At 40.6% G+C, this 568388-nt stretch overlaps 6 protein-coding genes across 13 annotated transcripts in view; 2 read left to right on the top strand and 4 right to left on the bottom strand.

Moving 5' to 3' along the window:
• The first annotated feature begins 92139 nt into the window (after positions 1–92139).
• LOC133121268 (sterile alpha motif domain-containing protein 5-like) lies at positions 92140–109260 on the top strand. The gene is made up of 3 exons (XM_061230475.1): positions 92140–92640; positions 107214–107342; positions 108717–109260. Exons 1-3 carry the CDS (start codon positions 92140–92142, stop codon positions 108735–108737), a joined length of 651 nt encoding a protein of 216 aa, XP_061086459.1. The 3' UTR covers positions 108738–109260.
• Positions 109261–114987: 5727 nt separating this feature from the next.
• ccdc180 (coiled-coil domain containing 180) lies at positions 114988–414200 on the bottom strand. Its single transcript, XM_061236221.1, has 36 exons — positions 414015–414200; positions 413724–413839; positions 157843–157931; positions 156838–156947; positions 156257–156385; positions 152459–152569; positions 151194–151289; positions 147433–147596; positions 145883–146002; positions 142947–143026; positions 141712–141800; positions 141455–141574; positions 136385–136548; positions 135883–136008; positions 135442–135568; positions 135251–135293; positions 134827–134918; positions 134422–134609; positions 133722–133897; positions 131244–131424; positions 130920–131066; positions 129981–130125; positions 129695–129811; positions 129223–129321; positions 125540–125626; positions 122929–123116; positions 122754–122824; positions 122209–122323; positions 120335–120412; positions 120174–120243; positions 119912–120056; positions 118995–119155; positions 118774–118911; positions 117367–117478; positions 115341–115437; positions 114988–115195 (listed from the first exon to the last, which is right to left on the bottom strand). Exons 1-36 carry the CDS (start codon positions 414072–414074, stop codon positions 114988–114990), a joined length of 4359 nt encoding a protein of 1452 aa, XP_061092205.1. The 5' UTR covers positions 414075–414200.
• Positions 414201–418960: 4760 nt separating this feature from the next.
• Positions 418961–443373, bottom strand: LOC133139800 (proton-coupled zinc antiporter SLC30A2-like). Its single transcript, XM_061259278.1, has 7 exons — positions 443178–443373; positions 441195–441341; positions 431534–431687; positions 431028–431280; positions 422592–422697; positions 421066–421200; positions 418961–419106 (listed from the first exon to the last, which is right to left on the bottom strand). The coding sequence occupies exons 1-7, from the start codon at positions 443332–443334 to the stop codon at positions 418961–418963; spliced, it is 1098 nt and encodes a 365-aa protein (XP_061115262.1). The 5' UTR covers positions 443335–443373.
• A 51942-nt stretch (positions 443374–495315) lies between these two features.
• On the bottom strand, positions 495316–505203 carry LOC133108721 (dnaJ homolog subfamily C member 5-like). Of its 3 annotated transcripts, none has more exons than XM_061218425.1 (6): positions 505063–505203; positions 503639–503763; positions 503215–503428; positions 502281–502437; positions 498405–498461; positions 495316–496651 (listed from the first exon to the last, which is right to left on the bottom strand). In XM_061218425.1, exons 2-6 carry the CDS (start codon positions 503752–503754, stop codon positions 496602–496604), a joined length of 594 nt encoding a protein of 197 aa, XP_061074409.1. In that variant the 5' UTR covers positions 503755–503763; positions 505063–505203; the 3' UTR covers positions 495316–496601. The 3 variants fall into 3 exon arrangements, with proteins under 3 accessions (XP_061074409.1, XP_061074418.1, XP_061074401.1); XM_061218434.1 differs by having other exon boundaries at positions 505058–505180; XM_061218417.1 differs by lacking the exon at positions 505063–505203 and adding an exon at positions 503881–504063.
• Positions 505204–516931: 11728 nt separating this feature from the next.
• Positions 516932–529811, top strand: LOC133131676 (beta-taxilin-like). 3 transcript variants are annotated; one of them, XM_061247088.1, is made up of 10 exons: positions 516932–516991; positions 517944–518253; positions 519203–519294; positions 520139–520309; positions 520491–520685; positions 521046–521165; positions 526561–526635; positions 527162–527254; positions 528057–528152; positions 528999–529811. In XM_061247088.1, exons 2-10 carry the CDS (start codon positions 517950–517952, stop codon positions 529488–529490), a joined length of 1638 nt encoding a protein of 545 aa, XP_061103072.1. In that variant the 5' UTR covers positions 516932–516991; positions 517944–517949; the 3' UTR covers positions 529491–529811. The 3 variants fall into 3 exon arrangements, with proteins under 3 accessions (XP_061103072.1, XP_061103064.1, XP_061103079.1); XM_061247080.1 differs by lacking the exon at positions 516932–516991 and having other exon boundaries at positions 516998–518253; XM_061247095.1 differs by lacking the exons at positions 516932–516991; positions 528999–529811 and adding an exon at positions 528507–528917 and having other exon boundaries at positions 516998–518253.
• A 27444-nt stretch (positions 529812–557255) lies between these two features.
• ccdc25 (coiled-coil domain containing 25) overlaps positions 557256–568388 on the bottom strand; it is a 19627-nt gene continuing 8494 nt past the window's right edge. For all 4 annotated transcript variants that reach the window (XM_061258700.1, XM_061258723.1, XM_061258706.1 and 1 more), the window contains exons 4-9: positions 566559–566610; positions 563240–563315; positions 562015–562118; positions 559895–560097; positions 558184–558229; positions 557256–558078 (exon numbers count right to left, since the gene is read on the bottom strand). In XM_061258700.1, the coding sequence (XP_061114684.1) occupies positions 558049–558078; positions 558184–558229; positions 559895–560097; positions 562015–562118; positions 563240–563315; positions 566559–566610 (511 nt within the window). In that variant the 3' untranslated portion in view covers positions 557256–558048. The remainder of the gene's footprint in view (positions 558079–558183; positions 558230–559894; positions 560098–562014; positions 562119–563239; positions 563316–566558; positions 566611–568388) is intronic.

Here is a 568388-nt window from a genome sequence, read left to right as displayed (position 1 = left end):
ACATCAGTACCTTTCTTTACAGGAGCTGGTTTAACTTTCTCTTTTGGAACCTCAGGTTCTGAAACAGAGACAAATAAGAATCAAATCATTTCACAATATAAATGTAATACATTCAGAATTACATTGAGAATCAACAGAATTTACAAAGCCAATTAAAACATATACTTGCACATAATCCTCAAATAAAAATTGTACATCAGTACCTTTCTTTACAGGAGCTGGTTTAACTTTCTCTTTTGGAACCTCGGGTTCTGAAACAGAGACAAATAAGAATCAAATCATTTCACAATATGAATGTAGAAGATTCAGAAGTACAGTAAGAATCAACATTAAGAAAGCAAAATTAAAATAGCACTTGCACAGAATTCTCAATTAAAAATTGTACATCAGTACCTTTCTTTACAGGAGCTGGTTTAACTTTCTCTGTTGGAAACTCAGGTTCTGAGATGAAGAAGAACATGAAAATAATAATTTGACAATATAAATGTGGAAGATTCAGAAGTACAGTAAGAATCAACATTAAGAAAGCAAAATTAAAATAGCACTTGCACAGAATTCTCAATTAAAAATTGTACATCAGTACCTTTCTTTACAGGAGCTGGTTTAACTTTCTCTTTTGGAACCTCAGGTTCTGAAACAGAGACAAATAAGAATCAAATCATTTCACAATATAAATGTAATACATTCAGAATTACATTGAGAATCAACAGAATTTACAAAGCCAATTAAAACATATACTTGCACATAATCCTCAATTAAAAATTGAACATCAGTACCTTTCTTTACAGGAGCTGGTTTAACTTTCTCTTTTGGAACCTCGGGTTCTGAAACAGAGACAAATAAGAATCAAATCATTTCACAATATGAATGTAGAAGATTCAGAAGTACAGTAAGAATCAACATTAAGAAAGGAAAATTAAAATAGCACTTGCACAGAATGCTCAATTAAAAATTGTACATCAGTACCTTTCTTTACAGGAGCTGGTTTAACTTTCTCTTTTGGAACCTCAGGTTCTGAAACAGAGACAAATAAGAATCAAATCATTTCACAATATAAATGAAATACATTCAGAATTACATTGAGAATCAACAGTATTTACAAAGCCAATTAAAACATATACTTGCACATAATCCTCAATTAAAAATTGTACATCAGTACCTTTCTTTAATGGAGCAAGTTTAACTTTCTCTGTTGGAACCTCAGGTTCTGAGATGAAGAAGAACATGAAAATAATCATTTCACAATATGAATGTAGAAGATTCGGAAGTACAGTAATAATCAATATGAAGAAAGCTAAATTAAAATAGCACTTGCACGGAATTCTCAATTCAAAATTGTACATCAGTACCTTTCTTTACAGGAGCTGGTTTAACTTTCCCTTTTGGAACCTCCGGTTCTGAGATGAAGAAGAACATGAAAATAATAATTTGACAATATAAATGTAGAAGATTCAGAAGTACAGTAAGAATCAACATGAAGAAAGCAAAATTAAAATAGTACTTGCACAGAATTCTCAATTTAAAATTGTCCATCAGTACCTTTCTTTACAGGAGCTGGTTTACCTTTCTCTTTTGGAACCTCTGGTACTGAAACAGAGACAAATAAGAATCAAATCATTTCACAATATTAATGTAGAAGATTCAGAAGTACAGTAAGAATCAACATTAAGAAAGCAAAATTAAAATAGCACTTGCACAGAATTCTCAATTAAAAATTGTACATCAGTACCTTTCTTTACAGAAGCTGGTTTAACTTTTTCTTTTGGAACCTCAGGTTCTGAGATGAAGAAGAACATGAAAATAATCATTTCATAATATGAATGTAGAAGATTCGGAAGTACAGTAAGAATCAATATTACCAAAGCAAAATTAAAATAGTACTTGCACAGAATTCTCAATTCAAAATTGTACATCAGTACCTTTCTTTACAGGAGCTGGTTTAACTTTCTCTTTTGGAACCTGAGGTTCTGAGATGAAGTAGAACATGAAAATAATCATTTCACAATATGAATGTAGAAGATTTGGAAGTACAGTAAGAATCAATATGAAGAAAGCAAAATTAAAATAGCACTTGCACAGAATTCTCAATTAAAAATTGTACATCAGTACCTTTCTTTACAGGAGCTGGTTTAACTTTCTCTTTTGGAACCTCAGGTTCTGAGATGAAGAAGAACATGAAAATAATTATTTCACAATATAAATGTAGAAGATTCAGAAGTACAGTAAGAATCAACATGAAGAAATCAAAATTAAAATAGCACTTCCACAGAATTCTCAATTAAAAATTGTACATCAGTACCTTTCTTTACAAGAGCCGGTTTAACTTTGTCTTTTGGAACCTCCGGTTCTGAGATGAAGATGAACATGAAAATAATTATTTCACAATATAAATGTAGAAGATTCAGAAGTACAGTAAGAATCAACATGAAGAAAGCAAAATTAAAATAGCACTTCCACAGAATTCTCAATTAAAAATTGTACATCAGTACCTTTCTTTACAGGAGCTGGTTTAACTTTCTCTTTTGGAACCTCAGGTTCTGAGATGAAGAGGAACATGAAAATAATCATTTCACAATATGAATGTAGAAGATTCGGAAGTACAGTAAGAATCAATATTACCAAAGCAAAATTAAAATAGCACTTGCACAGAATTCAGAATGACAAATTGTCCATCAGTACCTTTCTTTACAAGAGCCGGTTTAACTTTGTCTTTTGGAACCTCCGGTTCTGAGATGAAGAAGAACATGAAAATAATCATTTTGCAATACAAATGTAGTAGATTCAAAAATACATTACGAATCAACAGTATTTAAAAAGCCAATTAACAGATATACTTGCACATAATCCTCAATTAAAAATTGTACATCAGTACCTTTCTTTACAGGAGCTGGTTTTACTTTCTCTTTTGGAACCTCAGGTTCTGAAACAGAGACAAATAAGAATCAAATAATTTCACAATATAAATGTAATACATTCAGAAATACATTAAGAATCAACAGTATTTACAAAACAAAATTAAAATTGCACTTGCACAGAATTCTCAATTAAAAATTGTACATCAGTACCTTTCTTTAATGGAGCTGGTTTAACTTTCTCTTTTGGAACCTCCGGTTCTGAGATGAAGAAGAACATGAAAATAATCATTTTGCAATACAATTGTAGTCGATTCAAAAGTGCATTAAGAATCAACAGTATTTACAGAACAAAATTTAAATAGCACTTGCACACAATTCAGAATGACAAATTGTCCATCAGTACCTTTCTTTACAAGAGCTGGTTTAACTTTCTCTTTTGGAACCTCTGGTTCTGAGATGAAGAAGAACATGAAAATAATCATTTCACAATATGAATGTAGAAGATTCAGAAGTACAGTAAGAATCAACATTAAGAAAGCAAAGTTAAAATTGCACTTGCACAGAATTCGCAATTAAAAATTGTACATCAGTACCTTTCTTTACAGGAGCTGGTTTAACTTTCTCTTTTGGAACCTCGGGTTCTGAATCAGAGACAAACATGAAAAGAATAATTTAACAATATCAATGTAATAGATTCAGAAATGCATTAACAAGCAACATTATCACAAAACAAAGAGTATATTGCGCTTGCACACAATTCAGAATGAAAAATTGTCCATCAGTACCTTTCTTTACAAGAGCTGGTTTAACTTTCTCTTTTGGAACCTCTGGTTCTGAGATGAAGAAGAACATGAAAATAATCATTTCACAATATGAATGTAGAAGATTCAGAAGTACAGTAAGAATCAACATTAAGAAAGCAAAGTTAAAATTGCACTTGCACAGAATTCGCAATTAAAAATTGTACATCAGTACCTTTCTTTACGGGAGCTGGTTTAACTTTCTCTTTTGGAACCTCCGGTTCTGAGATGAAGAACATGGAAATAGTCATTTCACAACATGAATGTAGAAGATTCAGATGTACAGTAAGAATCAATATTACCAAAGCAAAATAAAAATAGCACTTGCACAGAATTCTCAATAAAAATTTTTACATCAGTACCTTTCTTTACAGGACCTGGTTTAACTTTCTCTTTTGGAACCTCAGGTTCTGAAACAGAGACAAACAAGAATCAAACAATTTCACAATATGAATGTAACACATTCAGAAATACATTAAGAATCAACAGTATTTACAAAGCCAATTAAAACATATACTTGCACATAATCCTCAATTAAAAATTGTACATCAGTACCTTTCTTTAATGGAGCAAGTTTAACTTTCTCTGTTGGAACCTCTGGTCCTGAGATGAAGAAGAACATGAAAATAATCATTTTGCAATACAAATGTAGTAGATTCAGAAATGCATTAACAAGCAACATTATCACAAAACAAAGAGTAAATTGTGCTTGCACACAATTCAGAATGACAAATTGTCCATCAGTACCTTTCTTTACAGGAGCTGGTTTAACTTTCTCTTTTGGATCCTCAGGTTCTGAAACAGAGACAAATAAGAATCAAATAATTTCACAATATAAATGTAATACATTCAGAAATACATTAAGAATCAACAGTATTTACAAAACAAAATTAAAATTGCACTTGCACAGAATTCTCAATTAAAAATTGTCCATCAGTACCTTTCTTTACAGGAGCTGGTTTAACTTTCTCTTTTGGAACCTCCGGTTCTGAGATGAAGAAGAACATGAAAATAATAATTTCACAATATGAATGTAGAAGATTTGGAAGTACAGTAAGAATCAATATGAAGAAAGCAAAATTAAAATAGCACTTGCACAGAATTCTCAATTAAAAATTGTCCATCAGTACCTTTCTTTACAGGAGCTGGTTTAACTTTCTCTTTTGGAACCTCGGGTTCTGAATCAGAGACAAACATGAAAAGAATAATTTAACAATATCAATGTAATAGATTCAGAAATGCATTAACAAGCAACATTATCACAAAACAAAGAGTAAATTGCGCTTGCACACAATTCAGAATGAAAAATTGTCCATCAGTACCTTTCTTTACAAGAGCTGGTTTAACTTTCTCTTTTGGAACCTCTGGTTCTGAGATGAAGAAGAACATGAAAATAATCATTTCACAATATGAATGTAGAAGATTCAGAAGTACAGTAAGAATCAACATTAAGAAAGCAAAGTTAAAATTGCACTTGCACAGAATTCGCAATTAAAAATTGTACATCAGTACCTTTCTTTACGGGAGCTGGTTTAACTTTCTCTTTTGGAACCTCCGGTTCTGAGATGAAGAAGAACATGAAAATAATCATTTCACAATATGAATGTAGAAGATTCAGAAGTACAGTAAGAATCAACATTAAGAAAGCAAAGTTAAAATTGCACTTGCACAGAATTCGCAATTAAAAATTGTACATCAGTACCTTTCTTTACGGGAGCTGGTTTAACTTTCTCTGTTGGAACCTCTGGTCCTGAGATGAAGAAGAACATGAAAATAATCATTTTCCAATACAAATGTAGTAGATTCAGAAGTGCATTAAGAATCAACATTATTCACAAAACAAAATTTAAATTTCACTTGCACAGAATTCTCAATTAAAAATTGTACATCAGTACCTTTCTTTACAGGAGCTGGTTTAACTTTCTCTTTTGGAACCTCGGGTTCTGAAACAGAGACAAACATGAAAGGAATAATTTAACAATATCAATGTAATAGATTCAGAAATGCATTTACAAGCAACATTATCACAAAACAAAGAGTAAATTGTACTTGCACACAATTCAGAATGACAAATTGTCCATCAGTACCTTTCTTTACAAGAGCTGGTTTAACTTTCTCTTTTGGAACCTCAGGTTCTGAGATGAAGAAGAACATGAAAATAATCATTTTGCAATACAAATATAGTAAATTCAGAAGTGCATTAAGAATCAACATTAAGAAAGCAAAATTAAAATAGTACTTGCACAGAATTCTCAATTAAAAATTGTACATCAGTACCTTTCTTTAATGGAGCTGGTTTAACTTTCTCTTTTGGAACCTCAGGTTCTGAAACAGAGACAAACAAGAATCAAATAATTTCACAATATAAATGTAATACATTCAGAAATACATTAAGAATCAACAGTATTTTCAAAGCCAATTAAAAGATATACTTGTACATAATCCTCAATTAAAAATTGTACATCAGTACCTTTCTTTACAGGAGCTGGTTTAACTTTCTCTTTTGGATCCTCAGGTTCTGAAACAAAGACAAACATGAAATCAATAATTTTACAATATCAATGTAATAGATTCAGAAATGCATTAACAAGCAACATTATCACAAAACAAAGAGTAAATTGTCCTTGCACACAATTCAGAATGACAAATTGTCCATCATTACCTTTCTTTACAGGAGCTGGTTTAACTTTCTCTTTTGGAACCTCAGGTTCTGAGATGAAGAAGAACATGAAAATAATCATTCTGCAGTACAAATGTAGTAGATTCCGAAGTGCATTAAGAATCAACATTATTTACAAAACAAAATTAAAATTGCACTTGCATATAATTCTCAATTAAAAATTGTACATCAGTACCTTTCTTTAATGGAGCTGGTTTAACTTTCTCTTTTGGAACCTCGGGTTCTGAGATGAAGAAGAACATGAAAATAATCATTTTGCAATACAAATGTAGTAGATTCAGAAATGCATTAACAAGCAACATTATCACAAAACAAAGAGTAAATTGTCCTTGCACACAATTCAGAATGACAAATTGTCCATCATTACCTTTCTTTACAGGAGCTGGTTTAACTTTCTCTTTTGGAACCTCAGGTTCTGAGATGAAGAAGAACATGAAAATAATCATTCTGCAGTACAAATGTAGTAGATTCCGAAGTGCATTAAGAATCAACATTATTTACAAAACGAAATTTAAATTGCACTTGCATATAATTCTCAATTAAAAATTGTACATCAGTACCTTTCTTTACAGGAGCTGCATCAACTTTCTCTTTTGGAACCTCGGGTTCTGAAACAGAGAGAAACAAGAATCAAATTATTTCCCAATATAAATGTAATAGATTCAGAAATACATTAAGAATCAACATTATTTACAAAGCCAATTAAAATTGCACTTGCACTGTAATTCTCAATAAAAAATTGTACATCAGTACCTTTCTTTACAGGAGCTGGTTTAACTTTCTCCTTTGGAACCTCAGGTTCTGAAACAGAGACAAACATGAAAATAAGTTTTTTCACAATATATATGTCGTAGATCCAGAAATACATTAAGAATCAACATTATTTCCAAAGCAAATTTAAAAATGTATGTGGCAGTTCGGCTCGGATTGCGGGAAGGAAGCAGGGCAATCCAAGGACCACGCCTACTGGTTAAGTAGGCACACACCTTCACGGCATTAGTAATCAGAGTTAAAAGTGTGCTTCATTCCACAGTAGGCAGCTGACACTGACACCACAGCCAGCGAGAGAGAGAGCTGAGCGATGGTGCCGCAAGTGCAGGAGCCCCAGAAGGAAGAAGGAAAGAAAGGGTAAAGGTAGCTAGGGGTAGACCTGGGTGGTGGAATAAACTAATGCCCTCGGTATCACTCAATGCTATCGGTATCACTCAATGAGAGAAGCGTAGCTTCAACTCAAAGCGATACAAGAAACAATTAGTGGATTATTCACAACTACTGGCTACATTGGATAGCTCTGAGTTCTGAGTGGGAGTGCAAGCTGTGAGGAGAGAGAGGCTACAGATGCAGTCAATTAAAATGAGCATGGGATTCTGCAGGTCCCACGGATTCCCATTAAATTAAATTAAAATGAAGGAAATACGCTTGTGACACTGTCCAGCAATGACCTGCAATAGTTGACAAGAACAAGAGATGCAAGGAGATGCAGTCCATGTCAGCTGTTTAGAAAGTTCAGTCTGTTTAATAGGCTAGTGGTAATTTTTAGCAAATGATTTCATAACTCAGAAAATCCAGACAAAAAATTAGAGGTTGGCTACATTATTGGGTTTTTATTGTCCCATAAATAAGTAACTATAAAAGAAATGTGATTAATATAATATTTTAACTTGCAAATAATTGGTTAAAAAATGAGCATAATTATTTCATATATAGGCCTATGTTGTTGCACTCACAATCTCAACCGAACAGACAAACATAATGAAACATAAAATTTTGACACGCCTTATTGCTGTAGCACCTTACAGCCCTTTCACACAGAATTAATGACCCAGGAATGTCCTGTGTTTGCTGTTGTTGTGAAAGGGTTTAATTTAAAATCAGTTGTGCCATTCTTTACTTCAATCGTTTCAAGAACTGTCCATTAACACCTGCCATCTGCCATCTAAAGGGACAGTAAACTGGAAACATTCATAACTTTGTTCTGTGCGATAACTGTCATTTTACAAATAATGATTTTCATTATCAGTTTCGCATTTCATTGTAGGCTACAATGGTTAAAGTTAGAATTGGGGTTGGGAAATGTAAGGGCTTGCAGGGGGCTCTGGCTACCTACCAGCGTCAGGCTGTTAAGAACGCATTGGACGGAGGGAGGTATGGTATCTGGGGTTCCTCTAGGGGTGATAGATAAAAATGTGGCCATTTCAGCATGTCCCCAACCCATATCCAAAAAGCAGGTAATTCCTGGAGCTAGCGAACTACTATAGATGGTTATTAGTCCCTTGACTGATCTCACTCGAAAGGGAGCCTCAGATCCAGTCCAGGTGGCGTTTCTGAGAATTAAAGCGTGCTTATGTGGGGGTCCTCTCTAGATATTTTCTATACCCTTTCTCCTGCAGACCGATGCCTCGGATAGAGGACTGGGGGCGGTGGGTAGGAACAACCGATCCTTTACATCAGCAGCAAACTCAGCCCCAGGGAGGGTTGGTACAGTACCATTGAGAAGGACTGTCTCACCACTAAATTGACTGTACTGACTCTCAGGTACAACGTCCAGGGAAGACCCTTTGTCCTCTATTTGGATCATGCCCCACTCCAGTGGCTCCACCGGATGAAAGACACCAACAGCAGGATTACCTGGTGGTATCTGGCTCTCTAGCCATTTCACTTCCAGGTAATCCATTTGCTAATAGTACATTCAAAAGTTTATTGAGAAACAACATTATTTACAATGCAAATAAGAAAACGTACTTGCAGTAATTCACAATACAAAATTGTACATCAGTACCTTTCTTGGCAGGAGCTTGTTTAACTTCTTTCGGAACCTCACATTCTGAAACTGAGAAAATCATGATAAGAACACTGTCAAAGTGTAAATGTAATAGACTCAGCAATACATTAAAAATTAACATTATTGCAAAGCAAATAATAAAATTGCCTTCCACACAATTCATTATACATAGATTCAGTCAATTAAAATGAGCATCGGATTCTTTAAATCCCCCGGAAATCTGCGGGAGTCGCTGCTTTATTAAATTCTAATTCCATCAATGACCTGCAATTGCTGACAAGAACACCAGAATGTGCAATCATCCATGCCAGCCTTTTTGAAAGTTCAGTCTGCTAATTAGGCTCGAGGTAATTTTTAGTAAATGATTTCATGACTTAACAGGGCTAAGAACAACAAAAAAATACACATTTGAACAACAAATTAGAGGTAGGCTACATCTTGCGGTTAGTATTGTCGCATTAATAATTAAATATAAACCGTACACAAATAAAATAAGATTTCTCTATATTTTACCAATATAATTAAGAAATAAGAATAATTATTTCACAAATAGGCCTATGTTGGTTGTTGCACTCATCTCCACCAAACAGACAAATGTAATAAAACATTTAAATTTTTTACACGCCTTATTTTGCTGTAGCCCCTTAGATGCCACTTGGAGTATTGCAGATGATTCCTTCCCTAAATTACTATAAATAGGGTAAGCGAGGTATGCTACAATTGTAATAATGAAAAAGAACGGCATGAATCCTTAATATCTGCATTATTTTCCAGGACAAAGACACTTCAAAAGAGTGTATTCTGAATGGATGTTTAAACCAGCAACCAATTAAGAGTGTCATTTATTTTTGGGTTATTGATTGTTTGTATTTTTTAACGGACTCCATAAAGATGGACGGTCTGCTCCTGCTCTGTAATTATTCTGTCTGTCATTGCAATACTGACATTCCATGATATGAGCCCAAACTCGCCACATAATTAATAAAACAAAAATGTGTAATCAAACAATTAGCATGTGGTTAAAGTGCCGATTCTCAGCTTTTATTGCTACTGTCTGTGACCCATCAACCAGACTACTGAGGTTGCTTTACAGGCAACAATAAAACCTCTTTGCATTTGAAAGGGTCTCAATGGGAATTGGGAGGTGGAACTAGATTCAGATTTAAATGACATATTGGTCAGCTAAATGGTTTTAAGTCATCAAGGATCAAACAAAACTCAAACACCACACTGTCATGAAAGATAAGCAGCCTACGCTAAAAAATATGCTGCTGTCACATAACCAGCAATAGCTAAACCAGCATCTCAAGATTGATTCAAATCTACACATTGCAGATCTTTGTACTGGTCCCAAATAGCCTATTCTCCGAGTGTGAGTGCAGAGAAGGAATGTACCCGCAAATTGTAACACTTCACAATTCTAACAAATACATTTTCAAACACAACAATACATTCCTGGATGAGAAAAAGCGTTCATACAGTGAGATCCAAAATGCTGAAACTGCTGGCGTACTGAGCAACAGACATTGAACAGGCCGACCAAGGAAAACAACAGCAGTTGATGGCAGAAACATCAGTCAGTGACATCACAATCTCCACACGGCAGGGGTGAAGGTATCTCATTCAACCGTTCAAAGAAGACTTGGAGAGCAGCAATGTAGAGGCTATACCACAAGTGAGTACAGAGATAAGCCACAAAAGTTCTGGAACAAAGTTTTATAGACTGATGAGATGAAGATTAAGCTCTACCAAAGTGATGGATCTGCTCATGAACTAAAACATATAAGCTCATCAGTGAAGCACTGTGACTGCTTCTGGAGTGGGCTCACTAATCTTTATTGATGTGCGGCGGCCTGTAGCGTAGTGGTTAAGGTACATGACTGGGACCTGCAAGGTTGGTAGTTCGATCCCTGGTGCAGCCACAATAAGATCCACACAGCCCTCAACCCTGCATTGCTCCAGGGGAGGATTAACTCCTGTTTAGTCTAATCAACTGTACATCGCTCTGGAGAAGTGTGTTCATCAGGAAGGGACTTCATCATGCAGCAAGATAATGACCCAAAACACACTGCCAACACAACAAAGGACTTCATTCATTCATTCATTATCCTAACCCGCTTATCCTGAACAGGGTCGCAGGGAGCTGGAGCCTATCCCAGCATACATTGGGCGAAAGGCAGGAATACACCCTGGACAGGTCGCCAGTCCATCACAGGGCACACACACCATTCACTCACACACTCATACCTACGGGCAATTTAGACTCTCCAATCAGCCTAACCTGCATGTCTTTGAACTAGACTGTGGGAGGAAACCGGAGTGCCCGGAGGAAACCCACACAGACACGGGGAGAACATGCAAACTCCGCACAGAGAGGCCCCGGCTGACGGGGATTTGAACCCAGGACCTCCTTGCTGTGCGGAGGCAGTGCTACCCACTGCACCATCCGTGCCGCCATCACAAAGGACTTCATTAGGGAGAAAAAGTGGACTGGCAAGTTTTAGACTGGCCAAGTCAATCACCGGACCGTAACCTAATTGAGCATGCATTTCACCTCCCGAAGAAGAGATTGAAGGGAACCCCCCCCCCCCCCCAAAAAAAAAAAAAAACAACTGAAAGAGGCTGCAGTGAAAGCCTGGAAAAGCATCACAACAGTTTGGTCACAAACTTGATGCAGTTATTGCAAGCCAGGGATATGTTACTAAATATAAAGAGTTATCTACTTTAATTTACTTAAATACTCTCTGTTACCGGAAATAGCTGAAAAAAATCTGGTTCTGTTACAAAGAATAATTTCACAATATTAATGTAGTAGATTTAGAAATACATGAAGAATAAACATTTTTAATAAAGCAAATATGAAAATGCACTTGCACGTAATTCTCAATGCAATTCAGTACCTTTCTTTACAGGAGCTGGTTTAACTTCCTCTTCTGGGAGTTCTGAAACAGACAAAGATGAAAAGAATAATTTCACAATATGAATGTAATAGATCCATCCATCCATCCATTATCTTAACCCGCTTATCCTGAACAGGGTCGCAGGGAGCTGGAGCCTATCCCACCATACATTGGGCTAAAGGCAGGAATACACCCTGGACAGGTTGCCAGTCCTCGCAGGACACACACACCATTCACTCACACACTCATACCCATGGGCCTATCCTGCATATTGTTTTTTTTTAATTGTGGGAGGAAACCGGAGTACCCGGAGGAAACCCACGCGAACATGGGGAGAACATGCAAACTCCACACAGAGAGGCCCCGGCCAACCGGGATTCGAACCCAGTACCTCCTTGCTGTGAGGCTACCCACTGCACCATCCGTGCTGCCCATGTTATAGATTCAGAAATAAATTTACAAAGCAAATTAAAAAATGTACTTGCATATAATTCTCAAATAAAAATTGTACATCAGTACCTTTCTTTACAGGAGCTGCATCAACTTTCTCTTTTGGAACTTCAGGTTCTGAAACAAAGAAGAACATTAAAATAATTTCACAAAATAAATGTAGTAGATACAGAAATATATTAGTAATGAACATTATTTACAAAGGAAATGTTTGAATGCACTTGTACTTAATTCTCAATACAAAATTGTACATCATTACCTTTCTTTACAGGAGCTGGGTTAACTTCCACTTTTGGAACCTCAGTATTTTTGCGGACTGGAAAAAAATAATTGCGATGTTCCAACCGTAGGGGCAGTTGTGTTGCATTTTGGCCTGTAACAGCAGGAGAAGTCATTTGTACAAGATTGCCCATAATGCATAATGGTTGCATTATAGGGTATATCTTCCACCACAGCACTTAACCTCGTTATATAACTTTTAAAGATTTAAATCGATCCTATAGTGGGACTTTTGCTGTTTACGGATGGTGCGACAGAAATTTTCATTTTTATGGTGCTACTGACCAAGTACTGTTAAAAACCTAATTGTATGTGTTAGTGCTATTGGCTTATAACCTCATATCGGGGCCAGTAAAGACCAACAACACACTAGCACTTACTTCTTGTAAGTTTTATCACCACTGCTGTGAAGTAAAAAAGTGGACAAACTATGTTTTCTGTTGCTCACATGCACACACAGCGGTCTACATTCAAAAGCTCTATTCTGCCCTCCCTACATGAAGTTAACAAACAATAATATACTGCATTTAATGTTACATCCCTGTCCAGCTTTACAAGTGAATATCAACAGCTAACGTAAGCTAGCTAACTTATATTTATATGAGTATATTTAACAAACATTTGTTCACTGAACATTAAGTTAATGTTAGATGAGCTAACATTAACAACAACCACATTTGCCCAGCTCCATCCTGCAACACACGTTTACAATTTAAAACAACTTTAGGAAAGAGGGTCAGTTGGTGTCTCGGTGGCGCAGCCTGTAGAGCACTGACCGCATGCTCATTGTGAGCCGCGATGTCAACGGTTCGAATCCGACCGTCTGACAATTTGTCGCATGTCTAAGGTCAGCTAACTACATAACCTGTACCAGCTTTCTCGTAGCGGCACGTAGCAAAGTTGTAAACAGAGAAACAAGTTGTTAGCTGATACAGAGACCATTTTTAAATCAGAAATGGCTTGGCTGCACTGAGAAGGCAAAGTCTGTCTTTGAATTATATTCAAGTTTATCTGCATCTAAGTGCTGGGTAGATTTCTGTGGTAGAACAGAATTGTGAATGCATTCGGTGAACCTTAAAAATATTAAAATTATGTACATGAGCGAGCAGGTTTCGCGTTTTTTACTTTGAAATGTAGCTGAGTGAAAGTAAAGGTCTCCAAGAATGGAAATATAAGAATGGAGATACAGACCTTGGAGTCAAGGTCTGTATCTAATGTAGAACACTGCTCTTTGTATTCGGTGAAACTTAAAATATGAAAATACTGCACTTGAGTGAGCATGTTTAGCGTTATGGTTCATATTAATTGAAATACGGATGCACATTTTTTTGTAGGCTATTATAATTCAGTGGGGAATTGCTCCTTCCGCTGTTATGGTAACCTCACTGACAGGGTCATCAAAGACTTAAACCATGCAATGTAGCCCTACCAAGACAAACTTTAAAATAACAAATAGAAATGTATCAAAATAGTTTTTACAATATTAATACACATTGTTTGTAGAATGGGGTTGTGTAATTGTTTTATCATAAGAAGATACAAGATTATGAAGTTTCCTCTCTGGGAAAAGAGTGCTATGTTTGTAGTCCTAACACATGCAGCTATAACTTTGATTTCCCCTCAGCTATATATTTGATTTCCACTCAGTTTGCTGCGGAATAGCAATACCCTGCTATCAACACCTCTTTACATTACATTACATTAATGGCATTTGGCAGAGGCTCTTATCCAGAGCGACATACAACAAAGTGCATACCCATAACCAGGGATAAGTGCGCTGAAAGACCCTAGAGGGAAGTACAATTTCAACTGCTACCTGAATTTTTTTTTTAAACAAACAACTAAACAAACAAACAACAAAGCAAAAGTGACCAAACTTAACTAGCCAAACACTGCTTACCTAGCCAAACAGATACACAAAAAAGTAAATCACAGAAAGATAACAATTAAGGTTCACAGGGAGGTAGGGAGGGACGGGGAGAGGTGCTGCTTGAAGAGGTGCGTCTTCAGTTTGCGCTTGAATGTGGGAAGAGATTCTACAGTTCTGACCTCAACGAGGAGTTCATTCTACCACTGTGGAGCCAGAACAGAGAGCAGTCGTGAGCGTGAGGTGGAAGTTCGGAGAGGGGGAGGTGCCAAGCGGCCTGTGGTGGCCGAACAAAGAGGTCTGGCAGGGGTGTAGGGTCTGATGATTTTTTGTAGGTAAGCTGGGGAAGACCCCTTAACTGCTTGGAAGGCTAGCACCAATGTTTTCAATTTGATGCGAGCCATGACAGGCAGCCATTGGAGGGAAGTAAGCAGGGGGGTGAAGTGTGAGTATTTGGGAAGGTTGAAGACCAGACGAGCTGCTGCATTCTGGATAAGTTGGAGGGGTCTGATGGCGGACGCTGGGAGGTCAGCCAAGAGGGAATTGCAGTAGTCCAGGCAGGACAGAACCATCGCTTGGACCAGGAGCTGGGTCAAGTAGGGGGTGAGAAAGGGGCGGATTCTCCGTATGTTGTATAGGAAGAACCTGCATGACCGGGTCACCGCCGCAATGTTCTCGGAGAGGGACAGTCTGCTGTCCATCACCACGCCGAGGTTCCTTGCACTGGGTGATGGCGTAAGTGTGATATTCCCGAGGGAAATGGAGAGATCCAGATGGGGAGAGGTATTAGCAGGGATGAATATCATTTCAGTCTTGCCTGGGTTGAGCTTTAGATGGTGGTTGTCTATCCAGCTCTGGATGTCACTCAGGCAAGCAGAGATACGGGCTGAAACCTGTGTATCAGATGGTGGGAACAAGATGAAGAGTTGGGTATCGTGCGCATAGCAGTGGTAGGACAGCCCATGTGCAGTGATCACAGGGCCAAGGGAACGAGTGTAAAGAGAAAAAAGAAGCGGGCCTAGGACTGAGTCCTGGGGAACTCCTGTGGCAAGGTGCCGAGGTGTCGATACCGTACCAGCCCAGGCAACCTGGAAGGAGCGACCAGAGAGGTAGGACTCAATCCAGTCCATGGCTATGCCACAGATGCCCATTGCTGACAAGGCGGACAGGAGGATGGAGTCTTTACTATTGTCCGGACGGTGGGGGTGCTTCTGATCCTAAGTAACCAGTAGACTTGTTAATCAGCATAAGACTCAGCTCTTGCAGCGTAGTTGACGTCTACTCAATTTCTAATTATCTAAATCAGAAAAACAAGGAGCTTGTTTAATGGTGAAACCATGAAAATATTAATGGAAAATGGAAACTTGCTTTTCTTTTGTTAATATTATTTTTATTCTAATTTCTTTTAATGCACATGCATTGCCATAATAGAAAAGTAGGCTAAAGAAAATGCAAGTGCAGTAAAGCAGGTTGTTTATACAGTAGGCCATAGGGCCATGTTGTCTTTCATCATTAAATGTAGAGAAACAACCTGGGCTTTAAAGTTTAAAAAGTGTTTGGATAAGGGAAACGTTAGCAGAGACAATACAGGAGCGAGACGGCAAGCTTAGGGAGTACTTCTCTTCTAAGCTCTTTGACGTTAGTCTATAGAGACGTGGATGTTGTTAACATTAGCTCCCAGTACAAATATTAACTTAATGTTAAAGTAAACAAATGTTTCTTTTAGAACTTAGCTGACATTAGCTGTCCCTGGTGTAAAATCCAGCAATGACCAGCTTGAGATACCAGCTACCCAGCTAAACATAGCTTGAACTGGTCAAACCATGCTGGTCGGAGCTGGTCGAACTGGTCAAAAAGCTACAATCTGCTTCAAAACATAGCTTAAGCTCTATATTCCAACTGATTCCTCAAATCGTACCCTCTTGTGAGCAAACAATTACACAACCTAATTCTCCAAACAATGTGTTTTAGGGTAATATTGTTAAAGTAAATATTTATACATTTGTATTTTTTATTTAGAAGTTTGTACTGCAAGGCCAACACTATAATGTAGGTCTACTAAGAAACAATAACGTTAGTGCAAGTGCATGGAATTGTATTTGGTTATCGTAGAAAGTGATATCAATCACAATCACTCTTCTTACAACGATGGCACGTTTGTCAACAAGAAGCTTGCTTACAACAGCAGAGCTCATTTCTGCTGTTTGAGTGTGATTTCACCAGGTGGTTTATATAGCCTACGTAGCATACATGTTATTCTCCTAAGTTAACTTTAAACCTGATTCTGAAACGAATAAGAACATATGAATATGTATTAACAGGTAACATTATTCACAAAGCAAATTTTAAAATGTACATGCACATAATTCTGAATGAAAATTTGTACATGCGTACCTTTCTTTACGGGAGCAGGTTTAACTTTCTCTTTTGGAACCTCAGGTTCTGAAACAGAGATGAAGATGAAAATAATATTTTCACAATATGAATGTCGTAGATTCAGAAATACATTAGGAATCAACATTATATACAAAGCAAGTTTCAAAATGCACTTGCATGTAATTCTCAATAAAAGTTTGGATATCAGTACCTTTCTTTACAGGAGCTGGTTGAACTTTCTCTTTTGGAAGCTCAGGTTCTAAAATGAAGAAGAACATGATTTTTTTTCACATTATGAATGTAGTACATTCAGAAATATATTAAGAATCACATTTCTTTACAAAACCAAATTTAAAAATGCGCTTGCATGTACTGGAATTCTGAATGAAAAATTGTACATCAATACCTTTCTTTACAGGAGCAGGTTTATCTTTCTCTTTTGGAACTTCAGGTTCTAAAATGAAGAAGAACATGAACAGAATAATTTCACATTATGAATGTAGTAGTTTCAGAAAAACGTTAAGAATGCACATGACTTTTTAAAGCAAATTTAAAAATGCACTTGCATGGACTGCAATTCTGAATGAAAAAATGTACATCAATACCTTTCTTTACAGGAGCAGGTTTAACTTTCTCTTTTGGAACCTCAGGTTCTGAAAAAGAGATGAAGATGAAAATAATATTTTCACAATATGAATGTCGTAGATTCAGAAATACATTAGGAATCAACATTATATACAAAGCAAGTTTCAAAATGCACTTGCATGTAATTTTCAATAAAAGTTTGGATATCAGTACCTTTCTTTACAGGAGCTGGTTGAACTTTCTCTTTTGGAAGCTCAGGTTCTAAAATGAAGAAGAACATGATTTTTTTTCACATTATGAATGTAGTACATTCAGAAATATATTAAGAATCACATTTCTTTACAAAACCAAATTTAAAAATGCGCTTGCATGTACTGGAATTCTGAATGAAAAATTGTACATCAATACCTTTCTTTACAGGAGCAGGTTTATCTTTCTCTTTTGGAACCTCAGGTTCTAAAATGAAGAAGAACATGAACAGAATGATTTCACATTATGAATGTAGTAGATTTAGAAAAGCGTTAAGAATGAACCTGACTTTTTAAAGCAAATTTAAAAATTCACTTGCATGTACTGGAATTCTGAATTAAAAATTGTCCATCGATACCTTTCTTTACAGGAGCAGGTTTAACTTTCTCTTTTGGAACTTCAGGTTCTAAAATGAAGAAGAACATGAACAGAATAATTTCACATTACGAATGTAGTAGATTCAGAAAAACGTTAAGAATGAACATGACTTTTTAAAGCAAATTTAAAAATGCACTTGCATGTACTGGAATTCTGAATGAAAAATTGTACATCAATACCTTTCTTTACAGGAGCAGGTTTAACTTTCTCTTTTGGAACCTCAGGTTCTGAAACAGAGATGAAGATGAAAATAATATTTTCACAATATGAATGTCGTAGATTCAGAAATACATTAGGAATCAACATTATATACAAAGCAAGTTTCAAAATGCACTTGCATGTAATTCTCAATTCAAGTTTGGATATCAGTACCTTTCTTTACAGGAGCTGGTTGAACTTTCTCTTTTGGAACCTCAGGTTCTAAAATGAAGAAGAACATGATTTTTTTCACATTATGGATGTAGTACATTCAGAAATATATTAAGAATCACATTTCTTTCAAAATCAAATTTGAAAATGCGCTTGCATGTACTGGAATTCTGAATGAAAAATTGTACATCGATACCTTTCTTTACAGGAACAGGTTTATCTTTCTCTTTTGGAACCTCAGGTTCTAAAATGAAGAAGAACATGAACAGAATGATTTCACATTATGAATGTAGTAGATTCAGAAAAACGTTAAGAATGAACATGACTTTTTAAAGCAAATTTAAAAATTCACTTGCATGTACTGGAATTCTGAATGAAAAATTGTCCATCAATACCTTTCTTTACAGGAGCAGGTTTAACTTTCTCTTTTGGAACTTCAGGTTCTAAAATGAAGAAGAACATGAACAGAATAATTTCACATTACGAATGTAGTAGATTCAGAAAAACGTTAAGAATGAACATGACTTTTTAAAGCAAATTTAAAAATGCACTTGCATGTACTGCAATTCTGAATGAAAAATTGTACATCAATACCTTTCTTTACAGGAGCAGGTTTAACTTTCTCTTTTGGAACCTCAGGTTCTGAAACAGAGATGAAGATGAAAGTAATATTTTCACAATATGAATGTCGTAGATTCAGAAATACATTAGGAATCAATATTATATACAAAGCAAGTTTCAAAATGCACTTGCATGTAATTCTCAATTCAAGTTTGGATATCAGTACCTTTCTTTACAGGAGCTGGTTGAACTTTCTCTTTTGGAACCTCAGGTTCTAAAATGAAGAAGAACATGATTTTTTTTCACATTATGGATGTAGTACATTCAGAAATATATTAAGAATCACATTTCTTTACAAAACCAAATTTGAAAATGCGCTTGCATGTACTGGAATTCTGAATGAAAAATTGTACATCAATACCTTTCTTTACAGGAACAGGTTTATCTTTCTCTTTTGGAACCTCAGGTTCTAAAATGAAGAAGAACATGAACAGAATTATTTCACATTATGAATGTAGTAGATTCAGAAAAACGTTAAGAATGAACATGACTTTTTAAAGCAAATTTAAAAATTCACTTGCATGTACTGGAATTCTGAATGAAAAATTGTCCATCAATACCTTTCTTTACAGGAGCAGGTTTAACTTTCTCTTTTGGAACTTCAGGTTCTAAAATGAAGAAGAACATGAACAGAATAATTTCACATTATGAATGTAGTAGTTTCAGAAAAACGTTAAGAATGCACATGACTTTTTAAAGCAAATTTAAAAATTCACTTGCATGTACTGGAATTCTGAATGAAAAATTGTCCATCAATACCTTTCTTTACAGGAGCAGGTTTAACTTCCTCTTTTGGAACCTCGGGTTCTGAAACAGAGATGAAGATGAAAATAATATTTTCACAATATGAATGTCGTAGATTCAGAAATACATTAGGAATCAACATTATATACAAAGCAAGTTTCAAAATGCACTTGCATGTAATTCTCAATTAAAGTTTGGATATCAGTACCTTTCCTTACAGGAGCTGGTTGAACCTCAGGTTCTAAAATGAAGAAGAACATGATTTTTTTTCACATTATGGATGTAGTACATTCAGAAATATATTAAGAATCACATTTCTTTACAAAACCAAATTTGAAAATGCGCTTGCATGTACTGGAATTCTGAATGAAAAATTGTACATCGATACCTTTCTTTACAGGAACAGGTTTATCTTTCTCTTTTGGAACCTCAGGTTCTAAAATGAAGAAGAACATGAACAGAATTATTTCACATTATGAATGTAGTAGATTCAGAAAAACGTTAAGAATGAACATGACTTTTTAAAGCAAATTTAAAAATTCACTTGCATGTACTGGAATTCTGAATGAAAAATTGTCCATCAATACCTTTCTTTACAGGAGCAGGTTTAACTTTCTCCTTTGGAACTTCAGGTTCTAAAATGAAGAAGAACATGAACAGAATAATTTCACATTACGAATGTAGTAGATTCAGAAAAACGTTAAGAATGAACATTACTTTTTAAAGCAAATTTAAAAATGCACTTGCATGTACTGCAATTCTGAATGAAAAATTGTACATCAATACCTTTCTTTACAGGAGCAGGTTTAACTTTCTCTTTTGGAACCTCAGGTTCTGAAACAGAGATGAAGATGAAAATAATATTTTCACAATATGAATGTCGTAGATTCAGAAATACATTAAGAATCAACATTATATACAAAGCAAGTTTCAAAATGCACTTGCATGTAATTCTCAATTAAAGTTTGGACATCAATACCTTTCTTTACAGGAGCAGGTTTAACTTCTTCTTTTGGAATCTGGGATTCTGAATCAAAGCAGTACATGAAAAAAATTCACTAAATAAATGTATTTGATTCAGAAATACATTATGAACCAATATTATTTACAAAGCAAATAAAAAACATACAGTCAGGTCCATAAGTATTGGGACATCGACACAATTCTCATCTTTTTGGTTCTATACACCACCACAATGGATTTGAAATGAAACGAACAAGATGTGCTTTAACTGCAGACTTTCAGCTTTAATTTGAGGGTATTTACATCCAAATCAGGTGAACAGTATGTTTATGTGCCTCCCACTTTTTAAGGGACCAAAAGTAATGGGACAAACTATCCATCCATCCATCCATCCATTATCTGAACCCACTTATCCTGATCAGGGTCGCAGGGGGGGTGGAGCCTATCCCAGCATACATTGGGGGAAAGGCAGGAATACACCCTGGACAGGTCACCAGTCCATCGCAGGGCACACACACCATTCACTCACACACTCATACCTACGGGCAATTTAAACTCTTTAATCAGCCTAACATGCATGTCTTTGGACTGTGGGAGGAAACCGGAGTACCCGGAGGAAACCCACGCAGACACGGGGAGAACATGCAAACTCCGCACAGAGAGGCCCCGGCCGACGGGGATTCGAACCCAGGACCTCCTTGCTGTGAGGCAGCAGTGCTACCCACTGCACCATCCGTGCCGCCTTAATGGGACAAACTAACAATCATGAATCAAACTTTCACTTTTTAATACTTGGTTGCAAATCCTTTGCAGTCAATTACAGCCTGAAGTCTGGAACACGTAGACATCACCAGACGCTGGGTTTCATCCCTGGTGATGCTCTACCAGGCCTCTACTGCAATTGTCTTCAGTTCCTGCTTGTTCTTGGGTAATTTTCCCTTCAGTTTTGTCATCAGCAATTGAAATGCATGTTCAATTGGATTCAGGTCAGGTGATTGACTTTGCATAACATTGCATAACATTCCACTTCTTTGCCTTAAAAAACTCTTTGGTTGCTTTCGCAGTATGCTTCGGGTCATTGTCCATCTGCACTGTGAAGCGCCTTCCAATGAGTTCTGAAGCATTTGGCTGAATATGAGCAGATAATATTGCCCGAAACACTTCAGAATTCATCCTGCTGCTTTTGTCAGCAGTCACATCATCAATAAATACAAGGGAACCAGTTCCATTGGCAGCCATACATGCCCACGCCATGACACTACCACCACCATGCTTCACTGATGAGGTGGTATGTTTTGGATCATGAGCAGTTCCTTTCCTTCTCCATACTCTTCTCTTCCCATCATTCTGGTACAAGTTGATCTTTGTCTCATCTGTCCATAGGATGTTGTTCCAGAACTGTAAAGGCTTTTTTAGAGGCAAACTCTAATCTGGTATTCCTGTTTTTGAGGCTCACCAATGGTTTACATCTTGTGGTGAACCCTCTGTATTCACTCTGGTGAAGTCTTCTCTTGATTGTTGACTTTGACACACATACACCTACCTCCTGGAGAGTGTTCTTGATCTGGCCAACTGTTGTGAAGGGGTTTTTCTTCACCAGGGAAACAATTATTCTGTCATCCACCACAGTTGTTTTCCGTGGTCTTCCGGGTCTTTTGGTGTTGCTGAGCTCACCGGTGCGTTCTTTCTTTTTAAGAATGTTCCAAACAGTTGATTTGGCCACACCTAATGTTTTTGCTATCTCTCTGATGGGTTTGTTTTGATTTTTCAGCCTAATGATGGCTTGCTTCACTGATAGTGACAGCTCTTTGGATCTCATATTGAGAGTTGACAGCAACAGATTCCAAATGCAAATAGCACACTTGAAATGAACTCGAGACCTTTTATCTGCTCCTTGTAAATGAGATAATGAGGGAATAACACACACCTGGCCATGGAACAGCTGAGCAGCCAATTGTCCCATTACTTTTGTTCCCTTAAAAAGTGGGAGGCACATATAGAAACTGTTGTAATTCCTACACCGTTCACCTGATTTGGATGTAAATACCCTCAAATTAAAGCTGAAAGTCTGCAGTTAAAGCATATCTATCGTTTCATTTCAAATCCATTGTGGTGGTGTATAGAACCAAAAAGAGGAGAATTGTGTCGATGTCCCAATATTTATGGACCTGACTGTACATGAACAGGATTCTTTTTTTTGTTCTTTTTTTTTTTTCTTTTCCTTTTCCTCCCAATTTGGTAGGCAATTATACCCTACCTAATCCAATTATTGCTAGCTGGAGATCCAGCACCTTATGACCCCATCCCTCGGCAGCCCAATAGGATCTTGCAACCCTCAGAGCGACACTCCTTCTCCAATTAGACTGTTACTCCAAGGTGCCTGGGGCGCTGTATGCGGCGATCCCACTCACCCTGCCAAGTCCCTCCCCTGGAGCTGCGAGCCAATTATGCTGCTCCACGAGAGCTGGCCAAACTTGGCATTTTTGGCAAATGCAAACTCGGTGTGCAACTGCAACAAACTGCAACCGCAAGTCTGCTGCATCTTAGCCTGTTGCGCCACCACAGCTCCCCAGGCACAGGATTCTCAATGAAAATCTTTATATCAGTACCTTTCTTTATGGAACATGAAAAGAATAATTTCACAATATGAATGTAGTTGATCCAGAAATACATTAAGAATCAACATTATATACAAAGCAAATTTTAAAATGCACTTGCATGTAGCGGAATTCTGAATTTTAAATTGTACATCAATACCTTTCTTCACAGGAGCAGGTTTAACTTCCTCTTTTGGAACCTCAGGTTCTGAAACAGAAACAAACAATAATCAAATTATTTCACAATATAAATGTAATAGATCAGAAATACATTAAGAATCAACAGTATTTACAAAGCCAATTAAAAAATATATTTGCACATAATTCTCAATGAAAAATTGTACATCAATACCTTTCTGTACAGGAGCAGGTTTAACTTCCTCCTTTAGAACCTCAGGTTCTAAAATGAAGAAGAACATGAAAAGATTAATTTCAAATTACGAATGTAGTAGATTCAGAAATGCATTAAGAATCAACATTTTAACATACAAACTTTAAGAATTCACTTGCATGTACCGGAATTCTGAATGCTAAATTGTACATCAATACCTTTCTTTACAGGAACAGGTTTAACTTCCTCTTTTGGAACCTCAGGTTCTGAAACTGCCAAAAAGATTAAAATAATAGTTTCACTTTATAAATGTATTTGATTCCGAAATACACTAAGAATCAACATTATATACAAAGCAAATTTCAAAATGCATTTGCACATAATTCTCAGTGTATATCAGTACCTTTCTTTACAGGAGCTAGTTTAACTTTCTCTTTTGGAACCGTGGATTCTGAAATGAAGACGTACATGAAAAAAATTCACAATATAAATCTATTAGATTCTGAAATAAATTAAGAATCAATATTATTTAGAAAGCAAATTTAAAAATGTACATGCACAGGATTCTCAATGATAATGTTTACATCATTACCTTTCTTTACAGGAGCAGGTTTAACTTTCTCTTTTGGAACCTTGTGTTCTGAAACAGAGACAAATATGAAATTTATGATTTTACAATATAAATTGATTAGATTAAGAAAAACATTAAGGATCAACATAATTTTCTAAGGAAATTTTAATATGTACATGCATGTAAATCTCCCTGCAAAATTGTACAGTACCTTTCTTTACAGGAACTAGTTTAACTTTCTCTTTTGAAACCTCGGGTTCTGAAATAGAGAAGAACATGAAAATAATAATTTCACAATATAAACGTAATACATTAAGAAATACATTAAAAATCAACATTATATACAAAGCACATTTTTAAACATACATGCACGTAATTTTCAATTGAAAATTGTACATCAGTACCTTTCTTTTCAGGAGCAAATTTAAATTTCTCTTTTGGAACCTCAGGTTCTGTAATGAAGAATAACATGAAAAAAATAATTTAATAAATGTAATAGATTCAGAAATACATTAAGAATCAACATTATATACAAATCAAATTTTTAAATAGGTATTGGCCAGCAGCCATACCATCATGCACCCAGCTGAATGGCATTGGTCAAAATATCTCCAATTCCCCAACGCAGTGATGGGGACACTGTGCTACAAGAGAAATTGTCTTTCAGCTGAGATGTTAAATCGAGGTCTGTGGTCATTCGAGTAGGGGTTCCCCGGCGTGCTGGCTAAATTCCCAACCCTGGCTCTTTCAACCTGCCACCTAATCATCCCGTGATTCATTTGGCAAAACATATTTGTTCTTAGATCTGTTAAGTCATGAAATCATTTGCTAAATACCACTAGCCTATGAAGCAGACTGAACTTTCAAAACGACAGACAGCGTTATAAGCTGTACAATAAGTATTGTATTTGTACAGTCATTTTTCCTCTGTTCAATGGGCCTCATTTATCAATATTTTCAGAAATCTGCAACGTGCAAATGTATGTGTGATCAGAAACGAACTAACAGCTTTCGCCAGATTCACGAAAAACACGTAGACACAGCCTTTTTCATATCCACGTGTGTATGTTGATAAATATTGGAAAAATTAGTTTTTTAAAATAAAACAGGCCAGCATTTCCTGTACAGGAACAACAGACCAGTTTTAGATGCTGAGTGCATGATCTAGCCTTCTAGTGATGGACTGGAGACATATGAAATGAAATTAGGCTATTTTGAAAAATGTGCACCTTGATACACAGCTACAGGGTAAAGTTGCCGATCTAGAACTTCCCAAAGATTTCCCAAAGTTTATCCAGTGTACAATAACACCGAAAACTGATCCTGAATCAGCAACCAGGGGTAATGTTTATACATACCAATTTGTGAAATGGCAAAGTTATCGTACATTTTGGCACTTTTTGGCAATATTAGATCATACATTAATCAGAGGACGAAATTATAGTAACCTACCAATATGACAATTTGTAGCCTACTGTACATCTGGCAAAGCTGTTGTCATTTCACTCCTTCTCCTGTTACTGACAAGTTGTCCCATGATGAGTCTTTTTCAGACTATAAAAACACATTTATTGTACAATGTTGTTCGTAGACGCATTTGCAAGGCAGTTTCTTTGTACATGATTCCTCTCCGAGCATTGAGATTTATTTGTGTGCCAAAGGGTGAAGGGGAGTGGAGTAGAGGAAGGGGGATTTGTGTCAGCGGCTTTCCCCCGCTGTTATAGATATTTTTGCTATTCTGTTTCCAGAAGGTAGGCAATGACATACTGTATTTAGGAAAAGTAATGAAAGGAGGCAGCAGTGTGGCCCTCCTGCTAAACGATATAATGGAACACGATTCAAATGACAACACTCAGGTTTGCTTTCTAGGCAAAGTAGCAATCCGAGAATTTTAACAAGCTTTTTTTTTTTGGCTTTTCCAGTTAAGAGGGATTATTTACCATTTTAAGCCATGTTGTGCGAGAAATAACTAGCTATGCATGGCATGAAGAATACAAGTCCTATGCTCACATTTTGCTTATTGTGCGCTAATGCAAACAATTTGCTTCCATAAAAAGGTAACAACATATTTAAACAGATCAGTAAAGCAATAGGCTCTTGGTTAACATGTTTCAGTTCGTCCATATTCAAATATTTAAATAAAATAAAAAATTTTCACACAATGCAGGGTTGTCACGCTATCATTTGCTTTAGCCTATATTTAAAAGGCCAATGTTTTATCTGTCAAAAATGAACTTTTTATGGAAACTTGTTTAGAATTGAGCTTGCATTTGAGTTTTGCGAGTCCATCATCAAGGAAAAGGATGAAAAGAGGTTAGAAGCTATAGTAACTCACTATTGTTCCACCAGCATACCAGAGTGGGATCAATAAGATGCACTACAAAAGTCACATTTGCCAACTGGTGGTGGTTGTGCGAAAAACAAAAACAAGTAAACCATTATGGATTACGGGCTATCTAGCTTCAAATGACTGCTCTACCTGTTACAGGCTGAAATGCATTGCATTTGCCAGTTTCATTTCATGTTGAACACATTTATTTTATTATTATGTATTATTATTTAAATAAATGGTGCTTTACTTTTATGTAGTTTTGTTAACATTGCAAATGCAATGTTAAAGAATCAGGGAGTTTTTTGTCAAATGCACTCTTGTTTAAACTGACTGCATTCCTGATAATGCTAATGCCAAATGTAATTTCTTATACAAAATAAATGAAAATATTGAGGACAGCAATGGTATTTTGTCCCCTTCTTTACGTAGTTATGCAATGTACCATATGGAATCATGAGTTTTTCAGAAAGGGAAATCTTCCCAGAGCTTTACAACCCTGTTTATGGAGGCTAACTCTCGTTTTGCTATATTGCTAGTGTCCAGTGAAGCATAACTGAAATAGAGTTCAGATAAATACCTGCTGTAGCTTCTCGAATTAGAAGGTCCATCACAAAAGGACCTGAGAATAAAAAACAAACATTTACAACTCACTTTTGGACCATGGCTGGTGGCACTACAAAGGAAGAGATACATTTAGCATGTTCAGCTAAATACCAAAGTTCCCAGTAACTATTCACTCCTTGATAGACAGCATAAGTATGATGACGAAGCCTGTAGCAGATTAACACTAGAAAGGCCTGAGCTTTTTACTACCTAGAATTGCCAAGCCTGATGCTCAGCAATATGATGAAACCAATTGTAATTATAAAACCAATCGAGGAGCTAATTCTGGATAATTTTGGACGTATTTCTTCATTTAGTTGATTTTTTAGAATGAAAAAATAGTTTTTTAGAGAATTTTAAATCTTTAAATATTTAGGACAAGGAAGAGAGTATTGCATTGTTGGGGTCATTTAAATTTTGAATTCAAATGATTGGTGGCATCAGCACTGGTCTTTCTAGTGTTGCACTTCTCTGTTCCTACACATACACAGTTAAATGCGAAAGTATGGGTGCAGTGTCTGTCAAATTGGTTGATTTAACTCTGTACTGATCTAATTTCTATTTAAATACAAACAATGGCTGAGGCAAAATGAACTTTATTACAACAATGGGGGTCACTGAGTGAAATAGAAGTCAAGTTAGTATTGGGACAGCTGTTTTTGATGTTACAGTTATACTCTAATTATCTATAAATGGGAAGCTCTGAGTGTCAGGACATGGACTATATCTCCTTTGCTGAGTCTACTTTATAAGCTAAAAGAAACAATAAGACACATAGAAACTGCAGATGCAGGCCAGACAACTGAGTATGACAACCAAGAAAGCTACTGAGAGGATGAAAGAAAAAAACAAATTGCAGAATATTTGGGTATTCCCAATTTAACAGTATTGAATGTCCTAAAAAGGAATCACCAGTGATCAGGCCATCCATGGAAGACATCAGAAAGTGATGACAATGAGTGGTGAAAATAAATCCTAAATTGTCTGCTTGTGTAACGGTTAATGATCTCCATACATTGGGGTGAAACACTTTGCAGAAGAGAATACCACTTACCACTTCAGCAAATATTAGGATCACTATCAATGATCGACATTTAAATACACTCCTGCAAAATAAACAATGTGAAAAACAGCTAAAGATTCATTAAAAAAACGATATTAAAATAAAAAAGAATATGCCTGACATTTAGGACTTATTCCCCTGTCAAATAATAATAAAAGATATAGCTGATCGGGTTCATGGGCTATAATCAGCGAGAAGGGTGACACCTGCTAGTGAACAAAGCCCTGCAATGTCCGAATGTCCACAAGCCATCACTGTGCTATTTGCTGTATCTTTGTATCCAAATGTTCAACAAATATTTTTTTCCGAAAGCAACTTCAACATTGAATCGCAAGATAAATCCAAAACAGTTTCCTGCTCACCAATTGTGAAATCTTCAAATGTTTCAGTGATTCGGGGTGTCTCGGTGGCGCAGCCTGCAGAGCACTGATCGCATGCTCATTGTGAGCCGCGACGTCAACGGTTCGAATCTGACCGTCTGACAATTTGTGTGATGTGCATGAGTTACAGACTCCATGCAGTCGTGAAATGTAAGGGGTAAGCAATGAAATATTGACCATGAGTGGCATTGTTTTAATATTTCAATGTCTGTTTAAAAAAACATATGAAATAAATAAAGCCATTGTGTGATCAGTCATTTTTGAATACAAATTTGATTTGGACAGAGGAAAATCAACCAATTTCATACAACTGCCCATTTGATACATATCCATTTAACCGTATACCCGATATACCCGTATAACCGATACACATTCAGTTTTCATGAATTTCAGTACCTCGCTTTGGAGGGACAAACCAAGGCTTTTCCTTTGACACATCATGTTCTGAAACAAATGCACAAATTACTTGCTTATATTACTTGCATTTTTCATCAGCTTAAAGACATGCTATGCAGGATTTCTGTCTTTGCTTCGTTCCTGTGTTTACACACAAAAAAATGTCTACACCCGATTCTCAACCCCGCCTACACCCTCAAGATGATTCTGGCTAGCTGTTGTAGCTTTGTAGCTCCGTTGCTGTGATGAGCTAAGAAACCACGGTTTAAAATAATTTCTATTTGCTTTAATAGAGACTTTACACACAAGCCAATTGGCTACCTATTTAACTGATGTTACTCATGTTTGTATTTAATTTTAGTCAGTAGCTAGCCAATAGTTAGCTAAGTTACTGCAGTCCAGTAGAAGATCCCAAAGCAGTTTTTGGAATAACAAATAGACAAGCAAGGTATTGGGCAGAAGTGAACACAGACACAGGTTGCCAGTGTATCATAGTAATGACTGAGCATGTTTGTTTTATAATAAGTTCAAGATGAAAAGCATGCTTTTTTCTCCTAGCTATGTGTTTCTGAAGAAAATACTTGTACTAATTTCCAAGTGACCTTAAAGATCAATGTTGATTAAATCCAGGCCAATATTTATTCCACAAATGATCTTTGGGCAAAACACAAAATAAGTCATCAGTATCTTTCTGTACAGGGTGGTTTGACCTTCTCTTTGGGAACCTCAGAAGCTTCTAACAAATTTAGACAAGAAACTCAAACCAAAAATGTGTCACAATCTGCACTGTAGCAAACAGGATATGGTAAATGGTTGATGGTATTAATATAGTGCCTTCATCTAAAGTGCTGTACGATTGAAGCTTCTCATTCACCCACTCACACACCAACGGCGATTGGCTGCCATGCAAGGCACCAACCAGCTCGTCAGGAGCATTTGGGGGTTAGGTGTCTTGCTCAGGGACACTTCAACACACCAAGAGCGGAATCGAACTGGCAACCCTCCGACTGCCAGATGACCGCTCTCACCACCAGAGCTAATGTCACCCCACATGATCACTAATGTCTTCTGGGCATACATTCCAAAGGGGTTGAGCATGGGAAAGAACAAATTACAATAATAGCAGGCCAGTGACCTTCAAATAGAGTATATAACACAATAACATAGCAGCATTTCCAAAAATGGTTTCCATGTGCTGACAAGATTAACAATCAGAAAACTGCACTGAGCTGTACCTGTCTTTACAGAAGCAGGTTTAATCTTCTCTTTTGGAACCTCAAGCTCTGAAAAACAAAAACAAAGTTTTAACTGAACTTGTGGGTTATAAGTAAGTAAATTGAAAGTATATGAAGCATATAGGCATTATATGTACAGTACTGTGCAAAAGTATTAGGCACCTGTATAACATTCTGTACAGGTAAGATTCTTTCAAAAATAATTCAATGAAAGGTCCTAAATAAACGTACGATACATTTTACATAGAAATGTAGTAATTTGGCAGAATAGTTAAAAACTGAATCAAATCAATATTTTTTGTGACCACCCTTCAGCATTAAAACCGCATCACTTCTCTGAAATATAGAACTGCAGGATAGCATTGGCTAAGACAATCAGCAGGGAGGTTGTTCCATGCATGTTGGAGAACTTGCCACAGTTCTTCTGCAGATTTTGGTTTGCTCCTTGCTTCTGATCTCAGACAGCCTTGATCAAGTTTTTATGTAAAAAGTAGTAAATTACTTACAGTAATATGTTACTTTTTAAAATTAAATACAAAAATGTCTCTGTAAAATTAAATCTTTTGGAAAATGAATATTTGGAAATCTCAAATGTGATCTTTTATACTAACACACACACAAAAATAAACATATCAGCTCGGCCCTGAAATGAGGCTGGTTTGTCCTACCAGTCCTGTCCTGCCATCGCCGCTCCCAACACCGAATTACACCGGGCCTCTACTGCTTCCATGCAAGGTTTGGTCCACATGCAAAGTGCAGAAGTGCAGTTTGGGCTGTTCAAATTTCCTAGGACGCCATTTGGACTTAAAAACGCGGCCCAAACATTCCAATGCCTAATGGACAGTATTTTGCATGACATGTCCTTCCTGTATGTCCACCTGGGCAACATCCTGGTTGCCAGTGCCTCCAGAGATGAGCACCAGGCTCATCTTCAGACCCTTTTTTCTCACCTTAGCAAACACGGGCAAATTATCAATGTAGCTAAGTGCCAATTTGGGGTTCCCATGGTGGATTTCCTTGGCCACCGCATCACCAGGGAAGGTGCAGTGTCTCTCCCTTCCAAGATCGAGGTGATTCAGAGATTCCCGGGGCCGGTCACGGTCAAGGCTTTGCAGGAGTTTTGGGCATGGTTTATTTCTACCATCGCTTCATTCCCAGAGCCGCTCAGCTCATGCTGCCCCTGTACGCTGGCCTTAAAGGGGCCACTGCCAAACAGGTGGTGGTCTGGTCGGACATGTCACAGGCGTTCACAAACACTAAGCAGGCGTTAGCAAATGCTACACTTCTCGTGAACCCATGGCCCGACGCCCCGATCTCAATAACCACAGATGCATCAGATTTCACGGTTGGCAGGGTGCACGAACAGCTGGTGGATGGGGTTTGGCAACCGCCTGCCTTTTTTAGCTGCCAGCCCTGCCCCGCTGAATACTGCGTATTTGATCACGAGCTCCTTGGCCTGTATTTAGCTGTTCGTAATTTTTGGTTCCTGCTCGAAGGCCGCACGTTCACTGCCTTTGTGGACCACAAACCTTTGGCCCTAGCTATGGCTAATGTTAGCTGTGGTCAACAAAGGCAGCAGGCGTTCATTTCAGAGTTCACTACGGACATTCAGAATGTCGCAGGAAGAGACAACGTGGTGGCGGACTGTCTGCGGCCTACGATGGGCGCAGTCCACTTAGGTGTGGATTACCCTCAGATGGCTGCTGACCAGGCATCTGACCCCAAGGTGCAGGCGTTACGCACTGTGACTACAGGCCTGCAGCTGCAGGAGATAAGATTTGGCCACTCGTGCCCGCCGTTCCTTTGTGATGTGTCCACCGGGGGTCGCGAGACCAGTGGTGCCAGAGGTTTGGCAGCGCCGTGTTTTCGACGCTTTGCAAAAACTGCTTTCGAAGAAGTTTCTGTGGCATGGCCTGAAGAAAGATGTCCGTGACTGGGCGAACGCCTGCCTAGCGTGTCAACGTGCTAAAGTGCACAGGCACACCAAGGCCCCTTTAGCACTATTCACCGTCTCTGAAAGGTGTTTTGACCACATTAATGTGGATCTGGTGAGGCCTCCGTCGCGGGGTTACATACACCTTTTGACCATTGTAAACAGGACCATGCGTTAGCTGGAGGTGATACCGCTAACAGCTACGACCACGGCTGAGGTTGCCCAAGCTTTCATCAGTTCATGGTTCTCGCGTTTTTAGGTCCCGGCCAACTTATCCTCTGACCGTGGGGCTCAGTTCACATTGGAGTTGTGGGTGGTGATCGCCCGCCAGTTGGGGGTGCCACTACGTCGGACACGGCTTATCATCGGACACGGCTTATCATCAGACCCTCAGGCTAATGAGATGTTTTCATCACTCGTTGAAGGCGTCCCTCCGCACTGTGCTCCAAGGGGATGCTTGGTTTGATAGGTTTCCGTGGGTCCTACTTGGCAACCTTTGCGCGTCCCAGGGGAGTTCCTACCCAGCTGTTTGGTCCCTTGGTCAGCTACACGCCAGCGCCCGGTTCTGCAGGGCAGTGAGGAGTCATTTGTCCCCGTGCCCACGACACATCATGGTTTGCTGTGTTCCCACGTTCTTCCAGGGTTGCACAACGCACGTTTTGTGTTTGTGCATCATGATATGCATCGTAGCCCTTTGCAACCCCCTTATGATGGGCCGCTTCATGTTTTGGAGTCTGGGGACAAGTTTTTTGTTTTAGCATTGGTGGTAGGTCTGATCACGTTACGGTAGACCGCTTGAAGCCAGCTCACGTTGACCTGGATTCGCCCGTGGAGGTCGCATGTTCCCCTCACAGAGGTCGCCCTCCCGCTCTCAGGTCAAGCAATCCTGCCCCCGACTCAGACCCTGACCCTGGCAATAGCCCTAACACTGACTCTGACAGGGGCCCTGACTCATCCATTGTTCCGGCCAGACCCCTACCTGTGGGCAAGAGGCTGGGTAGGTTTGGCCGCGTCATCCAGACTCCTAAGTAGTTGAGTTTTATTGCCACAGTGAATTCTGGGGGGGGCTTGTGGGGAGCGCACTTCGGAGCAGTCAGAATTCCCTGTAGCGCCCGGAGGCTTTTGGGAGACGCACCAGAGAGGTGACCTCAGTTCCTGAACTTGAGTTAGTGGGTTTTAGCCAACAAGAGAGAAATTACATTTTCTGAGCGAGTTCGAAAATAAAGAAGTTGTTATTTGAAACCGAACGACTTGTCTTTTTCCGCAAAACCCTACAGCATTTGCATTTGTACAAATTTGTACAAATATGATTATAATTATGATTATAATACTCATACCACATATACATCTTGAAGTAGACAATAACATATTAAAGGAAAGATAAATAGATCTATAATTTCATCTTCAATAGCAGGAGGCAGTATCACTCATATATAATTCTCACAGTGATAGTACAATTAAAATAGTATTGGATACTATGTTGTGAGGAACATAGTTATCATAGTTGTTTCTACTAATGTATTTGTCAAGTTAAGGACAAATATTTAATAATGAACATTTATTCCACAAATGACCATAATAATGAAATTATAAATACTTAATCAGTACCTGTTTCTACAGGGGCTAGTTTCACCTTCTAAACTAAATATCAAGACAAAATATCATAGTCTGTACAGCAGCAAACAGGATATGATCAAATAAATCTCCTCAGCTCACAGTAAATTCCAAAGCATTTGAGCATAGGAAAGGACAAATGACAATGACTGAAACCAGGCACACGAACCTGAAATATATAGCACAATAATAGATAACGTTCCACATATTACAGCAGCATTTGTGTCAATTTGTTTTTAAATGTGCTTACAGAATTAACAAACAGTCAATTACAGTGAGCTCCAGAATTATTTGCACTCTAAATAAAAATTGAGAAAAAAGGCTGGATAAATGATATGGGCAACGATCTATATCTTTAAACATACGGGAAAACTATATACTTTATACTTTATATACTAAAACTAAAACACTTACTCTCATGTTTTTTATTTAGTAATTTTTTTCAGAAAAATCACAGGTGCCATAATTATTGGCACCCTTAACAATTATTGTAAATAATATCAAACAAAGTGAAACTGACAATACAATTTAACCTTATTTTAATTAATCTCAGTCTAAAGGAACTATATTGTGTCGTTATATCACTTCCTGTTGACTACAATATAAAAATGAGGTAACAAGTATGCTAAATCCCCTTGTCAACCATAAGCATTCGAAAAGCGAAAGAACTGTAAATTAAGTGGCAATTCAGATACAGATGTTAATTCACAAGGTGAAACTGGGGGTGCCAAAAATTGTGGATCCTGTTTATTGGGGAAATACATATTTATTTTTATTTTATTTTTTTCAATGTAAGCATTTCTTGTTCATATTTACCAAAGGTGCCAATAATTCTGGAGTCAACTGTAACTGCACTATGTTGTACCTTTCTTTACAGGAGCAGCTTTGACCTTCACTTTCGGAATCTCAGGCTCTGAAAGATAAAAGATAAGTTTTAACTATAGTTGTTGTTTTTGAGTAGAAATTAACACATTAAAGGGAAAATAAAATAAACATCTCAAGTACTTTAATTTGTTCAAATTCACTTTTAAGTTCTTACCTCAAAGTTAAGATACTAGACCACCTTGTTGTTTCTAGATATCCATTCATAACTAGAGGTGTGCATTTCCTGAAGAAAATGTGAAATGCGATTGTGGCTAATTGCTCGACTATTGCTACTACTGCAAATACTTGGTGTATGTGGTGTTTGGTAGATGGTTGCTCGGGAGTTGCTAGGGTGGTTACAAGGGTGTCGCTAAGCGGTTGCTTAGGTGTCGCAAGGTGGTTGCTAGGGTGCTGATCAGTGGTTGCTAAGGTATTGATTGGCGGTTACTAGGGGTGCCAATAATTGTGGAACCTGTTTTTTGGGATAATATGTATATATACAGTGCATCCGGAAAGTATTCACAGCGCTTCACTTTTCCCACATTTTGTTATGTTACAGCCTTATTCCAAAATTGAATAAATTCATTTTTTTCCTCAAAATTCTACACACAACACCCCATAATGACAACATGAAATATGTTTTTTTGAAATTTTTGCAAATTTATTAAAAATAAAAAACTAAGAAATCACATGTACATAAGTATTCACAGCCTTTGCTCAATGCTTTGTTGATGCACCTTTAGCAGCAATTACAGCCTCAAGTCTTTTTGAATATGATGCCACAAGCTTGGCACACCTATCTTTGGGCAGTTTTGCCCATTCCTCTTTGCAGCACCTCTCAAACTCCATCAGGTTGGATGGGGAGCGTCGGTGCACAGCCATTTTCAGATCTCTCCAGAGATGTTCAATCGGATTCAAGTCTGGGCACTGGCTGGGCCACTCAAGGACATTCACAGAGTTGTCCTGAAACCACTCCTTTGACATCTTGGCTGTGTGCTTAGGGTCGTTGTCCTGCTGAAAGATGAACCGTCGCCCCAGTCTGAGGTCAAGAGCACTCTGGAGCAGGTTTTCATCCAGGATGTCTCTGTACATTGCTGCATTCATCTTTCCCTCAATCCTGACCAGTCTCCCAGTTCCTGCCGCTGAAAAACATCCCCACACCATGATGCTGCCACCACCATGCTTCACTGTAGGGATGGTATTGGCCAGGTGATGAGCGGTGCCTGGTTTCCTCCAAACATGACGCCTGGCATTCACGCCAAAGAGTTCAATCTTTGTCTCATCAGAACAGAGAATTTTGTTTCTCATGGTCTGAGAGTCCTTCAGGTGCCTTTTGGCAAACTCCAGACGGGCTGCCATGTGCCTTTTACGAAAGAGTGGCTTCCGTCTGGCTACTCTACCATACAGGCCTGATTGGTGGATTTCTGCAGAGATGGTTGTCCTTCTGGAAGGTTCTCCTCTCTCCACAGAGGAATGCTGGAGCTCTGACAGAGTGACCATCGGGTTCTTGGTCACCTCCCTGACTAAGGACCTTCTTCCCCGATTGCTCAGTTTAGACAGGTGGTCAGCTCTAGGAAGAGTCCTGGTGGTTCCAAACTTCTTCCATTTACGGATGATGGAGGCCACTGTGCTCATTGGGACCTTCAAAGCAGCAGACATTTTTCTGTACCCTTCCCCAGATTTGTGTCTCGAGCCAATCCTGTCTCAGAGGTCTACAGACCATTCCTTTGTGCTCCGACATGCACTGTCAACTGTGGGACCTTATATAGACAGGTGTGCGCCTTTCCAAATCATGTCCAATCAACTGAATTTACCACAGGTGGACTCCAATTAAGCTGTAGAAACATCTCAAGGTTGATCAGTGGAAACAGGATGCACCTGAGCTCAATTTTGAGCTTTATGGCAAAGGCTGTGAATACTTTTGTACATGTGATTTCTTAGTTTTTATTTTTAATAAATTTGCAAAAATCCCCCAAAAACTTTTTTCACGTTGTCATTATGGGAATTTGGAGGAAAAAAATGAATTTAATCAATTTTGGAAAAAGGCTGTAACATAACAAAATGTGGAAAAAGTGAAGCGCTGTGAATACTTTCCAGATGCACTGTATATAATATGTAATATACATACATATATTGAAATGTAAGATTTTGGTTAATTCTGTTAAATCATTTATAAAGCACACTGCTTTACACATGCTGGAAAATAAAGCTTGTGTCAATAACTTTTTTAATTCTTAGTTCATAGCATTTCTTGTGCATAGTTATGAAGGATGCCAATAATTCTGGAGTCCACTGTAACTGCACTTCGTTGTACCTTTCTTTACAGGAGCAGCTGTGACCTTCTCTTTAGGAATCTCAAGCTCTGAAAGATAAAAGCTAAGCTTGAATTGTAGTTCTTGTTTTCTAGTAGAAAATAACACATAAAAGGGAAATAAAAGAAACATGTCTCATAAATCAATAAAAATATGAGACATGTTTCTTTTATTTCCCTTCCCTATCACTCGATATTTTTCATCTTTTATATTCTGTACCACAAAAATTGGCGTTCCTAAAAAACAGCATGTTGAGGTACAGAATATAAAAGATGAAAAATATCGAGTCATTACAACACAAAATAGTCAATCACAATTCCCCATTCATAATAATATTGAAATAACTTTTGGATGTATTTTTACAGTTACTTCAATGTGAAACCTGTGATTTCATTTTCAACAGCAAGGGGCAGTATCACTCATACTGGTATATTAGCTTTATTCTCACAATGACAGACACATAACATACAGTGAAATAGCATTGGATGCTATGTTGCAAGAGAAATCACACATGTTTTGTTTTTCCACAGTAACTACTTGTTTATCACACAACCACAATCAGGTGGCAAATTTGAACACTCTCAATGTCCAACAGTTGGGGGCAGCAAAGTGTTGTATTTCTAATATAAGTTTCAAGAACAGTCCATTAACTCCTCCGTAACTAGCCACCTATGTAAAGAAAGCTATATAATATCTAAAGTAGACATAAATAGCCGAATAACATTGATTTAATGGTGGCTAAAATTCACCACATGGCAGCTATTTTTAAAAAAGACAGTGTCAATCAACTAAAGTATCAATCTAAAACTAAATATAGCTGCAAGCAGCAATAGACAGGGCCCAAACACCACAAGTAACAATTTGGCATGCATGATGGACTGCATCAACTGTAAATACACCGATCAACCGGTTTAAACCAGTTTTTTCACCACTAAAAATGCTTTAAACTAGTCTATAAACACTTAATATTTCATTATATGATATATGTACTTATATAGGCAGATGATAATAAGCGAATTGCATTCAAAAGTTTAATTTTTAAATGAAAATGGAAATCTTGTAAGCTCATTGGGAGGGGGGGTGCCTTGTTTTGTTATTTAAATATCTTGGTGCGCACTGGTGTTCATGATCACGTCCATCTGAACCGGCGCTTCAGGACCTGTAGAATCTTTCATATTTCAAAAAAATTAAGATCACCTGCCATATTTCAAAATGCATCTATTCCTACATAAGTTTCACTGCATGCAGCATCACGTAATTCCATTGGAGGGAAGAAGGGTGAAATTGAAACTGGAGCATCGGATAAGATAGATGTCATCATGAACCATTGAGGTGCCCTGAGGCTCATCAATCCTCTCACTCTGAGGGACAGGGGCCAGGTCCAATTCCTGCAAGGGCTGGAATCGGTTGGACACCACCACCTCCGAAGATGCCGCCCCTGTGTTGTGTGGATGCCCTTTCCTTGTACCCTACTGTCTTGCGCTGCCTGGTCTAAAGTCACCCCCACCCTCCCAGCTGCGGTGTGCACACTAGTTCCTTAAAGGACGTACTGTGTAGTTCCTGGAACTCTTACAATTCAAGTGCATCAAGAATAACAAAGGAGAACTGCTGTATAACAATAAAGATATTGCTGAAGCCCTTAAATGGCTAATTTGTTAAGAGTTTTACCAGGGAGGTTACTAATAGGCCGGAAGACACATTCAATACTCAGAATGTCTTAGCCAATATTGAGAACACCTGTACACCTGGGGGCGCCATGGCTCAGGCAGTAAGACCAGTCGTCTGGCAGTCGGAGGGTTGCCGGTTCGATCCCCCGCCCGGGTTGTGTCGAAGTGTCCCTGAGCAAGACACCTAACCCCCAAATGCTCCTGACGAGCTGATCGGGGCCTTGCATGGCAGCCAATTGTTGTGTGTGTGTGTGTGTGTGTGTGTGTGTGTGTGTGTGTGTGTGTGTGTGTGTGTGTGTGTGTGTGTGTGTGTGTGTGTGTGTGTGTGTGTGTGTGTGTGTGTGTGTGTGTGTGTGTGTGTGTGTGTGTGTGTGTGTGTGTTACGATACAGCACTTTGAATAAAGGTATATAAATGCCATTTACCATTTACACCTACTTAATCATGCATATAGGGGTCAGGAGCTTCAGTTAATGTTTACATCAACCATTAGAAAGGGGAAAAAATGTGATCTCAGTGATTTCGACAGTGGCATGAGTGTTGGTGCCAGACGGGCTGGTTTGACTATTTCTGTAACTGCTGATCCACAGAGATTTTCACGCACAACAATTTCTGGAGTTGACAAAAACTGAGAGTTGAGTGAAAAACAAAAAACATCCAGTGAGTGGCAGTTCTGCGGACAAAAACACCTGGTTGATGAGAGAAGTCAACAGAGATGGCCAGACTGCGTTGAGCAGATAGAAAGGCTACGGTAACTCAGATAACCACTCTGTACAATTGTGGTGAGCAGAAAAGCATCTCAGTGTAGCCCAAGAGTCAATTCACTGTTAAGACTCGGCTTTTACCTGAGTTCACTTTCTACCACCTGAATAATGTCTACTGAGTGGAGTGAGTATAGACCATAAAACATTTACAATTATTTCAAAGGAATTTATTTTACAAAACATATTTAGGTATTTGAAGTAGTAATTGTTCAGTATCACCAATGAGATTAAATTATGTTGAGCCTATTTAAACTATATCGAGGCCCCTGTATGGCAAACTCAAATGATATAGAAGCCGGGCCAATAATGAATCCACCAATCAATAATGAAAAAAAGAAATGCATCTAAACACAGCACCTCACATTTGAAACTAAATTATCAAACTGGGGCTAATAATATGGCATGCACCATCAAGGCAACGTGTTGGCCCCATCTTTGTTTTTGTGCAGGGTCAAGCGTGCCCAACATGGATAGGAGTGTGCGGTTAAAACGCTCGGGCTGCGGATCCCCCTGGGGATGGTAAGGCGTTGTTCTTGATTTTCGGATCCCCAGCATACTCAGGAGCTCCTTCATCAGACGACTCTCAAAATCCCGCCCCTGATCAGAGTGGATGCGAGATGGCAACCCATAATGCACAAAGAATTTCTCCACCAACACCTTGGCCACTGTGTGTGCCCGCTGATCTTTTGTAGTGTATGCCTGTGCATATCGGGTGTAGTGATCGGTCACTACCAGGACATTAGAAATACCTCTGGAGTCTGGTTCAATGGCAAGAAAATCAATGCAGACTAAATCCAGTGGACCCCGGCTAGTAATCTGATTAAGGGGGGCTGTCTTGCGGGGTACTGTCTTCCGAGTCACGCATCTTCCACAAGTCTGGACATACTGGGACACGTCCACTGCCATTCTTGGCCAGTAGTACCGATCTCTGGCAAGAGCAAGGGTGCGTTCTGTACCCAGATGGCCGCAGTCATCATGGAGAGCCTTGAGGACTATGAGGCAGAACTGTTTGGGGAGCACTAACTGAAAACCCTCTTTGCCAGATTACATTACATTACATTATTGGCATTTGGCAGATGCTCTTATCCAGAGCGACATACAGTTGATTAGACTAAGCAGGAAACAATACTCCCCTGGAGCAATGCAGGGTTAAGGGCCTTGCTCAAGGGCCCAACGGCTGTGCGGATCTTATTGTGGATACACCGGGATTAGAACCACCAACCTTGCGTGTCCCAGTCATTTACCTTAACCACTACGCTACAGGCCACCCCTGCCAGATGTAGTCATGATCTTCCGGTACAGCAGTTTGTTCATAAAGACCAGTTTATTTCCTTCCCGCTGAAGATGTACCACCTCTGGGCTATTACCCAGTCTGGTGGTAGGGGCCCATTGGCCTGTTCTCATGGCACACTTAATGGCCCCTATAGCTGCATCCCTATCTTGAGCATATCTAAGCTCCTCTTCACTCAGACGTTCCAAGCTATGCATCTCCAGCCTCATCGGAAAAGCATACACCTCAGGGATGGCTTGGGGAGGTATCCCTAATTGTTCGGCATAACTAATCAGTGTCGCTGTTTGTTCAGAAACACTAATTGCTGTCACCCCTTCAGATGGGATCCATCCCTCCCCGTTAGCCATTTTTCGGGAGAGGGAATCAGCATCTATATTCTCCCGCCCTGGTCTGTACTGAATGCCAAAATCATAGTTAGAAAGGGCAGCTAACCACCGATGACCCATGGCATTCAACTTGGCTGATGTAAGCACATACGTGAGGGGATTGTTGTCTGTTCTCACGTTAAATCGAACCCCATACAGATAATTGTGGAATTTGTCAACAATGGCCAATTTCAGGGCGAGGAATTCCAGCTGGTGGACTGGGTAGTTGCGCTCTGCATTACTCAGCTTACGACTAGCAAATGCCACTGGACGCAAACCCACAGGGTATTGCTGATTTCTTACTGCACCCAATCCGTCAAAACTTGCATCGACATGCAGTATGTAAGGCTTTGAGGGATCCCCAAACGCCAAAACAGGAGCATGGGTAAGACAGTGTATAATCTTGTTAAAGGCTGCTGAGCATTCCGAGGTCCAACTGTCTGAGAATGGCTCAGACTTCCGGAAATAGGTTGTCTTCCCTTTGTTGTGACTTTTAGTCTTTTGGGTAGGCATGTAACCTCGTGTAAGGTCTGTCAGAGGGCTGACGATGGCGGCATAGTTTGCAATGAAACGCCGATGGTATCCACAGAATCCTAGAAAGGACTGTAGGGACTTGAGGTCAGTAGGCTGCTTCCACTCTGCAACTGCTCTTATCTTTTCAGGGTGGGTGGCTATGCCAGCCGCAGATACAATATGGCCAACATACTGAACCAGTAGTTGGCAGAACTGGCATTTACCAAATGAGATTTTCAGGCTATATTCTTCCAACCGATCCAGCACTTTGAACAGGCGCTCTTCGTGCTCCTCCAAGGAATGGCTAAAAATTATAATGTCGTCAAGGTATACTAAACACTGCAGCAGATGCATGTCTCCTACCGCTTCCTCCATTAGCCTTTGGAAAGTAGCAGGAGCTCCAGTAATACCTTGAGGCATGCGCTCAAATTGGAAAAATCCCAATGGGCAAATAAAAGCAGTTTTCACTTTGTCTTCATTTGCCATCTTGATTTGATAATAACCACTTTGCAAATCTATCACCGTAAACCACCTGCTCCCATTCAGACTGTCCAATGCATCATCTATTCTTGGCATGGTGTATTGGTCTGGAACGGTCCTCGCATTCAAGGTACGGTAGTCAATACACATTTGGATTTTCCCATTCTTCTTTCTAGCCACTACAATGGGTGAGGCAAATGGGCTGCGGGATTCCTTGATAATTCCGGCGGCCAGTAGGTCCTGCAGGTGCCGTCATAGATTATCAAGGTCTCCTGGTGCTAGGCGTCGAGAACGTTCTCGAAATGGCCTCATGTCACTTATTCCAATGTGATGTTCAACTCCCTTCGCCAGGCCCACATCCCATTCCTCCACTGAGAACACCCCAGTTCGTTGAGATAGCTTTTCCGCTAGTCTGCTCTGCCAGGCCTCTGGTATTGGTGAATCTCCAAAGTTGAACCGTTTGGGGTCAAATGGGGTGGATGGTGGACAATTCTTCAGAATCTCTGTAACAATATCAGCTCTTTCATTTTCAATGATTCATAACATAATAACATAACAGTATCATAAGTAATCATAACAGTACTGTTTAGGTCAGCTGTGTAGGTTCCGAAGGGTAATATCGTATTTTAAAATCAGTCTCATTTAATTATTTTAATTTAGCTACGTTATTAATAACGAACTCAATAGTAATGATTTAATAAATCATTCAACAGTCATACCGTTGAATCAATACTATGAATTCAACAACCACTTATATGAGTTTGAATTTTAATAGTAGCCTTATAAGTAGTTCTTAAATAGCTAGTTGGCTTGATTTAGTGTTGGAAAAACATTGACGGACAACCGGTTACAATAAAGGGTATTTATTGAACACAAGAAACACATAAACACAGCAAAAAAAAAAGGGCGTGACGGAAAAGTAACGCATTGAAGTGGGAAGAAAGATGGAGGACAAAGGAATGCGCGTACACGTATGCCCGCGTTGAGAAAGCGAGGGAAGGAGACAAAGGAAGAGGGAAAGAGCGCGTGCACGTGAGTACACGTAGCGGGCGAAGAGGATGGGGGAAGGAATTGGTGGAGAATGTAGGTCGGGCCTTATAATGGTGGACCTATGGTTATAGCGCGTAATGGCGCGTACACCTAGCTAAAATTTGGGTGGTCAAGAGACAAATTAATGAAATCACCGCAACAAGAGTACTTGCGCTTTGGGAAGCGTTTCCGCGAGTTTGCGGTGCTTGATTAAATTAATTTATAAACTTACAATCCACTGACTATAAGCCCGGAGGGTTATTTGTACGGAGGAGAGAGAGAGAGAGAGAGAGAGAGAGAGAGAGAGAGCAATGTAATGGATGATAATGTGGAAGTTATAAACGAGAAAAACAATTTAACAAAGTTATACAAAGTTAATCTAAAGATACAATGTATTATAACATTAACAAAACTAATGCCCAGATGCGCAGCCTTACTTGGGGGCGAATATCTGATGATATTCGACCAGTCTCAAATAGCTGACCATCGTCAGCAGGCAAAGTTTCTTGCTTGGAGAATCTGTGATGCTCCAGGGAATTAACGCTGCCCAGGTACCGTTGTCCCAGGGGAAGGGCGTCTCTGGCGGGACCAGGGAAATCCGTCTCTGGCCTGACCAGGGGAAGGCGTCGTCGTCTCACGCGTGGGTGGAGGAGGAAGAGAAGCCGGTCGTCTTCTAGCTCCAAAGTTGATTAAAACCGCACAATGTATGTGCGATCTCCGATAAAATATCGGGTCCTTGCAAGTATTCGGATGTGTATGATTTCAGAACTAGCAGGCTCAATGAATAGAACCGTGATCAAGGGTTCAGACACAAAGGGAGTGTTCTTAAAATTAATTAGATGGGAGTCTCTTTTGGAACGAACAGCAAGGGATAGCCGTAGGTTAGAAAGAGGCCGTGAAATTCGCGCCTGAGGCTTTTGTGAGGTCCAGCAGTTGCGTATTTCCGGCTGTTACTGTATTGGCTAAATTTCCATAAAAATTACAGTGGGAGGCGGAGTTGATTGCGTCATCAATGGCGTAGACAAAGGCGTTTCCCTGTTTCAAAAAGTTCTTACGTTGGCCCCAACATCCCCCCTTGGCCTTCGGACGAGCTTAAATCAGTCCTGAGGACACAAAGTTGGTCAAAAGTCCATTCACAGTACATGACAGGCTTGCAACATCTGGGCAAAGATTACAGACTGCTAACATCTGGGCAATTGAGGTAGGTTATGTAGGCTATACTAGGCACAGAAACAAAACAAAAGTACATATCAAAATACATTGTTGACCGTTGGTTACATATTCCCTGAGATTATATGTGTTAGTACACAAAGGCATGCAGTTCTAGGGCTGGGTGAAGTGCGTGGGGGGTTATTGTCCCTATCACTCACCACAGGGCTTGCGTTTAAATCGGTCAGGGATTCGGGTGAGGGAGTCAATTTTAGTGTGTAAGGTTTGAATGTGTCTAGAGAGAATTAGTACCACACCCGCAGTAACGATCCAGCCACCCAGGAGAAGTCCAAACGCGGCTCCGCTAATAGTACCCCAGGGATCAGATGACCTTCTGACTATTGGACTGAGGAGAGTAGTTTGGAGTCCAGACTGATCCAAACTGAATTGGACCATTTTGGTCCCTTCAGACAGGAGTTGCTGTCGAAGGGTGTCACCAAGATCGAGTGTGTAGCCTCGAAAGGCATCTACCATCTCTATTTCTGTCTCATATCTCTCAGGATTGAGGTAGTGTAGGACAGTGTCCTCAATATGGACTGTAGTCCCTTGGGGGACTGTAATAAAGATGGTTTGGTTAGGGAGCTTCATCCTTGTGGCTGTATCATGGCGGTCGTAGGACATTGTGATCTCCTGCTTAGGGGTGTTCACAAGCCACCGAGCCCCAACTCTCTCTATGCGGGTTTCCTCGACATCATCCTTTATAGTCATGCTAGCCCTGCATTTTTCTGAAGACGCACCAACTCTAAGGCCACACAAGCGTTCAGTGGTATCCCTAATGAATGGGTTGCTAGGACATACCCAGTGAATGTCTTTTGTGAGAGTACACATGTCTAGGTTAGGGATAAGGTAGAGTGTCGGGCTATCTTCATGATAGGCTAGCATGGGTGGTGTTTTGATATGTACCTGTATGTCATCCTGCCAGAAGCCTACATTGAGGGCAGACTTAAGGCGATATATATGTTGCTTTTCTATAATAGGTAGATTAAGGATGAATCCTATCTCTAGTTTTGCTGGATTGACGTATATAGGGATGGCACTACCCAGCCTATAGGCCAAATGAACCTGTGAAGTTTGAACTGTGGTGGTGGTAGCAGACTGTACAATACTTTCAACCATACTGAGGGGTACGAGGTATGAAGGGATAGTTCCTCCACTCAGGCTATTCACTGAGGAGCTGACTTCCCTTAGGAGGTCGGACATAAGATCCCTGATCATACGCACCGCAGAGGTTTCGGTCTCTACAATATGGGACAGCTTGCTGAGGGCATAGACAGTACTATTCAAAAGTGTTGAATGCCTGTTGACTGTAAGTATGGTACCTTGTAAAGTCCTACCAACACCCTGCAATTGCTGCTGTTGGACAAACAGTTTCTGCTGTATCTCTGGCATCTCCTGCTTCAGGTCGTTCACCTGCCTTTTTATTGTGCTCAAACTAACAGAGTTAGCAGCAGAGAGACCAACTGAAAACAACGACCCAATCGCAGAAACTGCAGTTAACAACCCCCCTAGGAATCGCTTCTGACGCTTTGTACCCCCGAGTTCTTCTTCAGTTACTAGGAACTTCTGCAATTGTTCCAAGATGTGGACAGTAGTCAGGCGAGCATGTTCCAGGGTTGTTTGGGTTTGGCTGTTCAGATACCTCCCATCGGAGGGGAGGTCCTTGGGCGCATCCATGTGTTTCTGGTAAACGTCCTGAGGGTCAAGGCGGACATAGACCCTTTGGATGTAGAGGTGGCAATTTACTAGAAGAAGTCCAGGAGCATCCTGGAAAACGATGCCAGTAGGAGGTCCTGGTTCCACCACCTCGTCGGACTGTGCTGTCCGAAGGACCAGGAACATCACAAGGATCCACTCAAGGTGCATTCTGGAATGGATATAGGTTGAAGTGGATTAATGCCCAGGAACGGAAGGTATATGAGGGGTAAGTAGCATGCTACATTAGTGGTGGGGGAGCCTATCTACCAGTTAGTCATGAGACCCCCCTTGGACGGTTGAAGGGTTATATGGCCTAATCTGGTTAACATGGACCCACTTATACACCGGAGTTTGGTTTGGCTTTGAGATCCTGATGCGGTAAGCGACCGGTGACAGCTTTTTACATTACATTATTGGCATTTGGCAGACGCTCTTATCCAGAGCGACGTACAGTTGATTAGACTAAGCAGGAGACAATCCTCTCCTGGAGCAATGCAGGGTTAAGGGCCTTGCTCAAGGGCCCAACGGCTGTGCAGATCTTATTGTGGCTACACCGGGATTAGAACCACCGACCTTGCGTGTCCCAGTCATTTACCTTAACCACTGCGCTACAGGCCGCCCCACAAGCCGCCCCACAAGCCGCCCCACAAGCTTTCCCACAATCTCATGAGGGCCAGACCAGTTTGGGAGAAACTTTTTAGGCGTACCGATGGGTTTGGTAAAGTTGAAATACAGTACCTTGTCCCCAACCTGATATTCAATCTCGGTCGCCCTTTTGTCATAAAAGGCCTTCTGTCCTTTAGCACTGGCCTCGAGGTTTCCCTGAGCCCAGGCAAAGGTGGCCCTGAGGTGTGCTTGCAGGTCTGCTACATATTGGTGGGTAGCATATGCTGCAGCCACACTCACATCCTCAGGCCTGTAGAGGAGGTGTAGGGGAAGAGTCATGTCTCTCCCTGTCATCATCTCAAACGGGGTAACTCCGGTAGAGCGGTGAGGAGTTGATCTGATGGCCATCGGCACCAAAGGGAGTTTCACGTCCCAATCTTTGCCATTAGCCTTCATGTATTTCCTCAGCATGCCAACGATGGTACGGTTGGCTCGCTCAACCTGTCCGGATGACTGAGGGTGGTAGGCAATGTGGAACTTTGCCTCGACACCCAGCATTTCCCACAATGAAGTCATTACCGAAGCTGTGAAGTGAGTGCCCCGATCTGAGTCGATAGACAAAGGAAGGCCCCAACGGCTGAAGACGTGGTTGACCAGCAAGATGGCTGTGGTTTCAGCTGTGTCATTAGGGGCAGGGAGAGACTCAACCCATTTGGTAAAGGCACAAGTTACCGTGAGGAGGTACTTGTTACCTCTTGAGGATTTTGGAACAGGGCCGATCCAGTCTATTTGGAGGTTCAACCAGGGAAACGCGATTCCCCTCTTCTGTAGGGGAGCTCGGTGTAGGGGTTGTGATGGCTGGAACTGGCAACAGACTAGACAACCACTGACATATTCTGTTATGTCCTTAGCCATGAATGGCCAGTACACCACCTGTTGGAGCGTTTTATAGGTGGCCTTGGAGCCTCTATGACCCCCACAGGGTGCGTCATGAGCATGAACGATCATCACTCCCCTATGCTCAGCTGGAACGACCCATCGGGGAGGTTTCTGATCATTTGGGGTGTACACCAACAACCCTTTTTCAATCTTCAGATGTTTTCTGAGATTGTACAATGTCCTCAGATCGCCGGATTGTTCCAGCGATTCTGCTGAGATGGGGTCTTTCAGAGGATCCGACACGAACCGGTAAATGGCCTTGATCACCGGATCCTGTTTTTGCATGCTGACCAGGTCGGTGTCGCCGGGCTTCCTACCCAAACACACGGTTTGGTGACTGTCGTCTGGTTGGTCTTGACCATTCCGAGCCTGTCTGCGGGTGATTGCGTTCACTGAGCAGGTGTCCACTACTGGGAGCCACTCTTCTTGGAACTGCCAAGGGCTACCATCTAACGCGCCGGATTTGGCTAACCGATCTGCTTCATCGTTGCCATCCTTGTCCGGGCCTGCGACTTGAGAGTGCCCCTTGACCTTTTTCCAGTATACCCTCATGCCACGATCACTGACAAGTCTGTCACCAGCCAAGAAAAGTTCTGAGTGCTTCACAGCCTTTCCTCTGGCATTGTTCATACCATTCTGTTTCCACACTGGGAAGTGAGAGACAAAACTGTACCGGGCGTAGTTTGAGTCTGAACAGATAACTAACTCTGGAATGTTAGCCCAAGCTGCCTGTTGTAGGACGATAAGCACACCGGCTATCTCCGCATACTGGCTAGTCTTGGGTCCAAGTTTATACTGTTGGGGTTCATCGACAGAGTAGTTTGCCCAAACTATACCTACACCGGCTCGGACTTGGCCCTCATGATGGAATGAGCACCCGTCCACATAGACTTTTGGAAGACCGCGACAAACATTCTCATCAAAATAGTGATGGTTCGATGGCAGTGTTGCAGTTGTTGTCATCATGGGGAGTTCGTGAGGTTCACCCTCACCAATGCAATGTTGGCATTCCTCCAACCCTTGGCCCAGGGCCATTTTGTGGTTCTGAGCATACCTCACCTCAACCTCATAGCCTTGCAGAGCCATCATCCAGGTTGCGATGCGACTGTTGGAGACTCGGCCTTCTCTGAGTCGCTGACTATTTAGGAAGGACACAGGTTGGTGGCAGGTCTCAATGATAATTTTCTGCCCTCCGATGTAGCTCCGGAAGTGCTCTACTGACCACACCGTAGCGAGTAGGGCTTTTTCGCAGTCTGAGAACTTCAGCTCAACACTGGTCAATGACCTACTGGCATATGCGACCACACGCCTGTCTTGGTCATACTGTTGTGACAAGGCAGCACTGAGACAGTGCTCTGAGAAGCTTGCCTCAAGATAGAACTCCTTGTCCTTATCTGGGTAGGCAAGACATGGTGCAGTGCAGAGCCTGTGTTTCATCTCCTTGACAGCACTTTCTTGGGCTGTTTCCCACAGAAAGTCTCTGTCCTTCTGGAGCAATTGAGTCAGGGGCCTGGAAATCTCTGCATAGTCCTCGATGAACTGTCGAGAATAATTACAGATCCCCAGGAAGCTCCGCAGTTCCGACACATTGGTTGGTGACTTGATGTCCTGAATGGCTTGAGCCCTGCTGGACTGTGGTTCCACACCATTGGCTCCAACCAGGAGTCCGACGTACTCCACCTTGGATCGGCACCACTGACGCTTTGTCAGGGACAGTTTGGCGCCCGCACAGGAGAGTTGATTGAGCACGTGACAGATCTCCGCTAGATGGGCTTCCCATGTCTGACTACGCATCAGGATATCGTCAACATAAATTAGATTACCGCGCGCAGCTGCATCGCTCATGGCCTTATGTAGGAAAATGTTAAACTCCACCGGGGAGTTGGAATAGCCAAATGGACCGGTTCCACGTGAATTGTTGATTGCCAAACGAGAAAGCCAGTTTGTACTGGTCCACTGGATCCACTTTCATGGTCCAGAAGCCGTTTGACACATCCACTGTGGAAAAGTACTTCGCATTGGTGACCTTTGCTAGTTCTTGGTCCAAATGGATCATTGGCCAGCGGGAGAGCGGAACCTGCTTGTTCAGCTGCCGGTAATCAATAGTGAGATGCCACTTACCTGATGGTTTCCACACCGCCCACAATGGGGAATTGTACGTTGAGTTACTTTCCCGGATGACTTTCTTTTCTAACAGCGAGTCCAGAATCTCTTGAATGGACTCAAAGGCTGCTAGAGGGATCTTGTACTGTCGTACAAATGTTGGTTGTGCGCCGGGATTGGTGGGTATGCGGACGGTGTGCATATCTGTGATACCACAGTCATAAGAGTCCCTGGAGAATATGTCTCGGAACTCATAGAAAAGTATTTTGAGCTCTTGCCTTTGGGTGTCTGTCTCCAGTGCATCAGCTTTATCAAGCTGCTGCTGAGCTTCAGCCTCAAAACCAGAGTATGGTTCTTCTTGTGAAGGAGGGTAGGCATCATTGCTCAAGGCTGAGCTATGATCAGAGACAATAGCATGTACTACCATCTCATTGGTTCCACTTAGGTCAATGCGACAGATGGCGCTTGTGTGCAATCATCCGAGTGGGATGCGTGAAGTACACTTGCGCATCATTTTCGTCCCCGATCAGGGAGTCTGGCAACTCACCAATCACCGGAATGGTCAACTCAAAATCATGAAATGCACTGTCAATTAGATAGCCCAGAGGCTCTCGGGCTGTTATCTGAGTGACGTGGTTAGTCAGACAGCTTTCAGATCAGCTTAATCTTCTCTCTCTGCGTCGCACCAGGTAAGTCGGAGAGACTATGTGCTATTTCTCTGAGGTAATCCTCAACATTGTGATCCTGCTTTTCTGGGTCAAATCTCTAGATGTCTTTGGCTAGTGCATCCAGCTGTTTCAAGCGGGGACCGCCAGTGAAACGAGTGGCTTGGCGGGGTCGGTAAGTAGTTCCATGATCGCTATCAGAGTGGCTGGACTCTTCTTCCCGCTGAGTGGTCAGGGTTTGGGAGCGAGAACCATGCACCCTACGCCTAGGGGGCGATGGTGAGTACTCCCTACGAGGTTCCCGATAGGATAACTTTGATTCCCTACCATGCGGGGAATCAGAATCGCGATACGGCATTTCTGCCTTCCTCCGAGGTGGTGAAGCAGAAACACGGCGTGGAGATGAGGTTGCAAAGCGGGTCCTGTGCTCTTGACAAGAGAGACGAGATAGGCGAGGCAGCCCTATATTCCTTCTGTCCCCTCTAGGGGGCGATGAAGGAGATGTAAAGCGTGATGAATGGTAAATGGTTGGAATTTATATAGCGCCTTTATCCAAAGCGCTGTACAATTGATGCTTCTCATCCACCCATTCATACACACACTCACACACCAACGGCGATTGGCTGCCATGCAAGGCGCCGACCAGCTCGTCGGGAGAATTTGGGGGGGTTAGGTGTCTTGCTCAGGGACACTTCGACACAGCCCGGGCGGGGGATCGAACCAGCAACCCTTCGACTACCAGATGACTGCTCTTACTGCCTAAGCCATGTCGCCCCTGAGCGTGGGTGATGCTCTGTGGAGCGACCCATGGACACACGAAGAGAAGAAACTGATGCAGGTCTACTAGGGTCTTTAGAGCGAGAATGTGGATCAGGTATGTAGCCTTCAGTCTCTTCCTCAGAGAGTGAATACAAGTCGGCCTCAGAACAATCAGTGGGAAGAGGGCTAGTAGCAGTTAGCTTAGGTTTGGGCCTATGCTTTGCACGAGTCCCAAGGTTTCCCAGTTCCGGGTGGGGAGCTGCCCAACGAGGAGGAGCCTCTGACGTGGCAAGCTCCCTAGAGCCAGTAGGCTTGGAGGCAAGGCCCTCCGGTACCCCTGTACGGGAGAATCCACTTACCTGTCTTTTGACAATGGACCCAGTAGCACTCTGGCTTTGCTCACCCTCTGTAAGCCTGGAAGTACATTCCTCTAAGGCTTCAGTGGTGAGTTTCAGGTCATGGCGCAGCTCCTCGACCTCCGAGTCAAGCTTATCATTTCTCTGGCATAGGAGTTTATTCTCCTTATGCAGAGTGTCAAACTCCAGACTCGTTTGTCTATGGTACAAGAGAAACAGCCTTCCAACTGTGTCTTGTACAGTGAGCCCACTCCGAGAGGGGTCTTGGATGAGCCGGACCGAGTTGTCCACTCCCGCTGCACACTCCTCAGCAGTGTGCTGCTCAAGTTCCTCCTTGTCTTCACGAGACAGTTGAATGAGTTGAGCCACAAACTCACAAATTGAAATGTTCTCCAAAGGTGGTGGGCTATCTTCCATAGTCACAGCACGTGGAGCACGGAAGCTCATTTCGAACTCTAGTTACTTATTTGTGCAAAATGTTAAATTGAATGAAACACGTGAGGTGTGGTGCGTTGCAGCAGCACCTTACAAGACAACCAAAACTACTGCGTATTGGCTAGCTACAGTAGTTTGCACAACCAAAAGCTTTCACCGGAATGCTAGCACGTGGGTTGATTATCACGACTGATTAAGGATAGCACTAGCTTGGCAACAACAGCGGAAACGTGTCCAAATCAGAAGCACTGACTAGTCACAACATCAATTCACAGGGCCGGATTAGGCACTTAGAATCAAAACCAGCTATCAGGTTACCAACAGTGTATACCAACACAGCAACAGCACTGATAAACAACACCAGCCCAGTACCTCAGCAGGCCGGATGAACCTTAAATGGTATGTGCTTCTAAAAGAATAAAAAAAACGGGAAAAGAAAACCAGTGACAATCAACCAACACCCTGGAGTGATTAACGATTCAAATTGATTCAATGTGGAATTTGAAATCAGAATTTGATTAATAATCAAAAAGGGATGAGTGGCTAATTGAAGAATGAAAAAGTTAAAATTATGAATAATTGGCAAAACACTTAAAATTAAATAATTATTATTTTTTAAAATGGGAAATGATTAATAAATTACTCAAAACGTATAACCATTAACTATGAATCCGTTAACTTATTTTAAGCGATATGTCAATTACTAAATAATTCTCGTCACTTGGTGATGATAAAAGCTGCGTTAGTCTCGCGATGATGTCGGAGCTACGTCAAGTCGCAATGAACAGAGCTACCACCACAATACAATTGCGTACAAGCGCCTTTGGCCTAGTAGGCTAAATGTGGGTTTGGCGCCACCCCGTGGCGTCAAATGGTTGTTCAAGACAAAACGCAAAAATCTTCAAACATGAATCAAGCCAACTTTTCTATTCCTCACACGGGGCGCCAGAATATAGGTTCCGAAGGGTAATATCGTATTTTAAAATCAGTCTCATTTAATTATTTTAATTTAGCTACGTTATTAATAACGAACTCAATAGTAATGATTTAATAAATCATTCAACAGTCATACCGTTGAATCAATACTATGAATTCAACAACCACTTATATGAGTTCGAATTTTAATAGTAGCCTTATAAGTAGTTCTTAAATAGCTAGTTGGCTTGATTTAGTGTTGGAAAAACATTGACGGACAACCGGTTACAATAAAGGGTATTTATTGAACACAAGAAACACATAAACACAGCTAAATAAAAAGGGCGTGACGGAAAAGTAACGCATTGAAGTGGGAAGAAAGATGGAGGACAAAGGAATGCGCGTACACGTATGCCCGTGTCGAGAAAGCGAGGGAAGGAGACAAAGGAAGAGGGAAAGAGCGCGTGCACGTGAGTACACGTAGCGGGCGAAGAGGATGGAGGAAGGAATTGGTGGAGAATGTAGGTCGGGCCTTATAATGGTGGACCTATGGTTATAGCGCGTAATGGCGCGTACACCTAGCTAAAATTTGGGTGGTCAAGAGACAAATTAATGAAATCACCGCAACAAGAGTACTTGCGCTTTGGGAAGCGTTTCCGCAAGTTTGCGGTGCTTGATTAAATTAATTTATAAACTTACAATCCACTGACTCTAAGCCCGGAGGGTTATTTGTACGGAGGAGAGAGAGAGAGAGAGAGAGAGAGAGAGAGAGAGAGAGAGAGAGAGAGAGAACAATGTAATGGATGATAATGTGGAAGTTATAACTTATTTTAAGCGATATGTCAATTACTAAATAATTCTCGTCACTTGGTGATGATAAAAGCTGCGTTAGTCTCGCGATGATGTCGGAGCTACGTCAAGTCGCAATGAACAGAGCTACCACCACAATACAATTGCGTACAAGCGCCTTTGGCCTAGTAGGCTAAATGTGGGTTTGGCGCCACCCCGTGGCGTCAAATGGTTGTTCAAGACAAAACGCAAAAATCTTCAAACATGAATCAAGCCAACTTTTCTATTCCTCACACGGGGCGCCAGAATATAGGTTCCGAAGGGTAATATCGTATTTTAAAATCAGTCTCATTTAATTATTTTAATTTAGCTACGTTATTAATAACGAACTCAATAGTAATGATTTAATAAATCATTCAACAGTCATACCGTTGAATCAATACTATGAATTCAACAACCACTTATATGAGTTCGAATTTTAATAGTAGCCTTATAAGTAGTTCTTAAATAGCTAGTTGGCTTGATTTAGTGTTGGAAAAACATTGACGGACAACCGGTTACAATAAAGGGTATTTATTGAACACAAGAAACACATAAACACAGCTAAATAAAAAGGGCGTGACGGAAAAGTAACGCATTGAAGTGGGAAGAAAGATGGAGGACAAAGGAATGCGCGTACACGTATGCCCGTGTCGAGAAAGCGAGGGAAGGAGACAAAGGAAGAGGGAAAGAGCGCGTGCACGTGAGTACACGTAGCGGGCGAAGAGGATGGAGGAAGGAATTGGTGGAGAATGTAGGTCGGGCCTTATAATGGTGGACCTATGGTTATAGCGCGTAATGGCGCGTACACCTAGCTAAAATTTGGGTGGTCAAGAGACAAATTAATGAAATCACCGCAACAAGAGTACTTGCGCTTTGGGAAGCGTTTCCGCGAGTTTGCGGTGCTTGATTAAATTAATTTATAAACTTACAATCCACTGACTCTAAGCCCGGAGGGTTATTTGTACGGAGGAGAGAGAGAGAGAGAGAGAGAGAGAGAGAGAGAGAGAGAGAGAGAGAGAACAATGTAATGGATGATAATGTGGAAGTTATAAACGAGAAAAACAATTTAACAAAGTTATACAAAGTTAATCTAAAGATACAATGTATTATAACATTAACAAAACTAATGCCCAGATGCGCAGCCTTACTTGGGGGCGAATATCTGATGATATTCGACCAGTCTCAAATAGCTGACCATCGTCAGCAGGCAAAGTTTCTTGCTTGGAGAATCTGTGATGCTCCAGGGAATTAACGCTGCCCAGGTACCGTTGTCCCGGGGGAAGGGCGTCTCTGGCGGGACCAGGGAAATCCGTCTCTGGCCTGACCAGGGGAAGGCGTCGTCGTCTCACGCGTGGGTGGAGGAGGAAGAGAAGCCGGTCGTCTTCTAGCTCCAAAGTTGATTAAAACTGCACAATGTATGTGCGATCTCCAATAAAATATCGGGTCCTTGCAAGTATTCGGATGTGTATAATTTCAGAACTAGCAGGCTCAATGAATAGAACCGTGATCAAGGGTTCAGACACAAAGGGAGTGTTCTTAAAATTAATTAGATGGGAGTCTCTTTTGGAACGAACAGCAAGGGATAGCCGTAGGTTAGAAAGAGGCTGTGAAATTCGCGCCTGAGGCTTTTGTGAGGTCCAGCAGTTGCGTATTTCCGGCTGTTACTGTATTGGCTAAATTTCCATTAAAATTACAGTGGGAGGCGGCGTTGATTGCGTCATCAATGGCGTAGACAAAGGCGTTTCCCTGTTTCAAAAAGTTCTTACGTTGGCCCCAACAGCTGGAAGCAGCACACAAGGTGATAAAGCCACTCCCGTTGGAAGTTTGGCCGGGGCGTCTACCATCAACACCCTCTACATATAGCTTGTCGTTCCCCTCCAGGGGGGATAGTGAGGGGCCCTGGTCCAGCCCACTTTACTTGGCCCACTTCATCCTCAGCCCAGTCAGAATAAATGCCTCTAGCCGCAGGTTGACGTGATTCTGCTTGCACTCTCCATGTCTGGGCTCTGTTGTTACGGACAGGGGTATGTTCATTCATGGGTATGTGACAAAACCCTCTGGAGTTGGTTCCTATAATCGCTTGATCTGGTCAGGGATCAGGGCACACCAATGCCAGGACTGCCTCTTCCCCATCACCCAAAAAAGACACTTCCATTACAATATACCCTTTATAAGGGTATGAAGACTGGCTCAGTCCCCAGAGTGATAAACTAGATATAGGGTGTATGGGAAGATGAGATAGGTATTTACTGACAGTTGAGCCACTGTCCATCAGAACCGAGCAGGGATGACCTTCGATGATTATTCTACTTATAGATGGCTCCCCAACTAAACCAGCAGGAAGGCTGTTGGGTCCCAAAGGCCGGGCATCACTTTTCTTTACCATACAGTTCACTCCTCCTCTCTTGGGTTCTCGGTTTCCACTTTGTAGTTTCTTCAGTGAACGGATCAATTTGGTTTTAACTTTTTCTGCATTTTCAGGGGCTGAGCAGCGGGGGGCTACATGCCCATCTTCCCCACAGTGGTAGCAGAAAAAAATCATCATTAGGGACTTGCCCTGACTCGGATCTTGTGCACCTGGCTCGAGTCCTACTTGCCCCGTCCACTCCCTCTTCTCTGTTCCTCCTTTCTCTCTTCCAGAGGCCATGTGGTTCGTTGGTTCACAGTCATCACTTGCATTTGAGCTTTCAATTCGGACACTTCTTTCTGTAAATTCCACACATCACTCTCAGTGCCAGTAGAATGGGCCTGGCTAACTGCTGGGGACTGAAGAGCTGAATGCTCTTCCCATGGCATCAAGATAGTCGCGAGGGGAAGCGTCTGGGTCATTTGACCTTACTGCCTGTGCTATCTCAAAAGCCGGCCCCCTTAAGCTTTCAATTATCCTCTTCCGTTTTTCTTTGTCAGAGTAGTCACATTCCTCTACCATAAGCTGGGCCTGCTCCCACCAGGTATCAAGATTTTCTTCACCAGAAGGCATTTCCGTCCTGTCCTGGCCGCATGGACTTCCGATAGAACTCCCCCATGGCTCTTATGAGAGAATCTGTCGAACTTGATGGGTCAGAGTCTTTAGACCCAGACTGACCCTGGCTGGCTTGTTCCTGATGCACTGTATATCCCCGTGGGGGTGTGGTTACAGGATGTAGAGCACTTCTTATCCCACATACAGGCCATGGTTGTCTCCCCTTGATTGGTACAACCTCCAATGGAATGGTCTCTGGGTTCACCTTCTGTTTGCATTCACAGTATGCAATAAAATGTCCAGTGGCTGGTTCAAAAAGCTTCATCCTTACTTTCACTCGCCCCAGCACCTTTATCATCTCAAGGGTATTCTCAATATCCTCCACTTCAGCATCTTCGGGGATATCAGCAACCTCAATAACATGTTCGGGGTCCAACCCCTCACCCTTGCACCAGTTAAGGATTATTGACATTTTGTGGTTGTTATAGTTGTAGTTGTTCTTTGTGAAAAAGCTATTTGTCTCTATTTGCTACCCTCCACTCACTCTTTTATGGCAGTATATATTGTGAGCGGAGTTAGTTTCGCTTGCCCAAGGCTTTAAAATAAGACTTAACCATTCAGGTGATGTAAATGATATAATATTAAACAAATCCCAGCGGTGCCTCCATTTATGTAGCCCTAGAGTCAATTCACTGTTAAGACTCGGCTTTTACCTGAGTTCACTTTCTACCACCTGAATAATGTCTACTGAGTGGAGTGGGTAGAGACCATAAAACATTTACAATTATTTCAAAGGAATTTATTTTACAAAACATATTTAGGTATTTGAAGTAGTAATTGTTCAGTATCACCAATGAGATTCAATTATGTTGAGCCTATTTAAACTATATCGAGGCCCCTGTATGGCAAACTCAAATGATATAGAAGCCGGGCCAATAATGAAAGTAGTAATCTCCCTATCCAATGAAATGCATCTAAACACAGCACCTCACATTTGAAACTAAATTATCAAACTGGAGCTAATAATATGCCACACAAAATACTGTCAAAACTGTCAAAAGACTCTCCCTTGTGTAACATAAACTTTAGGCTATGTGCCTTACCTAACAAAGATTAGCCACTAATATGGTCTGTTCACGTGAAATTACAGTCACCTCTTACAAACAGGGACATGCATAAATGTATAAAAGAAAATACAAAAACCGGCATGAAAAACAACAAATAAATTTAGCAGTTCTAAGCCCCGTTGCAGGCCTGTTAACTGTGTTCTTTTGCGCCCAATAAGGGCGACTCACGACCACCACGTTTGTGCACGAGTGCAGCGTTGATACTGCCTTCAGTCTGTCCGTTTCCAATCCCACGTAGCTAGACGGCAATCCTTCCTGGCAGGCTGGTCATCCCACGTAGCCGAATGGAACTGCCAACGTTCCCAGTGGCTAGCAGCGCTATTCAGCGGCGTGGCTCTCACGTAGGCTGCCTCAAAGGAACCACGAGGGTCCGAGTTACTCGGGCGCTATTTGAGCAGCAACGTTCTCTTCCACGACGGCGACGCTACACAGTAAAAACACCAGTAATCCTCTACTGGATTAGCTAGCTATAGATGCAAAACACTGGGCAAGCTAGCTAGCGCCAAAACAGAACATAAAATACTGTGCCCTTTCGTTGGCTGAATGAAAACAAGAAAGCCGTAGGTGCACTAAAACTAAAGGCTGCTCACCCGTCTAACTACTGCCGTAGCAGTCTTTTTAATTTAACTTTTTCTCTTAATCTTTACCTCAAAGCAATCAGGACATAACTTCTTCTCATGCCGCTCTCCCCCGAGGGCTTTCTCTTCTCCCTCCTCTTTCTTTTTAGATCCCTCCTCTCAACCAATAGGGAGTCACTATTAGTGAGTGATGGACAGTACCACCAACTGATGGCCAGTCCACCTAACTAGCATGTTAGGTTGACTACCCACTACAGCAGCAATTATTTTAACTTATAACTTAAAACTCTGCATACATATGATTGGCAAACCATATCCTGTTGCTTTATCAAAAGTTATCTAATCTGCATCAGTACACTTTAGTTATAACATCATTAATATTACAGCAATATTTTTAATCTCTCTGTAAGTGCAAATTACTTAACTGTGTGTATATTAACATTGTGAATACACAAATCATGAAATGTATATTTTTATCATTGTTACAGCAGTACAATAGCCTCAGGTTATACCTGGGCTTCATCAGAATGCACAACAGAGGTGGATTTGGCTACCGCAGAAGACCACGTCGGGTTCCACGTCAGGTCATCCAAGAACATAAAGCTGAGGCTGCATTGGGTACAGGCTCACCAAACCATCTCAAACTGGTTTCATGAACATGACAATGAGTTAAATCATCAGTGGCCTTATCAGTCTGGATCTGAATCCAATAGAACACCTTTGGGATGAGGTAGAATGGCAGAAATTGCATGATGCAATCATGTCGACATTGAACAGGATTTCAAAGGAATGTTTTCAACATCTTCTGGAATACATGCCATGAAGAATTGAGGCAGTTTTGAGAGCTGAGGGAGTCCTACCGAGCATTCGTGTAATGTTCCCAATAAAGTGCTCAGTGAGTGTATATAATATACACTCACCGAGCACTTTATTAGGTATTTATTACACTTGTTTTTTAAACTTTGAAACTGACGTCTCTCATTAATAAGGCGTTTCTGTCTGCAGAACTGCTGCTCACTGGATTTTCTTCTCTTTTTTCCACCATTTTTTGCTAACTCTAGAGACTAGTGTGCATGAAAATCCCAGGAGATCAGCAGTTTCTGAGATACTCAAAGCACCCTGTCTGCCACCAACAATCATTCCACTGTCTAAGTCACTAAGATAACATTTTCCCCATTCTGATGGTTGATGTGAACATTAACTGAAGCTCCTGACTTGTATCTATATGATTGTATGCATTGCACTGCTGCCACACAATTTGCTGATTATATAATTGCATTAATAAGTAAATGTAATAAAGTGCTCAGTGAGTATAGTTTAGAGCAGCTGACATATCCCTGGACTACATAGGATAAGACAAGCTTTTAGCGGAGTCTGACTATCAAATTGATACTTGTGCCCAAGGCCAGGCAATTTTTATGTGCCAGAACTGTGAAGCTGTGACTGTGATGAGTTGGATTCGTCAGATATACAGTAGACTACAAGTTCCACATGACACAGTGTTCTACTGTTGTTCATGGGGGGGTGTTCCATTGTCATTTGTTGTAGAGTTAATTGATGGGGGATGGGGGTAAAGGGGAATGTTCTACAGTTGTTCATCATTGGGATATTGACGGTTGGAGGTTTGCACTGACAGGGGTACCAGCAATTGCGTTTGGGGGGTAAAGCACTTCCCAGATCCGGCCCCGCTGGTCCTTTGATGAAGTCATAGTTGTTTTTGAATTTTAAATAAAAAATAACTTGGTTGTGTTCATAATTGCTGAAAAATCCAATGTGACGTACCCCACATAGTGTAACAACTTACCCATTGATGGGTCACAAGTGCACACCCTTTATTCAACTGTCTATAACTGTATAAGATATGAATATGTAATGAACACAAAATATGTTCTTGAGATTTCATTCATTCAGGTATGATATTTATTCCATTGCCATGTATTGTGCCCACAAAATGTAAGAAAGAGTAACAAATACGCCCCACTCTCCCCAATAACACTATACAGACACAGAAGTCACGGCAGTAAATAATGATCATCTCAAATTGAGATGCTGTAGAATGGCTCACAAATGTACGAAAATATAATGCATAAAATAAAAAACACATGACAGCTGCTGCAGTTGTTTGAATCATGATCAGCATTCTTGAATATGAGGTTAATGTTACGAATTAGAGATAATGAATTAATTTGAGAGCTACAAACCTTTCTTTTTGGTCGGAAGATAGTCTTCTAAGGGGACAAATAATAATAAGTGAATTTATCACATCATCATATTAACACAGTCAATGATAGCAAAAAACTAATTCTTCCTTCTTCACATGAAGTTGTACATATTGTACACAGCACCAGGTAGAATATAGGGATTAATTTAAAGTGACTGTGGTTTTGTGTTTCACTTGGCACTGCCACCTCGGGAAATCTGCCAGGCAGCGGCAAATTTGCATATACATATATATTTTTTTCCCAAAGTAACTACTGTTGTTTACATAAATGTGAGCACGCTAATCTAATGTCTGAAATAAGGTTCAGACAGTAGGGAGCAGCAGAGTGTCCTTTTTCAATCCTGTTTCCAGAAGTAGAAATACCAAAATATCTGCCGTAGGGAATTTGATTAGGAGGCAGCATGTATTACATTAATGCCATTTGGCAGACGCTCTAATCCGGAGCAATGTACAGTTGATTAAGGGCCTTGCTCAAGGGCCAAACGGCTGTGCGGATCTTACTGTGGCTACACCGGGGCCGACCTTGCGGGTCCCAGTCATGTACCTTAACCACTACGCGACAGGCCACCCTTGTATGTATATGTATATACATATATATACATATATATATACATATATATATATCATATTTTCACTGCCGCTAGCCACTGCCGCCTCACAGCAAGGAGGTCCTGGGTTTGAATCCTGTGTGTGGAGTTTGCGTGGGTTTCCTCTGGGTACTCCGGTTTCCTCTCACAGTCCAAAGATATGCAGGTTAGGCTGATTGGACAGTCTAAATTGCCTGTGGGTATGAGTGCCCTGTGATAGACTGGAGACCTGCCCTGTGTATTCTTGCCTTTCGCCCAATGTATGCTGGGATAGGCTCCAAGCCCCCCTGCAACCCTGTTCAGGATAAGCAGGTTAAGATAATGGATGGGTTTTCAGTGATGTGTTTTGAGTTTCTGTAATTTTGTTAATGTAATATTTAGAGTCTTGAAAAACTAACCCCTAAGACCAGGATTATGCCTGTAGTCAAAATGTTTCAAGAATAGTAACTCTTTCATATTGGGCACATCTTTTTCAAGCCTGTGTTAGGAAAAGGGGGTGTGATACTTAAGGGGTTAACAAAGAAATAACAAACCTTCTATTGGCCTCCGGGGTGGAAGAAATTCACCTGAAAAAAAAACATAACTCAAAAAATATTTGATGATATATATATATATTGACACTTTCACAAATGAAAAGTAAATTCTTATTTTTTTAAAGTTCATGTAGTTCATATACCCCTATCCCATTTTAAATGGCAGTTCAACCCTAATTCAACCCTGCTTCATAAGTGGGTCAAAGTATAAATTGTTTTCACTACACACCAAATCGTCCACCATATCCTTCAAAATTGGAATAACTAATATAAAATATATTCAGACAAATATATATAAATATAAAAATGTAAATCCTCCCTGATGGAAATTGAACTTGGTTCCAGCCTGGTTTTAAGCTGGTTTGAAGATGGTCAAATGGGAAACAAGGTGGTTAAAATACCAACCATTCAGATCGTATCCAGCTGGAGGAGGAGCTGGATCCAGCTATATTCATTTGAATATCCTTCATTCAAATGAATAACATCACTCAAGGGAATAACATTTTGCATCTCATTCTGTAGCAGTACTTCCCTCTCATCAGCTGGATGTCCAGAGTCAGCCTGCATAAGCTAGACATGCCATTTCCTCCGCTGAATCAATGCCTGTGCGCTAAGCTAGTGGACTGTGAAAAGGAGTAGCAGCTTTATTGCTCTTGCTTGTCTGTGGTCTCGATAGATGTCACTTGGAGTTGCACCGATTATTAACAGACAAATATGTCATTCCTAGATAGGGTGGAAACATTTTCAAAATGTAGGGAAATAAACATTAGAGTGAATGTGAACTCCTAATGCATGTGATCAGGGGTGCGTTTCCCGAAGCCTTCTTAATGCTACGTCGTTCATAAGTTGTACCTTAAGCTGTACCTTAACGTTTCAGTGTGTTTCCCGAAACGTTCTTAGCTAAGTATACCTTCTGAACGTCGTACTTTCATAAGGTTGGTCTGGACCACTCTTAGCTATACCTTAGCGATGTTGTCAGCTCACTGGAGTGATGTTTAACCATAGCTCTTTCTTGGTTTTGTTGGACACCGTAGTCCTAAACCTGGAAAGTAATGTTTCTTTATTCAGCGCCACGTCTAACAATAGCTCCATTTTGTTTGTAGTGAAGCTGTGGAACCGCTTATTTCTTAGTTTTGTTACGCCATATCTTATGTATCTTGGTGCGCTTTTATTGCAAACGTCAGCTAATCAGAGAAAATAGTGAATTACACTAGTAATGTGATGGTGCTCCTCCCAAATCAACCCTAATTACAAAGTCATTTAACGCACAAAATTATAAAGATATTAAAATAATGTAAATAAAACATGACATGCCAAAGAAATCGTATTGCTAGATGGCGTAGCCAGAAACCATATCGCTGACCGTATATATAATTTAGCGAAAATTATATATACGGTTGGACAATTTTTTAATTGTATTAATATGTTCCCACCAGTAATGATAAATTGAATATTTTAAAGTATTCCTGCAGTGTATTATTCATAAATAACACTACTTTCTCTCATTACGCAGTCAAACAGTCGCTGCATGGAGAGCATAATCGATCTTTGAGTGAGTGATGGGCCTAGTAACGTCGCACGTAGAAACTGAAACTTAAGCCACCGCCTAAGTGATCGTTTGGGGAACACACGTAGAAAAGTAAACAACTTTAGTAAGGTATACCTTAGAGAGTCTTCGTAAAGCGCTAAGAGACACCGTTATCGGGAAACTCACCTCAGGACCATATAAGGTGTAATGACTACTGTTCTAAATAATGTAATCCCCATTGCTTTTTTGACTTGTTACTGTTAAAAAGTTTGCTCTGAAAACATAAATGCAATTGAATACAATGATTATTAAGAGTGGAGAACATTTTCCTGGTTCTTATAGAGGTTTAACTTTGGCTTATAGCTGATTGGTAACTCATACTTTTCTGTGCTCTGGATATGACCATGAACTAAATGCAACATACTATAATGTAACTTATGTAATGAAACGACAATAATTATGACAAACCTTTCTTCCTCACTGCACTTGGTGAGTCATCTGAAACAAAATGGAAAAAGAGGTGATTGTGCCAGCCAGGAATCAGAAAAGAAAACACAATTTTGTGACAAAGACTTCATTATAGTATATGTAGATTACTACAGTTGTATGTTACTAGAGTTGTATTTTTGCCCCAGTGAACAAAGGAATGGTTAAGAAAGCCACTATTTAAAAATATCTACTGAAGCTTGAAAAGGTACAAATAATTGTACCAAAATGTGATCATCAAATTCAATAGAATACTTGACTTTTTCAAGCCATGGTCCTTTGGACCGCTCCACTCTTTCACAGTAAGCTCATGGCAATACCACATCCTCAACAATCCCCCCTGAAGTAACAAACTCAAAACGCAAGGGATTTCTTTGTACTGAAGTTAGGAGGTGTCTTTATTTAGGATTCAATATCTTAATATTGTTTTATGTCCATGTCCAACACGTCCAACATTTTATATAGAGAAATTTAGTACCTTCATCCATTAACACATCAGATAGAATGGCCAGGAACAAGTGTTTCAAGTCACCAAACTCCTCCACTGCATCATTCATCACCTTTGTTGGATCAAAATCCATTGCAAAAAGTCCACCTGAATGTCATCAAGGAAAAACAGGACAGTCAGTCCTGGGCACGACATCGATATGCACACCAGTATACTATACTGTAATACCTAATTATTGTCATAATGTGGAGTGGTGATGCTACCATATCTGCCATGATTAAGTAATGAAAAATAAGTTCTGCTCATTCTTTCATACATTTAAATAGTTTGCTATTTGTAAAGGAGTAACATGATGGTTAGTTACACTTTCTAGGTTTTTATATGCAATCTGCATGAGAGGGCATTGGAGAGACGCGCTGAAAGTATTAAATATGTCCGTTCTTTAGTTTTGGAGAAGTAAGCGTTTTAAATGTATCATCCTATTTTCAACTGGTTGAGAATGTTCTCCTCTTATGCATCACACGGGGATAGCCACTCTCCTTATCCCTCCCCTATAACTAGTGAACCACAGTTTGTGCAACGGGCCTACAGGCAAGACAATGCAAATATTTGACTAACGTTAGATTCACTTAAATTAGACTGCCTTTTAGACTATTTCTGGTTATATTAATATAGCTGCCTAGCTAGTTTGCTTTTGTTAGGTGACATAATCGATAATGTTAGCTAGCTAGTTTGCTTTCATGAGGACGTTATATTTGTGCTTTTATCTTAACTTGACTAGCTAGCCAGCAAAAATTATGACTAAGTTAGCGTCCTTAACTTAGATAACGATAGTTGAAATATTACATTACATTACATTACGTGGTATTTAGCAGACGCTCTTATCCAGAGCGACGTACAACAAAGTTCAAATCAATCACAAGAACAAGTGCAAAAGTAGACCTGAGAGGACAGTACAGTTCCGAGTGCTAGTGTAAACATACAGAAATTCAGAAACCTTGAAGAGTACAATCAACATTCAAACTAGCATACCACTGTTGGCAGCTAGAATACAACAACAGCCAATAAAAATAACAATACCTATACAAGTAACAATATCTATACATATACATTCTTCTAGATCTCTCTGCTGCCTTCGACACTGTGGATCACTCCATCCTCCTGTCTGCCCTGTCAGCAACGGGCATCTGTGGCACAGCCCTGGACTGGATTGAGTCCTACCTCTCTGGTCGCTCCTTCCAGGTTGCCTGGGCTGGTTCGGTATCGACACCTCGGCCCCTCGCCACAGGAGTTCCCCAGGGCTCAGTCCTTGGCCCACTTCTTTTTTCTCTCTACACTCGCTCCCTTGGCCCTGTGATCACTGCACATGGGCTATCCTACCACTGCTATGCGGACGATACCCAACTCTTCGTCTCGTTCCCGCCGTCTGATACGCAGGTTTCAGCCCGTATCTCTGCTTGCCTGAGGGACATCCAGAGCTGGATGGACAACCACCATCTAAAGCTCAACCCAGGTAAAACTGAAATGATATTCATCCCTGCTAATACCTCTCCCCATCTGGATCTCTCCATTTCCCTCGGGGATACCACACTCACGCCGTCACCCAGTGCAAGGAACCTCGGCGTGGTGATGGACAGCAGACTGTCCCTTTCCGAGAACATTGCGGCGGTGACCCGGTCTTGCAGGTTCTTCCTATACAACATACGGAGAATCCGCCCCTTTCTCACCCCCTACTCGACCCAGCTCCTGGTCCAAGCGATGGTTCTGTCCCGCCTGGACTACTGCAATTCCCTCTTGGCTGGCCTCCCAGCGTCCGCCATCAGACCCCTCCAACTCATCCAGAATGCAGCAGCTCGTCTGGTCTTCAACCTTCCCAAATACTCACACGTCACCCCCCTGCTTACTTCCCTCCACTGGCTGCCTGTCATGGCTCGCATCAAATTCAAAACATTGGTGCTAGCCTTCCAAGCAGTTAAAGGGTCTTCCCCAGCTTATCTGCAAAAAATCATCAGACCCTACACCCCTGCCAGTCCTCTTCGTTCAGCCTCCACAGGCCGCTTGGCACCTCCCCCTCTCAGAACCTCCACCTCACGCTCACGACTACTGTCTGTTCTGGCTCCACGGTGGTGGAACGAACTCCCCGTTGAGATCAGAACTATAGAATCTCTCCCCACCTTCAAGCGCAAGCTGAAGACACACCTCTTCAAGCAGCACCTCTCCCCATCCCTCCCTACCTCCCTGTGAACCTTAATTGTTGTCTCTGTGACTTGCTTTGTGTATCGGTATTTTTAGTTGGCTAGGTAAGCAGTGTTTGGATAGTTAACTTTGGTAACTTTTGCTCTGTTTGTTTGTTTGTTTGTTTGTTCAAAAAAAGAAAAAAAAAAAAAAAAAAAAAATGGCCCTTGTCCTTATCTTTGTTGTACAGGTAGCAGTTGAAATTGTACTTACCTCTAGGGTCTTTCAGCGAACTTATCCCTGGTTATGGGTATGCACTTTGTTGTACGTCGCTCTGGATAAGAGCGTCTGCCAAATGCCAATAATGTAATGTAATGTAATGTAATAAGTGCCAATAGTAATAGTAAGAAATAGTAAGTTTCACAAGCTAGAGTAGCTTGTGAAAATTCAGTCTCCCAAGATGAGTGTGTATCATAGAGGTAGCTATGGTAAAAATGTGTGGAAAGTAGGGGCACGTCATAGCTAATTGACAGTTCTCATTACAAAGCCCAGACAGTTTGGGTAGGGCTTTTATAGTGGGAAATTAGGCTTAGACAAAAAATACATTTTTAAGTAATTAATAATAAAATGTATTTAACATTTGTTTCATTGTTGCCAAAGGACAACTGGCAAATGTCACATTCAACAACCATGTTACTCCTTTAACTAAACATTAAAATTGCAGGGTGAACAATTTCATCAAAAGCCAATGCATTGGTGTTCATTTAAGGACTATCCATCCATCCATCCATTATCTGAACCCACTTATCCTGAACAGGGTCGCAGGGGGGCTGGAGCCTATCCCAGCATACATTGGGCGAAAGGCAGGAAAAAACCCTGGACAGGTCGCCAGTCCATCACAGGGCACACACACCATTCACTCACACACTCATACCTACAGGCAATTTAGACTCTCCAATCAGCCTAACCTGTATGTCTTTGGACTGTGGGAGGAAACCGGAGTACCCAGAGAAAACCCACGCAAACACGGGGAGAACATGCAAACTCCGCACAGAGAGGCCCCGGCCGACGGGGATTCGAACCCAGGACCTCCTTGCTGTGAGGCGGCAGTGCTACCCACTGCACCATCCGTGCCGCCTATTTAAGGACTAGTTAAGGAATTATTAAGGAGCAGTTAAGTGTGAATGATCATCAGAGATAAGTTAAATTTACCCTGGGCTCCCTTGCCTGTGAGGCTCTCTGCCTCCTTGATGTCAAGGATGATGGGCACCTGTCCTCCTGTGGGGATAAGAAAGAGTAATTTCAAAGTCATTTCACTGAATATGAGTGAAGCTATTCAAATTCATATGATGTTACATGGATGGACTGCACAATGGGGGACAACTGCTGATTGGTGTTTTTATATTAAAATTGAACGGAATTGATTCACAAGATTTTATCATACAGACACAAAAAAAATATTGACATAAATGAGATAAATTAGACCACTGTTATTTATCAATCCTCATTGAGTCCGACCCATCTTTTTCTGGTAACAAAATTATAATTACTAGATGGCAAGGGAGGGACGATGTCATAATCGAGAATGTCTACTGTAAAACATAATAAAATACCAAAGCCATAAATGGACTTGAAGTACTTCATACCTTGCGGGAGAGGGGTGATAAAGACTCAAAACATACAGTTGTGTTCAAAATAATAGCAGTCCAACATGACTTACCAGATCAATCACTGTTTTTGGTAGAAAATATATTACTACATGGCAAATAATTTACCAGTAGGTGTAGTAGAGTCATAGAAAACCAACAGACCCAACATTCATGATACACATGCTCCTGAGTCTGTGTAATTGAATAATTAATTGAAAGAGGCGTGTTCAAAATAATAGCAGTGTGGAGTTCAATTAGTGAGGTCATTCATTCTGTGAAAAAACAGGTGTGAATCAGGTGGCCCTTATTTAAGGATGAAGCCAGCATGCATGCATTTCTCTCTGAAAATCTGAGAAAAAATGGGTTGTTCCAGACATTGTTCAAAAGAACAGCGTACTTTGATTAAAACGTTAATTGGAGAGGGAAAAAACGTATAAAGAAGTGCAGAAAATAATAGGCTGCTCGGCTAAAATGATCTCCAATGCTTTAAAATGGAAAGCAAAACCAGAGAGACGGAAAGACTACCATTCGAATGGATCGAAGAATAGCCAGAATGGCAAAGACTCAGTCAATGATCAGCTCCAGGGTGATCAAAGACAGTCTGAAGTTACCGGTGAGTACTGTGACAATTAGAAGATGCCTGTGTGAAGCTAATCTATCGGCAAGAAGCCCCCGCAAAGTCCCACTGTTAAAAAAAGACACGTGCTGAAGAGGATACAATTTGCCAAAGAACACATCAACTGGCCTAAAGAGAAATGGAGAAACATTTTGTTGACTGATGAAAGTAAGATTGTTCTTTTTGGGTCCAAGGGGCGCAGGCAGTTTGTCAGACGACCACCAAACACTGAATTCAAGCCACAGTACACTCTGAAGACAGTGAAGCATGGTGGTGCAAGCATCATGATATGGGGATGTTTCTCTTACTATGGTGTCGGGCCTATTTATCGCATACAAGGGATCATGGATCAGTTTGCCTACATCAAAATATTTGAAGAGGTCATGTTGCCTTATGCCGAAGAGGAAATGCCCTTGAAATGGGTGTTTCAACAAGACAACGACCTCAAACACACCAGTAAGCGAGCAGCATCATGGAGCATCATGGCAGTGGCCAGCCCAATCCCCGGACCTTAATCCGTTTGAAAACTTGTGGGGTGACATCAAAAATGCTGTTTCTGAGGCAAAACCAAGAAATGCAGAGGAATTGTGGAATGTTGTCAAATCATCCTGAGCTGAAATACCTGTTCATAGGTGCCAGAAGTTGGTCGATTCCATGCAACACAGATGTGAAGCAGTTCTCAGAAACCGTGGTTATACAACTAAATATTAGTTTAGTGATTCACAGGAATGATAAATCCTGAAGATTTTTCAGTTTATACAGTAAATATTTGAGTTTGTAAAGAAAAATGCAGACACTCCTATTTTTTTGAACTGCCCAATATTCATTTTTCTTCATTTTCTGTAAAGTAATTAAAAAATGGACACATTTTTCTTCATGTTTTGATTTACGATATAATGTGCAGTGTTCCCAATGCATCAAAATAAAAACTATTATAAGGATTTTGAGCTTTACTCACGTTTTTAAACACACTGCTATTATTTTGAACACAACTGTATCATATCCCGACTGTGAAGACGACACTGATGGGCTGTGTCATTTCGAACAGAGAATTGATCCAGCTGAGGATCAACTTCATGAGTAAGTATTACTACATTTCTTACATTCATACAGGCAAATATCTGTGCTGTAGTGCAACTTGTCTGTGTGTTTGAGGTTGCGATTCACTAAGGTGTGGGTTTGTAAATTTCAATACTGAATTTAGAAATGAATATAGGATACGATTCTAACCATTGCATCTCAAAAAAGACCTTCTGCGGGCAAACTTTATATACATCCACCCATCCGTCCATCCATTATCTTAACCCGCTTATCCTGAGCAGGGGGCTGGAGCCTATCCCAGCATACATTGGGCAAAAGGCAGGAATACACCCTGGGCAGGTCGGCAGTCCATCGCAGGGCTCACACATCATTCACTCACACACTCATTCCAATGGGCAATTTGGACTCTCCAATCAGCCTAATCTGCATGTCTTTGGACTGTGGGAGGAAACCGGAGTACCCGGAGGAAACTCACACCCAAACATGCAAACTCCACACAGAGAGACCGACCCTGGACCTCCTTGCTGTGAGGTGGCAGTGTTACCCACTGCACCATCCGTGCTGCCAACTTTATACACAGTTGATTAAAATTATACAAATGTCAGAACAAGGCACAATCACCAGTGTTCCTCAGTTTACCCCCAGACGCCGGGGGTTTAATGCCTATGCCTGGCGTATCATGTGTCATGGCATACTCCTTCCTTACTGTAGTAGCTCACCAGAGCAAGTTTATTAGCCAGCAGTATATTTGCCCTTATTTTAATCCGTATGTTATTCTTGTCTCATGTAATTGTGTTAATAATAATTGTGGAGAAGAACATTTTCTTTGATGCGAAGTACATTTCCTCAAAAATGTATTGTATATTTATTATATGCTTTTATTATGTGTGGCGGCCCGATCGGGAATCGGTACACCACGGGAGTAAGACGACACGTGCGCCGCCAAATGCTCGGGAAATACACGTTGTCAAGTATTTTCCCGAGCATTTGGCGGCGCACGTGTCTTAACAGGTCAGCACCGTGGAGAGAGCCAGCGGAGGATCAGCACCAAGGACAGCAACACCGGAGGAAAGGCGCGTGGGGAATGTGGGCAATGAACTCTAAGGCTCTGATTCGACAGGCGCAGCTGGGACGAGAGAGAGAGAGAGAGAGGAGCCCTACAATAGGCCGGGCACAACCGCAGAACGGGGCTGAGCAGTAAGGGAGACGGATGAGGAGCCAGCACGACTTAAACATAGCCAACCCGACGCAGAACCGAGTGACAAAGCGGGGACGTGGATCTCCGTGCCGGGAAAGGCGCGGATAGGGTGGAGCCGCAACTCAGATACCGACGGGCTGACAGAGCCACGTGGTTCGGAAAGGAAGAGGAATCCATGGCCACCGCACCCGAGATGGGCTGACTGTGCCACTACCTCACCATGTGCTGGGCCCACCAGGGCACTGCCGCCCCCAGGCTACCCGTCCGGATAGAGGGCCAAGACGCGGAGGCCTTGCTGGACTCCGGGAGCGCCATTACCTTGGTGAGGCCGACCCTAGCAGGGGGGAGACGGGGCGAAGACATCGCCGTCATCTGCATCCACGGCGATGTCCGACACTACCCCACCAGTGAGGTGACCATCATCACCCCTAGGGGGCAATTCACAGGCAAGGTGGGGGTGGTTGAAAACCTCCCAGTGGCGGTGCTGTTGGGACGAGACTGCCCTCTATTCCTGAGCTATTATGAGAGGCCAGCCCCCACCTCCTGACCCCGTCGAAAGGGCCATCGGGAACCCCACTCGGTTTTGGTAGCCCCTACTGGGGAGAGTGAGGAGGAGGAGACCCCGGCCCCAGGGCGGAGGAGACCAATGCCAAGACCCCTCACGGAGAGCACGGACACCGCCCCGGAGGGCCCGGAACCGCAACAACTGGTGGCCGAGGAGGGAAGTGCAGGCGGATTTTCTCAGAATTCCAGCCCGAGTTGGAAAGGGCCCCCACCGATTTTGGCTCCACCCAGCTGCAAGACCCCTTACTCGCCCAGGCATGGAGAGCAGCCGCCTATGTTGAGGGCGTTCCCCAAGGCGGGGTGAGTAGACCGGCCTCCCCATATTTTAAAGTACAAAATGGCTTGCTCTACCGAACCTGTACAATTAACCAGGGCGAGATTGACCAACTCCTGGTACCCCAGACCCATACCTCCAAGGTGCTCTATCTCGCACACACCCACCAGTTGGGGGCGCACCTGGGTCGGGAGAAGACGTATGAGCGAATCCTGTCCCGGTTCTACTGGCCCGGCATCAAGCGAGCTGTGGAGGACTACTGCCGGCAGTGTGCGGAGTGTCAACTACACAGCCCCCGGGTGACGTATAGCAATCCCCTAATCCCTCTCCCCATTATAGATGTACCCTTCCGCAGAATCGCCATGGACATCGTGGGACCCCTGCCCAAGTCCAGCCGAGGGCACCGTTAAATCCTGGTGGTTGTCGACTACGCCACCCGCTACCCGGAGGCCGTACCCTTACGGGCCGCGACGGGGAAGAGCATCGCAAAGGAGCTGTTCCTCCTCTTCAGCCGGGTAGGGATCGCTGAAGAGGTCCTGACTGACCAAGGATCATGTTTTATGTCGGGGGTGATGAAAGAGATGTGCCGCCTGGTCAAGCAAGCGGGTCAAGCAAGTAAAGACGTCCATCTACCACCCTCAGACCGACGGGCTGGTGGAACGATTCAATAAAACCCTAAAGTCGATGCTAAAAAAAATTATTACAACTGACGGTAAGGACTGGGACCACTTATTGCCATACTTACTATTTTCTATACGAGAGGTCTCACAGGCTTCCACGGGGTACGCCCCCTTTGAGCTGCTGTATGGGAGGCAGCCACGAGGGCTTCTGGACCTCGTGAAGAAGGCCTGGGAACAACAACCGTCCCGACAACGCACCCTCCTGGAACATGTGGAGGCGATGGACCAGCGGATGGCGAGGATCTGGCCCATGGTCCGCGAACACATGGAGCAGGCCCAGGCGGAGCAGGCCCGACTGTACAACAGGGATGCTAAAGTGCGAGAATTCCAGCCAGGAGAGAAAGTCATGGTGCTAATCCCCACAAGTGAGTGTAAATTTCTGGCCAAATGGCACGGGCCCTATGAGGTGGTGGCCAAAGTCGGCCCTGTGAACTACACGGTAAGACAGGTGGGGAGGAGACACCAAATCCAAAAGTACCATATTAACTTGCTAAAGAGGTGGCACGAACCCGTGCATACCCCTGCTCCGCTTAACCACAGGCGGCGTCAACACAACCCCAGAAGTGGACCGACAACGACAAGACCTCCGGGAGATGGTGAGCCAACACCGGGACGTGTTTTCCCCTCTCCCAGGCCGGACTACGAGGGTCCACCACGACATCATCACGGAGCCAGGGAGGAGGGTTCGACTGCGGCCCTACCAGATTCCAGAGGCGAGAAGGCAGGTCATCCGGGAGAAGGTGGCGAGGATGCTGGAGCTCGGAATAATAGAAGAATCCCAAAGCGCCTGGTCCAGCCCAGTCGCTTTGGTCCCAAAACCGGATGGAAGCTGGAGGTTTTGTAATGACTTCCGCCAACTGAACGAAATCTCCAGATACGACGCCTACCCCATGCCCCGGGTTGACGAGTTGATTGAACGGCTGGGACCCGCCCGCTACATCAGCACCCTGGATCTCACCCGAGGATACTAGCAGGTGCCGCTGACCCCGCAGGCGAGGGAGAAGACGGCCTTCGCTACCCCAGACAGGCTGTTCCAGTATAGGGTTCTGCCCTCTGGAGTACATGGAGCCCCCGCCACCTTCCAAAGGCTCATGGACAACCTGCTGAGGCCCCACAGGGAGTATGCCGCCGCGTATTTAGATGATATTGTCGTCCACAGTGCCGATTGGGGGAGCCACCTCCGGAGACTGGAGGCCGTGCTGGGGGCACTCTGGGAGGCCGACCTGACAGCTAAGCTGGCTAAATGTCGCCTAGGCCTGGAGGAGGCCGACTACCTGGGCCACACCGCGGGACGAGGGTGTGTCCGACCCCAGAGCCAGAAGGTGGATGGGATCGCTCACTGGCCACGACCCACCACGAAGAAGCAGGTTCGCACGTTCCTGGGCCTAGTAGGGTATTATCGACAATTTATTCCCGACTTCAGGACCAGAGTGGCCCCCCTGCACGAGCTAACCAAAAAGGACCAACGGCACACAGTGAAATGGTCTGAAGACGCCGAGCGAGCCTTCCGGGATCTGAGAGACGCCCTGGGGAATAAACCAGTTTTAACCACTCCTAACTTTTCCCAACAATTTGTTTTACAGACCAACGCCTCAGAGACCGGGCTCAGGGCCGTCCTCTCGCAGATCCAGGATACAACGGAGCACCCCATCACCTATATCAGCAGGAAACTTCTAAACCATGAGAAAAACTATAGCACGGTGGAGAAGGAGTGCCTGGCCATAAGATGGGCAGTCAGTAAACTAAGGTATTACCTCCTGGGGCGAGAGTTCCTCCTTATCATGGACCATGCCCCACTAAAATGGATGTACCGGTGTAAGGACTAACGCCAGAGTGACCCGGTGGTTCCTGGAACTACAAAGTTTTAATTTCAAAGTAGAACACCGAGCAGGGAGACTCCAGGGAAATGCAGATGCCCTGTCCCGTATGAACGAGGGGCTCTATGGTAACACTCCCGCCGAGGGCTTGGAGCTGAGGGGGAGGAAATGTGGCGGCCCGATCGGGAATCGGTACACCAAGGGAGTAAGACGACACGTGCGCCAACGCCAAATGCTCGGGAAAATACTTGACAACGTGTATTTCCCGAATTCGTGTCTTAACAGGTCAGCACCGTGGAGAGAGCCGGCGGAGGATCAGCACCAAGGACAGCAGCACCGGAGGAAAGGCGCGTGGGGAATGTGGGCAATGAACTCTAAGGCTCTGATTCGACAGGCGCAGCTGGGACGAGTTCGAGAGAGAGAGAGGAGCCCTACAATAGGCCGGGCACAATCGCAGAACGGGGCTGAGCAGTAAGGGAGACAGATGAGGAGCCAGCACGGCTTAAACACAGCCAACCCGACGCAGAACCGAGTGACAAAGCGTTTTTTTCTTTTTTGGACAAAAGTGAGAATTGAATGTGTCCTGAAGATGAAAATTTATTAAAATATAATTTTGGACACCCTTATTCCTGCTCTCTCTGCCTCTCTCTCCCCGTGGGGTGCCACATATGCTGCATGCACACACACACACACACACACACACACACATGCATGCACACACGCACACTTCTCCACAACATTTAACCTTTTTGTATTTTCCTTTTTATGTTATGTATGCTTAATGTGAATTATTTCTTAGTTATGTTATTTGCGATTGTTTATTTATGTTTATTTGTTATTTGTTTTTCTTCAGAAAATTTTTTTAATAATTGGGCGATTGTTCAAGAACAGGGTGGCACTCAATTTTTAAAAAGGGAAACTAAAATCAGTGTTTCTTTGCAGAACATTCAGACTTCCTGGAATGACCAGTGTTGAGGAGCAAGTGTACATCCCTCATGCATTGTCATTCCCCTTAATGTGCTGTTAGTGAACTTTGGTCTGCAGAGATATACAGTGGCTTCAGAAAATATTCAGACCCCTTCATGTTTTTTGACATTTTTGCAAATGTATTCAATTTAAAACTGAAATCTCTCATTTACATAAGTATTTAGATCTTTTGCTGTGGCACTCCAAATTGTGGTCATGTGCTTACTGTTTGATATAATTATCCTTGAGATGTGTCCTGAACTTCATTGGAAACTGTGTATATAAGGTCCCACAATGCACAATGACAAAAACCAAGCCATGAATTCCAAGGAACTCTCTGTCGACCTCTGTGATAAAATTGTGGTGAGGCATAGAGCAGGCATAGAAAACCATTTCTAAAGCTTTGAGTGTTCCCAGGAGCATAGTTTTCTCAATAATTGTGAAATGGAAGAACCACCAGGACTCTTCCGAGAGTTGGCTGTCTGGTCAAATTCAGTAACCAGGCAAGAAGGGCCTTGGTCAGGGAGGTGACAGAGAACCCAATGCTCACTCAAACAGAGCTTCCGAAGTGCTCTGCTGAGATAGGAGAAACTTCCAGAAGGATGGCCATCCCAGCAGCATCAATCAGGCCTTTATGGTTGAGTGGCTGGGGGGAAGCCACTCTTGAGTAAAAGGCATATGACAGTCCTCTTGGACTCTGAGAGCATGAGGAAAAAGATGAACTCCAAGCACTATGTCTGGTGAACACCAGGCACTGCTCATCATCTGGTTAATACCATCCTTATGGTGAAGCATGCATCATGGTAAATGGTAAATGGCAGGCATTTATATAGCGCCTTTATCCAAAGCGCTGTACAATTGATGCTTCTCCATTCACCCATTCATACACACACTCACACACCGACGGCGATTGGCTGCCATGCAAGGCCCCGACCAGCTTGTCAGGAGGGATGAATGCAGCCTAAAACAAAGAGGTCCTTGAAGAAAACCTGCTCCAGAGTGCACACAACCTGAGCCTTAATTGTTCACCTTACAGAATGACAATGACCCAAAGCATACAGCCAAGACAACGCTGATTTGAGTTCTTGAGTGCCCCAGCCAAAGCCCAGACGTAAACCCCTTAGAACACCTGTGTAGAGACTGGAAGATGGCAGATGCTTCCTATCAAATCTGACGGAACTCGAGAGGATCTTCCAGGAAGAATGGGATAAACTGCCCAAATAAGGATCTGAATACTTATATAAATAAGAGATTTCAGTTTTAGATTTTTCATAAATTTGATCCAGAGGACAGCCCTAAAGAAGTGCCCTGATTAGACCACCAGGTGGCACCATCAACCTCAACACATTAAGAATGCGAAATCTCACATTTAAAACTTGCTTGCCTGACGAAGCACTTCACTATGAATATAAATACACTCACTGAACACTTTATTAGGAACAATTACTTTATTACACCTCCTTATACATACGATTATCTAATCAGCCAATTGTGTGGCAGCAGTGCAATGCATACAATCATGTCGATACGGGTCAGGAGCTTCAGTTAATATTCACATCAACCATCAGAATGGGGAAAAATATGATCTTAGTGACTTTGACTGTGGAATGATTGTTGGTGGCAGACAGGGTGGTTTGAGTATCTCAGAAACTGCTGATGTCCTGGAATTTTCAAACGTTTGTTTAATATAAGCATTTAAAAGTATGTGGCCAATTGGAATTCTTCAGGAAATCTTAGAATGTAATCATTTATCTAACTGATTTTTTAAATCTTAGAAATAGATGGTTTAAAAAGCAGACATAACAAGACAAAACATAACATAATTTCAGAGGAAATATTGATTTAATGAAGATATCACTGACTGACCTCTTTTAGAAGGCCAGTAAGAAGAATACTATAAGATTAACTCACCTGGGACCACATCAAACATGATAATGGCAACACCCAAGGAAATGAGGATGCCCACAAGGACCAGCATCCATGGCAGCCATGATCTGAAGATTGATTTCCGGTCTTTGCTTGCAGGTGCCTCAGACGGCGATGAGACCATTTCCCCATACGTACTGTTGATTGTCGAGGCTGTTGACTCTGATTCTGCAACTGGCCCTAAAGCACAAACATGTACAATGTATTATAGGTATTATATCTAACTTTTTAATGTGGACAAATAATTAAAAAAAACATTGGCTACAGATAAGGTTAGTCTGCATGCATATGTAATGTCGTGGCACAGTGGCAGCAACTCAATGATTAAAAGCATGCAAACATGGTCAAGAAGTTCAGACTAAATTTCAGAATATGGAAAAAATGTTATCTAAGAGACTTTTGGAGTCACATTTGAAGGGATTGTTGACCATTCCTCCATGCAGAACTTTTCAAGATCATTGATATCCTTGGGTCTTGTGCTTGTGGGCTGCCTTCGCTTCACACCATAGATATTTGTTGGGATTTAAGTTTTAAGTGCATAGTTTTGGCACCTATGGTTTTCAGAAAAAATGTATTACTTAATACTTGACTTTGTTTGGTTCCATTTAAACATGAATAAATTCCAGTATTTTTCACATGTTCACATGACCAATACCAAAATGTGAGCTATGCAAGATACGGGCAGATTCGAGCGACGTCAGCCATACAACTCCAGGAAGACTTTCCGCTCAAAATGATACTCTACACTTTGCCTTTGACAAGGTGGTTATTGATGGTCATCTGGGGCCTCATTTATAACCGTTTCCTATGCACAAAAAATGGCTTAAAATATGCATACGCCACTTTCTAAGCAAAAATTTTAATAAAAATTATTAACAAGGAAATATACGTACATTTATGCATTTGACCCATGCGTACGCACGTTATGGAGGCAGAGGGAAATGGTGTTGGAATGTTGGAATGACAATTTCACTCAATTATTTGGACTCCATATAACATTTGGAAGGCAGCTAATAATATCACTGGTCAGCGGGAAATCCATGCTGAATTAGGCCCAACTTTAGAGTTACCAACCTCCAGAAACCAGCCAATACTACAGATTTCGACCACTTACTGGCAACCGGCACGTTCCAGAGGGAATTGGCAGACAGGGTTACACAACCCTCAATGAGCCTGGGATGCCATCTGAATCCAAATTAAGTCATAAGATTTGTGATCTAATGCTTTAATGGTGTCAATTCAATTTTGAATTATTAAGTTACACTTCAGACACACTTGTGTGGAGAATAATGTTAAGCTGCATCTACCAGTCATGGGGACTAAGACCCACAGAGAACAAAAATTGTCCCATACATATTGTTTGCTATAAAATATAGTATACAAGCTGAATGTGTAAAAAATAGTCAGATCCAACTGGGATATTATTGTATTGGATCCTTTCAGGTCAGTCTTCCCTGAATCTCCTGTACATGATGTACACACATGCACCTACACTAAAAGATAAAAATGTATGCAGTTACCAAACAGCTGATCCCAAAGAGACATGGGACTTGTACTACATGTAACCAGGGCAGGATCTAACACCTGGATCTGCCCCTGAAGTCATGCACAGCACCTCACCCCTTCTCCCCCAAATGACAGTAAAGGCAAACTATAGTCACTTCCCGAACATAGAAAGAAGAAAATTCTATTCTCAATGTCTAAGCCTGAATTGACAAGTGATCTGCAAGCTATTATATAGTGTCAATGTGACAAAATCATAATTTGGGGCTACTTTGCTGCCTCAGGGCCTGGACAGCTTACCATCATTGAGGGGAAAATTAATTCCAAAGTTTATCAAGGCATCCTACAGGATTATGTCATGATAGCTGTCTGCCAGCTGAAACTCAGTAGAAGTTAGGTGATGCAGCAGGACAATGACCCTAAACATCAAAGTAAATATACTACAGATAGGCATTAAAAAAGAAAAGAAAATCCACCTTATAGAGTGGTCCTGTCAGAGCTTGTTATTCGTTTTAGCACATACAGTAGTTGTTGTGTGGGGTTACCCTCACTTTACCCTCTGCAGCTGTACCTCTAAGAACATACTGTACACAACCATTTTTATTTTGATCTCAGATTTGTGGATGATTCAGGGTTGATTATGAGTGGTATTACATGCAAACATGTTGATGGTCTGTATGGTCAATAAGTTAAATTGTGGTCTCATCTGACCACAGCACTCTGTTCCAGTCATGATTAAAATGAAGTTTGGCCTCGAGATGGTTTTGTTTATTTTAAAATTAAGTATTTAAAATTCAGCATTTGAAAGTAACTGCAAATACTTTCAAATACATTTTATATTTTAAATACTCAGTTTTTGTAAATGCTGTATTTCAAATAATTTCTGGAAAAGTATTTAAAAATAATTATGTATTTCACACAGGTCTGCCCAGCACTGACTTTCAAGCAGACGTGAATTAAATCCAAATCTTTTGGATTCAAATAACTTTCTACATTTTACTAAGCTTGTCTGGAGGATTGGAACCTATGAAATATTCTCAAAAAGTGCTAAATCATCAACTTGGGGAAATCAGGATTCTGAGTTGGTGAACTGTAAGAAATATGAATGAAGCAAACCACAGCTGTAAATGTATAATTATATATAATTACATTTAAAACACACACTTAACTTGCTTGCTGTAACTAGCTAGTTGATTGCTAGATTAGAAGGTAAACAGCCCGACAGGAACTGATGTGCAGCCAGTCATAAGGCATATCATCAATCACCTTGAACTTTCTGTTGAACCATAAAGCCCATGAACGCAGACAAGTCACATAGCCAAGTTGTGACATTCCCAACTTGAAAACAAACAACCTGACATTACATGACAGCAGGGTAAGACACCTATTCTACTTAATCGATATCATGATTGAAGATCATGATTAGTCAATTAGTTGAATCTGGTATCGGGTGCTGGGCTAAACAAAAACCAGTAGCAGCCATTTTCGGATAACATTGGACACAGATTGGTTTAGCTTATTACAAAAAGATGCCTTGTGTTTCCGATATAATAGTTTACCATTTCTGATCTAAAGTCCAGCTGTAGAGCTACAAAAACACAAATCCCAAATAAAGAAAACACTAATCAGAGAACACTAAGCCCATACAACAAATATAGGAATCTTAATCAAAAAATAAAATAATAATAATAAAGCATGAAACAGAACAAAAAAATTGTGTGCACTCCCAGTGACCAATTTTTGGTTCTCAGAACATTTCATATGTTAGAATAAACGGGGCTATAATGTGCATTAAGTTCCTGGATGTCCTTGAATGTTATCTTTGAGTTATTATTCATTTGTGCTATTATGTTAAAAACAGTTTGGATTTTGGATATTCAATAATATCAATTTTTTCATGAATGTTAGCAATCAATGTTAAATCTTTCGTGCTGTTTCTTTCAATATTGTATATTAATTTGGAACTCTCTTAAAATGTTAACTGCCCTCCATGAGGTTTCTTCAAGACTAAAAGCTCCACCATAGGATGTTGCCAGTGAGTGTGGGACATTTTTCTGAGGCTTTGACAGAAATCTGACCCCTACAGTCTGGAAACATTCTGTGTTAGTTTGGAACAACATATAGCATTTCAAATGTAAGGTAAACTCACCTTGTTCCAAACACCAAGTTAACTCACCGTGTTCCGAACAGTGCGACTTTCATGACAAATAACTAAGGAAATACTTCCAGATCAGCTTTGTTTTTTTTGTGTGTGTAAAGTATAATTGCTTCCGTTTTCATAAAAACTTGGTATGAGTCACATACGTGATCCATTTCAGCATACAGTGACATGGTACTAGTGCTCCACTGTGACATTGCGGTGGGGACACTTTTTCAAACAAGACTACAAACCGGGCAGGCTTATACGGCGGTGTTCGGACCATTGTAAGCTAACACGGTCTTCCAAACACAGGGACGTTGTACAGTTATTTGTGGTTTTCTCTATAATTATTGGTCCAATTCACACCAATCAAAGTGTTTTTGTGTCTGAGATTGTCAATAAGCAACAAAAATCATAAACCACATTCCTCAGGAGAAAAACTGCCCACGGATATTAACTTCTGGTGAAAGCAGCTGCTTCCCCGTGTTCTGTTCGGAATATTTTTTGATCAGTTACATTTTAACAACACCACATACCTTCTGTCTCTCAACATGCAGGAGTGGTTCATTGCAAATTGTCTGAATAAAAAAAAAAAGTATTTAAAGAATATCATATATCATATATATGAATGTCACCATAATGTGCTGCTTAAGAAGGCATAAAGTATATCACATTTTCTTTGAAGCATTGGCAGTAGCATTACATTGATGAAACTGAGTTATTAATTAATCATGAACAGCAGAAATTTGTCCCAACAATAGTTATTTTGCGACACTCAATGTATACACTCAGCGAGCACTGTATTAGGACAATCTTTACTTTATTACACCTACTTATTCATGCGATTATCTAATCAGCCAATTGTGTGGCAGAAGAAGAATGCATACAATCATGTAGACATGAGTCAGGTGCTTCAGTTAATGTTCACATCAACCATCAGAATGGGTAAAAAATGTGATCTAAGTGACTTTGACCGTGGAATGATTGTTGGTGGCAGACAGGGTGGTTTGAGTATCCCAGAAACTGCTGATCTCCTGGGATTTTCATACACACTAGTCTCTAGAGTTTGCAAAGAATGGTACAAAAAAAAATCCAGTGAGTAGCAGTTCTGCAGACAGAAACGCTTTGTTAATGAGAGACGTCAGAGGAGAATGGCCAGACTGGTCAAAGCTGACAGGAAGGTGACAGTAACGCAAATAACCACATATTACAGTGGTATGCAGAAGAGCATCTCTGAAAACGAAGAATCATAACTCTAAGTGGATACGCTACAGTAGTCTAAAAAAGTCTAATAAATACCTAATAAAGTGCTCGGTGAGTGTATTTGTGTGTGTGTGTGTGTGCACGTGCATATCAGTATTTATTCATAGAATTAACATTACGATTTTAATATATTTTGTTTTCGAGAATAAGTATATTTTATTTTGCATCATGTATAAGGTAAAATGCAATGACGTCAGTAAATATTTTGATAGTGAGCAAAATGTTGCTCTTTTTTTGCTCTGTACTCCAGCAAAGTGCAGACTTTCAGCTTTACTTTGACGGTGTTTACATCCATATTGGGTGAATGAGGGAATTACAGCCCTTTTCAGACATAGCCCCCCCAATTTTAGGGGACAAAAAGTAATTGGACAAATTAACACAAACTGAAATAAAGTAATCATATTCAATATTTTGTTCTAAATCCTTTGCAATCAATGACTGCCTGAAGTCTGTGACCCATAGACATCACCAGATGCATCACCAAACCTTCCCTGGTGATGCTTTGCCAGGCATGTAATGCAGCGCTCTTCAGCTCCTGCTTGTCTTCACCAAGTGAAATGCATGCCCAATTGGACTGAGGTCAGGTGATTGATTTGGCCAGTCAAGAACATTCCAGTTTTGGGACCGATAAAACCCCTTGGTTGCTTTGACTAGTTGTTTTGGATCATTGTCCTGCTGCACGAGTAAGTGTCGTTGAATCATTTTTGCTGCATTTGCATGGAGCAGACAAGATGTTTATGTGTACTTTGGCATTCGTCAGAAGTGACATCATCAATGAACGGAAGTGAGCCAGCACCAGTGGCAGCAAAAATGCGTAAACTATAACACCCGCACCACCACGTGTCCCTCTCCAAAAAAAAGGGGTGGGGGGGGGGGGGTGGGTGTTGTGGTTCTTGGGCAGTTCAGTTTAGCCTCCACACTTTGGTCTTTCACTCTGGTACAGGCTCATCTTCGTCTCATCGGTCCATAACACTTTCTTCCAGAACTCAACATTTCTGTAAACTGTAACCTGGCCATTCTATTCTTGAGGCTGAGGTTATGCTGGTATAGTCTTCTCTTGAGTCATCTTTGACACATCTATGCCGACATCCAGGAGAGCCAACATCTGTTGAACAGTTACAAAGGGATTTTTCTTCACTATTCAAAGGATTCTTCTGCCATCAACTACACTGGTCTTCTGTGGTCTACCAGGTCGTTTGCCATTGCTGAGCTCACCAGTGCGTTTTTGCTTCTTAATGTACCAAGCAATTGATTTTGACACACAGACTTTTCCCACTATGTCTCTGATATGTGATACTCAGGATATGCTGTAGTTTGGGATCAGAGGTTATTGCACAACCACGCTGCAAGGCAGCACAGCAAATAGCTACTTGGAGAATATGATATGCTGTATTTTTAGAAGTTGATTCATTAAATTCCTCCAATGACAAGTTCATGCTTTAACCCCTTTAGTATCACACCTTTTTTAACACAAGCTTGAAAATGACATACCCAAAATAAAATGCAGACTATTCTTGAACCCTTTTTGACTACAGGCATAATCCTGGTGTCTTCTGAAAGGTAACTTTTTGGGGTTTGAAGTTACAGAAGCTCAAACACAGAGATTTGAAGATTTTTTTCTCACTGAAAAGATTTTCAGTATTAGAGTGGATACAGATTATTGTGGTGTTCGTAGAAACACAATGGAGCCACAGCCAAAACACTGGACAAATCCCCCTTCAAATTTGATGACAATATCACCAAAAATGAGCATTCCGCTGAGCAGAAGCTAAGTCTAGGCAGTTTTTCAAAAAGGGCATTTGGAGACTCCAAAAGGACACATGGAAACAAAATGATATTATGGGTCTTATGATATGTAAAATACCGTATTTTGTTTGTTAAAGTATAAGAACGATTTTCATTCGGAAAAATTCCCCCCAGGTAGCAACAGGTCTAGAAGATTGTAAAAAAAATAAGTACATTAATCACAATAATGACATCTTGTATACTAATATATTTATTGAGGTCCATTGATCGATGTCTTTGTCAAATATCAAACCCCCTTCAACATTTAAACACATTCTACAATTTCACATGCTAATTATTATTCAAATGCAGGCATGCTCCTTATTTATAAACATACTGAATAATACTACAATATTTTGAGAATGTATTTAGATGATCACTGATATAAAATGGGGTCATTACAATGAAAATGTCCAAAGGTGTTTTCACAGTTTCCTCAGAAATATTAGAGGCTAGAGAGACAGGAGATTCCTTGGAAGTACCCCAAAGGAAGTCTTCTATTTAGACGTAGGCATCGCAAATTTGTTGTAAAATGTCAACCTTTTTGGCCATAAAATCTCAAGATAAGCATAACAGTCTCTGCTTGCATAATGCAAAATGTGACCGTTTCGTTACGCAGGCAAAAAAATGCTGTGTTGTTTTAAAAAGCCTGACAAACATTAGCTAAACTGCTTCTCAGGCATTACTTCAATACCGCACCACTAGCCAGTTCTAGGTTCAGCTGAAGTTATTCCAAAATGTTTTGCTCACGGATGGGGATCACGCATTTACTGCAACAGGATTACTGATACTGGTCAGAGAAGTTTGAACGTGGGCTCTTGTTCCAGAGAGCCTATACAAAATGTAGGTAATAGCATTCATCAGTGCAAGTACTTTTGTAGAAGTATGCAGTGGCTAAACAGACAACAGTGATAATTTCTCTGCAGAAATTCTCAGTAAACAGTGGACATTTCTAGCATGTTGGAGTTAGCATGTTTTTAGAATTTCATTATAATAAATTTGATTTGCTGGACCTTTGCCTCGAAAAGAACACTGACATTACCTTATTTCGTACAGTATATTGATTTTCAAAATGCAGAGAAGCCGAGGTCCCCCAACATTTGTTTTGGAACCCACGTTACAAAATAAGCAACTGTTGATCCTAAAGCATTGGCATCTTAAAATATGATTTAAAGATAGAACTGTGAGTTTTAACACTTTCAAATGATATATCCTGTTACAAGTCACTGAAAATGACAGTTAAAAACTGAATGAATGCGAAAAAAAAAAACACCATTCCAGCCCTGGTGAGACTTAAGGGGTTAATAAAGCATCTGAATTTATATGACAATCCATGCTCCGAAAAATAATTCCTGGAAGTTTAAGTTCAAGATCAAGACACAAAATTATCGATAATTCAATGAAAACACCATACCTTCAGCCGAGACCTCAGCCATGATGCGTCGAGGACTGTGACTATAATCCCTTGTATGTTAAAATGTTTGTACAGATATCCTTAGTTTTTTCCAGCTAATCCAGTTTGCATAGGGTACCCATGAATTTTGTGGCCTGGAAAAATCAGTTCCCCTCATAAAAATTGTTGTGAACTTGTATTTTACCTCACCACACACCCCCCCCCCCCCCAAAAAAAAAGCCACAGGTTAAAAAACTGCAGATTCACGGCTCCATGTCTGTGAACAGGGCTGAATGGGGGTTCAAGGCAGCATGTGCTCTTCCAACACAGAGCTAAAGAGAAGCAGAGCCTGGTATGATGGAAAGAGCAGATTCAAGCAGAAATTTCCTCCAAATATAATTGTGTAGGTTAGGCAACAGGGGATTTGGAGGCAGATGTAATGTTATCCACCACCATGCCTGTTTATTCTTAGAGCTCTTGCCACCAGCTGCTTTCTGACTTGCCTTATTTGGGTGAGGGGAGGGGGGTGGTAGGTTGAGGAAGGGGGGGAAGGCACACCAGAGCTCATGTGTACCCTCTTGAAACAGTTCTGTTCATAGCATAGACAAACTGTAGAGTCAGAGCTCTAAAATGTCATCAATACAAGCAACAACAAATGAGTAAACTATGCTGAAGCCTTTATTTGCTTCTAGTCTACAGGTATTTTGAATGATATACAGTGGTTTCAGAAAATATTCACCCCTTCACTTTTTTCACACTGTATTGTGTTTTTGTGTTAATTTTAAACATGTTTTTAGACATAATCTGTCATTTACATACCTATACATACCCTTTACTGTGGCACTCCAAATCAAATTGTGGTCAGGTGCATCCTGTTTGCTTTATCCTTCACATGTGTCTAAAACTTGATTGTCGTCCACCTGTGGCAAATTGATTGCACATAGTTTAGAAAGGTACACACCTTTTCAGGACAAAAACCAAGCCATGAAGGTTTGAGTGTTCCCAGGAGCACAGTGCCTCAATAATTGTGAAATAGAAGAAGTTTGGAACCACCAGGACTTTCTAGAGTTGGTTGTCCGAGGTGCTTCAGGGAGGTGACCAAGAACCCAACAGTCAGAGCTTTGAAAGTCCTCTGCAGAGATGGGAGAACCTGCTGGAAGGATGACTTTGGGGTTGCTTTTCATACTACAGTGTTGGGTTCGTATACCAGGCATCATGGATCAGTTTGAATACATCAAAATACTTGAAGGGATTATGTTGCTGTATGCCAAAGGGGAAATGCCCCTGAAATGGGTGTTTCCACTAGACAATGACCCCAAACACACGAGTAAGCGAGCAACATCTTGGTTCCAGACAAAAAGGACTGAGGTAATGGAGTGGCCAACTCAATCCCTCGACCTCAACCCCATTGAAAACTTGTGGGGTGACATTAAGAATGCAGTTTCGAAGCAAAACCCAAAAATTCACAGGAACTGTGGAATGTAATTTGTTAATCCTGGGCTGAAATATCTGTTTCTAGGTGCCAGAAGTTGATTCGATTCAATGCAGATGCACAACAGTTATCAAAGACAATGGTTATGCAAGTAAATATTAGTTCATTAATTCAAAGTGAAGTTAAATCTTTATAAATGTCTTCAGTTTATACAGTCTGAAGAGTGTCTGAAGAGAAAAATGTCGACACTGCCATTTATTTTGAACAGAGTAATATTCCTTTTCTTTGCTTCCTGTAAAAGAATAACGCAGACTTGATAAATGTGTTAATGCTTTGATTTGGAATTGAATGTGTAATGTTTCCACTACATTTGAAATATAAAAAATAGTTGCACTTTATACACTTTATACGCACTGCTATTTATTTGAACACAACTGTACATAGCTTGACTAGAGCTAACCTCACTACCATTATTACATTACATTACATTACAGGCATTTAGCACACACTCTTATCCAGAGCAACATACAACGAAGTGCTGATTGAATACAAGGACAAGTGTGATGAGGACCTACTAACTGCCTGGTACACAAGCATCAAAGTTGATGCAAGCCATAACAGGCAGCCAGTGGAGGTCGATGAGCAGGGGGTGACATGTGAATGTCTGGGGACATTGAATACCAGGCGTTCTGGATCAGTTATAGGGGTCTGATGGTGGATGCTGGAAGGCCAGCCAGCAGACAATTACAGTTGTCCAGGCAGGACAGGACCATTGCTTGAACGAGGAGCTGAGTGGAGTAGGTGGTGAGGAAGGGACAGATTCTCTGGATGTTTACAGGAAGAACCTGCATGCCCAGATCACCGCTGCAATGTAGCGGTGGACAACCTGTTATCCATCACCACTCTGAGGTTTCTTGCACTGGGGGATGAGGTCACTGTGGTATCCTCTAGTGAAATAGAAAAATCAGAGAAGGGAGAGGTTAGAGCAGGGACGAAGATTAGCTCTGTCTTACCATGAGGTCGATGGCAGGGCAGGAGTGATCAAAAGGGAGGCTAGACAGAGTTAAGATTACAGCATCTGGGATTCCGGGCAAGAGCCCCGCTGGCACTACGGAGAGGGAAAAATTGAGACGGCTGTTAGGGAAGAGAGCAACAAGTATTAACAGGGACATTGGGGATTGGGGATTGTAAAAGTGGCCCTGCCATGAGTTATATATGGCTGCATAGCAACAAGGACAGTGATTGAAACCCCAAGCAGTTATGAGAGTGAGAGAACTGAACACAATTGCCAATATGGTATACTGGAAAAAATATAATACAAGTATAATACAAGTAATACAATAGCAAAAATGCTAGTAACATGGCTAGTCTAAATGTATAAGTCACTGTTATAGTGTATTGTGGTGGCCCGATCCGGGATCGGTACCCCACTGCAGTGGAGAGGCCAGGGACTTGGGAAAGGTGATTGAAGGCGAGTATTCTCCAGTCTCCATGATAAAATGTACAGCATCCTGGAGAGAGGCCGGGAAAGGATTCAGAACCACAGACAGTGCCGCCAAGGTGAGCCGTGTGAGGACTGCGAACATGCCTGTTGCTTAATTCACTCACCCAGGACAGGAGGCCTGCATGCTGGGAAAGAGCCCCAACCTGACAAACAAACAACCTAAAGCGGCCAGAACTCTGTGGAGGGGAGATAAATAAAGAAAAATCACAATTAACCGCTGGAAACCCCGGAATGGAAGACACCTGGTGTTGCAATCACGTGAGCATATAAAACCCAAATCCCCAGAAGAAGGAGACACCTACAAAAGCTGTTTTTTTTTTTTTGTTGAACTAATTCATTTATTTTTCTGTTGCAGTGGGTAGCACGGATGCTCACAGCAAGGAGGTCCCGGGTTCGAATCCCCATCGGCCAGAGCCTCTCTGTGTGGAGTTTGCATTTTTTCCCCGTGTTTGCGTGGGTTTCCTCCGGGTACTCCGGTTTCCTCCCACAGTCCAAAGACATGCAGGGTAGGCTGTTTGGAGAGTCTAAATTGCCCATGGGTATGTGTGTGTGTGTGAGTGAATGGTGTGTGTGCCCTGCGATGGACTGGCGACCTTTCCAGGGTGTATTCCTGCCTTTCACCCAATGTATGCTGGGATAGGCTGCGACCCTGTTCAGGATAAGCGGGTTACATATATGTTTATTTTTTTGTGTGTGTTAGTATAAAGGAACACGTTTGAGATTTCCAAATATTCATTTTCCAAAAGATTAAATTTTTCAGAGACATTTTTGTATTTAATTTAAAAAGTAACATGACTGACTACTTTTTACATAAAAACTTGAACAAAGGCTGTCTGAGATCAGAAGCAAGGAGCCAACCAAAGTCTGCAGAAGAACTGTGGGACCTTTATTAACACACTTTATTAGGTGTTTATTAGACTTATTTGTCTGGGACAGACTTCTACTGCTGTAACCTATCCTTTTAGGGTTATGATGCGTTGTGTGTTCAGGGATGCTCTTCTGCATACCACTGTTGTGGTTAATTGCGTTATTGTCAGCTTTGACCAGTCTGGCTATTCTCCTCTGACGTCTCTCATTAACAAGGCTGTCTGCCAAACTGCCGCTCACAGGATTTTTTTTTATTTTTTTTACTGCTGTCAGTGTTTTATTAACTTCTAAAGGGCATTCCAACATGGTGGATTATGTGAGTTCATAGGAGGAGATAGTGAGTAAATGGTAAGTGACCAAAGCCGCTTTTGAATTAATTCCTCTCATTCACGCATTTATGTGGCGACTGGCTGCCATGCAAGGCACTAACCAGCTCGTAGGGAGAAATTGGGGGTTACTGTAGGTGTCTTGCGCAGGGACCCTCCGACTCCCAGACGACCGCTCCTAAGCTAATGTCGCCCCATAGGTAACAAGAGTAATAAGTCTGCATAGTGTAAAGTACTTGTCCACTGAAATGGTAACGGAAAAGGTCATGGAACCAACTTCAAACTAGCGACAAAGGAGACAATACGACTTGGCTGAAGAAGTAAGCTTGTCATTGTGAAATGAACAGAATGTATTCGAGTAAATGTTTTTATTTGTATAGTCCGTCTGTAAAAGTGTGCACTACAGACGGTTTGAAATACAGCAGGATTTTGCAATGGCAACAAGCGTACAGTAGTGTACGTAGAATACTGATTTAAGTGGTAGCTATTTTTATGCCGGGGGGAACAGAGGAACCAAAAGCAGACAGGGGTGCAGAAAAATGGCAGGTTTAATTTCAAACGGGGCAGACAGAGCGGAGTAAAAAAAAACAGGCCAGGGTCAAAAATCAGGGGGTCAGTCCAAGAAGGCAGTGGTACAAATATCCAACAAGCAAAGAAGAGTCCAGGGAAGCAGGCAGGTGTCAAAACCGGAAATACTGGGAAAAAAAAAGAAACAAGGGCAAGGACTTGGGAACAAGGAGGCTAGAACCGGGGGAAGGAATACAGGGCTCAGTACTCAAGACAGGACAAGACGAACTAGCAGCGTGCAACTGAAAAGGACAGGTATAAATACACAGGGGAATGAGACAAACTAGGCGGGGCATGGGAGTGAGGGCGGTCTAACAAATAAACATCAGGTGAAACACATGAAAGGGTAATAGGACAATAACGAGGGGGAAACGAAAACGTGGAATGGAATCACAAAGACACACGTAATACAAACGGCTCCGGACTAGACAGTAATTGCAGAGAATCAGGAGATGCAGAGATAGAGGGAGACAGGTGTGAATACTTCGCTGAAACTAAGCAAGTAATCAGTGATAGAATAGGGAGGCGGAGTTACAGAACAGAATTGAAACTGGAGATGCGTTCGTAAGTTAGTGAAGTGATTTAAATTACAAATACCCAAAACTAGTGAATGTTAGTTTGTTAGTTTGACAAACATATTAGTGTGTTAGTATAATTAGTACTGTACAAATTCTATGTTAGTTGGGATTAGTATATTAGTGCTATGTACAAACAGGAAATGGAGAGAAAGCAGGAAGTAAGGAATGCAAAATTGGAAAGAAGATTGAACCCCAGAACTACCGTAAACACCCGAATAGTGGGGCAGGAAGACAAGGGAGTGACTGGACTAGTAAACATTCAGACTCAGACATCACAGTGGAAGACGAGTGCAAAGACGAATGAATGTAAACAGAACACCAGACATGAATATGAAAAATAATAAATTACAAGACTAAAGATAATAAACAATGATAAACTAACACACAGAACACAGGAACATAACAGCTATTTACACTGTTATGCACAACACGCAGCATTGCATCCAGAAAAGGAAAATGAAATGAAAAAGGAGTTTGAAATCAAGAAAGAAGCGATGAACGGTAAAGTTTTCCGTATCTGCAAGAATTGGTATTTAAAGGCATTTGCAATATGCAGACGTATTCATGCCCCAGATTCCGGCACACGATTCTGTTTACACAACGATTAATAATGTTGTAGAATTATCTTACATGTACGACAGATAGTGACGGGTACCGCAGGCTTGAACTTTATACAGAGCTGAAAGACGTGTTGCCTTGGGCTAGTCTGAATACACCAAAGGTTGATTTGGCATACATTGTTTTGGCTATACAGAATGTAAAGCATAGGCTAATTTACGCTTTCTCTGAGTGCATTGTGGTCAGCACCTTCCTGTCGCGCAGTTACCTGAAAGGTAGACTACCGCTTGATTTAGTATAGCGTAGGCTATATTAATAACTGGTTTCTATAAACTAATCGATAAAATAAATCAATAAGATACATTTTCTGTAGTCATCTCTATATGAATTAGGATGCGGCCGCTTCCACCAGAAGTTATCATCCATTCAATGGTAGTGTTTCTCCTGATGAATGTGGGTTATGATTATTGGTTACCACATACACTAACGCACTCGGATTTATGAGAAGTGGACGGATAATTATTGAGAAAACGATAAATAACCTCCCTGTGCTCACGATGTTCCGAACAGCACCTGAAGCACAACTACTACAGTTTTGCGCTCTGTTACGCAAATCTCTATTAAATCTCTATCTGGTTAACCTGAACAGTAATTAAAAACTAATATTTTCAATATAAAACGACGTGTGTATGTGCATGTACAATTTTACAACGAACACTTTTGGCTAAGCCTTAAAAGCCTACCCGGTTCGTAGTCTCTCGTCAGCAAAAGCTTCCCCACCACACTATCACAGATTATCTTGCCATGCCACTTAATGCTGAAATGGATTGCGTTTGTATAAAAACGGAAAGAATTATATTTTACACACATACAAAAACCAAAGATGATCTCGAAGTAATTTCTTATTTGTTAGTCGTGAAAGTTTCACTTCGGAACATTTGTGTTTTGAACACGGCGAGTCTACGTTAACATTTTGTGCGCTGCGCACGCCAACGGGAATGGAGAAGAGATCTGTGATGGGCTAGGTATTGGTGCAATCATTTAATCATCATTTAATGTATGGTTTTATTGTTATTAAGTGTTTTCATTGACCCAAAATGACGGGCAAAGGTCCCACCATTGTGTGCGAATGGCTCAAGACACTTCAGCTTTGCCAGTACGTGGAATCATTCGTGGACAATGGCTATGATGACTTGGAAGTATGTAAACGAATTGGGGACGCCGATTTGGATGCTATAGGTGTCTTCAGCCCTCACCATAGACAGAGAATTTGTGCCGCAGTACAGAGGCTGAAAGAGGGAAATAAAGAGACAGCCGACTGTGTGTACTTCACCTTGGAGCCAATGCCCACCTCCCCGGATATCTCAAACTCCCACAAAACCGAGTACCACGCATCCAAACTGAAAGGATGTAGATCATGCACCGAGACCAAAGGCGACCAAAGCGTTCGAAGGAATCTGGGGGGAAAGCATACGAACAGGAATGTCGGCACTCGTAAAGAACCGGTGATTTATCCCAAACTCAACCTGAAGATCATGATCAGAGATAAACTGGCAAAAGATGGAATTAACCTCAGCCAGCCTCCCTACTCTAAGAAGGTAAGGTACTTTTATAAATTTAATGACACAGTTATTATTTGTACTGTAGGGGAGATTGGGGAACAACCAACCACTTTTATATTTTTCCTTAATTAGAAATATATACATATATTAGAGCAAATATTTTTAATCCAGGAAGAAGATGCATGTCTTTGCTACGCCTATAGACCATCGGTACAGTTCTAGGACATTTCTGGCGATTACAGTTCAGTTGAAAGTAGAGCGAGTGAAACTGCTGAAATATGCCCCGACTACAGGGAAAGTTTAAACGCTCTGGGGCAAGTTAAAACTGCATCCCAAATGTTGGAAAATCGACTGTAAAAATGTTTTGTTTAAATTTTCCAATTGTACTGTCGAAATTCTATTCTAATTCTACAATCAGTGAGAACTTTATTAGGTATTTTTTTAACTTATTTTTTCTACTTTTTCAGTCTTCTGCTGCTGTAGTCTATCCACTTAGAGTTATAATGGCTTGTGTGTTCAGAGATGCTCTTCTGCATACCACTGTTGTAATGTGTGGTTATTTTCATTACTGTCACTTTCCTGTCAACGTTGACAAGTCTGGCCATTCTCCTAGGACCTCTCTCATTAACGCGTTTCTGCCTGCAGAAATGCTGCTCACTGGATGCTTTTGGTATTTTGCACCATTCAAATTTCTGCAAACTCTAGGGACTGTTGTTTGTGAAAATAGGTTTCTCAAACTACTAAGGGTTTTCTTATTTGGCTCAATTCTTAAAATACTACCAGAGCTAGATTAATCAAGTACAACATTCAACCCTTGCTTATGATCACATACCATAAAGACATTTCTTGGACATACCATTCACTATCAATTTGACTGTAAATACTGGGAGTGAAATGTTAGATTTAACCCTGTGGGTGGAGTAAAAACTAACATGGTGGGGGGTACACTTACCAGTCTTAATAGCTTTAAATGTTCACACAAATAATGTAATTCAATACATTTTAATGGTATAGGATACAAAAATAGACTTTAATGTATTAATTTATTAATTTATGTTTTATAGCCTACCTATATCAATGACAACATAAATATGTAATGGATAAGAGCAAGTGCTAAATAGGCTAAATAAACCAAATAAGTGCATGGTATACATGGAATATACAATGTTACATTAAAATTAATTGTGCCTGGTGCATTTATAATAGGCGGGGGCATGTTTGAACACAGCGATCCAACATGACCCGGCTGTGGTAGTTGTACTCCTGCATGGCTCACAGTTTCCACTTGCTGGTGAAATATGTCAAAACTACACTGCCTTATAACACACAAGATGGCAATTTAAATGGCATATATTTGGAGTCTGTAGTGACCACACAACATCAGTTAATCAAAAAATTGTTTGGTGAAAAAACATTACTTGCATGGTGCTAAAACACATATTTGTTAATAACTCTTCATGAAGTTTTCAAATTGTCCTGCCACTCACACATGAGAAGCATGTTACTATAATACTTAAGTGAAAACAAATCCATCATTCTATGTATCATACTGTGCAAAATCTTCATGTTTAAACATTCCCTGTGTTAGTTTGTGCCTAACAGCAAAGGCTTAAAAAAACAAGCAACCTGGTCCCAAAGTTCAATTAAACTAAAATTCTAAATGATCATAGCATATATTCCATTATCAGATTAATATACAAGGCCCAAGTCCTTGTCTTTGTTGTATTCTTAGCCTTTCAAACTGTACTTCCCTCTAGGGTGTTTTAAGTACTTGTCCCTGGTTATGGGTATGCCCTTTGTTGTATGTTTCTCTGGATAAGCGTGTCTGCCAAATTTACATTTACATTTTAGTCATTTTGCAGATGCTTTTAATCCAAAGTGATTTACAAGTGCATAAATTTCTCAACAAGTGAAAAGCATCAAATCCATAACTGGCAAACACGCATGCAGTTATAACCAAGAGCAATCGTTATCATGCACTTATTTAATTTTTTTCATATAAGGTGTATAACAGGGATATTTGTGTGTGTGTTTGGGGGTGGTAATCAGGAGGGAGGACTAAGCTACCGTCCGAAAAGGTGTGTTTTCAGTCTGCGTTGAATTATGGTGAGGGATTCTGCTGTTCTGACAGTGGTAGGCAGGTCACTCCACCACTGAGGAACCAGAAGAGAGAACAGGCGTGAACGTGCAGTTCAGCTAGTGCTTTTAATGTGGGGAGCACAGAGCTGGCAGACCGGTGTGGTCTTGCTGGGGTGTACAGTGGGGCAGTCCCCTTAACAGTCTGGAATGCCTTGAAGCACCTTGAAGCGGATGCGTGCAGCAATAGGCAGCCATTGGAAGGCAGTGAAAAGTGTGGTGGCAGGAACCGACCTGGGCTGACTGGTGGTCAGCATTCTGAAAGAGTTGGGTGTCACGGACATAAGAGTGCTAAGAAAAGCCATGGGAAGAAATAACAGATCCAAGAGACATGGTGTACAGAGAAAAGAGGAGGTGACTAAGAACTGAGCCCTATGGGATACCGTAGTGGGCGGGGGTCAGAAACTTAGCCCCCCATGTCACCTGGTAGGAACAGCCGGAGAGCGACGAGAGCAGAATCAAATGGAGAATCAAATGTCTATAATGTAATGTAATAGCAATTCATTTGTATCAAAGAAAGCTACTTTTTTGAACCAGACTGTGTTCTTTTTACTATAGAGTCTTTCTTAACTCAATATTATGTTTATTAGTTAATATTAAGATTATGTGTCCTACCAAATCATTTCAGCGTGGGGATGCTTCCAGCCAACTCCAAAATTCACTCAACCATCAATGCTTCCATTGTTGTGTTAAAATATAGTTCTAATTTGTGTTTACTAAGATTTCTCACGCAGGTGAACTACATATCGCTTGTTGTAATAATATTTTCTATGTATTATCATGCTTTCAAAAATAGAAATATTAATAGTTTATTTTTATCAATTAACAAAATGCATGAACAGAAGAAGTGAATGAACGGAAGAAAAATCTAAATCAAATCAATATTTGGTGTGACCACCCTTTGCCTCCAAAACAGCATCAATTCTTCTACGTATACTTGCACACAGTCTTTGAAGGAATTCGGCAGGTAGGTTCTTCCAAACATCTTGGAGAACAAGCCACAGTTCTTCTGTGGATTTAGGCAGCCTCAAATCCTTCTGTCTCTTTATGTAATCCCAGACATACTTGATGATGTTGAGATCAGGGCTCTGTGGGGGCCATACCATCACTTCCAGGACTCCTTGTTCTTCTTTACGGTGAAGATAGTTCTTAATGACATTGGCTGTATGTTTGGGGTCATTGTCCTGCGGCAGAATACATTTGGGGCCAATCAGATGCCTCCCTGATGGTATTGCATGATGGATAAGTATCTGTCTGTACTTCTCAGCATTGATAAGACCATTAATTCTGACCAAATTCCCAACTCCATTTGCAGAAATGCAGCCCCAAACTTGCAAGGAACCTCCACCATGCTTCACTGTTGCCTACAGACACTCATTCTTGTACCTCTCTCCAGGCCTTTGGCAAACAGACTGCCTTCTGCTACAGCCAAATATTTCACATTTTGACTCTGTTGAGAACCTGCTGCCATTTTTCTGCACCCCAGTTCCTGTGTTTTTGCACGTAGTTGAGTCGCTTGGCCTTGTTTCCACGTCGGAGGTATGGCTTTTTGCCCGCAATTCTTCCATGAAGACCACTTCTGACCAGACTTGTCCGCACAGTCGATGGGTTTACCTGGGTCGCACTGGTTTCCGCCAATTCTGAGCTGATGGCACTGCTGGAAATCTTCCGATTGCGAAGGGAAGTAAGCATGATGTGTCTTTCATCAGTTTCCTTGGCTGACCACTGTGTCTACGGTCCTCAACGTTGCCTGTTTCCTTGTGCTTCTTCAATAGTGCTTGGACAGCACATCTGGAAACCCCTGTCTGCCTTGAAATTTCTGCCTGGGAGAGACCTTGCTGATGCAGTATAACTATCTTGTGTCTTGTTGCTGTGCTCAGTCTTGCCATGGTGCATGACTTCTGACATTAAACTGTCTTCAGCAACCTGTTGGCTGTTCTTCACCCAGTTTTAACCCTCCTACACAGCTGTTTCTGTTTCAGTTACTGATTGTGTTTCAACCTACATATTAAACTGATGATCATTGGCTCCTTTTTGGTATAATTGGTTAATCACACATCTGAATATACGCCTACAAAATCTCTGACTTTGTGTGAGTGTACCTAGAACAATTGATGCTGGTTTGAAGGCAAAAGGTGATCACGCCAAATTTTGATTTGATTTAGATTTTTCTTCTGTTAACTCACTTTGCATTTTGTTAATTGATAAAAATAAACTATTAACATTTCTATTTTTGAAAGCATTCTTACTGAACAGCATTTTTTCACACCTGCCTAAAACTTTTGCACAGTACTGTATATATTTTGGAGTACAGATTTAATTTGACCATTATTATTACCATTACAATGCAGGATGTATTTTCATTTTCACTCAACTACATTTAAAGTGTAAATGGTGGTTGAATGTGACACTTGCCAAAACAAATGTGCATTTTTAAAATTATTATTCAGTCATTTAACTGCATTCCAAAACATTTTTTCTAAATTTCCCCACTTTAAAACTTCACCCAAACTGTCTGGGCATGGTAATGCGAACTGTCAATTAGGCAGACCGTGTTCCCCCTTTCCACACATTATTATTTCTTACCATGGCTATCTCCATGAGACGTGTTCATCTTGGGGAATTTCCGTTAGCTAGCCAAGTTAAGTTAAAAGCTGAGACGGATGCGTGAGGGGTTGGACCCAAAATGCACGACTCAGAAACAGTGGTGTAATAAAGTCCCGTCAGGGCTTTATTCGGGGAATATCCAGAGAGCGTGGTCAAAAAACAAGCAATGTTCATACACAAAAAATCCAGCCAAAAAACCAAAGCGCAGTACCGAGGGAGAAGGCAGTCTCGTAATCGGTACACCATGCAAGAAGTCCAGGAGCCAGGAAAGCTGTCAGCGGACAGAAGTACAGGTGGGCGGTAGGCAGGCCCAGGGTCGATGACGGTGCAAGAGTCAAGACTGAAGTCTGCTCCGCAGGGCAAAAGTACAAAAACAGCGGGCAAAGTCGTGGTACAGGCAGGCAATGGTCAACAAAACAAGTCAATAATCTTTGGTCAATAAACAGGCTTGGATCGTAACAGGTAGACAATGGCTCGCCAAAAAAAACGCTCAAAAGCTGCACTGACGAACAGGAGGCAAACAATTTTGCAAAGACAAGACATGAAACTGAGCTTTATATGCAGGTGAAGACAGGTGTAGACAATTAGCTTGAGAGCAGCAAGAGAATGGAAACCAAGTGTGGAGGATTGACAAGTTAAAGAGTTAATTAGTAATCGTTAGTAATAAACCTATCCTGCCCTAGCATTAGTAAATTAGTAAATGACATGCACAACAAAGTAAGGTAACATGAACACATGATTAGAATGTTAGTATTACCCAATCCTGATCTAGCATTAGTAGATTAGTAAGTAGACAAGGGAAATTGAAACAATTAGGGTGTGAGTGACAGAAAGGGAGAGAGAGAAAGCAGGAATGCAAGATTTGCAGAAAGACATGAAAAAGTGTATGCTAATCAATGACCAGTACAACGTAACATGAAACATAAATTGTGACATAACAAGTTTGCGAAATTATGACAATAACATTTTTTATCGTGTAAGAATAGTAATTCTTCTGAGGGAGTTTGTTTGTCATTATGTGTCAAAATGTCACATCCATAACGCTTGAATTGCCCATAACCAGAAATAGTCTAATAGTCCTTAAAAGGCACTCTAATTTAAATGAATGTAACGTTAGTCATTAGTCAAATATTTGCATTGTCTTGCCTGGAGGCCAGCAGCGCAAACTATGGGTTACGAGTTATAGGGGAGGGATAAGGAGAGTGGATATCCTTGCGTGATGCACTACCAGGAGAACATCACTCATTTAATTTTCATTGTGTTTCTTCAATGCCCTCTTGTGCAAATTGCATATAAAAAACTGGAAAGTATGGCCAACCATCATGTTATTCTTTTAATTGCTTTTTTTGCCAGTGTTTTTTATGAAATTGAGAGGTAACTAAGGCAAATTAATAGAATTTAACTCTTAATTGATAGTTCTATAATCTTGTAAAGGTGAGAGGCTGACTGCAATCGCTAATGTAACTTTCATCACGTTTTTGGGGAAATGTTTGATATCAAAAGAGGCGTCTGAAATAGGATCGTATTAAAAATGTATATGCAAAGCTAACTTTCACAGAGGTGCTCTGTGATCTATAATTGGTTCCTTTTTTCTAATTGTCAATATTATTTATGCATGGCTAAATGGAATGGTCTCACATCTTTAAATATGACCCTGCATTTGTAGATCACTGTTACCTATTTTGTGACCAAAATTAATGTAACTTGACGTTATCATCTTGTCAGTAGTAGCCTACCAAAGTAAAACAAAATGAATGAATTTAAAGTGTCCTTTGACCTTCTCGGGGATTTGGAAAGGAGTAGGGACAAAAAAGAAGACATGACTTGTGTGTCAGTATTGTCAGGTGTAACGTTAACTAGCAAGCTAGCTAGCTAGCTAGCTAGCTACCGTAGTGCAGTGGGGATACATTATTGCAATAGCATTCGCGTCGCGTCCCATTGTTTGAGTTCTTTTGGGTAGAATAGGGTTTTGGTTTTTTTGACCGAGTTTAATGTTGTCTAGCTTGTTAAAGTTCCTAATGTCAAAGCATCAACACAGCTAGCGTACCGTAATAGTGTAGTGCAATAGTGAGCCGATGTTCCAAACTCTTTATTTTGGTAAGCATAATCATTGGTGTATGTCTCTCTCTTTTTCTTTTCTTTTTCCATATTTGTCTGCCTCATAATGGCTTCCTTGACAGTTAGTGGAACAAAACTGGTCCTCTTGTTGACAAATGCGAATAAGACTCCTGCACTTTAACTCCATTTGTATTGTTTCATTTCAAATCCAATGTGTTGAAGTACAGAGCCAAAAGGACAGAAATTGTACCACTGTCCAAATTCTTACGGACTGCATTGCAGTCCCTGTAGGGACATATTAAGGTTATGTAACTACTTGTTTACTACTTTGACGATGTGGCTTGTGGAAGGCGTATCGCTGTCTGATACCCTGATCCTCCTGTACCGTCAAGCGACAGGGCCGTTGCAGTATGGGTGATTGGAATAGATCAGGTACAATTGGCTACAAAAATGGGGGGAAATCAGAAACAACCAAAAAAAGTGTGTTGATAATGACATTAACTGCACAGGTTTTTACAATGTCTGCTTTTTTGAGAGAAATGGAAGCGTCAAGATTTCCCTTTTGAAAGCTTACAACCAAAACGAGTTGGGCTTTAAGATTCTTTGTATTTTCTTCTGATTAACTGCTGGTAGCATGAGGACAGTATTTGAGATACACTATTTACACACAGGTAGGCCAGCCATGTTCTTTTATTAAAATCAGACCTGCATTTCGCTGTAAAAATAATCATATCCCATTTCTCCAGAAATCAAAGCTGAGCTGCATGGTTTTGGTTTCATATTGAAGGAATCTGTCTGTCAGTAGGCAATTACCTCACCTCCTATAGCAAGGTGGCAGATTGCTCCATGGCAGGGAGGAGAGCGGCCTTCCTGGCACCTACTGGTGCATTCCAGGCTCCATCTGCTCATCCCATAATCCCTTGCTCCTGCAACTGATCAGATGACACATCGCTCCTCTGGGGACAGAGAGGTCAGAAAAGGAGCAAAGCTTCATGCATTTACAATTCAATGGGTAAAGGAATGTGTGAAAGAAAAGACATTTACAGAGAAAGTGGGGTCACTGTGTTCATATTCAGAGCATGCATGCACAAGCACATGTGCATGTAGCACGTTCCAAACCAGGCATACACATAGGCATGCATGCACACAAGGTCACACATGCTCACAGGCAAGCACACACAAATGCACATGCACTCATTATTTATACTTGTTCCAGGTCATACAATTACATGTTGGCAAAATGGCACAAATAAACAGGCGACAGCAGCAGACCTTCACAATTACATAATTATTTAGGCCTGGTTTTCAGGCCTGAGGCACTCATGAGACTGGATGTGGGAAAATTGATGGTGGTATCTGTTCTGCCTTTATAATTTTGTTTTGTTAACCCTTTGCTCCCCCTTTCCCCAGTTTTTTGGGTGTGTAACATAATTGTTGATTATTTTAGTTAATAAATGGTATTAAGCCACCCTCACCCTTGGGTTGATTAGCGTTTTCACCATGTGATGCAGTGGACACCCCCAGCCCTGCTTCACCATTGAGATTAAGCTCACTCTTTATTTCTTCTTTCTGTCTTTCTTTTTCAAATCAATGTTAGTGAAAGAAAAATTGATGAAGAATTGGAAATCCTTGGCATTAACAGTGAAAGTAGTTTTACCCAATCTAGTATCTTCACTATATAACCTTTAGTTCAGAGGGGCAAGGTTCATAAATGGGGGATGGATGGATTTTTTCCAACAACAGCATCTTTTCATTTTAATAGACTGTCAATAATATTAACAACAATGATAGATACAACAGCAAAAAATAGATTCTAAATTATTTATGATGTTTAGTTTTTTATTTGCAAATATTATCTAGTGTACGTACATCTTTTTCTATTTTCAGTTAATTAAAATGTGGCTTTTCCTTTGTCCATTTTTTTTCTTATGAATGTAAAAGATCCCTTATATAATTAAATATGTAATTAATACATTGGAATGTTCAAAATGTTCAAAATCTGTCAACTTCCATCTCATCATCATAATAGAATAGAATGTTCATTTAATTTAATTACAACCTTAAAGTGACTGTAAAGGTGAATCTGTGAATGGATTGTATGTATTATGCATCAGAAAAATATCAAATCAGAGATATCAAATGCATTGCAATATCAACTTTTATCAGTTCAAACATTTCCATCTATGCCAATATGGGGATAAAATGGATGATGTACAATTTATTACCAGACTCAGCTATTGGGTCCAGATCATTCATGACCAAATGGCAATGTGGCAAGGTGGCAAGGTGGCTTGGATTGCGAGAAGGAACCACGTCTACTGGTTAAGTAGGCACACACCTGGACTACGTTGCAAATCAGTCCAGGGATTTAAAATGTGTGTTTCTTCCCACAGTAGCTGGATGATACTGGGAACATGTGGGAGAGGAGAGACAGAGCTTTGCTACTCTTGCTCGACTGTCCCCTCAGTGGTGTATCACGGCACGTGACATTTCGTGCCGAAACCCAGGACAAAAGAGACCTCCGAGAATGGAACCTTCTCTGATAGTGCAGATGATGAAGCAGCACTATGCGCAAATGCAGGAAACGCAACATGGGAAAACAGCTTTTCAGACAGCTCACAACAATCCGATGGCAGGTTATTTGGGACAAGATAAGACACTGAACCTTATAATGGTCTGATTTTATTGGCCGGGTATTCGGGGAGACATCTGTCGGTTGTGTCAAAAACTAAATCCTGCAGGCATTCCAAAAGCACCTTTGCACCCATTACCTTTATTGATGGGGACCATTGAAAGAATTGGACCTTGTTTGGCCATTAGAGCGGAGCACAAAAGGATATTGCTTTGTTTTAGTTCTAGTAGACTACACCACTTGATATCCAGAGGCGGTCCCCCTCTGCAATACATCTGCCAAGACTATTACGGAGGCGCTGCTTAATTTTTTCTCCTGTGTGGGAATCCCAAAAGTGATTCTCACAGATCAAGGCACCTCATTTATGTCACGGACACTGAAAGTGCTTGTTCCCTAGCCCAATTCTGTGTGGATTACAGAAATATACTATGCCTTGGGTAGAAGAGCTGCTGGATTGGTTGGCCAGTGCTAATTTTTTTGTCAACACTGGCAGATTGCCTTGTCCAAGGAAAAATAAGCTTTCTCCACTCCATTTGGTTTACGCCAATTTGTCACTCTCCTGTTTGATTTGCATGGGCCTCTGGCTACCAGAATCTGATGGGCAGGCTGTTAAGACTGCATGCTGCATACGCTGCTGCCTATCTGGATGACATTTATCATCCACAGTAATGCCTGGCAGCGACATATTCAGCATTTGCAAGCCATTGCTGTGATGCTGTGAAGGGGTGTGTGCGGTTGGACGGAGAGAAGTGACGTATCTGTGGTTCTTTTAGAGCGGGGACAGGTCAATAGTCTGCTCGATGAAACCGCAGCCATTTTGACGTCTTCCAAATCCAAGTCCTAAAAACAAGTGAGGTCATTTCAGGGGCTACCAAATTATCATTACCGGGTTACTCAGATTTTTCTAGTCTCACTCGGGAGCCACAGATCCAGTCGGAACAGTGCCAGGTGGCATTTCTGAATATTAAAGTGTGCCTGTGTGGCAGTTCTCTCTTAGCCCTGACTTCTCTAAACCTTTTTTCCTGCAGACCGATGCCTCGGATTGAGGACTGGGAATGGTCTTGTTCCCAGGAGGGGTAAGAGCGACTGGTCCTCTAAGCTCAGCCCCAGATAGAGTTGGTAAAGTAGTATCTCGTAGTAGTATCTCTAGTAGTAGACTCTCTTTTAGTACCTCCTGGGAAAACACTTTGTCCTCTATTCAAATCATTCCCTGCTCCAGTGGCTCCACCACATGAAGGACACCAATGCCAAGACTACCCGGTGGTATCTGGCCCTCCAGCCATGCTGTTTCCGGGTAATCCATCGGGCAGGATCTGCAAACACTTGTACAGATTTCCTCTCCCGGGAAGGGGGTGAGTCGGTCAAGCCGAATGCACCCCGGCTGCATTCTGATGGTGGAGGTGTCTGGCAAGGTGGCTCAGTTTGAGAAAGCGGGGAAGGAAGCGGGGCAGTCCACACCATTATTTTGGCACACACTTGGACTACGTTGCAAATCAGTCCAGGCTTTTAAAATGTGTGCTTCTTCCCACAGTAGGCAGCTGAGACCGGGAACACAGAGGAGAGGAGAGAGCAGAGACACAAGAGAGCCGAAAAGCTGTGCAAGCCTGGTTATTTTTATTTTATTTGTTATTTTAGTTTATTATTTTTGCCCGGAACCTGTGAGGGAGATGGGCGAAGCCTTTTTTTTTTTTTTTGCCCGTGTGCTCTTCCTCCCTCCTGCTTTGGCTGTTTGAAAATAAAAGATGGTGCAATCTGGAATTGCCGTATTTCCCCGTGTGCTGCCCTTCTGTCCTCCCAGGGGTGTGTCACAGCGTAAATAAATATTTCTCTCATTGCATATCTCCTCCCATAGTTTCATGAGATTTGTATATAGAGATTTTTTATAGAGATTTGTAGCATGAGCTTTGTGGTGGCATGGTGATAACACCGTCACCTCACAACAAACACATACTGGGTGCTAATACCGATTGATAGGGGCCTTTCTGTGTGTGTGTATTTTGCTATTTTTCAGCTCTTAATACCTCTACCAACCTTATCCCTCATGCAGTCTCCCTCCTCCAATAAAATTCAAGTGAGGGTGGTACATTTTTGGAGGAGGGAAGTGGGGTGGCGAGGCAGTCCAGACCACACCCATACAATCGTTATTGTTTTCAATAATTTTATGTAAAAGTTATTAGTTTTACATTACTTTGAATCGATGCTGGATTTGTAGCGGATTCATAGTTTTATAGTTTCAACTGCTTCCCACCCCTTTACAGTGATTTTAAGTTTGCTTCCTAAATAAGGGGGGATCATATATCCCAGTGGCAAAGGTGCTTGACTGGGATGACAGTAGATGTTGTATATACAGTGGTTTCAGAAAGTATTCAGACCCCTTCACTTTTTTCACGCTTTATTGTGTTGTATATTAATTTTAAATGGATAAAATTGCCACTTGTGCCTGTGAATCTCCACTCAGTAACCCATAATGACAAATTGCAAATCTATTAAAAATAGAAAACTGAATTCTCTCATTTCCATAGGTATTCAGACCCTTTGCTGGGGCACTCCAAATTGTGGTCAGGTCCATCCTGTCTGCTTTCATTATCTGTGAGATGTGTCTTGAGGTATTGGTTTAGCATTTTTGAAAAACTTTTTTTCTGAGCAATATTATGAAAATATAAACACTTTTTGGTCATTTACTGGCCAGAGTCAACTTTGGCGTTATAATTTTTTTTAAACTTTATTTTACTTGTGGCTGTTCTTAACCAAAATATCTACTCGTCTTAGGAAGTCATACACCAAGTGGTGCTATGGTTAGTAAGCCATTAAATATAGAAAATATTTGTGGCACAATTGAACTGCTATCTGAGCAGTTCTGACAGAAATAGACAGAAAATTGTGTGTGCAACTTAATAAATTAGCAAAAATGTCTAAAAACATGTTTTCTTTATTATTTATGATTATTATTCTTTATTTATTATTCTTTATTTATTATTATGATTATTTAGTGTAGATTGATGGGCAGACATGGCTATTTGAAATTTAAACACACAATAAAGTGCAAAAAGTGAAGGGGTCTGAATACTTTCTGAAGCCACTGTATTTTTGTTATTTGACAATGAGTTATTCATTTTCAGTCTAATTTTTTAAATTTTCATACTTAAAAAAGGATTGTCTAGCCTTGCTTATTTCCAAGTTATAAAAATGAAGCCTCTCTTAGATAGATAATGGATCTGAAAACTTCATGTCAACTTGTGTACAACATTTGCACAAGGTGAAGATATTGACAGGCATTGAAATTCCCAAAACTGTGCCCAGATGTCCTCAAGTGTCCCCAAATACAAAACATCTGCATATCTGTTTGTCCAGACACATGAATGATCAGAAAAGCTTCTTTTTCTATTAAAACAGATTATTTTGCCTCCAAGCCAGAGACAGCCATGGCCGGAGGCATTACATTTTCAGGTTGTCCATCTGCCCATCCCATTTTTGTGGACGCAATAGCTCAGGAACGCCTTGAGGGAATTTCTTCAAATGGCACAAATTCCTTCAAATGGCACAAACATCCACTTGGACTCAAGGATTAACTGATTAGAATTTGGTGGTAAAACGTCAAGGTTGCTGTGACCTCACAAAACATGTTTTCTGGCCATAACTCAAGAAATCATACGCAAATTATGACAAAATTTCACACAAATGTCTGATAGGATACAAGTGATCACATTTTCAAAGGTCAACTTCACCGCGACATAATTTTTTGCTTACCTTTGTAGCTGTAGAAAACGATCTTGGGTTATTTTGTTTGTTGATTGGTGATGTAATCATTAGTCGATTTAGTATCAAACACTTTTTGTTTGAATATTCTTCATATGCTGTTCATACAATGTTATTTAAACGGTAAAATTGCAATTTTATTAAAACATGAAAATAAAAACATTTTATTCAACATGTAATGTTGTTTACATTATAGGTAACACAAATGACAAAGAAATGGCACATGAATTATTTAGTGAAATGTATAAAAATAATACAAATACATACCTGTTGTGGATTCATCAAGAAGTTAGTTATTGCTGGACAGACGTTTGATTTATTACATTGGACTGTCTGTTTGATACAGAATGTAAAGAAAATTTACCTTCACGTGTGTTCTTTTCACATATATGAGAGTATGCTTTTATAAAGAATGCCCAAAGTGTCCAAAAAGATCTCCAAGAACAATTACTTACCCTAATGCTTTCTAAACAACCTGCATCATTTAAAATATATAATTTTGGTTAAGCAAAGACACTTTAGCCCTGTTAGCCAGCCCTGTTAGCCAGTACAATTACAGGCTTATTTATAGCAAGTCCAAATCATATAATTATATTTATCCTGCTATGCGAACGCAGTGATTTTCCTAAACTGTCCGTCACCTGAATATGACACATTATACCTTGTTGGAAAGGGTAGGAAACCCCATACATGTTTTACATTTGATAGGTACTGAAATTACATAGCAATGCTTTTACACAACAATAAGAAGTGCTTCATTCGCTTAGGTATATTCCTGGGAGATATATAGCCAATGTATTAATGCAACTTCTGAATTGTATATTTTTGTTCTCATATTGGAACATTTCTGAGGTAGAGAAAGGGTTTCAAGGATTGTTAGAATATGCCTTTTATTGTCTGAATCTATGTTGAGGTGATGGTTGTAAACCATGAGCAAGGCAAGGGGGAGTTTTATTGCCCTGCTTTGCAAGTAAGACTGATAAGCATCTAAACTGCTGTTCTCACTAGTGGAGAGTCCAGTATTTAACAATCTGGCATAGCCATTTTATGGTTTTATTGCATCACAGTCTTTTGGATTCTATAAATATAAATGCAACAATAACTTGGAATGTCGACAACTCAACCACAAGGGGGCTAGGGTTAACATTTTAAAAGAAAATGCAGGAATGATCAGACAGGGCCAAATGCCTAATAATAACAGTTGAAATGTTGATACTTAAATGCTGACACTACAGGGCCACAGTCCTGGTCTGTTGAAAGGACTACCACAGAATTGAAAACAACAATGGCAAGAAAAGCCAAAACACTGTAAGAGGAGCACGGCATACTGACCCCTCCGAATGCAGAGATTAAATGTGTCTATAGCTCTGAAGATGTGCCAAACTGGGCTTCATGGCTGATGTGTATTGCACTGTTGCAGGATGGCTCTCTGGGGAATATTGATGACCTGGCACAGGAGTATGCAATGTTTTACAACACCTGCTTCAGTGAAGTCTGTGATCGCATGGAGGAGCTTCGCAGACGCAGAGTGTCTCGGGACATGGATCCAGTAAGAGCAACAGTCCCCTTCATTACTTAGGAAAGCAGTGAAATTACTTAATATTCCCTCAATTCTAGTTATCTGAAGTGCATTTTGTTGTTTTAGATCCGGATAAGCCTGTGTAACAGCAATTGTAAAGCTAGCTGGTCATCAGAAGGTTCTTTAAATATCCTTTAAATATCCAATTGCAGACAGCCCGGCCTCTTAAGAAACATACTCTAAAGGTTAAATATCAACTAATCCCAGAAAGTGAAAATTCCCTTAAAATCTTCACATTTTCATTTTCCTTTTTCTAAATTTTTTTGGTCATTATAATTCTTCATACTATTTATTTTTTTGGCCTTGCTTTGTACATAATTTGACTGTGTGAAGTAAATGAATATACTGTATTTATAAAAAGGCAGTTGTTACAGACCAGGAGAGTTCTGGGGCCTCATTTCTAACTGTCTAACTTGAAATGTGTGTCCGGCACTTTATAATACAATGGGATTTATTATTCCAAAAACAAACAAAAAAACTTGATGAGGAAATTGGCATACATTTACAGAAACTTTGACCCATGCATACACACGTTTTGGCAAATAGCGACTCTGCAGGCAAAGTAGTGAAATACAGAAAATATGTTCTAATGACAATTTCACTCAATTATTTGGACTCTAATAATATTACTTGTCAGTCGAAAATCCATGCCTGTGTAATTGTTTTGTTACCAATAAAGCACATAACCAAAAATAAAAAATGCATAATGGCCACTTTAGCACTGTTGGAGGACTTTGCCAATGGCAGGCTTCAGGGTGTTCAGGATTTTCTGGCCCATGATGATGATGACTGGCTTATGAGCCGATTTAGATTCCCAAGAGCTACCCTTTAGAGCTACCAACCTCCAGAAACCGGCCAATACCAGTCAATTGACAGATTTTGACCACTAGGGTTTCTGGCAACCGGCACGTTCCAGAGGGAATTGGCAGGTTGGGGATCTCGCAACCCTAACAGCCTTGTGATGCCATCCGTGTGGGATGGAATAATTGGAATGACCCAGCGATACATATGGTTTCCATACACTGCGTGGCAAACAGAAATTTGCAGCAACATCCGCTTTCCCAATTGTAATCGGGGCGGTTCACTGCACTCATATTCCAATAAGGGCACCACACGAGGACAAATTTGCTTTTGTGAATCAAAGCATTTTCATTTGATCAATGTCCAAATTATCTATGACGCAAATATGATTCTGATGAATGTAGTTCCTGCATTCCTGAGACACAGTAGTGTAGGGCGCAGACTTAAAGCTGGAGCTGTGCCTGATGGTTGGGTACTTGGTAAGATAAAGCTTTGAGGAGTCTGTGTTTTACTGACTGATTAACCATCTTAACATTCCTGCAGGGGACAGCGGCTATCCACTGAAGCGCTGGCTTCTCACCCCATTCCCAAACCCACAGAGTGCAGAGGAGAGGCACTACAACAACGTCCACAGTTGGCCGCTTTCCACCATGGAGCGCACCATCGGGCTGCTGAAAGGGCGATGCCTGGATGCAACAGTCTGCCGCATTGTCAGGGCATGTGCTGTACTGTGGAGGAATGGACTCCCCCAACCCCCTTAAATTTGCCTGATGACCCTGACCCTCACTCACCAGACTATCAGCCAAATGCTGCTGCTCTGCAACTCTGTGTGGATGTGATGCATCACCTGTGATATAATGGGTAGGCTGCCATTCATGATATAACATTTTTTTTTACTTTGAGAGTGGAGCTCATTTCAGACAATACTGTTTTTATTTCTCTCAATTCCACAATGAAGTTGCCGATTTCTATAATTGTAACCGTTTGTGTCTGTAACACAGCATCAGTCAGGGCGTGACCACTGGTGCCAGCACGTGGCACAAGGGGGTGGCTGAAGGAACGGGGTGCATTGGAGTTGCACTGGAGTTGCCGGCAAACATTCATCTTCTGCCACCTCCTCACCTCCAATCACACCCACTGAGTGATATGCAGAATCTGAAAGTGAATGAATATGCATGTATTAAATAAATCTTTTTTTTAATCTTACAAAGTCTTCTTTACAAAAAAAAAAAAAAAATTTAAGTTTATGCTTGGTGCACTACACACAAAGCCTTGGGTTGTTTACCTGCCTCACCTGCAGTCTCATCTTCAGCCATTTCTGTGTCTCCATCCATCTCAGTTACCACACCGGCAACTGATTCTTCCCCGATAATTGATGCCATGCACTCATCAAAGGGAGAGACGTGCGGTGTCCCCTTGCCTCCACCAGTGGCTCTTACACTCTGTCTATGCAGAGCAATGCATTTTTTATCAATAACTTTGAGGTCAGACCACTTCTTCTCAGAGCTGGCGGCGGCATTGACTGCTGCTACAACATGCTGCCACTCAACAAATTTAATTTGGTTTGTAATGCCAGTGCTGTGGCTATCAAACCAAACTTTGAGGTGAGAGGATCAGCCGGCAAAGGAAGCTGCCGCAGGAGCCGCCATCACAGGACATTTCTAGGAATTTGTACAATGGAAAGGCATCAACACCAGGAATCAAAACCAATGGTGAGACAATCAAATCATATGTGAATGATTTGAGGATAAAAGCAAAGAGTTGCAATTTTTGAATATTGCTGGAAGAACTGTGATAAATTGCTCACTGAGTGTACGAGTCTATCAGGTAGACCCGTACACCAGCTTGTTAATGCAAATATTGAATCATATGGCAGCAACTAAATGCATAAAAGCATGCAGATGTGGTCAAGAGTTTCAGAGAGTTCTAGAGTTTGCAAAGAATGGTGCGAAAAACTAAATAAATCCAGTGAGCAGCAGTTCTGCGAACAGCAACACGTTGTTAATGAGAGAGGTCAGAGGAGAAGGGCCAGACTGGTCGAAGCTAACAGGAAGGTGCAGGGCCGTGCACAGACATTTCGGGGGGCAGGGGCTCAAGCAAAAAAAGGGCACTCACCCCACCGACACATATTATTCCCACCCCGATGTTGTCACACTGCCACCTTCCATAATCACACACTATGTTCATAACTTGGAACCTGTTTAAATTATACTTAAACACATTATTCTATGATGAAACTACAGATTTGATGTAGTAATGCTGTATCATTTTGTTACACTGCATATTTTATAAATGAGACATATGGTACTAGTTCGATTTTAGTAACATATTTTTGAGCATCACACTGAGAGGAAAAGAAACCACAGTATTATATTACATTCAAAAACACATACACGTGCATGCACACACACACACACACACACACACACACACACACACACACACACACACACACACACACACACACACTATACTCATATATATTGGTTACATCTATGCATATGGCTGAAATATTTATCCAGGGTCAGGGAGGTGAGAAGTATTTTGCCTTTCATTGGAGGTTTGCCTCTTCTAGCAGTGTTTATGCTGCTTTTTATTTCCCAATCAAAATTGATTGATTGAAACTTTTATTTTTACAGGAAAATCACTGTAACATGCCCAAACAATAATACACTTTTAAACATCACGTTTTTAGAAAACAGCCTATAAATAAAGCTTACTTGCTTGTGAGTACCGGGGCTAGTAATGACAAAATTACAGTGTGAAGGTGGCAACTGGCAAGTCCTACTGACATACTTCATAGTTTCTTAACGGATATATAACATAAAAAGTAAGTGTTGTTTAATTGTGGTTTTCATCATTCAAACAGTGCCTACCTGAGTGGTAGCATTCACCATAACCAAACTGGGGCTGGGGATGCGGTGCTTTCATGAGAAGTTGTATTCGGAATGTCGGAAATTGCAATGTAGGTTGATTGATTGAGACAAAACCTTTGGAAAGGGGGCTTTGGACAGCGGAGTACTTTTTAAATGGATAACGTGTATATTTTTGCAGATACTACTATACATTTCTCTCTTTATTTTTCATAGAATTTCAATAACAAATGAAGAAAAATGTAATGCAATTAACACCAGCCAAAAAGGGTACTTTTTGACTATGAGGGCAAAATGAAAGGGGCTCAAGCCACCCTTGGCGGATTGGTGTAAATAGCTGGCTTTTTGATATATACCTTCTCTAACCAGCATGCTTGCTAACGTGTATCTGCAATGTGGATAAATGGCCCCTTTCTTTTTTCTCTATCTTACAAGAAGTCAGGGTATGGTCTTTTTCTTGAACACGGGACATGCGTCAACAAGTTTCACCTTATCACGAGCATTGAAATCTAGCAGGCCAGACACAAATTAGCACTTTCTCTTGTGCAGGGGTGGGGTGGGTGAAGATCATTTCCCAAGACAGTAAACTCACAGCCAGAAACAAACAATATTGTTGTTTTCTGGTCGCTTGTAACGTACATCCCTGTCCAGCTTTGCAAGCGAGTATCAATCCCGGCTGAAAAAAACAGCTTAAGCTAGGTTTTGAAACAGCTGGTTGACCAGTTAGACCAGCTGCATATTCAACATGGTTTGATCAGCTCAAGCTATGTTTTGAAACAGATGGGAAGTTGGTATCTCAAGCTGGTCATCGCTGGATTTTACACCAGGGACAGCTAATGTCAATCTGGGTACAGACACTGCTTACATTTTCTCCTCTTGTGGTTAATGAGTTTATGATCCAGAAGTGTCACCTAGATTTTCTGTATTTGTTGGACTTTATGTATACCTACATTATGAAAATAAATTAAACCAAGTCAGTATTGTACATGGCAAAAGTGTCTTTCTTAATTTTATCCATTTTCCAAGTTTCCAGTATAGATCCTTAAATAGAACATTGCATAAATAGATTTTAAGCATTGTGCCCTTCATCCCTCAATAGAGAAAAATCTATATGCTTTGAAAGAATTAGGACACCCACAAGAAATTGGTTTTATTTCTGGTTTCTGGCCCATGGGCACTGCAATATTGCAATAACCCCAACAGTTAATATTTGTAGTGCCCATTATCACAAGATGGACTTCACTAACTATCAACAAAAACAATGTGGCTTTGCTACCTGGCACTGGTGTACAGCGCAGTGCCTGGTTGTTGGAGAGCAGACACATGATGGGTGGGTAAGTAGGCCAATAATTACATAGCTTACAAGCTTAGATTGAATCAAAGCCTTTATTTATTATACATAGTCCCTCCATTTTAGGGGACCAAAAGTAATTGGACAATTTCTGATTTGTCAGGTGTAGTCAATCGTTTCCTTAGTGCAGGTATAAGAAAGCTTTCAGTATCATTCAGTGTTTATTCTAGGCTTTTGATTGCCTTTGGAGTATGTTATTGGTGTTTGTAAAGATGAGAACCAGAGTTGACCAGCGTTAAGTGACAAGTACTTTCTCTTTCTGGACAGTACTTGACACTAAAAACATGCAATGAATGTTGCTTTTGTAATACTAATTATCTTGAAAGGTCCATTCATAAATCTGCTTAATTAAACTTAATACAGTGTCTAATTACTCTAACTGTGCGTGTGTGTGTGTGTGTATTAGTGTGTTTATGGTCGATCCCAGTACTCCCACGGGTTCACTCAGTACAGCTTGATGAGGGTCTCCACTGAGTGTTTCCAGTGTCGTTTCCAGCTTTCAGCCTGCCTCAATTGGGTGCTGCTCCCCTCTTCTGCTCGGGCTAGCTCCTTGTTATACCTTTGCCTGTAACGCTGTTCACACAAGGACAGACCAGAGAAATCCTGGGTCATTCTTGGTGGAAATAGCTAATTTTTAGATCTTTCTGAAATTTGACAACCATAATATAACCTTGGAGTAATGACCATTGGTATCCTTTTTAGGAAAAAACATACAAATCATTATTGAAAGCATACTTTGTAGGATTTTCACCTTGAAAATATTAGAAAACAACCATGCTCAGTCATTACTATGATGCAATGGCAACCTATGTCTGTGTTCACTTCTGCCCAATTGCATATATTCTAAAATGTGTTCAGGGTGTTTCAGGCATGCCCATTTTTTCTTTCTGTGCTGTATCTGAAAAGCATGAAGCCAAGTGAATAAGTAGGAGCACAAGAAGAGACGTGTATAGCTAGACTGGCTAGCTAGGTTTGCAAGAGATGGCTTTGGTGGCTAACTGTTATGCAAGTGACTGGCCAGCGTTCAGTAATGTTAGATAGCTGTCGTTATTAGCTAACAAAACTCAGTTATGTACATTAGCTGCCTGGCCATGATAGCTGGGTACCAAGCAAAAAAAAAAAAAAATTGTACCATGTATTTCTGGGATATCAATCCCTCTCATGGACAGGGAGCTCATGCTGAAATCCAATTTTAGGCTATTCACAGAATGGAAACCAGTTACGCAGGAGTGCTTCAAATGTGACAGTTATTATTAGCCTGAATTTCAAACTCCATCGAAAAAGCCAACAACCGAAATGCTATTGTAAAAGAAAATAATATTATTTGGATCTAGCAGAAACCACAGGATGGAAATCAGAACATCAACTTCCCATTTTCCCCTCTAAAGAGAATAGCTCGGTTCAGTTTAGTACGCCATGCCATTGTGGTAAATTAGTAATTTAACGGCACGTTATATATATTTTTTTCTTTTGACTGAGCAACAGTTCATACAAGTCATTACTGCTATAGACATTGCTACACAATCTTCCCTGGTTCTTTAGTAAGATGTCAAGATACTGTTGTCAGTATTTATTAGTTATGGAATAGTATGCTTAAACTATGTAGCTACAGGTGTAATGGGAAATTAAAACTTAATAAACATTAGGCAATGTTATTTTATTGAAATTCTGGCTGAAGAAAATACATACAAATGCAAGCGGTTTTCTGTTATTTATGACCAAATTTTTGAAAAAAGGCACAGTCCAACTCTGCACCTCCCGCAAAATAACCGTTTTTGAATGAATTTTGACAAAGAAATACAACCTTTCAGCTTTGAACTTGAATTTACTGAGGAAGAATTGCGCGAGCATTTGGATTGAATGGGGAAAGAAGCAGACAAGGGCTGCCTATCCTCTGGCATTCTCTTCATATTTGAAGCAGCAATAACTGACCCGCATCTACATGATTTTATGCACTGCACTGCTACCACACAATTGGCTGATTAGATAATTACATGAAAAAATAAATATAGTAAATAAGGTAAAAATGTTCCTAATAAAGTGCTCATTGAGTGTACTTACAAGTTTATTTATTTCAGAAAAGCTCAATTCAGTGATTTTCACAGGGTAGGCATTTGCCTACATTGCCTACCCTGACTGCACGTCAGTGGGCTGATCATGTGTATTGCATGGGAAAACCTAAAAATGAGCAATACTTAGCAAGTCGGCCCTAATTATCTTAACGCTGGTTTGTCTTTTTTTCCTCAACATAACACCAATTGTCATTACTCCAAGGCTCATTATTCTCTGCCATTCACAATCATACAGCATTATTTGTGAAAAGCTAAGGGGAGGAATAAAATCTCTGGTACATGATGTTTTTGTGGAAGTGACTAAAATAAAATCACCACAGAATTACTATTGAAGGGGTTTAAAACCCTTATTTAGCTGACTGCACTACTGAGCTCAATTAGAAGTGGAAAATGTTGGGGTTAACTGCCACATCCTGCTAAACTTCCTAAAATTTGTCATGGGACACCTTGTATATTCTTGTTTTAGTTCAAGAAACAATTGCAACCCCTGAATTGTAATTAATTGTTAACCGAGTAGTTTAGAAAGGGGGGATTAAAGCCCCTGCTGAGAGCCTGGACAGTTGAACTGCCCATCCTTGGACTACCTGGTACACGGCGTCCCGTGCTTCATATGTGGCCAGGTGAGCCAGCGTGGTTTTGACTGACGTCACTGAAGCGGTTTCTCTGCAGGTCTTTCCCCCAGTCTTGTTGCCCTCAGTCTCGAAGTAACACAACCCTGGCCAGGTCCTATCAGAGGCAGTAAGATTTTAAAGATAAATAAATAAATAATAATAAATAATAATCTAAGAATGCTTCTCTCTCCAAGAATGAATGAAATTCTAAAATCCAATTTTAATAAAGTGCATGGAGTGATGTGATAAGGTGAGTTCACCTGTTTCCTCTCTGAATCTGGGGCTCTTTTTCCTCCAATAAAACTCCAGATTCTTTCTGACGAATCAGCATAGTGAGGGTTTCCTTCTTCCCAGGTTCTAAAGGACAGGGAATTACATAACAAGCTGCAGACAACTGGTAACTTAATGCAAAGCATAAAACAAAATTAATGTCAGACAGCAAACCATTGCTCACATTATTGCATATTTATCACAGTGAATGGTTTCAAATCTTAGTTTCAATAATATCCTACAAAGGGAATCTAAAATTTAAATTTTGAATTAAATTTGGTTAATTGGTTGATTGAGTAACTAAGGGGGCAATTATGTTTTCACAAAACATAACATAATGACAGCCATTCAGCTCATCAATGCTTACCTTTTCCTACCACTAAAGTGTACCCACTGTTTAGTTTGCGCTATATTGTAGGCTACAATGGTTAAAGTTTGAATTGGGGTTGGAAAATCGGATGCTAGATTTGCACACCCTGGAGCTGTGTATCAAACAGACCCAAAATAATTTGAAAAATACATTTAATATCTCTCCAGCCAAACACTAGAATGCTAGATTGTGCACTCAATGAGCAGGTCTATGGTTGCAATACAGAACACAATGTAACCTTTTTGTTTAAATGAGTGTGAGTTAAACCAGTGATTATCATTCCATTGAATACAGACATCAATTGATCATATTCAACTTGTCTGCTTCAAGATGTGATTGGGTCGCAAAATAATTTTTTTATGTGTTGCAAATATTCGATTGTGGAGAAAAGATATGTTGAAAATATATGTTGAAAAACTATTGCAACTACATTACACTTTAGCAACCCCCAAGCAACCACCTAGCTACACCTTAGCAACCACCTAGCAACACCCTAGCAACACCTTGGCAAACAACTAGCAATGCATTAGGAACCACCTACCAACCACCTAGCAACACCTTAGCAGCACTCGAGCAACCACCTAACAGACCTGAGCAACCACCTAGCAACACCTTAGTAACCACCCATCAACTGCCTGGTTTCTGGAAGCAGCCAATCAGTGTGGCACAAATATGTCACCCAAAAGAGAAAACACACCCCTCCAATTGAACACCCATATGGCCAGCCACGACTGCTGTGGTTGCTCATTTAAGCACTTCTGGCCATCCTGTTTTTGTGGCTTGAGGTTTGCATTTTGCAGGGTTGCCTTTATTTCTGTTCATGAAGTCTTCTGTGGACAGTGGTAATTCAAATTCACACCTGACTCCTGAAAAGTGTTTCTGATCTGTCTGATGGGTTTTGGAGATTTTTCTTTATTATGGAGAGAATCCTTCTCTCATCAGCTGTGGAGGTCTTCCTTGGGCTGCCAGTCCCTTTGCGATTAGTAAGCTCACTAGTACTCTTTTTCTTCTTTTTATCTTCCAAACAGTTGATTGGGTTAAGCTTAAGGTTTGGCCAATGTTGGTCTAACCATTTTATTCTTGTTTCTCAGCCTCATAATGGCTTCTTTGACTTTCATTGGCACAACTTTGGTCCTGATGTTGATTAACAGCAATAATGGTTTCCAAAGGTGATTGAAAGATTAGGTGTTAAGAGTTCTCTTATACCTGTATTAAGGGGGCAATTAAAACACAATTACAAAACCATGTGTCCCAAACATGTCCTGAAATAGGCGGACCAAATGTACAACTTTAATTTCTACATGGTGAGACCAAAATGCATAAAAATACCCTTTTATAAAATCTGAGAATGTACACTTTGACCATATGATATATGTGTGATTCCAACTCAAAAATTATTGCAAATCAGAGGCAAATCAAGATGTTTGGGTGTCCCAAACATTATGGAGGGCACTGTATTTGCTCTTTAAGTGGGTCCTGCGCTCCCAAAGTTTGCAAACCACTGCTGCACTCTAGTATTGTGTGTTACTATTTCAAAATACATATTGCACTGAGTTTTATTTGATTGTGTGGGTCTTAAATACTAGTGTTATAAACTCAGCCTCAAAGTAGCAAACTACAGTCAGCTGGTGTTGACAGTTACTCACGTCCAGCCATAACCTCATCAACGGTCAGGAGATTGTCCATCTGGAAGAGGAGGTTTTCAGATGCTGAGGCCACCGTGGTAACAAACTCCTCCCCGTGTTTCCTCACACATGCCTGAAGGAAAAGATTCACCACTATCACCTGTCAACGCACTGCTAATGCACAACCATGACACTGGCATCTTCCAACACATTTAATCATTCAAATTAGGTAGGTAGCAGGCAAATTAGTTAGCAAGCAGTAATTTTGGAACATGAAGCAAATAAGAGATCCAAAATCTATTTTGGAACAGGAACCAAACAAGAAAAACATATTTGGTAACACTTTATTTAAGGCACACCCATATAATGTCTAATGATTGTATTCATAGTACGTAATGGGTCCATGTAAAGCATATCAGTTTAATTTATTACTTCCCTGACACAATTTCTGTAAGGCTGGATCTTGGGTCACCTGGCAATGGAATGCACCCTTGTTTGCCCTCAATTTTGGATCAAGATGGCAAGAGAAAAAATTGACAGATGGTTCATTATTGGAGCATGGACGACAGAAGCTTCAGTCATAAAGACTGCTCAACTGGCTAGTGTTTTCATTTTGATCTACGGGAAAGATCAGTAAATAGGCATGGAAATTGTGGTCAAAAGAGCTATTTTGAGGACTGTTGTGCTCGTACATTTGTGCAATATTTAAGGAAACAGGAGAGCAAGACTTCCTTAGGTGACTGAGAATTAGACTGTGTCAGCAAGAACAGTCCATCAACAACTACATAGAGATGGATATTCCAGTAGGGTTGCAGTGCCTAAACCCCTTATTACAATCACAAAGGCACATTTGAGTTCAGTGGTGCAAAATCCATAGGCCCTGGTCTAAAGAGATGTGGGAAAAAAGTGATTAGGTCAGACTCATCCTTCACCATATTTCCAATAAGTGGGCAAGTGCATCTCTGACTTTGTTAACCCTCAAAAGAAGCGAGTAGCCTATGTTTCTGTATGTCATTGTATCGTGCTTTACAGTTGGCGTTCTCGCACATGGCATTGCCCCTCCCCCACCAGAAAATTATAATCGCCTCGCTTCAATTTGATGAGATGAGCTGGAATTCACACGGAGCGAAACTCACATATTAATGAGTAAAGATGAAGAAATCACAGTGGTCTTATTCATCTAATTTAAAACGTTTAAAACTATTAATATTATGTGTCAATTGGTGCATTGCGAAGTCAAGATTCTTAGGTTTCTGTCAATATGTTCGTTACATCTGTATGGTAAAATCTCACAAAGTGAATCATCCAAATAGAAAGGAAAGTTGATCTGATCATGTCGTCGACACCACTGACCCCAGAGGGTTAATGTCCTGTACATTATTTTTGCGTAAGTTGCTTGTTCTGTTTTGAGTTTACATCCGGACTGACCTGCACTTCAAGCTTGAACCTGTGGATGGTGCTGTCCAGCTCGATCTGTCTGTTCTCCTCAGCCACACACAGGCTCTTCAGCTCCTCCTCCTGGGCAGGGTGTCCCAGGCGCACACGTAGAAGCTTGCTGTGCTCCCTCTGCAGGCCGATCATACAGTCACGAAGACATTCTCTCAGAAAGCATTGTGGGCAGTGAAGTCTACAGCCTGTGGCCTCAGTACCTTTCTGTCCTCGCTCTCGTGCTGGATGAGCTCCAGGCTCTGGCAGATCAGGACAGTGTCTCGGCTGAGCTGGTCCAGGTGCTGTTCCCCAAGATATGAGAGCAACAGCTTGGGCACCTGGGACAGATGCTCCTCAGAGCGGCTCAGCTGCACCTTAAAGTCTGCAACAGTTACAGAGCTGGTGGGAGTGGTCACATTTACTCTGCACATCCCGTGACCCCCGTGAGTTTTTTTTTGTGGAACCACTGGCACCGTGAGACGTGGGTTCCAGGGCTCATGACTACTCTAAAAGTAGAGTGCTCACATTTGCCACCAGTGGGTGGTTGTGTGAAAAACAACCTAAGGATTATGGGTAATCTTGCTACAAATGACTGCTCAGTCTGTTACCGGACAGAAATCAACTGGGTGCTACTCAAATTGCAATAACAATGAGACGAGAACTAATATTTTCCCAGCTGTGTGTTCCTCTGTACGTGGCGAGTCACCCCGAAATGCAATGCAACTGCCCCCTACTGTCACAACCTCGCAAGTACTTTTTCCTGGCTGATGGCATTCTTGCTGCAGAGGCAATACATCAAATGAGACAGGAAAGCACTGTAGTACAGGCATGTTCATGTAAACCCCCCAACCCTGTGTGTGACCTGGGGGGAGGACACATAGGCACCTTTTTAAGCAATAAAAAATGTTTTATAGAGGCAAAGCACATGCCACACACCATTTAAGCTTATTTCAGGGTTTAAATGTACCTTGATAGTTTTACATTTAATGTAAGGCTGAGATGCTCAGCTATTAAAAACACACATGCACACACACACACTCACACATACACACACACACACACACACACACACACACATAAAATGAACTCCACTGTTGCCTTTGTACGTCAGTCAGTGGTGGCAGAAGGCCAGGCTGACCTTGCAGGCAGCTGTTGTGATACTCCCTTGTTTGGCTCTGATAGGTCAGAAGTCTCTTGTTTATCTCCTCGGCACACTGCTCAAATGTCTCCTGTAGATGATGTGGTCGTGTGACTGGTCGACGATCCTTCTTCTTGTAGAACTCCTGATGAATGTCAGTAACAATATTACGTAATAATGAAGCTATTTAGTAAAATATGAGGACAATAATGCAAACTATTAATAAACTAGGTAAATTAGGTAAATAATTGATTACCATTACCTCAGCCACTGAAAGCAGAAGATCATTGGCCTTCCGTAAAATGTTACTGATCAAGCCATTAAAACCCATGCTGAAAGAAAAACACAATTTATTTAACATGACACAGAGGATACTACAGAATTTCTATGAAATGCAACAAAGACCGAGTGAAATTAACTCACAGGCAACGTTCGTCTGGATTTGTCCCAAACACCTGGAATCTCTTGTCGAAGCGAGTGACCTTTGACAATCTTTGAACACTACCACACACCAGACAATAAAACAAATTATAAAAATGGCAAGAACTGTCATATATCTTTATCCGAAGGACTAAACAAGAAAGCTACTACTTAAGGCTGTTAACATTGGCTAAAACTGATGTTTGAATATTCTTTCTAAAAATAGCACATAAGGTCAAATATATTCAAACATACATATATTACACATATTGTATATTCACGGCAAACCAATGAAACAACTGACACAACTAGAATTTTAATTTCATTTGAATATAAACAGTAACAAAAAAACAAAAAACATGAACACTAGTAACTAGTATTCACTTTTTTTAGAATACGAATGTTGTACGAGTAATTGGATTCATCATCCGCGATCGGACAATTGGCCTGCTTTATTGATACATTTTTGGCATAGGTTGCAGTAGCTGTACATCAGTGACAAATGCGTAACAAAGTTCCTCCCCCTTAGATCAATAAAAACAACTGTATTTTCCTCACTTATCTCTTGCAAATGTCAAGAGGCTGTTGTGTAAACTTGTTCCAATTGCAGATTAAGGATACAACTACTTAACTAGTATCTTGTCATCGTGTGATCAGGGGTGCTTTCAAGATCGCAAACTTTAGCGAACATATTAAAACTTTTTTCTGTTACAATTTGAAAAGGTACGGTACAGAGCTAGCTTAACATAAATGATCCAGGATTGAAAATGACTAAGTTCATTGTAAGGACGGTCACAATTTTGTGGACATGGACATTACTTTAGCTAGAGGTAAGGTAGTACATTTTGTCAATGTAACTTTTTCTGGTGGTGATTCTTGTTATTTAGTTATACTTTTAAACGTGTTTATTAGCCAGCTAGCTTGGTATTGGGATTGCCATTGGCTTGATTTGCTTGTTGAAGTTCCCAGTGATGTTGCTTGTGATGGATTTTCTACATTGCTGTAATGTTAATGTAACAAGCTAGCTAGTGAGCTTTCTTGTTATGTCCTACCATTTTTTCTCTCGTCTCTCATTAACAAGGCGTTTCTGTCTCCAGAACTGCTGCTCACTGGATTTATTTTTGTATTTTGCAGCATTCTTTGCAAACTCTAGAGACTAGCGTGCATGAAAATCCCAGGAGATCAGCAGTTTCTGAGATACTCAAACCACCCTGATAAAGTGCTCGGTGAGTGTATATGTGTGGAGGCAAAACAGAATTATTCAGCAGACACTTTACTATGCAAGATGATACAACGAGATATAGGCCTATATTTTATAGTTTCTCAAGAATGCCTTGAGAAACATAAACATAAATCTAGATGACCAGACGAAGCGTCTACAAGCTGGCCTTAACAAGGCATGCTATGCAGAAAGTCAGCCAGTATTGATAGCTCCAAGAAGTGAAAAAGCACCAACAAAATAGGTATGAATTGGATCACTTTAAGCTGTAACACTGTCACTGCTTCATAAACGCCTATACTCCCAGCTCCCTAAACTTTTGTTTTATGACTTGATAAAACCAATAGGGTCATCTCCCTCAGTGATTCACAGGTTATTTTGCTGACTGTGGTCCTGTATTTCAACTATTTCCTTATCCAGAGTTCCAATTCAGATTTTAATAGTACTTCAACAGAAGTAATCAGTGGTAATCACCATCTTAGGTGACCCAGCTGTGACTGACTCCTTGTGCTTTTTCGTCAAAGGAGAGCAATCACACAAGACTAAAGTGGACTTGCAAGACACTGATTTTTCCCAAAAGATAAGTTACATTTTTACAAAAAACACCTTATGTGAGTGTATGCATTAATATCAAAACAAAGCTTGTTGAGAAGGTGACCTCTGGGGACTGATAGACTCTGCAGACTTCCTGTGCTGCCTGTCACATGCTGATGTACCAGGTGTACCTCCTGCTCGCACTCGGCGCCCTGCTGACACTGCCGAGGCCAATCTGCCTGCAAATAATAAGAATACATCTCCTTATTCCAACATATTTTGAATGTAGCTAGAGTTGTGTACATATTCTTAGAATACATCACTTCCCAAGCCTCATAAGATTATATGCATCAATAAACTGAAGGATATTCTAACTGTTTCCATTCCATATTTAAACAATGGCAATGTCATCATCTGAGACCAGCCAGTTGTATCTATGAAACATGCCAGTAACACACATTGATTTTACTTAATGTCTGTTTTCACAAAATATCTGGACTGAACATTTTAATGTATCTATCCTTGGTACTCATAACTGATGCTGATATTATTGTATCTGTCCCTGGTGCTCATAACTGATGCTGATATTACTGTATTTCTTATTGGTGCTCATATGAGACACTGATCTTGCTATATCTGTCCTTCGTGCTCATAACAGGCTGATTTTACCTCCTGTTGGTGCGAGGCCTTTATCAGATGACTCAGTGCGTACATTCTCTCTGGCCTTTGGTTTGCTGATTCTAAAGTGGAGAAGACAGAAGATAAATAGTGTAAAATTGACAATTTTCATGTTTATTCCCCATGCCTTTTCCCAGCAGGTGCCCTCTCTCCCTTTCGTTCTCACCTCAGCAGACCCCGGACCACGCCCATGGTGGCATCATCGGTGATGGGCACACCCATGCGGCTGGGCTGGAGGAGGCTGTCAGCGGCAGGGCTGCTTGGCTTCTCCTGCCGCCGGGATTTGGGGCGAGCCGCCACTGCAAAGGCGCCCTGTAAGGGGGAATCTGGCCTCGGGACCGACACTGAGGGGTCCTGCGATAAAGACCAATCAATTATTTATTTGCCTCTGAGATTTGTAATAAAATAAATGTGTCAGATTTTAAAGGACATTTTTATACATTTTGGTTTCACCATGTAGAAATGACAGCAGTGTTTATACATTGTCCCCCCATTTCTGGCCACCATAATGTTCGGCAGCCATACGTGCCCAGGCCATAACACGCCCACCACCGCAGATTTGGCAGTTCCTTCTTTCCTCCATACTTTGCTCTTGCTGTCACTCTGATATAAATTAATCTTTGTCTAATCCACAAAACCTTTTTCCAGAACTGTGGTTGCTTTTTTAAGTGCTTCTTGGCTTAACTGTAACATCCTGTTTTGTAGCTAACTAGTGGTTTGCATCTTGCAGTGTAGCCTCTCTATTTCTGTTCAAGAAGACTTCTACGGACAGTTGACAGTGATCTGGGGCAGCTTGTAGCGTAGTGGTTAAGGTACATGACTGGGAGCCACAACGTCAGTGGTTCGAATCCCGGTCGAGCCACAATAAATGATCCGCACAGCCGTTGGGCCCTTGAGCAAGGCCCTTAACCCCACATTGCTCCCCGGGTGCTGCACTGTGGCTGCCCACTGCTCCTAATAACTAGGATGGGTCAAATGCAGAAATTACAAATTACCCCATGGGGTTCAATAAAAGGTATATTATTATTAGGTGTCAGATAGATCGTTTTTTATAATGGAGAGAATTCTTCTGTCATTAGCTGTGGTGTCTTTCTTGGCCTGCCAGTCCCTTTGCAATTAGTAAGCTAAGAAAGATTGCGCTCTTTCTTATTAATGATGTTCCAAACAGTTGATTTTGGTAAGCCTAAGGTTTGGCTGATGTCTCTAACCGGTTTATTCCTGTTTCTCAGTCTCATCAAAAAGTAAATTTAAGTACAAAGTATCACAAAGGCTTGAAAAGTTACAGAGATACTATTGCTCTACAGACAGAAGACAACAAAATGACAACATGTGCACACAATTTACAATGGGGTGCAAAAATGTGGGCACCGCTGGTTTAAATGTCTGTTACAATTAATCTGTACATGATTGAAAGCAAACCTGAACTCTAAATGGAGACCTCAGCAAAATAATTATTTTAGTTATTTTAGTTTTTACTGTTTCTAAATTATATGAAAAAGGAAAAGGGCCCTGTGCACAAGTTTGAGAACCGTTTTGGATTATTCTTTGTTACTTTTTAAAAAGATGATTACTAAGGCCCAGACCCAGGTGATTTAATCGTTAGGGCTTCAGTGAATCAGGTGAGTATCATTCCAGGGCTGAACGTTTTATTCTGAAGTAACTCCATGCCTTCTAAAGTATCCAAGTGCAGTGGCTGTTCTGTCTGGTGTTAACTATGGGTTCCTCAGGATTTCAGAATGAAGATGGTTCTTTTCCACCAAGAGAAAAAACAAGGAGAAGACAACAAAAACTGTCCTATTTATGACCTATTTCCACTGTCATAAATATTATTCTGTGGTTTGTAAAATGCAAAACTCCAATAAAAATAAGAAAGGAAATGGAAGATAAATGGAACTGTTGAAGTCAAGGCAAGTTCTGGAAGACCAAGAAAGATTTCAGATGTAATAATAATATATAATGGCCCGAGATCTGGTGAGAAATGTTCAGAAGAACCCAGACATCACTGCAAAAGAGCTGCAGTAGCAGACACAGGTCTTAGCTGTTCACAGGACAACACAACATACTTGAAACAACAAATACTTAAACAACAAAGACCTACATATAAAGTATGATTGGGGTGAAGCCTTTGTAGAGAAGGACACCTTGCCAACTGTTAAGCATGGAGGAAGATCATGGATGGAGCATGGATGTGCTTTAGGGTTGTGGGGCAGCTAGGGGCACACCAAATATCAAGAAATTGTAGAGAATAAAGTTCAAAGGTCAGTCCAGAGATTGAAGTTGAAGAGAGGTTGGGTATTCCAGCAAGGCAATGATCCAAATTATAACTCAAAATCAACCATGAAGTAACTCCAGGAAAGCCAGATGAAGGTTCTGGACTTTACAAGCGGTTATAGTTGCCCGAGGAGGAGTTAGAAAGTACTAATTGACAGGGTTCCCAAACTTTTGCACAGGGACCTTTTTTTAAGATTTTGAAACTGAGAAAATTTAAATAAAAAGTAAGCTTTAAAATTTGAAGAAATGTGTCATGTTTAACGTCATGTTATTCGCTTAGCAAAAGGCTTTTTGACCAGGGTGCCCAAATTTTTGCTCAAGTGCACGCTCCCAAAACAAGCTTTCCATTGGGTGAGAACCCTTCAGTCCAAGTAGGTATCAGTCAGTTAAACACTGACCTGATGATGATCCACTTGGATAGAAATGCATACTTCATTATGCTGAAATATGAAGCTTTGCATGTTTTCCCAGTTTCTCTACAGATGGACTCTCACACATGCACTCACCCAAGAGCACTCCAGACACTGGCACCTTTTTTTCAGCTCCTCCATGACTGAGCTGGCAAGAGAGCTCACGTCATCCAATCCAACATTCTGGAAAGGTAGATAATATCACCCCATATTACCACCCGGATGAGACCCCATTTGTTACAGCCCAACCTCTCCCACATATCATGAGCGACACAATATGGACCGCAACCTAAAACAAATGCTACCAAATGACAAATGTGAGCACTCTAATCCATAGCTGTCTAAAATATGAAGATTCATCTGTCACTTGTTTTTACCTGTCTGTCTTCACCCCCTAGTATTTTATACCTTAATCTAGGACTTTTGAATTTGTATTTGTCTCGGTAATGTAGTTCCTCAAGTTGTAGTTGTCTTGGTAAGGTAGTTACTGACTTGGCCAATATACCTTGTGTACTGGACATACACTTATGCTCATGGCCTTACAACCAATCCTCTATGAATTGTACCTTTTCTGGCGTGTTCGGTTGTTTGTTGTATGACCTTGATATGCACTGTTTTGTATGTCGCTTTGGATAGCGTCTGCTAAATAAAATGTAATGTAATGTAATGTTCCAACAGTTGGGTGTAGCGGTGTCCTTTTTCATCATAGCTTCCAATATAGAACTGAAACATCTTTCTGGAAGTAGAAATACCAAAATATTCACCAGGGGATTTGATTAGGAGGCAATCTGTAATACCATAGAACTCTTATACAATTCAGTGGTATAGACCCCTTTTAGAGACAACGCCTCAACAACAACAACATGTATTCCCGTAAAGGTAGACTAAACTACCCTGCTGTAAAATCCAGCTACGACCAGCTTGCAATAACCACCTACCAGCTGTCAAAACCTAGCCTGAGCTGTTTTTGTTCACGTTGAAATTTAGACTATTGTTCCTTTTAAAACTGACTGGCTTTAACTTTGTGTTGTTCTAAGAGCAAAGATCCTCTGGGCTGCTTCATTGTTTTTTCTCCTGCCAAAAACATGTGTGTGACCAGTAGTTTGCTAGTGTTACCTGTTTAGAAGCCAGACATGAGTTGTGATGGAGGGGCTGGGCGGAGAGCCAGAAGCGACCGAGGGTGAAACCCTCCTAAACGAACACGCGGGCGTGCTCGTCACTAAATCCCCCGGGGTAACAGGAAATGAGGATATGCAGACACTAGAAGGACTTTCTCCTTTGTTTGATTATTTCTTTAAGGAAACAGAAAAGAAGCCAAAAACGGCTAAGCGAAAATAAAACTACCCTAAAAACAGGGCGAATGACCCAACCAAAAGCAGTGCCAAACAATTATGCACCGGCGGTCACAGACCGAGGAGAGAAAATAAAAATACAACCTAGCAATAAAAAACTAGGCAAGAAAATAAAACCTCGAGTCACAGCTCAGGACCAAAACACAAACCAAAATACATACCGGAGGACACCGTCCTCCAACCACCGGCTCACAAGAGCCCAAAAAAAACAAAACCCTTGAGGAAGATGTCAGCGAAAGAAACACCAGCTGAACACCTTCCTTACTTTCTCTGAATTACTCTCTAGTTATAGAGACTAGAGACCACACACTAGCACGATACCTGACTCTCAGTGGCAGAGTCTACCTGTGCGTTACCGGCTTAGTGCAATCGCGAACGGTTGAACACCAAAGCACTGAAGGATAGTCAGTGCCGGTCTTAAATACCCTTAAGGGAGGTAATTCCCCTGGCGCTAATGAGGAACAGGTGGAGCCAATGATCTCAGGCCCTCTGCTGGTCACAGTGGGAATAACCTCCCACCATGATAGGAGTGGGGACTCTCATCATGCCTCACACCCATACAGTCCCCTCCAAAAGTACTGGCACAGCAAGGCCAATTTATTTGTTTTTGCAATACAGTGAATACATTTGGGGTGAGATAAAAAGATGAACATGAGACAAGAGTTCCAAATTTCTTTTATTTCCTGGTATTTACGCCTAGATGTGTTAAACTACTTAGAACATAGCACCTTTGGTATCAGACCACTCAATTTTTAGGTGAACAAAAGTATTGGAACAGAGAGTATTTAAGTAAATGAAAGTAAATAACACTTAATATCAATCTAATAGGACACATCTGGGCAACAAGAAACACCTGTCAGTCACATGTTCCAATACTTTTGCTCACCTAAAATGTGGGTGGTCTGATACAAAAGGTGATATGTTCTAAGTTGTTTAAAAAATCTAGATAAAAATACCCGGAAAGAAAAGCTGAAATTCGGATCTGTCATCTCATGTACATCTTTTGACCTCAAACTCAATTGTCTTCAGTGTAAGGCAAAAACAAAGGAATTGACCTTGCTGTTCCAATACTTTTGGAGGGGACTGTAACTGTTCAATAGTTCAGCTACCTCCAGCATCACACCCCCGACTTCTGCCCTCATTGCTGCTCATGGGTTAGATTATAGCTTTGGTACAGTGCAAGCAAAGAAAGCCAAGTCAATGTTTCAGTCTTACGGGACAGGGCCGCAGACTGCACCTGATTATTGACAATGAACCCCAACATCGATGTCCTTCATTTTTGCAAAGACAATTCTGTCACTCTGCCACGTCATACCAAAATGGCAAAATGCATACTTAACATCCCCAGCAGCTTGGCCAGTACAGAAAGGGTCTTCTTGTCTGCTAGTCTGATGTCAAGTACTCATCTCATGCACCTTAAGCCTGGCTCTCTGCAGAAACTAGTATTTCTGAAAGTGAACTCTGCAGTAGCCCTTCAGTCTTGGGCCAAAACATTTTAAATAGGCTTGGCCTATTTGGTTGAGAAAATTCAACCACTTTCTTTATTCTCATTAAAACTGAGCTGATAGCGGCGAGTGCTCTAATTTACGTCTTATTTTTTATAGGCAGTCAGGCCTTGCATTGTAGTTTGTTGCCCTATTTGGTTTGCAGTAGAATTTGGCTTTCCTTGCTTGTTTTAACTCTCGCCTATTGTTGGTGTTTGCATTCAATAAAGCCGCACATTTTCTTAAACTAGCCTATTGTGATTTATTTTCTCATACATACACTTAACTCAAGTGCCTGAAACAGTGCAGTCCATATGTATTTCGACAGCACTTTCTGTCCTTTTGGCTCTGTAGTCCAGCACATTGGATTTGAAATTAAACAATAAAAAGAGGTTAAAGTGCAGACAGTCCCCTTTTTGATGGTCTGTACATCCATATGGGGTGATACATGTAGGAATCACATCCCACATTTTTATACACCTGAAAATGGCTTGCCATATAGACCAGCAGCTGACCAGCCAACCCCCATGGCAACAACAGCACATTCATCCAAGATATGAATTTAGGGAAAAATGCATTGTGTCTCTCTGACCATGGATATTAGTCTGTAGTAGTAAAACTGCAGTCATATCCCAAGAAAATACATAACTTATATGGGATAGTAGCATTTTCCAACTGATGAACTCACCCGTATTATCTACCTAATGATAGCTAGCACATATGAGCCGAGAGAAGTGGATTGGAATCTTATTCTCAAGTGTTAAGTTGTTACTTTGTCTCGAACGCCTTTTAGAATAACAAATACAGGTACACAAGCAAGGACAGAGCAAAAGTGATCACAGACACAGGTTCCCAGTGCATCATAGTAATAACTGAACATTTGTTGTTTTCTAATATTTATAGGTGAAAATCCTATATAGTATGTTTTTAAAGCTGGATTTACCTTTTCCTCAGGGTCAGGTATAGCACATGCCTTCATCATGCTCTCTAACTGCATCAGCATGCTGTCCAGATTCTTTTTCTGCATGTTGCTCTTTGCAACCTGTGGGACAGTGGAGCAAAATCACATAAACTGATGACATAGAATGCAAAGCTCAACTGAGAAGGTTGTTTTTTACGCCAATGTTGGTTTTAGCCAACTGAAAATGTGAAAGAATGTGGACATTACAGTGGAAAGTGGTGGAGGGCAGTGATGCCAACATGCATCATTTCACAGGTACAAGTGTATATTTGTATATGTGTGTAAGATGTTGAAAATAAAGAAGCAACCAACAGTTTGTGTCCCTTGATTAGTCAGTGACGATTGGCGTGTCCCCTGAAGTAAAATGAATCACTGTAGTCCTGCTTCACCGTCATTACCTCAACGTGGATAGTAAACACATTCAACAAAACTGTGACCCACATACAGCACACACCTCTGTCTTAATCTGGACTTGCGTGTTGGTGAGTATTCTCTGAATTTTCTCCAGGAACTTCAATTCCAGAGTCAAAAACTGGAACTTCTCCTCAAACATACTGATCACTTCTTTAGCCTGAGCACACAGAGAGGAAATATAATATTAAATACGTTATATTATATAATATATAATATACAATATATAATTTCAGAAAATTGGTCACAGTTAACGCGGAACATGGTGCAACAAATCTGTAGGAGTGCGAAACGAGTGTTTTTTTTAATGGACAGGTGATGCTATTTACCTGCTCCAAACACCTGGACTCCGTGCCTTCCATCTCTAATGTGATAGCCTCGTCTGTGGAGTCTATGCGCTTGGCCACCTTCTCCAGACGCTTTTGGAACACCTCAATCTCCTGAGGAGTGTAGTTCCCCCCATCTGAAAACAACCTGAGTGCACAAATAATGGCCTTGGTTGAGGCCCGCAGCACAAGCTAATGGACCAAATTAAATTGAGGAAAGACGCCTCGATTCAATCAACATTAGTTTTTCTAGAAACATAGTTTGGCAACATGCAATGGCTCCTTGTTTCTCCCCATTTTCTCCAAAATTTGGAATGCCCAATCATATGCAGCCATAATCACAATGCAATATTTATAAGCCGATACCAGATAGAGTAGACAAGCACATGCTGTCCTCCAAAGCACAACAGCTCCTTCTTTCCACACCAAAGTCCATGACACAAGTTTGCACATACAAGTCAGAGGAAGACATATCATGTGCAGCTTTAGCAAGCAGACTGTGGGCCCCAATTAACCAGCAGCGATTGCTCGTGAGTAAGGAAACCTGGATCCCAGCCAACTGACCCCTCCCTAACCCTGGCGACGATACCAATTATGCGTTGTCCTGTGGGGTGCAGTTGGCACTGGCATGGTAAAGATTTGATCCCAGACTGTGGGGCCCATCCATCCACTGGAACAGCACCAAGATAAGCCATTCAGCAGCGCTGTAATTGTTCCGTTTCACTTCATAAACACATGCACATTCTTTAACAATTGTTGAGTTCCTCCACCTGTGTTTTTGAAGAATCACTTTACTTGTAACTAAATGTGAATTGAATCAAAGGCTTTGTTAGAACTGACAGAAAGACAATGGGGAGGCTCTGAACATATTTCACCTGAATGTGTTACTCAGATAAAAGTTGAGAGAAAAGAAGGGTAGGAAAATGGAGGAGTGAATCATACTGGAGGGATTTGATGAACTGGGCGTTGGCTTCCCTTAAACTTTCCAATGTTGTCTCGGCCTCCTGCCTGAAGCTCCTCTGTGATTTCCGGACCACAGTCATGTGCTTCTCCAGGCGGGCCTGCAGCGAGCTGCACAGACTGGCCAACCTACAGGCAGAGCATGTCATTTACTCTAAAAGCCACACCTATAAAATAATAATAATCTTTTTGTACAGTATTTCTCAATTGTTGCATAAATTAGATCATATCACAGATTAGACATGATATGTCAAGTAATATAAAATCCAGTATAAATACAATATTCAAAGAATCCCCAGATCTCACTTTTCAGACTTGGTGGCAGAGGTAAAGACATTCAGAAGTGCGTGAATCTGTGTCTGGAAGTCTTCGGTCTGCTCCTGCTGACGGAGCTTCAGATCATGGACGTGGGTTCGAATCTCACTCAAGTGATCCTGCACGCCCTTGCAGTATCTGTCCACTTGGTCGCTATGCAGTATCAGTTCCTCTGAGAGAGATGGACAGACACATGGTCACACATGGAGTGAATTTATTCAATCAGGTGGCGTCCCCACCACTTTGCCAGTCTGGATTATGTTCGAACATAACTTACTTGGGGGGACTATACATTCACTGAGCACTATATTAGGAAAACCTGTACACCTACTTATTAATGTGATTATCTAATCAGCCAATTATGTGGCAGCAGTTTACTTAAAAAAATACTTAAACTTCATATGACATCATCATCTCCCCTTGGCAGATATGGAGGATATTGTAATATACACAAAGGGATAAATACATTTCGATTCAGCTTCTCTTTATAGGGTAAAAAGACAAAAAATAAGAGAAACAGAAAGCCTGCAACTCAAACTGCGGACCCTCTCATTAAACCGAAGGGATTTCCTTCACAGTGCGAAAAATGGTCTGAAATAAAAGCATATCTACAACTCTGACCAACAGATCTAAGATCTAGATCTAGAACACAATATACACTCACTGAGCACTTTGTTACTTTTTTACTTTATTACACCTCATGCGATTATCTAATCAGCCAATTGTGTGGCAGCAGTGCAATGCATACAATCATCTACATACAGGTCAGGATGAGTATCTCAGAAACTGCTGATCTCCTGGGATTTTCACACACAACAGTCTCTAGAGTTTGCAGAGAATGGTGCAAAAAACTGTGAGCAGCAGTTCTGCAGACAGAAACGTCTTGTTAATGAGAGACGTCAGAGGAGAATGGCCAGACTGGTCAAAGCTGACAGGAAGGTGACAGTAACGCAAATAACCACACATTACAACAGTGGTATGCAGAAGAGCATCTCTGAACACAAAACGCATCATAACTCTAAGTTGATAGGCTACAGCAGTAGAAGTTTTTTAAAAAAGTATAATAAATATCTAATAAAGTGCTCGGTGAGTGTAGATGTATGTAAATAAACTGACAAAGGAATTAGAAAATATTGCAAAGTCTCACAAAGACAAGACACAACAAGACCTATTTCTTCAAATGAGGAAGTTAGCGTTCGAGCACCCATCTACTGGGGGGACGTGTACCAACCGCCTCAGACGCTAATGTATCTATTTCACTTTATTCAAGAAAAGTGAATTCCATTACCCATTAAAATGCAAGTCCTGTAGGAATACCGACAATAAACTGTCTAAATGAAAAAGACACAACTTCAAATGTATACATTTTGTTATGTTAATATGACCTTGTTTACAATATTAACATTAAACTTATACCACCCTTGTATTCCTTAATCACGACGATTAATTAGTACACCACGATGATAAGGCTTCTTGGTTCGCAACCTAACTTTTTTAATAGCTGTTTTGTTTATATTCCTTAAACGGCTACAATACGTTTTATTAAGAAAAAACAGTAGGTATCAATGCAAGGTATTATGGCAAGCGGCAGAAGCCAACGGCCAAATAAGGGACTGAAAACACAGCCAACTGGCAACAACCTGGCCCCCGACCTGAACTGGTCTGTCCCCTAATACTTCCCCCCTGTAAACTCTCCAGACACAGAATGAGCCTCCCTTAGTAACACAATACATATAGGTCATAGAGCAAGCTAGGGTTCAAATTATAATTCGGGAACGGATACGTTAGCTAATTTATAAGTTAACTGATTAAATCTTGGCAGTGCACAGTAGCCGGCATCTTGCTTTTATAAACCAGTAAGCCAGTTAAGTTGATGTAACGACAAACGTTATGCTCTATAACGTTTGTCCATCCATTTCAGAAAGGCTAAACTAAATAAATATTTACACATTAAATAAATAAATAACTTACCATACTTGCTACATCTGTGATGGAGACAAACGGCTCCAGGCTACTGCTAGCCTTAGAACACCCACTGTAAACCAATGACTGGCAGCCTCCACTCTAGCAAAGACTCTCTGGGCTTCTTTCAGTGCAAACAACTCCCTAAAAACTGTCTAAAAACAAACAAAAATCTATCAAAATGTCTGCCGATTCTGAACCAAAAGAACATTTTTCATTCACCCATTTACTCACCCAAGAGAAAACACACCCTCAAATTGAACATCCATATGGGCGCAGTGCAAGAAAGAGGCCCAGCACATGAAATAGTATGTTTTTCTGTGCACAATCTTATTGCACATATTGGCGATTACTGGACAGAAAAGCCAATGTTAGATGTCGTGCCCGTTAACCAGCCGCCACGGTCCAGAAGTCAACTGCGTGCTGGGTGGTTCACCATTTTACAAAAGCATCTCCTCCTCTTTTAAGTAGGTTTTAAAGGGTTGAAGTCAGGCCTGCTCTGCTCACCTGCACGGACATTGTGAATGTCCTCTTCAATCCTCTTGGCCCGAGACTGCTGCAGCTGCAGTTGTAGATCCAGCCCAGATTTCAGCTCCTCCCTCTTTGCTGCCACAATGTTCAGAGCATTGAATAGTGCCGTCTGATACCAGTCCTCTAAGTGAATGAAGAATGCCACACGGAAACTACAGGACAGGATTAAGATGCAATTATGAAATGCTTTCTGAAAACCTATGCATGTTAGGTACAACTGAACATTTTTGGGGGGGTTTATTTCCAAAACGCATTTGACTTGCAATTACTGCTGTAAGTCAAATGTGTTTTGGAAAGAAACCTACCTCCCTAAACCCCAGCAAGACCACTCCGGTCTGCCTCATTACGTGCACCAGGTGGTCGAGCTGCACGTTCACGCCTGTTTCCCGTTCTGGTTCCTCAGTGGTGGAATGAAGTATAAATTAATTCTAATTGGCAAATGATTTGTAAGTTACTCTGATTGTGGGTGTCAGATCAATGACAAGTGGAAAAACTACAACAACAAAACAACCACAGCAACTAAAAAATTATAGGACAACAGTAATCAGTAAACAGTAATGAGCTACAAATCAGTCAAAACAAAAACAATTAATGCAACCACCACAAGAATTATAAAAACAATAATTTCTGTCGTCATTGTTTTTTGTCCTGTTGATAAGTGTTGAAGGATTCTTACTCTCTCTGAAGTTCAGCCAGAAAACCTTTTGGGAATTCTACCAGTTCCACCTCAGAGATGTTCAGCATCTGTTCTCTATCCGCCTCCCACTGCACCCTAAAACTTTGTGCATTGTATAAATTTCCTCTGGAGGTTGTGAAGGTCTCATTTAGATCATCATAAAGCTCTTCAGGGAAGTCAGTGTTATCCTACAAGAAAAGGGATCATAAACTGTGGCTGGTATTCAATCATTCAAAACATTCTTCCTTCAACTTTTGACTGTTTATGTTTCTTCAAAAGCACAAACTGTGTTTGTAAAGAATGAAAGTGATGATTGCAAATCATTGTCAACCAATGAGCAAACGTTTATAGTGTATATTTACAGTGTGGTCCCACTACGTGAGAATACATTTAGATAATTTCTACCTTGGTAATGTCCAGATCAGCGATTGAACTTCTCAGGTCCTCGACTCCATGGCCCTGTGCTCTCCTCTCCGCAACGGAATTCCTGATCACATCTACAGTGCCATCAATAAAGATCTCAAACATCTCTATTGATAGCTAGAGTATCGGTGGGAACATTGATCTATGCATACAAAGTTGTACTTAAAATGAGGGATAACCAAAAGGAAATTCCCTACTTTTGCTTCCATCTGCAAAAATGTAAAGCAAAGAAAGATTACCTAAAAGAATGAGGATTTATTGGTGATATGCACTTCCTTTTACCCAATAATCCCCTACTGATGATTAATTCATTAATGTTTCATTTCCTGTGCAATTTACTTGTGGGGATAATGTGTGGGGAGAATCAGGTGATTCTCACTTGAAAGTCCATTCAATAAGATCTTACCAAAGTTAATAAAAGGGTATTGACTGCGGAGTTCTTCAGTGCCCTGTGTAAGAAAGTTACAACTGAGATAAGATGTTTATCGGTTGCACAATCCCGTACTGCATCACATTTCATAGTGGGTAGTGATGGAATCAGATGCATTTTCAGGCCCTGTGATTTCTTTGAGTTTGGAAAGTGCATAGAATCTGTACCTGACAATATATTTCTGTGACTTTGAAGAATCGACTGACTGCCTTGCTGTAGGTCTGCATCTCCTTCAGCACCGTGGCAGGGTATCTCCCCACAATATCCACCTCTTCCATGTGGGAGGTAATATATCTGTGGGGGATAAAAACATGTTCACACCTGGTTCATGGGTCTGTCAGATGAGTGGCAAAGGCAGAAAGAAGGATGAATACATTTCAGACAGTTCAATTATGGATAGACTTAAGGACTCAACTGAAAACAGAACAATAAGAGAATCAAAATGTTTATATTTCATGAAACTTGAAATATAAAGAAAACTTTGTCACACAAATATAGTTAAAAATGTACTTGAAATAGAAAATGAATCTTTCCATTAGATTGTGAACAATTTTGATAAACAGTAGCAACTGCTTCTTTGAACCTAATATATATGTAAACAGGCTTACCTGTTCTTGATTTCATCCAGGAAGCGGAGAGCTTTGTCCATTGAGATTCGGAGGGCATCTTTTGAGCTCTCCTGCCTGAGCCTGTCGAGCATTATATCCAGTTCAGCTTCTTTCTTCTGCAGGGAGATAAAAAGAGCTGAACAGGTGGGTCTAAGGGGTTTATCCGCACTAGAAACAACTCACTAAACAAAGAGCCTAATTCTCAGGTCTTACTTAGTTATTCTGGTCATAAATGTTTCAGGCAACGCTTTCTGATTATGTTGATTATGAGCATGGTGGAGCTCACTTGGTTGTCTGGCTTGTAGGTGAGACTGAGAGGGTGAGCCAGCCTTGTTATTTTTGAGAAATGTACTTGAACAGAGGAAAGAGCAGAGCTTGTCTGATTATGTGGATTATGGTTAGGTGGAGCGCAATCTGGGTTGTAAATGTAACCGGAGCTCAGAGCCCACCTGTTTATGTTGGCAATGGGCATGGCAGAGGGGCAGAACTTGCCTGCTTTTTCTGCTCCTGGGTATGGCGCAGCTCTTCCAGCTGTTCCTGTAGCTGCTGCTCTTGCTTCTCCAGCCTGGCACTGTGCACCTCCCACATATGTGCTGATCCTCGGATAAACCTAAACAGACCTTTACTCCGCACTCCACCACTCTTAGCCAAAGACTCAAATGATCTCTGAACAGGGAGAGAGTAAGATGAAAAGAGAGAAAGAGAATACATATTTATATTTGTTTTTCAAATTTGCTTCTATTAACACTCTGTAAGAAACCCTACATATCAGGGCTGTAATACGCAGCAATATTGTCGATATTTGTGATTTTTAAAAGTTACTGTGCGTACATGCAAAATATTCCTATCGTACCTGTGCAACAATGTTTAACGTGTTCAACGTGTTCCATTTCATTCCTTCTTACTGCCAGAGGCAGTCCATCTTGCGCATGTGCAGGTCGAGTATACCAACACGTCGCATGTGACGTGAGGTGACATGGGCTGCATACCCCCACAAAAGCCCTGTTCACCCCGCCCTGTGCTGCTAGTTACCTTGCTTGCAAGTTATGTTCAGAAAACAAAATTCCACCGACAAGCATTGCATAACCACTGTTTACTGCTCTATGCATATATTAGTTAGCTAATAGCTAACTAGTTTTGAAAATGCGGCTGTTTGAGAGAATGCTGTCCCTCTGACCAAATATGTAAGCAATATAAATGCAGCCTGGAGTGCTTTCAATCTGTAAATGAAAGTGGAATTGTGCTGTATGATGCTTGCCTCAAGGGGGCTACTATTGGCCACAGTGCCCTGAAGGATACATTGATCGGTACCCACGTCCCAAAGCCGCCATCTCTTCCCGCACTAAATTACCCCCCCCCCCCCCCAAAAAAAAAAAGAAAAAAAGGAAAGGAAAAGGGCCTGGGGCCAGCCATCAGTCATTTCTCCCAACAGCAGGAAATTGTCCAATGGATACAAATTTCAGTTCAGTTCAGCTGTCTTTTTTTTTGTCTTATCAACATCAACATCATTGTTCTTGTGATGAGCTTCTCTACATCCCTGTTAGTCATCTTTGACAATCGACCTCTCACAGATCATCGAGGACTTTGTAGTATCCTCCTCCCATAAGGCCAAGAATCTTGATAACCAACTCACTCTTGCTCCACATTCATCATCTACTGCCAGAACCAGCAGGTTCTTCCTCTATATCATCTCCTGACGGAGAAAGCCACCCAGCTCCTAGTCCAGGTGCATATCATCTCCTATCTGGATTACTGCAATGCCCTCCTGGCTGGTCTCCCAGCTTGTGCCATCAAACCCCTCCAGCTGGTCCAGAATGCTGTAGCCCACCTGACCTCCAGTCACCCCACTCCTCATTGGCCTCCAGTGGCTGCCTAATGATGAGCCTTGACTATTATGCTTTTGGTTTGCTGGACCCTTGTCATGAAAAGGACACTGATGCTACCTTATTTCTTGTTGTATGTGGATTTCCAAAATGCAGAGAAGGTGAGGTCCCTTCACACTTGTTTTACCACCCACATGTTACAAAATAAGGAACTGTCGTTGCTAAAGCAATCTTAAAATACAATCAGTGAGCACTTTTTTAGGTAGACCTGTACACCAGAGTGTTAATGCAAATATTGAATCAGCCAATCATGTGGCAGCAACTAAATGCATAAAAGCATGCAGACATGGTCAAGAGGTTCAGTTGTTTTTCAGACCAAATGTCAGAAAGGGGAAGAAATGTTATCTAAGTGACTTTGACATGAATGTTGGTGCCAGAGAGGGTGGTTTGAGTATCTCAGAAACTGCTGATCACCTTGGATTTTCCCAAGCCATGACACTTCCTCCAACGTGCCTCACAGATGAGCTTGTATCTTTTGGATCATGAGCAGATCCCTTCTTTCACCGCACTTTGGCCTTTCCTTCACTTTGGTAGAAGTGAATCAGTCCATAAAATTTTGTTCCAGAACTTTTGTGGCTCATCTCTGTGCTTCTTTGCGAATTGTAATCTTGCCTTCTGTGTCTTACTACCGATTGTGGCATAGCCTCTATATTGCGCTCTTCTATGAACAGTTGAATTACCTTCACCCCTGCCCTGGAGAGATTTTCTGTGATGTCACAGACAGATGTTTTGGGGTTTTTCTTCACAGCTCTCACAATGTAATTGTCATCAATTGCTGTTTTCTTGTTGTTTTCCTTGGTCAATCTGTTCAATGTCTGTTGCTCAGTATGCCAACGGTTTCTTTCTTTTTCTTTTTCAGGATAGTTGTTGTACAGGCTATCCACAATGCTTGCGCAATGGCTTTGATCGATTTCCCCTCTTTTCTCATGGCTTGCTTTTCTCCCAAGACAGGTCTTCATGTTGTTTCATCTTTTTTAACAAAAATGCATCTCATCTCATCTTTTGACGTTGTCTTCAGTCTATAGCAAAAACTTTAATCTTGCTGTTCCAATACTTTTGGAGGGGACTGTATACTATATTTTATATGGTTGACTCAAGTCATGAAATGATTGTTTGCTTGAAATGTTCTTTGTTCTGAATTTGTTTTGTTTTTTATCAATTATTAGTATTATTATTATGGAATGCAGAAGAATGCAAATGTGCAATAATTTAATGACTTAAGTCAGGTTTTGTTGTTATTATTTGCATATGCAGGGTATGCCTAAAAACATGTTTAGAATGTTCATAATGTATGTTGAAATAAATATTTTCATAAATATTAAGATGTGTCAGGAGTATCAAACATCAGAAAGGTACTTTAAGCCCTTAAACTCCTTGAGGGGTTTTAATTCTTTCTTTCACTGTACAATTTTCCTGTCACGTTTCAGGTCTGTCTTGCCATGTTTTATGTTTATTCATGTTGTCTTAGTCACGTAGTGTCTTATCATGTATTATGTTAGTCTAGGTTCGTCATGTTGTTTAGTTATGTTTCGTTACGATTTATTTTCTTGTCATGTTTAGTTATGTTTCGTTACGATTTATTTTCTTGTCATGTCTAGTTATGTTTCGTACGATTATATTACCTTTTTATGTTATCGTCTTAGTTTCGCTTTGTGTTATGTTTTGATTTATGTTTATTGTTATGTTAACTGGTCATTGTTTATGCATACACTTTTACATGTCTTTCCGCAAACCTTGCGTTCCGCCTTTTCTCTCTCTCTCCTTCTGTCATTCACTCCCTAATTGTTTCCATTTGTCTATTTACTAAAACTACTAACGCTAGATCAGGATTGGGTAGAAACTAACAAACTAATCATGTGTTCATGTTACCTTACGTTTCTCGTGCATGTCTTTTACTAATTTACTAATGCTAGGGCAGGATAGGTTTATTACTAACGATTACTAATCTCCTTGTTAAACTTGTCATCCATCGCACCTGTTTTCCATTTCCTTGCTACGCTCTAACTAATTGTCTACACCTGTCTACACCCGCATTTATAGCCCAGTCGCGCAACTGTTCTTCGCGAAATTGTCTGCCTCTGTTTACCACGCAACTCTTGAGCATTTACGACTATTGATTACACGTTACGAGCCTGTTTACCGACCATTGATTATTGATTTCTGTTTTGTGACCATCGTTTGTTTTTTGACTACGTCCTCGCCAACCGTTTTTTGTACTTTTGCTTCGCTGATTGTTTCATGGTTTCGACTCCCGCTTCGCCCACGACTACGCCTCTGCCTGCCGTCCGTCTGTTCATCTGCCCCGCTGACAGCTCTCCTGCTACCGGACCTCCCTGCACGTCTACCGACTACGAGTGGCGGTGGCTAGGCCACTCCAGGACCTTCATATGCTTCTTTTTGAGCCACTCCTTTGTTGCCTTAGCCGTATGTTTTGGGTCATTCTCATGTTTGAAGACCCATCCACGACCCATTTTCAGTGCTCTCACTGAGGGAAGGAGGTTGTCGCCCAAAATTTCCTGGTACATGGCCCCATTCATCCTCCCCTCGATACGGTGAAGTCGTCCTGTCCCCTTAGCATGTACATGTGCCTTCTTCAGCAGAGGAACCTTGCGCGCAGGATTTTAATCCTTCACGGTGTAGTGTGTTACTGATGGTTCTCTTTGCGACTGTGGTCCCAACTACCTTCAGGTCATTAACAAGCTCCTCCTCCTTAACAGTTGTTAACTTCTCACCAAGCTGCTTGCTTATTTTCTTGTAGCCCATCCCAGCCTTGTGCAGGTCAACAATTTTGTCCCTGATGTCCTTAGACAGCTCCTTTGTCTTGGCCATGGTGGAAACGTTGGAATCTGATTGATTGTGTGGACAGGTGTCTTTTATACAGCTACATAACGATGTAACGAGTTGACACAGGTGTTTTGGGTAATGAGCTGAGATTAGGAGTGCTTCTTAATGGAAAACTAACTGGTCTGTGGGAGCCAGAATTATTGCTGATTGGCCAGTCTCCAGACCTAAATCCCATCAAAAATCTGTGGAGGGAGCTGAAGTTTCGAGTTGCCAAGCGACAGCCTCGGAACCTTAAGGATTTGGAGAGGATCTGCAAAGAGGAGTGGACCAGAATCCCTCCCAAGATCTGTGCAAATCTGGTGAAAAACTACAACAAATGTCTGACCTCTGTGCTTGCCACCAAGTATTACGTCCTTTTGTTCTATGGATCAAATACTTATTTCATGTGAAAATATGATATAAAATTTATCAAATTTATATGATGTTGTTATTGTGGATTATTTTGTGATATTCTGTCTCTCAATGTTAAAATGTACCTATGATTAAAATTCTACACAGTTCCATTCTTTGTAAGTGGGCAAACCTACAAAATCAGCAAGGGATCAAATAATTATTGCTCCCACTGTATATAGAAAAAAAGGCAATTCAGTATTCTCTCCAAAGTGTATCTGCTGTTTGCATTTCACTCATGAGGTTTTTCACCTTACTAGCACCAGTGGTATTGGCAAAAAAAGTTAATAAAAAAAAAAAAAAAGAAAAATTAGAAAAGCAATACTATTAAACAATGGTAATATGTTAAGAATAATATTATTAAACAAAAACTTAAATTGTATTACTCACAAAGATATGTAAAAAGTACAATTTCTAAAAATAAATTAATGCTTTCCTGTGCTTCATGAGCTTACATCCATGGCTTCTAGCCGCTCCTCTGATTGGCTCTGGCATTGTCCAATCAGTGGCAGGAGCTCACTATTGACAATGTCCTGGATCTCCTCTGAAGGGAGCCCATATCCAACTACTTCTTCCTGAGTGGAAAAATAATCCCGCATCACTTGACAAACATAGTTTCCCACAATGCACGATTTCATCCACAACTTACTCAACTGTGAAGAAAATAAAAAAGAATGTGACAACAAAATGGCAGAAAATCATGCTTGGTTACCTTAAATTTGTCAATCTCCTCCAAGCAGCCCTGATAGGTTTGCTCATAGTAAAAACGCAGTTTACTCATCAAATGAATGTGAAGGGAATCTGAGGAAGTCATGCAGAACATACAGTGCAGGACGTAAGTATTTTGGACAGTGACACCATTTTTGTTGTTTTGGTTCTGTATTCAAGCACACTGGATTTGAAATGAAACAATAAATATCAGGTTAAACTGCTATTAACTGTCAGCTTTAAATTGAGCTTATTTACATCCATATTGGGTGATCCGTGTAGAAATGTGTCCCTCCATATTTGGGGAGCAAATGTGTTGGGACAAATGGCTGTTCAGTTGTTTCTTTTCATCATTATTTCATGCACAAGGAAGCATAGAAATAATCTAGAATTCATTCTCGGGGCCAGATTTTCCATTGTAAATCTAAGTGGGATTTACAAAACGGTCACAATGGGTCAAAATATTAGGATGTCTTTTGTGGGGGTGAGGTCACTGCAACTTTCCTGTAGATGCATAGGTAAATCTGTTATCCAGAGCGACGTACAATGGAGTGCAAATCAAACCCAGGAACAAGTACGTTCAGGACCCTAAAGGAAAGAACAGTTCCGAGTCCTAGCATATATTTATGCATATGTATACCTGGAGAGAATGCACTAAAACAGGATCGATATTATGGAAATAAAGGCAATTAAGTATTCTCTTTGATTTACAAAAGATTACTTTATAGTCATTGTTTTACTTCAAATCCCAAGAGTATAGAGCCTTACTTACAGACTACACTGTATCTCAAAAGAAACAAGGATATGAAAAAAGCCTAGCCCACAGTAGCATCAAGAACAACAAGCCATGTGTCAATGGCAGAAACAGCTAGCCAGGTCATTTAGTAGATGCAGAGACCATTAGGGTGTGCCTGGCCAGGCTTGACAGTGCTGGATATAATCTCCACAGTGTTCAAGATGATGGGCCCAGTTGACCTGAACGATCAGATCTCATTATCAAACATTCTTATATTTAATTCATAATGACAAAACAACCATTGACTATCAGCAACTCTATGTCATGCTGAAAATAATCTTAGAACACAGGCATAGCACAACAATTGCTGTAACACACAAGTCATAAACATTAGCCTCACATCACACTAACCTGTATTTAGAGCTTAAGCATTTGTTATAAGAGACAACTTTATGACAGAGGGTTGAGGGCAAAGAAAGAGGAGGAATAGCATATTTTATTACCTATCTGCTTGTTGACAGAAGAGAGAGAGGAGTACCACTCAGCAGCCAATGCCTTGGAGCACATGGGGGGCACCATGGAACTGTAGATAAAAACTTAAAACATAAATTACACTACACCAACTTACACAAGGTTCTGTTTAAACTCATTACATGAACCTGAATGTTCAGTATCTTTTTTTTTCTTTTCTTTTGTTCCCAAATTTGAAGAAATAATTATGGATGTTAGGGATGTCTCAACATACCAAGATGTTGGCAGTCGATACCAATACCAATGAAATTCCATGATTTGCAATACCTACAGTGCAGTCTGTACGTATTTGGACAGTGACAGATTTTTTGTCATTTTGCCTCTGAACTCTATGAAGTGAACTCAATGAACTAAATGAGCTTAAAGTGCAGACTGTCAGCTTTAATTAACGAGTACTTATATCCATATTGGGTGAATCAAGTTGGAATTACAACCCTTTATATACATAGTGGACCCAAAGTAATTGGACAAATAATCCTGAATAAAGTCATCATGTTTATTATTTGGTTGCAAATCCTTCACATTGATGACTGCTGAATGTCGGCAATCCATCATCAGGCACTGGGTATCATCCCTGGTGCTGTTCTGCCAGGCCTGTACGTAACCATCTTCAGTTCTTGTTTGTTCTATGGGATTTTGCCTTTGATACACATGTCTTGGCTGGTCAAGAATATCCTCTTAGGCTGTTTTAACAGTGTGTTACTGTCACTGTCCTGCTGCAAGGTGAAGCACTGTTAAATGAGTTTTGAGGCATTTGGTCAGTTGGTTACAGTGGCAGCCGTAAATGCCCAAGCCATAACACTGCCTCCACCATGTTTCAAAGAGGAGAGGGTGATTTGGATTTGGATCTGGAGTAGTTCCATACTTTTCTCTTTCCATCACTTTTGTACAGGTTAATACTCATCTCATCTATCAATAACGGTTTGTTCCAGACCACTAGTTTTTTCACATAGTTTTTAGGAAACTCTAACTTGGCCGTTCTGTTCTTGAGGCTGACCAGTGGTTTGCATCTAGCAGTAAACCCTCTGAGGTTATGCTGTGCAGTCTTCTCTTTATTTTAGACATGAGATGAGCTCACCGTGTATGTACGGTAACAAGAATCACTCTCCGAAACAGATCTTGCGACAGCTGTAAGTATCGTCTGTAACCGATATGGCGACTTCCATGCCATTCCATTCCATGTTTAGGAACTGTAATTCATTTGTTTGAAAATTTCTGCATGACAAACCGTCGCTGATAGATGTGTACAAACGACAATCTTAAGTAAAAAGTAGTTTGGGTATACAATTTGAACAAACAGGGAGCTAAGGTACACACACAGTGCCTTGCATCACACACAACTAGTCATCCAGGGAAGTTCTAGTACACACTGCACAATTCAGGGAGTGACTCTGCTTGTAGAATGCAGTTGTCACTCTCTTTCACAACCAAACTGTGTATGAACATATCCGCATTAATGACTTGGATGGGGAATGACAACCATATTTAGTGTGAACATATTCTTATATCTATTCTTCCATGCTGGAGAGTGTACCAGACCCAGTTGACTGCTGAAAATGTTTTTTTCTTCACAATTGGAACTATTCTTTGGTCATCCACGGCAGTGGTCTTCTGTCGTCTATCAGACTGATTGCTGCTGCTGAGTGCTTGTATCAAACGGTTGATTTGGCATACCAAATGTTTAGGCTGTCTCTGATCAATTTATTCAGATTTCTTTTACCCCATGTTGGCCTGCTTCACTAGCATTGACACTTCATTGGACCTCATGTTCACAGACAACAGCAACAGACTCCAAATGCATGAACTAATGATGCACTGACACACAGCTGGCCAAGAAACAGCTGAGCAGCCAATAGTCCAATTACTCCTGGTTCCCCAAAATGTGGGGAATATATAAAAAGGCAATTCCTGCATGGATCACCCAACATGGATGTGAATACCCACAAATTAAAGCAGTGTGCACTTTAACCTCACAGTCATTATTTTATTTCATGTCCAATGAAGAGTACAGAGCCAAAACAACAAAAAATGGATGGAATATTGGGAAAATGAGTGTTCAAAAACAGTGTATATCTAATTATTATTGCCATCGCTGCAGGGGAAATATGGCATAAGGAATTTTCACTTGTTGATCCTTTCTGTTGGTTGGCATTCCCAAGTTCCCTAGATGTCTTACTCTACTTGTTGTCAGTCAGGCAGGAGTGCGGTACCAATTTGGACTCTGATACCATTCTGGTACCACCGATACTGCAGACTTTTTCTGAATTTGGCCTTTAGTTGGTACCACAGTATTGGTTCTTGTGACATCTTGTGTACAATATAGTAATCACACTTGCATTATTGTAGCTGAATTGACCATTATTGAAGCCTACCATGCTGTACACAGTAGCCTACCCGAGAGCACCTCCCGAGGGGACAGGCATATAGCTTACTGATGACAGCTGCTAGCCTGCGGGTACCAGCCGTGCTGTTGAAGGAACTAACACATCTGTGACCTCTCAGCCATAAATGGCAGATGACAAAGTCAATGCCTGCAACTATGAGGCCCTGCCTGTGCTTGTTACGGAGCCACTCAGTAGCCACAAAATTTGAGTTTGTGTAACAACGTCAAACATTCAGGTAGGCGGAAAGAAACCTCTTCAGTGAGCTAATTAATTAATTGACTAAAATATTCATGACCATTTACTTACCAGTCGATGCTGAAAGCCAGAGCTATGTTCAAGACTATCCTGAGAAGGTGCTTTGAATGCAGGTCAGCCTGTACATTACCACAGTAAATAGGGCTCAAGCAAAACCTTTGAACTTTATAAGGGGCTCTGTTCTCTGACCTCTGCTACTTTCACTTGAATGACGTTATTGTAGATGTTACAGCTGTGACTTGACTCTTATGGTCTGGATGACCTCTGACCTGAGCGACTGCAGGATCCCAACGCGCCTCTTGCTCAGTGACTTCTGTTCCATTTGCAAGGTGTCAAGTGTGGACAGCACCTCCTTGGGGTTCTGGATCTCTGGACTGCTCATAAAATCCCTGACCAAATGATCATAGAAAAAAAATCAGGAACACAGAAACCCAGGCAACCTACAAGCTACTGTGGAATGTAATGCACAAACCAGGCTGTACCACATCAGTGAAAAAACCAAACGCAAATGTCAATGTTAGAACAGTGAAGATCATGGATAACCATCCCCAGTCCTGGAGACGTAAAGGGATTTTGTTTACACCTTAAAATCTGCAACCAGCCAACCACCATTAAAAATGCAAAAGACTGTGACGTGTCGTGCAGTGCATAGTGCAGTCCTCTAAGTCATGCATGATTCCCCCTTTGTAGTTGGGGGTTCAATCCCAAGTAGGGGTAATTTAGAATCTTAGAATATTTGAATAGCCACACACCTATAAAACATCCAAATAGTATGCGCAGTTCTCATTATTTTTAGATTTTTAAAATAATCTGCTTATGGTTCACACTGCCATCTGTTGGCTATTTAAATGACAGACACTACATAATGAGAGTGACATACTGGACAGGTGCATGCAGCATGTAAAAGTTCCACAAGAAAGTACTAGGAGAAACTGAATGACAACAAAGTGAAATGCAAATTGTGCGACTCGCATTTAAAAGCAAAGTTTCCGAACGAAACCATACAGCCACAGACTGTATCTACAATCTTCGCAGATAGTTCAAGATATAGCTAGGCTAAACAGGTAGCATAGGGCAATCCTTAGGGCTAAAACCAATCAATGTGACGTGTTTGAAAATGCCCAGGAATAACCTAGAAACGTTATAGCCATTGTAGCATATCCTTGATTTATTGTGTTAGTCTAATGAAAACCGAGTAATGTGATGTGTTGAATTTACACAAGCTGTTCTTTTTGTGTACTACGACCCGCTAATTGCCGGTAATTAAGAATACAAAAAAAAGAGGATGTAGCTAATTGCCGGTAGCAATTGTTAAAAATAATGGAGATGAATAGCCTATTATTTAACCTAGTTTGAATGAGGTTAGAGGTGCTTTGGGGGTTTCATATTTCCAAATATTCGCTCCCAAGAGCCATAAACTATAAAAAAATAATTTTGGCCTGTCATGCACATCCCTAATCCCCAGTTATGGCACTTACCCCACTGTGATCGCTTTCTCTAGCTGTTATCGTCTCTGCTCTTCCCCTGTCTGGTAAATTGGTAGATTTTGGTATTTTTAAAAGGAATCAGTACCTCACTACACTCCTTTTACTCCTTGTGCTTTCATAAGTCATCACTATGAATGACTTATTACTAATATTTCAAACAATAAAATCCTTACCTGTTTTCCTTGAATAAATATCGGTTTAATATAAAAATATGTGTTCAGGGTTTATAATTATAATTATTTTATATTAGTTATATAATTTTATAATTATCTGATGTATCATTTTACGTCTCAAGTGAAGAAATTTGAGGGGCACATAGGTGACTAACATACCTGAATCTATTTACTGAGGTGTGGATCTTGACGGTCTTCCAGTGCTGTAGCCTGTCCTCCCAGCGCAGCCTGTGAGATAATGTTCCCAGCAGGTCCTTCTCTTTCAGGTTCAGACAGAGTCTGGCTAGAGCACGTTGGTTGGCCAGGGATGCCTGGTTTATCATCTGAACAAAAATGGTGAACCCATGAAACTATGTACAGGACAGATGATAGGGTTGCTATCTAATATTGACATAATTGAGTGGCATTTTACGAGGCTGAAAAGAAATGTTAACCTGTTCTTGGCCCCATGCACGCTGAAAAATGATGGGTTGTTTTTTCAAACCCAATGCTGGGTTAAGCCTGCTGGGTCATTTTTCTGGGTTGTCTCAATGGTTTTCTGGGTTGATTGGTTTAGCCATGCAGGCTGGGTAACAGCTGGGTCAGTGGCTTGGTTGGCCTCAGTGCTGCTGCCAACCAAGCTGTTAGTTACCCTAAACATTATGGCTGGAGCACATTATGGTTAAAAAAAAGGCTTGTAACTCGATTCACTTTAAATATATTCCTAATTTTGTTCTTTGATTTGTAACAGCGATTCTCTATTGTGTGAACTTATGTTGTTATTATTAGCATGTAGCTTACATAGCTATGTTGTCTAGTAACAAGTGCGGTGTAAGATGAGACCTGCACCTCTAACTTGGAAACGTTACTAGCTGTGGGCTAGGTAACGTAATTTGCAATGACGTGAATGATGATAATATTCAGTAATAATATTTGAAAATCAGTAAGCCGAACTAGTTGTATTACATGAAGTAAATTAATAATGTTATAGACTGTAATACAAGTAAGTTAATATTAGCCAAATAAATTTCAACAAGGTAGATAGAGTGGCTGAGGCCCTTCTGCCTGATTTGTCATGGTCAAAGACTGAGCATGCAAAAAAACATTTCAGTTTAATATGGAAAAGAACTCCATCCATCCATCCATTATCTGAACCCGCTTATCCTGAACAGGGTCGCAGGGGGCTGGAGCCTATCCCAGCATACATTGGGCGAAAGGCAGGAATACACCCTGGACAGGTCGCCAGTCCATCACAGGGCACACACACCATTCACTCACACACTCATACCTATGGGCAATTTAGACTCTCCAATCAGCCTAACCTGCATGTCTTTGGACTGTGGGAGGAAACCGGAGTACCCGGAGGAAACCCACGCAGACACGGGGAGAACATGCAAACTCCGCACAGAGAGGCCCCGGCCGACGGGGATTCGAACCCAGGACCTCCTTGCTGTGAGGCGGCAGTGCTACCCACTGCACCATCCGTGCCGCCTCGGAAAAGAACTCGATCAACATTTATTTAGATTCTGACATTAAGGTGACATTTATACATTTATTTATAAGCTAGTGTCTAGCTAACTGACCTGGGTGGCCTCAAGACATTGTTAAGCCTTAGCTAGCATGTGCTAACTGTAGCTGTACTATCTTGAGAACGGAGGCTGAATGAATGTAAGTCCTGAGTCAAGAATAGTTAAAAAATTATTTTGATATAACTTTGCTGAATAAATATGTTTTGATATAAAATGATCTCATGGCGGCACGGATGGTGCAGTGGGTAGTACTGCTGCCTCACAGCAAGGAGGTCCTGGGTTCGAATCCCCGTCGGCCGGGGCCTCTCTGTGCGGAGTTTGCATGTTCTCCCTGTGTCTGCGTGGGTTTCCTCCGGGTACTCCGGTTTCCTCCCACAGTCCAAAGATATGCAGGTTAGGCTGATTGGACAGTCTAAATTGCCCATAGGTATGAGTGTATGAGTGTGTGAGTGAATGGTGTGTGTGCCCTGCGATGGACTGGTGACCTGTCCAGGGTGTATTCCTGCCTTTCGCCCAATGTATGCTGGGATAAGCTCCAGTCCCCCTGCGACCCTGTTCAGGATAAGCGAGTTAGGATAATGAATGAATGAATAAAATGATCTTGTGTTTGTATTTACTGTGGTAATTAGTTTACTATTTTTGTGGGAATCCCTGGGACATTGAAACACAAACATAACCCAGCCATGAGATTCAATGAAACCCCATAAATAGTCTATATAAACCAAAATTTGGGTTAAATGACCAAACCCAAATTAATGGGTTGGATCAACCCTGCATATGTGCTGTCCACTATACTCAGCAGCTGGGTCAGAAACAACCTAATTTGGGTTATTTTCAAACCAGCATTTTTAGAGTGACACGCATTGTTTTGTGATTAGTTGGCTAGCCAAAGGCAGAGCCAATATTGTTCTTTTTATTCTTCATTATTCCACAGTGTATTTTTGAATTCAATCATCAGAATGAATATTTCAGTATCCATTCATTTGACTCCCTTTAGATTCAGTGAATAACGTATACATACAGTACTGTGCAAAAGTTTTAGGCAGGTGTGAAAAAATGCTGAAGATAAGAATGCTTTCAAAAATAGAAATGTTAATAGTTTTTTTTTATTAATTAACAAAACGCATGAACAGAAGACGTGAATGAACAGAAGAAAAATCAATTGACACATCAGTCCAGAGAACCTGCCATTTTTCTGCACCCCAGTTCCTGTGTTTTCATGCATAGTTGAGTCGCTTGGCCTTGTTTCCACGCTGGAGGCATGGCTTTTTGCCCGCAATTCTTCCATGAAGACCACTTCTGACTTCTCCGTGCAGTAGATGGGTGTACCTGGGTCCCACTGGTTTCTCCCAATTCTGAACTGATGGCACAACTGGACATCTGCTGATTGCGAAGGGAAGTAAGCATGATGTGTCTTTCATTTGCTGCACTACGTTTCCTTGGCCGACCACTATGTCTAAGGTCCTCAATGTTGCCTGTTTCTTTGTGCTTCTTCAACAGAGCTTGGACAGCACATCTGGAAACCCCTGTCTGCCTTGAAATTTCTGCCTGGGCGAGATCTTGCTGATGCAGTATAACTACCTTGTGTCTTGTTGCTGTGCTCAGTCCTGCCATGGTGTATGACTTCTGACATTAAAACTGTCTTCAGCAACCTCACCTTGGAAGCAGAGTTTGGCTGTTCCTCACCCAGTTTTAACCCTCCTACACAAATGTTTCTGTTTCAGTTAATGATTGTGTTTCAACCTACATATTAAATTGATGATCATTAGCTCCTGTTTTGTATAACTGGTTAATCACCAACTATATGCCTACAAAATCCCCGACTTTGTGCAAGTGTACGAAGATGAATTGATGCTGGTTTGGCACAGGGTGGTCACACCAAATATTGATTTGATTCAGATTGCTTTGCATTTTGTTAATTGATAAAAATAAACTATTAACATTTCTATTTTTGAAAGCATTCTTACTTTACAGCATTTTTTCATACCTGCCAAGAACTTTTGCACAGTACTGTAAATGTTTGATGTGATGACTAACAATGGCTAGATGTTCAGAAATGTAATGTTTAGAATTGTGCTTTACTGCTGTAAATTCATACAAATTTGGACTTATCCGTTAATACAAAAGGATGTTTTCTGTTAAAGAAATTCATAAGAAGTTAACCACCTGACTCAAGTGTATATTGGCAGTGCCCAACCAGGGATTTGAACCTCCAGCCTATTAGACACAAACTTAGTTCTATAACCACCATAAATTCCTCATTAACTACAATACACATGTGCAATGAAGCTGACACTCAACCCTGGACTGACGTTGACTCTTCTATCCAAAATAATAGAGCAAATCAGTTTAGTCATAGTCCTCATTTTCCCACCTTCCTCAAATGTAAACCACCATAAGGAAGAGTCTTACCATGGCTTCACTGTCAGTCAACCTGTGAATGTCATATGCTGCCATGTGTCCAACTGTCACCAGGGACGAAGTGCACGTTCTCAGTAACACAGCAATCTACACAGCAAAGAAAACATGTTTTTTAAATGGGTACTTTCTTTCAAAGAACTGTGGCATCTTCTTGTGGCACCTCAGTGTTCTACAGTGTTGGACAGATTACTTGCAAAATGTTATACAGTCCCAATTACAGATTACATTACTAAAAATGTAATTTGTAAAAAAAAAAAAGAGAAAATTTGAGATATACATTTGAGAACTCAAATGTATATTCAAATCTATTTACTTTTGGATTACGTTCAGTCTCAATCGGCAAGTATATTGTACAATAAACCTGCGAGCAAACTACAGGGGACTCCAGAATTATTGGAACCCCTGACTGGCAATCCACAAAAAATACTTTAAAAAAGAAACAATATGATTACTGTGATAAACTCAAAATGCTGGAAAAATACTGGACTGAACTAATGTTTAAATGTTTCAAAATCAGTGATTTAAGAAAAAAATGATTTAACCAAAATTAAGGTTCCAAAATTATTGGCACCCCTGGTTTAGTACTTGGTTTGTCCACCTCTGGCAAGGATAACAGAATGGAGTCTTTTCCTGTAATGCTTCACAAGGTTAAGAAATACGTTTTGGAGGGATTTTGAACCATTCCTCTATGCAGATCCTTATAAGATGCTTTGTATTCCTGGGTTTGTGCTTATTAACTACCCTCTTCAGTTCAGCCCACATGTTTTCAATTGGATTGAGGTCCGGCACCTGAGATCGTTCCATTGAAACATTAATAAAGTCCAGTATTTTTCACATGTTCAGCATTGCCAGTTAGGGGAGACAATAATTCTGGAGCCCACTGTACTTTTGTTTGCACATTTCAGACTTTGGCTGATAGCTACAATACAATACAATACTGCTCATTGTTGTGTGTAGGAGCATGTGTTTGTGAACAAAGTATGTTGAAATAATCTAAAATGTAATATGTAAATTTTTGAAAAGTAACCGGATTCTGTAATCACATTCTGCATATTTTTAAAAGTATCCGTGGGGCTGCTGGGTAGCTCATTCAGTCAAAGCACCAAGTGAGCACCATGATCCCAGATCGAATCCGACCTGTGCCAGTTCCAACTATGGCCATCAACCCACAGAAGCAGTGCCTAATTTGCGCTGCTCAAGGATATGGGAGGCAGTCAGTAGGAATGTAATCAGTTACTACCCAACATTCTCCTCACCATGGCCATTCTCTCCGATTCGCATTGGGTCAGCTCTGTGTCCAGTTCCTGGATCTGTTTCCTTCTGATCTCTAACCCCTGCTTCACAGAGTTCCAGAGCTCCTGCAGATCCTGTAAAAGGGTGCTCAGTGTTTTAGGGTGTTTTTATGATCAGTGTGGCCCATCCAATTTACAGAGAAAGCAGTGAAGCTGTGGGCAGCTTTGCATAAATGACACCTTAAATATGCTTTGTGTAATACAATGATGAGGGTCACTAAAGCTGGGCCAGTAAGCTCAGTGGTGATTGAAAGGTTGAATCAGATGAAAATAGGGTACATAATATTATCTTATATCTCCTTAGATGTCCTTACATTGCAGATGGGTCATTCTGTGAAAAATCAACCGGAGGCGTGGGAGTTCACAAATGCAATTCTGCTCAAACTGCTCAAAATTCAATAAAGAACTTCCAAAACATTAGCCTTACTGTATTTGTCATTCTAGAGATATTGGCTCTTAAAGAAGGGGGTTAGAAAGTTTGGAGTGGAAATTGGGGTTTGTGTCAATTGTGGAGCATCATATCTTTGGGATTAAAGCAGGGAAAAACCTGAAAACATGCAGTCTGATATTCATAATACTGCTCAGAAAGAAAGTTATGGTCATTCATGAATACTAAATTGTGCAATTGTGAAAAAAATAACAGTAATTTTCTTTCAATATTTGATGGCTTACTACAACAGCACCACTTGGTGTATGGCTTCCGTACTTCTAAGGCTAGTATATATTTTGCATATAAACAACCACAAATAAAATGAAGTCACCTGCGCAATATTCATGAACCTAACGAACCTAACAAACATTGAGTGACCACTCCCCAATAAGTCTCACTATTATTCCACCTTATCACCCATTCTCAAGCCAATGGTGGCTTAATCCCTCCCTATTCAGTAGCTCTCCATTTATTGACTACATCCAAAAACAATTTGACTTTTTATGTTCTGCAAAACATAAGCTGTTTGAATCCAGAAACAAACCTGGTTGGTTACTTGCCTGTCTGGCAAAAGGTAGAATAGAATCTTGTGCAATATCTTCATTTAAGGATGATAAGGGGGTCAGACATCATGAAACCAGAGGGTTTTTTTATTTTTTATCTGTAATATCCAAATTAAACCTAGCACTGTCCATCCATTAGTAACATCACCCATGATGAAGCAGTGACCCAAATCACAGTTTCTTTAAATGTAACGGTTGTGTGTGATCTCAGTTTGTTTCACCACAGCATCTAATAGCATACTCTATAAGTGGCATCACATAGGCTACGACTTTTGTGATAACGTTTTTTACAGAGTGGTAGCCTACCCACTTTTATAGACAAAGCTATGTGCATTCTCATTGATGGGAATTTGATGGGAATTTATACCAACTGCACACTTTTGGGAGACCAGAAATTTCACTTGACTACTGTGTCGGGCTCGGATAATCTTTTATTTTTTTTAATAAGTTTTTGCACGTTGGCGCTTTACGGACGTAACTGAATGGAAGGTGCTTACTCCATTGCTCCAAATGGTTGCTTGGAGCTGTCAACCCTTACAATGAAGATGTTTACAATTAAGTACTTTTTCTGAACAAAATCCCAGAGTAGAGGCTATCTAAAATGCACTTTCTTTGTATTTTCCAGAAGTAAATGGTTTAAAAATAATTAAAGTATAGCTTACAATTTTAGGATTCAGATCTTAGAATAAAGATTATTTCTTTATATTATTAGGTATTATTTCTGGAGCCTGTCTCTGCAGCCAAATAAGATTTGCAAGGGAGAGGAATGTCATATATTGTGAAAATATTGTGAAAATCTTCACAAATCGCTTTCGTGAAACGAGCCCCTGTCCAGCATGGGTTCACCGCACAGGAGAGGCAGTCCGCGGAGTAACTTACAGACCTACAAAACGTACCGGAAGGGACAGGCAAAGTGGAGCAAATCCAGCAGCGGGATGTCAAGAGACAGCAGATGGAACAACACTTTGCGAATTATGCCTACACTACTAAACTGCTAAAACGACATTGCTAAAATCTAAAACAAGGGTAACACTTTCTTGAGAACATTGAGAAGCCAGTAGCCTTCTGGAACAATGTGCTCCTGCTTGTTTTTGGGGCTACTGGCCTTCAGTCTGGTCAAGCAAGTCAAATATATGCTCAGTTGGATCAGGTGATTAACTTGGCCAGTCAAGATCATTCCACTTTTTGGCCTGAAAAAAACTCCTTGTTTTTTCTTGCTTTGGCTGTATGTTTTGGATCATTGTCTTGCTGCAGGATAAAGTCCAGTCAGCTTTGATGTGTTTGCTTATCAGGCAGATGTTTCTGTATACTTCAGCATTTATCCTGCTGCAGCTGTCAGCAGTGACATCATCACTGAACACAAGTGAGCTAGTTCCAGTGGCAGCTATACATGACCAAGCCATAACATTACCTCCACTAAGTTTGACAGATGGGGTGGTATGCTTTGGATCATGAGCTGTTCCTTTTTTTCTCCACATTTTCCTCTTTCCATCACTCTGATGCAGGTTGATCTTTGTTCCAGAACCTGTATACATGTTTTTTTATGCATATTTTTACAAACTGTGGCCATTCTATTCTTGAGGCTTGCCAGGGCTTTGCATTTTGCATTTTGCAAATGCAAAGTTTTTTCCACTAGTTTCTTGTGTTTGGCTAACTGTAGGTATGTAAGATCAGGCAGCCACCACTTGGCCAGGCCAGCTGCATCTACACCACTTCTTCTTATGCAGACACAGTTCCCACAGTAGAACAAATAGTGTAAAGTTTTTCAGTTTTGTTGATATTTGAATAACGGTGGCATTATATTTGCAAAACAGACATTGCTGTTTCGTTTTTTTATGTAAACTGTTGGCACACTGATTACCTGAAAAGATCAGGTCCATACAGGCTTTGCCTGTAAAGCTTCTATAAGAAAAATGAATACATTACAAAATGCGAACATGATTCTCTTTACATTACTTCCTTAAAAGAAAACACATTCACAGGGCTGCAGGGTGGCTCATCTTGTTAAAGGACTGTTCAAGTGCACGGATCACAGTTGTTTTGAAACCCGGACCATTCCAGTGCTGACTGCTCCATTCCATTCCACCTCCACACTGCACTGGTTTGACTGGATGACTGTATCTTAATACACATCAGAAACCTAAGCAGGTTGACTGGGCACCGGAAAGTTGTCTGTCCTCTGTCTCATGCCTGTACAAGTGTGACAAGATAACAGTAGAGGCTGGATAGAACATGCTTGTTTGTAGAAGAAAATTGTTTGGAAGAAAATGGCAAAAACATAAAATAAGAAAATACCCAAACGAAAAATGACATTTAAAAAATCATGTGTTCAAAAACTACAAGTAAACACCCACCATGTGAAGAGTATCCGTGAGTTATAAAAAAAATCTACTCATGAGGGAAAAAAAGGTAACCTATGCTATTTCAAATCACATTTTTTGTTTTCACATGAAAATTGTAGTTTTTAACATTTGAAAAAGTCAATGGCATGAAAAGATCAGGTGCATAGAGGTCTATTATATCACAGCAAACTGCGTCCAAAAATTGGGTTTTTTAGACGCAAATTTGTCACACCTCATCAAAACTATCTGGATGGATAGATAGTACTCTGGGTAAGTGGAAACATACTTCACATTTCTGTGTTAGCTGCCCCTTTAAACTTTTGTAAGAATCTTACACAAAAACTGTCTGGGTCAATCAAAAACATACACAAACAATATTAAATAATAATATTTAAAAAAAACTCTACTATCCCTCTACTCCCATTACCTGAAAAGTGAGTGTGTTCAGTTCAGTGTCACTGTCTATCCTCTGCATCAGCCTGTCCTCGTTCTCAATGGACTCAAACAGTCTGCACAGGAATTCACCTGCTGTGTTTCTCAGGAAAGACTCACACTCCTAAAAAAGAGAAACCAGTGAATCATGACCACACTAATTAAATGAAAATATCCATAAGCACATGCTTCACAAACAATGCCTGCCACTTTCTTGTACTCACAGCATAGTAGGTTCTGTGCCTTTTCCCAATATGGTTGGCATTTTATTCCCAATATGTATTCAGTTATGCCACCAGGTTCGCAATACTTGTATCATTGCTCAATGGGTTGTTAATTCATAAAAATGAATTTGAAATATGAAATAGAGCCTACTTTAAAACTAATACGCATCCTGAGCCTGTCTTTGATTGTGTTTCATAACTGTATTGAATTTTATGAACGGGTTATAAAATCATTGTTTGGTATGGTTTCTAATTGTACAAGATGACCAGAAACCGATTCAAGATAATTATCAAATAAAAGTAGGTTATATGGTTCTCATGTGGCCTTTATTTCCCTCTTTTATTAACATACAAAGCTGAGTGCAGCAAGGTCCTGGTGCAGCTGGGTGATCGTTTCTTCATGACTCCACTCTTTCCTCTCAGCAAGCCGCTCAATGATGTCAGAGCCCAGCTTCTCCGGCACTATGGAAATCAGGACAGAATCCACCAGAAATTTAAAGCAGCGGCTTTTGTACAACATAGTGAGCTCCATAACGTTTGGAACAAAAATTATTTCTTGATTTTGCTGTAATGGTGTAGTGTAAGAACACTTAGAGAGCAGAAATATAGAGGTTATACCAAAAGATGCAAACCACTCATCAGTAGTAAAATTCAGAAGGTGAGATTACAATTTGCAAAGAAGTACAGAGATGAGCCACAAAAGTACCAACTTATGGAGAAATTTGTCAAAACTAATTGGGAGGAACTTCATCATGCAGCAAAGCAATAACCCAAAACACACTGCCAGTTTGACAAAGGACTTCAGTAGGGAGAGAAACAGAAAGGCCAAGTGAATCACAAAACCTTAACCAAATTGAGCATGCATTTCACCTCCTGAAGAGGATATTCAAGGTAAAATAAAAAAAACCCAAAACAAATAACAACTGAAAGAGGCTGCAGTAAAAGCCTGGAAAAGCATCACAAAAGAAGAACAGTCTAGTGATGTCAATCGGTCGCAGGTTTTATGCAGTTACTGTAAGCAAGGTATATGCTCCCAATAACCAGCGTTATTTACTTTCATTTACTTAAATACTCTCTGTTCCAATACTTTTGCTCACAAAAAAAATTGGGTGGCCTGATACCGAAGGTGCTATGTTCTAAGTAGTTTAATAAATCTAGGTGTAAATACCTGGAAATAAAAGCTGAAATTCTGAACTCTTTTCTTTTTTTATCTCAACCATACATGTATTCGGTGTATTGCAAAAACAAATGAAGATTTGAGCAATACACTTAAACATAGTTTATTTAATTTTTTACTTACTTTTGGTCTAGCTATTCTCTAACTGCGCTATAGCCAAATATTCAAGGATTCACTCACAAACAGTATCTGGCAGACCACGAACTTCTTCTTCCATACTCTGTTCCTCGTATTCCTGAAGGGGCCTCGCACCTGAAGACAGCTGATCCCTGTTGACACATGTAGGGGAGAGCATGTGGCAGTTGTAGTCTACTGCAAAGTGGGCTCCAGATTTATAGGCACCCCTGACTGGCAATACACAAAAAATAAACAATATGATTACTGAGATGAACTCAAAATGCTGAAGTCTTTTCCTGTAATGATTGACAAGGTTAAGGAACACATTTGGAAGAATTTTGGATCATTCCTCTATGCAGATCCTTGTAAGATCCTTCACATTCTTGGGTTTGCGCTCATCAACTGCCCTCAGTTCAGTCCACAGGTTTTTCGATTGGATTGAAGTCTGACGCCTGAGATAGCCACTGCAGAACATAGATTTTGTTGTCATTTAACCATTTCTGTGTGTTTTTTTAGGTATGCTTTGGGTCTTGCTGGAAAGTCCACCTACAGCCTTGCCTTGGAGGCAACCAAATTGTCAGCTTGATACTTCTTGGAATTCATTATGCCATTCATTATACCAGTGCCCTTGGATCTCTGGAATTAAAACAGCTCCAAAACATCATTGACCCACCACCAAATTTCACTGTGGGTATGACGCACAAATCCTTTTATGCATCTCTTCAATTTTGGTCTAATTTGGTCTAATTTAAAGTATGTTTTAACAAAGATGCTTCGGACTGATGAGACCAAATTGAACTTTTTGGTAAGATACACAGGGGCGTCACAGTAGGGGGAAAGCGGGACTGACTACCCAGTTTTTGTTTGCATTTTTTTCATTTTTAAGTAATTAGTGTCATAACGAAATTAAAATCAGAATAAATCGGTTGAGAGACTGAACTTTGTATCCAAAAATAAATAGTGTAGGCTCTCTGAGGCCCCTCTCACCCCTTACAAAAGGCGGAAAATAGTTTAGTCCACCCTGCACAAAGACTCGTAGCTAATCGAGCCGACTCATGTCTTAACCCAAGAAAGGGAAATCGGGGTAACAAAAAAGAAAGCAAACTGAGGAAAAACAACTGTTAACAAATTTATTTCAAAAGAAAGGTGAGCACAACTAACAGAGTTTAAGAATGGTTGAATCAGAATCAGAATCACTTTATTCACCAAGTAGTTTTCACATACAAGGAATTTGCTGTGGTTAGTGGGTGCATGCAGACAACATAAATAATAATACTAAAATAGAAACATAGATATAAAATGAAGTGGAATGTAAATATAAATAAAAAATAAAAATAAAAATAAATATTTACAATACAAGATGATACTGAAGTGGGGTATGTGAAGTATTATTAAAGTGCAAAATCTAAAGTCTATGGGGGTGGGATAAGAGTCTGTGACAATGGGGGGTCCCAGGCCAAAAGGAAGTGGCCGTAATTTCATGGTCTACAATGTAGACATGTTAAAGACCTCACTTCCTGTTGCCAGATGGTGGCGCATTGACCCGTTCTTGGGATATGGATGTGATTATACTCCAACAATAAACGTATTTCTAAAATATCAGCCAGATCAGACGATGTAGACCATGAAATTATGGCCACTTCCTGTTGGCGCGGCGTGACATAAAAATTCTACGCCTCCCCAGGACCGTCCCGTTTGAGCTATCAAAAATATCCTGGCAATTTAGCATCATGAATATCCTGAGACCATTCTGACCACAGGTGGTGTGAATGTGATGAACCCCCTAGGGAGTTCATTGCATTCACACCAAATGTGGTCACAGTGGTCTCAGGATAGTCATGATACTAATTCCGAAGGATATATTTGATATCTCGATCGGTATGGTCATGGCGAGGCGTACAATTTTCATGTCACGCCGCGCAAACAGGAAGTAGCCATAAATTCATGGTCTACATCGTCTGATCTGGCTGATATTTTAGAAAGACGTTTAGTGTTGGAGTATAATCACATCCATAGCCCAAGAACGTTATAGCCATCTGGCAACAGGAAGTGAGGTCTTTATCATATTTGTATGCCTTCCTGCTAGGGCATTCATCACATTCACACCAAATGTGGTCAGCATGATCTTAGGATAGTCCTGATGCTAAATTGTGAAGGGATTTTTGATATCTGAAACGGTATGGCAAGGGCGAGGCACACAATTTTAGGTCTCGCCGCGCCAACAGGAAGTGGTCGTAATTTCATTGTAGATCATCTGATCTGCCCGATATTACACAGATATGTTCGTTGTTGGACTGTAATCACATCCATATTCCAAAAGCGACTCAATGTTATAACGCCACCATCTGGAAACAGGAATTGACCTTAATTTCGCTGAACATCTTTCGATGTGGCTGAAAATGTACAAATATGTTTATTTCTGGAGTGTAATCAAATTCAAAAACGATACACGGATCAATAATATAGCGCCACCATCTGGCAACAGGAAGTGAGGCTTATATCATTGATGCATTCCAATAGCAGCGCCAACATCTTCATTGATCAAATGGAAATTCCTGTGCACACTATACGTTGTCCAGGAAGGTGATTAATTCCAAAGTGTGTACATGTTGTGAAACATGTCATTGGCACAACTATGCCACCAAGGCGGTTGCGCCCATGGTGCTTGGGCCCGTTCATTGCTGCTTGCAGCTATATTTAGGGCCCAAGCACCGTAGGGTGCGAAGGACCCTATTGTTATTGGAAGGATTATTAGGGCCCAAGCACCGTAGGGTGCGAAGGACCCTATTGTTATTGGAAGGATTATTATTATTATTATTATTATTATTATTATTATTATTATTATTATTACTCTTTTTCTTCAGGCAAATGGGCTTTTTTGAGGGCCTTGCCATGCGTAAAAAGTCTTGACATTTTGCACACACATCGGAAGTGGTTGCTGTCAGGAGCTGTCAGATGCTCAGACCTGGGCGTGGCTGAGGGACTCCACAGCGCCCCCTATCGCATTGTCTTCTATTGTGGGCAGGCACTTTGAGCTACCTGCACCTAATTTAATGGCCAAATAGCGCTCCTCGGTCCAAACACATTTCTCATTCGGATCTAATGAAATATCCAAACAGGAAGTCAGCCATTTTGGATTTTCTGAGTTTTACCCGTACTACACTTTTAAGTACTCCTCCTAGGGGGTTCATCGCATTCACACCACCTGTGGTCAGAATGGTCTCAGGATAGTCATGATGCTAAATTGCCAGGATATTTTTGATAGCTCAAACGGGACGGTCATGGGGAGGAGTACAATTTTTATGTCACGCCGCGCCAACAGGAAGTGGCCATAATTTCATGGTCTACATTGTCTGATCTGGCTGATATTTTAGAAATTTGTTTATTGTTGGAGTGTAATCACATCCATATCCCAAGAACGGGTCAATGTTATAGCGCCACCATCTGGCAATAGGAAGTGAGGTCTTTAACATATTTGTATGCATTCCTGCTAGGACATTCAGCACATTCACACCAAATGCGGTCAGCATGATCTTAAGATAGTCCTTACACTAACTTGTGAAGGGATTTTTGATATCTCAAACGGTATGGAAATGGCGAGTCGTACAGTACACATATTGCGTGCAAAAAAATGACTTTTTTTTCGACATCGTCCGATCTGGCTGATATTTTACAAATATGTTCACTGTAGCAGTACAATATCAGATATATACATATCAATCGGGGCGTGGCTTGACAGAGCCCCCTATAATTATTATTCTCTTTTTTTTCAATGTATTTTGCATTTTTGAGGTGCTTGCCATGGATGGAAACTCACAGAATTTTGCACACACATGAGAAGTGTTGGCTGTCAGGATGTATCAGATGCTCAGACCTGGGCGTGGCCAAGGGACTCCACAGCGCCTCCTAATGCTTTGTCTTCTATTGTGGACAGGCACTTTGAGCTACCTTCACCTAATTTGGTATGCATGTGGGGCTCCTCTGGACAAACACATTTCTCATTCGCATCGAATCAAATATGTAAACAGGAAGTCAGCCATTTTGAATTTTGTGCATTTTACACGTACTACACTTTTAAGTACTCCTCCTAGGGGGTTCATTGCATTCACATGAAATGTGGTCAAAGTGGTCTCAGGATAGTCATGATACTAATTCCAAAGGATATTTTTGATATCTCAAACGGTATGGTCATGGCGAGGCGTACAATTTTCATGTCACGCCGCGCCAACAGGAAGTAGCCATAAATTCATGGTCTACATTGTCTGATCTGGCTGATATTTTACAAATATGTTCACTGTTAGAGTGTAATCACATCCAAATACCAAGAAGAAATCAATGTTATAGCGCCACCATCTGGCAACGGACGTGAGGTTTTTATCATGTTTGTATGCGTTCCTGCTAAGGTATTCATCACATTCACACCAAATGTAGTCAACATGATCTTAGAATAGTCCTGACCCTAAATGACGAAAGGATTTTTGATATCTCAAACGGTTTGGCAATGGCGAGGCGTATAATACACACGTTACGCCCAAAAACAGGAAGTGGGCTTAATTCCGTTCAACATCATCTGATCGGGCTGATATTTTACAAATATATTCACTTTTGGAGTGCAATCACATCCATATCCACATTCATCTGGGCGTGGCTACACAGCGCCCCCTATGGCTTTTTTCTAATATTGTGGACATATACTTTCACGTAAATGCACCACGTCTGGTAGGCATAAGGGTCTCCTCAAGACACACACATTTCTCATTTGCATCCCTTAACTTTTCCCAACAGGAAGTGAGCTATTTTGGATTTTGTGTGTTTTTAAGTGTTTTATCACATCCATTAAGCAATAATAGTTTACTATTTTCGCTGGAGACTCATTATCTCCAGTCTTAAAACTTCAACTCAAGTCGCAACTGACTCTCCCATTTCTAATACGCGACTGCCATCTAGTGGCAAAGGTTAGTATTCTTTCTAATTTTCGGTATTGTTTCTCTTTTTCTTGGATAAAGTGATTTCTCAACGACAAGTTTTGTTTCTTTTTGCGAGCCAGTAACCATAACGATGTATGAGTAACAGCGGCAGCCTACATGACAAAATGTACTGAAAACACCCAGCCCACAGCAACGTTTTTTCTCATCTATCTTCATTAACTCGATTGAATAACTAAAATAAAAAACAGGCTTTTACTGGCAGGAAAGTATCATATATTTAAAAGATTAACACATATAATGCATATATTGCTTTGACGTTCAATGTTATTTGGATTTTAAAAAAGCCGTATTGTTGCATTTTAAGGACTCAATACAAAACAGCTGTTCGGAAAGTTGGCTTGAAAACCAAGAAGCCTTATTAAGGAATTCGAGCCGTTTCTATTTGACTTCATTCGATTGAAGTGAATGCCGTAACCCAATTAAATGTAATTCGCGTCGGAATACACATAATAGCCTACACTGTCAACGTGAAATAAAAATATATAGAGGTTTAAATCGATCCTGTATTGGGACATTTGTTATGATGGCTGGTGCAACGGGCATTTTCGGTACCGTTGACCATAATCGAATGCTAGCATTTATATCATTACACTGACCAAGTCCTGTTAAAAAGCACATTTTTGGTTCCTTTGTGGAAACAGTGAAGTTGTCTACACAATCTATTCTACTCACAGACTAACTGCGTCGCTGTAACTTCCCCCCATTTCTGATACGGCGATTCAATTTATTGGCAGAAAGTGGTACTTTCATTTTTTTCTTCCTTCAAGTGATTTTTCAACGATAGGTTTTTGTTTTTTTCTAGCGAGCCAGTAGGCATAACGATGTATGATTTACAGCTGCAGCCTACGTGACAAAATGTATTGACAACACCCAGCCCGACGTTTCTTTGCATCTATTTTCATTACATGAATTGAATAACTAAAATAAATATTAAAGACATTTAAAGACTTAAAGACAGGCTTTAACTGGCAGGAGAGTATCATATTTTTAAAAGATTAACACATGAAGTCAAAAAGAAACTTTAGCGTCTGAGGTGGCTCTGCTCGAACTGTGCTGTGTTAACATGAGACCATTTTGTTCAACAAAGGTATCACATGCAGGTCGTTGCGAGATGACACGCACGGGCTAACAGCAGCCAGCCAGTCCACTGTCTGTGTGAGTCAAAAAACAGGTCAGCTACGTTGGTTTACATGAATAGAAAACTTTCAGTTAAATCGCCAGCTATGTTAGTTTATTAGGCTTGTCATTAAACACGAATTAAGAGAACATACAATTTCGCTAGGAATGGTAAATTAATATGAAAATACTGTATTGAGGGCAGAGAGTTGGCATCTCTTTTAGATTTGGCTGAACAAATGCGTTTCAGGCAGCATAATTACCAGTGAAATGGAAAAGAATGATGCTGGTTAACTAGACGTTTCGTGCAATATTACCCGACACTTCGTAGAGAAATTATTAAACCAAGATAAAAGGAAACATTTGGCCAATAGATGGCACCCGTGTATAAGCGGGCAGTATAGCGTAATGGTTAGGGCGGTGGATTAAGGCACGCAAATTCATCCGTTCGATCCCCGCTGCAGCCACAATGAATTTGAATAGTTTCTTGAAGCCAATTGTTTTCATTTTGAGTGCATATTTATGGCCTAATGACTTTTCAAGCATAAATTGTGCCTCCCCGTGTAAAATCTATGGAAATTAATTAATCTCTGCTCTCCATACAGGACTGTAGCATGTTATCACAATGTGCAAGCAAGAAGTAATTTTTGTTTCATTCTACATTGTCTGATGTGGCAGAAACTTCACACATGTTCATTTTTGGAGTGTAATCTCATCAATATACCAAGAAAGGCTCTATGGCATAGCGCCACCATCTGGCAACAGGAAGTGGCTTTAATTTTACTTGACATCTTCCAATTTGGCTGAAAATGTACAAATATGTTAATTATTGGAGTGTAATCAAATCCATAAACCATACACGGCTCAATATTATAGCGCCAGCATCTGGCAACAGGAAGTGGCTTTAATTTTACTCGACATCTTCCAATTTGGCTGAAAATGTACAAATATGTTCATTTTTGGAGTGAAATCAAATCCATAAACCATACACAGCTCAATATTATAGCGCCACCATCTGGCAATAGGAAGTGAGGCTTATATCATTGATGCATTCCAATAGAAGCAGCAACATCTTCATTGATCAAAGGGGAATTCCTGTGCACACTATTCGTTGTCCAGGAAGATGATTATTTCCAAAGTGTGTACATATTGTGAAACATGTCATTGGCACAACTGTGCCACCAAGGCGGTTGCGCCCATGGTGCTTGGGCCCGTTCATTGCTGCTTGCAGCTATATTTATTAGGGCCCAAGCACCGTAGGGTGCGAAGGACCCTATTGTTATTGGAAGGATTATTATTATTATTATTATTATTATTATTATTATTATTATTATTATTATTCTTTTTTTTTCAATGTTTTGTGCATTTTTGAGGTGCTTGCCATGAATGAAAACTCACGGAATTTTGCACACACATCAGAAGTGGTGGCTGTCAGGATCTCTCAGATGCTCAGACCTGGGCGTCGCTGAGGGACTCCACAGCGCCCCCTATTGCATTGTCTTCTATTGTGGGCAGGCACTTTGAGCTACCTGCACCTCATTTAGCATGCATATAGCACTCCTCAGGCCAAACACATTTCTAATTCACATCTAATCAAATATGCAAACAGGAAGTCAGCCATTTTGGATTTTGTGCGTTTTACACATACTACACTTTTAAGTACTCCTCCTAGGGGGTTCATCGCATTCACACCAACTGTGGTCAGAATGGTCTCAGGATAGTCATGATACTAAATTGCCAGGATATTTTTGATAGCTCAAACGGGACAGTCCTGGGGAGGAGTACAATTTTTATGTCACGCCACGCCAACAGGAAGTGGCCGTAATTTCAGGGTCTACATCGTCTGATCTGGCTGATATTTTAGAAATACGTTTATTGTTGGAGTATAATCACATCCATATTCCAAGAACAGGTCAATGTTATAGCGCCACCATCTGGCAACAGGAAGTGAGGTCTTTATCATATTTGTATGCCTTCCTGCTAGGGCATTCATCACATTCACACGAAATGTGGTCAGCATGATCTTAGGATAGTCATGACCATAAGCTGTGAAGGGATTTTTGATATCTCAAAAGGTATGGAAATGGCGAGTCGTACAGTACACATATTGCGTGCAAAAAAATGACTTTTTTTCCGACATCGTCCGATCTGGCTGATATTTTACAAATATGTTCACTGTTGGAGTACAATATTAAATATATACATATCAATCGGGGCGTGGCTAGACAGCGCCCCCTATAATTATTATTCTATTTTTTTTCAATGTGTTTTGCATTTTTGAGGTGCTTGCCATGGATGAAAACTCACAGAATTTTGCACCCACATGAGAAGTTTTGGCTGTCAGGATGTATCAGATGCTCAGACCTGGGCGTGGCCGAGGGACTCCACAGCGCCCCCTATTCCTTTGTCTACTATTGTGGACAGGCACTTTGACCTGCCTTCACCTAATTTGGTATGCATGTGGGGCTCCTCTTGCCAAACACATTTCTCATTCGCATTTAATCAAATATGTGAACAGGAAGTCAGCCATTTTGAATTTTCTGCGTTTTACATGTACTACACTTTTAAGTACTCCTCCTAGAGGGTTCATTGCAGTCACACGAAATGTGGTCAAAGTGGTCTCAGGATAGTCTTGATACTGACTCCAAAGGATATTTTTGATATCTCAAAGGGTATGGTCATGGCGAGGCGTACAATTTTCATGTCACGCCGCGCCAACAGGAAGTAGCCATAAATTCATGGTCTACATTGTCTGATCTGGCTGATATTTTACAAATATGTTCACTGTTACAGTGTAATCACATCCATATACCAAGAAGAAATAAATGTTATAGCGCCACCATCTGGCAACGGAAGTGAGGTTTTTATCATGTTTGTATGCGTTCCTGCTAGGGTATTCATCACATTCACACCAAATGAAGTCATCATCATCTTAGAATAGTCCTGACCCAAAATGACGAAAGGATTTTTGATATCTCAAACGGTTTGGCAATGGCGAGGCGTATAATACACACGTTACACCCAAAAACAGGAAGTGGGCTTAATTCCGTTCTACATCATCTGATCCGGCTGATATTTTACAAATATATTCACTTTTGGAGTGCAATCACATCCATATCCACATTCATCTGGGCGTGGCTACACAGCGCCCCCTATGGCTTTTTTCTAATATTGTGGACATATACTTTCACGTAAATGCACCACGTCTGGTAGGCATAAGGGTCTCCTCAAGACACACACATTTCTCATTTGCATCCCTTAACTTTTCCCAACAGGAAGTGAGCTATTTTGGATTTTGTGTGTTTTTAAGTGTTTTTTCACGTACCAAACTTGGAAATACTCTTCCTAGGGGGTTCATCACATTCACACAAAATGTGGTCAGCATGATATTATAGCCCTGACACACAACTATGAACTGATTTTTAATATCTTGGAATGGTATGGCTAAGGTCAGCCTTAAAATTAACTTGTAATGCTGCCCAAACAGTTCATGTTTTAATACAATTATGTATTAAATAATTTCAAATAGGTATTAAATTCTACATTGCCTGATTTTGAGGCTACAACTTTTCACATATGTTCATTGTTGGAGTGTCATCACATCCATTAAGCAATAATAGTTCACTATTTTCGCTGGAGACTCATTATATCCAGTCTTAAAACTTCAACGCAAGTCGCAACTGACTCTCCCATTTCTAATACGCGACTGCCATCTACTGGCAAAAGTTGGTATTGCATATATCTTGCAATGACGTTCAATGTTATTTGGTTTAAAAAAAACTGTGTTGTAGCATTTTAAGGACTCAATACAAAACAGCTGTTCGGAAAGTTGGCTTGAAAACCAAGAAGCCTTATTAAGGAATTCGAGCCGTTTCTATTTGACTTCATTCGATTGAAGTGAATGCCGTAACCCAATTAAATGTAATTCGCGTCGGAATACACATAATAGCCTACACTGTCAACGTGAAATAAAAATATATAGAGGTTTAAATCGATCCTATATTGGGACATTTGTTATGATGGCTGGTGCAACGGGCATTTTCGGTACCGTTAACCATAATCGAATGCTAGCATTTATATCATTACACTGACCAAGTCCTGTTAAAAAGCACATTTTTGCTTCATGCTTGGAAACAGTGAAGTTGTCTACACAATCTATTCTACTCACAGACTAACTGCGTCGCTGTAACTTCCCCCCATTTCTGATACGGGGATTCCATTTATTGGTAGAAAGTGGTTATTATTATTTTTTTATTCCTTCAAGTGATTTTTCAACGATAGGTTTTTGTTTTTTTCTAGCGTCAGTAGGCATAACGATGTATGATTTACAGCTGCAGCCTACGTGACAAAATGTATTGACAACACCCAGCCCGACGTTTCTTTGCATCTATTTTCATTATATGAATTGAATATCTGAAATAAATATTAAAGACATTTAATGACTGTCTTTAACTGGCAGGAGAGTATCATATATTTAAAAGAGTAAGACATGAAGTCAAAAAGAAACGTGAGCGTTTGAGGTGGCTCTGGTCGAACTCTGTGTTAACATGAGACCGTTATGTTCAACAAAGGTATCGCATGCAGGTCGTTGCGAGATGACACGCATTGGCTAACAGCAGCCAGCCTGTCCACTGTCTGTGTGAGTCAAAAAACAGGTCAGCTACGTTTGTTTACATGAATAGAAAACTTTCAGTTAAATCGCCAGATATGTTAGTTTATTTTGCTTGTCATTAAACACGAATTAAGAGAACATACAATTTCGCTAGGAATTTTTGACTTAATATGAAAATACCGGATTGAGGGCAGAGACTTGGCATCTCCTTTAGATTTGGCTGAACAAATGCGTTTCAGGCAGCATAATTACCGGTGAAATGGAAAAGAATGATGCTGGCTAACTAGACGTTTAATGCAATATTATCCGACACTTCGGAGAGAAATTATTTAACCAGGATAAAAGGAAACATACAACTTTTGGCCAATAGATGGCGTACGTGTATAAGAGGGCAGTATAGCTTAATGGTTCAGACAGTGGATTAAGACATGCAAGGTCCGCGGTTCCATCCCCGGTGCGGCCACAATGAAGTTGAATAGTTTCTTTACGCCAATGGTTTTATTTTGAGTGCATATTTATAACCGAATGACTTCTCAAGCGTAAATTGTGCCTCCCGCTGTAAAATCTATTGAAATTAATTCATCTCTGCTCTCCATACAGGACTGGAGCATATTATTACACTGTGCAAGCAAGAAGTAATTTTTGTTTCATTCTACATTATCTGATGTGGCAGAAACTTCACACATGTTCATTTTTGGAGTGTAATCTCATCCATATACCAAGAACGGCTCAATGGCATAGCGCCACCATCTGGGAACAGGAAGTGGCTTTAATTTTACTTGACATCTTCCAATTTGGCTGAAAATGTACAAATATGTTAATTATTGGAGTGTAATTAAATCCATAAACCATACACGGCTCAATATTATACCGCCACCATCTGGCAACAGGAAGTGACTTAAATTTTACTTGACATCTTCCAATTTGGCTGAAAAAGTACAAATATGTTAATTTTTGGAGTGAAATCAAATACATAAACCATACCCGGCTCAATATTATAGCGCCACCATCTAGAAATAGGAAGTGAGGCTTATATCATTGATGCATTCCAATAGCAGCAGCAACATCTTCATTGATCAAAGGGGAATTCCTGTGCACACTATACATTGTCCAGGAAGGTGATTATTTCCAAAGTGTGTACATATTGTGAAACATGTCATTGGCACAACTATGCCACCAAGGCGGTTGCGCCCATGGTGCTTGGGCCCGTTCATTGCTGCTTGCAGCTATATTTATTATTATTATTCTTTTTTTTTCAATGTTTTGTGCATTTTTGAGGTGCTTGCCATGGATGAAAACTCACAGAATTTTGCACACACATCAGAAGTGGTGGCTGTCAGGTTGTCTCAGATGCTCAGACCTGGGCGTAGCTGAGGGACTCCACAGCGCCCCCTATCGCATTGTCATCTATTGTGGGCAGGCACTTTGAGCTACCTTCACAAAATTTAGTACGCATATAGCACTTCTCGGTCCAAACACATTTCTCATTCACATCTAATCAAATATACAAACAGGAAGTCAGCCATTTTGGATTTTGTGCGTTTTACACTTACTGCACTTTTAAGTACTCCTCCTAGGGGGTTCATCACATTCACACCACCTGTGGTCAGAATGGTCTCAGGATATTCATGATGCTAAATTGCCAGGATATTTTTGATAGCTCAAACGGGACGGTCCTGGGGAGGCGTAGAATTTTTATGTCACGCCACGCCAACAGGAAGTGGCCGTAATTTCATGGTTTCCATCGTCTGATCTGGCTGATATTTTAGAAATACGTTTATTGTTGGAGGATAATCACATCCATATCCCAAGAACGGGTCAATGTTATAGCGCCACCATCTGGCAACAGGAAGTGAAGTCTTTATCATATTTGTATGCCTTCCTGCTAGGGCATTCATCACATTCACACGAAATGTGGTCCGCATGATCTTAGGATAGTCATGACCAAAAACTCTGAAGGGATTTTTGATATCTCAAACGGTATGGAAATGGCGAGTCGTACAGTACACATATTGCGTGCAAAAAAATGACTTTTTTTTTGACATCGTCCGATCTGGCTGATATTTTACAAATATGTTCACTGTTGGAGTACAATATGAAATATATACATATCAATGGGGGCGTGGCTAGACAGCGCCCCCTATAATTATTTATCTCTTTTTTTTCAATGTATTTTGCATTTTTGAGGTGCTTGCCATGGATGAAAACTCACAGAATTTTGCCCACAAATGAGAAGTGTTGGCTGTCAGCATGTATCAGATGCTCAGACCTGGGCGTGGCCGAGGGACTCCACAGCGCCCCCTAATGCTTTGTCTTCTATTGTGGACAGGCACTTTGAGCTACCTCCACCTAATTTGGTATGCATGTGGGCCTCCTCTGGACAAACACATTTCTCATTCGCATCGAATAAAATATGTGAACAGGAAGTCAGCCATTTTGAATTTTGTGCATTTTACACGTACTACACTTTTAAGTACTCCTCCTAGGGGGTTCATTGCATTCACACGAAATGTGGTCAAAGTGGTCTCAGGATAGTCATGATACTAATTCCAAAGGATATTTTTGATATCTCAAACGGTATGGTCATGGCGAGGCGTAAAATTTTCATGTCATGCCGCGCCAACAGGAAGTAGCCATAAATTCATGGTCTACATTGTCTGATCTGGCTGATATTTTACAAATATGTTCACTGTTAGAGTGTAATCACATCCATATACCAAGAAGAAATCAATGTTATAGCGCCACCATCTGGCAACGGAAGTGAGGTTTTTATCATGTTTGTATGCGTTCCTGCTAGAGCATTCATCACATTCACACCAAATGTAGTCATCATGATCTGAGAATAGTCCTGACCCTAAATGACGAAAGGATTTTTGATATCTCAAACGGTTTGGCAATGGCGAGGCGTATAATACACACGTTACGCCCAAAAACAGGAAGTGGGCTTAATTCCGTTCTACATCATCTGATCGGGCTGATATTTTACAAATATATTCACTTTTGGAGTGCAATCACATCCATATCCACATTCATCTGGGCGTGGCTACACAGCGCCCCCTATGGCTTTTTTCTAATATTGTGGACATATACTTTCACGTAAATGCACCACGTCTGGTAGGCATAAGGGTCTCCTCAAGACACACACATTTCTCATTTGCATCCCTTAACTTTTCCCAACAGGAAGTGAGCTATTTTGGATTTTGTGTGTTTTTAAGTGTTTTATCACATCCATTAAGCAATAATAGTTTACTATTTTCGCTGGAGACTCATTATCTCCAGTCTTAAAACTTCAACTCAAGTCGCAACTGACTCTCCCATTTCTAATACGCGACTGCCATCTAGTGGCAAAGGTTAGTATTCTTTCTAATTTTCGGTATTGTTTCTCTTTTTCTTGGATAAAGTGATTTCTCAACGACAAGTTTTGTTTCTTTTTGCGAGCCAGTAACCATAACGATGTATGAGTAACAGCGGCAGCCTACATGACAAAATGTACTGAAAACACCCAGCCCACAGCAACGTTTTTTCTCATCTATCTTCATTAACTCGATTGAATAACTAAAATAAAAAACAGGCTTTTACTGGCAGGAAAGTATCATATATTTAAAAGATTAACACATATAATGCATATATTGCTTTGACGTTCAATGTTATTTGGATTTTAAAAAAGCCGTATTGTTGCATTTTAAGGACTCAATACAAAACAGCTGTTCGGAAAGTTGGCTTGAAAACCAAGAAGCCTTATTAAGGAATTCGAGCCGTTTCTATTTGACTTCATTCGATTGAAGTGAATGCCGTAACCCAATTAAATGTAATTCGCGTCGGAATACACATAATAGCCTACACTGTCAACGTGAAATAAAAATATATAGAGGTTTAAATCGATCCTGTATTGGGACATTTGTTATGATGGCTGGTGCAACGGGCATTTTCGGTACCGTTGACCATAATCGAATGCTAGCATTTATATCATTACACTGACCAAGTCCTGTTAAAAAGCACATTTTTGGTTCCTTTGTGGAAACAGTGAAGTTGTCTACACAATCTATTCTACTCACAGACTAACTGCGTCGCTGTAACTTCCCCCCATTTCTGATACGGCGATTCAATTTATTGGCAGAAAGTGGTACTTTCATTTTTTTCTTCCTTCAAGTGATTTTTCAACGATAGGTTTTTGTTTTTTTCTAGCGAGCCAGTAGGCATAACGATGTATGATTTACAGCTGCAGCCTACGTGACAAAATGTATTGACAACACCCAGCCCGACGTTTCTTTGCATCTATTTTCATTACATGAATTGAATAACTAAAATAAATATTAAAGACATTTAAAGACTTAAAGACAGGCTTTAACTGGCAGGAGAGTATCATATTTTTAAAAGATTAACACATGAAGTCAAAAAGAAACTTTAGCGTCTGAGGTGGCTCTGCTCGAACTGTGCTGTGTTAACATGAGACCATTTTGTTCAACAAAGGTATCACATGCAGGTCGTTGCGAGATGACACGCACGGGCTAACAGCAGCCAGCCAGTCCACTGTCTGTGTGAGTCAAAAAACAGGTCAGCTACGTTGGTTTACATGAATAGAAAACTTTCAGTTAAATCGCCAGCTATGTTAGTTTATTAGGCTTGTCATTAAACACGAATTAAGAGAACATACAATTTCGCTAGGAATGGTAAATTAATATGAAAATACTGTATTGAGGGCAGAGAGTTGGCATCTCTTTTAGATTTGGCTGAACAAATGCGTTTCAGGCAGCATAATTACCAGTGAAATGGAAAAGAATGATGCTGGTTAACTAGACGTTTCGTGCAATATTACCCGACACTTCGTAGAGAAATTATTAAACCAAGATAAAAGGAAACATTTGGCCAATAGATGGCACCCGTGTATAAGCGGGCAGTATAGCGTAATGGTTAGGGCGGTGGATTAAGGCACGCAAATTCATCCGTTCGATCCCCGCTGCAGCCACAATGAATTTGAATAGTTTCTTGAAGCCAATTGTTTTCATTTTGAGTGCATATTTATGGCCTAATGACTTTTCAAGCATAAATTGTGCCTCCCCGTGTAAAATCTATGGAAATTAATTAATCTCTGCTCTCCATACAGGACTGTAGCATGTTATCACAATGTGCAAGCAAGAAGTAATTTTTGTTTCATTCTACATTGTCTGATGTGGCAGAAACTTCACACATGTTCATTTTTGGAGTGTAATCTCATCAATATACCAAGAAAGGCTCTATGGCATAGCGCCACCATCTGGCAACAGGAAGTGGCTTTAATTTTACTTGACATCTTCCAATTTGGCTGAAAATGTACAAATATGTTAATTATTGGAGTGTAATCAAATCCATAAACCATACACGGCTCAATATTATAGCGCCAGCATCTGGCAACAGGAAGTGGCTTTAATTTTACTCGACATCTTCCAATTTGGCTGAAAATGTACAAATATGTTCATTTTTGGAGTGAAATCAAATCCATAAACCATACACAGCTCAATATTATAGCGCCACCATCTGGCAATAGGAAGTGAGGCTTATATCATTGATGCATTCCAATAGAAGCAGCAACATCTTCATTGATCAAAGGGGAATTCCTGTGCACACTATTCGTTGTCCAGGAAGATGATTATTTCCAAAGTGTGTACATATTGTGAAACATGTCATTGGCACAACTGTGCCACCAAGGCGGTTGCGCCCATGGTGCTTGGGCCCGTTCATTGCTGCTTGCAGCTATATTTATTATTATTATTATTCTTTTTTTTTCAATGTTTTGTGCATTTTTGAGGTGCTTGCCATGGATGAAAACTCACAGAATTTTGCACACACATCAGAAGTGGTGGCTGTCAGGTTGTCTCAGATGCTCAGACCTGGGCGTAGCTGAGGGACTCCACAGCGCCCCCTATCGCATTGTCATCTATTGTGGGCAGGCACTTTGAGCTACCTTCACAAAATTTAGTACGCATATAGCACTTCTCGGTCCAAACACATTTCTCATTCACATCTAATCAAATATACAAACAGGAAGTCAGCCATTTTGGATTTTGTGCGTTTTACACTTACTGCACTTTTAAGTACTCCTCCTAGGGGGTTCATCACATTCACACCACCTGTGGTCAGAATGGTCTCAGGATATTCATGATGCTAAATTGCCAGGATATTTTTGATAGCTCAAACGGGACGGTCCTGGGGAGGCGTAGAATTTTTATGTCACGCCACGCCAACAGGAAGTGGCCGTAATTTCATGGTTTCCATCGTCTGATCTGGCTGATATTTTAGAAATACGTTTATTGTTGGAGGATAATCACATCCATATCCCAAGAACGGGTCAATGTTATAGCGCCACCATCTGGCAACAGGAAGTGAAGTCTTTATCATATTTGTATGCCTTCCTGCTAGGGCATTCATCACATTCACACGAAATGTGGTCCGCATGATCTTAGGATAGTCATGACCAAAAACTCTGAAGGGATTTTTGATATCTCAAACGGTATGGAAATGGCGAGTCGTACAGTACACATATTGCGTGCAAAAAAATGACTTTTTTTTTGACATCGTCCGATCTGGCTGATATTTTACAAATATGTTCACTGTTGGAGTACAATATGAAATATATACATATCAATGGGGGCGTGGCTAGACAGCGCCCCCTATAATTATTTATCTCTTTTTTTTCAATGTATTTTGCATTTTTGAGGTGCTTGCCATGGATGAAAACTCACAGAATTTTGCCCACAAATGAGAAGTGTTGGCTGTCAGCATGTATCAGATGCTCAGACCTGGGCGTGGCCGAGGGACTCCACAGCGCCCCCTAATGCTTTGTCTTCTATTGTGGACAGGCACTTTGAGCTACCTCCACCTAATTTGGTATGCATGTGGGCCTCCTCTGGACAAACACATTTCTCATTCGCATCGAATAAAATATGTGAACAGGAAGTCAGCCATTTTGAATTTTGTGCATTTTACACGTACTACACTTTTAAGTACTCCTCCTAGGGGGTTCATTGCATTCACACGAAATGTGGTCAAAGTGGTCTCAGGATAGTCATGATACTAATTCCAAAGGATATTTTTGATATCTCAAACGGTATGGTCATGGCGAGGCGTAAAATTTTCATGTCATGCCGCGCCAACAGGAAGTAGCCATAAATTCATGGTCTACATTGTCTGATCTGGCTGATATTTTACAAATATGTTCACTGTTAGAGTGTAATCACATCCATATACCAAGAAGAAATCAATGTTATAGCGCCACCATCTGGCAACGGAAGTGAGGTTTTTATCATGTTTGTATGCGTTCCTGCTAGAGCATTCATCACATTCACACCAAATGTAGTCATCATGATCTGAGAATAGTCCTGACCCTAAATGACGAAAGGATTTTTGATATCTCAAACGGTTTGGCAATGGCGAGGCGTATAATACACACGTTACGCCCAAAAACAGGAAGTGGGCTTAATTCCGTTCTACATCATCTGATCGGGCTGATATTTTACAAATATATTCACTTTTGGAGTGCAATCACATCCATATCCACATTCATCTGGGCGTGGCTACACAGCGCCCCCTATGGCTTTTTTCTAATATTGTGGACATATACTTTCACGTAAATGCACCACGTCTGGTAGGCATAAGGGTCTCCTCAAGACACACACATTTCTCATTTGCATCCCTTAACTTTTCCCAACAGGAAGTGAGCTATTTTGGATTTTGTGTGTTTTTAAGTGTTTTTTCACGTACCAAACTTTGAAATACTCTTCCTAGGGGGTTCATCACATTCACACAAAATGTGGTCAGCATGATATTATAGCCCTGACACACAACTATGAACTGATTTTTAATATCTTGGAATGGTATGGCTATGGTCAGCCTTAAAATTAACTTGTAATGCTGCCCAAACAGTTCATGTTTTAATACAATTATGTATTAAATAATTTCAAAAAGGTATTGCCTGATTTTGAGGCTACAACTTTTCACATATGTTCATTGTTGGAGTGTCATCACATCCATTAAGCAATAATAGGTCACTATTTTCGCTGGAGACTCATTATATCCAGTCTTAAAACTTCAACGCAAGTCGCAACTGACTCTCCCATTTCTAATACGCGACTGCCATCTAGTGGCAAAGGTTAGTATTCTTTCTAATTTTCGGTATGGTTTCTCTTTTTCTTGGATAAAGTGATTTCTCAACGACAAGTTTTGTTTCTTTTTGCGAGCCAGTAACCATAACGATGTATGAGTAACAGCGGCAGCCTACATGACAAAATGTACTGAAAATACCCAGCCCACAGCAACGTTTTTTCTCATCTATCTTCATTAACTCGATTGAATAACTAAAATAAAAAACAGGCTTTTACTGGCAGGAAAGTATCATATATTTAAAAGATTAACACATATAATGCATATATTGCTTTAACGTTCAATGTTATTTGGATTTTAAAAAAACCGTATTGTAGCATTTTAAGGACTCAATACAAAACAGCTGTTCGGAAAGTTGGCTTGAAAACCAAGAAGCCTTATTAAGGAATTTGAGCCGTTTCTATTTGACTTCATTCGATTGAAGTGAATGCCGTAAGCCAATTAAATGTAATTCGCGTCGGAATACACATAATAGCCTACACTGTCAACGTGAAATAAAAATATATAGAGGTTTAAATCGATCCTGTATTGGGACATTTGTTATGATGGCTGGTGCAACGGGCATTTTCGGTACCGTTGACCATAATCGAATGCTAGCATTTATATCATTACACTGACCAAGTCCTGTTAAAAAGCACATTTTTGGTTCCTTTGTGGAAACGGTGAAGTTGTCTACACAATCTGTTCTACTCACAGACTAACTGCGTCGCTGTAACTTCCCCCCATTTCTGATACGGCGATTCAATTTATTGGCAGAAAGTGGTACTTTCATTTTTTTCTTCCTTCAAGTGATTTTTCAACGATAGGTTTTTGTTTTTTTCTAGCGAGCCAGTAGGCATAACGATGTATGATTTACAGCTGCAGCCTACGTGACAAAATGTATTGACAACACCCAGCCCGACGTTTCTTTGCATCTATTTTCATTACATGAATTGAATAACTAAAATAAATATTAAAGACATTTAAAGACTTAAAGACAGGCTTTAACTGGCAGGAGAGTATCATATTTTTAAAAGATTAACACATGAAGTCAAAAAGAAACTTTAGCGTCTGAGGTGGCTCTGCTCGAACGCTGTGTTAACATGAGACCATTTTGTTCAACAAAGGTATCACATGCAGGTCGTTGCGAGATGACACGCACGGGCTAACAGCAGCCAGCCAGTCCACTGTCTGTGTGAGTCAAAAAACAGGTCAGCTACGTTGGTTTACATGAATAGAAAACTTTCAGTTAAATCGCCAGCTATGTTAGTTTATTAGGCTTGTCATTAAACACGAATTAAGAGAACATACAATTTCGCTAGGAATGGTAAATTAATATGAAAATACTGTATTGAGGGCAGAGAGTTGGCATCTCTTTTAGATTTGGCTGAACAAATGCGTTTCAGGCAGCATAATTACCAGTGAAATGGAAAAGAATGATGCTGGTTAACTAGACGTTTCGTGCAATATTACCCGACACTTCGTAGAGAAATTATTAAACCAAGATAAAAGGAAACATTTGGCCAATAGATGGCACCCGTGTATAAGCGGGCAGTATAGCGTAATGGTTAGGGCGGTGGATTAAGGCACGCAAATTCAGCCGTTCGATCCCCGCTGCAGCCACAATGAATTTGAATAGTTTCTTGAAGCCAATTGTTTTCATTTTGAGTGCATATTTATGGCCTAATGACTTTTCAAGCATAAATTGTGCCTCCCCGTGTAAAAACTATGGAAATTAATTAATCTCTGCTCTCCATACAGGACTGTAGCATGTTATCACAATGTGCAAGCAAGACGTTATTTTTATTTCATTCTACATTGTCTGATGTGGCTGAAACTTCACACGTTCATTTTTGGAGTGTAATCTCATCCATTTTCCAATAAAGGCTAAATGGCAAAGCGCCACCCGCTGGCAACAGGAAGTGAGCCTCATATTGCATTCTTAAGCATTATTTTTCAATGGGTTCATGACATTCACGGTAAATGTGGTCAGCATGATGTTAGGATGGTCCTGACAAAACAGATTTTTGATTTACTGGGATGATATAGCTATGGTCAGGCACATAAAAAACACATCATGCCAGACAAACAGGAAGTGGTCATACTTAAATTCTCCAATGTCTGATGTGACTGCAACTTTACACAGATGCTCAGTGTTGGAGTGCAATCAAATCCATATTCCAAAAACGACTCAATGTTATAGCAGCATCACCTGGAAACAGGAATTGACCTTAATTTCGCTGAACATCTTCCGATGTGGCTGAAAATGTACAAATATGTTTATTTCTGGAGTGTAATCAAATTCAAAAAACATACACGGATCAATAATATAGCGCCACCATCTGGCAACAGGAAGTGAGGCTTATATCATTGATGCATTCCAATAGCAGCGCCAACATCTTCATTGATCAAATGGAAATTCCTGTGCACACTATACGTTGTCCAGGAAGGTGATTATTTCCAAAGTGTGTACATGTTGTGAAACATGTCATTGGCAGAACTATGCCACCAAGGCGGTTGTCCCCATGGGGCTTGGGCCCGTTCATTGCTGCTTGCAGCTATATTTAGGGCCCAAGCACCGTAGGGTGCGAAGGACCCTATTGTTATTGGAAGGATTATTATTATTATTATTATTAGGGCCCAAGCACCGTAGGGTGCGAAGGACCCTATTGTTATTGGAAGGATTATTATTATTATTATTATTAGGGCCCAAGCACCGTAGGGTGCGAAGGACCCTATTGTTATTGTAAAGATTATTATTATTATTATTATTATTAGGGCCCAAGCACCGTAGGGTGCGAAGGACCCTATTGTTATTGGAAGGATTATTAGGGCCCAAGCACCGTAGGGTGCGAAGGACCCTATTGTTATTGGAAGGATTATTATTATTATTATTATTATTATTATTATTATTATTATTCTTTTTCTTCAGGCAAATGGGCTTTTTTGAGGGCCTTGCCATGCGTAAAAAGTCTTGACATTTTGCACACACATCAGAAGTGGTTGCTGTCAGGAGCTCTCAGATGCTCAGACCTGGGCGTGGCCGAGGGACTCCACAGCGCCCCCTATCGCATTGTCTTCTATTGTGGGCAGGCACTTTGATTTACCTGCACCTAATTTGGTGGCCAAATAGCGCTCCTCGGTCCAAACACATTTCTCATTCGGATCTAATCAAATATCCAAACAGGAAGTCAGCCATTTTGGATTTTCTGAGTTTTACACGTACTACACTTTTAAGTACTCCTCCTAGGGGGTTCATCGCATTCACACCAACTGTGGTCAGAATGGTCTCAGGATAGTCATGATGCTAAATTGCCAGGATATTTTTGATAGCTCAAATGGGACAGTCACGGGGAGGATTACAATTTTTATGTCACGCCACGCCAACAGGAAGTGGCCATAATTTCATGGTCTACATTGTCTGATCTGGCTGATATTTTAGAAATTTGTTTATTGTTGGAGTGTAATCACATCCATATCCCAAGAACAGGTCATTGTTATAGCGCCACCATCTGGCAATAGGAAGTGAGGTCTTTAACATATTTGTATGCATTCCTGCTAGGGCATTCAGCACATTCACACCAAATGCGGTCAGCATGATCTTAAGATAGTCCTTACGCTAAGTTGTGAAGGGATTTTTGATATCTCAAACGGTATGGAAATGGCGAGTCGTACAGTACACATATTGCGTGCAAAAAAATGACTTTTTTTTCGACATCGTCCGATCTGGCTGATATTTTAGAAATATGTTCACTGTAGCAGTACAATATCAGATATATACATATCAATCGGGGCGTGGCTAGACAGCGCCCCCTATAATTATTATTCTCTTTTTTTTCAATGTATTTTGCATTTTTGAGGTGCTTGCCAAGGATGGAAACTCACAGAATTTTGCACACACATGAGAAGTGTTGGCTGTCAGGATGTATCAGATGCTCAGACCTGGGCGTGGCCAAGGGACTCCACAGCGCCCCCTAATGCTTTGTCTTCTATTGTGGACAGGCACTTTGAGCTACCTTCACCTAATTTGGTATGCATGTGGGGCTCCTCTGGACAAACACATTTCTCATTCGCATCGAATCAAATATGTAAACAGGAAGTCAGCCATTTTGGATTTTGTGCATTTTACACGTACTACACTTTTAAGTACTCCTCCTAGGGGGTTCATTGCATTCACACGAAATGTGGTCAAATTGGTCTCAGCATAGTCATGATACTAATTCCAAAGGATATTTTTGATATCTCAAACGGTATGGTCATGGCGAGGTGTACAATTTTCATGTCATGCCGCGCCAACAGGAAGTTGCCATAAATTCATGGTCTACATTGTCTGATCTGGCTGATATTTTACAAATATGTTCACTGTTAGAGTGTAATCACATCCAAATACCAAGAAGAAATCAATGTTATAGCGCCACCATCTGGCAACGGACGTGAGGTTTTTATCATGTTTGTATGCGTTCCTGCTAAGGTATTCATCACATTCACACCAAATGTAGTCATCATGATCTTAGAATAGTCCTGACCCTAAATGACGAAAGGATTTTTGATATCTCAAACGGTTTGGCAATGGCGAGGCGTATAATACACACGTTACGCCCAAAAACAGGAAGTGGGCTTAATTCCGTTCTACATCATCTGATCGGGCTGATATTTTACAAATATATTCACTTTTGGAGTGCAATCACATCCATATCCACATTCATCTGGGCGTGGCTACACAGCGCCCCCTATGGATTTTTTCTAATATTGTGGACATATACTTTCACGTAAATGCACCACGTCTGGTAGGCATAAGGGTCTCCTCAAGACACACACATTTCTCATTTGCATCCCTTAACTTTTCCCAACAGGAAGTGAGCTATTTTGGATTTTGTGTGTTTTTAAGTGTTTTTTCACGTACCAAACTTTGAAATACTCTTCCTAGGGGGTTCATCACATTCACACAAAATGTGGTCAGCATGATATTATAGCCCTGACACACAACTATGAACTGATTTTTAATATCTTGGAATGGTATGGCTATGGTCAGCCTTAAAATGAACTTGTAATGCTGCCCAAACAGTTCATGTTTTAATACAATTATTTATTAAATAATTTCAAAAAGGTATTAAATTCTACATTGCCTGATTTTGAGGCTACATCTTTTCACATATGTTCATTGTTGGAGTGTCATCACATCCATTAAGCAATAATAGTTTACTATTTTCGCTGGAGACTCATTATCTCCAGTCTTAAAACTTCAACTCAAGTCGCAACTGACTCTCCCATTTCTAATACGCGACTGCCATCTAGTGGCAAAGGTTAGTATTCTTTCTAATTTTCGGTATTGTTTCTCTTTTTCTTGGATAAAGTGATTTCTCAAAGACAAGTTTTGTTTCTTTTTGCGAGCCAGTAACCATAACGATGTATGAGTAACAGCGGCAGCCTACGTGACAAAATGTACTGAAAACACCCAGCCCACAGCAACGTTTTTTCTCATCTATCTTAATTAACTCGATTGAATAACTAAAATAAAAAACAGGCTTTTACTGGCAGGAAAGTATCATATATTTAAAAGATTAACACATATAATGCATATATTGCTTTGACATTCAATGTTATTTGGATTTAAAAAAAACCGTATTGTAGCATTTTAAGGACTCAATACAAAACAGCTGTTCGGAAAGTTAGCTTGAAAACCAAGAAGCCTTATTAAGGAATTCGAGCCGTTTCTATTTGACTTCATTCGATTGAAGTGAATTCCGTAACCCAATTAAATGTAATTCGCGTCGGAATACACATAATAGCCTACACTGTCAACGTGAAATAAAAATATATAGAGGTTTAAATCGATCCTGTATTGGGACATTTGTTATGATGGCTGGTGCAACGGGCATTTTCGGTACCGTTGACCATAATCGAATGCTAGCATTTATATCATTACACTGACCAAGTCCTGTTAAAAAGCACATTTTTGGTTCTTTTGTGGAAACAGTGAAGTTGTCTACACAATCTGTTCTATTCACAGACTAACTGCGTCGCTGTAACTTCCCCCCATTTCTGATACGGCGATTCAATTTATTGGCAGAAAGTGGTACTTTCAATTTTTTCTTCCTTCAAGTGATTTTTCAACGATAGGTTTTTGTTTTTTTCTAGCGAGCCAGTAGGCATAACGATGTATGATTTACAGCTGCAGCCTACGTGACAAAATGTATTGACAACACCCAGCCCGACGTTTCTTTGCATCTATTTTCATTACATGAATTGAATAACTAAAAGAAATATGAAAGACATTTAAAGACTTAAAGACAGGCTTTAACTGGCAGGAGAGTATCATATTTTTAAAAGATTAACACATGAAGTCAAAAAGAAACTTTAGCGTCTGAGGTGGCTCTGCTCGAACGCTGTGTTAACATGAGACCGTTTTGTTCAACAAAGGTATCACATGCAGGTCGTTGCGAGATGACACGCACGGGCTAACAGCAGCCAGCCAGTCCACTGTCTGTGTGAGTCAAAAAACAGGTCAGCTACGTTGGTTTACATGAATAGAAAACTTTCAGTTAAATCGCCAGCTATGTTAGTTTATTAGGCTTGTCATTAAACACGAATTAAGAGAACATACAATTTCGCTAGGAATGGTAAATTAATATGAAAATACTGTATTGAGGGCAGAGAGTTGGCATCTCTTTTAGATTTGGCTGAACAAATGCGTTTCAGGCAGCATAATTACCAGTGAAATGGAAAAGAATGATGCTGGTTAACTAGACGTTTCGTGCAATATTATCCGACACTTCGTAGAGAAATTATTAAACCAAGATAAAAGGAGACATTTGGCCAATAGATGGCACCCGTGTATAAGCGGGCAGTATAGCGTAATGGTTAGGGCGGTGGATTAAGGCACGCAAATTCAGCCGTTCGATCCCCGCTGCAGCCACAATGAATTTGAATAGGTTCTTGAAGCCAATTGTTTTCATTTTGAGTGCATATTTATGGCCGAATGACTTCTCAAGCGTAAATTGTGCCTCCCCGTGTAAAAACTATGGAAATTAATTAATCTCTGCTCTCCATACAGGACTGTAGCATGTTATCACAATGTGCAAGCAAGAAGTAATTTTTGTTTCATTCTACATTGTCTGATGTGGCAGAAACTTCACACATGTTCATTTTTGGAGTGTAATCTCATCCATTTTCCAATAAAGGCTAAATGGCAAAGCGCCACCCGCTGGCAACAGGAAGTGAGCCTTATATTGCATTCTTAAGCATTATTTTTCAATGGGTTCATGACATTCACGGTAAATGTGGTCAGCATGATGCTAGGATGGTCCTGACAAAACAGATTTTTGATTTACTGGGATGATATAGCTATGGTCAGGCACATAAAAAACACATCATGCCAGACAAACAGGAAGTGGTCATACTTAAATTCTCCAATGTCTGATGTGACTGCAACTTTACACAGATGCTCAGTGTTGGAGTGTAATCAAATCCATATTCCAAAAACGACTCAATGTTATAGCAGCATCATCTGGAAACAGGAATTGACCTTAATTTCGCTGAACATCTTCCGATGTGGCTGAAAATGTACAAATATGTTTATTTCTGGAGTGTAATCAAATTCAAAAAACATACACGGATCAATAATATAGCGCCACCATCTGGCAACAGGAAGTGAGGCTTATATCATTGATGCATTCCAATAGCAGCGCCAACATCTTCATTGATCAAAGGGAAATTCCTGTGCACACTATACGTTGTCCAGGAAGGTGATTATTTCCAAAGTGTGTACATGTTGTGAAACATGTCATTGGCAGAACTATGCCACCAAGGCGGTTGCCCCCATGGGGCTTGGGCCCGTTCATTGCTGCTTGCAGCTATATTTATTATTATTATTATTAGGGCCCAAGCACCGTAGGGTGCGAAGGACCCTATTGTTATTGGAAGGATTATTATTATTATTATTATTATTATTAGGGCCCAAGCACCGTAGGGTGCGAAGGACCCTATTGTTATTGGAAGGATTATTAGGGCCCAAGCACCGTAGGGTGCGAAGGACCCTATTGTTATTGTAAAGATTATTATTATTATTATTATTATTATTAGGGCCCAAGCACCGTAGGGTGCGAAGGACCCTATTGTTATTGGAAGGATTATTATTATTATTATTATTATTATTATTATTCTTTTTTTTTCAATGTTTTGTGCATTTTTGAGGTGCTTGCCATGGATGAAAACTCACGGAATTTTGCACACACATCAGAAGTGGTGGCTGTCAGGTTGTCTCAGATGCTCAGACCTGGGCGTGGCTGAGGGACTCCACAGCGCCCCCTATCGCATTGTCATCTATTTTGGGCAGGCACTTTGAGCTACCTTCATAAAATTTAGTAGGGATATAGCACTCCTCGGTCCAAACACATTTCTCATTCGCATCTAATCAAATATCCAAACAGGAAGTCAGCCATTTTGGATTTTGTGCGTTTTACACGTACTGCACTTTTAAGTACTCCTCCTAGGGGGTTCATCACATTCACACCACCTGTGGTCAGAATGGTCTCAGGATATTCATGATGCTAAATTGGCAGGATATTTTTGATAGCTCAAACGGGACGGTCCTGGGGAGGCGTATAATTTTTATGTCACGCCACGCCAACAGGAAGTGGCCGTAATTTCATGGTGTACATCGTCTGATCTGGCTGATATTTTAGAAATACGTTTATTGTTGGAGGCTAATCACAACCATATCCCAAGAACGGGTCAATGTTATAGCGCCACCATCTGGCAACAGGAAGTGAGGTCTTCATCATATTTGAATGCCTTCCTGCTAGGGCATTCATCACATTCACACGAAATGTGGTCAGCATGATCTTAGGATAGTCATAACCATAAGCTGTGAAGGGATTTTTGATATCTCAAACGGTATGGAAATGGCGAGTCGTAAAGTACACATATTGCGTGCAAAAAAATGACTTTTTTTTCGACATCGTCCGATTTGGCTGATATTTTACAAATATGTTCACTGTTGGAGTACAATATGAAATATATACATATCAATCGGGGCGTGGCTAGACAGCGCCCCCTATAATTATTATTCTCTTTTTTTTCAATGTATTTTGCATTTTTGAGGTGCCTGCCATGGATGAAAACTCACAGAATTTTGCACACACATGAGAAGTGTTGGCTGTCAGGATGACTCAGATGCTCAGACCTGGGCGTGGCCGAGGGACTCCACAGCGCCCCCTAATGCTTTGTCTTCTATTGTGGACAGGCACTTTGAGCTACCTTCACCTAATTTGGTATGCATGTGGGCCTCCTCTGGACAAATACATTTCTCATTCGCATCGAATCAAATATGTGAACAGGAAGTCAGCCATTTTGAATTTTGTGCATTTTACACGTACTACACTTTTAAGTACTCCTCCTAGGGGGTTCATTGCATTCACAGGAAATGTGGTCAAAGTGGTCTCAGGATAGTCATGATACTAATTCCAAAGGATATTTTTGATATCTCAAACGGTATGGTCATGGCGAGGTGTACAATTTTCATGTCACGCCGCGCCAACAGGAAGTAGCCATAAATTCATGGTCTACATTGTCTGATCTGGCTGATATTTTACAAATATGTTCACTGTTAGAGTGTAATCACATCCATATACCAAGAAGAAATCAATGTTATAGCGCCACCATCTGGCAACGGAAGTAAGGTTTTTATCATGTTTGTATGCGTTCCTGCTAGGGTATTCATCACATTCACACCAAATGTAGTCATCATGATCTTAGAATAGTCCTGACCCTAAATGACGAAAGGATTTTTGATATCTCAAACGGTTTGGCAATGGCGAGGCGTATAATACACACGTTACGCCCAAAAACAGGAAGTGGGCTTAATTCCATTCTACATCATCTGATCGGGCTGATATTTTACAAATATATTCACTTTTGGAGTGCAATCACATCCATATCCACATTCATCTGGGCGTGGCTACACAGCGCCCCCTATGGCTTTTTTCTAATATTGTGGACATATACTTTCACGTAAATGCACCACGTCTGGTTGGCATAAGGGTCTCCTCAAGACACACACATTTCTCATTTGCATCCCTTAACTTTTCCCAACAGGAAGTGAGCTATTTTGGATTTTGTGTGTTTTTAAGTGTTTTTTCACGTACCAAACTTTGAAATACTCTTCCTAGGGGGTTCATCACATTCACACAAAATGTGGTCAGCATGATATTATAGCCCTGACACACAACTATGAACTGATTTTTAATATCTTGGAATGGTATGGCTATGGTCAGCCTTAAAATTAACTTGTAATGCTGCCCAAACAGTTCATGTTTTAATACAATTATGTATTAAATAATTTCAAAAAGGTATTAAATTCTACATTGCCTGATTTTGAGGCTACAACTTTTCACATATGTTCATTGTTGGAGTGCCATCACATCCATTAAGCAATAATAGTTCACTATTTTCGCTGGAGACTCATTATATCCAGTCTTAAAACATCAAGGCAAGTCGCAAATGACTCTCCCATTTCTAATACGCGACTGCCATCTACTGGCAAAACTTGGTATTGTTTCTCAAGTGATTTCTCAAATACAAGTTTTGTTTCTTTTTGCGAGCCAGTAACCATAACGATGTATGAGTAACAGCGGCAGCCTACGTGACAAAATGTACTGACAACACCCAGCCCACAGCAACGTTTTTTCTCATCCACCTTAATTATATGGATTGAATAACTAAAATAAAAGACAGGCTTTTACTGGCAGGAAAGTATCATATATTTCAAAGATTAACACATATAATGCATATCTTGCAATGACGTTCAATGTTATTTGGTTAATAAAAAACCGTGTTGTAGCATTTTAAGGACTCAATACAAAACAGCTGTTCGGAAAGTTAGCTTGAAAACCAAGAAGCCTTATTAAGGATTTCGAGCCGTTTCTATTTGACTTCATTCGGTTGAAGTGAATGCCGTAACCCAATTAAATGTAATTCGCGTCGGAATACACATAATAGCCTACACTGTCAACGTGAAATAAAAATATATAGAGGTTTAAATCGATCCTGTATTGGGACATTTGTTATGATGGCTGGTGCAACGGGCATTTTCGGTACCGTTGACCATAATCGAATGCTAGCATTTATATCATTACACTGACCAAGTCCTGTTAAAAAGCACATTTTGGGTTCCTTTGTGGAAACAGTGAAGTTGTCTACACAATCTATTCTACTCACAGACTAACTGCGTCGCTGTAACTTCCCCCCATTTCTGATACGGGGATTCCATTTATTGGCAGAAAGTGGAACTTTCATTTTTTTCTTCCTTCAAGTGATTTTTCAACGATAGGTTTTTGTTTTTTTTCTAGCGAGCCAGTAGGCATAACGATGTATGATTTACAGCTGCAGCCTACGTGACAAAATGTATTGACAACACCCAGCCCGACGTTTCTTTGCATCTATTTTCATTATTTGAATTGAATATCTAAAATAAATATTAAAGACATTTAATGACTGTCTTTAACTGGCAGGAGAGTGTCATATATTTAAAAGAGTAACACATGAAGTCAAAAAGAAACGGTAGCGTTTGAGGTGGCACTGCTCGAACGCTGTGTTAACAAGAGACCGTTATGTTCAACAATGGTATCGCATGCACGTCGTTGCGTAGCCTTTCCACTGTCTGTGTGAGTCAAAAAACAGGTCAGCTACGTTGGTTTACATGAATAGAAAACTTTCAGTTAAATCGCCAGCTATGTTAGTTTATTTTGCTTGTCATTAAACACGAATTAAGAGAACATACAATTTCGCTAGGAATTTTTGACTTAATATGAAAATACCGGATTGAGGGCAGAGACTTGGCATCTCCTTTAGATTTGGCTGAACAAATGCGTTTCAGGCAGCATAATTACCGGTGAAAAGGAAAAGAATGATGCTGGCTAACTAGACTTTTAATGCAATATTATCCGACACTTCGGCGAGAAATTATTTAACCAAGATGAAAGGAAACATACAACATTTGGCCAATAGATGGCGCCCGTGTATAAGAGGGCAGTATACCTTAATGGTTTAGGCAGTGGATTAAGACATGCAAGGTCGGCGGTTCTATCCCCAGTGCGGTCACAATGAAGTTGAATAGTTTGTTTAAGCCAATGGTTTTATTTTGAGTGCATATTTATAACCGAATGACTTTTCAAGCATAAAATGTGCCTCTCGCTGTAAAATCTATGGAAATTAATTCATCTCTGCTCTCCATACAAGACTGTAGCACGTTATCACAATGTGTTTGTTGTTTTTGTTTCATTCTACATTGTCTGATGTGGCTGAAACTTCACACATGTTCATTTTTGGAGTGTAATCTCATCCATATACCAATAAAGGCTCAATGGCATAGCGCCACCATCTGGCAACAGGAAATGGCCTTAATTTCACTCGACATCTTCCGATGTGGCTGAAAATGTAGAAATATTTTTATTATTGGAGTGTAATTAAATCCATATACCAAAAATGGCTCAATGTTATAGCGCCACCATCTGGCAAAAGGAAGTGACTTTAATTTTACTCGACATCTTCCAATTTGGCTGAAAATGTACAAATATGTTAATTATTGGAGTGTAATCAAATCCGTAAACCATACACGGCTCAATATTATAGCGCCACCATCTGGCAACAGGAAGTGAGGCTTATATCATTGATGCATTCCAATAGCAGCAGCAACATCTTCATTGATCAAAGGGGAATTCCTGTGCACACTAGACGTTGTCCAGGAAGGTGATTATTTCCAAAGTGTGTACATATTGTGAAACATGTCATTGGCACAACTATGCCACCAAGGCGGTTGCGCCCCTGGTGCTTGGGCCCGTTCATTGCTGCTTGCAGCTATATTTATTATTATTATTCTTTTTTCTATATGCAAATGGGCCTTTTTGAGGTGCTTGCCATGCATAAAAAGTCTGGGAATTTTGCACACACATCAGAAATGAGGACCTTCAGGATTGATTAGATGCTCAAAGCTGGGCGTGGCCGAGAGACTCCACAGCGCCCCCTATCGCATTGTCATCTATTGTGGGCAGGCACTTTGAGCTACCTTCACAAAATTTAGTACGCATATAGCACTCCTCGGAACAAAAACATTTATGATTTGCATCTAATCAAATATATAAACAGGAAGTCAGCAATTTTGGATTTTGTGCGTTTTACATGTACTGCACTTTTAAGTACTCCTCCTAGGGGGTTCATCACATTCACACCACCTGTGGTCAGAATGGTCTCAGGCTATTCATGATGCTAAATTGCCAGGATATTTTTGATAGCTCAAACGGGACGGTCCTGGGGAGGCGTAGAATTTTTATGTCACGCCGCGCCAACAGGAAGTGGCCGTAATTTCATGGTCTACATTGTCTGATCTGGCTGATATTTTAGAAATACGTTTATTGTTGGAGTATAATCACATCCATATCCCAAGAACGGGTCAATGTTATAGCGCCACCATCTGGCAACAGGAAGTGAGGTCTTTATCATATTTGTATGCCTTCCTGCTAGAGCATTCATCACATTCACACGAAATGTGGTCCGCATGATCTTAGGATAGTCATGACCATAAGCTGTGAAGGGATTTTTGATATCTCAAACGGTATGGAAATGGCGAGTCGTACAGTACACATATTGCGTGCAAAAAAAAGACTTTTTTTTTGACATCGTCCGATCTGGCTGATATTTTACAAATATGTTCACTGTTGGAGTACAATATGAAATATATACATATCAATCGGGGCGTGGCTACACAGCGCCCCCTATAATTATTATTCTCTTTTTTTTCAATGTATTTTGCATTTTTGAGGTGCTTGCCATGGATGAAAACTCACGGAATTTTGCACACACATGAGAAGTTTTGGCTGTCAGGATGTGTCAGATGCTCAGACCTGGGCGTGGCCGAGGGACTCCACAGCGCCCCCTAATGCTTTGTCTTCTATTGTGGACAGGCACTTTGAGCTACCTTCACCTAATTTGGTATGCATGTGGGACTCCTCTGGACAAACACATTTCTCATTCGCATCGAATCAAATATGTGAACAGGAAGTCAGCCATTTTGAATCTTGTGCGTTTTACACGTACTACACTTTTAAGTACTCCTCCTAGGGAGTTCATTGCATTCACACGAAATGTGGTCAAAGTGGTCTCAGGATAGTCATGATACTAATTCCAAAGGATATTTTTGATATCTCAAACGGTATGGTCATGGCGAGGCGTAAAATTTTCATGTCACGCCGCGCCAACAGGAAGTAGCTATAAATTCATGGTCTACATAGTCTGATCTGGCTGATATTTTACAAATATGTTCACTGTTAGAGTGTAATCACATCCATATACCAAGAAGAAATCAATGTTATAGCGCCACCATCTGGCAACGGAAGTGAGGTTTTTATCATGTTTGTATGCGTTCCTGCTAGGGTATTCATCACATTCACACCAAATGTAGTCATCATGATCTTAGAATAGTCCTGACCCTAAATTACGAAAGGATTTTTGATATCTCAAACGGTTTGGCAATGGCGAGGCGTATAATACACACGTTACGCCCAAAAACAGGAAGTGGGCTTAATTCCGTTCTACATCATCTGATCGGGCTGATATTTTACAAATATATTCACTTTTGGAGTGCAATCACATCCATATCCACATTCATCTGGGCGTGGCTACACAGCGCCCCCTATGGCTTTTTTCTAATATTGTGGACATATACTTTCACGTAAATGCACCACGTCTGGTAGGCATAAGGGTCTCCTCAAGACACACACATTTCTCATTTGCATCCCTTAACTTTTCCCAACAGGAAGTGAGCTATTTTGGATTTTGTGTGTTTTTAAGTGTTTTTTCACGTACCAAACTTTGAAATACTCTTCCTAGGGGGTTCATCACATTCACACAAAATGTGGTCAGCATGATATTATAGCCCTGACACACAACTATGAACTGATTTTTAATATCTTGGAATGGTATGGCTATGGTCAGCCTTAAAATTAACTTGTAATGCTGCCCAAATAGGAAAATTATATATTAAATAATTTCAAAAAGGTATTAAATTCTACATTGCCTGATTTTGAGGCTACATCTTTTCACATATGTTCATTGTTGGAGTGTCATCACATCCATTAAGCAATAATAGTTTACTATTTTCGCTGGAGACTCATTATCTCCAGTCTTAAAACTTCAACTCAAGTCGCAACTGACTCTCCCATTTCTAATACGCGACTGCCATCTAGTGGCAAAGGTTAGTATTCTTTCTAATTTTCGGTATGGTTTCTCTTTCTTGGATGAAGTGATTTCTCAACGACAAGTTTTGTTTCTTTTTGCGAGCCAGTAACCATAACGATGTATGAGTAACAGCGGCAGCCTACATGACAAAATGTACTGAAAACACCCAGCCCACAGCAACGTTTTTTCTCATCTATCTTAATTAACTCGATTGAATAACTAAAATAAAAAACAGGCTTTTACTGGCAGGAAAGTATCATATATTTAAAAGATTCATACATATAATGCATATATTGCTTTGACGTTCAATGTTATTTGGATTTTTAAAAAACCGTATTGTAGAATTTTAAGGACTCAATACAAAACAGCTGTTCGGAAAGTTGGCTTGAAAACCAAGAAGCCTTATTAAGGAATTCGAGCCGTTTCTATTTGACTTCATTCGATTGAAGTGAATGCCGTAACCCAATTAAATGTAATTCGCGTCGGAATACACATAATAGCCTACACTGTCAACGTGAAATAAAAATATATAGAGGTTTAAATCGATCCTGTATTGGGACATTTGTTATGATGGCTGGTGCAACGGGCATTTTCGGTACCGTTGACCATAATCGAATGCTAGCATTTATATAATTACACTGACCAAGTCCTGTTAAAAAGCACATTTTTGGTTCCTTTGTGGAAACAGTGAAGTTGTCTACACAATCTGTTCTACTCACAGACTAACTGCGTCGCTGTAACTTCCCCCCATTTCTGATACGGCGATTCAATTAATTGGCAGAAAGTGGTACATTCATTTTTTTCTTCCTTCAAGTGATTTTTCAACGATAGGTTTTTGTTTTTTTCTAGCGAGCCAGTAGGCATAACGATGTATGATTTACAGCTGCAGCCTACGTGACAAAATGTATTGACAACACCCAGCCCGACGTTTCTTTGCATCTATTTTCATTACATGAATTGAATAACTAAAAGAAATATGAAAGACATTTAAAGACTTAAAGACAGGCAGGAGAGTATCATATTTTTAAAAGATTAACACATGAAGTCAAAAAGAAACTTTAGCGTCTGAGGTGGCTCTGCTCGAACGCTGTGTTAACATGAGACCGTTTTGTTCAACAAAGGTATCACATGCAGGTCGTTGCGAGATGACACGCACGGGCTAACAGCAGCCAGCCAGTCCACTGTCTGTGTGAGTCAAAAAACAGGTCAGCTACGTTGGTTTACATGAATAGAAAACTTTCAGTTAAATCGCCAGCTATGTTAGTTTATTAGGCTTGTCATTAAACACGAATTAAGAGAACATACAATTTCGCTAGGAATGGTAAATTAATATGAAAATACTGTATTGAGGGCAGAGAGTTGGCATCTCTTTTAGATTTGGCTGAACAAATGCGTTTCAGGCAGCATAATTACCAGTGAAATGGAAAAGAATGATGCAGGTTAACTAGACGTTTCGTGCAATATTATCCGACACTTCGTAGAGAAATTATTAAACCAAGATAAAAGGAGACATTTGGCCAATAGATGGCACCCGTGTATAAGCGGGCAGTATAGCGTAATGGTTAGGGCGGTGGATTAAGGCACGCAAATTCAGCCGTTCGATCCCCGCTGCAGCCACAATTAATTTGAATAGGTTCTTGAAGCCAATTGTTTTCATTTTGAGTGCATATTTATGGCCGAATGACTTCTCAAGCGTAAATTGTGCCTCCCCGTGTAAAAACTATGGAAATTAATTAATCTCTGCTCTCCATACAGGACTGTAGCATGTTATCACAATGTGCAAGCAAGAAGTAATTTTTGTTTCATTCTACATTGTCTGATGTGGCAAAAACTTCACACATGTTCATTTTTGGAGTGTAATCTCATCAATATACCAAGACAGGCTCAATGGCATAGCGCCACCATCTGGCAACAGGAAGTGGCTTTAATTTTACTTGACATCTTCCAATTTGGCTGAAAATGTACAAATATGTTAATTATCGGAGTGTAATCAAATCCATAAACCATACACGGCTCAATATTATAGCGCCAGCATCTGGCAACAGGAAGTGGCTTTAATTTTACTCGACATCTTCCAATTTGGCTGAAAATGTACAAATATGTTCATTTTTGGAGTGAAATCAAGTCCATAAACCATACACAGCTCAATATTATAGCGCCACCATCTGGCAATAGGAAGTGAGGCTTATATCATTGATGCATTCCAATAGCAGCAGCAACATCTTCATTGATCAAAGGGGAATTCCTGTGCACACTATTCGTTGTCCAGGAAGGTGATTATTTCCAAAGTGTGTACATATTGTGAAAAATGTCATTGGCACAACTGTGCCACCAAGGCGGTTGCGCCCATGGTGCTTGGGCCCGTTCATTGCTGCTTGCAGCTATATTTATTATTATTATTATTATTATTCTTTTTTTTTCAATGTTTTGTGCATTTTTGAGGTGCTTGCCATGAATGAAAACTCACGGAATTTTGCACACACATCAGAAGTGGTGGCTGTCAGGATCTCTCAGATGCTCAGACCTGGGCGTCGCTGAGGGACTCCACAGCGCCCCCTATCGCATTGTCTTCTATTGTGGGCAGGCACTTTGAGCTACCTGCACCATATTTAGTATGCATATAGCACTCCTCAGGCCAAACACATTTCAAATTCGAATCTAATCAAATATGCAAACAGGAAGTCAGCCATTTTGGATTTTGTGCGTTTTACACGTTCTACACTTTTAAGTACTCCTCCTAGGGGGTTCATCGCATTCACACCAACTGTGGTCAGAATGGTCTCAGGATAGTCATGATACTAAATTGGCAGGATATTTTTGATAGCTCAAACGGGACAGTCACGGGGAGGATTACAATTTTTATGTCACGCCACGCCAACAGGAAGTGGCCGTAATTTCATGGTCGACATCGTCTGATCTGGCTGATATTTTAGAAATACGTTTATTGTTGGAGTATAAACACATCCATATCCCAAGAACGGGTCAATGTTATAGCGCCACCATCTGGCAACAGGAAGTGTGGTCTTCATTATATTTGTATGCCTTCCTGCTAGGGCATTCATCACATTCACACCACATGTGGTCAGCATGATCTTAAGATAGTCCTTACACTAAATTGCGAAGGGATTTTTGATATCTCAAACGGTATGGAAATGGCGAGTCGTAGAGTAGACATAGTGCGTGCAAAAAAATGACTTTTTTTTCGATATCGTCCGATCTGGCTGATATTTTAGAAATATGTTCACTGTTGGAATACAATATCAAATATATACATATCAATCGGGGCGTGGCTAGACAGCGCCCCCTATAATTATTATAATCTTTTTTTTCTATGTTTTGTGCATTTTTGAGGTGCTTGCCATGGATGAAAACTAACGGAATTTTGCACACACATGAGAAGTGGTGTCTCTCAAGAACTGTCAGATGCTCAGACCTGGGCGTGGCCAAGGGACTCCACAGCGCCCCCTATTGCTTTGTCTTCTATTGTGGACAGGCACTTTGAGCTACCTTCACCTAATTTTGTAGGGTTGTGGGGCTCCTCTGCCCAAACACATTTCTCATTCGCATCGAATCAAATATGTGAACAGGAAGTCAGCCATTTTGAATTTTGTGCGTTTTACACGTACTACACTTTTAAGTACTCCTCCTAGGGGGTTCATTGCATTCACACCAAATGTGGTCAAAGTGGTCTCAGGATAGTCATGATACTAATTCCAAAGGATATTTTTGATATCTCAAACGGTATGGTCATGGCGAGGCGTACAATTTTCATGTCACGCCACGCCAACAGGAAGTAGCCATAAATTCATGGTCTACATTGTCTGATCTGGCTGATATTTTACAAATATGTTCACTGTTAGAGTCTAATCACATCCAAATACCAAGAAGAAATCAATGGTATAGCGCCACCATCTGGCAACGGAAGTGAGGTTTTTATCATGTTTGTATGCGTTACTGCTAGGGTATTCATCACATTCACACCAAATGTAGTCATCATGATCTTACAATAGTCCTGACCCTAAATGACGAAAGGATTTTTGATATCTCAAACGGTTTGGCAATGGCGAGGCGTATAATACACACGTTACGCCCAAAAACAGGAAGTGCGCTTAATTCCGTTCTACATCATCTGATCGGGCTGATATTTTACAAATATATTCACTTTTGGAGTGCAATCACATCCATATCCACATTCATCTGGGCGTGGCTACACAGCACCCCCTATGGCTTTTTTCTAATATTGTGGACATATACTTTCACGTAAATGCACCACGTCTGGTAGGCATAAGGGTCTCCTCAAGACACACACATTTCTCATTTGCATCCCTTAACTTTTCCCAACAGGAAGTGAGCTATTTTGGATTTTGTGTGTTTTTAAGTGTTTTTTCACGTACCAAACTTGGAAATACTCTTCCTAGGGGGTTCATCACATTCACACAAAATGTGGTCAGCATGATATTATAGCCCTGACACACAACTATGAACTGATTTTTAATATCTTGGAATGGTATGGCTAAGGTCAGCCTTAAAATTAACTTGTAATGCTGCCCAAACAGTTCATGTTTTAATACAATTATGTATTAAATAATTTCAAAAAGGTATTAAATTCTACATTGCCTGATTTTGAGGCTACAACTTTTCACATATGTTCATTGTTGGAGTGTCATCACATCCATTAAGCAATAATAGTTCACTATTTTCGCTGGAGACTCATTATATCCAGTCTTAAAACTTCAACGCAAGTCGCAAATGACTCTCCCATTTCTAATACGCGACTGCCATCTACTGGCAAAAGTTAGTATTGTATATATCTTGCAATGACGTTCAATGTTATTTGGTTTAAAAAAAACCGTGTTGTAGCATTTTAAGGACTCAATACAAAACAGCTGTTCGGAAAGTTAGCTTGAAAACCAAGAAGCCTTATTAAGGAATTCGAGCCGTTTCTATTTGACTTCATTCGATTGAAGTGAATGCCGTAACCCAATTAAATGTAATTCGCGTCGGAATACACACAATCGCCTACACTGTTAACGTGAAATAAAAATATATAGAGGTTTAAATCGATCCTATATTGGGACATTTGTTATGATGGCTGGTGCAACGTGCATTTTCGGTACCGTTGACCATAATCGAATGCTAGCATTTATATCATTACACTGACCAAGTCCTGTTAAAAAGCACATTTTTGGTTCCTTTGTGGAAACAGTGAAGTTGTCTACACAATCTATTCTACTCACAGACTAACTGCGTCGCTGTAACTTCCCCCCATTTCTGATACGGGGAATCCATTTATTGGCAGAAAGTGGTACTTTTATATATTTCTTCCTTCAAGTGATTTTTCAACGATAGGTTTTTGTTTTTTTTCTAGCGAGCCAGTACGCATAACGATGTATGATTTACAGCTGCAGCCTACGTGACACAATGTATTGACAACACCCAGCCCGACGTTTCTTTGCATCTATTTTCATTATATGAATAGAATATCTGAAATAAATATTAAAGACATTTAATGACTGTCTTTAACTGGCGGAAGGAGAGTAGCATATATTTAAAAGAGTCAAAAGTCAAAAAGAAACGTTAACGTTTGAGATGGCTCTGGTCGAACTCTGTGTTAACATGAGACCGTTATGTTCAAAAAAGGTATGGCATGCAGGTCGTTGGCTAACAGCAGCCAGCCTGTCCACTGTCTGTGTGAGTCAAAAAACAGGTCAGCTACGTTTGTTTACATGAATAGAAAACTTTCAGTTAAATCGCCAGATATGTTAGTTTATTTTGCTTGTCATTAAACACGAATTAAGAGAACATACAATTTCGCTAGGAATTTTTGACTTAATATGAAAATACCGGATTGAGGGCAGAGACTTGGCATCTCCTTTAGATTTGGCTGAACAAATGCGTTTCAGGCAGCATAATTACCGGTGAAATGGAAAAGAATGATGCTGGCTAACTCGACGTTTAATGCAATATTATCCGACACTTCGGAGAGAAATTATTTAACCAGGATAAAAGAAAACATACAACTTTTGGCCAATAGATGGCGTACGTGTATAAGAGGGCAGTATAGCTTAATGGTTCAGACAGTGGATTAAGACATGCAAGGTCCGCGGTTCCATCCCCGGTGCGGCCACAATAAAGTTGAATAGTTTCTTTACGCCAATGGTTTTATTTTGAGTGTATATTTATAACCGAATGACTTCTCAAGCGTAAATTGTGCCTCCCGCTGTAAAATCTATTGAAATTAATTCATCTCTGCTCTCCATACAGGACTGGAGCATATTATTACACTGTGCAAGCAAGAAGTAATTTTTGTTTCATTCTACATTGTCTGATGTGGCAGAAACTTCACACATGTTCATTTTTGGAGTGTAATCTCATCCATATACCAAGAAAGGCTCAATGGCATAGCGCCACCATCTGGCAACAGGAAGTGGCTTAAATTTTACTTGACATCTTCCAATTTGGCTGAAAATGTACAAATATGTTAATTATTGGAGTGAAATCAAATCCATGAACCATACACGGCTCAATATTATAGCGCCACCATCTGGCAATAGGAAGTGAGGCTTATATCATTGATGCATTCCAATAGCAGCAGAAACATCTTCATTGATCAAAGGGGAATTCCTGTGCACACTATACGTTGTCCAGGAAGGTGATTATTTCCAAAGTGTGTACATATTGTGAAACATGTCATTGGCACAACTATGCCACCAAGGCGGTTGCGCCCATGGTGCTTGGGCCCGTTCATTGCTGCTTGCAGCTATATTTATTATTATTATTCTTTTTTTTTCAATGTTTTGTGCATTTTTGAGGTGCTTGCCATGAATGAAAACTCACAGAATTTTGCACACACATCAGAAGTGGTGGCTGTCAGGATCTCTCAGATGCTCAGATCTGGGCGTCGCTGAGGGACTCCACAGCGCCCCCTATCGCATTGTTTTCTATTGTGGGCAGGCACTTTGAGCTACCTGCACCTCATTTAGCATTCATATAGCACTCCTCAGGCCAAACACATTTCTAATTCACATCTAATCAAATATGCAAACAGGAAGTCAGCCATTTTGGATTTTGTGCGTTTTACACGTACTACACTTTTAAGTACTCCTCCTAGGGGGTTCATCGCATTCACACCAACTGTGGTCAGAATGGTCTCAGGATAGTCATGATACTAAATTGCCAGGATATTTTTGATAGCTCAAACGGGACAGTCATGGGGAGGAGTACAATTTTTATGTCACGCCACGCCAACAGGAAGTGGCCGTAATTTCAGGGTCTACATCGTCTGATCTGGCTGATATTTCAGAAATACGTTTATTGTTGGAGTATAATCACATCCATATTCCAAGAACGGGTCAATGTTATAGCGCCACCATCTGGCAACAGGAAGTGAGGTCTTTATCATATTTGTATGCCTTCCTGCTATGGCATTCATCACATTCACACGAAATGTGGTCAGCATGATCTTAGGATAGTCATGACCATAATCTGTGAAGGGATTTTTGATATCTCAAAAGGTATGGAAATGGCGAGTCGTACAGTACACATATTGCGTGCAAAAAAATGACTTTTTTTCCGACATCGTCCGATCTGGCTGATATTTTACAAATATGGTCACTGTTGGAGTACAATATTAAATATATACATATCAATCGGGGCGTGGCTAGACAGCGCCCCCTATAATTATTATTCTCTTTTTTTTCAATGTATTTTACATTTTTGAGGTGCTTGCCATGGATGAAAACTCACAGAATTTTGCACACACATGAGAAGTGTTGGCTGTCAGGACGTATCAGATGCTCAGACCTGGGCGTGGCCGAGGGACTCCACAGCGCCCCCTAATGCTTTGTCTTCTATTGTGGACAGGCACTTTGAGCTACCTTCACCTAATTTGGTATGCATGTGGGGCTCCTCTGGACAAACACATTTCTCATTCGCATTGAATCAAATATGTAAACAGGAAGTCAGCCATTTTGAATTTTGTGCATTTTACACGTACTACACTTTTAAGTACTCCTCCTAGGGGGTTCATTGCATTCACACGAAATGTGGTCAAAGTGGTCTCAGGATAGTCATGATACTAATTCCAAAGGATATTTTTGATATCTCAAACGGTATGGTCATGGCGAGGCGTACAATTTTCATGTCACGCCGCGCCAACAGGAAGTAGCCATAAATTCATGGTCTACATTGTCTGATCTGGCTGATATTTTAGAAATATGTTCACTGTTAGAGTGTAATCACATCCATATACCAAGAAGAAATCAATGTTATAGCGCCACCATCTGGCAACGGACGTGAGGTTTTTATCATGTTTGTATGCGTTCCTGCTAAGGTATTCATCACATTCACACCAAATGTAGTCATCATGATCTTAGAATAGTCCTGACCCTAATTGACGAAAGGATTTTTGATATCTCAAACGGTTTGGCAATGGCGAGGCGTATAATACACACGTTACGCCCAAAAACAGGAAGTGGGCTTAATTCCGTTCTACATCATCTGATCGGGCTGATATTTTACAAATATATTCACTTTTGGAGTGCAATCACATCCATATCCACATTCATCTGGGCGTGGCTACACAGCGCCCCCTATGGCTTTTTTCTAATATTGTGGACATATACTTTCACGTAAATGCACCACGTCTGGTAGGCATAAGGGTCTCCTCAAGACACACACATTTCTCATTTGCATCCCTTAACTTTTCCCAACAGGAAGTGAGCTATTTTGGATTTTGTGTGTTTTTAAGTGTTTTTTCACGTACCAAACTTTGAAATACTCTTCCTAGGGGGTTCATCACATTCACACAAAATGTGGTCAGCATGATATTATAGCCCTGACACACAACTATGAACTGATTTTTAATATCTTGGAATGGTATGGCTATGGTCAGCCTTAAAATTAACTTGTAATGCTGCCCAAACAGGAAAATTATGTATTAAATCATTTCAAAAAGGTAATAAATTCTACATTGCCTGATTTTGAGGCTACAACTTTTCACATATGTTCATTGTTGGAGTGTCATCACATCCATTAAGCAATAATAGTTCACGATTTTCGCTGGAGACTCATTATATCCAGTCTTAAAACTTCAACGCAAGTCGCAACTGACTCTCCCATTTCTAATACGCGGCTGCCATCTATTGGCAAAAAAAAGGTATTGTTTCTCGTATTCTGGGATAAAGTGATTTCTCAACGACAGGTTTTATTAATTTTTGCGAGCCAGTAACCATAACGATGTATGAGTAACAGCGGCAGCCTACGTGACTAAATGTACTGACAACACCCAGCCCACAGCAACGTTTTTTCTCATCTACCTTAATTAACTCGATTGAATAACTAAAATAAAAAACAGGCTTTTACTGGCAGGAAAGTATCATATATGTAAAAGATTAACACATATAATGCATATATTGCATTGACGTTAAATGGTGTTAAAAAATCGTATTGTAGCATTTTAAGGACTCAATACAAAACGGCTGTTCGGAAAGTTAGTTTGAAAACCAAGAAGCCTTATTAAGGAATTCGAGCCGTTTCTATTTGACTTCATTCGATTGAAGTGAATGCCGTAACCCAATTAGTAATTCGCGTCGGAATACACATAATAGCCTACACTATCAACGTGAAATAAAAATATATAGAGGTTTAAATCGATCCTATATTGGGACTTTTGTTATGATGGCTGGTGCAACGGGCATATGGTCAGCCTTAAAATTAACTTGTAATGCTGCCCAAACAGGAAAATTATGTATTAAATCATTTCAAAAATGTATTAAATTCTACATTGCCTGATTTTGAGGCTACAACTTTTCACATCTGTTCATTGTTGGAGTGTCATCACATCCATTAAGCAATAATAGTTCACGATTTTCGCTGGAGACTCATTATATCCAGTCTTAAAACTTCAACGCAAGTCGCAACTGACTCTCCCATTTCTAATACGCGACTTCCATCTATTGGCAAAAAAAAGGTATTGTTTCTCGTATTCTGGGATAAAGTGATTTCTCAACGACAGGTTTTATTAATTTTTGCGAGCCAGTAACCATAACGATGTATGAGTAACAGCGGCAGCCTACGTGACTAAATGTACTGACAACACCCAGCCCACAGCAACGTTTTTTCTCATCTACCTTAATTAACTCGATTGAATAACTAAAATATAAAACAGGCTTTTACTGGCAGGAAAGTATCATATATGTAAAAGATTAACACATATAATGCATATATTGCATTGACGTTAAATGGTGTTAAAAAATCGTATTGTAGCATTTTAAGGACTCAATACAAAACGGCTGTTCGGAAAGTTAGTTTGAAAACCAAGAAGCCTTATTAAGGAATTCGAGCCGTTTCTATTTGACTTCATTCGATTGAAGTGAATGCCATAACCCAATTAGTAATTCGCGTCGGAATACACATAATAGCCTACACTGTCAACGTGAAATAAAAATATATAGAGGTTTAAATCGATCCTATATTGGGACTTTTGTTATGATGGCTGGTGCAACGGGCATTTTCGGTAATGTTGACCATAATCGAATGCTAGCATTTATATCATTACACTGACCAAGAACCGTTAAAAAGAATATTTTAAGCTCCCTTCTGGAAACAGTGAAGTTGTCTACACGGTCTACTCTAATCACAGACTAACTGCGTCGCTGTAACTTCCCCCATTTCTGATACGGGGATTCCATTCATTGGCAAAAAATGGTACTTTCATTTTTTTCTTCCTTCAAGTGATTTTTCAACGATAGGTTTTTTTATTTTTATAGCGTGCCAGTATGCATAACGATGTATGATTTACAGCTGCAGCCTACGTGACAAAATGTAATGACAACACCCAGCCCGACGTTTCTTTGCATCTATTTTCATTATATGAATTGAATAACTAAAATAAATATTAAACACATTTAAAGACTTAAAGACAGGCTTTAACTGGCACGAAAGTATCATATATTTAAAACATGAACACATGAAGTCAAAAAGAAACGTCAGCCTTTGAGGTGTCTCTGCTCGAACGCTGTGTTAACATGAGACCGTTATGTTCAACAAAGGTATCGCATGCAGGTCGTTGCCAGATGACACGCACAGGGTAACAGCAGCCAACCTGTCCACTGTTTGTGTGAGTCAAAAAACAGGTCAACTACGTTGGTTTACATGAATATAAAACTTTCACTTAAATCGCCAGCTATGTTAGTTTATTAGATTGTCATTAAACACGAATTAAGAGAACATACAATTTCGCTAGGAATGGTAACTTAATATGAAAATACTGTATTGAGGGCAGAGAGTTGGCATCTCTTTTAGATTTGGCTGAACAAATGCGTTTCAGGCAGCATAATTACCGGTGAAATGGAAAAGAATGATGCTGGCTAACTAGACGTTTCATGCAATATTATCCGACACTTCGGAGAGAAATTATTTAACCAAGATAAAAGGAAACATACAACTTTTGGCCAATAGATGGCACCCGTGTATCAGCGTGCAGTGCAGCGTAATGGTTCGGGCGGTGGATTAAGGCACGCAAATTCATCGGTTCCATCCCCGGTGCAGCCACAATAAAATTGAACAGTTTCTTGAAGGTAATGGTTTTATTTTGAGTACATATCTATAGCCTAATGACTTTTCAAGCATAAATTGTGCCTCCCCGTGTAAAAACTATGGAAATTAATTCATCTCTGCTCTCCATACAGGACTGTAGCATGTTCTCACAATGTTCAAGCTAGAAGTTATTTTTGTTTCATTCTACATTGTCTCATGTGGCTGAAACTTCACTCATGTTCATTTTTGGAATGTAATCTCATCCATATCCCAATAAAGGCTCATTGGCATAGCACCACCTCCTGGGAACAGGAAGTGTGGCTTCATTTCATTTCACATCGTCTGATTTTGCTGACGCTTTAGAGCAGGGGTCACCAACCTTTTTGAAACTGAGAGCTACTTCATGGGTACTGAGTCATACTAAGCGCTACCAGTTTCTTTTGTCACGTGCACAATACTGACCTTTGAACTAGAGTAGGTCAGAGTTCACCTAAACTTTTCAACTTCATGGATAGTAAACATATTTTTAAGATATTGTCATTTTTAAATCTATATAAATGCAAGTGTGATTAAAAATAAATAGCAACAGAATAAAATTAAATTTTAGATGCAGCTCACTAGTGAGTTGTGCTATTTTTAGAACAGGCCTGCGGGCGACTCATGTGGTCCTTGGGGGCGACCTGGTGCCCGCGGGCACCGTGTTGGTGACCCCTGCTTTAGAGATATGTTCCATGTTGGATTATAATCACATCCATGTTCCAATAAATGCTCAATGTTACATCGCCACCTGCTGGCAACAGGAAGCGGCCTTAATTTCACTCAACATCTTCTGATGTGTCTTAGAATTTAGAAATAGGTTTATTATTGGAGTGTAATCAAATTCAAAAACCATACATGGTTCAATATTATAGCGCCAGCATCTGGCAACAGGAAGTGAGGCTTATATCATTGATGCATTCCAATAGCAGCACCAACATCTTCATTGATCAAAGGGGAATTCCTGTGCACACTATACGTTGTCCAGGAAGGTGATTATTTCCAAAGTGTGTACATGTTGTGAAACATGTCATTGGCACAACTATGCCACCAAGGCGGATGCGCCCATGGTGCTTGGGCCCGTTCATTGCTGCTTGCAGCTATATTTAGGGCCCAAGCACCGTAGGGTGCGAAGGACCCTATTGTTATTGGAAGGATTATTATTATTATTATTATTATTATTAGGGCCCAAGCACCGTAGGGTGCGAAGGACCCTATTGTTATTGTAAAGATTATTATTATTATTATTATTATTATTATTAGGGCCCAAGCACCGTAGGGTGCGAAGGACCCTATTGTTATTGGAAGGATTATTATTATTATTATTATTATTATTATTATTATTATTATTCTTTTTCTTCAGGCAAATGGGCTTTTTTGAGGGCCTTGCCATGCGTAAAAAGTCTTGACATTTTGCACACACATCAGAAGTGGTTGCTGTCAGGAGCTCTCAGATGCTCAGACCTGGGCGTGGCTGAGGGACTCCACAGCGCCCCCTATCGCATTGTCTTCTATTGTGGGCAGGCACTTTGAGCTACCTGCACCTAATTTGGTGGCCATATAGCGCTCCTCGGTCCAAACACATTTCTCATTCGGATCTAATCAAATATCCAAACAGGAAGTCAGCCATTTTGGATTTTCTGAGTTTTACACGTACTACACTTTTAAGTACTCCTCCTAGGGGGTTCATCGCATTCACACCATCTGTGGTCAGAATGGTCTCAGGATAGTCATGATGCTAAATTGCCAGGATATTTTTGATAGCTCAAACGGGACGGTCATGGGGAGGAGTACAATTTTTATGTCACGCCGCGCCAACAGGAAGTGGCCATAATTTCATGGTTTACATTGTCTGATCTGGCTGATATTTTAGAAATTTGTTTATTGTTGGAGTGTAATCACATCCATATCCCAAGAACAGGTCAATGTTATAGCGCCACCATCTGGCAATAGGAAGTGAGGTCTTTAACATATTTGTATGCATTCCTGCTAGGGCATTCAGCACATTCACACCAAATGCGGTCAGCATGGTCTTAAGATAGTCCTTACGCTAAGTTGTGAAGCGATTTTTGATATCTCAAACGGTATGGATATGGCGAGTCGTACAGTACACATATTGCGTGCAAAAAAATGACTTTTTTTTTGACATCGTCCGATCTGGCTGATATTTTACAAATATGTTCACTGTAGCAGTACAATATCAGATATATACATATCAATCAGGGCGTGGCTAGACAGCGCCCCCTATAATTATTATTCTCTTTTTTTTCAATGTATTTTGCATTTTTCAGGTGCTTGCCATGGATGGAAACTCACAGAATTTTGCCCACACATGAGAAGTGTTGGCTTTCAGGATGTATCAGATGCTCAGACCTGGGCGTGGCCAAGGGACTCCACAGCGCCCCCTAATGCTTTGTCTTCTATTGTGGACAGGCACTTTGAGCTACCTTCACCTAATTTGGTATGCATGTGGGGCTCCTCTGGACAAACACATTTCTTATTCGCATCGAATCAAATATGTAAACAGGAAGTCAGCCATTTTGAATTTTGTGCATTTTACACGTACTACACTTTTAAGTACTCCTCCTAGGGGGTTCATTGCATTCACACGAAATGTGGTCAAAGTGGTCTCAGGATACTCATGATACTAATTCCAAAGGATATTTTTGATATCTCAAACGGTATGGTCATGGCGAGGCGTAAAATTTTCATGTCACGCCGCGCCAACAGGAAGTTGCCATAAATTCATGGTCTACATTGTCTGATCTGGCTGATATTTTACAAATATGTTCACTGTTAGAGTGTAATCACATCCAAATACCAAGAAGAAATCAATGTTATAGCGCCACCATCTGGCAACGGACGTGAGGTTTTTATCATGTTTGTATGCGTTCCTGCTAAGGTATTCATCACATTCACACCAAATGTAGTCATCATGATCTTAGAATAGTCCTGACCCTAAATGACGAAAGGATTTTTGATATCTCAAACGGTTTGGCAATGGCGAGGCGTATAATACACACGTTACGCTCAAAAACAGGAAGTGGGCTTAATTCCGTTCTACATCATCTGATCGGGCTGATATTTTACAAATATATTCACTTTTGGAGTGCAATCACATCCATATCCACATTCATCTGGGCGTGGCTACACAGCGCCCCCTATGGCTTTTTTCTAATATTGTGGACATATACTTTCACGTAAATGCACCACGTCTGGTAGGCATAAGGGTCTCCTCAAGACACACACATTTCTCATTTGCATCCCTTAACTTTTCCCAACAGGAAGTGAGCTATTTTGGATTTTGTGTGTTTTTAAGTGTTTTTTCACGTAACAAACTTTGAAATACTCTTCCTAGGGGGTTCATCACATTCACACAAAATGTGGTCAGCATGATATTATAGCCCTGACACACAACTAAGAACTGATTTTTAATATCTTGGAATGGTATGGCTATGGTCAGCCTTAAAATTAACTTGTAATGCTGCCCAAATAGGAAAATTATATATTAAATGATTTCAAAAAGGTATTAAATTCTATATTGCCTGATTTTGAGGCTACATCTTTTCACATATGTTCATTGTTGGAGTGTCATCACATCCATTAAGCAATAATAGTTTACTATTTTCGCTGGAGACTCATTATCTCCAGTCTTAAAACTTCAACTCAAGTCGCAACTGACTCTCCCATTTCTAATACGCGACTGCCATCTAGTGGCAAAGGTTAGTATTCTTTCTAATTTTCGGTATGGTTTCTCTTTTTCTTGGATAAAGTGATTTCTCAACGACAAGTTTGGTTTCTTTTTGCGAGCCAGTAACCATAACGATGTATGAGTAACAGCGGCAGCCTACATGACAAAATGTACTGAAAACACCCAGCCCACAGCAACGTTTTTTCTCATCTATCTTAATTAACTCGATTGAATAACTAAAATAAAAAACAGGCTTTTACTGGCAGGAAAGTATCATAAATTTAAAAGATTAACACATATAATGCATATATTGCTTTGACGTTCAATGTTTTTTGGATTTTAAAAAAACCGTATTGTAGCATTTTAAGGACTCAATACAAAACAGCTGTTCGGAAAGTTGGCTTGAAAACCAAGAAGCCTTATTAAGGAATTCGAGCCGTTTCTATTTTACTTCATTCGATTGAAGTGAATGCCGTAACCCAATTAAATGTAATTCGCGTCGGAATACACATAATAGCCTACACTGTCAACGTGAAATAAAAATATATAGAGGTTTAAATCGATCCTGTATTGGGACATTTGTTATGATGGCTGGTGCAACGGGCATTTTCGGTACCGTTGACCATAATCGAATGCTAGCATTTATATCATTACACTGACCAAGTCCTGTTAAAAAGCACATTTTTGGTTCCTTTGTGGAAACAGTGAAGTTGTCTACACAATCTGTTCTACTCACAGACTAACTGCGTCGCTGTAACTTCCCCCCATTTCTGATACGGCAATTCAATTTATTGGCAGAAAGTGATACTTTCATTTTTTTCTTCCTTCAAGTGATTTTTCAACGATAGGTTTTTGTTTTTTTCTAGCGAGCCAGTAGGCATAACGATGTATGATTTACAGCTGCAGCCTACGTGACAAAATGTATTGACAACACCCAGCCCGACGTTTCTTTGCATCTATTTTCATTACATGAATTGAATAACTAAAATAAATATTAAAGACATTTAAAGACTTAAAGACAGGCTTTAACTGGCAGGAGAGTATCATATTTTTAAAAGATTAACACATCAAGTCAAAAAGAAACTTTAGCGTCTGAGGTGGCTCTGCTCGAACGCTGTGTTAACATGAGACCGTTTTGTTCAACAAAGGTATCACATGCAGGTCGTTGCGAGATGACACGCACGGGCTAACAGCAGCCAGCCAGTCCACTGTCTGTGTGAGTCAAAAAACAGGTCAGCTACGTTGGTTTACATGAATAGAAAACTTTCAGTTAAATCGCCAGCTATGTTAGTTTATTAGGCTTGTCATTAAACACGAATTAAGAGAACATACAATTTCGCTAGGAATGGTAAATTAATATGAAAATACTGTATTGAGGGCAGAGAGTTGGCATCTCTTTTAGATTTGGCTGAACAAATGCGTTTCAGGCAGCATAATTACCAGTGAAATGGAAAAGAATGATGCTGGTTAACTAGACGTTTCGTGCAGTATTATCCGACACTTCGTAGAGAAATTATTAAACCAAGATAAAAGGAGACATTTGGCCAATAGATGGCACCCGTGTATAAGCGGGCAGTATAACGTAATGGTTAGGGCGGTGGATTAAGGCACGCAAATTCAGCCGTTCGATCCCCGCTGCAGCCACAATGAATTTGAATAGTTTCTTGAAGCCAATTGTTTTCATTTTGAGTGCATATTTATGGCCTAATGACTTTTCAAGCATAAATTGTGCCTCCCCGTGTAAAAACTATGGAAATTAATTAATCTCTGCTCTCCATACAGGACTGTAGCATGTTATCACAATGTGCAAGCAAGACGTTATTTTTATTTCATTCTACATTGTCTGATGTGGCTGAAACTTCACACATTCATTTTTGGAGTGTAATCTCATCCATTTTCCAATAAAGGCTAAATGGCAAAGCGCCACCCGCTGGCAACAGGAAGTGAGCCTTATATTGCATTCTTAAGCATTATTTTTCAATGGGTTCATGACATTCACGGTAAATGTGGTCAGCATGATGCTAGGATGGTCCTGACAAAACAGATTTTTGATTTACTGGGATGATATAGCTATGGTCAGGCAGATAAAAAACACATCATGCCAGACAAACAGGAAGTGGTCATACTTAAATTTTCCAATGTCTGATGTGACTGCAACTTTGCACAGATGGTCAGTGTTGGAGTGTAATCAAATCCATATTGCAAAAACGATTCAATGTTATAGCAGCATCATCTGGAAACAGGAATTGACCTTAATTTCGCTGAACATCTTCCGATGTGGCTGAAAATGTAGAAATATTTTTATTATTGGAGTGTAATTAAATCCATATACCAAAAATTGCTCAATGTTATAGCGCCACCATCTGGCAAAAGGAAGTGGCTTTAATTTCACTCGACATCTTCCAATTTGGCTGAAAATGTTCAAATATGTTCATTTTTGGAGTGAAATCAAATACATAAACCATACCCGGCTCAATATTATAGCGCCACCATCTGGAAATAGGAAGTGAGGCTTATATCATTGATGCATTCCAATAGCAGCAGCAACATCTTCATTGATCAAAGGGGAATTCCTGTGCACACTATACGTTGTCCAGGAAGGTGATTATTTCCAAAGTGTGTACATATTGTGAAACATGTCATTGGCACAACTATGCCACCAAGGCGGTTGCGCCCATGGTGCTTGGGCCCGTTCATTGCTGCTTGCAGCTATATTTATTATTATTATTCTTTTTTCTATATGCAAATGGGCCTTTTTGAGGTGCTTGCCATGCATAAAAAGTCTGGGAATTTTGCACACACATCAGAAATGAGGACCTTCAGGATTGATTAGATGCTCAGACCTGGGCGTGGCCGAGAGACTCCACAGCGCCCCCTATCGCATTGTCATCTATTGTGGGCAGGCACTTTGAGCTACCTTCACAAAATTTAGTACGCATATAGCACTCCTCGGACCAAAAACATTTATAATTTGCATCTAATCAAATATATAAACAGGAAGTCAGCAATTTTGGATTTTGTGCGTTTTACATGTACTGCACTTTTAAGTACTCCTCCTAGGGGGTTCATCACATTCACACCACCTGTGGTAAGAATGGTCTCAGGATATTCATGATGCTAAATTGCCAGGATATTTTTGATAGCTCAAACGGGACGGTCCTGGGGAGGCGTAGAATTTTTATGTCACGCCGCGCCAACAGGAAGTGGCCGTAATTTCATGGTCGACATTGTCTGATCTGGCTGATATTTTAGAAATACGTTTATTGTTGGAGTATAATCACATCCATATCCCAAGAACGGGTCAATGTTATAGCGCCACCATCTGGCAACAGGAAGTGAGGTCTTTATCATATTTGTATGCCTTCCTGCTAGGGCATTCAGCACATTCACACCAAATGTGGTCAGCATGATCTTAAGATAGTCCTTACGCTAAATTGTGAAGGGATTTTTGATATCTCAAACGGTATGGAAATGGCGAGTCGTAAAGTACACATATTGCGTGCAAAAAAATGACTTTTTTTTTGACATCGTCCGATCTGGCTGATATTTTACAAATATGTTCATTGTAGCAGTACAATATCAGATATATACATATCAATCGGGGCGTGGCTAGACAGCGCCCCCTATAATTATTATTCTCTTTTTTTTCAATGTATTTTGCATTTTTGAGGTGCTTGCCATGGATGAAAACTCACAGAATTTTGCACACACATGAGGAGTTGCGGCTTTCAGGACCTATTAGATCCGCAGACCTGGGCGTGGCCAAGGGACTCCACAGCGTCCCCTAATGCTTTGTCTTCTATTGTGGACAGGCACTTTGAGCTACCTTCACCTAATTTGGTATGCATGTGGGGCTCCTCTGGAGAAACACATTTCTCTTTTGCATCAAATCAAATATGTGAACAGGAAGTCAGCCATTTTGAATTTTGTGCGTTTTACACGTACTACACTTTTAAGTACTCCTCCTCGGGGGTTCATTGTATTCACATGAAATGTGGTCAAAACGGTCTCAGGATAGTCATGATACTAATTCCAAAGGATATTTTTGATATCTCAAACGGTATGGTCATGGCGAGGCGTACAATTTTCATGTCACGCCGCGCCAACAGGAAGTAGCCATAAATTCATGCTCTACATTGTCTGATCTGGCTGATATTTTACAAATATGTTCACAGTTAGAGTGTAATCACATCCATATACCAAGAAGAAATCAATGTTATAGCGCCACCATCTGGCAACGGAAGTGAGGTTTTTATCATGTTTGTATGCGTTCCTGCTAGGGTATTCATCAAATTCACACCAAATGTAGTCATCATGATCTTAGAATAGTCCTGACCCTAAATGACGAAAGGATTTTTGATATCTCAAACGGTTTGGCAATGGCGAGGCGTATAATACACACGTTACGCCCAAAAACAGGAAGTGGGCTTAATTCTGTTCTACATCATCTGATCGAGCTGATATTTTACAAATATATTCACTTTTGGAGTGCAATCACATCCATATCCACATTCATCTGGGCGTGGCTACACAGCGCCCCGTATGGCTTTTTTCTAATATTGTGGACATATACTTTCACGTAAATGCACCACGTCTGGTAGGCATAAGGGTCTCCTCAAGACACACACATTTTTCATTTGCATCCCTTAACTTTTCCCAACAGGAAGTGAGCTATTTTGGATTTTGTGTGTTTTTAAGTGTTTTTTCACGTACCAAACTTTGAAATACTCTTCCTAGGGGGTTCATCACATTCACACAAAATGTGGTCAGCATGATGTTATAGCCCTGACACACAACTATGAACTGATTTTTAATATCTTGGAATGGTATGGCTATGGTCAGCCTTAAAATTAACTTGTAATGCTGCCCAAACAGTTCATGTTTTAATACAATTATGTATTAAATAATTTCAAAAAGGTTTTAAATTCTACATTGCCTGATTTTGAGGCTACAACTTTTCACATATGTTCATTGTTGGAGTGTCATCACATCCATTAAGCAATAATAGTTCACTATTTTCGCTGGAGACTCATTATATCCAGTCTTAAAACTTCAACGCAAGTCGCAAATGACTCTCCCATTTCTAATACGCGACTGCCATCTAGTGGCAAAGGTTAGTATTCTTTCTAATTTTCGGTATGGTTTCTCTTTCTTGGATAAAGTGATTTCTCAACGACAAGTTTTGTTTCTTTTTGCGAGCCAGTAACCATAACGATGTATGAGTAACAGCGGCAGCCTACATGACAAAATGTACTGAAAACACCCAGCCCACAGCAACGTTTTTTCTCATCTATCTTAATTAACTCGATTGAATAACTAAAATAAAAAACAGGCTTTTACTGGCAGGAAAGTATCATATATTTAAAAGATTAATACATATAATGCATATATTGCTTTGACGTTCAATGTTATTTGGATTTTTAAAAAACCGTATTGTAGCATTTTAAGGACTCAATACAAAACAGCTGTTCGGAAAGTTGGCTTGAAAACCAAGAAGCCTTATTAAGGAATTCGAGCCGTTTCTATTTGACTTCATTCGATTGAAGTGAATGCCGTAACCCAATTAAATGTAATTCGCGTCGGAATACACATAATAGCCTACACTGTCAACGTGAAATAAAAATATATAGAGGTTTAAATCGATCCTGTATTGGGACATTTGTTATGATGGCTGGTGCAACGGGCATTTTCGGTACCGTTGACCATAATCGAATGCTAGCATTTATATCATTACACTGACCAAGTCCTGTTAAAAAGCACATTTTTGGTTCCTTTGTGGAAACAGTGAAGTTGTCTACACAATCTGTTCTACTCACAGACTAACTGCGTCGCTGTAACTTCCCCCCATTTCTGATACGGCGATTCAATTTATTGGCAGAAAGTGGTACTTTCATTTTTTTCTTCCTTCAAGTGATTTTTCAACGATAGGTTTTTGTTTTTTTCTAGCGAGCCAGTAGGCATAACGATGTATGATTTACAGCTGCAGCCTACGTGACAAAATGTATTGACAACACCCAGCCCGACGTTTTTTTGCATCTATTTTCATTACATGAATTGAATAACTAAAAGAAATATGAAAGACATTTAAAGACTTAAAGACAGGCTTTAACTGGCAGGAGAGTATCATATTTTTAAAAGATTAACACATGAAGTCAAAAAGAAACTTTAGCGTCTGAGGTGGCTCTGCTCGAACGCTGTGTTAACAAGAGACCGTTTTGTTCAACAAAGGTATCACATGCAGGTCGTTGCGAGATGACACGCACGGGCTAACAGCAGCCAGCCAGTCCACTGTCTGTGTGAGTCAAAAAACAGGTCAGCTACGTTGGTTTACATGAATAGAAAACTTTCAGTTAAATCGCCAGCTATGTTAGTTTATTAGGCTTGTCATTAAACACGAATTAAGAGAACATACAATTTCGCTAGGAATGGTAAATTAATATGAAAATACTGTATTGAGGGCAGAGAGTTGGCATCTCTTTTAGATTTGGCTGAACAAATGCGTTTCAGGCAGCATAATTACCAGTGAAATGGAAAAGAATGATGCTGGTTAACTAGACGTTTCGTGCAATATTATCCGACACTTCGTAGAGAAATTATTAAACCAAGATAAAAGGAGACATTTGGCCAATAGATGGCACCCGTGTATAAGCGGGCAGTATAGCGTAATGGTTAGGGCGGTGGATTAAGGCACGCAAATTCAGCCGTTCGATCCCCGCTGCAGCCACAATGAATTTGAATAGGTTCTTGAAGCCAATTGTTTTCATTTTGAGTGCATATTTATGGCCGAATGACTTCTCAAGCGTAAATTGTGCCTCCCCGTGTAAAAACTATGGAAATTAATTAATCTCTGCTCTCCATACAGGACTGTAGCATGTTATCACAATGTGCAAGCAAGAAGTAATTTTTGTTTCATTCTACATTGTCTGATGTGGCAAAAACTTCACACATGTTCATTTTTGGAGTGTAATCTCATCAATATACCAAGACAGGCTCAATGGCATAGCGCCACCATCTGGCAACAGGAAGTGGCTTTAATTTTACTTGACATCTTCCAATTTGGCTGAAAATGTACAAATATGTTAATTATTGCAGTGTAATCAAATCCATAAACCATACACGGCTCAATATTATAGCGCCAGCATCTGGCAACAGGAAGTGGCTTTAATTTTATTCGACATCTTCCAATTTGGCTGAAAATGTACAAATATGTTCATTTTTGGAGTGAAATCAAATCCATAAACCATACACAGCTCAATATTATAGCGCCACCATCTGGCAATAGGAAGTGAGGCTTATATCATTGATGCATTCCAATAGCAGCAGCAACATCTTCATTGATCAAAGGGGAATTCCTGTGCACACTATTCGTTGTCCAGGAAGGTGATTATTTCCAAAGTGTGTACATATTGTGAAAAATGTCATTGGCACAACTGTGCCACCAAGGCGGTTGCGCCCATGGTGCTTGGGCCCGTTCATTGCTGCTTGCAGCTATATTTATTATTATTATTCTTTTTCTTCAGGCAAATGGGCTTTTTTGAGGGCCTTGCCATGCGTAAAAAGTCTTGACATTTTGCACACACATCAGAAGTGGTTGCTGTCAGGAGCTCTCAGATGCTCAGACCTGGGCGTGGCCGAGGGACTCCACAGCGCCCCCTATCGCATTGTCTTTTATTGTGGGCAGGCACTTTGAGCTACCTGCACCTAATTTGGTGGCCATATAGCGCTCCTCGGTCCAAACACATTTCTCATTCGGATCTAATCAAATATCCAAACAGGAAGTCAGCCATTTTGGATTTTCTGAGTTTTACACGTACTACACTTTTAAGTACTCCTCCTAGGGGGTTCATCGCATTCACAGCAACGGTGGTCAGAATGGTCTCAGGATAGTCATGATGCTAAATTGCCAGGATATTTTTGATACTTCAAACGGGACGGTCATGGGGAGGAGTACAATTTTTATGTCACGCCGCGCCAACAGGAAGTGGCCATAATTTCATGGTCTACATTGTCTGATCTGGCTGATATTTTAGAAATTTGTTTATTGTTGGAGTGTAATCACATCCATATCCCAAGAACAGGTCAATGTTATAGCGCCACCATCTGGCAATAGGAAGTGAGGTCTTTAACATATTTGTATGCATTCCTGCTAGGGCATTCAGCACATTCACACCAAATGCGGTCAGCATGATCTTAAGATAGTCCTTACACTAAGTTGTGAAGGGATTTTTGATATCTCAAACGGTATGGAAATGGCGAGTCGTACAGTACACATATTGCGTGCAAAAAAATGACTTTTTTTTCGACATCGTCCGATCTGGCTGATATTTTACAAATATGTTCACTGTAGCAGTACAATATCAGATATATACATATCAATCGGGGCGTGGCTAGACAGCGCCCCCTATAATTATTATTCTCTTTTTTTTCAATGTATTTTGCATTTTTGAGGTTCTTGCCATGGATGGAAACTCACAGAATTTTGCACACACATGAGAAGTGTTGGCTGTCAGGATGTATCAGATGCTCAGACCTGGGCGTGGCCAAGGGACTCCACAGCGCCCCCTAATGCTTTGTCTTCTATTGTGGACAGGCACTTTGAGCTACCTTCACCTAATTTGGTATGCATGTGGGGCTCCTCTGGACAAACACATTTCTCATTCGTATCGAATCAAATATGTAAACAGGAAGTCAGCCATTTTGAATTTTGTGCATTTTACACGTACTACACTTTTAAGTACTCCTCCTAGGGGGTTCACTGCATTCACACGAAATGTGGTCAAAGTGGTCTCAGGATAGTCATGATACTAATTCCAAAGGATATTTTTGATATCTCAAACGGTATGGTCATGGCGAGGCGTACAATTTTTATGTCACGCCGCGCCAACAGGAAGTTGCCATAAATTCATGGTCTACATTGTCTGATCTGGCTGATATTTTACAAATATGTTCACTGTTAGAGTGTAATCACATCCAAATACCAAGAAGAAATCAATGTTATAGCGCCACCATCTGGCAACGGACGTGAGGTTTTTATCATGTTTGTATGCGTTCCTGCTAAGGTATTCATCACATTCACACCAAATGTAGTCATCATGATCTTAGAATAGTCCTGACCCTAAATGACGAAAGGATTTTTGATATCTCAAACGGTTTGGCAATGGCGAGGCGTATAATACACACGTTACGCCCAAAAACAGGAAGTGGGCTTAATTCCGTTCTACATCATCTGATCGGGCTGATATTTTACAAATATATTCACTTTTGGAGTGCAATCACATCCATATCCACATTCATCTGGGCGTGGCTACACAGCGCCCCCTATGGCTTTTTTCTAATATTGTGGACATATACTTTCACGTAAATGCACCACGTCTGGTAGGCATAAGGGTCTCCTCAAGACACACACATTTCTCATTTGCATCCCTTAACTTTTCCCAACAGGAAGTGAGCTATTTTGGATTTTGTGTGTTTTTAAGTGTTTTTTCACGTACCAAACTTTGAAATACTCTTCCTAGGGGGTTCATCACATTCACACAAAATGTGGTCAGCATGATATTATAGCCCTGACACACAACTATGAACTGATTTTTAATATCTTGGAATGGTATGGCTATGGTCAGCCTTAAAATTAACTTGTAATGCTGCCCAAATAGGAAAATTATTTATTAAATAATTTCAAAAAGGTATTAAATTCTACATTGCCTGATTTTGAGGCTACATCTTTTCACATATGTTCATTGTTGGAGTGTCATCACATCCATTAAGCAATAATAGTTACAATAACTGCGTCGCTGTAACTTCCCCCCATTTCTGATACGGCGATTCAATTAATTGGCAGAAAGTGGTACTTTCATTTTTTTCTTCCTTCAAGTGATTTTTCAACGATAGGTTTTTGTTTTTTTCTAGCGAGCCAGTAGGCATAACGATGTATGATTTACAGCTGCAGCCTACGTGACAAAATGTATTGACAACACCCAGCCCGACGTTTCTTTGCATCTATTTTCATTACATGAATTGAATAACTAAAAGAAATATGAAAGACATTTAAAGACTTAAAGACAGGCTTTAACTGGCAGGAGAGTATCATATTTTTAAAAGATTAACACATGAAGTCAAAAAGAAACTTTAGCGTCTGAGTTGGCTCTGCTCGAACGCTGTGTTAACAAGAGACCGTTTTGTTCAACAAAGGTATCACATGCAGGTCGTTGCGAGATGACACGCACGGGCTAACAGCAGCCAGCCAGTCCACTGTCTGTGTGAGTCAAAAAACAGGTCAGCTACGTTGGTTTACATGAATAGAAAACTTTCAGTTAAATCGCCAGCTATGTTAGTTTATTAGGCTTGTCATTAAACACGAATTAAGAGAACATACAATTTCGCTAGGAATGGTAAATTAATATGAAAATACTGTATTGAGGGCAGAGAGTTGGCATCTCTTTTAGATTTGGCTGAACAAATGCGTTTCAGGCAGCATAATTACCAGTGAAATGGAAAAGAATGATGCTGGTTAACTAGACGTTTCGTGCAATATTATCCGACACTTCGTAGAGAAATTATTAAACCAAGATAAAAAGAGACATTTGGCCAATAGATGGCACCCGTGTATAAGCGGGCAGTATAGCGTAATGGTTAGGGCGGTGGATTAAGGCACGCAAATTCAGCTGTTCGATCCCCGCTGCAGCCACAATGAATTTGAATAGGTTCTTGAAGCCAATTGTTTTCATTTTGAGTGCATATTTATGGCCGAATGACTTCTCAAGCGTAAATTGTGCCTCCCCGTGTAAAAACTATGGAAATTAATTAATCTCTGCTCTCCATACAGGACTGTAGCATGTTATCACAATGTGCAAGCAAGAAGTAATTTTTGTTTCATTCTACATTGTCTGATGTGGCAAAAACTTCACACATGTTCATTTTTGGAGTGTAATCTCATCAATATACCAAGACAGGCTCAATGGCATAGCGCCACCATCTGGCAACAGGAAGTGGCTTTAATTTTACTTGACATCTTCCAATTTGGCTGAAAATGTACAAATATGTTAATTATTGGAGTGTGATCAAATCCATAAACCATACACGGCTCAATATTATAGCGCCAGCATCTGGCAACAGGAAGTGGCTTTAATTTTACTCGACATCTTCCAATTTGGCTTAAAATGTACAAATATGTTCATTTTTGGAGTGAAATCAAATCCATAAACCATACACAGCTCAATATTATAGCGCCACCATCTGGCAATAGGAAGTGAGGCTTATATCATTGATGCATTCCAATAGCAGCAGCAACATCTTCATTGATCAAAGGGGAATTCCTGTGCACACTATTCGTTGTCCAGGAAGGTGATTATTTCCAAAGTGTGTACATATTGTGAAAAATGTCATTGGCACAACTGTGCCACCAAGGCGGTTGCACCCATGGTGCTTGGGCCCGTTCATTGCTGCTTGCAGCTATATTTAGGGCCCAAGCACCGTAGGGTGCGAAGGACCCTATTGTTATTGTAAAGATTATTACTATTATTATTATTATTATTAGGGCCCAAGCACCGTAGGGTGCGAAGGACCCTATTGTTATTGGAAGGATTATTATTATTATTATTATTATTATTATTATTATTATTATTATTATTATTATTATTATTCTTTCTCTTCCGTCAAATGGGCATTTTTGAGGGCCTTGCCATGGCTAAAAAGTCTTGAAATTTTGCAGACACATCAGAAGTGGTGGCCGTCAGGATCTATCAGATGCTCAGACCTGGGTGTGGCCGAGGGACTCCACAGCGCCCCCTATTGCGCTGACCCCCCCCCCCCCATTGCATTGTTGTCTATTGTGGGCAGGCACTTTGAACTACATGAAACTAATTTGGTAACCATGTGTGGCTCCTCAATTCAAACACATTTCTCATTCGCATTGATGCAAATATGCAAACAGGAAGTGAGCTATTTTGGATTTTGTGTGTTTTACACGTACTACACTTTTACGTACTCCTCCTAGGGGGTTCATCGCATTCACACCAACTGTGGTCAGAATGGTCTCAGGATATTCATGATGCTAAATTGCCAGGATATTTTTGATAGCTCAAACGGGATGGTCATGGCGAGGCGTGCAATTATTATGTCACGCCGCGCCAACAGGAAGTGGTCATAATTTCATGGTCAACATCGTCTGATCTGGCTGATATTTCAGAAATATGTTTAGTGTTGGAGTATAATCACATCCATATCCCAAGAACGGGTCAATGTTATAGCGCCACCATCTGGCAACAGGAAGTGAGGTCTTTATCATATTTGTATGCTTTCCTGCTAGGGCATTCATCACATTCACACGAAATGTGGTCAGCATGATCTTAGGATAGTCATGACCATAAGCTGTGAAGGGATTTTTGATATCTCAAACGGTATGGAAATGGCGAGTCGTACAGTACACATATTTCGTGCAAAAAAATGACTTTTTTTTCGACATCGTCCGATCTGGCTGATATTTTACAAATATGTTCACTGTTGGAATACAATATGAAATATATACATATCAATCGGGGCGTGGCTACACAGCGCCCCCTATAATTATTATTCTCTTTTTTTTCAATGTATTTAGCATTTTTGAGGTGCTTGCCATGGATGGAAACTCACGGAATTTTGCACACACATGAGAAGTGTTGGCTGTCAGGACGTATCAGATGCTCAGACATGGGCGTGGCCGAGGGACTCCACAGCGCCCCCTAATGCTTTGTCTTCTATTGTGGACAGGCACTTTGAGCTACCTTCACCTAATTTGGTCTGCATGTGGGGCTCCTCTTGCCAAACACATTTCTCATTCGCATCGAATCAAATATGTGAACAGGAAGTCAGCCATTTTGAATTTTGTGCATTTTACACGTACTACACTTTTAAGTACTCCTCCTAGGGGGTTCATTACATTCACACGAAATGTGGTCAAAGTGGTCTCAGGATAGTCATGATACTAATTCCAAAGGATATTTTTGATATCTCAAACGGTATGGTCATGGCGAGGCGTACAATTTTCATGTCACGCCGAGCCAACAGGAAGTTGCCATAAATTCATGGTCTACATTGTCTGATCTGGCTGATATTTTACAAATATGTTCACTGTTAGAGTGTAATCACATCCATATACCAAGAAGAAATCAATGTTATAGCGCCACCATCTGGCAACGGACGTGAGGTTTTTATCATGTTTGTATGTGTTCCTGCTAGGGTATTCATCACATTCACACCAAATGTAGTCATCATGATCTTAGAATAGTCCTGACCCTAAATGACGAAAGGATTTTTGATATCTCAAACGGTTTGGCAATGGCGAGGCGTATAATACACACGTTACGCCCAAAAACAGGAAGTGGGCTTAATTCCGTTCTGCATCATCTGATCGGGCTGATATTTTACAAATATATTCTCTTTTGGAGTGCAATCACATCCATATCCACATTCATCTGGGCGTGGCTACACAGCGCCCCCTATGGCTCTTTTCTAATATTGTGGACATATACTTTCACGTAAATGCACCACGTCTGGTAGGCATAAGGGTCTCCTCAAGACACACACATTTCTAATTTGCATCCCTTAACTTTTCCCAACAGGAAGTGAGCTATTTTGGATTTTGTGTGTTTTTAAGTGTTTTTTCACGTACCAAACTTTGAAATACTCTTCCTAGGGGGTTCATCACATTCACACAAAATGTGGTCAGCATGATATTATAGCCCTGACACACAACTGTGAACTGATTTTTAATAACTTGGAATGGAATGGCTATGGTCAGCCTTAAAATTAACTTGTAATGCTGCCCAAACAGGAAAATTATGTATTAAATCATTTCAAAAAGGTATTAAATTCTACATTGCCTGATTTTGAGGCTACAACTTTTCACATATGTTCATTGTTGGAGTGTCATCACATCCATTAAGCAATAATAGTTCACTATTTTCGCTGGAGACTCATTATATCCAGTCTTAAAACTTCAACGCAAGTCGCAACTGACTCTCCAATTTCTAATACGCGACTGCCATCTAGTGGCAAAGGTTAGTATTCTTTCTAATTTTCGGTATTGTTTCTCTTTTTCTTGGATAAAGTGATTTCTCAACGACATGTTTTGTTTCTTTTTGCGAGCCAGTAACCATAACGATGTATGAGTAACAGCGGCAGCCTACATGACAAAATGTACTGAAAACACCCAGCCCACACCAACGTTTTTTCTCATCTATCTTAATTAACTCGATTGAATAACTAAAATAAAAAATAGGCTTTTACTGGCAGGAAAGCATCATATATTTAAAAGATTAACACATATAATGCATATATTGCTTTGACGTTCAATGTTATTTGGATTTTTAAAAAACCGTATTGTAGCATTTTAAGGACTCAATACAAAACAGCTGTTCGGAAAGTTGGCTTGAAAATTAAGAAGCCTTATTAAGGAATTTGAGCCGTTTCTATTTGACTTCATTCGATTGAAGTGAATGCCGTAACCCAATTAAATGTAATTCGCGTCGGAATACACATAATAGCCTACACTGTCAACGTGAAATAAAAATATATAGAGGTTTAAATCGATCCTGTATTGGGACATTTGTTATGATGGCTGGTGCAACGGGCATTTTCGGTACCGTTGACCATAATCGAATGCTAGCATTTATATCATTACACTGACCAAGTCCTGTTAAAAAGCACACTTTTGGTTCCTTTGTGGAAACAGTGAAGTTGTCCACACAATCTGTTCTACTCACAGACTAACTGCGTCGCTGTAACTTCCCCCCATTTCTGATACGGCGATTCAATTTATTGGCAGAAAGTGGTACTTTCATTTTTTTCTTCCTTCAAGTGATTTTTCAACGATAGGTTTTTGTTTTTTTCTAGCGAGCCAGTAGGCATAACGATGTATGATTTACAGCTGCAGCCTACGTGACAAAATGTATTGACAACACGCAGCCCGACGTTTCTTTGCATCCATTTTCATTACATGAATTGAATAACTAAAATAAATATTAAAGACATTTAAAGACTTAAAGAAAGGCTTTAACTGGCAGGAGAGTATCATATTTTAAAAAGATTAACACATGAAGTCAAAAAGAAACTTTAGCGTCTGAGGTGGCTCTGCTCGAACGCTGTGTTAACATGAGACCGTTTTGTTCAACAAAGGTATCACATGCAGGTCGTTGCGAGATGACACGCACGGGATAACAGCAGCCAGCCAGTCCACTGTCTGTGTGAGTCAAAAAACAGGTCAGCTACGTTGGTTTACATGAATAGAAAACTTTCAGTTACATCGCCAGCTATGTTAGTTTATTAGGCTTGTCATTAAACACGAATTAAGAGAACATACAATTTCGCTAGGAATGGTAAATTAATATGAAAATACTGTATTGAGGGCATAGAGTTGGCATCTCTTTTAGATTTGGCTGAACAAATGCGTTTCAGGCAGCATAATTACCAGTGAAATGGAAAAGAATGATGCTGGTTAACTAGACGTTTCGTGCAATATTATCCGACACTTCGTAGAGAAATTATTAAACCAAGATAAAAGGAGACATTTGGCCAATAGATGGCACCCGTGTATAAGCGGGCAGTATAGCGTAATGGTTAGGGCGGTGGATTAAGGCACGCCGTTCAGCCGTTCGATCCCCGCTGCAGCCACAATGAATTTGAATAGTTTCTTGAAGCCAATTGTTTTCATTTTGAGTGCATGTTTATGGCCTAATGACTTTTCAAGCATAAATTGTGCCTCCCCGTGTAAAAACTATGGAAATTAATTAATCTCTGCTCTCCATACAGGACTGTAGCATGTTATCACAATGTGCAAGCAAGACGTTATTTTTATTTCATTCTACATTGTCTGATGTGGCTGAAACTTCACACGTTCATTTTTGGAGTGTAATCTCATCCATTTTCCAATAAAGGCTAAATGGCAAAGCGCCACCCGCTGGCAACAGGAAGTGAGCCTTATATTGCATTCTTAAGCATTATTTTTCAATGGGTTCATGACATTCACGGTAAATGTGGATAAAGTGATTTCTCAATGACAAGTTTTGTTTCTTTTTGCGAGCCAGTAACCATAACGATGTATGAGTAACAGCGGCAGCCTACGTGAGAAAATGTACTGACAACACCCAGCCCATAGCAACGTTTTTTTCATCTACCTTAATTAAATGGATTGAATAACTAAAATAAAAGACAGGCTTTTACTGGCAGGAAAGTATCATATATTTAAAAGATTAACACATATAATGCAGATCTTGCATTGAAGTTCAATGTTATTTGGTTTAAAAAAAAACGTAGTGTAGCATTTTAAGGACTCAACACAAAACAGCTGTTCGGAAAGTTGGGTTGAAAACCAAGAAGCCTTATTAAGGAATTCGAGCCGTTTCTATTTGACTTCATTCGATTGAAGTGAATGCCGTAACCCAATTAAATGTAATTCGCGTCGCAATACACATAATAGCCTACACTGTCAACGTGAAATAAAAATATATAGAGGTTTAAATCGATCCTATATTGGGACATTTGTTATGATGGCTGGTGCAACGGGCATTTTCGGTACCGTTGACCATAAGCGAATGCTAGCAATTATATCATTACACTGACCAAGTCCTGTTAAAAAGCACATTTTTGGTTCCTTTGTGGAAACAGTGAAGTTGTCTACATAATCTATTCTACTCACAGACTAACTGCGTCGCTGTAACTTCCCCCCATTTCTGATACGGGGATTCCATTTATTGGCAGAAATTGGTACTTTAATTTTTTTCTTCCTTCAAGTGATTTTTCAACGATAGGTTTTTGTTTTTTTCTAGCGAGCCAGTAGGCATAACGATGTATGATTTACAGCTGCAGCCTACGTGACAAAATGTATTGACAACACCCAGCCCGACGTTTCTTTGCATCTATTTTCATTATATGAATTGAATATCTAAAATAAATATTAAAGACATTTAAAGACTTAAAGACAGGCTTTAACTGGCAGGAGAGTATCATATATTTAAAAGATTTACACATATAATGCATATCTTGCATTGACGTTAAATGGTATTTTGTTAAAAAAAAACGTATTGTAGCATTTTCAGGACTCAATACAAAACTGCTGTTCAGAAAGTTAGCTTGAAAACCAAGAAGCCTTATTTAGGAATTCGCGCCGTTTCTATTTGACTTCATTCGATTGAAGTGAATGCCGTAACCCAATTAAATGGAATTCGCGTCGGAATACACATAATAGCCTACATTGTCAACGTGAAATAAAAATATATAGAGGTTTAAATCGATCCTATATTGGGACTTTTGTTATCATGGCTGGTGCAACGGGCATTTTCGGTACCATTGACCATAATCGAATGCTAGCATTTATATCATTAAACTGACCAAGTCCTGTTAAAAAGCACATTTTAGACTCCTTTGTGGAAACAGTGAAGTTGTCTACACAATATATTCTACTCACAGACTAACTGCGTCGCTGTAACTTCCCCCCATTTCTGAAACGGGGATTCCATTTATTGGCAAAAAGTGGTACTTTGATTTTTTTCTTCCTTCTAGTGATTTTTCAACGATAGGTTTTCGTTTTTTATATCGAGCCAGTAGGCATAACGATGTATGATTTACAGCTGCAGCCTACGTGACAAAATGTATTGACAACACCCAGCCCGACGTTTCTTTGCATCTATTTTCATTATTTTAATTGAATATCTAAAATAAATATTAAAGACATTTAATGACTGTCTTTAACTGGCAGGAGAGTGTCATATATTTAAAAGAGTAACACATGAAGTCAAAAAGAAACGGTAGCGTTTGAGGTGGCTCTGCTCGAACGCTGTGTTAACAAGAGACCGTTATGTTCAACAAAGGTATCGCATGCACGTCGTTGCGTAGCCTTTCCACTGTCTGTGTGAGTCAAAAAACAGGTCAGCTACGTTGGTTTACATGAATAGAAAACTTTCAGTTAAATCGCCAGCTATGTTCGTTTATTTTGCTTGTCATTAAACACGAATTAAGAGAACATACAATTTCGCTAGGAATTTTTGACTTAATATGAAAATACCGGATTGAGGGCAGAGACTTGGCATCTCCTTTAGATTTGGCTGAACAAATGCGTTTCAGGCAGCATAATTACCGGTGAAATGGAAAAGAATGATGCTGGCTAACTAGACTTTTAATGCAATATTATCCGACACTTCGGCGAGAAATTATTTAACCAAGATGAAAGGAAACATACAACATTTGGCCAGTAGATGGCGCCCGTGTATAAGAGGGCAGTATAGCTTAATGGTTTAGGCAGTGGATTAAGACATGCAAGGTCGGCGGTTCTATCCCCAGTGCGGTCACAATGAAGTTGAATAGTTTGTTTAAGCCAATGGTTTTATTTTGAGTGCATATTTATAACCGAATGACTTTTCAAGCATAAAATGTGCCTCTCGCTGTAAAATCTATGGAAATTAATTCATCTCTGCTCTCCATACAGGACTGTAGCACGTTATCACAATGTGTTTGTTGTTTTTGTTTCATTCTACATTGTCTGATGTGGCTGAAACTTCACACATGTTCATTTTTGGAGTGTAATCTCATCCATATACCAATAAAGGCTCAATGGCATAGCGCCACCATCTGGCAACAGGAAGTGGCCTTAATTTCACTCGACATCTTCCGATGTGGCTGAAAATGTAGAAATATTTTTATTATTGGAGTATAATTAAATCCATATACCAAAAATGGCTCAATGTTATAGCTCCACCTTCTGGCAAAAGGAAGTGACTTTAATTTTACTCGACATCTTCCAATTTGGCTGAAAATGTACAAATATGTTAATTATTGGAGTGTAATCAAATCCATGAACCATACACGGCTCAATATTATAGCGCCACCATCTGGCAACAGGAAGTGAGGCTTATATCATTGATGCATTCCAATAGCAGCAGCAACATCTTCATTGATCAAAGGAGAATTCCTGTGCACACTATACGTTGTCCAGGAAGGTGATTATTTCCAAAGTGTGTACATATTGTGAAACATGTCATTGGCACAACTATGCCACCAAGGCGGTTGCGCCCCTGGTGCTTGGGCCCGTTTATTGCTGCTTGCAGCTATATTTAGGGCCCAAGCACCGTAGGGTGCGAAGGACCCTATTGTTATTGGAAGGATTATTAGGGCCCAAGCACCGTAGGGTGCGAAGGACCCTATTGTTATTGGAAGGATTATTATTATTATTATTAGGGCCCAAGCACCGTAGGGTGCGAAGGACCCTATTGTTATTGGAAGGATTATTATTATTATTATTATTATTATTATTATTATTATTATTATTATTATTATTATTCTTTCTCTTCCGTCAAATGGGCATTTTTGAGGGCCTTGCCATGGCTAAAAAGTCTTGAAATTTTGCAGACACATCAGAAGTGGTGGCCGTCAGGATCTATCAGATGCTCAGACCTGGGTGTGGCCGAGGGACTCCACAGCGCCCCCTATTGCGCTGACCCCCCCCCCCCCCATTGCATTGTTGTCTATTGTGGGCAGGCACTTTGAACTACATGAAACTAATTTGGTAACCATGTGTGGCTCCTCAATTCAAACACATTTCTCATTCGCATTGATGCAAATATGCAAACAGGAAGTGAGCTATTTTGGATTTTGTGTGTTTTACACGTACTACACTTTTACGTACTCCTCCTAGGGGGTTCATCGCATTCACACCAACTGTGGTCAGAATGGTCTCAGGATATTCATGATGCTAAATTGCCAGGATATTTTTGATAGCTCAAACGGGATGGTCATGGCGAGGCGTGCAATTTTTATGTCACGCCGCGCCAACAGGAAGTGGTCATAATTTCATGGTCAACATCGTCTGATCTGGCTGATATTTCAGAAATATGTTTAGTCTTGGAGTATAATCACATCCATATCCCAAGAACGGGTCAATGTTATAGCGCCACCATCTGGCAACAGGAAGTGAGGTCTTTATCATATTTGTATGCTTTCCTGCTAGGGCATTCATCACATTCACACGAAATGTGGTCAGCATGATCTTAGGATAGTCATGACCATAAGCTGTGAAGGGATTTTTGATATCTCAAACGGTATGGAAATGGCGAGTCGTACAGTACACATATTTCGTGCAAAAAAATGACTTTTTTTTCGACATCGTCCGATCTGGCTGATATTTTACAAATATGTTCACTGTTGGAGTACAATATGAAATATATACATATCAATCGGGGCGTGGCTACACAGCGCCCCCTATAATTATTATTCTCTTTTTTTTCAATGTATTTAGCATTTTTGAGGTGCTTGCCATGGATGGAAACTCACGGAATTTTGCACACACATGAGAAGTGTTGGCTGTCAGGACGTATCAGATGCTCAGACATGGGCGTGGCCGAGGGACTCCACAGCGCCCCCTAATGCTTTGTCTTCTATTGTGGACAGGCACTTTGAGCTACCTTCACCTAATTTGGTCTGCATGTGGGGCTCCTCTTGCCAAACACATTTCTCATTCGCATCGAATCAAATATGTGAACAGGAAGTCAGCCATTTTGAATTTTGTGCATTTTACACGTACTCCACTTTTAAGTACTCCTCCTAGGGGGTTCATTGCATTCACACGAAATGTGGTCAAAGTGGTCTCAGGATAGTCATGATACTAATTCCAAAGGATATTTTTGATATCTCAAACGGTATGGTCATGGCGAGGCGTACAATTTTCATGTCACGCCGAGCCAACAGGAAGTTGCCATAAATTCATGGTCTACATTGTCTGATCTGGCTGATATTTTACAAATATGTTCACTGTTAGAGTGTAATCACATCCAAATACCAAGAAGAAATCAATGTTATAGCGCCACCATCTGGCAACGGACGTGAGGTTTTTATCATGTTTGTATGGGTTCCTGCTAAGGTATTCATCACATTCACACCAAATGTAGTCATCATGATCTTAGAATAGTCCTGACCCTAAATGACGAAAGGATTTTTGATATCTCAAACGGTTTGGCAATGGCGAGGCGTATAATACACACGTTACGCCCAAAAACAGGAAGTGGGCTTAATTCCGTTCTGCATCATCTGATCGGGCTGATATTTTACAAATATATTCACTTTTGGAGTGCAATCACATCCATATCCACATTCATCTGGGCGTGGCTACACAGCGCCCCCTATGGCTTTTTTCTAATATTGTGGACATATACTTTCACGTAAATGCACCACGTCTGGTAGGCATAAGGGTCTCCTCAAGACACACACATTTCTCATTTGCATCCCTTAACTTTTCCCAACAGGAAGTGAGCTATTTTGGATTTTGTGTGTTTTTAAGTGTTTTTTCACGTACCAAACTTTGAAATACTCTTCCTAGGGGGTTCATCACATTCACACAAAATGTGGTCAGTATGATATTATAGCCCTGACACACAACTATGAACTGATTTTTAATATCTTGGAATGGTATGGCTATGGTCAGCCTTAAAATTAACTTGTAATGCTGCCCAAATAGGAAAATTATATATTAAATAATTTCAAAAAGGTATTAAATTCTACATTGCCTGATTTTGAGGCTACATCTTTTCACATATGTTCATTGTTGGAGTGTCATCACATCCATTAAGCAATAATAGTTTACTATTTTCGCTGGAGACTCATTATCTCCAGTCTTAAAACTTCAACGCAAGTCGCAACTGACTCTCCCATTTCTAATACGCGACTGCCATCTAGTGGCAAAGGTTAGTATTCTTTCTAATTTTCGGTATTGTTTCTCTTTTTCTTGGATAAAGTGATTTCTCAACGACATGTTTTGTTTCTTTTTGCGAGCCAGTAACCATAACGATGTATGAGTAACAGCGGCAGCCTACATGACAAAATGTACTGAAAACACCCAGCCCACACCAACGTTTTTTCTCATCTATCTTAATTAACTCGATTGAATAACTAAAATAAAAAATAGGCTTTTACTGGCAGGAAAGCATCATATATTTAAAAGATTAACACATATAATGCATATATTGCTTTGACGTTCAATGTTATTTGGATTTTTAAAAAACCGTATTGTAGCATTTTAAGGACTCAATACAAAACAGCTGTTCGGAAAGTTGGCTTGAAAATTAAGAAGCCTTATTAAGGAATTTGAGCCGTTTCTATTTGACTTCATTCGATTGAAGTGAATGCCGTAACCCAATTAAATGTAATTCGCGTCGGAATACACATAATAGCCTACACTGTCAACGTGAAATAAAAATATATAGAGGTTTAAATCGATCCTGTATTGGGACATTTGCTATGATGGCTGGTGCAACGGGCATTTTCGGTACCGTTGACCATAATCGAATGCTAGCATTTATATCATTACACTGACCAAGTCCTGTTAAAAAGCACACTTTTGGTTCCTTTGTGGAAACAGTGAAGTTGTCCACACAATCTGTTCTACTCACAGACTAACTGCGTCGCTGTAACTTCCCCCCATTTCTGATACGGCGATTCAATTTATTGGCAGAAAGTGGTACTTTCATTTTTTTCTTCCTTCAAGTGATTTTTCAACGATAGGTTTTTGTTTTTTTCTAGCGAGCCAGTAGGCATAACGATGTATGATTTACAGCTGCAGCCTACGTGACAAAATGTATTGACAACACGCAGCCCGACGTTTCTTTGCATCCATTTTCATTACATGAATTGAATAACTAAAATAAATATTAAAGACATTTAAAGACTTAAAGAAAGGCTTTAACTGGCAGGAGAGTATCATATTTTAAAAAGATTAACACATGAAGTCAAAAAGAAACTTTAGCGTCTGAGGTGGCTCTGCTCGAACGCTGTGTTAACATGAGACCGTTTTGTTCAACAAAGGTATCACATGCAGGTCGTTGCGAGATGACACGCACGGGATAACAGCAGCCAGCCAGTCCACTGTCTGTGTGAGTCAAAAAACAGGTCAGCTACGTTGGTTTACATGAATAGAAAACTTTCAGTTAAATCGCCAGCTATGTTAGTTTATTAGGCTTGTCATTAAACACGAATTAAGAGAACATACAATTTCGCTAGGAATGGTAAATTAATATGAAAATACTGTATTGAGGGCATAGAGTTGGCATCTCTTTTAGATTTGGCTGAACAAATGCGTTTCAGGCAGCATAATTACCAGTGAAATGGAAAAGAATGATGCTTGTTAACTAGACGTTTCGTGCAATATTATCCGACACTTCGTAGAGAAATTATTAAACCAAGATAAAAGGAGACATTTGGCCAATAGATGGCACCCGTGTATAAGCGGGCAGTATAGCGTAATGGTTAGGGCGGTGGATTAAGGCACGCAAGTTCAGCCGTTCGATCCCCGCTGCAGCCACAATGAATTTGAATAGTTTCTTGAAGCCAATTGTTTTCATTTTGAGTGCATGTTTATGGCCTAATGACTTTTCAAGCATAAATTGTGCCTCCCCGTGTAAAAACTATGGAAATTAATTAATCTCTGCTCTCCATACAGGACTGTAGCATGTTATCACAATGTGCAAGCAAGACGTTATTTTTATTTCATTCTACATTGTCTGATGTGGCTGAAACTTCACACGTTCATTTTTGGAGTGTAATCTCATCCATTTTCCAATAAAGGCTAAATGGCAAAGCGCCACCCGCTGGCAACAGGAAGTGAGCCTTATATTGCATTCTTAAGCATTATTTTTCAATGGGTTCATGACATTCACGGTAAATGTGGTCAGCATGATGCTAGGATGGTCCTGACAAAACAGATTTTTGATTTACTGGGATGATATAGCTATGGTCAGGCACATAAAAAACACATCATGCCAGACAAACAGGAAGTGGTCATACTTAAATTCTCCAATGTCTGATGTGACTGCAACTTTACACAGATGCTCAGTGTTGGAGTGTAATCAAATCCATATTCCAAAAAACGACTCAATGTTATAGCAGCATCATCTGGAAACAGGAATTGACCTTAATTTCGCTGAACATCTTCCGATGTGGCTGAAAATGTACAAATATGTTTATTTCTGGAGTTTAATCAAATTCAAAAAACATACACGGATCAATAATATAGCGCCACCATCTGGCAACAGGAAGTGAGGCTTATATCATTGATGCATTCCAATAGCAGCGCCAACATCTTCATTGATCAAAGGGAAATTCCTGTGCACACTATACGTTGTCCAGGAAGGTGATTATTTCCAAATTGTGTACATGTTGTGAAACATGTCATTGGCAGAACTATGCCACCAAGGCGGTTGCCCCCATGGGGCTTGGGCCCGTTCATTGCTGCTTGCAGCTATATTTATTATTATTATTCTTTTTTTTTCAATGTTTTGTGCATTTTTGAGGTGCTTGCCATGGATGAAAACTCACAGAATTTTGCACACACATCAGAAGTGGTGGCTGTCAGGTTGTCTCAGATGCCCAGACCTGGGCGTGGCTGAGGGACTCCACAGCGCCCCCTATCGCATTGTCATCTATTGTGGGCAGGCACTTTGAGCTACCTTCACAAAATTTAGTACGCTTATAGCACTCCTCGCTCCAAACACATTTCTCATTCGCATCTAATCAAATATACAAACAGGAAGTCAGCCATTTTGGATTTTGTGCGTTTTACACGTACTGCACTTTTAAGTACTCCTCCTAGGGGGTTCATCACATTCACACCACCTGTGGTCAGAATGGTCTCAGGATATTCATGATGCTAAATTGCCAGGATATTTTTGATAGCTCAAACGGGACGGTCCTGGGGAGGCGTATAATTTTTATGTCACGCCACGCCAACAGGAAGTGGCCGTAATTTCATGGTCTACATCGTCTGATCTGGCTGATATTTTAGAAATACGTTTATTGTTGGAGTATAATCACATCCATATCCCAAGAACGGGTCAATGTTATAGCGCCACCATCTGGCAACAGGAAGTGAGGTCTTTATCATATTTGTATGCCTTCCTGCTAGGGCATTCATCACATTCACACGAAATGTGGTCAGCATGATCTTAGGATAGTCATGACCATAAGCTGTGAAGGGATGTTTGATATCTCAAACGGTATGGAAATGGCGAGTCGTAGAGTACACATATTGCGTGCAAAAAAATGACTTTTTTTTTGACATCGTCCGATCTGGCTGATATTTTACAAATATGTTCACTGTTGGAGTACAATATGGAATATATACATATCAATCAGGGCGTGGCTAGACAGCGCCCCCTATAATTATTATTCTCTTTTTTTTCAATGTATTTTGCATTTTTGAGGTGCTTGCCATGGATGAAAACGCACAGAATTTTGCACACACATGAGAAGTGTTGGCTGTCAGAATGTATCAGATGCTCAGACTTGGGCGTGGCCGAGGGACTCCACAGCGCCCCCTAATGCTTTTTCTTCTATTGTGGACAGGCACTTAGAGCAACCTTCACTTAATTTGGTATTCATGTGGGGCTCCTCTGGACAAACACATTTCTCTTTCGCATCCAATCAAATATGTGAACAGGAAGTCAGCCATTTTGAATTTTGTGCATTTTACACGTACTACACTTTTAAGTACTCCTCCGAGGGGGTTCATTGCATTCACACGAAATGTGGTGAAAGCGGTCTCAGGATAGGCATGATACTAATTCCAAAGGATATTTTTGATATCTCAAACGGTATGGTCATGGCAAGGCGTACAATTTTCATGTCACGCCGCGCCAACAGGAAGTAGCCATAAATTCATGGTCTACATTGTCTGATCTGGCTGATATTTTACAAATATGTTCACTGTTAGAGTGTAATCACATCCAAATACCAAGAAGAAGTCAATGTTATAGCGCCACCATCTGGCAACAGGAAGTGAGGTTTTTATCATGTTTGTATTCGTTCCTGCTAGGGTATTCATCACATTCACACCAAATGTAGTCAGCATGATCTTAGAATAGTCCTGACCCTAAATGACGAAAGGATTTTTGATATCTCAAACGGTTTGGCAATGGCGAGGCGTATAATACACAAGTTACACCCAAAAACAGGAAGTGGGTTTAATTCCGTTCTACATCATCTGATCGGGCTGATATTTTGCAAATATATTCACTTTTGGAGTGCAATCACATCCATATCCACATTCATCTGGGCGTGGCTACACAGCGCCCCCTATGGCTTTTTTCTAATATTGTGGACACATACTTTCACGTAAATGCACCACGTCTGGTAGGCATAAGGGTCTCCTCAAGACACACATTTCTCATTTGCATCCCTTAACTTTTCCCAACAGGAAGTGAGCTATTTTGGATTTTGTGTGTTTTTAAGTGTTTTTTTTCACGTACCAAACTTTGAAATACTCTTCCTAGGGGGTTCATCACATTCACACAAAATGTGGTCAGCATGATATTATAGCCCTGACACACAACTATGAACTGATTTTTAATATCTTGGAATGGTATGGCTATGGTCAGCCTTAAAATTAACTTGTAATGCTGCCCAAATAGGAAAATTATATATTAAATAATTTCAAAAAGGTATTAAATTCTACATTGCCTGATTTTGAGGCAACAACTTTTCACATATGTTCATTGTTGGAGTGTCATCACATCCATTAAGCAATAATAGTTCACTATTTTCGCTGGAGACTCATTATATCCAGTCTTAAAACTTCAACGCAAGTCGCAAATGACTCTCCCATTTCTAATACGCGACTGCCATCTACTGGCAAAAGTTGGTATTGTATATATCTTGCAATGACGTTCAGTGTTATTTGGTTTAAAAAAACCGTGTTGTCGCATTTTAAGGACTCAATACAAAACAGTTGATCGGAAAGTTAGCTTGAAAACCAAGAAGCCTTATTAAGGAATTCGAGCCGTTTCTATTTGACTTCATTCGATTGAAGTGAATGCCGTAACCCAATTAAATGTAATTCGCGTCGGAATACACATAATTGCCTACACTGTCAACGTGAAATAAAAATATATAGAGGTTTAAATCGATCCTATATTTGGACATTTGTTATGATGGCTGGTGCAACGGGCATTTTCGGTACCGTTGACCATAATCGAATGCTAGCATTTATATCATTACACTGACCAAGTCCTGTTAAAAAGCACATTTTTGGTTCCTTTGTGGAAACAGTGAAGTTGTCTACACAATCTATTCTACTCACAGACTAACTGCGTCGCTGTAACTTCCCCCCATTTTTGATACGGGGATAGGTTTTTGTTTTTTTTCTAGCAGCAGTAGGCATAACGATGTATGATTTACAGCTGCAGCCTACGTGACAAAATGTATTGACAACACCCAGCCCGACGTTTCTTTGCATCTATTTTCATTATATGAATAGAATATCTGAAATAAATATTAAAGACATTTAATGACTGTCTTTAACTGGCAGGAGAGTAGCATATATTTAAAAGAGTCAAAAGTCAAAAAGAAACGTTAACGTTTGAGATGGCTCTGGTCGAACTCCGTTATGTTCAACAAAGGTATGGCATGCAGGTCGTTGCGAGATGACGCGCATTGGCTAACAGCAGCCAGCCTGTCCACTGTCTGTGTGAGTCAAAAAACAGGTCAGCTACGTTTGTTTACATGAATAGAAAACTTTCAGTTAAATCGCCAGATATGTTAGTTTATTTTGCTTGTCATTAAACACGAATTAAGAGAACATACAATTTCGCAAGGAATTTTTGACTTAATATGAAAATACCGGATTGAGGGCAGAGACTTGGCATCTCCTTTAGATTTGGCTGAACAAATGCGTTTCAGGCAGCATAATTACCGGTGAAATGGAAAAGAATGATGCTGGCTAACTCGACGTTTAATGCAATATTATCCGACACTTCGGAGAGAAATTATTTAACCAGGATAAAAGGAAACATACAACTTTTGGCCAATAGATGGCGTACGTGTATAAGAGGGCAGTATAGCTTAATGGTTCAGACAGTGGATTAAGACATGCAAGGTCCGCGGTTCCATCCCCGGTGCGGCTACAATAAAGTTGAATAGTTTCTTTACGCCAATGGTTTTATTTTGAGTGCATATTTATAACCGAATGACTTCTCAAGCGTAAATTGTGCCTCCCGCTGTAAAATCTATGGAAATTAATTAATCTCTGCTCTCCATACAGGACTGGAGCATATTATTACAATGTGCAAGCAAGAAGTAATTTTTGTTTCATTCTACATTGTCTGATGTGGCAGAAACTTCACACATGTTCATTTTTGGAGTGTAATCTCATCCATATACCAAGAAAGGCTCAATGGCATAGCGCCACCATCTGGCAACAGGAAGTGGCTTTAATTTTACTTGACAACTTCCAATTTGGCTGAAAATGTACAAATATGTTAATTATCGGAGTGTAATCAAATCCATGAACCATACACGGCTCAATATTATAGCGCCACCATCTGGCAATAGGAAGTGAGGCTTATATCATTGATGCATTCCAATAGCAGCAGCAACATCTTCATTGATCAAAGGGGAATTCCTGTGCACACTATACGTTGTCCAGGAAGGTGATTATTTCCAAAGTGTGTACATATTGTGAAACATGTCATTGGCACAACTATGCCACCAAGGCGGTTGCGCCCATGGTGCTTGGGCCCGTTCATTGCTGCTTGCAGCTATATTTAGGGCCCAAGCACCGTAGGGTGCGAAGGACCCTATTGTTATTGTAAAGATTATTATTATTATTATTATTATTATTAGGGCCCAAGCACCGTAGGGTGCGAAGGACCCTATTGTTATTGGAAGGATTATTATTATTATTATTATTCTTTTTTTTTCAATGTTTTGTGCATTTTTGAGGTGCTTGCCATGAATGAAAACTCACGTAATTTTGCACACACATCAGAAGTGGTGGCTGTCAGGATATCTCAGATGCTCAGACCTGGGCGTCGCTGAGGGACTCCACAGCGCCCCCTATCGCATTGTCTTCTATTGTGGGCAGGCACTTTGAGCTACCTGCACCATATTTAGTATGCATATAGCACTCCTCAGGCCAAACACATTTTCAATTCGCATCTAATCAAATATGCGAACAGGAAGTCAGCCATTTTGGATTTTGTGCGTTTTACACGTTCTACACTTTTAAGTACTCCTCCTAGGGGGTTCATCGCATTCACACCAACTGTGGTCAGAATGGTCTCAGGATAGTCATGATACTAAATTGCCAGGATATTTTTGATAGCTCAAACGGGACAGTCACGGGGAGGATTACAATTTTTATGTCACGCCACGCCAACAGGAAGTGGCCGTAATTTCATGGTCGACATCGTCTGATCTGGCTGATATTTTAGAAATACGTTTATTGTTGGAGTATAAACACATCCATATCCCAAGAACGGGTCAATGTTATAGCGCCACCATCTGGCAACAGGAAGTGTGGTCTTCATCATATTTGTATGCCTTCCTGCTAGGGCATTGATCACATTCACACCAAATGTGGTCAGCATGATCTTAAGATAGTCCTTACACTAAATTGCGAAGGGATTTTTGATATCTCAAACAGTATGGAAATGGCGAGTCGTAGAGTAGACATAGTGCGTGCAAAAAAATGACTTTTTTTTTGATATCGTCCGATCAGGCTGATATTTTAGAAATATGTTCACTCTTGGAATACAATATCAAATATATACATATCAATTGGGGCGTGGTTAGACAGCGCCCCCTATAATTATTATAATCTTTTTTTTCTATGTTTTGTGCATTTTTGAGGTGCTTGCCATGGATGAAAACTCACGGAATTTTGCACACACATGAGAAGTGGTGTCTCTCAGGAACTGTCAGATGCTCAGACCTGGGCGTGGCCAAGGGACTCCACAGCGCCCCCTATTGCTTTGTCTTCTATTGTGGACAGGCACTTTGAGCTACCTTCACCTAATTTTGTAGGGTTGAGGGGCTCCTCTGCCCAAACACAATTCTCATTCGCATCGAATCAAATATGTAAACAGGAAGTCAGCCATTTTGAATTTTGTGCGTTTTACACGTACTACACTTTTAAGTACTCCTCCTAGGAGGTTCATCACATTCACACCACATGTGGTCAAAGTGGTCTGAGGATAGTTATGATACTAATTCCGAAGGATATTTTTGATATCTCAAACGGTATGGTCATGGCGAGGAGTACAATTTTCATGTCACGCCACGCCAACAGGAAGTAGCCATAAATTCATGGTTTACATTGTCTGATCTGGCTGATATTTTACAAATATGTTCACTGTTAGAGTCTAATCACATCCATATACCAAGAAGAAGTCAATGTTATAGCGCCACCATCTGGCAACAAAAAGTGAGGTTTTTATCATATTTGTATGCCTTCCTGCTAGGGTATTCTTCACATTCACACCAAATGGAGTAATCATGATCTGAGAATAGTCCTGACCCTAAATGACGAAAGGATTTTTGATATCTCAAACGGTTTGGCAATGGCGAGGCGTATAATACACACGTTACGCCCAAAAACAGGAAGTGGGCTTAATTCCGTTCTACATCATCTGATCGGGCTGATATTTTACAAATATATTCACTTTTGGAGTGCAATCACATCCATATCCACATTCATCTGGGCGTGGCTACACAGCGCCCCCTATGGCTCTTTTCTAATATTGTGGACATATACTTTCACATAAATGCACCACGTCTGGTAGGCATAAGGGTCTCCTCAAGACACACACATTTCTCATTTGCATCCCTTAACTTTTCCCAACAGGAAGTGAGCTATTTTGGATTTTGTGTGTTTTTAAGTGTTTTTTCACGTACCAAACTTTGAAATACTCTTCCTAGGGGGTTCATCACATTCACACAAAATGTGGTCAGCATGATATTATAGCCCTGACACACAACTGTGAACAGATTTTTAATAACTTGGAATGGAATGGCTATGGTCAGCCTTAAAATTAACTTGTAATGCTGCCCAAACAGGAAAATTATGTATTAAATCATTTCAAAAAGGTATTAAATTCTACATTGCCTGATTTTGAGGCTACAACTTTTCACATATGTTCATTGTTGGAGTGTCATCACATCCATTAAGCAATAATAGTTCACTATTTTCGCTGGAGACTCATTATATCCAGTCTTAAAACTTCAACGCAAGTCGCAACTGGCTCTCAAATTTATAATACGCGACTGCCATCTAGTGGCAAAAGTTGGTATTGTTTCTCAAGTAATTCATCAATGACAAGTTTTGTTTCTTTTTGCGAGCCAGTAACCATAACGATGTATGAGTAACAGCGGCAGCCTACGTGAGAAAATGTACTGACAACACCCAGCCCATAGCAACGTTTTTTTCATCTACCTTAATTATATGGATTGAATAACTAAAATAAAAGACAGGCTTTTACTGGCAGGAAAGTATCATATATTTAAAAGATTAACACATATAATGCAGATCTTGCATTGAAGTTCAATGTTATTTGGTTTAAAAAAAAACGTAGTGTAGCATTTTAAGGACTCAACACAAAACAGCTGTTCGGAAAGTTGGGTTGAAAACCAAGAAGCCTTATTAAGGAATTCGAGCCGTTTCTATTTGACTTCATTCGATTGAAGTGAATGCCGTAACCCAATTAAATGTAATTCGCGTCGCAATACACACAATCGCCTACACTGTCAACGTGAAATAAAAATATATAGAGGTTTAAATCGATCCTATATTGGGACATTTGTTATGATGGCTGGTGCAACGGGCATTTTCGGTACCGTTGACCATAATCGAATGCTAGCATTTATATCATTAAACTGACCAAGTCCTGTTAAAAAGCACATTTTAGACTCCTTTGTGGAAACAGTGAAGTTGTCTACACAATATATTCTACTCACAGACTAACTGCGTCGCTGTAACTTCCCCCCCATTTCTGAAACGGGGATTCCATTTATTGGCAAAAAGTGGTACTTTCATTTTTTTCTTCCTTCTAGTGATTTTTCAACGATAGGTTTTCGTTTTTTATATCGAGCCAGTAGGCATAACGATGTATGATTTACAGCTGCAGCCTACGTGACAAAATGTATTGACAACACCCAGCCCGACGTTTCTTTGCATCTATTTTCATTATTTTAATTGAATATCTAAAATAAATATTAAAGACATTTAATGACTGTCTTTAACTGGCAGGAGAGTGTCATATATTTAAAAGAGTAACACATGAAGTCAAAAAGAAACGGTAGCGTTTGAGGTGGCTCTGCTCGAACGCTGTGTTAACAAGAGACCGTTATGTTCAACAAAGGTATCGCATGCACGTGGTTGCGTAGCCTTTCCACTGTCTGTGTGAGTCAAAAAACAGGTCAGCTACGTTGGTTTACATGAATAGAAAACTTTCAGTTAAATCGCCAGCTATGTTCGTTTATTTTGCTTGTCATTAAACACGAATTAAGAGAACATACAATTTCGCTAGGAATTTTTGACTTAATATGAAAATACCGGATTGAGGGCAGAGACTTGGCATCTCCTTTAGATTTGGCTGAACAAATGCGTTTCAGGCAGCATAATTACCGGTGAAATGGAAAAGAATGATGCTGGCTAACTAGACTTTTAATGCAATATTATCCGACACTTCGGCGAGAAATTATTTAACCAAGATGAAAGGAAACATACAACATTTGGCCAGTAGATGACGCCCGTGTATAAGAGGGCAGTATACCTTAATGGTTTAGGCAGTGGATTAAGACATGCAAGGTCGGCGGTTCTATCCCCAGTGCGGTCACAATGAAGTTGAATAGTTTGTTTAAGCCAATGGTTTTATTTTGAGTGCATATTTATAACCGAATGACTTTTCAAGCATAAAATGTGCCTCTCGCTGTAAAATCTATGGAAATTAATTCATCTCTGCTCTCCATACAGGACTGTAGCACGTTATCACAATGTGTTTGTTGTTTTTGTTTCATTCTACATTGTCTGATGTGGCTGAAACTTCACACATGTTCATTTTTGGAGTGTAATCTAATCCATATACCAATAAAGGCTCAATGGCATAGCGCCACCATCTGGCAACAGGAAGTGGCCTTAATTTCACTCGACATCTTCCGATGTGGCTGAAAATGTAGAAATATTTTTATTATTGGAGTGTAATTAAATCCTTATACCAAAAATGGCTCAATGTTATAGCTCCACCATCTGGCAAAAGGAAGTGACTTTAATTTTACTCGACATCTTCCAATTTGGCTGAAAATGTACAAATATGTTAATTATTGGAGTGTAATCAAATCCATAAACCATACACGGCTCAATATTATAGCGCCACCATCTGGCAATAGGAAGTGAGGCTTATATCATTGATGCATTCCAATAGCAGCAGCAACATCTTCATTGATCAAAGGAGAATTCCTGTGCACACTATACGTTGTCCAGGAAGGTGATTATTTCCAAAGTGTGTACATATTGTGAAACATGTCATTGGCACAACTATGCCACCAAGGCGGTTGCGCCCCTGGTGCTTGGGCCCGTTCATTGCTGCTTGCAGCTATATTTAGGGCCCAAGCACCGTAGGGTGCGAAGGACCCTATTGTTATTGTAAAGATTATTATTATTATTATTATTATTATTATTATTATTATTATTCTTTCTCTTCCGTCAAATGGGCATTTTTGAGGGCCTTGCCCTGGCTAAAAAGTCTTGGAATTTTGCAGACACATCAGAAGTGGTGGCCGTCAAGATCTATCAGATGCTCAGACCTGGGTGTGGCCGAGGGACTCCACAGCGCCCCCTATTGCGCTGTCCCCCCCCCCCCCCCGCATTGTTGTCTATTGTGGGCAGGCACTTTGAGCTACATGAACATAATTTGGTAGGCATGTGTGGCTCCTCAATTGAAACACATTTCTCATTCGCATTGATGCAAATATGCGAACAGGAAGTCAGCCATTTTGAATTTTGTGCGTTTTCACATGTACTACACTTTTAAGTACTCCTCCTAGGCGGTTCATCGCATTCACACCAAATGTGGTAAGAATGGTCTCAAGATAGTCATGATTCTAAATTGCCAGGATATTTTTGATATCTCAAACGGTATGGTCATGGCGAGGCGTACAATTTTTATGTCACGCCGCGCCAAAAGGAAGTGGCCATAATTTTGTGGTTTACATCGTCTGATCTGGCTGATATTTCACAAATATGTTCATTGTGTGAGTATACTCACATCCATGTCCCAAGAAGAAGTCAATGTTATAGCGCCACCATCTGGCAACAGGAAGTGAGGTTTTTATCATATTTGTATGTGTTCCTGCTAGGGTATTCATCACATTCACACCAAATGAAGTCAGCATGATCTTAGGATAGTCCTGACCCTAAAATCCAAACGGATTTTTAATATCTCAAATGGTTTGGCAATGGCGAGGCGTACAATACACACGTTACGAGCGAAAACAGGAAGTGGGCTTAATTCCGTTCTACATCGTCTGATTGGGCTGAAATTTTACAGATATATTCACTGTTGGAGTGCAATCACATCCATATCCACATTCATCTGGGCGTGGCTACGCAGCGCCCCCTATGGTTCTTTTCTAATATTGTGGACATATACTTTCACGTAAATTCACCGAATATGGTATGCATATGGGTCTCCTCAAGACACACACATTTCTCATTTGCATCCCTTAACTTTTCCAAACAGGAAGTGAGCTATTCTGGATTTTGTGTGTTTTTAAGTGTTTTTACACGTACCAAACTCTGAAATACTCCTCCTAGGGAGTTCATCACATTCACACCAAATGTGGTGCGAATGGTCTCAGGATAATCCTGATGCTAAATTGAAAGGATATTTCTGATGTGTGAAACGGTACGGCTATGGCGAGGCGTACAATTTGAGGTCTCGCCGCGGCAACAGGAAGTGGTCGTAATTTCATTCTAGATGGTCTGATCTGGTTGATATTACACAGATATGTTCGTTGTGGGAGTGTAATCACATCCATATCCCAAAAATGACTCAATGTTTTAGCGCCACCATCTGGCAACAGGAAGTGGCTTTAATTTTACTTGACATCTTCCGATGTGGCCGAAAATTTAGAAATATGTATATTGTTGGAGTGTAATTAAATCCATATTCCAAAAACGACTCAATGTTATAGCGCCACCATCTGGAAACTAGAACATTGAATTGACCTTAATTTCACTCAACATCTTCCGATGTGGCTGAAAATTTAGAAATAGGTTTATTATTGGAGTGTAATCAAATTCAAAAACCATACACGGCTCAATATCATAGCGCCACCATCTGACAACAGGAAGTGAGTCTCATATCATTGATGCATTCCAATAGCAACACCACCATCTTCATTGATCAAAGGGGAATTCCTGTGCATACTATACATTGCCAAGGAGGGTGATTATTTCCAAAGTGTGTACATATTGTTAAACATGTCATTGGCACAACTATGCCACCAAGGCGGTTGCGCCCATGGTGCTTGGGCCCGTTCATTGCTGCTTGCAGCTATATTTATTATTATTATTCTTTTTCTTCAGGCAAATGGGCTTTTTTGAGGGCCTTGCCATGCGTAAAAAGTCTTGACATTTTGCACACACATCAGAAGTGGTTGCTTTCAGGAGCTCTCAGATGCTCAGACCTGGGCGTGGCCGAGGGACTCCACAGCGCCCCCTATCGCATTGTCTTCTATTGTGGGCAGGCACGTTGAGCTACCTGCACCTAATTTGGTGGCCAAATAGCGCTCCTCGGTCCAAACACATTTCTCATTCGGATCTAATCAAATATCCAAACAGGAAGTCAGCCATTTTGGATTTTCTGAGTTTTACACGTACTACACTTTTAAGTACTCCTCCTAGGGGGTTCATCGCATTCACACCAACTGTGGTCAGAATGGTCTCAGGATAGTCATGATGCTAAATTGCCAGGATATTTTTGATAGCTCAAACGGGACGGTCATGGGGAGGAGTACAATTTTTATGTCACGCCGCGCCAACAGGAAGTGGCCATAATTTCATGGTCTACATTGTCTGATCTGGCTGATATTTTAGAAATTTGTTTATTGTTGGAGTGTAATCACATCCATATCCCAAGAACAGGTCAATGTTATAGCGCCACCATCTGGCAATAGGAAGTGAGGTCTTTAACATATTTGTATGCATTCCTGCTAGGGCATTCAGCACATTCACACCAAATGCGGTCAGCATGATCTTAAGATAGTCCTTACGCTAAGTTGTGAAGGGATTTTTGATATCTCAAACGGTATGGAAATGGCGAGTCGTACAGTACACATATTGCGTGCAAAAAAATGACTTTTTTTTCGACATCGTCCGATCTGGCTGATATTTTACAAATATGTTCACTGTAGCAGTACAATATCAGATATATACATATCAATCGGGGCGTGGCTAGACAGCGCCCCCTATAATTATTATTCTCTTTTTTTTCAATGTATTTTGCATTTTTGAGGTGCTTGCCATGGATGGAAACTCACAGAATTTTGCACACACATGAGAAGTGTTGGCTGTCAGAATGTATCAGATGCTCAGACCTGGGCGTGGCCAAGGGACTCCACAGCGCCCCCTAATGCTTTGTCTTCTATTGTGGACAGGCACTTTGAGCTACCTTCACCTAATTTGGTATGCATGTGGGGCTCCTCTGGACAAACACATTTCTCATTCACATCGAATCAAATATGTGAACAGGAAGTCAGCCATTTTGAATTTTGTGTATTTTACACGTACTACACTTTTAAGTACTCCTCCTAGGGGGTTCATTGTATTCACACGAAATGTGGTCAAAGTGGTCTCAGGATAGTCATGATACTAATTCCAAAGGATATTTTTGAGATCTCAAACGGTATGGTCATGGCGAGGTGTACAATTTTCATGTCACGCCGCGCCAACAGGAAGTAGCCATAAATTCATGGTCTACATTGTCTGATCTGGCTGAAATTTTACAAATATGTTCACTGTTAGAGTGTAATCACATCCAAATACCAAGAAGAAATCAATGTTATAGCGCCACCATCTGGCAACGGACGTGATGTTTTTATCATGTTTGTATGCGTTCCTGCTAAGGTATTCATCACATTCACACCAAATGGAGTCATCATGATCTGAGAATAGTCCTGACCCTAAATGACGAAAGGATTTTTGATATCTCAAACGGTTTGGCAATGGCGAGGCGTATAATACACACGTTACGCCCAAAAAAACAGGAAGTGGGCTTAATTCCGTTCTACATCATCTGATCGGGCTGATATTTTACAAATATATTCACTTTTGGAGTGCAATCACATCCATATCCACATTCATCTGGGCGTGGCTACACAGCGCCCCCTATGGCTTTTTTCTAATATTGTGGACATATACTTTCACGTAAATGCACCACGTCTGGTAGGCCTAAGGGTCTCCTCAAGACACACACATTTCTCATTTGCATCCCTTAACTTTTCCCAACAGGAAGTGAGCTATTTTGGATTTTGTGTGTTTTTAAGTGTTTTTTCACGTACCAAACTTTAAAATACTCTTCCTAGGGGGTTCATCACATTCACACAAAATGTAGTCAGCATAATATTATAGCCCTGACACACAACTATGAACTGATTTTTAATATCTTGGAATGGTATGGCTATGGTCAGCCTTAAAATTAACTTGTAATGCTGCCCAAATAGGAAAATTATATATTAAATAATTTCAAAAAGGTATTAAATTCTACATTGCCTGATTTTGAGGCTACATCTTTTCACATATGTTCATTGTTGGAGTGTCATCACATCCATTAAGCAATAATAGTTTACTATTTTCGCTGGAGACTCATTATCTCCAGTCTTAAAACTTCAACTCAAGTCGCAACTGACTCTCCCATTTCTAATACGCGACTGCCATCTAGTGGCAAAGGTTAGTATTCTTTCTAATTTTCGGTATTGTTTCTTGGATAAAGTGATTTCTCAACGACAAGTTTTGTTTCTTTTTGCGAGCCAGTAACCATAACGATGTATGAGTAACAGCGGCAGCCTACGTGACAAAATGTACTGAAAACACCCAGCCCACAGCAACGTTTTTTCTCATCTATCTTAATTAACTCGATTGAATAACTAAAATAAAAAACAGGCTTTTACTGGCAGGAAAGTATCATATATTTAAAAGATTAACACATATAATGCATATATTGCTTTGACGTTCAATGTTATTTGGATTTTGAAAAAACCGTATTGTAACATTTTCAGGACTCAATACAAAACAGCTGTTCGGAAAGTTGGCTTGAAAACCAAGAAGCCTTATTAAGGAATTCGAGCCGTTTCTATTTGACTTCATTCGATTGAAGTGAATGCCGTAAGCCAATTAAATGTAATTCGCGTCGGAATACACATAATAGCCTACACTGTCAACGTGAAATAAAAATATATAGAGGTTTAAATCGATCCTGTATTGGGACATTTGTTATGATGGCTGGTGCAACGGGCATTTTCGGTACCGTTGACCATAATCGAATGCTAGCATTTATATCATTACACTGACCAAGTCCTGTTAAAAAGCACATTTTTGGTTCCTTTGTGGAAACAGTGAAGTTGTCTACACAATCTGTTCTACTCACAGACTAACTGCTTCGCTGTAACTTCCCCCCATTTCTGATACGGCGATTCAATTTATTGGCAGAAAGTGGTACTTTCATTTTTTTCTTCCTTCAAGTGATTTTTCAACGATAGGTTTTTGTTTTTTTCTAGCGAGCCAGTAGGCATAACGATGTATGATTTACAGCTGCAGCCTACGTGACAAAATGTATTGACAACACCCAGCCCGACGTTTCTTTGCATCTATTTTCATTACATGAATTGAATAACTAAAATAAATATTAAAGACATTTAAAGACTTAAAGACAGGCTTTAACTGGCAGGAGAGTATCATATTTTTAAAAGATTAACACATGAAGTCAAAAAGAAACTTTAGCGTCTGAGGTGGCTCTGCTCGAACGCTGTGTTAACATGAGACCGTTTTGTTCAACAAAGGTATCACATGCAGGTCGTTGCGAGATGACACGCACGGGCTAACAGCAGCCAGCCAGTCCACTGTCTGTGTGAGTCAAAAAACAGGTCAGCTTCGTTGGTTTACATGAATAGAAAACTTTCAGTTAAATCGCCAGCTATGTTAGTTTATTAGGCTTGTCATTAAACACGAATTAAGAGAACATACAATTTCGCTAGGAATGGTAAATTAATATGAAAATACTGTATTGAGGGCAGAGAGTTGGCATCTCTTATAGATTTGGCTGAACAAATGCGTTTCAGGCAGCATAATTACCAGTGAAATGGAAAAGAATGATGCTGGTTAACTAGACGTTTCGTGCAATATTATCCGACACTTCGTAGAGAAATTATTAAACCAAGATAAAAGGAGACATTTGGCCAATAGATGGCACCCGTGTATAAGCGGGCAGTATAGCGTAATGGTTAGGGCGGTGGATTAAGGCACGCAAATTCAGCCGTTCGATCCCCGCTGCAGCCACAATGAATTTGAATAGTTCCTTGAAGCCAATTGTTTTCATTTTGAGTGCATGTTTATGGCCTAATGACTTTTCAAGCATAAATTGTGCCTCCCAGTGTAAAAACTATGGAAATTAATTAATCTCTGCTCTCCATACAGGACTGTAGCATGTTATCACAATGTGCAAGCAAGACGTTATTTTTATTTCATTCTACATTGTCTGATGTGGCTGAAACTTCACACGTTCATTTTTGGAGTGTAATCTCATCCATTTTCCAATAAAGGCTAAATGGCAAAGCGCCACCCGCTGGCAACAGGAAGTGAGCCTTATATTGCATTCTTAAGCATTATTTTTCAATGGGTTCATGACATTCACGGTAAATGTGGTCAGCATGATGCTAGGATGGTCCTGACAAAACAGATTTTTGATTTACTGGGATGATATAGCTATGGTCAGGCACATAAAAAACACATCATGCCAGACAAACAGGAAGTGGTCATACTTAAATTCTCCAATGTCTGATGTGACTGCAACTTTACACAGATGCTCAGTGTTGGAGTGTAATCAAATCCATATTCCAAAAACGACTCAATGTTATAGCAGCATCATCTGGAAACAGGAATTGACCTTAATTTCGCTGAACATCTTCCGATGTGGCTGAAAATGTACAAATATGTTTATTTCTGGAGTGTAATCAAATTCAAAAAACATACACGGATCAATAATATAGCGCCACCATCTGGCAACAGGAAGTGAGGCTTATATCATTGATGCATTCCAATAGCAGCGCCAACATCTTCATTGATCAAAGGGAAATTCCTGTGCACACTATACGTTGTCCAGGAAGGTGATTATTTCCAAAGTGTGTACATGTTGTGAAACATGTCATTGGCAGAACTATGCCACCAAGGCGGTTGCCCCCATGGGGCTTGGGCCCGTTCATTGCTGCTTGCAGCTATATTTATTATTATTATTCTTTCTCTTCCGTCAAATGGGCATTTTTGAGGGCCTTACCATGGCTAAAAAGTCTTGGAATTTTGCAGACACATCAGAAGTGGTGGCCGTCAGGATCTATCAGATGCTCAGACCTGGGTGTGGCCGAGGGACTCCACAGCGCCCCCTATTGCGCTGCCCCCCCCCCCCCCCCCGCATTGTTGTCTATTGTGGGCAGGCACTTTGAGCTACATGAACCTAATTTGGAATGTCTGTGTGACTCCTCAATTGAAACACATTTCTCATTCGCATTGACGCAAATATGCGAACAGGAAGTCAGCCATTTTGAATTTTGTGCGTTTTCACATGTACTACACTTTTAAGTACTCCTCCTAGGCAGTTCATCGCATTCACACCAAATGTGGTAAGAATGGTCTCAAGGTAGTCATGATTCTAAATTGCCAGGATATTTTTGATATCTGAAACGGTATGGTCATGGCGAGGCGTACAATTTTTATGTCACGCCGCGCCAAAAGGAAGTGGCCATAATTTTGTGGTTTACATCGTCTGATCTGGCTGATATTTTACAAATATGTTCATTGTGTGAGTATACTCACATCCATGTCCCAGGAAGAAGTCAATGTTTTAGCGCCACCATCTGGCAACAGGAAGTGAGGTTTTTATCATATTTGTATGTGTTCCTGCTAGGGTATTCATCACATTCACACCAAATGTAGTTAGCATGATCTTAGGATAGTCCTGACCCTAAAAGCCAAACGGATTTTTGATATCTCAAACGGTTTGGCAATGGCGAGGCGTACAATACACACGTTACGAGCGAAAACAGGAAGTGGGCTTAATTCCGTTCTACATCGTCTGATTGGGCTGATATTTTACAGATATATTCACTTTTGGAGTGCAATCACATCCTTATCCACATACATCTGGGCGTGGCTACGCAGCGCCCCCTATGGTTCTTTTCTAATATTGTGGACATATACTTTCACGTAAATTCACCGAATATGGTATGCATATGGGTCTCCTCAAGACACACACATTTCTCATTTGCATCCCTTAACTTTTCCAAACAGGAAGTGAGCAATTCTGGATTTTGTGTGTTTTTAAGTGTTTTTACACGTACCAAACTCTGAAATACTCCTCCTAGGGGGTTCATCACATTCACACCAAATGTGGTGAGAATGGTCTCAGGATAATCCTGATGCTAAATTGAAAGGATATTTCTGATATGTCAAACGGTACGGCTATGGCGAGGCGTACAATTTGAGGTCTCGCCACGGCAACAGGAAGTGGTCGTAATTTCATTCTAGATGGTCTGATCTGGTTGATATTACACAGATATGTTCGTAGTGGGAGTGTAATCACATCCACATCCCAAAAATGACTCAATGTTATAGCGCCACCATCTGGCAACAGGAAGTGGCTTTAATTTTACTCGACATCTTCCGATGTGGCCGAAAATGTAGAAATATGTATATTGTTGGAGTGTAATTAAATCCATATTCCAAAAATGACTCAATGTTATAGCGCCACCATCTGGAAACTAGAACATTGAATTGACCTTCATTTCACTCAACATCTTCCAATGTGGCTGAAAATTTTGAAATAGGTTTATTATTGGAGTGTAATCAAATGCAAAAACCATACACGGCTCAATACTATAGCGCCACCATCTGGCAACAGGAAGTGAGGCTTATATCATTAATGCATTCCAATAGCAGCAGCAACATCTTCATTGATCAAAGGGGAATTCCTGTGCACACTATACGTTGCCAAGGAAGTTGATTATTTCCAAAGTGCGTACATATTGTTAAACATGTCATTGGCACAACTATGCCACCAAGGCGGTTGCGCCCATGGTGCTTGGGCCCGTTCATTGCTGCTTGCAGCTATATTTATTATTATTATTATTATTATTATTATTATTATTCTTTCTCTTCCGTCAAATGGGCATTTTTGAGGGCCTTGCCCTGGCTAAAAAGTCTTGATATTTTGCAGACACATCAGAAGTGGTGGCCGTCAGGATGTATCAGATGCTCAGACCTGGGTTTGGCCGAGGGACTCCACAGCGCCCCTTATTGCGCTGACCCCCCCCCCCCCCCCTGCATTGTTGTCTATTGTGGGCAGGCACTTTGAGCTACCTTCACCAAATTTAGTTCGCATATAGCACTCCTCGGACCAAACACATTTCTAATTCGCATTGATGCAAATATGCGAACAGGAAGTCAGCCATTTAGAATTTTGTGCGTTTTCACATGTACTACACTTTTAAGTACTCCTCCTAGGCGGTTCATCGCATTCACACCAAATGGGGTAAGAATGGTCTCAACATAGTCATGATTCTAAATTGCCAGGATATTTTTGATATCTCAAACGGTATGGTCATGGCGAGGCGTACAATTTTTATGTCACGCCGCGCCAAAAGGAAGTGGCCATAATTTTGTGGTTTACATAGTCTGATCTGGCTGATATTTTATAAATATGTTCATTGTGTGAGTATACTCACATCCATTTCCCAAGAAGAAGTCAATGTTATAGCGCCACCATCTGGCAACAGGAAGTGAGGTTTTTATCATATTTGTATGCGTTCCTGCTAGGGTATTCATCACATTCACACCAAATGTAGTCAGCATGATCTTAGGATAGTCCTGACGCTAAAAGCCAAAGGGATTTTTGATATCTCAAACGGTTTGGCAATGGCGAGGCGTACAATACACACGTTACGAGCGAAAACAGGAAGTGGGCTTAATTCCGTTCTACATCGTCTGATTCGGCTGATATTTTACAGATATATTCACTGTTGTAGTGCAATCACATCCATAACCACATACATCTGGGCGTGGCTACGCAGCGCCCCCTATGGTTCTTTTCTAATATTGTGGACATATACTTTCACGTAAATTCACCGAATATTTTATGCATATGGGTCTCCTCAAGACACACACATTTCTCATTTGCATCCCTTAACTTTTCCAAACAGGAAGTGAGCTATTCTGGATTTTGTGTGTTTTTAAGTGTTTTTACACGTACCAAACTCTGAAATACTCCTCCTAGGGGGTTCATCACATTCACACCAAATGAGGTGAGAATGGTCTCAGGATAATCCTGATGCTAAATTGAAAGGATATTTCTGATATGTGAAACGGTACGGCTATGGCGAGGCGTACAATTTGAGGTCTCGCCGCGGCAACAGGAAGTGGTCGTAATTTCATTCTAGATGGTCTGATCTGGTTGATATTACACAGATATGTTTGTTGTGGGAGTGTAATCACATCCATATCCCAAAAACGACTCAATGTTATAGCGCCACCATCTGGCAACAGGAAGTGGCTTTAATTTTACTCGACATCTTCCGATGTGGCCGAAAATTTAGAAATATGTATATTGTTGGAGTGTAATTAAATCCATATTCCAAAAACGACTCAATGTTATAGCGCCACCATCTGGAAACTAGAACATTGAATTGACCTTAATTTCACTCAACATCTTCCGATGTGGCTGAAAATTTTGAAATTTATTATTGGAGTGTAATCAAATTCAAAAACCATACACAGCTCAATATTATAGCGCCACCATCTGGCAATAGGAAGTGAGTCTCATATCATTGATGCATTCCAATAGCAACACCAACATCTTCATTGATCAAAGGGGAATTCCTGTGCACACTATACATTGCCAAGGAAGGTGATTATTTCCAAAGTGTATACATATTGTTAAACATGTCATTGGCACAACTATGCCACCAAGGCGGTTGCGCCCATGGTGCTTGGGCCCGTTCATTGCTGCTTGCAGCTATATTTAGGGCCCAAGCACCGTAGGGTGCGAAGGACCCTATTGTTATTGGAAGGATTATTATTATTAGGGCCCAAGCACCGTAGGGTGCGAAGGACCCTATTGTTATTGGAAGGATTATTATTATTATTAGGGCCCAAGCACCGTAGGGTGCGAAGGACCCTATTGTTATTGGAAGGATTATTATTATTATTATTATTATTATTATTATTATTCTTTTTCTTCAGGCAAATGGGCTTTTTTGAGGGCCTTGCCATGCGTAAAAAGTCTTGACATTTTGCACACACGTCAGAAGTGGTTGCTGTCAGGAGCTCTCAGATGCTCAGACCTGGGCGTGGCCGAGGGACTCCACAGCGCCCCCTATTGCATTGTCTTCTATTGTGGGCAGGCACTTTGAGCTACCTGCACCTAATTTGGTGGCCAAATAGCGCTCCTCGGTCCAAACACATTTTTCATTCGGATCTAATCAAATATCCAAACAGGAAGTCAGCCATTTTGGATTTTCTGAGTTTTACACGTACTACACTTTTAAGTACTCCTCCTAGGGGGTTCATCGCATTCACACCAACTGTGGTCAGAATGGTCTCAGGATAGTCATGATGCTAAATTGCCAGGATATTTTTGATAGCTCAAACGGGACAGTCACGGGGAGGATTACAATTTTTATGTCACGCCATGCCAACAGGAAGTGGCCATAATTTCATGGTCTACATTGTCTGATCTGGCTGATATTTTAGAAATTTGTTTATTGTTGGAGTGTAATCACATCCATATCCCAAGAACAGGTCAGTGTTATAGCGCCACCATCTGGCAATAGGAAGTGAGGTCTTTAACATATTTGTATGCATTCCTGCTAGGGCATTCAGCACATTCACACCAAATGCGGTCAGCATGATCGTAAGATAGTCCTTACACTAAGTTGTGAAGGGATTTTTGATATCTCAAACGGTATGGAAATGGCGAGTCGTACAGTACACATATTGCGTGCAAAAAAATGACTTTTTTTTCGACATCGTCCGATCTGGCTGATATTTTACAAATATGTTCACTGTAGCAGTACAATATCAGATATATACATATCAATCGGGGCGTGGCTAGACAGCGCCCCCTATAATTATTATTCTCTTTTTTTTCAATGTATTTTGCATTTTTGAGGTGCTTGCCATGGATGGAAACTCACAGAATTTTGCACACACATGAGAAGTGTTGGCTGTCAGGATGTATCAGATGCTCAGACCTGGGCGTGGCCAAGGGACTCCACAGCGCCCCCTAATGCTTTGTCTTCTATTGTGGACAGGCACTTTGAGCTACCTTCACCTAATTTGGTATGCATGTGGGACTCCTCTGGACAAACACATTTCTCATTCGCATCGAATCAAATATGTAAACAGGAAGTCAGCCATTTTGAATTTTGTGCATTTTACACGTACTACACTTTTAAGTACTCCTCCTAGGGGGTTCATTGCATTCACACCAAATGTGGTCAAAGTGGTCTCAGGATAGTCATGATACTAATTCCAAAGGATATTTTTGATATCTCAAACGGTATGGTCATGGCGAGGCGTACAATTTTCATGTCACGCCGCGCCAACAGGAAGTTGCCATAAATTCATGGTCTACATTGTCTGATCTGGCTGATATTTTACAAATATGTTCACTGTTAGAGTGTAATCACATCCAAATACCAAGAAGAAATCAATGTTATAGCGCCACCATCTGGCAACGGACGTGAGGTTTTTATCATGTTTGTATGCGTTCCTGCTAAGGTATTCATCACATTCACACCAAATGTAGTCATCATGATCTTAGAATAGTCCTGACCCTAAATGACGAAAGGATTTTTGATATCTCAAACGGTTTGGCAATGGCGAGGCGTATAATACACACGTTACGCCCAAAAACAGGAAGTGGGCTTAATTCCGTTCTACATCATCTGATCGGGCTGATATTTTACAAATATATTCACTTTTGGAGTGCAATCACATCCAGATCCACATTCATCTGGGCGTGGCTACACAGCGCCCCCTATGGCTTTTTTCTAATATTGTGGACATATACTTTCACGTAAATGCACCACGTCTGGTAGCCATAAGGGTCTCCTCAAGACACACACATTTCTCATTTGCATCCCTTAACTTTTCCCAACAGGAAGTGAGCTATTTTGGATTTTGTGTGTTTTTAAGTGTTTTTTCACGTACCAAACTTTGAAATACTCTTCCTAGGAAGTTCATCACATTCACACAAAATGTGGTCAGCATGATATTATAGCCCTGACACACAACTATGAACTGATTTTTAATATCTTGGAATGGTATGGCTATGGTCAGCCTTAAAATTAACTTGTAATGCTGCCCAAATAGGAAAATTATATATTAAATAATTTCAAAAAGGTATTAAATTCTACATTGCCTGATTTTGAGGCTACATCTTTTCACATATGTTCATTGTTGGAGTGTCATCACATCCATTAAGCAATAATAGTTCACTATTTTCGCTGGAGACTCATTATCTCCAGTCTTAAAACTTCAACTCAAGTCGCAACTGACTCTCCCATTTCTAATCCGCGACTGCCATCTAGTGGCAAAGGTTAGTATTCTTTCTAATTTTCGGTATTGTTTCTCTTTTTCTTGGATAAAGTGATTTCTCAACGACAAGTTTTGTTTCTTTTTGCGAGCCAGTAACCATAACGATGTATGAGTAACAGCGGCAGCCTACGTGACAAAATGTACTGAAAACACCCAGCCCACAGCAACGTTTTTTCTCATCTATCTTAATTAACTCAATTGAATAACTAAAATAAAAAACAGGCTTTTACTGGCAGGAAAGTATCATATATTTAAAAGATTAACACATATAATGCATATATTGCTTTGACATTCAATGTTATTTGGATTTTTAAAAAACCTTATTGTAGCATTTTAAGGACTCAATACAAAACAGCTGTTCGGAAAGTTGGCTTGAAAACCAAGAAGCCTTATTAAGGAATTTGAGCCGTTTCTATTTGACTTCATTCGATTGAAGTGAATGCCGTAACCCAATTAAATGTAATTCGCGTCGGAATACACATAATAGCCTACACTGTCAACGTGAAATAAAAATATATAGAGGTTTAAATCGATCCTGTATTGGGACATTTGTTATGATGGCTGGTGCAACGGGCATTTTCGGTACCGTTGACCATAATCGAATGCTAGCATTTATATCATTACACTGACCAAGTCCTGTTAAAAAGCACATTTTTGGTTCCTTTGTGGAAACAGTGAAGTTGTCTACACAATCTGTTCTACTCACAGACTAACTGCGTCGCTGTAACTTCCCCCCATTTCTGATACGGCGATTCAATTTATTGGCAGAAAGTGGTACTTTCATTTTTTTCTTCCTTCAAGTGATTTTTCAACGATAGGTTTTTGTTTTTTTCTAGCGAGCCAGTAGGCATAACGATGTATGATTTACAGCTGCAGCCTACGTGACAAAATGTATTGACAACACCCAGCCCGACGTTTCTTTGCATCTATTTTCATTACATGAATTGAATAACTAAAATAAATATTAAAGACATTTAAAGACTTAAAGACAGGCTTTAACTGGCAGGAGAGTATCATATTTTTAAAAGATTAACACATGAAGTCAAAAAGAAACTTTAGCGTCTGAGGTGGCTCTGCTCGAACGCTGTGTTAACATGAGACGTTTTGTTCAACAAAGGTATCACATGCAGGTCGTTGCAAGATGACACGCACGGGCTAACAGCAGCCAGCCAGTCCACTGTCTGTGTGAGTCAAAAAACAGGTCAGCTACGTTGGTTTACATGAATAGAAAACTTTCAGTTAAATCGCCAGCTATGTTAGTTTATTAGGCTTGTCATTAATTAAGAGAATTAAGAGAACATACAATTTCGCTAGGAATGGTAAATTAATATGAAAATACTGTATTGAGGGCAGAGAGTTGGCATCTCTTTTAGATTTGGCTGAACAAATGCGTTTCAGGCAGCATAATTACCAGTGAAATGGAAAAGAATGATGCACGTTAACTAGACGTTTCGTGCAATATTATCCGACACTTCGTAGAGAAATTATTAAACCAAGATAAAAGGAGACATTTGGCCAATAGATGGCACCCGTGTATAAGCGGGCAGTATAGCGTAATGGTTAGGGCGGTGGATTAAGGCACGCAAATTCAGCCGTTCGATCCCCGCTGCAGCCACAATGAATTTGAATAGTTTCTTGAAGCCAATTGTTTTCATTTTGAGTGCATGTTTATGACCTAATGACTTTTCAAGCATAAATTGTGCCTCCCCGTGTAAAAACTATGGAAATTAATTAATCTCTGCTCTCCATACAGGACTGTAGCATGTTATCACAATGTGCAAGCAAGACGTTATTTTTATTTCATTCTACATTGTCTGATGTGGCTGAAACTTCACACGTTCATTTTTGGAGTGTAATCTCATCCATTTTCCAATAAAGGCTAAATGGCAAAGCGCCACCCGCTGGCAACAGGAAGTGAGCCTTATATTCCATTCTTAAGCATTATTTTTCAATGGGTTCATGACATTCACGGTAAATGTGGTCAGCATGATGCTAGGATGGTCCTGACAAAACAGATTTTTGATTTACTGGGATGATATAGCTATGGTCAGGCACATAAAAAACACATCATGCCAGACAAACAGGAAGTGGTCATACTTAAATTCTCCAATGTCTGATGTGACTGCAACTTTACACAGATGCTCAGTGTTGGAGTGTAATCAAATCCATATTCCAAAAACGACTCAATGTTATAGCAGCATCATCTGGAAACAGGAATTGACCTTAATTTCGCTGAACATCTTCCGATGTGGCTGAAAATGTACAAATATGTTTATTTCTGGAGTGTAATCAAATTCAAAAAACATACACGGATCAATAATATAGCGCCACCATCTGGCAACAGGAAGTGAGGCTTATATCATTGATGCATTCCAATAGCAGCGCCAACATCTTCATTGATCAAAGGGAAATTCCTGTGCACACTATACGTTGTCCAGGAAGGTGATTATTTCCAAAGTGTGTACATGTTGTGAAACATGTCATTGGCAGAACTATGCCACCAAGGCGGTTGCCCCCATGGGGCTTGGGCCCGTTCATTGCTGCTTGCAGCTATATTTAGGGCCCAAGCACCGTAGGGTGCGAAGGACCCTATTGTTATTGGAAGGATTATTATTATTATTAGGGCCCAAGCACCGTAGGGTGCGAAGGACCCTATTGTTATTGTAAAGATTATTATTAGGGCCCAAGCACCGTAGGGTGCGAAGGACCCTATTGTTATTGGAAGGATTATTATTATTATTATTATTATTATTATTATTATTATTCTTTTTCTTCAGGCAAATGGGCTTTTTTGAGGGCCTTGCCATGCGTAAAAAGTCTTGACATTTTGCACACACATCAGAAGTGGTTGCTGTCAGGAGCTCTCAGATGCTCAGACCTGGGCGTGGCCGAGGGACTCCACAGCGCCCCCTATCGCATTGTCTTCTATTGTGGGCAGGCACTTTGAGCTACCTGCACCTAATTTGGTGGCCAAATAGCGCTCCTCGGTCCAAACACATTTCTCATTCGGATCTAATCAAATATCCAAACAGGAAGTCAGCCATTTTGGATTTTCTGAGTTTTACACGTACTACACTTTTAAGTACTCCTCCTAGGGGGTTCATCACATTCACACCAACTGTGGTCAGAATGGTCTCAGGATAGTCATGATGCTAAATTGCCAGGATATTTTTGATAGCTCAAACGGGACAGTCACGGGGAGGAGTACAATTTTTATGTCACGCCACGCCAACAGGAAGTGGCCATAATTTCATGGTCTACATTGTCTGATCTGGCTGATATTTTAGAAATTTGTTTATTGTTGGAGTGTAATCACATCCATATCCCAAGAACAGGTCAGTGTTATAGCGCCACCATCTGGCAATAGGAAGTGAGGTCTTTAACATATTTGTATGCATTCCTGCTAGGGCATTCAGCACATTCACACCAAATGCGGTCAGCATGATCTTAGGATAGTCCTTACGCTAAGTTGTGAAGGGATTTTTGATTTCTCAAACGGTATGGAAATGGCGAGTCGTACAGTACACATATTGCGTGCAAAAAAATGACTTTTTTTTCGACATCGTCCGATCTGGCTGATATTTTACAAATATGTTCACTGTAGCAGTACAATATCAGATATATACATATCAATCAGGGCGTGGCTAGACAGCGCCCCCTATAATTATTATTCTCTTTTTTTTCAATGTATTTTGCATTTTTGAGGTTCTTGCCATGGATGGAAACTCACAGAATTTTGCACACACATGAGAAGTGTTGGCTGTCAGGATGTATCAGATGCTCAGACCTGGGCGTGGCCAAGGGACTCCACAGCGCCCCCTAATGCTTTGTCTTCTATTGTGGACAGGCACTTTGAGCTACCTTCACCTAATTTGGTATGCATGTGGGGCTCCTCTGGACAAACACATTTCTCATTCGCATCGAATCAAATATGTAAACAGGAAGTCAGCCATTTTGAATTTTGTGCATTTTACACGTACTACACTTTTAAGTACTCCTCCTAGGGGGTTCATTGCATTCACACGAAATGTGGTCAAATTGGTCTCAGGATAGTCATGATACTAATTCCAAAGGATATTTTTGATATCTCAAACGGTATGGTCATGGCGAGGCGTACAATTTTCATGCCACGCCGCGCCAACAGGAAGTTGCCATAAATTCATGGTCTACATTGTCTGATCTGGCTGATATTTTACAAATATGTTCACTGTTAGAGTGTAATCACATCCAAATACCAAGAAGAAATCAATGTTATAGCGCCACCATCTGGCAACGGACGTGAGGTTTTTATCATGTTTGTATGCGTTCCTGCTAAGGTATTCATCACATTCACACCAAATGTAGTCATCATGATCTTAGAATAGTCCTGACCCTAAATGACGAAAGGATTTTTGATATCTCAAACGGTTTGGCAATGGCGAGGCGTATAATACACACGTTACGCCCAAAAACAGGAAGTGGGCTTAATTCCGTTCTACATCATCTGATCGGGCTGATATTTTACAAATATATTCACTTTTGGAGTGCAATCACATCCATATCCACATTCATCTGGGCGTGGCTACACAGCGCCCCCTATGGCTTTTTTCTAATATTGTGGACATATACTTTCACGTAAAAGCACCACGTCTGGTAGGCATAAGGGTCTCCTCAAGACACACACATTTCTCATTTGCATCCCTTAACTTTTCCCAACAGGAAGTGAGCTATTTTGGATTTTGTGTGTTTTTAAGTGTTTTTTCACGTACCAAAGTTTGAAATACTCTTCCTAGGGGGTTCATCACATTCACACAAAATGTGGTCAGCATGATATTATAGCCCTGACACACAACTATGAACTGATTTTTAATATCTTGGAATGGTATGGCTATGGTCAGCCTTAAAATTAACTTGTAATGCTGCCCAAACAGTTCATGTTTTAATACAATTATGTATTAAATAATTTCAAAAAGGTATTGCCTGATTTTGAGGCTACAACTTTTCACATATGTTCATTGTTGGAGTGTCATCACATCCATTAAGCAATAATAGTTCACTATTTTCGCTGGAGACTCATTATATCCAGTCTTAAAACTTCAACGCAAGTCGCAAATGACTCTCCCATTTCAAATACGCGACTGCCATCTACTGGCAAAAGTTGGTATTGTATATATCTTGCAATGACGTTCAATGTTATTTGGTTTAAAAAAAACCGTGTTGTAGCATTTTAAGGACTCAATACAAAACAGCTGTTCGGAAAGTTAGCTTGAAAACCAAGAAGCCTTATTAAGGAATTCGAGCCGTTTCTATTTGACTTCATTCGATTGAAGTGAATGCCGTTACCCAATTAAATGTAATTCGCGTCGGAATACACATAATAGCCTACACTGTGAACGTGAAATAAAAATATATAGAGGTTTAAATCGATCCTATATTGGGACATTTGTTATGATGGCTGGTGCAACGGGCATTTTCGGTACCGTTGACCATAATCGAATGCTAGCATTTATATCATTACACTGACCAAGTCCTGTTAAAAAGCACATCACCTTTGTGGAAACAGTGAAGTTGTCTACACAATCTATTCTACTCACAGACTAACTGCGTCGCTGTAACTTCCCCCCCATTTCTGATACGGGGATTCCATTTATTGGCAGGAAGTGGAACTTTTATATTTTTCTTCCTTCAAGTGATTTTTCAACGATAGGTTTTTGTTTTTTTTCTAGCGAGCCAGTAGGCATAACGATGTATGATTTACAGCTGCAGCCTACGTGACAAAATGTATTGACAACACCCAGCCCGACGTTTCTTTGCATCTATTTTCATTTTTGTATAGAATATCTGAAATAAATATTAAAGACATTTAATGACTGTCTTTAACTGGCAGGAGAGTAGCATATATTTAAAAGAGTCAAAAGTCAAAAAGAAACGTTAACGTTTGAGATGGCTCTGGTCGAACTCTGTGTTAACATGAGACCGTTATGTTCAACAAAGGTATGGCATGCAGGTCGTTGCGAGATGACGCGCATTGGCTAACAGCAGCCAGCCTGTCCACTGTCTATGTGAGTCAAAAAACAGGTCAGCTACGTTTGTTTACATGAATAGAAAACTTTCAGTTAAATCGCCAGATATGTAAGTTTATTTTGCTTGTCATTAAACACGAATTAAGAGAACATACAATTTCGCTAGGAATTTTTGACTTAATATGAAAATACCGGATTGAGGGCAGAGACTTGGCATCTCCTTTAGATTTGGCTGAACAAATGCATTTCAGGCAGCATAATTACCGGTGAAATGGAAAAGAATGATGCTGGCTAACTCGACGTTTAATGCAATATTATCCGACACTTCGGAGAGAAATTATTTAACCAGGATTAAAGGAAACATACAACTTTTGGCAAATAGATGGCGTACGTGTATAAGAGGGCAGTATAGCTTAATGGTTCAGACAGTGGATTAAGACATGCAAGGTCCGCTGTTCCATCCCCGGTGCGGCCACAATAAAGTTGAATAGTTTCTTTACGCCAATGGTTTTATTTTGAGTGCATATTTATAACCGAATGACTTCTCAAGTGTAAATTGTGCCTCCCGCTGTAAAATCTATTGAAATTAATTAATCTCTGCTCTCCATACAGGACTGGAGCATATTATTACACTGTGCAAGCAAGAAGTAATTTTTGTTTCATTCTACATTGTCTGATGTGGCAGAAACTTCACACATGTTCATTTTTGGAGTGTAATCTCATCCATATACCAAGAAAGGCTCAATGGCATAGCGCCACCATCTGGGAACAGGAAGTGGCTTTAATTTTACTTGACATCTTCCAATTTGGCTGAAAATGTACAAATATGTTAATTATTGGAGTGTAATCAAATCCATGAACCATACACGGCTCAATATTATAGCGCCACCATCTGGCAACAGGAAGTGGCTTAAATTTTACTTGACATCTTCCAATTTGGCTGAAAATGTACAAATATGTTAATTATTGGAGTGTAATCAAATCCATAAACCATACACGGCTCAATATTATAGCGCCACCATCTGGCAATAGGAAGTGAGGCTTATATCATTGATGCATTCCAATAGCAGCAGCAACATCTTCATTGATCAAAGGGGAATTCCTGTGCACACTATACGTTGTCCAGGAAGGTGATTATTTCCAAAGTGTGTACATATTGTGAAACACGTCATTGGCACAACTATGCCAACAAGGCGGTTGCGCCCATGGTGCTTGGGCCCGTTCATTGCTGCTTGCAGCTATATTTATTATTATTATTCTTTTTTCTATATGCAAATGGGCCTTTTTGAGGTGCTTGCCATGCATAAAAAGTCTGGGAATTTTGCACACACATCAGAAATGAGGACCTTCAGGATCGATTAGATGCTCAGACCTGGGCGTGGCCGAGGGACTCCACAGCGCCCCCTATCGCATTGTCATCTATTGTGGGCAGGCACTTTGAGCTACCTTCACCAAATTTAGTACGCATATAGCACTCCTCGGACCAAACACATTTCTAATTCGCATTTAATCAAATATACAAACAGGAAGTCAGCTATTTTGAATTTTGTGCGTTTTACACGTACTGCACTTTTAAGTACTCCTCCTAGGGGGTTCATCACATTCACACCACCTGTGGTCAGAATAGTCTCAGGATATTCATGATGCTAAATTGCCAGGATATTTTTGATAGCTCAAACGGGACAGTCATGGGGAGGAGTACAATTTTTATGTCACGCGGCGCCAACAGGAAGTGGCCGTAATTTCATGGTCTACATTGTCTGATCTGGCTGATATTTTAGAAATACGTTTATTGTTGAAGTATAATCACATCCATATCCCAAGAACGGGTCAATGTTATAGCGCCACCATCTGGCAACAGGAAGTGAGGTCTTTATCATATTTGTATGCCTTCCTGCTAGGGCATTCATCACATTCACACGAAATGTGGTCAGCATGATCTTAGGATAGTCATGACCATAAGCTGTGAAGGGATTTTTGATATCTCAAACGGTATGGAAATGGCGAGCCGTACAGTACACATATTGCGTGCAAAAAAATGACTTTTTTTTGACATCGTCCGATCTGGCCGATATTTTACAAATATGTTCACTGTTGGAGTACAATATGAAATATATACATATCAATCGGGGCGTGGCTAGACAGCGCCCCCTATAATTATTATTCTCTTTTTTTTCAATGTATTTTGCATTTTTGAGGTGCTTGCCATGGATGAAAACTCACGGAATTTTGCACACACATGAGAAGTGTTGGCTGTCAGGATGTGTCAGATGCTCAGACCTGGGCGTGGCCGAGGGACTCCACAGCGCCCCCTAATGCTTTGTCTTCTATTGTGGACAGGCACTTTGAGCTACCTTCACCTAATTTGGTATGCATGTGGGCCTCCTCTGGACAAACACATTTCTTATTCGCATCAAATCAAATATGTGAACAGGAAGTCAGCCATTTTGAATTTTGTGCATTTTACACGTACTACACTTTTAAGCACTCCTCCTAGGGGGTTCATTGCATTCACACGAAATGTGGTCAAAGTGGTCTCAGGATAGTCATGATACTAATTCCAAAGGATATTTTTGATATCTCAAACGGTATGGTCATGGCGAGGCGTACAATTTTCATGTCACGCCGCGCCAACAGGAAGTTGCCATAAATTCATGGTCTACATTGTCTGATCTGGCTGATATTTTACAAATATGTTCACTGTTAGAGTGTACTCACAACCAAATACCAAGAAGAAATCAATGTTATAGCGCCACCATCTGGCAACGGACGTGAGGTTTTTATCATGTTTGTATGCGTTCCTGCTAAGGTATTCATCACATTCACACCAAATGTAGTCATCATGATCTTAGAATAGTCCTGACCATAAATGACGAAAGGATTTTTGATATCTCAAACGGTTTGGCAATGACGAGGCGTATAATACACACGTTACGTCCAAAAACAGGAAGTGGGCTTAATTCCGTTCTACATCATCTGATCGGGCTGATATTTTACAAATATATTCACTTTTGGAGTGCAATCACATCCATATCCACATTCATCTGGGCGTGGCTACACAGCGCCCCCTATGGCTTTTTTCTAATATTGTGGACATATACTTTCACGTAAATGCACCACGTCTGGTAGGCGTAAGGGTCTCCTCAAGACACACACATTTCTCATTTGCATCCCTTAACTTTTCCCAACAGGAAGTGAGCTATTTTGGATTTTGTGTGTTTTTAAGTGTTTTTTCACTTACCAAACTTTGAAATACTCTTCCTAGGGGGTTCATCACATTCACACAAAATGTGGTCAGCATGATATTATAGCCCTGACACACAACTATGAACTGATTTTTAATATCTTGGAATGGTATGGCTATGGTCAGCCTTAAAATTAACTTGTAATGCTGCCCAAATAGGAAAATTATATATTAAATAATTTCAAAAAGGTATTAAATTCTACATTGCCTGATTTTGAGGCTACAACTTTTCACATATGTTCGTTGTTGGAGTGTCATCACATCCATTAAGCAATAATAGTTTACTATTTTCGCTGGAGACTCATTATCTCCAGTCTTAAAACTTCAACTCAAGTCGCAACTGACTCTCCCATTTCTAATACGCGACTGCCATCTAGTGGCAAAGGTTAGTATTCTTTCTAATTTTCGGAATGGTTTCTCTTTTTCTTGGATAAAGTGATTTCTCAACGACAAGTTTTGTTTCTTTTTGCGAGCCAGTAACCATAACGATGTATGAGTAACAGCGGCAGCCTACATGACAAAATGTACTGAAAACACCCAGCCCACAGCAACGTTTTTTCTCATCTATCTTAATTAACTCGATTGAATAACTAAAATAAAAAACAGGCTTTTACTGGCAAGAAAGTATCATATATTTAAAAGATTAACACATATAATGCATGTATTGCTTTGACGTTCAATGTTATTTGGATTTAAAAAAAACCGTATTGTAGCATTTTAAGGACTCAATACAAAACAGCTGTTCGGAAAGTTGGCTTGAAAACCAAGAAGCCTTATTAAGGAATTTGAGCCGTTTCTATTTGACTTCATTCGATTGAAGTGAATGCCGTAACCCAATTAAATGTGATTCGCGTCGGAATACACATAATAGCCTACACTGTCAACGTGAAATAAAAATATATAGAGGTTGAAATCGATCCTATATTGGGACATCTGTTATGATGGCTGGTGCAACGGGCATTTTCGGTACCGTTGACCATAATCGAATGCTAGCATTTATATCATTACACTGACCAAGTCCTGTTAAAAAGCACATTTTTGGTTCATTTGTGGAAACAGTGAAGTTGTCTACACAATCTGTTCTACTCACAGACTAACTGCGTCGCTGTAACTTCCCCCCATTTCTGATACGGCGATTCAATTTATTGGCAGAAAGTGGTACTTTCATTTTTTTCTTCCTTCAAGTGATTTTTCAACGATAGGTTTTTGTTTTTTTCTAGCGAGCCAGTAGGCATAACGATGTATGATTTACAGCTGCAGCCTACGTGACAAAATGTATTGACAACACCCAGCCCGACGTTTCTTTGCATCTATTTTCATTACATGAATTGAATAACTAAAATAAATATTAAAGACATTTAAAGACTTAAAGACAGGCTTTAACTGGCAGGAGAGTATCATATTTTTAAAAGATAAACACATGAAGTCAAAAAGAAACTTTAGCGTCTGAGGTGGCTCTGCTCGAACGCTGTGTTAACATGAGACCGTTTTGTTCAACAAAGGTATCACATGCAGGTCGTTGCGAGATGACACGCACGGGCTTACAGCAGCCAGCCAGTCCACTGTCTGTGTGAGTCAAAAAACAGGTCAGCTACGTTGGTTTACATGAATAGAAAACTTTCAGTTAAATCGCCAGCTATGTTAGTTTATTAGGCTTGTCATTAAACACGAATTAAGAGAACATACAATTTCGCTAGGAATGGTAAATTAATATGAAAATACTGTATTGAGGGCAGAGAGTTGGCATCTCTTTTAGATTTGGCTGAACAAATGCGTTTCAGGCAGCATAATTACCAGTGAAATGGAAAAGAATGATGCTGGTTAACTAGACGTTTCGTGCAATATTATCCGACACTTCGTAGAGAAATTATTAAACCAAGATAAAAGGAGACATTTGGCCAATAGATGGCACCCGTGTATAAGCGGGCAGTATAGCGTAATGGTTAGGGCGGTGGATTAAGGCACGCAAATTCAGCCGTTCGATCCCCGCTGCAGCCACAATGAATTTGAATAGGTTCTTGAAGCCAATTGTTTTCATTTTGAGTGCATATTTATGGCCGAATGACTTCTCAAGCGTAAATTGTGCCTCCCCGTGTAAAAACTATGGAAATTAATTAATCTCTGCTCTCCATACAGGACGGTAGCATGTTATCACAATGTGCAAGCAAGAAGTAATTTTTTGTTTAATTCTACATTGTCTGATGTGGCAGAAACTTCACACATGTTCATGTTTGGAGTGTAATCTCATCAATATACCAAGAAAGGCTCAATGGCATAGCGCCACCATCTGGCAACAGGAAGTGGCTTTAATTTTACTTGACATCTTCCAATTTGGCTGAAAATGTACAAATATGTTAATTATTGGAGTGTAATCAAATCCATAAACCATACACGGCTCAATATTATAGCGCCAGCATCTGGCAACAGGAAGTGGCTTTAATTTTACTCGACATCTTCCAATTTGGCTGAAAATGTACAAATATGTTCATTTTTGGAGTGAAATCAAATCCATAAACCATACACAGCTCAATATTATAGCGCCACCATCTGGCAATAGGAAGAGAGGCTTATATCATTGATGCATTCCAATAGCAGCAGCAACATCTTCATTGATCAAAGGGGAATTCCTGTGCACACTATACGTTGTCCAGGAAGGTGATTATTTCCAAAGTGTGTACATGTTGTGAAACATGTCATTGGCAGAACTATGCCACCAAGGCGGTTGCCCCCATGGGGCTTGGGCCCGTTCATTGCTGCTTGCAGCTATATTTATTATTATTATTCTTTTTTTTTCAATGTTTTGTGCATTTTTGAGGTGCTTGCCATGGATGAAAACTCACGCAATTTTGCACACACATCAGAAGTGGTGGCTGTCAGGATAGCTCAGATGCTCAGACCTGGGCGTCGCTGAGGAACTCCACAGCGCCCCCTATCGCATTGTCATCTATTGTGGGCAGGCACTTTGAGCTACCTTCACAAAATTTAGTAGGCATATAGCACTCCTCGGCCTAAACACATTTCTAATTCGCATCTAATCAAATATACAAACAGGAAGTCAGCCATTTTGGATTTTGTGCGTTTTACACGTACTGCACTTTTAAGTACTCCTCCTAGGGGGTTCATCACATTCACACCACCTGTGGTCAGAATGGTCTCAGGATATTCATGATGCTAAATTGCCAGGATATTTTTGATAGCTGAAACGGGACGGTCCTAGGGAGGCGTAGAATTTTTATGTCACGCGGCGCCAACAGGAAGTGGCTATAATTTCATGGTCTACATTGTCTGATCTGGCTGATATTTTAGAAATACGTTTAATGTTGGAGTATAATCACATCCATATCCCAAGAACGGGTCAATGTTATAGCGCCACCATCTGGCAACAGGAAGTGAGGTCTTTATCATATTTGTATGCCTTCCTGCTAGGGCATTCATCACATTCACACGAAATGTGGTCAGCATGATCTTAGGATAGTCATGACCATAAGCTGTGAAGGGATTTTTCATATCTCAAACGGTATGGAAATGGCGAGTCGTACAGTACACATATTGCGTGCAAAAAAATGATTTTTTTTTCGACATCGTCCGATCTGGCTGATATTTTATAAATATGTTCACTGTTGGAGTACAATATTAAATATATACATATCAATCGGGGCGTGGCTAGACAGCGCCCCCTATAATTATTATTCTCTTTTTTTTCAATGTATTGTGCATTTTTGAGGTGCTTGCCATGGATGGAAACTCATGGAATTTTGCACACAGATGAGAAGTGTTGGCTGTCAGGAGGTATCAGATGCTCAGACTTGGGCGTGGCCGGGGGACTCCACAGCGCCCCCTAATGCTTTGTCTTCTATTGTGGACAGGCACTTTGAGCTACCTTCACCTAATTTGGTATGCATGTGGGCCTCCTCTGGACAAACACATTTCTCATTTGGATCGAATCAAATATGTGAACAGGAAGTCAGCCATTTTGAATTTTGTGCATTTTACACGTACTACACTTTTAAGTACTCCTCCTAGGGGGTTCATTGCATTCACACGAAATGTGGTCAAAGTGGTCTCAGGATAGTCATGATACTAATTCCAAAGGATATTTTTGATATCTCAAACGGTATGGTCATGGCGAGGCGTACAATTTTCATGTCACGCCGCGCCAACAGGAAGTAGCCATAAATTCATGGTCTACATTGTCTGATCTGGCTGATATTTTACAAATATGTTCACTGTTAGAGTGTAATCACATCCAAATACCAAGAAGAAATCAATGTTATAGCGCCACCATCTGGCAACGGAAGTGAGGTTTTTATCATGTTTGTATGCGTTCCTGCTAGGGTATTCATCACATTCACACCAAATGTAGTCATCATGATCTTAGAATAGTCCTGACCCTAAATGACGAAAGGATTTTTGATATCTCAAATGGTTTGGCAATGGCGAGGCGTATAATACACACGTTACGCCCAAAAACAGGAAGTGGGCTTAATTCCGTTCTACATCATCTGATCAGGCTGATATTTTACAAATATATTCACTTTTGGAGTGTAATCACATCCATATCCACATTCATCTGGGCGTGGCAACACAGCGCCCCCTATGGCTTTTTTCTAATATTGTGGACATATACTTTCACGTAAATGCACCACGTCTGGTAGCCATAAGGGTCTCCTCAAGACACACACATTTCTCATTTGCATCCCTTAACTTTTCCCAACAGGAAGTGAGCTATTTTGGATTTTGTGTGTTTTTAAGTGTTTTTTCACGTACCAAACTTTGAAATACTCTTCCTAGGGGGTTCATCACATTCACACAAAATGTGGTCAGCAAGATATTATAGCCCTGACACACAACTATGAACTGATTTTTAATATCTTGGAATGGTATGGCTCTGGTCAGCCTTAAAATTAACTTGTAATGCTGCCCAAACAGTTCATGTTTTAATACAATTATGTATTAAATAATTTCAAAAAGGTATTAAATTCTACATTGCCTGATTTTGAGGCTACATCTTTTCACATATGTTCATTGTTGGAGTGTCATCACATCCATTAAGCAATAATAGTTTACTATTTTCGCTGGAGACTCATTATCTCCACTCTTAAAACTTCAACGCAAGTCGCAACTGACTCTCCCATTTCTAATACGCGACTGCCATCTAGTGGCAAAAGATAGTATTCTTTCTAATTTTCGGTATTGTTTCTCTTTTTCTTGGATAAAGTGATTTCTCAACGACAAGTTTTGTTTCTTTTTGCGAGCCAGTAACCATAACGATGTTTGAGTAACAGCGGCAGCCTACATGACAAAATGTACTGAAAACACCCAGCCCACAGCAACGTTTTTTCTCATCTATCTTAATTAACTCGATTGAATAACTAAAATAAAAAACAGGCTTTTACTGGCAGGAAAGTATCATATATTTAAAAGATTAACACATATAATGCATATATTGCTTTGACGTTCAATGTTATTTGGATTTTAAAAAAACCGTATTGTAGCATTTTAAGGACTCAATACAAAACAGCTGTTCGGAAAGTTGGCTTGAAAACCAAGAAGCCTTATTAAGGAATTCGAGCCGTTTCTATTTGACTTCATTCGATTGAAGTGAATGCCGTAACCCAATTAAATGTAATTCGCGTCGGAATACACATAATAGCCTACACTGTCAACGTGAAATAAAAATATATAGAGGTTTAAATCGATCCTGTATTGGGACATTTGTTATGATGGCTGGTGCAACGGGCATTTTCGGTACCGTTGACCATAATCGAATGCTAGCATTTATATCATTACACTGACCAAGTCCTGTTAAAAAGCACATTTTTGGTTCCTTTGTGGAAACAGTGAAGTTGTCTACACAATCTGTTCTACTCACAGACTAACTGCGTCGCTGTAACTTCCCCCCATTTCTGATACGGCGATTCAATTTATTGGCAGAAAGTGGTACTTTCATTTTTTTCTTCCTTCAAGTGATTTTTCAACGATAGGTTTTTGTTTTTTTCTAGCGAGCCAGTAGGCATAACGATGTATGATTTACAGCTGCAGCCTACGTGACAAAATGTATTGACAACACCCAGCCCGACGTTTCTTTGCATCTATTTTCATTACATGAATTGAATAACTAAAATAAATATTAAAGACATTTAAAGACTTAAAGACAGGCTTTAACTGGCAGGAGAGTATCATATTTTTAAAAGATTAACACATGAAGTCAAAAAGAAACTTTAGCGTCTGAGGTGGCTCTGCTCGAACGCTGTGTTAACATGAGACCGTTTTGTTCAACAAAGGTATCACATGCAGGTCGTTGCGAGATGACACGCACGGGCTAACAGCAGCCAGCCAGTCCACTGTCTGTGTGAGTCAAAAAACAGGTCAGCTACGTTGGTTTACATGAATAGAAAACTTTCAGTTAAATCGCCAGCTATGTTAGTTTATTAGGCTTGTCATTAAACACGAATTAAGAGAACATACAATTTCGCTAGGAATGGTAAATTAATATGAAAATACTGTATTGAGGGCAGAGAGTTGGCATCTCTTTTAGATTTGGCTGAACAAATGCGTTTCAGGCAGCATAATTACCAGTGAAATGGAAAAGAATGATGCTGGTTAACTAGACGTTTCGTGCAATATTATCCGACACTTCGTAGAGAAATTATTAAACCAAGATAAAAGGAGACATTTGGCCAATAGATGGCACCCGTGTATAAGCGGGCAGTATAGCGTAATGGTTAGGGCGGTGGATTAAGGCACGCAAATTCAGCCGTTCGATCCCCGCTGCAGCCACAATGAATTTGAATAGTTTCTTGAAGCCAATTGTTTTCATTTTGAGTGCATGTTTATGGCCTAATGACTTTTCAAGCATAAATTGTGCCTCCCCGTGTAAAAACTATGGAAATTAATTAATCTCTGCTCTCCATACAGGACTGTAGCATGTTATCACAATGTGCAAGCAAGACGTTATTTTTATTTCATTCTACATTGTCTGATGTGGCTGAAACTTCACACGTTCATTTTTGGAGTGTAATCTCATCCATTTTCCAATAAAGGCTAAATGGCAAAGCGCCACCCGCTGGCAACAGGAAGTGAGCCTTATATTGCATTCTTAAGCATTATTTTTCAATGGGTTCATGACATTCACGGTAAATGTGGTCAGCATGATGCTAGGATGGTCCTGACAAAACAGATTTTTGATTTACTGGGATGATATAGCTATGGTCAGGCACATAAAAAACACATCATGCCAGACAAACAGGAAGTGGTCATACTTAAATTCTCCAATGTCTGATGTGACTGCAACTTTACACAGATGCTCAGTGTTGGAGTGTAATCAAATCCATATTCCAAAAACGACTCAATGTTATAGCAGCATCATCTGGAAACAGGAATTGACCTTAATTTCGCTGAACATCTTCCGATGTGGCTGAAAATGTACAAATATGTTTATTTCTGGAGTGTAATCAAATTAAAAAAACATACACGGATCAATAATATAGCGCCACCATCTGGCAACAGGAAGTGAGGCTTATATCATTGATGCATTCCAATAGCAGCGCCAACATCTTCATTGATCAAAGGGAAATTCCTGTGCACACTATACGTTGTCCAGGAAGGTGATTATTTCCAAAGTGTGTACATGTTGTGAAACATGTCATTGGCAGAACTATGCCACCAAGGCGGTTGCCCCCATGGGGCTTGGTCCCGTTCATTGCTGCTTGCAGCTATATTTAGGGCCCAAGCACCGTAGGGTGCGAAGGACCCTATTGTTATTGGAAGGATTATTATTATTATTATTATTATTATTATTATTATTAGGGCCCAAGCACCGTAGGGTGCGAAGGACCCTATTGTTATTGTAAAGATTATTATTATTATTATTATTATTATTATTATTCTTTTTTCTATATGCAAATGGGCCTTTTTGAGGTGCTTGCCATGCATAAAAAGTCTGGGAATTTTGCACACACATCAGAAATGAGGACCTTCAGGATCGATTAGATGCTCAGACCTGGGCGTGGCCGAGAGACTCCACAGCGCCCCCTATCGCATTGTCATCTATTGTGGGCAGGCACTTTGAGCTACCATCACAAAATTTAGTACGCTTATAGCACTCCTCGGTCCAAACACATTTCTCATTCGCATCTAATCAAATATACAAACAGGAAGTCAGCCATTTTGGATTTTGTGCGTTTTACACGTACTGCACTTTTAAGTACTCCTCCTAGGGGGTTCATCACATTCACACCACCTGTGGTCAGAATGGTCTCAGGATATTCATGATGCTAAATTGCCAGGATATTTTTGATAGCTCAAACGGGACGGTCCTGGGCAGGCGTATAATTTTTATGTCACGCCACGCCAACAGGAAGTGGCCGTAATTTCATGGTCTACATCGTCTGATCTGGCTGATATTTTAGAAATACGTTTATTGTTGGAGTATAATCACATCCATATCCCAAGAACGGGTCAATGTTATAGCGCCACCATCTGGCAAAAGGAAGTGAGGTCTTTATCATATTTGTATGCCTTCCTGCTAGGGCTTTCATCACATTCACACGAAATGTGGTCAGCATGATCATAGGATAGTCAGGACCATAAGCTGTGAAGGGATTTTTGATATCTCAAACGGTATGGAAATGGCGAGTCGTACAGTACACATATTGCGTGCAAAAAAATGACTTTTTTTTCGACATCGTCCGATCTGGCTGATATTTTACAAATATGTTCACTGTTGGAGTACAATATGGAATATATACATATCAATCGGGGCGTGGCTAGACAGCGCCCCCTATAATTATTATTCTCTTTTTTTTCAATGTATTTTGCATTTTTGAGGTGCTTGCCATGGATGAAAATGCACAGAATTTTGCACACACATGAGAAGTGTTGGCTGTCAGAAAGTATCAGATGCTCAGACCTAGGCGTGGCCGAGGGACTCCACAGCGCCCCCTAATGCTTTTTCTTCTATTGTGGACAGGCACTTAGAGCAACCTTCACCTAATTTGGTATGCATGTGGGGCTCCTCTGGACAAACACATTTCTCTTTCGCATCCAATCAAATATGTGAACAGGAAGTCAGCCATTTTGAATTTTGTGCATTTTACACGTACTACACTTTTAAGTACTCCTCCGAGGGGGTTCATTGCATTCACACGAAATGTGGTGAAAGCGGTCTCAGGATAGTCATGATACTAATTCCAAAGGATATTTTTGATATCTCAAACGGTATGGTCATGGCGAGGCGTACAATTTTCATGTCACGCCGCGCCAACAGGAAGTTGCCATAAATTCATGGTCTACATTGTCTGATCTGGCTGATATTTTACAAATATGTTCACTGTTAGAGTGTAATCACATCCATATACCAAGAAGAAGTCAATGTTATAGCGCCACCATCTGGCAACAGGAAGTGAGGTTTTTATCATGTTTGTATTCGTTCCTGCTAGGGTATTCATCACATTCACACCAAATGTAGTCAGCATGATCTTAGAATAGTCCTGACCCTAAATGACAAAAGGATTTTTGATATCTCAAACGGTTTGGCAATGGCGAGGCGTATAATACACAAGTTAGACCCAAAAACAGGAAGTGGGTTTAATTCCGTTCTACATCATCTGATCGGGCTGATATTTTGCAAATATATTCACTTTTGGAGTGCAATCACATCCATATCCACATTCATCTGGGCGTGGCTACACAGCGCCCCCTATGGCTTTTTTCTAATATTGTGGACACATACTTTCACGTAAATGCACCACGTCTGGTAGGCATAAGGGTCTCCTCAAGACACACACATTTCTCATTTGCATCCCTTAACTTTTCCCAACAGGAAGTGAGCTATTTTGGATTTTGTGTGTTTTAAAGTTTTTTTTTTCATGTACCAAACTTTGAAATACTCTTCCTAGGGGGTTCATCACATTCACACAAAATGTGGTCAGCATGATATTATAGCCCTGACACACAACTATGAACTGATTTTTAATATCTTGGAATGGTATGGCTATGGTCAGCCTTAAAATTAACTTGTAATGCTGCCCAAATAGGAAAATTATATATTAAATAATTTCAAAAAGGTATTAAATTCTACATTGCCGGATTTTGAGGCAACAACTTTTCACATATGTTCATTGTTGGAGTGTCATCACATCCATTAAGCAATAATAGTTCACTATTTTCGCTGGAGACTCATTATATCCAGTCTTAAAACTTCAACGCAAGTCGCAAATGACTCTCCCATTTCTAATACGCGACTGCCATCTACTGGCAAAAGTTGGTATTGTATATATCTTGCAATGACGTTCAGTGTTATTTGGTTTAAAAAAACCGTGTTGTCGCATTTTAAGGACTCAATACAAAACAGCTGATCGGAAAGTTAGCTTGAAAACCAAGAAGCCTTATTAAGGAATTCGAGCCGTTTCTATTTGACTTCATTCGATTGAAGTGAATGCCGTAACCCAATTAAATGTAATTCGCGTCGGAATACACATAATTGCCTACACTGTCAACGTGAAATAAAAATATATAGAGGTTTAAATCGATCCTATATTGGGACATTTGTTATGATGGCTGGTGCAACGGGCATTTTCGGTACCGTTGACCATAATCGAATGCTAGCATTTATATCATTACACTGACCAAGTCCTGTTAAAAAGCACATTTTTGGTTCCTTTGTGGAAACAGTGAAGTTGTCTACACAATCTATTCTACTCACAGACTAACTGCGTCGCTGTAACTTCCCCCCATTTCTGATACGGGGATTCCATTTATTGGCAGAAAGTGGAACTTTTATTTTTTTCTTCCTTCAACTGATTTTTCAACGATAGGTTTTTGTTTTTTTTCTAGCAGCAGTAGGCATAACGATGTATGATTTACAGCTGCAGCCTACGTGACAAAATGTATTGACAACACCCAGCCCGACGTTTCTTTGCATCTATTTTCATTATATGAATAGAATATCTGAAATAAATATTAAAGACATTTAATGACTGTCTTTAACTGGCAGGAGAGTAGCATATATTTAAAAGAGTCAAAAGTCAAAAAGAAACGTTAACGTTTGAGATGGCTCTGGTCGAACTCCGTTATGTTCAACAAAGGTATGGCATGCAGGTCGTTGCGAGATGACGCGCATTGGCTAACAGCAGCCAGCCTGTCCACTGTCTGTGTGAGTCAAAAAACAGGTCAGCTACGTTTGTTTACATGAATAGAAAACTTTCAGTTAAATCGCCAGATATGTTAGTTTATTATGCTTGTCATTAAACACGAATTAAGAGAACATACAATTTCGCTAGGAATTTTTGACTTAATATGAAAATACCGGATTGAGGGCAGAGACTTGGCATCTCCTTTAGATTTGGCTGAACAAATGCGTTTCAGGCAGCATAATTACCGGTGAAATGGAAAAGAATGATGCTGGCTAACTAGACGTTTAATGCAATATTATCCGACACTTCGGAGAGAAATTATTTAACCAAGATAAAAGGAAACATACAACTTTTGGCCAATAGATGGCGCCCGTGTATAAGAGGGCAGTATAGCTTAATGGTTCAGACAGTGGATTAAGACATGCAAGGTCCGTGGTTCCATCCCCGGTGTGGCCACAATAAAGTTGAATAGTTTCTTTACACCAATGGTTTTATTTTGAGTGCATATTTATAACCGAATGACTTCTCAAGCGTAAATTGTGCCTCCCGCTGTAAAATCTATTGAAATTAATTAATCTCTGCTCTCCATACAGGACTGGAGCATATTATTACACTGTGCAAGCAAGAAGTAATTTTTGTTTCATTCTACATTGTCTGATGTGGCAGAAACTTCACACATGTTCATTTTTGGAGTGAAATCTCATCCATATACCAAGAAAGGCTCAATGGCATAGCGCCACCATCTGGCAACAGGAAGTGGCTTAAATTTTACTTGACATCTTCCAATTTGGCTGAAAATGTACAAATATGTTAATTATTAGAGTGAAATCAAATCCATGAACCATACACGGCTCAATATTATACCACCACCATCTGGCAACAGGAAGTGGCTTAAATTTTACTTGACATCTTCCAATTTGGCTGAAAATGTACAAATATGTTAATTATTAGAGTGAAATCAAATCCATAAACCATACATGGCTCAATATTATAGTGCCACCATCTGGCAATAGGAAGTGAGGCTTATATCATTGATGCATTCCAATAGCAGCAGAAACATCTTCATTGATCAAAGGGGAATTCCTGTGCACACTATACGTTGTCCAGGAAGGTGATTATTTCCAAAGTGTGTACATATTGTGAAACATGTCATTGGCACAACTATGCCACCAAGGCGGTTGCGCCCATGGTGCTTGGGCCCGTTCATTGCTGCTTGCAGCTATATTTAGGGCCCAAGCACCGTAGGGTGCGAAGGACCCTATTGTTATTGTAAAGATTATTATTATTATTATTATTATTATTATTATTATTAGGGCCCAAGCACCGTAGGGTGCGAAGGACCCTATTGTTATTGGAAGGATTATTATTATTATTATTATTATTATTATTATTATTATTCTTTTTCTTCAGGCAAATGGGCTTTTTTGAGGGCCTTGCCATGCGTAAAAAGTCTTGACATTTTGCACACACATCAGAAGTGGTTGCTGTCAGGAGCTCTCAGATGCTCAGACCTGGGCGTGGCCGAGGGACTCCACAGCGCCCCCTATCGCATTGTCTTCTATTGTGGGCAGGCACTTTGAGCTACCTGCACCTAATTTGGTGGCCATATAGCGCTCCTCGGTCCAAACACATTTCTCATTCGGATCTAATCAAATATCCAAACAGGAAGTCAGCCATTTTGGATTTTCTGAGTTTTACACGTACTACACTTTTAAGTACTCCTCCTAGGGGGTTCATCGCATTCACACCACCTGTGGTCAGAATGGTCTCAGGATAGTCATGATGCTAAATTGCCAGGATATTTTTGATAGCTCAAACGGGACGGTCATGGGGAGGAGTACAATTTTTATGTCACGCCGCGCCAACAGGAAGTGGCCATAATTTCATGGTCTACATTGTCTGATCTGGCTGATATTTTAGAACTTTGTTTATTGTTGGACTACAATCACATGCATATCCCAAGAACAGGTCAATGTTATAGCGCCACCATCTGGCAACAGGAAGTGTGGTCTTTAACATATTTGTATGCATTCCTGCTAGGGCATTCAGCACATTCACACCAAATGCGGTCAGCATGATCTTAAGATAGTCCTTACGCTAAGTTGTGAAGGGATTTTTGATATCTCAAACGGTATGGAAATGGCGAGTCGTACAGTACACATATTGCGTGCAAAAAAATGACTTTTTTTTCGACATCGTCCGATCTGGCTGATATTTTACAAATATGTTCACTGTAGCACTACAATATCAGATATATACATATCAATCAGGGCGTGGCTAGACAGCGCCCCCTATAATTATTATTCTCTTTTTTTTCAATGTATTTTGCATTTTTGAGGTGCTTGCCATGGATGGAAACTCACAGAATTTTGCACACACATGAGAAGTGTTGGCTGTCAGGATGTATCAGATGCTCAGACCTGGGCGTGGCCAAGGGACTCCACAGCGCCCCCTAATGCTTTGTCTTCTATTGTGGACAGGCACTTTGAGCTACCTTCACCTAATTTGGTACGCATGTGGGGCTCCTCTGGACAAACACATTTCTCATTCGCATCAAATCAAATATGTAAACAGGAAGTCAGCCATTTTGAATTTTGTGCATTTTACACGTACTACACTTTTAAGTACTCCTCCTAGGGGGTTCATTGCATTCACACGAAATGTGGTCAAAGTGGTCTCAGGATAGTCATGATACTAATTCCACAGGATATTTTTGATATCTCAAACGGTATGGTCATGGCGAGGCGTACAATTTTCATGTCACGCCGCGCCAACAGGAAGTTGCCATTAATTCATGGTCTACATTGTCTGATCTGGCTGATATTTTACAAATATGTTCACTGTTAGAGTGTAATCACATCCAAATACCAAGAAGAAATCAATGTTATAGCGCCACCATCTGGCAACGGACGTGAGGTTTTTATCATGTTTGTATGCGTTCCTGCTAAGGTATTCATCACATTCACACCAAATGTAGTCATCATGATCTTAGAATAGTTCCGACCCTAAATGACGAAAGGATTTTTGATATCTCAAACGGTTTGGCAATGGCGAGGCGTATAATATACACGTTACGCCCAAAAACAGGAAGTGGGCTTAATTCCGTTCTATATCATCTGATCGGGCTGATATTTTACAAATATATTCACTTTTGGAGTGCAATCACATCCATATCCACATTCATCTGGGCGTGGCTACACAGCGCCCCCTATGGCTTTTTTCTAATATTGTGGACATATACTTTCACGTAAATGCACCACGTCTGGCAGGCATAAGGGTCTCCTCAAGACACACACATTTCTCATTTGCATCCCTTAACTTTTCCCTACAGGAAGTGAGCTATTTTGGATTTTGTGTGTTTTTAAGTGTTTTTTCACGTACCAAACTTTGAAATACTCTTCCTAGGGGGTTCATCACATTCACACAAAATGTGGTCAGCATGATATTATAGCCCTGACACACAACTATGAACTGATTTTTAATATCTTGGAATGGTATGGCTATGGTCAGCCTTAAAATTAACTTGAAATGCTGCCCAAACAGTTCATGTTTTAATACAATTATGTATTAAATAATTTCATAAAGGTATTAAATTCTACATTGCCTGATTTTGAGGCTACAACTTTTCACATATGTTCATTGTTGGAGTGTCATCACGTCCATTAAGCAATAATAGTTCACTATTTTCGCTGGAGACTCATTATATCCAGTCTTAAAACTTCAACGCAAGTCGCAAATGACTCTCCCATTTCTAATACGCGACTGCCATCTACTGGCAAAAGTTAGTATTGCATATATCTTGCAATGACGTTCAATGTTATTTGGTTTAAAAAAACCGTGTTGTAGCATTTTAAGGACTCAATACAAAACAGCTGTTCGGAAAGTTAGCTTGAAAATCAAGAAGCCTTATTAAGGAATTCGAGCCGTTTCTATTTGACTTCATTCGGTTGAAGTGAATGCCGTAACCCAATTAAATGTAATTCGCGTCCGAATACACATAATAGCCTACACTGTCAACGTGAAATAAAAATATATAGAGGTTTAAATCGATCCTATATTGGGACATTTGTTATGATGGCTGGTGCAACGGGCATTTTCGGTACCGTTGACCATAATCGAATGCTAGCATTTATATCATTACACTGACCAAGTCCTGTTAAAAAGCACATCACCTTTGTGGAAACAGTGAAGTTGTCTACACAATCTATTCTACTCACAGACTAACTGCGTCGCTGTAACTTCCCCCCATTTCTGATACGGGGATTCCATTTATTGGCAGAAAGTGGAACTTTTATATTTTTCTTCCTTCAAGTGATTTTTCAACGATAGGTTTTTTTTTTTTTTCTAGCGAGCCAGTAGGCATAACGATGTATGATTTACAGCTGCAGCCTACGTGACAAAATGTATTGACAACACCCAGCCCGACGTTTCTTTGCATCTATTTTCATTTTTGAATAGAATATCTGAAATAAATATTAAAGACATTTAATGACTGTCTTTAACTGGCAGGAGAGTAGCATATATTTAAAAGAGTCAAAAGTCAAAAAGAAACGTTAACGTTTGAGATGGCTGTGGTCCAACTCTGTGTTAACATGAGACCGTTATGTTCAACAAAGGTATGGCATGCAGGTCGTTGCGAGATGACGCGCATTGGCTAACAGCAGCCAGCCTGTCCACTGTCTGTGTGAGTCAAAAAAACAGGTCAGCTACGTTTGTTTACATGAATAGAAAACTTTCAGTTAAATCGCCAGATATGTTAGTTTATTTTGCTTGTCATTAAACACGAATTAAGAGAACATACAATTTCGCTAGGAATTTTTGACTTAATATGAAAATACCGGATTGAAGGCAGAGACTTGGCATCTCCTTTAGATTTGGCTGAACAAATGCGTTTCAGGCAGCATAATTACCGGTGAAATGGAAAAAAATGATGCTGGCTAACTCGACGTTTAATGCAATATTATCCGACACTTCGGAGAGAAATTATTTAACCAGGATTAAAGGAAACATACAACTTTTGGCCAATAGATAACGTACGTGTATAAGAGGGCAGTATAGCTTAATGGTTCAGACAGTGGATTAAGACATGCAAGGTCCGCGGTTCCATCCCCGGTGCGGCCACAATAAAGATGAATAGTTTCTTTACGCCAATGGTTCTATTTTGAGTGCATATTTATAACCGAATGACTTCTCAAGCGTAAATTGTGCCTCCCGCTGTAAAATCTATTGAAATTAATTCATCTCTGCTCTCCATACAGGACTGGAGCATATTATTACACTGTGCAAGCAAGAAGTAATTTTTGTTTCATTCTACATTGTCTGATGTGGCAGAAACTTCACACATGTTCATTTTTGGAGTGTAATCTCATCCATATACCAAGAAAGGCTCAATGGCATAGCGCCACCATCTGGCAACAGGAAGTGGCTTTAATTTTACTTGACATCTTCCAATTTGGCTGAAAATGGACAAATATGTTAATTATTGGAGTGTAATCAAATCCATGAACCATACACGGCTCAATATTATACCGCCACCATCTGGCAACAGGAAGTGGCTTAAATTTTACGTGACATCTTCCAATTTGGCTGAAAATGTACAAATATGTTAATTATTGGAGTGAAATCAAATCCATGAACCATACACGGCTCAATATTATAGTGCCACCATCTGGCAATAGGAAGTGAGGCTTATATCATTGATGCATTCCAATAGCAGCAGAAACATCTTCATTGATCAAAGGGGAATTCCTGTGAACACTATACGTTGTCCAGGAAGGTGATTATTTCCAAAGTGTGTACATATTGTGAAACATGTCATTGGCACAACTGTGCCACCAAGGCGGTTGCGCCCATGGTGCTTGGGCCCGTTCATTGCTGCTTGCAGCTATATTTATTATTATTATTCTTTTTTCTATATGCAAATGGGCCTTTTTGAGGTGCTTGCCATGCATAAAAAGTCTGCGAATTTTGCACACACATCAGAAATGAGGACCTTCAGGATCTATTAGATGCTCAGATCTGGGCGTCGCTGAGGGACTCCACAGCGCCCCCTATCGCATTGTCATCTATTGTGGGCAGGCACTTTGAGCTACCTTCACCAAATTTTGTATGCATATAGCACTCCTCGGACCAAACACATTTCAAATTCGCATCTAATCAAATATACAAACAGGAAGTCAGCTATTTTGGATTTTGTGCGTTTTACACGTACTGCACTTTTAAGTACTCCTCCTAGGGGGTTCATCACATTCACACCACCTGTGGTCAGAATGGTCTCAGGATATTCATGATGCTAAATTGCCAGGATATTTTTGATAGCTCAAACGGGACGGTCTTAGGGAGGCGTAGAATTTTTATGTCACGCCGCGCCAACAGGAAGTGGCCGTAATTTCATGGTCTGCACTGTCTGATCTGGCTGATATTTTAGAAATACGTTTATTGTTGGAGTATAATCACATCCATATCCCAAGAACGGGTCAATGTTATAGCGCCACCATCTGGCAACAGGAAGTGAGGTCTTTATCATATTTCTATGCCTTCCTGCTAGGGCATTCATCACATTCACACGAAATGTAGTCAGCATGATCTTAGGATACTCATGACCATATGCTGTGAAGGGATTTTTGATATCTCAAACGGTATGGAAATGGCGAGTCGTACAGTACACATATTGCGTGCAAAAAAATGACTTTTTTTTCGACATCGTCCGATCTGGCTGATATTTTCCAAATATGTTCACTGTTGGAGTACAATATGAAATATATACATATCAATCGGGGCGTGGCTAGACAGCGCCCCCTATAATTATTATTCTCTTTTTTTTCAATGTATTTTGCATTTTTGAGGTGCTTGCCATGGATGGAAACTCATGGAATTTTGCACACACATGAGAAGTGTTGGCTGTCAGGATGTGTCAGATGCTCAGACCTGGGCGTGGCCGAGGGACTCCACAGCGCCCCCTAATGCTTTGTCTTCTATTGTGGACAGGCACTTTGAGCTACCTTCACCTAATTTGGTACGCATGTGGGACTCCTCTGGACAACCACATTTCTCATTCGCATCGAATCAAATATGTGAACAGGAAGTCAGCCATTTTGAATTTTGTGCATTTTACACGTACTACACTTTTAAGTACTCCTCCTAGGGGCTTCATTGCATTCACACGAAATGGGGTCAAACTGGTCTCACGATAGTCATAATACTAATTCCAAAGGATATTTTTGATATCTCAAACGGTATGGTCATGGCGAGGCGTACAATTTTCATGTCACGCCGCGCCAACAGGAAGTAGCCATAAATTCATGGTCTACATTGTCTGATCTTGCTGATATTTTACAAATATGTTCACTGTTAGAGTGTAATCACATCCAAATACCAAGAAGAAATCAATGTTATAGCGCCACCATCTGGCAACGGAAGTGAGGTTTTTATCATGTTTGTATGCGTTCCTGCTAGGGTATTAATCACATTCACACCAAATGTAGTAATCATGATCTTAGAATAGTCCTGACCCTAAATGACGAGAGGATTTTTGATATCTCAAACGGTTTGGCAATGGCGAGGCGTATAATACACACGTTACGCCCAAAAACAGGAAGTGGGCTTAATTCCGTTCTACATCATCTGATCGGGCTGATATTTTACAAATATATTCACTTTTGGAGTGCAATCACATCCATATCCACATTCATCTGGGCGTGGCTACACAGCGCCCCCTATGGCTTTTTTCTAATATTGTGGACATATACTTTCACGTAAATGCACCACGTCTGGTAGGCATAAGGGTCTCCTCAAGACACACACATTTCTCATTTGCATCCCTTAACTTTTCCCAACAGGAAGTGAGCTATTTTGGATTTTGTGTGTTTTTAAGTGTTTTTTCACGTACCAAACTTTGAAATACTCTTCCTAGGGGGTTCATCACATTCACACAAAATGTGGTCAGCATGATATTATAGCCCTGACACACAACTATGAACTGATTTTTAATATCTTGGAATGGTATGGCTCTGGTCAGCCTTAAAATTTACTTGTAATGCTGCTCAAACAGTTCATGTTTTAATACAATTATGTATTAAATAATTTCAAAAAGGTATTCAATTCTACATTGCCTGATTTTGAGGCTACAACTTTTCACATATGTTCATTGTTGGAGTGTCATCACATCCATTAAGCAATAATAGTTCACTATTTTCGCTGGAGACTCATTATATCCAGTATTAAAACTTCAACGCAAGTCGCAAATGACTCTCCCATTTCTAATACGCGACTGCCATCTACTGGCAAAACTTGGTATTGCATATATCTTGCAATGACGTTCAATGTTATTTGGTTTAAAAAATACCGTGTTGTAGCATTTTAAGGACTCAATACAAAACGGCTGTTCGGAAAGTTAGCTTGAAAACCAAGAAGCCTTATTAAGGAATTCGAGCCGTTTCTATTTGACTTCATTCGGTTGAAGTGAATGCCGTAACCCAATTAAATGTAATTCGCGTCGGAATACACATAATAGCCTACACTGTCAACGTGAAATAAAAATATATAGAGCTTTAAATCGATCCTATATTGGGACATTTGTTATGATGGCTGGTGCAACGGGCATTTTCGGTACCGTTGACCATAATCGAATGCTAGCATTTATATCATTACACTGACCAAGTCCTGTTAAAAAGCACATCACCTTTGTGGAAACAGTGAAGTTGTCTACACAATCTATTCTACTCACAGACTAACTGTGTCGCTGTAACTTCCCCCCATTTCTGATACGGGGATTCCATTCATTGGCAGAAAGTGGAACTTTTATATTTTTCTTCCTTCAAGTGATTTTTCAACGATAGGTTTTTTTTTTTTTTCTAGCGAGCCAGTAGGCATAACGATGTATGATTTACAGCTGCAGCCTACGTGACAAAATGTATTGACAACACCCAGCCCGACGTTTCTTTGCATCTATTTTCATTTTTGAATAGAATATCTGAAATAAATATTAAAGACATTTAATGACTGTCTTTAACTGGCAGGAGAGTAGCATATATTTAAAAGAGTCAAAAGTCAAAGAGAAACGTTAACGTTTGAGATGGCTCTGGTCGAACTCTGTGTTAACATGAGACCGTTATGTTCAACAAAGGTATGGCATGCAGGTCGTTGCGAGATGACGCGCACAGGCTAACAGCAGCCAGCCAGTCCACTGTCTGTGTGAGTAAAAAAAACAGGTCAGCTACGTTTGTTTACATGAATAGAAAACTTTCAGTTAAATCGCCATATATGTTAGTTTATTTTGCTTGTCATTAAACACGAATTAAGAGAACATACAATTTCGGTAGGAATTTTTGACTTAATATGAAAATACCGGATTGAGGGCAGAGACTTGGCATCTCCTTTAGATTTGGCTGAACAAATGCGTTTCAGGCAGCATAATTACCGGTGAAATGGAAAAGAATGATGCTGGCTAACTCGACGTTTAATGCAATACTATCCGACACTTCGGAGAGAAATTATTTAACCAGGATAAAAGGAAACATACAACTTTTGGCCAATAGATGGCGTACGTGTATAAGAGGGCAGTATAGCTTAATGGTTCAGACAGTGGATTAAGACATGCAAGGTCCGCGGTTGCATCCCCGGTGCGGCCACAATAAAGTTGAATAGTTTCTTTACGCCAATGGTTTTATTTTGAGTGCATATTTATAACCGAATGACTTCTCAAGCGTAAATTGTGCCTCCCGCTGTAAAATCTATTGAAATTTATTCATCTCTGCTCTCCATACAGGACTGGAGCATATTATTACAATGTGCAAGCAAGAAGTAATTTTTGTTTCATTCTACATTGTCTGATGTGGCAGAAACGTCACACATGTTCATTTTTGGAGTGTAATCTCATCCATATACCAAGAAAGGCTCAATGGCATAGCGCCACCATCTGGCAACAGGAAGTGGCTTTAATTTTACTTGACATCTTCCAATTTGGCTGAAAATGTACAAATATGTTAATTATTGGAGTGTAATCAAATCCATAAACCATACACGGCTCAATACTATAGCGCCACCATCTGGCAACAGGAAGTGGCTTTAATTTTACTGGACATCTTCCAATTTGGCTGAAAATGTACAAATATGTTCATTTTTGGAGTGAAATCAAATCCATAAACCATACACAGCTCAATATTATAGCGCCACCATCTGGCAATAGGAAGCTAGGCTTATATCATTGATGCATTCCAATAGCAGCAGCAACATCTTCATTGATCAAAGGGGAATTCCTGTGCACACTATTCGTTGTCCAGGAAGGTGATTATTTCCAAAGTGTGTACATATTGTGAAACATGTCATTGGCACAACTGTGCCACCAAGGCGGTTGCGCCCATGGTGCTTGGGCCCGTTCATTGCTGCTTGCAGCTATATTTATTATTATTATTCTTTTTTCTATATGCAAATGGGCCTTTTTGAGGTGCTTGCCATGCATAAAAAGTCTGCGAATTTTGCACACACATCAGAAATGAGGACCTTCAGGATCTATTAGATGCTCAGACCTGGGCGTCGCTGAGGGACTCCACAGCGCCCCCTATCGCATTGTCATCTATTGTGGGCAGGCACTTTGAGCTACCTTCACCAAATTTTGTATGCATATAGCACTCCTAGGACCAAACACATTTCAAATTCGCATCTAATCAAATATACAAACAGGAAGTCAGATATTTTGGATTTTGTGCGTTTTACACGTACTGCACTTTTAAGTACTCCTCCTAGGGGATTCATCACATTCACACCACCTGTGGTCAGAATGGTCTCAGGATATTCATGATGCTAAATTGCCAGGATATTTTTGATAGCTCAAACGGGACGGTCTTAGGGAGGCGTAGAATTTTTATGTCACGCCGCGCCAACAGGAAGTGGCCGTAATTTCATGGTTTGCACTGTCTGATCTGGCTGATATTTTAGAAATACGTTTATTGTTGGAGTATAATCACATCCATATCCCAAGAACGGGTCAATGTTATAGCGCCACCATCTGGCAACAGGAAGTGAGGTCTTTATCATATTTCTATGCCTTCCTGCTAGGGCATTCATCACATTCACACGAAATGTAGTCAGCATGATCTTAGGATACTCATGACCATATGCTGTGAAGGGATTTTTGATATCTCAAACGGTATGGAAATGGCGAGTCGTACAGTACACATATTGCGTGCAAAAAAATGACTTTTTTTTCGACATCGTCCGATCTGGCTGATATTTTCCAAATATGTTCACTGTTGGAGTACAATATGAAATATATACATATCAATCGGGGCGTGGCTAGACAGCGCCCCCTATAATTATTATTCTCTTTTTTTTCAATGTATTTTGCATTTTTGAGGTGCTTGCCATGGATGGAAACTCATGGAATTTTGCACACACATGAGAAGTGTTGGCTGTCAGGATGTGTCAGATGCTCAGACCTGGGCGTGGCCGAGGGACTCCACAGCGCCCCCTAATGCTTTGTCTTCTATTGTGGACAGGCACTTTGAGCTACCTTCACCTAATTTGGTACGCATGTGGGACTCCTCTGGACAAACACATTTCTCATTCGCATCGAATCAAATATGTGAACAGGAAGTCAGCCATTTTGAATTTTGTGCATTTTACACGTACTACACTTTTAAGTACTCCTCCTAGGGGCTTCATTGCATTCACACGAAATGGGGTCAAACTGGTCTCACGATAGTCATAATACTAATTCCAAAGGATATTTTTGATATCTCAAACGGTATGGTCATGGCGAGGCGTAAAATTTTCATGTCACGCCGCGCCAACAGGAAGTAGCCATAAATTCATGGTCTACATTGTCTGATCTTGCTGATATTTTACAAATATGTTCACTGTTAGAGTGTAATCACATCCAAATACCAAGAAGAAATCAATGTTATAGCGCCACCATCTGGCAACGGAAGTGAGGTTTTTATCATGTTTGTATGCGTTCCTGCTAGGGTATTAATCACATTCACACCAAATGTAGTAATCATGATCTTAGAATAGTCCTGACCCTAAATGACGAGAGGATTTTTGATATCTCAAACGGTTTGGCAATGGCGAGGCGTATAATACACACGTTACGCCCAAAAACAGGAAGTGGGCTTAATTCCGTTCTACATCATCTGATCGGGCTGATATTTTACAAATATATTCACTTTTGGAGTGCAATCACATCCATATCCACATTCATCTGGGCGTGGCTACACAGCGCCCCCTATGGCTTTTTTCTAATATTGTGGACATATACTTTCACGTAAATGCACCACGTCTGGTAGGCATAAGGGTCTCCTCAAGACACACACATTTCTCATTTGCATCCCTTAACTTTTCCCAACAGGAAGTGAGCTATTTTGGATTTTGTGTGTTTTTAAGTGTTTTTTCACGTACCAAACTTTGAAATACTCTTCCTAGGGGGTTCATCACATTCACACAAAATGTGGTCAGCATGATATTATAGCCCTGACACACAACTATGAACTGATTTTTAATATCTTGGAATGGTATGGCTCTGGTCAGCCTTAAAATTTACTTGTAATGCTGCTCAAACAGTTCATGTTTTAATACAATTATGTATTAAATAATTTCAAAAAGGTATTCAATTCTACATTGCCTGATTTTGAGGCTACAACTTTTCACATATGTTCATTGTTGGAGTGTCATCACATCCATTAAGCAATAATAGTTCACTATTTTCGCTGGAGACTCATTATATCCAGTATTAAAACTTCAACGCAAGTCGCAAATGACTCTCCCATTTCTAATACGCGACTGCCATCTACTGGCAAAAGTTGGTATTGCATATATCTTGCAATGACGTTCAATGTTATTTGGTTTAAAAAAAACCGTGTTATTTTGAGTGCATATTTATAACCGAATGACTTCTCAAGCGTAAATTGTGCCTCCCGCTGTAAAATCTATTGAAATTTATTCATCTCTGCTCTCCATACAGGACTGGAGCATATTATTACAATGTGCAAGCAAGAAGTAATTTTTGTTTCATTCTACATTGTCTGATGTGGCAGAAACGTCACACATGTTCATTTTTGGAGTGTAATCTCATCCATATACCAAGAAAGGCTCAATGGCATAGCGCCACCATCTGGCAAAAGGAAGTGGCTTTAATTTTACTTGACATCTTCCAATTTGGCTGAAAATGTACAAATATGTTAATTATTGGAGTGTAATCAAATCCATAAACCATACACGGCTCAATACTATAGCGCCACCATCTGGCCACAGGAAGTGGCTTTAATTTTACTCGACATCTTCCAATTTGGCTGAAAATGTACAAATATGTTCATTTTTGGAGTGAAATCAAATCCATAAACCATACACAGCTCAATATTATAGCGCCACCATCTGGCAATAGGAAGTGAGGCTTATATCATTGATGCATTCCAATAGCAGCAGCAACATCTTCATTGATCAAAGGGGAATTCCTGTGCACACTATTCGTTGTCCAGGAAGGTGATTATTTCCAAAGTGTGTACATATTGTGAAACATGTCATTGGCACAACTGTGCCACCAAGGCGGTTGCGCCCATGGTGCTTGGGCCCGTTCATTGCTGCTTGCAGCTATATTTATTATTATTATTCTTTTTTCTATATGCAAATGGGCCTTTTTGAGGTGCTTGCCATGCATAAAAAGTCTGGGAATTTTGCACACACATCAGAAATGAGGACCTTCAAGATCGATTAGATGCTCAGACCTGGGCGTGGCCGAGGGACTCCACAGCGCCCCCTAATGCTTTGTCTTCTATTGTGGACAGGCACTTTGAGCTACCTTCACCTAATTTGGTATGCATGTGGGGCTCCTCTGGAAAAACACATTTGTCATTCGCATCAAATCAAATATGTGAACAGGAAGTCAGCCATTTTGAATTTTGTGCATTTTACATGTACTACACTTTTAAGTACTCCTCCTAGGGGGTTCATTACATTCACACGAAATGTGGTGAAAGCGGTCTCAGGATAGTCATGATACTAATTCCAAAGGATATTTTTTATATCTCAAACGGTATGGTCATGGCGAGGCGTACAATTTTCATGTCACGCCGCGCCAACAGGAAGTAGCCATAAATTCATGCTCTACATTGTCTGATCTGGCTGATATTTTACAAATATGTTCACTGTTAGAGTGTAATCACATCCATATACCAAGAAGAAATCAATGTTATAGCGCCACCATCTGGCAACGGAAGTGAGGTTTTTATCATGTTTGTATGCGTTCCTGCTAGGGTATTCATCACATTCACACCAAATGTAGTCATCATTTTCTTAGAATAGTCCTGACCCTAAATGACGAAAGGATTTTTGATATCTCAAACGGTTTGGCAATGGCGAGGCGTATAATACACACGTTACGCCCAAAAACAGGAAGTGGGCTTAATTCCGTTCTACATCATCTGATCGGGCTGATATTTTACAAATATATTCACTTTTGGAGTGCAATCACATCCATATCCACATTCACCTGGGCGTGGCTACACAGCGCCCCCTATGGCTTTTTTCTAATATTGTGGACATATACTTTCAAGTAAATGCACCACGTCTGGTAGCCATAAGGGTCTCCTCAAGACACACACATTTCTCATTTGCATCCCCTAACTTTTCCCAACAGGAAGTGAGCTATTTTGGATTTTGTGTGTTTTTAAGTGTTTTTTCACGTACCAAACTTTGAAATACTCTTCTTAGGGGGTTCATCACATTCACACAAAATGTGGTCAGCATGATATTATAGGCCTGACACACAACTATGAACTGATTTTTAATATCTTGGAATGGTATGGCTCTGGTCAGCCTTAAAATTAACTTGTAATGCTGCCCAAACAGTTTATGTTTTAATACAATTATGTCTTAAATAATTTCAAAAAGGTATTAAATTCTACATTGCCTGATTTTGAGGCTAACACTTTTCACATATGTTCATTGTTGGAGTGTCATCACATCCATTAAGCAATAATAGTTCACTATTTTCGCTGGAGACTCATTATATCCAGTCTTAAAACTTCAACGCAAGTCGCAAATGACTCTCCCATTTCTAATACGCGACTGCCATCTACTGGCAAAAGTTGGTATTGTTTCTCAAGTAATTCGTCAATGACAAGTTTTGTTTCTTTTTGCGAGCCAGTAACCATAACGATGTATGAGTAACAGCGGCAGCCTACGTGACAAAATGTACTGACAACACCCAGCCCACAGCAACGTTTTTTCTCATCTACCTTAATTATATGGATTGAATAACTAAAATAAAAGACAGGCTTTTACTGGCAGGAAAGTAGCATATATTTCAAAGATTAACACATATAATGCATATCTTGCAATGACGTTCAATGTTATTTGGTTTAAAAAAAACCGTGTTGTAGCATTTTAAGGACTCAATACAAAACAGCTGTTCGGAAAGTTGGCTTGAAAACCAAGAAGCGTTATTAAGGAATTCGAGCCGTTTCTATTTGACTTCATTCGATTGAAGTGAATGCCGTAACCCAATTAAATGTAATTCGCGTCGGAATACACATAATAGCCTACACTGTGAACGTGAAATAAAAATATATAGAGGTTTAAATCGATCCTGTATTGGGACATTTTTTATGATGGCTGGTGCAACAGGCATTTTCGGGACCGTTGACCATAATCGAATGCTAGCATTTATATCATTACACTGACCAAGTCCTGTTAAAAAGCACATTTTTGGTTAATTTGTGGAAACGGTGAAGTTGTCTACACAATCTATTCTACTCACAGACTAACTGCGTCGCTGTAACTTCCCCCCATTTCTGATACGAGGATTCCATTTATTGGTAGAAAGTGGTTATTTTTTTATTTTTATTCCTTCAAGTGATTTTTCAACGATAGGTTTTTGTTTTTTTCTAGCGAGCCAGTAGGCATAACGATGTATGATTTACAGCTGCAGCCTACGTGACAAAATGTATTGACAACACCCAGCCCGACGTTTCTTTGCATCTATTTTCATTATATGAATTGCATATCTGAAATAAATATTAAAGACATTTAATGACTGTCTTTAACTGGCAGGAGAGTAGCATATATTTAAAAGATTAAGACATGAAGTCAAAATGAAACGTGAGCGTTTGAGGTGGCTCTGGTCGAACTCTGTGTTAACATGAGACCGTTATGTTCAACAATGGTATCTCATGCAGGTCGTTGCGAGATGAGAGGCATGGGCTAAGAGCAGCCAGCCTGTCCACTGTCTGTGTGAGTCAAAAAACAGGTCAGCTACGTTGGTTTACAGGAATTGAAAACTTTCAGTTAAATCGCCAGATATGTTAGTTTATTTTGCTTGTCATTAAACACGAATTAAGAGAACATACAATTTCGCTAGGAATTTTTGACTTAATATGAAAATACCGGATTGAGGGCAGATACTTGGCATCTCCTTTAGATTTGGCAGAACAAATGCGTTTCAGGCAGCATAATTACCGGTGAAATGGAAAAGAATGATGCTGGCTAACTCGACGTTTAATGCAATATTATCAGACACTTCATAGAGAAATTATTTAACCAAGATAAAAGGAAACATACAACTTTTGGCCAATAGACGGCGTACGTGTATAAGAGGGCAGTTTAGCTTAATGGTTCATGCAGTGGAGTAAGGCATGCACGGTCCGCGGTTCCATCCCCGGTGCGGCCACAATAAAGTTGAATAGTTTCTTGAAGCCAATGGTTTTATTTTGAGTGCATATTTATAACCAAATGACTTCTCAAGCATAAATTGTGCCTCCCGCTGTAAAATCTATGGAAATTAATTCATCTCTGCTCTCCATACAGGACTGGAGCATGTTATCACAATGTGCAAGCAAGAAGTTATTTTTGTTTCATTCTACATTGTCTGATGTGGCTGAAACTTCACACATGTTCATTTTTGGAGTGTAATCTCATCCATATACCAAAAATGGCTCAATGTTATAGCGCCACCATCTGGCAACAGGAAGTGACTTTAAATATACTCGACATCTTCCAATTTGGCTGAAAATGTACAAATATGTTAATTATTGGAGTGTAATCAAATCCATGAACCATACACGGCTCAATATTATAGCGCCACCAACTGGCAATTGGAAGTGAGGCTTATATCATTGATGCATTCCAATAGCAGCAGCAACATCTTCATTGATCAAAGTGGAATTCCTGTGCACACTATACGTTGTCCAGGAAGCTGATTATTTCCAAAGTGTGTACATATTGTGAAACATGTCATTGGCACAACTATGCCACCAAGGCGGTTGCGCCCATGGTGCTTGGGCCCGTTCATTGCTGCTTGCAGCTATATTTATTATTATTATTCTTTTTCTTCAGGCAAATGGGCTTTTTTGAGGGCCTTGCCATGCGTAAAAAGTCTTGACATTTTGCACACACATCAGAAGTGGTTGCTGTCAGGAGCTCTCAGATGCTCAGACCTGGGCGTGGCCGAGGGACTCCACAGCGCCCCCTATCGCATTGTCTTCTATTGTGGGCAGACACTTTGACCTACCTGCACCTAATTTGGTGACCGAATAGCGCTCCTCGGTCCAAACACATTTCTCATTCGGATCTAATCAAATATCCAAACAGGAAGTCAGCCATTTTGGATTTTCTGAGTTTTACACGTACTACACTTTTAAGTACTCCTCCTAGGGGGTTCATCGCATTCACACCAACTGTGGTCAGAATGGTCTCAGGATAGTCATGATGCTAAATTGCCAGGATATTTTTGATAGCTCAAACGGGACAGTCACGGGGAGGATTACAATTTTTATGTCACGCCACGCCAACAGGAAGTGGCCATAATTTCATGGTCTACATTGTCTGATCTGGCTGATATTTTAGAAATTTGTTTATTGTTGGAGTGTAATCACATCCATATCCCAAGAACAGGTCAGTGTTATAGCGCCACCATCTGGCAATAGGAAGTGAGGTCTTTAACATATTTGTATGCATTCCTGCTAGGGCATTCAGCACATTCACACCAAATGCAGTCAGCATGATCTTAAGATAGTCCTTACGCTAAGTTGTGAAGGGATTTTTGATATCTCAAACGGTATGGAAATGGCGAGTCGTACAGTACACATATTGCGTGCAAAAAAATGACTTTTTTTTCGACATCGTCCGATCTGGCTGATATTTTACAAATATGTTCACTGTAGCAGTACAATATCAGATATATACATATCAATCGGGGCGTGGCTAGACAGCGCCCCCTATAATTATTATTCTCTTTTTTTTCAATGTATTTTGCATTTTTGAGGTGCTTGCCATGGATGGAAACTCACAGAATTTTGCACACACATGAGAAGTGTTGGCTGTCAGGATGTATCAGATGCTCAGACCTGGGCGTGGCCAAGGGACTCCACAGCGCCCCCTAATGCTTTGTCTTCTATTGTGGACAGGCACTTTGAGCTACCTTCACCTAATTTGGTATGCATGTGGGACTCCCCTGGACAAACACATTTCTCATTCGCATCAAATCAAATATGGAAACAGGAAGTCAGCCATTTTGAATTTTGTGCATTTTACACGTACTACACTTTTAAGTACTCCTTCTAGGGGGTTCATTGCATTCACACGAAATGTGGTCAAATTGGTCTCAGGATAGTCATGATACTAATTCCAAAGGATATTTTTGATATCTCAAACGGTATGGCCATGGCGAGGCGTACAATTTTCATGTCACGCCGCACCAACAGGAAGTTGCCATAAATTCATGGTCTACATTGTCTGATCTGGCTGATATTTTACAAATATGTTCACTGTTAGAGTGTAATCACATCCAAATACCAAGAAAAAATCAATGTTATAGCGCCACCATCTGGCAACGGACGTGAGGTTTTTATCATGTTTGTATGCGTTCCTGCTAAGGTATTCATCACATTCACACCAAATGTAGTCATCATGATCTTAGAATAGTCCTGACCCTAAATGACGAAAGGATTTTTGATATCTCAAACGGTTTGGCAATGGCGAGGCGTATAATACACACGTTACGCCCAAAAACAGGAAGTGGGCTTAATTCCGTTCTACATCATCTGATCGGGCTGATATTTTACAAATATATTCACTTTTGGAGTGCAATCACATCCATATCCACATTCATCTGGGCGTGGCTACACAGCGCCCCCTATGGCTTTTTTCTAATATTGTGGACATATACTTTCACGTAAATGCACCACGTCTGGTAGGCATAAGGGTCTCCTCAAGACACACACATTTCTCATTTGCATCCCTTAACTTTTCCCAACAGGAAGTGAGCTATTTTGGATTTTGTGTGTTTTTAAGTGTTTTTTCACGTACCAAACTTTGAAATACTCTTCCTAGGGGGTTCATCACATTCACACAAAATGTGGTCAGCATGATATTATAGCCCTGACACACAACTATGAACTGATTTTTAATATCTTGGAATGTTATGGCTATGGTCAGCCTTAAAATTAACTTGTAATGCTGCCCAAATAGGAAAATTATATATTAAATAATTTCAAAAAGGTATTAAATTCTACATTGCCTGATTTTGAGGCTACATCTTTTCACATATGTTCATTGTTGGAGTGTCATCACATCCATTAAGCAATAATAGTTTACTATTTTCGCTGGAGACTCATTATCTCCAGTCTTAAAACTTCAACTCAAGTCGCAACTGACTCTCCCATTTCTAATACGCGACTGCCATCTAGTGGCAAAGGTTAGTATTCTTTCTAATTTTCGGTATGGTTTCTCTTTCTTGGATAAAGTGATTTCTCAACGACAAGTTTTGTTTCTTTTTGCGAGCCAGTAACCATAACGATGTATGAGTAACAGCGGCAGCCTACATGACAAAATGTACTGAAAACACCCAGCCCACAGCAACGTTTTTTCTCATCTATCTTAATTAACTCGATTGAATAACTAAAATAAAAAACAGGCTTTTACTGGCAGGAAAGTATCATATATTTAAAAGATTAATACATATAATGCATATATTGCTTTGACGTTCAATGTTATTTGGATTTTTAAAAAACCGTATTGTAGCATTTTAAGGACTCAATACAAAACAGCTGTTCGGAAAGTTGGCTTGAAAACCAAGAAGCCTTATTAAGGAATTTGAGCCGTTTCTATTTGACTTCATTCGATTGAAGTGAATGCCGTAACCCAATTAAATGTAATTCGCGTCGGAATACACATAATAGCCTACACTGTCAACGTGAAATAAAAATATATAGAGGTTTAAATCGATCCTGTATTCGGACATTTGTTATGATGGCTGGTGCAACGGGCATTTTCGGTACCGTTGACCATAATCGAATGCTAGCATTTATATCATTACACTGACCAAGTCCTGTTAAAAAGCACATTTTTGGTTCCTTTGTGGAAACAGTGAAGTTGTCTACACAATCTGTTCTACTCACAGACTAACTGCGTCGCTGTAACTTCCCCCCATTTCTGATACGGCGATTCAATTAATTGGCAGAAAGTGGTACTTTCATTTTTTTCTTCCTTCAAGTGATTTTTCAACGATAGGTTTTTGTTTTTTTCTAGCGAGCCAGTAGGCATAACGATGTATGATTTACAGCTGCAGCCTACGTGACAAAATGTATTGACAACACCCAGCCCGACGTTTCTTTGCATCTATTTTCATTACATGAATTGAATAACTAAAAGAAATATGAAAGACATTTAAAGACTTAAAGACAGGCTTTAACTGGCAGGAGAGTATCATATTTTTAAAAGATTAACACATGAAGTCAAAAAGAAACTTTAGCGTCTGAGGTGGCTCTGCTCGAACGCTGTGTTAACAAGAGACCGTTTTGTTCAACAAAGGTATCACATGCAGGTCGTTGCGAGATGACACGCACGGGCTAACAGCAGCCAGCCAGTCCACTGTCTGTGTGAGTCAAAAAACAGGTCAGCTACGTTGGTTTACATGAATAGAAAACTTTCAGTTAAATCGCCAGCTATGTTAGTTTATTAGGCTTGTCATTAAACACGAATTAAGAGAACATACAATTTCGCTAGGAATGGTAAATTAATATGAAATTACTGTATTGAGGGCAGAGAGTTGGCATCTCTTTTAGATTTGGCTGAACAAATGCGTTTCAGGCAGCATAATTACCAGTGAAATGGAAAAGAATGATGCTGGTTAACTAGACGTTTCCTGCAATATTATCCGACACTTCGTAGAGAAATTATTAAACCAAGATAAAAGGAGACATTTGGCCAATAGATGGCGTACGTGTATAAGAGGGCAGTAGAGCTTAATGGTTCAGACAGTGGATTAAGACATGCAAGGTCCGCGGTTCCATCCCCGGTGCGGCCACAATAAAGTTGAATAGTTTCTTTACGCCAATGGTTTTATTTTGAGTGCATATTTATAACCGAATGACTTCTCAAGCGTAAATTCTGCCTCCCGCTGTAAAATCTATTGAAATTAATTAATCTCTGCTCTCCATACAGGACTGGAGCATATTATTACAATGTGCAAGCAAGAAGTAATTTTTATTTCATTCTACATTGTCTGATGTGGCTGAAACTTCACACGTTCATTTTTGGAGTGTAATCTCATCCATTTTCCAATAAAGGCTAAATGGCAAAGCGCCACCCGCTGGCAACAGGAAGTGAGCCTTATATTGCATTCTTAAGCATTATTTTTCAATGGGTTCATGACATTCACGGTAAATGTGGTCAGCATGATGCTAGGATGGTCCTGACAAAACAGATTTTTGATTTACTGGGATGATATAGCTATGGTCAGGCACATAAAAAACACATCATGCCAGACAAACAGGAAGTGGTCATACTTAAATTCTTCAATGTCTGATGTGACTGCAACTTTACACAGATGCTCAGTGTTGGAGTGTAATCAAATCCATATTCCAAAAACGACTTAATGTTGTAGCAGCATCATGTGGAAACAGGAATTGACCTTAATTTCGCTCAACATCTTCCGATGTGGCTGAAAATGTACAAATATGTTTATTTCTGGAGTGTAATCAAATTCAAAAAACATACACGGATCAATAATATAGCGCCACCATCTGGCAACAGGAAGTGAGGCTTATATCATTGATGCATTCCAATAGCAGCGCCAACATCTTCATTGATCAAAGGGAAATTCCTGTGCACACTATACGTTGTCCAGGAAGGTGATTATTTCCAAAGTGTGTACATGTTGTGAAACATGTCATTGGCAGAACTATGCCACCAAGGCGGTTGCCCCCATGGGGCTTGGGCCCGTTCATTGCTGCTTGCAGCTATATTTAGGGCCCAAGCACCGTAGGGTGCGAAGGACCCTATTGTTATTGGAAGGATTATTATTATTATTATTATTATTATTATTATTATTATTAGGGCCCAAGCACCGTAGGGTGCGAAGGACCCTATTGTTATTGTAAAGATTATTATTATTATTATTAGGGCCCAAGCACCGTAGGGTGCGAAGGACCCTATTGTTATTGTAAAGATTATTATTATTATTATTATTATTATTATTATTATTATTATTATTATTAGGGCCCAAGCACCGTAGGGTGCGAAGGACCCTATTGTTATTGGAAGGATTATTATTATTATTATTATTATTATTATTATTATTATTATTATTCTTTCTCTTCCGTCAAATGGGCATTTTTGAGGGCCTTGCCATCGCTAAAAAGTCTTGAAATTTTGCAGACACATCAGAAGTGGTGGCCGTCAGGATCTATCAGATGCTCAGACCTGGGTGTGGCCGAGGGACTCCACAGCGCCCCCTATTGCGCTGACCCCCCCCCCCCCCCATTGCATTGTTGTCTATTGTGGGCAGGCACTTTGAACTACATGAAACTAATTTGGTAACCATGTGTGGCTCCTCAATTCAAACACATTTCTCATTCGCATTGATGCAAATATGCGAACAGGAAGTGAGCTATTTTGGATTTTGTGTGTGTTACACGTACTACTCTTTTACGTACTCCTCCTAGGGGGTTCATCGCATTCACACCAACTGTGGTCAGAATGGTCTCAGGATATTCATGATGCTAAATTGCCAGGATATTTTTGATAGCTCAAACGGGATGGTCATGGCGAGGCGTGCAATTTTTATGTCACGCCGCGCCAACAGGAAGTGGTCATAATTTCAAGGTCTACATCGTCTGATCTAACTGATATTTTAGAAATATGTTTAGTGTTGGAGTATAATCACATCCATATCCCAAGAACGGGTCAATGTTATAGCGCCACCATCTGGCAACAGGAAGTGAGGTCTTTATCATATTTGTATGCCTTCCTGCTAGGGCATTCATCACATTCACACGAAATGTGGTCAGCATGATCTTAGGATAGTCATGACCATAAGCTGTGAAGGGATTTTTGATATCTCAAACGGTATGGAAATGGCGAGTCGTACAGTACACATATTGCGTCCAAAAAAATGACTTTTTTTTCGACATCGTCCGATCTGGCTGATATTTTACAAATATGTTCACTGTTGGAGTACAATATGAAATATATACATATCAATCGGGGCGTGGCTAGACAGCGCCCCCTATAATTATTATTCACTTTTTTTTCAATGTATTTAGCATTTTTGAGGTGCTTGCCATGGATGGAAACTCACGGAATTTTGCACACACATGACAAGTGTTGGCTGTCAGGACCAATCAGATGCTCAGACCTGGGCGTGGCCGAGGGACTCCACAGCGCCCCCTAATGCTTTGTCTTCTATTGTGGACAGGCACTTTGAGCTACCTTCACCTAATTTGGTATGCATGTGGGGTTCCTCTGGACAAACACATTTCTCATTCGCATCGAATCAAATATGTGAACAGGAAGTCAGCCATTTTGAATTTTGTGCATTTTACATGTACTACACTTTTAAGTACTCCTCCTAGGGGGTTCATTGCATTCACACGATATGTGGTCAAAGCGGTCTCAGGATAGTCATGATACTAATTCCAAAGGATATTTTTGATATCTCAAACGGTATGGTCATGGCGAGGCGTACAATTTTCATGTCACGCCGCGCCAACAGGAAGTAGCCATAAATTCATGGTCTACATTGTCTGATCTGGCTGATATTTTACAAATATGTTCACTGTTAGAGTGTAATCACATCCATATACCAAGAAGAAATCAATGTTATAGCGCCACCATCTGGCAACGGAAGTGAGGTTTTTATCATGTTTGTATGCGTTCCTGCTAGGGTATTCACCACATTCACACCAAATGTAGTCATCATGATCTTAGAATAGTCCTGACCCTAAATGACGAAAGGATTTTTGATATCTCAAACGGTTTGGCAATGGCGAGGCGTATAATACACACGTTACACCCAAAAACAGGAAGTGGGCTTAATTCCGTTCTACATCATCTGATCGAGCTGATATTTTACAAATATATTCACTTTTGGAGTGCAATCACATCCATATCCACATTCTTCTGGGCGTGGCTACACAGCGCCCCCTATGGCTTTTTTCTAATATTGTGGACATATACTTTCACGTAAATGCACCACGTCTGGTAGGCATAAGGGTCTCCTCAAGACACACACATTTCTCTTTTGCATCCCTTAACTTTTCCCAACAGGAAGTGAGCTATTTTGGATTTTGTGTGTTTTTAAGTGTTTTTTCACGTACCAAACTTGGAAATACTCTTCCTAGGGGGTTCATCACATTCACACAAAATGTGGTCAGCATGATATTATAGCCCTGACACACAACTATGAACTGATTTTTAATATCTTGGAATGGTATGGCTAAGGTCAGCCTTAAAATTAACTTGTAATGCTGCCCAAACAGTTCATGTTTTAATACAATTATGTATTAAATAATTTCAAAAAGGTATTAAATTCTACATTGCCTGATTTTGAGGCTACAACTTTTCACATATGTTCATTGTTGGAGTGTCATCACATCCATTAAGCAATAATAGTTCACTATTTTCGCTGGAGACTCATTATATCCAGTCTTAAAACTTCAACGCAAGTCGCAACTGACTCTCCCATTTCTAATACGCGACTGCCATCTACTGGCAAAGGTTAGTATTCTTTCTACTTTTCTTGGATAAAGTGATTTCTCAATGACAAGTTTTGTTTCTTTTTGCGAGCCAGTAACCATAGCGATGTATGAGTAACAGCGGCAGCCTACGTGACAAAATGTACTGACAACACCCAGCCCACAGCAACGTTTTTTCTCATCTACCTTAATTATATGGATTGAATAACTAAAATAAAAGACAGGCTTTTACTGGCAGGAAAGTATCATATATTTAAAAGATTAACACATATAATGCATATCTTGCAATGACGTTCAATGTTATTTGGTTTAAAAAAAACCGTGTTGTAGCATTTTAAGGACTCAATATAAAACAGCTGTTCGGAAAGTTAGCTTGAAAACCAAGAAGCCTTATTAAGGAATTCGAGCCGTTTCTATTTGACTTCATTCGATTGAAGTGAATGCCGTAACCCAATTAAATGTAATTCGAGTCGGACTACACATAATAGCCTACACTGTCAACGTGAAATAAAAATATATAGAGGTTTAAATCGATCCTATATTGGGACATTTGTTATGATGGCTGGTGCAACGGGCATTTTCGGTACCGTTGACCATAATCGAATGCTAGCATTTATATCATTACACTGACCAAGTCCTGTTAAAAAACACATTTTTGGTTCCTTTGTGGAAACAGTGAAGTTGTCTACACAATCTATTCTACTCACAGACTAACTGCGTCGCTGTAACTTCCCCCCATTTCTGATACGGGGATTCCATTCATTGGCAGAAAGTGGAACTTTTATATTTTTCTTCCTTCAAGTGATTTTTCAACGATAGGTTTTTGTTTTTGTTTCTAGGGAGCCAGTAGGCATAACGATGTATGATTTACAGCTGCAGCCTACGTGACAAAATGTATTGACAACACCCAGCCCGACGTTTCTTTGCATCTATTTTCATTCTATGAATTGAATATCTGAAATAAATTTTAAAGACATTTAATGACTGTCTTTAACTGGCAGGAGAGTAGCATATATTTAAAAGAGTCAAAAGTCAAAAAGAAACGTTAACGTTTGAGATGTCTCTGGTCGAACTCTGTGTTAACATGAGACCGTTATGTTCAACAAAGTTATCGCATGCAGGTCGTTGCGAGATGACGCGCATTGGCTAACAGCAGCCAGCCTGTCCACTGTCTGTGTGAGTCAAAAAACAGGTCAGCTACGTTTGTTTACATGAATAGAAAACTTTCAGTTAAATCGCCAGATATGTTAGTTTATTTTGCTTGTCATTAAACACGAATTAAGAGAACATACAATGTCGCTAGGAATTTTTCACTTAATATGAAAATACCGGATTGAGGGCAGAGACTTGGCATCTCTTTTAGATTTGGCTGAACAAATGCGTTTCAGGCAGCATAATTACCGGTGAAAAGGAAAAGAATGATGCTGGCTAACTAGACGTTTAATGCAATATTATCCGACACTTAGGAGAGAAATTATTTAACCAAGATAAAAAGAAACATACAACTTTTGGCCAATAGATGGCCTACGTGTAAAAGAGGGCAGTATAGTTTAATAGTTCAGGCAGTGGATTAAACACAATAAAGCACAATAAAGTTGAATAGTTTCTTTAAGCCAATGGTTTTATTTTGAGTGCATATTTATAACCGAATGACTTCTCAAGCGTAAATTGTGCCTCCCGCTGTAAAATCTATGGAAATTAATTCATCTCTGCTCTCCATACAGGACTGGAGCATATTATTACAATGTGCAAGCAAGACGTAATTTTTGTTTCATTCTACATTGTCTGATGTGGCAGAAACTTCACACATGTTCATTTTTGGAGCGTAATCTCATCCATATACCAAGACAGGCTCAATGGCATAGCGCCACCATCTGGCAACAGGAAGTGGCTTTAATTTTACTTGACATCTTCCAATTTGGCTGAAAATGTACAAATATGTTAATTATTGGAGTGTGATCAAATCCATAAACCATACACGGCTCAATATTATAGCGCCACCATCTGGCAATAGGAAGTGAGGCTTATATCATTGATGCATTCCAATAGCAGCAGCAACATCTTCATTGATCAAAGGGGAATTCCTGTGCACACTATTCGTTGTCCAGGAAGGTGATTATTTCCAAAGTGTGTACATATTGTGAAAAATGTCATTGGCACAACTGTGCCACCAAGGCGGTTGCGCCCATGGTGCTTGGGCCCGTTCATTGCTGCTTGCAGCTATATTTATTATTATTATTCTTTTTTCTATATGCAAATGGGCCTTTTTGAGGTGCTTGCCATGTATAAAAAGTCTGCGAATTTTGCACACACATCAGAAATGAGGACCTTCAGGATCTATTAGATGCTCAGACCTGGGCGTCGCCGAGGGACTCCACAGCGCCCCCTATCGCATTGTCATCTATTGTGGGCAGGCACTTTGAGCTACCTTCACCAAATTTTCTATGCATATAGCACTCCTCAAACCAAACACATTTCAAATTCGCATCTAATCAAATATACAAACAGGAAGTCAGCTATTTTGGATTTTGTGCGTTTTACACGTACTGCACTTTTAAGTACTCCTCCTAGGGGGTTCATCACATTCACACCACCTGTGGTCAGAATGGTCTCAGGATATTCATGATGCTAAATTGCCAGGATATTTTTGATAGCTCAAACGGGACGGTCCAAGGGGGGCGTAGAATTTTTATGTCACGCCGCGCCAACAGGAAGTGGCCGTAATTTCATGGTCTGCATTGTCTGATCTGGCTGATATTTTAGAAATACATTTATTGTTGGAGTATAATCACATCCATATCCCAAGAACGGGTCAATGTTATAGCGCCACCATCTGGCAACAGGAAGTGAGGTCTTTGTCATATTTCTATGCCTTCCTGCTAGGGCATTCATCACATTCACACGAAATGTAGTCAGCATGATCTTAGGATACTCATGACCATATGCTGTGAAGGGATTTTTGATATCTCAAACGGTATGGAAATGGCGAGTCGTACAGTACACATATTGCGTGCAAAAAAATGACTTTTTTTTCGACATCGTCCGATCTGGCTGATATTTTCCAAATATGTTCACTGTTGGAGTACAATATGAAATATATACATATCAATCGGGGCGTGGCTAGACAGCGCCCCCTATAATTATTATTCTCTTTTTTTTCAATGTATTTTGCATTTTTGAGGTGCTTGCCATGGATGGAAACTCATGGAATTTTGCACACACATGAGAAGTGTTGGCTGTCAGGATGTGTCAGATGCTCAGACCTGGGCGTGGCCGAGGGACTCCACAGCGCCCCCTAATGCTTTGTCTTCTATTGTGGACAGGCACTTTGAGCTACCTTCACCTAATTTGGTACGCATGTGGGACTCCTCTGGACAACCACATTTCTCATTCGCATCGAATCAAATATGTGAACAGGAAGTCAGCCATTTTGAATTTTGTGCATTTTACACGTACTACACTTTTAAGTACTCCTCCTAGGGGCTTCATTGCATTCACACGAAATGTGGTCAAAGTGGTCTCAGGATAGTCATGATACTAATTCAAAAGGAAATTTTTGATATCTCAAACGGTATGGTAATGGCGAGGCGTACAATTTTCATGTCACGCCGCGCCAACAGGAAGTAGCCATAAATTCATGGTCTACATTGTCTGATCTTGCTGATATTTTACAAATATGTTCACTGTTAGAGTGTAATCACATCCAAATACCAAGAAGAAATCAATGTTATAGCGCCACCATCTGGCAACGGAAGTGAGGTTTTTATCATGTTTGCATGCGTTCCTGCTAGGGTATTAATCACATTCACACCAAATGTAGTAATCATGATCTTAGAATAGTCCTGACCCTAAATGACGAGAGGATTTTTGATATCTCAAACGGTTTGGCAATGGCGAAGCGTATAATACACACGTTACGCCCAAAAACAGGAAGTGGGCTTAATTCCGTTCTACATCATCTGATCGGGCTGATATTTTACAAATATATTCACTTTTGGAGTGCAATTACATCCATATCCACATTCATCTGGGCGTGGCTACACAGCGCCCCCTATGGCTTTTTTCTAATATTGTGGACATATACTTTCACGTAAATGCACCACGTCTGGTAGGCATAAGGGTCTCCTCAAGACACACAAATTTCTCATTTGCATCCCTTAACTTTTCCCAACAGGAAGTGAGCTATTTTGGATTTTGTGTGTTTTTAAGTGTTTTTTCACGTACCAAACTTTGAAATACTCTTCCTAGGGGGTTCATCACATTCACACAAAATGTGGTCAGCATGATATTATAGCCCTGACACACAACTATGAACTGATTTTTAATATATTGGAATGGTATGGCTCTGGTCAGCCTTAAAATGTACTTGTAATGCTGCTCAAACAGTTCATGTTTTAATACAATTATGTATTAAATAATTTCAAAAAGGTATTCAATTCTACATTGCCTGATTTTGAGGCTACAACTTTTCACATATGTTCATTGTTGGAGTGTCATCACATCCATTAAGCAATAATAGTTCACTATTTTCGCTGGAGACTCATTATATCCAGTCTTAAAACTTCAACGCAAGTCGCAAATGACTCTCCCATTTCTAATACGCCACTGCCATCTACTGGCAAAAGTTGGTATTGCATATATCTTGCAATGACGTTCAATGTTATTTGGTTTAAAAAAAACCGTGTTGTAGCATTTTAAGTACTCAATACAAAACGGCTGTTCGGAAAGTTAGCTTGAAAACCAAGAAGCCTTATTAAGGAATTCGAGCCGTTTCTATTTGACTTCATTCGATTGAAGTGAATGCCGTAACCCAATTAAATGTAATTCGCGTCGGAATACACACAATCGCCTACACTGTCAACGTGAAATAAAAATATATAGAGGTTTAAATCGATCCTATATTGGGACATTTGTTATGATGGCTGGTGCAACGTGCATTTTCGGTACCGTTGACCATAATCGAATGCTAGCATTTATATCATTACACTGACCAAGTCCTGTTAAAAAGCACATCACCTTTGTGGAAACAGTGAAGTTGTCTACACAATCTATTCTACTCACAGACTAACTGCGTCGCTGTAACTTCCCCCCATTTCTGATACGGGGAATCCATTTATTGGCAGAAAGTGGTACTTTTATATATTTCTTCCTTCAAGTGATTTTTCAACGATAGGTTTTTGTTTTTTTTCTAGCGAGCCAGTAGGCATAACGATGTATGATTTACAGCTGCAGCCTACGTGACAAAATGTATTGACAACACCCAGCCCGACGTTTCTTTGCATCTATTTTCATTTTTGAATAGAATATCTGAAATAAATATTAAAGACATTTAATGACTGTCTTTAACTGGCAGGAGAGTAGCATATATTTAAAAGAGTCAAAAGTCAAAAAGAAACGTTAACGTTTGAGATGGCTGTGGTCGAACTCTGTGTTAACATGAGACCGTTATGTTCAACAAAGGTGTGGCATGCAGGTCGTTGCGAGATGACGCGCACGGGCTAACAGCAGCCAGCCAGTCCACTGTCTGTGTGAGTAAATAAAACAGGTCAGCTACGTTTGTTTACATGAATAGAAAACTTTCAGTTAAATCGCCATATATGTTAGTTTATTTTGCTTGTCATTAAACACGAATTAAGAGAACATACAATTTCGCTAGGAATTTTTGACTTAATATGAAAATACCGGATTGAGGGCAGAGACTTGGCATCTCCTTTAGATTTGGCTGAACAAATGCGTTTCAGGCAGCATAATTACCGGTGAAATGGAAAAGAATGATGCTGGCTAACTCGACGTTTAATGCAATACTATCCGACACTTCGGAGAGAAATTATTTAACCAGGATAAAAGGAAACATACAACTTTTGGCCAATAGATGGCGTACGTGTATAAGAGGGCAGTATAGCTTAATGGTTCAGACAGTGGATTAAGACATGCAAGGTCCGCGGTTCCATCCCCGGTGCGGCCACAATAAAGTTGAATAGTTTCTTTACGCCAATGGTTTTATTTTGAGTGCATATTTATAACCGAATGACTTCTCAAGCGTAAATTGTGCCTCCCGCTGTAAAATCTATTGAAATTTATTAATCTCTGCTCTCCATACAGGACTGGAGCATATTATTACAATGTGCAAGCAAGAAGTAATTTTTGTTTCATTCTACATTGTCTGATGTGGCAGAAACGTCACACATGTTCATTTTTGGAGTGTAATCTCATCCATATACCAAGAAAGGCTCAATGGCATAGCGCCACCATCTGGCAAAAGGAAGTGGCTTTAATTTTACTTGACATCTTCCAATTTGGCTGAAAATGTACAAATATGTTAATTATTGGAGTGTAATCAAATCCATAAACCATACACGGCTCAATACTATAGCGCCACCATCTGGCAACAGGAAGTGGCTTTAATTTTACTCGACATCTTCCAATTTGGCTGAAAATGTACAAATATGTTCATTTTTGGAGTGAAATCAAATCCATAAACCATACACAGCTCAATATTATAGCGCCACCATCTGGCAATAGGAAGTGAGGCTTATATCATTGATGCATTCCAATAGCAGCAGCAACATCTTCATTGATCAAAGGGGAATTCCTGTGCACACTATTCGTTGTCCAGGAAGGTGATTATTTCCAAAGTGTGTACATATTGTGAAACATGTCATTGGCACAACTGTGCCACCAAGGCGGTTGCGCCCATGGTGCTTGGGCCCGTTCATTGCTGCTTGCAGCTATATTTAGGGCCCAAGCACCGTAGGGTGCGAAGGACCCTATTGTTATTGGAAGGATTATTATTATTATTATTATTATTATTATTATTATTATTATTATTATTAGGGCCCAAGCACCGTAGGGTGCGAAGGACCCTATTGTTATTGGAAGGATTATTATTATTATTATTATTATTATTATTATTATTATTATTATTCTTTCTCTTCCGTCAAATGGGCATTTTTGAGGGCCTTGCCATGGCTAAAAAGTCTTGAAATTTTGCAGACACATCAGAAGTGGTGGCCGTCAGGGTCTATCAGATGCTCAGACCTGGGTGTGGCCGAGGGACTCCACAGCGCCCCCTATTGCGCTGCCCCCCCCCCCCCCATTGCATTGTTGTCTATTGTGGGCAGGCACTTTGAGCTACATGAACCTAATTTGGTATGCATGTGTCGCTCCTCAATTGAAACACATTTTTCATTGGCATTAATGCAAATATGCGAACAGGAAGTGAGCTATTTTGGATTTTGTGTGTTTTACACGTACTACACTTTTACGTACTCCTCCTAGGCGGTTCATCGCATTCACACAAAATGCGGTAAGAATGGTCTCAACATAGTCATGATTCTAAATTGCCAGGATATTTTTGATATCTCAAACGGTATGGTCATGGCGAGGCGTACAATTTTTATGTCACGCCGCGCCAAAAGGAAGTGGCCATAATTTTGTGGTTTACATCGTCTGATCTGGCTGATATTTCACAATTATGTTCATTGTGTGAGTATACTCACACTCATGTCCCAAGAAGAAGTCAATGTTATTGCGCCACCATCTGGCAACAGGAAGTGAGGTTTTTATCATATTTGTATGCGTTCCTGCTAGGGTATTCATCACATTCACACAAAATGCAGTCAGCATGATCTTAGGATAGTCCTGAACCTAAAAGCGAAAGGGATTTTTGATATCTCAAACGGTTTGGCAATGGCGAGGCGTACAATACACACGTTACGAGCGAAAACAGGAAGTGGGCTTAATTCCGTTCTACATCATCTGATTGGGCTGATATTTTACAGATATATTCACTGTTGGAGTGCAATCACATCCATATCCACATACATCTGGGCGTGGCTACGCAGCGCCCCCTATGGTTCTTTTCTAATATTGTGGACATATACTTTCACGTAAATTCACCGAATATTTTATTCATATGGGTCTCCTCAAGACACACACATTTCTCATTTGCATCCCTTAACTTTTCCAAACAGGAAGTGAGCTATTCTGGATTTTGTGTGTTTTTAAGTGTTTTTACACGTACCAAACTCTGAAATACTCCTCCTAGGGGGTTCATCACATTCACACCAAATGTGGTGAGAATGGTCTCAGGATAATCCTGATGCTAAATTGAAAGGATATTTCTGATATGTCAAACGGTACGGCTATGGCGAGGCGTACAATTTGAGGTCTCGCTGCGGGAACAGGAAGTGGTCTTAATTTCATTCCAGATGGTCTGATCTGGTTGATATTACACAGATATGTTTGTTGTGGGAGTGTAATCACATCCATATCCCAAAAATGACTCAATGTTATAGCGCCACCATCTGGCAACAGGAAGTGGCCTTAATTTCACTCAACATCTTCCGATGTGGCCGAAAATTTAGAAATATGTATATTGTTGGAGTGTAATTAAATCCATATTCCAAAAACGACTCAATGTTATAGCGCCACCATCTGGAAACTAGAACATTGAATTGACCTTAATTTCACTCAACATCTTCCGATGTGGCTAAAAATTTAGAAATAGGTTTATTATTGGAGTGTAATCAAATTCAAAAACCATACACGGCTCAATAATATAGCGCCACCATCTGGCAACAGGAAGTGAGTCTCATATCATTGATGCATTCCAATAGCAACACCAACATCTTCATTGATCAAAGGGGAATTCCTGTGCACACTATACGTTGCCAAGGAAGGTGATTATTTCCAAAGTGTGTACATATTGTTAAACATGTCATTGGCACAACTGTGCCACCAAGGCGGTTGCGCCCATGGTGCTTGGGCCCGTTCATTGCTGCTTGCAGCTATATTTATTATTATTATTCTTTTTCTTCAGGCAAATGGGCTTTTTTGAGGGCCTTGCCATGCGTAAAAAGTCTTGACATTTTGCACACACATCAGAAGTGGTTGCTGTCAGGAGCTCTCAGATGCTCAGACCTGGGCGTGGCCGAGGGACTCCACAGCGCCCCCTATCGCATTGTCATCTATTGTGGGCAGGCACTTTGAGCTACCTGCACCTCATTTAGCATGCATATAGCACTCCTCAGGCCAAACACATTTCTAATTCACATCAAATCAAATATGCGAACAGGAAGTCAGCCATTTTGGATTTTGTGCGTTTTACACGTACTACACTTTTAAGTACTCCTCCTAGGGGGTTCATCGCATTCACACCAACTGTGGTCAGAATGGTCTCAGGATAGTCATGATACTAAATTGCCAGGATATTTTTGATAGCTCAAACAGGACGGTCATGGGGAGGAGTACAATTTTTATGTCACGCCGCGCCAACAGGAAGTGGCCATAATTTCATGGTCTGCATTGTCTGATCTGGCTGATATTTTAGAAATTTGTTTATTGTTGGAGTATAATCACATCCATATCCAAAGAACAGGTCAATGTTATAGCGCCACCATCTGGCAACAGGAAGTGAGGTCTTTAACATATTTGTATGCATTACTGCTAGGGCATTCAGCACATTCACACCAAATGCGGTCAGCATGATCTTAAGATAGTCCTTACGCTAAGTTGTGAAGGGATTTTTGATATCTCAAACGGTATGGAAATGGCGAGTCGTACAGTACACATATTGCGTGCAAAAAAATGACTTTTTTTTCCGACATCGTCCGATCTGGCTGATATTTTACAAATATGTTCACTGTAGCAGTACAATATCAGATATATACATATCAATCGGGGCGTGGCTAGACAGCGCCCCCTATAATTATTATTCTCTTTTTTTTCAATGTATTTTGCATTTTTGAGGTGCTTGCCATGGATGGAAACTCACAGAATTTTGCACACACATGAGAAGTGGGGTCTCTCAGGATGTATCACATGCTCAGACCTGGGCGTGGCCAAGGGACTCCACAGCGCCCCCTAATGCTTTGTCTTCTATTGTGGACAGGCACTTTGAGGTACCTTCACCTAATTTGGTATGCATGTGGTGCTCCTCTGGACAAACACATTTCTCATTCGCATCAAATCAAATATGTAAACAGGAAGTCAGCCATTTTGAATTTTGTGCATTTTACACGTACTACACTTTTAAGTACTCCTCCTAGGGGGTTCATTGCATTCACACGAAATGTGGTCAAAGTGGTCTCAGGATAGTCATGATACTAATTCCAAAGGATATTTTTGATATCTCAAACGGTATGGTCATGGCGAGGCATACAATTTTCATGTCACGCCGCGCCAAATGGAAGTTGCCATAAATTCATGGTCTACATTGTCTGATCTGGCTGATATTTTACAAATATGTTCACTGTTAGAGTGTAATCACATCCAAATACCAAGAAGAAATCAATGTTATAGCGCCACCATCTGGCAACGGACGTGAGGTTTTTATCATGTTTGTATGCGTTCCTGCTAGGGTATTCATCACATTCACACCAAATGAAGTCATCATGATCTTAGAATAGTCCTGACCCTAAATGACGAAAGGATTTTTGATATCTCAAACGGTTTGGCAATGGCGAGGCGTATAATACACACGTTACGCCCAAAAACAGGAAGTGGGCTTAATTCCGTTCTACATCATCTGATCGGGCTGATATTTTACAAATATATTCACTTTTGGAGTGCAATCACATCCATATCCACATTCATCTGGGCGTGGCTACACAGCGCCCCCTATGGCTTTTTTCTAATATTGTGGACATATACTTTCACGTAAATGCACCACGTCTGGCAGGCATAAGGGTCTCCTCAAGACACACACATTTCTCATTTGCATCCCTTAACTTTTCCCAACAGGAAGTGAGCTATTTTGGATTTTGTGTGTTTTTAAGTGTTTTTTCACGTACCAAAGTTTGAAATACTCTTCCTAGGGGGTTCATCACATTCACACAAAATGTGGTCAGCATGATATTATAGCCCTGACACACAACTATGAACTGATTTTTAATATCTTGGAATGGTATGGCTATGGTCAGCCTTAAAATTAACTTGTAATGCTGCCCAAATAGGAAAATTATATATTAAATAATTTCAAAAAGGTATTAAATTCTACATTGCCTGATTTTGAGGCTACAACTTTTCACATATGTTCATTGTTGGAGTGTCATCACATCCATTAAGCAATAATAGTTTACTATTTTCGCTGGAGACTCATTATCTCCAGTCTTAAAACTTCAACTCAAGTCGCAACTGACTCTCCCATTTCTAATACGCGACTGCCATCTAGTGGCAAAGTTTAGTATTCTTTCTAATTTTCGGTATTGTTTCTCTTTTTCTTGGATAACGTGATTTCTCAACGACAAGTTTCGTTTCTTTTTGCGAGCCAGTAACCATAACGATGTTTGAGTAACAGCGGCAGCCTACATGACAAAATGTACTGACAACACCCAGCCCACAGCAACGTTTTTTCTCATCTATCTTAATTAACTCGATTGAATAACTAAAATAAAAAACTGGCTTTTGCTGGCAGGAAAGTATCATATATTTAAAAGATTAACACATATAATGCATATATTGCTTTGACGTTCAATGTTATTTGGATTTTAAAAAAACCGTATTGTAGCATTTTAAGGACTTAATACAAAACAGCTGTTCGGAAAGTTAGCTTGAAAACCAAGAAGCCTTATTAAGGAATTCGAGCCGTTTCTATTTGACTTCATTCGATTGAAGTGAATGCCGTTACCCAATTAAATGTAATTCGCGTCGGAATACACATAATAGCCTACACTGTCAACGTGAAATAAAAATATATAGAGGTTTAAATCGATCCTGTATTGGGACATTTGTTATGATGGCTGGTGCAACGGGCATTTTCGGTACCGTTGACCATAATCGAATGCTAGCATTTATATCATTACACTGACCAAGTCCTGTTAAAAAGCACATTTTTGGTTCCTTTGTGGAAACAGTGAAGTTGTCTACACAATCTGTTCTACTCACAGACTAACTGCGTCGCTGTAACTTCCCCCCATTTCTGATACGGCGATTCAATTTATTGGCAGAAAGTGGTACTTTCATTTTTTTCTTCCTTCAAGTGATTTTTCAACGATAGGTTTTTGTTTTTTTCTAGCGAGCCAGTAGGCATAACGATGTATGATTTACAGCTGCAGACTACGTGACAAAATGTATTGACAACACGCAGCCCGACGTTTCTTTGCATCCATTTTCATTACATGAATTGAATAACTAAAATAAATATTAAAGACATTTAAAGATTTAAAGACAGGCTTTAACCGGCAGGAGAGTATCATATTTTTAAAAGATTAACACATGAAGTCAAAAAGAAACTTTAGCGTCTGAGGTGGCTCTGCTCGAACGCTGTGTTAACATGAGACCGTTTTGTTCAACAAAGGTATCACATGCAGGTCGTTGCGAGATGACACGCACGGGCTAACAGCAGCCAGCCAGTCCACTGTCTGTGTGAGTCAAAAAACAGGTCAGCTACGTTGGTTTACATGAATAGAAAACGTTCAGTTAAATCGCCAGCTATGTTAGTTTATTAGGCTTGTCATTATACACGAATTAAGAGAACATACAATTTCGCTAGGAATGGTAAATTAATATGAAAATACTGTATTGAGGGCATAGAGTTGGCATCTCTTTTAGATTTGGCTGAACAAATGCGTTTCAGGCAGCATAATTACCAGTGAAATGGAAAAGAATGATGCTGGTTAACTAGACGTTTCGTGCAATATTATCCGACACTTCGTAGAGAAATTATTAAACCAAGATAAAAGGAGACATTTGGCCAATAGATGGCACCCGTGTATAAGCGGGCAGTATAGCGTAATGGTTAGGGCGGTGGATTAAGGCACGCAAATTCAGCCGTTCGATCCCCGCTGCAGCCACAATGAATTTGAATAGTTTCTTGAAGCCAATTGTTTTCATTTTGAGTGCATGTTTATGGCCTAATGACTTTTCAAGCATAAATTGTGCCTCCCCGTGTAAAAACTATGGAAATTAATTAATCTCTGCTCTCCATACAGGACTGTAGCATGTTATCACAATGTGCAAGCAAGACGTTATTTTTATTTCATTCTACATTGTCTGATGTGGCTGAAACTTCACACGTTCATTTTTGGAGTGTAATCTCATCCATTTTCCAATAAAGGCTAAATGGCAAAGCGCCACCCGCTGGCAACAGGAAGTGAGCCTTATATTGCATTCTTAAGCATTATTTTTCAATGGGTTCATGACATTCACGGTAAATGTGGTCAGCATGATGCTAGGATGGTCCTGACAAAACAGATTTTTGATTTACTGGGATGATATAGCTATGGTCAGGCACATAAAAAACACATCATGCCAGACAAACAGGAAGTGGTCATACTTAAATTCTCCAATGTCTGATGTGACTGCAACTTTACACAGATGCTCAGTGTTGGAGTGTAATCAAATCCATATTCCAAAAACGACTCAATGTTATAGCAGCATCATCTGGAAACAGGAATTGACCTTAATTTCGCTGAACATCTTCCGATGTGGCTGAAAATGTACAAATATGTTTATTTCTGGAGTGTAATCAAATTCAAAAAACATACACATATCAATAATATAGCGCCACCATCTGGCAACAGGAAGTGAGGCTTATATCATTGATGCATTCCAATAGCAGCGCCAACATCTTCATTGATCAAAGGGAAATTTCTGTGCACACTATACGTTGTCCAGGAAGGTGATTATTTCCAAAGTGTGTACATGTTGTGAAACATGTCATTGGCAGAACTATGCCACCAAGGCGGTTGCCCCCATGGTGCTTGGGCCCGTTCATTGCTGCTTGCAGCTATATTTAGGGCCCAAGCACCGTAGGGTGCGAAGGACCCTATTGTTATTGTAAAGATTATTATTAGGGCCCAAGCACCGTAGGGTGCGAAGGACCCTATTGTTATTGGAAGGATTATTATTATTATTATTATTATTATTAGGGCCCAAGCACCGTAGGGTGCGAAGGACCCTATTGTTATTGGAAGGATTATTATTATTATTATTATTATTATTATTATTATTATTATTAGGGCCCAAGCACCGTAGGGTGCGAAGGACCCTATTGTTATTGTAAAGATTATTATTATTATTATTATTATTATTATTATTATTATTATTATTATTCTTTCTCTTCCGTCAAATGGGCATTTTTGAGGGCCTTGCCCTGGCTAAAAAGTCTTGGAATTTTGCAGACACATCAGAAGTGGTGGCCGTCAGGATCTATCAGATGCTCAGACCTGGGTGTGGCCGAGGGACTCCACAGCGCCCCCTATTGCGCTGTCCCCCCCCCCCCCCCGCATTGTTGTCTATTGTGGGCAGGCACTTTGAGCTACATGAACATAATTTGGTAGGCATGTGTGGCTCCTCAATTGAAACACATTTCTCATTCGCATTGATGCAAATATGCGAACAGGAAGTCAGCCATTTTGAATTTTGTGCGTTTTCACATGTACTACACTTTTAAGTACTCCTCCTAGGCGGTTCATCGCATTCACACCAAATGTGGTAAGAATGGTCTCAAGATAGTCTTGATTCTAAATTGCCAGGATATTTTTGATATCTCAAACGGTATGGTCATGGCGAGGCGTACAATTTTTATGTCACGCCGCGCCAAAAGGAAGTGGCCATAATTTTGTGGTTTACATCGTCTGATCTGGCTGATATTTCACAAATATGTTCATTGTGTGAGTATACTCACATCCATGTCCCAAGAAGAAGTCAATGTTATAGCGCCACCATCTGGCAACAGGAAGTGAGGTTTTTATCATATTTGTATGTGTTCCTGCTAGGGTATTCATCACATTCACACCAAATGAAGTCAGCATGATCTTAGGATAGTCCTGACCCTAAAATCCAAACGGATTTTTAATATCTCAAATGGTTTGGCAATGGCGAGGCGTACAATACACACGTTACGAGCGAAAACAGGAAGTGGGCTTAATTCCGTTCTACATCGTCTGATTGGGCTGAAATTTTACAGATATATTCACTGTTGGAGTGCAATCACATCCATATCCACATTCATCTGGGCGTGGCTACGCAGCGCCCCCTATGGTTCTTTTCTAATATTGTGGACATATACTTTCACGTAAATTCACCGAATATGGTATGCATATGGGTCTCCTCAAGACACACACATTTCTCATTTGCATCCCTTAACTTTTCCAAACAGGAAGTGAGCTATTCTGGATTTTGTGTGTTTTTAAGTGTTTTTACACGTACCAAACTCTGAAATACTCCTCCTAGGGAGTTCATCACATTCACACCAAATGTGGTGCGAATGGTCTCAGGATAATCCTGATGCTAAATTGAAAGGATATTTCTGATGTGTGAAACGGTACGGCTATGGCGAGGCGTACAATTTGAGGTCTCGCCGCGGCAACAGGAAGTGGTCGTAATTTCATTCTAGATGGTCTGATCTGGTTGATATTACACAGATATGTTCGTTGTGGGAGTGTAATCACATCCATATCCCAAAAATGACTCAATGTTTTAGCGCCACCATCTGGCAACAGGAAGTGGCTTTAATTTTACTTGACATCTTCCGATGTGGCCGAAAATTTAGAAATATGTATATTGTTGGAGTGTAATTAAATCCATATTCCAAAAACGACTCAATGTTATAGCGCCACCATCTGGAAACTAGAACATTGAATTGACCTTAATTTCACTCAACATCTTCCGATGTGGCTGAAAATTTAGAAATAGGTTTATTATTGGAGTGTAATCAAATTCAAAAACCATACACGGCTCAATATCATAGCGCCACCATCTGACAACAGGAAGTGAGTCTCATATCATTGATGCATTCCAATAGCAACACCACCATCTTCATTGATCAAAGGGGAATTCCTGTGCATACTATACATTGCCAAGGAGGGTGATTATTTCCAAAGTGTGTACATATTGTTAAACATGTCATTGGCACAACTATGCCACCAAGGCGGTTGCGCCCATGGTGCTTGGGCCCGTTCATTGCTGCTTGCAGCTATATTTATTAGGGCCCAAGCACCGTAGGGTGCGAAGGACCCTATTGTTATTGGAAGGATTATTATTATTATTATTATTATTATTATTATTATTATTATTATTATTATTATTATTCTTTTTCTTCAGGCAAATGGGCTTTTTTGAGGGCCTTGCCATGCGTAAAAAGTCTTGACATTTTGCCCACACATCAGAAGTGGTTGCTGTCAGGAGCTCTCAGATGCTCAGACCTGGGCGTGGCCGAGGGACTCCACAGCGCCCCCTATCGCATTGTCTTCTATTGTGGGCAGGCACTTTGAGCTACCTGCACCTAATTTGGTGGCCCTATAGCGCTCCTCGGTCCAAACACATTTCTCATTCGGATCTAATCAAATATCCAAACAGGAAGTCAGCCATTTAGGATTTTCTGAGTTTTACACGTACTACACTTTTAAGTACTCCTCCTAGGGGGTTCATCGCATTCACACCACCTGTGGTCAGAATGGTCTCAGGATAGTCATGATGCTAAATTGCCAGGATATTTTTGATAGCTCAAACGGGACGGTCATGGGGAGGAGTACAATTTTTATGTCACGCCGCGCCAACAGGAAGTGGCCATAATTTCATGGTCTACATTGTCTGATCTGGCTGATATTTTAGAAATACGTTTATTGTTGGACTATAATCACATCCATATCCCAAGAACAGGTCAATGTTATAGCGCCACCATCTGGCAACAGGAAGTGAGGTCTTTAACATATTTGTATGCATTCCTGCTAGGGCATTCAGCACATTCACACCAAATGCGGTCAGCATGATCTTAAGATAGTCCTTACGCTAAGTTGTGAAGGGATTTTTGATTTCTCAAACGGTATGGAAATGGCGAGTCGTACAGTACACATATTGCGTGCAAAAAAATGACTTTTTTTTCGACATCGTCCGATCTGGCTGATATTTTACAAATATGTTCACTGTAGCAGTACAATATCAGATATATACATATCAATCAGGGCGTGGCTAGACAGCGCCCCCTATAATTATTATTCTCTTTTTTTTCAATGTATTTTGCATTTTTCAGGTGCTTACCATGAATGGAAACTCACAGAATTTTGCACACACATGAGAAGTGTTGGCTGTCAGGATGTATCAGATGCTCAGACCTGGGCGTGGCCAAGGGACTCCTCAGCGCCCCCTAATGCTTTGTCTTCTATTGTGGAATGGCACTTTGAGCTACCTTCACCTAATTTGGTAAGCATGTGGGGCTCCTCTGAACAAACACATTTCTCATTCGCATCGAATCAAATATGTAAACAGGAAGTCAGCCATTTTGAATTTTGTGCATTTTACACGTACTACACTTTTAAGTACTCCTCCTAGGGGGTTCATTGCATTCACACGAAATGTGGTCAAAGTGGTCTCAGGATAGTCATGATACTAATTCCAAAGGATATTTTTGATATCTCAAACGGTATGGTCATGGCGAGGCGTACAATTTTCATGTCACGCCGCGCCAACAGGAAGTTGCCATAAATTCATGGTCTACATTGTCTGATCTGGCTGATATTTTACAAATATGTTCACTTTTAGAGTGTAATCACATCCAAATACCAAGAAGAAATCAATGTTATAGCGCCACCATCTGGCAACGGACGTGAGGTTTTTATCATGTTTGTATGCGTTCCTGCTAAGGTATTCATCACATTCACACCAAATGTAGTCGTCATGATCTTAGAATAGTTCCGACCCTAAATGACGAAAGGATTTTTGATATCTCAAACGGTTTGGCAATGGCGAGGCGTATAATACACACGTTACGCCCAAAAACAGGAAGTGGGCTTAATTCCGTTCTACATCATCTGATCGGGCTGATATTTTACAAATATATTCACTTTTGGAGTGCAATCACATCCATATCCACATTCATCTGGGCGTGGCTACACAGCGCCCCCTATGGCTTTTTTCTAATATTGTGGACATATACTTTCACGTAAATGCACCACGTCTGGTAGGCATAAGGGTCTCCTCAAGACACACACATTTCTCATTTGCATCCCTTAACTTTTCCCAACAGGAAGTGAGCTATTTTGGATTTTGTGTGTTTTTAAGTGTTTTTTCACGTACCAAACTTTGAAATACTCTTCTTAGGGGGTTCATCACATTCACACAAAATGTGGTCAGCATGATATTATAGCCCTGACACACAACTATGAACTGATTTTTAATATCTTGGAATGGTATGGCTATGGTCAGCCTTAAAAAATTAACTTGAAATGCTGCCCAAACAGTTCATGTTTTAATACAATTATGTATTAAATAATTTCATAAAGGTATTCAATTCTACATTGCCTGATTTTGAGGCTACAACTTTTCACATATGTTCATTGTTGGAGTGTCATCACATCCATTAAGCAATAATAGTTCACTATTTTCGCTGGAGACTCATTATATCCAGTCTTAAAACTTCAACGCAAGTCGCAAATGACTCTCCCATTTCTAATACGCGACTGCCATCTACTGGCAAAAGTTGGTATTGCATATATCTTGCAATGACGTTCAATGTTATTTGGTTTAAAAAAAACCGTGTTGTAGCATTTTAAGGACTCAATACAAAACAGCTGTTCGGAAAGTTAGCTTGAAAATCAAGAAGCCTTATTAAGGAATTCGAGCCGTTTCTATTTGACTTCATTCGGTTGAAGTGAATGCCGTAACCCAATTAAATGTAATTCGCGTCGGAATACACATAATAGCCTACACTGTCAACGTGAAATAAAAATATATAGAGGTTTAAATCGATCCTATATTGGGACATTTGTTATGATGGCTGGTGCAACGGGCATTTTCGGTACCGTTGACCATAATCGAATGCTAGCATTTATATCATTACACTGACCAAGTCCTGTTAAAAAGCACATCACCTTTGTGGAAACAGTGAAGTTGTCTACACAATCTATTCTACTCACAGACTAACTGCGTCGCTGTAACTTCCCCCCATTTCTGATACGGGGATTCCATTTATTGGCAGAAAGTGGAACTTTTATATTTTTCTTCCTTCAAGTGATTTTTCAACGATAGGTTTTTGTTTTTTTTCCAGCGAGCCAGTAGGCATAACGATGTATGATTTACAGCTGCAGCCTACGTGACAAAATGTATTGACAACACCCAGCCCGACGTTTCTTTGCATCTATTTTCATTTTTGAATAGAATATCTGAAGTAAATATTAAAGACATTTAATGACTGTCTTTAACTGGCAGGAGAGTAGCTTATATTTAAAAGAGTCAAAAGTCAAAAAGAAACGTTAACGTTTGAGATGGCTCTGGTCGAACTCTGTGTTAACATGAGACCGTTATGTTCAACAAAGGTATGGCATGCAGGTCGTTGCGAGATGACGCGCATTGGCTAACAGCAGCCAGCCTGTCCACTGTCTGTGTGAGTCAAAAAAACAGGTCAGCTACGTTTGTTTACATGAATAGAAAACTTTCAGTTAAATCGCCAGATATGTTAGTTTATTTTGCTTGTCATTAAACACGAATTAAGAGAACATACAATTTCGCTAGGAATTTTTGACTTAATATGAAAATACCGGATTGAGGGCAGAGACTTGGCATCTCCTTTAGATTTGGCTGAACAAATGCGTTTCAGGCAGCATAATTACCGGTGAAATGGAAAAGAATGATGCTGGCTAACTCGACGTTTAATGCAATATTATCCGACACTTCGGAGATAAATTATTTAACCAGGATGAAAGGAAACATACAATTTTTGGCCAATAGATAACGTACGTGTATAAGAGGGCAGTATAGCTTAATGGTTCAGACAGTGGATTAAGACATGCAAGGTCCGCGGTTCCATCCCCGGTGCGGCCTCAATAAAGTTGAATAGTTTCTTTACGCCAATGGTTTTATTTTGAGTGCATATTTATAACCGAATGACTTCTCAAGCGTAAATTGTGCCTCCCGCTGTAAAATCTATTGAAATTAATTAATCTCTGCTCTCCATACAGGACTGGAGCATATTATTACACTGTGCAAGCAAGAAGTAATTTTTGTTTCATTCTACATTGTCTGATGTGGCAGAAACTTCACACATGTTCATTTTTGGAGTGTAATCTCATCCATATACCAAGAAAGGCTCAATGGCATAGCGCCACCATCTGGCAACAGGAAGTGGCTTTAATTTTACTTGACATCTTCCAATTTGGCTGAAAATGGACAAATATGTTAATTATTGGAGTGTAATCAAATCCATGAACCATACACGGTTCAGTATTATACCGCCACCATCTGGCAACAGGAAGTGGCTTAAATTTTACTTGACATCTTCCAATTTGGCTGAAAATGTACAAATATGTTAATTATTGGAGTGAAATCAAATCCATAAACCATACACGGCTCAATATTATAGCGCCACCATCTGGCAATAGGAAGTGAGGCTTATATCATTGATGCATTCCAATAGCAGCAGAAACATCTTCATTGATCAAAGGGGAATTCCTGTGCACACTATACGTTGTCCAGGAAGGTGATTATTTCCAAAGTGTGTACATATTGTGAAACATGTCATTGGCACAACTATGCCACCAAGGCGGTTGCGCCCATGGTGCTTGGGCCCGTTCATTGCTGCTTGCAGCTATATTTATTATTATTATTCTTTTTTTTTCAATGTTTTGTGCATTTTTGAGGTGCTTGCCATGGATGAAAACTCACGGAATTTTGCACACACATCAGAAGTGGTGGCTGTCAGGATAGCTCAGATGCTCAGACCTGGGCGTCGCTGAGGAACTCCACAGCGCCCCCTATCGCATTGTCATCTATTGTGGGCAGGCACTTTAAGCTACCTTCACAAAATTTAGTATGCATATAGCACTCCTCGAAACAAACACATTTCTAATTCGCATCTAATCAAATATACAAACAGGAAGTCAGCCATTTTGGATTTTGTGCGTTTTACACGTACTGCACTTTTAAGTACTCCTCCTAGGGGGTTCATCACATTCACACCACCTGTGGTCAGAATGGTCTCAGGATATTCATGATGCTAAATTGCCAGGATATTTTTGATAGCTCAAACGGGACGGTCCTAGGGAGGCGTAGAATTTTTATGTCACGCCGCGCCAACAGGAAGTGGCCGTAATTTCATGGTCTACATTGTCTGATCTGGCTGATATTTTAGAAATACGTTTAGTGTTGGAGTATAATCACATCCATATCCCAAGAACGGGTCAATGTTATAGCGCCACCATCTGGCAACAGGAAGTGAGGTCTTTATCATATTTGTATGCCTTCCTGCTAGGGCATTCATCACATTCACACGAAATGTGGTCAGCATGATCTTAGGATAGTCATGACCATAAGCTGTGAAGGGATTTTTGATATCTCAAACGGTATGGAAATGGCGAGTCGTACAGTACACATATTGCGTGCAAAAAAATGATTTTTTTTTCGACATCGTCCGATCTGGCTGATATTTTACAAATATGTTCACTGTTGGAGTACAATATGAAATATATACATATCAATCGGGGCGTGGCTAGACAGCGCCCCCTATAATTATTATTCTCTTTTTTTTCAATGTATTTTGCATTTTTGAGGTGCTTGCCATTGATGAAAACTCACGGAATTTTGCACACACATGAGAATTGTTGGCTGTCAGGATGTATCAGATGCTCAGACCTGGGCGTGGCCGAGGGACTCCACAGCGCCCCCTAATGCTTTGTCTTCTATTGTGGACAGGCACTTTGAGCTACCTTCACCTAATTTGGTATGCATGTGGGCCTCCTCTGGACAAACACATTTCTCATTCGCATCGAATCAAATATGTGAACAGGAAGTCAGCCATTTTGAATTTTGTGCATTTTACACGTACTACACTTTTAAGTACTCCTCCTAGGGGGTTCATTGCATTCAAAGGAAATGTAGTCAAAGTGGTCTCAGGATAGTCATGATACGAATTCCAAAGGATATTTTTGATATCTCAAACGGTATGGTCATGGCGAGGCGTACAATTTTCATGTCACGCCGCGCCAACAGGAAGTAGCCATAAATTCATGGTCTACATTGTCTGATCTGGCTGATATTTTACAAATATGTTCACTGTTAGAGTGTAATCACATCCATATACCAAGAAGAAATCAATGTTATAGCGCCACCATCTGGCAACGGAAGTGAAGTTTTTATCATGTTTGTATGCGTTCCTGCTAGGGTATTCATCACATTCACACCAAATGTAGTCATCATGATCTTAGAATAGTCCTGACCCTAAATGACGAAAGGATTTTTGATATCTCAAACGGTTTGGCAATGGCGAGGCGTATAATACACACGTTACGCCCAAAAACAGGAAGTGGGCTTAATTACGTTCTACATCATCTGATCGGGCTGATATTTTACAAATATATTCACTTTTGGAGTGCAATCACATCCATATCCACATTCATCTGGGCGTGGCTACACAGCGCCCCCTATGGCTTTTTTCTAATATTGTGGACATATACTTTCACGTAAATGCACCACGTCTGGTAGGCATAAGGGTCTCCTCAAGACACACACATTTCTCATTTGCATCCCTTAGCTTTTCCCAACAGGAAGTGAGCTATTTTGGATTTTGTGTGTTTTTAAGTGTTTTTTCACGTACCAAACTTTGAAATACTCTTCCTAGGGGGTTCATCACATTCACACAAAATGTGGTCAGGATGATATTATAGCCCTGACACACAACTATGAACTGATTTTTAATATCTTGGAATGGTATGGCTATGGTCAGCCTTAAAATTAACTTGTAATGCTGCCCAAACAGTTCATGTTTTAATACAATTATGTATTAAATAATTTCAAAAAGGTATTAAATTCTACATTGCCTGATTTTGAGGCTACAACTTTTCATATATGTTCATTGTTGGAGTGTCATCACATCCATTATGCAATAATAGTTCACTATTTTCGCTGGAGACTCATTATATCCAGTCTTAAAACTTCAAGGCAAGTCGCAAATGACTCTCCCATTTCTAATACGCGACTGCCATCTACTGGCAAAACTTGGTATTGTTTCTCAAGTGATTTCTCAACGACAAGTTTTGTTTCTTTTTGCGAGCCAGTAACCATAACGATGTATGAGTAACAGCGGCAGCCTACGTGACAAAATGTACTGACAACACCCAGCCCACAGCAACGTTTTTTCTCATCCACCTTAATTATATGGATTGAATAACTAAAATAAAAGACAGGCTTTTACTGGCAGGAAAGTATCATATATTTCAAAGATTAACACATATAATGCATATCTTGCAATGACGTTCAATGTTATTTGGTTTATAAAAAACCGTGTTGTAGCATTTTAAGGACTCAATACAAAACAGCTGTTCGGAAAGTTGGCTTGAAAACCAAGAAGCCTTATTAAGGATTTCGAGCCGTTTCTATTTGACTTCATTCGATTGAAGTGAATGCCGTAACCCAATTAAATGTAATTCGCGTCGGAATACACATAATAGCCTACACTGTCAACGTGAAATAAAAATATATAGAGGTTTAAATCGATCCTATATTGGGACATTTGTTATGATGGCTGGTGCAACGGGCATTTTCGGTACCGTTGACCACAATCGAATGCTAGCATTTATATCATTACACTGACCAAGTCCTGTTAAAAAGCACATTTTTGGTTCCTTTGTGGAAACAGTGAAGTTGTCTACACAATCTATTCTACTCACAGACTAACTGCGTCGCTGTAAATTCCCCCCATTTCTGATACGGGGATTCCATTTATTGGCAGAAAGTGGAACTTTTATATTTTTCTTCCTTCAACTGATTTTTCAACGATAGGTTTTTGTTTTTTTTCTAGCGAGCCAGTAGGCATAACGATGTATGATTTACAGCTGCAGCCTACGTGACAAAATGTATTGACAACACCCAGCCCGACGTTTCTTTGCATCTATTTTCATTATATGAATAGAATATCTGAAATAAATATTAAAGACATTTAATGACTGTCTTTAACTGGCAGGAGAGTAGCATATATTTAAAAGAGTCAAAAGTCAAAAAGAAACGTTAACGTTTGAGATGGCTCTGGTCGAACTCTGTGTTAACATGAGACCGTTATGTTCAACAAAGGTATGGCATGCAGGTCGTTGCGAGATGACGCGCATTGGCTAACAGCAGCCAGCCTGTCCACTGTCTGTGTGAGTCAAAAAACAGGTCAGCTACGTTTGTTTACATGAATAGAAAACTTTCAGTTAAATCGCCAGATATGTTAGTTTATTTTGCTTGTCATTAAACACGAATTAAGAGAACATACAATTTCGCTAGGAATTTTTGACTTAATATTAAAATACCGGATTGAGGGCAGAGACTTGGCATCTCCTTTAGATTTGGCTGAACAAATGCGTTTCAGGCAGCATAATTACCGGTGAAATGGAAAAGAATGATGCTGGCTAACTCGACGTTTAATGCAATATTATCCGACACTTCGGAGAGAAATTATTTAACCAGGATAAAAGGAAACATACAACTTTTGGCTAATAGATGGCGTACGTGTATAAGAGGGCAGTATAGCTTAATGGTTCAGACAGTGGATTAAGACATGCAAGGTCCGCGGTTCCATCCCCGGTGCGGCCACAATAAAGTTGAATAGTTTCTTTACGCCAATGGTTTTATTTTGAGTGCATATTTATAACCGAATGACTTCTCAAGCGAAAATTGTGCCTCCCGCTGTAAAATCTATGGAAATTAATTCATCTCTGCTCTCCATACAGGACTGGAGCATATTATTACACTGTGCAAGCAAGAAGTAATTTTTGTTTCATTCTACATTGTCTGATGTGGCAGAAACTTCACACATGTTCATTTTTGGAGTGTAATCTCATCCATATACCAAGAAAGGCTCAATGGCATAGCGCCACCTTCTGGGAACAGGAAGTGGCTTTAATTTTACTTGACATCTTCCAATTTGGCTGAAAATGTACAAATATGTTAATTATTGGAGTGTAATCAAATCCATAAACCATACACGGCTCAATATTATACCGCCACCATCTGGCAACAGGAAGTGGCTTAAATTTTACTTGACATCTTCCAATTTGGCTGAAAATGTACAAATATGTTCATTATTGGAGTGTAATCAAATCCATGAACCATACCTGACAAAACAGATTTTTGATTTACTGGGATGATATAGCAATGGTCAGGCACATAAAAAACCCATCATGCCAGACAAACAGGAAGTGGTCATACTTAAATTCTCCAATGTCTGATGTGACTGCAACTTTACAAAGATGCTCAGTGTTGGAGTCTAATCAAATCCATATTCCAAAAACGACTCAATTTTATAGCAGCATCATGTGGAAACAGGAATTAACCTTAATTTCGCTCAACATCTTCCGATGTGGCTGAAAATGTACAAATATGTTTATTTCAGGAATGTAATCAAATTCAAAAACCATACACGGCTCAATATTATAGCGCCACCATCTGGCAATAGGAAGTGAGGCTTATATCATTGATGCATTCCAATAGCAGCAGCAACATCTTCATTGATCAAAGGGTAATTCCTGTGCACACTATACGTTGTCCAGGAAGGTGATTATTTCCAAAGTGTGTACATATTGTGAAACATGTCATTGGCACAACTATGCCACCAAGGCGGTTGCGCCCATGGTGCTTGGGCCCGTTCATTGCTGCTTGCAGCTATATTTATTATTATTATTCTTTTTTTTTCAATGTTTTGTGCATTTTTGAGGTGCTTGCCATGAATGAAAACTCACAGAATTTTGCAGACACATCAGAAGTGGTGGCTGTCAGGATCTCTCAGATGCTCAGATCTGGGCGTCGCTGAGGGACTCCACAGCGCCCCCTATCGCATTGTTTTCTATTGTGGGCAGGCACTTTGAGCTACCTGCACCTCATTTAGCATGCAAATAGCACTCCTCAGGCCAAACACATTTCTAATTGACATCTAATCAAATATGCAAACAGGAAGTCAGCCATTTTGGATTTTGTGCGTTTTACACGTACTACACTTTTAAGTACTCCTCCTAGGGGGTTCATCGCATTCACACCAACTGTGGTCAGAATGGTCTCAGGATAGTCATGATACTAAATTGCCAGGATATTTTTGGTAGCTCAAACGGGACAGTCATGGAGAGGAGTACAATTTTTATGTCACGCGGCGCCAACAGGAAGTGGCCGTAATTTCAGGGTCTACGTCGTCTGATCTGGCTGATATTTCAGAAATACGTTTATTGTTGGAGTATAATCACATCCATATTCCAAGAACGGGTCAATGTTATAGCGCCACCATCTGGCAACAGGAAGTGAGGTCTTTATCATATTTGTATGCCTTCCTGCTATGGCATTCATCACATTCACACGAAATGTGGTCAGCATGATCTTAGGATAGTCATGACCATAAGCTGTGAAGGGATTTTTGATATCTCAAAAGGTATGGAAATGGCGAGTCGTACAGTACACATATTGCGTGCAAAAAAATGACTTTTTTTCCGACATCGTCCGATCTGGCTGATATTTTACAAATATGTTCACTGTTGGAGTACAATATTAAATATATACATATCAATCGGGGCGTGGCTAGACAGCGCCCCCTATAATTATTATTCTCTTTTTTTTCAATGTATTTTACATTTTTGAGGTGCTTGCCATGGATGAAAACTCACAGAATTTTGCACACACATGAGAAGTGTTGGCTGTCAGGATGTATCAGATGCTCAGACCTGGGCGTGGCCGAGGGACTCCACAGCGCCCCCTAATGCTTTGTCTTCTATTGTGGACAGGCACTTTGAGCTACCTTCACCTAATTTGGTATGCATGTGGGGCTCCTCTGGACAAACACATTTCTCATTCGCATTGAATCAAATATGTAAACAGGAAGTCAGCCATTTTGAATTTTGTGCATTTTACACGTACTACACTTTTAAGTACTCCTCCTAGGGGGTTCATTGCATTCACACGAAATGTGGTCAAAGTGGTCTCAGGATAGTCATGATACTAATTCCAAAGGATATTTTTGATATCTCAAACGGTATGGTCATGGCGAGGCGTACAATTTTTATGTCACGCCGCGCCAACAGGAAGTTGCCATAAATTCATGGTCTACATTGTCTGATCTGGCTGATATTTTACAAATATGTTCACTGTTAGAGTGTAATCACATCCAAATACCAAGAAGAAATCAATGTTATAGCGCCACCATCTGGCAACGGACGTGAGGTTTTTATCATGTTTGTATGCGTTCCTGCTAAGGTATTCATGACATTCACACCAAATGTAGTCATCATGATCTTAGAATAGTCCTGACCCTAAATGACGAAAGGATTTTTGATATCTCAAACGGTTTGGCAATGGCGAGGCGTATAATACACACGTTACGCCCAAAAACAGGAAGTGGGCTTAATTCCGTTCTACATCATCTGATCGGGCTGATATTTTACAAATATATTCACTTTTGGAGTGCAATCACATCCATATCCACATTCATCTGGGCGTGGCTACACAGCGCCCCCTATGGCTTTTTTCTAATATTGTGGACATATACTTTCACGTAAATGCACCACGTCTGGTAGGCATAAGGGTCTCCTCAAGACACACACATTTCTCATTTGCATCCCTTAACTTTTCCCAACAGGAAGTGAGCTATTTTGGATTTTGTGTGTTTTTAAGTGTTTTTTCACGTACCAAACTTTGAAATACTCTTCCTAGGGGGTTCATCACATTCACACAAAATGTGGTCAGCAAGATGTTATAGCCCTGACATACAACTATGAACTGATTTTTAATATCTTGGAATGGTATGGCTATGGTCAGCCTTAAAATTAACTTGTAATGCTGCCCAAACAGGAAAATTATGTATTAAATCATTTCAAAAAGGTATTAAATTCTACATTGCCTGATTTTGAGGCTACAACTTTTCACATATGTTCATTGTTGGAGTGTCATCACATCCATTAAGCAATAATAGTTCACGATTTTCGCTGGAGACTCATTATATCCAGTCTTAAAACTTCAACGCAAGTCGCAACTGACTCTCCCATTTATAATACGCGACGGCCATCTATTGGCAAAAAAAAGGTATTGTTTCTCGTATTCTGGGATAAAGTGATTTCCAACGACAGGTTTTATTAATTTTTGCGAGCCAGTAACCAAAACGATGTATGAGTAACAGCGGCAGCCTACGTGACTAAATGTACTGACAACACCCAGCCCACAGCAACGTTTTTTCTCATCTACCTTAATTAACTCGATTGAATAACTAAAATAAAAAACAGGCTTTTACTGGCAGGAAAGTATCATATATGTAAAAGATTAACACATATAATGCATATATTGCATTGACGTTAAATGGTGTTAAAAAATCGTATTGTAGCATTTTAAGGACTCAATACAAAACGGCTGTTCGGAAAGTTAGTTTGAAAACCAAGAAGCCTTATTAAGGAATTCGAGCCGTTTCTATTTGACTTCATTCGATTGAAGTGAATGCCGTAACCCAATTAGTAATTCGCGTCGGAATACACATAATAGCCTACACTATCAACGTGAAATAAAAATATATAGAGGTTTAAATCGGTCCTATATTGGGACTTTTGTTATGATGGCTGGTGCAACGGGCATATGGTCAGCCTTAAAATTAACTTGTAATGCTGCCCAAACAGGAAAATTATGTATTAAATCATTTCAAAAAGGTATTAAATTCTACATTGCCTGATTTTGAGGCTACAACTTTTCACATCTGTTCATTGTTGGAGTGTCATCACATCCATTCAGCAATAATAGTTCACGATTTTCGCTGGAGACTCATTATATCCAGTCTTAAAACTTCAACGCAAGTCGCAACTGATTCTCCCATTTCTAATACGCGACTGCCATCTATTGGCAAAAAAAAGGTATTGTTTCTCGTATTCTGGGATAAAGTGATTTCTCAACGACAGGTTTTATTCATTTTTGCGAGCCAGTAACCATAACGATGTATGAGTAACAGCGGCAGCCTACGTGACTAAATGTACTGACAACACCCAGCCCACAGCAACGTTTTTTCTCATCTACCTTAATTAACTCGATTGAATAACTAAAATAAAAAACAGGCTTTTACTGGCAGGAAAGTATCATATATGTAAAAGATTAACACATATAATGCATATATTGCATTGACGTTAAATGGTGTTAAAAAATCGTATTGTAGCATTTTAAGGACTCAATACAAAACGGCTGTTCGGAAAGTTAGTTTGAAAACCAAGAAGCCTTATTAAGGAATTCGAGCCGTTTCTATTTGACTTCATTCGATTGAAGTGAATGCCATAACCCAATTAGTAATTCGCGTCGGAATACACATAATAGCCTACACTGTCAACGTGAAATAAAAATATATAGAGGTTTAAATCGATCCTATATTGGGACTTTTGTTATGATGGCTGGTGCAACGGGCATTTTCGGTAATGTTGACCATAATCGAATGCTAGCATTTATATCATTACACTGACCAAGTACCGTTAAAAAGCATATTTTAAGCTCCCTTCTGGAAACAGTGAAGTTTTCTACACGGTCTACTCTAATCACAGACTAACTGCGTCGCTGTAACTTCCCCCATTTCTGATACGGGGATTCCATTCATTGGCAAAAAATGGTACTTTCATTTTTTTCTTCCTTCAAGTGATTTTTCAACGATAGGTTTTTTTATTTTCATAGCGTGCCAGTATGCATAACGATGTATGATTTACAGCTGCAGCCTACGTGACAAAATGTAATGACAACACCCAGCCCGACGTTTCTTTGCATCTATTTTCATTATATGAATTGAATAACTAAAATAAATATTAAACACATTTAAAGACTTAAAGACAGGCTTTAACTGGCACGAAAGTATCATATATTTAAAACATGAACACATGAAGTCAAAAAGAAACGTCAGCCTTTGAGGTGTCTCTGCTCGAACGCTGTGTTAACATGAGACCGTTATGTTCAACAAAGGTATCGCATGCAGGTCGTTGCCAGATGACACGCACGGGGTAACAGCAGCCAACCTGTCCACTGTTTGTGTGAGTCAAAAAACAGGTCAACTACGTTGGTTTACATGAATATAAAACTTTCAGTTAAATCGCCAGCTATGTTAGTTTATTAGATTGTCATTAAACACGAATTAAGAGAAGATACAATTTCGCTAGGAATGGTAACTTAATATGAAAATACTGTATTGAGGGCAGAGAGTTGGCATCTCTTTTAGATTTGGCTGAACAAATGCGTTTCAGGCAGCATAATTACCGGTGAAATGGAAAAGAATGATGCTGGCTAACTAGACGTTTCATGCAATATTATCCGACACTTCGGAGAGAAATTATTTAACCAAGATAAAAGAAAACATACAACTTTTGGCCAATAGATGGCACCCGTGTATCAGCGTGCAGTGCAGCGTAATGGTTCGGGCGGTGGATTAAGGCACGCAAATTCAGCGGTTCCATCCCCGGTGCAGCCACAATAAAATTGAACAGTTTCTTGAAGGTAATGGTTTTATTTTGAGTACATATCTATAGCCTAATGACTTTTCAAGCATAAATTGTGCCTCCCCGTGTAAAAACTATGGAAATTAATTAATCTCTGCTCTCCATACAGGACTGTAGCATGTTCTCACAATGTTCAAGCTAGAAGTTATTTTTGTTTCATTCTACATTGTCTCATGTGGCTGAAACTTCACTCATGTTCATTTTTGGAATGTAATCTCATCCATATCCCAATAAAGGCTCAATGGCATAGCACCACCTCCTGGGAACAGGAAGTGTGGCTTCATTTCATTTCACATCGTCTGATTTTGCTGACGCTTTAGAGCAGGGGTCACCAACCTTTTTGAAACTGAGAGCTACTTCATGGGTACTGAGTCATACTAAGCGCTACCAGTTTCTTTTGTCACGTGCACAATACTGACCTTTGAACTAGAGTAGGTCAGAGTTCACCTAAACTTTTCAACTTCATGGATAGTAAACATATTTTTAAGATATTGTCATTTTTAAATCTATATAAATGCAAGTGTGATTAAAAAAAAATAGCAACAGAATAAAATTAAATTTTAGATGCAGCTCACTAGTGAGTTGTGCTATTTTTAGAACAGGCCTGCGGACGACTCATGTGGTCCTTGGGGGCGACCTGGTGCCCGCGGGCACCGTGTTGGTGACCCCTGCTTTAGAGATATGTTCCATGTTGGATTATAATCACATCCATGTTCCAATAAATGCTCAATGTCACATCGCCACCTGCTGGCAACAGGAAGCGGCCTTAATTTCACTCAACATCTTCTGATGTGGCTTAGAATTTAGAAATAGGTTTATTATTGGAGTGTAATCAAATTCAAAAACCATACATGGTTCAATATTATAGCGCCAGCATCTGGCAACAGGAAGTGAGGCTTATATCATTGATGCATTCCAATAGCAGCACCAACATCTTCATTGATCAAAGGGGAATTCCTGTGCACACTATACGTTGTCCAGGAAGGTGATTATTTCCAAAGTGTGTACATGTTGTGAAACATGTCATTGGCACAACTATGCCACCAAGGCGGATGCGCCCATGGTGCTTGGGCCCGTTCATTGCTGCTTGCAGCTATATTTATTATTATTATTCTTTTTTCTATATGCAAATGGGCCTTTTTGAGGTGCTTGCCATGCATAAAAAGTCTGGGAATTTTGCACACACATCAGAAATGAGGACCTTCAGGATGGATTAGATGCTCAGACCTGGGCGTGGCCGAGAGACTCCACAGCGCCCCCTATCGCATTGTCATCTATTGTGGGCAGGCACTTTGAGCTACCTTTACAAAATTTAGTAGGCATATAGCACTCCTCGGACCAAAAACATTTATAATTTGCATCTAATCAAATATACAAACAGGAAGTCAGCCATTTTGGATTTTGTGCGTTTTACATGTACTGCACTTTTAAGTACTCCTCCTTGGGGGTTCATCACATTCACACCACCTGTGGTCAGAATGGTTTCAGGATATTCATGATGCTAAATTGCCAGGATATTTTTGATAGCTCAAACGGGACGGTCCTGGGGAGGCGTAGAATTTTTATGTCACGCCGTGCCAACAGGAAGTGGCCGTAATTTCATGGTCTACATTGTCTGATCTGGCTGATATTTTAGAAATACGTTTATTGTTGGAGTATAATCACATCCATATCCCAAGAACTGGTCAATGTTATAGCGCCACCATCTGGCAACAGGAAGTGAGGTCTTTATCATATTTGTATGCCTTCCTGCTAGGTCATTCATCACATTCACACGAAATGTGGTCAGCATGATCTTAGGATAGTCATGACCATAAGCTGTGAAGGGATTTTTGATATCTCAAACGGTATGGAAATGGCGAGTCGTACAGTACACATATTGCGTGCAAAAAAATGACTTTTTTTTTGACATCGTCCGATCTGGCTGATATTTTACAAATATGTTCACTGTTGGAGTACAATATAAAATATATACATATCAATCGGGGCGTGGCTAGACAGCGCCCCTTATAATTATTATTCTCTTTTTTTTCAATGTATTTTGCATTTTTGAGGTTCTTGCCATGGATGCAAACTCACAGTATTTTGCACACACATGAGAAGTGTTGGCTGTCAGGATGTATCAGATGCTCAGACCTGGGCGTGGCCGAGGGACTCCACAGCACCCCCTAATGCTTTGTCTTTTATTGTGGACAGGCACTTTGAGCTACCTTCACCTAATTTGGTATGCATGTGGGGCTCCTCTGGAAAAACACGTTTCTCATTCGCATCGAATCAAATATGTGAACAGGAAGTCAGCCATTTTGAATTTTGTGCATTTTACACGTACTACACTTTTAAGTACTCCTCCTAGGGGGTTCATTGCATTCACACGAAATGTGGTCAAAGTGGTCTCAGGATAGTCATGATACTAATTCCAAAGGATATTTTTGATATCTCAAACGGTATGGTCATGGCGAGGCGTAAAATTTTCATGTCACGCCGCGCCAACAGGAAGTAGCCATAAATTCATGGTCTACATTTTCTGATCTGGCTGATATTTTACAAATATGTTTACTGTTAGAGTGTAATCACATCCATATACCAAGAAGAAATCAATGTTATAGCGCCACCATCTGGCAACGGAAGTGAGGTTTTTATCATGTTTGTATGCGTTCCTGCTAGGGTATTGATCACATTCACACCAAATGTAGTCATCATGATCTTAGAATAGTCCTGACCCTAAATGACGAAAGGATTTTTGATATCTCAAACGGTTTGGCAATGGCGAGGCGTATAATACACACGTTACGCCCAAAAACAGGAAGTGGGCTTAATTCCGTTCTACATCATCTGATCGGGCTGATATTTTACAAATATATTCACTTTTGGAGTGCAATCACATCCATATCCACATTCATCTGGGCGTGGCTACACAGCGCCCCCTATGGCTTTTTTCTAATATTGTGGACATATACTTTCACGTAAATGCACCACGTCTGGTAGGCATAAGGGTCTCCTCAAGACACACACATTTCTCATTTGCATCCCTTAACTTTTCCCAACAGGAAGTGAGCTATTTTGGATTTTGTGTGTTTTTAAGTGTTTTTTCACATACCAAACTTTGAAATACTCTTCCTAGGGGGTTCATCACATTCACACAAAATGTGGTCAGCATGATATTATAGCCCTGACACACAACTATGAACTGATTTTTAATATCTTGGAATGGTATGGCTATGGTCAGCCTTAAAATTAACTTGTAATGCTGCCCAAACAGTTCATGTTTTAATACAATTATGTATTAAATAATTTCAAAAAGGTATTAAATTCTACATTGCCTGATTTTGAGGCTACAACTTTTCACATATGTTCATTGTTGGAGTGTCATCACATCCATTAAGCAATAATAGTTCACTATTTTCGCTGGAGACTCATTATATCCAGTCTTAAAACTTCAACGCAAGTCGCAAATGACTCTCCCATTTCTAATACGCGACTGCCATCTACTGGCAAAAGTTGGTATTGCATATATCTTGCAATGACGTTCAATGTTATTTGGTTTAAAAAAAACTGTGTTGTAGCATTTTAAGGACTCAATACAAAACAGCTGTTCGGAAAGTTAGCTTGAAAACCAAGAAGCCTTATTAAGGAATTCGAGCCGTTTCTATTTGACTTCATTCGGTTGAAGTGAATGCCGTAACCAAATTAAATGTAATTCGCGTCGGAATACACATAATAGCCTACACTGTCAACGTGAAATAAAAATATATAGAGGTTTAAATCGATCCTATATTGGGACATTTGTTATGATGGCTGGTGCAACGGGCATTTTCGGTACCGTTGACCATAATCGAATGCTAGCATTTATATCATTACCCTGACCAAGTCCTGTTAAAAAGCACATCACCTTTGTGGAAACAGTGAAGTTGTCTACACAATCTATTCTACTCAGAGACTAACTGCGTCGCTGTAACTTCCCCCCATTTCTGATACGGGGATTCCATTTATTGGCCGAAAGTGGAACTTTTATATTTTTCTTCCTTCAAGTGATTTTTCAACGATAGGTTTTTGTTTTTTTTCTAGCGAGCCAGTAGGCATAACGATGTATGATTTACAGCTGCAGCCTACGTGACAAAATGTATTGACAACACCCAGCCCGACGTTTCTTTGCATCTATTTTCATTTTTGAATAGAATATCTGAAATAAATATTAAAGACATTTAATGACTGTCTTTAACTGGCAGGAGAGTAGCATATATTTAAAAGAGTCAAAAGTCAAAAAGAAACGTTAACGTTTGAGATGGCTGTGGTCGAACTCTGTGTTAACATGAGACCGTTATGTTCAACAAAGGTATTGCATGCAGGTCGTTGCGAGATGACGCGCATTGGCTAACAGCAGCCAGCCTGTCCACTGTCTGTGTGAGTCAAAAAAACAGGTCAGCTACGTTTGTTTACATGAATAGAAAACTTTCAGTTAAATCGCCAGATATGTTAGTTTATTTTGCTTGTCATTAAACACGAATTAAGAGAACATACAATTTCGCTAGGAATTTTTGACTTAATATGAAAATACCGGATTGAGGGCAGAGACTTGGCATCTCCTTTAGATTTGGCTGAACAAATGCGTTTCAGGCAGCATAATTACCGGTGAAATGGAAAAGAATGATGCTGGCTAACTAGACGTTTAATGCAATATTATCCGACACTTAGGAGAGAAATTTTTTAACCAAGACAAAAGGAAACATACAACTTTTGGCCAATAGATGGCGTACGTGTATAAGAGGGCAGTATAGCTTAATGGTTCAGACAGTGGATTAAGACATGCAAGGTCCGCGGTTCCATCCCCGGTGCGGCCACAATAAAGTTGAATACTTTCTTTACGCCAATGGTTTTATTTTGAGTGCATATTTATAACCGAATGACTTCTCAAGCGTAAATTGTGCCTCCCGCTGTAAAATCTATTGAAATTAATTCATCTCTGCTCTCCATAGAGGACTGGAGCATATTATTACAATGTGCAAGCAAGAAGTAATTTTTGTTTCATTCTACATTGTCTGATGTGGCAGAAACTTCACACATGTTCATTTTTGGAGTGTAATATCATCCAAATTCCAAGAAAGGCTCAATGGCATAGCGCCACCATCTGGCAACAGGAAGTGGCTGAAAATGTACAAATATGTTAATTATTGGAGTGCAATCAAATCCATAAACCATACACAGCTCAATATTATAGCGCCACCATCTGGCAACAGGAAGTGGCTTTAATTTTACTCGACATCTTCCAATTTGGCTGAAAATGTACAAATATGTTCATTTTTGGAGTGAAATCAAATCCATAAACCATACACAGCTCAATATTATAGCACCACCATCTGGCAATAGGAAGTGAGGCTTATATCATTGATGCATTCCAATAGCAGCAGCAACATCTTCATTGATCAAAGGGGAATTCCTGTGCACACTATACGTTGTCCAGGAAGGTGATTATTTCCAAAGTGTGTGCATATTGTGAAACATGTCATTGGCACAAATATGCCACCAAGGCGGTTGCGCCCATGGTGCTTGGGCCCGTTCATTGCTGCTTGCAGCTATATTTAGGGCCCAAGCACCGTAGGGTGCGAAGGACCCTATTGTTATTGGAAGGATTATTATTATTATTATTATTATTATTATTCTTTTTCTTCAGGCAAATGGGCTTTTTTGAGGGCCTTGCCATGCGTAAAAAGTCTTGACATTTTGCACACACATCAGAAGTGGTTGCTGTCAGGAGCTCTCAGATGCTCAGACCTGGACGTGGCCGAGGGACTCCACAGCGCCCCCTATCGCATTGTCTTCTATTGTGGGCAGGCACTTTAAGCTACCTGCACCTAATTTGGTGGCCAAATAGCGCTCCTCGGTCCAAACACATTTCTCATTCGGATCTAATCAAATATCCAAACAGGAAGTCAGCCATTTTGGATTTTCTGAGTTTTACACGTACTACACTTTTAAGTACTCCTCCTAGGGGGTTCATCGCATTCACACCAACTGTGGTCAGAATGGTCTCAGGATAGTCATGATGCTAAATTGCCAGGATATTTTTGATAGCTCAAACGGGACAGTCACGGGGAGGATTACAATTTTTATGTCACGCCACGCCAACAGGAAGTGGTCATAATTTCATGGTCTACATTGTCTGATCTGGCTGATATTTTAGAAATTTGTTTATTGTTGGAGTGTAATCACATCCATATCCCAAGAACAGGTCAGTGTTATAGCGCCACCATCTGGCAATAGGAAGTGAGGTCTTTAACATATTTGTATGCATTCCTGCTAGGGCATTCAGCACATTCACACCAAATGCGGTCAGCATGATCGTAAGATAGTCCTTACACTATGTTGTGAAGGGATTTTTGATATCTCAAACGGTATGGAAATGGCGAGTCGTACAGTACACATATTGCGTGCAAAAAAATGACTTTTTTTTCGACATCGTCCGATCTGGCTGATATTTTACAAATATGTTCAGTGTAGCAGTACAATATCAGATATATACATATCAATCGGGGCGTGGCTAGACAGCGCCCCCTATAATTATTATTCTCTTTTTTTTCAATGTATTTTGCATTTTTGAGGTGCTTGCCATGGATGGAAACTCACAGAATTTTGCACACACATGAGAAGTGTTGGCTGTCAGGACGTATCAGATGCTCAGACCTGGGCGTGGCCAAGGGACTCCACAGCGCCCCCTAATGCTTTGTCTTCTATTGTGGACAGGCACTTTGAGCTACCTTCACCTAATTTGGTATGCATGTGGGACTCCTCTGGCCAAACACATTTCTCATTCGCATCGAATCAAATATGTAAACAGGAAGTCAGCCATTTTGAATTTTGTGCATTTTACACGTACTACACTTTTAAGTACTCCTCCTAGGGGGTTCATTGCATTCACACGAAATATGGTCAAAGTGGTCTCAGGATAGTCATGATACTAATTCCAAAGGATATTTTTGATATCTCAAACGGTATGGTCATGGCGAGGCGTAAAATTTTCATGTCACGCCGCGCCAACAGGAAGTAGCCATAAATTCATGGTCTACATTGTCTGATCTGGCTGATATTTTACAAATATGTTCACTGTTAGAGTGTAATCACATCCAAATACCAAGAAGAAATCAATGTTATAGCGCCACCATCTGGCAACGGACGTGAGGTTTTTATCATGTTTGTATGCGTTCCTGCTAAGGTATTCATCACATTCACACCAAATGTAGTCATCATGATCTTAGAATAGTCCTGACCCTAAATGACGAAAGGATTTTTGATATCTCAAACGGTTTGGCAATGGCGAGGCGTATAATACACACGTTACGCCCAAAAACAGGAAGTGGGCTTAATTCCGTTCTACATCATCTGATCGGGCTGATATTTTACAAATATATTCACTTTTGGAGTGCAATCACATCCAGATCCACATTCATCTGGGCGTGGCTACACAGCGCCCCCTATGGCTTTTTTCTAATATTGTGGACATATACTTTCACGTAAATGCACCACGTCTGGTAGGCATAAGGGTCTCCTCAAGACACACACATTTCTCATTTGCATCCCTTAACTTTTCCCAACAGGAAGTGAGCTATTTTGGATTTTGTGTGTTTTTAAGTGTTTTTTCACGTACCAAACTTTGAAATACTCTTCCTAGGGGGTTCATCACATTCACACAAAATGTGGTCAGCATGATATTATAGCCCTGACACACAACTATGAACTGATTTTTAATATCTTGGAATGGTATGGCTATGGTCAGCCTTAAAATTAACTTGTAATGCTGCCCAAATAGGAAAATTATATATTAAATAATTTCAAAAAGGTATTAAATTCTACATTGCCTGATTTTGAGGCTACATCTTTTCACATATGTTCATTGTTGGAGTGTCATCACATCCATTAAGCAATAATAGTTTACTATTTTCGCTGGAGACTCATTATCTCCAGTCTTAAAACTTCAACTCAAGTCGCAACTGACTCTCCCATTTCTAATACGCGACTGCCATCTAGTGGCAAAGGTTAGTATTCTTTCTAATTTTCGGTATTGTTTCTCTTTTTCTTGGATGAAGTGATTTCTCAACGACAAGTTTTGTTTCTTTTTGCGAGCCAGTAACCATAACGATGTATGAGTAACAGCGGCAGCCTACGTGACAAAATGTACTGAAAACACCCAGCCCACAGCAACGTTTTTTCTCATCTATCTTAATTAACTCAATTGAATAACTAAAATAAAAAACAGGCTTTTACTGGCAGGAAAGTATCATATATTTAAAAGATTAACACATGTAATGCATATATTGCTTTGACATTCAATGTTATTTGGATTTTGAAAAAACCGTATTGTAACATTTTAAGGACTCAATACAAAACAGCTGTTCGGAAAGTTGGCTTGAAAACCAAGAAGCCTTATTAAGGAATTTGAGCCGTTTCTATTTGACTTCATTCGATTGAAGTGAATGCCGTAACCCAATTAAATGTAATTCGCGTCGGAATACACATAATAGCCTACACTGTCAACGTGAAATAAAAATATATAGAGGTTTAAATCGATCCTGTATTGGGACATTTGTTATGATGGCTGGTGCAACGGGCATTTTCGGTACCGTTGACCATAATCGAATGCTAGCATTTATATCATTACACTGACCAAGTCCTGTTAAAAAGCACATTTTTGGTTCCTTTGTGGAAACAGTGAAGTTGTCTACACAATCTGTTCTACTCACAGACTAACTGCGTCGCTGTAACTTCCCCCCATTTCTGATACGGCGATTCAATTTATTGGCAGAAAGTGGTACTTTCATTTTTTTCTTCCTTCAAGTGATTTTTCAACGATAGGTTTTAGTTTTTTTCTAGCGAGCCAGTAGGCATAACGATGTATGATTTACAGCTGCAGCCTACGTGACAAAATGTATTGACAACACCCAGCCCGACGTTTCTTTGCATCTATTTTCATTACATGAATTGAATAACTAAAATAAATATTAAAGACATTTAAAGACTTAAAGACAGGCTTTAACTGGCAGGAGAGTATCATATTTTTAAAAGATTAACACATGAAGTCAAAAAGAAACTTTAGCGTCTGAGGTGGCTCTGCTCGAACGCTGTGTTAACATGAGACCGTTTTGTTCAACAAAGGTATCACATGCAGGTCGTTGCGAGATGACACGCACAGCCAGCCAGTCCACTGTCTGTGTGAGTCAAAAAACAGGTCAGCTACGTTGGTTTACATGAATAGAAAACTTTCAGTTAAATCGCCAGCTATGTTAGTTTATTAGGCTTGTCATTAAACACGAATTAAGAGAACATACAATTTCGCTAGGAATGGTAAATTAATATGAAAATACTGTATTGAGGGCAGAGAGTTGGCATCTCTTTTAGATTTGGCTGAACAAATGCGTTTCAGGCAGCATAATTACCAGTGAAATGGAAAAGAATGATGCTGGTTAACTAGACGTTTCGTGCAATATTATCCGACACTTCGTAGAGAAATTATTAAACCAAGATAAAAGGAGACATTTGGCCAATAGATGGCACGCGTGTATAAGCGGGCAGTATAGCGTAATGGTTAGGGCGGTGGATTAAGGCACGCAAATTCAGCCGTTCGATCCCCGCTGCAGCCACAATGAATTTGAATAGTTTCTTGAAGCCAATTGTTTTCATTTTGAGTGCATATTTATGGCCTAATGACTTTTCAAGCATAAATTGTGCCTCCCCGTGTAAAAACTATGGAAATTAATTAATCTCTGCTCTCCATACAGGACTGTAGCATGTTATCACAATGTGCAAGCAAGACGTTATTTTTATTTCATTCTACATTGTCTGATGTGGCTGAAACTTCACACGTTCATTTTTGGAGTGTAATCTCATCCATTTTCCAATAAAGGCTAAATGGCAAAGCGCCACCCGCTGGCAACAGGAAGTGAGCCTTATATTGCATTCTTAAGCATTATTTTTCAATGGGTTCATGACATTCACGGTAAATGTGGTCAGCATGATGTTAGGATGGTCCTGACAAAACAGATTTTTGATTTACTGGGATGATATAGCTATGGTCAGGCACATAAAAAACACATCATGCCAGACAAACAGGAAGTGGTCATACTTAAATTCTCCAATGTCTGATGTGACTGCAACTTTACACAGATGCTCAGTGTTGGAGTGTAATCAAATCCATATTCCAAAAACGACTCAATGTTATAGCAGCATCACCTGGAAACAGGAATTGACCTTAATTTCGCTCAACATCTTCCGATGTGGCTGAAAATGTACAAATATGTTTATTTCTGGAGTGTAATCAAATTCAAAAAACATACACGGATCAATAATATAGCGCCACCATCTGGCAACAGGAAGTGAGGCTTATATCATTGATGCATTCCAATAGCAGCGCCAACATCTTCATTGATCAAATGGAAATTCCTGTGCACACTATACGTTGTCCAGGAAGGTGATTATTTCCAAAGTGTGTACATGTTGTGAAACATGTCATTGGCAGAACTATGCCACCAAGGCGGTTGCCCCCATGGGGCTTGGGCCCGTTCATTGCTGCTTGCAGCTATATTTATTATTATTATTCTTTTTTCTATATGCAAATGGGCCTTTTTGAGGTGCTTGCCATGGATAAAAAGTCTGGGAATTTTGCACACACATCAGAAATGAGGACCTTCAGGATCGATTAGATGCTCAGACCTGGGCGTGGCCGAGGGACTCCACAGCGCCCCCTATCGCATTGTCATCTATTGTGGGCAGGCACTTTGAGCTACCTTCACAAAATTAAGTACGCATATAGCACTCCTCGGAACAAACACATTTCTCATTCGGATCTAATCAAATATCCAAACAGGAAGTCAGCCATTTTGGATTTTCTGAGTTTTACACGTACTATTTTAGGGATTTTTGATATCTCAAACGGTATGGAAATGGCGAGTCGTACAGTACACATATTGCGTGCAAAAAAATGACTTTTTTTTCGACATCGTCCGATCTGGCTGATATTTTACAAATATGTTCAGTGTAGCAGTACAATATCAGATATATACATATCAATCGGGGCGTGGCTAGACAGCGCCCCCTATAATTATTATTCTCTTTTTTTTCAATGTATTTTGCATTTTTGAGGTGCTTGCCATGGATGGAAACTCACAGAATTTTGCACACACATGAGAAGTGTTGGCTGTCAGGACGTATCAGATGCTCAGACCTGGGCGTGGCCAAGGGACTCCACAGCGCCCCCTAATGCTTTGTCTTCTATTGTGGACAGGCACTTTGAGCTACCTTCACCTAATTTGGTATGCATGTGGGACTCCTCTGGCCAAACACATTTCTCATTCGCATCGAATCAAATATGTAAACAGGAAGTCAGCCATTTTGAATTTTGTGCATTTTACACGTACTACACTTTTAAGTACTCCTCCTAGGGGGTTCATTGCATTCACACGAAATATGGTCAAAGTGGTCTCAGGATAGTCATGATACTAATTCCAAAGGATATTTTTGATATCTCAAACGGTATGGTCATGGCGAGGCGTAAAATTTTCATGTCACGCCGCGCCAACAGGAAGTAGCCATAAATTCATGGTCTACATTGTCTGATCTGGCTGATATTTTACAAATATGTTCACTGTTAGAGTGTAATCACATCCAAATACCAAGAAGAAATCAATGTTATAGCGCCACCATCTGGCAACGGACGTGAGGTTTTTATCATGTTTGTATGCGTTCCTGCTAAGGTATTCATCACATTCACACCAAATGTAGTCATCATGATCTTAGAATAGTCCTGACCCTAAATGACGAAAGGATTTTTGATATCTCAAACGGTTTGGCAATGGCGAGGCGTATAATACACACGTTACGCCCAAAAACAGGAAGTGGGCTTAATTCCGTTCTACATCATCTGATCGGGCTGATATTTTACAAATATATTCACTTTTGGAGTGCAATCACATCCAGATCCACATTCATCTGGGCGTGGCTACACAGCGCCCCCTATGGCTTTTTTCTAATATTGTGGACATATACTTTCACGTAAATGCACCACGTCTGGTAGGCATAAGGGTCTCCTCAAGACACACACATTTCTCATTTGCATCCCTTAACTTTTCCCAACAGGAAGTGAGCTATTTTGGATTTTGTGTGTTTTTAAGTGTTTTTTCACGTACCAAACTTTGAAATACTCTTCCTAGGGGGTTCATCACATTCACACAAAATGTGGTCAGCATGATATTATAGCCCTGACACACAACTATGAACTGATTTTTAATATCTTGGAATGGTATGGCTATGGTCAGCCTTAAAATTAACTTGTAATGCTGCCCAAATAGGAAAATTATATATTAAATAATTTCAAAAAGGTATTAAATTCTACATTGCCTGATTTTGAGGCTACATCTTTTCACATATGTTCATTGTTGGAGTGTCATCACATCCATTAAGCAATAATAGTTTACTATTTTCGCTGGAGACTCATTATCTCCAGTCTTAAAACTTCAACTCAAGTCGCAACTGACTCTCCCATTTCTAATACGCGACTGCCATCTAGTGGCAAAGGTTAGTATTCTTTCTAATTTTCGGTATTGTTTCTCTTTTTCTTGGATGAAGTGATTTCTCAACGACAAGTTTTGTTTCTTTTTGCGAGCCAGTAACCATAACGATGTATGAGTAACAGCGGCAGCCTACGTGACAAAATGTACTGAAAACACCCAGCCCACAGCAACGTTTTTTCTCATCTATCTTAATTAACTCAATTGAATAACTAAAATAAAAAACAGGCTTTTACTGGCAGGAAAGTATCATATATTTAAAAGATTAACACATGTAATGCATATATTGCTTTGACATTCAATGTTATTTGGATTTTGAAAAAACCGTATTGTAACATTTTAAGGACTCAATACAAAACAGCTGTTCGGAAAGTTGGCTTGAAAACCAAGAAGCCTTATTAAGGAATTTGAGCCGTTTCTATTTGACTTCATTCGATTGAAGTGAATGCCGTAACCCAATTAAATGTAATTCGCGTCGGAATACACATAATAGCCTACACTGTCAACGTGAAATAAAAATATATAGAGGTTTAAATCGATCCTGTATTGGGACATTTGTTATGATGGCTGGTGCAACGGGCATTTTCGGTACCGTTGACCATAATCGAATGCTAGCATTTATATCATTACACTGACCAAGTCCTGTTAAAAAGCACATTTTTGGTTCCTTTGTGGAAACAGTGAAGTTGTCTACACAATCTGTTCTACTCACAGACTAACTGCGTCGCTGTAACTTCCCCCCATTTCTGATACGGCGATTCAATTTATTGGCAGAAAGTGGTACTTTCATTTTTTTCTTCCTTCAAGTGATTTTTCAACGATAGGTTTTAGTTTTTTTCTAGCGAGCCAGTAGGCATAACGATGTATGATTTACAGCTGCAGCCTACGTGACAAAATGTATTGACAACACCCAGCCCGACGTTTCTTTGCATCTATTTTCATTACATGAATTGAATAACTAAAATAAATATTAAAGACATTTAAAGACTTAAAGACAGGCTTTAACTGGCAGGAGAGTATCATATTTTTAAAAGATTAACACATGAAGTCAAAAAGAAACTTTAGCGTCTGAGGTGGCTCTGCTCGAACGCTGTGTTAACATGAGACCGTTTTGTTCAACAAAGGTATCACATGCAGGTCGTTGCGAGATGACACGCACAGCCAGCCAGTCCACTGTCTGTGTGAGTCAAAAAACAGGTCAGCTACGTTGGTTTACATGAATAGAAAACTTTCAGTTAAATCGCCAGCTATGTTAGTTTATTAGGCTTGTCATTAAACACGAATTAAGAGAACATACAATTTCGCTAGGAATGGTAAATTAATATGAAAATACTGTATTGAGGGCAGAGAGTTGGCATCTCTTTTAGATTTGGCTGAACAAATGCGTTTCAGGCAGCATAATTACCAGTGAAATGGAAAAGAATGATGCTGGTTAACTAGACGTTTCGTGCAATATTATCCGACACTTCGTAGAGAAATTATTAAACCAAGATAAAAGGAGACATTTGGCCAATAGATGGCACGCGTGTATAAGCGGGCAGTATAGCGTAATGGTTAGGGCGGTGGATTAAGGCACGCAAATTCAGCCGTTCGATCCCCGCTGCAGCCACAATGAATTTGAATAGTTTCTTGAAGCCAATTGTTTTCATTTTGAGTGCATATTTATGGCCTAATGACTTTTCAAGCATAAATTGTGCCTCCCCGTGTAAAAACTATGGAAATTAATTAATCTCTGCTCTCCATACAGGACTGTAGCATGTTATCACAATGTGCAAGCAAGACGTTATTTTTATTTCATTCTACATTGTCTGATGTGGCTGAAACTTCACACGTTCATTTTTGGAGTGTAATCTCATCCATTTTCCAATAAAGGCTAAATGGCAAAGCGCCACCCGCTGGCAACAGGAAGTGAGCCTTATATTGCATTCTTAAGCATTATTTTTCAATGGGTTCATGACATTCACGGTAAATGTGGTCAGCATGATGTTAGGATGGTCCTGACAAAACAGATTTTTGATTTACTGGGATGATATAGCTATGGTCAGGCACATAAAAAACACATCATGCCAGACAAACAGGAAGTGGTCATACTTAAATTCTCCAATGTCTGATGTGACTGCAACTTTACACAGATGCTCAGTGTTGGAGTGTAATCAAATCCATATTCCAAAAACGACTCAATGTTATAGCAGCATCACCTGGAAACAGGAATTGACCTTAATTTCGCTCAACATCTTCCGATGTGGCTGAAAATGTACAAATATGTTTATTTCTGGAGTGTAATCAAATTCAAAAAACATACACGGATCAATAATATAGCGCCACCATCTGGCAACAGGAAGTGAGGCTTATATCATTGATGCATTCCAATAGCAGCGCCAACATCTTCATTGATCAAATGGAAATTCCTGTGCACACTATACGTTGTCCAGGAAGGTGATTATTTCCAAAGTGTGTACATGTTGTGAAACATGTCATTGGCAGAACTATGCCACCAAGGCGGTTGCCCCCATGGGGCTTGGGCCCGTTCATTGCTGCTTGCAGCTATATTTAGGGCCCAAGCACCGTAGGGTGCGAAGGACCCTATTGTTATTGGAAGGATTATTATTATTATTATTATTCTTTTTTTTTCAATGTTTTGTGCATTTTTGAGGTGCTTGCCATGAATGAAAACTCACGGAATTTTGCACACACATCAGAATTGGTGGCTGTCAGGATCTCTCAGATGCTCAGACCTGGGCGTCGCTGAGGGACTCCACAGCGCCCCCTATCGCATTGTCTTCTATTGTGGGCAGGCACTTTGAGCTACCTGCACCATATTTAGTGTGCATATAGCACTCCTCAGGCCAAACACATTTCAAATTTGCATCTAATCAAATATGCAAACAGGAAGTCAGCCATTTTGGATTTTATGCGTTTTACACGTTCTACACTTTTAAGTACTCCTCCTAGGGGGTTCATCGCATTCACACCAACTGTGGTCAGAATGGTCGCAGGATAGTCCTGATACTAAATTGCCAGGATATTTTTTATAGCTCAAACGGGACAGTCACGGGGAGGATTACAATTTTTATGTCACGCCACGCCAACAGGAAGTGGCCGTAATTTCATGGTCGACATCGTCTGATCTGGCTGATATTTTAGAAATACGTTTATTGTTGGAGTATAATCACATCCATATCCCAAGAACGGGTCAATGTTATAGCGCCACCATCTGGCAACAGGAAGTGTGGTCTTCATCATATTTGTATGCCTTCCTGCTAGGGCATTCATCACATTCACACGAAATGTGGTCAGCATGATCTTAGGATAGTCATGACCATAAGCTGTGAAGGGATTTTTGATATCTCAAACGGTATGGAAATGGCGAGTCGTACAGTACACATATTGCGTGCAAAAAAATGACTTTTTTTTCGATATCGTCCGATCTGGCTGATATTTTACAAATATGTTCACTGTTGGAGTACAATATGAAATATATACATATCAATCGGGGCGTGGCTAGACAGCGCCCCCTATAATTATTATTCTCTTTTTTTTCAATGTATTTTGCATTTTTGAGGTGCTTGCCATGGATGAAAACTCACGGAATTTTGCACACACATGAGAAGTGTTGGCTGTCAGGATGTTTCAGATGCTCAGACCTGGGCGTGGCCTAGGGACTCCACAGCGCCCCCTAATGTTTTGTCTTCTATTGTGGACAGGCACTTTCAGCTACCTTCACCTTATTTGGTAAACATGTGGGCCTCCTCTGGACAAACACATTTCTCATTCGCATCGAATCAAATATGTGAACAGGAAGTCAGCCATTTTGAATTTTGTGCATTTTACACGTACTACACTTTTAAGTACTCCTCCTAGGGGGTTCATTGCATTCACACAAAATGTGGTCAAAGCGGTCTCAGGATAGTCATGATACTAATTCCAAAGGATATTTTTGATATCTCAAACGGTATGGTCATGGCGAGGCGTACAATTTTCATGTCACGCCGCGCCAACAGGAAGTAGCCATAAATTCATGCTCTACATTGTCTGATCTGGCTAATATTTTACAAATATGTTCACTGTTAGAGTGTAATCACATCCAAATACCAAGATGAAATCAATGTTATAGCGCCACCATCTGGCAACGGATGTGACGTTTTTATCATGTTTGTATGCGTTCCTGCTAGGGTATTCATCACATTCACACCAAATGTAGTCATCATGATCTTAGAATAGTCCTGACCCTAAATCACGATAGGATTTTTGATATCTCAAACGGTTTGGCAATGGCGAGGCGTATAATACACACGTTACGCCCAAAAACAGGAAGTGGGCTTAATTCCGTTCTACATCATCTGATCGGGCTGATATTTTACAAATATATTCACTTTTGGAGTGCAATCACATCCATATCCACATTCATCTGGGCGTGGCTACACAGCGCCCCCTATGGCTTTTTTCTAATATTGTGGACATATACTTTCACGTAAATGCACCACGTCTGGTAGGCATAAGGGTCTCCTCAAGACACACACATTTCTCATTTGCATCCCTTAACTTTTCCCAACAGGAAGTGAGCTATTTTGGATTTTGTGTGTTTTTAAGTGTTTTTTCACGTACCAAAGTTTGAAATACTCTTCCTAGGGGGTTCATCACATTCACACAAAATGTGGTCAGCATGATATTATAGCCCTGACACACAACTATGAACTGATTTTTAATATCTTGGAATGGTATGGCTATGGTCAGCCTTAAAATTAACTTGTAATGCTGCCCAAACAGGAAAATTATGTATTAAATCATTTCAAAAAGGTATTAAATTCTACATTGCCTGATTTTGAGGCTACAACTTTTCACATATGTTCATTGTTGGAGTGTCATCACATCCATTAAGCAATAATAGTTCACGATTTTCGCTGGAGACTCATTATATCCAGTCTTAAAACTTCAACGCAAGTCGCAACTGACTCTCCCATTTCTAATACGCGACTGCCATCTATTGGCAAAAAAAAAGTATTGTTTCTCGTATTCTGGGATAAAGTGATTTCTCAACGACAGGTTTTATTAATTTTTGCGAGCCAGTAACCATAACGATGTATGAGTAACAGCGGCAGCCTACGTGACTAAATGTACTGACAACACCCAGCCCACAGCAACGTTTTTTCACATCTACCTTACTTAACTCGATTGAATAACTAAAATAAGAAACAGGCTTTTACTGGCAGGAAAGTATCATGTATGTAAAAGATTAACACATATAATTCATATATTGCATTGACGTTAAATGGTGTTAAAAAATCGTATTGTAGCATTTTAAGGACTCAATACAAAACGGCTGTTCGGAAAGTTAGTTTGAAAACCAAGAAGCCTTATTAAGGAATTCGAGCCGTTTCTATTTGACTTCATTCGATTGAAGTGAATGCCGTAACCCAATTAGTAATTCGCGTCGGAATACACATAATAGCCTACACTGTCAACGTGAAATAAAAATATATAGAGGTTTAAATCGATCCTATATTGGGACTTTTGTTATGATGGCTGGTGCAACGGGCATTTTCGGTAATGTTGACCATAATCGAATGCTAGCATTTATATCATTACACTGACCAAGTACCGTTAAAAAGCATATTTTAAGCTCCCTTCTGGAAACAGTGAAGTTGTCTACACGGTCTACTCTAATCACAGACTAACTGCGTCGCTGTAACTTCCCCCATTTCTGATACGGGGATTCCATTCATTGGCAAAAAATGGTACTTTCATTTTTTTCTTCCTTCAAGTGATTTTTCAACGATAGGTTTTTTTTATTTTTATAGCGTGCCAGTATGCATAACGATTGTTGATTTACAGCTGCAGCCTCCGTGACAAAATGTAATGACAACACCCAGCCCGACGTTTCTTTGCATCTATTTTCATTATATGAATTGAATAACTAAAATAAATATTAAACACATTTAAAGACTTAAAGACAGGCTTCAACTGGCACGAGAGTATCATATATTTAAAACATGAACACATGAAGTCAAAAGGAAACGTCAGCGTTTGAGGTGTCTCTGCTCGAACGCTGTGTTAACATGAGACCGTTATGTTCAACAAAGGTATCGCATGCAGGTCGTTGCCAGATGACACGCACAGGGTAACAGCAGCCAACCTGTCCACTGTTTGTGTGAGTCAAAAAACAGGTCAACTACGTTGGTTTACATGAATATAAAACTTTCAGTTAAATCGCCAGCTATGTTTGTTTATTAGGCTTGTCATTAAACACGAATTAAGAGAACATACAATTTCGCTAGGAATGGTAACTTAATATGAAAATACTGTATTGAGGGCAGAGAGTTGGCATCTCTTTTAGATTTGGCTGAACAAATGCGTTTCAGGCAGCATAATTACCGGTGAAATGGAAAAGAATGATGCTGGCTAACTAGACGTTTCATGCAATATTATCCGACACTTCGGAGAGAAATTATTTAACCAAGATAAAAGGAAACATACAACTTTTGGCCAATAGATGGCACCCGTGTATCAGCGTGCAGTGCAGCGTAATGGTTCGGGCGGTGGATTAAGGCACGCAAATTCAGCGGTTCCATCCCCGGTGCAGCCACAATAAAATTGAACAGTTTCTTGAAGATAATGGTTTTATTTTGAGTGCATATCTATAGCCTAATGACTTTTCAAGCATAAATTGTGCCTCCCCGTGTAAAAACTATGGAAATTAATTAATCTCTGCTCTCCATACAGGACTGTAGCATGTTATCACAATGTTCAAGCTAGAAGTTATTTTTGTTTCATTCTACATTGTCTCATGTGGCTGAAACTTCACTCATGTTCATTTTTGGAATGGAATCTCATCCATATCCCAATAAAGGCTCAATGGCATAGCACCACCTCCTGGGAACAGGAAGTGTGGCTTCATTTCATTTCACATCGTCTGATTTTGCTGACGCTTTAGAGCAGGGGTCACCAACCTTTTTGAAACTGAGAGCTACTTCATGGGTACTGAGTCATACTAAGCGCTACCAGTTTGTTTTGTCACGTGCACAATACTGACCTTTGAACTAGAGTAGGTCAGAGTTCACCTAAACTTTTCAACTTCATGGATAGTAAACATATTTTTAAGATATTGTCATTTTTAAATCTATATAAATGCAAGTGTGATTAAAAAAAAATAGCAACAGAATAAAATTAAATTTTAGATGCAGCTCACTAGTGAGTTGTGCTATTTTTAGAACAGGCCTGCGGGCGACTCATGTGGTCCTTGGGGGCGACCTGGTGCCCGCGGGCACCGTGTTGGTGACCCCTGCTTTAGAGATATGTTCCATGTTGGATTATAATCACATCCATGTTCCAATAAATGCTCAATGTCACATCGCCACCTGCTGGCAACAGGAAGCAGCCTTAATTTCACTCAACATCTTCTGATGTGGCTTAGAATTTAGAAATAGGTTTATTATTGGAGTGTAATCACATTCAAAAACCATACATGGTTCAATATTATAGCGCCAGCATCTGGCAACAGGAAGTGAGGCTTATATCATTGATGCATTCCAATAGCAGCACCAACATCTTCATTGATCAAAGGGGAATTCCTGTGCACACTATACGTTGTCCAGGAAGGTGATTATTTCCAAAGTGTGTACATGTTGTGAAACATGTCATTGGCACAACTATGCCACCATGGCGGATGCGCCCATGGTGCTTGGGCCCGTTCATTGCTGCTTGCAGCTATATTTAGGGCCCAAGCACCGTAGGGTGCGAAGGACCCTATTGTTATTGGAAGGATGATTATTATTATTATTATTATTATTCTTTCTCTTCCGTCAAATGGGCATTTTTGAGGGCCTTGCCATCGCTAAAAAGTCTTGAAATTTTGCAGACACATCAGAAGTGGTGGCCGTCAGGATCTATCAGATGCTCAGACCTGGGTGTGGCCGAGGGACTCCACAGCGCCCCCTATTGCGCTGACCCCCCCCCCCCCATTGCATTGTTGTCTATTGTGGGCAGGCACTTTGAACTACATGAAACTAATTTGGTAACCATGTGTGTCTCCTCAATTCAAACACATTTCTCATTCGCATTGATGCAAATATATGAACAGGAAGTGAGCTATTTTGGATTTTGTGTGTGTTACACGTACTACTCTTTTACGTACTCCTCCTAGGGGGTTCATCGCATTCACACCAACTGTGGTCAGAATGGTCTCAGGATATTCATGATGCTAAATTGCCAGGATATTTTTGATAGCTCAAACGGGATGGTCATGGCGAGGCGTGCAATTTTTATGTCACGCCGCGCCAACAGGAAGTGGTCATAATTTCAAGGTCTACATCGTCTGATCTGGCTGATATTTTAGAAATATGTTTAGTGTTGGAGTATAATCACATCCATATCCCAAGAACGGGTCAATGTTATAGCGCCACCATCTGGCAACAGGAAGTGAGGTCTTTATCATATTTGTATGCCTTCCTGCTAGGGCATTCATCACATTCACACGAAATGTGGTCAGCATGATCTTAGGATAGTCATGACCATAAGCTGTGAAGGGATTTTTGATATCTCAAACGGTATGGAAATGGCGAGTCGTACAGTACACATATTGCGTCCAAAAAAATGACTTTTTTTTCGACATCGTCCGATCTGGCTGATATTTTACAAATATGTTCACTGTTGGAGTACAATATGAAACATATACATATCAATCAGGGCGTGGCTAGACAGCGCCCCCTATAATTATTATTCACTTTTTTTTCAATGTATTTAGCATTTTTGAGGTGCTTGCCATGGATGGAAACTCACGGAATTTTGCACACACATGAAAAGTGTTGGCTGTCAGGACCTATCAGATGCTCAGACCTGGGCGTGGCCGAGGGACTCCACAGCGCCCCCTAATGCTTTGTCTTCTATTGTGGACAGGCACTTTGAGCTACCTTCACCTAATTTGGTATGCATGTGGGGTTCCTCTGGACAAACACATTTCTCATTCGCATCGAATCAAATATGTGAACAGGAAGTCAGCCATTTTGAATTTTGTGCATTTTACACGTACTACACTTTTAAGTACTCCTCCTAGGGGGTTCATTGCATTCACACGATATGTGGTCAAAGCGGTCTCAGGATAGTCAAGATACTAATTCCAAAGGATATTTTTGATATCTCAAACGGTATGGTCATGGCAAGGCGTACAATTTTCATGTCACGCCGCGCCAACAGGAAGTAGCCATAAATTCATGGTCTACATTGTCTGATCTGGCTGATATTTTACAAATATGTTCACTGTTAGAGTGTAATCACATCCAAATACCAAGAAGAAATCAATGTTATAGCGCCACCATCTGGCAACGGAAGTGAGGTTTTTATCATGTTTGTATGCGTTCCTGCTAGGGTATTCATCACATTCACACCAAATGTAGTCATCATGATCTTAGAATAGTCCTGACCCTAAATGACGAAAGGATTTTTGATATCTCAAACGGTTTGGCAATGGCGAGGCGTATAATACACACGTTACACCCAAAAACAGGAAGTGGGCTTAATTCCGTTCTACATCATCTGATCGAGCTGATATTTTACAAATATATTCACTTTTGGAGTGCAATCACATCCATATCCACATTCTTCTGGGCGTGGCTACACAGTGCCCCCTATGGCTTTTTTCTAATATTGTGGACATATACTTTCACGTAAATGCACCACTTCTGGTAGGCATAAGGGTCTCCTCAAGACACACACATTTCTCTTTTGCATCCCTTAACTTTTCCCAACAGGAAGTGAGCTATTTTGGATTTTGTGTGTTTTTAAGTGTTTTTTCACGTACCAAACTTGGAAATACTCTTCCTAGGGGGTTCATCACATTCACACAAAATGTGGTCAGCATGATATTATAGCCCTGACACACAACTATGAACTGATTTTTAATATCTTGGAATGGTATGGCTAAGGTCAGCCTTAAAATTAACTTGTAATGCTGCCCAAACAGTTCATGTTTTAATACAATTATGTATTAAATAATTTCAAAAAGGTATTAAATTCTACATTGCCTGATTTTGAGGCTACAACTTTTCACATATGTTCATTGTTGGAGTGTCATCACATCCATTAAGCAATAATAGTTCACTATTTTCGCTGGAGACTCATTATATCCAGTCTTAAAACTTCAACGCAAGTCGCAACTGACTCTCCCATTTCTAATACGCGACTGCCATCTACTGGCAAAGGTTAGTATTCTTTCTAATTTTCTTGGATAAAGTGATTTCTCAATGACAAGTTTTATTTCTTTTTGCGAGCCAGTAACCATAACGATGTATGAGTAACAGCGGCAGCCTACGTGACAAAATGTACTGACAACACCCAGCCCACAGCAACGTTTTTTCTCATCTACCTTAATTATATGGATTGAATAACTAAAATAAAAGACAGGCTTTTACTGGCAGGAAAGTATCATATATTTAAAAGATTAACACATATAATGCATATCTTGCAATGACGTTCAATGTTATTTGGTTTAAAAAAAACCGTGTTGTAGCATTTTAAGGACTCAATACAAAACAGCTGTTCGGAAAGTTAGCTTGAAAACCAAGAAGCCTTATTAAGGAATTCGAGCCGTTTCTATTTGACTTCATTCGATTGAAGTGAATGCCGTAACCCAATTAAATGTAATTCGAGTCGGACTACACATAATAGCCTACACTGTCAACGTGAAATAAAAATATATAGAGGTTTAAATCGATCCTATATTGGGACATTTGTTATGATGGCTGGTGCAACGGGCATTTTCGGTACCGTTGACCATAATCGAATGCTAGCATTTATATCATTACACTGACCAAGTCCTGTTAAAAAACACATTTTTGGTTCCTTTGTGGAAACAGTGAAGTTGTCTACACAATCTATTCTACTCACAGACTAACTGCGTCGCTGTAACTTCCCCCCATTTCTGATACGGGGATTCCATTCATTGGCAGAAAGTGGAACTTTTATATTTTTCTTCCTTCAAGTGATTTTTCAACGATAGGTTTTTGTTTTTGTTTCTAGGGAGCCAGTAGGCATAACGATGTATGACTTACAGCTGCAGCCTACGTGACAAAATGTATTGACAACACCCAGCCCGACGTTTCTTTGCATCTATTTTCATTCTATGAATTGAATATCTGAAATAAATATTAAAGACATTTAATGACTGTCTTTAACTGGCAGGAGAGTAGCATATATTTAAAAGAGTCAAAAGTCAAAAAGAAACGTTAACGTTTGAGATGTCTCTGGTCGAACTCTGTGTTAACATGAGACTGTTATGTTCAACAAAGTTATCGCATGCAGGTCGTTGCGAATGACGCGCATTGGCTAACAGCAGCCAGCCTGTCCACTGTCTGTGTGAGTCAAAAAACAGGTCAGCTACGTTTGTTTACATGAATAGAAAACTTTCAGTTAAATCGCCAGATATGTTAGTTTATTTTGCTTGTCATTAAACACGAATTAAGAGAACATACAATGTCGCTAGGAATTTTTCACTTAATATGAAAATACCGGATTGAGGGCAGAGACTTGGCATCTCTTTTAGATTTGGCTGAACAAATGCGTTTCAATAGATGGCCTACGTGTATAAGAGGGCAGTATAGTTTAATAGTTCAGGCAGTGGATTAAACACAATAAAGCACAATAAAGTTGAATAGTTTCTTTAAGCCAATGGTTTTATTTTGAGTGCATATTTATAACCAAATGACTTCTCAAGCATAAATTGTGCCTCCCGCTGTAAAATCTATGGAAATTAATTCATCTCTGCTCTCCAGACAGGACTGTAGCACGTTATCACAATGTGCAAGCAAGAAGTTGTTTTTATTTCATTATACATTGTCTGATGAGGCTGAAACCTCACACATGTTCATTTTTGGAGTGTAATCTCATCCATATACCAATAAAGGCTCAATGGCATAGCGCCACCATCTGGCAACAGGAAGTGGCCTTAATTTCACTGGACAACTTCCGATGTGGCTGAAAATATAGAAATATTTTTATTATTGGAGTGTAATTAAATCCATATACCAAAAATTGCTCAATGTTATAGTGCTACCATCTGGCAACAGGAAGTGACTTTAAATTTACTCGACATCTTCCAATTTGGCTGAAAATGTACAAATATGTTAATTATTGGAGTGTAATCAAATCCATGAACCATACACGGCTCAATATTACAGCGCCACCAACTGGGAATTGGAAGTGAGGCTTATATCATTGATGCATTCCAATAGCAGCAGCAACATCTTCATTGATCAAAGTGGAATTCCTGTGCACACTATACGTTGTCCAGGAAGGTGATTATTTCCAAAGTGTGTACATATTGTGAAACATGTCATTGGCACAACTATGCCACCAAGGCGGTTGCGCCCATGGTGCTTGGGCCCGTTCATTGCTGCTTGCAGCTATATTTATTATTATTATTCTTTTTTCTATATGCAAATGGGCCTTTTTGAGGTGCTTGCCATGGATAAAAAGTCTGGGAATTTTGCACACACATCAGAAATGAGGACCTTCAGGATCGATTAGATGCTCAGACCTGGGCGTGGCCGAGGGACTCCACAGCGCCCCCTATCGCATTGTCATCTATTGTGGGCAGGCACTTTGAGCTACCTTCACAAAATTAAGTACGCATATAGCACTCCTCGGAACAAACACATTTCTAATTTGCATCTAATCAAATATACAAACAGGAAGTCAGCCATTTTGGATTTTGTGCGTTTTACACGTACTGCACTTTTAAGTACTCCTCCTAGGGGGTTTATCACATTCACACCACCTGTGGTCAGAATGGTCTCCGGATATTCATGATGCTAAATTGCCAGGATATTTTTGATAGCTCAAACGGGACAGTCATGGGGAGGAGTACAATTTTTATGTCACGCCGCGCCAACAGGAAGTGGCCGTAATTTCATGGTCTACATTGTCTGATCTGGCTGATATTTTAGAAATACGTTTATTGTTGGAGTATAATCACATGCATATCCCAAGAACGAGTCAATGTTATAGCGCCACCATCTGGCAACAGGAAGTGAGGTCTTTATCATATTTGTATGCCTTCCTGCTAGGGCATTCATCACATTCACACGAAATGTGGTCAGCATGATCTTAGGATAGTTATGACCATAAGCAGTGAAGGGATTTTTGATATCTCAAACGGTATGGAAATGGCGAGTCGTACAGTACACATATTGCGTGCAAAAAAAAGACTTTTTTTTCGACATCGTCCGATCTGGCTGATATTTTATAAATATGTTCACTGTTGGAGTCCAATATGAAATATATACATATCAATCGGGGCGTGGCTAGACAGCGCCCCCTATAATTATTATTCTCTTTTTTTTCAATGTATTTTGCATTTTTGAGGTGCTTGCCATGGATGAAAACTCACGGAATTTTGCACACACATGAGAAGTTTTGGCTCTCAGGATGTATCAGATGCTCAGACCTGGGCGTGGCCGAGGGACTCCACAGCGCCCCCTAATGCTTTGTCTTCTATTGTGGACAGGCACTTTGAGCTACCTTCACCTAATTTGGTATGCATGTGGGCCTCCTCTGGAAAAACACATTTGTCATTCGCATCGAATCAAATATGTGAACAGGAAGTCAGCCATTTTGAATTTTGTGCATTTTACATGTACTACACTTTTAAGTACTCCTCCTAGGGGGTTCATTACATTCACACGAAATGTGGTGAAAGCGGTCTCAGGATAGTCATGATACTAATTCCAAAGGATATTTTTGATATCTCAAACAATATGGTCATGGCGAGGCGTACAATTTTCATGTCACGCCGCGCCAACAGGAAGTAGCCATAAATTCATGGTCTACATTGTCTGATCTGGCTGATATTTTACAAATAAGTTCACTGTTAGAGTGTAATCACATCCATATACCAAGAAGAAATCAATGTTATAGCGCCACCATCTGGCAACGGAAGTGAGGTTTTTATCATGTTTGTATGCGTTCCTGCTAGGGTATTCATCACATTCACACCAAATGTAGTCATCATTTTCTTAGAATAGTCCTGACCCTAAATGACGAAAGGATTTTTGATATCTCAAACGGTTTGGCAATGGCGAGGCGTATAATACACACGTTACGCCCAAAAACAGGAAGTGGGCTTAATTCCGTTCTACATCATCTGATCGGGCTGATATTTTACAAATATATTCACTTTTGGAGTGCAATCACACCCATATCCACATTCATCTGGGCGTGGCTACAAAGCGCCCCCTATGGCTTTTTTCTAATATTGTGGACATATACTTTCTCGTAAATGCACCACGTCTGGTAGGCATAAGGGTCTCCTCAAGACACACACATTTCTCATTTGCATCCCTTAACTTTTCCCAACAGGAAGTGAGCTATTTTGGATTTTGTGTGTTTAAGTGTTTTTTCACGTACCAAACTTTGAAATATTCTTCCTAGGGGGTTCATCACATTCACACAAAATGTGGTCAGCATGATATTATAGCCCTGACACACAACTATGAACTGATTTTTAATATCTTGGAATGGTATGGCTATGGTCAGCCTTAAAATTAACTTGTAATGCTGCCCAAACAGTTCATGTTTTAATACAATTATGTATTAAATAATTTCAAAAAGGTATTACATTCTACATTGCCTGATTTTGAGGCTACAACTTTTCACATATGTTCATTGTTGGAGTGTCATCACATCCATTAAGCAATAATAGTTCACTATTTTCGCTGGAGACTCATTATATCCGGTCTTAAAACTTCAACGCAAGTCGCAAATGACTCTCCCATTTCTAATACGCGACTGCCATCTACTGGCAAAAGTTGGTATTGCATATATCTTGCAATGACGTTCAATGTTATTTGGTTTAAAAAAAACCGTGTTGTAGCATTTTAAGGACTCAATACAAAACAGCTGTTCGGAAAGTTAGCTTGAAAACCAAGAAGCCTTATTAAGGAATTCGAGCCGTTTCTATTTGACTTCATTCGATTGAAGTGAATGCCGTAACCCAATTAAATGTAATTCGCGTCGGAATACACATAATAGCCTACACTGTCAACGTGAAATAAAACTATATAGAGGTTTAAATCGATCCTATATTGGAACATTTGTTATGATGGCTGGTGCAACGGGCATTTTCGGTACCGTTGACCATAATCGAATGCTAGCATTTGTATCATTACACTGACCAAGTCCTGTTAAAAAGCACATTTTTGGTTCCTTTGTGGAAACAGAGAAGTTGTCTACACAATCTATTCTACTCGCAGACTAACTGCGTCGCTGTAACTTCCCCCCATTTCTGATACGGGGATTCCATTCATTGGCAGAAAGTGGAACTTTTATATTTTTCTTCCTTCAAGTGATTTTTCAACGATATGTTTTTGTTTTTTTTCTAGCGAGCCAGTAGGCATAACGATGTATGATTTACAGCTGCAGCCTACGTGACAAAATGTATTGACAACACCCAGCCCGACGTTTCTTTGCATCTATTTTCATGATATGAATAGAATGTCTGAAATAAATATTAAAGACATTTAATGACTGTCTTTAATTGGCAGGAGAGTAGCATATATTTAAAAAAGTCAAAAGTCAAAAAGAAACGTTAACGTTTGAGATGGCTCTGGTCGAACTCTGTGTTAACATGAGACCGTTATGTTCAACAAAGGTATGGCATGCAGGTCGTTGCGAGATGACGCGCATTGGCTAACAGCAGCCAGCCTGTCCACTGTCTGTGTGAGTCAAAAAACAGGTCAGCTACGTTTGTTTACATGAATAGAAAACTTTCAGTTAAATCGCCAGCTATGTTAGTTTATTTTGCTTGTCATTAAACACGAATTAAGAGAACATACAATTTCGCTAGGAATTTTTGACTTAATATTAAAATACCGGATTGAGGGCAGAGACTTGGCATCTCCTTTAGATTTGGCTGAACAAATGCGTTTCAGGCAGCATAATTACCGGTGAAATGGAAAAGAATGATGCTGGCTAACGAGACGTTTAATGCAATATTATCCGACACTTCGGAGAGAAATTATTTAACCAAGATAAAAGGAAACATACAACTTTTGGCCAATAGATGGCGTACGTGTATAAGAGGGCAGTATAGCTTAATGGTTCAGACAGTGGATTAAGACATGCAAGGTCCGCGGTTCCATCCCCGGTGCGGCCACAATAAAGTTGAATAGTTTCTTTACGCCAATGGTTTTATTTTGAGTGCATATTTATAACCGAATGACTTCTCAAGCGTAAATTGTGCCTCCCGCTGTAAAATCTATTGAAATTAATTCATCTCTGCTCTCCATACAGGACTGGAGCATATTATTACAATGTACAAGCAAGAAGTAATTTTTGTTTCATTCTACATTGTCTGATGTGGCAGAAACTTCACACATGTTCATTTTTGGAGTGTAATCTCATCCATATACCAATAAAGGCTCAATGGCATAGCGCCACCATCTGGCAACAGGAAGTTTCCATAATTTCACTCGACATCTTCCGATGTGGCTGAAAATGTACAAATATGTTAATTATTGGAGTGTAATCAAATCCATAAACCACATACGGCTCAATATTATAGTGCCACCATCTGGCAATAGGAAGTGAGGCTTATATCATTGATGCATTCCAATAGCAGCAGCAACATCTTCATTGATCAAAGGGGAATTCCTGTGCACACTATACGTTGTCCAGGAAGGTGATTATTTCCAAAGTGTGTACATATTGTGAAACATGTCATTGGCACAACTATGCCACCAAGGCGGTTGCGCCCATGGTGCTTGGGCCCGTTCATTGCTGCTTGCAGCTATATTTAGGGCCCAAGCACCGTAGGGTGCGAAGGACCCTATTGTTATTGTAAAGATTATTATTATTATTATTAGGGCCCAAGCACCGTAGGGTGCGAAGGACCCTATTGTTATTGTAAAGATTATTATTATTAGGGCCCAAGCACCGTAGGGTGCGAAGGACCCTATTGTTATTGGAAGGATTATTATTATTATTATTATTATTATTATTATTATTATTATTCTTTTTCTTCAGGCAAATGGGCTTTTTTGAGGGCCTTGCCATGCGTAAAAAGTCTTGACATTTTGCAGACACATCAGAAGTGGTTGCTGTCAGGAGCTCTCAGATGCTCAGACCTGGGCGTCGCCGAGGGACTCCACAGCGCCCCCTATCGCATTGTCTTCTATTGTGGGCAGGCACTTTGAGCTACCTGCACCTAATTTGGTGGCCATATAGCGGTCCTCGGTCCAAACACATTTCTCATTCGGATTTAATCAAATATCCAAACAGGAAGTCAGCCATTTTGGATTTTCTGAGTTTTACACGTACTACACTTTTAAGTACTCCTCCTAGGGGGTTCATCGCATTCACACCACCTGTGGTCAGAATGGTCTCAGGATAGTCATGATGCTAAATTGCCAGGATATTTTTGATAGCTCAAACGGGACGGTCATGGGGAGGAGTACAATTTTTATGTCACGCCGCGCCAACAGGAAGTGGCCATAATTTCATGGTGTACATTGTCTGATCTGGCTGATATTTTAGAACTTTGTTTATTGTTGGACTACAATCACATCCATATCCCAAGAACAGGTCAATGTTATAGCGCCACCATCTGGCAACAGGAAGTGTGGTCTTTAACATATTTGTATGCATTCCTGCTAGGGCATTCAGCACATTCACACCAAATGCGGTCAGCATGATCTTAAGATAGTCCTTACGCTAAGTTGTGAAGGGATTTTTGATATCTCAAACGGTATGGAAATGGCGAGTCGTACAGTACACATATTGCGTGCAAAAAAATGACTTTTTTTTCGACATCGTCCGATCTGGCTGATATTTTACAAATATGTTCACTGTAGCACTACAATATCAGATATATACATATCAATCGGGGCGTGGCTAGACAGCGCCCCCTATAATTATTATTCTCTTTTTTTTCAATGTATTTTGCATTTTTGAGGTGCTTGCCATGGATGGAAACTCACAGAATTTTGCACACACATGAGAAGTGTTGGCTGTCAGGATGTATCAGATGCTCAGACCTGGGCGTGGCCAAGGGACTCCACAGCGCCCCCTAATGCTTTGTCTTCTATTGTGGACAGGCACTTTGAGTTACCTTCACCTAATTTGGTACGCATGTGGGGTTCCTCTGGACAAACACATTTCTCATTCGCATCGAATCAAATATGTAAACAGGAAGTCAGCCATTTTGAATTTTGTGCATTTTACACGTACTACACTTTTAAGTACTCCTCCTAGGGGGTTCATTGCATTCACACGAAATGTGCTCAAAGTGGTCTCAGGATAGTCATGATACTAATTCCACAGGATATTTTTGATATCTCAAACGGTATGGTCATGGCGAGGCGTACAATTTTCATGTCACGCCGCGCCAACAGGAAGTTGCCATAAATTCATGGTCTACATTGTCTGATCTGGCTGATATTTTACAAATATGTTCACTGTTAGAGTGTAATCACATCCAAATACCAAGAAGAAATCAATGTTATAGCGCCACCATCTGGCAACGGACGTGAGGTTTTTATCATGTTTGTATGCGTTCCTGCTAAGGTATTCATCACATTCACACCAAATGTAGTCATCAAGATCTTAGAATAGTTCCGACCCTAAATGACGAAAGGATTTTTGATATCTCAAACGGTTTGGCAATGGCGAGGCGTATAATATACACGTTACGCCCAAAAACAGGAAGTGGGCTTAATTCCGTTCTACATCATCTGATCGGGCTGATATTTTACAAATATATTCACTTTTGGAGTGCAATCACATCCATATCCACATTCATCTGGGCGTGGCTACACAGCGCCCCCTATGGCTTTTTTCTAATATTGTGGACATATACTTTCACGTAAATGCACCACGTCTGGTAGGCATAAGGGTCTCCTCAAGACACACACATTTCTCATTTGCATCCCTTAACTTTTCCCAACAGGAAGTGAGCTATTTTGGATTTTGTGTGTTTTTAAGTGTTTTTTCACGTACCAAAGTTTGAAATACTCTTCCTAGGGGGTTCATCACATTCACACAAAATGTGGTCAGCATGATATTATAGCCCTGACACACAACTATGAACTGATTTTTAATATCTTGGAATGGTATGGCTATGGTCAGCCTTAAAATTAACTTGAAATGCTGCCCAAACAGTTCATGTTTTAATACAATTATGTATTAAATAATTTCATAAAGGTATTAAATTCTACATTGCCTGATTTTGAGGCTACAACTTTTCACATATGTTCATTGTTGGAGTGTCATCACGTCCATTAAGCAATAATAGTTCACTATTTTCGCTGGAGACTCATTATATCCAGTCTTAAAACTTCAACGCAAGTCGCAAATGACTCTCCCATTTCTAATACGCGACTGCCATCTACTGGCAAAAGTTGGTATTGCATATATCTTGCAATGACGTTCAATGTTATTTGGTTTAAAAAAAACCGTGTTGTAGCATTTTAAGGACTCAATACAAAACAGCTGTTCGGAAAGTTAGCTTGAAAATCAAGAAGCCTTATTAAGGAATTCGAGCCGTTTCTATTTGACTTCATTCGGTTGAAGTGAATGCCGTAACCCAATTAAATGTAATTCGCGTCGGAATACACATAATAGCCTACACTGTCAACGTGAAATAAAAATATATAGAGGTTTAAATCGATCCTATATTGGGACATTTGTTATGATGGCTGGTGCAACGGGCATTTTCGGTACCGTTGACCATAATCGAATGCTAGCATTTATATCATTATACTGACCAAGTCCTGTTAAAAAGCACATCACCTTTGTGGAAACAGTGAAGTTGTCTACACAATCTATTCTACTCAGAGACTAACTGCGTCGCTGTAACTTCCCCCCATTTCTGATACGGGGATTCCATTTATTGGCAGAAAGTGGAACTTTTATATTTTTCTTCCTTCAAGTGATTTTTCAACGATAGGTTTTTGTTTTTTTTCTAGCGAGCCAGTAGGCATAACGATGTATGATTTACAGCTGCAGCCTACGTGACAAAATGTATTGACAACACCCAGCCCGACGTTTCTTTGCATCTATTTTCATTTTTGAATAGAATATCTGAAATAAATATTAAAGACATTTAATGACTGTCTTTAACTGGCAGGAGAGTAGCATATATTTAAAAGAGTCAAAAGTCAAAAAGAAACGTTAACGTTTGAGATGGCTCTGGTCCAACTCTGTGTTAACATGAGACCGTTATGTTCAACAAAGGTATGGCATGCAGGTCGTTGCGAGATGACGCGCATTGGCTAACAGCAGCCAGCCTGTCCACTGTCTGTGTGAGTCAAAAAAACAGGTCAGCTACGTTTGTTTACATGAATAGAAAACTTTCAGTTAAATCGCCAGATATGTTAGTTTATTTTGCTTGTCATTAAACACGAATTAAGAGAACATACAATTTCGCTAGGAATTTTTGACTTAATATGAAAATACCGGATTGAGGGCAGAGACTTGGCATCTCCTTTAGATTTGGCTGAACAAATGCGTTTCAGGCAGCATAATTACCGGTGAAATGGAAAAAAATGATGCTGGCTAACTCGACGTTTAATGCAATATTATCCGACACTTCGGAGAGAAATTATTTAACCAGGATAAAAGGAAACATACAACTTTTGGCCAATAGATAACGTACGTGTATAAGAGGGCAGTATAGCTTAATGGTTCAGACAGTGGATTAAGACATGCAAGGTCCGCGGTTCCATCCCCGGTGCGGCCACAATAAAGATGAATAGTTTCTTTACGCCAATGGTTCTATTTTGAGTGCATATTTATAACCGAATGACTTCTCAAGCGTAAATTGTGCCTCCCGCTGTAAAATCTATTGAAATTAATTCATCTCTGCTCTCCATACAGGACTGGAGCATATTATTACACTGTGCAAGCAAGAAGTAATTTTTGTTTCATTCTACATTGTCTGATGTGGCAGAAACTTCACACATGTTCATTTTTGGAGTGTAATCTCATCCATATACCAAGAAAGGCTCAATGGCATAGCGCCACCATCTGGCAACAGGAAGTGGCTTTAATTTTACTTGACATCTTCCAATTTGGCTGAAAATGGACAAATATGTTAATTATTGGAGTGTAATCAAATCCATGAACCATACACGGCTCAATATTATAGCGCCAGCATCTGGCAACAGGAAGTGGCTTTAATTTTACTCGACATCTTCCAATTTGGCTGAAAATGTACAAATATGTTCATTTTTGGAGTGAAATCAAATCCATGAACCATACACGGCTCAATATTATAGCGCCACCATCTGGCAATAGGAAGTGAGGCTTATATCATTGATGCATTCCAATAGCAGCAGCAACATCTTCATTGATCAAAGGGGAATTCCTGTGCACACTATACGTTGTCCAGGAAGGTGATTATTTCCAAAGTGTGTACATATTGTGAAACATGTCATTGGCACAACTGTGCCACCAAGGCGGTTGCGCCCATGGTGCTTGGGCCCGTTCATTGCTGCTTGCAGCTATATTTATTATTATTATTCTTTTTTCTATATGCAAATGGGCCTTTTTGAGGTGCTTGCCATGTATAAAAAGTCTGGGAATTTTGCACACACATCAGAAATGAGGACCTTCAGGATCGCTTAGATGCTCAGACCTGGGCGTGGCCGAGGGACTCCACAGCGCCCCCTATCGCATTGTCATCTATTGTGGGCAGGCACTTTGAGCTACCTTAACCAAATTTAGTACGCATATAGCACTCCTCGGAACAAACACATTTCTAATTCGCATCTAATCAAATATACAAACAGGAAGTCAGCAATTTTGGATTTTGTGCGTTTTACACGTACTGCACTTTTAAGTACTCCTCCTAGGGGGTTCATCACATTCAGACCACCTGTATTCAGAATGGTCATAGGATATTCATGATGCTAAATTGCCAGGATATTTTTGATAGCTCAAACGGGACGGTCCTTGGGAGGCGTAGAATTTTTATGTCACGCCGCGCCGACAGGAAGTGGCCGTAATTTCATGGTCCACATTGTCTGATCTGGCTGATATTTTAGAAATACATTTATTGTTGGAGTATAATTACATCCATATCCCAAGAACGGCTCAATGTTATAGCGCCACCATCTGGCAACAGGAAGTGAGGTCTTTATCATATTTGTATGCCTTCCTGCTAGGCCATTCATCACATTCACACGAAATGTAGTCAGCATGATCTTAAGATAGTCATGACCATAAGCTGTGAAGGGATTTTTGATATCTCAAACGGTATGGAAATGGCGAGTCGTACAGTACACATATTGCGTGCAAAAAAATGACTTTTTTTTCGACATCGTCCGATCTGGCTGATATTTTACAAATATGTTCACTGTTGGAGTACAATATGAAATATATACATATCAATCGGGGTGTGGCTAGACAGCGCCCCCTATAATAATTATTCTCTTTTTTTTCAATGCATTTAGCATTTTTGAGGTGCTTGCCATGGATGAAAACTCACGGAATTTTGCACACACATGAGAAGTGTTGGCTGTCAGGAGGTATCAGATGCTCAGACCTGGGCGTGGCCGAGGGACTCCACAGCGCCCCCTAATGCTTTGTCTTCTATTTTGGACAGGCACTTTGAGCTACCTTCACCTAATTTGGTATGCCTGTGGGCCTCCTCTGGACAAACACATTTCTCATTGGCATCAAATAATATATGTGAACAGGAAGTCAGCCATTTTGAATTTTGTGCATTTTACACGTACTACACTTTTAAGTACTCCTCCTAGAGAGTTCATTGCATTCACACAAAATGTGGTCAAAGTGGTCTCAGGATAGTCATGATACTAATTCCAAAGGATATTTTTGATATCTCAAACGGTATGGTCATGGCGAGGCATACAATTTTCATGTCACGCCGCGCCAACAGGAAGTTGCCATAAATTCATGGTCTACATTGTCTGATCTGGCTGATATTTTACAAATATGTTCACTGTTAGAGTGTAATCACATCCATATACCAAGAAGAAATCAATGTTATAGCGCCACCATCTGGCAACAGGAAGTGAGGTTTTTATCATGTTTGTATGCGTTCCTGCTAAGGTATTCATCACATTCACACCAAATGTAGAGATCATGATCGTAGAATAGTCCTGACCCTAAATGACGAAAGGATTTTTGATATCTCAAACGGTTTGGCAATGGCGAGGCGTATAATACACACGTTACGCCCAAAAACAGGAAGTGGGCTTAATTCCGTTCTACATCATCTGATCGGGCTGATATTTTACAAATATATTCACTTTTGGAGTGCAATCACATCCATATCCACATTCATCTGGGCGTGGCTACACAGCGCCCCCTATGGCTTTTTTCTAATATTGTGGACATATACTTTCACGTAAATGCACCACGTCTGGTAGGCATAAGGGTCTCCTCAAGACACACACATTTCTCATTTGCATCCCTTAACTTTTCCCAACAGGAAGTGAGCTATTTTGGATTTTGTGTGTTTTTAAGTGTTTTTTCACGTACCAAACTTTGAAATACTCTTCCTAGGGGGTTCATCACATTCACACAAAATGTGGTCAGCATGATATTATAGCCCTGACACACAACTATGAACTGATTTTTAATATCTTGGAATGGTATGGCTATGGTCAGCCTTAAAATTAACTTGTAATGCTGCCCAAACAGTTCATGTTTTAATACAATTATGTATTAAATAATTTCAAAAAGGTATTAAATTCTACATTGCCTGATTTTGAGGCTACAACTTTTCATATATGTTCATTGTTGGAGTGTCATCACATCCATTAAGCAATAATAGTTCACTATTTTCGCTGGAGACTCATTATATCCAGTCTTAAAACTTCAAGGCAAGTCGCAAATGACTCTCCCATTTCTAATACGCGACTGCCATCTACTGGCAAAACTTGGTATTGTTTCTCAAGTGATTTCTCAAATACAAGTTTTGTTTCTTTTTGCGAGCCAGTAACCATAACGATGTATGAGTAACAGCGGCAGCCTACGTGACAAAATGTACTGACAACACCCAGCCCACAGCAACGTTTTTTCTCATCCACCTTAATTTTATGGATTGAATAACTAAAATTAAAAACAGGCTTTTACTGGCAGGAAAGTATCATATATTTCAAAGATTAACACATATAATGCATATCTTGCAATGACGTTCAATGTTATTTGGTTTATAAAAAACCGTGTTGTAGCATTTTAAGGACTCAATACAAAACAGCTGTTCGGAAAGTTAGCTTGAAAACCAAGAAGCCTTATTAAGGATTTCGAGCCGTTTCTATTTGACTTCATTCGATTGAAGTGAATGCCGTAACCCAATTAAATGTAATTCGCGTCGGAATACACATAATAGCCTACACTGTCAACGTGAAATAAAAATATATAGAGGTTTAAATCGATCCTATATTGGGACATTTGTTATGATGGCTGGTGCAACGGGCATTTTCGGTACCGTTGACCATAATCGAATGCTAGCATTTACATCATTACACTGACCAAGTCCTGTTAAAAAGCACATTTTTGGTTCCTTTGTGGAAACAGTGAAGTTGTCTACACAATCTATTCTACTCACAGACTAACTGCGTCGCTGTAACTTCCCCCCATTTCTGATACGGGGATTCCATTTATTGGCAGAAAGTGGAACTTTTATATTTTTCTTCCTTCAACTGATTTTTCAACGATAGGTTTTTTTTTTTTTTCTAGCGAGCCAGTAGGCATAACGATGTATGATTTACAGCTGCAGCCTACGTCACAAAATGTATTGACAACACCCAGCCCGACGTTTCTTTGCATCTATTTTCATTATATGAATAGAATATCTGAAATAAATATTAAAGACATTTAATGACTGTCTTTAACTGGCAGGAGAGTACCATATATTTAAAAGAGTCAAAAGTCAAAAAGAAACGTTAACGTTTGAGATGGCTCTGGTCGAACTCTGTGTTAACATGAGACCGTTATGTTCAACAAAGGTATGGCATGCAGGTCGTTGCGAGATGACGCGCATTGGCTAACAGCAGCCAGCCTGTCCACTGTCTGTGTGAGTCAAAAAACAGGTCAGCTACGTTTATTTACATGAATAGAAAACTTTCAGTTAAATGGCCAGATAATTTTAGTTTATTTTGCTTGTCATTAAACACGAATTAAGAGAACATACAATTTCGCTAGGAATTTTTGACTTAATATGAAAGTACCGGATTGAGGGCAGAGACTTGGCACCTCCTTTAGATTTGGCTGAACAAATGCGTTTCAGGCAGCATAATTACCGGTGAAATGGAAAAGAATGATGCTGGCTAACTCGACGTTTAATGCAATATTATCCGATACTTCGGAGAGAAATTATTTAACCAGGATAAAAGGAAACATACAACTTTTGGCCAATAGATGGCGTACGTGTATAAGGGGGCAGTATAGCTTAATGGTTCAGACAGTGGATTAAGACATGCAAGGTCCGCGGTTCCATCCCCGGTGCGGCTACAATAAAGTTGAATAGTTTCTTTACGCCAATGGTTTTATTTTGAGTGCATATTTATAACCGAATGACTTCTCAAGCGTAAATTTTGCCTCCCGCTGTAAAATCTATGGAAATTAATTCATCTGTGCTCTCCATACAGGACTGGAGCATATTATTACAATGTGCAAGCAAGAAGTAATTTTTGTTTCATTCTACATTGTCTGATGTGGCAGAAACTTCACACATGTTCATTTTTGGAGTGTAATCTCATCCATATACCAAGAAAGGCTCAATGGCATAGCGCCACCATCTGGCAAAAGGAAGTGGCTTTAATTTTACGTGACATCTTCCAATTTGACTGAAAATGTACAAATATGTTAATAATTGGAGTGTAATCAAATCCATAAACCATACACAGCTCAATATTATAGCGCCACCATCTGGCAACAGGAAGTGAGGCTTATATCATTAATGCATTCCAATAGCAGCAGCAACATCTTCATTGATCAAAGGGGAATTCCTGTGCACACTATTCGTTGTCCAGGAAGGTGATTATTTCCAAAGTGTGAACATATTGTGAAACATGTCATTGGCACAACTGTGCCACCAAGGCGGTTGCGCCCATGGTGCTTGGGCCCGTTCATTGCTGCTTGCAGCTATATTTATTATTATTATTCTTTTTCTTCAGGCAAATGGGCTTTTTTGAGGGCCTTGCCATGCATAAAAAGTCTTGACATTTTGCACACACATCAGAAGTGGTTGCTGTCAGGAGCTCTCAGATGCTCAGACCTGGGCGTGGCCGAGGGACTCCACAGCGCCCCCTATCGCATTGTCTTCTATTGTGGGCAGGCACTTTGAGCTACCTTCACCTAATTTGGTGCCCTTATAGCGCTCCTCGGTCCAAACACATTTCTCATTCGGATCTAATCAAATATCCAAACAGGAAGTCAGCCATTTTGGATTTTCTGAGTTTTACACGTACTACACTTTTAAGTACTCCTCCTAGGGGGTTCATCGAATTCACACCACCTGTGGTCAGAATGGTCTCAGGATACGCATGATGCTAAATTGCCAGGATATTTTTGATAGCTCAAACGGGACGGTCATGGGGAGGAGTACAATTTTTATGTCACGCCGCGCCAACAGGAAGTGGGCTTAATTTCATGGTCTACATTGTCTGATCTGGCTGATATTTTAGAAATTTGTTTATTGTTGGAGTATAATCACAACCATATCCCAAGAACAAGTCAATGTTATAGCGCCACCATCTGGCAACAGGAAGTGAGGTCTTTAACATATTTGTATGCATTCCTGCTAGGGCATTCAGCACATTCACACCAAATGTGGTCAGCATGATCTTAAGATAGTCCTTACGCTAAATTGTGAAGGGATTTTTGATATCTCAAACGGTATGGAAATGGCGAGTCGTACAGTACACATATTGCGTGCAAAAAAATGACTTTTTTTTCGACATCGTCCGATCTGGCTGATATTTTACAAATATGTTCACTGTAGCAGTACAATATCAGATATATACATATCAATCGGGGTGTGGCTAGACAGCGCCCCCTATAATTATTATTCTCTTTTTTTTCAATGTATTTTGCATTTTTGAGGTGCTTGCCATAAATGAAAACTCACAGAATTTTGCACACACATGAGGAGTTGCAGCTTTCAGGATCTGTCATATCCGCAGACATGGGCGTGGCCGAGGGACTCCACAGCGCCCCCTATTGCTTTGTCTTCTATTGTGGACAGGCACTTTGACCTACCTTCACCTAATTTGGTATGCATGTGGGGCTCCTCTTGCCAAACACATTTCTCATTCGCATTAAATCAAATATGTGAACAGGAAGTCAGCCATTTTGAATTTTGTGCGTTTTACATGTACTACACTTTTAAGTACTCCTCCTAGGGGGTTCATTGCATTCACACGAAATGTGGTCAAAGTGGTCTCAGGATAGTCTTGATGCTAATTCCAAAGGATATTTTTGATATCTCAAAGGGTATGGTCATGGCGAGGCGTAAAATTTTCATGTCACGCCGCGCCAACAGGAAGTAGCCATAAATTAATGGTCTACATTGTCTGATCTGGCTGATATTTTACAAATATGTTCACTGTTAGAATGTAATCACATCCATATACCAAGAAGAAATCAATGTTATAGCGCCACCATCTGGCAACGGAAGTGAGGTTTTTATCATGTTTGTATGCGTTCCTGCTAGGGTATTCATCACATTCACACCAAATGAAGTCATCATGATCTTAGAATAGTCCTGACCCTAAATGACGAAAGGATTTTTGATATCTCAAACGGTTTGGCAATGGCGAGGCGTATAATACACACGTTACACCCAAAAACAGGAAGTGGGCTTAATTCCATTCTACATCATCTGATCGGGCTGATATTTTACAAATATATTCACTTTTGGAGTGCAATCACATCCATATCCACATTCATCTGGGCGTGGCTACACAGCGCCCCCTATGGCTTTTTTCTAATATTGTGGACATATACTTTCACGTAAATGCACCACGTCTGGTAGGCATAAGGGTCTCCTCAAGACACACACATTTCTCATTTGCATCCCTTAACTTTTCCCAACAGGAAGTGAGCTATTTTGGATTTTGTGTGTTTTTAAGTGTTTTTTCACGTACCAAACTTTGAAATACTCTTCCTAGGGGGTTCATCACATTCACACAAAATGTGGTCAGCATGATATTATAGCCCTGACACAAAACTATGAACTGATTTTTAATATCTTGGAATGGTATGGCTATGGTCAGCCTTAAAATTAACTTGAAATGCTGCCCAAACAGTTCATGTTTTAATACAATTATGTATTAAATAATTTCATAAAGGTATTAAATTCTACATTGCCTGATTTTGAGGCTACAACTTTTCACATATGTTCATTGTTGGAGTGTCATCACATCCATTAAGCAATAATAGTTCACTATTTTCGCTGGAGACTCATTATATCCAGTCTTAAAACTTCAACGCAAGTCGCAAATGACTCTCCCATTTCTAATACGCGACTGCCATCTACTGGCAAAAGTTGGTATTGCATATATCTTGCAATGACGTTCAATGTTATTTGGTTTAAAAAAAACCGTGTTGTAGCATTTTAAGGACTCAATACAAAACAGCTGTTCGGAAAGTTAGCTTGAAAATCAAGAAGCCTTATTAAGGAATTCGAGCCGTTTCTATTTGACTTCATTCGGTTGAAGTGAATGCCGTAACCCAATTAAATGTAATTCGCGTCGGAATACACATAATAGCCTACACTGTCAACGTGAAATAAAAATATATAGAGGTTTAAATCGATCCTATTTTGGGACATTTGTTATGATGGCTGGTGCAACGGGCATTTTCGGTACCGTTGACCATAATCGAATGCTAGCATTTATATCATTACACTGACCAAGTCCTGTTAAAAAGCACATCACCTTTGTGGAAACAGTGAAGTTGTCTACACAATCTATTCTACTCACAGACTAACTGCGTCGCTGTAACTTCCCCCCATTTCTGATACGGGGATTCCATTTATTGGCAGAAAGTGGAACTTTTATATTTTTCTTCCTTCAAGTGATTTTTCAACGATAGGTTTTAGTTTTTTTTCTAGCGAGCCAGTAGGCATAACGATGTATGATTTACAGCTGCAGCCTACGTGACAAAATGTATTGACAACACCCAGCCCGACGTTTCTTTGCATCTATTTTCATTTTTGAATAGAATATCTGAAATAAATATTAAAGACATTTAATGACTGTCTTTAACTGGCAGGAGAGTAGCATATATTTAAAAGAGTCAAAAGTCAAAAAGAAACGTTAACGTTTGAGATGGCTGTGGTCGAACTCTGTGTTAACATGAGACCGTTATGTTCAACAAAGGTATGGCATGCAGGTCGTTGCGAGATGACGCGCATTGGCTAACAGCAGCCAGCCTGTCCACTGTCTGTGTGAGTCAAAAAAACAGGTCAGCTACGTTTGTTTACATGAATAGAAAACTTTCAGTTAAATCGCCAGATATGTTAGTTTATTTTGCTTGTCATTAAACACGAATTAAGAGAACATACAATTTCGCTAGGAATTTTTGACTTAATATGAAAATACCGGATTGAGGGCAGAGACTTGGCATCTCCTTTAGATTTGGCTGAACAAATGCGTTTCAGGCAGCATAATTACCGGTGAAATGGAAAAGAATGATGCTGGCTAACTCGACGTTTAATGCAATATTATCCGACACTTCGGAGAGAAATTATTTAACCAGGATTAAAGGAAACATACAACTTTTGGCCAATAGATAACGTACGTGTATAAGAGGGCAGTATAGCTTAATGGTTCAGACAGTGGATTAAGACATGCAAGGTCCGCGGTTCCATCCCCGGTGCGGCCACAATAAAGATGAATAGTTTCTTTACGCCAATGGTTCTATTTTGAGTGCATATTTATAACCGAATGACTTCTCAAGCGTAAATTGTGCCTCCCGCTGTAAAATCTATTGAAATTAATTAATCTCTGCTCTCCATACAGGACTGGAGCATATTATTACACTGTGCAAGCAAGAAGTAATTTTTGTTTCATTCTACATTGTCTGATGTGGCAGAAACTTCACACATGTTCATTTTTGGAGTGTAATCTCATCCATATACCAAGAAAGGCTCAATGGCATAGCGCTACCATCTGGCAACAGGAAGTGGCTTTAATTTTACTTGACATCTTCCAATTTGGCTGAAAATGGACAAATATGTTAATTATTGGAGTGTAATCAAATCCATGAACCATACACGGCTCAATATTATACCGCCACCATCTGGCAACAGGAAGTGGCTTAAATTTTACGTGACATCTTCCAATTTGGCTGAAAATGTACAAATATGTTAATTATTGGAGTGAAATCAAATCCATAAACCATACACGGCTCAATATTATAGCGCCACCATCTGGCAATAGGAAGTGAGGCTTATATCATTGATGCATTCCAATAGCAGCAGAAACATCTTCATTGATCAAAGGGGAATTCCTGTGCACACTATACGTTGTCCAGGAAGGTGATTATTTCCAAAGTGTGTACATATTGTGAAACATGTCATTGGCACAACTATGCCACCAAGGCGGTTGCGCCCATGGTGCTTGGGCCCGTTCATTGCTGCTTGCAGCTATATTTAGGGCCCAAGCACCGTAGGGTGCGAAGGACCCTATTGTTATTGGAAGGATTATTAGGGCCCAAGCACCGTAGGGTGCGAAGGACCCTATTGTTATTGGAAGGATTATTATTATTATTATTATTATTATTATTCTTTTTTTTTCAATGTTTTGTGCATTTTTGAGGTGCTTGCCATGAATGAAAACTCACGGAATTTTGCACACACATCAGAAGTGGTGGCTGTCAGGATCTCTCAGATGCTCAGACCTGGGCGTCGCTGAGGGACTCCACAGCGCCCCCTATCGCATTGTCTTCTATTGTGGGCAGGCACTTTGAGCTACCTGCACGATATTTAGTAGGCATATAGCACTCCTCACGCCAAACACATTTCAAATTCGCATCTAATCAAATATGCGAACAGGAAGTCAGCCATTTTGGATTTTGTGCGTTTTACACGTTCTACACTTTTAAGTACTCCTCCTAGGGGGTTCATCGCATTCACACCAACTGTGGTCAGAATGGTCTCAGGATAGTCATGATACTAAATTGCTAGGATATTTTTGATAGCTCAAATGGGACAGTCACGGGGAGGATTACAATTTTTATGTCACGCCACGCCAACAGGAAGTGGCCGTAATTTCATGGCCGACATCGTCTGATCTGGCTGATATTTTAGAAATACGTTTATTGTTGGAGTATGAACACATCCATATACCAAGAACGGGTCAATGTTATAGCGCCACCATCTGGCAACAGGAAGTGTGGTCTTCATCATATTTGTATGCCTTCCTGCTAGGGCATTGATCACATTCACACCAAATGTGGTCAGCATGATCTTAAGATAGTCCTTACACTAAATTGCGAAGGGATTTTTGATATCTCAAACGGAATGGAAATGGCGAGTCGCAGAGTAGACATAGTGCGTGCAAAAAAATGACTTTTTTTTTGATATCGTCCGATCAGGCTGATATTTTAGAAATATGTTCACTCTTGGAATACAATATCAAATATATACATATCAATTGGGGCGTGGTTAGACAGCGCCCCCTATAATTATTATAATCTTTTTTTTCTATGTTTTGTGCATTTTTGAGGTGCTTGCCATGGATGAAAACTCACGGAATTTTGCACAAACATGAGAAGTGGTGTCTCTCAGGAACTGTCAGATGCTCAGACCTGGGCGTGGCCAAGGGACTCCACAGCGCCCCCTATTGCTTTGTCTTCTATTGTGGACAGGCACTTTGAGCTACCTTCACCTAATTTTGTAGGGTTGTGGGGCTCCTCTGCCCAAACACAATTCTCATTTGCATTGAATCAAATATGTGAACAGGAAGTCAGCCATTTTGAATTTTGTGCGTTTTACACGTACTACACTTTTAAGTACTCCTCCTAGGGGGTTCATCGCATTCAAACCACATGTGGTCAAAGTGGTCTGAGGATAGTTATGATACTAATTCCGAAGGATATTTTTGATATCTCAAACGGTATGGTCATGGCGAGGAGTACAATTTTCATGTCACGCCACGCAAACAGGAAGTAGCCATAAATTCATGGTTTACATTGTCTGATCTGGCTGATATTTTACAAATATGTTCACTGTTAGAGTGTAATCACATCCATATACCAAGAAAAAGTCAATGTTATAGCGCCACCATCTGGCAACAGGAAGTGAGGTTTTTATCATATTTGTATGCCTTCCTGCTAGGGTATTCATCACATTCACACCAAATGGAGTCATCATGATCTGAGAATAGTCCTGACCCTAAATGACAAAAGGATTTTTGATATCTCAAACGGTTTGGCAATGGCGAGGCGTATAATACACACGTTACGCCCAAAAACAGGAAGTGGGCTTAATTCCGTTCTACATGATCTGATCGGGCTGATATTTTACAAATATATTCACTTTTGGAGTGCAATCACATCCATATCCACATTCATCTGGGCGTGGCTACACAGCGCCCCCTATGGCTTTTTTCTAATATTGTGGACATATACTTTCACGTAAATGCACCACGTCTGGTAGGCATAAGGGTCTCCTCAAGACACACACATTTCTCATTTGCATCACTTAACTTTTCCCAACAGGAAGTGAGCTATTTTGGATTTTGTGTGTTTTTAAGGGTTTTTTCACGTACCAAACTTTGAAATACTCTTCCTAGGGGGTTCATCACAGTCACACAAAATGTGGTCAGCATGATATTATAGCCCTGACACACAACTGTGAACTGATTTTTAATAACTTAGAATGGTATGGCTATGGTCAGCCTTAAAATTAACTTGTAATGCTGCCCAAACAGGAAAATTATGTATTAAATCATTTCAAAAAGGTATTAAATTCTACATTGCCTGATTTTGAGGCTACAACTTCTCACATATGTTCATTGTTGGAGTGTCATCACATCCATTAAGCAATAATAGTTCACTATTTTCGCTGGAGACTCATTATATCCAGTCTTAAAACTTCAACGCAAGTCGCAACTGACTCTCCCATTTCTAATACGCGACTGCCATCTAGTGGCAAAGGTTAGTATTCTTTCTAATTTTCTTGGATAAAGTGATTTCTCAATGACAAGTTTTGTTTCTTTTTGCGAGCCAGTAACCATAACGATGTATGAGTAACAGCGGCAGCCTACGTGAGAAAATGTACTGACAACACCCAGCCCATAGCAACGTTTTTTTCATCTACCTTAATTATATGGATTGAATAACTAAAATAAAAGACAGGCTTTTACTGGCAGGAAAGTATCATATATTTAAAAGATTAACACATATAATGCAGATCTTGCATTGAAGTTCAATGTTATTTGGTTTAAAAAAAAACGTAGTGTAGCATTTTAAGGACTCAACACAAAACAGCTGTTCGGAAAGTTGGGTTGAAAACCAAGAAGCCTTATTAAGGAATTCGAGCCGTTTCTATTTGACTTCATTCGATTGAAGTGAATGCCGTAACCCAATTAAATGTAATTCGCGTCGCAATACACACAATCGCCTACACTGTCAACGTGAAATAAAAATATATAGAGGTTTAAATCGATCCTATATTGGGACATTTGTTATGATGGCTGGTGCAACGGGCATTTTCGGTACCGTTGACCATAAGCGAATGCTAGCAATTATATCATTACACTGACCAAGTCCTGTTAAAAAGCACATTTTTGGTTCCTTTGTGGAAACAGTGAAGTTGTCTACATAATCTATTCTACTCACAGACTAACTGCGTCGCTGTAACTTCCCCCCATTTCTGATACGGGGATTCCATTTATTGGCAGAAATGGGTACTTTTATTTTTTTCTTCCTTCAAGTGATTTTTCAACGATAGGTTTTTGTTTTTTTCTAGCGAGCCAGTAGGCATAACGATGTATGATTTACAGCTGCAGCCTACGTGACAAAATGTGTTGACAACACCCAGCCCGACGTTTCTTTGCATCTATTTTCATTATATGAATAGAATATCTAAAATAAATATTAAAGACATTTAATGACTGTCTTTAATTGGCTGGAGAGTAGCATATATTTAAAAAAGTCAAAAGTCAAAAAGAAACGTTAACGTTTGAGATGGCTCTGGTCGAACTCTGTGTTAACATGAGACCGTTATGTTCAACAAAGGTATCACATGCAGGTCGTTGCGAGATGACGCGCATTGGCTAACAGCAGCCAGCCTGTCCACTGTCTGTGTGAGTCAAAAAACAGGTCAGCTACGTTTGTTTACATCAATAGAAAACTTTCAGTTAAATCGCCAGCTATGTTAGTTTATTTTGCTTGTCATTAAACACGAATTAAGAGAACATACAATTTCGCTAGGAATTTTTGACTTAATATTAAAATACCGGATTGAGGGCAGAGACTTGGCATCTCCTTTAGATTTGGCTGAACAAATGCGTTTCAGGCAGCATAATTACCGGTGAAATGGAAAAGAATGATGCTGGCTAACGAGACGTTTAATGCAATATTATCCGACACTTCGGAGAGAAATTATTTAACCAAGATAAAAGGAAACATACAACTTTTGGCCAATAGATGGCGTACGTGTATAAGAGGGCAGTAGAGCTTAATGGTTCAGACAGTGGATTAAGACATGCAAGGTCCGCGGTTCCATCCCCGGTGCGGCCACAATAAAGTTGAATAGTTTCTTTACGCCAATGGTTTTATTTTGAGTGCATATTTATAACCGAATGACTTCTCAAGCGTAAATTGTGCCTCCCGCTGTAAAATCTATTGAAATTAATTCATCTCTGCTCTCCATACAGGACTGGAGCATATTATTACAATGTGCAAGCAAGAAGTAATTTTTGTTTCATTCTACATTGTCTGATGTGGCAGAAACTTCACACATGTTCATTTTTGGAGTGTAATCTCATCCATATACCAAGAAAGGCTCAATGGCATAGCGCCACCATCTGGCAAAAGGAAGTGGCTTTAATTTTACTTGACATCTTCCAATTTGGCTGAAAATGTACAAATATGTTAATTATTGGAGTGTAATCAAATCCATAAACCATACACGGCTCAATATTATAGCGCCACCATCTGGCAACAGGAAGTGGCTTAAATTTTACTTGACATCTTCCAATTTGGCTGAAAATGTACAAATATGTTAATTATTGGAGTGTAATCAAATCCATGAACCATACACGGCTCAATATTATAGCGCCACCATCTGGCAATAGGAAGTGAGGCTTATATCATTGATGCATTCCAATAGCAGCAGCAACATCTTCATTGATCAAAGGGGAATTCCTGTGCACACTATACGTTGTCCAGGAAGGTGATTATTTCCAAAGTGTGTACATATTGTGAAACATGTCATTGGCACAACTATGCCACCAAGGCGGTTGCGCCCATGGTGCTTGGGCCCGTTCATTGCTGCTTGCAGCTATATTTATTAGGGCCCAAGCACCGTAGGGTGCGAAGGACCCTATTGTTATTGGAAGGATTATTATTATTATTATTATTATTATTATTATTATTATTATTCTTTCTCTTCCGTCAAATGGGCATTTTTGAGGGCCTTGCCATGGCTAAAAAGTCTTGAAATTTTGCAGACACATCAGAAGTGGTGGCCGTCAGGGTCTATCAGATGCTCAGACCTGGGTGTGGCCGAGGGACTCCACAGCGCCCCCTATTGCGCTGACCCCCCCCCCCCATTGCATTGTTGTCTATTGTGGGCAGGCACTTTGAGCTACATGAACCTAATTTGGTATGCATGTGTGGCTCCTCAATTGAAACACATTTTTCATTGGCATTAATGCAAATATGCGAACAGGAAGTGAGCTATTTTGGATTTTGTGTGTTTTACACGTACTACACTTTTACGTACTCCTCCTAGGCGGTTCATCGCATTCACACAAAATGCGGTAAGAATGGTCTCAAGATAGTCATGATTCTAAATTGCCAGGATATTTTTGATATCTCAAACGGGACGGTCCTGGGGAGGCGTAGAATTTTTATGTCACGCCACGCCAACAGGAAGTGGCCGTAATTTCATGGTTTACATCGTCTGATCTGGCTGATATTTTAGAAATACGTTTATTGTGTGAGTATACTCACACTCATGTCCCAAGAAGAAGTCAATGTTATAGCGCCACCATCTGGCAACAGGAAGTGAGGTTTTTATCATATTTGTATGCGTTCCTGCTAGGGTATTCATCACATTCACACAAAATGCAGTCAGCATGATCTTAGGATAGTCTTGAACCTAAAAGCCAAAGGGATTTTTGATATCTCAAACGGTTTGGCAATGGCGAGGCGTACAATACACACGTTACGAGCGAAAACAGGAAGTGGGCTTAATTCCGTTCTACATCATCTGATTGGGCTGATATTTTACAGATATATTCACTGTTGGAGTGCAATCACATCCATATCCACATACATCTGGGCGTGGCTACGCAGCGCCCCCTATGGTTCTTTTCTAATATTGTGGACATATACTTTCACGTAAATTCACCGAATATTTTATGCATATGGGTCTCCTCAAGACACACACATTTCTCATTTGCATCCCTTAACTTTTCCAAACAGGAAGTGAGCTATTCTGGATTTTGTGTGTTTTTAAGTGTTTTTACACGTACCAAACTCTGAAATACTCCTCCTAGGGGGTTCGTCACATTCACACCAAATGTGGTGAGAATGGTCTCAGGATAATCCTGATGCTAAATTGAAAGGATATTTCTGATATGTCAAACGGTACGGCTATGGCGAGGCGTACAATTTGAGGTCTCGCTGCGGGAACAGGAAGTGGTCTTAATTTCATTCCAGATGGTCTGATCTGGTTGATATTACACAGATATGTTTGTTGTGGGAGTGTAATCACATCCATATCCCAAAAATGACTCAATGTTATAGCGCCACCATCTGGCAACAGGAAGTGGCCTTAATTTCGCTGGACATCTTCCGATGTGGCCGAAAATTTAGAAATATGTATATTGTTGGAGGGTAATTAAATCCATATTCCAAAAACGACTCAATGTTATAGCGCCACCATCTGGAAACTAGAACATTGAATTGACCTTAATTTCACTCAACATCTTCCGATGTGGCTAAAAATTTAGAAATAGGTTTATTATTGGAGTGTAATCAAATTCAAAAACCATACACGGCTCAATAATATAGCGCCACCATCTGGCAACAGGAAGTGAGTCTCATATCATTGATGCATTCCAATAGCAACACCAACATCTTAATTGATCAAAGGGGAATTCCTGTGCACACTATACGTTGCCAAGGAAGGTGATTATTTCCAAAGTGTGTACATATTGTTAAACATGTCATTGGCACAACTGTGCCACCAAGGCGGTTGCGCCCATGGTGCTTGGGCCCGTTCATTGCTGCTTGCAGCTATATTTATTATTATTATTCTTTTTTTTTCAATGTTTTGTGCATTTTTGAGGTGCTTGCCATGAATGAAAACTCACGGAATTTTGCACACACATCAGAAGTGGTGGCTGTCAGGATATCTCAGATGCTCAGACCTGGGCGTCGCTGAGGGACTCCACAGCGCCCCCTATCGCATTGTCTTCTATTGTGGGCAGGCACTTTGAGCTACCTGCACCATATTTAGTCGGCATATAGCACTCCTCAGGCCAAACACATTTTAAATTCGCATCTAATCAAATATGCGAACAGGAAGTCAGCCATTTTGGATTTTGTGCGTTTTACACGTTCTACACTTTTAAGTACTCCTCCTAGGGGGTTCATCGCATTCACACCAACTGTGGTCAGAATGGTCTCAGGATAGTCATGATACTAAATTGCCAGGATATTTTTGATAGCTCAAACGGGACAGTCACGGGGAGGATTACAATTTTTATGTCACGCCACGCCAACAGGAAGTGGCCGTAATTTCATGGTCGACATCGTCTGATCTGGCTGATATTTTAGAAATACGTTTATTGTTGGAGTATAAACACATCCATATCCCAAGAACGGGTCAATGTTATAGCGCCACCATCTGGCAACAGGAAGTGTGGTCTTCATCATATTTGTATGCCTTCCTGCTAGGGCATTGATCACATTCACACCAAATGTGGTCAGCATGATCTTAAGATAGTCCTTACACTAAATTGCGAAGGGATTTTTGATATCTCAAACAGTATGGAAATGGCGAGTCGTAGAGTAGACATAGTGCGTGCAAAAAAATGACTTTTTTTTTGATATCGTCCGATCAGGCTGATATTTTAGAAATATGTTCACTCTTGGAATACAATATCAAATATATACATATCAATCGGGGCGTGGTTAGACAGCGCCTCCTATAATTATTATAATCTTTTTTTTCTATGTTTTGTGCATTTTTGAGGTGCTTGCCATGGATGAAAACTCACGGAATTTTGCACACACATGAGAAGTGGTGTCTCTCAGGAACTGTCAGATGCTCAGACCTGGGCGTGGCCAAGGGACTCCACAGCGCCCCCTATTGCTTTGTCTTCTATTGTGGACAGGCACTTTGAGCTACCTTCACCTAATTTTGTAGGGTTGAGGGGCTCCTCTGCCCAAACACAATTCTCATTCGCATCGAATCAAATATGTAAACAGGAAGTCAGCCATTTTGAATTTTGTGCGTTTTACACGTACTACACTTTTAAGTACTCCTCCTAGGAGGTTCATCACATTCACACCACATGTGGTCAAAGTGGTCTGAGGATAGTTATGATACTAATTCCGAAGGATATTTTTGATATCTCAAACGGTATGGTCATGGCGAGGAGTACAATTTTCATGTCACGCCACGCCAACAGGAAGTAGCCATAAATTCATGGTCTACATTGTCTGATCTGGCTGATATTTTACAAATATGTTCACTGTTAGAGTGTAATCACATCCATATACCAAGAAGAAGTCAATGTTATAGCGCCACCATCTGGCAACAAAAAGTGAGGTTTTTATCATATTTGTATGCCTTCCTGCTAGGGTATTCTTCACATTCACACCAAATGGAGTAATCATGATCTGAGAATAGTCCTGACCCTAAATGACGAAAGGATTTTTGATATCTCAAACGGTTTGGCAATGGCGAGGCGTATAATACACACGTTACGCCCAAAAACAGGAAGTGGGCTTAATTCCGTTCTACATCATCTGATCGGGCTGATATTTTACAAATATATTCACTTTTGGAGTGCAATCACATCCATATCCACATTCATCTGGGCGTGGCTACACAGCGCCCCCTATGGCTCTTTTCTAATATTGTGGACATATACTTTCACGTAAATGCACCACGTCTGGTAGGCATAAGGGTCTCCTCAAGACACACACATTTCTCATTTGCATCCCTTAACTTTTCCCAACAGGAAGTGAGCTATTTTGGATTTTGTGTGTTTTTAAGTGTTTTTTCAGGTACCAAACTTTGAAATACTCTTCCTAGGGGGTTCATCACATTCACACAAAATGTGGTCAGCATGATATTATAGCCCTGACACACAACTGTGAACTGATTTTTAATAACTTGGAATGGAATGGCTATGGTCAGCCTTAAAATTAACTTGTAATGCTGCCCAAACAGGAAAATTATGTATTAAATCATTTCAAAAAGGTATTAAATTCTACATTGCCTGATTTTGAGGCTACAACTTTTCACATATGTTCATTGTTGGAGTGTCATCACATCCATTAAGCAATAATAGTTCACTATTTTCGCTGGAGACTCATTATATCCAGTCTTAAAACTTCAACGCAAGTCGCAACTGGCTCTCAAATTTATAATACGCGACTGCCATCTACTGGCAAAAGTTGGTATTGTTTCTCAAGTAATTCATCAATGACAAGTTTTGTTTCTTTTTGCGAGCCAGTAACCATAACGATGTATGAGTAACAGCGGCAGCCTACGTGAGAAAATGTACTGACAACACCCAGCCCATAGCAACGTTTTTTTCATCTACCTTAATTATATGGATTGAATAACTAAAATAAAAGACAGGCTTTTACTGGCAGGAAAGTATCATATATTTAAAAGATTAACACATATAATGCAGATCTTGCATTGAAGTTCAATGTTATTTGGTTTAAAAAAAAACGTAGTGTAGCATTTTAAGGACTCAACACAAAACAGCTGTTCGGAAAGTTGGGTTGAAAACCAAGAAGCCTTATTAAGGAATTCGAGCCGTTTCTATTTGACTTCATTCGATTGAAGTGAATGCCGTAACCCAATTAAATGTAATTCGCGTCGCAATACACACAATCGCCTACACTGTCAACGTGAAATAAAAATATATAGAGGTTTAAATCGATCCTATATTGGGACATTTGTTATGATGGCTGGTGCAACGGGCATTTTCGGTACCGTTGACCATAATCGAATGCTAGCATTTATATCATTAAACTGACCAAGTCCTGTTAAAAAGCACATTTTAGACTCCTTTGTGGAAACAGTGAAGTTGTCTACACAATATATTCTACTCACAGACTAACTGCGTCGCTGTAACTTCCCCCCCATTTCTGAAACGGGGATTCCATTTATTGGCAAAAAGTGGTACTTTGATTTTTTTCTTCCTTCTAGTGATTTTTCAACGATAGGTTTTCGTTTTTTATATCGAGCCAGTAGGCATAACGATGTATGATTTACAGCTGCAGCCTACGTGACAAAATGTATTGACAACACCCAGCCCGACGTTTCTTTGCATCTATTTTCATTACATGAATTGAATAACTAAAATAAATATTAAAGACATTTAATGACTGTCTTTAACTGGCAGGAGAGTGTCATATATTTAAAAGAGTAACACATGAAGTCAAAAAGAAACGGTAGCGTTTGAGGTGGCTCTGCTCGAACGCTGTGTTAACAAGAGACCGTTATGTTCAACAAAGGTATCGCATGCACGTCGTTGCGTAGCCTTTCCACTGTCTGTGTGAGTCAAAAAACAGGTCAGCTACGTTGGTTTACATGAATAGAAAACTTTCAGTTAAATCGCCAGCTATGTTCGTTTATTTTGCTTGTCATTAAACACGAATTAAGAGAACATACAATTTCGCTAGGAATTTTTGACTTAATATGAAAATACCGGATTGAGGGCAGAGACTTGGCATCTCCTTTAGATTTGGCTGAACAAATGCGTTTCAGGCAGCATAATTACCGGTGAAATGGAAAAGAATGATGCTGGCTAACTAGACTTTTAATGCAATATTATCCGACACTTCGGCGAGAAATTATTTAACCAAGATGAAAGGAAACATACAACATTTGGCCAGTAGATGACGCCCGTGTATAGGAGGGCAGTATACCTTAATGGTTTAGGCAGTGGATTAAGACATGCAAGGTCGGCGGTTCTATCCCCAGTGCGGTCACAATGAAGTTGAATAGTTTGTTTAAGCCAATGGTTTTATTTTGAGTGCATATTTATAACCGAATGACTTTTCAAGCATAAAATGTGCCTCTCGCTGTAAAATCTATGGAAATTAATTCATCTCTGCTCTCCATACAGGACTGTAGCACGTTATCACAATGTGTTTGTTGTTTTTGTTTCATTCTACATTGTCTGATGTGGCTGAAACTTCACACATGTTCATTTTTGGAGTGTAATCTAATCCATATACCAATAAAGGCTCAATGGCATAGCGCCACCATCTGGCAACAGGAAGTGGCCTTAATTTCACTCGACATCTTCCGATGTGGCTGAAAATGTAGAAATATTTTTATTATTGGAGTGTAATTAAATCCTTATACCAAAAATGGCTCAATGTTATAGCTCCACCATCTGGCAAAAGGAAGTGACTTTAATTTTACTCGACATCTTCCAATTTGGCTGAAAATGTACAAATATGTTAATTATTGGAGTGTAATCAAATCCATAAACCATACACGGCTCAATATTATAGCGCCACCATCTGGCAACAGGAAGTGAGGCTTATATCATTGATGCATTCCAATAGCAGCAGCAACATCTTCATTGATCAAAGGAGAATTCCTGTGCACACTATACGTTGTCCAGGAAGGTGATTATTTCCAAAGTGTGTACATATTGTGAAACATGTCATTGGCACAACTATGCCACCAAGGCGGTTGCGCCCCTGGTGCTTGGGCCCGTTCATTGCTGCTTGCAGCTATATTTAGGGCCCAAGCACCGTAGGGTGCGAAGGACCCTATTGTTATTGGAAGGATTATTATTATTATTATTATTATTATTATTATTATTATTATTCTTTTTCTTCAGGCAAATGGGCTTTTTTGAGGGCCTTGCCATGCGTAAAAAGTCTTGACATTTTGCCCACACATCAGAAGTGGTTGCTGTCAGGAGCTCTCAGATGCTCAGACCTGGGCGTCGCCGAGGGACTCCACAGCGCCCCCTATCGCATTGTCTTCTATTGTGGGCAGGCACTTTGAGCTACCTGCACCTAATTTGGTGGCCATATAGCGCTCCTCGGTCCAAACACATTTCTCATTCGGATCTAATCAAATATCCAAACAGGAAGTCAGCCATTTTGGATTTTCTGAGTTTTACACGTACTACACTTTTAAGTACTCCTCCTAGGGGGTTCATCGCATTCACACCACCTGTGGTCAGAATGGTCTCAGGATAGTCATGATGCTAAATTGCCAGGATATTTTTGATAGCTCAAACGGGACGGTCATGGGGAGGAGTACAATTTTTATGTCACGCCGCGCCAACAGGAAGTGGCCATAATTTCATGGTCTACATCGTCTGATCTGGCTGATATTTTAGAAATACGTTTATTGTTGGACTATAATCACATCCATATCCCAAGAACAGGTCAATGTTATAGCGCCACCATCTGGCAACAGGAAGTGAGGTCTTTAACATATTTGTATGCATTCCTGCTAGGGCATTAAGCACATTCACACCAAATGCGGTCAGCATGATCTTAAGATAGTCCTTACGCTAAGTTGTGAAGGGATTTTTGATTTCTCAAACGGTATGGAAATGGCGAGTCGTACAGTACACATATTGCGTGCAAAAAAATGACTTTTTTTTCGACATCGTCCGATCTGGCTGATATTTTACAAATATGTTCACTGTAGCAGTACAATATCAGATATATACATATCAATCGGGGCGTGGCTAGACAGCGCCCCCTATAATTATTATTCTCTTTTTTTTCAATGTATTTTGCATTTTTCAGGTGCTTACCATGGATGGAAACTCACAGAATTTTGCACACACATGAGAAGTGTTGGCTGTCAGGATGTATCAGATGCTTAGACCTGGGCGTGGCCAAGGGACTCCACAGCGCCCCCTAATGCTTTGTCTTCTATTGTGGACAGGCACTTTGAGCTACCTTCACCTAATTTGGTATGCATGTGGGGCTCCTCTGAACAAACACATTTCTCATTCGCATCGAATCAAATATGTAAACAGGAAGTCAGCCATTTTGAATTTTGTGCATTTTACACGTACTACACTTTTAAGTACTCCTCCTAGGGGGTTCATTGCATTCACACGAAATGTGGTCAAAGTGGTCTCAGGATAGTCCTGATACTAATTCCATAGGATATTTTTGATATCTCAAACGGTATGGTCATGGCGAGGCGTACAATTTTCATGTCACGCCGCGCCAACAGGAAGTTGCCATAAATTCATGGTCTACATTGTCTGATCTGGCTGATATTTTACAAATATGTTCACTGTTAGAGTGTAATCACATCCAAATACCAAGAAGAAATCAATGTTATAGCGCCACCATCTGGCAACGGACGTGAGGTTTTTATCATGTTTGTATGCGTTCCTGCTAAGGTATTCATCACATTCACACCAAATGTAGTCGTCATGATCTTAGAATAGTTCCGACCCTAAATAACGAAAGGATTTTTGATATCTCAAACGGTTTGGCAATGGCGAGGCGTATAATACACACGTTACGCCCAAAAACAGGAAGTGGGCTTAATTCCGTTCGTCATCATCTGATCAGGCTGATATTTTACAAATATATTCACTTTTGGAGTGCAATCACATCCATATCCACATTCATCTGGGCGTGGCTACACAGCGCCCCCTATGGCTTTTTTCTAATATTGTGGACATATACTTTCACGTAAATGCACCACGTCTGGTACGCATAAGGGTCTCCTCAAGACACACACATTTCTCATTTGCATCCCTTAACTTTTCCCAACAGGAAGTGAGCTATTTTGGATTTTGTGTGTTTTTAAGTGTTTTTTCACGTACCAAACTTTGAAATACTCTTCTTAGGGGGTTCATCACATTCACACAAAATGTGGTCAGCATGATATCATAGCCCTGACACACAACTATGAACTGATTTTTAATATCTTGGAATGGTATGGCTATGGTCAGCCTTAAAATTAACTTGAAATGCTGCCCAAACAGTTCATGTTTTAATACAATTATGTATTAAATAATTTCATAAAGGTATTAAATTCTACATTGCCTGATTTTGAGGCTACAACTTTTCACATATGTTCATTGTTGGAGTGTCATCACATCCATTAAGCAATAATAGTTCACTATTTTCGCTGGAGACTCATTATATCCAGTCTTAAAACTTCAACGCAAGTCGCAAATGACTCTCCCATTTCTAATACGCGACTGCCATCTACTGGCAAAAGTTGGTATTGCATATATCTTCCAATGACGTTCATTACATTACATTACATTATTGGCATTTGGCAGACGCTCTTATCCAGAGCGACGTACAACAAGGCATACCCATAACCAGGGATAAGTTCGCTGAAAGACCCTAGAGGGAAGTACAATTTCAACTGCATGTGAATGTAATGTAATGTTCATTACGGAAAATGGCGCAGATGAGTGGACGTCATGATTAAGTGCATTTATTCTGTGTGTACTTCAACTTCTCCAGTTCGTTTCAATAATCAGCAATATGCGCTTTAGTAAATTCCCGTACTCTAACCATTGCATCTCAAAATGATACATACGTGATGTGTAGTGGCGTAGCCAGGATTCTAAAACTGGGTGTCCTCGTACAATCGATATTAGCATACTGTATCTACGTTCGAGGAAAAAGCAGAAATAACTTGGCTAAACAGACCAACTCCAGGAGCAAGTGTATTTCTTACAATCATATTGGTAAATACATATGCTGTATTGACACTTCTCTTTGTGTTCGTCTGAATATTCAGTGGAGTTTGCATGTTCTCCCCGTGTCTGCGTGGGTTTCCTCCGGGTACTCCGGTTTCCTCCCACAGTCCAAAGACATGCACGTTAGGCTGATTGGAGAGTATAAATTGCACGTTCAATGTTATTTGGTTTAAAAAAAACCGTGTTGAGTTAAATCGCCAGCTATGTTAGTTTATTAGATTGTCATTAAACACGAATTAAGAGAAGATACAATTTCGCTAGGAATGGTAACTTAATATGAAAATACTGTATTGAGGGCAGAGAGTTGGCATCTCTTTTAGATTTGGCTGAACAAATGCGTTTCAGGCAGCATAATTACCGGTGAAATGGAAAAGAATGATGCTGGCTAACTAGACGTTTCATGCAATATTATCCGACACTTCGGAGAGAAATTATTTTACCAAGATAAAAGGAAACATACAACTTTTGGCCAATAGATGGCACCCGTGTATCAGCGTGCAGTGCAGCGTAATGGTTCGGGCGGTGGATTAAGGCACGCAAATTCAGCGGTTCCATCCCCGGTGCAGCCACAATAAAATTGAACAGTTTCTTGAAGGTAATGGTTTTATTTTGAGTACATATCTATAGCCTAATGACTTTTCAAGCATAAATTGTGCCTCCCTGTGTAAAAACTATGGAAATTAATTAATCTCTGCTCTCCATACAGGACTGTAGCATGTTCTCACAATGTTCAAGCTAGAAGTTATTTTTGTTTCATTCTACATTGTCTCATGTGGCTGAAACTTCACTCATGTTCATTTTTGGAATGTAATCTCATCCATATCCCAATAAAGGCTCAATGGCATAGCACCACCTCCTGGGAACAGGAAGTGTGGCTTCATTTCATTTCACATCGTCTGATTTTGCTGACGCTTTAGAGCAGGGGTCACCAACCTTTTTGAAACTGAGAGCTACTTCATGGGTACTGAGTCATACTAAGCGCTACCAGTTTCTTTTGTCACGTGCACAATACTGACCTTTGAACTAGAGTAGGTCAGAGTTCACCTAAACTTTTCAACTTCATGGATAGTAAACATATTTTTAAGATATTGTCATTTTTAAATCTATATAAATGCAAGTGTGATTAAAAATAAATAGCAACAGAATAAAATTAAATTTTAGATGCAGCTCACTAGTGAGTTGTGCTATTTTTAGAACAGGCCTGCGGGCGACTCATGTGGTCCTTGGGGGCGACCTGGTGCCCGCGGGCACCGTGTTGGTGACCCCTGCTTTAGAGATATGTTCCATGTTGGATTATAATCACATCCATGTTCCAATAAATGCTCAATGTCACATCGCCACCTGCTGGCAACAGGAAGCGGCCTTAATTTCACTCAACATCTTCTGATGTGGCTTAGAATTTAGAAATAGGTTTATTATTGGAGTGTAATCAAATTCAAAAACCATACATGGTTCAATATTATAGCGCCAGCATCTGGCAACAGGAAGTGAGGCTTATATCATTGATGCATTCCAATAGCAGCACCAACATCTTCATTGATCAAAGGGGAATTCCTGTGCACACTATACGTTGTCCAGGAAGGTGATTATTTCCAAAGTGTGTACATGTTGTGAAACATGTCACTGGCACAACTATGCCACCAAGGCGGATGCGCCCATGGTGCTTGGGCCCGTTCATTGCTGCTTGCAGCTATATTTAGGGCCCAAGCACCGTAGGGTGCGAAGGACCCTATTGTTATTGTAAAGATTATTATTAGGGCCCAAGCACCGTAGGGTGCGAAGGACCCTATTGTTATTGGAAGGATTATTATTATTATTATTATTATTATTATTATTATTATTATTATTCTTTCTCTTCCGTCAAATGGGCATTTTTGAGGGCCTTGCCATGGCTAAAAAGTCTTGAAATTTTGCAGACACATCAGAAGTGGTGGCCGTCAGGATCTATCAGATGCTCAGACCTGGGTGTGGCCGAGGGACTCCACAGCGCCCCCTATTGCGCTGACCCCCCCCCCCCATTGCATTGTTGTCTATTGTGGGCAGGCACTTTGAACTACATGAAACTAATTTGGTAACCATGTGTGGCTCCTCAATTCAAACACATTTCTCATTCGCATTGATGCAAATATGCGAACAGGAAGTGAGCTATTTTGGATTTTGTGTGTTTTACACGTACTACACTTTTACGTACTCCTCCTAGGGGGTTCATCGCATTCACACCAACTGTGGTCAGAATGGTCTCAGGATAGTCATGATGCTAAATTGCCAGGATATTTTCGATAGCTCAAACAGGATGGTAATGGCGAGGCGTGCAATTTTTATGTCACGCCGCGCCAACAGGAAGTGGTCATAATTTCATGGTCTACATCGTCTGATCTGGCTGATATTTTAGAAATATGTTTAGTGTTGAACTATAATCACATCCATATCCCAAGAACGGGTCAATGTTATAGCGCCACCATCTGGCAACAGGAAGTGCGGTCTTTAACATATTTGTATGCATTCCTGCTAGGGCATTCAGCACATTCACACCAAATGCGGTCAGCATGATCTTAAGATAGTCCTTACGCTAAATTGTGAAGGGATTTTTGATATCTCAAACGGTATGGAAATGGCGAGTCGTACAGTACACATATTGCGTGCAAAAAAATGACTTTTTTTTCGACATAGTCCGATCTGGCTGATATTTTACAAATATGTTCACTGTAGCAGTACAATATCAGATATATACATATCAATCGGGGCGTGGCTAGACAGCGCCCCCTATAATTATTATTCTCTTTTTTTTCAATGTATTTTGCATTTTTGAGGTGCTTGCCATGGATGGAAACTCACAGAATTTTGCACACACATGAGAAGTGTTGGCTTTCAGGATGTATCAGATGCTCAGACCTGGGCGTGGCCAAGGGACTCCATAGCGCCCCCTAATGCTTTTTCTTCTATTGTGGACAGGCACTTTGAGCTACTTTCACCTAATTTGGTATGCATGTGAAGCTCCTCTGGACAAACACATTTCTCATTCGCATCGAATCAAATATGTGAACAGAAAGTCAGCCATTTTGAATTTTGTGCATTTTACACGTACTACACTTTTAAGTACTCCTCCTAGGGGGTTCATTGCATTCACACAAAATGTGGTCAAAGTGGTCTCAGGATATTCATGATACTAATTCCAAAGGATATTTTTGATATCTCAAACGGTATGGTCATGGCGAGGCGTACAATTTTCATGTCACGCCGCGCCAACAGGAAGTTGCCATAAATTCATGGTCTACATTGTCTGATCTGGCTGATATTTTACAAATATGTTCACTGTTAGAGTGGAATCACATCCAAATACCAAGAAGAAATCAATGTTATAGCGCCACCATCTGGCAACGGACGTGAGGTTTTTATCATGTTTGTATGCGTTCCTGCTAAGGTATTCATCACATTCACACCAAATGTAGTCATCATGATCTTAGAATAGTCCTGACCCTAAATGACGAAAGGATTTTTGATATCTCAAACGGTTTGGCAATAGCGAGGCGTATAATACACACGTTACGCCCAAAAAGAGGAAGTGGGCTTAATTCCGTTCTACATCATCTGATCGGGCTGATATTTTACAAATATATTCACTTTTGGAGTGCAATCACATCCATATCCACATTCATCTGGGCGTGGCTACACAGCGCCCCCTATGGCTTTTTTCTAATATTGTGGACATATACTTTCACGTAAATGCACCACGTCTGGTAGGCATAAGGGTCTCCTCAAGACACACACATTTCTCATTTGCATCCCTTAACTTTTCCCAACAGGAAGTGAGCTATTTTGGATTTTGTGTGTTTTTAAGTGTTTTTTCACGTACCAAAGTTTGAAATACTCTTCCTAGGGGGTTCATCACATTCACACAAAATGTGGTCAGCATGATATTATAGCCCTGACACACAACTATGAACTGATTTTTAATATCTTGGAATGGTATGGCTATGGTCAGCCTTAAAATTAACTTGTAATGCTGCCCAAATAGGAAAATTATATATTAAATAATTTCAAAAAGGTATTAAATTCTACATTGCCTGATTTTGAGGCTACATCTTTTCACATATGTTCATTGTTGGAGTGTCATCACATCCATTAAGCAATAATAGTTTACTATTTTCGCTGGAGACTCATTATCTCCAGTCTTAAAACTTCAACTCAAGTCGCAACTGACTCTCCCATTTCTAATACGCGACTGCCATCTAGTGGCAAAGGTTAGTATTCTTTCTAATTTTCGGTATTGTTTCTCTTTTTCTTGGATAAAGTGATTTCTCAACGACAAGTTTTGTTTCTTTTTGCGAGCCAGTAACCATAACGATGTATGAGTAACAGCGGCAGCCTACATGACAAAATGTACTGAAAACACCCAGCCCACAGAAAAGGTTTTTTCTCATCTATCTTAATTAACTCGATTGAATAACTAAAATAAAAAACAGGCTTTTACTGGCAGGAAAGTATCATATATTTAAAAGATTAACACATATAATGCATATATTGCTTTGACGTTCAATGTTATTTGGATTTTTAAAAAACCGTATTGTAGCATTTTAAGGACTCAATACAAAACAGCTGTTCGGAAAGTTGGCTTGAAAACCAAGAAGCCTTATTAAGGAATTCGAGCCGTTTCTATTTGACTTCATTCGATTGAAGTGAATGCCGTAACCCAATTAAATGTAATTCGCGTCGGAATACACATAATAGCCTAGACTGTCAACGTGAAATAAAAATATATAGAGGTTTAAATCGATCCTGTATTGGGACATTTGTTATGATGGCTGGTGCAACGGGCATTTTCGGTACCGTTGACCATAATCGAATGCTAGCATTTATATCATTACACTGACCAAGTCCTGTTAAAAAGCAGGCACATTTTTGGTTCCTTTGTGGAAACAGTGAAGTTGTCTACACAATCTGTTCTACTCACAGACTAACTGCGTCGCTGTAACTTCCCCCCATTTCTGATACGGCGATTCAATTTATTGGCAGAAAGTGGTACTTTCATTTTTTTCTTCCTTCAAGTGATTTTTCAACGATAGGTTTTTGTTTTTTTCTAGCGAGCCTGTAGGCATAACGATGTATGATTTACAGCTGCAGCCTACGTGACAAAATGTATTGACAACACCCAGCCCGACGTTTCTTTGCATCTATTTTCATTACATGAATTGAATAACTAAAATAAATATTAAAGACATTTAAAGACTTAAAGACAGCCTTTAACTGGCAGGAGAGTATCATATTTTTAAAAGATTAACACATGAAGTCAAAAAGAAACTTTAGCGTCTGAGGTGGCTCTGCTCGAACGCTGTGTTAACATGAGACCGTTTTGTTCAACAAAGGTATCACATGCAGGTCGTTGCGAGATGACACGCACGGGCTAACAGCAGCCAGCCAGTCCACTGTCTGTGTGAGTCAAAAAACAGGTCAGCTACGTTGGTTTACATGAATAGAAAACTTTCAGTTAAATCGCCAGCTATGTTAGTTTATTAGGCTTGTCATTAAACACGAATTAAGAGAACATACAATTTCGCTAGGAATGGTAAATTAATATGAAAATACTGTATTGAGTTGGCATCTCTTTTAGATTTGGCTGAACAAATGCGTTTCAGGCAGCATAATTACCAGTGAAATGGAAAAGAATGATGCTGGTTAACTAGACGTTTCGTGCAATATTATCCGACACTTCGTAGAGAAATTATTAAACCAAGATAAAAGGAGACATTTGGCCAATAGATGGCACCCGTGTATAAGCGGACAGTATAGCGTAATGGTTAGGGCGGTGGATTAAGGCACGCAAATTCAGCCGTTCGATCCCCGCTGCAGCCACAATGAATTTGAATAGTTTCTTGAAGCCAATTGTTTTCATTTTGAGTGCATATTTATGGCCTAATGACTTTTCAAGCATAAATTGTGCCTCCCCGTGTAAAAACTATGGAAATTAATTAATCTCTGCTCTCCATACAGGACTGTAGCATGTTATCACAATGTGCAAGCAAGACGTTATTTTTATTTCATTCTACATTGTCTGATGTGGCTGAAACTTCACACGTTCATTTTTGGAGTGTAATCTCATCCATTTTCCAATAAAGGCTAAATGGCATAGCGCCACCCGCTGGCAACAGGAAGTGAGCCTTATATTGCATTCTTAAGCATTATTTTTCAATGGGTTCATGACATTCACGGTAAATGTGGTCAGCATGATGCTAGGATGGTCCTGACAAAACAGATTTTTGATTTACTGGGATGATATAGCTATGGTCAGGCACATAAAAAACACATCATGCCAGACAAACAGGAAGTGGTCATACTTAAATTCTCCAATGTCTGATGTGACTGCAACTTTACACAGATGCTCAGTGTTGGAGTGTAATCAGATCCATATTCCAAAAACGACTCAATGTTATAGCAGCATCATCTGGAAACAGGAATTGACCTTAATTTCGCTGAACATCTTCCGATGTGGGTGAAAATGTACAAATATGTTTATTTCTGGAGTGTAATCAAATTCAAAAAACATACACGGATCAATAATATAGCACCACCATCTGGCAACAGGAAGTGAGGCTTATATCATTGATGCATTCCAATAGCAGCGCCAACATCTTCATTGATCAAAGGGAAATTCCTGTGCACACTATACGTTGTCCAGGAAGGTGATTATTTCCAAAGTGTGTACATGTTGTGAAACATGTCATTGGCAGAACTATGCCACCAAGGCGGTTGCCCCCTTGGGGCTTGGGCCCGTTCATTGCTGCTTGCAGCTATATTTATTATTATTATTATTATTATTATTATTATTATTCTTTCTCTTCCGTCAAATGGGCATTTTTGAGGGCCTTGCCATGGCTAAAAAGTCTTGAAATTTTGCAGACACATCAGAAGTAGTGGCCGTCAGGATCTATCAGATGCTCAGACCTGGGTGTGGCCGAGGGACTCCACAGCGCCCCCTATTGCGCTGCCCCCCCCCCCCCCCCCGCATTGTTGTCTATTGTGGGCAGGCACTTTGAGCTACATGAACCTAATTTGGTATGCATGTGTGGCTCCTCAGTTGAAACACATTTCTCATTCGCATTGATGCAAATATGCGAACAGGAAGTGAGCTATTTTGGATTTTGTGTGTTTTACACGTACTACACTTTTACGTACTCCTCCTAGGGGGTTCATCGCATTCACACCCACTGTGGTCAGAATGGTCTCAGGATATTCATGATGCTAAATTGCCAGGATATTTTTGATAGCTCAAACGGGATGGTCATGGCGAGGCGTGCAATTTTTATGTCACGCCGCGCCAACAGGAAGTGGCCATAATTTCATGGTCAACATCGTCTGATCTGGCTGATATTTTAGAAATATGTTTAGTGTTGGAGTATAATCACATCCATATCCCAAGAACGGGTCAATGTTATAGCGCCACCATCTGGCAACAGGAAGTGAGGTCTTTATCATATTTGTATGCCTTCCTGCTAGGGCATTCATCACATTCACACGAAATGTGGTCAGCATGATATTAGGATAGTCATGACCATAAGCTGTGAAGGGATTTTTGATATCTCAAACGGTATGGAAATGGCGAGTCGTAGAGTACACATATTTCGTGCAAAAAAAAGACTTTTTTTTCGACATCGTCCGATCTGGCTGATATTTTACAAATATGTTCACTGTTGGAGTACAATATGAAATATATACATATCAATCGGAACGTGGCTAGACAGCGCCCCCTATAATTATTATTCTCTTTTTTTTCAATGTATTTTGCATTTTTGAGGTGCTTGCCATGGATGGAAACTCACGGAATTTTGCACACACATGAGAAGTGTTGGCTGTCAGGATGTATCAGATGCTCAGACCTGGGCGTGGCCGAGGGACTCCACAGCGCCCCCTAATGCTTTGTCTTCTATTGTGGACAGGCACTTTGAGCTACCTTCACCTAATTTGGTATGCATGTGGGGCTCCTCTGGACAAACACATTTCTCTTTCGCATCGAATCAAATATGTGAACAGGAAGTCAGCCATTTTGAATTTTGTGCATTTTACACGTACTACACTTTTAAGTACTCCTCCTAGGGGGTTCATTGCATTCACACGAAATGTGGTGAAATTGGTCTCAGGATAGTCATGATACTAATTCCAAAGGATATTTTTGATATCTCAAACGGTATGGTCATGGCGAGGCGTACAATTTTCATGTCACGCCGCGCCAACAGGAAGTAGCCATAAATTCATGGTCTACATTGTCTGATCTGGCTGATATTTTACAAATATGTTCACTGTTAGAGTGTAATCACATCCAAATACCAAGAAGAAATCAATGTTATAGCGCCACCATCTGGCAACGGAAGTGAGGTTTTTATCATGTTTGTATGCGTTCCTGCTAGGGTATTCATCACATTCACACCAAATGTAGTCATCATGATCTTAGAATAGTCCTGACCCTAAATGACGAAAGGATTTTTGATATCTCAAACGGTTTGGCAATGGCGAGGCGTATAATACACACGTTACGCCCAAAAACAGGAAGTGGGCTTAATTCCGTTCTACATCATCTGATCGGGCTGATATTTTACAAATATATTCACTTTTGGAGTGCAATCACATCCATATCCACATTCATCTGGGCGTGGCTACACAGCGCCCCCTATGGCTCTTTTCTAATATTGTGGACATATACTTTCACGTAAATGCACCACATCTGGTAGGCATATGGGTCTCCTCAAGACACACACATTTCTCTTTTGCATCCCTTAACTTTCCCCAACAGGAAGTGAGCTATTTTGGATTTTGTGTGTTTTTAAGTGTTTATTCACGTACCAAACTTTGAAATACTCTTCCTAGGGGGTTCATCACATTCACACAAAATGTGGTCAGCATGATATTATAGCCCTGACACACAACTTTGAACTGATTTTTAATATCTGGGAATGGTATGGCTCTGGTCAGCCTTAAAATTAACTTGTAATGCTGCCCAAACAGTTCATGTTTTAATACAATTATGTATTAAATAATTTCAAAAAGGTATTAAGTTCTACATTGCCTGATTTTGAGGCTACAACTTTTCACATATGTTCATTGTTGGAGTGTCATCACATCCATTAAGCAATAATAGTTCACTATTTTCGCTGGAGACTCATTATATCCAGTCTTAAAACTTCAACGCAAGTTTCAAATGACTCTCCCATTTCTAATACGCGACTGCCATCTACTGGCAAAAGTTGGTATTGTTTCTCTTTTTCTTGGATGAAGTGATTTCTCAATGAAAAGTTTTGTTTCTTTTTGCGAGCCAGTAACCATAACGATGTATGAGTAACAGCGGCAGCCTACGTGACAAAATGTACTGACAACACCCAGCCCACAGCAACGTTTTTTCTCATCTACCTTAATTATATGGATTGAATAACTAAAATAAAAGACAGGCTTTTACTGGCAGGAAAGTATCATATATTTAAAAGATTAACACATATAATGCATATCTTGCAATGACGTTCAATGTTATTTGGTTTTAAAAAAACCGTGTTGTAGCATTTTAAGGACTCAATACAAAACAGCTGTTCTGAAAGTTAGCTTGAAAACCAAGAAGCCTTATTAAGGAATTCGAGCCGTTTCTATTTGACTTCATTCGATTGAAGTGAATGCCTTAACCCAATGCAATGGAATTCGCGTCGGAATACACATAATAGCCTACACTGTCAACGTGAAATAAAAATATATAGAGGTTTAAATCGATCCTATATTGGGACATTTGTTATGATGGCTGGTGCAACGGGCATTTTCGGTACCGTTGACCATAATCGAATGCTAGCATTTATATCATTACACTGACCAAGTCCTGTTAAAAAGCACATTTTTGGTTCCTTTGTGGAAACAGTGAAGTTGTCTACACAATCTATTCTACTCACAGACTAACTGCGTCGCTGTAACTTCCCCCCATTTCTGATACGGGGATTCCATTTATTGGCAGAAAGTGGAACTTTTATATTTTTCTTCCTTCAAGTGATTTTTCAACGATAGGTTTTTGTTTTTTTTCTAGCGAGCCAGTAGGCATAACGATGTATGATTTACAGCTTTACGTGACAAAATGTATTTACAACACCCAGCCCGACGTTTCTTTGCATCTATTTTCATTATATGAATAGAATATCTGAAATAAATATTAAAGACATTTAATGACTGTCTTTAACTGGCAGGAGAGTAGCATATATTTAAAAGAGTCAAAAGTCAAAAAGAAACGTTAACGTTTGAGATGGCTCTGGTCGAACTCTGTGTTAACATGAGACCGTTATGTTCAACAAAGGTATGGCATGCAGGTCGTTGCGAGATGACACGCATTGGCTAACAGCAGCCAGCCTGTCCACTGTCTGTGTGAGTCAAAAAACAGGTCAGCTACGTTTGTTTACATGAATAGAAAACTTTCAGTTAAATCGCCAGATATGTTAGTTTATTTTGCTTGTCATTAAACACGAATTAAGAGAACATACAATTTCGCTAGGAATTTTTGACTTAATATGAAAATACCGGATTGAGGGCAGAGACTTGGCATCTCCTTTAGATTTGGCTGAACAAATGCGTTTCAGGCAGCATAATTACCGGTGAAATGGAAAAGAATGATGCTGGCTAACTAGACGTTTAATGCAATATTATCCGACACTTCAGAGAGAAATTATTTAACCAGGATAAAAGGAAACATACAACTTTTGGCCAATAGATGGCGTACGTGTATAAGAGGGCAGTATAGCTTAATGGTTCAGACAGTGGATTAAGACATGCAAGGTCCGCGGTTCCATCCCCGGTGCGGCCACAATAAAGTTGAATAGTTTCTTTACGCCAATGGTTTTATTTTGAGTGCATATTTATAACCGAATGACTTCTCAAGCGTAAATTGTGCCTCCCGCTGTAAAATCTATGGAAATTAATTCATCTCTGCTCTCCATACAGGACTGGAGCATATTATTACACTGTGCAAGCAAGAAGTAATTTTTGTTTCATTCTACATTGTCTGATGTGGCAGAAACTTCACACATGTTCATTTTTGGAGTGTAATCAAATCCATAAACCATACACGGCTCAATATTATAGCGCCACCATCTGGCAACAGGAAGTGGCTTTAATTTTACTCGACATCTTCCAATTTGGCTGAAAATGTAGAAATATGTTCATTTTTGGAGTGAAATCCAATCCATAAACCATACACAGCTCAATATTATAGCGCCACCATCTGGCAATAGGAAGTGAGGCTTATATCATTGATGCATTCCAATAGCAGCAGCAACATCTTCATTGATCAAAGGGGAATTCCTGTGCACACTATTCGTTGTCCCGGAAGGTGATTATTTCCAAAGTGTTTACATATTGTGAAACATGTCATTGGCACAACTGTGCCACCAAGGCGGTTGCGCCCATGGTGCTTGGGCCCGTTCATTGCTGCTTGCAGCTATATTTAGGGCCCAAGCACCGTAGGGTGCGAAGGACCCTATTGTTATTGTAAAGATTATTATTATTATTATTATTATTATTATTATTATTATTATTATTCTTTCTCTTCCGTCAAATGGGCATTTTTGAGGGCCTTGCCATGGCTAAAAAGTCTTGAAATTTTGCAGACACATCAGAAGTGGTGGCCGTCAGGATCTATCAGATGCTCAGACCTGGGTGTGGCCGAGGGACTCCACAGCGCCCCCTATTGCGCTGAACCCCCCCCCCCCCCCCCGCATTGTTGTCTATTGTGGGCAGGCACCTTTAGCTACATGAACCTAATTTGGTACGCATGTGTGGCTCCTCAGTTGAAACACATTTCTCATTCGCATTGATGCAAATATGCGAACAGGAAGTCAGCCATTTTGAATTTTATGCGTTTTCACATGTACTACACTTTTAAGTACTCCTCCTAGGCGGTTCATCGCATTCACACCAAATGTGGTAAGAATGGTCTCAAGATAGTCATGATTCTAAATTGCCAGGATATTTTTGATATCTCAAACGATATGGTCATGGCGAGGCGTACAATTTTTATGTCACGCCGCGCCAAAAGGAAGTGGCCATAATTTTGTGGTTTACATCGTCTGATCTGGCTGATATTTTACAAATATGTTCATTGTGTGAGTATACTCACATCCATGTCCCAAGAAGAAGTCAATGTTATAGCGCCACCATCTGGCAACAGGAAGTGAGGTTTTTATCATATTTGTATGTGTTCCTGCTAGGGTATTCATCACATTCACACCAAATGTAGTCAGCATGATCTTAGGATAGTCCTGACGCTAAAAGCCAAAGGGATTTTTGATATCTCAAACGGTTTGGCAATGGCGAGGCGTACAATACACACGTTACGAGCGAAAACAGGAAGTGGGCTTAATTCCGTTCTACATCGTCTGATTCGGCTGATATTTCAGATATATTCACTGTTGGAGTGCAATCACATCCATATCCACATACATCTGGGCGTGGCTACGCAGCGCCCCCTATGGTTCTTTTCTAATATTGTGGACATATACTTTCACGTTAATTCACCGAATATTTTATGCATATGGGTCTCCTCAAGACACACACATTTCTCATTTGCATCCCTTAACTTTTCCAAACAGGAAGTGAGCTATTCTGGATTTTGTGTGTTTTTAAGTGTTTTTACACGTACCAAACTCTGAAATACTCCTCCTAGGGGGTTCATCACATTCACACCAAATGTGGTGAGAATGGTCTCAGGATAATCCTGATGCTAAATTGAAAGGATATTTCTGATATGTCAAACGGTACGGCTATGGCGAGGGGTACAATTTGAGGTCTCGCCGCGGCAACAGGAAGTGGTCGTAATTTCATTCTAGATGGTCTGATCTGGTTGATATTACACAGATATGTTCGTTGTGGGAGTGTAATCACATCCATATCCCAAAAATGACTCAATGTTATAGCGCCACCATCTGGCAACAGGAAGTGGCCTTCATTTTACTCGACATCTTCCGATGTGGCCGAAAATTTAGAAATATGTATATTGTTGGAGTGTAATTAAATCCATATTCCAAAAACGACTCAATGTTATAGCGCCACCATCTGGAAACTAGAACATTGAATTGACCTTAATTTAACTCAACATCTTCCAATGTGGCTTAAAATTTAGAAATAGGTTTATTATTGGAGTGTAATCAAATTCAAAAACCATACACGGCTCAATACTATAGCGCCACCATTTGGCAACAGGAAGTGAGTCTTATATCATTGATGCATTCCAATAGCAACACCAACATCTTCATTGATCAAAGGGGAATTCCTGTGCACACTATACGTTGCAAAGGAAGGTGATTATTTCCAAAGTGTGTACATATTGTGAAACATTACATTGGCACAACTATGCCACCAAGGCGGTTGCGCCCATGGTGCTTGGGCCCGTTCATTGCTGCTTGCAGCTATATTTATTATTATTATTCTTTTTCTTCAGGCAAATGGGCTTTTTTGAGGGCCTTGCCATGCGTAAAAAGTCTTGACATTTTGCACACACATCAGAAGTGGTGGCTGTCAGGAGCTCTCAGATGCTCAGACCTGGGCGTGGCCGAGGGACTCCACAGCGCCCCCTATCGCATTGTCTTCTATTGTGGGCAGGCACTTTGAGCTACCTGCACCTAATTTGGTGGCCATATAGCGCTCCTCGGTCCAAACACATTTCTCATTCGGATCTAATCAAATATCCAAACAGGAAGTCAGCCATTTTGGATTTTCTGAGTTTTACACGTACTACACTTTTAAGTACTCCTCCTAGGGGGTTCAGCGCATTCACACCAACTGTGATCAGAATGGTCTAAGGATAGTCATGATGCTAAATTGCCAGGATATTTTTGATAGCTCAAACGGGACGGTCATGGGGAGGCGTAGAATTTTTATGTCATGCCGCGCCAACAGGAAGTGGCCATAATTTCATGGTCTACATTGTCTGATCTGGCTGATATTTTAGAAATTTGTTTATTGTTGGAGTGTAATCACATCCATATCCCAAGAACAGGTCAATGTTACAGCGCCACCATCTGGCAATAGGAAGTGAGGTCTTTAACATATTTGTATGCATTCCTGCTAGGGTATTCAGCACATTCACACCAAATGCGGTCAGCATGATCTTAAGATAGTCCTTACGCTAGGTTGTGAAGGGATTTTTGATATCTCAAACGGTATGGAAATGGCGAGTCGTACAGTACACATATTGCGTGCAAAAAAAGGACTTTTTTTTTCGACATCGTCCGATCTGGCTGATATTTTACAAATATGTTCACTGTAGCAGTACAATATCAGATATATACATATCAATCGGGGCGTGGCTAGACAGCGCCCCCTATAATTATTATTCTCTTTTTTTTCAATGTATTTTGCATTTTTGAGGTGCTTGCCATGGATGGAAACTCACAGAATTTTGCACACACATGAGAAGTGGGGTCTCTCAGGATGTATCACATGCTCAGACCTGGGCGTGGCCAAGGGACTCCACAGCGCCCCCTAATGCTTTGTCTTCTATTGTGGACAGGCACTTTGAGCTACCTTCACCTAATTTGGTATGGATGTGGTGCTCCTCTGGACAAACACATTTCTCATTCGCATCAAATCAAATATGTAAACAGGAAGTCAGCCATTTTGAATTTTGTGCATTTTACACGTACTACACTTTTAAGTACTCCTCCTAGGGGGTTCATTGCATTCACACGAAATGTGGTCAAAGTGGTCTCAGGATAGTCATGATACTAATTCCAAAGGATATTTTTTATATCTCAAACGGTATGGTCATGGCGAGGCGTACAATTTTCATGTCACGCCGCGCCAACAGGAAGTCGCCATAAATTCATGGTCTACATTGTCTGATCTGGCTGATATTTTAGAAATATGTTCACTGTTAGAGTGTAATCACATCCAAATACCAAGAAGAAATCAATGTTATAGCGCCACCATCTGGCAACGGATGTGAGGTTTTTATCATGTTTGTATGCGTTCCTGCTAAGGTATTCATCACATTCACACCAAATGTAGTCATCATGATCTTAGAATAGTCCTGACCCTAAATGACGAAAGGATTTTTGATATCTCAAACGGTTTGGCAATGGCGAGGCGTATAATACACACGTTACGCCCAAAAACAGGAAGTGGGCTTAATTCCGTTCTACATCATCTGATCGGGCTGATATTTTACAAATATATTCACTTTTGGAGTGCAATCACATCCATATCCACATTCATCTGGGCGTGGCTACACAGCGCCCCCTATGGTTTTTTCTAATATTGTGGACATATACTTTCACGTAAATGCACCACGTCTGGTAGGCATAAGGGTCTCCTCAAGACACACACATTTCTCATTTGCATCCCTTAACTTTTCCCAACAGGAAGTGAGCTATTTTGGATTTTGTGTGTTTTTAAGTGTTTTTTCACGTACCAAACTTTGAAATACTCTTCCTAGGGGGTTCATCACATTCACACAAAATGTGGTCAGCATGATATTATAGCCCTGACACACAACTATGAACTGATTTTTAATATCTTGGAATGGTATGGCTATGGTCAGCCTTAAAATTAACTTGTAATGCTGCCCAAATAGGAAAATTATATATTAAATAATTTCAAAAAGGTATTAAATTCTACATTGCCTGATTTTGAGGCTACATCTTTTCACATATGTTCATTGTTGGAGTGTCATCACATCCATTAAGCAATAATAGTTTACTATTTTCGCTGGAGACTCATTATCTCCAGTCTTAAAACTTCAACGCAAGTCGCAACTGACTCTCCCATTTCTAATACGCGACTGCCATCTAGTGGCAAAGGTTAGTATTCTTTCTAATTTTCGGTATTGTTTCTCTTTTTCTTGGATAAAGTGATTTCTCAACGACAAGTTTTGTTTCTTTTTGCGAGCCAGTAACCATAACGATGTATGAGTAACAGCGGCAGCCTACATGACAAAATGTACTGAAAACACCCAGCCCACAGCAACGTTTTTTCTCATCTATCTTAATTAACTCGATTGAATAACTAAAATAAAAAACAGGCTTTTACTGGCAGGAAAGTATCATATATTTAAAAGATTAACACATATAATGCATATATTGCTTTGACGTTCAATGTTATTTGGATTAAAAAAAAACCGTATTGTAGCATTTTAAGGACTCAATACAAAACAGCTGTTCGGAAAGTTGGCTTGAAAACCAAGAAGCCTTATTAAGGAATTCGAGCCGTTTCTATTTGACTTCATTCGATTGAAGTGAATGCCGTAACCCAATTAAATGTAATTCGCGTCGGAATACACATAATAGCCTACACTGTCAACGTGAAATAAAAATATATAGAGGTTTAAATCGATCCTGTATTGGGACATTTGTTATGATGGCTGGTGCAACGGGCATTTTCGGTACCGTTGACCATAATCGAATGCTAGCATTTATATCATTACACTGACCAAGTCCTGTTAAAAAGCACATTTTTGGTTCCTTTGTGGAAACAGTGAAGTTGTCTACACAATCTGTTCTACTCACAGACTAACTGCGTCGCTGTAACTTCCCCCCATTTCTGATACGGCGATTCAATTTATTGGCAGAAAGTGGTACTTTCATTTTTTTCTTCCTTCAAGTGATTTTTCAACGATAGGTTTTTGTTTTTTTCTAGCGAGCCAGTAGGCATAACGATGTATGATTTACAGCTGCAGCCTACGTGACAAAATGTATTGACAACACCCAGCCCGACGTTTCTTTGCATCTATTTTCATTACATGAATTGAATAACTAAAATAAATATTAAAGACATTTAAAGACTTAAAGACAGGCTTAAACTGGCAGGAGAGTATCATATTTTTAAAAGATTAACACATGAAGTCAAAAAGAAACTTTAGCGTCTGAGGTGGCTCTGCTCGAACGCTGTGTTTACATGAGACCGTTTTGTTCAACAAAGGTATCACATGCAGGTCGTTGCGAGATGACACGCACGGGCTAACAGCAGCCAGCCAGTCCACTGTCTGTGTGAGTCAAAAAACAGGTCAGCTACGTTGGTTTACATGAATAGAAAACTTTCAGTTAAATCGCCAGCTATGTTAGTTTATTAGGCTTGTCATTAAACACGAATTAAGAGAACATACAATTTCGCTAGGAATGGTAAATTAATATGAAAATACTTTACTGAGGGCAGACAGTTGGCATCTCTTTTAGATTTGGCTGAACAAATGCGTTTCAGGCAGCATAATTACCAGTGAAATGGAAAAGAATGATGCTGGTTAACTAGACGTTTCGTGCAATATTATCCGACACTTCGTAGAGAAATTATTAAACCAAGATAAAAGGAGACATTTGGCCAATAGATGGCACCCGTGTATAAGCGGGCAGTATAGCGTAATGGTTAGGGCGGTGGATTAAGGCACGCAAATTCAGCCGTTCGATCCCCGCTGCAGCCACAATGAATTTGAATAGTTTCTTGAAGCCAATTGTTTTCATTTTGAGTGCATGTTTATGGCCTAATGACTTTTCAAGCATAAATTGTGCCTCCCCGTGTAAAAACTATGGAAATTAATTAATCTCTGCTCTCCATACAGGACTGTAGCATGTTATCACAATGTGCAAGTAAGACGTTATTTTTATTTCATTCTACATTGTCTGATGTGGCTGAAACTTCACACGTTCATTTTTGGAGTGTAATCTCATCCATTTTCCAATAAAGGCTAAATGGCAAAGCGCCACCCGCTGGCAACAGGAAGTGAGCCTTATATTGCATTCTTAAGCATTATTTTTCAATGGGTTCATGACATTCACGGTAAATGTGGTCAGCATGATGCTAGGATGGTCCTGACAAAACAGATTTTTGATTTACTGGGATGATATAGCTATGGTCAGGCACATAAAAAACACATCATGCCAGACAAACAGGAAGTGGTCATACTTAAATTCTCCAATGTCTGATGTGACTGCAACTTTACACAGATGCTCAGTGTTGGAGTGTAATCAAATCCATATTCCAAAAACGACTCAATGTTATAACAGCATCATCTGGAAACAGGAATTGACCTTAATTTCGCTGAACATCTTCCGATGTGGCTGAAAATGTACAAATATGTTTATTTCTGGAGTGTAATCAAATTCAAAAAACATACACGGATCAATAATATAGCGCCACCATCTAGCAACAGGAAGTGAGGCTTATATCATTGATGCATTCCAATAGCAGCGCCAACATCTTCATTGATCAAAGGGAGCATTGTTGTCTATTGTGGGCAGGCACTTTGAGCTACATGAACCTAATTTGGTTGGCATGTGTGGCTCCTCAATTGAAACACATTTCTCATTCGCATTGAAGCAAATATGCGAACAGGAAGTCAGCCATTTTGAATTTTGTGCGTTTTCACACGTACTACACTTTTAAGTACTCCTCCTAGGCGGTTCATCGCATTCACACCAAATGGGGTAAGAATGGTCTCAATATAGTCATGATTCTAAATTGCCAGGATATTTTTGATATCTCAAATGGTATGGTCATGGCGAGGCGCCAAAAGGAAGTGGCCATAATTTTGTGGTTTACATCGTCTGATCTGGTTGATATTACACAGATATGTTCGTTGTGGGAGTGTAATCACATCCATATCCCAAAAATGACTCAATGTTATAGCGCCACCATCTGGCAACAGGAAGTGGCTTTAATTTTACTCGACATCTTCCGATGTGGCCGAAAATTTAGAAATATGTATATTGTTGGAGTGTAATTAAATCCATATTCCAAAAATGACTCAATGTTATAGCGCCACCATCTGGAAGCTAGAACATTGAATTGACCTTAATTTCACTCAACATCTTCCGATGTGGCTGAAAATATTGAAATAGATTTATTATTGGAGTGTAATCAAATTCAAAAACCATACACGGCTCAATATCATAGCGCCACCATCTGGCAACAGGAAGTGAGTCTTATATCATTGATGCATTCCAATAGCAACACCAACATCTTCATTGATCAAAGGGGAATTCCTGTGCACACTATACATTGCCAAGGAAGGTGATTATTTCCAAAGTGTGTACATATTGTTAAACATGTCATTGGCACAACTATGCCACCAAGGCGGTTGCGCCCATGGTGCTTGGGCCCGTTCATTGCTGCTTGCAGCTATATTTATTATTATTATTCTTTCTCTTCCGTCAAATGGGCTTTTTTGAGGACCTTGCCCTGGCTAAAAAGTCTTGATATTTTGCAGACACATCAGAAGTGGTGGCCGTCAGGATGTATCAGATGCTCAGACCTGGGTTTGGCCGAGGGACTCCACAGCGCCCCCTATTGCGCTGACCCCCCCCCCCCCCCCTGCATTGTTGTCTATTGTGGGCAGGCACTTTGAGCTACCTTCACCAAATTTAGTAGGCATATAGCACTCCTCGGACCAAACACATTTCTAATTCGCATTGATGCAAATATGCGAACAGGAAGTCAGCCATTTTGAATTTTGTGCGTTTTCACCTGTACTACACTTTTAAGTACTCCTCCTAGGCGGTTCATCGCATTCACACCAAATGGGGTAAGAATGGTCTCAACATAGTCATGATTCTAAATTGCCAGGATATTTTTGATATCTCAAACGGTATGGTCATGGCGAGGCGTACAATTTTTATGTCACGCCGCGCCAAAAGGAAGTGGCCATAATTTTGTGGTTTACATCGTCTGATCTGGCTGATATTTTAAAAATATGTTCATTGTGTGAGTATACTCACATCCATGTCCCAAGAAGAAGTCAATGTTATAGCGCCACCATCTGGCAACAGGAAGTGAGGTTTTTATCATATTTGTATGTGTTCCTGCTAGGGTATTCATCACATTCACACCAAATGAAGTCAGCATGATCTTAGGATAGTCCTGACCCTAAAAGCCAAACAGATTTTTGATATCTCCAATGGTTTGGCAATGGCGAGGCGTACAATACACACGTTACGAGCGAAAACAGGAAGTGGGCTTAATTCCGTTCTACATTGTCTGATTAGGCTGAAATTTTACAGATATATTCACTGTTGGAGTGCAATCACATCCATATCCACATACATCTGGGCGTGGCTACGCAGCGCCCCCTATGGTTCTTTTCTAATATTGTGGACATATACTTTCACGTAAATTCACCGAATATGGTATGCATATGGGTCTCCTCAAGACACACACATTTCTCATTTGCATCCCTTAACGTTTCTAAACAGGAAGTGAGCTATTCTGGATTTTGTGTGTTTTTAAGTGTTTTTACACGTACCAAACTCTGAAATACTCCTCCTAGGGAGTTCATCACATTCACACCAAATGTGGTGAGAATGGTCTCAGGATAATCCTGATGCTAAATTGAAAGGATATTTCTGATATGTCAAACGGTACGGCTATAGCGAGGCGTACAATTTGAGGTCTCGCCGCGGCAACAGGAAGTGTTCGTAATTTCATTCTAGATGGTCTGATCTGGTTGATATTACACAGATATATTCGTTGTGGGAGTATAATCTAATCCATATCCCAAAAATGACTCAATGTTATAGCGCCACCATCTGGCAACAGGAAGTGGCTTTAATTTCACTCGACATCTTCCGATGTGGCCGAAAATTTAGAAATATGTATATTGTTCGAGTGTAATTAAATCCATATTCCAAAAATGACTCAATGTTATAGCGCCACCATCTGGAAACTAGAACATTGAATTGACCTTAATTTCACTCAACATCTTCCGATGTGGCTGAAAATTTTGAAATAGATTTATTATTGGAGTGTAATCAAATAATACACGGCTCAATATTATAGCGCCACCATCTGGCAACAGGAAGTGAGTCTTATGTCATTGATGCATTCCAATAGCAACACCAACATCTTCATTGATAAAAGGGGAATTCCTGTGCACACTATACATTGCCAAGGAAGGTGATTATTTCCAAAGTGGGTACATATTGTTAAACATGTCATTGGCACAACTATGCCACCAAGGCGGTTGCGCCCATGGTGCTTGGGCCCGTTCATTGCTGCTTGCAGCTATATTTATTATTATTATTCTTTCTCTTCAGGCAAATGGGCATTTTTGAGGGCCTTGCCATGCGTAAAAAGTCTTGACATTTTGCACACACATCAGAAGTGGTTGCTGTCAGGATCTCTCAGATGCTCAGACCTGGGCGTCGCTGAGGGACTCCACAGCGCCCCCTATCGCATTGTCTTCTATTGTGGGCAGGCACTTTGAGCTACCTGCACCATAGTTAGTATGCATATAGCACTCCTCAGGCCAAACACATTTCAAATTCGCATCTAATCAAATATGCGAACAGGAAGTCAGCCATTTTGGATTTTGTGCGTTTTACACGTTCTACACTTTTAAGTACTCCTCCTAGGGGGTTCATCGCATTCATACCAACTGTTGTCAGAATGGTCTCAGGATAGTCATGATACTAAATTGCCAGGATATTTTTGATAGCTCAAACGGGACAGTCACGGGGAGGATTACAATTTTTATGTCACGCCACGCCAACAGGAAGTGGCCGTAATTTCATGGTCGACATCGTCTGATCTGGCTGATATTTTAGAAATACGTTTACTGTTGGAGTATAAACACATCCATATCCCAAGAACGGGTCAATGTTATAGCGCCACCATCTGGCAACAGGAAGTGTGGTCTTCATCATATTTGTATGCCTTCCTGCTAGGGCATTCATCACATTCACACCAAATGTGGTCAGCATGATCTTAAGATAGTCCTTACACTAAATTGCGAAGGGATTTTTGATATCTCAAACGGTATGGAAATGGCGAGTCGTAGAGTAGACATTGTGCGTGCAAAAAAATGACTTTTTTTTCGATATCGTCCGATCAGGCTGATATTTTAGAAATATGTTCACTCTTGGAATACAATATCAAATATATACATATCAATCGGGGCGTGGCTAGACAGCGCCCCCTATAATTATTATAATCTTTTTTTTCTATGTTTTGTGCATTTTTGAGGTGCTTGCCATGGATGAAAACTCACGGAATTTTGCACACACATGAGAAGTGGTGTCTCTCAGGAACTGTCAGATGCTCAGACCTGGGCGTGGCCAAGGGACTCCACAGCGCCCCCTATTGCTTTGTCTTCTATTGTGGACAGGCACTTTGAGCTACCTTCACCTAATTTTGTAGGGTTGTGGGGCTCCTCTGCCCAAACACAATTCTCATTCGCATCAAATCAAATATGTGAACAGGAAGTCAGCCATTTTGAATTTTGTGCGTTTTACACGTACTACACTTTTAAGTACTCCTCCTAGGGGGTTCATCGCATTCACACCACATGTGGTCAAAGTGGTCTCAGGATACTTATGATACTAATTCCCAAGGATATTTTTGATATCTCAAACGGTATGGTCATGGCGAGGAGTACAATTTTCATGTCACGCCACGCCAACAGGAAGTAGCCATAAATTCATGGTCTACATTGTCTGATCTGGCTGATATTTTACAAATATGTTCACTGTTAGAGTGTAATCACAGCCATATACCAAGAAGAAGTCAATGTTATAGCGCCACCATCTGGCAACAGGAAGTGAGGTTTTTTATCATATTTGTATGCCTTCCTGCTAGGGTATTCATCACATTCACACCAAATGGAGTCATCATGATCTGAGAATAGTCCTGACCCTAAATGACAAAAGGATTTTTGATATCTCAAACGGTTTGGCAATGGCGAGGCGTATAATACACACGTTACGCCCAAAAACAGGAAGTGGGCTTAATTCCGTTCTACATCATCTGATCGGGCTGATATTTTACAAATATATTCACTTTTGGAGTGCAATCACATCCATATCCACATTCATCTGGGCGTGGCTACACAGCGCCCCCTATGGCTCTTTTCTAATATTGTGGACATATACTTTCACGTAAATGCACCACGTCTGGTAGGCATAAGGGTCTCCTCAAGACACACACATTTCTCATTTGCATCCCTTAACTTTTCCCAACAGGAAGTGAGCTATTTTGGATTTTGTGTGTTTTTAAGTGTTTTTTCACGTACCAAACTTTGAAATACTCTTCCTAGGGGGTTCATCACATTCACACAAAATGTGGTCAGCATGATATTATAGCCCTGACACACAACTGTGAACTGATTTTTAATATCTTGGAATGGTATGGCTATGGTCAGCCTTAAAATTAACCTGTAATGCTGCCCAAACAGTTCATGTTTTAATACAATTATGTATTAAATAATTTCAAAAAGGTATTAAATTCTACATTGCCTGATTTTGAGGCTACAACTTTTCACATATGTTCATTGTTGGAGTGTCATCACATCCATTAAGCAATAATAGTTCACTATTTTCGCTGGAGACTCATTATATCCAGTCTTAAAACTTCAACGCAAGTCGCAAATGACTCTCCCATTTCTAATACGCGACTGCCATCTACTGGCAAAAGTTGGTATTGCATATATCTTGCAATGACGTTCAATGTTATTTGGTTTTAAAAAAAACGTAGTGTAGCTTTTTAAGGACTCAATACAAAACAGCTGTTCGGAAAGTTGGCTTGAAAACCAAGAAGCCTTATTAAGGAATTCGAGCCGTTTCTATTTGACTTCATTCGATTGAAGTGAATGCCATAACCCAATTAAATGTAATTCGCGTCGGAATACACATAATAGCCTACACTGTCAACGTGAAATAAAAATATATAGAGGTTTAAATCGATCCTATATTGGGACTTTTGTTATGATGGCTGGTGCAACGGGCATTTTCAGTACCGTTGACCAAAAGCATTTATATCATTACACTGACCAAGTACCGTTAAAAAGCATATTTTAAGCTCCCTTGTGGAAACAGTGAAGTTGTCTACACAATCAATTCTAATCACAGACTAACTGCGTCGCTGTAACTTCCCCCCATTTCTGATACGGGGATTCCATTTTTTGGCAAAAAGTGGTACTTTGATTTTTTTCTTCGTTCAAGTGATTTTTCAACGATAGGTTTTTTTATTTTCATAGCGAGCCAGTATGCATAACGATGTATGATTTACAGCTGCAGCCTACGTGACAAAATGTATTGACAACACCCAGCCCGATGTTTCTTTGCATCTATTTTCATTATATGAATTGAATAACTAAAATAAATATTAAAGACATTTAAAGACTTAAAGACAGGCTTTAACTGGCAGGAGAGTATCATATATTTAAAAGATTAACACTTGAAGTCAAAAAGAAACGTTAGCGTCTGAGGTGTCTCTGCTCGAACGCTGTGTGAACATTAGACCGTTATGTTCAACAAACGTATTGCATGCAGGTCGTTGCCAGATGACACGCACGGGCTAACAGCAGCCAGCCTGTCCACTGTCTGTGTGAGTCAAAACACAGGTCAGCTACATTGGTTTACATGAATAGAAAACCTTCACTTAAATTGCCAGCTATGTTAGTTTATTAGGCTTGTCATTAAACACGAATTAAGAGAACATACAATTTCGCTAGGAATTTTTGACTTAATATGAAAATACCGGATTGAGGGCAGAGACTTGGCATCTCCTTTAGATTTGGCTGAACAAATGCGTTTCAGGCAGCATAATTACCGGTGAAATGGAAAAGAATGATGCTGGCTAACAAGACGTTTAATGCAATATTATCCGACACTTCATAGAGAAATTATTTAACCAAGATAAAAGGAAACATACAACTTTTTGCCAATAGATGGCACCCGTGTGTAAGCTGGAGTATAGCGTAATGGTTAAGCCTGTGGACTAAGATACGCAAGTTCGGTGGTTCGATCCCTGCTGAAGCCACAATAAAATGGAATAGTTTCTTTAAGCCAATGGTTTTATTTTGAGTGCATATTTATAGCCTCATGACTTTTCAAGCATAAATTGTGCCTCCCGGTGTAAAAACTATGGAAATTAATTCATCTCTGCTCTCCATACAGGACTGTAGCATGTTATCACAATGTTCAAGCAAGAAGTTATTTTTGTTTCATTCTACATTGTCTGATGTGGCTGAAACTTCACACATGTTCATTTTTGGAGTGTAATCTCATCCCTATACCAATAAAGGCTCAATGGCATAGCGCCACCTGCTGGCAACAGGAAGTGTGGCTTAATTTCCTTTCACATCGTCTGATTTTGCTGACGCTTTAGAGATATGTTCCATGTTGGATTATAATCACATCCATGTTCCAATAAATGCTCAATGTCACAGCGCCACCTGCTGGCAACAGGAAGTGGCCTTAATTCACTAAACATCTTCCGATGTGGCTTAGAATTTAGAAATAGGTTACTATTGGAGTGTAATCAAATTCAAAAACCATACATGGTTCAATATTATAGTGCCACCATCTGGCAACAGGAAATGAGGCTTATATCATTGATGCATTCCAATAGCAGCACCAACATCTTCATTGATCAAAGGGGAATTCCTGTGCACACTATACGTTGTCCAGGAAGGTGATTATTTCCAAAGTGTGTACATATTTTGAAACATGTCATTGGCACAACTATGCCACCAAGGCCCGTTCATTGCTGGTTGCAGCTATATTCTCTCCTTGTTTCTGCAAATGAAGCATGACTATAGTGAAGTCTTGTTCAGTTGTCTTTTATTATGACGTATAGTAAGCCTTTTCTCAATGTAGGGCTTGGAAAACTTAAGATGGTATTTTTTAAGCATTGTCTTATACCTTGGGAATGATAGATACTTAAACATGAAGAATATAATGCTCTCTTAAGCATGATACTCCAAGCAAACCTCATTTAACCATAGTAAAAGTATCACACTGTAATTGTAGGCTACAGTGTGTTGAGAAAAGAGGATTGAAATGTGGTGAGATTTAAAACTGTGCAGATTTAAGCACATATCACAGATTATTATTCCTTGTTTAAATGTGGTATGAACCATTCATTAGTGTCTACCCTAATAACAGCTGTTGGCTCAATTATTTGTAATACATTTTTAAAAGATGCGTGACAGACATGGATCAAGAGAGGCAGGTGGCCCACAGAGACTACTTATGTATAGGGGCCAGCATTTTGTGCTACACCCCTGCAGATACATCATCGGTCAGTATGATGGACCTACACACGAACCGAACAGCACCTGAAGCACAACTGCTACAGTTTTGCACTGTGTTCTCCAGGCAAATATATCTTAACATTAATTGTCTACATAAAACCACGTGTGTGTAATATCATTGTATGTACGTGCGTGAACAATTTTACAAGGAACACTTTTGGCGGAGCCGTATAACCCTGCCTGGTTCGTAGTCTCTCGTTAACAACAGCTTCCTCACCACACTGTCACAGGAGAGCACCATTACCTTGTTTGTCACTTTATACGGATCGCGTAGTTACGCGACTCGTACCAAATTTATATGAAAACGGAAGGAATTAGATCAGGTACACACACGTACACACACACACACACAAACAAACTAACGCTAATCATGAACGTTGCAATGTTCGGAACATCGCGAGGTGTTCGGACTCGAACGTAGTGATTCATTTTAAAGAATCCAACTTCCCAAAACGAACTATCTTCTACCGTTTTAATTGTAGTATTTTGGCTACTTGTACAGCAGCTGTTCTGGACCATGCTGCATGCTGTGTAAAGTGGGGGTAAGAGATACCTGATCCTCTGAATTGTGTCTGTGTCACGGGTGGTAGGGGCGTTGTCTATGTGTAGGGACCCCTCATTAGCTGCACGTCTCCTCCGAGTGTCATGTAAAGTTCTGGACAGTTGAACCTGAAATAAATAATATTCCCCATCATGTAACTTTGCAGATGACAACATTCGCTAAATAAAACAGCCAAACATAACGAACTGAGTTAACACAAACATTAAACATGTATACTTACAGTAAAAAGATGTAAATAAATGTAAGGTTTGTTACATTAACATTATACCTAGCATACCGTACCTGGGCGTCAAAAATCTGTCGGTAAACCTTTCCGCTGGGAATGACTCGAGTTTCAGCCATCGTCGCTGTTGGCAAGCGTTAAAGCTAAACGCGTAACGTTAATATTTGAACAAGCAAGCACACCAGCAAGCTGCAGTCTGATATATTGTAAAAACGTGAGCCAACTCGCAATACTACTCACTGACTGAGCTAACTACTAAAATTCTAGCACCACAAAGTTCTCACGGCAATATTTCAATATCCAGCTTTTTGGAACGCAGTTGCAGCTTGCTACAGCGTCCATGTGTTACTATGACAACAGTTGTTGATCCCACAATCGTTTGGCAAGAGGTACATCTTAATGTATTTCCTGGTCCAGGCAATGAGTTCCTCTTTCCCTGCATTGTAGAATGATGGAGTTCCGGCAATTGTCAGTTCGAATAAACAATGAAAATCAAATGTGAAGAACAGGAAAGTTTGTCATTTTGTTGTAGATTGACTTCTATTTGATTAGATGCCATGCATTTTTAAATATGGCGGGTGGTTTTTATTTTTTGTTAAATATGAACAATTTTACAGGTCCTGCAGCATCTGTTAAGGTAGACGTCATCATGGACACCAGTATGTACCAAGATATTTGAATAACAAAACAATGCACCCCCCCCCTCCCAATGAGCTCACAAGATTTCCATTTTCATTTAAAAATTAAACTTTTGAACGCAATTCACTTATGCTTATCTGCTTATAAAAATATGCATATCATGTAATTAAATATTAAGTGTTTATAGACAAGTTTATACAGCTTAAAGTATGTTAAAGCAGTTTTAATCATGAGCTGGTGGTTGGCTACTTTATTTATTCACATTTGGCACTTTCTTTCCCACAGAGAAGCCTTGCAGGCAGCAGTTTCAGCTCTGCCAACCATAGATTATGTATACATATTATTACTTTGCAAGCAGCTTTTCTTTAATGTATTTTTATGAAATGTATCTGTACTTATGTTACTGAACTAGCAATTAGTTTACTATTCCCGGCTTCACTGTGGGAGTGTAGATTGGGCTGGAGGAATGCATTGGCAAATTACAGGAGACATTGCTATCTGGAATCCCACCAGAGGGTGACAGCAATAGCCTGTAGCTACGTTTTTACTGTCCTTGCAGAGAGACAGAAGGAGGTGTCACAAGCCTCAAACAAAGTGATTATGTGGTTATGCTTCAAATCTTCTAATAAAGTAAATGTAATTTAAATATAATGTAACATTAAAATAATTTAGCCACTCATAATCAAAATGAAATTTAATTATGTTTAATTTTGTAACGTTTGATAAATGAGGCCCAGTGAATGCAACTTGTCATTGAGACAGGTAGACACCGGCAGACCTGGTTGCCCAGGAGAACCACTGTACAAACAAATCTACCCACCACACCTACACATAAAAAATATATATCCCCCCCCTCCCTCCTCATCAACGCACACCTACTGCCCACCACACAACCGGATAGAACCCACCACTTTAATAAACAAAATTTTTAAAAACATCTACACACCAGATACTCTGAAATGCATCAAGATCATTCACAACCCTATAATATCCCCGCACAGCCCAAAGGCGAGCAGAGACCAAACCCCTAAACATGAGAGCTGGATCCACAGGCCCACAACCCTGTATTTTATTCCATCTCGTGAGCCATGTGGCCAACTTAACCTGCCCAAAATTTAATTTCGGAGAGAGCAAGAGAACAGTGAAAGGTGAGAGGCCTATTCTCCCCGATGGCCCAAGAGTTCAGTACACAGTCCTCCTGGTGCTGTGGCAACCGCCGCTACTCTCTTGGGCGTATGGGGGAGCTGGGCATGCGGGGTGCCCTCTGGCAAGGAATTTTTTTCATTACAGCCCACCAGATCCGAGTCACGGCCCCAAAGTAATGATAGAGCATTGAGAATTGTGATGAGCACATGCTTACAGAGAGAGGGCATGCTTACAGTGAGCTCCTAAACATTTAAATAATTTGTTTGTAGTGACAAGACTATACAGAGCCAGGTGGAGCAGCTTAGCACAGAGGCCCATACTGAGAGCCCCCCATCTGCAACCACCTCTGTCTCTCTGTCAGCAGCACAGTCTCAAGTACATACACAGACAGCCACCAGCAGCGGCATGTGCACACCAGCTAGCAGTGCCACACCACCTCCCCTGAACTACATATCCCTCAGGATACATCCACAGCTGCACAGAGCAATGACTAATGGGAAATTCATAAATGCAGAGGTCCAATATTGCAGAGGTTGGCAGCCCCAACCACATATAATCCACACAGGCACCAATGACCTGAGAGCACAGAGAGAGGGTGGCTGGATGGCCAGGATCTCTTGCATGGAAGAAGTCCTGACATGAGGCGTTCATGTGAAAGTAAAAGTAGAGCAGTTTTTGAATGCACATTTGCTCCTGATATAAAAGTGATGAAAATGACTATAACTAGGTAGTATTTAAACCAATTAAACCTTGTATTTTTAATGTACAATCACCTACTTTCAAGCACAGAGGCAGAAATGTTCATGGAGCACAGGGTACTATGTTCTGCAGTAAACAAAATATACGAAATATCTCTGTCATCTGATCCACACCCACCCAAGTGAGGATTGGTTTGACACAATTGTGAACATTAGACAGCCACAGGATTTTTGGTGCAAATCCATGACAGGCAAAGTTGGAATATTGTCATATTGACTGGATGAAGAACATAAAGACTGAGATCGATGAGTCATTGATGTTTTTGTTTGTTTGTCACCTCCGTGTAAAAAGACTTACCTATAAGCCTTTCTTTTTTTCTTTGCTGAATAACATTGTGGAAAGCCTGGATTTTTATATACAGTGGGGTCCAAAACTCCACCAGTGAAATTTTTTTTTAAATTTAATACAATTACTTTCATTACAATTATATTATCAGCATAACAATTTGAGTTTTAATTAGAATTTCAGAATTTATTGGTATTTGGTATGTTCCCCAGCTTTAATGGCAACATGCTCTCAAGCTGTCTTGGACTCCACAAATTTGAGCAAAACCTGATGATCCATATTATCGCAGCATTATTTGACAATGTTCCAAAGAGCATCTTGTAATGTTACCAAATGCTTGGCTTTTGTCAAGTCTTCAAGTGACCCCATAAATGTTCACTAGGGTTGAGGTCAGGTGATTGTGGATTGTGCAGCACCCCTTGCTCTTCTTTGGTCTTCAAGTAGTTCTCGCATAGCATTGAAGTAACTTTAATTTGTTTTACATTTTTCAAAATCCTAAAACTTTCTGTTTATTTCCACGATTACATGAAAAATAACTAAAACCTTTGTACCATACTGTATCTACACTAGTAATTAACTACGGGGGCGACATGGCTCAGGCAGTAAGAGCAGTCGTCTGGCAGTTGGAGGGTTGTCGGTTCAATCCCCCACCCGGGCTGTGTCAAAGTGTCCCTGAGCAAGACACCTAACCCCTAAATGCTCTTGACGAACTGGTCGGCGCCTTGCATGGCAAGTCTGTGTGTGAATGTGTGAATGTGTGAATGGGTGAATGAGAAGCATTAATTGTACAGTGCTTTGGATAAAGGCGCTATATAAATGCCAACCATTTACCATTTAACTACATTTATGGAATTCATTCTTGGATTATCACTCCTTTTATGAGGATGGCAACTAAAATGTTTCAGCTTCTAGGTATGGCTGCAAAATAACAGGTGTTGGACATTGTTTAAATCTGTTATTTTTCAGGTTTCTACCCATGATTGAAGAGAGGGGAAAAAGCTATACCACTTCAAAAATTGTGACAGTGAATTTATTAAGCTCCTACAGTGCCTAATTAGCACATTTTTATCTGAACATGAGATACATTTCAGTTTATTGTTCTGTTAATTACTACAATATGAATTCTACGTAGTAACATGGACAAGCTGCAGTCTGGCACTGTGATGCTGCAATACACCAGAAATATTGAATCATTGTGAAATATTGTGAGATGGCACAGTTACAGTAATGTGCGCCTTTCTGTTACAGAAAAAAGTTCCACAGACAAACTTAAAACACCCTGTCCAAGCTCTTTATGTTTTCAGGAGAACCAGAGTAATACATTTTGCATAGTGTATACATGCATAGAGACGATCATCAACTTATGTATGAACATTTGGAAGAGATGACCTTCCATGGTCTTATCATAACAGCAAAACCAATATTGATTGAACAAGGAGCATTCCCACAAGATGGCAAGGAATATTGCATCAGGTACATAATTTGTGTCCTTGAGAATACGTGTGTGTGCATGTGGTAAATACATTAACTTTTGAAACTTCTAATGAATGGTTCTTGAAAATTTCTCCAATAAATATAGACAATGGTTTCATCACGAGGAATATGAAAATTTGTCTATGCATGTGAACTTTATACTGAATCATGAAACACCTGAATTATACTGTATCGCATACTGTCAGTTTTACTAAACTGGTGATAAGCACAAAGCCTACTGAAAGGTAACTGGACTGCAGTATCTTGTGTGTTTTAGCTGATGACTGTTCAGGCTGGTTTCAGATCCTATTAAGGCCCCTCTGAGGTGGCATAATGTAGGGGTGAGGACAAACGGTCTGCGTGTGCTTTAGATTGTGTCTTTATAATAGGTCTATATATTCTACACAGCTAATGCAGGTGGCAGGTTTTAGTTGTGTATCTGAGTGTGCATGTCTCCTACAAAAAGCATCCTTCTTTATATAATAGGTCACTGTATTCTGCATGTATAATTTAGATAGTCCATGGTTTTATTGTTTGTGCATGCATGTCTGAATGCATGAAAGTATGCGTGCATGCATACGTGTGTCTGCACACTACACCAGGAGTGTAGGTGCATTTTGCCAGTCAGGCCAACCAACTTTGTGAAAGTACCTGTTCTCTCCATTGAGAAATGCTTGCCTGTCACCACTGTCAATGTGCACCCTCAATCAGTGGGATCCTGACACTGTGCGCAGTGGTCCATGTCCTGCGAGTACAGCTCCAGCTGGATAGTGGTGCTCAAGAAGCCAAATGAGGTCTGAAGGAGTTCAGTGGCCTCCTGAAGGACACTTTGGTGGTCAGAACTCGGCTCTGCAAAACACATCATGTCTTTCTGTGGCACACCCATTAATCTGTGTTGTGTTTGATGTCATTTAAAAACATGTTGTTGCTCAGTACATGTTACTCAATGGACATTTTCCAGGGGGACTAAAAAGTATCTACCTGGGAGTAGTGAGTTGCTATGTGAGGAGGCCTATACTCAGTGAAATGTAATTTATCTTCACTCAGATTCAACCACCCACACAAATAAAGGGGCACATATGAAAATAATTTGGAAGCAAAGTTAGCTGGATGTAACCGCATTGCAGCAGTGCCATTGGTCTATAGGTCACAAAACATATTGTAGATAGCCAGGCCTATGAGGATGGAGAGGGACTGGTTCTACCCAATGAAGTGGTGTTTCAGAAGGAGCTAAATCCAGAGATCAACAATGGACACCTCCTCATTGAGGGACTCGTGCTCCAAGAACATTTCAACCGATAAGCCAGCGGAGAATGGGAATCTCCAAGCCAACCACTTGGCGGAGAATGGGGTCCTCCAAAGATTTCTTCCCATGGGGGAGTTTTTTCTCCCCACTAGGGAGTTTGTTTACCTCGTGCTACCTGGCGGCTGGTATGTCCTGTTAGACAGGATATTGTTTTGTGTTGACTCGTCGACTATGCATTATACTACATTACATGTTATATGGCTGATGCTATTTATCCAAAGCACTTTGTTGGGAATGAAATTCATTTGAACACAGATTGATTTTTTTTGCGCAAGAAGAAGACTGCCTGAATCCTTTATTGTTTGCAGTGCGTGAGATTTCCCATGCCTCCACAGTAGTAGTATGATATGTAGATTATGAGGTTGTGCGATCTGACAGGGGTGGAGCAACACATATATACCACCTCAACCTCCTAAAAGCATGGAATTCTACCCTTGTGATGACCATCTGTCACTGTGGCAGAGAGCAGATGTGGCCCAGTTGCAGAAGCGCTTTGCAGATGTGTTCTCCCCCTGCACATATTGAAACTCCAAGTGTGGTGGTGCGTTCGCGGCCCTACAAATTGCCTGAACACAAAAAGAAAACGGTGTAGGCAGAATTGCAGGCTATGTATTAGAAATGGGAGTAATTGAATCAACCAGTGGGCGGAGCAGTCCCATTTTGCTTGCGCCTAAGCAGGGTGTGCTTCTGGGTTGATCACCGCAAGGTGAATGATGTCTCACATTTCAATGCTTAGCCCATGCCTAGGTTCGACGACCACCTTGACTGGCTGGGCATTGCTCATTTTTTCCTGACACTGGATTTAACCAAGGTCCCATTGGCAGATTCCCTTGTCTCCAGAGTCTAAGGAAAAATGGCCCTCTCCACTCCACAATGGTTCATACCAATTTCTTTTGGGCAATGTGGATGATGTCGTTTACCATTTACCATGTAATCATTTCTAATGACACCCGGGAGCAGCATGTGCAGCAGGTGGGAGCGGTACTAGAGTCTCTGAGGTGTGCGGGGCTCGCAGCAAATCCGAAGAAGTGTGCAGTTGGATGCAGGGAGGTACGGTGTCTGGGGTACCACTTGGGTAGTGGGCAGGTCCATCATCAGGTAGATAAGACAGCAATGATTGCTGACTAAAAAAATGTTTTTTTGGACTGGCAGGCTACTATAGGAGATTTATTTACTGCAGACAAATACTGAATCTGTTCTACCTGCAATGAGATCGGTGCATGACACCAGAGACGCACATGGGAATGAGAATCTATGACCGCAAACTCCTCCTGTCCCCTTTGTGTGAGGTGTTGTGTGTGTTTTGTTTCATTTTGTTCGTGAACAATAAAATACTTGTGTGCGTTCACAATATGGACTGAGTGGGAAAACATTAGGAAACATTACAACAAATAAAACTGAGCTGAATAGTGCTGATAAATTTAGTAGAGAACACTGGAATATGTCTCAAATGTTACACTATCATATCATGGCCTGCTTGCTGGCAGGGAGCAGGGTCTCACCAATAGCCAGGTGGGTGGAGAGCAGGGAGTGGCTCTGTGTGAGAGCCCAGAGGTGCAGGCTGTGCACACCCTTCACGGTCTTAAGTGAGAGCAGAGCCTCCTTCACCATGTTAAACTCGACACCATGAGGCACCCCTGCAGTGAATAAGAGAAACCTGGAATCAATTTTAAAAATATTTTTCTTGCAAATATATAGAATGATACGTGGATATAACCACATGCAGCAAAGATATTCAATGCACTAAACGTGTTTTAACTGCTCTGTTCAACTAGATCTGCCTCATTTGAAAAATGCGTTTCCCATTCACTGATTGCGTAATGAGCTGTAGCCTTCTTAAATAAGACGTTGATTTCAGGCAGTCTGCGACCGTGCCAATACACTCTTACCAGGCCACATTTTGCGCTTCAAGCTTCATGTATGTAAATCTGGCCCAAAGTCTTGCTCAGTTAGGCCTTTCTTTGTGCCACCTTTCCAAATAGTTTGTTGGTATGGAGGTTGTGTTTTATGGTTCTTTTTGAGACTAGGTGACTCCAACCAATGATGCAACCAATCTCTGAAATTCTTTTTTTTTTTTTTGCACCGTAGCACATCTCGTCTCAATTAGACCGTTACTCTGAGGCCCCCAGGGCGCTGTATGCGGCGATCCCACTAACTCTACCAAGTCCCTCCCCTGGAGCAGCGAGCCAATTATGCCGCACCAGATCTCAGAAATTTTTAAACCTTGTCTTCCTCACCGTCCGTCCGTGCACTTCTTCTTCGTCTTCAAAATTTGCCTTGCAAATATGCAACCATTCCATATGTTTTAAAAATTTGTATTATTGCTCTTACAGTGCCATGTCATATGTTTAACAGTTTATGTATTTCTTTGTACCCATTACCAGACATGTGATGGTCAATTACCAATGGCACAAACAGTCTGACTGGATAGATTGTTTTTGTCTGTGATACCTTGATGGAGAGGTAATTGGCCCTTCCTTTCTTTCTTTCTAAATCTGGCACTTCAATTTCAGTTTCAATCTGACATGCCAGTGAACAACCAGAAAAAGACGTGCGTGGGCCTTTAAAGAAGCAGACTAGTATTGTATCTGCATTTTGTGGTGCTGAAAGGAAGTCATTACATCATACGTAACGAGCATACTCTAGAGACTGTTATGTGAAAATCCCAGAAGATCAGCAGTTGCTGAGATACTGTAAAAAGGCTATTTGGCACTAACAATCATTCCACAGTCAGTTACAGCATTCTTTTCCTCATTCTGATGTTTGTTCTGAACAACAAATTAACTTACTGACGTCTGCATGCTTTTATGCATTGAGTTGCTGCCATGATTGGCTAATTAGGTATTTGCAGTAGAAAACTGGTGTACAGGCCTACCAAATAAAGTGATAACAGAGTACATTATAAAGAAAATTGTGATATGATGTTTTGGCCATATCACCTACCCATAATTTAATTGTTCCTGTCAACATTACAACATTATCATACGAGTAGGCACAAATTTTGGAATTTGGAAAACAAAATAGTTACCTTCCATGAGGATCCTGATCACATCCCTCAGAACCGAAACAGTTGTTCCAAGGGCAAAAACCGAGAACAGGAAAGTACAAAGTGGATCTGCTATTTTGTATTCAGGCTGTAGGGACATGACAATTGACAAGTGCAGTAGTTAGGTCAGGCCTTACAGCAAACAGGGTTACAAAATGCATCACACCACATCGCATCGCATCACACAACGTCACTGAAGTTTTAGAGTGACTTACAGTGCTGTGAAAAATATTTGCCCCCTTCCTGATTTCCTCTATTATTGCATATTTGTCACACTGAATGGTTTCAGATCTTTAGATAAAATGTAGTATTACAGAAAGAGGACCTGAGTAAATGCCAAAAAAAAGTTTTAAAGTTTTTTTATAGCATATTTTAATTCTGTAGTTTCAATTACTGTACATTCACAGCAACAATATCCCAGCAACCACCCCTCAATTCCCCACTACATACACCCCACCCCACCCTAATAAATGTTAGAGGAGAACACTCCATTTCCATTTAAGAAGTATAAGGTGTCTGACCAGTATGTAGCAATAAGAGAGCATGTCAAAAAGACTGTAGGTTTCAGGCAATCCCAAAACATATGCATCAAGGTGGCAGGGCCCATGTATGTCACATGTAGAATCCAGGTCAGGTTTGATAAATGACAATTTATCCTTGGACCATCCATCTTGAATGGATGACTTCTATGTCAAGCATCTAATACTCCATCCAATATACACGGAGGAAACATATGGCTACATGGTTCGATCGCAATGCTGGACAAAAGACGGAGACGGACAGCATCCTTGTCTGGTCCTGCGTTCTATGTGAAACTTTAATCCAGGACAGGTCAAAGGCTATCTCAGCATTAAGTAATATTAACACCACTGGACTATCCGATGAAGAGGGGTCATATAAAATGTAGGTGTAGGAATCCCCAAATAGTAAAAATAAAATGAAAATAAAATAGGGTGTCATCATTTAATGAATCCGAGGTGTATAGGTCCAAATATAATCTAAAGATGCAGGAATTAATTTGTGAGTGAACAATACATGACTCAGATATTGCCTGGCTTGCTGCTTTCTGTCACAGCAGGTGCGCTAGGATCTTCTCAGTCTTGTCTCCATGTGCATGACACATGCTGCGATTTGAGAAGTTTCTCAACTTGCTGAGTGGAGATAAGATCAAATTCTGTTTGAAGTATAAGACGTTCTTTAAGCACATCTGGTGATGGTGATACTGCCAGAGTCTATTTCTGAGATTTCTTAACAGCTCATTGAGGTGTTTGGCTTTGCATTTCCTCACTTGTGCAATGAGTTAAGTTGCAAAGGTTGATAGTTGGGTTGAGCACTCTGTTACCAGCAGCACATGATCAGAGATGACAACAGGTTTATAGTCAGAGTCCCAAGCCATTGGGAGAATTGAATTGCTGAAAAACATATAGTTAATATATGAAAATGTTTTGTGAATAGCTGAGAAAAAGGAGTAATCTCAGGCAGCAGGATTACAGAAGCGTCAAACATCAATCACACCATATGTTCTGGGGAACAGCTGAATTGAGAGAGCAGCCTTAGAGAGTGGAACTGGCCTAACAGAGCTGGTGCATACTGGGAGACAGCACACAATTCATATCACCACCCAGAATAAGATGGTGTGTATTCTTCTGATCAGGCAATAGCCAGAATAATTTTCTAACAGATTCAAATAGCCACCCCGATATACATATCACAATATATGCTTTTTTTTCTCCTAATTTCAACAGAAGATCCTTTAAGAGGAATACAAGGCTCAGGGCTAACAGTTCCCTTGAGTTAAACAGAGTTACTCAGCACAGCTATCCAGCCAAGTAATCCTGCTCCTTGAAACAGGGCTCAGGACATTAAGGACTTTTTCACCAATGTTCTACTTGCCCTGAGTAGGCTAATATTTCCACTGGGCTAGCTGCCAAAATATAACCCCTTTTTTCAGGAGATCATACAGACTGTAGTAACCAAATTCATATTTATCTTACATATTATTTGCATGTTTTAAATGTAATACATTTTGTGTGTGATATAGCCAATATAAAACGTGCATAATTTACAGTGCTGTGTAAAAATCTGGGCACCCCTGGTTTAAATGTCTGTTACAATGAATCTGTACATTATCAAAAGCAAACCTGAAGGAAAAGGTTGATTACCAAGGGGCTGAACTTTTTATTGTGAACTCCATGCCTTCTAAAGTATCCAACTGCAGTGGCTGTTCTGTCTGGTGTTAACAGCCATGGGTTACTCAAAACAGTCATCCAAGTATGTTAGAATGAAAATGGTTCATTCTCACCAAGAATGTGAAAACTACAAAAACTCTCTCAATGTTTTAAACCTATTTCCACAGTCAGAAACATTATTAGAAAATGGAAGATAAATGGAACAGTTGAAGTCAAATAAGGTCTGGAAGACTAAGAAATATTTCAGATAGAATGGCCCGAGTCCTGGTGAGAAATACTCAGAAGAACCCACACATCACTGCAAAAGAGCTGCAAAAAAGAGTAGCAGACACAGATCTAGCTGTTCACATGACAACAATACAACATACTTTAAATAACAAAGACCTACATGGCAAGAGTTGCCAGAAAGAATGACCTCAACACAAAATTAAGCATCTAAAGTATGCAAAAGAAAACACTGAGAAAACTGAAGCCTTTTTAAAACAATGTGCTTTGGACTGACGAAAGCAAAAAGGAACTTTTTGGCCACCACCAAAAAAGGTATGTTTGGAGAAAAAAGGGTGAAGCCTTTGTAGAGAAGAACACCTTGCCAACTGTTAAGCATGGAGGTGGATCCATTATGCTTTGGGGGGTTTTTTTGGGAGGAGTTCAGGAAATATTGTGCAAGTGGAAGGAAGAATTGATTCCACCAAATATCAAGAAATTATTGAGGCTAATGCTTGAAGGTCAGTCCAGGCATTGAAGTTGAAGAGAGGTTGGGTATTCCAGCAAGACAATGATCCAAAGCATACCTTGAAATCGACCATGAAGTACCTCCAGGAAAGACAGATGAAGGTTTTGGAATGGTCACCATGGTCCCCAGACTTACATATTATTGAAAATCTGTGCAGAGATCTCAACCATGCCATACATGCAAGGAGGCTGAAGAATATTTCTGGGCTAGAAGTGTTCTGTCAGGAAGAATGGGGGAAAATTCCATTGAAATTAAAACCTTCTTTGCTGGCTACAGGAAGTGTTTACAAGCTGTTATGGGCAGAGTTTCGCCCAGTGTCCCCCTTATTACATTGTGATTTGCAGTAAAATACACTGTAAAGCCAAGACTTTCAATTTTACATAGAGTCATCTGTCAGTTCTGTCGTCCATTCAGTGACTTTACTATTCAACATTAACCATATGACCAGTACAGTCACACATAGAGTGTTACAGCACTATAGTGGTCCCTGAAGCCTACAGGTCTCACTGGTGTGATTAGAACACAAGATTGGAATGTCAATTTATGAATAATGCAACAATTAAACCTAGTTTTTCCTAACAGCCTTTACACCCTCTCCTGAAGGGCATACGTATGCCTGTGTAGCATCAAAAAAAAGGGCTTTATTATGATCAATCTTGAAACCCACACAAGCTGATTGATTGTTGATTGTAAGGCTAGTCAGGGTTCTAGACTGCGACCATTTTTTGAGAGTGTGCGAGCTACAATTTCACGTGGTCGCATTAGTGCGAGTGCATGATGATCACCAGTGTTTTGGTGCCGCTCCGGCAGCGAATATCACACGGGTACTGCGTTAGCCATTGTGGTTGAAAATAGTACTTTTTCTTCTTCACTGGCTCAGTCGCTCTCTCCCTACCTGCACTCTTACTGCCTGTACCTTCATCATTAGTGCGCGTGTGCGTGTACATAGCGGCGCTGAAGACAAAAGGCTCGAAACAAACAAACAATCAAAAAAATGAAGCGGTCCATTACAGATTATTTTAAAAAAACAAAGTGAGGAGAGAGAGAAGGAGGCTGGTGGAGAGGGAGAGCCAACAATATGTCCCGAATCAGACACGACTGATGATGAGAGTGCAGGCAGCAGGGAGAAGAGTGCAGGTAGAAGCAGGGAGCGACTGAAGAAAAAAAAGTATTGCTTTCGAACACAATGGCTAACGCAGTACCCGTGGTTGCGGTACCAACGGGTGAATTTAGATTCAGATTTCCTTTATTGACATTGGAATACCACAAAATTCAGAGTTCAGTGTGGTGATGGCCTTGGGATAAAAACTGTTCATTAATCTTGTGGGTCCAAAACATTCAATGTTTGGCAGTGTTCAGTTCACGTATGAATGCTGCAGCTAATAAGTTATGCTGTTATGCTAAGCAAAGCTGTTATGCTTTGCTTTTATGTTTGTTATGTTTTGTTATGTTCAGTTATGTTCAGATTAAAATATTTTGCAAATAACAAGTCTGGAGTCACTGTAAATCTTTACATCAATGCAAAACTAGGGTATGCAACTATTCATCAAGGTCATTGATTAATACCATGCTGTACAAAGAAAAAAGGTGCGACCAAATCATATGCTGGTGCGACCAACTGAGAAAGTTGGTAGCACCAGTGCTACCAGTGGAAAAGTTAGTCTGGAACCCTGCTAGTAAATAAGCTAGCCTTCCTAGCTGGTAAAGTTACATGTGAAAGAGAAATTTGTTTTCTGTCTGGGAAGTGAGTAAGACTAAACTCTTTAAGCCAGTTTTTACAGTATTAGTAAACCAACACTGTTTGCTTAATGCTCTAGGCAAAATATTAATGACAATTGGGATGTGAAACTGTCCCAAACTATACCCCCCACGGGGGAGTGTCTAATTTAGCAATTTTAAAATGAGTGCCCATAATAATTTAAACACATATACTTGAGGCCATGGAATAAAACATTATCACAATTAGGAGGCAGACAAAGGAAAATAAGCAAATTAAAAAACAAACAATACTATTTCCTTGCCTAATAATAAAAAACAAGACAATAACAAAAAGTAGATAATGTGAATGACAGTGAATTAATTAGGCATCCTTTAAACATGAAGGTTGTCACAAAACTACAGTATGTTCAAAGTGTACAAATGCATCCACTTATTACCATTAATCACTTAGACCCACCTTGACATTTCTATAAGACATCTAAGATAAATAGCCCCAGTACACCATGTTATCAAAAATAATTAAAGCATACTTAGTTAAACTGAGCCAAGCAACACTGTGATTGCCAGGATTTGGCAGTGGATGGGTAAAATAAAAGATTACAAACCTCATTGCACAATAGCTAGGTAAAATAATAATAGTGAAGATGTGAAATAGCTGCCCCAACATAAACAACATGTGGACATTATTATGCTATTCAAAAGTGAGTGCCTATACCAGGTTAAAATCAGTTGAGTATACCGTACAACTGATCACAAATAACTGATAAAATAGCAGTCGGTGACTGTTCCAAAGATCCATAATACTGATTATATAATACTTCAAAAATAATATAATAATAATATATAATAACAAAGCATAATTATTAAATATCACAATAAAGGCTGACTCACCAGAGCACTTTGATTGTTGGCAAGATAACAAGATTGAATGGACAAACAAATGCAGCTAATACCAGCTTTAGTTTGAGAGGAAAATCAATCAACTGTGGCTGCGTGCAGTATGTTCCCCCTGATGCATTTCTGGGCGTCTTGTGGGGTCAAGTGCACATAGTAAAACCTGGAACAGCTTTTTAAAATTCAGTTAAGGTTCCAGATTTTGGCAGGGTCTGGGTTTTACTCAGTTATCCAGGTGACTCAGTTATCTTGCTTTGTGGAACAAGCCCCTGGTGATGCAGCAGTCATGGAGTGGGCCTTGTGGCTGGAAAAGCAGATCCTACTTGCAGTATGAGTTATACAGTCACCTCCAAAAGTATTGGAACAGCAAGGTCAATTCCTTTGTTTTTGCTTTACACCAAAGAAAATTGAGTTTGAGGTCAAAAGATGTACATGAGATGACAGATCTGAATTTCATCTTTTATTTCCTGGTATTTTTATCTAGATTTGTGAAACAACTTAGAACATACCACCTTTTGAATCAAACCACCCAATTTTTAGATGAGCAAAAGTATTCGAACATGTGACTGACAGGTGTTTCTTGTTGCCCGGAAGTGTCCTGTTAGATTGATTGGTATAACGATAGTTTTGAATGACTACTCTTGGTTTTAGCTTTGGGTCTTTCCTGTGAAGACTGCATTTGTGTAAGAAAACATGAAGACGAGAAAGCCATTTTGAAGCTTAGAAAAGAGAGGAAATGAATCAGAGCCATTGCACAAGCATTGGGGATAGCTTGTATGACAAGTTAGAATGTCCTGAAAAATAAATAAACCGCTGGTGTACTGAGCAACAGACATCGAAAAAGTCGCTCATGGAAAACAACAGCAGTTGATTAAAAAAAACTAAAAAAAACATCAGTCAGTGACATCACAAACAATCTCCACAGGGCAGGGGTGAAGGTATCTCAATCAACCGTCCGAAGAAGACTTAGAGAGCAGCAATATACAGTGCATCCAGAAAGTATTCACAGCGCTTCACTTTTCCCACATTGGTTATGTTACAGCCTTATTCCAAAATGGAATAAATTCTTTTTTTTCCTCAAAATTCTAAAACAACACCCCATAATGACAACATGAAATTTAAATCTTTGCAAATTTATTAAAAATAAAAAACTAAGAAATCACATGTACATAAGTATTCACAGCCTTTGCTCAATACTTTGTTGATGCACCTTTGGCAGCAATTACAGCCTCAAGTCTTTTTGAATATGATGTCACAAGCTTGGCACACCTATCTTTGGGCAGTTTCGCCCATTCCTCTTTGCAGCACCTCTCAAGCTCCATCAGGTTGGATGGGGAGCGTCGGTGCACAGCCATTTTCAGATCTCTCCAGAGATGTTCAATCGGATTCAAGTCTGGGCTCTGGCTGGGCCACTCAAGGACATTTACAGAGTTGTCCTGAAGCCTCTCCTTTGATATCTTGGCTGTGTGCTTAGGGTCGTTGTCCTGCTGAAAGATGAACCGTCACCCAGTCTGAGGTCAAGAGCGCTCTGGAGCAGGTTTTCATCCAGGATGTCTCTGTACATTGCTGCATTGATCTTTCCCTCAATCCTGACTAGTCTCCCAGTTCCTGCCGCTGAAAAACATCCCCACAGCATGATGCTGCCACCACCATGCTTCACTGTAGGGATGGTATTGGCCAGGTGATGAGCGGTGCCCGTTTCCTCCAAACATGACGCCTGGCATTCACGCCAAAGAGTTCAATCTTTGTCTCATCAGACCAGAGAATTTTGTTTCTCATGGTCTGAGAGTCCTTCAGGTGCCTTTTGGCAAACTCCAGGCGGGCTACCATGTGCCTTTAACTAAGGAGTGGCTTCTGCCACTGTACCATACAGGCCTGATTGGTGGATTGCTGCAGAGATGGTTGTCCTTCTGGAAGGTTCTCCTCTCTCCACAGAGGAATGCTGGAGCTCTGACAGAGTGACCATCGGGTTCTTGGTCACCTCCCTGACTAAGGCCCTTCTCCCCCGATTGCTCAGTTTAGACGGACGGCCAGCTCTAGGAAGAGTCCTGGTGGTTCCGAACTTCTTCCATTTACGGATAATGGAGGCCACTGTGCTCATTGGGACCTTCAAAGCAGCAGAAGCTTTTCTGTACCCTTCCCCAGATTTGTGCCTCGAGACAATCCTGTCTCGGAGGTCTACAGACAATTCCTTTGACTTCATGCTTGGTTTGTGCTCCGACATGCACTGTCAACTGTGGGACCTTATATAGACAGGTGTGTGTCTTTCCAAATCATGTCCAATCAACTGAATTTACCACAGGTGGACTCCAATTAAGCTGTAGAAACATCTCAAGGTTGATCAGTGGAAAGAGGATGCACCTAAGCTCAATTTTGAGCTTCATGGCAAAGGCTGTGAATACTTATGTACAGGTGATTTCTTAGTTAAAAAATAAAATAAAATTTGCAAAAAAACTTATTTCATGTTGTCATTATGGGGTGTGGGGTGTAGAATTTTGAGGAAAAAATGAATTTATTCAATTTTGGAATAAGGCTGTAACATAACAAAATGTGGGAAAAGTGAAGTGCTGTGAATACTTTCCGGATGCACTGTAGAGGCTATACCACAAGATGCAAACATGCTCATGATGATCCAAAACAAACAAGCTCATCTGTGAAGTGTCATGGCTTGGGCTTGCATGGCTGCTTCTGGAGTGGGCTCACTAATCTTTATTGATGATGTAACTCATGATGATAACAGCAGGATGAAGTCAGAAGTCTACAAAATCATTCTGTCTTTTGGAGGGGACTGTATATACAAATAATCACTGCACTTGATCTGTCAGTGTTTTTGGTTCCGCATCAAATAAGGACTCACATGACCTTATGAGGAACACTCCTAACCTGGAAGTAGATGATTGTGGCAGCAACCAGCACTCCCATGCTCTGCAGTAGGTCCCCTACCACGTGGATGAAGGCAGCCCTCACACTAGTGTTGCCATGGTCACCCAGGAAGCCATGGGAGTGGTTGTGCACAGCCACATGGCTCTCCCTGCCCAAGTGCACATGGCTCTCTCTTTCCACATTGAGCCTGCGGTACCCTGAGCCATGTGTGTGTCCATGAGAGGAGGAAGGCTGATGGAGAATATATGCCATTCTGAAAAAAACAGGAAGTGATCGAGACTTAGAGATAGAGAGCCAGTAGTTTAAAAATGTCATTTAGCAAGGATATTTATTTGGTCTGTAGTTGAGTCATGTTGTCATTATGGGGTGCTGTGTGTAGAATTTTGAGGGAAAAAATGAATTAATTCCATTTTGGAATAGCAAAATGTGGGAAAAGTAAAGCGCTGTGAATACTTTCCGGATGCACTTTCTGTGCACTTTTTCTGTGGTACGGAATGGAAACTCACATGACGTTGACACCAACTGCACATGCTGATGTTACGAGCATCACATGGCCATCAATCTCATAGTCTCTGTCGACAATCCTCTGAACAGCAAGGTACAGGAGGACTCCAGTCACAATCCAGATGGACATCACTGACACCAAAGCTCCCAGAATTTCTGCCACAAATTACAGAATTGCATAGCTGTATATGTAGGTATCACAGTAAGCACACAGTATGTATTGCCATTTTTGCCCATCAATAACCAATGATGGCAAAGTGAAAACATAAGAATCAAAAACTGAAATCTCTCATTTATATAAGTATTCAGACCCTTACTACTACTTTCTAGAAGCCCCTTTGGCAGCTAATACAGCTAATACAGCCTTCTTGGGTAAGTCTCTACAAGCTTTGTACACCATCAAGCTCCGTCAGATTGGATGGGAAGCATCTGTTAGCTGTCAAGTCTTCAAGTCTCTCCACAGATGGGGTTTAAGTCTTGGCTTTGGTACATGTACACTTTGAAACCCAAATTTAAGGACTATAAACACAGGCAGAGGGTGAGTCAACATGTTACTGAGTCTTTTTCAATGATAGGAAGGGATTTACAATAGTCTTGTGACAATGTTTTAACAAAAGAATCTTGCCTATTGTACCTTTAAAAAGTGCTTCGGGTCATTGTCCATCTGCACTGTGAAGCGCCGTCCAAGAGTTCTGAAGCATTTGGCTGAATATGAGCAGATAATATTGCCCGAAACACTTCAGAATTCATCCTGCTGCTTTTGTCAGCAGTCACATCATCAATAAATACAAGGGAACCAGTTCCATTGGCAGCCGTATATGCCCACGCCAAGACACTACCACCACCATGCTTCACTGATGAGGTGGTATGTTTTGGATCATGAGCAGTTCCTTTCCTTCTCCATACTCTTCTCTTCCCATCATTCTGGTACAAGTTGATCTTTGTCTCATCTGTCCATAGGATGTTGTTCCAGAACTGTAAAGGCTTTTTTAGATGTTGTTTGGCAAACTCTACTCTGGTATTCCTGTTTTTGAGGCTCACCAATGGTTTACATATTGTGGTGAACCCTCTGTATTCACTCTGGTGAAGCCTTCTCTTGATTGTTGACTTTGACACACATATACCTACCTCCTGGAGAGTGTTCTTGATCTGGTGAAGGGGTTTTTCTTCACCAGGGAAAGAATTCTTCTGTCATCCACCACAGTTGTTTTCCGTGGTCTGAGCTCACCAGTGCGTTCTTTCCTTTCAAGAATGTTCCAAACAGTTGATTTGGCCACACCTAATGTTTTTGCTATCTCTCTGATGGGTTTGTTTTGATTTTTCAGCCTAATGATGGCTTGCTTCACTGATAGTGACAGCTCTTTGGATCTCATATTGAGAGTTGACAGCCACAGATTCCAAATGCAAATAGCACACTTGAAATTAACTCTAGACCTTGTATCTGCTCCTTGTAAATGAGATAATGAGGGAATAACACACACCTGGCTATGGAACAGCTGAGCAGCCAATTGTCCCATTACTTTTGGTCCCTTAAAAAGTGGGAGGCACATATACAAACTGTTGTAATTCCTACACCGTTCACCTGATTTGGATGTAAATACCCTCAAATTAAAGCTGAAATTGTGTCAATGTCCCAATATTTATGGACCTGACTGTAAATAGCCCTGTATGCAATGACCCTAGTGATCTTGAGGCTGTCACTGCAATCATTTATTCAAGTTGAAAGGAAAGAATACCTTCTGGATTGTTCAGAAGTCATGACAAGTATTCTAGACCCAGATAGAGACAGATACAGTACCGTGTGGATGTGGTTTGAAAAAGGTGGATTAGGGAATACCTCCCTTTGATGCAAGTGAGGTACAAGTGGAAACTCAAGAGAAGAAAACTCACAGTAAATGGTCTGGTGCTTATTGTTGACCAATCAGCTCACAGACTTGAAGAGTGTAATTCTCAAGGCCAAGTCAACATTATAAGAGTGACCCATTACAAAGCTACTGTATGTCTGCTGCAGGAAGCAGCAGAAAGTTCAAATCAAAATAAACCATCCCATATATTATTTAGCCTTTTTTTTGTTTATTTTGTAATGTAAAATATGAGTTAAAACCAAGATAAGAAGAAGAAGAATGTTGGCCCCTTGCAATGTAATTGTTTTGCGGAAGGCAGTCATAATTAGGGGCTGGTATTCAGAGTCAAAAATATGCAGTGATAATTTATTTGAGGTTTTTTTGAAAAGCATACATTTTATCAAGGCTTCCCATATTTTTGGTGTATAGTTATAGTGCGGGTGCAAAAATTTGGGAACCCCTGGTTTAAATGTCTATTACAATTGATCGAAAGCAAACCTGAACTCAAACTCTAAATGGTAGAGGTAAACATGATAACTTAAAGCAATACTGCTTTTTATTGTCATTATTACTGTTTATAAATTAGGAAAAGAAAAAGGGCTAAGGCCCAGACCCAGGTGATTCACTTGTTAGGGCTTCAATGAGTCCTAATTCCAGGGCTTAACTTTTTATTCAGAAGTAGCCCCATGCCTTCTGGAGTATCCAATTGCAGTGGCTGCTCTGGCTGGTGTTCCTAGTCTAAACCAAGGATTTCAGAATGAAGATGGTTCATTTCCGCCAAGAAGGAGAAGGCTACAAAAACTTCTCTCAATGTTTCATGGCCTGAGACATGATGAGAAATGCTCAGAAGAACCCACACATCACTGCAAAAGAGCTGCAAAAAATAATAGCAGATACAGGTCTAGCTGTTCACAGGACAATAATACATCCATCCATCCATCCATTATCTTGTCCCACTTATGCTAAACAGGGTCGCAGGGGGGCTGGAGCCTATCCCAGCATACATTGGGTGAAAGGCAGGAAGCAGCAGTTCTGCAGGCCAAAAACGTGTTGTTAAATAAGATCAGGTCAGAGGAGAAGGGCCAGACTGGTTGAAGCTGACAGGGATGTGACAGTAACGCAAATAACCACAGATTAAAACAGTGGTATGCAGAAGAGCATCTCTGAACACACAACACATCATAACTCTAACTGGATAGGCTACAGCAGTGGAAGTATAAAAAATGTCCTAATAAATACCTAATAAAGTGCTCGGTGAGTGTATTTGCTATATCCGACCCTTTTGTTATAATACTGATAAGTTGAATGACAGTAACTAATCATGTACGTAAGGTTATACTTGCTGACATTAGTGCTTCTAAGCCGATTTTGCCCGGCATTGCTGTTATTTTTCCAACCTATGGGCAATTAGTAACAAGATACTAAACTTGGCAACGGTAATTGTGTAACCTCATATATTCGTCTGCGTTGTGTCTCAATGAAAGGCAGGAGACGTGGGACCAGTTCGTCAGTTTATTAGCCTGGCGCAAAAGACAATACGTTGGATTCCGTAGCAAGGCGGCATGGATCAACACAGCATGCGTGGCTCTAATCCTTTTGAACTGGGCTCGCTATTTTTATAAGTTCAATAAAAATACAGCAAGAATATCCAAATGAAATACATAACATGTACCTGGCGCAAAAGACAATACGTTGGATTCCGTAGCAAGGCGGCATGGATCAACACAGCATGTTAATATGAAAAGGAGATGAAATATTAGCTATTCACACGTGTTGTTATAAACTTCGATAAAAAATAGCTCTCAATGTGCAAAAGTGTAACAGAAAATACACTGTTTACATAAGGGACGCATGTAGAACACATTTTAGTAGTTAGTGTTAACTTAGAACGTTCAGTTGTAGAATTGTTAAATACTATTCCAGGAGCGCTTTTTAACACAACTTACCGTGGCTCTAATCCTTTTGAACTGGGACGAGAGCCACGCAGTTCTACCTGTTTATCCCCTAGGGGCCAGTATTCTCCCAACAGTGTTATATGTCTAGATAGTAGTATAGAAAATTATACAGAAAGCTTGCAAGTAGAAGAAACCAAATCATCACTGTTACAATTGCATAACAAGCATAAGGCACTTGTCCTGTACTTTAGAAAATGTTGTATAAAACCTGGTTGGATTGTACCATCATCACAAGCTGTTCCTCAATTTGTCTGCACCAAAACTAGCCCTTTTCATTTGTTATCTGATTGGATATTGTGTATGACCATTAGCTCGTCTTATTTGACTCTGATTCCTGCCTAACCCATTTTGATTTTCTTGCAAATTTGATTTTGACCTTTACTCTATCCCGTAGTACTTTGATTCTTGCCTAGTCTACTTGGTTTTGTTTGCCCAAGTATATCAATTACTCTGATTGTCTTATGTGATGCATTTAATGTTAACCATTTTAATAACATTAACGTTCCACCGCAGAACTCAAACGACCACTGAATCACTGAATGACTGTGTTGAGTAAGCAAAATGATCTCTGTTTGGTTGAGGCAGGGGACTTAGAGCTAGTTATGAATTTCGTTAGCTTCGCTAGCGAGCAGTAATTGCAACTTATTATCTTGTGCATAATGTCTTCAAATGCTTTGGCACATGTAATAATTCTGGGGGACATACTTGCCACCTCAAGTTAAATGTTGGTAATGTTAAATGACATACAATGATGACAAGTATTTCTAGAGAAGGCCATTTACCTAAATAGCAAGCAACTCTGGGCCAGTTGATATAGATAACCAGTCTGCGAAGTCCCTCGCTGTCACAGTAGCCTACATTTGGGAGCAGCCTATAGCTTGCTGGCTAACACAGCTGATACGAACAATGAAATGGCGAGTAGCCAAATGGTGAACTAAACAGCTTCGTTAACCAGTTATTTTAGCTAGCTAAGCAAACAGTTATTTTAGTTAACTACTCACAGCTTGTTTCACCTGTTTTATGATTAGCATTTAAAAATGAAGCTGTATTGAAAACACATGTATGGTGGAATGCATCAACATGTTCTCAGACTGTGCCATGACTTCTACTATTCTGTCAACAGTGTTCACATTCCTGTGTTTGGAATATATCACCTAAAACCTGGTGTTACAAAGACCTATTCTGATCTTTCTGAATAGTGCACATGAAACAATGACCAAACTGTGCATTTTTCATAACGTGACTGCCCACCAGTCTCTCAAAAGCAAAAGCCACCATCACAGGCAGGGCTCCATTACCTTGTGGATCATAGGTGTCTTATACCATTTTTCTATGGAAAGGGAATTGGGCTAATTTAACTTTACACACAAACGAAAAACAAAGATCACCGGGATCAAACTGTAGGTAAGCTAGCTCTGGCCAACATTAGATATATAGAACACAAAAAGTTTAACCGTTCACACCCTTACTGCATTCCACCAAAGATAACACTCAACATTTCTAATAAAACTAGCTTGCAGTTAGTGAATAACATTAGCCTAGCTAGCATAATTTCAAAACAACGCTGTATTATCAATAGACTTTCTGATAACCTGTAACATTCTGTGGCTGCTAATGCTGGTTAACTTGCTTAGCGAGTGAACAAAGCTAGATAGCTAGCTAATTTAGCATAGATTAGCAGTTGTTGCAAAGGGACAACATGCCCTTGTTCATGTGACATGTCACATAGGCCAATCAGAGAAAAAACTGTGGCCATTTCCCTTCCAGTTATATTCCAGTATTCCATGACGTAACTCAAAATGAACCGCAGCCATATTGTACAGATGCACAGTGCACCAGCGGGCTAAAATACTAACCTCCAACAAGGCGTGCAGACAAAACATCATGAATGACAAGCAGAACCAACCAATACCAACATGAAATATATAGACACTTAAACTATCATGGAAACGATATGGAGAATAACATTGTCTTATCAATGGATTAGATCCAAGCGACATGGACAGAACAAAACTTGACAATTGCCACTCAAATTGCCCGCCAAATGTATCAAAACATTGTACAGCTGTACAGCAATTAAAGCTCATTGGCATTCTGGGGGCTTATTCTGATTGTTGCCCAAATTGTGATCATTGAAACTCTGTGTACTATTGCTTATTATCCAAGTGAAGATTACATATCTAGTTATAAAACAATACCAGTTTGTTATCGGTAGCAACAAGCAAATTAGCGATAGTTAGCTTGAAGAATTTACAAATATCCACTGATGATTAAATATAGGCAATATGAACATAGTAGCAATTGCTCAATCGTTGTGCTTCAGGTGGATGTTTGTACATTCGGGAAGCTAACTAGTAATCGCTAATTTGCTTGTTATAGCAAACTGGTATTGTTTTCAAACTATATAAGCAATAGTATTTCAAGTTTCAGTGATCACTTGCAATTTGGGCAGCTACACGTTTCTTTTGTCTCTTTACGTGTTCAATCATCTGTAAACTACCTTGAATGAAGTGATCAGAACACACTCTGCTGCTTTGTGAATGCAGGAATTCTTTCTGGTTTATTCTGGCAAGCCATAAATTCCTCGTATCCTTTCCCTCATTCTCTCTCACCCCTGGGATTCTATAAAAATGCAACTGCCTACTCTTCTCACCATCGGATTTGTTATGACAACGATAAATTACACGTGACCATTTTCAAAGAAAAAGGTGAACAGAAAAATCTTACATTTTTTTCAAATTCTACTCCACATAGCGCCGGGCAGTTTCGTGTTAGTGAGCGATCAGTCTATCTGTACAATATGGCAATCAGCAATTCAAGTGACATCATCATAATACCATGAATTACAGTTCAATGCATTATTTTGATCAGTAACTTGCAAGTAAATTGTCGGTGGAAACTTGCACACACAATAGTTCTTGTTTATATGTGGATTTTTTTTTAGCTCTGTTGATATCCGTGAGTAACTATGTTGGTATATTTGGAATACTGCTCAGTTTTCCTTGTACTTTTTTTTCTTCAAATTTATTTCAGATTTTTCCCTTTTTCTCCCAATGTGGTAGCAAATTGTACATTATCTAATCCAATTAGTGTTAGCTGGTGACGTGAGCCGGACACCCTTACCAGCTCAGACCTTACGTTCCCACGAGCAGTACCCCACGAGGAGGTGTCTCGGAGACAAACTCTCTTTTCCTTTAAGTACTGAACTTCCAGCCCAGTCTCGAAGTGAAGTGGTGTGACGGAACACTGTTTTATGATTCCCTGTATTCACAGTAGTTTTTCTAGTTGACTCAATTCCACTCAATTATAATTATGATTAAGCATATTTTATTGTAGTCAAGTAAATAGAATTATACAGTTCACAGGTTAAATATGATCTTTCAGTTTGCTAGTCACATACATTGCTTTATATTCTTTCAACCGTATACCGGTGCCTTCACGTGATTCATATAAGGTTCATATAACCCCTTTGTTTTTGTAATTCACCTTTCCACCAGATGTTAATGTCAAGATACACCCTTCAAATATCCTTCCTCTTTGGCCTTTACCTTATCCTATGACTCCCCCTTCAGGGAGATAAAAGCTACTACTCCTATTAATACAACTGGTACGAACACCCCTAAAGTCTACTACTTATTTCTATCGTGAAAATACTTTTACCAGAAAATAGAATTATATGAAACAGAAAGGAAACTTACAACTTTCAAATCAACTAACAATGCTACCTTCTACCTTATAAGTAATACAAAATATAATTACCACCCATGCCCTAAATATAGCCGTCTCGCGCCGTCCCGCCCTCCTCGTCAAGCGAAGTCCTTAACGTCTAAAAGCTCACTCCTTATATATCCTGAAACTTGTACAGAAGTGTACATATACTGGTAAGAAATTCATCCAGAAATATCCCCATTATACCGAGTGGGATAACACTAGCTCTTGTAACTTATTTAATGAGCCTATTCATCACTGTTATCTGCCTCACTGTCATAGTCTCTCTTGGACTCTCTGCACACTTTGACTTCATACAAGCCAGCAGTAAGTGCCCTCCACCATCTCAATACATTCTTCAGGTGCTCTTTCTTGTGGTGCCTTAAGGGATCTATAAAGGACATCCAACTAAGCCAAGTGTAATTCATCCCCCAACTCCTCTACAGTCAGTCCTTTGAATCCGACAAATTGTCAGTGCTATAATCAGGGAGGCCCTTAAAGCCTCTTAATCTTCTATCGGTATTAACATCCCTCCCTTCTTCCTTATTTTTCCTACATTTTTCCATCTCCTCATACTCTTTCATTTCCCAATCGTCCACATTGTTTTCCTCATCTTTTTGCTTTAACCAGGCCTTATGTTCCTCCCCTGTAGGAGCAAGCCCACACTTCTCAATCAAGAATGTTATTATATTCACCGTTTCTGTGAAAGCCAGACCCCCTGGGTCACCAACCGCCCGTTCGGCATGTTGAGTCTCCTCCAAGGTCATGCTGGAACACATTCTACGCATGGCCTCAGTCAGACCTTTAGCCTTGCTCTCTAGTCTGACTTCAGACTCCTCTGCTGACAAGTAGGGCTGCACATTAGCTCTGAACCACATATTTTTCCTCTTACGGGCGTTCTTACTACCACCTCAATGGCGTGTGCGAGGGGTTAACAATGCATTCCTGCCTAACCCATCTTCCGTCAATCTCTCATCAGGCGGGCCTAGGGCCGGGTGCTCGACACTGGGGGATACACCTCCCACACCCTGTCCCTCAGCGGCCCGAAGGTCCGTCCCTCTGGAGCAGCGAGCCAATTATGCCACTCCACGAGAACCGGCCAAACTTGGCTTTTGGCAGGACTGGTAATCGATCCCCAGTCGTCGGTGTGCTAACATTCTTTTTAAATTTATTCACAACTCAGCGAAACTATCTGGATTGTGAAATAGTACTCATGGTACTATATACATACTTTAATTTAATTTTTGGGTGAACTGCCCCGTATTACTTCTGCCCCAAATCATTTCCAGACAAATCATTAATCTCACTGGCACATATGATTGTTGGTCACTGTTTTAAACAATCTAAATTTTTCCAACTGACTTTCAATTTTCAAACATGCTTCCAAATTTATTTTCAAAATAAACCCAAATATAATAATTTTTCAATTATTAAATACATTTTTTCGAAAATACGCGGCAAATTCAATAATTTTGTCCTACAATAATTCAATAAATTTAGAATAATCCTGGGGGAACTGCTTAACAGGATGAGCCACCTTGTAGCCTCTCAAATACTACTATGACTCAATACTACAGGTGCCTAACAGACACATGACATGTTGCATTCATGTAAAATAATTGTTATTGACTACTAATGACACATACACTCACCAATGCATTTATTAGGTATGTATTAGACATTTTTTGGACTTCTATTGCTGTAGCCTATGCATGAGTTATGATGCGTTGTGCATTCAGAGATGCTCTTCTGCATACTACTGTTGTAATGTATGGTTATGTGCATTACTATCAGCTTTGACCAGTCTGCCCATTCTCGTCTGACATCTCATTCACAAGGTGTTTCTGTCTGCGGAACTGCTGCTCACTGGATTTGTTTTTGTTTTTTGCTCCATTCTTTGCAAACTCTAGAGACTAGTGTGCGTGAAAATCCCAGGAGATCAGCAGTTTCTGAGATACTGCCGCCAACATTCATTCCACGGTCAAAGTCACTTAGATCACATTTCCCTATTCTGATGGTTGATGTTGAACATTAACTGAAGCTCCTGACCCATATCTACATGATTGTACGTATCTAAATGTTCCTAATAAAGTGCTTGGTGAGTGTCTATCAGTGAGAATCTCACACTGTGAGAAGTAATAGTGGTGGATCCAGACCTGAGCGGTGCCATCCAAAGCTCATGGTTTTGGTAGGGGGCCGGGAGGAGACCCACAGGGAGAAGAGGCTGACCAACATGCTGCCAAAGTCAGTCAGGAGATGGGCAGCATCTGTCATGATGGCTAGACTGTGAGCGAGGTAGCCTCCTGCATGTTCAAAAACATACATATCTGTTCATGCAGGCAAATGCACATATAACAGAAACAAATTCATGCATGTGTGCTCACACAAACATGCACACAACAAGCAGTAAACAAGCATTGATGCCGTGTCGCCACCTCAATTAGGAGGGGGTTACGTGACACCTGACATTGGTACAGTTATGCTAAGCTTTTAGTGGATAAACAGTCAACTAACTTAAAGTAGGAAGCTGAAATTGCACAACATTAAAACATAAAAAAGTTCCGGTCCGGAACAGTGACAAATGCCACGTAGGAGACTTGCAAAATTATCTTGCAGCTACCTATTGGGAGCTATAATCCAATCATTAAAAAAGGAAAATCTGCCAACAGAGTAGTACGTTACTTCACAGCTAACATTACCCAGCTACATTACCTTCATTTAGCAGACAGTCCAGGATCCAGAGTGACAGTACAATGTACAATTTAAGACGCCATAAGATAGGGCCATCTGCTTAATGCATTTCATTGATTAATATGAGCAAAACAGTCCCAGACCAACATTGGCGAATTGCTTATTTTACTAAGGTTACATGCTGCCAAATGCCAAGGTTACTAACTTCATCAATAGTTTTCTCTTTTCTCTTTTCATCTAATCTGTTTTAGCACCATACAAGTAAAGTTTATTCACCATTCCAACATGTCCCCGCCCACCAATTATAAATGGTTGCCGTTTTCCAACATGCCCCCACCCGCCAATTATAAATGCATAACTTTTAATGTAACCTTGTATATTCAATTGAATATACATCCCTATACCATGATTTTCACTGTCTTCACCGTGTACTGTGGGTTGAAGTTAGTACCCAGGTGTCGTCTGACATACTGTCGACAACCACTCGACCCGAAAAAAACTATTTTACTCTCATCAGTCCCCAGAATGTTACGCCATTTCTCGTTGGGCCAATTGATGTGTTCCTTGGCAAATATTTACCCGATTCTGCACATGCCCTTTTTTCAACAATGGTGCTTTACGGGGCTTCTTGCTGATAGCTTAGCTTCGATCAAACGTCTTATGACTGTAACAGCACTTACAGGTAATTGTAGATCATCTTTGCTCTTTCTGGAGCAGATGAGTTGCTGAATCTTTGCCATTCTGACTATTCTTCAATCAGTTTTAACAGTAGTTGTTTGTTTTCTTCCATGTGTTTCGGGTTTTGTTGCCATTTTAAAGGATTTGAGATCATTTTAGCTGCGCATCCTATAATTTGCTGCACTTCTTTATATGCTTTCCCCTCTCCAATCAACTTTTTAATCAAAGGACGTTGTTCCTCCAAACAACGTTTGGAACGGCTCATTTTACTGAGCAATCCAGAAGTAAATATATTTTATAACAATGTGTGAAACATTTGCTTCCCTTCTTCCTTAATAAAGGATCATTAATGACACCTGTTTTTCATAGAATGAATTATTATTATTTTGAACACGCCCCTTTCAATGAATGAGTCACGTACTCAGAACAAGCAGCATGCATGTCATAACTGTTGGGTCTGTTGTTTTTCTACACTACTACATCTACAAGTAAAGTATTTGCCATGCACAAATATCACTACTACTAATAACAGTGGTTCATCAGGTTACTGATGTGGTACAGCTATTTCCTTGAACACAACTGTATGTCACTTCTATATTTTTTGTGAAACAGTGTATTGTTGTTCCCAGGTCTCCCCTACACATAAATTAACAATGCTGTATGGATTAACTTTTGTTCAGCTAAAACACGTTCATTTTATGATGACTCGCTGCTTTCCATTTGAGATGCAGCCAGTTGTGAAATAAACAAGACCTTAACTGAACTCTTACCGATCACCTCCCCGATCATAAAGACCAGGCAGATGATGGAGGCCATGCAAAGCTTCTTCCTAGCCAGGGTCTTCTTGTAACTCTCACTGGAGGCCACCTGATTCCCATGGCAATGTGGACCAAGAGTCTTCAGTTCCACAGAGCCAGATGCTTCCATATTAGTATACAGGAGGGTTGGATATTCTGGCTGGGAACCTGGAAATATTCTGGAAAACAATGAAGCATATTACTTTTAGGTCCTGACGTAACTGTGGCAGGACCTGAAATGAGCAGTTCATGTTGGGAAACCAACAAACCAAGCAAAGACGAGTGGGGCTAAAATTCCTCCATAGTGATATGAAAGTCTGATATAAAATTATATTTGGTTGCAATTAATGCTGCTAAAGGTGGTGCAACCAGTTAAGTTTACAGAGGCAGTTACTTTTTCCCAGGGGTAATATCGGTGTTTGAGAACTTTTTGAATTAAAGGAATGAAATAACCTTAAAATGTATTTTTTGTTGACTCATATTCCCTTTGTCTAATGTGACATTTTGTGTAAAAAATCTAAACAATTTAGTTTTTAGCGAAGTTAAGATAAAAACATGACGATAACGTCCTTATGAAGGCAAGCTAGCTAACGTTATCAATAACGTCATCTTAAGAAAGCAAACTAGCTAGCTAGATAATGCTAAATTAATAGAACCAGAAATAGTCTAAAAGTCCTTAAAAGGCACTCTAATTTAAGCGAACCTAACATTAGTCAAATATTTGCATTGTTTTGCTTGGAGGCCAGCGGCGCAAACTATGGGTCACAAGTTATAGGGGAGGGTAAGGAGAGAAGGTAATTCTTGTGTGACGGCAGTTGAAAATGGGACGATAAATTTTAAAAGCTTACTTCTCCAAAAATAAGGAACGGATATATTTAATACTTTCATCGTGTTTCTCCAATGCCCCCTTGTGCAAATTACATATAAAAACCTAGAAAGTTACTCCTTTATTTTGTAAGCCATCATTGTTAACCACCCTGAAATTCTTGTGTATGCACAGGTATAAAGTGGTTTATGTCCATGGGCGGCACTTGCCACTTATCCAAAATGTGAGGATAAGTAGCAAGTGGCACTTGCCACTTATCCTCACAGCTCTCACCTCTCAACTCCCAGCTCCATAGCCTGTAGCTTGAGGTTCCCTACTAGCAAGCTTGCAAAAGTGTTCTTGTGGAATATAGCTTTTATCTTGTAGATACCGTCGCATGCCATGACACAACACTGGGAGGACAGAAGGAGAAAACCTCAAAAGGTCCTTGCCACTTGGCGAGTAATTTGGTTGCTGATGAAGGGAGTGATACCAGGACTTTTTCTCCCGGTTTGAATATTCGCAATTGCAATCTCCTGTTGTATTTCCGTCTGTGATATTCTTGAGCCGTGTGCAATTTAACCGAGTGAGTGCAGCTTTGCTCGCAGGTCCAACACATATTGAATTTCATTTTTACTTTGGTTTGGATTCTACATTATCTTACATGCCATTTGACTGATGTTTTTATCCAAAGCAACTTACAGTTGATTAGACTAAGCAGGAGACAATCCTCCCCTGGAGCAATGCAGGGTTAAGGGCCTAGCTCAAGGGCCCAACAGCTGTGTGGATCTTATTGTGGCTACACTGGGGATCAAAGCACCGACCCTGCGGGTCCCAGTCATGTACCTTAACCACAACACTACAGGCCACCCTCAAAAGGGGGAAAGCCCTGGGGAGGCTTGGGGAACCTCTCTTACAGATAACAATAGGGCCAATCAGTTTATCCCAATTTTGGATGTCATTGGAAACAAACTTACATATCATTTTCTTCAGCGTCTTCTTGAACGGCTCCACCATCCCATCAGTTTGAGGGTGATAGACTGTGGTTCGAATAGACCCAACGCTCTTTCAGTGTCCGTGACATAAAGGAGGTGCCGTAATCTCTCAGAGAATCTCTTTCAGGTTTCCCACACGGGAAAAAAAATTAAACAGCTCCTCCGCAATAGTCTTAGCAGATATATTGTGGAGGGGATCACCTCTGGATACCGGGTGGTGTAGTCTACTAGGGCTAAGACAAAGTGATATCCTTTTGTGCTCCGCTCTAATGGTCCAACAAAGTCCATGCCAATTGTTTCCAAGGGGACCTCAAATAAAGGTAATGGATGCAAAGGTGCTTTTGGAATGGCAGCAGGATTTCATTTTTGATTGATCTACAAGGGGTCAAGTTTGTATCTATGTGATCACTAGTACTTGGAATCGTACTTCCCTCAAGGGTTTTCAGCGCACTTGTCAATGGCTATAATTTGCATTACTGTATGCTGCTCTGGATAAGAGTGTCTGCCAAATGACTGTAATGTAATGTAATGACTACTCTTGGAAAATTCAAACAAGTTCTTTTTACACTCCAATAATAATATCATAGTATAACAGTGGCATGCCACGGTAACTCAGGTTTAAAATGCATTAACCTGTAGAACTGCAAAGATAACCAACTTAATAGATTTTATCTAAATATCTAATAACATGTCAAAATGATATAAAATCGATAAATATAAATAAAGATAATCGTCATAAAACGAAATATGAATTCTGAAGCAAAATGACGATGAGGGTCATATGCCATATTAGAGCTCCTCCCTGTGAATAAAAAAAGGAACTGTAGAATAGAACCTCCCATAGCTTAAGAAAAACAGAAGAAGAATGAGTTACCAGACGTGTTCATGCAAGCTGCAAATAAAGATGATTAAAGATTACAGATAAGTACAGAAACGAATTATAACCGAAATGTACAGTATAACTACCTGTTTTATCGGTTGGTGACAGAAATAACCTAGAAAGAAAAACTGAACTTTGATATTTGTGATAAAAAAACAAATCTACATACGGAAAGTAGCTAACTAGCTAAATAGCTTTACGCTCTCCATTGAATCTGTAGAGTTAAAGAACGAACTATTTTTACGGTTGAGTTAACAAGGAATAACGCAAGTTTAAATTGTGATTTTATTGATTCGAGTTCGTTGTGTGGACCACGTTTCACCGAAGTAAAACAAGATGGCGAGCCTCCCACGAGAAGAACATTCAGCAATGTGTGTGAGATGAGATCAACGGATTTTCACACTGGAAATCTAGCATCCTTGAACGAACTGAGTTATTAAAGGAACTGAGATAATTGAAAGACTGAAATTAAGTAAAGAAACTGAAAGTGAATTATTGTTTCTGTGTATATTGAATTGTTTGAACTGTCTAGTGTTAACAGAATTATTTTTGGTTATAAGGTGAATTAATATTACTGAAGGTGTATGATTGAGTTTTGAAGAATCTATTAGCAGCAAACTTAATACTAGAAGTAAAATAGAAATAAAATAGGAAGAATGGTTTCGTTTAATTCAATTTTCAATTAGATATCAAAGTAAATTAGAGATAAATATAATGAATTTGAAACTGAAACGGTTTCATATTTACTAAATAGCGTAGTGGTTAAGGTACAGGACTGACACGCAAGGTTGGTGGTTCGATCCCCGGTGTAGCCACAATAAGATTTGCCCAGCCGTTGGGCCCTTAAACTTGCATTGGATAAGAGCGTCTGCCATTAATATAATGTAATACAGAAACTTTCTCATGAATAAGTGTGTGTGTGCTCATTATTCCTGCAACCCTAGATCTTCTGATTTGGCCTGATACAGATTGCTGTTTTACGCAGTGTTACTGCATGATACTATTGTCATTAGTTAGTGTCAGTGTGTATCAGTGTGACGTGAGTAGAGATTTACACTTCACGCAGGGGTTACACCATGTTGCTGGCGTAACTGTGGAGACAAGTAGGCTAACCATGCGCATAATACTATACTTGTCTGGTCCTCGACCAATTTTGGATTGAAATATATGAAGTGATGGATAACATTTTTAAATGCCCACTCTCACTACTTCTGGAACACATTGTCCTATTGGACATGTAGTAGTTCATGAATCATACAAGTATCTTTTCCAAATTTTGAGAGTTGCGGCTCTTAAACAGACAGCAAAAAATAGCCTTAAACCAACACAACCAAATATAAGCAGATGGAAAGAAACAAAAACATTAATAATATGGAAAACATGGCTCATTGAATCAGAAAGCAAGGGACCCTTTTTGAGGCCTGATGAGAGAAAAAAAAAATAGAAGTATATTACAGAAATAGCAGTGGTTCATAAAGGGAAAATGGATAAAAAGAGGTACAAATACAAATACTAGCACATACAAATACAATACTAATACCCATTCCCCAAACAATACATTTTTCATCCTTTTTGCTTTTCATGTTCTGTGGGGTGGGGGTGCGGTGGTCTTCTGTGTGTGTGTGTGTCAGGGTTGCCACCTCAGTCCTGTAAAAATCCTGGACACATACGAAGCTGGCAAACCGAGTAAGCCGGACTGTCAAGGGTGCGTGAGCCTGAAGGAATGTGGTGCGCAACTACCTTGTGCTTGGTGCCAATTTCTCTTTCATTACAAAAATAAAGTGTAATTCGTGAAGGTTAATAACGTCTGCACCATTTGTTGCATTAAATTTAGGAAAGAAAAACTGGATATGGTGTCTACGTTTCATTGCGCAATACTAATGAATGCAACACTCAAAAATACTTAGATTCCAGGACATTTCGTTTATTATTTTTTCCAGGACAGACAACAAAAATCTGGGACAGTCCCGGAGAATCCAGGACGGGTGGCAACCCTAGTGTGTGTATGTGTGTAACCAGCATTTATGTGACCCATTAAAAATGGGTTTTAGGTGACATCCCTCTTGGTGTCAAATTAAGTGGATCCAATACCTCAGAGTCTGGTAATGACTTTAATTGTACCCCACATAATAGCTTGAAATGTTTGGACATATAGTCGATATTGCAATACATTTGATTTCTCTCATTTTGCTGATGCTTAATTCCATATCCACATACACTGTACTCTGAATCCATTCACAGATTTACCTTTCCGCTCACTAATAAAAAGGTAACACTAGACAGCCATGATCCACTTCTTATCTGAAAAGTGATCTACTACTTAATGTTACTTTAACAAAATACAAACATTCTCTGTAAAATTTAAATGTATGCACAATGACTTGCTTTCATTTTAATTCTGGGTCGGCCTGTTTTATGAAAATCCATAAAAAAAGAAAAAAGTCGCGTATTAATCTCCACAAAACAAACTCTAGGATATTGATTGGTAAATATTACTACTAAGATCACTACTGTAAGCTTAGTATGTTACCAGTTGTGCTTATCGATGCCACAATAATATTTACATAGGAAAGCTTAAGATTCAATTTAGTATTCAAAGATTTACCGTTTTTGTTTCAGCGAGTATGCGTCGTTGATCTGGTGAGATTTTTCAGAATGCTCGATAGTTTCCATTGCCGCGCCTCGTTGCACTGTACTTGGGAAATATTACGATGTTTGCGTGTATAAATACTAGTGGAGGTAATGAACGTCTCAACCAGTAGGAGGCGATAAAGTATAACCGATTACACCAATCCCCGTTTAAAAGCCGAGACGCATCAGCGTTCTCTTCTTGGAAAAGACCCTAACCCTGTCTCCAGAGGCAAAGATTTTACCGGATAGGAAGATACCGAACTGGAGCATTTCCCCATTGTTTTTTTTTTTCGTCCACACAACGGGAAGTGAGCATGCATGTGCAATCGTGCTTTTCAACTACCTAGCTGGTTAAAGTAGCAGGTTAACTAATCTATTTTAGCTAGTTAACATTACGCTCAGTTATTACATCACGTTATGATGTGAGAGTGGCTCGCATCTGACCTGCGTTTGTCTGATTAGTTGAGTTTCGTTGGATTATCAAAACCATTACGGTTGGGTGCAATTGTACTGGGTCCTCACAACTCGGCATTCATAATGTGGGAGAAAAAGGAATACTTTTATTTCGTCTTTCTAGAAATGACCCGCTTAACGAACTGTTTGCCCTCCATTCATTCAATGAGCGCTAGCTGTCTGTCTATAAAGTCATAAAGAGTACGTAGAAACTGGAGAGGGTGGGAGGCTCCAGCCAGTAAAGCCCCCGAAAGAATGTCTACTGAGCGCAATAGAGCTTTCTGCCCATTGACTTCAATTAAAAACCCAAGTTGGTTCAACAACCAAAGAAAACCTAATCGGTCTTTTTTTTCAGCGATACATTTCATTAGCCATAGTAATTTGTGAGGTAATAATTGTTTTTGGAAAATATTACATTGTAATGCCTTTTTATAACAGAAAGTCGGTGCAGCACTGTCTCCACCTGTCTAAAATCTGTCAAGAGGCTCAGAATGCCATTGGAAGCTAGCAACAATTAGACTTCCTGTACAGAACTTCCGGTCTAAACCTCTTGCGATTTTTCGTCAGAATAAAAGCTGCGGGGTAACATTCAATAATTTAAACAATTACTGTGTTTTCTGCGCTTTCTCACAGAATTATCATTGTTTAAATGCATTTCTTATAAGACTTATAAAAAATCAGCAAGCTACTAGCTTGCTATTTGACTAGTTACTATGATGTAGGCCAAGCATAAATTGCTTTACACTGTTGGTTCAGTAACCTCTCATTTGCATACCTGATTACTGTTTGAAAAAAATAAAAAGGGGAATACATTAAATCTATGTATAATATCTATAATAGTATACATGTAATGATCTAAAAGCATGGTCGTAGCGTAGTTGATAACAACCAACTTTCCCCAAAATGCATTCAAGATGTTAAGCGATATGCTGGCCCAGGAATCAACCCAAAACTAGAAATACTTGCAATTTTAAAATGAAATGAAAGTCAAATCAAGTTTATTTCTGTTGCACATTTCACACAATATTTGTCAGTGCATGCTTTCGAGCAGTGTTTCTCAACCAGGAACTCACACCTGATTTAACTAATCAAGGGCATTTTTGGTGGTATGAAGTTGGCCCCAAGGACTAGAGTTGAGAAACACTGCCTAAAAAAAATAAAATTAAAATAAAAAGCATGCCTTAGGCGACGGTGGCCAGGAAAAACTTCCTAGGTGGGGAAGGAAAAAACCTAGGGAGGAACCAGACTTAAGAGGGGCCGTCCTTATCTGGCTGGCTCAGGTGTGATAATGAACAACTGGTCAGATCAGACAATTAACAATTCATTCAGAATAATTTTGTTGTGTGATGAGTTATGAATATGTGGGAGATTGGCAGGGTGCTGATGAAGGAGGTGGCGGTCCCGGGGCAGTATGTGGGTCAAAACAATTGTGGAGGGTGTCTCAGCGCTGCAGCATGGTTGTGACTCAGGGTATCCTCTCCACCAGTAAAAACAGAAGACAAGGGGGAAAAAAAAGAATTAGGCAAGAACAGTGGGAAGTATGGAGGGGCACAGATGGGACTTCTAGGAAACAAACTTATGGTCCTAATTATAAGGAGGACTTACTGTTGCCTAATTCCAGTAAGTATTTCATTTTGTAAGTCATCTTGGACAACCTTTCACATTTTACGTGATTTAAGTGATTACATTACATTATTGGCATTTGGCAGACGCTCTTATCCAGAGCGACGTACAACAAAGTGCATACCCATAACCAGGGATAAGTTCGCTGAAAGACCCTAGAGGGAAGTACAATTTCAACTGCAACTATTAAGTATTATACTTTTAGAAAACAGTCCACAGCTGCTCCCATCTAACTGACCTGGAAAGGAGGGACATTGATGAGCATATTCAAAAAAGAAATTAATTGCTTGTACTTTACCTGTTATGCCAAAGTACTGTAAGGATAAATACAGTGGACAAACGATTAAGAACTGCTGATAAAGACAAGTCCTGGTGTTTCAGTGAATCCATTAAGGTTGCTTTGAAAAATATTTTTCCCTCAAATATTCTACAATGTTCCATAGTAATATAAATCATGGTCCAATGTAAAGAATCTAAATTTACAAATTTAAATCTCCACCAATTTCCTTTAAATTTGGCAACTTAGGCAATACCTCAATTGTTTCGCAGTACAAGCTATGCAGTTCCTACTAACAAATGTAGAGGGGACTGGAAGAATTATTTTTTAGAGTACTGGACTGATTCAAAATGACAGGTATGTGTCTATAATGGCAAAATTTAGCCAATTGTATCCTTTAAGAGTGCAATTCTAAGTTAATGGATACATTTATTTTGAGCTAATAGATTTATTTTTGTAAGGAGATTTGGACATACATCGAGCAGAACACGATGAGAAACTTCTACTATATATTGCTCTACTTGTTCCCTTGAAGATATGCAGTCAAAGACACATGTTGTACATTTACACTTTTTAATAATTTTTTAATTAATTCAAAAGTGTACTCGGTTTTTTCAAAAACTCCACTTGGTATTATAATTTTTTAAAATAATCACGTGGGGGTAATAATGTAATCCTATTAGTACAGCTACTAATGTATACTTTTGCTCTTTAAATACAGGAATTTAAATATGATATCTAAGGATAACATTGTGATGTACCTCAAGTGGTAGTGGACTACATGCTACGATGAGTGTTTGTGGAAGATGAACAATTGCTCTGTGTTGGTCAAAATCAGTATTTTAGAAATTTCCGCAGTTGCACAAGTACTTTGTTTGACAGATTCGGAATCTAACATACTTTCTATATGCTCTTGTGTTAAATCGGTCAAATTTATGATTAGAAAATCTTTGTTCTTCTTTAATTGCACTTGTCCACATTTGCAGATTGTCATACAGCAGATCCTCAGCAAGTAAACGTGAACACATTGATGTTCTAACAAGTGGGTTGATTGAAGTAATGCTGAAAGTGAAGCCACAGCAGTATGTCTAAATTCTGACACTAAATTCTGATCGATTACATTTTTTTTTTTTCAGTGGTGATTGTTTGTTTTCATTGTTCTGTCTTATTTCTTCTAAAATGTCTTCCGATTTGTCATGTAAGATGACTTGCTTCTCATAGAAGCAAAACACCCCATCTGTGGCATCATGTTTAGAATTACTCAATGACACAATTCAGTTGTTTGCCGTTACTAATTTCTCATTTCTAATCATTGACGCTGTGTTGTGACCACCCCATAACGCTGATTTCCCTCTATGATATATGATATAATTGAATCTATATTCTTGTTGCTTGCTGTTGATATTTTGCAGAGTAATGGCACTCGTTGATATTACATGTTGGCGCAAAACAGCATCAGTGCTAGCTCTAGGCAGTTGAACAATGACAATGTAAGGGTAAGTGTGCACTAAAGATTTGCGCTTTGCTTCCCTTCATTGCTACACAGTATACATTTGCTTGGATCCTCAGCTCTACTTAAACAATGGCTGAACGCGTTTTCAACTGATATAGTTTAATCATTTAACTCTATAGTAACTCTATAGAACTCCCCAATTGTTCTAGTTTTATTTGCACAGTGTGTATACGTGTCTGTATTTGTTACCATGACACTGATATTTATGCTTGCTCTCTGTAACCAAGATACTAGTGGTAAATACAGTCAATGGGGTCATTTGAAATTTGTTTTTCCATTGAGGGGTATTTAAAGTTATTGTTATTTTCTCTTTTGTTTTATGTTTAAGCAGTCATTGCTTTCATGTATCTGGTCTTTGTCAATAATTTGTTGTGTGTTTGACATTTGAGGATTGTCCTAATTTGGCAGAGATGTGTGAATGGTTTCCTGATCCATTTTAGCTACAATGTCTTTGATATGGTTTCTATTCTCTGCCCAGATTGTACACACATGAACTAACTTCTTTTCAAAATTTTTGGTTTGCTGTGAGGCCACTTTAGCAATTTGGCTACTGATCCCCAAAACTGTAAAGGATGCATGTCTGGATTTTTCCATTTTATTTACCTAATTGAATGAGCAATTACATTAAAATCCAATTGATTGTCTCTCTGACCTTTGTATTTTTGATGCACATATTGTGGATGCACAGGACTACCCCCTTTTAATTTGTTGGGCTTTGTTGTTAGTGAAATCCCAAATGATTCCACTCACATCCAGAGCTAATACATACCTGATCATCTTGCCTTTTAAGTTTGCTTTACCTTCTGCAGTACTAATAATGTAATGCCACTGACCTCCACACACATCACATGCCAACACTGACCGTGTATTATAATTTGACAAATTACATTGAAACACCTTCTCATCCTGTCCAAATAGCACCTCATCCTGCACATGCCCTGCACACACCTTGTCCTGCACATGCCCTGCACACACCTCATCATCCGTGCCAAACAGCACTTTCACACCACACACCGCCTCATCCATCCCAGACTGCACACCCTTTTCAAAGTGCACTCCCATGCCAAACAGCACTTTCACACCAGACACAACTTCTTCTCTATGTGCTCCTTTGACACCCTTTAACTCTACCTGGAGACTGAGCTCTTCTGACTGCCCTAACATTTCCAACGACCACACCTGCGCACTTCTTTCTCGACCAATTCTTCCACTGGTGGCTCCAGTCTTTTTCCACCAGCCTGCTCAGTGCTTTTGGGTAGCATCAGTGCTGAGGATGTTGCACACTGTGACACCATTAACACCCTACAATGAAAGGAGTGCATATACTTAGAAGGCAAATCAATTATGTCAATGTCATGACATCAAATGTACATGTGGTTTGATCAATTTTATTTTAAAAAACCTTTTATAATAAATCTCACAGAAGGAATTTGGTCTACAGTAATGATCTGTTCATAGAGGCGAGCTCCCACTGACTGCCAAACAGCTGGGGATGGTTTGGGGTCAGAATAACTCCAACCCGTGTTTCTGTGGGGGCATTCGGTTTGGACAGATGTGTGTACGCTGCACACCAAATGAGCTCTGCTAAAACAGACATACCTGGAGAATCACTTAAGTGAACTCCATCCCTGCACCACAGACTGGAGTCCTCAGGTGGAGAGCGATACCGCACGCCCATCCGGACTGCTACTCGGTGGTACTCTTGGCGGAGCAGCTCCTGGTATTGCAGATTATTCAAATTAAATTATATTGCACCATTTGTATTTGCTGGGTATTTGTTGGCTGATGTTAGGTATCCCAATGTGCCAGTTCAGCATCAGAATTGAACACAATACTACAGAATTCTACAGCATAAATTCATTGAGTAAATTTGGAACAGTTTTCTCTGAATAGAGCATGAAAGAAAGCAAAGCATTCTGTTTTGAGGCAATTATCCTGGATTTGCAGACCTGCCAACCTTCACGCATTTTGCGTAGCAGACACGCATTTAGACACCAAACTTCGCTGCTATAATTTGGCAACTCATCTATGGGTGTAACCGCATTGGGCAGCAACCTGTTGGGAAAAGTAGACTTCAACCAATCATAGCGGTAGTTTTAAACTCTTCAAATAGGCTGCAAGCGGAGAGCCGGGTAGCTGTCAAAACGAAAGTAACAAAATTGGTTTTCATCCCTCTCAGTCCATCTTAATACTGTGACTGGTTTTACAAGGGAACACCGTTTCAAAGGTAAATGGGCAGGGTATGGGAATTGTGAATTGCGTCCATTTTAATAAGCCTGCCAATTTCTGGAAAATAAAGCAAGGACAACCGTCCTAACGTGATAGCTCAAACCCAATGTACAGACATGGATGACATAAAGATGAACCCAATTGTAGTTAGTATTTTTGATGCCAGTGTCGGGAGGGTCTTTGTTATGCTACTTAAGATCTGTGAATCAAGAGAATCTACAGGGAGAGCAATATTTGATCTACTTGATGGAGAGCTAAAACAGAGATGCATACCATGGTCAAATTGCATCAGCCTTGCAGCTGACAATGCTGCTGTCATGCAAGGTTTGGGGAAAGGTGTAGCAGCTTTTTTGAAGGCACAGCATCCGCACATCTATTTAATTGGTTGTCCCTGCCACCTGATACACCTAGCTGTGGAACGGGCATCCAGGGTGCTTGGTGTGAATGTGGAAGACTTCCTCGTCACCATTTACTAATATCTGGACAAAAGCAGCAAGAGGAAGTCAAATCTGTGTGATGTTCAGGTCATGTGTAATACAGAGGTGAGGAAGATCCTCAAGATGGCTTCAACCAGATGGCTCTCTCTGGGGCAGTGTGTGAACCGTCTTTTGCAACAGTGGGATGCTCTCACGGTTTTCTTTGAAAATGAGGTGAATGCAGGGAAGAAAAAGAAGACCTCAGTTTCCTCCAGCATGCCAAAGTCTGCTGCTGGTCCTGTTCAAAAATCCAAAGCCACACCCTCCACTAGTTTACCTGCAATAGTACAGCCCAAGCTGTTCTCTTCCAGCCTACCTAAGCTGCCCACATCCTCTCCTGGTCCTGCCAAGAGGTCTAAAGCAACACCACCTAGTAAACTAGAGGTTAAAGCTCCTGCACATATTGCTCCACAGTTTGACTTGACAACTTTCCTCTTCAAGCAAAATGAAATCGGAAAGAGAGGTGCAAAAGAAAAATCAAAGTCTGAAAGGTACTTCAGTTCCTCACCAACCCTATGTCAAAGGTCTATGCACTTTTTCTGCAGAGGGCCATACCTATTTTTGATATTGGCAACAAGATGCTTCAGAAAGAGGAGCCATGCATACATATCCTGCTTCCAACTTTGGAACTGCAACTGCAAAAGATATTGCTTTCATTCTGTAAACCTGAGGCTGTGATTACCATTATGAATGAAATTTCTACAGGTATCAGACCAACCATCACAAGGGAAATGCAGCTCCCTGATGAGGAACTCTCAACTGGCCATTACTCCCAACACCTTTATCCAAAGCCAGGGTAACCTAGAACTGAGGCCATTCTACAGAGATGTCAGGAAGTTATTTTTGTCTGCAGCTGACTACATGATTTCCAAATTTCCATTTGGGGATGTGCTGCTTATGCATGCTGTTGTGGCAGACATAGAGAAGAGGCAGTATGTGAAATTCCTTTCTCTCAAGTTTTTCATCTGCCGCTTTCCTTCTATTCTGCCTGAAAAGGTCACTGTGGATCAGGTAGGATGAGTTCCGGATATATCAAGGTTTGGAGAGACATTGGCCAGTTGAAGAGGGAGTGCCAGCCAGTCTTCTCCAACCTTTCAGCAGTCATGCTTGAAATATTGGTAATTTTCCACAGCAATGCTGATTGTGAGAGGATTTTTAGTCTTGTTGGCAAAAACAAGACCCAGTACAGAGCTAGCATGGGCACTGATGTTGTAAGTGCTTTGGTGGCAAGAAAGGTGAGCTTGGCTGCAAAGGGGACTGTTTGTCACATGGAAAACTTCAGTGATGCTCTCCTCAGAAAGGCCAAGTCAGCAGGCTATGAGGCAAAGCTATCAAGAAGAAGTGCCACAGCTACTAGGAGTGATAAATGACTAAAAATGGCATATCAGTCTCAGTCAAATATATTTGCTTAAAACCTAACAAGTTGTGGTGAAGGAAAATATCCTGTCTTTTGAGATTTTCAGTTATTTAATGTGTTGTTTGATATTTGTCCAAGGGACATAGCAGTTTTCAGTTATTTATAATGTCTAATGTCTGTTTAAAAGACATAGAAAGCCCTTTGGTTTTTCTGTTATTTATACAGTATAATGTTAAATGTCAAAAGGGACAAAGCATGCTATTTGGGATTCTTTGTTATTTATAATGTCCAATGTATTTAAGACACATAATATGCCATAGGCCAATACAATTTTCAATTACTGTATGTTTAAGTTTAAGTTCTGTTTAAGGGACATATTTTTTGGGATTTTCAGTTACCTTATGCCAAATGTCTTGGTGAAAACATTGGAACCAATGCCCAAAATTTGAAGTGTATCAAAGCACAGAAAACTGAAATATATTGCCTTTTCATTAAAAGAGTTCTTGTTTTCTTCATAGTCTACTTGTATGTTGAATAACTAGATATGGTGGTGAGTGGGATCTATGTGCTTAGTAATAAGTTGTGATGAGTGAGCATGTGAACTCAATCAATACTGATCAGCAAATGTGCCTGACCTCGTGCCGCCCCGTGCCATGCCGTAAGTAAGTTGCTACTCAAAAATTTTTTCCAAGGTTGGCAAAGTGAGTTGCTACTCAAAACATTTTTTTAAGGTTGGCAGGTCTGGATTTGTAATGTTGTACATGCATTAAAAATAGTTTAGAAAAAATTCAGTAATTGACTTACCAAAAATTGACGCACCAAAATAAAAATAAATAAAAACAACATGTAGATTCCTTATCTGAGCAATTTCTTTTCAGGACAAAGCAGAACCTACTAGTTACCATAGTAACTGCTGTTATTGCTCTTTCCAACTGTCATTGGGAATTCCGCAGCATGTTTAACTTGAAATTGTCTTTTTTTCATATGTGAACGGAAATGTCCATATGACAAATCATTGCTCACATTCATGTGCTCTTGAAATGTTGGGTGTTCACATTACATTTTTTGAACACGTGATAATAATTCACTGACTGTTTTGCTAACAAATTACCATAGAAAATCAAACCTGTGAAAAACAAAATAAAATGAAGCAATATTACCTGATTGATCAAACAATGATGAAAATGGAACTGTCTTCTTTGTCAATAATGTCGTTCACAGGTAGAAAGCAAAAGTTATGAAAATATTAGTCAAAAGGGGAACGCAGAGGTTCTGAATGGCATTAGCGAATACAGGCTTCATATAGTGGGAAAAATTGCTCCACCCTTCAATGCAAATGAGTTGGTTGGTCTATAGCAATGCATGCCCATACCACACTGGAAACATAATTTCACAGAAAAGACTGTAGATCTTAATTGGATTAAATGCTTAAATTATGTGTGGAGGCATTTTTTAAATCACCGTCAGTGTAGCCGTTTCGTAGATATGGGGTAAAAACAAACACATCCAGTGACGTTTGGCTTGACTCTCCAGCCTGGCGCTCAAACTCCACCCTAGGAGTCACAGCTAGGTGGTGGTAATGGATCAAACAGCAGATTTTGAGTTTTCCGTTGAGGATGTAGACTTCCTGGAAGCCCCAAGCTATTTAGTACAAACGCCACCAGTGTTGCCAGATTGGGCGTCCTTTAACTCCGTAGAAAAGTCTTTGGACGGGTTGATTAAATTTGGGCTACTTTTCACAATATTGGGCGGCTTTTGTTTTATGACAAATGACACATTATAACCAAACAAGTTGTTATCAAACAATAAATAGAGATACAGAATATATTATAGAGTGGTTTGTTTTCTATATCTGATAATGATACATTCGAAAATCAAACGTTGCTTAGGCTATCATGAATACAGCCCGCACCATCAGATTTTCAAGTTGGATATCTATGTCGAAGTCGGGTAAATACAAAAAGTGTTATAGGAAGGAGTGGGGGGATATTGATTTAAAAACATGGATTGCACCTGTTCCACAAGATCCCTCAAAGGCCTGTTGCAAGTACTGCAAGACCAGCTAGGTTATGTTGCTTGCCGTACTTCCATCAAGGCTGCGGACGAGCTTGCAATATGAATTAAGTCTGTCCAGCCACCGCACTTCAGAGAGGAGCTAAGGGAATTAATGGAAAATAATAATTTATTTAATATATTCTCAGAGAAATTCTAAGTTTAAAATAATGTTGGATCTGTCTTGTACTCTTCATAGCTGATATGGTTTTAAGTTTTTATTGGGCGGTTTTTTGTTGAAATAGGAGGGTTTTCAGACGTGATTGAGCGGAAACCTGCCCGTCCAATCTGGCAACACTGAACACCACCACGACTAAATAGCTAGATCTGCTATTTGCCCTTAGCGACGGTTTTAACTGCATTCCTTTAGCAAGAGTCCCCGAGCTGAAACAAATACAGAATATAAGACCACCGTCCGTCTATATGAATGTGCCTACCTATATGTGTCCAAGTATCACGGAAGTAAAGCTATTTTATGGCGGGTTGCAACAAGTACTTATAAGGTGCATACCGCCAGCTACTGTACCGGAGTATGTAGTATGGCATATTGTTCAGGACTACTTTATATCATTTTCACTCACTAAATTCTATGGTATAATCCTATCTCCTTCAAATATTCCACAACCGCTTTCTGTGTGTCCTGTACCCAACTACCTGTTGTTCCTAGAATACCCACAAGATTCCATTCTCTTCCTGCCTTACCTATCTTTTGTGCTAATCTTATCCTCTCTTCCCTATACTTTGAGTACATGTTCTCTGTACTTTTACATTCCGAGCATTCATTTGATATACTTTTGCCTATCAAATACAGTGTTTTATTTACTCCTGTGTGGTCAAACTTTAGTCTAGTTGAAACTGTCTCCTCCCCTCTGCTTCCTCTAAACACACCCTGTGCATTGATGGTTTTCTGCACGCTATAATATTTCCTTCTGCTGTTGTCCCTGTCCCATCTGTCCATTGCCTTAATTTCTCCTTTGCCAAAAGGTATATCTATGACATCTCTCATGCTGGTTGCTTTTTGGGCAATTTTATCTGCTCCTTCGTTCCCTTTTATGCCTACATGAGCAGGTACCCAACAGAATCGCACTTCCACCCTAAGCCTATATATTTTGAATTAACTTTGCTGGATTTCCAGCATTAAATCTTCCCTAGTGGTACTGCTACCGAATCAACACAGCATACCACTCTGTCTGATATCACTTCCTCCACCCACTGTTGGCCTATCATGACCGCCATCATTTCTGCTGTATAAACTGACATCTGATCTGGTATTTCTTTCCCTATACTAACATTCATTGAGGGTATATATATTCCAATGCCTACTTTATCCTTTTCATCTTTGGACCCATTTGTATACATATCTAAGTAATTATAATATTTGCTTCTTATATAATGGCTTGCCATATGTCCTTCCCCACTCTCTTCCCATTCTCTTTTTATTTCCATTATATTTATGTCTATTTCGGGTCTCGGAAATAGCCAGAGGGGAAATTACTAAGAGGGGTAGGGTAGTTAAAACAAATATTTTCCAATCTATAGAACATTCCTGAATTACGTTCTTGGTAGAATTTCCATTCCCACACCCCCGTAGATGGCTCCAATACGTAAGCATGAGTTTATTTCTTCTTAGATCTAAGGGTACTACAACTTTTTTGCATTTTGATTCCACCTTCTCCACATGCGTTTTCCATGTACCCTTTTCATCTAACCAAATACCCAAGTATTTAAAAAGATCTACTTTTTCCATGGTTTTTCCATATAACTTCAGGCCCTGTTTGTCTGTTCCTTTATTTCTTGTAAAAAGCATGTAACAGGACTCATTTGTAGGAAGCTTAAAACCCAAAAATAGAACCACTGTTCCTATTTCCTATTGCTTCCTTGATTTGACCTATTACGCTTGGGGTATCTCGTCCGCTTACCCAGATGGCCCCATTGTCTGCATAAAGAGCTGACTCAATCCTTCTGTCCAAATTCATACAAATATTGTTCATCATAATATAAAATAAAACTGGGCTAATGACACTGCCTTGTGGTATTCTATTAGTAATTACATATTCATCAGACAACTCTGATCCCACTTTTACTCTAAATCTCCGTTCAGATAGAAAATCTAATACCCAATTATAGAACCTTCCTCTATAATCATAAGCCTTTTCAATATCAAAGAACACAATAGCCACCAATTCTTTCATTTAAAACGTTTCCTCTATCTCATTATTTACTTTTACGGTAGCATCCATTGGTCACCTTCCTTTTCGGAAACCACTTTGGTATGGTGCAAACAATCCTCTCTGTTCTAGACAGTAATTCATTCTTCTGACTAATATCTTCTCCATCCATTTACATATGTGAGATGTTAGGGCTATGGGTCTATAGTTATCAGCATTATTTGGGTCCTTTATTAAAAGGTCAAATTAACACACTTTTTGGCATTCTTCCTTCTTCCCATATTTTATTGAATTAGTTGCAAGATTAGTTTTAACTTTACACTTGTTCCGGTAATTTTCGGAACATAGCATAGCTCAGTTGGTCCTCTCCTGTAGCAGTAATTTCAGTTACGTGTATTGCTATTTTTAGTTCATTCATGATGATTTCAATATCCATGGCACTTTCCTCATTATCTTTCTTTCTGTACACATCCCTATTTTCATTTAAAATCTTCTTTCCTTTGTCTGTGGATATCATTCTAAATGGTTACCACTGTGCACACTTGCAAATTTCTTTCCTCATACATTTGCCTTTTCTTTATCTGTTATTGCCAATATTCCTTCATCCTCTAATACCAAATAACAAATACCTTTTTCCCATTCATTTTCTTTAACATCGAGCAGACATCTCCTATTTTAACTTCTCTCCCTATAGTGGAACAATAGTTCCTGCATGCATTTTGTTTACTATTCTTAATTACTCTAACTAGAGCCTTTTTTCTCTGATAATTAATTATATTCTCTTGATTCAAGTTATTCCTCAACATTCTCATTTCTCTATTTTGTTATTTTACATATTCTGTACATTTATCATTCCACCATGGGACCATTTTCTTTTTCCCCCCTATTGGATTCATTGGTATGCTGTTCAGTGCTGCATTTAGTATTATTTGTGATACTTCAGATGCACATTCCTCAATAGTATCCTCCATTGTAATTGAATCTGCTGATTGGGAAAAATGTAAAGAATTATGTTGTCAATCAGCTTTTGTAAAACACCACTTCTTATGACTAGGCCTTGCTTGGATGTCTGTCTCTACATTTATGGAGCATATTATTGGAAAATGATCACTTCCAACACTTGAATTGAACCATCCTTAATATTCCACTCCCATGAACTTGCTAAACTGTTAGAAATTAAAGTAAGATCTATACAAGATACTGTATTGGAACAAATCTTGTGCCATTTCCATTATTGAGGCAAACTAACCGTCTTATATCCAACAATTCTTCCACTACATCTCCATTATCAGTCAGTATGCTTACTTACCCAAAGGCTATTGTGCTCATTGAAGTCTCCGCACCATACTTCTCTTCTATTCCCTTGTCTATTTATTACCTTCTCTAAGGTTTCTAGGCTTAGTTATTTGCAAGGGTTATATAAGTGAACTATTATAAGATTCCCATCTATTTTACATATTTCAATAACTATACATTCCATTCCATTTTCCATTTTCTATCCCATCCCTAATGTTACACAACCACCACCTTGATTCACACCTCTATCACATCTCACTGACTCATAACAGGTAAAATAAAATCTAGATGAGGCCGAAGCCAAGTTTCCTGAATGCAAACAATATCAGTTTAACTTCTGAATCTGCTATAAACTTTTTAAATTCTTGTCGATTTTCTATAAGACTTCTAGCATTCCATTGCAAGAGGTGGAGTACCATTATAAGTTTAAGTATCATTCTGAGACCCGCCATCATTATTTACATTGCACATTTCATGTATATCTTCAGCTCTCAAGTCTTTAATGTCTAGAAATTCCACTGCAGCTTCTACCACTGTCTTGATTTTATTGCTTTTCCTTTTTTGTTGTGTAGCAACATTAACAACTTTACACATGAAAGCTATGAAGCTCTTTTTGTCTACAATCAAGGTATCTCCTTAACACTACATTTGTGAGTGCATGGCTGCTGTTGGGGTGCTGACTTTCCTGACTGAGATCTCCTTAGGCCTGAACTCTGGGGTATTGCGTAACTCTTCATAAAGCAGCCTCCTTCTTCGCCTCCAAAGATGCTAAATCATTTTTTGTCCTTTCCATCCGCTTTCATTACTCTCCTCAAACACCAAGATGCAAAAAAAAGACAAAAATCTTAAGACTCGAAGAAACCGTCCAATAGAGTCCTCAGCAGTCGGTGTTGATTTTTTTCCACCCAGCCCACCACGTTAATTTGGAGTTATGGGGAGAACTATAAGCACACAGTCCCTGTTTTTGATGTTGAGATACTGGCATCTCCAGTTACGGAGGAACGTCTACACTCCTTCTGATCTTGGTCGCCATCTTGTGAAATAGCTGTTTTGATGCTTTGCCATGTGGACCCATACAGTGTATAAGAACTGGAGAGGCAGGCAGAACCAGAAGTTGCAGAAACCAATATGGTAACCAGTCCACCATAACTCACAATTTCCCCATAGGTGATAATGGAAAAATCCCTGCCCTTCACTACCAAACTAAAGGGACTACAGTCACATTTCTAACCCAGTTATACCCAAAATACATATAAGAATAATAATCAAGATGTGAGTTACTTGACAGGATTCGAGAATGAACTTTAAGGCCATTGTTTTATTCATTGTGAGTCAACACTAGACTCTTAATTGGTTGAAGTGTCATTAACATGATTCGACATATGACTCTGAGTGCTGGAACACATAAAATTGATGAATAGCCTACAAAGTGAATGGCCATAAAGTAGTTTGAATTCCCATGGTTACTGAACTAGCGTTTTTCAATCACAGTGTGAGTGCAGCGGAACTATGCTCAGCCGAGGTACTTTTCTCTCTAAACGATGACTGGAATTCAGCAGCTAATAGCGACAAATTTATTATTATTATCTTATTAACTTAGCCACAGTTTTGATAAAAATAGCAAGCTAACATTAACTTATCATCATATAGCTCTAATGGGTTAAATATTACGTAGCTACTTCGTAGATTTTGTAACTTTTGTTTTGCTTGCTAGCTAGTTGGCCAGCTTTCCACTGTCTGATGGCATTAGCTAGTTTATCGAATGTTAAATTGTATGTTAAATATCGGACAATGTCCATAGGTCACACAGCAGTTACACCATGTTGTTTCTGAGTTTAATTTTCATATTCATGCAGCTAAGTTAGCTATCATGCAAATTCGGGACTTGACTTGAATGAAACTGAAATAAACCGTGTTTTTGTTAATAATTGGTAATATATTCATCTTCAATCGCATAACAACCACAGTTGTAAATTGGCTATAGTCTGACATCAGGAATAGCTGTGCATGATTAAGTCCTCTATTGGCATTGTGTTGGCAATATTCCTGAAGTGATGTACTCCTCTAAATTGAGAGATGCAGTCACCTTTTAATTTGTGGTTCCTGAGAATTAAGTTACCTATGTGACTACACTGTGGAAAATGGTCTATATTATTTTTTATCATTATTGTTGGCCTTTACTAAAACGGAGAACAATCCCAATTGGATTCATAATCTCTCAAAGGAGTCAATGTCACTTTGATCACCTTTTTTCTGATGTTTTGTCTGAACAACAACTGAACATCAGCTTTTATGCATTAAGTTACTGCCGCATGATTGGCTGATTATATATTTGCATTGGTGAGCTGGCTTAGGCACCTGTATAACATTCTGTACAGATGAGATTCTTTCAAAAATAATTCAATGAAAGGTCCAAAATAAACGTACTATACATTTTACCTTACATTTTTGTAATTTGACAGAATAGTTAAACTGAATCAAATCAATATTTTTTGTGACCACCCTTCAGCAATAAAACTGCATCACTTCTCTGAGATAGCCAACGCTGTCCTGCAGTTCTATAAGATAATCAGCTGGGAGGTTGTTCCAAACATGTTGGAGAACTTGCCACAGTTCTTCTGCAGACTTTGGTTGGCTCCTTGCTTCTAATCTCAGACAGCCTTGATCAAGTTTTTATGTAAAAAGTAGTCAATTGCTTACAGTAATATGTTACTTTTTTAATGAAATACAAACATGTCTCTGTAAAATTTAGATTTGCAAATCTGAAATGTGTTCTTTTATACTAACGCACACAAAAAAATAAACATATATATATATATATATATATATATATATATATATATATATAATGAAGTATAGGGTGCCTAAGACTTCTGTGTATATATATACACACACAGAAACATATACAGGAAAATACTACATAATACTACATACATGTGGACACAAACGCACAACCTGCATAAGACGCATTGATGATGGAAAACAACCATCTTTGTCAATTTCTTTTGGATGTACCGATAACTGTACCGGTTTACCTTTTCTGTCTCTCGCTTTCCCAAATGGTGCATGCGGATTTTGCAGTAACATGAGGATGCAACTTTCACAAGCAGATTGAGATGGTTTTCTTCAACAGATGTGTCAAACATGTGACTGTGCAACTTAGGGAAGAGATTCCTGTCAAGACAATCACAACTCCTTGGTTAGGTTTGCTACATGATATTTTCAGAAGCTGCTGAAAACATCTCACTTGCAGACAGCCACAATCACTGCCGATGGTTTTTCAAGGCCTCCTTGGTCTTTCAATTCCACAAACGAGTGGACTGTGGCTGCAGATGTTGCTGCCATTATGCAAGCCATGCAGGCATTTCTTTCTTTTATTTTCCTGGCAACAAATCCAGTAATTAAATTAATTGCTGCCTTCTTGTATTCAGATATCACCTCAACATTTCGACAGTCAGAATAGTCATGGTTAGTCCTGTCTGGCTCTCTCGGCAGTAGATTTAATCTGTGTGCAATGTTTGTGGCTGTTGGTGTTGCCTCGAGGATGGTGGTGTTGTCTCGGATTATGCAATTGCCAGTGTAATTTTTTATCTCATGCCTCATCAGCAGGTGTTTATAGGCTGACTTAAACTGTCTGGCTGTTGGGTTGTTGTTGAAACCACCACATGAGTGAATAGCACAGAAAAAAAGCTCAAGGTGATCCTGGCTTTATTTTGTACATCAGAAGGTATCTGCAGGGAGCATTTGGGGCAAGAACTAACCTCTCAAACAATGTAAGAATGCTTATTGAACTTGGAATGCAACCAATTATTGCAGTTCTTCCTGGCCCACAGTGCATTGGAGTGGATTCCAGAAGAAATCAGGAGGGTGTACTAAGGTACAGTTTGAAAAGGTGTGTTTTTAGTCTGCGTCAAAATAGGGGGAGGGATTCTGCTGTCCTGACAATGGTAGGCAAGTCATTCCACCAACCAGAACAGAAAACAGGCGTGAACGTGCAGCTCAACCGCCAGGTGCTCGTAGTGAATCACAAGGCGACCAGAGCTGGCAGACCAGAGTGGTCTAGCTGGGGAGTAGGGAGTGATTAAGGATTGGATGTAAGGTGGGGCAGTCCCCTTTGCAGCCTGAAATGCCAACACTAGGGCCTTTAAGCGGATGCGTGTGGCAAGAGGAAGCCAGTGGAGGCCAATGAGGAGTGGGGTGACATGAGCTGACCTGGCTGACTGGTGATCAGGCGGGCTGCAGCATTCTGGACCAGCTGGAGGGGCTTGATGGCACAAGCTGGGAGACCGGCTAGGAGGGAGTTGCAGTAATACAGGCGGGAAATGACAAGCGCCTGGACTAGGAGCTGGGTGGCTTTCTCCGTCAGGAGATGACGGATACGGTGTATATTGTAGAGGAAGAACCTGCAGGTTCTGGCAGTGGAGGATACATGTGGACCCAGGGTGAGGTGGCATCATGGAAAAATTCAAAGAGAGTCCATCAAGTGAGATGGTATGTACTCCGCTGTCATAGAGTCTGTGGAGACAATCATTCACAATGTTTGCCCGTTCTTCTCCACTCATGCCATCAATCAGGAAATATCCCACTGGTAATTTCCATGACTTGTTAATGGCCACAACCATGAGCACCATGGCATCATTAGCAACTGGCATTGAGTCATCAATAATGCCAGAGTCAATATCCAGATAACCCTGGAACTTTCCACCTGCATATTCCATGTGCCTTCTAATCGCCATCTCATCAACCATTAGGGCACACATTGTCTCCTGACCGTTCTCTTTCCTGTCTTGTGCCCGTGCCTGAAGACAATCAAAAGCCACCTTCGTAAATCCTGGTTCTGCATCAATTCTGCTGTGCCAAGATCTAATTGTCCATGGGTCTGTCAGTGCTTAGTCAAAGTTCTCGCTCATATACTGGTAAGCTTTGGCTGAATAGTAATGAAGCATCATCGCAAATGCTTTCAGCTCTTTTGAGTACTTGCATGTGTAGGGTCCTTGCATTGGCCGCCAAATAACGTAGGGATTTTACTCTCTACGAAACTGGGGTGCCAATTAATGTTATGTAGCCGTATAACTGCAAAAAGTAATCACTCATAAAATTACTGTTATCAGAAATATCTAACCACAAATTTAGTAATTTAATTCATAATTTAATTAATAATTAAAATAACCAATATCAATGATTAAACATACCGATAACCTGAAGGTTGGACGTTGAAAGTTGAAAGACTGCTTTAACTTGGCTCTCATGTCTATGTGATGCCAAAACAGACACCGGGTTTAATAAAATATATTTATTAAACAAATGTACAAACACAGAACAGATGAACTAACGGGAAGTTAGTAGGGTAAGATGTTAGGAATGTGTGTGTATGTGCGCGCAATTCCCATGAACAAAGAAAAGGTAAAAGTGGGAGTGTTAGAGTGTTAGCTGTGGAAAGAGAGACTACTTGCGTAGCTTTACTCTATAATTACATACGCGAAAGATGGCGAATCAATTCACGCACATATACGGCTAACAGAATACATTCAAACGTTAACACAAAGCAAATATAAAAAACACAGTTTCACATTACATTACAGTAATGGCATTTGGCCGACACTTTTATCCAGAGCAACGTACAACAAAGTGCATACCCATAACCAAGGATAAGTGCGCTGAAAGACCCTACAGGGACGTACAATTTCAACTGCTACCTGCAGAACCTCCACGGGGAGTTTGTTCCACCACCGTGGAGCCAGAACAGACAGTAGTCGTGAACGGGAGGTGGAAGTTCGGAGAGGGGGAGGCACCAAGTGGCTTGTGGTCGTCGAACAAAGAGATCTGGCAGGGGTGTAGGGTCTGATGATTTTTTGGAGGTAAGCTGACCCCTTAACTGCTTGGAAGGCTAGCACCAATGTTTTGAATTTGATGCAAGCCATGACAGGCAGCAAGTGGAGGGAAGTAAGCAAAAGGGTGACATGCGAGTGTTTGGGAAGGTTGAAGACCAGACAGGCTGCTGCATTCTGGAGGGGGCTGATGGTGGACGCTGGGAGGCCAGCCAAGAGGGAGTTGCAGTAGTTCAGATGGGACAAAACCATTGCTTGGACCAGGAGTTGGGTTGAGTAGGGGGTGAGAAAGGGGCAGATTCTCTGGATGTTGTATAGGAGAAAACTGCATGACCGGGTCACCGCTGCAATGTTCTCGGAGAGGGACAGTCTGCTGTCCATCACCACGCCAAGGTTCCTTGCACAGGGTGATGGCATCAGTGAGGTATCCCCTAGGGAAATGGAGAGATCCACATGGGGAGAGGTAGTAGCAGGAATGAATATAATTTCAGTCTTACCTGGGTTGAGCTTTAGATGGTGGTTGTCCATCTAGCTCTGGATGTCACTCAGGCAAGCAGAGATATAGGCTGAAACCTGTGTGTCAGATGGTGGGAATGAGATGAAGAGTTTGGTATCGTTCGCATAGCAGTGGTAGGAAAGATCATGTGCAGTGATAACAGGGCCAAGGGAACGAGTGCAAAGAGAGAAAAGAAGCAGGCCAAGGACTGAGCCCAGGGAAACTCCTGTGGCAAGGGGCCGAGGTGTTGATACCGTACCAGCCCAGGAAACCTGGAAGGAGCGACCAGAGAGGTAGGACCCGATCCAGTTCAGGGCTGTGCCACAGATCCCCGTTGCTGACAGGGAGGACAGGAGGATGAAGTGATCCACAGTGTCAAAGGCAGCAGAGAGATCTAGAAGCTTGTGTAGAATACCAAATCACAACTAATTTACTGTGCTATCCAAACAATTGATCAATCACTAACAGGTAGCAAACCAGTTTCAGTGATTAAGACACGCCGATAAAACAAACTAGCTCAGGCTCTAACCTCAGCTGTTCAAAATAGCAATTTAAAAATCTACTAGTGGAACGACCCACAGCGATACCAACACACATGGTTAAAGTTATGCTCTCACTGTTTCACAATATCAGTTAAGACTAAGCTAACACTGGCTATGCCTGAATGTTTGTTGTTGAGTCTTACTGAGTCCATACGCATTGCTGGATCCAAAAGATGTGCTGTCCTTGTAGAAGCCGTGATGGTGTTGTGAATGATGTCTTGGAGAGGCGCGCAAAGCTGGGGTGTTCTTCTCAGCTGCACACTGTCGTCCGGTCCGTTCGGTTGCTGAAAAGATGTTCGCTGGTCCTTTTTCCGGGTGGAAAAGTTTGTCGCTGTGGTTTGCAGTTGTCAACTGATGTAGTGTTCTGCGTATACCAGTTTCCACTTGCTATAGGTCACAAAGTTACCATGAGGTAAACTAGGTGTGTCCGTAAGGCCTGGTGGTGCGCTGTAGAGGCCTCTGTCTGAGTGTCAAGTTGATGTTGCAGGAGCCAGGAGCCGGAGGCTGCTGAGGTGAAGAAAAGAACGTCGAAAGAGGGTGCTTTGATGAAGAGGGGTTTCCCAAGAGTGGTCCCTACACATGGATCATTACCATCTTCATTATTTCCTGTCATACACAGCTGATGGTTGTCTCCAGCATATCAGCAGTTTGTTGACACAATCCTCTCTTTTTAGAGTGTTTCAACTTCAGTCTCCCTCACTTCTGCTGTTCATATTTCAGCTTTTTCATTCATCATTTAAATCAATTTTACGTTTTAGTTTTCTAGGAGAATCCATCACTGCATAACTGACTGTGATCACAGGCAATCAGATTGTGATCCGAGGGCTCATCTCAATGTTTTTCACTTACCTTGCATACCATACTTACCTTTTTTCAGACAACTGATTTATTTTTATATATATATATATATATATATATATATATAGGAACATATATAAAACAGTGTTTTTATTTTTCTTAAACACAATACAAATGTATCTCAAAAAACAGATATAGCCCCCCCCCCCCCCCAAAATCCCCAATTAACAAACAAAAAATGAACAAAACAAAAAAATATTCCAAAATGTGCTGTAGACAGAGACATTACATGCAGCCACAAGAAACCTTCATCTTGTGCCGACCTGGCATGGCAATTTCTAAAATGCAAGAACTTGTTTTTGACAACATTTTTTGAAAATAACAAAAATGTATTTAGTTAAGAACAAAATTTTGGAGAACTACAAAAATTAAACCACCAAAATACGTATTATTCTCAAGCATCCTAGAGTTCTAGTTCTGGTCTGTGTTCAGCTTGTGTTTGCTGCCGCGAAGATTTGGCTGTTTAGAGCGGTCATGCTAAACTGCCTGCACATTCTGCAGGTGCTGCTCACTCCTGGCTGCTACCACAAAGACTGACATGAGTTTGACACCACGCTCAGCACAGTCATTGACAACGTTGATGGCACATACATTCACTGCACCCGCCTTGACATTGAGTGAGAGAAATGCTGGATCGATGTGCAGCTGGTGCATGCCGAACCAGCAGTCTGGGTTGGCGAGGTCAGACAAGCCACCATCTGGTCTGCTGTTGCGTAGGATGTGGAGACATTTGCCCAATTGCCACCTGACTCAGCTATCAGGCCGCGCGTGAAGGCAGCCTGCTGCATTGGCGTGATCTTTAACCTCGTAGCCAGTGACACAAGACTCGGTCGGCTAAGGATGTCAGGTGGAATGAAGGCTATGGTGCCAGTCTTCTTACGTTCACGGATGAATGGTGTGCTCTCAGCCTGTGGAGGGGCTGTTTCATCTGCGTCACTATCCTCATCATTTTCACTTTCCAACATCACCATGCTGGACGTTGCAGTCATCTCCTGCTGCTCCTTGGTAACACGTGCCTGCCAGGCTGTTGCTGCAGCTCCACGCTCCTGTCGCCGCTTGACCTTGGATTGCAGCTTGGCATCAAACACACCAAATGTGGCCACTCTGTCGCCCTTCATGCTGGCCAGGAAAGTAATGTCCTCTGGATCACACGGATCAGCTCTTCGGCGTTTGGAGACCACAGCGGGAATGTGGCATCCAACCTGCGCTCCATCCATCCTCACTGGAGCGCCTGGCCTGCGGAATGCGTCGTAGCTTGTTGGCATCAACGAGCGCCACCATCTTGTCGCATGCGCTGATCGCTCACCATTGGGATATTGGCCTTGCTGTAAAATGGCCGCACCTGCTCCAGGACAACCTTAGCCGCTTCAAACCGTGACAAGGCTCTGTTCAAACCAGGTCGCTTGGCATGCATTTGCGTGTCACAGTTGTACAGTATGCACCGCAAGATCTGGCGACCACTTGGCAGCTTGGCGCCAGTGATGATGCCGTCTACATTGGTGATTTTGGTGCCCAGACCAAAGACCAGGCTGTGGCTGCTTGGGCGGGAGCCTAGGGGCGAGGGCGGCATCTTGTGAGAGCTTGATCCAGTGCCGGCCGATGGCGTTGAGGGAATAGAGTGCCTGAAAATGTAAAGTGGTGTAACCATGAAAAAACAGAGTAATATAAATTCATATGCACCTTGAATACATAAAAGGATTATATCAAACTAGGACCTACTGGTAAACAAAGTAGAGGTTGTCAGGTATGAAAGTAGCAGCGAAACAGTTGTAGCACAGATCCGTATGTGTGTTACACAAACTTGTGTTTTGGTGAGCAGATGCTAAACACATTTAAAGGATAACCAGCAAAAAATTAGCACTCTACGTTGTGGTCAAAAACGTAATTTTCAGGTCAGAAAGTAAAATATAGAAAACGGAAGTGTTTTTCATTTTTCTCAGAGTTAATTAATGCTGCACACTTCTGTCATCTGTTAGCCCTATCGAAATACCAAACATCAGCTTTTGGTGCATGTAGCATGTTGGTTTAGTTTTTCTGTTCTCCTGGATTAAATGCACGGAGAGACAGAAGGGATGATTGTCGCAGTAACGTGAGCTATGCATTTATGCTGGCTGGATCATGAATCTAATGTTGTTAAACTACAGGCTGGATCTGCCTGTGATTAATGTGAGGAAGACAGACAGCAGAGGACTGTTCGGTGAGGTGAGGTGATGTGATGAAACGTAGTTACTTATATGGTTTGTTTACAATGGTGTGTCACTATGCTAAGCTAACACAGTGAGTGCTAGCTAGCTAGCCTGTAGACTGGCGTGAACGCAGTTCCCCATTAATAGAGCCTACTCGTGTCACTGAAAAATAACAGCTGATCTGAAATATGAATAGTTGTTGAACTAATAAGTATACTCCATAAAAACATTAGCCATGCTATGTCATAAAAACGGTAAAAATATTTGATATTTCAAAGAACCACTGACCTTGACATGCTGCCATGTGTCTTAGACTTCTTCTTCTTCTGTTGGCATCCAGTTTATTGGTGCAAATTCCATTCTTGTCAATGTTCTGTCTTTTATAAATTATATACACTGTATTTAGCTCAATTTGGGGGAAATGTACTTTTATTCTTCTTATAGAAATTATAATATATTATGCCATCTATTAAAGAAATAGTTTTCTTTGTTGTGCAAGGATAAAGAAGCACAAGTAAATATACTATGTATAAAACATTGAAACCAAAGCACAAATTGATCGCACCACAGAAAGACAAAAAAAACCCTGATTTGTCATGGCTAGCCTGGTTAGCCATAAAAGCTAATGTGTGGTTGTACCTTGTTACAACATGAAATGGAACACTTAGCACCCAGACAGATCAATATGCTGAACTTGTGTATTTTGATGCACCCTAATATATATATATATATATTTTTTTTTTAAACCCATTAAGTTAAAGTGGTTGGAAATATCAATTTAGCGTACTTTTAATTAAGCTGTTTTTATTATGCATCACAACTCAAATAAGCGATATATTATTGCTTGTCTTATTTTGTCTTAAATTAAATCTTAAAACATTAATCAACCTTCAATTCAAATAAGTGACCTCAGGTGTACAATAAGAAAGATAAGTGTATCATAACATGCTGGAACTGTACCAGAATAGAATAGAGTTTTATTGCCATTTGCACAGGTACAATACAGTACAGGTACATTGGAATTCTTGTGCGTTCTCTTCCAGTCAGGCAAGTAAAAAATACACATGAATAATAAATAATAAAGGTGAGGCTAGTGCAAGTAAAAACAGTGCAGATGTACATACAAAACAATACAATACAATACAATACAATACAATCCTATATAAGACAAGAATAAGTAAAAATAAAAAATAAATAAATAAAAAGGAGACATTTCTTATTGCGCTAAAATATTTTTTTTACAAAAAAATGCTCGATTTACAGTGTATTGCACATGTTGAGGAATGGATATATTGCACATTCTGTGTGAGTGGGGGCAGATAATGTCAGTGGGGAGTGAGGTGTTTCCATCCCATCTTAATGTCCTGTGCCACTAGCCTGACAGTGGCTGGGAAGAAGCTGTTGTGAAAGCGAGCCCTGTGAGTTTTGATGCTCACAGGCCTGCGATGCCTAAGGTTGTAGCCTGAGTCCACCCATTTGAACAGGGTGTGTGCTGGGTGCTGTTTGTCCTTGAGGATACACTGTGCTCTCCTCCTGCAGCGCTGGGTGTATATAGTGTCCATAGAGGGGAGATCAGAGCCGATGGTTCTCTCTGCTGTCTTTATGACCCGTTGCAGTTTTTTCCTCTCAGCCATAGTGGTGTTTCCGTACCACACTGTGATACCACTGGTGAGGATACTTTCCACAAGTCCTCTATAGACTTGGGTGAGGGGCTGGAGTCCGAGCCTGGCCTTCTTCAGCAGCCTGATGAAATATAACCTCTGCTGAGCTTTCTTCACTGTAGCTGCAGTGTGTTTTGCCCAGCTGAGGCTCTCACTGATCTGAAGGCCCAGGAACCTGTAGCTCTCAGTCCGCTCAACCACTGTCCCCTTGATGACGAGAGGCTGCAGAGAGGGGGCTTTTTTCCTGAAATCCAGAATGATTATTTTGTTTTGTCCAGGTTTAGAACCAGATCATTGTCCTCCCCATAGGCAATGATCCTGTGGACCAGGTCTCTATATGATGACTCGTCCTCCCTCCCCCTCGTGGAAATTTTCTGTTCTCCCCCTCTCTGACCTGTCCATATCCACTTTTGAATTCCATTCTGTTGCAGTATCCTACCCTACTAACCTTTTCATTGCAGTTATCTACCGTCCTCCAGGGCCCCTGGGAAACTTCCTTGATGAGCTAGACACCCTTCTCAGCTCCTTCCCTGAGGATGGCACCCCACTGATTCTCCTTGGAGACTTCAACATCCACCTAGAAGCCTCCCAGTCTGCCGCCTTCCTACCGCTAATCGACTCCTTCGGCCTCTCCCTGCAACACTCTCCTCCGACCCACAAGGCGGGCAATGTCCTAGACCTTGTCTTTGTAAGGAACTGCTCATGCTCCGATTTCACGGTTACCCCTCTGCATACATCTGATCACCACTTCATCTCATTCTCCCTCCCTCTTCCTCCCCATCCTCCTCCCCCTCCTCCCACCCACACTTCCTCAGCCCGCCGTAACCTCCGCTCCCTCTCACCCTCTTCCTTTGCCAGCACCGTCACCGCCTCACTCCCCCCTCTCGAATCCTTCTCCAAACTCCCCGCTGACTCTGCATCTGCCACCCTCCTTTCATCTCTCTCCTCCGCCTTTGACTCTCTCTGTCCCCCTGTCTCAAAACCACCTCGCACATCCCCTCCCAGTCCTTGGATATCTGATACCCTCCGTACCTCCAGGGCCAGCCTCCGCACAGCGGAGAGGAAGTGGGGGAAATCCAGAGACGCTTCCGACCTCATGACTTACCAGTCTCTCCTGGCGGCATTCTCTTCCGATGTCACTGCCGCCAAAGCAAAATACTATCAAACGCAAATTCAGAACTCTGCTTCTAACCCCCGGAAACTTTTCTCCATTTTCTCCTCTCTCCTCAACGCACCGCCTCCTCCTCCTCAGTCCTCCTTCGCTGCTGATGACTTTGCTGATTTCTTCGATGAGAAGGTCACAGTCATCCGCAGATCCTTTACAACCACCACCCCCCTCACTGTGCCCCTCCCCCCCTCTAGGCCCATCCCTTCCTTTTCCACTTTCTCCCCCCTTACGGACTCTGATGTTTCTCAACTCCTGCTCTGCCACCGCCCTACAACCTGTGCCCTTGACCCTATCCCCTCTTCTCTTCTCCAAACTATCACACCTGACATTCTCCCATTTGTCACCTCCCTTGTCAACTCCTCCCTGTCTTCTGGCTGTTTTCCGGCATCCTCCAAGAGGGCCCACATCACTCCGCTGCTAAAAAAGCCTACCCTGGATCCCTCCATCATCCAGAACTACCGCCCGGTATCTCTTCTTCCTTTCCTTTCTAAAACTATAGAACGAGCTGCTTCTACTCAACTTTCTTCTTTCTTTTCTAACAACAACCTGCTAGACCCCCATCAGTCTGGCTTCAGATCGGGCCACTCGACAGAGACTGCGCTCCTCTCCGTCAGTGAGTCACTTCATGCCGCACGAGCAGCCTCCCTCTCCTCTATCCTCATTCTTCTAGATCTCTCTGCTGCCTTCGACACTGTGGATCACTCCATCCTCCTGTCTGCCCTGTCAGCAACGGGCATCTGTGGCACAGCCCTGGACTGGATTGAGTCCTACCTCTCTGGTCGCTCCTTCCAGGTTGCCTGGGCTGGTTCGGTATCGACACCTCGGCCCCTCGCCACAGGGGTTCCCCAGGGCTCAGTCCTTGGCCCGCTTCTTTTTTCTCTCTACACTCGCTCCCTTGGCCCTGTGATCACTGCACATGGGCTATCCTACCACTGCTATGCGGACGATACCCAACTCTTCGTCTCGTTCCCGCCGTCTGATACGCAGGTTTCAGCCCGTATCTCTGCTTGCCTGAGGGACATCCAGAGCTGGATGGACAACCACCATCTAAAGCTCAACCCAGGTATAACTGAAATGATATTCATCCCTGCTAATACCTCTCCCCATCTGGATCTCTCCATTTCTCTCGGGGATACCACACTCACGCCGTCACCCAGTGCAAGGAACCTCGGCGTGGTGATGGACAGCAGACTGTCCCTTTCCGAGAACATTGCGGCGGTGACCCGGTCTTGCAGGTTCTTCCTCTACAACATACGGAGAATCCGCCCCTTTCTCACCCCCTACTCGACCCAGCTCCTGGTCCAAGCGATGGTTCTGTCCCGCCTGGACTACTGCAATTCCCTCTTGGCTGGCCTCCCAGCGTCCGCCATCAGACCCCTCCAACTCATCCAGAATGCAGCAGCTCGTCTGGTCTTCAACCTTCCCAAATACTCACACGTCACCCCCCTGCTTACTTCCCTCCACTGGCTGCCTGTCATGGCTCGCATCAAATTCAAAACATTGGTGCTAGCCTTCCAAGCAGTTAAAGGGTCTTCCCCAGCTTATCTGCAAAAAATCATCAGACCCTACACCCCTGCCAGTCCTCTTCGTTCAGCCTCCACAGGCCGCTTGGCACCTCCCCCTCTCAGAACCTCCACCTCACGCTCACGACTACTGTCTGTTCTGGCTCCACGGTGGTGGAACGAACTCCCCGTTGAGGTCAGAACTATAGAATCTCTCCCCACCTTCAAGCGCAAGCTGAAGACGCACCTCTTCAAGCAGCACCTCTCCCCATCCCTCCCTACCTCCCTGTGAACCTTAATTGTTGTCTCTGTGACTTGCTTTGTGTATCGGTATTTTTAGTTGGCTAGGTAAGCAGTGTTTGGATAGTTAACTTTGGTCACTTTTGCTCTTGTTTGTTTGTTTGTTTGTTCAAAAAAAAAAAAAAAAAAAAAAAAAAAGGCCCTTGTCCTTATCTTTGTTGTACAGGTAGCAGTTGAAATTGTACTTACCTCTAGGGTCTTTCAGCGAACTTATCCCTGGTTATGGGTATGCACTTTGTTGTACGTCGCTCTGGATAAGAGCGTCTGCCAAATGCCAATAATGTAATGTAATGTAATCAGGCCGAGGATGGTCGTGTCATCTGCGTACTTGATGATGGTGTTATTGTCCTGATTGGAGGCACAGTCATATGTGTAGAGTGAAAATAGCTTAGGACTGAGGCAGCAGCCCTGCGGGGTTCCTGTACTCACTGTGAGCTCAGCAGAGACCTTCTTTCCCATCCTCACCACCTGTGGCCTGTCTGTGAGAAAGTCCAGGATCCAGTTGCGGGTGGGTGTGGGTACTCCCAGGTCTGCCAGCTTTGCAGTCAGCTTCAGCGGCCTGATTGTGTTGAAGGCTGAGCTGTAATCCAGGAACAGAAGCTGAGCATAAGTGTCATGAGAGTCCAGGTGTTGCAATATGGAGTGAAGTGCTAGTGCCACCACGTCGTCGACTGATCTGTTCGAGCGGTAGGCAAACTGAAGTGGGTCAACAGTGTCTGGAACCACAGAGTTTCTTTGTTCTAGCACCAGCTTCTCCAGACACTTCATGGCAACTGAAGTGAGTGCCACAGGTCTGAAGTCATTCATTGTGGTTGTGTTTGGTTTTTTAGGGACTTAAAGGTGCGTGGGACTGTTTCCTGTGAGAGAGAGGAGTTAAAGATGTCGGTGTACACCCCTGCCAGCTGCTCTGCACAGGCCCTCAGTACTCTCGGTGCCACTCGGTCGGGTCCCACTGCCTTGCGGGGGTTCACCCGCCTCAGAACCCCGAGGACCTGTTTGTGCGTCAGCTGAAGTGCTTTCTCCTCTGGATCACAGGTGGCCTTTAAAGGAATGTCTCTGTTTTGTTGGTCAAATCTGGCGTAGAAGCAGTTGAGGTTGTCAGGTAGAGCAGCATCCCAGATCACAGTTCTGTTTGCATCTGTTCTGTAGTTAGTAATTGACTGGATCCCCTGCCACATGCTCCTTGTGTTGTTTTCCCTAAAGCAGCTCTCCAGTCCTTGGGTATATGTCCTCTTGGCAGCCCGAATGGATTTTTGGAGCTCATAGCGGGAATGCCTGTACTCCATAATGTCCCCTGATTTGAAAGCTGCACACCGGTTCCTGATCTTGCTGCGTACATCCGCATTGAACCAGGGCTTCTGATTGGGAAACACACGAATAGTCCGGGTGGGAATGCAGATTGAAGTGCACCAGTCAATATAGCTGCTAACAGTATCTGTGTACTCATGTATGTTGTCTGTGGCTACCTTAAAAGTGTCCATATCTGTGGCTTCCAAACACCCCTGCAGTTCTGCTAGTGTATCTTCAGTCCACATCTTCACAGTTCTCACTGTGACTGGGCCTGCTTTGAGCTTCTTGATGTAGGTGGGCTGTAGCAGAATAGCAAGGTGGTCGCATTTAACAAAATGTGGCTTGGAGACAGCAGCATAAGCACCTTTAATATTGCAGTAGCATTTGTCCAAGGTGTTGTCTCCCCTAGTGGGGAAATGAACAAGCTGACGGAATTTGGGGATGCTTTTCCGGAGATCACAGTGGTTGAAATCTCCCAGAATAACTAAAGCAGCATCAGGATATGAGTTCTCATGTCTGCTGATCATGTTGTGCAGCTCTCTGAGTGCTGTGTCCTCGTTAGCCGAGGGGGGATGTACACTGTGCTCAGAATGATACACTGCAGTTCTCTGGGCAGGTAAAAAGGCCTGCACTTCACGGTAATATACTCCACATCCTCAGAACATGACTGTGATATTACCGTGTTGTCGGTGCTCCAGGACTGTTTGACAAAGATTGCTGTTCCTCCCCCACGTTTTTTACCGCATTCCTCCTCCGGTCGGCTCTGTACACACTGTAGCCTGCCGGTGTTATGGCCTCGTCGGGGGTCCTTTGTCCGAGCCACATTTCACAGAAACATAGAACGGAACAATCCTGGATGTACCGCTGTGTTGCCAACCGACTGATGAAATCGTCCATGTTGTTAGCCAGAGACTGGACGTTGGCGAGAAGTATGACCGGTAGAGTTAGCCGTCCTCGGCTAACCAGTCGGCGGAGTCTGCGTTCTGCTCCTCCCCGCCTACCACGCTTCCATGTCAGCCTCCGGGCGCCAGGAGATCCCCCTGCTGCGGCCTGACCCGGCGAAACTCCAGCATGGAGCTGTATCTCCGGGAAGGAGTCCAGGAAATTTGTATCAAAATCTCCCTTGTGGCTCAGTTCTCCCAGCCGAAAAAGAGTCTCTCGATCGTACGTGGTACTAGCTCTCACGTACCGCACATAAAAAGACAAAAACGAAACTAAAAGTACAAAAACTAAATAAAACCTGACTCGGAGAGCTACGCTACGTCGCACACAGGGGAGCGCCATCTTGAATGCATCAATGCATTGAATGCAATCAACTAGCGAGCTATAGGTTTCCCTGGCCTTAAATTTAACAAATAAAATCACAGCATGCACAGGGACTGGATCTGTCCAATTACAGCATCTGATTTGACTGAAATTGAAATATTATTATTATTATTATTATTATTATTATTATTAATAATAATAGCTGCTATAATAATGTAGATGATACAATACTACAGTACACTATGAATTAGCAAACAGCATCATGGCTAATTCATGACCACTGCTTACAATGTGAAATTGGATTTTACCTTGAGATGAGCTGGAAAATAGAACAGGGTGGGCAGTTTTCTGAAGGCATACGATTTGGCTGCATGTCCTCTTCAAAGTGGCAGGAGCACAGACCAGAGCATGCCGATGGACTGCACTTGTCCCTTTTCATGTTCTGCACCCACTGAGGTAGTCTTTTGGGATCTTTGGTGGGAAACCTAGGCAGGGTTATGGTTAGGGATCAGGAATGGCACTATGTAAATTTATTATTATTATTATTATTATTATCATTATTATTATTATTATTATTTAATATTAACATGAATTGATTACTCAAGTCTGACTGGATTGTACTTATACATACACTCAGTGAGCACTTTATACAGTATTTATTAGACTTATTTTTTAGACTTCTGCTGCTGTAGCCTATCCACTTTGAGGTTTTACACGTTGAATGTTCAGAGATAGGCGGCACGGATGGCGCAGTGGGTAGCACTGCCGCCTCACTGCAAGGAGGTCCTGGGTTCGAATCCCTGTCGGCCGGGGCCTCTCTGTGTGGAGTTTGCATGTTCTCCCCGTGTTTGCGTGGGTTTCCTCCGGGTACTCCGGTTTCCTCCCACAGTCCAAAGACATGCAGGTTAGGCTGATTGGAGAGTCTTAATTGCCCGTAGGCATGAGTGTGTGAGTGAATGGTGCGTGTGCCCTGCGATGGACTGGCGACCTGTCCAGGGTGTATTCCTGCCTTTCGCCCAATGTATGCTGGGATAGGCTCCAGCCCCCCTGCGACCCTGATCAGGATAAGTGGGTTCAGATAATGGATGGATGGATGGATGTTCAGCGATGCTCTTCTGCCTACCACTTTTGTAATGTGTGGTTATTTGCATTGCTGTCACCTTCCTGTCAGCTTTGACCAGTCTGGCCATTATCCTCTGACGTCTCTGATTAACAAGGCGTTTCTGTCTACAGAACTGCTGCTCCCTGTATTTTTTGTTTATTTTGCATCATTCTTTGTAAACTCTAGAAATTGTTGCGCATGAAAATCCCAGGAGATCAGCAGTTTCTGAGATACCGTAAATCCTCAAATTGTGTCCGGGATTCTATTTGAAGCCGGGCCTCGGATAATAGCCAGGGGCGTGGTCGATTCGGACAAATAAAGGCCCCCCCCGGGGTAATATTGCCTACCAGTAGGGCTATCACTCCATTAGCACCAGAAGACATTGTTTCGATTTAACTCAATGAAATAAAAGAGCTCTTCTTAATATTTAATATTGTTGGTTGGTTTAATACTGTTGCCAATGAAAAGTCGTTGTCCTACACCATGGGTCTCCAACACGTTGCTCTCAAGCTACCAGTCGCTTGCCGCCCCCTTCTGAGTAGCTTGCCAAAGGCTGAAGCAGTATACATTTAAACACAATTATTCCAGCCTACGAATTTAATAAAAAGTAAATCAGGCAAAATTAAAAAATTAACTCAATTTAGGCTACTTGGCTACGCAATAAGGTTTCCATGTATTTACAGCACAGCGCACGTTCAATGAATGAATGAAAGCGGCTTCTGCAATAAACAGACGGGTGGAAATCTCGACACTCTTTCAACTACATAAAACTTAACAGCAAACCATCAAATACCCCCCAGATTTCAGTGCCCATCAGTCCCAACATTTAGCAATAGAATCAAACAGTCCAAAAGTAAATTAAATCCCAAACTAAAGCGAAAATCTTTCGATAGCCTACCGGTATGCTGCTCCAAACAAAACGCATGTCTCACAATAAAACGCACTTTAGGAAAAAAAGATCCTTGACTTGCTGTTATCTACGCTAATTTGTTATTGTTCATGAAGGCGTGTCTGGCAAGTTGTTATTTTATGGATTCTGGACTTGCATGTGATTTATTGTGTTTGAGAATATTTGCAATAAACTAATTCTGTTAAGACTGACACTATGACTTACCAAACGTTGTTCCTGATTAGCCTATACTAATTGATTTCTGAACGGTTACAGGAAGTGTTGAACAGTGTTGGCCCACTTTAAGTGTAGCCTTTTACTTTATTTCTAAGAATAAAATTCTACAACAGAAGCCTAATAAGAAATAAAGGCCTGCCTCGAATACAAGCCTGCCCCCAAATAAAGGCCTGTGCTTTGTGCAGCCTAAGTAAATAAAAGACCCCGGCCACAATTTGAGGATTTACGGTACTCAAACCACCCTGTCTGGCACCAACAATCATTCCACAGTCAAAGTCACTTTTTTCCCCTATTCAGATGGTTAATGTCAACATTAACTGAAGCTCCTGACCTGTATCTGCGTGATTTTATGCATTGCATGATTGGCTGATGAGATAAGATCTTGTGATTAAATAATAAAGTGCTCAGTGAGTGTATATGTACAGTTACCCAAATGTACCCAACATTCATGATACACATGCTCCTGAGTCTGTGTAATTGAATAATTAATTGAAAGAGGCGTGTTCAAAATAATAGCAGTGTGGAGTTCAATTAGTGAGGTCATTCATTCTGTGAAAAAACAGGTGTGAATCAGGTGGCCCTTATTTAAGGATGAAGCCAGCACATGTTTGCATGCATTTCTCTCTGAAAACCTGAGAAAAATGGGTCGTTCCAGACATTGTTCAAAAGAACAGCGTACTTTGATTAAAATGTTGATTGGAGAGGGAAAAACGTATAAAGATGTGCAGAAAATAATAGGCTGCTCGGCTAAAATGATCTCCAATGCTTTGAAAGCAAAACCAGAGAGACGTGGAAGAAAACGAAAGACGACCATTCAAATGGATCGAAGAATAGCCAGAATGGCAAAGCCTCAGCCAATGATCAGCTCCAGGGTGATCAAAGACAGTCTGAAGTTACCGGTGAGTACTGTGACAATTAGAAGATGCCTGTGTGTAATCTATCGGCAAAGCCCCCGCAAAGTCCCACTGTTAAAAAAAAGACATGTGCTGAAGAGGATATTTGCCAAAGAACACATCAACTGGCCTAAAGAGAAATAGAGAAACATTTTGTGGACTGATGAAAGTAAGATTGTTCTTTTTGGGTCCAAGGGATGCAGGCAGTTTGTCAGACGACCACCAAACACTGAATTCAAGCCACAGTACACTCTGAAGACAGTGAAGCATGGTGGTGCAAGCATCATGATATGGGGATGTTTCTCTTACTATGGTGTCGGGCCTATTTATCGCATACAAGGGATCATGGATCAGTTTGCCTATATCAAAATACTTGAAGAGGTCATGTTGCCTTATGCCGAAGAGGAAATGCCCTTGAAATGGGTGTTTCAACAAGACAACGACCCCAAACACACCAGTAAGCGAGCAGCATCTTGGTTCCAGACCAACAAAATTAAAGTTATGGAGTGGCCAGCCCAATCCCCGGACCTTAATCCGATTGAAAACTTGTGGGGTGACATCAAAAATGCTGTTTCTGAAGCAAAACCAAGAAATGCAGAGGAATTGTGGAATGTTGTCAAATCATCCTGGGCTGAAATACCTGTTCATAGGTGCCAGAAGTTGGTCGATTCCATGCAACACAGATGTGAAGCAGTTCTCAGAAACCGTGGTTATACAACTAAATATTAGTTTAGTGATTCACAGGAATGCTAAATCCTGAAGATTTTTCAGTTTATACAGTAAATATTTGAGTTTGTAAAGAAAAATGCAGACACTGCTATTTTTTTGAACAGCCCAATATTCATTTTTCTTCATTTTCTGTAAAGTAATTAAAAAATTGACATATTTTTCTTCATGTTTTGATTTACGATATAATGTGCAGTCTTCCCAATGCATTGAAATAAAAACTATTATAAGAATTTTGAGCTTTACTCACGTTTTTAAACACACTGCTATTATTTTGAACACAACTGTACATATATACCAACATGTAAGTTTCCGATTGACAGCTTAAAACATTAATAAAACCTATCTACAATACTTACAGCATTTCCGCCTGCTCCAGCCTACTATAACTAAACTGTACCTTGAAATATAATAATGAAATATTTCAAGAATTTTAATATTTTTGTATTATTGTCAGTATAGCTATTGTTCGTGTCACTGTTCTATCAGCATGACAGAAGCGCATATTTTCTTATTTTGTTCACTGCCAATTTGTAGCGCTGTTGGCTTTCATTTCAAATGGTCCTTGAAAATCTAGAGAACCAGGAGCGTAACGTACAGTAACGATAAAACAAACTTCTTCAGGTAGGTTTGAAAAGCCTCATACATTTTAATTGTCAACGTACTTCATCCAAGCAGCTGCGTTTTCAGTAAAACTGCCATGCAATGGTATTTTAATCTGGAGCCTGATCAAGGGTTGTACGATTTTAAAAACCTTTTAGTATGATCTTTAAGATCGATATGCAAGCAGGACAGCGAATGATTTTGAATGTCTTGTTAGGTGACGTTATGTACTAGTTACGTGGTGTTCCGGTAGTTCCGGTAGTTTGGTGTTCCGGTGTCATACAAATATGAACTGAGTGCTTGTTTGTAATTGACGTTAACAGTAAAAGCAACCGTCGAAACCGAGTTTGGCATGTACTGTACTGTTGCATGCGGTTTTGAAATTATTTATAATTTTGCTATTCAATAGTGCAATGCCATTCCTTAGGATTCGAGGTTCTCCTATAGCAGGGATACTCAGATAGCTTATCTTGAGGGCCACATAAAAAAAAATGGCAAGAGGCCGGGGGCCAGTTGATAGAACTACATAACATTAATGACACTTTTTCACATCAGTCATTTGCTTTATTTACCCAAAACATATCAAAAACCCAAAGACAGTGTTTTGTGGCTTGGCCTTTCATTTCTATTCCGTCCAGTAAATTTATTGAATGAAATTATTAATGTTTCTGCATGTTTTGCTGTACCGGTATGTAGAACAATTCTGTATAATTTGCACAATGCACAAATAAAAGAAGTTGTACAAATTAGCCAAAAGCTATTAGATTACCGTTCGAAACATAAAAAATAAACTTACACTAGTGTAGACAACCTTTTTATAAGTATTATGTCTGCCATTTGCATTATTTACAAGAAACAAATCAAAAGTCAAAAGACTGTTTTATGGTTTGGCCTATCAATTCTATTCTGTCCAGTAACTTAACCACATGAAATTAATAAATTTAATATTTAATTTAATTTAATTAATAAAATGTATCTGTTGGTAGAACAATCCTATGTAATTTGCATTATCTCGCGTAGATCACAGTAGATTAGTTAGAAGGGTGACATTTCATCTTCATTGCCATTTTACTGAAAATAGGCTTGTACGATGTCAGAGCGAGATGCATACACTGGTTGAGGTGCGTGTCAGTGAGTCTGTTGCGCTTGTTATTCTTAATCAGATTCATTGTTAAGATATGGCATATATAATAGGCTATGTATGTTGTATGACTCATGTGTTGCTGTATGTATTATTTGCATGATGTGACTACTCCTGTCCACATGAGAGCGCTGTAGCGCCAGGTATGAGTTGGGCAGGTAGATAAGGCGCCCACTGATGATGTCACTATCTCTTCTACACCTGTTCCTTCTCATGAACAGACGTGAAATAATAAACAGCTGAAGTTTATGGTAAAACTGTTAAGTACGATTCTTTGAGTGTTAGAATATCCACCTTCCTACTGCAAGGAGATAAGAAGGTATAAAGCTACTCTCGTAACATTCATAAAAGAAAATCCCGACTCGCAAATATAAGTAGAACCAAACATTGTTAAAAGGTAAATAGCAAGTTTGCAGCAGTTTTTATACTGTTGTGCCGAACACGTCCAAAACGCGACACGCTCTTCCTCCGTGAATTTTGCTTTCAGGAGATCATCGGTTTGTAACTGAATCAGTTCCAGCTGGAAAGCACCCTCGTCAATAGTGGGCAGCAGTGCCTTTGCTTGCGCAGGGACTGTCCCGGTGGCAGAGACGAATGGGTCGCGCACAAACAATTTTGAAACTATCAAAACGAGACTTGAAATTGTCAATCAGACTTTGTAGCAGTGACCGCATTGCAGACAGTGCCGTTGCATTTGCTGGGACATCGCGAAAAGTAGGAAAGTGCAATTTCCTGTCATTTAAATCAGATAGGAATACATCCAAATTAGCTCGAAATGCATTCACTTTATGTAACAATTCTCTGACGCTCGCACATGCACCTTGCAGCTGCAGATTAAGCTTGTTAAGGTGTCTTGTGATATCGCAGAGAAATGCCAGGTGGGAAATAAACTCGGAATCTTGCATAAACGAGGAAAACTAATTTAGATTTTACTAAGGTCCAAAGAATTATCATTAAAAATTGCTTAACAGCAGCATAAATGGCCTTTCCGGTTGTGTTAGGAGTTACTGTGCATTTTGCCGCTAGCAACTCTTTAAAAGACTTCCCGTCAAAATACCTTATAAATACCGATAGTTGAGCTGTATCCGTCTGATTCGTCGACTCGTCCACTGCAATAGACATGTACTTCATCTCCTCAGATTTCAGATCCGACAGCAAAGATGAAAAGCAAGTCTTGTATAAAACCTCAACCCTGCGCATCGCCGTTGAGTCAGAAAGCTGGACTTGTTTCACACGGTTGATAATTTCCGACTTGTTTTTCTCCCCAGCATACAATTCCTCCAGCATTCCCAAAGTGCACTGTTTCACTAGTTCAGCATCAACGAATGGCTTACATTTTTTTGCTAGCTCCCAAGTCACGCGAAGTGAAGCAGCGGTGGCCTTTTCGGTTGCTGTTGCAGCTACCGTCAGTATTGTTGTCGAGGCGATATACGATGATTTCAATGCAGCAATCTTTTCTTGTCTGGCTCTGCTACCGAGCGGGAATGCAGTATGGAAGCTGGCATGTTTAGTCTCATAATGCCGCTTTATATTGGCAACCTTGATAACCGACACTATATTGTGACAAATCAAACACAGCGGTAAAGGATTGGCGTGCGATGGTAAAATGAAACCAAACTCATCTGTCCATTTCGGATGAAACTTCCGGTTTTCGGCATCAACCTTCCGTCGTTTGCTCAAGCTCATCGCGGCCCTGATCGTTGGTAGCCTTCTTGCCGCCTACCCTACCACCCAAAGGCGGCAGGTCGCGTAAGAGCTCAAACCATATTGCTGCCCTCTACTGACCATTTGTTGTTGTGTATTGGCTGTCTTTACCATTTTCCAATTTGTTTGAGGACTTACAGTTTTCGAGTGAGGGATGCGTTATTAGATGTAATTAGGCCTGCTTATTTTTTTCGATTGACGGGCCAGTCAAAATTCACGGGCGTCACGGGCCGGAAGTGGCCCACGGGCCGGGATCTGAGTATCACTGTCCTATAGCATAAGATGTAATCCCAAACTCATAGCTCCCGATTTCTTGCATATCTAGCCTCATTAGATTTTCTTAAATGATTAAAGTAAATGCTTAACAGTTACCTTTCATTTAAAGTAGAGTATATTCATAAACCAATACTGCAACGTGATTCAAACACTTTGTAACTTTGTTTACACATAAAGTTAAAATTAGTCGCAGATGCATATTATAATAAACTTTGTTGTTAGGTGTTTTAAGAATTGCGTAATGCTGCCACCACTGCCACCAATACTGTGTGGCTCCCGGGACACACCAGTGTCCGTTTCTCCCCGGCAGTCATCCGATGACTGCCCACCCTCCTTTCCTCTGAGGGTCTCGTCCCCCATTTCCCCAGAATTGGAGCCTCGTAATGGCCCCACTGCTCCTGGTTCTTGGCTGTAGGCTGTAGGGCAGGCGTAGCACAATCAGGTAGCAAAGGTTGCTGCTGCCAGTGGGAAACGGCAGCCCTCTTGTTTCTGCTCCGGCCTGGGACCCCACCCAGATGTGTTGGTGGTCCAAGTACCCTGCCATCCCGGCTTAGCGACGGCCCCCTCTGCGTTGTAGGGTGCAGGACAGGTGTGGCACCATCTAGTGTAGATGGCCGTTCCTGCCAGGGGTCATCCTTTCTGCCTTGGAATGGGACACCCTCCGACTGCACCAATGGGGCTGCTACACAGTCGTCCTGGGCAGATGATGGTGCTGGAGGGGACAAATAGGGTTTGAGACGGTTGAAATGTAACACACTCTCTGACCCCCCTCCTACTGGTGCCACACGGTATAATACTTCTGTGACCCTCTCTACTATCTTATAGGGGCCCTTAAAACGCCTCTGCAGCTTGGGACACAATCCTCTCCTCCTAGCCTTATTTAGAACCCACACAAGCTCCCCCTCAGAGTAATACTGAAACTTCGCTCTGAGATCAAAATTGATCTTTTGTTGACGGGTAGCTTTTGCCTGATGCTTCTTCACCGCTTCCACTACAGTGGACAATGTCTCCACTAAATGAGTGACATATGCACTAACTGAAGAAAATGTCTCCTTAGCCCCCACATCCAGCATTATATCCACTGGGAGAACCATCTCCCGTCCAAACAGTACTTTATATGGAGTAAAACCCGTACACGTACGCTGCTGCGATATGCCATCATCACGTATGGCAACAAGGTGTCCCAATTGAACTGATTCTCTTCCACAAAGAGGGACAACATAGACAGCAATGTGCGGTTAAATCGTTCAATAAGACCATCTGACTGAGGATGGTACGGGGAAGTTTGTGAATATTTAAAAGGTGACACATTTCTTTGAACAGAGGACTCAAAAGAGCGCCCCTGGTCAGAATGAATGCTACGTGGAGCCCCAAACCTGCAAACCCACTCTTCCACTAGCACCTTAGCAATGGTATATGCCTCCTGATTGGGCAGGGGAAATGATTCTGTCCATTTTGAGAAATAGTCTCCTATGACCAAAATATATTTATTTTTGCCAACTGTCTCTGGCAAAGGGCCGAGAATGTCAAGTGCTACCCTTTCATAAGGTCTTGACACAATTGATGTTTAGAGTGGAGCACAAGGAAGACGGCCATGCACTTTTCTGGAGGCACAATCTGAACATTGCCTGCACCACTGTTTCACATCACCGAACCACCCCAGCCAATAAAAGCGGTCCTTAACCTTTCCCTGCAACTTCTGTACCCCTAAGTGGCCACCAGTAGGAGAATCATGAAGCTGAGCCAAAACCTGGGGAACTAGAGCACAGGGAAGGACAATCTGGACCCGCAATGCAGCATCTGAGTTTGCAGGAGGTACCCTCACTAAACGTGAATCCCTCATCTGCAATTGCGACCACACCAGGGAATACTTTTGTAGGGCAGGATCTTCAGGAAGGTCTAAACCCCTCTTTTTATAATGAATCAACTGTTTTAACTCAACATCCTCGCTCTGGGCCTTTGCCATTTCATCAACAGGCTCCTGACCTGTTTGTGTGGCAGAGCTCCCCTCCTGTACAGCAAACACACTTGAATGTTGAAGAGGCTGTCTGACAGTAGCAACTCCTATCTGCCCCCGGAACTTCATCAACAAAAGCCGGTAGTCTAGAAAGAGCATCTGCATTGGCATGTGCTTTACCTGGCCTATGGACTATTTTGTATTGGAAACTAGCCAGTTGCTCCACCCACCTAGCCAGCTGACCTTCCAAGCCCTGAAAATTGTGTAGCCACCTAAGGGAATTATGGTCAGTACGCAGCATGAACTCTTTCCCACACAGGTAGTGCTTAAAATATTTTGTGTAAGTCACCATGCTTAGCAGCTCCTTCTTAGTGGTGGCATACCTCCTTTCCTCCTTTGTTAGGGCTCTGCTGGCATATGCTACGACACATTCACCGCCATTCCCCTCCTGCGACAGCACTGCACCGATGCCTGCATCACTGGCATCTGTGTCCACAATAAAAGGCTTTGTAGGGTCAGGATAAGCTAACACTGGGGCAGATATTAGCCTAGACTTCAGCTGCTCGAAAGCCTTTTGGCAAGCTTCAGACCACTTAAAACGTCTACCCTTCTCGGTCAGCTGGTGTAGGGGGCGTGCAATCTCCGCGAACCCCTTTACAAAACGTCGGTAGTAAGATGCCAGCCCTACAAAACTTCTCACCTCGGTTTGATTTTTTGGTGCTGGCCACTCCTTCACTGCCTGCACCTTGGCTGGATCTGCTCCAACCCCCTCAGCTGAAATTATGTGACCAAGGTATTGTACCTCAGCAGCAAACAGGTTGCACTTAGAGGGCTTGACCTTGAGGTTGGCCTGACGCAACTTAAACAACACTTCATCTAGACGTGACAAATGCTCCACGAATGTGCGGCCAAACACAATGATATCATCCAGATAGACCAAACAAGTGGTCCACTGTAAGTCGGCCAAAACCACATCCATGAGCCTCTGAAATGTGCTTGGTGCGTTACACAGGCCAAAGCTCAACACATTAAACTCAAACAAACCCTGGTGAGTCACAAATGCTGTCTTATGCCTGTCATTGGGGTCAATTTCGACCTGCCAGTACCCACTGGCCAGGTCAAGCGTTGAAAACCAGCAAGCTCCATGCTGGCTGTCCAGGGCATCATCAATTCTGGGGAGGGGGTAAGCATTCTTTCTGGTGAGATCATTAAGCCTACGGTAGTCAACACAGAAATGAAGCCCCCCATCTCGCTTCCTCACCAGGACCACCGGGGCACCCCAAGGGCTACATGAAGGTTGAATAACACCGCTTGACTGCATTTGTTTTATATGAGCAGCGCACTCTTCCTGTAAATGAAGAGGAACACGGCGTGGATGTAACTTAACAGGCTGGGCATCCCCAGTATCAATATTATGCCTTACAAGAGGGGTCCTCCCTAGATCTGTGTCCCCCGTACTAAAAACTGGCAGATGTTTGTACAACAGATTGTAGATGGCTCTCTGTTCTGAAACCCCCAGTCTCTTCTGATCCAGCCCTAGCTTTTTCACCAGGGAGTCTACAGACCAGGAGGGCTTAGGGCCCCCACTCCCATTAGCCTCACCCAAGACTCCTCCCACCTCAATGTCTGTGTGCAAGGTCCCAACCTTCATGCCTTCTCTCAACATCAGCTCGTCATCTGTGCTGTTAATCACCTGAACTGGAACAACCCCCTGTTTTACCTGACAAACAACCCGGGCCACCAGGACATTACAATGATCAGACAGTGATGATGAAGGTTCCAGCATACCTTCTACACACTGGCTGTATGGGCTTGTGATGATACCAGGAAGTATAGCCTCGCTTCGGGGTGGAACTGCCGAGTCTGATTTTATGACGACAGTACGAGGCTTCATAAGATCCTCTTGGAACAACAGTGGTAAAGTTTTTCCCATCAAGGTAAAAACTTGCTTCTTGTAGTCAATAACTGCTCCAGACAAAAAATCTAAACCCAATAGGATGTCGCAGGAGGGGACATCAGCCACTAGGAACTCTACTACTAGGGCTAGAGAGTCAAACTGACAGACTGTCTGCCAAACTCCTGATATCCACATGCCCCCCCCCCCCCATTAGCAGCGGACACATTCCCTGAATACTCGGCCAGTTCACATACCCCCTTTGTTATAGTCATCCACAACTTCTTGGGGATGACTGACCGATCTGCCCCACTATCCACTAACACAAAGAAATCCATCCCCCCCACTTTGGCAGCAACATGGCTGCCCTTTCTATTAGTAGAGGCCACAGTCTGAGTCACAAGTGAGGGGGTACCCGCCCCCTCTAGTTTCCCTGAACATAAGGACAATCGCGGCGCAAGTGTCTGTCACACCCATACTCCCAACATGCACCAGTTTGGTTGCGAGATCTACGCCTAGGGATGTCACTAGGGGCAGCCCCAGAGTCGATGTTGGGGCTCCTAGGGAAACTCGAGGAGAAACTGGAAGGAGGGCCTACTGTCCTAGGAGGCATTTGGGGGTTCCTAGAGAAACTCAAAGAGAATATGGGAGGGCCTGCCGCCCTAGGGGGCATTTGGGGGTTGCTTAGGAAACTCAAGGGGAAACCAGAAGGGCCTGCTGTCTGTGGGGGCACCTGCAATAACTGTACGGCAGACTGTATTGTCTTAACCTCCTGACACAAACCCTCTACTGCTCCTAATACAGCCTCAAAACGTTCATCAGTCTTGTTAGCATTTTCTGTGACCCCCCTTACTCTTGCATCAGGGACAATGTGAATTTGCTCCAAGCTTCTAAGGAGCTCCATTTCCACAGCCAAATGAATGGCGGCCTCTAATGTTTTGGGTTTTGCAGCACGAAGGCTAATGCAGAAGTCTCCTGCAGTAAAATGGGTCACAAACTGATCTCTGGCCAACATATCTCGGGTCTGGTCATCTACAGTGAGGTAAGCTTTAACCACAAGCCTACGCAGAGCGTTACCAAACTCCTGAGCTGTCTCATTGGGTAACCTCCTCCTTTCTGCAAAAGCAACTCTATTCCACTCGTCGCTATAACAAGGTTCCAAGCACCTGGTCATAGCTACTTTCAACCGGGCGTAGTTCCCTTTGTCTTCAACAGAAACCCCATTATACATATCACGAGCATGCCCAGACAGTAACAAGGACATAAATTGGAGTTTAACGGGCTCACACCAGCCATTTACATTAGCAGCTAGCTCAAATTGTTCTACCCAGTCACACCAGTCCCGACCAACCCCAGTAAAAACATCTGACATAAACACTGGGCGAGAAATCGAGCCAGCTGGTCTCATCGGGGCAGCCATACCACCAGAACTTGAAGGCTGATTCTCATTTGCAATCACCTCTGGTGGACCCGGCTGGGCTGAAACATTCTCTTCCCCTGGGCCTAGCATATTTTATTTATTTATTTAGATCCCTCTGCTGCCACCAGTATTATAAACTTTGCTGTTAGGTGTTTTAAGGATAGTGTAATGCTGCCACCACCTTTGGTATACCGGTCTGGTCCGGTGTCAGGGGAATGAGAATGTTCACAGACGGTTACAGTACAAAAGATACAAGTTTTATTTAGGTACCATTCATTAAAACATCACCCAGCAATATGTCCCCAAAAAGGTCAACCCTCAGTACTTAGATGGCCCCCCCACTTCCCTAATAGATACGGCACTGCAACTCAAGTGAATTAGAAAGCTTGGCAAACACACTGCCAGAAACACTGCACAGTATAAAGCACCGCAACCCACTGCACACTAAGAAAATGGTATGGAAAATGCACAGCACTCTAATAAGGACCACTACAAACTATAGGTCAGTCAAACCACACAGTATGAAAAAATACACAGCACTCTATAAAAGGGCCACTAGAGCTAGGCAGGTCAACACCCACTTTCACCCATAGAAGGGTGCAGAGCACCCCTCTAGTCACTAATGTTGCCTCCGGGGGCTCTTGGCAAGGTGATGAGCATTGGGTTAAAATACTGTAAATATCTAGAGATAAATGATATAGACTTAAGACGAAAAACACTGACAAGACAACACTGAACATGAACGTCTCTAGAGCGTTTTAAAACTTAACTCGCCCCGGGCCGACGAGACCCCCCCCCGTGGGGGTTGAGCATAGGAGTCTCCCGTCCCCGTGGCAACAAGACGCGCCCGCAGCAACACACTCGCTGCTGTAGCCGGCAAGCAGACGTGACGGTCAGGCGGTTTACTTGTATAGGCACGAGATGGCGTGCTGAGCTTCTCAGACGTGACGGTCAGGCGGTTTACTTGTAGAGGCGCGAGAAGGCGTGCTGAGCTTCTCCGCCGGTCATCTCGTCCAGACTGCAAGGAATACTGCTAAGAATATCGTTCCGGACCTATGCAGGCCGTCGGTCAATATTCGTAGTTCCTTCAGACAAAGCAGCCCAGACTCTTCCCCGCCCGGCCGTTCAATGTCTCTTTTCTAGCTCCGCGGCTGCTCCCCACACCCACAACACAGGTGAGCATCATCAGTCATTAGTCAATCGTTCCTCAGTACGTGCAACACAGGTGAGAGTCATCAGTCCACAGAGAGAGAGCCCCTCCCTCACATTTCATCACAATATTAAGCCTATTCATAGGCTAAATTAGTTGCAGATTATCCATACAAAACTGCATTTAGTCCAGGATTAACCAGACCCTATTTTGCTATTGACCATCATCTTATATTACAGCTCATGGTAATGCTTACATTATGAGTCACATGAGTCACACAGAGTTCTTAAAAAATAGAATGGTTATTTTATATTTATTGATATATCAATGACCTAACATTGGCTTTGCCAAAACCTCAGGCATGGTAGTTAATTGATATATGAATAAATACATTAAATAACCACTATCTTTTTGTGTGCCCCTGATACTGCTTCTTCAGTTGTCACACTCTTGATGTCATACACAAAATATGTCTTCTACACTTCTGGTTTCTATATCTTCAAGGATATAGAAACTCATATGGAAAGGTAAGTCAGAAAAAGGTATCACAAGCTCATTAGCTAGCTACGTTAACATTACAGGGCGGCCTTTAGCGTAGTGTAGCGTAGTGGTTAAGGTATATGACTGGGACCCGCAAGGTCGGTGGTTCGATCCCCAGTCTAACCACAAAGGTCCCTTTATAACCCTGCATTGCTCCAGGGGAGGATCAAGCTGGAAATAAAAAACTTAAAGGAGCACTGTTGCACTTGTGTTCTACCTTACCTCTAGCTAAAATAATGTCCATGTTCACAAAATTGTGACTGCATCCTATGTGCATAACAATTAACTTAGGCTTCTTAGTCCTGGATCATTTATGTCTAAATTCAGCTCTGCTCCATAGCTTGTTGGAAACACATGGCTATGCCATGCCCTCTTGGCATGCCCAAGAGAGAAGTTAGGAAAATAACAGCAGGCAATAGTTTTACTGAAGGGGGATGAACCAGGGAGGACCTGGCCTATCACAAAACAGTGCTAACTTTATGTTACGCATTCGTCACTGATGTACAGCTACTGCATCCACTGTAAAAAAAAAATAAAATAAAGCCGGCTAATTCTCCAATTACGGATAATTGAATCCAATTACACATACAACATTCATATTCGGAAAAAACTCAATCGTAATGAGTACTGGTCTGAAACGGATACTGGGATCACCCCTAGTAAGTACTGCAAGGTGCAGTGATGCAAACTCTGTGTTCGGTTGTCCATGTTCCTCCGCTGTCTGTCTCTCGCAATTCTTCCTCTGTAAATCCCGGTTCAAAACTGTAAGGTTGTATTTCTTCAAAATCGATTGTTAGGTAAGCGATCTATAACAAAACCCGTTATTGTCTACTGTCTGGTTCCGGGATCTGCCTTCCTTTTTAGGAAGTCGCTGTCCACTGTAAGCCTGTGTGGGAAATTGTGAAATTGATGTTTTGTCGCAAATGGTGTCAGGTAGGCTATATTCTTATTAATATCAATGTTTATTAAGATCACATGACCCAAAGTAAGCAAACTGAATGTGTCAGAGTAGCCCATCTTAAAGTTAGGTAGCCATTAGGCTATGGAATGGATTACGATATAGGATAGTAGGCCTACTCTATACTTTGCTCTTGCCATCACTCTGATATTACTCTTCATCTCATCTATCCGCAAGACCCTTTTCTAAGCACTTTTTGGTAAAATGTAACCTGGCCATCTTGTTTTTGCAGCTAACCAGTGGTTTGCATTGCAGTGTAGCCTCTGTATTTCTGTTCATGAAGCCTTCTGCGGACAGTGGTCACTTGACTAATCCACACCCGACTCCTGAAGAGTGCTTCGGATCTAGGATTTTTTTTCTTTATTATGGAGATAATGCTTGTCATCACCTGTCAGTCCCTTTGTCATTAGTAATCTCATCAGTGCTCACAACAGTTGATTATGGTAAGCCTAAGGTTTGGCCGATGTCTAACAGTTTTATTTTTCTTTCTCAGTTTTATAATGGCTTCTTTGACACAGAGAGTTGAGGGCAAACTTTGGTCCTTATTTTGATAAACAGCAATCATTTCCAAAGATGATCAAAAGACTAGAGGAATGACATTTCCTCATTTCCTGTTTTGTTTTTTTCTTAATGTAGATTTGTTAAAGAACGTAGAACATATCACCTTTTGTATCAGACCACCCAATTTTTAGGTGAGCAAAAGTATTGGAAACAGGAAACTAGGAAATTAGTTTCGGTCCCTGTGGCAAGAAAGAAATTTGGTATAAAACCCCATCCCACTTTTTTTATTTAGTATTAAATAATCATATAAATATATACAAGTTTACAATCAGATTTGTAAAAGTTTTGATTACACATTCAATTAAAACATTCCCCTTGGAATTCAACAGTTTCCCCCCCAGTGATACAGATGAAGTATCAGTGCACTTGCTATTAAACCCGGACATAAAATATTCAGTGCAAAACAGTTCTTCCCTAAAGCTTGATGGTGGTGGTTTGCATAAATTTGAGTCAGTACCTGTAATTTTGCTTTGGCAAAGTGGCACAAATCAGTGGTATATGATTTTGGCGCCATATTGCCAATTAAAAAGGTGCCATACTAAGCATTAAAATGACTACTCATGTTCTCAGTGCTCAGACTTCAAAAGTAGATAGATTTGGCATGTCTAGTGAGCTGCATCTTAGGGCCATTCCCCTTCAGCACATTACTTAAGGTCTTTCTGAAGACAGCTGGGAGACATGCCATAGTGCCACTGAATGGATGTTTTAAATACCATAACAGCAGTAGAATTCCTTCACTTTGGCAATTTTAAATGAAACATTATTTTCATTAAGATAAGTTTACCATTATATTAAGAGTTTTAACATTTCCAAATAGACAGTGCACTCCATAAGTATTTGGAGTGGCACAATTTGTCACTTTGGCATCAGATTCACCAATCACTCTTAACTTCAGAAAACTTCAAATGTAGTCAAACCACAAGCTTTTATATTTGATCAAAGACTCATTAAATTAATTGAATTTGAATTATTGGCCAATTGTAAAACAACTATTTTGTTTTCAGTCTGTAAGAAAGTCTGGAACACTTTTCTTTTTTTTTTCGTTTTCGTTTTTGCAGTAATGGCACTTGAACAATGGCTGGTAGCCTATGGTTCAGAAACACTAGACTTGGCAGGGAGACCATTTGACGTGTGTGTGCATGCATGTATGTGTGTGCTTGTGCCAATTCACTCTAAGGATCTGTGTTGTAAATATGAACAAGATTGTGCTAAACTGGTGCAGGAGCTGCCACATGCAATGTATGATTAATTTTTGAACGTCTTGATTGTTCTTCTCCCATGCCACAACATCAGTGTCCAGGGAGAGGTGTCCTTCCTACACAGGGGGCCAAAAGTAATAGGAAAATCTATTCTCAAAAAAAGGAAATAAACAAAAGACAAGGCAAATAGTTCCCTGTTAGCAAATGGAAACAGAAAGGTGGTGGTGCGGGGCAGCACAAGCTGGGTTCTGAGTCTCTGGGTCACGGCTCAGTGGCATTTGTGAGATCTGTGGTCTTAAGTGCTGTTGACAGAATTTGGCTGGGTCATGACAGGGACATCAGGTCCTGTGAGGGGAGAGAGCACATAAGAGTACATGAACTCACCTCAAATGCACCAGTGGCCAATCAAAGAATTTTCAAATAAGTGAACCAACTCAGTCCTCGCAATGCGGAAAACATAAGAATAAACTTGAAAAATGCAGCTAACCTACTTATGAACAGCTTTGTGTGACAAGCTTACACCTGTTATACGCCTGCCAACAGCAGTGCAGTTCAGAGTTACTTCCTCAACCTACATTCCTCACATAGTGAGGATAGCCAATAACCGACAGATGCTTTTATCCATTAACAGGGCTGGAACCAGCCTACGGTTGTTAGGTGCGGCGTGCTTGTCTGAAGACTGCCATTGCCATTTAAATGTTCCTCCAACTACCCCTAAGCATGCTTAACAACGTGCAGTGTGTCCTTCATGTGCTTTTCTCTGGCAGGAGCTTTCAGTTTCTCTGTAGGATAATAGAGAGCTGAAGTTCCCACATCACTGCTCAGTTCTGGAAAATAATTTCCTCCATTAATTTTCTCATTGAATTTTCTGTTCTTTACAAGGTGTCATACCAGCTTTTTGTTTCCAAAACATTACTACATAACTCCCAAACTATGAAATTTGTGAAAATAAACAAAAATGTATAATGATTTAAGTAATACTGTAGGCTAATTATTTTTATTGGCAAACAAACTACATAATGTTGCATTAGCAGTGACATTGTCACTGATCGGACAATGCTCAGTCTGTGGGGTTAACGAGAGAAGGATGTATTGTCGCCATTTTTAAAAAAAGTATTGCAGCAGTTAACCATTGAACTGTATAATAACTGGAAGGGAAACGTGGTCATGTGGTTCCATTCAATCCTATTAAATTTTGTTCCTCCGCAAGTGGCACTGCCACAAGATGGTTGCCATGGCCCTGAAATAGAATTATTGATGCGCATGCCATTATAAAATGAATGGCAGGCGCATCGGTAATTCTATTCCCGTGTTGTCTAAACTCATCACACTCGCTCCAGCCAGAATTACAGCCCCAACTCTCACATTGCATTCATCAGTAGAGGTAGGCAATACCATTTTACAATTTACAAAATGTTTTCTAGGCTGAACCAAAAAGAAAGCGAGATCATCAAAAATCACTGAATCAATCCATAGAGTAAGCAGACTGATCTCTCATTGGTTGAGGCAGAGGCTCTTGCCAACATAGTTGCGTAACAGTTTCATCATGTGACAAGGCCTCACTCTACTGTAGTTTCAGTTTCATCTCCAAATCACAGAGCTACACAAGCTAGCCTGCAATTGGCTTACAGCTAACTAGCTTGCTGGCTACTTTTCAGCTCAACAGTTTCCCCTACAGCAACTCATCTGTGGGTAACTGCCACAAAATAAAAAGTTGGTCAATAAAGGCATTTATTTTGAAAAGGTGTGTTTGGATATGCAAGATCATTAGAGATGATAAATCACATATAAAATGAAACCAATAGACTGCCCACCAGCTTAGATGAGTTAAGTTGACAGATTTAATTATTTATCAGAGCACACATATGCCAAAATCCTGAAGTAAATAGTAAATGCGGAAATAATGAAATCAGGAAATAAATCATTAAATGAGGATATAAATATTATTATGTGGAAAATAAATAGAATTGAATTATTATTAATGTTGACGTTATATTTATGCATTTAATTATGTTCTATATTTATTTATTTATTCATTAATTAAATTTTGGCACTGATTTTCGCCTGATAGAGGGCAAAAATGACGGCGGAGCTTCACCTGAGTTTTCAGAAGATGGGCTGGGCATTGGTTGAACCATTATCACAGGGTCTGTTCCTGGATTAAACAAAAACATTCACAAACTTCAGCAAAACCAAATTAATTTACAAAGAAATGTCCCTACCACCCTCCCCTGTACTCTCATGTGATCTAAAAATCAATAGATAATTCCTGTTTGTTTTGGTTTGGTTTAACATACATCACTACATGCCTGAAACTTTCCAAGAAACTTCATGAGGAGGAAGGATATTGAGCATAGATGCACATTTGAGATTTGGGAAACAAATCACCCCATTTTGGGGCATTTTTGCCCTAAAGGCGCCTCCTTTAACCCTTTAACACAAAAGTGCCACTCTCCACCTTATACCGTTTCAACCACTGAAAATGACTGCCATACTCAACCAAAGCCAAAACCCCTTGGTTTTTTTCCACAGTTATTTATTAATTCTGAATATAAAAATCTGACATGTCAAGGGAATTATTTAGTCAAGATTCATACAGAATATCCCCATACCAAGGGTAGCCAAGACCTTTTCTGGATGTTTAGAGGCCTATCCAAACATGTTCCAATAATTTGTAGATGGATTACTTTTATTATGGGAGAACAATTAGCTTGGTTTGTTCCCTAGTATAAAACATTGTTTTCAAATTAGTACCATTTCCAAACTTTGCATGAATATCACTGCACATCATTTCAAAAGTAACAGTCTCTTCACTTACAGAACCCAGCAGTTGTACAGTACATATGAACAGATTAATTTTAGTGTTATTATCAACAAAGGTATCTGTTTTTACATCATGCTGGTACTTCTTTCCTTGAGCACAGAGGTCTCAGGTGGCATTCACAAAAATAAGTAGTTCCAATCTAGAATAGTACTTAATGTATTTTTCATGAATACACAGGTAATACAGACATACAACAACTGAAGGCAAAACTCTGGTGTACAAGTTGCTATGGAGTTGTCAGTCAGCAGGTCATCGGAAATGTATCCATATATCCAAAATCGCACACAAATGCATATGGGCCAACTGAAAGCATACAGTATACAATTTTAAACTCCAGAAAGTCAGTTCTCTCTCTTTCTTATAGTTATATCCCTTCAGTAATCTTTTGCCTTTTGTTAAAGGCAGATATTTGAAGAAAAAAAGGTCTATTGGAATGTGACTCTTCCAGTTATACTGGATGTGGCATGTGCTTACGGTATGATGCATCCTGCTTCAGAAACGCAGAGTGGTAGCCGTACAATATAAACCAGCAATGTCACATGGGCAAAAAATAAATACATCTGTGGGAGTTCCTTGCAGATACAGCATATATATAAAACTATGAAGCCAAGACAGTGTCAAATGTATAACCCAAAAGAAGAAAGTATCATTCAAAGGAAAAACATCCATTATATAGGGTGACCAGATTCCCCTGAGGGCCATGTAAACAATGCAATGATGACCTACAATAATTGCAAGTAGAATCAGAAAAACACAGTATAATATGCTACAACTAAAATCTACATTTGGTGACCCTATATTACGTTTTAATTATAATTTTTAAAAATTATTCTTCACTGATATTTTCATTATTTTTATTCCTTTCATATCACATAATGACTTGGCGACATGGCGACATGGCTCAGGCAGTAAGAGCAGTTGTCTGGCAGTCGGAGGGTTGCCGGTTCGATCCCCCGCCCGGGCTGTGTCGAAGTGTCCCTGAGCAAGACACCTAACCCCCAAATGCTCCTGACGAGCTGGTCGGGGCCTTGCATGGCAGCCAATCGCCGTCGGTGTGTGAGTGTGTGTATGAATGGGAGAATGGAGAAGCATCAATTGTACAGTGCTTTGGATGAAGGCGCTATATAAATGCCTGCCATTTACCATTTACTTCAATATGTGTGTTTGATTAGTTAGCCTATCGATAACACTCGCTAATAGCTTGCAAGTAAGTTTACAGCCTACAGCCGAATACGGAAAAGCACTGCCCAACAGTTGACTAAATCGACTCAATATTTGCTGTGACTACCCTTGCCTTTAAAACTGCATCAAATCCTGCAGTCCTGCAGTTTTATAAGAAAGTCAGCAGGTTCTACCAAACATATTGGAGAACTTGCCACAGTTCTTCTACAGAGTTTGGCTGTCTCGCTTGCTTCTGGCTATCCAAGTAATCCCAAACAGCCTTGACCAAGTATTTATCTGAAAAGTGCTCTATTACTTAATGTTACTTTATTGAATAAAATGCCAAAATTTCACTGTAACATTACATTTTTTGGAAGATTAATGTTTGGAAATCGCAAATGTGCTCTTCTGTACTGACACTAAAACAAAAAAATAAAAGAATATATACAGATATCTAAGACGAAATTCTAAGAGCTCAATGATGTAACCAATACATAATAGTAGGTGCAATGATTATTATTTGTTTAATACAATTACCATTTGTGTCTTCCTATTTGTTTTATGTTTATGTTACATTTATTATGCCAAGACGAACTGTTGAAAATGTCAAACAGTTTATAAATGGAGTCCATCCTTAATTTGTGCCAGTAATGTAGCTATCATTTTAGAGTCACTTAATTACAATTGTACAAAAAGATTGTTCAAGTTGCAGTTATTTTCATTATTGTCATTACAGACGGGTGTAAGAAAAAACCACAGAAATACAGTGCCCCAGGGATCACAGTGTAGTATGAGAATAGCCATAAACTATTAAAAACAGGAATACATACAATTTAAAATTGTACATTTTAAATTAAAACAAATTCTACATTAAAATGAGAAAAAATACAACAATGGAAAATAAATGCAATGTATGCATTTTTCCTGCTTGTGGAATTTATATTAAAGACAATACAGTAGATTACAGTAGACCCTGCTCCTAGTTGGTATGGTAGGATTAATGGATTTTAAAGGCATTGGTGCACAATGATTCTTGAGGGATTGATTGGGGGCCACTTTGACCTGAGTTTATTTTTATTTTGGTACACAGTCTATTTTAGTTTTTATTTTAATATGTTGGATTACTACAGAGGTACTTTGTAAGAATTGATACTCATTCATTATCCTAACCCGTTTATCCTGAAGAGGGTCACTGGGGGGCTGGAGCCTATCCCAGCATACATTGGGCGAAAGGCAGGAATACACCCTGGACAGGTCGGCAGTCCATCGCAGGGCATGCACACCATTCACTCACACACTCATACCTATGGGCAATTTAGGCTCTCCAATCAGCCTAACCTGCATGTCTTTGGACTGTGGGAGGAAACCGGAGTACCTGGAGGAAACCCACGCAGACACAGGGAGAACATGCAAACTCCGCACAGAGAGGCCCCGGCCGACGGGGATTCAAACCCAGGACCTCCTTGCTGTGAGGCGGCAGTGCTACCCACTGCACCATCCATGCCGCCTAGAAGTGATACTGAATAACCTAATAAAACTATGGTTACACCTCATTTCTTTTAACCTTTCTTCAATACAGTAACAATTTCTTTTAAAACTTGAACAACTGTTTCTGATCTTTATTTCATTGCCGTTACTCAACTCACAGGCTCCTGCTGATCCTGAAGTCTTTGGAATCACTATTCTTGATAATTATGACTAAATAAGTTGGTATTGTGAAGCATATGGTACATATGCAAGCTATACTGAAGACCCTGTCAGAGCAAGATGCATCCAAACAAATATTATTATTATTTTATTTATTTTTTTACTTCTGGCCAAAAGTGAAGTATGTCACAAAAATTTCATTCAAAACAAATGTGCTTTGTGTCAACTGTACATGTACTGTACATGTATACTTCAATAAAACAGCCATCTGGCAGTGTTTCTTAGGCCCTGACCCACACAATACAGGTCTATCTCCCTGCATCCCCTGACCCACTCGCTGACCTTCATCCTGTTCTGCCCTGATCTGGGCCTCCAGGTCTTCTGGGTCCATGTACTGGAAGTCCATCTCATCCTCAGGATCCTTGCACTTCCCACAGCAGAAACAGCAGCAGCAGCAGCAGAAACAGCAGGTGAAAATAAAGCCGCACGAGAGCAGAGCCTGAAAAGGAGCCATCACACGTGCATAAGTGCAGGGACCATGACCATAACCACTTTAAAGCAGTGACTGGCTACCAGGACCAAAACAACAGCAGGTCAGAATTCATGTACCAGAAGCACAGATAAATGGTCAGACAATAACATTCAAAGCTGGGCGGCTCTTGGCTCATGCCAATTACATCTACATAACCTGCAATTGTTGAATTTTCATCAAGGTTCTGTGTTGTATTGCAGTTAGCTCACACAAAATAAGTGTCCCTTGAGCAGGGTTTCAGCAAAATATCAAGAGAAGACAAGAAAGTACAAGCTTGCGTTAATGATAGCCTTGGGCTATCAATTGTAAATGAGCAGTCTGGGCTAACAGTCTTTTCAACTTGGTCACACCATCAGGCTATCACCTTATTTTTTGTATGGTCGTAACCTCACAAACATACTCACCGAGCACTTTATTTAGGTATTTATTCAACATATTTTTTGGACTTCTACTGCTAGCATATCCACTTAAGAGTTATGACGTGTTCAGAGATGCTCCTGACCCGTATCTACATGGTTGTATGCATTGCAGTGCTGCCACACAATTGGCTGATTAGAGAATCGCATAAATAAGTAGGTGCAATACAGTTCCTAATAAAGTGCTCGGTGAGTGTAAATCAAACAAACATAACTGAACATAACTGAAGACCCCAGGTGTCTGTAGTAGTATTAGTAGTTTTTTTTCATAAACCTGACCAAAGCCACAGACATAGCACCTACAATGCTCTGGGCATAAAAGCCTCACCTTACACCACCACGTGGATAGTAGGAAGTAGTGCTTGACACTCTCCTCCCCAAACTGATCAGCCACGTACAGCCCCATGGAGCCATACTCATCGTAGATTTTTCGCTTGGTCTCATCGCTCAGTATGGAATTGGCGTTGTTGATCTCCTTGAACTTTTCAGCAGCTGCTGGGTTATCTGGATTCTTATCTGGGTGATACCTCAGCGCCAGTTTCCTGGGGGACATTAAATGATATTTAATTTTAATTACATTTATTGCAATTTAAATGTATTCTACTGAAAAATGATGTGGTAAGTGATACTTCTCCGGAAATCTGACATCTAACTGGGCATGTTGGCCAGCAATAACAATGTTTAGCGGAAACCCTGGTCAGCACACATTAATTAATTTGCAGGAGCCAAGTGTTGAGAAGAAGGCTGAGTACCTGTAGGCTCTTTTAATGTCTTCCGTTGATGCTCCTTTCTCAAGTCCCAGGATCTCGTACAAGCTGTCCCCAGCTGTGGACATCTTCCGCTGGGTGGGTCGGTTTGGATCCGCCATGGACCAAATCTGAGATAGTGAGAAAACTGTTATAGCTCTGTTCTGCTGTTCCCTGTTCTCTGGTCTGCTGATGCATAACCTAACAGTACAGCTTTGCTTTTATGTCTAAACTGACCATTTACCCACCCCTGAATGAAGGTTTGGGAGGTGTTGGAGGAGGCTGAGAGGAGTTGGAGGTGTCCTCAGTCCGCCACCAGACCCCTCAAGATAATAGGCACCGACATTGGAATGGTTCAATGGCCACCGATCGGTTATGCCAGGGGTGTCCAATCTAATCCAGAAAGGGCCGGTGTGTGTGCAGGTTGTTGTTTTAGCACAGGACTAAGACAGCTGTTTCTACTCATCAAGGTCTTGATTAAAGACCATGATTAGTTCATTAGTATAATCAGGTGTGTTAAAACAAAAACCTGCACCCACACCGGCCCTTTTAGGATAAGATTGGACACCTCTGGGTTATGCGATTTCAGATGCAGCCACAGTCACTGTATATGACAGCCATGTATGAAAAAGTATTTTTCTCGCAGATGCGCAGGTTTTTGGTGGTTTGGACGGAATTTAATCTCTGATTGGCCAGGAAAGCCTGAATGAAATCTGGCAACCCTGATCATGATCACTTAAATATTCAGGGTCTCATTCATTCAGAGGTGAAATGCTGAATGACGAAACTGAAAATGGCATTCGAAACGTACGTCGTCTGCGTCGAGTAACTTAGGCTACTGAAAGCTACTGTCCCGACTTCCGAGGCTCTGATACAGTTAGCTCTTTGCTAAACATAATTTCCCTTTGCACGTTTAGTACAATACGTTGCTAAGATTGGTAACGTTACTATTCATTATTGTGCGAGATGACCGGTCTTCGACATTTTTGGTAACGTTAGAAACTACTATTAGAACTACTATTTGGTGTTCGAACAAACGGCGTGGCAGGTTTGTAATGAGGCACAAGGCGTAGATGGACGCTTGACCTCTCAGTTCTCACTCTGACAGTTGAAACTGAGCCAGTTAACTTACAACATTACACGGTCCGAATACCAACCAGATTCAACCTTAGCTGACGTTGTTTCGTGTAATGTAACGTCATTAATTCAGGTTTGGATGTAAAGTCCAAATTTGGCAGAAGTACGCTAGGTTAAGTGAATTTATTAAATGAATCAAAACCACTTGCCTACTACAATGTACTAAATAGTTAAACAACTACAGGTAAGGCTTCAGTGGGAAATCCATATCTTGAAGGTAACGACAGGACGTAGCTGGCTAGTTAACTGTAAATTAAGCTCAAGTATATTCGACGGGAAACTGCTCACCTTACCTAGTCAGTGCAATAGAGATGAGGTTGGGCTTTTGTTGGATCATAAAGACATTCTCTTCTATTCCAGAGATGGCCAGACTCTAGCAGCATAGCACACAGGCTTACGAAGACCTTTCGCTCGGCTTTCTGAATACAGGAAGCGGAAAAGAACAAAATAAAAAGTCATGAGTGGTGGGAGGGTTTTTGTAGAAAGTTAGAGGTGGCCGCTTTCGATGTGCGTGAAGTTAACTTTTTATTGGGATATTCGCCATATTCCGTATCCCAAATTCAATAACACGAAACGTTCACATTAGATATTTACACTACTTTTTTAACCGTGGCAAGAAAGATAGTCCACTACAAACATACGTTTCGTAAGAATTACTTAGGCTTTGAAAATTGGAAATCAGATTGATCTCTCTGACAATGCTGACATTTTAGGGACCTTCTAAAAAGTACAGCGACAAGAAATGTAGGAGATTCGAAATAAAAGCTTCCGATCAACATGAATAATAGCCATGGAACTTATTCCACCATCTCAGGAACATATGAAGACCAATGATATAGCATTTAGGTCTGGACATTTCACAAATATTAAAGATGTCATCTATTTAATCTAGATTAATCTAAATGTTTAATCTAACATTTTTAGATTGAGGAATTTAAACTAGGTTTAATTGCAAAATGTAGCATATTTCATTTTGGTCACTTTATTTGTAAACTGTAAGAAGCAGGTGGTTCTGTATAGCACTGGTGCCTCACAGGCAGGAGTTACTGTGTTCAAATCCCAGCTGTAGCCTCTGTTTGTTTTCATGTCACATAATAATGGATGACTGGGCATTACAGAGAGCAGGACTACAGCTTTTTTTTAATGGGAATTTAAAACTGAATTAATTAAAGTGGCTGGCACAGTGCTGAAGTGAATATCCCTGGTGCCTCACAGTAAGAAGATTCTGAGCTTGAATCTTTGCTATGGATTTTCTGTGTGAAGTTTGCATGTCACATTGTAATGGACCGATGGTTTTTATAGAGCAAGCAATACTGCAATGATGTTTTGGATATTTAAAATAGAATTAATTTTGGTGCAAGCATCGGTAGGACAGCACAAACAACATACTGGTTATACTACGTTTCAGGATTCAAAATGTGACCAGTTTAATTTTGTTTTTTAGAAAAAAAATCAATAGGTTGAATAATATACTGAAAACAACTGGACTCCACAGAGGGGCCCCTACTGGCCATACTACAACTTCAATAATAAAAATGTACTTCTGTTTTTAAAGGCAAAATGCAACCAACTGTACCTAATAAAGGCCCCCCTATTGGCCATAGTACAACTTTCAGAATCCAAATACTTACTTCTGTTTAATTTTGGTGAATTTGATTCATTTTCCTTGGAAAACAATTCAATACCTTATCAATGATATGTAGGACAGTAATAAAACCAAGTGTACTTAATGGAGAGCCCCATACCAGCCACGAAATAACATTCAGAATAAAAAACGTACTTCTGTTTAATTTTGGGGAAGATTTTTAAGGCAAAAAGTAGCTATTGCACAGCAGCAGAGTAGCTTCTCAACCAGAAGACAGACAGTAATGCAGTCAACTGTACTATACTCTACTGGCCATAGTACAACTTTCAAAATGCAAAATTGACTTCTGTTTCATTTTGTGGAAGTTAATGGAGGACGGCATGGATGGTGCAGTGGGTAGCGCTGCCGCCTCACAGCAAGGAGGTCCTGGGTTCGAATCCCTGTCGGATGGGGCCTCTCTGTGTGGAGTTTTCATGTTCTCCCTGTGTTTGCGTGGGTTTCCTCCGGGTACTCTGGTTTCCTCCCACAGTCCAAAGACATGCAGGTTAGGCTGACTGGAGAGTCTAAATTGCCCATAGGTATGAGTGTATGAGTGTGTGAGTGAATGGTGTGTGTGCCCTGCAATGGACTGCCGACCTGTCCAGGGTGTATTCCTGTCTTTCGCCCAATGTATGCTGGGATAGGCTCCAGCCCCCCTGTGACCCTGTTCAGGATAAGTGGGTTAGGATAATTAATTAATTAATTTTTAGGAAAAAAATGAATAGCTTCTCAACCATAAGAAGGACAGTAATAAAAACCAACTGTACTTGATAGAGAGCCCTCTACAGGCCACACTACAACATTCAGAAAAGTAAATGTACTTCTGTTTAATTTTGGGGACGTTTTTAACGCAAGAAATTTAATAGAATTTTCCTAGGAAAACAATTCAATAGCTTCTCAAACCAGAAGACAGACAGTAATATAACCAACTGTACCTAATAGAGGGACCCCTACCGGCCATAGTACAACTTTTAGAATACAAAATAGATTAATGTTTAATTTTGTGGAAGTTGTTTTAGGAATTTCTTTTTTTATAGCTTCTCAACCATAAGAAGGACAGTCATAAAAACCAACTATATTTAATAGAGCACCCTAGACTTTAGTATATATATATATATATATGCTTATATTTTGTGTGTGATAGTGTAAAAGAGCACATTTGAGATTTCCAAATATTCATTTTCCAAAAGATTAATTTTACAGAGACATTTGTGTATTTAATTTAAAAAAAGTAACATATTACTGTAAGCAGTTGAGTACTTTTTTCATTAAAAACTTGATCAAGGCTGTCTGAGATCAGAAGCAAGGAGCCAACCAAAATCTGCAGAAGAACTGTGGCAAGTTCTCCAACATGCTTGGAACAACCTCCCTGCTGATTGTCTTATAGAACTGCAGGACAGCCAAATTACTCAAATGTAATGTAAAATGCATCATACGTTTATTTAGGACCTTTCATTTAATTATTTTTGAAGGAATCTTATCTGTACAGAATGCTATACAGGTGCCTAATACTTTTGCACAGTACTGTACATCATCAATAAAGATTAGCAAGCACACTCCAGAATCAGCCATGCCAGCCCAAGCCATGACACTTCCTTCACTGTGCTTCACAGATGAGCAGATCCCTTCTTTCTCCACACTTTGGCCTTTCCATCACTTTGGTAGAGATTAATCTTGGTCTCATCAGTCCATAAAACTTTGTTCTGTAATATTTGTGGCTCATCTCTGTACTTTGCATATTGTAATCTTCCCTTCCGATTAATACTACTGATGAGTGGTTTCCATCTTGTGGAATAGCCTCTATATTGCTGCTCTCTATGTCTTTTTTGAACGATTGATTGAGATGCCTTCACTCCCGACCTGTGGATGATGTCACTGACTGATGTTTTTGGGTTCTTCTTCACAGCTTCTGCAGTTCTCCTTGGTCTGTTTTATGTCTGTTGCTCAGTGCGCCTGTGGTGTCTGTCTTTTTCAGGACATTGCAACTTGTTGTACAAGCTATCCCCAATGCTTATGCAATAGATTTCCGCTCTTTTCTAAGCTTCAGAATGACTTGCTTTTCTCCCAAATACAGCTTTCTCGTCTTCATGTTTTCAAACACAAATGCAGTCTTCACAGGCAAAACCTAAGGCTAAAACCAAGAGGATAGATATTATTTATTGTTTAACCAATCAAACTAACAGGACATATCTGGGCAACAAGAAACACCTATCAGTCACATTTCCCTATACTTTTGCTCACCTAAAAATTGGGTGGTCTGATACCAAAGGTGATATGTTCAAAGTTGTTTAACAAATCTAGATTAAAATACCAGGAAATAAAAGCTGAAATTCGGATCTGTGATCTTATGTAAATCTTTTGACCGCAAACTCAATTGTCTTCCGTGTATAGCTCAAAGAAATTTACCTTGATGTTCCAAAAGAGGGGGGGACTGTATATATAGACTAGTTATCCAACAGGATCCTACTTTGCAACTTGTGCTTGAAACTTACAAGCAATTTTGTGTGGGCTTGGAAAAACAATGTTTATAATAGGGCTATTTTACCAACCCAGGACGTCGACTTTGATGACGGTGAAGTCGAAAAGCTTGTCCCGATTTTCTTCACTCCCCCTTGTTCGCTCCTTTGTTCCACTCATTAACTCCACTGCTTTGCTCCACATTCTTCCACTCGAGTAGAGTGGTAGTGGGGGACTGGAGTTAAGGAGGGTGGAGTGAAAGATAATGGGATGCAGCCATAGAGCATACATACAAAACTGGAGAGGGTGGGAGGGTCCAGGCAGTGAAGCACCTAGAATGTTTGCTGAGCCTCTCTGCTGCCTTCAACATCCTCCTGTCCTCCCTGTCAACAACAGGGATCTATGGCACAGCCCTGGACTGGATTGAGTCCTACCTCTCTGGTCGCTCCTTCCAGGTTACCTGGGCTGGTACGTTATCGACACCTCGGCCCCTTGCCACATGAGTTCCCCAGGGCTGAGTCCTTGGCCTGCTTCTTTTCTCTCTTAACACTTGTTCCCTTGGCCCTGTTATCACTGCACATGGTCTTTCCTACCACTGCTATGCAGACGATACCCAACTCTTCATCTCATTCCCACCATCTGATAGCCCGTATCTCTGCTTGCCTGAGTGACATCCAGAGCTGGATGGACAACCACCATCTAAACCTCAACCCAGGTAAGACTGAAATGATATTCATCCCTGCCATTACCTCTCCCCATCTGGATCTCTCCATTTCCCTAGGGGATACCACACTGACGGCATCACCCTGTGCAAGGAACCTCGGCGTGGTGATGGACAGCAGACTGTCCCTCTCTGAGAATATTGCGGCAGTGACCTGGTCATGCAGGTTCTTCCTATACAACATACGGAGAATCCGCCCCTTTCTCACCCCCTACTCGACCCAGCTCCTGGTCCAAGCGATGGTTTTATCCCGCCTGGACGACTGCAATTCCCTCTTGGCTGGCCTCCCAGCATCCGCCATCGGACCCCACCAACTTATCCAGAATGCAGCAGCTTGTCTGGTCTTCAACCTTCCCAAACACTCGCATGTCACCCCCCTGCTCACTTCCATCCACTGGCTGCCTGTCATGGCTTGCATCAAATTCAAAACATTGGTACTAGCCTTCCAAGCAGTTAAGGAGTCTGTCCCAGCTTACCTCCAAAAAATCATCAGACCCTACACCCCTGCCAGACCTGTTCGTTCGGCCTCCACAGGCCGCTTGGCACCTCCCCCTCTCCGAACTTCCACCTCACGTTCACGACTACTGTCTGTTCTGGCTCCATGGTGGTGGAACAAACTCCCCATTGAAGTCAGAACAGTAGATTCTCTTCCCATCTTCAAGCGCAAACTGAAGACGCACCTCTTCAAGCTGCACCTCTCCCTGTCCCTCCCTACCTCCGTGTAAACCTTAATTGTTGTCTTTCTGTGATTTACTTGTGTGTCAGGATGTTTAGTAAGGCTAGGTAAGCAGTGTTTGGCTAGGTAAGGGGTTTGTTCATACATTTGTGTGTTGCGGTATTACGAAAAAAAAAGAAAAAAAAAGGATGATCAAATAGGCCCTGGTCCTTATCTTGAAATTGTACTTCCCTCTAGGGTCTTTCAGCGCACTTATCCCTGGTTATGGGTATGCACTTTGCACTTTGTTGTACGTCACTCTGGATAAGAGAGTCTGCCAAATGCCATTAATGTAATGTAATGTAATGTAAATGGTAAATGTCTGTATTTATATAGCGCCTTTATCCAAAGCGCCGTACAGTTGATGCTTCTCATTCACCCCTTCACACACAACAATGGCGATTGGCTGCCATGCAAGGCACCAACCAACACATCAGGAGCAATTGGGGGTTAGGTATCTTGCTCAAGGACACTTCGACACACACAGGGTGTAATTGAACTGGCAACCCTTTGACTTCTTACCTCCTGAGCCAATGTCACCCCCAGTTAACGTTGTTAGCACTGGCATGTCATTTAACTTTTAAAGATTTAAATCAATCCTATAGTGGGACTTTTGCTGTTCATGGATGGTGCGACAGAAATCTTCAGTGCTGTTGACCATAATCTAATTCTTTTGTTTTTATCGTTCTACTAACTAAGTACTGTTAAAAAGCTAATTGTATGGGTTTATGTAAACAATTGGACAAACTATGTTTTCTGTGAGAAATGTATTGTTGAGTTCACGTACATACACAGCATTCTCCATTCTAAAGCTCCATTTTGCCTCCATACTTGAAGTTAACAAACTTTATAATGTATTGCTTCTAAGGTTACATCCCTGTTTGACTTTATAAGGGAATATCAACAGCTAACATCGGCTAGCTAACTTGTATGTTTAACCAACATTTGTTTACTGAACGCTAAGTTAATGTTTGTACTGATGAACTAACGTAGACAATATCCACGTTTCTATAATAACACTACTAGTTCTAAATACATTGTATTATTACAGACTGCACCACACGTTTACAATTTCATATGACTTTTGGAAAGAGTGTTGGCCAACTCATAACCAGTACCCTACCAGCTTGCTCTTCATACTCATATTCTGAAATACGGATGAAGCAGACATCCCAAGTTCACAGAACTGATTTCAGGGAGATTTGGGCAAGGTTTCAAGGAGACATGCCGGACTCGTGCTGCTGACCACCGCCAATCCTACAATTATAAGAGAACTAGGCTACTTCAATATTCTTATCATTACCTCAATTACTCCTGATTAGGGGATCATAAGACACAAATCACTTACTCATTCATGTGACTGATGAAATCTCTCTGTTCCTGATGTCCTGATGACACTACAAAAATAAGAATTATTTAGAACTAAAATGCCTATCATTATGTTAACAGCCATTTTGTTGTAAGTGCATTTTAATTTTATAATCCATAATGGCTATTGTTTCCCCTTTATGCCTAATAACTTAAAATATGTTTATTCAGCCATATTATATGTTACAATATGGCTGAATAAACAGCCAGTGCAAATTGACGTGGGCATGCCTTATCACATAAATGCAAATAACGTCTGAAAGCAAAGTTGTTGATTCTCACAAAACTGAGAGAAACACTACAGTACTGTGCAAAAGTTTTAGGCAGGTGTGAAAAAATGCTGTAAAATAAGAATGCTTTCAAAAATAGAAATGTGAATAGTTTTTTATCAATTAACAAAATGCATGAACAGAAGAAAAATCTAAATCAAATCAATATTTGGTGTGACCACCCTTTGCCTTCAAAACAGCATCAATTCTTCTACGTATACTTACACACAGCTTTTGAAGGAACTTGGCAGGTAGGTTGTTCCAAACATCTTGGAGAACTAGCCACAGTTTTTCTGTGGATTTAGGCAGCCTCAAATACTTATGTCTCTTCATGTAATCCCAGACAGACTCAATGATGTTGAGATCAGGGCTCTGTGGAGGCCATACAATCACTTCCAGGACTCCTTGTTCTTCTTTACGGTGAAGATAGTTCTAATGACATTGGCTGTATGTTTGGGATTGTTGTCCTGCTGCAGAATAAATTTGGGGCCAATCAGATGCCTCCCTGATGGCATTGCATGATGGATAAGTATCTGCATATACTTCTCAGCATTGAGGAGACCATTAATTCTGACCAAATCCCCAACTCCATTTGCAGAAATGCAGCCCCAAACTTGCAAGGAACCTCCACCATGCTTCACTTTCGGCGAACAAATTGCCTTCTGCTACAGCCAAATATTTCACATTTTCACTGATCAGACCGGAGAACCTGCTGCTATTTTTCTGCACCCCAGTTCCTGTGTTTTTGTGCATAGTTGAGTCGCTTGGCCTTGTATCCATATCAGACGTATGGCTTTTTGGCTGCTATTCTTCCATGAATACCACTTCTGACCAGACTTCTCCGCACAGTAGCTGGGTGTACCTGGGTCCCTGGTTTCTGCCAATTCTGAGCTGATGGCACTGCTGGACATCTTCCGATTGCGAAGGGAAGTAAGCATGATGTGTCTTTCATCTGCTGCACTAAGTTTCCTTGGTCAACCACTGCATCTGTGGTCCTCAACATTGCCTGTTTCTTTGTTCTTCTTCAACAGAGCTTGGACAGCACTTCTGGAAACCCCTGTCTGCCTTGAAATTTCTTCCTGGGAGAGACCTTGTTGATGCAGTTTAACTTACATTACAATGGTTCATTAGTTATACTAGCTGATGCAGTATAACTACCGTGTGTCTTGTTGCTGTGCTCAGTCTTGCCATGGTTTATGTGCAAGTGTACCTAGAAGAATTGATGCTGGTTTGAAGATAAGTGTGGTCACTCCAAATATTGATTTTTCTTCTGTTCACTCACTTTGCATTTTGTTAATTGATAAAAAATAAACTTAACATTTATATTTTTGAAAGAATTCTTACTTTACAGCATTTTTTCACACCTGCCTAAAACATTTGCACAGTACTGTGCATCTATGGCATGACAAACCATGGTTGCCTGTATAATTAGGTTCTACTGGGTGAATATGTGGCACTAATTCCTATTTCCGACATGGTACTGGGGCGTAGTGCATAGAACTGCCGTCAATTTCGTTCTACATTTTATCATATGACTAGTTAGTAAATGTGGGTGGCATGGATGGTGCAGTGGGTAGCTCTGCCGCCTCACAGCAAGGAGGTCCTGGGTCTGAATCCGGTCGGTGGGGCCTCTCTATGTGGAGTTTGCGTTCTCCCCAAGTTCACGTGGGTTTCCTCCGGTTACTCTGCTTTCCTCCCACAGTCCAAAGACATGCAGGCTGATTGGAGAGTCTAAATTGCCCGTGGATATGAGTGTGTGAGTGAATGGTGTGTGTGCGCTGCGATGGACTAGCGACCTGTCCAATGTATGCTGGGATAGGTTCCAGCCCCCCTGTGACCCTGTTCAGGATAAGCGTTAGGTTAAGATAATGGATGGATGGATGGATAGTTACTAAATCATGCATACACATGATTCTTAAAATGGGTGTACAGATGGAAAAATGTTGTAAATCACACATACACACCTTTTATTTATGAATCACAAATATTCGTAAAAGTGTGCAGACGAGAACACGCTTTCATGCTCCACGCAGTGAATGCCTTCAATTATCTATATATGGTGGCTTAGTGCATCTTATTTCACTATTTAAGCCACTTTCAAATGGCAGTAAAACTATGCCAAATTACACAATTGTAATTGTAATGAAACAGAAGGGAACATAATGGCAGAATTAAAAAAAATGGCAATCAATACAAAAATAATTATCTGAATGTGACATGGAAGTGCTGTTATTGGAGGTGCAGGAAAGAGCACAACTATTGTTTGGTCTCATCAGTTGTATTGTATCCAGCAAAACCAGCAAGTTGCGTATTGTTCATTCTAGTTGCTAGAATTGTTCATTCTAGTGCCATCACATAGCAACTAAGGTAAAGTATTTTCTCTATTTCATGTGCTTATAACAAGCTTTAACAAAAGTAATGAAATTAACAGGCTAATTACATGGTTTGTTTGCTACGAGAGTAAATGTTTGCTACGATAGTTAATCCAGCTTGATTTTAAATCTCTGTCTCTCTCTTGGTCGTGGCACAGTATACTGTAAGAAATGCTGTATGAAATTGCTGGATCATTTGTGTGATGCTTCATGACCTTTTTTCCATATGATGTATGAATTGAACAAAAACAAATCAGTTTGCAAATTAATTGTGCAATTACTTTTGTTAGAGGCTATGGACTTGTAGCAATAGTCACATTGGGAAAAGGGGTGCATATTACTGGTTTCGTGTTTCATTTGGCACTCCTGCCTCAGGAGATATGCCTGGTGGTGACAAATTTGCATGTATTTTTTTTCCACAGTAACTACTTGTTGTTTGCACAACAACCACTAGTAGGCAACTCGATCACTGTGTGAAATACTTGGAATGTTCCGACTATAGGGGACAGCAGAGTGTCATATTTCTATTATTGGCCTAGGTTTCAAGAGTAGTCCATGAACAGAAACATTGGAGGCTAGCTAGCTTCATTATAATGAAACGTAACTTTCCATTTGGCTTTCCTGACTAGAAGCATGGACCAACGTGGATGGTCATAGAATCAAATCAACAGGTCAACAAATCATATATCGAAAGCTTAAGCCTATAGGCATGTGTCAGTATCAGAGGAAAAGCACAACACAACAAATACACTGAATGTATTGTTCATTGTGTTCTTATGCCTAATTCACTGAATGCATTTTTTACAATAAAATATGAATGAATGTATGAAAATCAGTTAATTTCTTAGCTTTTGTTTTAGCTTTCAACTTCTCATTACTATTAAAAAAATTAACCAATTCCCAGTCCCAAGTTTGGCTGGCTCTCGTGGAGCGGCATAATTGGCTTGCTGCTCCAGAGGGAGGGACTTGGCAGGCTTAGCGGATCGCCACATACAACAGCACTCACGGTCACGAGCATGAGACGAGGCGGCTTCAAGAATGCGTGTTGTTCTCGGAGCACCAGATCCCTTCGGGCCGTCGAGGGACGGGGTGTGGGCGGTGTACCCCCCAGCTAACACTAATTGGATTAGATAGGGTACAACTGGCTACCAAATTGGGAGAAAAAAAATATATATATTTAAAAAAAAATGTACAGTATATTTATATTTATTGCAGGTACTTGGATGTATAGATGTAACTTCTCCTGTAGTTGATAAAACTAAATGTCCACACACCTATTTGGGCGCTTCCTCTTTGTTCAGCGATATAATTCATATGTTCTATATCATAAGGTTAAGCCCCCTGACTTAACATTGTGGTGGAACGCTGGGTTTACAGCAGAAAACCAGTCCAATAATTGAACAAACAAATCTAATTCACGGTAACTGCTGGGAGAATGTACAGCTTCCTTGGCTAATTTGAATGCAATGTGAATGAAGTACATTTACAGACTTTGACTAATGTTAATTAATAATTGCAATATTGAGCAATGTAAGAATGAAGTTAGCTCACATTAGCATTACTGCGTTGAGCAAAACTGGAATCTTGACATCTAGGGGGTGGAAATATAGGTTGAGAGACGTTTTGAGATGTAGACAGACTAGGTTAACCCCAATACAGCTCAGGGTTTACCTGAATATGACATAGCTATGTCCTAGTTGCTAGAAAACTTTCATTTTCAGCCAAATGTAGTCAGATTTTCTCCTGAAAAAGTACAGTCAGCTCACGTTATATCTAGCTTGCTATCCTACCTGCAAGGTTTTGCCGCCGTTGGGTGCAGTGATTGCAATCGGCAACTGCTACTGGGAACAGGGTAGCAAATGAGCAATTTTTTTTTTTTAAACTGTCCAGTTTAGGTAGGTTTGCTACCTTTTCCTCCTGGTCCTTTTTTCTGCTTCAAGGGAATTTTCACACTATGCAGCTAACGACACTCAATATTTTACGCATTAAACTAGCTATCAACACATGATCAAGACGGTTCACATTGGAACAGCAAACATATTTCCTGGCAGCACTCTTTGCATATCAGAAAATAATACCAACACCAAATTAATTGCCAGAAGTTATTTCATTGAATAGTTCATACATTATCACCTTTTTTCTGTAAAATAGACACACAGTATACATTTAGCATGATCACATATTGTACAAAGAAAGTGTAATAACCATGGCTGAGACAAGTTTACTTATTTAAGGATATATAAACACACACCACTGTTAAAGCAAACATAGTCTTTGTGTTTTTTTCCGGTGAGTAATTAAAATATATAGACCTGTAAAAAAGATATATATATATGATATAAGATTCAGAGAGACATGGGCCCCCCTTAACCATGGGCCCTGGTGCCACTTCACCTGCTGCACCGCCTAGATGTCTGCTACTGGCCTATGACAGGAATAGCCAGCAAAAAGGGAATGCATCGAAATAACCTCAAAATAACCTCGCAAAAGGCTGCAGAACTCAAGGACAAGGGTCTCCTGGACTCTCTTATGAAGGACTGCAGGCCACCATGCACTACTGTGACAGTTACTGTGCTTGTGCCCCAAATGGGTTATTTTCAGGTCTGCTTGTCACAGCTGCTGTCTCTGTGCCCCCCCCCCCCCCATTCTTACTCCTCCCCTCTTCACGTCCAGTCTGTTTTCCCTTTCTCGTCCTGGTAAGTGGCAAGTCTATATCTCTGGCTCTGTGTGACTGGAAACTGTTCAGACATTTCAGTGCTTCTGGTGTGTAAAATGTTGTTTCTGCTATTGTGTGCATGTTGGTTTTGCTTTTCTTATGTTGATTGGGTTTTTTTTATTAGATTTTTAGTACACAGACAGGCATATTGAGTAATCACTTGCTCCATTTGACTCAATATCATATGTTCCTTGTAACTTTTCTGTGCAATATCTGTGTGCAAGGAGAAGCTGTGTATCTAAACATAAGGAAACTGTTTGAGGAACAAAAGGAGCCATAGTTGGAGAAATTATCTTTGCTAGTGACTGATGGCAAGCATAATTTACAGATAAAACTGAATGTACTGTGCATACAGAAGGACATTACACCAAGGTGGGTGTATGTGGAGGTTTGTGTAAATGTTTTCACCATGGCATATGAGGGCACATTTTCCCCTCGCGTTTGAAGTGGTTTTGTTGTGTGATTTGTTGTAAAGTGTTATTGAATGAACACTGGAAATGGCCTCTACACAAGTTTTTCTGAATACCGCTGACAGCGACAGAGGCGTGATTGGAATAGAAAATAGCTTGACCATATAAAGCTATCCCAAAAATAGACCCTGACTGTAGAACAGGTGCCATGTTGCCACTTGTGGAAGCATGGGGGAGTCATGAGGGGGCGTGCGCATGAGGTAGGGTGTTTGGGACAAACCTGGGGTAAACACCCTTAAAAAAATACAAACTTGCATGTGTGTCCCATCCATAAAAACATCAGAAATTGTCTCTTGGTAAAAGTAGGGAATGGTGTCAGGTACAGTATAGGCTATGATAGACCCTTGTCCATGGTACAATTATGAAATTCAGCTGAGGAAGGGAATGACTCATCTCAAGCCTGGAAACTGATTAATGATGAACGACACCCCACCCCCGCCCCCCGCCCCTCCCAACCCCCAGCCAGCCATGTCCATTCAAATGGAGAGCCATTTGCCAATGTCTGGAGCTACCCCTAGCCAGGGTGTTACCTCTACTGTGCAACCTGCGGGCGGTGTTGACAAGGGGCCCCACACAGACCCTTCAGAAGAGTTCAACAGGCAACTGGAAGACATCATCAGCACATACCAGACAGAGGCCAGCCCAATGGAGCCCGAGCAGACTGATGAGGGATCACCTGGAGAGCAGGGCGGGGATACCACAGTTATCAAGGAGACTAGTACTAGCAAGGACAAGGACCAGAGGCTGGAGAAAAAGATGCTCAAAAGCTTGGGTGAGTGTTACGATATACAGTAGGAACTGTTTTTTGCTTAAGAGTAGGTAAAATGCCATGAAAAAGTATTTTCCCCCTTCCTGATTTCCTCTATTGTTGCATATTTGTGATACTGAATGCTTTCAGATATTAATATGAGAGAAAGGGAAACTGAGAAAATAAATGTTTAATGAGAAGAGTTATCAAAAACACATTTCACCTATTTCAAAAAGTAGCCCCCACAAAGTGTATATGCCACAAGCACACTATGCCACAATTAAAGAAAATATAAGAGATGAGAAACATTTTTTTTGTTTAAATATATCAGTCTGGAAAGAATTACAAAACAAAAGTCTGCGGGACACCATCTACCCAGTGAGAGACAATATGCTTAAATGCAGAATACTTGGAAAAGGAGTGGCCAGCTTGCCCAAATTTCTTCAAAAGTGCACCCTTTTCTCAACCAAGAAGTCACAAATGATCCTAGAAAAACATCCAAAGAACTGCCAGGCCTCTCGAGCCTTGGGTATGATCAGACTTCATGATTCTTGGCAAAAATTGGATTCACCCAATAGAGATGCTGTGGCAGGACCTGAAACGAGTAGTTCCTGCTTGGAAACATGTCTAAATTGTCTAAAAGTTCTGCAAAGAAGACTGCACGAAAGTACTCCACAGCAATGTGAAATGTGTTTTGTGTTTACTCAGGTTCCCTTATATTTCATACATTTTGTCTAAAGTTCTGAAACTATTCAATGTGACAAATATGCAATAATAGAGGAAATCAGGAAAGCTTGAGCCATTTGCCATGTAATGCAGCTTGGATGAACATGTTTTTATGCTGTTAGCTGAATCTTTATCCTTTAGTCAGAAGGTTTTTTTTAAATAACCATTTTTCTGATTTATTTATAGAATCCTCCCATGTTTTGTATAATGCACAACTGTGACACAAGATTTATTTCTGATTTCACAGGGAAAGAGGCCATGCTGTTGATGCAGAGCTTGGCCAAGCTCAGTTCTCCAGAGGAAAAGCTGGAAGCCATTATCAAGAAGCATGCTGAATTGGTGAGTGCTGCCCTTTATTTAAAACAATTAAAATAGGAAGCATTTTAGAGGAAGCATTTTCACATGTCACACAACCCATTTGAGAGGATCTTAAATATGATCAGTAAATATTCAAGGCCTTAAGCTTAAGCTAGGTATGAATGTTACATTTCTTGATTACACCTGATTTCTTGTAATATGTATTTGCAATCTAATGTTAGGAGGATTTTTCAAATTGTAAATAAGAGTATAAATTCCTCTTATTATCTCAACAATTTTTTTTTTTTTTGGAAACAATTTGATTCTCTGTTGTTGTCATTTCTTTGTATTAGAGTATACTACATTGTGTAAAATAAAAGGCCTATATTCAAACAAATTCTGAATACATAATCATAAAATGAAAAAAGCACTGTCTGCATGCTTAAATATGCTTAAATATTTGCATTAACGAGCTGGTGTACAGGTCTACCTAATAAAGTGATCACTGAATGTATAATTATATTTTGTCTTTAGATTATTATATATTGCCTTTAAAGGCAATGTTCACGTCAACCATCAGAATGGGGAAATGTAAATTAAGTGGAAGGCCATGGAATGATCAAAACAGAAAACATAAACAGAAAACTTAGCTACTGCTATATTGCCACCTATGATTATTCATTAGCTAGCTAATTTTAGATGATGACATAGCACACCATTATGTTTCAAACAAAATTACTTCACTACTCAGCTATCTCAAGCTACACTGAAAAATTTATATTTATGCTGCTGTGCCAAGAATACAGAGTAGGTTTCACTGAGCAAGTTAAGTTGCTCCCAGCAGAATATTGTTGGCTCATGGTGGCTCGTTCTCTTGTCCATACAGCTGGAGGAGCACAGGGCAGACCAGAAGCAGCTGAAGGTCATGCAAAAGAAGCTGGTGCAGGTGATGAGGGAAAAGGACCAGCTCCAGGGGGAACACAGTCGAGCGGTGCTAGCTCGCAGCAAGCTAGAGGGTCTGTGCAGGGAATTACAGAGGCACAACAAGAACCTTAAGGTGAGCTTTCCAAAAGTGTCTATTCCCTACTGTAGGCTTTTCTGCTGTGTGCTACTGAACGTGTGCATGCATGTGCCTTTTTCAGTTCATGATTGCATGCATTTGTGTGAGAGAATAAGTTTGTATATGAGAGATATAGATTGTGTGCAGAGATCCATAGCATGCATCCAACTCTGTGCAGGAGGAAACTCTCCAGAGGTGCCGCGAAGATGATCTGAAGCGCAAGGAGATCACCACTCACTTCCAGAGCACACTGACTGACATCCAGGCCCAAATCGAGGAGCACAGTGAACGCAACACCAAATTGTGCAAGGAGAACAGTGACCTGGCTGAGAAGCTGAAGGACCTCATTACTCAGTATGACAAAAGAGAGGCGGTACGTCATTGACTCGACGAGTGATCATATGATCTTGCACTGCTCAAAAGAGGTGGATGACATTAGTTTGTGTGTTTATAAATGAAAAAGCCTTTGACTCTTTCAAAATTATTCATGAATGCATGAACTCGAATCCCAAAATGTTGTAGGTATTGTGAAGAAATGATAAAGGAACGGTTTCTCCATAGAGCGCCAAAGGTTTGAACCCTGGGTGGTGTATCACTGTTATGCCGTTAAGCAAACCATCTTATTTCAATTTCTGTGTAAGGATTGGTCTATTTTGGTTTCAGAGCAGATGATGTTCACTTACTGACATTTCAATTTTTTGGGGCTGGACAATTTTGTGTTTCCTCCACACAGAACTTGGAAAAGGTCTTCAAACATCATGACTTAAAGCAGAAATTAGCAGAGACCAAACTCGAGCAGGCTAACATGCTTCTGAAGGACAGCGGAGAGAAACACAAGATCGAGAAAGAGCATGTGAGCAGTGACAGTATTTCTAACTTATTTTTGTAACATGTTACTTGAACTTTTTACCACAAAACCTGGTGATTTCATTTGCATGACATACCACTTGTCTTAAGTCATGGCAGTATCTTACAGCTGAGAAAAAATGACACTCATAATGCATCAATTGATGGCACAGAACTGAAATTGCATGCTATGCTTACTATACTAGAAATTACACATCACCTGTCATGACATATGTTGACATAATGTCATAAAACATCATACTGTTCAAAAAACAGGTGAATGCCACTTGAGTCCATAAAACCATTGTCCCTTTGAATCTGGTCCTCAAATGTTCACAAAAATCAGTTCTGTAAGTTTTACTTATGTTTATGTCTTGAAAACATCCATCAGTGATATTTTAAAGAAAAAACACGATATTCTATGTTGCATTTCTGCAAAACCATTTGGTCAAAATGGTCAAAATGGTCAAAATGGTCAAAATGGTCAAAATGGTCAAATCATCGGTCAAATGGCACTGACACTGTTGTGTGTTGTGTATATTTTTAGTGTAAATCTAGTACTTACTACCGCAACAAATGTTGTCCTGGTTAATACTGGTAAAATATTAAGCAATATACCACTTTTTTCATAAGAAACCTGATCACAGCTGTCTGGTATTACCTGGTGAGTTAAAAGAAAGTGACGCAGCCACTGAAGTTTGTTGAAGAACTCTGGCAATCCGATATGTGAAACAATCTACCAGCCGATTTTCTTGTAAAATAGGACAGTGTATTCAAAAGAATTGATGCAGTTTGAAAGGTAGAGAGTGGTCAGTAAATAGTACATTTCATGATATTTAGAAACTTGCCATTCAATTCCATAAAGTTAAGATGATTAAAAAAAAACTACTTAAATGAAAAGTTTCTAAATATTGCAAAATTTACTATGAAGAGCAGTAAACGGTAATCAGATCAACATTCATTATTCATATTAATGCGATTATCTTATCAGCCAATCGTTTGGCAGGAGTGCAATGTATACAATCATGTAGATATGGACCAGGACCTTCAGTTAATGTTCACATCAACCATCAAAATGGGGAAGAAATGTGATCTAAGTGACTTTGACCGTGGAATGATTGTTGGTGGCAGACAGGGTGGTTTGAGTATTTATGTAACTGCTGATCTCTTGGGATTTTCACCCACAACAGTCTCTAGAGTTTACTCAGAATGGTGCGACAAAAAAAAAAAAAAAAATCCAATGAGCAGCAGTTCTGCGGATGGAAACGCAGAGGTCAATGGAGAATGGCCAGACTGGTTCGAGCTGACAGAAAGGCTACGGTAACTCATATAACCACTATGTACAATTGTTGTGAGCAGAAAGCATTTCAGTAGGCACAACACGTTGAACCTTGAGGTGGATGGGCTACAACAGCAGACCATGTTGGGTTCTGCTTCTGTTAAACGAGAACAGAGAACTGAGGCTGCAGTGGGCACAGGCTCACCAAAATTGGACAGTTGAAGACTGGAAAAACATAGCCTGGTCTGATGAATCTCGATTTCTACTGAGGCATACAGATGGTAGGGTCAGAATTTGGTGGCAACAGCATGAATCCATGAACCCAAACTGCCTTGTGTGAACAGTGCAGGTTGGTGGCGGTGGTGTAATGGTGTACTAATCAATCATTGCTTGAATGCCTCAGCCTTTTTGAATATTGTTTCTGACCATGTGCATCCCTTCATGGGCACAGTGTACCCATATTCTAATGACTACTTCCAGCATGATAATGCACCATGTCACAAAGCAAATGTCTCAAACTGGTTTCATGATCATGACAATGTCATGAACATGTCAACATGAAATAGAATCTCACAGGAATGTTTTCAAAATCTAGTGGAATCCATGCCACAAAGAATTGAGGCTGTTTTGAGAGCAAAGGGAGGCTGTACCCAGTATTAGTAAACTGTTCCTAATAAAATGCTCTGTCAGTGTATCTGTTCAATCCAATGCAACTTCACTACGTGTCACTACAGAGAGCTAATGTTAGTTATGTGTTTCTTATACAGTACTGTTCAAGAGTTTTAGGCAGGTTTGAAAAGTAAGAATGCTTTCAAAAATAGAAATGTTAATAGTTTTTTTTATCAATTCACTAAATGCAAAGTGAGTGAACAATGAGAAAAATCAAAATCAAATCAATATCTGAGCACAGCAACAAGACACAAGGTAGTTATACTGCATCAGCAAGGTCTCTCCCAGTCAGAAATTTCAAGGCAGACAGGGGTTTCCAGATGTGCTATCCAAGCTCTGTTGAAGAAGCACAACGAAACGGGCAACGTTGAGGGCTGTAGACGCAGTGGTTGGCCAAGGAGACTTTGTGCAGCAGATGAACTTACTTCCCTTCGCAATCAGAAGATGTCCAGCAGTGACAGCTCAGAATTGGCAGAAACCAGTGGGACCGAGGTACATCTACTGTGTGTCAGAAGTGGTCTTCATGGAAGAATTGCGGGCAAAAAGTCATACCTCCGACGTGGAAACAAGGCCAAGCGACTGAACTATGCACAAAAACACAGAAAAATTATAAATATTTGCCTGTAGCAGAAGGTAGTTTGTTCGCTGAAGGGCTGGAGAGAGGTACAAGAGTGTCTGCAGGCAACAGTGAAGCATGGTAGAGGTTCCTTGCAAATTTGGGGCTGCATTTCTGCAAATGGAGTTGGGGATTTGGTCAGAATGAATGGTCTCCTCAATGCTGAGAAGTACAGGCAGATACTTATCCATCATGCAATACCATTAGGGAGGCATCTGATTGGCCCCAAATTTATTCTGCAGCAGGACAACAATCCCAAACATACAGCCAATGTCATTAGAACTATCTTCACCGTAAAGAAGAACAAGGAGTCCTGGAAGTGATGGTATGGCCTCCACAGAGCCCTGATCTCAACATCATTGAGTCTGTCTGGGATTACATGAAGAGACAGAAGCATTTGAGGCTGCCTAAATCCACAGAAAAACTGTGGCTAGTTCTCCTAGATGTCTGGAACAACCTACCTGCCGAGTTCCTTCAAAAACTGTGTGCAAGTATACGTAGAAGAATTGATGCTGTTTTGAAGGCAAAGGGTGGTCACACCAAATATTGATTTGATTTAGATTTTTCTTCTGTTCATTCACTTCTTCTGTTCATGCATTTTGTTAATGGATAAAAATAAACTATTAACATTTCTATTTTTGAAAGCATTCTTATAATACAGAATTTGTTCACACTTGTCTAAAACTTTTGCACAGTAGTACAGCTTAAGCTTAAGCTGTTTATTTCAGTAGGGGTTCATATTCGCTTGCAAAGTTGGAGAGGAACAATTATAGTGTTTGCTTTTGGCTGTGGGTTTACAGTCTTGGTAACTTGTGAAGGACAAACTGAAGTTTCAGATCATGCAGAACGGTATACAGACCAGTGGTTTCCAACCTCGATATGTTGGACGTTCATGTATTTGGTAAACTAGGCTAAAGCTTTATTTTATTAATTTTTACATGGACAAACTGAAACATGTGTTAAACAACCAAGAGGAGCCTATTAATTTAGAATTTCAGAAATTACTCTCTGGAAACAGAATAGCAAAAATATCAGCGGGGCAAAAGTGCTGAGGCGCCCACCCCATCCCTATCAGACTCTGAGGAGTGCTAATGTGTGTACGACCCACTATTCAGCTAACTGAATTTCTGTAGATTTCAATGCTTATGATAAGTTGAAACTTAAATTGACACGTGTCCCTTGTTCAAGAAAAAACCATACACTGATTTCTTGTTCGTTAGAGGAAAAAAAAAAGTTTATTTATCCACATTGCAGATACAAACCAATATCCACATTTCACTGGCACGGTCTGTGTAGCTCTGTCATCTTACAACAAGCAACAAACTAAACTTCACATTCACATTTTTCTTTGCGTATACTTTGTTATAGAGACTTACACTTAAAGTGAGTATTTATTACTCACTTATTTTTTAGACTTCTCCTGCTATAGCCTAGCCACTTAGTGTTATGATGCGTTATGTGTTCAGAGATGCTCTTCTGCATACCACTGTTGTAATGTGTGCTTATTTCCGTTACTGTCACCTTTCTGTCAGCTTTGACCAGTCTGGCCATTCTCCTCTGACGTCTCTCATTAACAATGTGTTTCTGTCTGCAGAACTGCTGCTCCCTGGATTAAAAAATAAATACATTTGCACCATTCTCAGCAAACTCTAGAGACTAGTGTGCGTGAAAATCCCAGGAGATCAACAGTTTCTGAGATACTCAAACCACCCTGTCTGCCACCAACAATCATTCCATGGTCAAAATCACTTTGATCACATTTTTTCCCCAGTCTGATGGTCGATATGTGCACTGCAATTAGTAGCCTGCACATTCTCAGATTTTGTTAAAGGATATTTTTATACACTTTGCTTTCACCATGTACCAATTACAGCAGTGTTTATACATAGTCCCCCCAATTTCCAAACAGTGGGTAGCACTGTTAGCCCCACCCGGGCCTTTCTGTGTGGAGTTTGCATGTTCTCCCCGTGTTTGCGTGGGTTTCCTCCGGGTACTCCAGTTCCCTACCATAGTCCAAAGACATGCAGGCTAGGGACTACAGATTGAAATTACCTCATTAGCTAACTAAAATAAATGAAAGTAAAACATTTCAGGGCACCATAATGTTTGGGACACATGGCATCACATGTGTTTGTAATTGCTCAGGTATGTTTAATTGCCTCGTTAATGCAAGAGAGCTCTCAGCACCTCGGCTTCCCTCTAGTCATTTGATCACCTTTGGAAACTAATGCTGTTTATCAACACGAAGACCAAAGTCCAAACATGGTGGTGGGGGTGTTATGGGCCTGACGTATTGCTGCCGAAGGTACTGGCTTATCTTCATTAATGATACAGCTGATGGTAGTAGCAAAATTAATTGTGCACAGCATGGAACAAGCATGAGCTAAAGATGGCTGCAATACAGGCCTGGCAGAGCATTGCCAGAAATGACACCTAGCAACTGGTGATGTATGCAAAGGATATGCAACAAAATACTAAACATGACTCTCATTTACATAACATGTAAATGTTTGCTGTGTCCCAAACATTTTGGTGCTCTGAAATGGGGGGACTATGTATAAACACTGCTGTAATTTCTTCATGGTGAAACCAAAATGTATTAAGAATTCCTTTATTAAAATCTGACAATCCTCACTTTGTAACCACAAGTTGAATTAACCGTGGATATGTACTGTGTATGTTCAATTCGTGTGCAAGGCATTCTCTTTATAATCCATTTTGCTTCCATAAACCATCCAGCTGTGTAAATGTTAAGCAGATCTTCTGGTAACACAAAGAAATAGCTATTAGAGGTCTGAGGCCTAAACCCTGTCTTCTTTGTCATGTGCCTGGTTATAGCTGCTGAAGCAGTTAACAGAATGGAAACTCCAGGCCAAACATCTGAAGGAGCAGGAGGGAGAGATGAAGGCACAGGTAAATATTCAACAGAATATCCCCTCTCCACCCTCTAGCAGTCTTCTTCTTAAATAGCAGCTGTGGACACTAAGTGAGAAACCATATTAAGTAATTAAGTTTGTAAATATTTTGCTCATGGCAAAATAATATTTTAACATAGTGAGTTTAATGCACAAATCCAATGGGAATTTTTTTTTTTTTTTTTTCTCAAGCTTTCCAGCAACTGGTATTGTGAACTAAAGTAGAAGCTCAACATTACAAACCTCAGAGTAACAGTTAGCAACTGAATGTATGGAACTTAAAGTAGGCGATTCCATCTTATAAAGGAACTTATGATCACTGATGCACAAATGCATTTAATGAAATGCAATATCCATGAATTTTAAAAATAATCAAATCACTAAATGCACTAAATCACTAAAACCGCTAGTGCGTACATAGCCTTCATATGTTCATGAAAAATTATTATTTTCTCTAATACAATTCATTTTAAGGTTAAAGATGATCCAACATTTACTCACAACTGGGTTTGTTTTTTTTCCAGCTCAATCTCTACTCTGAGAAGTTTGATGAATTCCAGGGTACTGTATCCAAAAGCAACGGTGTGTATGCCAGCTTCAAACAGGACATGGATAAGGTCAGTGCTGTTTAGTTATCATCATTGCATCCCTGAAAACAGTATTTAGTATGACCAGGTTACTCCATCCATCTATCCATCATCTTAACCCGCTTATCCTGAACAGGGTCACAGGGGGGCGTGAGCCTAGCCCAGCATACATTGGGCAAAAGGCAGGAATACACTTTGCCGCCAGTCCATTGCAGGGCACACACACCATTCACTCACACACTCATACCTATGGGCAATTTAGACTCTCCAATCAGCCTAACCTGCATGTCTTTGGACTGTGGGAGGAAACCCATGCAAACATGGGGAGAACATGCAAACTCCACACAGAGAGGCCCCAGCCAACCGGGATTCAAACCCAGGACCTCCATGCGGCAGTGCTACCCACTGCACCATCCGTGCCACCCCACCAAGTTACTGGGTTCCTTATACAAGTTATATATAAGTTCCTTGGATTACTGCACAAGGCACACAAGTGAGGCACACAAGGTCTACCAGTTGTCAGCAGATATGACCCTGTGAGTGTGTGTGAGAGTATTCATTCCTGGAGGGTTGGTATGTACAGTATGCTGGTTGTCACATGCACATCCATAAACTCCTGTATGAGACCAGACCAAAATGTTGCAGTCTGCAGCTCATGACTTTATTAAAAATGAATGATAAAATAAATGACTGGGTTAATTCAATAATGAAGAGCAGATATTAGCATGAAATCTCAAAACAGATCAGCTATGGTTATACAGTACATGAGATCATTATATACAATTAGATATGATCATTGTAAAAGCCATTCATTGTAAAGATTTTTTTGTAGATGGCAAAGAAGATGAAGAAACTGGAGAAAGAAGCTAATTCCTGGAAGTCACGGTTCGAGGGGTGTAACAAGACGCTCTTGGATACGATTGAAGAGGTGAGGTGTTCAGCTGACTTTCCACATCCTGTCGAGCTCTTTCTTCCTGCGTGACGAGTCTACATCAGCAATAATAGCACAACTCAGTCATCATAGTGGAAGGTGTTAGAGACCTCTATGTAATCCTCAAGGAATTTCAAAGAATTCGCTCTAGCCATAGTGGACTCCTATAAATTGGCTGTAATTGCTACAAGGAGCATTGGATATGGATGTGAATACACTTAAAGCACTCAGTCTGCACTTTCTTCTCATATTCATAGTTTTAATTTTTAATCCTCAGCCAAAATAACTAAAATTGTTCTGGGGAGCCGTGGTGGCACAACAGGCTAAGATGCAGTGTACTTGTGGTTGCAGTTCGATTCCCAGTCATGCCAAAAGCCAAGTTTGGCTGGCTCTTGTGGAGTGGCATAATTGGCTTGCTGCTCCAGAGGGAGGGACTTGGCAGGGTTAGCGGATCGCCGCGCACAAGAGCACCCCGGGTACCTCGGAATCACGGTCACGAGCATGAGACGTGGAGGGTACAATTGGCTACCAAATTGGGAGAAAAAGGGACAAATAAGAAATACATTTATAAAATAAAATAAAAAGTCACTTTCCAAATAATTACAGACTATTGCCACCATACATACCTTTCTACAGTTAACCACCTTTAACTAACTATTTCTTTAGCCAGCAAGCTGGTAACAGGCAATAATGTCCTATGTGAATAATCAATAATCAAGTGTCAAAATGCACAATCGTGTGACAGCATTGTATCCAATACTGGGTCGTGCTCAGGGTAATACGAACCAGAACAGAGTGTCTGGATTGTGCCTGTCTTTGTTTAATGTCTTCTTCACCCAACAGAAAACGCTGAAATGTAAAGAGTTTGAGGTCTTCACCATGAAGACCCAGAAGCTGGAGAAGCTGTGCCGAGCCCTGCAAGAGGAGAGGAAGGACCTGCTGCTGAATCTTCAGGGGGCCCAGGGCGCCAAACAGTTGGATACAGAAGTCAAAGTAAATGCACAGCAGACAGAGGCGAGAGTTGAGGAAAGGGTGTCCCAAGCAGAAACATCCGCCAAGACACCCTTGACTGAAGAGCTGGCCAGTCTGAAAGCACAACAGGCCCGACTACAGGAGATTGCTGCCTCATTTGTGGTCTCCCATGTGTTAAAGGAGGACCCAGAACCAAGTGAACATGCTAAGTTCCAGCAGGTGCCCAATAACACAACAGCCTGCAACAATTCCCACCCAACAACCCCTGACCACAACCCAGTAGAATTGAGCACCAGCCTTCCAACCCCTGCTGAGGAAAATACAGGAAATCTGAGAATCAGTGACATGGAATCAGTCGACTAAAGCAAATGTTATTGTAGAAATAAGTATGCTTGTCAAGTTCACTGTGACCAACACATTTAAGCAAATGTTACCTTTTTCGTATTGTTCTCACATTTTTTGGATTTCCTACTTTGTCAGCAAAGCCTAAAACAGTATTTCCCTGATCAGACATAAAAGTTGCAAGGCAGAAGGATTAAATAGTTCCCCAAATTAGTAATCCAAATATTTCACCAGCAATGAACAGAGACTGTGTTAAGTAATCAGAATGTGCAACAGGATTACTCATTGTCACTGTTCTAATTTCTCAAAAGTAGCAAATAAAGATCAATGCAAACTGTATAATTGTCTATATTTTGACATGACCCGGAATTAGTAACATAACTATGCTGTGTTCAATATGGGCAACCACCGGATCCTTCCTTCCTTGTGGAGATGGGCTTTTCAGGTCTTCACATGTTTTCTGACTGATCCTGCCAGGTGGCCTGCGCGCACCACTGCATGAAAGAATATCAATTTGAGGGGAACAAAACATTGACAAATTATCCTGAAAAAAAGTGTTTTCACTTCCCCCACCTGTCACCCTCCCCTTACCTCTCTGTGTCAACCTCCCTCTCCTTGCACTTTCCTCAGACAGCAGCAGGTCCTGAAGGTCATACAACTATAAGTACAATACTCACAATAAAAACATCTTGTGTATTAATATATTCATTGAGGTCCATTGATTGGAGTTTTTGTCAAATACCCAACCCCCATCAACAAGTCAAACACATTGCACAATTCCATATGCTATTCATTATTCAAAATCCGTCTTGCTCATTATTTATTAGCATTACATTGTAGTGGCCACTCACTAGCAGGACAGTGTGTTTCAGTGGTTTAGACTTCACTGCGATCTAGCCCTTGTTAACGTTACTATGCAACTACATTATCCATGTTCCTTAGCGGTAATGACTTTGAGGAAGTGTTGCGAGAGAGGGTTTGTGTGTTGTTAGTTTTGAATGAGAGAATGCAATAAACAACACGTTTATTTTCTCCGTCCACAAAAAGCCTCCTTTGCACCTTTTTGTTCCCATACTCCCACATTGGTGACCCCGTTTTTCTTTGGACGTTTCCAGAGTTTACTGAACAGGCAGCAACATGGCTACAAACGCAGTTTCTCTCAAATTACCTGAGTTTTGGGAGCAGAATGCTAACACTTGGTTTGCTCAGGCTGAAGCGCAGTTTGCATTGAGGGGGATTACGATGGACAGCACCAAGTACTACTATGTGGTGGCGGCTCTTTCCAACTCAACTGCGGGGAGGGTGGTGAGTCTTATTGAAAATCCACCAGCAGATGACAAATATGGCTCCTTGAAAGCCCACCTTAAAGAGACGTTTGGACTGTCCGAGTCTGAGCGCGCTCGCCAGCTCCTTTCCCTCCCTGGGCTCGGTGACTCCAAGCCCTCTGAACTAATGGACCACATGCTGGCTCTGCTCGGTGACCACCAGCCGTGTTTCCTTTTTAAGGAGCTTTTCCTGCGACAGCTCCCTGGCCACGTTCATTTAGCTGTGACCAATTCTATCAAGACTGACTATCGCCAGTTGGCCAGGGAGGCGGATACATTTTTCTTGGCTGGGAAGAAATGTTTTGCAGCGACGCCCACCACCATCAACACCGCCGCCGTCGATGAATGCGTGCCCCAACCTCTCTCCGTCTCCGCCACTGCTGTGGCCCGCCGGGTGAAGACATCAGGTTTGTGTTTTTACCACGCCAAATTCGGTACCAAAGCCAAGAAATGCCTGCCTCCATGCAACTTCAGTGTGTCGGGAAACGCACTGGCCGGCACTCGCTTGCAGCTGTGAGTGTCGGCCATCCTGCAGGCTTGCTGTACGTCACCGACTCCCTCTCCGGTCGCAGGTTTCTGTGCGATACAGGCGCCCAGGTGAGCGTGCTTCCTGCATCAGTTGTGGACTTACATCAGGCGAAACAAGGCCCCGCCCTCGAGGCTGCCAATGGCAGCGCTATCCCTACTTTTGGTACCCGCACTGTGACGTTGTGTTTTGCTGACCAGCGTTTCACCTGGGATTTTGTTCTGGCCAAGGTGTCTACTCCCCTCCTAGGTGCTGACTTTCTATGTGCCAACAGTCTCCTAGTGGATGTGGGGAACCGTCGGCTCATCAACGCTGAGACGTTCGGCTCACTACCGTGTGAGCGCAGTGATGCGGCCGCGATGAAGCTGTCCAGCGCCGTCTCACCTGCTGATGTCTTCTCCCCCCTCCTGTTGGAGTTCTCGGACATCGCGACACCTACGTTTTCGTCCACTGCCACGAAACACGGCATAGAGCATCACATCTCCACGGAAGGCCCGCCTGTGCATGCCAGGGCCCGCCGCCTCGACCCACACAAGCTCGCCATCGCGAAGGATGAGTTTGCCTCTATGGAGAAGCTCGGCATCATCCGGCGTTCCGACAGTCCTTGGGCCTCGCCCCTCCATCTCGTTCCCAAGTCCAATGGCGACTGGCGTCCAATGGCGGCTGGCGTCCCTGCGGCGACTACCGGCGCCTTAATGGCGCTACCACACCTGACCGCTACCCCGTCCCCCACATTCAAGACTTTTCAGCCCACCTGGCTGGAGCAACCATTTTTTCTAAAGTGGATCTTGTGAGGGGCTATCACCAGGTGCCAGTCAGCCCACAGGACATCCCCAAAACGGCGGTCATAACTCCATTCGGGCTTTTTGAGTTTTTACGGATGCCGTTCGGCCTCAAGAATGCCGCACAGACCTTCCAGCGGTTGATGGACGTGGTGCTGCGCGACTTGTCGTTCGTCTTTGTTTACCTAGACGACATCCTGGTCACCAGCAAATCCCAGGCGGAGCACCTATCACACCTCCGTCTCCTCTTCGATCGTCTCCATGGGCATGGCTTGATCATCAATCCAGCAAAGTGCCAGTTTGGGCTGCCTTCCATGGACTTCCTTGGCCACCACATCACCCCCGCTGGGGCGATCCCACTGCCGTCCAAAGTAGAGGCCGTCCAACAGCTTGCGCGCCCTACCACAGTCAAGGCTCTACAGGAGTTCCTGGGGATGGTAAATTTTTACCACCGCTTTGTCCCCCAGGCTGCTCATCTGATGCGCCCCCTGCACGAGGCCCTCAAGGCGAAGACCCCCAAACATACCATCGCCTGGTCTGATGACATGCTAAAGGCATTCGCGGATACCAAGGCAGCCCTCGCCGGCGCAGCTATGCTGGCTCACCCTGTGCCTGGTGCTTCCGTGGCCTTGACGACTGATGCCTCAGACTATGCCGTCGGTGCCGTTTTTGAGCAGCTGGTCGAGGGGGTCTGGCAGCCCCTGGCATTTTTCAGCCGACAGCTCCGTCCCAGTGAGCGAAAATACAGCACTTTCGACCGTGAGCTGCTCGGCCTGTACTTAGCGGTCAGGCATTTCCGTTTCCTGCTCGAGGCTCGCCCGTTCACCGTTTTTGTGGACCACAAACCGCTCGTTTTTGCCATGGCCAAGGTGTCGGAGCCGTGGTCAGCCAGGCAGCAGCGCCATCTGGCTTTCATTTCGGAATTCACCACGGATATTCGACATGTGGCTGGTAAAGACAACCCCGTGGCTGACTGCCTCTCTCGTGCCGCCATCGGAACAGTCCATCTTGGCATCGACTACACTCGCATGGCTGCAGATCAAGCCTCGGACCCTGGAATCCAAGCATACAGGACGGCGGTTTCTGGCCTCAAGTTGGCAGATGTCCCCTTCGACGAAGGTGGCACAACGCTGCTTTGTGATGTTTCCATGGCGCAACCGCGCCCAGTGGTTCTGCAGGCGTGGCGAAGACTGGTTTTCGATGCCGTGCATGGCCTGTCGCATCCGGGCAGGAAACCGTCGCAGCGCCTCATGGCAGCGAGGTCTGGCACGGGATGAAGTCGGACGTGGGGAGTTGGGCGAGGACCTGTGTGGCATGCCAGCGGGCCAAGGTCCATCATCACGTGAAGGCCCCGCTGGAGCAGTTCACCGTACCTGAACGGCGTTTCGACCACGTCAACGTAGATCTGGTAGGCCCCCTGCCCTCCTCCGGGGGCTACACTCACCTCCTGACGATGGTGGATCGTACGACCCGGTGGCCGGAGGCCGTTCCGCTGTCCGCAACTACTGCTGCTGAGGTAGCTCGTGCCTTCGTCAGTACCTGGGTCACCCGTTTTGGGGTCCCCTCCGACCTTTCCTCTGATCGGGGGGCCCAGTTCACTTCTGAGCTATGGACTTCTGTCACCCGCCAGTTGGGGGTCTCTCTCCACCGCACTACGGCTTATCACCCGCAAGCCAACGGCCTATGTGAACGCTTTCACCGGTCTATGAAGGCGGCCTTTAGGGCTAGCCTCCAGGACGATGGCTGAGTCGACAGCTTGGACTCCGCACCGCACCCAAAGAAGACCTTCTCTCGTCCTCTGCCGAGCTGGTTTACGGCCAGCCTCTCCGAGTCCCGGGGGATTTCCTTCCCTGCACTACAGTCCCTTGGTCAGCACCAGAGCAGTGGGGCGCTCTACTGGACAGGGCCAAATCTTTGCTGCCAGTCCCTACTGCATACCATGGAATTCCCCAGGTGCGTGTCCCGCCTGATCTGCAGGCGTCGGAGTATGTGTTTGTCCGTCACGACGCCCATCGGGGCCCGCTGCGACCACCCTATGATGGACCGTACCGGGTTCTGGAGCTTGGCGACAAAAGCTTTGTCGTTGATGTGGGTGGTGGGGCTGAACGCATCTCGGTGGACCGCCTCAAACCTGCTCACCTGGACTTGGACCGCCCCATTGTGGTGGCCCAGCCTCCTCGTCGCGGTCGGCCCCCTGGTAGGTCGTCCCCGATCCTGGCTCCTGCGGACCCCTCGCCCTGCCCTCGGGTACCAGTTCGTCACTTGCCTGCTGTTCCTCTCCTCCACTATGCAACTACATTATCCATGTTCCTTAGCGGTAATGACTTTGAGGAAGTGTTGCGAGAGAGGGTTCGTGTGTTGTGAGTTTTGAATGAGAGAATGCAATAAACAACACGTTTATTTTCTCCGTCCACAAAAAGCCTCCTTTGCACCTTTTTGTTCCCATACTCCCACAACATTACATTATTGGCATTTGGCAGATGCTCTTATCCAGAGCAATGTGCAGTTGATTAGACTAAGCACGAGACAATCCTCCCGCCTCGAGCAATGCAGGGTTAAGGGCCTTGCTCAAGGGCCCAACGGCTATGCGGATCTTATTGTGGCTACACCAGGACACACTGAAAAGTCACATTACCGTATTTATTGCAGTATGTGGATTTCCAAGATGCAGAGAAGGTGAGATCACCCCACACTTGTGTAACTACCCACATGTTACAAAATAAGGAACTGGTGTCGCTAAAGCAATAGCATCCTAATGGTTATACAGACAGAACCATACGCTTTATAATTTAAAACAGTATATCCTGTTACCATAGTGATTGAAAATTGCGCCCTGAAAATAGAAATTAATGAAAAACAACCCTCAACGGCCCGGCCCTGGGTCGGTGGGATTTAAGGGGTTAAAAAGCTTCATAAAATAGAACATTCAAATACTAGAAGTAAATGAAAGCATTAGATTGAGGTTAATTGAAATTAAAGTTCATGACCTAAGGCCTCAGTTGATCAGGGCCAATCTCCTCAATGTCAGCATATCTCCTGCCTCAAATGTGTATTGCTGAGCAGCTGGTTGCTACAGTAGATGGCTGGGAAGCCAATAGTCTGCCCTACACAGCCATCTACATCAAGACTCACAAAATAGGTACAAAAACTACAGAAAGAAAAACTTGTCATCAGTATTTGTGCATTTGGCATACTTACTTACTTATCCTCTTCGCCCCCTATGGGCAGGGTTAAGACAATGGGCTACAGGGGCTGCAGACCCAGGTCCCAGCCACTAGGGGGCCCCCTGACAAAGCATGATTATCAATAGGAATTGCGTTAATGTGACTGAAAAACATTATGATCGCTTGATCTCTTTTGTCCTTTCAGTGTACCCATAGCTGGTTTGCCCCATTTTTCCTTCTCTCCTGTTGCACTCAAGTGTAAACCGCTAAAACTCTATGGTGTAAACCAGCGCCATATAATGAACTTATAATAGCTAGCTAGCAGTTACAGACAGTTAACCTGTGAAAATGTCCAGTCAATGGAAATATGAAAGCGGGGCCCAAAAAAGAAGACTTCAGCAACAGAAACAGGAGAGTGCTTTTGATTTCTTAAAAAAGACACCAAAATTAACCGATTTTTTTAAATCACAAAGCCAGCCGGCTGGGCCTACAAATTCAGATGTTGTTCATGACAAAGAGCCAGGTTCTTCAACATTAGCATTAGCAAATATCAGCGCAGTAGAATCAGAGATAGTTCATGACGAAGAGCCCGGTATTTCAACGTTAGCATTAGCTAATATCAGCATGGAAGAATCAGACCTAGGCCCAAATATTTGCGGGGAAGAATCAGAGGTAGGCGGCGGCCTAATAACACTAACAGACAGCGATGGCACCACCGAGAAAGAAATATCATTAGATGCTGCATGCTGGGGAGTGATTATGGAAGAGTTGCATTCCTACTGGGTCAATAAAGGGGTTACGGCCCCCACACTGTGTCAGAACACATTGTACATTTTTCGGCATCGGAAAGAATATGCAAAAATCTGAAATCAGAATGCTTAAGTAAAACGTTGTTCACGCGCACACTCCGAAAAGGGGAAAAAGTTTCAAGAGAATGGCTCGTTTATTCCCCATCCTCTGGGAACGTTTATTGTTTTTTTTGTAGGCTATTTGGCGAGACGACCTCATCTGCTTTTGCTCATTCTGGTTTTTCGAATTGGAAACATGCAGTTTGCCAGGTGGAGGAGCATGAAGCAGGCCAGCCACACAGAAATGCCACGCTCACTTGGCTTGCTCACACACAGGTGCATGGGATAGACTCCACGCTAAAGGAACAGTGCAAAGACCAGGAGAATGACTGGAGAGAAGTTGAGTTGAGGCGAGTTGTGGCAGTCATACAGTTTTTATCGGAACGTGGCCCCGCATTCCGAGGAGAAAATGAACATTTAGGTTCTCCCCATAATGGCAATTATTTGGGGATTTTGGAACTACTCAGCCAATTTGACCCTTTCCTCGCAGAGCACATAAAAAAAATACGGCAACAAGGGTCGAGGGACACTGTAGTGATAAGTGAATGTATGGGCCACCGTAGTGCCCTACCTGTGATGTCATATTTACGTGCTTGAGAAATAAACCGCCAGTTCTATGAGTGAAACCTACACAGTCGTCACGGTTAATGCCTCCGCAAATGACATGGAGTCAGAAGTGACCAATTTACCTACTGACAATGAAAATGGAAAAGTTAGGACCTCCAGAATCATTTGATTTCACCCGTCCGACTGAGTGGCCGATGTGGCGCCGCCATTTTGATCGCTATCAAGTGGCAACGAAATTGGACCGGGACAGTGGTGAAGTGCAGGTGAACACGCTTCTCTATGCTATGGGAAAGGAGGCGGAGGCGATCTACGAATCGTTCGTGTTTGACCATAGAGTAACTTTTGAAGACGACGATGTTGGAGTAAGCCCTGAATATGATTATGACATTGTAATGGAGAAGTTTAGCGAGCATTTTGTGCCAAAGAGAAATGTAATACACGAACGGACATGCTTTCATAAGCGAGTGCAAAAGCCCAGTGAGCCTGTGGAAGCTTTTGTCAGAAGCTTGTATGAGCTAGCACAGTACTGTGAGTTCGGAGGGAACAAAGACGAACACATTGGGGATAGAATTGTGATCGGCATCTCCGACACGGAAGTTTCACAAAAGTTAGAGTTGGAGCTAGAACTGTCGCTTGAGAAAGCTATTCAGATAGCTCGTCAGAGCGAACAAATAAAACAGCAAAACGTGAGCTTGCGTGCTGACTGTGCAGTGGATGCTGTGAAACAAGGGAGATGGAAATTCCATGGGAAAAAGGGCGCGAATGATAGAAAGCAGTGGCAGAAAAGGGACGACATGGGTGAGTCAGGCAGTTTGCTTGTTCACGTTGCAACAGCCAGCATGGGAAAACACGCCCCTGCCCAGCTAAAAATAAGAGATGCAGAAAATGTAACAAATTAGGACACTTTGCGGCCGTCTGTCAAAGTAAAATGCTAAAAGAAGTGAATGTTACGTCCAACTGTATGGAGTACAGTGAAGATGCATTTTTCCTTGGTGCTGTAATGGAGGCGAATGTAAAGTTGAATGTAAATGGCAGTCCTGTTGAATTTAAAATAGACACTGGTGCAGACATCAAGGTAATGTGACAGGCCGCGTTCAATAGGCTAGCGCAGCGCCCACAATTGGTCATGACTGGGCCAAAATCACTCGTTACCAGCCCAGGGGGTGAAGTGCAATGTGTGGGCAGGTTCCTTGCCACAAGTCCATACAAGAAACAGCGTTACAAGTACTGGGTGACTGTTATAAAGGGGCCATACTCGCAAAATCTACTGGGAAGCAGTGTCGCTAAGAGAATGAGATGAGAGTCAATGCCATTGCAACTGATCTGCTGAATGATGTGTTTGGGGACATCGGCCTGTTCAAGTGTGACCCAGTAAAGATTGAATTGAATCCTGATGCTGAGCCCTACACCCTGACAACGCCACGCCGTATCCCGTTTCCTCTCCAGCCAAAAGTTGAAGCTGAATTAAGACGCATGCTGTCTCTGCGCATAATTGAGGAGGTCACAGACCCCACGGATTGGTGTGCCCCGATGGTCCCTGTCGAAAAGAAAAACAAAGACCAAGTAAGAGTGTGTGTAGACCTAAAATGCCTGAACAAGGCAGTGCGGCGCGAGAGGTACATTTTGCCCACCCTTGAAGACATAGCTCCACAGCTGGCTGGAGCGAAAATGTTCTCCACTCTCGACGCTTCATGCGGATTTTGGCAAATCCCTTTGGAGGAGAACAGCCGCAAGCTGACGACGTTTATTACTCCCATTGGCAGGTTCTGTTTCAATAGACTTCCATTTGGGATAACATCAGCCCCAGAAATCTTTCAAAGACAGATGTTCACGCTGCTTAAGGACCACAAGGGGGTTGTCGTAGTGATGGACAACATACTGGTGTATGGAGCCATGGCCGAGGAGCATGACCGTTGTCTGAATGCAGTTTTAAAGACCGTAAAAGACAGTGGACTGAAACAGAACAAGGCGAAATGGCACTTTGGCAAGTCAGAAATTCAGTATTTTGGCCACCTCATCGGTCAGGATGGCCTGAGGCCGGACCCCAGCAAGGTGAAGGCAATCACCCAAATGGCCAGTCCAACAAACGTTGAGGAACTGCGTCAGGTCCTGGGGCCAACTACGTTGGGAGATTTCTGCCGGATCTCTCCACAAAACTGCATCCAACCACTGATCTGCTAAAGAGAGAAAACGACTGGGTTTGGAGTGAGGCACAGGAAAGAGCGCTTGAGAACGGCAAAGCCATGCTTGTGTCAGCCCGTGCTCTGGCATATTATGAAGCTAACAGAAAGATTGTTGTAAGTGCAGATGCAAGCAGCTACAGCACTACTTACCACAGCCCTACCAGAGGGCCCATGGCAACGCATTGCAGCAGACCTCTGCAAACTGGAAAAGCAGAATTATCTCGTGGTGACAGACTATTACTCAAGAGACCTCGAAATAGTTCACCTCCCTTCAACATCCAGCACGCAGGTCATCAATAGGCTCAAAGCCATATTCGTGAGATGGGGGATACCACTCGAACTGGTGAGTGACAACGGCACACAGTTCACATCTGGTGAGTTCAAAGACTTCAGTGAGAAGTATGGTTTTGTCCATACTACCACTAGTCCTCACTACCCCCAGGCGAACGGTGCAGCGGAACGGGCTGTTCAGACTGCCAAGCACATCCTGAAGCAGCCCGAGCCACACCTCGCTCTGTTGTGTTACAGAGCCACCCCCAGTGCAGCGACCGGTGTGAGCCCAGCTCAGCTCATGACTGGGAGACGCATCAGAACTACACTTCCTATGTTGGAAGAGAAGCTACAGCCTGCACATGTTGACAGACAACGGGTTCAGGAAAAAGACACACAGGCCAGCTTTAATACATGTTTTCGGTTTGAAAACCAAAGCCAAAGACTCCCATGACACGGCCACACAAAGACCCAGTTACCTCGCCCGGAAAAGGGAAACCGGGGCCCCCTGCTGGAGCCAGACCCGGGAGGGGAGCTCGTCGGCGAGCGTCTGGTGGCCGGGCCTTATCCCATGGGGCCCGGCCGGGCACAGCCCGAACTGGTCACGTGGGGTCGCCGCCCTGTGGGCTCACCACCTGCAGGGGTCGGCATCGGAGTCGGGTGCTTTGCCCAACGGGCAGTAGGCAAAGGCGGGGATCCGGGCGTGCTGATCCTCGGCGTCGCAGACTGGTTCTGGGGACGTGGAACGTCACCTCTCTGGTGGGGAAGGAACCGGAGCTAGTGCGGGAGGCGGAGCGGTACCAACTAGATATAGTTGGGCTCACCTCCACGCACAGTACTGGTTCCGGAACCAAACTCCTGGAGAGGGGCTGGACTCTGTTCTTTTCTGGAGTTGCTCAAGGTGAGAGGCGCCGGGCGGGTGTGGGGATACTCACAAGCCACCCGGGGAACGAGAGGGTCGCTTCTCTGCGACTACGTGTCGCTGGGGGGAAGGCTCTGACTGTCATTTGTGCGTATGCACCAAATGGCAGTTCAGAGTATCCGGCCTTCTTGGAGTCACTGGGTGGCATCCTGGAAAGGGTGCCACCCGGAGACTCCATAGTTCTGCTGGGCGACTTCAACGCTCACGTGGGCAATGACGGAGAAACCTGGAGGGGGGTGATTGGGAGGAACGGCCTGCCTGATCTGAACCCAAGCGGTGTTTTGTTATTGGACTTCTGTGCTGGCCATGGATTGTCGATAACAAACACCATGTTCGAGCATAGGGTAGCTCATAAGTGTACTTGGTACCAGAGCACCTTAGGCCAAAGATCGATGATCGACTTTGTGGTCGTATCATCAGACCTGCGGCCGTATGTCTTGGACACTCGGGTGAAGAGAGGAGCAGAGCTGGGAACGTCTGGCGGAGGCCCCTGTTCGCGAGGTCTTCAACTCCCACCTCCGGAAGAACTTCTCACGCATCCCGGGGGAAGCTGGGGACATGGAGTCCGAGTGGGCCATGTTCAAAGCCTCCATTGCAGAGGCGGCAAGCAGGAGCTGTGGCCAGAAGGTCATCGGTGCCTGTCGGGGCGGCAACCCAGGAACCCGCTGGTGGACACCAGCGGTGAGGGAGGCCGTCAAGCTGAAGAAGGAGGCCTTTCGGGCTTGGCTGGCCCGGGGGTCCCCTGAAGCAGCAGACAGGTACCGGGTGGCCAGAAGGGCTGCAGCTTCGGCAGTCGCTGAAGCAAAAACCCGGGTATGGGAGGAGTTCGGGGAGGCTATGGAGAAGGACTTTCGGTTGGCCTCGAGGAAGTTCTGGCAAACCATCCGACGACTCAGAAAGGGAAAGCAGGGCTTGTCTCAGGCTGTTTTCAGCAGGGGAGGAGAACTGCTGACCCGGACTGGGGATATTGTCGGGCGGTGGAAAGAGCACTTCGAGGAGCTCCTGAACCCGAACAACACGTCCTCTGTGGAAGAGGCAGAGCCTGAAGACTCGGGGGAATCTGCACCTATATCCCTGGCGGAAGTTGCTGAGGTAGTCAAAAAGCTCCTCAGTGGCAAGTCGCCGGGTGTAGATGAGATTCGCCCTGAGATGCTGAAGGCTCTGGACATTGTTGGGCTGTCTTGGCTGACACGCCTCTTCAGTGTCGCGTGGAGATCGGGGACAGTACCTGTAGAGTGGCAGACCGGGGTGGTGGTCCCCATTTTCAAGAAGGGGGACCGGAGGGTGTGCTCCAATTACCGGGGTATCACACTCCTCAGCCTCCCTGGGAAAGCTTACTCTAGGGTACTGGAAAGGAGGCTCCGACCGACGGTCGAACCTCGGATTCAGGAGGAGCAATGTGGCTTCCGTCCTGGCCGTGGAACAGTGGACCAGCTCTTTACCTTGGCAGGGTTGCTGGCGGGGTCATGGGAGTTTGCCCATCCAGTCCACATGTGCTTTGTGGACTTGGAGAAGGCTTTCGACCGTGTCCCCCGGGGAACCCTGTGGGGTGTACTGCGGGAGTATGGGGTACCGGGGCCGTTGTTACGAGCCATCAGGTCCCTGTATAACCAAAGTGAGAGCTGTGTCCGCATTCTCGGCACAAAGTCAAGCACGTTTCCAGTGGGTGTTGGACTCCGCCAAGGTTGCCCCTTGTCACCGGTCCTGTTTGTGGTATTCATGGACAGGATCTCAAGGCGCAGCCGAGGTGAGGAGAGTGTCCGGTTTGGTGACCTCAGAATCGCATCTCTGCTTTTTGCGGATGATGTGGTTCTGCTGGCTTCATCGGACCGCACTGGAGCGGTTTGCAGCCGAGTGTGAAGCGGCCGGGATGAGAGTCAGCACCTCCAAGTCCGAGGCCATGGTTCTCTGCCGGAAAACGGTGGATTGCTCCCTCCGGGTTGGGAACGAGTCTTTGCCCCAAGTGAAGGAGTTCAAGTATCTCGGGGTCTTGTTCACGAGTGAGGGTAGAAGGGAGCGTGAGATCGACAGGCGGATCGGTGCAGCGTCAGCAGTAATGCGGGCGTTGCACCGGACTGTTGTGGTGAAGAAGGAGCTGAGCCGGAAGGCGAAGCTCTCGATTTACTGGTCGATCTACGTCCCAACCCTCACCTATGGTCACGAGCTTTGGGTAGTGACCGAAAGAACGAGATCGTGTATACAAGCGGCCGAAATGAGCTTCCTCCGTAGGGTGGCCGGGCTCAGCCTTAGAGATAGGGTGAGGAGCTCGGACATCCGGAGGGAGCTCGGAGTAGAGCCGCTGCTCCTTCGCATCGAAAGGAGCCAATTGAGGTGGTTCGGGCATCTCATCAGGATGCCTCCCGGGCGCCTCCCTTTGGAGGTTTTCCGGGCTCGTCCAACTGGGCGGAGACCCCGAGGGAGACCCAGAGCCCGCTGGAGAGATTATATATCTCTCCTGGCCAGGGAACGCCTCGGGATCCCCCAGGAGGAGCTAGAATGCATTGCTGGGGAGAGGGACGCCTGGAATACCCGGCTTTGCCTACTGCCCCCGCGACCCGACTCCGGATAAGCGGGTAACGATGGATGGATGGATAAAAAAAAAAAAAAGACAAGCGAAAAGTGTTGTGTGAAAAGAAAACATGGATTTTATATGTTATTACGTTTGATAACATATTGACGGTATTGATGATTTTGACTTTTTTTCATACTGACGTACAGTTGTTATATATGATGCACTCTTGAGTTATGACATGGAGATATGGAAATGGACTGTATGGCTGTTGCCGAAGTCGAACACCCATGGACTGTTTGAACTGTTCCAGAGTAATAGGGACAGCAACTATCGAGGGCAGAACAATCCCTACGTTGCTGTGGATGGCGGGCAGTCTACCCCAAAATCCTAGTTTCTATGTGACCCTTTGTTATGAAATTATACCTGTTCTGTCTTGGGTAATTCATGTGATTTCTCAACTGCTTAAAGGGGGAGATGTAGTGATAAGTGAATGTATGGGCCACCGTAGTGCCCTACCTGTGATGTCATATTTACGTGCTTGAGAAATAAACCGGCAGTTCTATGAGTGAAACCTACACGGTTGTCACGGTTAATGCCTCCGCATATGACAGACACATTTTTTTGTCCAGGGACCATGCCTCATCACGCACAACAGCATTATGAGTGTCATCTTCTGCTATGTGTGTTAGAGTATTGTAAATATTTCTGTAATTTAAACGAAGAGCCTTGCATGTGCAGACCATCTTGTTGATGACAGTCCTTTCACTGTCTCGATATGTTTATTCTCGTTTGAGTCTAGCCCATTTATTAATATTTTCCAGCAGCCAGGCAAGGCTGAGAAAAAGTTCAAAATAGATTGGACTAGTCTAAAAAACTAATTAGCCTCACTGCAGCAATCTGCACTGCACACTCCTACTAGGTTCAGGGAGTGGGCTGCACACGGAATCCAATCAGCAAGTGTCTCCTGAATACAAGCCCTCAATCCCTTGTATGTCCCTGACATATTAGACGGGTCATCGTAACACTGTCCCCTGCAATTGTTTATATTAATGTTCATGTTCTGTAGGACATTGGTAACCGATTCAAACAGGGACTCACCTGTATAACTAAAGATTGGCAAAAATTTCAAAAAACGCTCAAAGACTTTGCCCTCCTGAGAAACATAACGCACCACAAATGTTAGCTGGTCTATGTGACTTAAATCGGGGGTAGAGTCAACAATTAAAGAAAAGTACTTGGCTTTCTGCAGCTGCATAATTATTTCAGATTGAACCTGTTGACCCATTAGACGGATAAATTCTTCACAGATAGTGGAAGATGAATATGAAGGTGTCTGTCATATGCGGAGGCATTAACCGTGACAACCGTGTAGGTTTCACTCATAGAACTGCCGGTTTATTTCTCAAGCACGTAAATATGACATCACAGGTAGGGCACTACGGTGGCCCATACATTCACTTATCACTACATCTCCCCCTTTAAGTAGTTGAGAAATCACATGAATTACCCAAGACAGAACAGGTATAATTTCATAACAAAGGGTCACATAGAAACTAGGATTTTGGGGTAGACTGCCCGCCATCCACAGCCCTCGATAGTTGCTGTCCCTATTACTCTGGAACAGTTCAAACAGTCCATGGGTGTTCGACTTCGGCAACAGCCATACAGTCCATTTCCATATTTCCATGTCATAACTCAAGAGTGCATCATATATAACAACTGTACGTCAGTATGAAAAACAGTCAAAATCATGAGAAAATGACAGTTGGAAAAACAGAAATAATGAATATGATCATTAAAAAACAAGTGACATAAGAGATAAATGTCTTCCCGCTTGAAATATTGGGGACATTTCTTATCAAAAAGGTACACTTTTGTATGCAAAAAAGATATATAAGGAATAAGCTTTTAGACCTTAGGATAGGATCCTAGAATTTTGCCTCACAAGATATCTACGAGCTGTTGAAGATAGAGCAACACAAGACAGCTGTAGTCAAGCTGGAGTGGCGCGCTCCCTCTGCGCGCCACTCCAGGATATGGATATGGAGAGAGGAGTGACGTACGCGGTGCGGACTCAGCTGAAGAAAGAGCCACGCAGAACAACTATAACCAAGCTGGAGTGGTAATTATAATCTATATTACTTGTAGAAGTAGGAAAAGTAATACATAGAAGTAACACATTATAAGTTTCCTTTTATTTTAATATCTTTTATTTCTCATTAAGGTACTATATAAGGTAGAAAAATGTAGAGAAGTTATCATAGTTAGATAAATATAATATTCTAGGAATAGTTTCTTTTAAACGTCCAGAAGGGGGAGCTATAGGATAAGGCTAAGGCCAAGGAGGATGGGTATTTGAGGGGTGTACCTTGATTTTTAAACATCATAGGTGGAAAGGTAAATTAGAAAGAGCTAAAGGGGTATATGTAACTTGCATGTGATCAGCAAACTGCAAAAGATGATATGTACACTGTAATCTGTATAACTCTATTCTTTTGATTGATTATAATAAAGTATATCTTACGATAATCATATGTGATAAAGATTCTTTAGAGGAATACATTGAATACAGGACATTGAATACCAGATTTGCATCACACCCTTCACTTCGAGACTGGGCTGGAAGTTCAGTAGAACTTACCAGAGCTCCAGGACGTTCGGAGTACTTGAGTTCGTCCCCGAGACACCTCATTGTGAGGTACTGCTCGTGGGAACGTGAGGTCTGAGCTCGGCAAGGGGTCCGTGGCACACCACAATATGCAAAGCAAGCCTCAAATTGCAAAGCAAGTATAACACCGATTTACATGAGGATTTTCCTGATGAACTAATTAAATTTCTCAGTTTCTCAACTGGTGCAGTCAGTTACCCAATGTTGACATAGCGCTCCATCAGCAATGCCAGTGGAGAAAGATCATTTTCAAAATTGGCTATTATAAAACATAGACTGAGGACCTCAATGGCTGAGGACATAATTGAGAATTGAGACAATCTTTTGTGGGATTCCATAAGACTGCAGGATCTTCCATAGGGTTTCGCGATGAATGCTGTCAAACACCTTTTTGAAGTCGATGAAATTGACAAACAAGGGAACATTCCACTCCGTGCATTGCTCTATGATGTTTCGAAGAGCAACGGCATGCCACTTTAAAATCAAGGGTACATACAAACTTTGATATCAGACCAAACATAAAGCCACCTCTTGTAGATATTAACACAGAAGGAATCTTTGTAGGGTCAGTCCATCCTTTCATTTGGTATGCTATTCATACATTCAACACCAAGCCTACCTGCCTGGATACCCAGAAACAGCACAAAATTGCAATTTGAACATTAGCATAAGATATTCCCATATTCCAGGACAATGGGATCGCCATACTCTAAAGAGAGTCAAGAGTGGCTTCAGGATGAAGTTGAATATCTTTCACGTCCTCTGTATTAACCAGAAGACATTTTGGCACCCCTGGTCAAAAAGCCTTGTTTTTGGTTTACAGAAGTGAACTTGACCTCTAAATGGTACAAAGTACCATGACATTTCTTCAAATTTCTGTTGTAGTCTTCCAATTATTTTGTGCCCCCAGCTGCCAGACAACCCCAAAGCATAATGGATCCACCTCCATGCTTAATAGTTGGCAAGGTGTTCTTCTCTACTAAGGCTTCATCCTTTTTTCTCCAAATGTACCTTCTTGGAATACTTCAGACACTTAATTGTGTGTTGAGGTCACAGGAAAGGCTTCTTTCTGGCAACTCTGCCATGTAGGTCTTTGTTGTTTTAAGTATGTTGTATTGTTGTCCTGTGAACAGCTAGACCTGTGCCTGTCTTTTGCAGTGATGTGTGGGTTCTTCTGAGACTTTCTCACCAAGTCTTGGGCCATTCTATCTGACATTGTTCTTGATCCTCCAGACCTTGCCTTGACTTCAACAGTTCCATTTGGTAATAATGTTTGACAGTGGAAGTGGGCAGTTTGTATGCCATCTCATTGGTGGAAATTAACTATCTTCATTCTGACATCCTTGGACTACTGTTTAGAGGAACCCATGATTGTTAACACCCGCCAGAACAGCCACTGCAGTTGGATACTTTAGAAGGCATGGAGTTACATGGAGTTTTTATTCATACATGAATACAAAGTTCAGCCCTGGAATTAAAGTCCTAACGAATAAATCACCTGGGTTTGGCCTTAGTAATCATCTTTTTAAAAAGTAATAAAGAATAATCCGAAAGGGTTCCCAAACATTTGCACTTTTTTTATCATTTGTAAACAGTGAAAAATGAAAAAGCAGATTTGCGTTTGATTACATATAGATTTATTGTAACAGACATTTAAGCCAGGGGTGCCCAAAATGTTTGTACCCCACAGTGGATCCTGTAGGATTTAAAAAGCAGTGCTATTACAGACTCCCCATTCGCATTGAATGATACTATCTTTTGTGTCTTTTTACATGTTTGTAGTCTGTGTGGTTAAACACCAAGCCCAAGACCTGTGTGTGATAAGGAATAACCCTGGCAGAATAACACTATAGCAGCATAACTAGGGGACGAGGCAGGGGACCAGCAGAGACATGAGGACGACCCTAAGGCGATCAACACCAGACCACTGCTTGATCCACTCAAAACAAAGGGTCCATGCCATTATATGGTGACAGCAGTGACTATTTAGTCCACCAGAGACTATGATCCATGGCAAACACCAAGCCATGTCCCTCAACTACAGGAATTGCTATATCTAGTTGTGTTCAAATAAATAGCAGTGTGTTAAAAAAAAGGAATAAAGTGCTAATATTTTTGAATAGCTTTTAGTTCAATATTTCAAATGTAGTGGAAATATTACACATTCAATTCCAAATCAAAGCATTAGCCAATTTTATCAAGTCTGCGTTATTCTGTTACAGGAAGCAAAGACAAGGAATATTAATCTCTTCAAAAAAATGGCAGACGACATTTTTCTATTCAAACTCTCTTCAAACTGTATAAACTGAAGACATTTTTAAAGATTTAACTTCACTTTAAATTGCTGAACTAATATTTAGTTGCATAACCATTGTTATTGTCCAGGATGAACAAACTACATTCCACAGTTCCTGTGAATTTTTGGGTTTTGCTTCAGAAACTGCATTTTTAATGTCACCCCACAAGTTTTCAATGGGGTTGAGGTCAGCTGGCCACGCCATTACCTCAATCCTTTTTGTCTGGGACCAAGATGTTGCTTGCTTACTCGCGTGTTTGGGGTCGTTGTCTTGTTGAAACACCCATTTCAGGGGCATTTCCTCTTCGGCATACGGCAACATAATCTTGTCAAGTATTCTGATGTATTCAAACTGATCCATAATCCCTGGCATACAAACCCAACAGTTATGCATGAAAAACATCCCCATACCATTACTTTTGCGCCACCATGCTTCACTGTCTTCAGTGTACTATGGCTTGAATTCAATACCCGGGGGTCGTCTGATGTACTGTCGACGACCACTAGACCTGAAAAGAACAATTTTACTCTCATCAGTCCAAAGAACGTTACGCCATCTCTTTAGGCCAATCGATATATTCCTTAGCAAATTTTAACTGATTCTGCACATGCCATTTTTTGAACAATGGTGCTTTATGGGGGCTTCTTGCTGTTAGAAGGCGTTTGATCGAAGCTAAGCTAACTGTAAGAGCACTTACAGGTAATTGTAGGTCATCTTTGATCTTTCTGGAGCAGATGAAAGGCTATTCTTCGATCCGTTTCAACAGCAGTTGCTTGTTTTCTTCTGCTTGTTTCAGGTTTTTGTTGCCATTTTAAAGCATGAGATCATTTTAGCTGAGCATTCTATAATTTGCTGCATGTTTTCCCCTCTCCAATCAACTTTTTAAGCAAATGACGTTGTTCCTCAATTCAGAAGGAAATATATTTTATAACAATTAGTGAAACATTTGCTTCCCTTCTTCCTTAATAAAGAACAATTAATGACACCTCAATCACAGAATGAATGCATTCTCTAATTAAACTCCACACTGCTATTATTTTGAACACGCCCCTTTCAATGAATGAGTCAATTACTCAGCAGCGTGCATGTCATGACAGTTGGGTCTGTTGTTTTTCTATTACACTACTACATCTACAAGTAAAGTATTTGCCATGCAGTAATATCACTACTACTAATAAAAGTGGTTCATCAGGTTACTGATATTGTACTGCTATTTTCTTGAACACAACTGTGTGTAAGATCTGAGCCTAGACTTAAACGTAGAGAGTGGGTAAACACAAACGGCTGTACCACCTACAGTACTACTCACTCTTGGAACGACAAGGTAGTTTTATTGGTTTTTAAATTTCTTTTAACAATTTTAAATATTTTCCCTTTTTTAAAACACACTCAATAACACAAACAAATCGTTTCAACAAACACTTAAAACAACGGGAACAAAGACATCAAAATGAATGGAAAACAAATTTTAAGAAAAAGTGATTCAAAAATGGTCACAAAAACACAGAATCCGACAAAAATCAATATACAATTCAAAGAAACAAAGGTGGATTACAAGACCAAGAAATAGGAAAAAAGAAAGTCTATTTCGCTCAGGTTTTGCTGTCCTGAGAGGCTTCTGTGTCCCTTGGGGGGGTGGACTATATGATGAATTCTTTCCAGTGGTCCACCCCCCACTTCTCTCTCGCCAGGTTCTTATTGCCGTGCATGTCCACCAGAATGCCATCCTGGAGGAGGTTTTGGATCCTCCTCGGGAGAGTGACCAGGTCTACAGCTGTTTTCTGGTAGACCTTGATGTTCCTCGTCTCCCACAAGACCTGCTTCACGGTGTTTATTATCCTCCACTGACGCTGGAGCACGGTGGTCTTGCATCCGGACCGTAGAGGATGCCCTCAGCCATCAGGGAGGACCTCGGCAGGAACCTGCTCAGGGAGACAGAGGAACAAACAAGGCCCCAGACCCGCCTGGCCACGGAGCACTCCCAGAACAGGTGGTGGATGTGTTCTGAGTCAGTGCATCCGTGGGGGCAGCGTTCAGTCAGGGCTAAGTGCCGGCGATACATAAATGTTCTGGTGGGGAGACACCTATGGGCTGTCATCCAGGCAATGTCTTTTTGTTTATGTGTCACATTTGCCCAGATGACTTGCGGGTCCAGGTCTGGCCCCCCCCCTGGCCAGATCTTAAATGAGCCATAATCATTGTATAGCTCCACGAGGTTAGGCCAGCCCTGGGCAGATCCGTCCTGTAGGCAAAGTCCTTCAGAGCTCGGTAGACGTAGGGGGGGTCCCAGCTATAAGGTATGGTGAGGTCCAGCACACCCAAGCCCATTGCTCTGAGGAAGGGGGTGGCACAGTACCTGGCAAAGGTACCAGAGGCCTTACCCACCTTCCCTGCATTCTGGACAAGGGTGGCCAGACCCTGCACCATGATGATGTTGACAATGTCTGGGACCCCCCGCCCCCCATTCCGCTCCTCTTTGAGGAGGGTGACGCGTTTAAGCTTTTCCATGGTGCTCCCCCAGACAAAGCGGAAAGCCATCCGGGTAATTAGCTTCCCGGTGGCTTCGTCTGGGGGAAACACCCTCCCCACATAGAGCAGAATGGGTAGGACAATTGCCTTCAGGACGAGGATCTTACCCGCCATGGTCAAGGGCCGTGCACTCCAGCTCCTGATTTTATTTTGGACGTGGCGGAGGGCTCCCTCCCAGCTGGTTCTCCCTCCTCCGTCAGCCTGGAAGGTCACCCCCAGGAGCTTGATGGTATTCCTATGCACAGGGAAGGAAACGGTCAGCTCCTCACTCCAATGTGGAGACAGAAACAGTTCACTCTTGTCCCTGTTGACCAGGGCGCCAGTGGCCACACAGAAGTCGTCCAACACCTTGGTGGCACAAGCGATAGAACGACTATCTGTGGCGACGATGGCAATGTCGTCCATGTACGCCATCACCTTTAGCCGTTCCCCCCCCGCTCCAGGGAGTGGATAGCCCACCACCCCTGGATTGGCCCTGATGGCCTGGAGGAACGGTTCCAGGTAGATGATGTACAGGAGAGATGCTAGAGGGCACCCCTGCCTGACGCCAGACCTGACATCGAACGGGGCAGAGGGCTGTCGATTGACAACCACTCTGCCCGTTATGTCTGTCAGACAGATTTTTGTCCAACGCAGGAGGGGGCCAGGAATGTTCATTTTCTCTAGCACTCTCTCCAAGCACACATGACTCACCCGGTCAAATGCCTTCTCTTGATCGAGACTGAGAAGGCACAAGGGGGACCTCCGCTCCCCGGAGTGGATGATTAGATCCCTCGCGAGGAGCAGGTTGTCATTTATGGACCTCCCCTGCACGCTGCAGGTCTGGTCCGGTCCGATCACCGATGTTATCAGGCCTTGGAACCTCCCCATCAGCGCCTTCGCCATGATCTTGTAATCGACTGAGAGGAGGTTGATCGGCCGCCAGTTGCGGAGGTCCTTCAGGTCCCCCTTCTTTGGGACAAGAGCTACTGAGCTCTGTCTCAGTGAGGCGCTTAACCGCCCCTCCCTGTACGCAGCCCTGAACACTTCCGCCACGTCCTCCTTCAGGAGATCCCAGTGAGCCTGGTAAAACTCAGCTGGGATTCCGTCAGGGCCCGGAGCTTTGTGTGTATTCAGGGAGTGCACGGCCCTGGTGAGCTCCTCAGTGCTCAACTCCGCCTCCATCTGCTCATCTCCCAGGCGTCTGTCCAGGCAGCCCAGGAAGGTGTCCATGAGAGCCCTGTCTGAGGGCCTCTCGCTGTAAAGGCCCTCGTAGAACTCCCTGGCCACCTCCCGGACCTCCGCCTCTTCAGACACCACCACACCTCTGCTGTTAAAGAGAGACAAGATGTTATTCGTCTTGGTTCGTGCCCTGCGGAAGAAGAACCGCGTGCACTTCTCATCCTCCTGGAGGCCCTGGAGTTTGGAGCGGAAGGTCTGTTTCTTCCGCTCTTCCCGGTAGAGGGTGGTGAGGCTCTGCCGAGCTTGTGCAATTTCGCTGCTAACATCCAGGCCTCGGGACTGGAGGAGGCTTAGTCTTTGGAGGGCAGCATTGTGGCGTTCAAAAACTGCCCTCCCTTCCTTCGCCTTCCTCCGCCCGACTGCCCGGAAGTAGCCCCGCACTCGCTCCTTCACCATCTCCCACCACTCCACCGGGGAGTCAAAGAGATGTTTCAGACTCACCCACTCCAGGTATCTTCTCGAGAAGGAGAGACGCACCTGGGGGTCTTGGAGATGGCTGATATTCATCCGCCAGAGCCCCTTACCCACGGTTATAGGTTTCTCCCAGACCAGGGACACGGTTACCATGTGGTGGTCCGAGAAGTGCACCGCCTTGGTGGAATAGCTGTGCACCCTCAGGCCTGGGGAGAGCAGAAACATGTCAATTCTGGATGAGGAGGAGCCAGAGAAACTCACAAAAGTGTGTTGGGGAGGAGAGGCGCCCCCGGCATCGCAGAGGGAGAAATCCTCGATGAGGGACCGCAGCAGGGTGCTGGATCGATCCGGCCTTGGTTTGCTGCGGTCCTCATCTCTTAAAGCACAGTTGAAATCTCCCCCTACGACGACGGGCATTGTGCAGTGTAACAGCGGTGGTAGTTTAGTGAAAAGGGAGACCCTCTCGGCCACGCTGGTGGGGCCGTACACGTTGATGACCCTGAGTGGGGAACCCCCGACCTCGAGATCGGTGACGAGGATTCGCCCACTCTCCACAATGCTGTGTGCTGTTATTTTAGCATAGGGATTTTTCATCAACGTGCCGACCCCATCAGCTCTGGCGATGTTAGAGCCAGACCAGAGAGAGTCTCCCATTCTCCATTCCTCCCCCAGAACGCCATCCCACTCCCGAAACGGAATCCCACATTCCTGGAGCAGGACGACGTCTGAGGGGATCTGTGACAGAATGGAGAAAACAGTGGTGCGTTTATCGGGGTGTCTGATACTACGGGTGTTGAGTGTGGTGAGTGTGAAGTTGTGTGCCATGATGTTTATTGTTTGTGTGTATCTGGTGATCCAGTATGGCTGTTAGCCATATTCTGACAAATTTGGTTAATTGTATTGAAAATTGTATCCGGGTTATTGTGGCGCCTACTCACCCCCTGACCATGTTCTCCCATGGGTCTCCCCTCCTGACTGCCTGGGAGGTTCCGTCCTGGAGAGGTGGGGGTGGTTGTTCTTGCCCCAGGCCTCCCCCCAGGGCCTGGGAGGGCCTGGGAGGAGGGGGATGTTGTCGCCCCTCTTTGAGAGTCCGGACCGGGGGCTGGCTGGTCCCTGATGGAGTGGGGGTGAAGTGTGCTAATGTTCTGCAAGTTTTTCTTATGGTGTACAGATTTTGGTGGATGGGTAGCAGGTTTGGGAAGGGGATTGGGCCTGGCGAAAGATTTGGGACTGTGTACCGGTTTTTTGTTTGATTGTACTGTTTGTCTTTTGGCATTGATCGGTTGGCGTGCTATTGCTGGGTTTGGCGGCTGGCTGGGTGTATTTTGCGCTTTAGCTGTTGTAGGTGATCAAATTCTTTTTCCCTTTCTTTTCGGTTTTTGCCACGGGGTAATGGAGTTTGTGTCCGAGTCTGCTGATGAGGAGTCTGACCCCTCCACCACAATGGGGGTGTCAGAGTCAGGCTCCTCTTTGACTGTGGTGACAGTGGGTTGGGTAACAGGGGGTGCTGTTGAGGTGGGGGTTGCCGGTGTTGTGCTGCAGGGAAGGGTTAGTGGTGTTTGTGTTGTGGGGGTTAGGCTGTCAGGCTGGGGCAAAGGAGACAAGGAGTCCTGCACAAAGAGTTTGTGGAGGAATATATGGGTGGAGGAGGTCCTTAAAATAGGGGAAACGTACTCTGAAATCAGTCCAAAATTGAATAGGTAGCCAATGGAGAGATGTTAATACTGGGTTAATGTGTTCAAAGCATTTTGTTCTATTTAGAATACAAGCAGATGTAATGGCTTTAAGGAGGCATTTGCACTACATTACAATAATCCAGTCTGGATGTAACAAAAGCATGGACTAGCTTTTCGCCATCATGAAGCGTTTTCAATTTTGGCTATATTCCGCAAGTGAAAGAAACTAATCCAAGAGGTGCCTTTCATATGCATTTCAAAGGAGAGCTTAGGATGAAAAGTGACACCAAGGTTTTTGACTGCACTCAAAGCCACAGAAACACCATCAAGGTGTAATGAAATGTCAGGCATTTTGTTTCTGATGGCCAACAACCAATATTTTTGTTTTACCAGAGTTAAAAGGTACAATAGGAATATTCTGAAACCCGAATTTAAAGGACTATAAAAACCACAGGCAGAGGGTGAGTCAACATGTCAGTGAGCCTTTGTCAATGATAAGAAGGGATTTCCAATGGTCTTGTAACAATGTTTTAACATCTTACCTATTGTACCTTTAAGGAGGAGAAAGTTTTGGGCCATCAATTCCTTTGTCTTTATGTATGCTTTTCTATAATGGTGTCAGGCTGTACATAGCTGGGTATCATCTGCATAACAGTGGAAGTTAAAGCCATTGTTATGCATATGTAAGGAGAAGAGCAGAGGTCCGAGCACAGGTCCTTGTGGTATTCCATATCCTGCTCTAGAGGAGCCTATCCAAACACTTCGTTGGTAGTATAAACAAATTGATATCATTCAGATAGAACCAAACCTTTGGTTAAAGGATTTTTGAGTCGGTCTATTAGAATAAGATGATCGATAGCAATAAAGGCTGCACCTCAGGTCTAGAAGCACAAGGATACAGCCATTGCTGAGGAGAGGAGTAGATCATTAAGCACTTTGAGAAGTTGTGTTGTCAGTGCTGTGATGGGGTCTAAATCCAGACTGAAAGATTTTAAGAGTGCAATTGGATTCTAGAAAGGAGCAGAGTTGCTTTGTTACCGCCTTTTCTAAAATTTTTGACAGGAACGGGATGTTCAAGAGGCGTGTAATTAGACAGTTAATTTGGATTCAGGTTGGGCTTCTTGAAGATAGGCTTGACAACTGCTACTTTAAATGTCCACATGTAACAGAGGTAAACCAATGGTGCACCAATTGCAGAAATATTTCTAAATTTTCCCAAGATTTGGATGGAGCCCTTGTAAACCATTCAATTGTGCACCACAATTACAGAGGGTACGTCCTTTCCTGTGGAAACAAATGCAGCTTTTTAGTTTTCCGTCAAATCAGAGCAGACATGTCCACTAGTTGGCTAATGGACATCGCAAATTCCATGAGCATAACATCAGCTTGGATTACATCTTGGAAAGTAATTTCATATTTCAAAAGAAATACAGCAGTGCAAAGGAGACTAATGTGCTTAAGCAATGTATTGTGTTCTGTGTCAATACATCTCTTGAACTACAAGTTATACAGCAACAGCTCTCCTAAGCCTCAAGACTACCAATTAGGCAGACATCCCCCTCTCTCCTGGAATTCACAAACAATTGTGAATCACACTCACAGTTGTGTATGACCCCACCCCCTGGACAAATACAAAACATACATTTACATTAATTTACATTACACTAACATTTCTGTTTACATTCTGCACAGATATAAGCTAATATGTTACCTTTGCAGCAGGGTTGGGCAACTACAAGATTTTTGTAGTCCTATCGATTTCATCAATTCTTTGACTCCTATTAAATTACCCCTATTTTTGCGTCATGGAACGTCACACATTTGAAACATGAAGTTTGCACAATTACACAAAATGTAGCTTGCATATGTACTGCATTCAATTGTTTCCTATATAGGACAATTAGCTGCTTGACTCACCTCATTCAGTCGAGTTGAAAGTGATGGTCACTGCAGCAAATGTGCTTTCCTGTGTTGCAACATGCTGATCCTTTCATCAGTGAGAACGGTTTTCAGTGTTGAACAAATAATCTCGCACATTGCCATAGATGCACCAAACATTCTTTCATGTTTAAATCCCATAATTTCCCAAATGCTAATGTCTTCCTAAATTAACTTAAAATTATTACCGCAGGATTCAATGTTATATTTGAAAAACTGGTGTGTGAACATTTGGCTTCAACGAGCAAACTGTATTTCATGAAGCGAAGATCTGCTTCACTTGTAGACTATGACAAGAACACTGCATAGCCTACAGGAATTTGAAAACTTATACTGTAGTGAGATGGCCAACTGCAATAGCTAGGCTAACTTTGAAAACACAACTCTTAACATACAAAATTCAGAAGTCAAGAAATATTTTCTCCCTGCTCATTTGTACACTAACATGGCGCCGGCCACACACAAAGTTGACTACAACTCGGAACTACAATGGGGTTAGGGCCAGTCATGTGGCCCAGTTACAAATCATTTAAATCATGTTTTTCTCTTTTTCAGCAGAGACAGGAAAAATGTAAAAAGCAATTGCCTGCTTCTATCGACTACCACAGTGTGAGCTTTGGGTGCCTAATTGGCACAGTAAATTTGGACAAGTCATAGAGAATACATAAGAGGTCATCGTTAATACCACTTCCGGGCCACAGCAGGCATCTTGCAGTGCGTCACTTGCGGAGGTACCTGATTGAATCGGATTGAATGGAACCACATGACCATGCCCCCTTCCTAACTTTTATACAGTTCTGTGGCGTGTCCCATTAAGCCTGATTTATACTTCTATGTCGAATCTACGCAGAGGCTACGCCGTGTTCCCTATGTAACTATGCCTACGGCATAGGGAACACGGCTACAAGTAGGCTAAGGCATAGTCTCAGCGTAGATTCGACACAGAAGTAGAAATCAGGCTTGGCTTTTCACTTCTCACCTCCTGTGCTCCATTTCCACACTACCACTACCTAAAATTACATGGAAAAAAGGAGGGGAAGAGAGAAGTGGAGGAAAGGAGAGAAAGAGGTAGCATGAAAACAATAGGGACAGCTTATCTGCTTTTCCATTAAGGTCCATGTTGATTATTGATGAAACATCCCTATCATTGTCGTTATATTTTGGTGATTGCACAGATTGTCCTATAGCCAATCCCATATCTTACATGTGGTCAGTCCATTTGAAGCTGTGAAATACCTTGGAAGTTTCAAGTACAAATAGTTGCAGGTAGGCAACAGTAGCCTGTCCACACAAAAACCTGACATTACAGTTTGTTGAGACACTAATTAAAATGTAATCTGCAACATTAGGACAAAGCAAGCATCTAATAGTATACAAACCTAACAATGTTCTGTACTACCACAATACCAATGCCGGAACATATGGAGAATTAACTCCTATACTGTAGCTACACTGTGAAAGCCTACATTGTATTGCCAGTTCATTGAACTCAGAGGCTAATTCAGAAACATTTCTGCACATTGGTGAAAGGGATATGTTGCTTCATATTATGCGAGTTGTTTACCAAACACACACAGGACCTTAATTCAATCTGAATTTAAATAAACAAATGAGACCACAATTGAGTGTTGTGATCAGATACAGCATCAGTATGACAAATGCATAACAGGAGAGGCACCTCTTACCCATGGTGAAATATGGTGGTGGTCAATGATGTTTTGAGACTGTTTAAATGTTTAAAGATACAACTTTTGTTTTTGATTTTTGTGTTAAAACATTGTTACAAGACCATTGTATTTACTATCATTGAAAAAGGCTCACCTTCAACATCAGCGCGCTGACAGAGAAGGGGGAGAGATAAACAGTGTTGTGGTTTGAGGGTGTTTGTTGCTGCAATACTTCTCTTGACCGTGGTCTGAGCAAAAATGACCATGAAGACACACATGAAAGCACTTCAGTGGATTCTTAGCATAGCACATGCATTTTACAATAATTCCCTGATACCTGAGCTATAATTTTTCTTGATGGAAGATATAAAAACGGAAAAAATAAAAGCACACACTTTCATTCCTAATTTGGAATCATCAATTGCGCCTTTAAAACTCCATGCTTACCAAATGCTTTTTACTGATGACAATCCTAAATAATAAAGATAGTCAATATAGCTACCAATTCTTCCTGTGGCCTCAAGGGGGCAGATCTGAGCGCTAGTCAAGATCATGGTATTTCTACCATGGTTCTATTTCTGAAAAACTTGAGACCAGCAGATGTTTGGAAATGGTATAGCCATAATTTCCCATTGGTTTTGATGCTTTTTGAACATTTATTAACATTTTTTGAAAGGAATATCCATCTGACAAGCCTACATACTGCAATACCAACCGCCTTCCATCTTGGAGAGATAAACTGTTTATCCCCACCATTCTTGATCATCGTAATCTAATTCAGAATCATTTCTTGCCATTTCCTTTTGTCAGTGGATATCTCCCTGAAGGACAGGACCCCTGTTTCCTGTGACTGGCTGCGCAGAAGCTGTAAAGCTGTGCCATACACTCACAAAGTCCTTTCTGCTGTTAAAAAGGGTGTCTGAATGAGTATTATCCGCACTGAAAATCCTTGAAGATATTTCCCCAAATATAATCAATGTCTTCCAAAAGTCACAACGTGTGACTTTATTTTTAGGAATCCCCAAAAGTCCTGCTATGCTTTTATTGTGTCCATGTCCTGATCTTGTATTTCACATGAAGTCATCAGAATCATTGCCATCCTATAAAAAAGAAGATAAAAACAAAGATCAAACAAAAAAGGCATAATAGAAATCATAATTTTTTGCAGACACAGCTGCCTAATACTGAACAAAGACAAGGTTTACCTCATTTGTTGTCATATTTTCTTTTGTCATAAGAGATGAGTAACTCCTAAAACAAAAATGATATATGATAAATTATAACAATCTGATACAATTCTGAACATCTGAATCCTGTAAGATTAGTAATCCAGTAATGGTATACAATGGATTAACCCCATAAATCTCTTGGCTTGGCTGGTGTGGGTTTTTTGCATTCATTCCTTTTTTAAAGGTGCAATTTTCAATCACTATGGTAACAGGACAATACCGCTTGAAAGTGTTAAAACTCTATCTCTATCTCTATATTCTATCTGAATCACCTATTTTAAAATGCCATTGCTTTAGCGACAACAGTTCCGTATTTTGTAAAGTGGGTGGCAAAACAGGTGTGGGGAGGACATCTCTGCATTTTGGAAATCCACATAATATGGATGCACATACTGATATGACAAGTTTACTAAATGTTTTTTTTTTTAATGCATGGGTTAAAATTGGCTGTTGCACCAGTATATTGTGTTTTCATTCCTCTTCCCTATGGCTTGATTGGCATGAAATGTGCCCAATGTGCTGCTAGAACTTTGTTAGACAGGGTTGTACACCCAGAATTCCGTGGTCACGTTAATGTCCATTGTCCAATATTTGTGTGAATTACAGTAATACAATGACACCGTATCATGGTGGCAACACAATAAATCTACTTTATTTTAGGCAGGGAATCTGATGGAAAAACAGTGTAAATATAAAACAGGGATTTCGTACAAATACAATACTTTCCTGCAAATGGTTTCTATACAATTTGGCTTATATTTTTATGTAACTGTGAACTTTGCCTATGGATTTGATTTCATACGGTGCAAGGCAATCTTTGTGGTGGCATGATTAATGTAGTCCATTTAAAGCAATTCATTGAAGCAAGGAATTTTTGCTTTCAATATCCGATGGATATGATAGGCTACTGGTCTAAGGATTTTTCTTTTATGCCAACAACTCTACTTCATTTTTGAAATAGTTCTACTACACTGCCCTGGAAAAGCTCTGGCCAACATATAGGAATCCAAGGAATCTCTCATCTGAATGAATATTTCTGAGCAAGGCAGTGAAAACACCTCAGATTCAACAATAGAGGGCATATTCAGTGACGTAATAATGTTCTCAATGTTTCGGTGAATACATTCTCAAAATATTAGATTATTCAGTATGCTCACAAATGAGGAGCAAGTCTGCTTCTGAATAATAAATGTGTAATTGTGGAATGCATTTTACTTGGATGGAGGTTGGGTATTTGACAAAAAATTAAATAAATAGACCTTAATGAATACCTCATAAGAGACCATAATATCATTTAGTTTCCATGTGTCCTTTTGGAGTCACCAAATGTCCTTTTTGGAAAACTGCCTACACATAGCTGGAAAAAACAATGCCTAATAAAAAGGGATTTTCTGGTGTTGTGCCTCTGGCTCTATTGTGTTTCTTAGCGCACAATAATCTGTATCCACTCAAAAACAGAATATCTTTCCAGTGAGGATAAAAGCTTCCACTTCCACTGTGTTTGAGCTTCAGTAACTCTGTTTTGGTAATATATATATTTAGTAATTCTGACTCTTGGAAATCAGAGCCCAAAGGGTTACCTTTTAGAAGAGATTATGCCTGTGGTGAAAATCATTCAAGAGTAGTAACCATTGTATTTTGGGTATGTCACTTTCAAGTTTGTGATACTTAATAGGTTTAATCTTACTTCAGCTCATCCACTTCCTTCTTTCTCTTCACCTCCTCCTTTTCCTTCTTCTTTTGGTCCTGGATCTGAGCCTTCTTTTCATTCCTTTCCTCCCGGTCGCGAGACTCTCTCTCTGCAGCTAGATCTGGAAATCGTTCATCTTTTGTTTTCTCCAACCGATTCACAATCTCATTTATTTTCTTCTCAACAGCCACGATCTTGACCTGCAAACACCAACTTTGTGTCATTTTCTTTTGCCACTGCTGTAAATAATAATGTGAAAGTGAAGGGAGATATTTAAACTATTATGGCAGACTGTCACCTTTAATCTGAGGGTATTTAAATCCATTACACCCAGTTTTAGGGGACCAAAAGTAACTGGACAGTTGGCTTCTCAGCTGTTTCTGATTAGACAGGTGTATTGAGGTGTATGAAAAAGGACTCTGCTGCTCCCTACTGTGGGAACCTTGCAAGTATTTCAGACAATTAACTTACTATCCAGTTTTGAGACTACACATCATGTTAATGTCTCAGGTTTCTTCATTAGTTTTGATATATACACTCAGTGACCACTTTATTAGGTAGACCTGTACACCAGCCCATTAATGCAAATATTTAATCAGCCATTCAAATGGCATCAGCTAAACGCATAAAAGTATGCAGACATGGTCAGGAGGTTCAGCTGTTTTTCTGACCAAATTTTAGAATGGGGAAGAACTGTCATCCAAGTGACTTTGGCCAAGGAATGTCTGTTGGTGCCAGGGTGGTTTGAGTATCTCAGAAACTGATGATCACCTGGGATTTTCACGCACAACAATCTCAAGAGTTTGTAGAGAATGGTGCAAAAAACAAAAGTTATTCATGAGAGGAGAGACGCGTACAGAACCGCTCTGAAGTGTCAAACCTCTAAGTCGATAGACCACAGTAGCAGAAGTCTAAAAATAAGTCTAATAAATGCCTAATTAAGTGCCCACTGAGTGTATATGGTGGTGGTATGAGTAGCACGTTGTTTGTTAAATGTATGTTCACAAAATAGTTTACTGCCGTTTAATGCATATTACTGTAAAGTAAACACTTAAAAATGTATTATTCCTACAATCACCCGATCACTGCTAATCTTTTTGAATACTAGTGGAGGTTATGTCTGTGCTACTTCTGATAGCCTATATTGTTGGAAGTCTATGTATATGAAAAAAGAAACAACTTTATTTCTGTGCAGTTTTACAAGAAATGATCGCAGCAGTAAAGTACCTGCAGGCTGTTGCACCAGTATAACGCAGGTTCAAACAGAGGCTACTTTGAACATAAATAAAGATTTACATCATAACTTTTAAACTGGTTACACCAACAGATTTAGCTCCGATGTAGAGTTAAGATGCAACTTTAAATTTACACCTACTCCCTACTAGGTGTAAAGCCATTCCTAAAACAGCCATTGACATAGCACATCAATTTGAAAGGTTGGAAAAATTGTTAGACAATTTCAGCAGGTTATACGTAGTGCATTCCCCATGATAGATTAGCTAGCCGTTTGATTTTTATGATGAGTTTTGTTTTCGGTAAGCCGAGATAGTGAAAAGGTCCACTGTTTTCTCTGAGTACAGGAATAACTTACTCTGTAAATTATGAGAGGTTTTAATGAAAAAATACTTTATTTCATACCAAGTAAATTGGAGCAGGGAGCAATAAATATTACATATTTATTACAATAATACAGTTAGGGCAGTCCAAATAGATCCACTAAAGGCCGAATCACCAGCAAGAATAGGTGGTCGTCTGGAGCTTTATTGGAGCTGTCCACCATCTAACTCAGTGGTAACCAACCCTGTTACTGGAGGTCTACTGTCCTGCATGTTTTCACTCCCACTGCCACTATTTGATAGTACAAAACCCCATTAGGTTGTAATGGACATAAGGTTACACTGGAAACATATTAATATGCAAGCTAAGGAAATAAGTTTTTATTTTGGTAACAGCTAAAAAAATTTTCATTCATGAAGTTTACATTTGGAATATGTGTATTCAGGTAGTTGAAAAAAGTGCATAGAGTATTGAAAAATTTTGAGTCTACAGTTTTGAACCTCAAGGTTCAGAAATGAGTGCCAAAGTGAAAAACTATAATCTGTAGTGTTACTGCTTGCCTCTTTCTGACGATGGAAGCCAATCTGTCCGACATCCATGTCTCCTGTTTTCTTCAAGTTGCTCCAAGGTGTGTATACAACATTGATGTTGTTCATTTTGCACCCTGTAAAAAAATAAAGTATTTTGTGGAACCCAACAGGCAGGATTGAGCCTCTTTTCATAGTCCAGATCAGATCAACAGGCCTAATACAAGATATACAACAAAAGTTGATTTCATTTTTAAATATCTTAGAATGTTGTCAAAAAATTTGCACTTAGACAACAGTTAGCAAATTAGATGATTATTTCAAAAATTCTGGTTGAGTTCTTCAACAGATGTGTCTAATCTGTAATAGATGATTTCACATGCTGAATGAGACGTAAATCATTGAGCTTGGTGTTCTAAAACCCTATTGTCAGCTGCAGTCCAATGCAATTAACATTGCATTTTTTAAATTTTTATAAATTTTGTCTTGTTTTTAGTTTTAATTGCTAATTTTTTCCCTTTTTCTCCCAATTTGGAAGCCAATTGTACCCCGTCTGATTCAATTAGAGCTAATATTAGATACACCGCCCACACCCCGTCCCGAAGGAGAGCTTTAAACAGAGAGCTTTTTGGCAGGACCGGGAATCGAACCCCAGTCCCCGGTGTGCAACAACAGCGAACTGCAACCGCAAGTCCGCTGCGTCTTAACCTGTTGCGCCACCGCGGCCCCCAACAATGCATTTTAAACCATAATAAACTGAATGCAATCTTAGAAAATTAAAAATCATTAAATTACTAATTAAAAAGATTCTGTCGCATAATGGAATTTTCAACGGTTGATTTAAAAGGACTTTCATAAAAGGACTGCACCAGCATCTGGCACCTAGACGACAAAATATCAGGCCACAAAAAATCACTAGGTATTATCTTTACATTTAACCACAAAAGCCTAATACAGCCTCTGACTAACTGAAGTTTCTGGAATGTTTTAATGTTTCTGGAAAAACCAGTGGTTTTATTAAAAATGAAAATCACAGAAAATGTTTCCTTTGACAAATCAATTGCATAGCAAGTACACAACGAGTCAACTGCCAGCCAATGGCACATGGCTGTATGTTCTCAAACAAGGCAAATGGTTTCTATTAAATGTATAATTACGCGATAGCCATACTTTGAACCCATTTGGGCAGATAACAGCATAAAAATGTAACAGGAAGTACAATCCCAGAGCCATTTTCAAACATAAGCAGATGCATTACCTTGAATGCTGTTGTTTTTGACAAGTTGCGCACAATCAATCAACACTTCTTTCGGAATATCGTCTATTGTTAGTCCCTAAAATGTAAAAATGAAAACAATAATGTTAGCACAGCGCATTTCCCTTCACTGTTCAATTTACCGGGAACACGGAATATGGACACGATGTATATCTTGAGGGGTTACACTTAAAATGAACACTACATAAGTGGAGAGACCGTTTAAGGGAACACAGACCTAGCATGTAATGCCCACTAATTTATTTCATGTTTAAATATTAATGAATTTAGTTAAACCATAATGAAATGGCCGGACTATGCAATAGTCTAGAAGAGGGCTGCGTCATTTGGTTGCCTTCATTGCTATCTTATAAAGCATTATGTTTTTACTAGGGGTGCGAACGGTTAAACGGTTAACCGAAACTGATTTGTAACCGGTTACAAAAAATTGATAACCGATAACCGTAAGCTCAGTTTAAAATAAATGCATGTTCATCACTAGGCATATTATTGCGGTTCTAAAGTATTCTAACCTGGTAACCGACAAGCTTCAGTAGTTTGAGCAAGCAATCTGGCCATTTCAGGGGGTTTAAAATGTGAACACCACATTACATTATTGGCATTTTGGCAGACGCTCTTATCCAGAGTGATGTACAGTTTATTTGACTAAGCAGGGGACAATCCTCCCCTGGAGCAATGCAGGGTTAAGGGCCTTGCTGAAGGGCCCAACGGCTGTGCAGATCTTATTGTGGCTACACCGGGATTAGAACCACCGACGTTGCATGTCCCCAGTCATTTACCTATTACATTTACGCTATGTCGTTTCTTAAGGTTCACGGAAGATCCATGTTTATTTGTTGACAAGCAAATTCGAACTACCCGCAAACTGAACGTAGCTTTCCACTATGCTGTATCTAAAAGTACAACAAAGCAATACATTATTGTTCAAATGTTTCATTAAATATTACAATACGCAGTTGGCGGCCATTTCAGAGGGCTAAGAATGCAAACACCACATAGAATTGAATGCTATAGTACTATAGTTGTCAAATATTTTTGTGTGTTTTAAATCTGGAGATGTTAGTTCACTTATATGGCTTTTCTATGGCGTTTCTTCATCCGTGTTTATTCGTTGACACGTGAATTCAAACTAATGGCAAACTGAGCTTTGCTTTCCACTATGCGGTATCTACATAGAAATAAATGAAGCAATACATTATCATTAGGCTCTTTATCCATCGGATATTGAAAGCAAAAATTCTCCGCTTCCAACGAAAACTGGACATGTTAATATCACCACCACGATTGCCCCACGCTATATAAAATGCATTGGAATATAAAATCCAAGTTTACCGTTACATGAAAATATATCAAATTGTACAGAGACCTGTATTGGCAGAAAAGTAAAATCATTAGACCAGTCATATGGTAAAATAGAATATAACAACATTATGGGTCTATCAGCCAAATAATGCGTGACCACGGAATTTAGAGTGCACAACCCAGTCTGTAACAAAGTTGTTCACAGCAGCATATTTACAGATTGCATGCCAATCAAGTCCATCAGGCAGAAGCCATAGGGACGAGGGATGAAAACATGAAGAGTTATAATTTTAAGCGATGAATTTTAAAAAAATGACACACGTAAACTACAGGGATTTCTGCAACTGTGAGGTTGCACAATTTCAATGTAAATGTAAATATTTAATTTGGCAATTAGGCTGACATTACCGGACTTACAATGTTGACATTTAACTATTGAAATGGCCCAAAACAAAGTTTGAAAATGTAATTAAATTTCTCAGTAATGCAGTTAAAAAATAAAAAAAAATGGGATGGTAACCGGTTACAAAAACTGATGATTTGTCACATCCCGAGTTTTTACAGCAGCCTAACTTGGCTAAGTAACACCAAGAATCTTAATTCTTGTATTCATTAGATAGCTAGCAACGTAGTTGTATCATAGATACAGTAGTTTATAAAAGTAAGATGTGGGCTACTGTGAGCTGCCAAGATTTAACCGGATAACCAGAGAACATACGAGTTCATAATTATTAATGGGTTTGCTTGCAAACTAGATTTAAGAACGCAAAACGTTCTTACGGTTGGCTATGTGATAGGCCTAAATATTAATTCCCACAACCAATGACAATTTTTACTTTTATTATAACATTATGTGTGCATCATTAAAGATATAAAGGTCGTTCCAAGTTGGAAGTCTAAGCAGGGTAGACTTCAAGACCTCGGGAAATGACATCAAAAAATCTTTTGAATGACCTTAATTTTCACGAAATTGGTTTCTTATTAATGATACAATAAATACACCCTGATAGTGTGCACTGATGTTTTAATGTTTGGCTACTCTGCAGTTAGTTTGCCACTTATCCACTAAATGCTTAGCTTCATAGCTACTAGATGTGCACGGTTATTCAAATAACTGAATATCCGAACGAGGGACAGTATTCGGTTAAATAAAATAGTTTTCAAAATGTTTTGGTTTATCTATGATTTAACGGCATGAATTCCCAATAAGATTAATGGCACAAATAAATCTGTGTGCAGCAGGATGCTGGACAGACAAGAACCACGTTCTTCGTTAGCTTATAATACAATATGGTTACATTTCATATTCAAATAGGATTCATTAGCCATGTTCACAGTTTTGCGGTGATCAAGATCAGAAAAGACAATAGTCCGCTTCCTGGTTAGGCTGTCTAATTACAAGCAACACAACACGTGGGGGCAACATGGCTCAGGCAGTAAGAGCAGTCGTCTGGCAGTCGATCCCCCGCCCGGGCTGTGTCGAAGTGTCCTTGAGCAAGACACCTAACCCCCAAATGCTCCTGACGAGCTGGTCGGGGCCTTGCATGGCAGCCAATCGCCGTCGGTGTGTGAGTGTGTATATGAATGCGTGAATGGAGAAGCATCAATGGTACAGCGCTTTGGATAAAGGCGCTGTATAAATACCTGCAATTTACCATCACAAGGTTCTAGACTCCGCTCCCCTGCTTCAAATCTTTTATTTTATTAGAATTATTAGATTTACAAATACTTGAGGAGGGGCACGTTTTAGTTTTGAATTAGAATTAATGTTTTATTTCATGTTTATTTGCATTATTTTACAGAAGGAGACGACATGCCTTGAGTACATACACTCCCTTGGTCGTTAATGGGCAGGCGTATTTTATTTTAATACACATGTACTGCAGGCCTATTTGTTTTGTGACTGAAACATATCCATATGTTTTCCAATCTGATTGCTGGCTCTTTTGTGTTACGGTTGACACAATGGTTTACAATCTACTTGTATTTCTTTCATTACCTTTGGCATTCTCAAGTACACATGAGCCGAGGACAGTTTATCCACATGAAACCTGTAGGCATAATCACAAGACAATTCCCTGTAAAAGACTAGACAAAAAAAGAAAAAATCAAGGCAAATGCTTTTTGTTGATTGTGTATCAATTACAGTATCAAACCACCTGTTGGAATATGTTATGTTGCAGTATATATAAACACAGTCGGAGATAACATCCGCACACCATGTATAAAATACCCTCCAGTTTATAGTGTTAATAGCCCAATTGCATTAAACATAGGGATGTTCCCGAATGCGAATATATATAAAATACCGCACACCGCATATAATATTCGCCAAAGCCCAAATAATGTGTTTTAAATATTTATTCCAAATTTCTGCAATATTATTTGTCTTCAGAACACCATCAACACAGAAAAAACAGCTGTAATAGACTGACAAAAACATGCTTTCACATAACTTCAGATGGGAGGGGCAGTTCGTTTTACTCCAGCCAGTTTTGTGGTATGACTTTCTGGATGCAGAGAGTTAAGCATGTTTATAGCCTACACTTTGTGCACTAATAGGCAAATAGAGTTATTTTGACTACTTATGTTAATTTATTAATTGGGCAAGGAAGTTTAGGTAGTGCAGATGTTGCCTTTTCCTATTGTGTCCGCTAAAGGAACAAACTGGGATTTTAGATATTAAAGCCCATTCTACAAATTTGGTGTACTTTACATTGCTGCAAACCAATTAGCAAACATACAGTGCCCTCCAAAAATATTGGAACAGCAAGGCGAATTGCTTTGTTTTTGCAACACACCGAATACATTTGGGGTTTAGATAAAAAGATGAACACGAGACCGGAGTTCAGAATTTCAGCTTTTATTTCCTGGTATTTACACCGAGATGTGTTAAACTACTTAGAACATAGCACCTTTGGTATCAGATCACCCAATTTTTAGGTTAGCAAAAGTTTTGGAACAAAGAATATTTAAGTGTACGAAAGTAAATAACACTTATTATTTCGTAGCATATCCATTGCTAGCAGTAACTGCATCAAACTTGGAACCCATTGATATCACCAAGCTGTTGCATTCGTCTTTTGCAATGCTTCCAGGCTTTTACGGCAGCCTCTTTCAGTTGTTGTTTGTTTTGGGGGTCTTTTCCTTCTCCTCTTCGGTTCCTCCCAATTACTTGGGACACATTTCTTTGTAAGTTGGCAGGCAGAATGTTTTATTCTGAATGAATTTCTGAAATCCAACGTTAGTTAAGGCGGGGCCGTTTCATTTAATCGTTATCAAATTGGACCAACATCGAGGTGAGAGTGAATAAATAATCGTAACTCCATAAAATTTCAGCATAATCAGCGTAATACTTCGCTAGTTATTAAGATAATTGTTTTCTCATCCTATTGCGAAACCTCGACTTTAGCACGTCTGCTTCTCAACATAGATCAGTAGAGTAATGGTAGTTAAGAGTAGGCAAATTCCTCATCTTCTTTTGTTCCAGAACTTTTGTGGCTCATCTCTGTACTTCTTTGCAAATTGTCTTGTCTTCCGATTCTTACTAACGATGAGTGGTTTGCATCTTGTAGTATAGCCTCTAAATTGCTGCTCTCAACTTTGAGATAATCTCCACAGGGCAGGGGTGAAGGTGCGTGTGATGTCACTAACTGGGGGGTTTTCTTAACAGCTCCCACAATGTTTCGGTCATCAACTGCTGTTGTTTGCCTTGGTCAACCTGTACACCAGCGGTTTCTTTCTTTTTCAGGACATTGTACAACAAGTTGTTCTACAAGCTATCCCAAATGATTTCCCCTATTTTCTAAGCTTCAAAATGACTTGCTTT

This window comes from Conger conger, chromosome 1, assembly GCF_963514075.1.
Source record: "Conger conger chromosome 1, fConCon1.1, whole genome shotgun sequence".
NCBI classification, from domain to species: Eukaryota; Metazoa; Chordata; class Actinopteri; order Anguilliformes; family Congridae; genus Conger; species Conger conger.
This window is presented reverse-complemented; position numbering and strand designations above follow the sequence as displayed.

Coding starts and splice junctions, on each gene's coding strand:
- LOC133121268 (XM_061230475.1), top strand. CDS start 92,140: ATGACGGGCAAAGGTCCCACCATTGTGTGCGAATGGCTCAAGACACTT. Junction 92,641..107,213: donor AGCCTCCCTACTCTAAGAAG/GTAAGGTACTTT, acceptor GCACTGTTGCAG/GATGGCTCTCTGGGGAATAT. Junction 107,343..108,716: donor TGTCTCGGGACATGGATCCA/GTAAGAGCAACA, acceptor ACATTCCTGCAG/GGGACAGCGGCTATCCACTG.
- ccdc180 (XM_061236221.1), bottom strand. CDS start 414,074: ATGGCTGAAACTCGAGTCATTCCCAGCGGAAAGGTTTACCGACAGATT. Junction 156,386..156,837: donor ACCTTGCTGCACTCAGCTTT/GTATGTTAATAA, acceptor TCTCTTTTTTAG/GAGTGTGAGTCTTTCCTGAG. Junction 119,156..119,911: donor TCACAACAGCTGCCTGCAAG/GTCAGCCTGGCC, acceptor TAACTGTTGCAG/ACTTTAAGGTGCAGCTGAGC.
- LOC133139800 (XM_061259278.1), bottom strand. CDS start 443,334: ATGGAAGCATCTGGCTCTGTGGAACTGAAGACTCTTGGTCCACATTGC. Junction 431,688..441,194: donor CTTTGGATGGCACCGCTCAG/GTCTGGATCCAC, acceptor AATTTGTGGCAG/AAATTCTGGGAGCTTTGGTG. Junction 422,698..431,027: donor CCACAATCATCTACTTCCAG/GTTAGGAGTGTT, acceptor ATGTCCCTACAG/CCTGAATACAAAATAGCAGA.
- LOC133108721 (XM_061218425.1), bottom strand. CDS start 503,754: ATGGCGGATCCAAACCGACCCACCCAGCGGAAGATGTCCACAGCTGGG. Junction 498,462..502,280: donor CAGGGCAGAACAGGATGAAG/GTCAGCGAGTGG, acceptor TGTTTAATCCAG/GAACAGACCCTGTGATAATG. Junction 496,652..498,404: donor CCCATCTTCTGAAAACTCAG/GTGAAGCTCCGC, acceptor CTCCCCTCACAG/GACCTGATGTCCCTGTCATG.
- LOC133131676 (XM_061247080.1), top strand. CDS start 517,896: ATGATGAACGACACCCCACCCCCGCCCCCCGCCCCTCCCAACCCCCAG. Junction 520,310..520,490: donor GGCACAACAAGAACCTTAAG/GTGAGCTTTCCA, acceptor AACTCTGTGCAG/GAGGAAACTCTCCAGAGGTG. Junction 526,636..527,161: donor AGGGAGAGATGAAGGCACAG/GTAAATATTCAA, acceptor TTTTTTTTCCAG/CTCAATCTCTACTCTGAGAA.